Genomic DNA, 541409 nt, shown 5'->3' with positions numbered 1-541409 from the left:
CCATGGCAACACTCAGTCAAATCAGCAGGATATCAATGCTCTTTCCCCTCAAGTGAACAATGGTGAAGCAAATGCCTGCAAAGACATGAGTGCATTTTCCAGATGTATTATGTGAAGATGTATTAACATTGAGGAAGAACAACCTTTGCACTGTTCCTCTACTATGAATAAAAGCCAATGAGCACACATCCTCTCTAAGTTCAATCAGGTATCTGCCTGAAAGAAAAGTATTTGATTCTTTTCTTCTCCATCACAATGATTACATTCACTCCATTTTTCTCTCAGTCCCTTTTGACCGAGGCCCACAGTTCATTTGTTAATCATCATGCTTCCATAGCAACAGTTTGCCATGTTGCTAAACAACAGAATGGAACTTGCATTTTTTCTGGTGGAGAAATGATGGGAAAAGAAGAGAAAGAATATAAATGCCATCTAGTAAAGGAAAACAACATTTGGAATTCCAAATCAGTTTATTTAAATTTCCATGAAAAGTTTCTCTAAACTTTTCAACAGTTGTATAGGAAAAAAATAATGACCCCAATCTTTTATCTTTTTAAATAACATGGCAGAATGCAGTTTTCCATTTTGTTACATCTTTCATTATGCATTTATTAACAGAATGATTCTCACAACTATATGGGGGTTCTGGACTTTGTGATTAAAAAAAACAAAGATGTGAACAAGACCTTTTTGACAAGAATGGTACTAGAAGTGATAATATGTTCTCCATGCAATAATGGGTTTTTTGTTTTGCATGAAAATCTCCATTAAATGGTCACATGGGTGGCAGCACCAAACTAATTTTGGCTAATCTGTATACCTTATATTTTTCTTCTGCTAGATATACCAGTTATCAAATGATTTTAAAACTGCATCAAGACATTGTTGTATGACATGGTTTTATTTGTATCCTTCCTTCCTTCCTTCCTTCCTTCCTTCCTTCCTTCCTTCCTTCCTTCCTTCCCTCCCTCCCTCCCTCTCTCCCTTCCTTTTTTTGTTCAGAATAAAATATTTATTTCAGACAAATGAATCACAGAAGCTTAAATATTTAAACAGAGAGGTTTGGAAACTTTAGTGGTATGTTCCAGGCTCTTAGTTTTTAATATTTGTGATTTTCAAAGGAAAAAGAGCACTTTCATACAAAATATGAGACTACAGTAACAGCAGAACTAAAACTTCCAGCCATCGCTAACATTTCACAAGCCTTTCTCATGATACAATTTGTAACTGCTTCTGTAGCCTTTGAGTAAAACAGAAAACCATATACTGGTACTCATTTTGTCAATAAACTAGGCATCCAGTTACAGAATAACTTGGTCATTGAACCAAATTGCTCCATGATCTGAACAATACTCAAAATCAGTAATTTGGATTAACTCTAGAGGCTTCACTATCTTTTTAGGGAGATCTTCAAGAAATTGGATTCTCTGAAGGTATGAGAGATATGGTATGAGAAGGAAAGGGACAGGTTTATGGTTTAATTACAAATCAAATGGAGTTATTTTTTTTTAAAAAAAAACATTGACTAGATGAATATTTACACTAAGGATACATACTGTGATACATACAATCATTTTTTGAGATTGCATAGATACTGTACATATATTAAGAAATATGATTTCTTATGATTTCAAAGATGGGACAATGAATTTGGAGGTTCTCCAATTTGCTTCAGAAAGTTAAAGGCATGGGTTTAAGACGGTATTAAAGTCATTTGCCTTCAAAATGATTTCGATTATATGAGGCCCTTTCTCATCATTCTTTGGACCACATCTAGAATAAATATTAGATTTCCAAAAATATGCAATATTTTTGTCCTTCCTTGTGGGAGATGGGCAGTCTAGAAATGCAAAATATAAATATATAAGTATATCTTGATAAGATTAAAAATGCGAATCCCAGGCATATTAAAATTAAGAAATTAAGTGAACACTGGGATGGAATAAGAAAAACTAAAACAGTTTTTATTGTTACAAGATCAAGCTTTAGTTGGCTAACTGCCAAAATCATCAGGATGGAAACGCTGGGGTGGGGATATCACGTTTATACTGTTGGTGTCTCTGCACTCCACTCATGGAGCATGTCACCGGTCTGTTTGTTGAGGCCGGCCGTATTCCTTTGAGTTGTCGCGCATCCATTTTTGGGGGATGTAGTCTCTGGGTGTCTGTTGTCAAAAGTGGATTGTTGACAGTTCCGTGTGTTATAGCCATAGCTCTAGTCATTGCCCATGTTCTTATACCAGAGGTTCTAAATAGTTGTTTCTCTTCTTCCCTGTGTTCTACAATGCAGGGTGGTTGTATGTTTGTGCAATCTTGATTTTGATACAATGAGGCGGTCTGTAAGTGCTTGCGCTGTTTGCATCCATATCGTGCACGCCGTTCCTCTTCCCAATTCCTTAGTGCCTGGTATGCAGGTGGGAAGTCTACTGTAAATCCACCCATACATACTGGATACTTCATTACAAAAGTAATCACCCCACAACCCATAAGGCCAGCTGTATTAGGACCCTCTTTAGATGTATAGACGCGCATTGCAGCACGAATAAGGCAAAAAGGGAAGAAAGACGCCGCCTTTATCGTGTCTGCAGAAACAATGGGTATCCACCTAACTTCATTAGACAATACAGCAGGACAGGTGAACCTACCTGCCATTAATATGAAAATGCCTTAACATCACGGATAACACTGCCTTATATCCACAGTGTATCCGAGGCCACAGCATGCATACTAGCCCCTCACAAGGTCGGTGTTGCCCACACACCTGATCAGACTTTACGAGCTTGTGTCATGCACCCTAAAGATCCACTCCCCAATGAAGAAAAATCCTCAGTCGTGTACAAGATGTCATGCCAAAATTGCAATTGCAATTACATTGGGGAGACGGCAAAATGACTGAGGACTAGAGTGCACGAACACAAGCTCAGTATTAGAAGACAAGAACAACATTCACAGGTGTGGGCACACATGGCCACACATAACGACGTCTTTAATCTAAGAGGGACTGAGGTAATTGCCAGTGACAACACTAAAGGCGGCCGCTTGTTTAAGGCAGCTTGGCTTTCAAACCGCTCCTCTATCAACTGGCACATAGACCTCCCCCCTGCATGCCAGGCACTAAGGAATTGGGAAGAGGAACGACATGCACGATATGGAGGCAAACAGCGCAAGCACTTACAGACCGCCTCATTGTATCAAAATCAAGATTGCACAAACATACAACCACCCTGCATTGTAGAACACAGGGAAGAAGAGAAACAACTATTTAGAACCTCTGGTATAAGAACACGGGCAATGACTAGAGCTATGGCTATAACACACGGAACTGTCAACAACCCACTTTTGACAACAGACACCCAGAGACAACTACATCCCCCCAAAATGGAAGTGCGACAACTTAAAAGGAATACAGCCGGCCTCAACAAACAAACCGGTAACGCACTCCATGAGCGGAGCACAGAGACACCAACAGTATAAACGCGATCTCCCCACCCCAGCGTTTCCATCCTGATGATTTTGGCAGTTAGCCAACGAAAGCTTGATCTTGTAACAATAAAAACTGTTTTAGTTCTTCTTATTCCATCCCAGTGTTCACTTAGTTTGTTAAATATATAAGTATAAATATCATTTGCAATCCTTGGAGTCAAGTTATATCATATTCTGAAGTATGTTGCCCTGTAGCCATGTCCATTAGAATTTTTTTTTTAAATTCCATTTATATCCCGCCCTTCTCCGAAGACTCAGGGCGGCTTACAAGCTTAGCAGTAGCCTTCATTCTATGTATATGCCTGCTTATTAGGGCTTTCACACACACCCCAAGCGGCATTATTACAAAGTCAGCTTAATTGCCCCCAACAATCTGGGTCCTCATTTTACCTACCTCGGGAGGATGGAAGGCTGAGTCAACCTTGAGCCTGGTGGGACGCGAACCTGCACTAATTGCAGGCAGCTGGTGTTACTTAAGGAGGCATTAGCCCACTGCTCCACCAAGGCTAGAAATTATTCAACATACTGGGAGTTAGGGTTTCTTATTTAAGATATTACAATATTCATTAAAATCGTACATCCATTCAATTTATTTGTACCTTGTATTTCCTACAGGAGCTCAAGATAGTACAGATTATGTTTCCTCCTTCATTCTCACCTCCATCTCACCTCAGTATGAAGTAAATTGATTGAAAACTGATCTAAAGATTCTTAGTGACTTTCCACGGCTGGAATCATTTAATACTTAAAAAAATATTTTATTTTTAAATGTAACCTATAACTAATATATCATTTCTTAAATTCATCAAACCTTGCAAAATTGACTACATCTTTCTACCATACCATAGTATTATGTGCTTCTTCTATATAATTTTATTACTGTTATCCATGTGCTGTATGCCATATGCTAAATAAATAAATAAATATTTTTTTAAAAAATCTACTTAGCGAGATTGTATCTCAAGACTGCTAAAATAAGGGACATATATGTAGATTTTCCAGTTCTTCCTCTAAAGATTCCATCTATGACCTTTGCACAAATTGGGATATGAAAGAAACAAGACAACAAAACACCAAAGCTAACATGCATAATTTTATGGCATACAATTTTAGGATCTTTGGTTGTTGTGTATTCTTTTTAAATAGATTTTAAGTACATTTTTTATTTTAACATTTTCTGGATTGTATTAATTATCTTGAGATTTTTTTCAGGGAGTAAGTTGTATAATAAAAACCTTATTCAAATAAATAACATAATATTTTTTTCTAGACCACCAGGTGTGTATTACAGAAATTTTAAATTGCAAGCATTAAAACAAGTGAAAGATAAAGAGATACTATATTTTGATCTCAATATAAAATATAGTAGTGGCTGTTGTTGTTGTTGTTAGCTGCGAAGTCGTGTCTGACCCATTGTGACCCTATGGACAACGTTCCTCCAGGCCTTCCTGTCCTCTACCATCTTCTGGAGTCCATTTAAGCTCACGCCTACTGCTTCAGTGACTCCATCCAGCCACCTCATTCTCTGTCGTCCCCTTCTTCTCTTGCCCTCAATCTTTCCCAGCATTAGGCTCTTCTCCAGTGAGTCCTTCCTTCTCATTAGGTGGCCAAAGTATTTGAGTTTTAGCTTCAGGATCTGGCCTTCTAAAGAGCAGTCAGGGTTGATCTCCTCTAGGACTGACCGGTTTGATCACCTTGCAGTCCAAGGGACTCGCAGGAGTCTTCTCCAACACCACAGTTCAAAGGCCTCAATTCTTTGGCGCTCAGCCTTTTTTATGGTCCAACTTTCACTGCCATACATTGCAACTGGGAAGACCATAGCCTTGACTATACGCACTTTTGTTGACAGGGTGATATCTCTGCTTTTTAGTGTGCTGTCTAGATTTGCCATGGCTTTCCTCCCCAGGAGCAACCGGCTTTTAATTTCTTGGCTACAGTCCCCATCTGCGGTGATCTTGGAGCCCAGGAAAATAAAACCTGTCACTACCTTCATTTCTTCCCCATCTATTTGCCAGGAATTGAGAGGGCCGGATGCCATGATCTTGGTTTTCTTAATGTTTAGTTTCAACCCAAGTTTTGCAGTCTCCTTCTTCACCCACAACAAGAGGCTCTTTAATTCTTCTTCACTTTCTGCCATTAGAGTGGTATCATCTGCATATCTTACATTGTTGATATTTCTTCCGGCAATCTTAATTCCAACTTTTGATTCATCAAGCCCTGCCTTTCTCATGATGTGCTCTGCATATAAGTTAAATAGGCAAGGCGACAGTATACAGCCTTGCCGGACTCCTTTCCCAATTTTGAACTAATAAGTGGTTCCGTGTCCAGTTCTCACTGTTGCTACTTGGCCCACATGTAGGTTTCTCAAGAGACAAATAAGATGGTCTGGTACGCCCATCTCTTGTTATGATCCACACAATCAAAGGCTTTAGCAGAGTCAATGAAGCAGAAGTAGATGTTTTTCTGGAACTCTCTAGCTTTCTCCATGATCCAGCGTATGTTGGCAATTTGATCTCTAGTTCCTCTGCCTCTTCGAAATCCTGCCTGTATTTCTGGTAGTTCTCGATCCACATACTGCTGGAGTCTAGCTTGTAGGATTTTAAGCATAACTTTACTAGCATGAGAAATGAGTGCAATGGTGTGATAGTTTGAACATTCTTTGGCACTGCCTTTCTTTGGAATTGGAATGTACACTGATCTTTTCCAATCCTGTGGCCACTGTTGAGTTTTCCAAATTTGCTGGCAAATTGAGTGTAGCACTTTTACTGCGTCGTCCTTTAAGATTTTGAATAGCTCAGCTGGAATACTGTCACCTCCACTAGCTTTCTTGTTGATCAGCTTTTCTAAGGCCCACTTCACTTCACATTCTAGGATGTCTGGCTTGAGGTCAGTGACCACCTCATTGTGATTATCAGGGACGTTAAGTTCATTCTTGTATAGTTCTTCTGTGTAATTTTGCTACCTCTTCTTAATCTCTTCTGCCTCTGTTAGGTCCCTGCCATTTTGGTCCTTTATCATGCCCATTTTTGCATGAAACGTTCCCTTCATCTGTCCAATTTTCTTGAAAAGATCTCTGGTCCTCCCTATTCTATTGTTTTCTTCTATTTCTTTGCACTGTCCATTTAAGAAGGCATTCTTATCTCTTCTAGCTATTCGCTGGAATTCTGCATTCAATTGGGCGTATCTTTCTTTTTCTCCCTTGCCTTTCGCTTCCCTCCTTTCCTCAGCTATTTGCAAAGCTTCCTCAGACAGCCATTTTGCTTTCTTGCATTTTTTTTTAAATCCCATTTATATCCCGCCCTTCTCCGAAGACTCAGGGTGGCTTACAATTTAAAGCACAAATCAATGGGCTTAGCAATAGCCTTCATTCTGTGTATATGCCTGCTTATTAGGGTTTTCACACCCCCCCCAAGCGGCATTATTACAAAGTCAGCTTATTGCCACCAACAATCTGGGTCCTCATTTTACCTACCTCGGAAGGATGGAAGGCTGAGTCAACCTTGAGCCTGGTGGGACTCGAACCTGCACTAATTGCAGGCAGCTGGTGTTACTTAAGGAGGCGTTAGCCCACTGCTCCACCAAGGCTCTTTTTCTTTTTCTTTGGCATGGTTTTGGTTGCTACCTGTTCTACAATGTTGTAAACTCTGTCCATAGTTCTTCAGGCACTCTGTCTATCAGATCTAATTCCTTAAATCCATTTGTCCCCTCTACTGTATATTGAACAGGGATATGATTTAATTCATACCTGAGTGGCCTAGTGCTTTTCCCTACTTTCTTCAGTTTAAGTCTAAACTTTGCAATGAGAAGCTCATGGTCTGAGCCACAGTCAGCTCCTTGTCTTGTTTTTACTGACTCTATAGAGTTTCTCCATCTTTGGCTGCAGAGCATATAGTCAATCTGATTTCTGTGTTGACTGTCTGGTGATGTCCATGTGTACAGCCGTCTCTTGGGTTGTTGGAAAAGAGTGTTTGCTATGACCATCGTATTCTCTTGACAAAATTCTATCAGCCTGTGCCCTGCTTCATTTTGTACTCCCAAGGCCAAACTTGCCTGTTATTCCGGTTATCTTTTGGCTTCCTACTTTAGCATTCCAATCCCCCATGATGATAAGGACATCATTTTGTGGTGTTAGTTCTATAAGGTGCTGTAGGGCTTCATAGAACCGGTCAATTTCATCCTCTTCAGCACTGGTGGTTGGGGCATAGACTTGGACTACTGTGATATTGAATGGTTTGCCTTGGATTCGAACTGAGATCATTCTATCATTTTGGCGATTGTATCCCAGTAATGCTTTTCCTTTTCTTTTATTGACTATGAGGGCTACTCCATTTCTTCTGAAGGATTCTTGCCCGCAGTAGTATACCTGATGGTCATCTGAATTAAATTCACCCATTCCGGTCCATTTCAGTTCGCTGATACCTAAGATGTCGATGTTCAGTCTTGTCATCTCTTGTTTGACCACGTCCAGCTTTCCTTGATTCATGGATCTTACATTCCAGGTTCCTATGGAGAAAAAATCTTTACAGCATCGGACTTTCCTTTCACCACCAGACACATCCACAGCTGAGCATCCTTTTGGCTTTGGCCCAGTCGCTTCATTCTTTCTGGCGCTACTAGTACTAGCTCTTCCCCAGTAGCATATTGGACGCCTTCCGACCTGAGGGGCTCATCTTTCAGCATCATATCGTTTTGCCTTTTGGTACTGTCCATAGAGTTTTCATGGCAAAGATACTGAAGTGGGTTGCCATTTCCTTTTCCAGTGGATCACCTTTTGTCAGAACTCTCTGCTATGACCTTTCCATCTTGGGTGGCCCTGCATGGCATAGCTCATAGCTTCATTGAATTATGCAAGCCCCTTCACCACAACAAGGCAGTAATCCATGAAGGGGTAAGTAGTGGCTAGCCACAATTTACTTATGGCTGATTTCATTCTTTGGTAAGCAAAAGCACTGGATGCACATACATAGCTTTTGCCTTATTTTCTTAGCCAGAAATTCATGGATATTAGTGGCTTGCAAGTGGAATTTGAAGAGCTGTGTCTCTAATGTAAAGCACCATTTATGCCAGTCCAGGCATCTGTCATTTTCAGGGACTTTTGCCGATCTGACCTGTTTTTATCCATCAGCTGAATTTCTTAAGGAGATCTAAATGAACAAGATAAAGAAAATCAAAGGACAGAAAGTTTAAAATACATCATGTTTCTCCTAGATTTCCCAGAACAAACTTTTTCAGCAGATTTTAAATGATTAACTAATAAACAATACAATAGTAAACAACAATAGTGAATCATTGTGATTCAGCGTCAGCCTGTGATACTGGCAGCTGAGACTGATGATTCTGAAGAGGAGGAGGAGGAGGGGTTTGGAGAGCCATTGGTGTCAGAAGGAGGCTCTGATGCACTGCAGGACTCTCAGCCTGGCCCCTCCCATCATGTTCCTCATCAGACTCAGCCATGTGAGCACGAGGTATTGGATGTAGATGATTCACAGCTGGATCTATTCAGGGATGCTAGGAGCAGGAGGCAATCCAGCAGAGTAGAACAGAGAAAGGCCTGAGAAAGGCAACTCGGTGAGAGGAGGAGAAGGCAATGAGAAGCCATGCCTTGGGACTGCTGATAAAAGGAGAAGGTGTGGGAGATGCTGGTTGCTGAAGGCAACCGTTTGAAGATCTTCTGCTAGAGTCCTGGTCTGTTATTCCTGTTTAACTCTTGTTTGAACTTTTGGTTTAACTCTTGTTTGAACTTTTGATTTCTTTGTAAATAAATTTGATTGGGTTTTTCCAGCCTGTTGACTATAAAAAGGGGTTGTCCCTGACATTCAAACAGGGCCAGTCGTAGGCTGGAACAGAGCAATTATCATTTAGTGTTCTGCACCAAAAAATTAAATATACCTTTTACTCAGGCTGATTCACACCTACATGTTCATGATTTTAGTCTACAAAAATCCACTAGCAATGTATTTTTTGTTCATAACCATATCATTCAGGATATAACTGGGGTTGTAATAGCTTTCACCATAAATCTACATGTTCTCAGCTTTCAGTCAGAAATTATAGATAACTGTCATTTTAATTTGAAAAGTCAAAAATACCTACAGATATCTACTTTTATTTATCTTCACAACAAAAAGCTGCTATTACTGAAAGATTAAAAAAACAGCCTTATAACATACTGACTGAATAACAGAAGCCAGGTATTTAGATAGAGAGGCTTTTGATGCCATTGACTGTGCTATTCTTCTGAACTGGCTTCAGGAGTTGGGAGTGGGAGGCACTGTGATAAGGTAGCTCTTGTCCTTCTTCCACAGTCAGTTCCAGTCAGAGTTGATTTATTTTATTTTATTTTATTTTATTTTATTTTATTTGTATACCGCCCTTCTCCCGAAGGACTCAGGGCGGTGAACAGGGCAATAAATACTAAAATACAAAGATACAAAAATTAAGAAAAGATTAAACATAATGCCCTATGCAATACAACAATAAATTACAATACATTAAAAGCAATAATAAAACCCAAACCCATCAGACCAGGCCGGCTTGTTCAAACAAATAGGTCTTTAGATCACGTCGGAAGGAGCGGAGGTCGGGAGCCATCCGGAGCTCAACCGGTAAACGGTTCCACAAATCCGGCGCACCCACAGAGAAGGCCCTCCCCCTGGGGGTCACCAGTCAGCATTCTCTGACCAGTGGCACCCTGAGGAGGCCCTCTCTGTGGGAGCACACTGGGCGGAGGGAAGTTGATGCCAGCCGCAGGTGCTCCCTAAGGTACTCCGGACCCATGCCATGTAGGGCTTTAAAGGTCATTACCAGCACCTTGAATCTCACCCGGAAGACAACTGGGAGCCAATGCAGCTCACGGAGCAAAAGTGTAACATGGGAGTATCGGGAGACTCCCAACACAACTCTCACGGCTGCATTCTGCACCAGTTGGAGCCTCCGAGTGGTCCTCAAGGGCAGCCCCATGTAGAGAGCGTTGCAGTAGTCTAACCGAGAGGTCACGAGCGCATGAGTGACCGTACAAAAGGCATCCCAGCCTAGATAGGGCCGCAACTGGCACACCAGGCGAACCTGGGCGAAGGCCCCCCTAGTCACAGTTACTATATGATCTTCTAAAGAAAGCTGTGAGTCTAGGAGGACTCCCAAGTTGCGGGCCCTATCTACGGGGGGTAATGACTCACCCCCCCATAGAAAGAGATGGAGTACTCTGAGTTTCCCGAGATGCCGGTACGTACAGCCACTCAGTCTTGTCAGGGTTGAGCCGAAGCCTGTTTCTCCCCATCCAGACCCGAACCGCCTCCAGGCAACGGGACATCACGTCGAGGGCATCACTGGGGTGTTTTGGGGTCGAAATAAAAAGCTGGGTATCATCAGCATACTGATGATACCCAACTCCAAAACCACGAATGATCTCACCCAGCGGCTTCATGTAGATGTTGAACAGGAGAGGCGAGAGAACCGACCCCTGAGGAACTCCGCAAACGAGAGGCCTCGAGGCCGATCTCTGCCCCCCTGCCAACACCGACTGCGAATGTCCCAGGAGGTAGGAGGAGAACCACTGAAGAACCGTGCCTGCCACTCCCAATCCCCTGAGACGCCGCAGCATGATACCATGGTCGATGGTATCAAAAGCCGCTGAGAGGTCTAATAGGACTAGGACAGAGGAATATCCCCTGTCCCGAGCCCTCCAGAGATCATTCACCAGAGCGACCAATGCCGTCTCCGTGCTGTACCCGGGCCTGAAACCCGATTGGTACGGGTCTAGATAATCAGCTTCATCCAGGACCAGAGGGAGCTGATGCGCCACCACGCTCTCAACAACCTTTGCAAGAAAGCGAAGGTTGGAGACCGGACGAAAGTTGTTTAACATGATAAGAGAGAAGAGGCCAAACCCTAGGCCCTTGAACTGTGGGGTACCCCAGGGTTCAAAATTTCACCACTCCTTTAAAATATCTATATGAAACTGCTAGGGGAGGTCATCCATCAGTATGGGGTTTGGTATTATCAGTATACTGATAGCACCAATTCTATATATCTACCCTAGGTGAATAAGTGATGTGGTGGTGATCCTAGCCTGGTGCCTGGAGGCTATAAGGGTCTGGATGGGAAGGAACTGGCTTTGATTCAACCTTGTCAACACAGAGTGGCTATGGGTTTTAGTAAGTAGATTACTCCACAATAACTTAAAAGTGAAGGTTAAGTTACTCTGTTGCATGGAAAATTAATTAGATATGACTTTAGGGACTCTCTCTCCTATGCAGAACTTGCAGATACAGAAAGTAATAATGGTACCAAAGTGCAGAGGCATCTGTGGAATCCAAAACGTTTGCAAAATGACAAAAGTAATGTCTCACCATTCTGATGGAAACTGTGTTTTTGTAGATGTTATGTATGCAGGCACCTGCATAGCAACAGCCACCAGGGGGCGTTGGCCTGGACAGTTTCGGCGGGAAACCTAGGGCCAATCCCATTGGCTGTTAGCTTACCTGGCCAGGTATATAAGGAGGCCAGGTAGCCCTCATTCCCCAGTTCACTTCACCCTTCCAATAAAGAGCTGAACTCACACACCGGCTGGCGTCTCTTCCTTGCGTCGGACCCACTACACAATAGTGGCAACAAGGATGGGATTGCTGCCGACCAAGAGCTGAGGTCACTGGGGAAACGCTCCACGAGCTGAAGGGAAAGGCATTTTCCTTCTTCCCCCCACGACCGCCAGCCAACCCGGCAATGCCAAGCGCCGCATCCGCAACCAAGACCGAAACCATCGCCATGGCTAGAGCCGGACAACCCCACAAATTCGAGACACGCCGCCCCGAGACCTGGGCCCGCTACCTGGCTCACGTTGAACTGTACATGCGGTTCAATCAAATATCGGAGGACGGTGCAAAGGCGGCCGCCCTGCTCTGCATCAGGGGACCAGCGTTGCTGGAAGTCGCCGCGAATCTGTTCCCCCAGGAGGCCATCAACACCGTCGCGTACCGAGACCTTGTGGCCAGGCTCAACGCCCACTTCAAGCCCCGGCGCTCCAAGGTGGCCGCGCGGTCACAATTCGAGAAAAGGGACCAGCGCCCCGATGAGAACGGCGCCGACTTCCTCGCCGCCCTGCGAGAAGCTGCCGTCGCTTGCAGGTTCACAAATTTGGAGGAGCAGCTACGGGACCGGCTGATTTGCGGCCTACGTGACAGGCGGCTGCAGGAGCGCCTGTTCGAAAGAGAGGAGGTCTCCCTCCAAGAAGCCGAGGACACCATCCTAGCCCACGAAGCGGCCTGCGGGGCCGTCCAAGCCTGCCAGGGAGTCTGGCCCGGCAACCAGGCAGCCAGCGTCCACCGGCAAGGGGCCACAGAGGAGAACGACCTGAGCATCGACCTCCTCCAGCGAAAGTCAACCCCCGACCAGCGAGCCAGACGCCCAGACAGGCCCAGGCCTCCCAGCAACACCGCCGTCCTTCAGAGGTGCGCAGGGTGTGGTGGGAACCACGTGCGCCGCCTCTGCAAGTTTCGGTCCGCCACGTGTCGGGCCTGCAAGAAAACAGGCCACATAGCCGCCGTTTGCCGTAGCCGCCGCCCCCGGGAGGAGATCCACGAGCTGCAGCCGGAGGAACCGCCGTTTGAAGGTACTGGGGCCCCCACCAAAACAACAATTGGCTTTATCGAGAGCCGGATGGCCGTTAACCACATGGGTAGCCGCCGGCTGCTCAGACCCAAAATTAGATTAGCAATCCGTTTGCAAGGCGTCCCTTGCAGCATGGAGCTTGACTCCGGATCAGCGGTCTCGATTATTTCAGATGAGACCCTTAATCACATAATTAGCCGGAGCAAGCAACGGATTAAATTACGGCCTACTAAATTCACCCTGACCGATTTCCAGAACTCACCGGTCAATGTGAAGGGGGAGGCCACCGTGTCAGTGTGTTTTAAGGGTCGCAAAGGGCACCTGGACGTTGTGGTGGTAGAAGGCTGCAGAGCCAGCCTGGTGGGGCTGGATTGGTTTGAGGCCCTGGGAATCACAGTATCGGGGATCCATCGGATCCAAGGGGACCCCATTGAGACCGTTTGCCGGGAGTTCGCCGACGTTTTCGCTGGGTCATTGGGAAAGTACACCGGGGCCCCCATTTCGTTCAAGCTTAACTCGAACGTTCCCCCCATTAGGGTCCGGCCGCGGCGAGTGCCTTTCGTGCTCAAACACAAAATCGAGCGCGAACTAGACAAGCTGGTGGCCCAGGGAATTCTAGAGCCCGTAGACGGGGGGAGTGGGAGACCCCCATCGTGACCCCCCCTCAAATCCAACGGGGAAATAAGGATCTGCGCCGACTATAAGTGCTCGGTGAACCGCGCCCTAAACCCGCACGCTTACCCGGTTCCCACGGTCAGCCATGTTCTCGCTTCCCTCCAAGGTGGCGCCATCTTTGCAAGGCTTGATCTTGCGCAGGTGTACCAGCAACTCACGGTCACTAGGGAAACAGCGGACATTCAAACCATAGTAACCCACAGGGGGGTGTTCCGGGTGAACAGACTGCAGTTTGGAGTCAGCGTTGCTCCTGGCATTTTCCAGGAGGTCATGGAAAAGACACTTAAGGGCATTCCAGGAGTCTGTCCGTATTTTGATGACATCCTGATCGCAGGAGCATCAGCAGAGGAGCTGGCAGGTAGGCTCAGGGAAGTGCTATCAAGGCTGCGCACAGCTGAACCTCAAACTCAAAAAGGAAAAATGCAGCATAGGCGTCCCTTCCACAGAATTCTTGGGGTTCAGAGTAGATGCCAGGGGAATCCACCCCACAGAATCCAAGGTGAGGGCCATCAAACTAGCACCCACACCCAAGAACAAAGCAGAGCTTCAGGCATTCCTGGGTCTGCTGAACTTCTATCATACATTCCTCCCACACAAGGCAGCCATCGCTGAACCGCTCCACAGGCTGCTAGACAAGCAGACAACCTGGGCCTGGACGGCCACCCATGACCAGAGTTTCAAGGCCTTGAAAGCATTGCTGTCGGACAAGTCCACAGTAACCCATTTTATCGAGGCTAAGCCCATTTGCATCGCCTACGATGCATCCCCTTATGGTGTGGGCGCTGTTCTCAGTCACCTTGAGCCCAATGAGGCACAGATCCCCATAGCTTACTATTCTAGGACACTGTCTGGAGCAGAAAGAAACTACGCACAAATTGACAAGGAAGCCCTGGCAATCTTGGCAGGAATAAAGAAATTCCACGATTACTTATATGGCAGGGAGTTCACTGTCTTTACAGACCACAAACCACTCCTGGGCCTGTTCACCACAGAGAGGCAGACCCCCCAAATTCTGTTCCCCAGAATGCTCCGGTGGTCCATCTTCCTTGCAGCCTACAATTGCAAGCTGGTGCACAAGCCAGGGAAGGAGATGGGCCATGCAGACGGTCTAAGCAGGCTTCCTTTAGACACACACGAGCCAGATCCAGCACCAGCCACACAGATCCTAGCCCTGCAGGAACTACCCGAGTGCCCAGTGCTAACCAAGGACATTGCCAGCCACACAGCCACGGATAACATCATGGGCAGAGTGCTCTCATGGGTTTGCACAGGGTGGCAGGACAAATCCCCGGGATCAGAGTTTCAGGCCTACTTCACTAGACGCGATGAAATCTCCACTCACAAGGGATGCCTCCTGTGGGGTAGCAGGGTCATCATTCCACCCACACTACGCGCCAGGGTATTGGATTCCTTACACGAGGGGCACCCAGGGGTGGTCAGGATGGAGGCACTGGCTAGGAGCTACCTCTGGTGGCCCGGGTTGGACAAGGAAGTTGAGGATCGGGTCAAGGCCTGTTACACGTGCCAGAGATCCAGGCCAGAAATGCCACACGCACCAGTACACCAGTGGGAGGCCATGCACACGCCTTGGTCCTGCATTCACATTGACTATGCGGGGCCATTCCAGGGCCAACTATTTCTAGTAGTGGTGGACAGTCACTCCAAGTGGTTAGAGGTAGTCCCTGTCCCCAATATGACCTCGGGGAGGACAATCCAGGTGCTCAGAGCGATCTTTGCAACACACGGCCTCCCCGACGTAATTGTATCTGATAATGGGCCTCAGTTTACCGCTGCTGACTTCCAGGTGTTCTTGAAGGCGAACTGGATTAGGCACGCCACCTCCGCGCCCTTCCATCCATCAACCAACGGGCAGGCCAAACGGATGGTAAGGATGACCAAAGACGCATTCCAGCGCATCATCAGCGGGGATTGGCATCACAGACTGGCGAAATTTTTGCTAGCCCAACACACAACACCATGCGTGACTACCGGGAAGAGCCCAGCAGAACTGCGGTGGGGACGGCGCCTCATTACCAAGCTGGACCGCCTACACCCAGACCGAGTAGCAGCTGAGACCGGAAGGCCAGCACCACCAGCACCACCAACATCACCATCATCACCATCATCACCCACACACAGGGTTCTCAAACTGGGGGACCTGGTTTGGGCAAGGAACTCCAGGGCCGGACACCCTTGGGTTCCAGGGACAGTGATCGAGAAAACAGGACCCCTATCGTACATTGTGGGGGTGGATGGGGACAGGCGCATAAGGCGACACATTGATCAACTCAGAGGAATGGTCCCTGAGCACATCACACACGTCCCTGAGCACATCACACACGACCCTGAACTCAACACACACACGCAACAAAGGGCCCACACTCCAGCAGATGTCAACCCAGCCGCAGACGTCGCAAGGCAGGGACCAGAGGAGGAGGACTTCCTAATTCCGGCTCCTTGCAGCCCTGCACAAAGGCCGCCAGAACCTATGGTCCAAGCCCAGGGCCCAACCACCCCCAGACGATCCACACAACCACACAGGACACCTGCCTACCTGTCAAACTATGTGTGCAAGTGACCCGCACACTGGACTTTGTGTTTTCTTACATAGGCATAGTCATAGTTGTTGTTGTTGTTGCTGTTATGTGGTTCTTCTCTAAGGGGGGAGGGGTGTTATGTATGCAGGCACCTGCATAGCAACAGCCACCAGGGGGCGTTGGCCTGGACAGTTTCGGCGGGAAACCTAGGTCCAATCCCATTGGCTGTTAGCTTACCTGGCCAGGTATATAAGGAGGCCAGGTAGCCCTCATTCTCCAGTTCACTTCCCCCTTCCAATAAAGAGCTGAACTCACACACCGGCTGGCGTCTCTTCCTTGCGTCGGACCCACTACACAATAGTAGATGTGTGTGATGTTGCAGTGTACACCCAAAGGGGGGCAGAATTTGCATCATGATGGTACAACATTGCTTTTGCTATTTCCCCCCTCTTGAGCGCCTCTGTAGACACCTCTAATGCAGTTAAGGAGACTTGGCTCTAGAATGCCAGATGGTGCTGAACTCTAGCAAAAATGAGGCTTTCCACTAGGAAAAATTAGGTTATAATAACAGGCTGCAATTTTATCTTATTTATATATCAGTCAGCCCCATAAATGATCAACAGAACTTAAGGCATGAAGAAGATTATGCTGACAATCTGATGGCTGGATAGGTAAAACTACATCTTGTTTCATATCTGACATTACTCACCCTAATCTTCAACTTTATAGTGAGAAGACTGTATGGTGTTTCTTCACAGGCCATTCTTTGAGGAACAAAGGCAAGATAACGTCTTTGTCTTCATGAAGTTTCTAAAAAGGTTGTGTGTGCGTGTGTGTGTATACATGTATTTTCAACCATAGATTTTACAAAAATTGATATAAAACTACAACAATCCATTTGTTCATTACATGATCACTAATATTAACGGCACTATCTGCAACATCTGCTTTCATATATTCCTTGCAGCCATTGCAATCAATGCAACTGGTTTTGTTACATGTTCAGATTGTATCACATTTATTTGTATCATATTTTTTTTCCTTCTAAGCTAGTTGGGTCAACAAAGGCAGGATGAATCTAGTTCTAGCTTTCTGATACAATTTGCAATATAATAAGTAATGGATCAGATTTTCTGCCTGTGAATTATTACAAATGCATAAACAATGTGTAATTGCTAATCCTTTATATTTTCCATCCAAATACACTGTTGACATTGTTTGAAAACTAGGTTCTAGGATAGCTCAGGAAATGGAATGTAAAAAACTATAAATAATATGGCATGCCTTAGCCATCTTTTAAAAATGAATAACACTTGGCTTAGACTTACATATCTGATATTTATCTTGTTTAAGATCTTTTAAAAATAAGTAGTCCCTCAATAGAGTGTGACAATTTACGTTGTTCAACAGTTCTTAATCTAGTGGAAATTATAAGATACAAATTATAAGATACAAATTCACACATCTATTGCTGCTAAACTGTACATGAAGGCATTGCTTTGCCAAACAAATGGTAGCATGAGGACTAGTTTCCTATAATATTATTGTTTATCCTTATATTAATTGATGGGAGGTTCACTTTTAATCTCAATATTGATACTGGTATACATGGACCACTTCTAATCCTTCTAGTTTAATGAAATTCCATGTTGGAGCCCTATGTGTCGACTATGAGATCATTGATTCATTCATTCATTCAAATTTGAAACTGCCTTTCTCTCTCACAGAAGAAACCTGGGCAGTGTACAAATAAAATATAAAACATTTCCCTGGAAAGTCTTGAGCACAGTTTATACTAACTTCCTCCAGCTATATCCCAACCTACCAAAAGCATAACTGTAAAAGTCAGACTAGAAATAAAAGCTAAAATAAGCAAAAAAATGGTAAGAGAACACCTGATTGATCTTGATGAATACAAATCACCGGGACCTGACGGATTACATCCCAGAGTCCCGAAGGAGCTGGCAGATATCATCTCAGAACCACTATACTATATCTTTAAAACATCCTGGAACACCAGGGAACTACAAGAGGACTGGAAAAGAACTGATGTGTTTCCCATCTTCAAAAAAGGGGAGAAAAAAACAGTCCCAGAAAATTACAGATCAATCAGCCTAACATCAATACCCGGGAAGATACTGGAAAAGATAATCAAAAAACAGATCTGCAAATATCTAGAAATGAGTAAAGTAATAAAGAAAAGTCAGCACAGGTTTGTTAAAAACAGATCATGCCAAACCAATCTTATTTCATTCTTTGACAAAATGACTAAATTAGTAGACCAGTGAAATGCTGTGGACAAAATATACTAAGACTTCAGCAAGGCATTCAACAAAATAGACCACAACCTAGTACTTAGCAAACTAGGAAAAAGTGGGATAGCATCACCATCAGATGGATTTGTAACTGGCTAACAAACCGTACTCAACAAGTTGTCCTTAATGGTACTACGTCTACATGGATGGAAGTAAGCAGTGGGGTACCACAAGGTTCTGTCTTAGGCCAGTACTCTTCAATATCTTCATAAATGATTTAGATGATGGAATAGAAGGGGAACTTATCAAATTTGCAGATGTTACTAAGCTGGCAGGAATAGTCAACACCCTAGATCTGTGGTGGCGAACCTATGGCACACGTGTCACAGACGGCACGCAGAGCCCTCTCTGTGGGCACACACACCGTCGCCTCAGTCCTAGGCCTGTCCATGAGGAACCTGCATCAATACCCACGCAGGGTAAGGTTGCATTCCATTTCTCCGAGATCTCAAGAAGTTAGAAAGTCTGATGGAACATTTTTTTAAAACCTATAGTCCCCAAACACATGGCGAAGGCTGAGAAGCAAACGGAGAAACGGAATGCAGCTGAAAGGCAGGTTAGTAAAAAAAATGCTTGGGGGACGCAAGGGCATCTGGCGGGGGTGGGTGCGGCAACCTTACCCTGCATGGTGGCAGGAGGGTGGGGCGCATGCCCTTCCTGTGCCAGGCCAGCCCCTGCAGCCCCAGGGCGGCCGTGCTGGGTGGCGGTGGGCAGGGCATTGAGGTGGGGGCTGGCAGGCCAACCAAAGCAGCAGGTGGAGAACAGAGGCTAGGGGAGGGTGGGTGCTGAGGTGGGCGGTTGGGGCATTGGCAAGAACAATGCAGCTGAGTGGAAAGCAGCCTCGGAACACGTGGGGCAGGTAAGGAAAGAAATCCTCGCTCCCCCCAGAAACTGCCTTTCTTTCCTTACCTGACTCCCAGCCCTGTGCCGTTTCTCTTTCGCGATCCGCTGCCTCTGCTGCGTGCAAGGAACAAAGTTCTTTTGGGAGGGGAAAAGGTCAATCAATTCCAACTTCGCGATCTTTCACGAGAAGTTGGAATTGATTGATTGACCTCTCCTTAGATTTCAGCCTCAGTATCTGAATTTCATCTGTATCAAACTTTCCATTATTAATTTTTTCTGTTCACATATCAAGATACTGCATACTGCAATTAGGCTCATTAACCCCCCATTGCAGTCCCAACCTTTCAGTCCACTTGGCCTGTTTATAAAAACAAATATAGTCAAGTAACGCCATCACATTATTTCCCATCCACCAAGTTTCTTGGAGAAAAATTAAATCATAAACTTGTGGAAAATGAAAAAAAAAATCCCAACTAGACATTTACCTACTCAACCAGCAATGATCCCGGATACACATTTAATGTTTTCATATTACTTTTTCTTAACTCTGGGGATTAAATTCATTTTGTATTTGGATCTAAGGACTATTTAGTCCAGGGGTCTTCAAACTTGGCCCTTTTATGACTTGTGGACTTCAACTCCCAGAATTCCTCAGCCAGCAAAGCTGGCTGAGGAATTCTGGGAGTTGAAGTCCACAAGTCATAAAAGGGCCAAGTTTGAAGACCCCTGATTTAGTCTATTTTCCCTGCAAAGTTTTGTTGCAATATGACATATCTATTAGCCTCCAGTCCTTTCTACTTTCGAATACTTTGAGCCATCCCTCAGCCATTTCACATGTTCTATTAAATTTAAAATTCTCTGAGTATTTTCATAACGACAATTATTTTTAACCCCAGGATATTTGGTGTAAACTTGTATGTTGCATCCTGGGTTTCACTGAAGGAACGTGAATTAGATTCTGATTCTAGTTGCTTTGTTCTTGCCCCTCTGCAGTAGTCTTATAGTCCTGAACTATTCATAGTCTTATCCATCTCAGCTGGCAATAGATTTCATGATCCTCTGTGAATCACTGGCTGTTCCAGATTATATCTATTTGTGTAGACATAATGACCTTCATAGTCACTAACAGTGTTAAAGTTAGCAAGCCTAATCTTAATGATTCATTAGAATTACTAGTTGTTAATCCTGGAGTTGGGAGGTCGTTTTCCTCACCTCCTAGCGTAGTACAGTTCCTCTCTATTGGAGTGTCATTTGTTGTCAATATGTAAGATGGTAGATCCATGAGGGCCAGTTCTTTGACTGGGGTTATTCTAGTTTCACTTGGCTCTGTTGTAAATATACAGTGGGGCCTTAATGACCAGTCATGAAATGGCTTCACTATAGGACCTTCATTTGGGTCAGTTGAGCCATTGTCTAAAAGAAGTTAGGTATTGGAGGGAAACAAAAATCTGTGATTTTAGTTGGCTTCCCCCCTTCTTTATAGTCTTCTGCTACTCCAGTCTTTGGTTCAAATCCTTGGTGATGATAATTGCCTCTTGTGAGGGCCATTCTGAATATTTAAAGAAAAATATAATATAATATATTCTCAATCCTTCTTCCATCTTCCTGCAGTAAATGCTTTCAGCAGTACTAATGGCTGCTTGTATTATGATTGGGAGAGCTAAAATAAGATTTTGCAAGATGAGACGTTCGGAATTTTACTGTTAGTTTGCATTCTTTGTTATCAGCATACCACAATTCTGCAATCCCTTAGCTTTTCATAGTCAAGCCACAGCTGATAGTACTGTAACGCTGAGTGTTTCAATTAATAAATCCTACCCAATGTTTATGGTATAAAATTTAAAATTATCCGATGGTGCTCACAGAAAGCCTCATACATCATCATCTCATCTGAAGTCCTTGTAAATGGTTGGATTGTTTCTAGAAAGAAAACTAAAATACAAAGAAGTAGCACCTGATGATCATTCTAGAAAATATATTATAGCATAGGTTTTTATGGTCTGAAGTCAACTTAGGTATGTAAATTCCTAGAAGAGAAGTATAAGTTGTTTTGAGATGCTTAAATGAATTTAAAAATGTAACATATACAGTTGTTTGTTTTTCATTTCTTGTAATTTCCCTGTAATAAGAGGGTTGTTGTTGTTTTTTAAAAAACTGTTTTTTAAAAAAACTTAAATATTATTCTCTACTTTCTTCAATATTTGTTTGTATTATAAGATAATCAGCTAGTATTGTTTAATCATTTTATAGTTACAATTATCTCTATCCCTTCATGGCGTTCTTCCCTACCAATTCTTGCTTCAGATTCCCAAAACCCCCTTAGTGTCAAAGTCCTGTACTATGTGATCCCTTTTTTCTTCTCTATTTCCACCATCATTTCCACCTTGAACTTTAGGAGACAACTAGTTACTTTGTATATTATGTGGCTTGAGATAAACAGTTTCATCCATCAGAAAGGAATTTTGCATCAGATCTATGTTAGTTGTTTAAATACAGAATATATACCAGAATTATTCTTCTCACTCTTTGTTTAAAACATGTTGCAGTTTGCAGAAACCCATCCTAAAAAGCGAAGCTCCTTCAGTCAGTCAGAAAAATTACTATAATGTTTCATTCTTGTGGCCTCCGAGATCAAGACCGAATATAACACAGCCTTCTTTCCTAATGTTAAATCTTTTGAAGTTTGAGGAATTTTGAAATGACTGTTTCTGTTTTGTTTCATTGGTAAATTATAACAGCTGGCACTACTAAATTAAAAGGGCCAGATAAATCTAAAATGAAATAAAAGCAAACATCTGAGTTCTTAGGCATTTTTAGTTAGCAATTGGCCTTGAAGAGAGATGGATACTATATCCTCTTAAAGATCATAAAAAACCTCCTTGGTTTTTATATGTCTTGTTTGCCCAGTTTATACTACAGACTGCTGAGCTTATTCTTGGCTTCTTCCAGCAATTAGTCAATACTTACTTGATGGTTTGGAATGTGGTTTCTGTGGAGACAGCAGGAAGGACAAACCTGCAGCTTAGCACGTATAGTACTTAAAATTCCAAGACGGATACCTCCCTTCATTTAGAGTGCCATAAGATAACTAGAGTGGGCAACAGACACAATATACCAATTGTCTTCAGGGATGACAGAAACCCTTTGGTGGCAAGGTTCTGGCAATAAAGTGCATCCACAAAACAAATAAGAGAGACCCAAACTAAAGCTTAATTCATCAGGCTTCATCAGGCTTTTGCTTCGTTACCTCAATCTCATATCTATTTATCTAAGTCGTTTTGTCTGTTCTAATTTTCTTTGGGAACTCTTTTTGCTTGCTCTCAAAATTAATGAATAGAAATGTAACAAAAAGGAGGCTGAAAACCTGGGCATCCAAATTTCTATAATTCCTTTTCAGTTAGTTTAGGGCAGACGTGTCAAACACAAGGCCCGGGGGCCGGATCAGGCCCGCGAAGTGGTTTCATGCAGCCCGCGAAGCCATCCTGGAAACAGTGAGGGAACGGCCCCCACTGCCTTGGCCCTGGCCCAGAGACCCTCCTTCTGCCAGAGACCCTCAGATCTGTCCCACTCCTGCCCAGGGCCCCATAGGCACACTTGATGTGAACGATGTAGAGCTGGCCATGCCCACCCAGTAGGCCATACGCACTCTAGCCACGCCCACCCAGTAGGCCACGCCCACCCAGGCCATACCCACCCGGCCCCCTGAGGGCAACTGCAATGCTGATGTGGCCCTCAATGAAATTGAGTTTGACACCCCTGGTTTAGGGGAATTAAAAAACAAGGACTCCCCCATCTCAGCTCCAGCAGCCTGGCCTAGCAGCATTGAGAACAGAAGCAAGTGAATCCCTTGGGAGTCAAGTAAACAGAAGAGTGTATACATTGCTTTTCTGTGCCTGACTTTATCTTGCTTTTACTCAGAAAGAGATTATATCAAGAGCCAGTGCTGCCATTTGCCTGCTGCTTTCCTCCAGTCCCTGAAGCAACAGAGAGTTGTTTTGGGGAGGAAACTAATAGAAAAAGCACATAATATCTTGGCTTTGGCTCTGCTTGATTTCCACTCACCACTTCCCACCCTTTGCCTGAAAGAAAGACAACCTGGCTGTTACGCGCTCCTGGCTACTTTCCTTTGTGACCAGAGGCAAGCTCGCCTGACCAATAACCAGCCAAGACACAGTGAAGGCCTTTTGTTTCGTTTATTGCAATAAGCGGGGAGAGACGCTATCAAAACTTGGTTCTCTCCAAAGTTCCAGCCCAAAATATTTCCTTCTTTATAGATCCCTGGCTTGGCTGCCACATCCCTCCTCTTTCCCCATTGGCTGAGGTACTATGAGGTTACACTCTTTCCGACTGCCTCCTACATATTTCCTGCTACATACTAAATCAAACGTCCCATGTACATTAAAATTAAGAGATAATTTATGCAAGGTGTGTCAGTTAATATTAATTAACTAATTGCACATACCTGAGTTCTGCCCCCCCTTTTATGACTTCTTAGAAAAATAGGTTCTTTCCTGTTTTGCTAGTTATCTTCTCTTACAGATGTTTTATAGCTTGTCTTCTTCCTTTCCTACTCTAAGACCCAGCTAATTTTTGCCTACGTGTTTCTCTTACATCCTTTCTTTGTGCTCTCCTTTCTTCTCCACTCAGTAAATTTCCACTGCAGCAAATTCCATTTTAAATTTCTCTTTCAGTATTAAATTTTTGAAGACCTTTCATTTACTTCTATCATGGCTCAGATATCATAGTCAGCCCTCCAAAGAAGCACAGGAAACTGACATCAACATTATACTTCTTTCTTGACTGTTTTCTGCCAAATTGAAAGAATAAATTGGAAACTACATGGCTGAAGCAACAGGGAATTTGATTTTCCATAAAATTTATTTCCATGAATTTCCATTCAACTTATCTATATGCATTATCAGTGCATGGTGAGATTCGAGAGTTTTCTCATGTGGATACCTGTTGTTAGCAACCCCACACCCCATGATTTCTTATGATCTATGCATCTTGAATGTCCTGCAAATGTGAAGAGCTCCACTCAAACATGTGCAGCACTGATTATGACCTACGTTGTTTTCCTAGCTTTTATTTTTCAGATTGGATAAACCAGGCGATCTCTGTCTCTCCTCCATAGCCTTTAAATTCCATTTCGTTCCTAGTTTGTTCTCTTTTTCCCTCTCTCAACATGATATTTTAGCACTTCTTTTTCCCCCCTAAATCTGACCTTTTTCACAGTTCCATTATGGCAGTAAAAGCTCCCATTCAAGGCTGGGAGACGGATAGAGATAGGAAATACGGGTGATGAATGAATTAAGATAAACAGTTCCTTTTTGATTCTTTTATCATATATTTTGGAGAACTCTCTTCTGGAGCCTCTTTAGACCACACTGAAGCAAGCAGGGAAAAAAGGATGGCAAGTGTTAAGGCCTGGGGAGCTGCTGAGAATTAGGAAGACATTACTGAGCTAGATGGACTATAATATAAGGCAGCTTCCTATATACCAGCATTTTGGCTGCTGATAACACAACAGTATTAAAACCTTATTATTTTTCTTTTAATCCTCTTTTTCAAGGACATAGGGTGGCAATTTTCAAGGACATAGGGTGGCAATTTTCCAACAATGCAATATTAGTTATAAAGACCAGAATATTACCATTCCCTTCTTACGAATTTATTTTCAGAAAAGTGTAGTGGTTTAGGAAGAAACTATGTGTAGATGCTTAAATTTTCATGAGAGCTAATATAAAACAAGATCAATAGATACATCTAAGTGTTATGTGCTACTGCCCTCTGCAGGAAAATATACATAATTATATGCTTATTTGAATTGCACTCTAAACCTATGCAGCTGGCAAAATAGTGAGTCTTGGGCAAAACTATCCTGTAAGTTTAAATGTTCATTGGATGGCTTCCCTACCCTTTGTAGAAGCATTGAAGAATCATAAAATTGTAGAAATTATTATTTCTTTTATTATATAATTATCCTTAACCAAATAGTTCAACTGGCTATAAAAGAGACATCGGCACTTCTGCCTAATCCGATTCAGTAAACTACAGGATATATAGGATTGTCCTCATGTCTTAAAACTTGGTCTGCGAGATATATGTGTCCAGTTTTCATAATTTTACAGTTTTAATTAACAAAAGAACAGAAACTGTGCTCTATCAATCAATATATATGTTCAATAGCACACATGGAGAATATGGTTTCAGTAAATTCTGTCTAAACTAGGCAAAGCTTTCAATATATACACCAATTCACATGATCAAATCAACATATGTGTTGAGGATCTAGAACAGAGGCCCCCAATCTTTTGGGCACCAGGGACCAGTTCCATGGAGAAAGGTTTTTCTGTGGACCAGAGGGGGGGGGGGTTGCATGCTGCCTGCACCCCACAGATGGGGCTTCGCTTCTTTGCCCAGCCTGGTTTCAGTCCACAGACCAAGGGTTGGGGACCTCTAATCTAGATGGTGTAATAAATATTTCTAAATGCACAAAGCCCGATTAGTGGTTTTCCTTGGCAGGATCTGCTATAATGAGTTTCATTCCCAAACCAATATTTTCATCCCATATAAAATAACACAACTTCTAAAAAATAAAATGTGCTTAAGAAACAGAACTTCACAATGAGGTTGTTCCTGTTTGTTACCATTTGTTCCTGTTTGTTACTAAACAAACCTGTGTAGTGTTGATATCCCACCCTTCAGTCAACAAGCAAGGCTCGAACATACACACACCTCAAGCAGCTTCTCGATACTAGAGGTCCAAGGGAGCAGCACAGCTCCTTGAGGAAAACAAGCTCTGCAACTTGGCAACATGGATCTTCACAGCACAAAGAATTCACCAGGAAGATGGCAAAACCCAGTCTGGAGCCACAAACGGCAAGGCAAGGCAACAAATTGTTGGCAACAGCAAGGATTCTTAAAGTGTGGAAAGTGTTGCTGAAAAGTACAACACTTGATCCTGACAAAAGCCCCTCCCCACAGCATCTCCCTAAAAATCCTGTTCCCCAGGTGAGCTTTGTGAAGAGGGGCAGGGCGCCTGCCTCCCAAGTAGTCAGGTCACCCTGCGCTAATTCCACCTCCTCTCCATTCTCCATGCTCGAGGATCAGGCGGAGGAGGCAGTTGCTTGTCTCCAGAGCTACTTTGCTCCTCTGCTCACCCTTTCCATGTCCTCCCCTTTCACTCGGTTATCCTGAGCCCTCGTTTCCTCCCTGCCTACTCTTCTGAAGGCTGAGTGATCTGGAACTTGCCTCGTCCTCCTCCCCAGATCTTTCCTCCTGGGTTCTTGGGATTGTGCCATTCCCCTCCGTCGGTCCCGGGTCCATCTCCTCAACCCCAGGTTCTGACAGGGTCATGACAGCACTGAACAAAGTAATTTATGACCGTTGTTCACATTTACAACCATTGCAGCATCCCCATAGTCACATGATCAAAATTCAGATGCTTGGCAAACTGATTCATATCAATGACGGCTGCAGTGTCCCAGGGTCATGTGATCACCTTTTGTCACCTTCTGACAAGAAAAGTCAATGGGAAAGAGAGATAGCAGTAGCACTTAAGACTTAACAATCATGTCACTAACTTAACAAATGCAGTGATTCACTTAACATCTGTGGCAAGAAATGTTGTAAAATGGGACAAAACTCAGCAACAAATTTTGGGCTCAGTTGTGGTCGTAAGTTGAGGACTACCTGTACTTGTTCTGGCATTTAATAGGATTTAGTAATTTTCCAGTATATAGAGTCCTGTATGGTTTGGAACCCGAGGAAGATGCTGAAAGAAGCAGAACTTGAATTTCCTTCCAAGCCTCACTTTACCACCACCTGCCATGAAAACATCCACTTATAGGAAGGCAGAGGGATGTCAAAAGCTGAAGGAGAAGAATGATTTCTAAGATTCAGGGAGAAGCACCTTCAGTAAGAAGATCACTGAAGCAGTTTCATTAAATTTTAGGAGAATCATCTTCTCCCTCAGCTCCCCATTCCCTATTCCTAAAAGATCCTTTTCAAGATGTTTGTTTAATTTTACACTGGAATAGTTATCAGTCTCAAGAAAAAAATCTCATCCTTAATGATTCCCAACTCTAGAGAATAGCCAGACAGCAGGCTGTGGCTGTCAGTTTTCTATTTATGTTAATTATTATTTATAGTTGCTGAAATGTAGTAATAAAATAACCACTATTGATTTTTCCCTCCCAAAGGAGTATCTACCAGCTGAGAAAAATCAAAGGCAGGAAGGGGAGTTGGTGTTGAAATGTTGGGGGTGTAGAGAAGGTGGCCATTTGCCTTCTGACAAATTGATATTTGGCTACAATGGTTCAGCAATTGTATTTTGGGAGGATTAAACAAGGGAATCAGATCCAGGCTGCACAAATGCATACAATAACTAAATGGCAGTAAAACAAGTCATTTCCCCCCCACCCACACAGTGATTTTCTTTGAATACCCCCAGCTACCCTCAGAAAAACTCTTGATTGAAAAGATCATTAAATTGCTGTAGTTTTTGTTAATAATCTCTAGCAAGTTTCAAACAAGTAAAAAAAGCAAAATAAAATAAAGGTAAAGTTTGCCTTCAAGCTAAACCCCACTCAGAGTGACTATACAAGATAGGGTTTTTTGGTAGCAGAACAAAAATGGTAATTTTCTGAGTATGCAAAAATGTCTCTTTCATTCTTTCTATTTCAACGGCATTTATTCACTTCATGCCTTTTAAAAAATTATAATTGTCAGTTCAAACGGCTGAACTTTCCATCCTATTATGTAACTCATTCCTCCCATTTCTGCACACACAATGGAGTCATTTATTGTATATTTGATTTTTTTTCTTTTTAAAACGTTGGTTTTAAGATAAGAAGCAAATTAACAATTAAACTGGTTAATAGGCAACAAGAGGATTTCATTTTTACCTCTCTGCCTTCAATAGAAGGATTGTCAAATTCATATAATAAAATCAATAAAACCAACATTAAAATAATCAGGACTGTATCCTTATGAGGCTGTCTTGATTATGAAGGAGATAAGAAATGGAGGACAGAGATACAGTATAGGTGTGGAAAGGTCAAGGCAAAGCAGGAGATGCTTTGAAGCAGATTAGTCATTGTGCGGTCTAGGACAGAGCTGCTTATGGTGTGGTATGTTTCTGCATTCCAGAGGCTCCTCAATACCTTTCTTCAAGTCCACAGGCTATGGGGTAAATGTCGGACAGGTGATGTCAAACACATCATATATCACAGAAAACAAAAATCAACTCCAGCTGCTCTGGTTATGGATGTCTTCAGATTAGATCAGAACAGAGAAGAAAGAATGAGAACTACTTGGATGTCAGCCAATTAAATGAACTAAAGAACACTCTTGATTTAGGGGACTGGCATTATCTTGGGGTGGTGGTGACCTGTATGCCTATAAAGCAGAGCTCCCTAGTAGCAAAAGCCAAGCATTTCACTCCTATTCCTTCCTACACTTGCTTTTCTTTTGTGTCTCAATTGCCTTAGCAACTGAGCAGAAACCCTAACCCTCCCTTCCTGTTCAGAAGTAAGTCCACATGAGGATTAGCGGGACATACTTTAAAAGGATGTAGACTTGTTACCTTCAAACTGAGCTCAGATTAATTGTATTCTATCTAACTGCATTTGCATCTTGGTTAACCGTGGTTATGCCATTAATCCAATTTTGTAGGATTACATGACATAAACACATTAACCACATCGCTGGAGTTGCACAACACACTAGCCTAGTTTTATGTAGTTTTAAGATGTTTGACTACTAGGACCAGAGAGACTGAAGTTCAAGTCCTCCCTTGCCCATGGAAGTTTACTGGATGAGTTTGGATCAGCCACGTTCTCTCAGCCCAAATTACCTTTGTGGTAGGAAACAATTGGAGGAAATTCTTCATATACAGTATATTAACTTGAGTTTTCATGTAGTTTGGCACCCAAGATGTGTAATGCTTTAAATATGCTGGTTCTAATACAATGTTTTGATCAGATAGATGAAAAGACAAAGTTTCTGCTTTATGAAGACTTATGGTTAAGCAAATAAATACTTTGTCTTTGAACCTCCTGGTGCCAACTTTTGCCTCGTTTAGCTGCGTTTGCATATAAGGGGAATAACTTGAAGCAGAATATGGGAGATGATGTACAACTAGTGACATCAATGGGTAAACATTCCTAACCAATATCTAATTACGCATCACCCAGATTCCACTGGAACTAAAAATAAATTACTGAATTGGGAAAAGCATAAGTCTGGATGTCTACATAACCTGGGTTCTTATAAGCTGTTTGTAAGTTTACACTAAAGAATACCAAAAATTGCCCATCCCTAAGCAATTGTTTCAAAATTTGAGAAAATGTTTATGAATCATCTGTTCCTTTTCAATCCAAGCCTCATTCATATTCATTTTGTTTGAGAGTATTGGCTAAACTGCTGTGTACTAGAAATAAATTTTCTTTTTTGAAAACAAAAAACATAATTAAAATAAAAAAGAAATTAAGATTCGGGAGGGTTTTGTAACATAGCATTGCTTGTATCATGTTAAAATACATTCTTTCATGAGTGTGATAAAGGTGAGTGTAACAGATATCCTTTGCTTTCAACAGCCCATTTGTTGAGTGTCTGCTCTGATGTTTCAGTGCACCAGTACAATTTCTCCAAGAAATAGCTATTAAGAGCCCTGTACAAATGCAGAATGAACAAAAGCATGCCTCCAGTGTTATAAGTCACCAACAGATGGCAGTACTGATGCACTACTAGAAGATCTGATATGTTCTTTAGCATCTATCACTTCAGCTGGCTGGACGTTGCTGTGAGAAAAAGTTGTATTGCTATTGAGTATTAGTTATATGCTTTAAGCAGCATACATGATTGAATTTTGACCTTTAAAAGGATCCGTGCAATGGATGTTCACCTCCTAATGTGTTGATGTATTACATGGCCCAAAAATGTAAAGGAGGTGAACTGGGAAGAGTTGATTTGTGTGATCAAGAGTGAACACATTTGACAGTAACCAACAAATGAGAAATGATTGATGACCTACAATCAGCAGATTACTCAAAGGGAAATTGTTAAGATTGGCATTTCACAGAGTCACAGGATCTGGGTCATATTACTGATGTTTTTCAATATCAGATGTATGCAAGATGTGTTCTTCTCATGCCGAGGGCAGAGATGAAAGCTTCCAAAGTTGAAATTACCAGCAAGCACACAGTATGAAGGTTAAGAATTTATTCACATCATGACAGCCAATAAAATATGGTGCTCACGGTTATGAGTCTAAGTGTCAGTTCATGGAATATTATCACAAAGGCTCACCTGCAGAAAAAACTTCAAAACTCCATGTTTCAGAGAGAAATTTTTAGTTACATACGTTTTGGGGGTGCAAATGACCTGGATTTCCTTCTACCTGGCACCACTGGTCAACTGAGTGCAACACTCAAAACTTTAAAAAAATGATTAAACGGAGTTTGGGAACAGGGGAAGAAAAATCTGCTCCAACAAAACAATATTAGGCCTCTCATTTAACAAGCTGCCAAGAGAGAATTGCAGTTAGATTGCAACATTTTACCTCATCTGACATCTGTCTCTTTTTTTCCTCAAGGCAAGAAACATATCTAGTACTGTTGTTTTCTGGTTTCCCCACAAGAATAACCTTGTAAAGGTTGGGCTGAGAGAAAAGACTGACTCAAAGTCATCCAGCTGACTTTCATGACTAATCCAGAATTCATATCCTTCTACAGAACCTTTGTAATATAAACATTATATATCAGGCTATGGTTAGGTGTGTTTAGTGATCTGCAAAGGATCAGTGATGTTGATGAGTGTGATTATATCCTTATTATATTATTCTGATTTATTCTTTTTCTACTGTATTAGATGCTCCTTAGAATATGAAGTGAGGCAGCGTACCAACTCTTGTAAATAAATACTCAAACATGGAAATAAATAACTGGTGAGGAACTCCGTGATCTCAAGACACAAAAGGGGCAAGACCTTTGATCAAATTAAGTTGTAGTTTGGCCAAGTAGCAATGCCACAGGAACTTGAGGTTTGATGAAAAAATGGACATTCATTTCATAACTGATGAGACATGATCAAAAATCTGAGATGTAAATGAAACAGTTCCTTTCTCCTCTACGCTCACAAAAAGCTTCAGAAATATATACAGGTAGTTGACTTACAACCATTTGTTTACTTTAAAGTTACAATGATACTAAAAAAAGTTACTTATAATTGGTCCTCACACTTGACCTTTGATTTCAACTCAAAGTAGCAAAATATGGTTTCAAATGTTTGTTGTATGAATGGAATTAAAGTCTCAATTTTTAAAGTTTCTTAGCATCCTGACATCTTAGCAATGGAATGATTCAAAGGACACACCAGTTTCTTGAAGGAAATGTTATTTTTGTTAATTTCCTCTCTTTCATCTTCCAGTGCCTTGTTTGCATTACTTACCTCACAAATATTGGGGCCTATGAGGAAGATAATGCTGTAACTTAGGGGCTTTTCCTTCCCCCCCCACTTCCAACTACCGTATTTTCCGGTGTATAAGACGACTTTTTAACCCATGAAAATCATCTCAAAAGTTGGGGGGTCGTCTTATATGCCCAGTCGTCTTATACGCCGGAAAATAGTACATAAATCAATCGAGTGCCCCTGTTCTTGCAAAGCAACTTCAAGCCTCCTTAGTCCAGTCCCCCCTCCAACGTGACTCTCCCTTCCCACCCCAAGAGCCTCTCAGCCCCTCCCCCTCCCCCTTGCAAACGCCAGACCCCGGGAGCTCTTGCGTCTATTCCAAAGGGTGGGTGGAAGGAAAAGCCCCTTTCGGCTCCGGCTTGGCTGCAAGTCAGCGAGCCCAGGAAGGCACGCCCTCCCCTCTCACTGTGGAGGAAGCAGGGCAGGCTGGTGTCTGGCGGGAGCCGGCAGGGCAGTCCTGCGCACGCGCGCGCTCCCCGGCTCCTAAGGAGTCCTCGGGGAGCCGTGGCAGACGCCTCATGCTCTTCCCTCTTGAGCCGGCATCGGCGGAGCCGTCCGGCGTCGGGCAGGAGCCGGCAGGGCAGTCCTGCGCACGCGCGCGCTCCCCAGCTGTTAAGGAGTCCTCGGGGAGCCATGGCAGGCGCCTTACGCCCTTCGCTCTCGAGGCGGCACCGGCGGAGCCGTCCGGCGTCGGGCGGAAACCGGCAGGGCTTTGCATCATCTGCATCAGACGGGTCTGAATCGGGCTTGTGTTGGACAGTTGGCAACTGGCATGTAAGTATTTTCCGGCGTATAAGACGAAAAATCTTGAAAATCTTCTCAAAAGTCGGGGGTCGTCTTATACGCCCAGTCGTCTTATACGCCGGAAAATACGGTATAATAAAAAATGGAAACCGGTTTTGTTTTCAATAACAAAGTGATGTTTGAAACAGCAAAGTAAAATAAGTGCTAACTGAATGCAAACAATTATATTTAAGAAATAATGCCTTTCCATTTTAAGATATAAAAGATTACTAGTTTGCTAAGAAGTCAACTCTTATACTCCAAAATGCCCAAGGGAGAATGGACAGCTAATTTATAATTTCCTCCCACATCTTTCCAACAGAATATCAGCAATGATGCTGAGATATGAGCAGAGAAGCTAATATTGCAATCCATTCTTTTCTTCTGTACAAAGAGAGAAATGCATATAGTTACCACCAAAAAAAAAAAGCAAAACTGAAATGCAGGAGTTATATAAGCTCTAAAATGGACGTAAACATTCAAGATATTTCCTACTTATTGAAATATTGGCATATAAACACAACGCAACAGACATTGCTCTGCACTATTTACCATATGCCTATAAAGCAATCATGGCATTTGGAACAAATATCACCTCTTCAACAATTCACAAGAAGGTTAGATTTTGTTCTTAACTGTTGTTGCTGCGAATCAACATACAGCTTGCAATCTATGTCATCTATTCAAAGTTACAAAACGTAATTAGAAAGTTATGAACAGCTGCTTTCCAGCTAATAAATTAAGAGAAAATTAATTAATAAATCAATTAATAAATTAAGAGAAAAATTTGTTTTCATCCTTGCTGGTATTATTGCTCAATTTATTTAGTGTGACAAGATAAATACTTTGTAGGTGTACTTATCCAGTCATGTTGTCAGAACATTATTTCTAAGAAGTGAAATATAGAGCTGAAAGAATGATAGCTGTCCTCCTCCCATTCATATAGAAGTTCTCCTGAATTCCCTACTGCTTACCAAGGGAAATGTTATGCAATATTAAGCAGTTCATATTTATCCTCTGCCATTGCTGGATGCCTCTCTTACATACCAAAAGTATAATTCTAAGTAATTTGAAATCCTACCCTAATTAAGTCTAATTTAACAATATCTTTCATATGCAGAATGCTAATCCCTTCCTGCTCAATGGATGGATGCAAATGAAGGTTATGCAGTATTTAAAGTATGGATCAATATTTATGGACTGCTAACATTTTCCAAAACTGAACAGCCCCAGTGACATATTCTGAGTCTGCAAACTCAGCCTGCAGACTACTTAAATAAGGAATTATTTCTAATTAAGGGTCTGAAAACTAAATCCAAAGGCAGTCTGTTTTGTAGAAAGAGCATTTCTCTTGAAATCTCTGGCCAATATTCAGTCAAACAAGTGCCACATGATGTATTTCTTCACAAAAAAGGTTTCGTATTGTGAAAACTGTAACCATATATTTCAGAAACTGATGCATGAGGCACAAATTTGAGAACTGGAACAGAATCTAGGAAATAGAACATGTCTATCATAGTTTAGTTTTACTGTCTTTGATTATGCTACATAGATCCCCCTTCAGGCATGATGGATGTGTGAAAATGACCTACTTCAAGAGATTTGTGAATCCTGTAAAAAGTCTGGAATTATCAGAGGTGCCTTACCATAAATTTTGCTAAGCACTGCTTCCTTCGTGCTTACCAGAGCAGATGAAGAAAGGACTATTACCCTTAATAAGCAGGACTACTCCAAGATCAGTGACAGGTAATGACCATCATGAATATCAACAGTCTGTCCTTTCAGGTGGGTCAGGTGCAACAGATGCCAGAAGGACTATGAGAACTCATATTTTATTATTGCAGGCTTATAAGAGCAGGATCCTGAAAGCCTGCCTGTTTTCCTCTGCCCCAATTATAGCATATAAAAAAGAGGCAGTTATTTCAAGTCTCTCATTCCCCCACCATTCCCAGGGCTGAGATATTGTTTACTCTCTTTTTTTATTTGCTAAAGGATCTTGCATTTCTTTTCCAACACTGCCTCTGCCTTTTTGAATCTGGTAACGCTTGTCAAGCATAACAATTTTTACTACAAGGTGTAAGTTTTAATGAACTGCAGGTTACCTTATTAGATGCTGTTCACAAAAGGTTGTGTCTTATAATTAAATGTTAGTCTTAAAAAGTGCTCTGGAACGCTTTCTGATGATTAACTACTAGTAATTACATAGTAGCTCTCCTCCTATTTTTTCCCCCCGCCCATTCAATTGTGTCCAATTCTCTGAGGCTGTCTGGACAAGTTCCTGCAGTTTTCTTGACAAGATTTTTCAGAAGTGTTTATTTTATTTATTTATTTATTTTAATTCCATTTATATCCCGCCCTTCTCCGAAGACTCAGGGCGGCTTACAAGCTTAGCAGTAGGGCTCAGAGAAAGTGACTGGCTTAATGTCACCCAAGCTGGCTTTGTGTCTAATTTGGGACTAGAACCAGGGCTTTTTTTTTGTCATAGAACGCTCAGAACGGAGTTCCGGCACCTTTTTTGGATGGAACCTTGTAGGGTAGGCAAGGCAGGTTGTATGACATGTGTGAGTTCCGGCACCTTTTTCTTTTACAAAAAAAGCACTGACTAGAACTCATGGTCTCCTGGATTCTAGCCTGATGCCTCAACCACTACACCCAACTGGCTTTCATTTCATATACTATGCTCAGACAAACCTCTCTTGACATCTGCCAAGTCCCTTACCCTACCTAACTCTTTTAAAGTAACTTAGAAAAAAAAGTGGGCAAGGGAAGGAAAGAAAAAGTGAAATCCTGCATAGCTAAGTGTTAAGCTTTAGGATTACTTTATTTGCATGGATGCTTCTGAGCATGATGGTTCTCTAAGCCTTAGGAAATAAAAGGACAAGAGTCTATAGGTGACTGCTTCATTTAGTATACCTTCTACTAGACAAAAATAAAAGATTGTAAATTGGGCTACACATAGCAGCATCCTGTAAGGTTAGAAAGGTAATAGGGGGCAACTTGAATTTGTTTTCTGGTAAATGGATATTTTCTGATGCCACACCCATACACAAATTTCAGTATGTTGTTGACATTTGAAATTAACCCTCTCCCCACCCAGCAATTGTCTCTATTCTGGATGGCATTTCTTTTGTCTATAGTTTGTGCCAAGAGATGATGAAAATATTATAGCAAATGTTAGAAGTTCAGCAAATAGTGCCATTTATTGATAATTTTTCACATGATAATCATTCAGAAGTTACAAGAAAATGTCAGTTGATATTTGGACATCGAAATTATGTTCAACATAATATCAACATTGACTGGTTAATATTACTTCCTAGAACACTAGGAATATATAGACAGACCTCCTTTAACAATCGATTCATTTAGTGATCATTTGCAGGTACGACAGTGATTAAAAAGTAACTTTGAGACCAGTCCTCACATTTACAATCTTTTACAAGCGTTTAAAGCAAAGAAAAGTGGAAGATCGTTTGCACAGTTGTAGCCACCAATTCACTTAATGATTAAGTCAGGGGTGGGGAACATGGCCCTCTTGTGGACTTCAACTCCCAGAATCCATGCTGGCTCAGGAATTCTGGTAGTTGAAGTCCACAAGTCATAAAGTGGCCATCGTTCCCCACCTCTGGATTAAGCTATTGGTCCTGGTTGTGGGCATTAAACAAGGATTACCTGTATAGCGATCTATCTATGCTTGGCTGTCTAATAGGACTAGGATATCTGCTTAAGATGGCAATATGAAAAATGAGTCATGCAATAGCTCCTCTGAAAATACATTTCATTTCTATTTAGTTATTATTCTGACTGACAGAATTCAGTTTAAGTCTCAAATTTGCACGTTGGGACATTGTAGTAAAATGTATATTTTATTTCTTTAACATTTTATTTTCAGTAACAAAAGCTAGGACAAGTAGAGCATAGTGTTTCAATCCTACAAATATATATATAATCATAGACAGTTTCTATTCTTGTATCCCTATAGAAATTCATTATTGCATATTTTAATAAATCTTTTCCCCTTGGGCCTAAATTATTTTCTATAAATCACTGGCATTATTGTGCTTCCTGCTAGTCCTCAAATAATTTTGTGCAGCAAGTCAAAAAGGATTTTCATCCAAATAAATATTCCTTCCTCTTTACTTTTTTTTGGCGACGGGGGTGGTTGGGTAGGTAGGTAATTTTACAATGATCACAAACTACATAGAACAAAATGGACATAGTAATTTTTAGAATATGATTACTTATGTCTGGATAATAGATGCAGTTTGCTCCATAAATTTATACATGCAAATTATGAATTTTACATTTTACAGATTTCACATCGCAAGCAACTTCTGAAATCTGCTCAACTATCCATTAAATAATAAATACAATGGGAAAGTGTCTTCTTTCTAGGAACCTTAAATGTTCAGCAAATCTTGTCAAAATGAGAAGCAGCTACTGGCAGGGAACTAATGTTGCAATTGTCTTGAAATTATTGTCTGTCATTCCATCACAATTTCTTCTTATTAAGTACAACCTCCTAAACAGCATTACTGGATACACTGAAACCTGATTCCATTGCCTTTCAAGAGGGAGAATAAAAGGTCAACAAAGCCTTGAGTAAACATATTTTGTGCAAGTTTCATAAGATAAAAAGTTATTTAAATTATTTGAATGCCATTGAGAATGCCCCTGCTTGCAGATTTGTCTTTTTAAAAGTGAGTCATATAGACTTTTCAGAGACCCTTAAGAAGAATGTACAAAGCTAGAGTCCTTAGTTCAACTTCCCTGCATAACTGAGGGGCAACTATTTCCAATAGTAACTGTTCAGTAATGATCTTTTATATCTCTGAAATGGTGCTGTTCTAGAGAGTAGTCAGGGACCATGACAATTGTTAGTTTTGAAGGCCCTATCTTCAACTGAAAATTATTTGAAAAGAAATGTGAGGAGGGGCAAAATGTTCCACAAAAATTCTTGAATGTCCTTCAGTCTTCAGCCCCTCAGAACACAATTTACTGTATTCACTCAAAAGGAAGATGATTCTGATTTGTGATAGTTCCCCCACACCACCACCCAATTTATCTGCCTCAATTATTGTATTATAAGGTAATATAAGATCACCCTCCTATTATAAAAGTAATTGGGGGAGGGGGGAAAATATCTTCTTCCGTCTTGGTAACTATTTTTTAACCACAACCTTCTATACTATCTTGGAATAATTTCCACTAGACACACCAAGATTTTACTGCAAATTAAAAATGTAGATGTTGCATAATTTGAAAATGTGTCATCCTGACTATGCTTGCTTTAAAGAAACATGTCAGGGGACCTTTTTTAGAAACATATGACAATTCTTTGTCCTATTTTTATATGATTGTTTTTAAGATTCATATTCTCAAAATACAGAAATAGACTTCCACAATTTAGACACTTAGATGTTCAGAAAGGAAAGCTCAGATGGTCCTGCTACAGTGGTATTTTATCCATAACATTTGTTCCTTTGGAAGGCAACAAGCTAACAGGTGCCAACAGATGAGCCTGCTCCACTAGTGCTGAAAGGTATTCTGTGAAGAGGAGATTCATATTTCCCCATATTTCAATTAGAGGCTCATACACTCCTAACCAGAATTACAGGTCATAAAAGCCTCACCTATTTCTCTTTGTGAATAATAGATGTATTTAGACAAAGGCCTTTTGGGCTATCAATCAAAAGGAGCTGTATAACTCATTTATTTCTCAATTTTTTCTCAGAAAAGAAAAAATATAAAAAATATATATAAAAGAAACAGTGGGGAAAGGAATTCACATGGAAGAAACATTATCACAGGGACCTTTTGAAAAGTCCCTTGAATCAGGTCAGTTATACAATAAGAGAAGCTAATGTTCTCTTCAGTGGAAATACCCAGCCTGATTCATAGAACTCCTTCTGACAGGATGCCATACACAAGAGAAACAAAAGCAGGAAGACATTTGAGTATCATGAAAATTAGGTACGGTATACCATGAATGGCTTAATAAGCTGCAGAAATGTAGGGGGAAATACTTTACTGATTTTTTATTATTTCAGCAAATAGATTAAATGTTATTCAAAAAGTTTAACTTTTATAGCACAGCAAGTAGGGTCAAAAGGCCATTTTTTTCAGAGTAAAAATTTTCATTCATAGATTTTTAATCTTTTTTGGTGTTTACCTTAAACATGTATTTCATAAGGGCTATAGAAATTTTTAAAAATAAATTATTGGAACAAAATTGGCTGCGGGAGAACAACTCATTTACAAAACAGAACTGTCTTTGATATTTTTCCTCAGGCTTAAATCCCTGTGTACCCCTGTGATTAGGGTATAAACTTTCTAGATTGGTCTGTAGGACCAATTCCTAAATCAAATAAGGAATTAATCTGAGAAACAGTTTCATTACTATGTTAAATGAAGTAAATTAAATTTTGAAAGAGTATATTTGTTTATAGGAGCGATGGGTACTCTGAAACCCAGATTCACACCTTTTTTGTGTCCCGTTTCCAGGCACGAATCGGCCAAAACCAAACATCTCACACTAGAACATTATAACCAGCATTCAAAAATTATTCAAAAAAGTTCAGGACTTGACAAGGTTATATGGCACCAACGTAGCAATTTTTATTTCAATGTTAAAATACTCTCCCGGGAATAAATTACTTTGAGTACAATCCACCCATTAGTCACACAAATGGAACAGAAGTGCAAAAGCAGCCAAATTTCTGTTTGGCCTTTATTTGAAGTCAAAAGCACTTCTAAAATAAATGTATCCCACAATGTCACCCATCCTCTCTATGCTTTAGGGAAGGACTAGAACCAAGGTTTTCCCTGCTCCTGCAGCACACTGGTTCTTTCTCCCATACACACAAAGATATACGTAACAACCAGTGGACATCATCCACTTTGGTGGACCCAGCAAAGGGTCAGCCCAGGGATTGAGTCAGCCTTTCCAAGTAGACCAGACAGGAAATGTGGTCAGATAAACTAATTTTACTTTATTTTAAAACTACATTAACAGAATCTTGCAAGTCTGAAGGTACAATTTTTCTGCTGTCTCCCTTGCCGCTTGAGAAACCAGGGAGGGTCACACCAACTTTCCACACCAGCTTTCCAGCTACAGGCTATGCTGTTTCTTATCTATTCCCTAGGCAGCATCTCTTCGCCTGTCTCCTAAGGTCTTTCCCACATATCATTACAGATTGATGCTGAACCTCTTTGCTGCCAGCCCGAAAATCTGCCATTCTAGGTGGCCTTGGGGCTCCCCTTGGCCGAGGGGACTTGTATTTAGCCTACGCAATCCCTGCTGCATAGAAGCCACAGGGGGCTGATTACCCTCAGAGACACAATATTAGACCTGTAATCCTTCCAGAGTCATTGATTGAGATGGTGGCTATAGAAATTGAATACGTAGATAAATATTCCTAACATTTTTTAAAGGAGAAACCAAATGACTTTGCACCTCTTCTCTCGGTGGCTCAGGGATCCAAGAGAGGCTTTCCCATCTTCCCACCCCCATAACAGGTGCAGGTAATCAGCAATCAGCTCTATTACAGCTGCAAACCTAGGTCAGATGGAAAAGGAAGGTCTGTATTCTTCCACTTTATCTCCTGCAGCCGCCTTGGGTCTAGCCCAGGGGTCGGCAACCTCGGCTCTTTTATGACTCATGGACTTCAGCTATGCTGACTCAGGAATTCTGGGAGTTGAAGTCCATGAGTCATAAAAGAGCCGAGGTTGCCTACCCCTGGTCTAGCCTTAACCGTGACCTTTGATCTTCCATCAAAGGACATTTTTGAAATGTTGATTTTGAAATCAAGGAGCTACCAAGGAAAAAAAACACAACCCTGTCAACACTGGCAGCCCATGCTAATGTATATTAGCAAGGAGAAAACCCCACACCCACTAACACTGGTGGTGTTACCTAATGGGGTAATGAAAGGTCTGCAAGCAGTTCAAAGAACACCAAGGACTCCACAGTTCAATATCTGAGCTTACAGCTATTCTCTTCCAACAGACCCATCTCTCGGCCTCAAGGAGCCACGGGGGACCCGGGCTAACTGCCGAAGAAAAACAACGGGCTGCGTGCAAATTGCCAGGAGGTAAATTATTCAAACCAGGAAGGGAACGCAGCCAACCAAGAACCTGGACGGAGTAACTCTTCCCTTGCTACGGCTCTTCAGCCCGGCGCACGGAGCATGCAGACAGGCGGAGAGGGAAGCCAACGTCGGGGATGGGGCTTCGCGGCAGCGCACGGATGGCGGAACCGAGTTGAGGGACTCGGCCTGGTCTTCCCTCCCGCCCTTTTGACTTCCCCTCTACCCAGCCTGCCCCTCCAGGGCGCAGCAGCGAGAGGGTTAAGCGATCGAAGGGCTGCGGGCGGGGGAGGGGAGGCGGCCGGCTGTCAGGAAGGAGCATGTGCAGTTTGCCTTGCAACCGCATCCACGCTATGGGTCCTCTTCATTGGCACAGTTGATCTCCGACCGCGGCGGCGGCGGCGGCGCAAGAGCGGCTACAAAAGGAGCAGCTGCCGGCTCGGATCGATCCATGGAGCCGAGGCGGATCAAACGCTGCTGAGCGGGTCCCAGCCGCGCCGCTGCGGGGGAGCAGGCACCTGAGCCGGGCGGCCCTCCTTGCGTCCCGCCGCCCAGCCTCACCCGGGTAGGTGCATCCGCAGAGGCCTCCTCCTCCTCCTTCCTGCAACGGGTGCGGGTCACCGACGCTCGCGGGCGGAGGACCAGAGCGACCGCGCTCAGCACGCTCGGGCTTCTTCCCCTTTTGACCCGCTGCAACTCGCAGCCCCGAGCAATTCCGTGGGGATGGATCCGCGCGAGAGGAAAGGGAGCTCAGCCCGCAACAAAGCGAGGAGGTGCTGGGGAGAAGCGGAAGGCAAGCGAGCGCTTTTCCTCGGCTGCCCTTCTTTTGCCGGATCCTGTTCCTTAATCGCTCCCCGACCTCCCATCTTCCTGCCTCCGTTCCCGGCTTCCGATCCGCCACGCCCCCGCCGGCCTGGGAAGGATGCTGAGCTGCTGCATCCTGTCTGGTGGGCTTGGCCTGGAGCGGGCTCGGCCAGAGGCTTTTTGGGGGCGCGTGCTCTCCTTTTGGCCCCGCACGAGCCACGAAGCCCGCGCGCGTCCTCGGCCGCGTGTGATCTGCTGGGGAAGCGGGGAATCTCCTTGCTCGGACGCTGGGTGGCTACTTGCCAGCTTCGCCTCACGCCTGGGTATTTCTTGCCTCTCTCCCTCCTCTTAAAGGGTCTGCTTGAACGCGGTGGTGCCTCCCAGTTGTCTCGCAGCCTTCCCAGGCGGCGGGGTCACCTCCCTCTGCTGGGGGTGTATTCTAATTGTTAAAATCCTCGGGCTTCCTCAGATTGCCTGCTCCTCAAATTTCCCTGTCATGTATTTGACTTCAGCTCCTCAAAGTCTGAAAAAGCCCCAAGTAGGGAGGGATGTGCCTTTCAGGTCTCAAGATTGTTATTTCTGATCCTACTCTTCTAAGCCCCAGCATGATTTTTTTTTAAAAAAAACACTTTATAACACTCCTTATAAAAAGTAAGTATTGGGCACATTAATTTTCATGTCAGTCCTGTGAGACAGGCTGGTAAATGGTTATTCCCATTTTGTAAATGGGAAGCTGAGGCTAGAAGAGAAGGTAGAAGGTGACTCTTAAAGAGAATCTAAGCATTGTTCTCTCCTAAAACAAACTCACAAGCGTTTTGCAAGCTTTATTACTAGGCTTATAGCTCACAGCTCACATGGTGTATGTCTGCCATCTAGCCTACCCACTTTGACAGCTAAGGAGTTCCTTGGCTGTCTCCTACCTATAAAGACACATATCCCCCCTATAATTCAGTTAGTGGTCTCCAATGTGCCATTGTACTTTTGGTGTTACAGAACATAGAATCTGTTCTCTGAAATCAGTCATGGTCCTTTGCTAACTCCTACAGCTAGGTTTATTAGATTGTACAGAAACCATCTATGAGTACTTGCATGTTTAGGGAAAACTCTTCCAACATGATTCACCCCCCCTCCCCAAAGTGTTGGATTATGCTTGCCACTTCATAACCAGCATGCTTTGCTAAGCTCTCCAGAGATGATATGAATGGTAGTCTCACATATCCTGGGTGCCAGTTGTAAGGAGGCTGCTGAAGACAGAGCTTTGTGTACATCCAGTGGGTAGAAATTCTTACCCAGGAGGTGAGAGGATATAAATTAAGTGTGTGGGTATATGGTGATGTGTAAGATGATAGGCTTATTGTAACAATATGTATTTATGTAATCAGTAACAATATTTATTTATGTAATCAACTGGATCATTGCATTGAATATTGTGTTTAGGGGATGTTAAAATATGCCAGTGCTAATCACTGGGCAAATCATTAAATAATATACGACAGCCTCTGTAAGCTGTGTTCTTTTTATCATTAGCATTAGCAGCATTATTTTCATACCATACCAAAAGCCAGGAAGTTTTTCCACGTTTGCTGTGATCAGTAAAACAAAAGTATATCGTCCTTTTAAAAATTTAAACTGAATAAATACCTTTGGGGACTAAAGTTGAGTGAAACGGAGAAGTGTTACGTTTCCTGCTTTTCTCACTTAATTATTTCTAAAGGGGAAAACACTAAATGTGTATCAGCATCCCACAGAAAAATGTATTTTATTCTGTGACCAAGAATCTTATGCTGAAACCCGTTGGACTGTACTGATTGAAACAGCCAGGGTTTTAAAATAGTGTCAATAATCTCCAGCATTGGGGAATAAACAGAATGTTGGGCAAGAGACTGAATGTCCTTCCAGTTGAAGTAACCTTGCTAATCCTTTGAAATTGTCGCATTTTTGTGAAACATTAACTTAATAAATGTCCAATTCCAAGAACAAGTAAACTCAAAAACTTAAATATAGCAAATTACTACAGCATGAAAATTTTATTTTTCTTCAGAAAATTTTATTTGCACAAAAAGAAAAATGTTAATTACGCCTTCATATTTCCTTATTTGAAGCATAATTGATTCTGCTCCTGTTTCTCGTGGAGAGAGATATTGTAACTGAAGACCCAACCTTAGGAAATTATTTTAAGCCAGATGAGGTTTAAATAGGCATAGGCCACACATATTGAAATCTGTTTGTTATAGCTAGGAGATGCAGAAAGGTATTTTTAAAAATATAATATGAAGTTTGTGGAATACTGGATTAAGTAGTTATTACTGTATTGTCTGATTCTGTTCTTTTTCTTTTCATTGTTTTTTCGCCCATGATTCTAAACAGAACCCTGATTGTATTTAGTCACTTACCCAACAGCAATTTGGATCTTATATTGTGATACACTGTACAGTACTTCTGTGGAAAAACTATTGGCGATCTATGTTGTTTGAAATCTAGAAAAAAAAATCCTTAACTTTCAAAATTTGCATGCCACAAGGCAATATTTTTCTACACTGAAAAAGAAGAAAGCGATATTTATATTGGGTTAATTCCATAGAAACTATTATGTAGTTTTTGCTTTCCACATATTTTAAATAATCAAAGGACTGGTTCTTATGTAGGACAGAAAGAACAAGTAGAACGGGTGGCTTAAAATGTATGTTTGAGACGAGGAATTTGGGGAAGGAAATCATTAAACTCCAGTAACTGAGTAGTGTATAAAATACATGTAGGTGCTGATCCAGCCACACTGAAGCCTCAGGGAGAAGGGCGGCATATAAATTTAATAAACCTTAAACCTTAAACCTTTTTAGCAGAAGGTATTAAATATATTCTTAGTTTCATTCTGGCTGGAGAGCACCTGCCTTAATTTCTAGGACTAGCTTTAAAACGTTGGACATGGTTTGAACTTTTTAATGTTTACACCCAGAAGTGTCATATTGTTAGTACAAGTCACTTCCTACTAGAAGTACAGATGATGTAATCCTAGAAGTAGGAGGGTTTTATAAGGGCTGAATTTCAGAACTTCGGAAGTCTGTTTATAAACACACAGTAAGTAAAAAAAAAGCCTGTCAGGGATTTTTGTCGTCCTTTATTGACACAAACTAGATGGAGGAGCAAAGTAATAAAAAGTATAGACCTTCTTGAAAACATTGCTAAAAAGCACTGGATAAATACAGAGTAAAGCAAACAAAAGGACAAAATATCTGTGACCCTAAAGCAAGTCCTCCAATGGAATGTACTGGATTCTATTTCTAATGGAATCCAGTAGCATCAGGCACTTCATTCAATGCAAACTCACCATTTTTCCCTTTGAAAAATAAGGAAACAACTATCCTCTGTGAAAGGAAACAGCTTTCAAACTACTATTTGGTGTTTATAAAAAATATGCTACTGATTTGACGGTCAACAAAGTTTCATGGTATGCAAACTTGCTGGAGTGATTTTTAGAAGGGAATCAACTTTTTAACATTTCCATTTTAAGAGTCGGCATATCAGCAGTTTTAATTTCTAGCCAAATGCAAATTTTCTCTCCTTTTGCTGCTAAGCTGCTCATTCAAATCAAGAAAAGGAATTTGGTGAATAAAATACTGTATAGGAGTGCATAAATTCTTATTTCATTGTGTCAAATATTATACCTGGAAAACAATACAGGGTTCCAACTAGTGCGTGGGAAGCATTTGTATTTCCATCTCACCTGATAGGTACAGCTTTAAGTCTTCCAAATCTTAGAAACTGAGACTTGGTACAACTTCTTCTTTTCTTGCTCATGTTTTACATAATTCTTCCCAGCCTGTCCTTTACTATCTGTTTAGATTGAACTATGGATTTGAACTGTGACTTTGGCCCCCAGTCACCGGGAATTTTCCATACTGTAAAGAACAGCGCTTTTTAAATTAGAAAACTATAGCTTCAATCTGATCTTTTACCCAGAAGGGTTTTCATAAACGTAAATGTAAATTATTGGTGCCAATTTCAGGTTCCAGAACAGTTTTAATAAAAAAAACCTCTTCCCACTAAACAAGTTTTTTTCTTCTTTAAGAAAGTGTTGGACTGCAGCTTCTGCCATAGAAGGTGCTAGGTTGGGAAAAGCTGGTTAAAAAGATAGGGCATAACAATGAACCCAGTCACTACATCTTTGCCTATCTATATAAAAAATGGGAAGCTGAATAATAGTTGGTAGGATTAGAACAGTGCTTTTTGTCTACTTCTGGCTGATAGAGGCACTCCCAATCTTTGGTCATCCTGTCTCCTGCGTAATAGTTGGATATAGTAATGCTGTGCTTGTGGTTCTTCAGAACTGACTAATAACACAAAACTGTTCAGTCACCAGTACTGTAAGTGCTTCCATCTATGTCCTAAAACAAGGGTGAACTGGAGTAACAAGCTGAAATGATGCAATACTAAAGAACTAATCTTCTTGTCTTCTCCTCCCTATGTTTCCTTCTGAAACATCATAGTAGAATCTGGAAGCTGACATTGTTACTTATACAGAAGAAAAGAAAAGGAATTCCAGAAGAAAAAAAATACTGCTTATAATTCAGCTCCTTTTGAGATTCAGTCTTCCCCCCTTTGACTGTTGAGTTGTACTACAGTGTGGTATAGGAAGAGTGGGAGAAGAACAGGATTCTAGACCTACTTTATCCCAATGCAATCAATATCTTTTCCACTAGCTGTTGACATACCGACGAGGGAGGACAGCAAAATTAGAGCAGGGCTTTTCAACCGGTGGTACGCGAGCACCTGGCTGGTGGTATGCGGTGTTGCCTTCCTCCCCCCTCTGCCTCCTCCCCTGCCTCCCCCCCCCGCTCCTTCCCAGCTCACTTGCTGCTGGAAAACATGCTGCTTGCCGGCGGCTTGCAGGAACCTACCAGGGTGTGCGAAGAGCGCAGGCGCAGAGCGAGGCTCCGCCCTTCCTTGGGACTCATTGTGCAGCGACTGTGTCGTCCTTCCCCCAGAAGCAAGCATGAGCCTGAAGGGGACAGAGACATCCACTCCCTTGGCAGGTAGGTGTCCATATTATTTTCCTCTCCCCCCCCTCGCGAGCTTGCAATACCCTTCATGGCCCCCATGTTGCCTCCCTCACAGGGCTTGAGAGTTTTTCCCTTCTCCTCTTCCTGATGTGCCTGGCTTTACAGAGGGGAAAGCAAAGCGGCCAGACGTCGCACGCCCTCCCCGAGGACTCATCCTGCGGCAGCAGGTGGCAATTGAGGCCCGCGTTTTTTTTCCTCACGCACACCAAGGCAGGTGAAACCATCAGAACGTGGGTGTGGAGGGAAAAACGTGCCTGCCTGACTCACTCCCCCCCCATTGTTGGCGACTCCGTACAGCTGGCCCTGACCTCCACCGACTGGAGCCCGTCAGCGGAGGTCGGAGTTGGCCGTACAGAGTTGTCAGCTGATCAGCGGCCCCGTATGCGGCCTCCCGGGCACACAGCGTCACGCCGACCCACTGGGAGCTCTGGCGACTCCGTACAGCCGGCTCTGACCTCCGCAAGTGGAAAGCGAGGGAGATTGCCAGGAGCACGAATCGGTGTGTGCTGAGAAACGCCGATCTCGCGCTCCTGGCAATCTCCCTCTCTTTGTTTCAGCTTGCTTTCTGCAACAGAAAGCAAGCTGAAACCGAGCGGTGGAGATTGCAGGAGCGCGAGATCGGCGCATGCTGAGAAACGCCGATCTCGAGCTCCTGTGCATCCCAATTGCTTGCCTTGCCTCAAGGCAAGCAATTGGGATGCGCAAGAGAGTGAGATTGGCGTTTCTCAGCATGCGCCGATTCGTGGTCCTGGAAATCTCCCTTGCTCGGTTTCAGTAAGTATTTACTGGACTCACTTAAGAAGCAACCTCAAGCTCCCAGAGAAGGAAGGGAGAGAAGGGAGGGAGGGAAGGAAGGAAGGGACAAAGGAGGTAAGAAAGGAAGGAAAGAAGGACAATGGGAGAGAGGGAGGTAAGGAGGGCACCCACCCCAGTTCCACTCCCCTCCACCAGAGACCCATGGATTTCGGGCCCCCCAACACACAGGCACCCTGCAACCTGAGGGAGGGAGGGAAGGACAATGGAAGGGAGGAAGGGAAGGAGGAAGGGACAAAGAAGGAGGTAAGAAAGGAAAGAAAGAAGGAAGGAAGGCACAATGGGAGGGAAGGAGGGCATCCACCCCAGTCAAACCCCCCTCCACCAGAGACCCATGGATTCCCCCCCACACAGGCACCCTGCAACCTGAGTGATGACTCCCCCCCGCCATTAACTTTGCTTGTCAAAAAATTGCAAAAGGTGATCACATGACTCTGGGACACTGACCGTCATAAGTATGAATCAGTTGACAAGCATCCAGATGTAAATCACATGACCCTGGCGATGCAGCAACAGTCATAAGTGTGAAAAATGGTCATAAGTCACTTTTTTCAGTGCCGTCGTAACTTCCAACAGTCACTAAATGAATTGTAAGTTGAGGACTACCTGTACTTTATCATTTTTTCCTCTCTTTTTTTTTTGGTCACGTTTTTGACACCTTGCTGGGCAACTGGTGGTACTCGGAGAGTGCCTTATCCTAAAAGTGGTACAATGGGTGAAAATGTTGAAAAGCCCTGAATTAGAGGACTCTCCCAATCGCTTTCCTTAACAGGCACTGCACATGCACAATTGGGAAAGCACTGATAGGGGGACCAAATACAGTAGTGACTAGACAGAAAATTGCATGCAAATATAGCCTTCTACAAACGCAAGGATGAGTGGACAGCACCCTAACTGAGCAGCATGGAAAGGCCCTTAATCCGTAGATGGTGGTTATAGAGGTAAGTCATTTTTTGCAGGTCAGTAGATGGTGTCGGGATTCAGCCCTCAAGATAAAGGAAAATGGTAACTCCTTACAACTTGTAAGAGGGCATAGGGCAGGGGTAGGCAACCTCGGCTCTTTTATGACTCATGGACTTCAAGTCCCAGAATTCCTGAGTCAGCATAGCTGACTCAGGAATTCTGGGAGTTGAAGTCCATGAGTCATAAAAGAGCCGAGGTTGCCTACCCCTGGCATAGGGAATGGCTGGGAAGGACTGGAGGAAGCACCTCTATTAAGGCAATGATCAGACACAAAGTGTCATGCCTCCGTCCGAGTCTGAATCCGAGGAGGACAGGGAGCTGGAGCAGGACCCTGTTGAGGCCCAGGAGGAGGTGTCTGTGGCTTCGGAGGACTGTGGGGAAGAGCAGGCTGAGGCAAGCCAGGGCCCTTCAGGTTTGGAAGAAGAGTTCAGGCGAGGAGCAAGCCCCACCCCACCCGATCTAGAGCAAGGAGAGCAGAGAAGAGGAGAGAACAAGATAGGCAGGCTCAATTGCTCGGGAGGAGAGTGTCCCGCCGCATTCCACAAGGCACACCTGGGGATTAAGACTTAAGGAGACGCTGTGGGGTGGGGCATTTGCCGGGAACAAACGTGGTATCTTGGGACAGTTGTGAATTGTGCTCTTGTCTTTGTTTAACCTGGACACCTTGAATACCGGACCGGCTGGTTTCCTACTTTACAACCGCAGACTGCATTTCTGAGTGTCTCCTTGCAGACTGCAGGAAAGCTGAGATTTAAAAGGACTCATTAAGTTTCTGTTTTGTTTTCTTGTTATCTGTCTGGCCTTGAGGATATTGAATACTTCTCCGGCTGTATTGAAATTGCCTTGAGCCAGAGGCAGCTGAAAGGAATGTGTGTGTGTGTGCTTTGGTTGAAGGCTTGCCAGCCTATGTGGGAGCTTTTGGGGAACATTGGCAGTTATTAAAGGACTGTTTCTCTTGCCAGCCAACTACTTTGCCTCCGTGCGGGGCCTTGGGTCATCACGCAAACCCATTCAAAGAAACTAATTTGTTGTTTGAGATGTTGAGCAAACATCTCACACAGGGACCTCCCTAGTTTGTACAAAGATAAACTGAGGGAGACAGGGAGCACATGGGGACTTTCCAGATTCTGTTGCTATAGCTGTACTATAAAAGTAGTTCTAGACTTAGATGGCATTGATTTCTTAGACTAGCCTATCTAATACAGCAGGCACAATTCTGTAAATGGAAAGTTCATTATAGTTCATTCTGTTTCTTAGTAAATAAACTTCTAGCCTGGCAGAATAGTAGTTACTAGAAAAACTATATGCTAGTACAACCTTGGTTCCCAGTGATATTCTAACTTCGGTGCCAATTCTGAAAATAATTAGAATAACATTCTGGAAAGAAAAAGATTTTTCTTGTGATCAAACCTGACTGGGTTAGTTCAAGGAAAGCATGATTAACCCCACCCCCATGCCTGCCCAGCATTAATTAGGATAGATTATAAGACTAAGCTCTTGGCGAAATCTCAAAACAAAATTTGCCTACTTTTTAAACAAATGACTTTTGTCACATCAGCTTTGTTTCATAGGTAAACATGAAAAGAACATTTCCTATTATGGAACTGGAAAGAGTTATTTAGGCTACTAAATTCTCACCCCTTTCTTTCACTCAGAGCAGGAATCCCAAGTGAAGCCTTCCAGACAGGTGGCTCTCTATCTTCTGCTTGAACCTGTCTCCTGAAAATGAAGCCCACCCCCTCTCTAACTAACTTAGTTCATTGTTCTTCCTTTCAAAAAATATTTTGTAACATTCAAAATCTACTTTTTTTGTAACTGAAATCTGTACTTGGTATCCTGTACTCTGGACTGAGAAAGAACAGAGTACTCTAAACAAAGCTAAGGTAAAGGTAAAGGTTCCCCCGCACATGCGTGCTAGTCGTTTCCAACTCTAGGGGGTGGTGCTCATCTCCGTTTCAAAGCCTAAGAGCCAGCGCTTGTCCAAGGACGTCTCCATGGTCATGTGGCCGGCATGACTAGACGCCAAAGGCGCCCGGAACGCTGTTACCTTCCCATCATAGTGGTCCCTATTTTTCTACTTGCATTTTTACGTGCTTTTGAACTGCTAGGTTGGCAGAAGCTGGGATGAGTAACAGGTGCTCACTCTGTTACACGGCACTCAGGATTCAACCCGCCAAACTGCCGACCTTCTGATCGACAAGCTCAGCGTCCTAACCCACCAAGCTAGGTATCCTATATCTATCCATTTGACTGTTTTCTGAAAGTATTTGTTTCCTATGTTCCATTTGGTCTCTCATCCTATTATTTTATTTAAAATTTCATCCTACAGGTAGTCTTGGTTAACGACCATTCATTCAGTGACTGTTTGAAGTTCCAACATTGCTGAATGAGTTCTTGAAGTTATGGCTGTTACAGCATCCCCAGAGTCACGTCGTTGTGATTCGAAAACTTGGCAACCAGTTTGCACTTACACAGTTGTAGTATCCACGTGACTACAATTTCTGACCTTTCCTGCTGAGTTCCCATGAGAAAAATTAATGGGAAACTGTCAGGGAAGGTCACAAGTCCCTTTTTCTCTTAAGAAGCGGAAGTAGGGTTCAGAGTACAGGGTAGCCAAAAGGGCAGAGATGGGGGGGAAGGGGGGAGATGGGTGGTGGAAATTGAAGCAGAGCAGGAGATCATGACCATGGGATGCATCTGTTTGTAAATGTGAGCCAGTCAGCAAGTGCCCAAATTTTGATCATGTGACCACGGGAGCACTACAACAGCCAGAACTTTGAGTGCTGACCATTTACCATTTGCTTAGGGCCATCATAACTTTTGAACTATCTCTGGACAGATAGTTGTAACACAGGGACTACTTGTAGCTATGTTGCTTTGCAGAAATGGAAAGATAGTATACTGCTATGCAGAGAAAAGGGCTCTCTAGAAAAATTGTGATATATCAGATCAAACTCAACAGGCAATTTCATTGAGAATGAACCAAAGGACGCACAGTTGATGCATCAGTATGATGAGGAAATCATATTTTATTAGCCCAGTAGAAAACACATATTTTTCTTCTATCAAATGGCATCTTGTGGTGTGAGAAATTTGTAATTCTGTAGTTGTAACATGTAGCTTATTATCCATGCACCCATATCTGATTTTGCCTGTCCTAATTTATTATCCGTTGTTGATTAAAAGGGAAGGAATGGAGTCTGCTGAGGAATTCTTAGAGTCACTCTTGAAATGGAAAAAAAGCCTGTAAAACTTTATTTGAGCCATTATAAATGTACCATTACAACTACATAAAAGTAACAATGAAATGCAAAATAAAAACAAAATCCAAATAAACAGATCTGAAATAAACAGCACTGTAATTGCCATCAAATTACAGATTCCACAGAAACTCTGGGGGGAAAAAAGACCAGGAAGATGGAAAAAAAAGCATAAACAAATCTATTATTATCTTAAAGGGCAATGATATCATGAGCATCTCAAGAATGAAAGTCCTGTGTGCTTGGGGAGGTGGCTGGTGTGGAGGCAACAGGTGCTTCACTGCAACCAGGCAGGCATTTATTCCCTTTCCCTTGGCGTTTCAAGCTGTGGGGCCTGCAGAATCTCCCCTAAGGAACTCAGATTCTCAGTGTGGATTCCTTTTCTGAAGAAAAGCCCTTCAAGGATTCTGTTCTGAGGGTGAGAGTTGCAGTTTTCCGTGGCTCAGGCAGGCAGCTGGTAATATAGGACCTTCTGGAAAGATGACAGAGAGAACAGGGGCCACAGAGAGACTGTCCTCATAGTTACATAAGACTTAGCAATAGCACTTAGACTTATATACATTTTCATAGTGCTTTACAGCCCTCTCTCAGCGGTTTACAGAGTCAGCATATTGCTCCCAACAATCTGGGTCCTCATTTTACTGATCTGAGAAGGATGGAAGGCTGAGTCAACCTTGAGCTGGTCAGGATCAAATTCCTGGCAGTGGCAGAATCAGCCTGCAATATTGAATTCTAGCCACTCGGCCACCATGGCTCCTTCCCACTTATATATGGGGCAGGGACAACAGTAGAGTGGCAGGCTACTGTGGACACTCCCTCTCCAAAAAAGGCCATTTTGCCTTTTCTTCTGCCAGAGAGGAAAAAGATTGTTGACCACTTGATATGGATTCTACCAGCCAGCTAGCTGCCTATGTCTGTGGACAGTGGGTTTCCTATGAAGACTGATTCCCCCTTCTCTCTGGGTGAAACTCAGAGGATGGGATGGGTGAGTTTGGGGTGAATGGAAAAGGAGTCCTTGACTAGTTGGGTGAGAATAGCAGGAGAAGGGTCCTGTATGTGGAAGTGTGTTTGTGGATGGAGTGGGGAGATGGTCACTGAGCATCCTAATGGCGCTGAGAGCTAGTGAAGTTAAAATGCCTCAGCATGACCGCCTTCCTGTTCCTGGGATGGGTGGAGTTCAAGACAATGAGAGGTTTTGGCCTTGGGAATGGAGGGGGCTATATTGGAAGATATAAAGGGATGGGGACAGGCTGAAATATTATGATGGTGACAGATACAAGGAGATAGGGTGGAAGACAGGGAGCAGGCCATTCTCATGGAATGCGGGACTGATGTCTTATATTGTTTCAAGTTATCAGCCTCTGTACCTAGTCAGCAGACCTTCAGAAATCCAGGCTTTCAGCTGCTGCTTCTAAATGCCAGATCAGTCTGTAGTAGGGCTTCCCTCAGTTGCGATTTAGCTGTTGATGAGAGGGACAACCTGCCTGAACTCTTCGACTTCATTTCTGAGTTGGCAGTGGAATTCCCCAGACTTATGGTCTTGGGGAACATCGAGCTGCCTTCTTTAGTGGGTTTTGAGGACTCTTAGGAGTTCATGGCCACCATGAGAGCCATGGTCCTGTCCCAGGTCCTCCAGAACCGGACACACTTAATAGTATTTGGGAATGACCTTGGAAGAGAGGGGGTACATACGCCAAATGCTCCCCGTGTTATATTGGCTTTGTGTTGCATAATATAGTCCTGTCCCTTTATAATTCAACTTCTAAAATCATCAGATTTGTATTATCATCTAAAATAATCAGAGATATATTTATCCATCAAAGCATATGTCTTCAAAGCTGGGCCATTTTAACTATATTTTGTAGCTTTTCCAATTCTTACCACTTTTCTAACCACCAGGAGGCAGTTTTATTGATGATCAATATAATGGAAAACACTACACAGAATACACACAGTGTAAAAATAGAGAAATTTCCTTCCAAGGGTATGTAGAAAAGTCACATCAAACATTGGTAGGGAGGTGGGGGAAATGATGTAATATAATACCTGCATTCCTGTCTCTCTGTGAATACTTAACAGAAGGTAGACTGTATATATACCATTCTGATAGAATACGCTTCTGATAAACTCTGCAGTTAACCACTTCTGCACTCTGCAGTTACAGTATGGAATTGAAAATTGTATTCTGTTTTTCCCACTGAGACCTTGTTTGTAACAGTTGTAGATTAAAGTTCTTTTGAAACACATCTTAGTGAAATATTCTTAAAATAGATTTAGTGGGGAAAAAAGGAACAGGATGACATTGTGCCGTGACTACTGCTATTGAATTAATTGACCAACTGCAGTAATTGGGAATTCTTCCTAATAAATCCTCTCCATATGCAATTTTGTCTTCAAGTTCTATATAAGAAACAAATTTAAGTAAAGAGCCTCATTTGTTAAGCACGTTCAGTATCGCACCTTATTTTCTATATATGGCATAAAACTTGAGAACTGGTGATATTGGCTGAGAGTTAAAAAAGGGTTCTTTAACTTCAGTCTGTCTGTTGCTTGTTCCATTCAACCTGGTATCTTTGACCAGAATCAAGTGTCTGATACACATTTTCATATCAATGAAGAGAAATGTTTAGCTAATAATTATATAATCTATATAATCTTCAAGGGATTTGAGCAATGCAGCCTGTTAAGAAGCCAGAAACAAAAGGTTCAGCTGATAAGTGAAAAGAATACTGTGTTTCTTTAATAAAAATGTTTTCTGCTCCCAGTTGTATTGATAGTTAACTTACGATATAATGCATTTTATCTCAAGGCATTGCCTTTCTTATTGATGCAGCAGTATTGTGGCTGTTCTGCAGATTTGTGCAAACTGCTTTGTGAAATAAAATAGAAAAACAACAAACGCATGTAATTTTTTTTTAAAAAAAATCTAGTGACAGTTGATTTAAAACATATTTAAAGTTCACACCCATTCATCTGCTGGCTTGGCTAATAAAATGAGATTGACTACTAGTGTAGTCCTTGGGTGTCCAACCTTTTGGCTTGCCTGGGCCACATGCGGCCCATGGGCCATGGGTTGGATACGCCTAGTGTACACCTAGACATTTTATCTCAGAAGTACAGTAAATCCCATTAAGTTGAAGTGTGTATAAAATAGCAGGTCAATTCCCTGCTCAGAATAAAACAATAAAACAGTAGGAAAACCTGGAATAGAATTGAAGTGTCCCAGTAAATCACCCATTGCCTTCTACTGAGTAGGTAACAGTTGGAAAATGTTAATCTGCTAAGTTGCTAAGCAACTACATCCTGACCTTAATTCCTATTGGATCACTGTAAGTTTAACCAGTGAATTAAATGTTCTGCTTTAAAATGTGATAGAGATGATATGATAGTTTTTTATACAACTACTAGATCCTTTTTTTTCTTCTTCGTAAGAGGTCCAGTGCCGTATTTTGCTCATTCAGTGACTTTGGAACACCATACATATACCGTAATAGTTTCTATCATTGTGGATTAAATCTTCAAAGGAAACTGATCCTACTAACTCGAAGTTGCACAAGTTACAGGACTGGGGATTCTGAATGAATGTTAGTAAGAAAAAAAAACCTTCCTAATATAAATAGCAGTTTGACAACAAAGCCCATTATCTAGATAATAGCGGGAGGTTTTTCTTCACTGGATGTGTTCAAGAAGTTAGATAACCATCTCTCTGGAATGTTTTGGATTCTTGCATTGACCAGAGAACTGAACTCAAAAGTGTAAATACAATAGCAATAGCACTAAGACTTATATGCCATCCCATAGAACTTTCCAGCATTCTCTGAATGATTTACAAATGTCAGCATATTGCCCCCCCCCACCAACAATTTGGGTCCTCATTTTACCAACCTCTAAACAGGATGGAAAAAGGGACGCGGTGGCTCAGTGGGTTAGGACACTGAGCTTGTCGATCAGGAGGTCGGCAGTTTGGTGGATCGAATCCCGAGTGCCGCGTAGCAGAGTGAGCGCCTGTTACTCGTCCCAGCTTCTGCCCACCTAGCAGTTCGAAAGCACGTAAAAATGCAAGTAGACAAATAGGGACCACTATGGTGGGAAGGTAACAGCGTTCCGTGCGCCTTTGGCATCTAGTCATGCCGGCCACATGACCACGGAGACGTCCTCGGACAAGCGCTGGCTCTTCGGCTATGAAACGGAGATGAGCACCGGCCCCTAGAGTCGGAAACGACTAGCACGCATGTGCGGGGGAACCTTTACCTTTACCTTTAAACAGGATGGAAGGCTGAATCAACCTTGAGCCCTGTCATGGTGTGGGCAGAGTTTGCCTGTAATACTGCATTCTAACCATTGTGCCACCAGGGTTATGGCCCCTTTCTGTTCTATGATTCTGATTTTGGGATTCAAACTGCAGACCCTAGTAGGCATTCTTGGTTGTCAAGGCTACTGCGCTGTTTTGGGAACCAAGGAGATAGCAGGACTTACACCCGAAAGCATAAATAAAAGGGGCATCCTTCTTACTATAATTCCTCCTTGGGTTTGGAAATTTGTCAAACAAGGTGGTCTGAAAGGACATCATTCATAAGTGTGAGTGCACAGATAAACATTTAAAAGAACCCACAATAAGCAACAACACATTTTTTCCTTTACTATATTTTTTCTTTTTTTTCTATCTTTCTGTTTTTTTCTTTTCTGCGCTTTTTTCTTTTTCTTTTTTTAGGTGTTTTATTTTGTATTTAGTTTTTAGCTTATTAATTACAAATGTAACATGATTACTATAAAAAAATGAAAAGCTCTGGCTGTTCAGACCTTTGATCATCCATGTAAATGTTTGGTGAGTTTTCTAATAATAAATAAAGAATAGATGGTGCTTGGTCATATTGTGGCATTAAATTTTGTTCTCCCAAAGACAGGAGCTGATAGAACTTCTTGAACATTGTTTTCCGCATGCTCTATCATGTTCTTTGGTGTTCATTCAAAAGACGCATTTCCGGAGTCAGTCATTTTTCAGCAGGTGTTAGTATGTCATTTTATTTTAGAAATACAAGGACTGCAACTTCACAAACTCAGACAATGCTTTCCCCCATATTTTTAGAACTGTTTGAACACAGTCAAGGCATACTTCTTCCTTTCAAAACACAGGAGGGGTCTCCAAGACCTTCAGGTTTAACCTCATTATAATAAAGTGAGCAAACTTAACATATGTCTGACGGACCTCCAAGGCAGAGAAGTTCATTGCTGCAGAACTGCTTGTTCATAAGCTCATTTTGTTTTCTGCAGGTCAGATCTGGGGCTGTGGATGAAAAGTTGAGGGTTGCAGTTCAAGGAGGATTGCTGCATATGCCTATCTGGCACATGGAGCTATAGCTTCATTAGTGGAGTTGCCTCTGTGCGATCATATGGCTGTTGGAGTTCTGCCTGGGGCCAGCAAATTGGATGACCTTGTTCTGATTGTTTAGCAACCTGGCCATTCTCCAATTTATTCCTGGGCTTAATTCAAAGTGCCTTTAAGCCCTAAATCAGGGATGGACGATCTTTTTGTGTATTATATTAAAGAAGAATTGAGGCAGCCGCTAATAAAGTGGGGGCATCACTATAAAGGACGGGAAAAACATTGGGTGCTTTCCTATGTTTTGGGACTTGTTTTAAGATAAAATGGATGTATAAGATAGAGTCAAAGCTTGATATTCCTGTTCATTGCTGAAAATAGATTTGCTACTGAATTTGGGAGTTGGGCAAGGGGGTTGCATGTAGCCAATTGATTGTGAGTTGTCTACCTCTTCATTAAAATATTGGCGTTTAGAATACTTTGAGGTGCCTTCTCTGTTTTAAGCATTTTGGGGAACTTCACTTCATATACCTTACTTGGGAAAGCAATCACCTTCCAGTTGCTAAAATGGTATAGTAGTTAGGCACAAAGCTGGATTTTTATTATTTCAGTGTATTTGCTTTTGGGGTTGAGTTTGTTATTATCAATACTTTAATTATAATAAACGCTGCCTCAATGATAATTGATAATTCATATAGATGCAGTAGAAATGTTGGCATAAATTCTTGTTTAAAAAAAATGCTGGTCTATGACAGTAATAACAATTTTATTTTATTTGATTTTAAATAAAAGTAAGGGACAGTTGCCATTTGGGTGGATAACAGGATATAACTAACCTTGTTGCAGTACAAGATATAACCATGGTTTGATTCATCGAAACAATAATTAATTTTTGGAAAAACATATGACTAAAGTATACAACACTCCCATTCTTCTCCATCATATCAGTATGATGAGGGGCCTCCTCCCAGTTCCCCAACATAATTTTGTGTGATTGCAGCAGTGCATTGGGGGAGAGATAGATCTGAGTAAGGGCCCTCTTGTGAGCAAAATTGTCTGTTGTTGAATTAAGTGAAGCAAGTTTTCATCAGGTGCCCTCAAGAACCATAAAAGGAAAATTAGATGCTTGCTATTACTGTTAAATTAAAGCCTGAAGAACATAGATACTTTGGCAGGGAATTGAAATATGAATGATTCATCTCCCACAAACTAGGCCTCGTGTGACTTTAGCTACTGAAATACAGGCAGATTTATTTTCTAAGCCATAGGGATTAAAGTTGTACAGACTCTGATCACTCTATAGATTCAGCAGCTGCTACAATAGTGATTTAAGAGATTGAAGGATGAGCCCTCAATTGTCATGTTAATGGTGGTAATCAAAGAAGTTTGGCAAGAAGGGTAACCATTATAGTTGGCTCACATCTAGATGAATCATGTGAAGAGGTGGCTTGGCTGGTTGCACCAGGAAGTGTGGCAGGTTTGGGAGGGCAGCAACTGGAAAATTGTCTTGTAGTTGTGCCAAGGAGCTCTTCTTGTGGGCCTAGAAGAAAACAACACATTGTTTTTAGCAAGACTTTGGCAGTGTAAAAAATAAGGTATTGACTCTGCCTGAACCTTCATCTCAAGAAGCATAACTGCTTAAAGTATTGCTCAGCAAAATGAAAATACGCAACTCAAAGTCACTTGTTTTGTGAGATGGGCAGCTATATAAATTTGAAAAATAAAACATTCATATGAATTGTGTGGCATCACTTACATGAGAAGTTGGTCATATCTTGGCTGGCAACGGAGAATTTCAGAGAACATCTCTCCCTGTTTCTGTTAGAGACTTTTTAAGGTCAGGAGTAGGGTACATTGGCAGGCCAGCATGATTGGAAAGAAAAAGAAAAAGGGTAAATTGAACTTTGTTCTCCTTTCCTATCTATCTAAGCACCTGTTAAGAGTATCTCTGCTGAATATTCCTTCTTCCTCCTTCTTTGTTTGCTCCTTGCCAGCTATTGATTTATAGTGAAGCCTTTATCCAGATGGTTTGCACAGATGATAACACTTCTTTCGCCTCTGTTCAAACAATTTGTATCACAGAAAGTGCTCTGTAGAAGAATTCAAGGTAAGTATTTAATTCTAGGATGAGTCAGATATTTTTTTTAAAAAAAAACAATAGACCATTGACTACTCAGAAAAATTGCAGCTTGGAGTGATGGGTATTCACTTTGTATTTTTAACTGGAAATCTGAGATCCACAACTGAAATATACAGTATACAATAAAGAGATCCTTTTCCTTTCCTTTCCTTTCCTTTCCTTTCCTTTCCTTTCCTTTCCTTTCCTTTCCTTTCCTTTCCTTTCCTTTCCTTTCCTTTCCTTTCCTTTCCTTTCCTTTCCTTTCCTTTCCTTTCCCTCCAGTTAATTTTCTGTGTATCCTAGTCATATTCTATCTGAAAATAATTTCAATGAGATCTTTTCTATAGCTGCCAACTTTTAGACATTGCTTTTACATTCTATTTTATAATAAATGTACAACATTAAATGTTATAATTAAAAAGATAAAGACAAATAGAAACAAAAATCTAAAAGAATAAAAAGTGCAGAAGAAAAAAAGAAAAAGATCAAAAGAACAATTGAAAGAAAAAAGAATATAGTAAAAACAAGAAAAGGAAATATGTAAAAAATGACTTCTCCCTTCATCACAAATCTTTGTTCCATCTCACAAATCTCCAAAATATTAACAAGTCCCCTTTGTAAATCCAATATGGAAAAGTTATCCACATTTCTCTTTTGGTTTGTTATTCGTATACCCCTTTTAATTATTAATTAATGATTTAATTAATTATTAAGGCATCAGCTGGTTTCATTTGTATATCTAGTATAACATCATTTTTATAGTCTACTACAGGGGTGTCAAACTCAATTTCATTGAGGGCCGCATCAGCATTGCGGTTGCCCTCAGGGAGCCGGGTGGGTATGGCCAAGGTGGGCGTGGCCTACTGGGTGGGCGTGGCTAGAATGCGTATGGCCTACTGGGTGGGCGTGGCCAGCTCTACATCGTTCGCATCAAGGGTGCCTATGGGGGCCGGGGCAGGAGTGGGACAGATCTGAGGGTCTCTGGCAGAAGGAGGGTCTCTGGGCCAGGGCCAAGGCAGTGGGGGCCGTTCCCTCACTGTTTCCAGGATGGCTTTGCGGGCCACATGAAACCACTTTGCGGGCCGGATCTGGCCCCTGGGCCTTGTGTTTGACATGTCTGGTCTACTATTTTTAAATACACCTTCAAATCAGTCTGTCTTGTTTTTTTTCCATAAAATCTTTTAAACACAGGCTGTCTGTAATGGCAAACACTCTAGAGTCTAAAACATTAACACCTGAGTTCTTTGTTCACAAACATCCTTCAGTGAATAATAGCTGATGAACTCTCAGAAGGTGAACGTTTCTAAATCTTTTTAATTTCTCATAACTTTTTCCAGAAGAAAAATAAGCAAGAAAATGTAAATATATACAAGTTAAGCCATTATGCAGATCACAATTCAGGTTGTCTTGATGCCAAATTTCAGGGAATTGATATTCATAAGCAATAACTGGATTTTGGAATAACATTCAGTTCCTCTAACTGACCATCTTCTTCATGGACCTCATTTCCAAATATTATTTTCTGCTCTTAATTTCTGTTTTTCTTTCTATTCTATATATTTGGTTTGAACTGTATTTAGCAGAAATATCTAGCCTACTTCACAGAACAATACTTTGAAGAAATAATTGCCCCATTGGATTATTAACATTGAAGGAAAGAAGCATTCCAAACGTCTCGTTTCCAAAAACAGATTACCATGGCTGTGTTTGCTTCTTGTTACAATTTTCATGCTTTTTAGTCTGGAACAATAACACACGTGGTTCCTTAAGACCAGGGATCTCCAGTTTTGGTGGCCTGATGGAACATACTGAATGTTGGGAATATATTGTGGGTGCTTCTGTAAAATGCTTGCCCATTCATAAATACAAGACATGAGGGATCCAAACAGCACCAATGTACTGATGTAAGAGAATGCTACTTACTCTCCTGTTTCCCTTATCTTTTTACAGACAGATTGGTACACTACTAGCAAACAAAGTATTAACCTTTAGCCATTCCTCAAACTTTGGGGGCCCAGAGTAACTGTTAGAAAGAAAGGTGGTGCTAGAGGCTTCTTCTCCATAGGTAACCATAGACTTGCAACCACAACTGAAACCAGAATTTCTGTTGCTGAGTAAAGTGTTAAGTGAATCACATCAGATTTTATGGCCTCTTCTTTGCCATGGATTTTTAAAGGAATTACTGCAATTGATAAGTGAATGACATGGTTGTTAAGTGAATCTGGCTTCCCCCTATTGACTTTGCTTGTGGGAAGCTGGCTGGGAAGGTCTCAAATAATGATCACTGGACCCCAGGACCCCTGCAGCCATTGTAAATACATGCTAGTTGCCAACTACCTGATTTTCATCACATTAACATGGCAATGCTACAACAGTCATAAGTGCACGACTGGTTGTTACATTTACCAGTGCTGTTGTAACGTTGGAAATGGCCACTAAAGAAACAGTTGTAAGTCAGACTACCTGAATTTAGAAGTATCCTAGGCAGCTTTCTAAGGTTATTTTTTTTTAATTTAAAAAGTTAGAAAGGTTAGAAAGAGTGCAAGGGAAGTGTTCGTGGAATTGTTAATGCCTTTGCACTCATTTGGCTATGGACTACTTATGGATATTTGAACACCCTCCAGCTTCTTCTGAGAAGTTAATGTAGCAGGTACCTCATATATTCCCAAATTGTTTTTGGTGGCTTTTTTGAGATATCAGTAGTGAGGTTGGTGAACTATAAATATGATTATGGTTGCCTGGGAGCACTACAAACAGCAAGTAGTCTTCATACCACTTTCTTATGAGAGTGATGCATTGGGATGCTGGCATGTTGAACAAACTCCCCCTGTACAGTATCTCATTTAAAAATAAAGTGCCCGTCAATAGGATTTGATTTCACAAGTGCCATTGTAAACTTCTCAAAGGGAGGCAATCTTGGGAATCATGAACTACTTGGATATCTAGAAAGATCTTTATTGCTAGAATTTTGAAAGGCTTCTAAAGTAATTCTCCAGATCAATTTTTATCTAGAGTAATTACATTGGGGTTAGTCTGATTCTCTTTAACAGAATAACAGAGTTGGAAGGACGTTGGAGGTCTTCTAGTCCAAACCCCTGCTCAAGCAGGAGACCATATACCATTCCAGGCAAGTGGCTGTCCAGTCTCTTCTTAAAAGTCTCCAGTGATGGAGCACCCACAACTTCTGAAGGCAAGCAGTTCTGCTGGTTAATTGTTCTCACTGTTATGTAATTACTTCTTAGTTCTAGTTTGCTTGTCTCCTTGATTAGTTTCCATCCATTGTTTCTTGTCTTGCTTCTAGCTATGGTGTCTCTTTTTGTAATAGTCCTGTTTTCTCCCCTGAACTGATAGAGATTACATCATAGTCGCAGGGCACAGAAAGTTCTACAGGAAATTAGTCATTGTAAGGCAGTGTTTTTGTTTTCTATAAGGTTGAAATTTAAAACTTTGCACTATGGAAAGAGAATCTGGCACCTGAATGCTGGGTAACTTTAGCAACCTTGTACTGAATGAGATGGCAGTAATTAATGAGCTTATGAAGAACTTTGTGCCAGTTGTTTTTTCTTATCTTTAAAATTTTATCTTAACGTATGGTTAAATAAAAGCTTTAATGATAGAAGGACAAACCTCTTCCTGCTTCAAAATGCTCACTCGAGAGTGGAGATTTATGTGAAAGTAGAAAGCTTTTCTTTCTACCTAGCATAATTATCCATTGTTACTTTTTTGCTGGGCTGTGATGCATGAATCACATATGTATGGTTTGGGTTTTTCTTCTCACGCTGGCTAGTCATTTATCACAGAACTGAGATACCATTCCTCTAGACCGCTCTTCTGGTTGCATTTTATCCTCACTCCAGCATTGTTGGAAAACTTGTGACTCTCTCTTCATCTCTCCTGCCTCTCAGTGGGAGAGGTGTCTGGAACATCAGGATGGGCAAGTGACACATGTGATGTTCCAGGCATGTGTCATTATTTATGAATTTAATATGTGTGTTTGTATGTATGTATATGACTCTCTCTCTCTCTCTCTCTCTCTCTCTCTCTCTCTCTCTCTCTCTCTCTCACTCACTCTCTCTCTCTCTCTCTCTCTCTGTGTGTGTATGTGTGTATGAGCAGAGAGTGGGACAGTGCCCCATGACATCCTAGACTTTTACTATTCTTTTTAAAATGTGCAACCCTTTTAAAGGTTACAGTACTTGGTATTTTTTCCATTTCAAATACTGGAACTCTAATAGCTGATTATTGGTATAGCAAACCATCAAGACTCAATCTTGCAGAGAAATTATCAAGCCTTACTCATGCTGGGAGTGAGGCAGACAAAATATTGGGTCACTTACATTACAGCTATTTTAACTAATACAGTGGGAAACAACAGAATTTGGTATTTGCCAAATGTTTAATATTTATCTGAGAAAATAATTAAAATATAATTTCTTGAGCATTGCATAGTAGTTCAATCATATCAGCTGTCCAAGCAAATTAAGGTAGTCCTCAACTTATGACACTTTGTTTACTGACCATTTGAAGTTACCTATGACTGATCCTCACACTTATGACTGTCACAGAGTCTTTATGGTCATTTGATCAAAATTTGGACTCTTTGTAACTAGCATGTATTTACAATGGTTGCAGCATCGCGAGATCATGTGTTTACCATTTATGACCATCCCAGCCATCTTCTGACAATGGGACAGCCATGTGATTCACTTAATGAATGTGGCAAAAAAGGTTGTAAAATCAGGTGTGACTCACTTAATGACTGCATTGCTCTGCGATGGAAGTTCTGGTCCCAATTCTATAAAGCTTTTTAAACAATTTTTTTTCAATAAAATAGAATTGAGAATTGGGGTTAATTCTCTGCACAATGAAATAATATGGTGTTCTTGAAAATGTTTCACAAGAAGAAAATGCTCCTCTTGTTGAAACTGCTGAATGTAAATATGTACTGAACTGACATAAAAGTACCAAGATATTTGACAGCTGAGTGAGGTACAATAGACACAGTGCGGACATTCACTCAAGAAAACTGATGAAACTTAAAAGAGAACAGTGCAGGTTTTTTCTTCTTACTGTAGGCATTTGCAGAAAAATAGCAGTTTGTACTAGGAGTAGCTATTACAAGCCAAGAAAAGATAGGGAGAGGGATTTTTAGTTTGTTGAGTGAAACAGTAGAGTTAAAATAGCAAATAACAAGGGGCAGTTTTTAAAAATTCCCTGGGAAAGCTTCAGTGTCCCAGCTTTGGCTAAGATTTGAATAGAGCTAACGTTAGCTTGTTAGAACTGATAATGTTTTATAGAAGGGGGAAAAAATAATTTAACTGTCAAGCTATTCACTAACTTCTTAAAAGTTTCATGGAGGGTGATGACTACTCCAGTTTCAATGTAAGAATTTCAAAATCAGAATAGGAGCATCATCACTCTGGAACTACAGACCAATCTTCTTGACATCAGTTCCTGGGAAAAACTGGAAAAGATGATCAAGCAGCGGATTTGTGTTTAGACCTAGAAATGAATAATTTTTTTATTTTTTATTTTAATTCCATTTATATCCCGCCCTTCTCCGAAGACTCAGGGCGGCTTACAAGCTTAGCAGTAGCCTTCATTCTATGTATATGCCTGCTTGTTAGGGCTTTCACACACCCCCCCAAGCGGCATTATTACAAAGTCAGCTTAATTGCCCCCAACAATCTGGGTTCTCATTTTACCTACCTCGGAAGGATGGAAGGCTGAGTCAACCTTGAGCCTGGTGGGATGCGAACCTGCACTAATTGCAGGCAGCTGGTGTTACTTAAGGAGGCATTAGCCCACTGCTCCACCAAGGTGATTACTGGTAGCCAGCATGAATAATTCTGGTCACCATGATACAAAAAAGATGCTGAGACCCTAGAAACTGTGCAGAAAAGAGCAACAAAGATGATAAAGCAGGGGTGTGAAACTGCTGTCCCATGGGCCGGATGCGTCATGCCGAAACTGCGCCCAACCCATTGTCAAAAATGGAAAAAAGTCACGATATGTCATGACACGTCACGTGACGTTGCGAGTTTGACACCCCTGTGATAAAAGGGTCTGAAGGCTAAACCATATGACTGAATGGCTAAGGGAACTAGGTATGCTTAGCCTAATGAAGAGAAGGCTTGAGGGGTGTGTGTGACATGATAACTCTCTTCTAATACTTGAACAGCTGTCAAAGGAAGAGGGGATTGATTTGTTCTCCAAAGCGCCTGAAGGCAGGACAAGAAGCAGTGGTTGGAAGCTAGATATATAGATAGAACCAACCTGGAATTAAGGAGAAACTTCCTGATAATGAGAACAGTTAGTCAGTGGAACAGCCTGCCTCCTGAAATTGTAGGTGCTCCATTATTGCTGGTTTTCAAGAAAAGCTTGGACAACCATTTGTCCAGGATGGAATAAGGACTCCTGCCTTGGGCAAGGGGTTGGACTAGAAGACTTTCCACCCATATAATTCTATGATCCTATGTTCAGAAGAGGTAGGTTTTAGTGTAAACAAAGCCACTGACAAGAGAACTGGGCAGCAGCCTAAGCTATTTTTAGGGAATTGCAAAAACAGAACTTAAAATACATAGAGGGCAGTGAAGTGATGCCTTCCTTGAAAAGTCAATGAATCTGAAGAAAATAAGAACCAGCAAGAAAACCGAGGAAAAGGAAGCAAAAGAAGAAGCTGAACATGCTCAGTATGAAGTTGCACACATCTTTAGCAAATTGTTTTTGGTTCTTGGCTAGGAGAAAGGCGAATAACTTCATAGAAACCTAACAGTTTTGCATATATTTCTGTCTTCAAATAATAGATTTCTGAGATCTCCCTTAAATCTTCAAGGCAATAGATTTGTAAAGGTACTAATATTGTGATTAAATCATCAGAATTGAAGTCTGTGAAATCCTTAGCATGCTTAGAAAGGGAATTGGCTAAGGGTGTCAAGAGGTGCTTAACTAAATGGGATGGTGCATTTGGGAAAATAGAAGAGAAAGAAAGCATATACCCAGAAGAAAAACTGGTCCTAGAAATGTGGATTGGCCCCAAAGAAAAGAAAAAAACATGACAGATAAACAGTATGACAGAAAATCATTATTAAAATCACCTTATTAGAATCACAGTCTATTGATTATGTGCCATGAAGTCGTTATTGTCTCTCAGTGACCAGATTATCTCCCTAATGATGTGTCCCTAATCTGGCACTATGAGGGATATCCAACAAGGGATAAAGGAAGAAAATTACACCATAAGTATCTGTATCGTTTTGTTTTCTATGATTGGGGATGTTTAAATGAATATTTTAATGGCACATTCAATTTCCCCTTCATTTTGCCATGTGCCATCAGTTTACTAATGGACAGTTTATGGCAGGGGTGTCAAACTCAATTTCATTGAGGGCCACATCAGCACTACGGTTGCCCTGAAGGGGCCGGGTGGATATGGCCTGGGTGGGCGTGGCCTACTGGGTGGGCGTGGCTAGAGTGCGTATGGCCTACTGGGTGGGCGTGGCCAGCTTTACATCATTCGCATCAAGGGTGCCTATGGGGGCCTGGGCAGGAGTGGGACAGATCTGAGGGTCTCTGGCAGAAGGAGGGTCTCTGGGCCAGGGCCAAGGCAGTTCCCTCACTGTTTCCAGGATGGCTTCGGGGGCCACATGAAACCACTTCGCAGGCCAGATCTGGCCCCCGGGCCTTGTGTTTGACATGTCTGGTTTATGGCTTCATTTCCCTTCAGTCTTCTGCATCAGGATAAAAAAAAGGCAGGTTAATATTAAGCTGCAAAAGATAATAAGCAGGAGGAATAAAAAAGAACAACTCTTGGTTGGAACAGAACAGCTGAAAACTGTCACTTTGAATTTTAACGGCATATATTAAAACACAATTAGAAATGATCAGTGGGTGATTCTCAGTTTCTATGAGTTAATATAGAGCCATTTTTCATTTTTCAAAGAAGCTAAATATCCTTTCTCTCCCCCCCTTTTTTTTCAAATATGTTTTTGTCCATAAAGACTTGCTGGCACTTCTGCTGTCTTTGCAAATGCACTAAGATGGAAATTTAACACCAGGGTTAGCTAAGGACCTTGATAAAACTGTGGAGAGTACTTCTAGACAACTGGTTCAAATATTTGTCACCAAGTATCTTACAGACGAGCTGGTGAGTCCTGAGGCTTCAGTCAGCTCCGTTGTAAGCGACTTGCGCTAATGACCTGCCCATGCTTGGTGCTGCAGCAGATGCAAATGGGGTATTACTTTTGTGAAGTAGCAGCAATACCCAAAAATACTCTTTTACATCATTTATGAGAAAGCAAACACGAAAGGCATCAAGTTGCTGATCAGCCCTGAAGTATGAGTGCTAGTTGTGATAAATCTGTATTATGAAGATTACATTCCAAAGAATTTGAGTCCAACCCTTTTTCTCCTTAGGTAAAGGTAAAGGTTCCCCCGCACATGTGTGCTAGTCGTTTCCGACTCTAGGGGCCAGTGCTCATCTCCGTTTCAAAGCTGAAGAGCCAGTGCTTGTCCGAGGACGTCTCCGTGGTCATGTGGCCGGCATGACTAGACGCCAAAGGCACACGGAACGCTGTTACCTTCCCACCGTAGTGGTCCCTATTTTTCTACTTGCATTTTTACGTGCTTTCGAACTGCTAGGTTGGCAGAAGCTGGGACGAGTAACAGGCGCTCACTCTGTTACGCGGCACTTGGGATTCGACTCGCCAAACTGCCGACCTTCTGATCGACAAGCTCAGTGTCCTAACCCACTGAGCCACCGCGTCCCAATTTTCTCCTTACTACATTCTATATCAATGTAACATTTTTATCCATGAATATTAATGGCCCGGTAAAAGGAGGTGTATGGGGAAATCCACAACAGTGTAAAGATCTTGGAATGACATTATCATAGGTTAATTTTACTGCTTGAATGTAACTTAGGGTCTCATATCATTATTTCAGATATGGGAACATACTTTAGGTAGGGCTCATTCCTATGCATAGCACAGGAAAAATGTCCCCTTTTTGTTCCCCACATAAATGGTCTGGGGCTGACTCATGGAATAGCTGAAACTATAGGAATATAACTGAACCAAGTATGACTGCACAGTCTTGAGGAACTATGAAGCCCACATCTATCTATATACAGAGGAGAAGCGGGCACAGAAGGCTTATTACTTACAGAGGGAAAATATTGGGAGGTGATCCAGGTCTCTAAACCAGGAAGGCAGATGCTCTGTTTTTTATTGGACCATCTGCTCTCTTTTGCTTCTGTTGGGTGATATATCAAGAAAAACAACAATCACAGGCAACCTTCTCATATGCTCATCTCTTTAGGCACTGATTGGACTGAGAGGGATGGTGATTCCACAAGTAATTTTTGTAAGATGCCAAGTCCACAGATCAGAAAATCTTGGGTAGAATCAAAATAACAAAATGTGAATTGGTATTTTTAACTTTGCGGATATTTCGACAGTCCTTGTTCTAATCTGGCTGTTTGTTATGTATCTTCAGAGTATAGAAGGCTACCCAAGAACCCAATTTCTTTGATTTCTGTTACTGAATTGGCTCAGTGTTGGGGTGTGTGAGGCTAAAGCTAAAGCAAAAAGGGACTAGAAACAATAGCAAAGAAGAATCCACATGACCTCCACATCAAATGTGGAGAAATGAACAGGAAGAATCTCCACCTCAGGGCAGAAGCAGTTGTGTAAATGGAGATCCTGTTTGATTCTTCAGTGAATGATCTTTATTGTTAGAGCTTGTCCTGTCTGCAACAGAAGCAACTTATCTATCCAAACTGTATCCTTAGGTCTTGTTCTGAACCAGCCCTCTTCTCGTAACCCCTAATTAAAAGAAGAGTCTGGAAAGCGTCCAAGGCTAAAAGGCTTCTGCCAAGATTTAATTACGCAGTTAACAAAAACACAAGAGCTTGTCTTCTCAAGCGGGAAAGTTGCTTTCAGCAACCAGCCCCTCCCCAAACACTTCTTTTATAGAGAGCTCAGGGCGTGGTCTCCCTGTGCCTCCTCCCGAGGAGTCCCATAGTCTTTCTTTGTTTGTCCCTGCTCGTCTGCCTCCTGCGTCGGGCGTCCTTGAACAGGGCCAGCTGTGGGTCATCATCCTCCGCACTCTCGGGCTCACACAGCTGAGAAGAGGTCCCCGGCTGAGGACTCTGCAAAGCCTCCAAATCATCATCATCAGCCGGTTCGTTTCCCTCCTCCCCCACATCTGAGTCCTCCGATACATCGGACCCGGCTGTCGGACCCACAGGCTGGCCCTGAGTCACAACACTATCCCGCACCGCAGGGCCCTTCCCCCGGGTCTGCCGATCCGGATGCGGTCGGGATGGGAACTGTTCGTGAAAAGCAGTCACCAACGCAGGGGCATGAACGGCGGTCGCGTCTTCCCATGTGAAGTCCTCCGGCCCGTACCCTTTCCACTCGATCAGGTACTGGAAGCGACCTTTCAGCCAGCGGGAATCCCTGATGCTGGCGACCTCGTACTCGGGGGTGCTGCCTCCATCACGAGTTCCTGATGGGGGAGGTTCCGCCTGGCGAAGTGGACAGGCCGGTTGTTCGGGGACCAACAAGGACCGATGGAAGACGGGGTGCACGCGCAGGGAACGTGGCAGAGTTAAACGATAGGCGACCGGGTTGATGACGGCCTCGACTGGGAACGGTCCAAGGTAACGGTGGTCCAGCTTCCTCGCCGGCCGAGTGGATGGTAGGTTCCTGGTGGACAGCCAGACCCGATCCCCCACCGATAGTGGAGGCGTATCCCTTCTTGACCGATCGGCGAACCTCTTGTAGTCGGCCTTGGCCTTCTCCAGCTGCCGTCGCACCAACCGATGGATCGCCTGTAACTCCGCCATGAATTCGTTCGCTGCCGGCTCCGGTGAGTCCACGGGAGAAAGGGGGAAAAACCGAGGGTGATAACCCACGTTGGCCAAGAACGGTGTCATCTGCGTGGAGGTGTGCTGCGAGTTGTTAAAGGCAAACTCGGCTATGGCCAAATAGTCCACCCAATTGTCCTGCTGCAGGTTAACGTAGCAGCGCAGATACTGCTCTAAGATGCCGATAACCTTCTCGGTACCCCCGTCGGTCTGAGGATGATGCGCGGACGAGAGGCAAACCTTAATGTCCAACGCCCGCATCAACTCCTGCCAGAAGCGGGCTGTAAACTGGGCCCCCCTATCGGAGACAACTCTATCGGGAAGGCCGTGCAGCCGGAACACCTGTTGGATGAACATGCGACTAGTGGCGCGAGCTGACGGTAAGCCGCGACAGGGGATGAAGTGCGCCATCTTGGTCAACATGTCCACCACCACAAACACTGTCGTGAAGCCGGAGGATGGGGGTAGATCCGTCAGAAAGTCCATGGACACAGCCCCCCAGGGTCTCTTGGGCGTTGGCAAAGGCTGCAGTAAACCAGGCGGGGCCCCTGTCGCTGACTTGGCCTGCCTGCATGGGACGCAGGAGGTGACATAAGACTGGACATCGTGTCGGACTCGGGGCCACCAGAATGTACGGGAGACCAGGTTCAGAGTCTTGAACAGGCCAAAATGCCCCGCAGCCGGGTTATCATGACATTGGCTGAGGACGAGTCCCCTGAGTGGCCCTCCTGGAACATAGAGCCGGTCACGATAATACAGGAGTCCATCCGTGACCGACCAAGGCGAATCTGGCCCCACCTCTTCCTTCCGCTGAGCCACCCACGCCTCCTGCTGCTGCGCCTCCCGGATCCGAGCCCGTATATCCACCGGCTCCCGCACCGCAGCAAAAGACTCGACGGGGATCACGGTCCTGGGCGGAAGCTTGTCTTCCACTCGGGTGTACTCGGGCTTCCTGGACAGAGCATCCGCTCTCTGGTTGTGCCCGCTTGGTATGTACCGCACCCGGAAGTCAAACCTCGCAAAGAAGAGGGACCACCGGATCTGGCGTTGGTTCAAATTCCGAGCGGTCTGCAGGCTTTCCAGATTCTTGTGGTCCGTCCGGACCTCGATCTGATGCCGCGCCCCCTCCAGATGATGCCTCCAAGCCTCGAACGCTGCCTTGATGGCCAGCAGCTCCTTCTCCCAGATGGTATAGTTGCGCTCCGAGGGGTTCAATTTCCGAGAGTGATACGCGCAAGGGAAAAGGGTACCGTTGGGCGTCGCTGCCTGGAGTAACACGGCCCCAATGGCAATGTCGGAGGCGTCCGCCTCCACGACAAACGGCCGTTGCGGGTCAGGATGCTTCAAGATGGGCTCCTTCATGAAGGCGTCCTTCAAAGCTTGGAACGCCTGTTGTTCGGGGGCGTTCCACTGGAAACGAGTCTTCTTCTGCAGGAGCCGGGTGAGGGGGGCTGTCAAGGCAGCAAAGCCAGGGATGAATGTCCGATAGTAGTTGGCAAATCCAAGAAGTCGCTGAACATCCTTCACGCGACGCGGGGGTTGCCAACTCTGCAACGACTCAACTTTACTTGGATCCATGGCGATGCCCTCAGGAGAAATGCGGTGGCCCAAGAAATCAATGGTCACCTGGTAGAACTGGCACTTCTCCAACTTGGCAAACAGCCGATGTTTCCGGAGGCGCTGCAGGACCTGACGGAGATGCTGATGATGCACTTCACGCGACGGGGAGTAAATCAGGATGTCGTCCAGGTAAATCACAACAAACTGGTCCAACAGATCCCGAAAGATGTCGTTCATAAAATGCTGAAACACAGCGGGGGCGTTGGTCAGGCCAAACGGCATCACCGTGTACTCGAAATGTCCATAGCGAGTACCAAACGCCGTCTTCCACTCATCACCCGGCCGAACCCTGACGAGGTTGTAAGCTCCACGCAGGTCCAGTTTCGTGAAGATCTTAGCCTCCCGGAGTCGGTCCAAGAGCTCGGGGATGAGGGGCAGCGGGTAGCGGTTACGCACTGTGATGGCATTGAGTTTCCGGTAGTCACAGCAAAGCCGTAACTCGCCCGACTTCTTTTTGACGAAGAGCACGGGCGCAGACACTGGCGAGGACGAGGGCCGGATGAATCCACGAGCCAAGTTCTTTGTCAGGAAGTCCCGCAATGCAGCCAACTCGGGCTCCGACATGGAGTACAAACGCCCCACTGGGAGAGGCGCATCAGGGACTAGGTCAACGGAGCAGTCGTAGGGCCTGTGCGGGGGTAATTGGTCCGCCTCTGACTCGCTGAACACGTCAGCAAAGTCGGACAGTACGGGAGGCAAGGAAACCCCTGAGGAACCCTCCACCTGGCCGGCACAGATATGGCGGGTGTGGTCCACGCACTGCAAACTTGGGAAGGTGACCAAGTTCTGAGACCAATAGATCTGTGGATCATGCGCCCGGAGCCACGCCAGTCCCAAGACCACGGGGAAGTGCAGATCCGAAGTGACGTAAAACTGAATGGCCTCCACATGGGTACTGATGGCCATACACACGGGTTGCGTGGCGGCCGTGATAGGCCCGGACAGGAGCACTCGACCATCGATGGTCTCCACAAGCATGGGCGGATCCACCGGACACTGGGGAACAGCCCATTTGGCCACAAAGGCCGAATCCATAAAGTTAGTGGTAGCCCCAGAGTCAATTAAGGCATGGACCGGAATCCCCTCTGGCTTGCCAGGAAGGATCAGTCGTGCCTCCAAAATCAAATGCCGTGGAGGTTCACAGGCACCGTCGGAACGGCGTCGCTCGGCGTGATCGTTGTGGGTCGCCCGATCTTTCACACCGTCTAGATCGGGCTCGGGCCGTTTCCCGATAGCAAAGCAGGGGACTTTCTCGGGGCAGGCTTGGTCACTGACGCCCGCTGACGCTTCTTCGGGCAAGAAGCAGCCAAATGTCCAGGGTCCCCACAGTAAAAACACAACCCCTCCGTTCGTCGTCTGTCCATTTCCGTCACCGATAGACGGGACCTGGCGGCACCCAGCTCCATTGGCTCCTCCCTCTGGACTGGGGGCTCACGCACAACAGGGGCGGCAGGGGTCTGTGGGGTGGCACGGCGACTCTTACGCTGCTGCAGCCGGGCATCGATCCGCAGACAAAGATGGATCAGCCCATTCAGGTCTGAGGGAATGTCCACGCGGGCCAGCTCATCCAACATCTCCTCTGACAAGCCATCCTGAAAGGCATCCACGAGCGCAGCCTCATTCCAGGCGGAATCCTGGCTAAGCAGCCGGAAATCGCTGATATAGGCCTGTAGGGGGCGCAGACCCTGCCTCAAAGCTTTCAGACGTCGGGTGGCGGTCTGCGCCTTAATCGGGTCCTCGTACATGAGGCGCATATGGTCACAAAACCCCCCAAAGTTATCCAACAAAGGGCTAGGCTGTGCCAACAGAGGCGTGCCCCAACGAGCTGCATCTCCCGACAGAAGGCTCAACACGAATCCCACCTTATCTCGGTCAGTGGGGAAATCAGCTGCTCTCACGCTGATATAAAGCTGGCATTGTCCCAGGAAGGCAGGAAACAGTTCTGGTTTACCAGCAAATTTATCCGGCATAGCTATCTGACATTTCCTCCTGGGTGGGGGGGCAGCATGTACCTGAGCCTGCAGTTGTGCCACCTGAGTGGCCAGCAAGGTGAGTTGCTGGTTGAGCTGGGCATTCTCGGCAAGAAGCTGCTCCATCGTAGTATTAAGGGGTGGGTGGCTGAAAGCAAACTGTTCTGAACCAGCCCTCTTCTCGTAACCCCTAATTAAAAGAAGAGTCTGGAAAGCGTCCAAGGCTAAAAGGCTTCTGCCAAGATTTAATTACGCAGTTAACAAAAACACAAGAGCTTGTCTTCTCAAGCGGGAAAGTTGCTTTCAGCAACCAGCCCCTCCCCAAACACTTCTTTTATAGAGAGCTCAGGGCGTGGTCTCCCTGTGCCTCCTCCCGAGGAGTCCCATAGTCTTTCTTTGTTTGTCCCTGCTCGTCTGCCTCCTGCGTCGGGCGTCCTTGAACAGGGCCAGCTGTGGGTCATCATCCTCCGCACTCTCGGGCTCACACAGCTGAGAAGAGGTCCCCGGCTGAGGACTCTGCAAAGCCTCCAAATCATCATCATCAGCCGGTTCGTTTCCCTCCTCCCCCACATCTGAGTCCTCCGATACATCGGACCCGGCTGTCGGACCCACAGGCTGGCCCTGAGTCACAACAGGTCTTTGCTACTATATTCTAAGATGTTTCAGCATCTAGATAAAAATTTACAGCTGAATTATACAGTAGGTGAAGCTATGCTGTCCTGCTCACTCACACACACATAATAGTGGTTTAGTTGGTTTATTAATATTCCCCAGCAATTCCCTTCACCAAAAACCCAGAAGTGTCCCAATTAAGCCCAGCCTAAAGCAGACCAATGCTTGTCCACAGAGCAATGGTCAATAAGTCCACAAGGCTCTTGAAAGTTTCCCAAACAAGATAACCCCACCAGGCAAAATTAAATCCACAATACAAGAGGGTTCACAAGGCAAGAAAAGTCCAGAATTCACAAAGCACAATCCAAGTCAAGACACAGTCAATTCAAAGCAAGGCAGGGATCACAATGACCAGGAAACATACTATTCCCAGTATCATCTCCACTTGTTGGCTGTGCTAAATACTCAGCTTCTGGTTCAGCTCATCAAGGCAGCCTCCTCATGAATAATCAGGCTGACCTTTGCTGCTCTTGTTTTTTCTCTGCCCTACATGTTCTCGGATCAGGTGCAGAAAGCAGTTCCTCTTCCTCATCACTGACCCACTGCAGCTGCATGTTTTCCTCACCTGAAGCTTCAGGGATGTCTTGATGCAGCTGTACTTCAGCCAAATCCCTCTGAGATGGCTGCTCAGAGCCATTGACCAACTCCCCTCCTGATGTGCTGGGAACTGGTTCATCCTCTCCAGACTGGCACCTGGAAAGGTATCTGGGGAAGTGTCCAGGGGATCCATCATACTAGCTCTGTTAGGATGTTGCATTAATTCAAACCTAGGTTGGATTTAGTCAGTACTATATTTTTGTGAGTTATAGAATTGTGTTTGTTTGAAAATATATTCCTGAATGTTCAGTTCATCATCAGGAATCTTGCATATATTATATTATTTGCACATTTATATAACAGTATTCAGAGGGATATGGATTACAAGAGAAAAAAAGTTAAAATACAGAACAGGGACTCTAAATGTGCTAGAAGTGTATTTCCACTTCTAGTCTAGCTGTCCCAGCTTAGGTATTGGTGGCTGAATCATTGGCAACTTTGACCTTGAGTTGATGATAACAAATATCAAGGCTACTTCTAATAAGGAGCCCATAGTGGCACAGTGGTTAGAATGCAGTATTGTGGGTAAACTCTGCCCACATCCTGAAGTTTGATCCTGTTAGGCCTCAAGGTTGACTCAGTCTTCCATCATTCTGAGATCAGTAAAATGAAGACCCGGTTCACTGGAGGCAATATGTTGGCATTGTGAACTGCCCAGAGAGTGCTGTAAAGCAATATGGGGTGGTATATAAGTCTATGTACTATAGCTATTACTATTGCTAATAAGCCCTAAGTCACTCATGACTTGATTGTAGATGAGTAGATGGACCTGGTATATGTCACGTTTCATCTAGACCTGGCTGGGTGATGGTAGTGATGTTACCCACGTGGAGATTTTCCTCCTGTAGATTTTAGATCCTTTAGCAACCTCAACTCCAAGGCTAAGAGGGAGGGAGAATAATGATTTTGAAAGACATCTTACTGTTATGGCCTTGTCTGAATTTTGTGAATTAGAGGCTGAAGACATAAACCTGAAAGAGGAACAGCCTGAAGAGTCAGAAGGCAATCAGACACCAGTAGCCACTCCAGGAGACATTGAGCACAAGAAAACTGATTCCAATAATGATGGACCTGATCCTCTGACAGGGCATCCTAGCCCAAACATTAGCTATGAAGGGCTGAGCAAAGGTATTCAGCATTCCTCTCTGAAAAGATGGGAAAGCAATATGTATTAACAACTCTAACTTCAGATCTGTATTTCTATCATTCTTGCATCTGGACTGTCAACTTGACATTTGGGCAGGCTTGTGAAGTTCTGTGGTGCTTGAACCCTGGAGATTTTGCAAACAATCTCCTATTCTGCTTTTCTCCTGCTGTTGACTCAGATTTCAAGGCAAATCATAGTGGTCTGGCTGATTGATTACCAGCTGTTATCAGAAAGTTTGTGGTCCAGTAATAAAGCCAAACTTGGAATTGCCTAGCTATCTGTTTTCAGTCGATTGACAGAGTACACTGATATAGGACTAGGCTGGCCCTGTTCTTGAGGTGACAGAGTGTGCCTGTGTATTAAATTGGGCTGATGTGGTAAACTGGAAATCCTTGAACACAGTCCATCATGCTGTCTGGTAAGGTCACTATCTAGATTACTAGATCTTATCACCAGATTGTTGGCATTCCTTTACGTCTTGCTGCTGAGTGACTTCAGTCCTCATGACTGGGATCTAGGAAGGATCAGAAGTTCATGGTCTCCATGAATATTCTCTCAAATATTCTTGGACTCAACCTTTGCTGCAGTCATTTTGATCCAGAGGAGACTGATTGCTACCACCTTAACAGGTCTCCATGAGATGGTTTAATTAGATGGACAGATTTGCTTCTGATAAAACACTTCCTAATGTACCCATAGGGATGCGGTGGCTCAGTGGGTTAGGACACTGAGCTTGTCGATCAGAAGGTTGGCAGTTTGGCGGTTTGAATCCCAAGTGCCGCGTAACAGAGTGAGCGCCTGTTACTTGTCCCAGCTTCTGCCAACCTAGCAGTTCAAAAGCACGTAAAAATGCAAGTAGAAAAATAGGGACCACTACGGTGGGAAGGTAACAGCATTCCGTGTGCCTTTGGCGTCTAGTCATGCTGGCCACATGACCACGGAGACGTCCTCGGACAAGCGCTGGCTCTTTGGCTTTGAAACGGAGATGAGCACCAGCCCCTAGAGTTGGAAACGACTAGCATGCATGTGCGGGGGAACCTTTACCTTTACCTTTTTAATGTACCCATGTTACACTCATAAGGCTTTGTATGCATAACTCATGAGTGTAATTGATTTGGACCCAGAAATCTATTGGCAGACAGTACATTGGCTTCAGGAAAGGTGTCATCTTTCAGTGTTGAGACTGACCCATGATTAGCCTCACCATAGCATTGTGGACCAGTTGTAGATTCTGAATCAGCTCCAAAGTCTCCCTAACGTAGAGCATGTAAGACTAATACAGTCTGATGGTGACTGTAACAATTACCAGAACACTAGCAAACCAGGGCAAGGCCTCCCTGGCTGTGGCTTCTATTACTATTTAAGCAGTAGCTGTGAATCCAGGATGATCCCCAATTTCTTCCAGGGGAGTACAAACCCATCGGAGTGGTTAGCAGGTCTGGATGTTTATTGCAGGATTTAGTGGGAGTTTTCAGACCCTGAAAAAGTCCAGTCACCATTTCAAGCTTTTCACGGCATCTCTAGTTCAGCTTAGGGTAGCAAGATACATTGTACTGATTGTACAGTAGCTCACCCATATCAGTGGGTGGCCTTTCTTGGCACACTCATATAAATATTAAATAGCATGGTGGGAAGCACTGCTCTGAGATATCCCGTTCTGGAATAACCTTAATTATGGAAGTGGCTTCAAATACTGTTTCCCCATAATTATAAACTGAAATTGTCCACTCAGGAGCAAGAACCAAGAGCAATTCCTCCAACTCCTAACCACTGCAGATGGTCAAGGGTGAAGCCCTAGGTGAAGATACTGAGGGCCACTAAAAGGTCAAAAAGAATGAGGAGGAATAAATGTTCCCTGTCCAAGTCCCAATAAAGGTAATAAACCTTTGTTTGTTGGTTTATCACATTCTGGAAGCACCCATCCCCCTCACAGATAACAACTAATGCTATTTTTATCCTATGATTTTATCTGGATCCTGATTGGCAAGAATCCAGATTTCCTATGGGAATTTGATGCTCAAAAGGGGAGATTAGGCGGAAATTATGGAAAATCATTGGATTCAAGGGGGCTTCTTCAAAAGGGAGCCTACAACCACCTCCTTTAAAGTAGACAGCTTTATTCTCTCCTTAAGTATGCATACCCTGCCTGACTGCCTGGAAGACATGGATTTAAACTACAATTAGCTAAGAACCTATTCACTTTCTTGAGTACAAAAAGCTCAGAAGATAAAACCAAGATAACCAATGCACCGGACACCTTGGTTATTCCAATGTGGAATATCTCAGCCTCACTCACCACACTAGATCCTGTCCAACTGGCATCCAACTCTATTCTGTTCAGCAGCTCACTGATAACATTTCTCAGATTCACCAATCTTGATTATGTTGTGGAAAACATCTGAAATAATGGCTGGGAAAACCTCTTGACTTAGTATGTGGGATTCCTTTTGGTCATGAATTCTGATGCAGTATAAATATTGTACCTGCTTCATGGTTCTGCCATTTGTGGGCTAGAACCATGTCATTCCAGTTCTCTGGAGAGCTACAGAGAGTATGACTGGCTAAATCAGAAGCAAATCACTGCAGGAAAGTGTAATGCCAAGATGTGAATTATATATCGATCATTTTCAGTCCATATTGAAGTCCAAGCTTGGAATGGAATAGCATTAGTTGCTGTGATCAGGTTGATCATTTTTGTCATATGGCCTGAGTGAAAAGAGAATAGCAACTAATGCTATTTCTATCCCAAGCCTGGCCTTAAACATGGACTGAAAATTATCACTATAATTCACATCTTCTATATCATACTGATGAGAAGTCCAGCATTCATTTCCAAACTGGATTGAGACTGCCCCACCTTCACAAAAGATAAGCTTCCTCTCCCTTACTTGAAAAAAGTGCAAGAAAATTAACCATTATTTTGCCGTTTTTAAATTGCCTACCTAGATGTCTCATAAATGCAATCTGCATAGATTAGCTAGATTGCTTCATATCCACCAACATCCCAGGTATTGGCTAAGATTTTCGATTACACAAGGGAAGAACCAGTGGAAATTCATCCTGAACCATGGAAACTTTGGGATAGATATTCCTTCTTAGCATAGTCTATTTCATTGGTGGAGGAAATACTATGTATATCACCTGAGCTTTTGATGGAAAAGCAGGTTATAAAGCAAAGTAACAAAGGGGAATTGTTTGTGTAGAACATGTACCCAAGTACAGCATGATAGAATCATTCTCCATTGCAGTATTCCCACAAACTGTGTTAGAGGAGATATTTGTGGTTGATCTGTCTTCAACACTGATGCAAGTGTCATCTTTTACTACCACTATATTCCAGTCCTAAAACCCCTACTCTTTAATAGGCCAGGTTATGATCTATTTGCCTGTGAAATGGATAAAAGTGTGCAAACTGATTCTAGGGCTAGGTTCACACGTGAGAGATCCTGGATCTACACCCTAATTCATAACTGAACCTTGTTCATAGAGACAACATTAAACTTTATGTAGGACAAACAATCCCATGAGAAGCACCCCAGAGCATTTGTTTGCTTGCATAGGAGTTTCCAAGTATTAGTCTGGAACTTATTTGAGCTGTCCTTCAGAGATTTTTTTTTCATTTTGATTCATTGTCTTGAAAGACAGTTTCCTTCCCCTTTTTCTTTTAAATTCCAAAATTACCATATTCTCTCTTAGAATCAAATCAAGAACATACTATTTCTTGGTCTAGAAAAGGGGTCTATAATATAAGAAAGAGGGACGCGGTGGCTCAGTGGGTTAGGACGCTGAGCTTGTCGATCAGAAGGTCGGCAGTTTGGCGGGTCGAATCCCGAGTGCCGCGTAGCAGAGTGAGCGCCTGTTACTCGTCCCAGCTTCTGCCAACCTAGCAGTTCGAAAGCACGTAAAAATGCAAGTAGAAAAATAGGGACCACTACGGTGGGAAGGTAACAGCATTCCGTGTGCCTTTGGCGTCTAGTCATGCCGGCCACATGACCACGGAGACGTCCTCGGACAAGCGCTGGCTCTTTGGCTTTGAAACGGAGATGAGCACCGGCCCCTAGAGTCGGAAACGACTAGCACGCATGTGCGGGGGAACCTTTACCTTTACCTTTAATATAAGAAAAGATCAGTGAACATGATTTTTTTGATCTTTAAATTGAATGGACTTTGGGATTATTCCATCTCCTTGATTCAGTAAATATTAACAGCGGTTTCACACATTTTTTTTCCAAATTTGCAGGAACTAAATAAATAAAAATAAGCCATTATATTGTTTATATTTGAAGCAATTTATATATCTGATTGGCTTATTTATATCTGAAGCAAATCTAGTGGTACAGCAAATTGCTAGAGTTGCTTTGAATATATTAAATTTATCAATTCCTTTTTAAATAAAATCATTAAATTGTTAAAATACACATTCATTTGGATAAGTCACATCTAAAGCCTTAAAGAACTGACTCTTCTCTCAAGCACTGGGATATGGTAAAATCAGAGCTGGAAGATAGGGTGTTGGTTGCATTGAAAGAGATAGATTGTGCTACCAGATTTTTGTTTCTGCTTTTATTTTGTGTGCAGTTTTTTTTTTCATTGGTTTATTATGTTTGGGTTAATATATCTGTTGTGAACCACTTAGAGTTTATTTCCTTCATTTATTTTTAGCCCATTTAAAACATTTGCGTAGCTGCCCATCTTCAAATTGAATTCTGGGTGGCTCACGCGATGTGCAGTTGTAAGAGCTGTGGTTCTAATATGGGTGGCCATACAAGTATTAAATGAATGAATGTGTAATATATGCATATATTTATTCCAGAAGTGGGGATTTTGTAGTCCTCACATAATTTCATGTGATCCTCAGTTTAATTTCAGCCTTCTGTACAAGTTCAAACCTCTGGTGAGACTTGCATATCCTTTTTTTTGTACTGGGATATCAAAGAAAATTGATATTTTGAACATATTTTTTACTCTGACCCCACCCTTGTGGTCCCTGAGGAAATATGGCAATTGGTAGGAAAAATAGCCCACTCATGGTTTCTTTCACTAAGAGGTGCTCTTCTGAAATGTCCTTGCTTGTCTACTACATGAATAATTTGCAGCATCAAATTACCATCCAAAGATTATTATTGCCTTACCCCGAGTATTGATGTAATGCATAACATTCTGGTAATAGTCAACGACTTTGCAGATTTTCAGCCAAAAGTGTTTTCTAATTCTGGAAAATGCCAGAGATTGAACTGGGACCTTTTGCATGCAAAACATAAGACACTGAGCTATGGTCTTCCTCATTCTTTTAGTCATTATCTTCCTTTTAGCAATTCCAAAAATAGCAGAAGAATAAACAGAATTCAATAAACTTTTAAAAAATATATCCAATAATCAAATGCAACTGGATTTTGCTGTCTGTTGACTAAAAGCTATATGCGGTTGCATTTTATTATCAAATACAATTTTGTACTCATTTTCCTAGTTTTTAGCTAGCATAAGAACAAGTAATGAACACAGAGACTATTTTTAATTTTATTATTCAATAAAATATGAATTATCTAATAATGCATAGACAAATATTTGTTCCGTTCCTAATTTCTAGTATACTGATTGCTCAGAAAGAAAATGTAAATCATATGAACACAGTTTCAAACAGCATATTTTGATTTCATAAAGTATTTTAATGATAGTATTTTAAAAAGATTTGCTAAATTAAAATAAAAGATTCTAGTCAACCCAGTTTTTGGGTTGTGATTCTTTCAACAAAGGGAAGAGGATGAACATAACAGAGATCAAGGCAGTTGCCTTGCATTTCACTATAGGGAACATCTTATATTCTTCTAACATTCATATTTCTGAAGCTTACTGTGTGACATTAGCTACTGAAAATGTGAGCCATTTGACAATACATTCCAGTTGAATTTGTTAATAATTATTTTAAGTATTTTTATAAGATTTTATTCCTTTAATTGTTTCCTTTTATTGTTAGTCTTTTTCTGTGCTCACATGATGGAAAGATGGGATGTAAACTGACTAAATAATAACACATTTCCAGAAATGAAGTACCGTAGTTTCCGGTGTATAAGACGACTTTTTAACCCATGAAAATCTTCTCAAAAGTCAGGGGTTGTCTTATAAGCCGGGTGCTGAAACTTTAGGGACAGGGCTGGCTGGAAAACCTGGAGCGGATCTTCCATTTAGTCTGCACAGGGAAAGCGGGACCAATTTGAGAAGAAGCTGCAGTCTGTGATTTTTTACAGGCTGGGGTCTGGGCGTCTTTCCTTCTAAAGTTGAAGAGCAGCTGTAGTCTATCCCAACTTGAAAGGCAGGTGGGGAATGCCGCAGCCAGAGCAGCTGCTTAGCTCTAAGGACACATTTGACTCAGGAACTGGGCAGGCTGGCTGGAAAGCCTGGAGCAGATCTCCCATTTGGTCTTTTTTTTTTAATCCCATTTATATCCCGCCCTTCTCCGAAGACTCAGGGCGGCTTACAATTTAAAGCACAAATCAATGTGCTTAGAATAGCCTTCATTCTATGTATATGCCTGCTTATTAGAGCTTTCACACACCCCCAAGCAGCATTATTACAAAGTCAGCTTATTGCTCCCAACAATCTGGGTCCAAGGGTCCAATAGGACTAACCTATTTCTTAGGTAATATACGAAGCCCTTGGAATAAGTTGGAATTGACTGTGTCCTAAAAAAAACCAAAAGTAAAAGCCATTCCACCTACCCATAAAACATTTTAAAAGCCAAATTGCTCCAGACACAGTAATTCTGCAATTGGAATGTTCAATGTTGTTTTAATGAAATGAAAGGAGAAAGGGATGATGGATTAGGATAGCAAATATCTAGTTTTTGTTCCATTTTCTACAATTCAGATTAAGTGTAGAAAGCAGTTGCTCTTAGGCTCTGGAGGGAGGAGGCTCCCAAACTTGAAAACTACTGCCTTCCTGCTTCAAATTATTTTTTGCACTTTATCTTAATTTCTGAAGCATAAGAAGACATTGGGAAACTGCACTGATAGACTTTCCCCTTACTTGTAGTTTATTCTAAGGAACAACTGGTAGTCCACTGGGCATTATTAGTATATATTCTGCCTGCGCATAAGAGTTGCACTCAAAACCCACTGAAATGAATTAAGTAAGTCCAGCAGTTTAAAATTAATTCAGAATAAAGTTGGAAGGCATTGTCTTGGGGTAGGCACAGAGAAGTCATCCACCATAGCTGATCATCAGTCATGTCAGCCTGGCAATGTAAGTTTAATTTAACATAGCACAATTGTATTTCACAGCATGACTGCAGTTGCATCTGTTGCTCCTTTTTATTATATATGGTAAATGCAGAAGTAATTTGATTAAGAACATGGTTAAATTAATTTCACTGCAATCGTGTATGTTTCATTTGGAGAGTTACTGGTATTAAATGTGCCCAATTCTTAAGATGTCATATCAAATGTCATATTTTCTAGCGGAGAATTAGATTCAAAAGCTAGGATCAAAGTCAAGGTCACATTTCACAAAGCAGTCTACTAAGAGGATTTGCTGTGGTTACTTTTTATATCTTGTAATTATGAGAGACATAGATGGTACTGAAAAACGATGTGGTTTGCAGTTTCAGAGGATAGGCACCATCCCTCCTGGACACCATCAGTTGTGGCTGATGCATGTGATTTTATTTTTTAAATGGAACCAAAGCAGAAATGTATCTGAAACTGCAGACAACATCATTCGTGTCTGTGTGTGTGTGTGTGTGTGTGTGTGTGTGTGTGTGTGTGTGTGTGTGTGTGTTTGTGTGTGTGTGTGTGTGTGTGTGTATTGTCTCAAAAAGGCAGGAGGAAAGAGAAAGGATTGTTTGGTAGGCCCTAGACCAACATGCAGTCAGTAAATTGCAGCTGTGTCATAGGTTGGGGATAATAATAGCTCAACAAACCTTACTAAACCTTAGTAACTATTACTGACCTATTGACCAAATTGCCAAAAGTAATAGATCCAGCTAGGTAAGTATTCTTGGTTTGTTCAGAGCACCCTCCTAGATTGATCTCTCCCGCAGCCTTATCAATGGATTCCTTTTTATCCACAGTTGTCACAACTTACTAGGATACTAATATTTTGTCAAGGGGAATGTAAAATAAAATTAAGAGAAGAACTGGTAGCAGAGGGACATAGTTGCCAATGGTTCCCTATTTACAATTATTAGAAAAAAAATGAAATAGACAAAAGAATGTGCGGTTTTGAACATTGTATGACTGAGTTTCAAATAGAATTGTGTACAAATGATGAACATGCAATTGCTAAAGTGTATACATTCTTATCAAGAACTGAAATAGAAGAAAAATATGTGAAAGAATGTTTAATAAAATGAGCTAAAGTTTTTGGTTGTAATACAGGATACAGATGGAACAGTGGAAAAATATGTGGCTGAAAGAATTGAAATTTACACTGCTATAATCTTAAAGAGAGTTTTTATAAACTGATGCACTGTTGGTGTACAGGTAATCCTTGACATACGATTGGTTGTTTAGTAACAGTTCAAAGTTATGACTGACCCAAAAAAGAGCACTTATGACCTGGATTCAAAGTATTGATGGTTGTGTCCCCTCCACAGTCATGTGATCAAACTTCAAACACTCTGCAACATGGCCACGTTTATGGCTGTTTGCAGTGTCCTGCAGTCATGTAACTGGGTTTTACATCTGTTTTGCCGAAAACTGGCACTTCTTATTTTTTGGCTAAACCATGCCTATAGTGTACAAATGGTACACTTAATGACTAGGGTGTTCACTTAATGACTGCTGCAGCCATTTTACAGCCACCACATTCACTTAATCCTCACCACAAAAAGGGTCATAACATTGGCCAACCCGTTTTATGACCATTACAACATACGATCATAAGGAGCAGACTCCATTATGGTTGTACGTTGAGGAGTACCCATATGACACCAGAGTTACGCTGTGTGGATATATAAAAATGCTAGAGAATTCTGCGGATTCAAATACATACACTGCTTCAGAGGATTTAAAAGACTAACATACAATTAATCAGAAGTTTTTGTTTTGGGATTGATAGACAAATAGTTGGAAAAAAGTTGAATTTTGTTTTTGTGCCTGATAACTTAAGCAAGATTATTATATGCACAAAGATGGAAATATTTGGCAGTACCCACAATGGAAGAATAGTTGGTGAAGCAATAAAAGTTACAGAGATGGCTAAATTGACTTCTTTGATTATATCTATTTCTATTGCTGAATGGAAACTCCTTATAGACTTTTGCTTTAGTCAGAAAAAATGAAGTTATGTTTTATAAGGGAAAGATTGTAGAAAAATGAGAGTTATATTGTAACCATAGAGTAAGAGGTAAATTTTTAATTATACTTATAAAAGGAAAATTGGAAGCTTCTTTTCTGTAACTTTTTTTCTAGTTTTCTTCTACTTTTCCCCGCTTTCTCACACCATTAGCTTTCTCTGTGATTTCCTTACTTTTCTTTTTTCACTCTTTATATTATAAATTTAAATGTATATATTTTAAATATAAATAAAAGGTTTTCCCAGTCTACATCTGGCAACCCACTTAATTTAAGACAGTTGTTTGATGCTGGAGTAATCATCCTACCTGTGGCTGCTTTTAAAATGTGAGCTTGAAATCCCATTAACTTTGCATGGGAAGAGATAAGTCACATTGTCCCTCTTGATGTGATCCCAGCTATTAAAGTCAAATGCTTGTACTAAGCAAGGAACAACACTAAGTGGCCTTTTAAGACATACAGTACAATTCACAGATTGTGAAAGGAGCTAATCTTTGTGCTGGCAGCAGTTTTTAAGTTGATCCAATTCCTTGGTGTGTTCCGAATTCTCCCAAGAGCTATGATTACAGCTCATTTTGATATGAGTCTTTGGAGAATTACTTATCTTTTCCAGAATCTTACTTTACTTTTTAATTTTATTTTGTAGGAATTGTTCGTGGCCAGACATGCCCATGAATGTGGAGGAATCTAGGCAGGTGAGCTATGAATTGCTAATGAAACAATTATTTGTGTGACATGTCATATACCAAAAGGTCATGAGCTGCATTTTCAATATTTTTTATATGTTTTCTTTTCTTTACGCTCTGATCCTGCCTTCTCCTTTGGAGTAGTTCCTTGGTAGCTCTTGCTTACAGGAGGCATCCCTACCGTTGTTTTCCATTAGCCACCAACCTTTGCAAGAAAGATGGCTTTCACATCTAGTGAGAGATAAAACAAAAAGCAAAATAATTAATGTGCCACCTCCTAGCTAAACAGCAGCAAGATGCGTGGCTAGATGAATTAACTCTTCATGCCCATCTCTTTCAAGCGATAATCTCACAAGAAATAAATGAAACCAAATGTGTTTTAAAAAAAACAACGGGAAAAGAAAATTTAAAAGTAATTTTTTACATTTTGAAATACAAATATTAAATTTTGAAGAGAAATTACACAGCTGTTCAGATTATGTGGGAAGAGCACATCGATTAAAAAAGAAAGTGCAACAGGCAATGTAATACTCCGAATAGACCATAAGTTGGTAGACAACTGCTACAAATAGGATTTATCCATCCCACAGTCCCAGTAAAGAGATACTCTGAAATAGTGCCAAGAAAAGTCCAGGGATCTGTCCAGGCAGTCACCAGGACTCAACACTGACTCAAAGGCTAAATAAATAAATAAATAAATCCATGCTTATAATATGAGTCAAGGCTGATCTTAAAACTTACTTTCATAATTTTTAGACAGGGTTAATGAATCTTAAACTTATCACAAAAGCAATGAATAGAATGAAGGCTACTGCTAAGCTTGTAAGCCGCCCTGAGTCTTCGGAGAAGGGCGGGATATAAATGGAATTAAAAAAAAAATGGACACAGATTAAAAACGTAATATAAATTCCTCATTAGATGTGCTAACTATTTATACAGAAATAAAATATTCATTTAATAGTTGCCCCCACTGCTTTTCTATTTATCTGGACTTGTCCATAGATTCCTGGAGATGCCAGCCATGTATGAAATGGAACATCCCACTTGTTTCCCAGCGTCTTTCCAGAAACTTATAGCTCATTTTAAAAGAGACAAAACTGTTTGTTTTTTTTAATCTTCAGGAAAGGGAGAGGTTGGGGAAATCTGTGTGTGATATTGCATCTCTTTCTCATGAGAATGGATTCTGCTATCTGACTGCAAGGATATATACAGTATTGAGAAAGTCTGAGTCCTGTCAGTTGGCAAGAGAATCACACCCATGATGGCCTATGCAAGTTATTCACTAATGGAACCAGAAAAACCACATATCTACCCTCATGCCTCTAGAGTCATTTCCAACTTTTACGAATTTGTATTTTTAAAAAGAAAGATATGTATGTTGCTCTGAAATGGAGAAACAAATGGATTTTCATATTTATAAGGTTTATAAATATTCATGGGAGAATTGAAAGATACCAACCATATCATCATTTGATTTACTAGATTAGCATCTAAACTCATGAGGAAGCTGGGCTTGCTGTGGTGGCAAATTTGTGATGTGACTCTTGGATTTGCATTGGAGGATGGTTATGTCTGGAAACACAAAATTTCTTTGAGAAAGAATAATCTTACCAGGAATCTACTAATCCATTAAATGGGCTTCACTTAGCCCAATTCATAAATAGACTATTTTACATTGAAATATCTGTCCAATATCAAATAATCCTAGGACAAGATATAATCCCTATAGATACAAAAACAACTGAAGGGAAAAAACTATAAAAAATCAAGCTATAACTAAGACTCCAGAACTTGTCAGAACTCACCTTGAATGAAATCACTCTTGGCACCAGCTTAAGTGCCAGCATGAAGAAAGACCTCAATTACACCCAAAAGATGAGAAAACCCCCTCTTACATATACAGATAGGATGTATTCTCAGTGAAAGGATACCTTATAGGAATAAGCACCATTTGTAGATTTTGATAGCTGGGCAGACAAACAGTTTAGTAGGAGAGCTGTTCTGCCAAGCATCTTGCCCCATGTGATTTGGCAGACAAATATCTTGGCAATCTTATTTAGTCAAGATATTTGTCTGCCAATCTAAAGAAATTGATCTTTATTTTACATAGTGGTAACTATAGTATTAATATTAATTAATTTTAAAATGGCCATTTCTCCATTGTCTCTTTTCTGACATGTACTCCAATAATTTTGATTAAAAGAAAGTTCTGGGTTTAGCTGTCCAAATAGTAGATTTCTCCATACATTTTGTCTTTATTGTGTCTTTTACAATCTTTCAGCCTCACAGGTAAACCAAACAGGAAACATGACGAGATGAGCTAATTCTACTTTATTGAAAAGCTACATTAACAGCACATTGCAGGTCTGAAAATACAGGTCTCTCACCATTTCTATTACTGCCTAATAAGTTGGAGCATGTCCTTTCTAAGTTTCATTTTCTGTGCATTACTAAGCTGTGGTCCTCTCCTACTTTTATTTTATTTAGTTATTTATAAAACACATTTATATGACTGCCCAACTTACACAGGATGACTCTGGGTAGCTTATACCCTCCCGATTGTTTCCTAGGCAGCATCTCTTCTCATCTTGCAAGGTCATTCTCACATTCCATTAGATAATCAGTTACTTCCTCTGTTACTGAATTTGCTATTCTTATGTTTGAGATATAACTTTTAATCTCCTACAGTCTTCTTTCTTGTGATAAACTTCAAACAAAACCGAACAGCCAGGTGGTTTGCTGAATGGGAGAAACCCAGCAAAATTGTAATGGGCCGATGACAGTGAAACTTGCACATTGATGCTCTTTTGACCTCACTCGATCATCAGACTGATTTGATCTTCTTTTGTCATTCATTTTTATCCTATATATATATCCTCTTAGGATGGATTGGCAGTTTGACAGGGACTGTCTGATTGACAATTAAAAACAAAAGGTCAAAGTAGGGCAGATAATTTAAAGAAAGAAAAAGAAAGGCTAAAAGCTAGATCAAATGGGTGTAATATGGGTCTAACCTTTTTAATCATTATGAGCATATTTGTACTGTTGAGAACATGTAATTCTAGAGAAATTAGCTAATCAGAAAATGCCCATTTACCAAAAGGTAAAGGTGAGGATACATCTCATCACATGTCTCATCAGCTCCAGGATGACTTTTGTATTCTCAACTGAGCTTTGAAGAGGACAAATCTGCCAAACAAAATTGTGGATTTGTGCTATCCACTATTTTTTATTTTTCAAGAATGCTGTAGAACACATATTGGGCATTCTTTAAAATGCAGTTCTGTCCACTGCAATTTTGTTCTTCTTTAAAAAGAAAAAGAAAAGAGCCTTGTTCTGGGGCAAGGAATGTGGAAAAGGGAAAAGTCTGCAGAGATACTGAGATCTGTAGATATCACCTTAAAGGTCTTATTTAAAATACTCCAAGCTGGAAACAGTTCGCTCAATTTTCTCAAACTTGAACTTTACAGTTCAAATACAGCAGAGTTATCATGTCAGTTTAAAAAAGATTAGAAACCTTCTCTGTAAGAATTTTCACATTCTGGCCATAAGTCTAATATCTAGCACATAGCTGTGTTAATTAAACTGCTTCAGGAAGTTGAGTGCCACAATTAATGTGGGGTCTGGATTGCATCTTAATTGTATCATGTAAGCTGAATGATAATACAGCAAATGATTTGTGGAAAGTGATAATTATATGTTACTCTTGTCCAGCTCTCAACTTTTAAAAGGACTATGAAAAAATGTTTCTTTTTTTTTTGCTATGTGCCTTTGTTTGACTAGGTGGAAACAGAGTTGGGAGTCTCACTAAGGCAAAAGCCAGAGTTGTCTTCATATTTCACAGCAGGCCAGATGTTATCTACAAAAAGTGTTTCAGGGAATGAGCTACCTGGCCTCCTTCCTTACATTCTAAGAACGCTGCAGTTTTTCCTATGTCACCTTGTGGACAATCCAAATCTGACTTTCATTTTTCCTCTCTTCCCTCCCACCTTTGGAGCTATACCTATAAACTAGCATTTCTCAATCTTGGCAGCTTGAAGATGTATGGACTTCAACTCCCCGAATTCTCTAGCCAGCCGTGCCTATCGCCAACATGAAAGGCTGTCCCTGAAGCCACCCCCAGGTAGATCTTTTTTTTATTTAGTAAGAAGGGATAGAAAGCAATATTCCTGAGTCTTTTCCCACAGAGAGAAATGACCTATTTTTCTTTTCCAAGCATTCAACGGGTCTCTCTTTCTAAACAGAGCAAATCCTCTAATCTTCAATTAGAAGCTGATTTTAAAAAATGAGAGGTTGCCTTCTGCCCATCCACATGTTCAACACTCAGCCTTTTCTTGGTGGAATTAGAAATGTGAGATAAGGGAAAGGAGACGGTAGACCAGGTAGGATCTTGGCATTTCCAAATGTTCTCCAGGAAATGCTAACGGAAAAGGGCAGTGACCTCGGTCAAAGCAAGTTGTACCTAGTGTCCTGGTTACTTATTTAAGGTGTGTATGTGTGTGTGTGGGGGGGGGATGGGAGCAAGAATGGAGAAGATTGTTTCTTGATTAACTTCACTGAGAAATAGAAGATTTGAAGATGGCTAGCCAGTTTCGTATAGTGATTAAGGAATCAGACTAGAAATCAGGGGAACTCTGAATTCTAGTCCCACCTTAGGCACGAAGCCAACTGGACCTTGGCCCAGTCACTTTCTCTCATCTCTAGGGAGAATCTTGTCAAGAAACCTGCAAGGACTTTTTCAGGCAGTCTTTCAGGCATGACTGAATGGAGGGGGGTGGGAGGTAAGGTGATGATAGGTACCGTAGTAGCAAGACGCTATCAGAGAAGAGAACCCTAATGAGCAGAAAAGAACCCTAATTAAGGAGAAAGTTTGTCTTGGTAAAATCTACATATACATTCTCTTGCATTTATACTATTCCAAGTTTCCTAATACCAAAGCAGAACAGATCCTGTTGGTAAAGTTGTTCTGCAAGTTCTGTTTTTGGAGGACCAAATCGCTAATACTCCAATTGCATCCTTTCCCTTAAAGCAGTGGATCCAGGCATAATGATTCATGGATTAATTAGCTCTTGTTTAGATTATTTTAACACACTCACAGATAGTGGGGTTTTTTTATGTCTTTGAATCATTGTTGTCTCCTGGTAACTGGTTGGAATAGTCCTGCCATTTTCTTGGCAAGATTTCAAAGTGGCTTGCCACTATTTGCTTCCTGGGACTGAGAGACAGAGTGACAGGGCCAAGGCCACCCAGCTGGCTTAATGTCTAGGGTTGGACTAGAACTCACCATCTCCCAGTTCTTAATTCAGTATCTTAATTACTATATCCAAATGACTCTTACATACATAATTTGGATATCTAAAGTGACTCCTTCAGCAATTTGCATTTTTCATCAAAGGACCTGTGATATATCCCCTCACACAAAAAGTATAAGTTGATTTGTATGTGAGACACAGTTATTTTGTCTTCCTTTTGTAGTAGGAGCTAGGTGGAAGGTTTTGTGCAGAAGATTGGGTTGGTACCAGTTGACTGTTTAATAGGCAATAAAATCTGCAATATTTTGCTGTGCTTTCACACTGGTTACAAAGAAGGTTCCATGTCTTTTTAAATTTTGCTTCAGGTTATTCCATTACTGTAATCTTATTTTAAACTACATATTGCTGTGGAGCTTTGATAAGTAAAAAAATATTTTGATCATATTCTACGACAGCCTTCTTCGACACAGAACTCTCTAGACGTGTTGGGCTACCTAAGCCCATAATTCCAATTAGCAGAGCCTTTGGTATTTTCCCCATCTTCATTTTAGTTCATATTTTGTATTTTTTGTATTATATAGATCATTTCTTCCAACTGAACATGCATGTTTTCAGGAAGAGTTTTGCAATAATTGTACAGCTAACTGCTGAACAGAGAAAAAAGAACCTTACTGGTGGAGTAGAACAGCATGCCGCGGCTTGTCCTGAATGTCATAAAAGTCACCTTTTGGCACAGCTGGGCATGAAGATATAGACACTGCCTCCTCCACTATTACTTTTAAATATGCTCTTACCTACTTTATTCCCAGGTCAGCAAAAATTCTTTTATGACTTCATCGATGACAACTTCACAAGACTCAAAAAGGCTGAGTAAGATCCAGCCTAGGGAGCAGGGGATAATGTGCCACATTCAGGAGGCCTAAAGTTGGATACTGGCCTGAAAATGTCTCATTCTGGGGGTTGACTTTTTTTTTTGTTACTACTATAGAACAGGCAACGGCAGAATGCCAACAGCATTGTCTTCATCTCACATGGAGAACCCTTTGATACCAAGTAGGTACTAGCACTGCTTTTCTATTGAAGCCTGCCCCACAGATGTAACAAATGTTCTTCCCCTGATGTAAAACATAGAGGCTCTAGCACAACTGACAAAAATAAATACAAAAGTGAATATTTTAATTCAGCAGGTCATTAAGCTTGTCTTCCTGGCCCCATTCATCTTATTTCTTCCCAGCAGCCTTGCTCTGTCTCATCTTCCTAGAAGGACAGGTTTCCCTGGGGGATGGAAACCCTGTTTTCTCTCAGAAGTGTCTGACATAAAATACAAGCCTATTTGGGCAAAACATTTCAGCCCTGTTCTTTACTGTAAAAGCTTTCCAAAGTGGTTTTCCAAAATGAATTTTAAAAAAATCCTCGCTCTGAAATTTGTAATCTGAGAGATGCAAAAAAGAAAAAGAATTGCAAGAAAGGAAGAAAACAGTAAACATGGACCTAGCAACTCCTACAAAATCCTAATAAAACCACTGGGATGTAAACAGTCCAGGTAGAGCATTGGTCCCTCAGCAGTGCTGATGCTGTGACCTTCACTCCCCCCCCTCTTCCTCTCTCTCTCTCTCTCCCTCTCTCTCTCTCTCTCTGCAGCCTGATGAAAGGTCACAGCAGGTCATTGATGGTTGGATAGTCCTTGGCTTCCACAGATAGAGTTAGTTGGTAGGATCCAGTGGCTAGAGGGCTGGATTGGAACTAAGAAGACCACCCCAGCTGGCATCAACAATATGGTATTTTTCACTGTACCGTAGAATGTCTTCTACATATGATTCCCTTTCAGGGTAGGCATCAACAGGTACAGACACTGCCACTTTGACCATCAATAGCAGAGCATTATACATTTCAGTGTTACTGAAGGGTTCTCTAAATATTTTTGTTTGGACTTAATACAAAGTCTTGATTTGAGCAAGAACACAGTAAGGTCAAGTATGTTGGACCTGAAATGAATCTTTGCACTGTATCTATATATGTGTGTATGAGTTTGGGTTGGAGTTGAGGATAGTAGCTGATGAACATAGGCATAGATGGGAGGGATTTAATTTGGTTGAAACTGATCTAAATCCACTGACATCTTGGATCCTAGCCATCACGTCCCTCCCTTGAGACAGAGGATCCATAATAAGCTGTCCCACATCAAGGACCTCTTTCAGAAAGAGTGGACGGCAGAACACTGCTATTCTTATAAACTGATTCATGGATGGAAAGACTTGAGAAGCATGGATGGACACCTTTGGGATGCGGTAGGGAAGCCAAAGACTTTCTCGGTGGCCTTTTCTACCTCCGCCGAACTGGAGAAGAATCCACAGTTGTCCAAGACAAATCTACTCATATTTGTTTTTAAGCGCCCACGAACTTTTTGTCTGCGATTTTAATCTTTGATAGAAAAATGTGTAAAGTTATTGGGCCAGGAAGGGTAGAATAGGAAGGTAGCTGAATAAGCAGAGTGTGCAACTTTAAAACTTCGGAGCCCTGAGACAGAAAATGGTAATTTCTGATTCATGGACCCTCAACAGTCCAAAAAGGCATCCCCTTTTAGGGGAAATTTACCTTCTGAACAGGATGTGCATTTTATTATTAAGATTCCATGTTTCCACCAGGCCATCTACAAAGCAGACAGTATCACTGCTGCCAAGTGCTTACTGGTAGTCCTTGACTTACAACAGTTCATTTAGTGACCAACATTATAATGGTATTGAAAAAGTGACTTATAACACTTTTTCATACTTACAACTGTTGCAGCATCATGATGGTCACACGATCAAAATTCAGACACTTGTCAACTGACTCATATTTATGATGGTTGCAGTGTGATCACCTTTGGCAACCTTCTGACAAGCAAAGTCAATGGGGAAGCCACATTCACTTAATAACCGGATTTCAACCGGGTTTCTAACTTAACAACTGCTGTGATGCACTTAACCACTGTGTCAAGAAAGTTCGTAAAATGGAGCAAAACTCACTTAACAAAGTCTCACTTAGCAACGGATATGTTGGGCTTAATTGTGGTTGTAAGTCGAGAACTTCTGTAGTATGTTTTGTTTCTTCAGTGTCATTTGCTGCAAATTCTTCCTCTTTATTCTTGATATCAGATCAATTTAAACATTATATTAGAATAAGAATTTGAAAAATGGGAGAGGAAATATGAGTATTTAAGGGCAAAGGGTGAGCAAAAATGGACCTCATTTATCTAGCCAAATTATCATATATATACTTCTCCCAGAAGAACAAAGCTGAAGCCACCAGCCTGAGGATGACAGATGAGATTTTGTCAAAACGTTGCCCTGATACCTCCAATTCTATGTGGGGAAAAACCCAAATGACCAAAGATCTACATACAAACACCCGCAAAAACCTCAGAAAACAAATATATATATACACATACATACATACGTACATACATACATACACACACACACACACACACTGACCCATTATTTTTTGTTGCCCTCTCTTACTAAACTGTATAATACTTATGTCATTTTCACTACTTTTTTATTCTTTGGTATTTCACCTGTCTTTCTTTCATTTCCAGTCCTCTGTTAAGCTTTCTATTTGGATTAGAGCTGTACAAAACTCTTGGCTAAGCAGTCTGATTAATCAATATGTTAAACCTTAACATGGCTTGTTTAGTTTTGGGCTTATGTGTTGTATGAGCCCAAACACTATTATTATATATCCTGCAGAGAGGATAAAAGTCTCTAAACTGCAGACTGGTAATGCATTAAATTATATTTTGGTTCTAAATGTAAACTAAACATTTGGCTATGGAACTGGAGCAGGCATATCTGAGTGTTGGTGCTTCCTTAACTTAAAACATACATTTTTTAGGGTTGTGTATCTACTGTGGGAGCCCTGTTTCTAGGGATATCTCTAGCATCCATAACTGTTCAGAAGTCCTTTTGAGGTTTTAGACCTCATCTCTAAATTTAAACCTAAAGTAGGTACTCCTCCCATTTTCTAATTTTTGCCAGGTGCCTCCAGTTTTTATTCTATTTTTTAGCCAGTGATTTTAGGATCTGGACACCTTTTGGCGACCTATTGCATGATACATGTTGTATATATATACATCAAGATCTGGCTTTGGTAACATTAATGGTTTTATCTCCCGGGGGTGTGTTTTCTTGCAGAGTTCCTGCTGGGGACTGTGTGCAAAGATGGCAGCTGCAGAACCTTTGACTGCTTTCTCCCGTTGGTACCTCTATGCCATTCATGGCTACTTCTGCGAGGTGATGTTCACAGCTGCTTGGGAGTTTGTGGTCAACTTCAACTGGAAGTTCCCAGGTGTCACCAGTGTATGGGCACTCTTCATCTATGGGACGTCCATCCTCATTGTAGAAAAGATGTATCTGTACCTGAAGGATAAGTGTAACATACTAATACGCTGCCTGATTTACACTCTATGGACGTATCTTTGGGAGTTCACCACTGGCTTCATTCTACGCCAGTTTAATGCCTGCCCATGGGACTATTCACAGTTTGACTTGAACTTCATGGGCCTCATAACCCTGGAGTATGCCATCCCATGGTTCTGTGCAGCATTTATCATGGAACAACTAGTCATCAGGAACACCCTGCGTTTGCGTTTTGATGAGAATGCTGAACCAGGTGTACCCACATCTGTTGCAACTTTGGCCAATGGTCATGTGAAAACTAACTGAATTGTACTTTAGACTACGCTAAGACTAAGCAGTCGCTCCTGCCCCTTCATCAGAGACTTGGGATGATGGCCTCAACAGCAAAACTCCTGTTTCCTTTACCATAAACAAACCTCCTGGGTTTGGAGGTGTGCATGAAAAAGTGGAATCAGTAGGTTTTCTATGAATGTTATTCTTTCTTTCTCTTAGTTCCTTTTTTTTAAAAAAAAAACCCACAATCCTGCAAGTATCATTGTCAACTACCTGTTGACTAGATAGTTTGACTTGCAACTTACTCTGAAAACAATTCTGTGATCAATACTTTATTATATCTGGGTTAGAAAAAAACAAAAGGCTGGCCCAATTGTTCAAATAACATTAGTAAATAGCCACAGATATCCCCAGTTGACTTAGGATTGGCTTATATTCTATTCAGGTGCTTGCTTGCAACCAATACCTCCCATGGGGCCTGAGATGCTGCAGATTCAAGGAAAAATCAATTCCTGTTGAAACAGCCCAACAAAGTGGCAGACTACTGTGGAGATAGAACTTGCCCTGTTGTGTACTTTCCTTAAGGCTTTTTTAAGTTGCACCACAGTGTATAGTATTATGGTGCTGGACATCCTGCTGAATTTCTATAAAAATATTACTTTTTGAATCATCTATTCTGATGCTTACTAGAGTGTTTCCCACTCTCATGTACCTATTTTTTAAATAAAGAACTATTTTGCTGGATAAAGTCAATCATTGCTGTACAACCTGCATTACAGACATGTAGGCAAAAAAAGTAGGAGAAAAATGGCTAAAGTCATCTCTACCTCCTCCTCCTCACACCTTCTGGTGGAACTCAACAGGAGGGCTCCTTCAGAGCTGATTCTTGCTAACTTTCATTGCGACTGTTTACATCATCCAAATCTTCTCTGGCTTCCTCCATGGGGAATTTTCTAGTCTCATAAATCCAAGTGTCTATAAATATGGACTCCTGACATCACATTGAAATCTTTGTTTGATGCCTGGATTCATTGGGAGTGGAAATCCTGCAGGACAGACTCTTGAAAGGCCTGTGGTCAATCTTTTTTTGTATTGATCTTCTCTGCACTAGTGTTCTCAATGCACAAACGGTAGAATTAGTAGAGCAGCAATATCCCTTCATAAAGCTATTTATGAGCAACTGTTGATGTTTGCTGGGGAGGAACTTTGAAGGATCATCCTTCAAGATGGTTCAAGTGAGTGGAAAACAGCACAAAAGGGCTGCAGATATCCTGGAGTCAGGGACCAAAGTGATTGTCCCAAGAGAAATATGTGATATGCAGGGACAGCTAAAGAAGAAATAGCAATGAACAAGAAGGGGTTCTTTCTGGAAGCCATCCAAAGAATCTGTTCTTTAGGTTCATAGAATGAGAGAGAAATGAAAAAAAGGTAAGGGAGTCACTTGAACTAAATACATCCAATAGCTTTAAGAAGAAGATATGCTATCACTAAGCTTCTTGGACCAGAAAGAAATCCAGATATCATTTGCATAGAATGGAATGCCCTGAGATGGAATGGCACCAGCAACGGAATGGGCTTGTACTTTTGTGGTGGCACCACCTCTTTTCTTTAAAAATAAGACTGTCTTGCTGTTTGGTAGACAACTGTTAATTTTTAACTATCTGGCAGTTATTTTATTGTAGATCTACTCACCTGATAGGTTAGGACCACCATTTGAAGAACTCACTGCCCCCAGTTTGCACTGGCAGGGAACTTTGCTACTCATAGCCCTGATGGCAATAGATCTGGAAAGGTTGAGTTCTGTTCTAGGAACAACAAAGCGGGCAAGCTGCTACCCTGAGAAAATGTTATGTGGTCATGATTAAGAACGAAGGTAATATTAACTTGATTGGTATTTTCAGAGTGTGATTATTTTATTTCTTTACATTTCCCCACAGACCTGATATCCATTGCTGGTAGTGGATGAGCAGGAATATTAGCAGTGGAAGTATTCCCAGGTCTGCCCTACTGTATTTATTCTCCTGACACACTTAACAGGATTAAACTTTGTAATTTATATAAAAATTCTTATAATTCTTCCTTTTTTAGTTTTAATCGCTTCTGATCCAAACTATGTTTCAGGAAATGGAGGGACCATGCAGAGCAGAAACTTCTATTATTAGCCTTGCAATGATGGCTATTCAATAAGATAGTGGAGTGAATAATATTTATTTTATATTTAGCAGGAAATGGGCTACATTTGCACTTTCTGGTAACCATCATCTGTGAAGCCTTGGAAAAGGCTAGAGAACTTCAGTCTTGCCATTACTTGAAGATATGTATTCTTGGTACACTTGAAGTTTATGAAATCATGCTACAGGGGTTAGTAAGTTAATGATGATGTTATCCATTCATCATGTCGGACTCTTGCACTACAAGTGCACTAAATGAAGGTTAAAGATAGTAAAATTACTGACTACAAAGGATTTTTGTGCTGGTAATACCATTTCCCTGCATTTGACAATACTGTAATACAATTCCGTGTTCTTTAGGGATTGGAGACAATCTGATTCTAAAAGACCTGATGTTTCATAGTGGGTCAATAATTATGACATTCTGCAAATTTGTTGCATTTTCCTCTATTACATTAGCACCTTCTAAAACTTATTGGATGTCATTTTCTTTGGTACATTGTGCACAAGTATATCCATGCACAAATACAGAAAATGTGTATGACAGAATCTAGGCTGAGCTATCAATTGTTAATATTGTTGATGCAGAAATCTTCTTGAACCTGGTTGTGCTTGAGATGCATTGGATAAATCACCAGGTAGCATGTTTGGAGGTACCAGGTCAGGAAATATTGCCATTCAACATCCATCAGATAATTCATTGACTGGGTAAATTTCCTTTAATTCAATGCCAAATTATCTCCAGGTTATCTTATTAGCCAGGCTGTGTAGATCTCATTTCTGGTCTGGAGGAAATCAACTTACTAGCAGCCAGAGATTTTTCACTTTTAATTTATTTATGTTTCTTTTCCCCCCCCAATTCAAATGGATGTGGAGGTGGTGGGGAAGGAACTACTGATGTTTTATTACTGGATTATTAATGACAGTTATATTATTGATAATAGTCACCAAAAGGCAGTGGAGGATACACTGGCACTTGAAATGCATAATAATGAAATAACTCAGTTAAACCTTTGCTTGTATGTGTATCCTCCTCCATAAATTAAAATTGCCTGTTTGAATTCACCAGCAATAAAAAAAACTTGTGTTTTGTTTGTTTTGCCCTCTGTCACTTATAAAATGCCTTATGATTTAAACTGTGAAAAATTGAGATGGACAGAGAATGTCTGTAGGTGATGAATTTCTTATGCACACCCCAAATCCAAAAGCAATCCATCTTTTAAAAGGATCGAGAACCCAACAGTCTTGGATATTTAGCATCCATATTTTGTTATTCAGCCGTCCTGTCCTGTACTGTCCCATCCTGTCAGATCAGTCTTCTCAAACGTGTTTCATTCAGATGTCCTGGATTTAACTCCTATAAATTCCTGGCCAGCACAGAAGGCTCTAAAAAAACAAGAATAAGCATAAGAGCTCTATCATCCTGCTTTACAGTTTAGCATTGGGCATCATATATAAAAGGCACATTTTGCCTAAAATGTGTTAGGCTTGGACCCCAGCTCACTGGGGCGTCTAGCAGTGTGGAAAATGCCTCTGCCATGTCATAATCCAAGAGTCTTTCATAAACTAAGGCTCAAAGTGAATCTCTGACAAATGTCCCAGATGCTGTATTCCAAAAAAGTGCATCTGATTGGTAGATTACATTTATATTTAATTAAAATTAAGTTAAAATATTTGAACACAGTGACTAAGGCAACTTGAATTTAATAATTTTCCCATTGACTACATTAAAGAGTACAACTTTTGATCCAGCCAAGATTTCAGCTGTTTCCTATAGCTCTGAATTAGAGATATTCTAGTTTGGAGACATTTTGTTGTTCCAGAATGGCTTAACTTTTAGTTAACTTTTAGTTTAGTTAACTTTTTACTGTAAATAGGGGATGTTTTTTTCTGAGTATATCAGCATGAAGACGAATGAAGACGATTCGGACCTTCTTCAGAAGTTTTCTTTAGAGAGTGCTTTCTAATAATATACAGAGAAGTGACCAGGAGTCAACAGGTAATATATTAACTAACCCAAGTCAAATGAAAAGAAACAACAAGCATTTTGCTCTCTGGTTTGTCAAAATGTGCAAAATAAAGCTTCTTATATTTCACTAGAATAAAATATTTTAAAATTGGCTTTCATTCTGCTGACCTGTTTGGAACATTGCAGAATAATCAAACTTCCTCCATACCTTAACAAAAAGAGACAGAGAATGGCAGCCAAGCATAATGGTATTGAAAAATGCATTTAATTTAAAAGGCAGTTGGTCAGTACTTATTTGTTGTTGTTAGCTACAAAGTCGTGTCCGACCCATTGCGACCCTATGGACAACGTTCCTCCAGGCCTTCCTGTCCTCTACCATCTTCTGGAGTCCATTTAAGCTCACGCCTACTGCTTCAGTGACTCCATCCAGCCATCTCATTCTCTGTCGTCCCGTTCTTCTCTTGCCCTCAATCTTTCCCAGCATTAGGCTCTTCTCCAGTGAGTCCTTCCTTCTCATTAGGTGGCCAAAGTATTTGAGTTTTAGCTTCAGGATCTGGCCTTCTAAAGAGCAGTCAGGGTTGATCTCCTCTAGGACTGACCGGTTTGATCGCCTTGCAGTCCAAGGGACTTGCAGGAGTCTTCTCCAACACCATAGTTCAAAGGCCTCAATTCTTTGGCGCTCAGCCTTTTTTATGGTCCAACTTTCACAGCCATACATTGCAACTGGGAAGACCATAGCCTTGACTATACGCACTTTTGTTGGCAGGGTGATATCTCTGCTTTTTAGTGTGCTGTCTAGATTTGCCATGGCTTTCCTCCCCAGGAGCAAGCGTCTTTTAATTTCTTGGCTACAGTCCCCATCTGCAGTGATCTTGGAGCCCAGGAAAATAAAATCTGTCACTACCTCCATTTCTTCCCCATCTATTTGCCAGGAATTGAGAGGGCCGGATGCCATGATCTTGGTTTTCTTAATGTTAGGTTTCAACCCAAGTTTTGCACTCTCCTTCACACGTAACACGAGGCTCTTTAGTTCTTCTTCACTTTCTGCCATTAGAGTGGTATCATCTGCATATCTTAGGTTGTTGATATTTCTTCCGGCAATCTTAATTCCAACTTTTGATTCATCTAGCCCTGCCTTTCTCATGATGTGCTCTGCATATAAGTTAAATAGGCAGGGTGACAGTATACAGCCTTGCCGGACTCCTTTCCCAATTTTGAACCAATCAGTGGTTCCGTGTTCAGTTCTCACTGTTGCTTCTTGGCCCACATATAGGTTTCTCAAGAGACAAATAAGATGGTCTGGTACTCCCATCTCTTTAAGAACTTGCCACAGTTTGTTGTGATCCACACAATCAAAGGCTTTAGCATAGTCAATGAAGCAGAAGTAGATGTTTTTCTGGAACTCCCTAGCTTTCTCCATGATCCAGCGTATGTTGGCAATTTGATCTCTAGTTCCTCTGCCTCTTCAAAATCCTGCATGTATTTCTGGTAGTTCTCGATCCACATACTGCTGAAGTCTAGCTTGTAGGATTTTAAGCATAACTTTACTAGCATGAGAAATGAGTGCAATGGTGTGATAGTTTGAACATTCTTTGGCACTGCCTTTCTTTGGAATTGGAATGTACACTGATCTTTTCCAATCCTGTTGCCACTGTTGAGTTTTCCAAATTTGCTGGCAAATTGAGTGTAGCACTTTTACTGCGTCGTCTTTTAAGATTTTGAATAGCTCAGCTGGAATATTGTCACCTCCACTAGCTTTGTGGTTGATCAGCTTTTCTAAGGCCCACTTCACTTCACATTCTAGGATGTCTGGCTTGAGGTCAGTGACCACCTCATTGTGATTATCAGGGACGTTAAGTTCATTCTTGTACAGGTATAGTTCTTCTGTGTAATTTTGCCACCTCTTCTTAATCACTTCTGCTTCTGTTAGGTTTTGGTCCTTTATCATGCCCATTTTTGCATGAAACGTTCCCTTCATTTTCTTGAAAAGATCTCTGGTCCTCCCTATTCTATTGTTTTCTTCTATTTCTTTGCACTGTTCATTTAAGTAGGCATTCTTATCTCTTCTAGCTATTCTCTGGAATTCTGCATTCAATTGCGTGTATCTTTCTTTTTCTCCCTTGCCTTTCGCTTCCCTCCTTTCCTCAGCTATTTGCAAAGCTTCCTCAGACAGCCATTTTGCTTTCTTGCATTTCTTTTTCTTTGGGATGGTTTTGGTTGCTACCTCTTGTACAATGTTGCGAACCTCTGTCCATAGTTCTTCAGGCACTCTGTCTATCAGATCTAATTCCTTAAATCTATTTGTCACCTCTACTGTATATTCAACAGGGATATGATTTAATTCATACCTGAGTGGCCTAGTGCTTTTTCCTACTTTCTTCAGTTTAAGCCTAAACTTTGCAATGATAAGCTCATGGTCTGAGCCACAGTCAGCTCCTTGTCTTGTTTTTACTGACTGTATAGAGCTTCTCCATCTTTGGCTGCAGAGCACATAGTCAATCTGATTTCTGTGTTGACCGTCTGGTGATGTCCATGTGTAGAGCCATCTCTTGGGTTGTTGGAAAAGAGTGTTTGCTATGACCATCATACTGTATTCTCTTGACAAAATTCTATCAGCCTGTGCCCTGCTTCATTTTGTACTCCAAGGCCAAACTTGCCTGTTATTCCGGTTATCTTTTGGCTTCCTACTTTAGCACTCCAATCCCCCATGATGATAAGGACATCATTTTTTGGTGTTACTTCTATAAGGTGCTGTAGGGCTTCATAGAACCGGTCAATTTCATCCTCTTCAGCACTGGTGGTTGGGGCATAGACCTGGACTACTGTGATATTGAATGGTTTGCCTTGGATTCGAACTGAGATCATTCTGTCATTTTGGGGATTGTATCCCAGTATTGCTTTTCCTACTCTTTTATTGACTATGAAGGCTACTCCATTTCTTCTGAGGGATTCTTGCCCGCAGTAGTATACCTGATGGTCATCTGAATTAAATTCACCCATTCCTGTCCATTTTAGTTCGCTGATTCCTAAGATGTCGATGTTCAGTCTTGTCATCTCTTGTTTGACCACGTCCAGCTTTCCTTGATTCATGGATCTTACATTCCAGGTTCCTATGGAGAAAAAATCTTTACAGCATCGGACTTTCTTTTCACCACCAGACACATCCACAGCTAAGCGTCCTTTCGGCTTTGGCCCAGTCACTTCATTCTTTCTGGCGCTACTAGTACTAGCCCTCTGCTCTTCCCCAGTAGCATATTGGACGCCTTCTGACCTGAGGGGCTCATCTTCTAGCGTCATATCATTTTGCCTTTTGGTACTGTCCATAGGGTTTTCATGGCAAAGATACTGGAGTGAGTTGCCATTTCCTTCTCCAGTGGATCACGTTTTGTCAGAACTCTCTGCTATGACCTTTCCGTCTTGGGTGGCCCTGCATGGCATAGCTCATAGCTTCATTGAATTATGCAAGCCCCTTTGCCACGACAAGGCAGTAATCCATGAAGGGGCAATAATCCATGAAGGGGAGTACTTATTTACTTTATCTATTTTGTATGGAGCTGCCCATATCAAAAACATCTCAAAGTGGTACATGAACATTTTTGATAAAGCATAATTAACACAGAATTATATAGAATAATTACAAACATTTTAGTATTTCAAAAGATTAATAAAATATTTTTTAAAAAATCCATTCAGAAAACTAAAGAGAAGGTCTGGATGTTGGAATGAGGATTCGAAAGGTTTTTGAAATGCACCAAAGGCCAATGCCTTTGAACATAAAAAGATACAATCACATTTGGAGGAAGGAGAGCATTTCTATAGTCCTTCTCAAAAGTAACACAAAGAGACATACCACAATTTCAAGAAGCCTATTGCCCAGACAGGTAAAGCTGGAGTACACTCTCAAGCTATAAATACATGGATTACCTGACACTTTTATCATGAATTAATGTCAAGGTTGCATTCATATTTTGTGCTAGCATGGGTCCCTCAAAATATGTAAGATTGACCATTTTAATGACAGATCTTATATCAGTCCCTGTGGTTGTCTCAGACTTGGTACATTTTAAATATATTTATATATTTATATTTATTTGATTTATATACCGCCCTTCTCCCGAAGGACTCAGGGCGGTGTACAGGGCAATAAATATCAAAAATACAAGGTACAAAAGTTAAAAGAAAATTAAATAATTATGCCCAATGCAATAGATAATTAAAATCAATATTAAAACCCCAAACCCATCAGACCAGGCCGGCTTGTTCGAATAAACAAGTTTTCAGATCACGGCGGAAGGAGCGAAGGTCGGGAGCCATCCGGAGCTCAACCGGTAAGCGGTTCCAAAGGTCTGGTGCGCCCACAGAGAACGCCCTCCCCCTGGGGGTCACCAGTTGACATTCTCTGACCGGTGGCACCCTGAGGAGGCCCTCTCTGTGGGAGTGCACTGGACGAAGGGAAGTTGACGCCGGCAGCAGGTGCTCCCATAGGTAATCCGGACCCATGCCATGTAGGGCTTTATAGGTGATCACCAGCACCTTGAATCTCACCCGGAGGGCAACTGGAAGCCAATGCAGCTCACGGAGCAGAGGTGTAACATGGGAGTATCGGGAGACCCCCAACACAACTCGTGCGGCTGCATTCTGCACCAGCTGAAGCTTCCGAGTGGTCCTCAAGGGCAGCCCCATGTAGAGAGTATTGCAGTAGTCTAAACGAGAGGTCACGAGCGCATGAGTGACCGTACGCAAGGCATCCCGGTCCAGATAGGGCCGCAACTGGCGCACCAGGCGAACCTGGGCAAAGGCCCCCCTAGTCACAGCTCCTATATGATCTTCTAAGGAGAGCTGTGAATCTAGGAGGACACCCAAGTTGCGAGCCCTATCTACGGGGGGCAATAACTCACCCCCCATAGCAAGAGGTGGAACAATCTGAATTTCCCGAGATGCCGGTACGCACAGCCACTCAGTCTTGTCAGGGTTGAGCCGAAGCCTGTTCCTCCCCATCCAGACCCGGACCGCCTCCAGGCAACAGGACATCACGTCGAGGGCATCACTGGGGTGGTTTGGGGTCGAAATGAAAAGCTGGGTATCATCAGCATACTGATGATACCCAACTCCAAAACCACGAATGATCTCACCCAGAGGCTTCATATAGATGTTGAACAGGAGAGGTGAGAGGACCGACCCCTGAGGAAATCCACAAACGAGAGGCCTCGAGGTCGACCTCTGCCCCCCTGCCAACACTGACTGCGAACGTCCCAGAAGGTAGGAGGAGAACCACTGAAGGACCGTGCCTCCCACTCCCAACCCCCTGAGACGCCGCAGCAAGATACCATGGTCGATGGTATCAAAAGCCGCTGAGAGGTCTAATAGGACTAGGACAGAAGAACAACCGCTGTCCCGAGCCCGCCAGAGATCATTCACCAGAGCGACCAATGCTGTCTCCGTGCTGTGCCCAGGCCTGAAACCCGATTGGTACGGGTCCAGATAATCAGCTTCCTCCAGGAACAAAGGGAGCTGATGCGCCACCACGCTCTGAACAACCTTCGCAAGAAAGCGAAGGTTGGAGACTGGACGAAAGTTGTTTAATACAGCTGGGTCCAGGGCAGGCTTCTTAAGGAGGGGTCTCACCACCGCCTCCTTCAAGGTGGCGGGAAAACTACCCTCACTCAAGGAAGCAGTTATCACTGCCTGGATCCAGTATAAGTATAGAATTTAAAACTCAGTTAAAATATTAATTACAGCCACACATGAGTGTCTCATCATTGTCTGATTTTCATGTGCTTGTCAAGAATTGTCAAGAATATCGTTCTTCTGGGTAATATGGTAAGTCTTGGACTAATATAGAAAACTGGAGGCCCAAGGTAGACTTTTCCAATGGGTTCTATATGGATAAAAAAGTTCAAGCGTCTGGCATAGCTGGGATATGGAGAAAGAAAAGATGAGGGTTACTTGTCCACTTCTTTCCCACTGTGGCCACAGCAATGGAGGTTGGACTCCTATGTGACTCTCCTTGCCTCAGTGACCCAAAACAGGCCTTTTTTCCCTCCTGCATTCACAGCCCTCTCAAGGGTGATTGCAGGAAATGGTAAAAAAAGAAGTCAATATGGCAACTACAGCAAAGCTCTGCTTTTTTTGGTCTGAACTGCAACTATCTTCATTAACCTCAGAATGACCACTAGAGGACAGCAAGAATATTTTTCTTGCACTGTATATCTTGATTGCCTTCTAATGGCAATTCTAATGGCCTTCTGGAGTTTTGCAGCCCAATACTCAAATTAAATGACCAGCTTTTTTGTAGGGGTGGAGCAAGAAATGGGGGGGGGCAAGGATGACCCCAGCAGGCATCCTGTGCATGTCAGCCCCATATGGCATTGTTTCTGGGGTTTTTTACTGTTCCTACGGAATCTATATTGACATCAGCATGACAGCAATGTAGTAATATAATCCCAGTTTGAAATGTTCAAGTAAACTTTTATTTAAAATTGTGAGCAAGTAGGGATATTAATACCATCACTAAGATTATTGCCATGAAAAATATTTTCTTTTTTTTTCTTTTTTATGATAGCAATAGCTTTCAGGTTTATACACCTCCCCATGGTGCTTTACAGCACTCTCTGGATAGTTTGAAATGTGAAGAATTATTTGCATATTGCCTCCAACGATCTGGGTCCTTATTTTACCAACCTCGGAAGGACAGAAAGGTAGGACTTTATGAGTCCTGTGCGGGTCAAACTCCAGATCGCAAGTGGCGATCAAATAATTGCAAAGCATTTGGCGACCAGTCGTAAATATGAACAAGTTGCCAAGTGCCAGAAATGCAGTCTTGTACCTGCAGGGGTCAGGGTGGTAGGGGGCAATCATTTACAACAACCAGAGGCTATAAAACACCTACTCTGTTAAAGATATGAAAGATCAATAAATGGCAGGTTGTAAGTCAATGACTACTTGTGTTGTCATGTTTCAGTATTTTAAAAGGGATGGCTGTCAATCACATTATGATGGAGTTTTAAAATGGGTGAGGGTATACTTACTCTTATGGGTTTGTTATCACATTGGGGTTTAATATCCATAGGTTTGTTACTATTCCAATGCAAGAATCAATATAGCTTAAGCATGTAAGCGTACCTTTAAATTACATATAAAAAAACCTGTATCTTATCACTTTATGAAGAATTATGGATTTATTGAGGATGGAGTGCAACTATAAAGATTAATTATCAGAAGAGTAATCATTAGAAAGACAATCCCAAAATAAAACATTGCATCACTTGTAGACATACATTAAATTATATTTATGATAATATGTATGGATTTAAGTGTAAATAAGAAAAATCTGTTCTACATCCACAAATTACATCACATTCAATAAGTATTACTTATTGTGGCATATAGACTTTGGCTATGGGATACAGTGGAAGACAGAAAAATAAAGTAAGCTCATTCTGCTTGACCAAACTCATTATTCATACTAAAGATTTGTTGATAAAAAGACGCTGGCATTATGTCAATGATTTAAAAATTAAATAGAATTTTTTAAAAAAGGCTTGACATGCTCTGTCATAAAAGTAACATGAAAAAGGAAATGGAGGTCTTTGTGTTCATTGTTTTTCTGCCCATCACACCTTTCAAAAACTACATTTTTGGAAAAAGGACAGGAAAGGTAATCGAAATGAACAAGAGGCTGGAACAACTCCAAGCTGTTATATAAACATTGAAAAATGATGAATATAGAGGTCCTACAATGGAGGTATATAAAGTTATGCAAGCTATGGAGAAAAATCAATAGGGAAACATTTTTCCCTCCTTTCTACCAGTAGAGCAGAGGTCATCCACACAAGCTGAACAATGGAGGAGTCATGCTAGATAAATGCAAAATTTTTAGACAGTGCAGAGATAAATTGTGGAATTTTCCAAAGAGCAGATTTCATATAGAGAAATTCACAAAGATTAGTTGATATACTGTATTCATGGGAAATTCAAGGATTTCAGCAGTAGGGCTAAAAAAATCAGGATGATCACTAGTAACAAAGAGTTAGAATTTTTAGAATTAGAATTTATCTAGTTAGTTTTAAACTTTTATCTTTTAAAATTTTATTAAGCTTAAAAATTAGGAATTAGCATTATTGAAAAGAGATGAGATGAGATGAGATTACCTTTATTGTCATTTTTTACTGTGGGCACACTGGCACACATTAAAAATGAAATTCTGTTGCCTGGTCTCAGAGGTGTACACATACACATACATGCATGTAAACATGCTATATTCAACATATGTATATACCAACCCCCTTACATATAATTAATTACTATATGTACTATTTTACCTAAACTAAATAGCTTTATAATTTTACACATTGGGGAACCACAGGAGGAAGTGATTTTGGCTATTTAGGAAACAGAATACTGGATAAGATGGGCCAGTGATCTTATCCATCACAACTCTTATGTAATTTACAGAATAGCAGAAGGGGCCTTGGAGATCTTTACTCCAACTCTCTACTCAAGGGTGGCTAATGAGGGAGATCATTCTTTATATTATGAATCAAGGTCCTCTGATGTCTTGTAAGGAGTTCTCAACCTGCTTGAGCTCACAATTTTGGCTGTAACTGTGCAGTCATAAAGCAGGTCACTATGTAATCAGATCCAATTTTATGATCTTTTTTTGCAGCGGTTAACCCAGGGGTAGGCAACCTTGGCTCTTTTATGACTCATGGACTTCAACTCCCAGAATTCCTGAGCCAGCCATGCTGAGTGAAAAGGGAGAGGTTTCCAAGCTGAGCCATGCTGGCTCAGGAATTCTGGGAGTTGAAGTCCACGAGTCATAAAAGAGCCAAGGTTGTCTACCCCTGGGTTAAGCAAATGTCGCAGTTGTTAATTGAATGTGGTGGTTGTTATGTATTGGGCTTGTGGTATCATCACCACGTGCATTGCTAGAGAGCTAACGGCTCCCCAGCTACCTAGACAGACCATCTCCGGTCCTGCAATTGGTCAGCCCAGGCGGCAAGTGCAGGTTTAATCCTATTGGCTGCTTCCGTAGGGCTAGGCTATATATATTGTGGTCGGGTGCAGCTCAAGCTCAAGTATAGTTCCATCAAGAATAAAGAATGAGTTTCTTTGTACTCAGCCTTGTGTCTTCATTCCTGCTCACCAGAGCCCACGACTTAACAGTGGCGACGAAGGTGGGAGCTTGCTTCACCATTTAAAAATGGCTGAAGTCAATGAGGGGTCGGCAATACACGCTGGAGGGAAGAGGCATTTCCCCCCCCCCTCTAGGCCGGCTAGTAAAGCCACACTAGCAGCCGCATGCTCAGTGGACGCATTCCATGAGCCTAAGAAGCAGGATCCAAGAACATAGGAATCGAGGAAGATGCCGAAGGTCAGCAAACTCATAGAGTTTGATGTAAAACATCCAGAAGACTGGCCGTCTTACCTCTCGCAAGTAGAAAACTAGTTACAAGCAAACCAAATTGCAGAGGAAGGCCTAAAAGCTGCCACATTGCTATGCGTGTGTGGACTGGCAACTTTCGACCTAGCAGAAAACCTTTTTGTGCTGACACCCATCGAAGCAGTATCATTTGCAGATCTCAAGAAGAAGCTGACGGGGCATTTTCAACCCAAAATGTTGGAGATGGCGTGGCATTTTAAATTCGACCAAAGAGTGCAGCTACCCAGAGAGACAGCTTCAGGCCACACGCCTTTGCAAGTTCTCGAACTTAGAGGAACGACTGAGAGACCAGCTTGTCTGTGGCTTTGAGACAGAACCCTTCAGCAGAGACTGTTTGCTAGACCCAACCTCACATTCTCCGAGGCACAGGACGAGGTCATGGCCGACAAAGCCGTCGGGGGTGCAGTGCAGACAGTGCAGCCCACCAAATCTTCAAAAATTGAAGATTCTGTCCATCTCGAGGTTGCCAAATGTGTCGGTGAATTGTCAGAAGATGAACCCGAAATCAACAAGCTCCAAAGACAACCAAATGTGCAAAACCGCAGAAACCATCAACGAGAGAACGATTACAAGGCACTTCTCTTACCTAGATGTAAGGGGTGCAGAGGCAATCATCTTCGTGCCAATTGCAGATTTCGCTCGGCCACGTGTAGAGCTTGCGGAAGGACTGGCCACATCGTGGTGGTTTGCAGAGTGCGCCAGAGAGACAGGCCACCCAAGCACCAGTCAGAGGAACTGACTAGGAGAAGTACTGGGGCCCAGGGTCCAGTTAGTATGGGGTTCTTCAGAAGTTGGAGAAGTGTTTGCCGCACCGGGGCTCATCGCCCCCTCAAGCCTAAACTCAAGCTCACAGTAGAGCTACAAGGAGTTCCTTGTAAAATAGAGTTGGACTCCGGCTCGGCAGTATCGATCATTTCACAAGACACATTCAACTTTGTATGCAGGCGCAGTAACAAGTGGGCTAAACTAAGGCCCTCAGATATTATTTTAACAGATTTTCAGAATGCTCAGGTTAAAGTTAAGGGGGAAGCCACATTATTGGTAAATTTTAAAGGATTTTTGGGGCATCTGGATCTAATAGTAGTAGAGGGCCAAAGAACGAGTCTTATTGGACTTGATTGGTTTGATGCTTTAGGCATTGAAATTACAGGCATTAATCGGACACAAACAGCAGACTTCATGACTGTTTGCGAGGAATACGTGGATGTTTTTGAGTCAACTCTGGGGACTTACACTGGCCCACCAATTTCTTTTAAGTTAGATCCTAACGTTGTGCCTATTAGAATTAAGCCTCGCAGGGTTCCTTTTGCCCTAAAGCACAAAATTGATTCCGAAATCGATAAGCTAGTAGAACAGGGCGTATTACAGCCTGTTGATGGGGGGGGAGTGGGAAACTCCTATTGTCACCCCACTGAAGTCCAACGGAGAAGTTTGCATTTGCGCAGATTATAAGTGCACATTGAATAAGGCCCTAAATCAACATGCTTACCCGGTTCCTGTAGTCAGCCATATTTTAGCCTCGTTGCAAGGGGGCACCATTTTTGCTAAACTTGATTTAGTGCAGGCGTATCAGCAATTGCCGGTTGACGAGGCTACAGCCGCGGCTCAGACAATAGTAACTCACAGAGGGGCATTCAAAGTCAAACACTTACAGTTTGGAGTCAGTGTCGCACCAGGTATTTTCCAAGGGATTATTGAACGTACACTTAAGGGTATTCAAGGTGTCTGTCCCTATTTTGATGATGTTCTCATTGCCGGAGAATCCCCAGAAGTGTTGGCCAATAGGCTCAGGGCTGTTTTGCAGAGGCTCCACGATGCGGGCCTCAAATTGAAGAAAAACAAATGTAGTATTAGGGTCTCATCAATGGAATTCTTGGGGTTCTGTATCGATGCTAATGGAATTCACCCCACTGATTCAAAAGTGAAGGCCATCAAATTGGCTCCAAGGCCAAATTCAAAGGGAAAGCTGCAGGCATTTCTGGGCCTCCTAAATTTTTATCACACATTCCTACCTCATAAGGCTGCGATTGCAGACCCCCTCCACAGGCTGCTTGATAAAAAAGCCCCTTGGAAATGGACTAATTTGCACGAAAAATCTTTCCAGGATCTGAAAGCCCTTCTTTCAGAAAAGTCAACAGTAACTCATTACATTGAATCTAAACCTGTATGTCTTGCATGTGATGCATCTCCATATGGAGTGGGGGCAGTTTTAAGCCACATAGAGAAAAATGGGAGACAGGTTCCTATTGCCTTTTATTCTAGGACTTTATCTTCTGCTGAACGTAATCCAGAGTGAGTGGCATCAGAAGCCTCTAGACCAAAACCCCCGAGGGGGCTGCAAATGGGCGATTTGGTTTGGGCCAGAAACTATGGGCAAGGGAATTTATGAGTTCCTGGTCAAGTAACCAAAACATCTGGACCCCTGTCTTATGAAGTGGGGTTGGAGGGAGGGTGACTGGTCAGAAGACCCATTGACCAGCTAAGAAAGCTGTTTCCAGAATGGTCACTAAGTGAGGACAGTGGCATAGGTCCCTCCCGAGGTGTTCAAACTGGTACCCAAGCCAACCCACACCAGAACCACAAGGGTTTCACCTTCTCAGCAGTAGTTGATTCCAAGGAAGAACCAGGAAGCTCGTAAGTGCAACATGGGACCCCTGACCAGGTGAGCCAGCCGAATCTCAGCAACCGCTGTGCCTACTCTGCAGAACAGACTGACTCTGGGGTGGGCCAACCTGGTGAGGCCAGCTAGAGCGTTTTAATCCCCCTGGACAATGGAGCACAAGGGGACATGGGTCTACCCAGCCCTCAGGGTAAGCTGGTAGACCCCAAAGTGAGGGGAACCCCGAGGCGTTCCTCCAGGCAACACAAACCTCCGGCATATCTCTCAGATTTTATTGTAAAATAAAGTGATGTATAATGTACCACTACTTACAGATATCGGGGCATTGTGAAACTGCCTGTAAGCATGTTCATTGAGACATTGTTTAATCTCATTGTAGTCCTCGCTGCATTGGCAAGCCATTGAGACATTGTTTAATCTCATTGTAAATCTTACTGCATTAGCCAGCAATTTAGCCATTGTTTAATCTTATTGTAGCCTACTACAATGGCACGTCTGTAAAGGTCGCGTAATGTCATTCTAGCCACCTTCAACTTAAAAGCATTATTATTATTTTGTATTTTTTTGTTATTATGTATTTTGGTTGTGGGAGTGATTCTTAAGTCTTGACTATTGTCAAACTTATTAAGGGGATTATAGTCTGATCTTAGAAGGGAGGGGTGTTATGTATTGGGCTTGTGGTATCATCACCATGTGCATTGCTGGAGAGCTAACAGCTCCCCAGCTACCTAGACAGGCCATCTCCAGTCCTGCAATTGGTCAGCCCAGGCGGCAAGTGCGGGTTTAATCCTATTGGCTGCTTCCGTAGGGCTAGGCTATATATACTGCTCAAAAAAATAAAGGGGACACTTAAACAACACAATGTACTGTATTTAATAGTAGGATGTCTTATCTTGTGTTCCCTTTATTTTTTTGAGCAGTGTATATTGTGGCCGGGTGTGGCTCAAGCTCAAGTACAGTTCCATCGAGAATAAAGAATGAGTTTCTCTGTACTCAGCCTTGTGTCTTCATTCCTGCTCACCACAGCCCACGACTTAACAGTGGTCATTAAGTGAATGCCATGGTTGTTAAGGGAACATCACGGTTTTTAAGCAAACCCATTGTTTGCCATGGGGTGGTTTTTGCCAGAACAGGAAGTAAAATCTGGTTCCTGGCAAAACATTGTAAATCGTGGTCATGTGATCATGGGAACTGCAAATGGTCATAAATGTAGGCCCATTGCCAAGTGCCCCAGTGTGGTCCTGTAACCTCTGGGGAAGTGGACAGACATCAGAACTTCGAATCTGGGTTGTAAGTTCCATTTTTGGAGTCCCTCATAAACTCAAATAGTCACTAAGTGACTCGTCATAAGTCAAGGACAATTTGTATGCCCTAAATGTGCTTCTTAGGATAAGGGGATGGAAGCAGTGTTGTCCTGGGGTCTTCTTTCAGTTGCCATCTGCTGAGTAGAGCATGTACTTTCTGTCAAGGACATCTCCAGTAGTTTGTTCCTTCATGGAGATAAATGCCTTGTTGAGAATTTATTGTACTGTACTGTTGCAAGGCCAGCAAAAATCCCATTTTGTTGCAAAGGTAGAATTCTAAAACTGCTTGTTTCCTGTCATGCAATTTTTTGCAAAAGTACTTACAGGTAAATAAAAAGATACACGTCTAGACCTGAAGGAATCAAGTGTAATTAACTTATGTTTTAAAAGTGGCCGGATTATAAATAAATAATAGATTGAAATGTAGCTTGATTCATTGGATCATTATGAAACAAATGGAGGCTAATGGATTTCATTTTTTTTAGTTTTCCTATTTCCAATATGTGTAACTATTTTTCTGCCAAGGAAAAGCATCCAGAACAACGCAAAGCATAATAATGAAAACACAGGAGAACGTACCTTGAAAAAAAATCCATAAAACAGTACAGAAATAATACTAAAAAAACCCCTAGGGCCTAGGGCAGCTGGAAAAACCAATAGTCAGCAAACACAGAGGACAGAGTAGGTAATCCTGAATTGATTTTGGATGGAAACAGATGGGGAAAATGGTTTCTTGTGGCTTTGTGTAGATATTAAACAAACCTGGGGCCAAGATAAAAGCTGAGGGCTAAATCTTGTATTACCCAATGCCAGTCCTACAGTCCTAAATTGGGAGTTCCAGGCAGTCTTTAAAGGTGGAAGTGTTCTGAACTGTTCAACCTGGATCATATCTGAACTGTTCAACCTGGATCATACGGTGTGCAGGTAGTGTCATAATCTGCATCCTGATCTGAGATTATAAAAGACACCTTGCTACACTTAATTTGCTTCTTCAGTGACAATGTTGAATAACTGAGTATGGCTAAATCTGTTCATGGGGACTGTATCTCCTCAAGGGGAAGATGAATGTCACTTGCTTATAGAGGAGAATATCTGGTCCGAAGTGATATTCACCTTATTAGTCCTTATCCAAACTACTCCAGATTTCAAGCACTGATTTAGTAATCTCACCATCCCACAGACAAGTATAGGGGAAAGCAATTATCATACTGAGGAAACTGAAGCCATATACAAACATCCTAGGTGTCTTACTAAGCCAGTCCTCAAGAGGTCCCAAACCATTTCAAAAAACAAAAAACAAGATTTACCAGAACACTAGAGATATGATTATGATGGGAAAATATAGGCAATTCTCAAATTATGACCACAACTGAGCCCAAAATTTCTCTTTTTAAGTATATTTTTAAAGTGAGTTTTGCTCTAATCTACGACTTTTGTTGTTAAGTGATAAATGAAACACTGCAGTTGATAAGTTAATAACTCTCTTGTCAAGTGAACCTAGCTTCCCTTTGACTTTGCTTGTGCTTGGTCACAAAAGGTGATCACATGACCTTGGGACACAGCAACGGTCATAAACATGAACCAGTTGCCAAGAATCTGAATTTTGATCACATGAACATGGGGATGCTGCAAAGGTTGTAACTGTGAAAAATGGTCATAAGTCACATTTTTCAGTGCCGTTGTAACCTTGAGCAGTCACTAACTGAACTGTTGTAAGTCAAGACTAGCTGTATACAATTACTCTTCACCTCAATAGAATACACTTGTTCTGTTCCAGCCTACAACCGGCCCTGCAGAAATGTCAGGGACAAACCCTTTGTTATATTCAAGAGGCTGGAATTAAGCCAACCAAATTTATTTACAAAACGAAACAGTTCAAAACAGAGTAAAACAAATACAGACCGAGACTATATCAGAAGCTCTGTAAACAGTTGCCTTCAGCAACCAGCACCTCCCACACATTCCCCTTTTAAACAACAGTCTCAGGGTGTGGCTTCTCTTTGCCTCCTCCCAAGGTGCCTCATTGCTTTTCTTTGTTCACTTCTGCTTGTCTGCCTCCTGCTTTGAGTGTCCTTGAACAAAGCCAGCTGTGGATCATCTTCGTCTAATCTTTCAGGCTCCCACAGCTGGGTCTGAGAAGGAACAAGATGGGAGGGGCCTGGCTGAGAGCTCTGCGATGCATCTGCAACCAAAGGCTCTCCAAACCCCTCCTCCTCCTCCTCCTCCTCCTCCTCAGAATTGTCCGATTCAGCTGCCGAAACCACAGGCTGACGCTGAATCACAACAACACTTAAGCAATGATCAGGCTCACCCTTTTCTACCCCACCAGACTTATGATTTGGATCATGCACGTATGTGCAACCAAAAGCCCAATAGATGAGAACATAGTTTTGGTGACATCTGTACTAGAGAAAACTTCCACTTTATTATCTGGTCAGTTGCTTGAACAGCATATTCTGCTTCCCTTGTAATGAAAAGTGCTTGTTTTCATTAGCAGTGGAGTCATTTCGCCTATTGGGTTGACTCTAGGAAGATGTTTGTTCTGGACTATATAAAAACTGAAGTCTTTCTAACTTCATTTGTCAGAATAACAACCCAGCTTCATTGGCATCTCTTGTTAAAGGACTCAGTAACAAATGACAAGGAATATGTTTCCCTAAGACTGGGAAATTGCTACCATTCAAACTGGACAAAACTAGCTTAGATGGCTCAACAAACGTGACCTGGTAGAAACAGGCCTTATAAATAAATCATATAATACTGCTAACATTTTTGCGGAGGTGTCCTGTTTTTGTGTCCTGCAGTGTGGTGCACCATTTTTGCACCAAACAGCATGGCGGTGCCCAGTTTTTGTGCCTTGCAGTGTGGCGGCACCCCGTTTTTGTGCCTCACCCTGTGGCGGTGGGTCGTTTTTATGCCCCATGGCGCAGTGTCCCATTTTTATGGCCAGCAGCACGGTGTCCCATTTTTGTGCCCTGTGGCCACAGCGCTAACAGAGTGATTTGATTTGATTAAATTTATATGCCGCCCTTCTCCCTGAGGACTCAGGGCGGCTCACAACCATAAAAATTAAAAAACATAAAGTAAAAAAATTAAAAAAGAATTAAACAATAGATACAGTAAATACAAGACAATTTAACCCAGTAAAAAACCTAATTAAAAACCGTAGTCAGTCCAAGCCCGCTTGTTGGAACAACCAGGTCTTCAGGTCACGGCGGAAGGACCGAAGGTCAGGGGCCGTCCGCAGCTCTGGGGGTAGTTCATTCCAGAGGGTCGGCGCGCCTACAGAGAAGGCTCTCCCCCGGGGGTTGCCAGCCGGCATTGTCTGGCTGACGACACCCTGAGGAGGCCGACTCTGTGGGAGCGAACCGGGCGATGGGAGGTTGACAATGGCAGCAGGTGGTCTAACAAGTACCCCGGGCCTAGGCCATGTAGGGCTTTAAAGTTTATTACCAGCACCTTGAATCGCACTCAGAGGGTAACCGGAAGCCAATGCAGCTCGCGCAGGAGTGGTGTAACATGGGAGTACTGAGATACTCCCATAAGCACCCACGCAGCCGCATTTTGCACCAGTTGAAGCCTCCTGGTGCTCTTCAAGGGCAGCCCCATGTAAAGAGCATTGCAGTAATCCAGGCGAGAAGTGACGTGGGCGTGGGCATCTCGGTCCAAAAAGGGGCGCAATGGCGCACTAGGCAAACCTGTGCGAAGGCCCCCCTGGTCATGGCTGTTAGATGATCTTCCAAATTAAGCTGTGAATCCAGGAGGACACCCAGGTTGCGAGCCCTGTCTGAGGGGGGCAATACCTCCCCTCCATCAAAAAAGATGGAACTTGTTGGACAATACGAGATGCCGGTATCCACAGCCACTCGGTCTTGGAGGGGTTAAGCCTGAGCCTGTTCCTTCCCATCCAGACCCGCACCGCCTCCAGGCACTGGGACATCACATCAAGGGCATCACTGGGTTGGCTCGGGTGGAGATAAACAACTGGGTATCATCCGCATATTGGTGATACCTCACCCCAAAGCCACGGATGATCTCACCCAGCGGCTTCATATAGATATTAAACAGGAGGGGGGAGAGAACCCACTACCGGGCCACAGCCCACAGGTTGGGGACCCCTGAACTAAACAACCCATGATTCACTGGGTCATTGTTTCAGAGATATTTCCTTGCCTAAACAGAGAAATAGAATGGCCAAAGGCAAAGAAGCAGTGGAAGTGGGAATGACTTCTGACTTCCTTCTGTCTTGAATGTAGCTGATGGTCGTGGGGCAGTCAAAAGAGGTGCCGGTCCTCCTGGCCTCAGTAGGGCTGGGGTGGTGGTGAAATCTATCTACTGACCCTCTGGGCAGTAGCCCAATAGTTCTGACATAACCACAAGTTTGCCAAATTTAAATTCTACAGGAGTCATAGGTCCTGGATTTTGGACACACTCTTTAAATTAGCCCATTTCAGATACCTTGGTTCAAAAAATTTTACCCTATGTTACACTCTTTCACCCAGTTTAAGATTATAGTCATGACAGTTTTAGTATTGCACAGATAGAAAGCAGCAAAGAGCCCAATTTTATTTTTGTTTCAATGACCCTTCACTCTGCCTGGTATTTGAGAGAAAGCCATACCATATGCATTCCAAAATGGCCAGTCACAAATACTGGAAAGAATAAATAATTCATTACTAAACCAATGTAGTTAGTAATTTGGGTAATAATTTTCATATATATATATATATATACCCAAGAATGGCAAAGTGGGAAATAGCTGTTTTTCTTACAGAATATGTGGTGGCACCTTTCTGATCTTTGTTCATTAGTGGAATCAATTGTTTCATGTGTTTTAATGGGTACTTTTAAGTTACCATAGTTTATCTATGTGCTACTGCCATCTGCTGGCAATAGTTCATAGCACTAGCAAGTTCAGGTTAGATGTTTTTAGTTTCAATTTTTTTATCAATTTATCAAAACATACAGAAATACAAAGAAAAGTTAAAATAATGGTAAAATAAGGGAGGGGAAGGGGAAGGGAAAAAAGTGTAAGGTAGAGGGGAGAAAGAAAAAGCTCTGACTCCTTTTGGTGCAGCAGACTAAGGTAATAACATAAAACCTCTACTTTTTACTTTTACATAATAGAATAAAGTAGAACTGGAAGGGACCATGGAGGTCTTCTAGTCCTGCCCCCTGCTCAAGCAGAAGAACTTATACCATTTCAGACAAATGGTTGTCCAGTCTCTTCTTAAAAACTTCCAATGTTAGAGCATTCACAGCTGAATGGAATGGAAGACTAGACTAGACTAGACTATGGAAGGGACCTTGGAGGTCTTCTAGTCCAGCCCCCTGCTCAAGCAGGAGAGCCTATACCATTTCAAACAAGTGAATGTCCAGTATCTTCTTTAAAATCTCCAGTGATGGAGCACCCACAATTTCTGAAGGCAAGCTGTTCCACTGGTTAATTGTCCTCACTTTTAGGAAGTTTCTCCTTTATTCCAGGTTGCTTCTCTTTTTGATCAGTTTCCAACCATTGTTTCTTGCCTTGCCTTCTGGCGCTTTGAAGAACAGTTTGACCCCCTCTTCTTTGTCGCAGCCCCTCAAATACTGGAATACTGCTATCATGTCACCCCCTATTTCTTCTTTTTTTAGACTAGCCAAACCCAAGTCCTGCAGCCATTCTTCATATGTTTTAGTCTCCAGGCCTTGGATCATTTTAGTTGCTCCTCTGAACTTTTTCCAAGGTCTCAATATCTTTTTTGTAGTATGGTGACCAGAATTGGTTGCAGTATTCCAGGTGTGGTCTTACTAGGGTTTTATAAAGTGGTACCAATATTTTGCGTGATCTTGATTCTATGCCTCTGTTTATACAACCCAGGATTGTATTAGCTTTTCTGGCTGCTGCTACACACTGCTGGCTCATAGTCAAGTGATCGCCCAGTAGGACTCCAAGGTCCCTCTCACAGTTGCTGTTTTTGAGCCAGGTCTCACCTAATCTGTACTTATACCTTTGATTTTTCCTGCCTAAATGTAAAATTTTGCTTTTCTCCACATTAAAACTCATTTTATTGGTTAGTTGGTTGTTCAAGTTTGTCAAGTTCTTTTTGGATCCTGAGTTTGTCTTCTGGGGTGCCGGCTATTCCTGCCAGTTTGGTGTCATCTGAAAATCTGATGAGTTCCCCTTCTATTCCCTTATCTAAGTCATTAATGAAGATATTGAAGAGTACTGGGCCTAAGACAGAGCCTTGTGGTACCCCACAACTTCTGGAGACAGGTTGATTAATTGTTCTAACTGTCAGGAAATTACTCCTTAGTTTTAGGTTGCTTCTCTCTTTGATTAGTTTCCATCTGTTGCTTCTTGTCCTGCCTTCAGGTGCTTTGGAGATATACTAGCTATTTCTATAACAAACCTATCTAATCAACACAACCAAAAATCAAAGTTTCATTTTTTCCCCACCTCAAGCACAAAGTCCTCATTCTCCAAATTCAAAAATAATTTATAAAATGTAGCAATAATATATTCATCACTACAACACATGTAGGATAACCAATTCATTTTACACAAAATCAAATTCATAACTCTTTTTATCCAGTTTACATCTCTCTTTCAATTGTAAATATGTAAACCAATGGCAAACATGGCCATCATCTTGCCAGTGCCAAAAAAGTCCACAATTACAGGTCTCAGTGATTAATGTCCGGTTGCACTGACATCCACCATTATGAAATGGTTTGAGAAGCTGATAAAGGACATTATTGTATCTAACATCCTGCCAGCATTTGACCCACTTCAGTTTGCCTACCGACCAAATCACTCTACGGAGGATGCTATTTCTTCCGTTCTTCATGAGCTTGAAGCACTCAGAGGAAAGAAATACTCATGTATGTTTGTTGTTGATTTCAGTTTGGCGTTTAACATAATCATTCCCCAGCATCTAGTAGACAAACTCGGACTTTTAGGCTTAAACACTCCTTTGTGCAACTGGATTCTTGATTTTCTTACCAACACGCCCCAATATGTGTAAGTTGCAACAAATCTCTAATACCATTTTCTTGAGCACAGGTTCTCCTCAGGGCTGCATCCTAAGTCCGCTGCTGTTCACCCTGTTGACCCATGACTGTTGTGCTAAGTTTGCCACCAACCATATTATGAAGTTCACAGATGATACAACAGTACTGGGCCTTATTCATGATGACAATGTGGATGCTTACTGCAAGGAGGTTGAGGGGTTGGTGAACTGGTGTAAGGAAAACAGTCTAATTTTAAATACGGAAAAACCAAAGAGATCATTGTCTATTTCAGAAAGGTAGGCACAGCCACACTTTTCTGTACATTAATGATTCACCTGTGGACAGGGCTTTTTTTCTCATAGAACGCTCAGAACGTAGTTCCGGCACCTTTTTTGGATGGAACCTTGTAGGGTAGGCAAGGCAGGTTGTATGACATGTGTGAGTTCCAGCACCTTTTTCTTTTACAAAAAAAACACTGCCTGTGGAGATTATTACCAGCATCAAATTCCTGAGTGTGCAGCTAACGAGTAGGCTGGCTTGGTTGCTCAACAGCAAGACACTGGTGAAGCAGGCACAGCAACCTGCTGGTATACGATTTTCTGCCTGAGCAGGGGGTTGAACTAAAAGACCTCCAAGGCCCTGTTGGAAGAAAAGTCTTCATTATGATTCATCCAAGCTGGGAATAAACATGGCAACTGCTTTGGGAAGAAGGCTGTAGTTTATTGAAGAGGAGAACCATACAGGAAGATGGCTGGCAGAAAAGAAGGGCTGACCACATGTAGGAAGTAGGTTTTTTATACCCTCTGGATCCTTCTGTTTGGAGTTGCTTCCTGTTCCTGTTTGAGGTTATTTCCTGTGTCATGTATTCTGACCTGAGTGTGCCCCTCTGGTATTCTTGATGGTTGTGGGTCCTAGTATGTCCAAAGGTCATATCCTGCTTTCCTAGGGCTGGTGTATGTAGATGTTAGGGCGTCTTCCTAAGCTTCTTGCTCCAACCTTCTTGTTGGCTTACATTTGCATGTCTATAGAACTGCTTTTCTGCTTGGGGGGAGGAGACCTGAGACTATTAGGAAAACTGGGCATGCTTTCGTGGTTCTACAATATTTTTTTAGGAAATATATTTTCCTGCCCTTTTAATATTTCCTTCTCTGGGGAACTGACTTCCCACAGTCCCTTCCAACTCTGTTATTCTGTTTTAACAGTTTTAAGCATGAACCAATTGCCAAGCATCTGAATTTTGATCACATGATCATGGGCATGCTTCAAACGTTGTAACTGTGAAAAATGGTCATAAGTCACTTTTTTCAGTGCCATTGTAACTTTGAATGGTCACTAAATGAACTGTTGTAAGTCGAGGACTACCTGTATAACAAATACATCCCAAGGAGAAATTATCAATAGTGTTCATACTTTCAAATCAAAATGGAAATTGGCAGTATAACTGGATATTCCATTAAGCTTATTTTACTATAACCAGACTATTTATTTACTTTACTTCCAAATGTTTGTCCTTGATTTCATGCACACTAACATATTTAATTTGCTTACTGGAGTTGAATAATACACTGAACCTTAAACTAACCAGAGAGGCTGCCTTCATCTAACTATGTTAAATCATAAAAAACAAACCATAATTTAAATGAACACAACTGACTTATTTAAGTAAACTTGGTGTTTCTACTTTAACTTTCATCCCATATGGCAATCAATTAACCTCTGCATTTGTTTTTCATGGTGAACTCTGACTGGAAACGTAACTACAGCAAAACTAAACATTCTCTTTCTGTACACACACACACACACACACACACACACACACACACACACACACACATTTAAAAATCTACCCCACACATTTATATAGAAAAAGAACACCACATGCAGAAACAAACTGCATTAAATGTATTTTCCTAAAGATCCAGAAAGCATTTAAATTTTAAGACGAGTCCTCCACCAAAACCGAACTATAATTCCCAGAATCCCTTTCATCGCGGAAGACTTATAGCGATGAAGAACTAGAGTCGGAGGCCAATCATAACTCGAAGTTGCACTTTCCTGGAAGTTTCCTGTAGAGAAGTGGGAAGCTTTGAAAAGAGTCCAGGTTAGGATGGGTAATTTGGTGTGGTTTGCGATTGGGCGGCATAAGACTTTCTACCGACGGGGGCATATATTTTTTTTTTCTGCAGCGGAGGGAGTCGTAAAGAAGTCTTTGCATCTTTTATTTCCTCCATGATGGAGACAGAACAACCCCCGCGCTTTTAAGGTCTAGGTTGCTATTTGGTGCTGCGCTTTTTATTTCAGGTCTTTTGTGGAAACATGGATGCATCGTAGTCTCGCAGAGTCTGTGGGGCGGGCGTGGAGTAGCTGCCTTTCCGGGCTGCATGGTCAGTCTCTTAATGCTTCTCCGTGGCCCGGGAGTGTTGTTGGACTATCCTGCCGCTGGGAATCCGGTTGCTGTTTAGCACTTGGGAGATGGGTCCTCCTGCTTGCTTTTCTGCTTTTGTTCAGACATGTGACCAGCTCTATCCTAGGGAACGTTAAAAACTTCCAAAAGTTCCGCTTCCAAAACGCGGAGAGAGTTGCGCAGGAACGGTTTCCCAGTGAAAGGCTCCTGTTTAGAATCTTGTGCAATTTGCTATCTCACCTGATCACAGGCCATGGTCTATCCCAGGGGTAGGCAACCTCGGCTCTTTTATGACTCATGGACTTCAATTCCCAGAATTCCTGAGTCAGCTATGCTGACTCAGGAATTCTGGGAGTTGAAGTCCATGAGTCATAAAAGAGCCGAGGTTGCCTACCCCTGGTCTATCCCCCAGAAGCTGCTTTTTCTAGGGAAAAAATTAGAACTAATGACAACAAGAATTTTAGGGGAGTGGGGGAAAGGAAAGTGTGAGTGGGAAGGAGACTTGATGGAGCTGACTATAGTTAGCTAGAGTTGAAGAAAATTGAAATCAATGGTGGTGATTAATAAGAGATTTAAGTAGGGTAAAGGATGTACCTCTTCCAATAGAACATAGTTAAACTGTGGAAAGTTCTGCAATATTTCGGCGGCCATGAACTTGAATGGTTCTAAAGAAGTTGGAGCAGCATATGAAGATCCATAACAATAAGGGTTCTATAATGCCTTACATATTGGGGCAGTGTACCCCTGAATATCAGTTGCTTGAGAATATATGCAGGATAGTAGTATTAACTGTTATTTTGAGTATCAGTGGATTAAATGGGTCAGATATCCTGTTTTTCTTCTGCGATTCATGTGTTGGTTTATGATGGAGATAATTCTTTGTGTAGCGAATAAAGGCATTTCTTATATCTTACATCTTCCAAATGGACTTTTAAAATAAAGGGATGAAAAGAGTAGTAGGTGTAGGTTTGATATTTTTTCATTATCATCTGCATTTTTTCCTCAAGTTCCTACATAAAAAAATGAGTTGAGAATTATTTTTATTATTTTTGGACCCAGAAAAAAAATCTCATTTTGCTACAGGCTGTATTCCAAAACCAGTTTGCTCCCTTTGACTTTTTCTCTTCAGAGTAATTTTTGTAAAAGTAATAATTTTGCTTTCAGGAGGGGAGCTTAAAGAAAGATACATCAAGAATCTGAAGGAAGCATATATTATCGTTTGTAAGAGTCTGGCTTCAGTTATTCCCCAAATGTTAAAAGAATTGAAATGTAGTTTAAGTGGATGAGTTATTATGAAACAAGTGCCCTCTAATATATTGAAGGAATTTTAATAATTTAATAATAATTTAATAATTTAATTTGTATACCGCCCTTCTCCCGAAGGACTCAGGGTGGTGAACAGGGCAATACATAATGAAAAAAAACCGAATACAAAAATTAAAAAGTGATTAAATAACTATGCCCGTGGTAATTAATACATATTAAAAATTAAAACTAATTATAAAAACCCAACCCCATCCCGTCAGACTAGGCCAGCTTGTTCAAAAAAGAAGCTTTTGAGATCGCGCCGGAAGGAGCGAAGGTCGGGGGCCATCCGGAGCTCGACCGGTAAGCGGTTCCATAGGTCTGGCGCGCCCACAGAATTTTCCTATTTCTAGTATGTATAACTGCTTTTCTGCCAAGGAAAAGCATCCAAAATGTTGCAGAGCATAATTAAAATATAGTACTATGCACTTTAAAAATAGAGACATAAAGCCAGCTAAATAATGCTAAAAAGCCAGGAAGCAGAAAGAAGACAGATTGAAAATTTCCTAAAGTCAAAAGAGCAACAGGTAGCTAAACTGATTCTAGCTGCAGTCTCCAAGTCTCCAATAACACTTGGGTATATACAACTAACACAACTAAAGTTAGCTCGGCTTAAAAAGAGTTGTGAAAAATAGGTTTTAGTGGACACAGAAAGAAAATAAGTGTGTTGTGCAACTTGAGGCTACATCTCATGGTGGGTGGGATGGGGAAAGAGATGTAAAACCATTATCCAATATGACTTTTCTTGAGTCATCTAGGTAATAGAGGCATAAAGAATAAGTAGAATGTGGATTATTAACATGATTTTTTTCTTCATTATCAGTGGGCTACCAAATATAAGATTTGTGTGGATTAAAGAAGGTTCAGACCATACGACCAAGGTTCAGAATGAATGTACAGTTATGTCTAGCATCAATACATTGTGTTCCAAGTTGTTGCTTGTAACAGAACCTGACTAGTTTCATCTGTTAATTGTGGTACAAGGTAGGGTAACAGCCTGGCTTTTTAGCATTATTTATCTGACTTTATGTCTCTACTTTTAAAGTGCATAGTACTATATTTTAATTTGCCTTCCAAATGATTTAAACCAAACCTGGACACTTTATGGCCCCTGGTCTTTTGGTTCTCCCTGTCCAGTCCGCCTGAGGTCAATTGGAAATTAGAAATCAAATGTAAATAAGGGTGCCGCAGGGAGCAGTAGAAGAAGCCAGGTTGAGTCTGGCTCTGCGCAGTTGCCATGCACTCCTTCAGCGTGTTGGCAGCCATGAAAGGGCGAAGAGACAAACCACTCTTCTGCACCTGTGCAGTGCTCATCTCTCACCTGGAGCAGCCAGAGTAGTTAAAGTGACAAAGTACATCAAATCTGGTTACACTGGTACACCCCTCCACAACAGTTCCAGTTTCTCATGTGGCTCCTTTGAAAAATAAATTGTCCATACCTGATTTAAACTATAATTTTCATCAACAAGAGTACTGGTCAGTCCTATACAACCAATTTCAAACATCTGGTGCAACCCGAATTATAGTGACTTTGGTTGGAAACAGTGTAATCTGAAGAAACCTGAAGTGAAGGCAACTTAGTAGAATGTGCTAGGCCAGGGTTAGGCAACCTTGGCTCTTTTATAACTCGTGGACTTCAACTCCCAGAATTCCTGAGCCAGCATGGCTTAGGTTGGAAACTCCCTTTCCCCTCAGCATAGCTGGCTCAGGAATTCTGGGAGTTGAAGTCCACGAGTCATAAAAGAGCTAAGGTTGCCTACCTCTTTGCTAGGCTACAAGAAAAAAAAAGACACTCGTGTTTGCTTGAATGTACCCTGAATAATGCAAAGGGAGGAAGAATAAAACATCTTAAACAGGATATTACAAAGGAAATCATGGGGGAAAGAGCAGGAACTGTTACTGGACAGTAAGTTGAATACATCGACTTGAATATATGTTTGTTCAGCACTGTATTTAATACAATGATATTTAATACAACTAATATTATTTCTTTGTTGGTTGGTTATAGAGTTAACTTTCTAGCCAATAACTATGTGAACATGGCAAATAAAAAGCTAAGAAGAGCAGGTTTACCTCAAGATCTTTGTGAGAGACTAAGTCGACATCAGATTATTACTTGCCGGGTAAGAAAAGCTCTTTTATGAAAGAAAATATATAATAAATGAGACAGTACTTGAAGTATGTAGCTTTGAGCACATGTGAAGTATTTCTTAATGCTTTTTGCAGGACTTCTTATGTCTTTCCTTCCTGGAATTAATGAAAATGACTGGACAGAGCTACTGGAGTGTCCAGAAACTTTTTCGGACTGTCAGCCAATCCTGTGCTCCCAAAATGCAAACGGTACGTAGTCTTTCACAAATCAGCATAGGAAAAAACCCCACAAAGTTTTAACTCTAATTTTCACATCTTTCTGTTATTCCACCAGCTGACTAACCTTTCTCCAAGTTGCCTTGATCTTAGCCCCTAACCTCGTTTTCTGGAAGGGTAGGGCATATACGACTGTTCTTGATTGTGTAGCCATGCATCTCCAGGATTACAGCACCTGGAACAGAGACCAGTTCTTTGGTTTGAATGCTAATGGCATCTTCTAGCATATTGTTTAATGGTGTTTCTGTACTGAGCCTTGGTATCCCATCTCATGGGTCAACTGTAGCTAGCTTATAGATGATCTTATGTCTAATATCAGCAGCTGTGTTGTGTAATGGAGAGTAGTGATGTTTCAACTTCAGGTGTTGGCTGCACAGCCAATTGTTGTTACATGTCTTCTTGAGTGTTTGAGTCTGGTATATAATTGGTCTATGTAGTTGATCTATCTCAAGTTGTGAGAGCAGCTTCCTCTTTACTTTGTTGAAGTGTTGAGTAACTAGCTGTTTCTCTGTTAATGTGGATTCAGATCGTCTATCCATCTAAAGTTCCTTCATACATTTCATATACCCCCTATCATTAAGTGTGCTGTTGTAGGAACATCCTATCATTTCCAGGTTCTCTTATCCATGTACACTTATCTAATACATGTATCATCAGGTTTTTCTAACATCTGACGCAGATCTTTTTTAACATCTGACGCAGATCTTATTCATCTGGGCAGTATCTGAGCTGGTATGACATTCCTAGATTATATTACTCTCATTTTTTGTGGTAGGAGGTCTTTGCCCAAGAACCCATAATAATAAGGTAGGTACCTGCCATGTCAAAGGTGGTACTCATCCACTGTGCCATCCAGTTGCTCTCTCTCTCTCTCTCTCTCTGGATAGATAGATAAATGGATGGATGGATAGCTAGATGGATGAATAGCTAGATGAATGGATAGCTAAATGGATGGGTGGATATAGATATCCTTGATTGTTTTTTAAAAATAATTGCCTATACCACCAAAAGATTGGAGAGTAATAAGGTCAATTTTGGGATCCAGTTATTGTGGTAAGAATGGAGATATAAGATACTAAAAGTAGGTTGTGGATAAGTTAGCAGACATTTCTTATTCAGAACCAAATTATATACTATATGAAAGAATCTTGTTCAAAAGGCGGAAGCAACTTGGTTTCTACAATACAAAGATAATCCTTCTCGCCAGTCTTAAAATTCTTTGAGTGTTATCAAGTACCTGGATTAGGTGACCTGCTGAGCATCATTTACTTGGATTTGAACTAAGTCCATTATCATAACTTCAAACAATCCTATCATTATAGTATGGGATTAGAGATGCTTTTGAGTTTGGTGGCTGCTTAAAGAATAGACTGCTATTTAAACAGAATGACCAGCTCTTGCAGTAGAGGGATATGGTTCTATATGGGGACTGTTGCCTCTTAATTTATAACTGACTTTGTGATAGTATCTCCAGGAAGCTATTCAACTCCTCTGGCAAATATCAAATAATTTATGGTGGCCAAAAGTGAGTGTCCAGTTCAAAATAAGTACATTTTGATAGTTTGCTTATGTATATATAGAGAATAAATAAAGTTAGGAGTTACTAAATAAATGGCACAAAACAAGATTGAATGGGTTGGCAGGAAGAAGTAGACTGAAAAATTGTGGTTGGAAAGAATTGATGAGATTCTCAAAAGGGGAAGGCTAGTAAGTTTAAGATACAGAAAACAACGCTTGAAGAAGTGGAAGGGTATGGCAAAATTTTGCAAGTATAGAAACACAGCGAACAGCGTTGTAAAACAGAATTAGCTATCTTTTCATTTCTGCTTCTTGTGTCTTTAATTTCTTAGGCATAGTATTTTTTTCTGTTTCTCCACATTTTGCATAAAAGAGATTACCTCAAAAAGGAATGTGCATTTATGTCTGTCTCTCTGTCTCTCTCTCTTTGTGTGCGTGTGTGTATTCATGTCATGACATATCATACTATGTCATGAAGAAATCCAAAAGTATCATTGCAAACTAGTGGAATAGTGATTAAAATGGCAAATTCACTTTAGCCTAAGCTAATGTAAAATGATACTGATGGGGCCAACAAAATACCTACTATACCAGGGGTAGGCAACCTTGGCTCTTTTATGACTCATGGACTTCAACTCCCAGAATTCCTGAGTCAGCCATTTCTTCTGAAGTTGCATCTCGCAAACAGCTTTTTACTGTTCAAAGAAGGAAAAGGCATATACTTACATGTTGTTGTAATATTATAGTTTAATTGTATTTGCACTATACAAATATTGTAACTAGTATATTATCTTTGATCAGAAAGCTTAGGAAAATATTAATGAAGACAAGAAAATAAATTAAAAACCTACCAGGAATTTTCTTTTATATTTTGATAAGCAAAACACTGCAGTTACACTTTTGGAAGAAAGTATTACTAAGCAGTTTTCTTAAAAATTATATATAGCATGTTTTAAAATGATTCCTTGTTTTAGGCTTATGAAATGAAAATGAAAAGAACCACCAATCCTTCAACAGCATTCTTGCCAACAACGCTGGAAGATCTGGATAAAATATTGCATGGTGGAATTGCCTGTGGTAGTCTTACAGAGGTAAAAGGTGGACATTTAGCTAAACTTACTTGTATCTGTTTATTTAACATATTTCCAGTGAGTATTCATTTATGGTGTTAAAATGTTAGGCGTGCAGGTCATTCCCAGATACCATTAGACTTATCTCAAAGTACTCTAGATGGTGTACAGCATTGGCCATAAAAGCACATAGAATATTAAATGCCTGATCTTTTTTAAAGTATCAAAACCAACACATAATCAGAAAAAGCAAAGGCAAGCCCCAAATAAAATGCAAGATAGGTACCAGGGATTAGGGATTGGGGGATCTTTGAAACGGCTCCTGGACGCTATTTTTCGTGACGCTGAGCCTCCCCCCCCCCCGAGCTAGCGGCCTGTTGATCTGAATGAGCAGCGCTGACAATTCCTGCTGACCTGTTGAGCTCTGTTATGGCGTCAATCACCGCTACAGCGCCGTGAAGCCCAGGACGCCTCACCTGCCTTCTTTCCTCTGCCTGTTCGCCGTGGATACCCTCTGCTTGTCGGAGGGGCAGCGGCGACGACCCCACCGGATGGAGATCCTTTTTACGACCATCTGCTGGCTGACACCGTTCTTTGGTGGCGAGGAGCCTCCTCTTCTCCCGGATGGTGGTTGCAGATTGTGGGCCTGGTCATCGGCCTCGGCGGACATGTTAGTGAATTCCAGGACTCAACATAACTGCTGGGATCACTTCTCTCCGCCGTTGAAGGATGGCTTGGACTGGTGGATGGACATTGGGGAGAGAATGTTTTGCTCTCCCCCCCCCAGACTGGCGGTGCGGGCTGGCGTTGGGAGGATTGACAGAGGCCTGGCCTGCCTGTTCCTTACTTTTTATGTTGACAGGCAGGCATTACGGCTAGCTCCTTACCTGATGGGAACGAAGATCTCCCTATGGATAATCCAGTGTGGACGGGACCGAACCGTGGTGGGAGGACGGTTTTGGACTGGTCAGCCCACCTCACTGGTGTGGGAGACCAGTTGGGGTGGGCCTGGCTTAGGACTCCCCTTCTCTCTCTCTGCTCTAGTTAGACTCCTCAGCCGGAGTGAGAGGACGGCTGAGGTTGTCCCTTAGAATTCCATCTCGGGTGAGAGCTGAGATGGCTTTGCAGATTGAGAGATATGCCCACTGGACCTGTTCTTTTTCCATCTTTGTACCATCAACGAACAATCCTTTGGCCATATTTTCAACATCGGCCCCAAGAGACTAATTGAGTGCTATATGATCCATCGTTATTCCGAAGCGGATTTGTATGCCCTTAGGGCGGTTCCTGCCTCATGGGCGCGACCTGTCGCCTGTTTTCATACTCCCCTTAATGACGGGCCCAAGCTTTGGGACTCCGAGAGGTGGTTGGGCTTGGATAGGGGCCTCGAGTTAAGACGCGCTAAGAGGCCCCTGATCAGATTTTTAGCCGGTTATTTTAAGAGGTTAGGGAGGGGGAGGGAGGGGGGGGTGGGGAGGGAACCTGTAACCGGCACTCAGTCTGGTCCTGTTAGAGGTCCTGGTGGGACGGGGTTGGGGGAGGTGGCTGCTGGCGCTGGGAATGTGGGGGTGGGGCATCGAATCCCCACGGCGATAGGGTATGGCAGCAGGTGTTTGCGCGGAGGGTCATATCAACATCTGGGATCGCGCCCCCGCTATCTTCGAGCGGTGGCACGCTCCGACCCTCCGGTTAGCACCCTCTTACCCGGGGATGAGGGTGATCAGGCCCCTGAGCTCAGGCTGGTCTATTTTAACGCTAGATCCGTAGTTAATAAAGCTCCCCTCATCCGTGATCGGATCGAGGAGGAATGTGCGGATCTAGCGTGTATCACGGAAACTTGGCTGGGCTCGGAGGGAGGGGTGCCTCTCACCGAGTTATGCCCGCCGGGTTTCCGGGTGCTGCACCAGCCACGGGCTCAGGGCAGGGGTGGTGGGGTGGCAGTGGTTATTCGGGAGACATTATGTCCCCGGGAGGCCACCATTGTCCAGATGGCCGGGAGTGAAACCCTCCTCTTGAGGTGTGGTCCTCGGGTTCAGTTGGGCTTGTTGCTTACATACCTGGCGCCCAGCTGTGTGGCAACAGCCCTGCCCGAGCTGCTCGACACCCTCTCAGGGTTGGCGGTGGAGTTCCCCAGGCTTGTAGTCCTGGGAGACTTCAACCTGCCATCACTGGGAGGGTCGTCGGAGTTAGCTCGGGAGTTCATGGCTTCCATGACAGCCATGGGCCTGACCCAGGTTATTGAGGGCCCGACTCATGAGGGGGGTCACACTCTTGACCTGGTGTTCCTGTCTGGACAGTGGTTGGATGATCTGGGAGGGGGTTCTCCGTCCATCACCCCTCTGTCATGGTCAGACCATTACCTCCTGAGGCTAGTTTTCCGTCATGCCATCCCCCGCCGCTGGGCGGCGGAGCCGACCAGGTGGTTCCGCCCCAGGCGCCTAATGGACCCAGATCTGTTCCAGAGGGCGCTTGGGCCTATACCTATCACCCTTACCCACAGCCCAGTCGATGCCCTGGTGGAGGCCTGGGAAATGGCAGCCACCAGGGCACTCGACTGCGTTGTACCCATGCGACCTCTGACCCGACGCAGATCCCGTTGGGCCCCATGGTTCTCTGTGGAGCTCCGGGAGATGAAGCGACGGAGACGAGGTCTAGAGAGCGGTTGGAGATCCAGCCGATCCGAATCCGACCGATTGCAGTTAAGAACCTTTACAAGGTCTTATCTTGCGGCGATGAGGACGGCGAAGTCTAACTACTTTGCCGCCCTTATCGCGTCCGCAGATAATCGCCCGGCCGCCCTGTTTAGGGTGACTCGCTCCCTCCTTAATCAGGAGGTGAGAGAGGATCCCTTGCAGGGACGAGCCGAGGAGTTTAGTCATCATCTGGCGGACAAAATCGCTCGGATCCGGACCGGCTTGGACTCTGACTGGGCAGAGTCTAACGTGGAGGAATCAGGCGGTCTTGAGCACGTTATCTGGAATGAGTTCGACCCTGTTTCCCCTGATGATGTGGACAGGATCATGGGGAGACTGAGCACCACCACCTGTTTGTTGGATCCGTGCCCCTCCTGGCTAGCTTATGCGGCTCGGGAAGGAACACGAGGCTGGTTCCATGCAGTAATAACTGCTTCCTTGAAGGAGGGTGTCTTTCCTGCCGCCTTGAAGGAGGCGGTGGTGAGACCCCTTCTCAAAAAGCCTGCTTTGGACCCGGCTGTTTTAAACAACTACCGTCCAGTCTCCAACCTTCGCTTTCTGGCGAAGGTTGTTGAGAGTGTGGTGGCGCATCAGCTCCCTCTGTTCCTGGAGGAAACTGATTATCTGGACCCGTACCAATCGGGCTTCAGGCCCGGACACAGCACGGAGACGGCATTGGTCGCGCTGGTGAATGATCTCTGGAGGGCTAGGGACAGGGGTTGCTCCTCTGTCCTGGTCCTATTAGATCTCTCAGCGGCATTCGATACCATCGACCATGGTATCTTACTGCGGCGTCTCAGGGGGCTGGGAGTGGGAGGCACCGTTTTACGGTGGTTCTCCTCCTACCTCCAGGGCCGCTCGCAGTCGGTGTTGACAGGAGGGCAGAGATCCGCCCCGAGGTCTCTCATTTGTGGAGTTCCTCAGGGGTCGGTTCTCTCGCCTCTCCTGTTCAACATCTATATGAAGCCGCTGGGCGAGATCATTCGTGGTTTTGGGGTGGGGTATCATCAGTACGCTGATGATACCCAACTTTTTCTTTCCACCCCAAACCAACCCAGTGATGCCCTCTCCGTGATGTCCCGGTGCCTGGAGGCGGTTCAGGTCTGGATGGGGAGAAACAGGCTTCGTCTCAATCCCGCCAAGACTGAGTGGCTGTGCATATCGGCATCTCGGGTTAACCAAGTTATTCCATCCTTAATGATGGGGGGTGAGGTGTTACCCCCCGTCGATAGGGCTCGCAACTTGGGCGTCCTCCTGGATTCACGGCTCAATTTCGAAGATCATATAGGAGCCGTGACCAGGGGGGCTTTTGCTCAGGTTCGCCTGGTGCGCCAGTTGCGTCCCTATCTGGACCGAGACGCCCTACGCACAGTTACTCACGCGCTTGTGACCTCCCGTTTGGACTACTGTAACGCTCTCTACATGGGGCTGCCCTTGAAGATCACTCGGAGGCTTCAACTGGTGCAGAATGCGGCCGCGCGAGTTGTAATGGGGGTTTCCCGATACTCCCATGTAACACCTCTACTCCGTGAGCTGCATTGGCTTCCGGTTGCCCTCCGGGTGAAATTCAAGGTGCTGGTTATCACCTATAAAGCCCTACATGGCCTGGGTCCGGGATATCTGAGGGAACACCTGCTGCCGGCATCAAACGCCCTTCGCCCAGTGCGCTCCCACAGGGAGGGTCTGCTCAGGGTCCCGCCGGTAAGAGATTGCCGGCGGGTGACACCCAGGGATAGGGCCTTCTCGGTGGGAGCGCCTGCCCTTTGGAACCAGCTGCCGGTGGAGCTGAGAACTGCGCCCGACCTCCGATCATTCCGCCGGGGCCTGAAGACCTGGCTCTTCGAGCTCTCGGGCCCAGACTGAGGAGAAATTTTAATCTGGGGTTCTTTTTAATTGACTACAGGGTCAATTTAATATTTTTTAATTTGGTTCTTAATTTTTGTATTTTGGATTTTTAATTCCCTGTAAACCGCCCTGAGTCCTCAGGGAATAGGGCGGTATATAAATATAACTAAATAAAAATAAAATAAATAAATACCACAGTCAACATGGATAAAAGCAGATTGAAATAAAACAGTTTTAAGATGTTTCTGGAACTGTGGCAAGGTGGGACAATTGAATGTATTTCCTGGGGAGAGTGTTCCATAAAATGGGGGGGGGTTGTTGTTAAAAAAGAAGGCCTAATTGCCCCCACCATGGCTCACATACCTTTTATTTAGCCTTCCCTCTTTGACCATAGGACACCAGCAGATTCTGTGTTGCCTGATGTCTCCTGCTACTGCACCATTTGCAACTTTAGGGATAATAATCAGCATGTTAAATTGGGTGTGGAAGTCTACTAATAACCATTGCAATGACTTTATATTAAATATGTAATTCTGTATTGGCAGTATCAAGTCAATAATCATGCCGCTGCATTTTTTTTAACCAGCTGTGGCTTCTGAGTTTTCTTCAAAGACAGCCCCAGATAGAGGCACTCACTGCACTAGTCCAGTCAACTGGCAATCAAGTGATGATTAGGTTTGGGCCCTTCTGTTCCTGGTTGGTTTAAAACTGGTGAATCAACTGAAGGTAGACATAACCTCCCCAGCTACAACTTCTATCTGCTGTTTGAGTAGGAGCTATAGATACAGGAGCACTCCCAAATCATGAACCACTTTCTATGCGGGGAAACATAACTACATGCAGAGTAACTACTAGGACCATGTTATGGGAGTACCCTGACCTGAGTGTGTTTTGTCTCATCCAGGTCTTCATAGCCTCATCAGCTGTGGTTATTCTGTTTTAGATACCTATTCTAAAACCTAGGAGTTTAATACCTAGACCACGGGTTGACAACCCGCGGCTCCGGAGCCGCATGCGGCTCTTTGAGCTGTCTCCTGCGGCTCCCAGTCGCCCGGTGCGCGCGCACCTCTTCGAACGGGCAGTGGTGCGCGCGCACCTCTCCAAATGGAGAGTGGCTCCGCCCGTTCCGAGAGGTGCACGCGCACCTTTCCGAAGGGTGGAGGTGCGCGTGCACCTCTCCCAAACCGCCGCTGTCCCGTTTGCACAGCTGCCGCGTTCGTCCATGTTTGACGAACGCGGCAGGTCTCCGAACGGGACGGAGTGCACCTCTCCAAAGGGGAGACACGTCGCCGCGTAGGTGCCTCCCATTTTGCGCATGCGCGTGAGTGGATGCACGCGCGCGCAATTTTTGCGGCTCCCACTTTTTGGTTTGTGTGATGGAACCGGTTCTGAGTGGCTCTTTTCCTTTTTCCGGTTGCCGACCCCTGACCTAGATTTCAGTTTTATCACAAGAAAAGAGGTTTTTTATTCCATACTTTTGTGGCTTCACTGAAACAACTGATGCTGAAAAAATTTACTATTCATGTTTATGACTGATGATGTGGTTGGAAAGTTGAAACTCGAATACACTTTTTTCCTATTGCCAGTTCTTACCCTGGTTCTCAGAGAGTCAGAAAAATGTTCTGGCACTGATTCCCCAGCATATTTTTTAAATCATTAGTAAAGTTTAAAGAAGGAATTGAATCATGCCCTTTTGTGACTAATCATTGTTTGTCTTGAAATAATGAACATTTACATGAAAAGTGGCATTCTTTCTACAAAGGAAAACTTGAATGTTGTTACTGTAGGGAAGGCATTTTGTACCCAACTTCAGATTAAAAATAGAACAAGGTATTTTCAATGAATTCTCGAGTGAATTTTAGCAGAGTTTTAAAGTTTAGATTGGAAAGATTCACAGGCAATAATGAAAGAAAGAAAGCAAACAAAACATGGTTTAATTACTCCTGAAAGAAGAAAAAAATATGCTTGTGAGAAATCTTATCTTTATATTCCTATCAATAGTCTGTGGGAGCTCCCAAGTTGAGCAGTCAATCAATGGATTGATTTTGATGGCTGTGATAGAGTAAGGACAGGCAGAAACAGTGGGCTGGGATTACTTATTGAAGCTATTTCATTTTGTACATTAGATTATATACTTCATCAAGAAGAGTGTTTCTGATAACAAATGTCTTGTTTCTGGCAAGGCTGCATTCTTAACCCCAGAGAGTTACAGAAAATATCCCAAATGAGCTAAGAGCTTGTTAAATTCTGGCAGCTGTTCCAAGCAATGTATGTTGGTATTTCATAATCACATTATTCTGAGTTTAAAATAATATACTTATAACCCCTCTTTCTGTACCTTGGGGGAAAACAAGAAACAAAAAAAGCCTGTGGGAAAAATGAGGAAATAACTTTTTATTGAATTTTCAGCTCCCAAAACCTAACCCTCTCAGTTGGAAATGTTATAATTATTCCATATGCTACTAGTGTGGCAGTCATTCATTGTAACGGACTTAAGACCTGAACTACCAACTAAGCATGTGGGGTCTTAATGTGTTACAGTATAAGCATTAATTATTATACTAGGGAGAAGAGAGGAAAAGATGTCTGAAAATAAGAATAGCAAAGTGCAAATAGAATTTAGCTGGTGAAACTATCCTGACAATTACATTCATCTAGTTACAAATTTGAAATTGAAATATTCAGAAAGCTGTAAAAGTTGCTCTGTGGGTATAGTAGTAACCACAGTGCAGCTTTCTGAAAGTTTCTCCCTTGTCACGATATATGGCTCACTTTGGGTATCAAAGAGACAGGCTACAAATCCAAACCAGGAATTGCCTATTGAAGGTCCCCTCCTATCTTGAGGTGTGGTGGGGAGGAGATATGAGATATCAGAGGAAACATTCTTTTTGAGCTCCCCTTCTTTGAAATGGGCTCTCCCAGCCCACCTTACAAAGGCAAGCAAAAATGTTTTTTTGAGGTTAGGACGCTGAGCTTGTCAATCAGAAGGTCGGCAGTTTGGCGGGTCGAATCCCGAGTACCGCGTAACAGAGTGAGCGCCTGTTACTCGTCCCAGCTTCTGCCAACCTAGCAGTTCGAAAGCACGTAAAAATGCAAGTAGAAAAATAGGGACCACTACGGTGGGAAGGTAACAGCGTTCCGTGCGCCTTTGGCGTCTAGTCATGCCGGCCACATGTCTACGGCTTTGAAACGGAGATGAGCACCGGCCCCTAGAGTCGGAAACGACTAGTACACATGTGCGGGGGAACCTTTACCTTTACCTTTTTAAGGTTTTGGGGATTGAAATTATAGGCACCATACTGGTTCTAATGTTTGGTGTGTATGTTACATATTAATTTTGTTATTATGGTGGAAATGTAGTAAGTAGAATGTGGCCTGTTGCAAGGAATGTATGTGGGTCAACAGAACTAAAACTAGCGGTCTACTTTTGCTTGTTTTATTATATGAAACTAAGAGTTGGGTCAGAAGAAAACGTAAAAGGTAGAATGAATGTTGTTGGTATAAACTAGATTTGGCTATTTCCTTATCTTTTCTTATATCGTGCCTTTAAATTATTTGGTATAGTACAGCTAGTCCTTGACTTACAGCAGTTCATTTCAAGGTTGACTCAGCCTTCCATCCTTCCGAGGTAGGTAAAATGAGGACCCAGATTGTTGGGGGCAATTAAGCTGACTTTGTAATAATGCCGCTTGGGGGTGTGTGTGAAAGCCTTAATAATAAGCAGGCATATACACAGAATGAAGGCTACTGCTAAGCTTGTAAGCCGCCCTGAGTCTTCGGAGAAGGGCGGGATATAAATGGAATTAAAATAAATAAATAAATAAATAAATAAATTTAGTGACCATTCAAAGTTACAATGGCACTGAAAAAAGTGACTTGCGATTGTTTTTCACACTTACAACTGTTGCAGCATCCCCATGGTCATGTGATCAAAATTCAGATGCTTGGCAACTGGTTTATACTTACGACGGTTGCCGTGTCCTGGAGTCATTTGATCAGCTTTTGAGACCTTCTGACAAGCAAAGTCAATGGAAAAACCCAATTCACTTAACAACCATGTAACTAACTTAGCAAATGCGATAATTCACTTAACAGCTGTGGCAAGAAAAGTCGTAAAATTGAGCAAACTCACTTAATAAATGTTTCACTTAGCAACATAAATTTTGGGCTCAGTTGTGGTCACTGCTCAAGGACTACCTGTATTACTATATTTTACTTGAAAGAAATAATGGGTATTTTAAACGTGTTTTTTTTAAAAAAATAAATATATATGTTTTAAAAAATATATTTGGACATTGCATCATACTATCAAACCCTATAATCTCAAAATCTATTACTTTTGCTATTTTTAAAATCAAACTGAGATATGGCATTGTAAAATTACACGATACTGTTGAGGTATAGTGATGCGGAGGCTAAAGCTAAAAATAGAAGCTGTAGATTTACAGAAAGATTATAATGCTGTTTATGTCTCCTTCTGTTATTAGATAACGGGTCCATCAGGTTGTGGTAAAACTCAGTTGTGTATTATGATGAGCTTGCTGGCCACACTGCCCACTAACATGGGAGGATTGGACGGGGCGGTTATTTACATCGATACAGAGTCTGCATTCACTGCTGAAAGGTAAGACTGATACAAAAAAAGTATTTACAGCTTTAGAAGTCATGTTTCATTACATATATAGTACAGATGTAGCCTGGAATTAGTTGTTCAAATGTCATAGTGTTCTTTTGAAGGCAGTGAAAGATCTAAGTCAAATTCCAGTATTGTCTTTTCTTCCCTCTGCCCAGTTACAGATTTTGCAAGCTCCAAGCATAGAGCCCAGTATTTGTATAGTCCATTGTAGTGCAACACTCCTTTGCAAAAATAGCCAGCTACGGTATATTTTTGGGAACTTACCACCCATTGGCATTTAAAAAAAACATTGCTTCATTGCTTTTCTAATGCTAATAATTCAGTGAAATTCCCACTAGAGTGCAGTCCTGATCCAGTTGAATTTAATAGTGAATCCATTAGAGGCACCTACAACATTCTCGTTTCCAATCCTCTAAGGATAATGTCATTGGATTACTGACAATTTGTGAATGCATTTGAGTCTCTTTGTTAAAAGAGTAGAAATATTTATTAGGTTTTTAATTATTTATGTAATTTAGATTGGGCTGAAAGTTCATTCTAAAATAATTCTAAAGGTTGTCACTAAATGCTGCTCCTTTGTGTTTCTTCCACTTGATCTTTCTGTGATGGATACAGAAGTATTCCATTGCTCACCTTCAAAGAGGTTAAGCCTCTGCAAATATTCTGACTGAATACCTAAAACAATTTGTGAGTTTGCACATTTTTATAGTAGTTGTTTGAAGGGACTCAAAAGCACTCAACAAAGTGCCCATCTGTCTGCTATTTTTTTCTTGTAATTTAAAGGATGCACAGAGAAGGTGATAGAACAACTTTTTCTGCTTATAGCAAGAGCTAAAGAGCTAGAGAAAAGAAGGACTAGGGTGGGCATGACAGCAATATTCCAGCATTTGAGAGGTTGCCACAAAAAGGAGGGGGTTGACATATTTCCCAAAGCCCTAGAGGGCAGGACCACAAACAATGGATGGAAACTAATCAAGGAGAGAAGCAACTTGGAATCAAGGAGAAACTTCCTAACAATGAAGACAATTAACTACTGGAACAGCTTGCCATCAGAAGTTGTGGGTGCTTCATGACAGGAAGTTTTTAAGAAGAGACTGGACAGTCACTTGTCTGAAATAGTATAGGGTCTCCTGCTTGAGCAGGCAGTTGGACTAGAAGACCTCAAAGGTCCCTTTCAGCTCTATTCTGAGACCTCTCAAGTTATGTTTGACTCCTGATGATATGAAAGACATGTCCATATTGTATATAGGAGTGATACGGAAGCCCTCTTCTGGGATTTTTTTGACATTCCAGAGTGCACTGTGGTTTACAGTAATAGGAGTACTGTAGTCTCCCACTGAATTACTGCATTAATCAAATCCAGCCTATCAGCCAAAATCAGCTAGGTTCTGCCACCTACTATGGATGGGCAAGGGCTACAGTCTACAATCTCTGAAGAAAATAGGGACCATGCTCCTCAAGAAGTGAATCTTTTGTGTCCTCCTTCTCTCAATCTAGAAAGAATTTGAGAAGTTGGTAGATAGGCCTCCCTTGAATGACTATGAAGACTCTCTTTCAGTTCTCTTTTCTCTTTTTCAGTTTCTGATTTCTACTTCTCTCTCTCTCTCTACTTCTCTCTCTGTTTCCTTCCGTAGTTAATGAAAACTGAACTGGCAGTAAAAGAATCGGTACACCAAGTTTTCCATATAATAAGGAACCTCTTGGTAGTTACCTGTCCTTTCAGTGTTAGGGCTACTTCTTTTCCTCTGTCAGTGATCTAGCAAGGTCTGGTTGAGTGATCAATGATCTAGCTTCTGCAGGCTAGTTGATCAGATGGCTAATTGAAAAAGTGAGGGTATATTTATGGCCATCTGCTCTCCGTTATTCATCTGCATTTATTGCTACTCTTGAGAATTAAAATATGCCCCAAACATTTGGGGTGGTGTGTATTTAAAGGCATATGTTGAAAAATATGGAAAAGAATCAAATATATACATTGTCATCAATTTATGCTTACTCTTAATTGAACTGTTTTGCATAGATAGTTTTCCTTCAGGTTTAATAATTCTGAAAAGCAGTGGTTATCTTCTGTCAGTAATTTTGCTTTGGGCCCCAAACAGGCTGGTTGAAATAGCTCAGCATCGATTCCCACATTATTTTGCTACAGAAGAAAAGCTGATTGCAATGACAAACAAGGTTCTTGTCTATCAGGAGCTGACCTGTGATAGCGTACTAAAAAGGTAAGCAATCTCTCTCTTGGGGGGCAGCACAGTCTGTAAAATATTTAATATAGAATATGGAAGCAAATGAATATATGGGCCCTTACTGTTATATTTGGATACATACACACGTACATTTACACATGTGCATAAATACACACATACATATACATATAAAACATTCAGACACACACACACACACATTAAAAAAACTTACACAGACACACACACATATGAATAAACATAAACAATACAGTATATCTCCATATCCTTAGTGAATGACAGTCTGCTGAAAAAAATTCTAAAAAAACCTGTTCCACTTTATTTATTTTTTTACCTACAGAACACAGCAATATTGAGGATTTTATATGATGGGGGAGGCACTTTCTGTAGGCATTTTTTAAAAAAGTAGGTATTCAGGATAGATGGTTATTTCACACCTCTCTTGATGTGCAGTGTCATTTCTTTGTAGAATTTCTTATTACTTTTATTTCAACTTCAAAAATGTTACAGTTAGCACTTCATTTTTTAAAAAAATAATATAGTACAGTATAAAACCTACAGTATGTGTAATAATAACATTATATATTATATTTAAAATAAAACTTTAATTATAACATTTGTAAGCTACCCCAAAGTGTAGATAATTGATCCCTTATAAATATAACAAGGTAAAATAACAAAAGAAATAATATATTAAATTACCTAAAAACAAAATAACAAAAAAAATTAAAATGAAAAAACCCTGCATCAAACTTGAAAATCAAGATAACAAAGTAAAAGTCTAAATTTCTAACTTACCACTTTTTCTAATCTATGCATATAAAACTCAAAGATTTTTTTTATTTCCATGTATTTATTTATCTAAGTAGCTACTAAGATAACATTATTTTATTTATTTTTTTTCCAAGTTGTGCTTCAATTTTTAAGTAATGAACGGAAACCTAGATTTGTGAGAGCCTTATGGACACTGTGCTTGGCACGTAAACAGAATTCTGGGCCAAATAGTAATATATCAATTTTAGGAATACATTTTCATGGTAATAGTTTTAGCTATTACAATTGATTTGCGTAACACCCTAAACTTTATTATTGTAATGATTAAATGAAAGGAAGTATGCAGAGAGAGACCAGGATGATATGTCAAGTTAAAATTATGATTTGTTGTCCTTGGGAGCTTCATCACTGGATAAAATTATCTGAGTACGAAAGACAAATGGAGTTTTCTCTGGGCGAAAGGCAATAAGAACAAGATGATTCATGTTGAAGATAGGAATATTCATGGATTACTTTTTGTAGTAAAGTGGAAAAATTTCTAGGAAAATATGGAATTATGAAGAATTGGCCATAGGATCAAATGAGTCTCAGTTGATTCCAAACACAAAACACAGCTCTGGAATGACACAATAACACACACACACACACACATCACACACACACACACACACACACACACACACACACACACACACAAACACTTAATAGGAAATCTCAGATAGATTCTTTGTGTTGAAATTAGCTGGCTGAGCTTTTTCAAAAGGTATAAATTTCAGATACTGTTGGAAGAAAACAACTAAAAGGACAGAATATACTGGTGGTACTAATCTACTGATCATTGTTGAAATGAGAACGTTGCATGATTGGGCCAGTACTGGCTAACAAACTGGACTGTTCAGCTTAAATATCTCTGTGGTGTGGACTTGCTAATGTGGCTTCCATTAATGTGTACCCACAGTTCCATGGTAGGAATTCCTTTTTAAATTAGTCAGTAGAAGACACACAGTGGTAGAACGGTAGCAAGTAATTGAATCCCCTGTTAATATAAAGGATCTCTTTTGTGGCAGCCTTCAAGTCTATGTTCTTATTATTTCCATAATAAAAGTTATTCTTTAGTAAGGTGCCAGAATGATATTAATAAAACTTACGGGTCATGTATGCAGATACAGCAGTTGGATGTTTCCATAGTAACACAGATAATATGCTATTCATACACAAACAACTGCATTTCAAAATGTATATATTAAAATATAAAAGCAACAAACATTTGCAAATGCATATGTCAAGGAAGTACACTTTCTGATATTGACTCCAGTTACCTGTTGGACAAGGGGGTGTGATGACTCAGCAGTTAAAGACCCTAAGCTTGTCAACTGGAAAGCTGACAGGCCGTTTTGAGACCCAAGTGCCACGGAGCAGGGTGAGGTCCCATTACTTGCCTGAAGCATGTAAATACAAGTAGATAAATAGGTATCATTTTGGTGGGGTGGTAACAGTATTCCATGTGCCTCGGCCTATAGTCATGCTGGCCACATGACCATGGAAATGTCTTTGGACAACATTGCTCCCTCGGCTAAAAACTGGAGTTGAGCAATGCCCCCTAGAGTCAGACGTGATTGGAGAGGGAAAACTTTTACCTTTACTTTTATCTGTTGGACATGCAGAAGTGTGTGAGTGGGGCAGGGGATATTGTTTATTTAAACTGGAAACCCTGGTTACACATGCATGCATTCATATGCAGATGTGCTTAATTTACCAATGTGAAGAAATTGAAATTGTTTCAAGGCAACAAAGTATCTGTGCACACTTAGTGTAGCAAAGTTTATAGCATAATCATGCAATAAAGTACTACTTGATTAAAAATAATATTATACCAACATGTCCGTTTGTTTATGAGCAACAGCTTCAAGAATTCCTTTTCAATTTCCTAGCCTAGTCTAGTCTTAGGATTTCCTGAAAATCTCTCTTTCAGTTACTAATCAGATTCAGCCCTGGTTCAGCCTTTCAGAATCAACCCATTCGCAACTGGAATCTAGAAAGGTATGTAGATATTTATACCAAATTCTACAATTACTACTTGGCTTATTTTTTCCCCCCAGAATTAAATCTTTGGAAGAAGAAATAATTTCTAAGAATGTTAAGCTAATAATAGTTGACTCAGTTGCTTCAGTAATCAGAAAAGAATTTGATACAAAGCGTCAAGGTAACCTGAAAGAACGAAGCAATTTATTGAGTAAGGAGGCTTCAATATTGAAATACTTGGCTGAAGAGTTTTCAATACCAGTAAGTTTCTTTTCTCTATTTTTCATATGTGAAATATTTTTGTATTTCCAGTGATTTAGAATGTCTGAAAACCTACTTGAAATACTGTAATATAGATTTTATTTTTAAAAAATTGCTTGGCAAGAAGACTGATAAGGTAGTTTTTCTCATGTAGAAGAAAGAATAATGTTTGTTCTGGCTTTCTGATCACAAGATGAACAATTAAAGCTATCCTATGCAGATTTGCCCAAAGATATTAGCATCTCGTGTTCCCATTCCTTAAAATTAGCCTTTTGCTGATAAAGCAAACCTTGTCAGAAATAAATTGTTGGATTATATTCTGAAGCATATTTGAGATTAAATTGTTCCGCCATTGGGATGTTTGTAACTAGTCTTAGGATAAGCCTATATGCTACATGGATGGTAGTACAACAGGAGATTCTCATTGGCAACTTAGCTGTCTTTTTTGTGAGTTTGCATCATTAAGATACTACATGAGGTATTTCAGTGAATAGTCCTCAAGCCAGAGATCCCTTGCATTTTTTGAAAGTAGACCCTGGTAGGATAGTACCGTGGATTTAAAAGAAAACCCTGAAAGTCAGGGCTGTAATTTTAATTTAACTTGGGGAAAAAATAAACTTAATTTACATATTTCATGTTGCAATTTTTCTTAAGTCAACTCATAACATGCATCTCATGTATTCAGATCTTTAATTCAGATCTTTCTGCTACTGGTTACTTATTGTTGCTTTGAAACACTGATATCCTATTAATCCTTCTATAGTTGAATAATAAATATAATAAAATATTAAATATAATAAAAAAATAAATATAAACATAATACAGTATTGTTTTTAAAAGAGTAAACAATCAAAGCACAGGGCAGAGATAAAACAACTAGAAACCATAGCAACAACAGGGTCTTTAAAAGCTTTAGAAATATAATGGAGGGGAATTACATGATAAGATTCAGAAAGAACATAGCACTAGGTTTGGATCTGTAAAATATTTTCATCAATTTTATTTAAAAACAGTATAGAACTTCTAAACAGTTCAACATAAGACCAATCTAAGAACATTCTGGATGACCTATGTCTAAATGCTATTAATGAAAAGAGGGAACTGCCAGCATTTTGATAAACTAAACTGAAAAGTGCATCACTCTTGTGAGGTCTTAGTGAGTTCCTAATGTGATGAAAATTATTATTTTTCAGAGTGATAAAGTTACTATGTCCATTGTCCATATTTGCTATGGGAATTTAGTAACTAAGTTGCACTTCCCAATTCAAGGATGATGCACAGTTTGAGGCTCTTTGTGAACCCACAGCTGCTGACAACTGTGGTCAGGAGGGCTTTTGCCCAGCTTCATGTGCTATGCCAGTTGCACATTTTCGTCTGCCTTCCTTTCCCGGTCACTTCATGGCTTGATTATTGCAATGCTGTACATGCAGCTGCTCTTGAAGACCACCTGGGCCGATTTTTTTTTGTTTTTTTAGGATGAACAAACAGCAAGAGCTCTCACTTCGATGTTTTTAGTGTGAATTGGGGCATGGTTGATGAGAAGGCTCTGTCTCTTTGGTCCCTTCTGCTACTTTGGGCTAGCATGTTGATAGTGTCCCACTTTTGCCACCAATTGTCCAGTTTTTTATATTAAAATGTAAAGATAAGTTTCATTACTTTTTGAAAAAAAGGATGAGATCATCTATATCAGGAACCTCTTTTTATCTTTAAGTTAAAATTTTAATTGTCAGGGTTTGTAATAGCTCTGTCATCTATGTTTATAATCAGGGACAACTTAAAAAAAGAAAATTACAAAGAAAAAAATTAGTTCTAGGCACAGCATAAGACAGTGCAGATCTGCTACAAATGTCTTGTTTCCAGCCACAACGTAAGAAGAGATCCCAAATTATTGCCAGTTACGAGAGGGTACTGCAGAAATAATACAGCTTCATGATCACAGCCTGAAAGGAAGAGTGCAAACTGAGGATTTAATTCCATTTATATCCTGCCCTTCTCCGAAGACTCAGGGCGGCTTACAAGCTTAGCAGTAGCCTTCATTCTATGTATATGCCTGCTTATTAGGGCTTTCACACACACCCCAAGCGGCATTATTACAAAGTCAGCTTAATTGCCCCCAACAATCTGGGTCCTTGGATTTAACAATTCAAGTTTATAATTTATACAGAGAAATAAAAACAACTAACTCTACATAGGAACCAGCCAACAATCTATTCCAGATTCTCAACTAAACATTTTGACTAGTTCCACAGAAATGTAAGATTCAGCAGTACAGAATTATTTAATTACAACCTTTCAAACAATATATAATTCATTAAAAATTATTGTCAGATTTATAGATTGCAGCATATTATGTTAGGAATCAGAAGCAAATATCTGGAGCCAAATTGATGATTTGTGCTTCTTTCAGTAAAACTACCCAAACTGTCAGATTGTATGTTTGTGGGAATAATATAAATACTAGAAAGTGGATTAAACATTTGTTTTCTTAGTTTTAGACTATAATAAAGATGTATGTTTTCATAGGCTAATTTCTAGAGCATGTCAGGTGCAAGCAATCTGAATAGCTCAAAGAAATGGTCAAAGAGGTTTCTTTATTGTTGAACATTAGCATGCAGGAATCTCACCAGACTGATGCCTTCCCTTGAAAAAAAAGACAGATACACTCCTAATGCCTTGACTTCTAATGCTTTCTACTCCTCAGGCAGCTTGAATGACTTTTAATTCCCCCTTATCAGGGCTTCCTCCCCTTCAGCTGGTGGTTCTACCATAACCGTGGTCAAAACATGTAAAATACTGAAGTATATCCTAGTTTACATGAAGTTTATATTTCTGAGATTCCAGTCACTGGAATTCCTAAATTCCTACTTGACCTATTTGACATTTTTCCTCTAATAATGGTTCAGTTTTGTATTCAGATAGAAATTCCTTTTCCAATATAGATCAGTTGGATACATGATGCCCGGAAATTTACTGCTCAACAGTGCAGTGATGCAAGTCCCATAACTTTAATCAATATCTGCGGATAAGCCAGGAAGCCCTTCCCAAGAACAGTGTCTCTTGTGGTGATGATTTGTTGTGGGGAAGCACATAACGTTTAGTTTTGTCATTTTCTTGATCAACATGAATAAATTTGATTTGATTTGATTTGAAAGTATAACAAGCTAAACAGCTTCTACAAAGAATTTTTATGAATTTTGTGGCCTTCTCTTACATTACGTCAACATAAACCAAACCCGTATGTTGTTCTGAAGGATTGATAGTTTTATTTATTTTTAATCTGTGCCTGTTATATTACTTATAATATAATCCAGACATCAGTTAATGAATCATTTGAGTTTCATAAAAACAAATACATTCATCTCAGTGAGTTCAGGTTGCATGATTTTTTTTAAAAGTATATATGTTGTATATGACGAAACAGCCACTAGATGGTGCATATTTATTATGCAGCTAAATCCTGGTCCATTACAAGAGGATGCTCAAGGCTTTCCCTTGTGTGGCAAGCATTATAATGGGAATTAAAAGCTTTGGTTCTTTTTGTTAAAAAGAAGCTAACACAGGGTTTTTCTTATTTCCCACAATGCTGATGGCCCTCTTCGTTAGAGCTATATATCGTGAATATCCAGTCAGGTTGTGCACATTAGCAAGGTTTGATTAGTTCTTCATGCATTCATTAGGATCCTAATAGAATTTGCCTCACAGTCACAATCTGCTTTATTGGGGCCTACATTTATGAGAATTCTTTTATGAATTTTTGAAATCATGATACTTAATATTGTAACATCTGAAGCTGATGAGATTTTTGTGGACGGAGAATGTAGAAGGTAATTTCAATTGTTAAATAAGTATTATTATTATTAAACGACACAGATCTAGCAGCATGGTGGCCTAGTGGTAAAGACACTCATCTCCTACTCAGAGGTTGAGAGATCAATCCTAGGTAGCAGCAGAGGTTTCTCTCCTATAACACAAAGATAAAAAATATCTGCTGCGGACTCCAGAAAGGCATCAGGAAGGGCATTCGGCCAGTAAATGCTCAGCTCATCCAGTCACTCCAGCTCTACCCTGAATAGGGATTACAGGGTCATAAAAAAGGTTGTTTTTAAATTAAAAGACACAAATCTATTGTGAGATAAAAATGCAAGGTAAAAGCATTAGTGTAAATCAATAGAGGTTCTAGTGTAACCGCTGTACCCAAAGTCTAGGAATAGCCATTGTAGTATCTTCGAGATATTCTGGGCTAAAGCACTTATGGCTGCTGGTCAGGGTGATAAGCCTTGTATCTTAGAAGACCTCAAGCTGTCTACTGCTGTTTTGTACACAATGACTGTTTTAAGATTTTTTTGCAAATATTTTTGGGGTAACTGGGTGAATTAATGTGTATCATTTTATGTTTATGTTGAAAAAGCTGCATTGGCTAACAATTCATTTGTGAGCATCCTCAAAATGATGGTTTTTAACCTGTAAATCCAGAAAGATCATCTTCTGCCACATGTATTCAAATGACCATTAAGATTGACCTCAGAGGCCCTGCTTTGCATCCTTCCATTCTAATAAGCAAAGTAATGGCTGTTCACAGTGATCCAGCTGTAACATCCTGTTAGTAGAATTTCTTTTTCAGGCAATATTATTTCAGAAGTAATTTCCAGGAAATAAAGGGAAACTTTCTATTCTTATTTTTTAATTTCAAATTCCATTGTATTCATAGCCTTGATTGAAAAAGGACTAAAACTTTTTAAATAATAAAAATATTTGCTGTGCTTATTCCAGAGCGAAAGAGACATCAAGCATTTGTTGGTTGAAGGAAGTTGTATCCAGGGAACGATTTTAATTCCTAAGGAGCTTAAGAACAAATTCCTATTTTCAAAAATTTAGGGGCATTACTGTTTCACCATCTACATAAACAACCTTCCGCTAACATTTTGAGTTTGGGAGAATGTTTATATTAATCAGTAAGAAGAATTCCTTCCCTGTAATTTTATTTTTCTGAACCCATTATCTATTCTGTGATATGGACAGAATATAATGAAGAAGTTATACAAGGCATAATTTTGAAACAGTTTATTATATTATGTGCCTTGTAATCAAATATTGTTGATCTATTTGATTAAAAACAATTGTGTCATCCTGCTCTTTTTGTCCTAAAGAGAAACTGACTTGCTGGGTGGCTGAAGTTTGGTCTTTGATTTGTAATAAACAGAATGCTTAATATGGCCATATGTAAATTGCTGAAATAATTCAATTTGGAAATCTGTAGATGATCTCTTTTGGCCATGGTATTGTTGATGGAAATTAAAGCCCATTTCCTTTTGAAGTCTTTTATGTTCCATCAGACTGCTTTGCCCAATTTACATCTTTCAGATCTTCTGTGACAGTATTATTGAAATTCTGTTTATTGTATAGGGAATTGATTATAAAACATTGGTTAATCAAACCAGAAAATGATAACAATGCAATACTGTGGAATCTTTTTTTTTAATTTCATTTTGAAAGAGATGGCTAAAATTTTGCATGTAAGAAAAAGATTTATTTGCCTAGTTTTGTTTCTTTTGTTTCTCCCGTGTTTGCACATAAAGCAGGGATCCCCAACCCCTGGTCTGTGGACCAGTACCGGGCTGCGGCATGCCTGCACTGGTCCTCACAAACAAGGAAAGCCCATCCACAGGATGCAGGCAACTGTTGAGATTTGTTTTTACAAGACTGGTTTGGAATTCTATACCAGCCTAATAATCGTATATGTTTCAGAGCCAAAAAAGTCATCATATATCCACCTGCATATGTCTTTTTGGCTTTTGTTACTCTCATCTCCTGACAGTATTCTTTTAGAAAAAGTGTTTCTCAACCTCAACAACTTTTGAGATGTATGGAGTTTTATTCCCAGAATTCTTCAGTCAGCATGCTGGCAAAGGAATTTGGGGAGTTAAAATCCACCTATCTTAAAATTGCTGAGTTTGAGAACCATTGCTTTATAGATTATAGAAGTTGCTTTAGCTGAAATCTGCATGTTCCTTTCTCAAATTGGATGTAGCTTTTATGAATGCAGTACTATAATAAGAAAGCAGTGATGCCAACAAATAGCGTGCATCCAAAGACTTCGTATGTTTTTTTGTTTCTGTCTTGGTTTATTGATTCAATTAATCCATTGCATTTGGAAACCAGTTTTTTTTGTGAATTGGAAGTTTTTGCCCTAAAACTGCATTTGTTTTTCCTCCTGATTCCTGATAAGCTACTCTTTCACTGAATTGCAGGCACTGGCAATAGTGTGTTATACCTTGTTTTACTGTTTTTGAAAATGCAGCATTTTATCAGTAAAATATTAGAAACTTTATATTTTGACAAAATAACTAAAGTCTAGGATTTTTTCTCAGAACACATAACTGTTCAGAGAAGCCATGTTTCATATCCTTTGACTTTTTAAAAAAAAATATAAAGGTCGATAAGTTGGGATCATTAATCAGTGTAGTAGTGTACTATACAGGTAGTCCTTGATCTATGGGAGCTTTTTTGTAGAAGTAATAGTTTAGTAGTTGCATATATACTGTACTTAATGAGAGTCATTCTGTGTTGGACAGAATTGTCTGAAAAGCAGTTTGAAATCTTGAATGATGATCAATTTTCTGACTTCCTAAATAAGATTTCCATAGAGCAGGGGTCTTCAAACTTGGCCCTTTTATGACTTGTGCTGGCTGAGGAATTCTGGGAGTTGAAGTCCACAGGTCATAAAAGGGCCAAGTTTGAAGACCCCTGCTATAGAGGCTTTTACACCCTTTGGTAAGTGGAAAGTAAAAGTTTCTGGGAGACTTGTGAAGTATCATTCTGTTCCAGATGAAATAATTTAAAAAAAGGAACTGGCACACTCTGTTCCTGATTTTCTGCCTTGCCTGTGATTTTGTTTAATTAACAAAATGAGCTTTGAATCAACACGCTGTCTTTGTAGGTTGCTCAACTATTTGTTATTAAGGCTAGATAAAAAAAGAATTCATCCCCTTTTCTTTCTTTTTCAAATTCACAATATAGCATGATAAAGTCTTTTTCTTACACATTTAGCAGTTGGAGTACTGCCTTTTAGCTCCTTGTCTGGCTTTCCTTTTTAATGCTGCAATTTTCAGATTGGCTCAGCTTTATAGTATTTCTTTATTTCATGTATTTTTGCTCTCAGCTTATAAATTAGCTTGATTATTTAAATACCTTCTCTCACTTCTCTTACCTTTCATTCTGGAAGACATTTTGCATATTGAACATACAAAACTAGGTGCCAAAAGCACAAGAACAAAATGCATAATCTTGTGGTATTAGGAAGATAGAGAATTCTTTCCACCAAAGGTGGCAGTTCTGTAATTATGAAAAATATGTTTTGCAACATGATTTCATCATTCCTGAGGATTTATGTTGACTTCATCAGATGCTTGAATGCCTAAGAAAATTTCAAAGGCGTAGAGCAGGGGTCCCCAACCCCCCGGTCTGTGAACCAGTACCGGGCCGCACAAACAAGCAAAATCCCATCCACGAGATGCAGACAACACACAAAACCACATACCCTCCAGTCCATGGAAAAACCTCTCTCCATGGAACAGGTCCTTGGTGCCCAAACGGTTGGGGACCTCTGGTGTAGAGTATTAATGACTATTTATTTGGTGTAATAATACAATCAAGTCAGTTATCTGTCTGTCTACCTATCTCCTTTATTCCCAGGAGTTTAAAATAGACAAATGAGGAATAGGTTTTATAGATGAGAAGAGGCAGGTATGAATAACATGTGCAGATGAGTATATAGAACAAACATTAAGCAGATATACTGATGGCACTGTGAAAAACTATGTTGCACGAAGGGATTAGAAAAAGGATGAATCCATAGCACCATGTGTATGTTTAGGAATGGAATTCTGCCACAACATTGATAGATAGCAGCATTTTTAAAAATAAAAATAGAGTTGGAAAATAATTACAAGCTTTAAAGCCACTTCCTAATGTGCAAAGGGTGGGGGTTATTTGTTCAAGGTTACCACTTACTCATATTCATGGCGTTAAATCATTCTTTAACTTCAAATTTCAGGACATTTCTTTTGCAGTTTTGAGATGTCTCTAATCCTTTATAACGTTCATGCACAGTAAGTCGGAGGGAAAAGATAGGATGTTCAGTGCAATTCAGAGAAAAATATCTGTATTAGAAATGGCAGGCTATATCTCCATTATGCATAATTGTTGGCAATAAACAAAATGAAACCTGCATATTGAGCATAACTAAAAAACAAACCAAATTAAGAAATGCAAATATATATGATTTACATTGTATCATTGATTCATTCAGTTTGGCCCTTAACAATTAAACAAGGGGAAAAAATCTAGTAATGTCTTGTTCTTAATCACTCTCGTTTATAATTTTTATAATGAATGTTTCTATCATGCAAGAGAGTAACTATATTTCATATTGAGCCAAATAATATTAGAACTATGAGAAAGATTATTCACTTTATTGTTTTGGTTTTTAATTTTTTGAAAATCATGCTTTAGATTTCTTGATGATTCTTGGGAACTTTTAATTGTTATACACAAACACAAAATGTCATTTTAAATCTTTTCACTGAAGAACCAATGATTAGCTATGGTCAGATGGATCATTCCATCTGTGTTTTATCTGTTTCACCAAAGGAGTGTCTACCATCTTTTGAAGCAGTTTGAGTCGAACAGGTCCTATTAATAGGATTTATTTTTTCACAAAGTCCAACCAAAATCTGTTTCCAAGCTATTTTAAATTGTTTCTTGTCCTATCATTGGAAAAACTTTGAATAGTTCTGCCCCATCTTCTATGTGACAATCCTTTGGATGTTTAAGAGTCTTATGTTTCATTCTATGAACAGAAACTGACACAACTTTTGCATGTTCAGAGTTTGACACAATGTCTTTCTGCAAATTTAACTATTTATGTGCCGATGTTTACAGAATCAGAATAACAAAACAATTTTTCTTGATACCTTGTAGACGTGTTTACTTCTGTTCACTACAGCAGTGATCTTTTCCACTTCATTGAAATCACCTCAAGAGTCCTAGGCTATGTGGGGGGTGAAGGTTGTTTTTGCCAACATCAGAGCTTTCTTAATTAATTATTTGTAGTATTCTTAATTAATTATTTGTAGTATTATTATTGGTACATTGGATGACAAGTTAGGGTTTTCCACTTGACTGATTCCTTTTTTCTGAAATAAACAAGACCTTTACAAGGCATGCTGAAAGTACAAGGACAAGGACAAAACACAAGAGATAGGTTTCACAAATCTGGAAACTGAAATACAGCCTAGAATGATGACTTGACACAAACTATCTTTAGGACTAATTGACTGGAGATACTATAGACCCTTGGCAATTAAAATAAAGAGTAATTTATTATTTAGAATTAATACATAAAGGTATTACATGCTTTCCATTATATTATTGCTTGCCACTATCTAGAGACATAATTCCCAGGCACTGTCTGCCCTAATTCTATCAAATTGATTATCTGTTTATCAGTATATTGTTATTTAAAGCTTAGCACCTTCAAATGCTCTTTCTTTTATATGTTTATTTTTCAATTTTTACTGCTCATAAGAAAAAAAAGACCCACCCTATAACTGAAAGATAGCAATCCTTTCCTGTAAATTGATTATTTTTCCCCAGTTTTTTCTAGCTTGAATTTGATGCACTATACCTGGCAATCCTCCTTCTAGCTATGTTGTTAGGCTCTCAGTTACTCTGTAAACTTTTCTCTTATATATATTATTAGATTACACTATTTTATTAACCTGGGTATCATAATATCCAGAATACAACCGCTCATTTGATTATGTATTGGCTTTATGTGGGTATCTGTAGCAGAGTCTCTTCTGATTCACCCTCTGATATAAACTTCATACCAAGTCTTCCAAAATCTGTAATTCAAAAATTAGCATAGTTGAATTGTTCATTCCACATGAGAGAGGCACTGTCAGGCAGTCTAGATTTCCCATGCAGTTGAATCCTTTGCATTGTTTTCTCTCCTATGTGATGAATTCCCCACTTCTCAGAAGATGATTAGTAAGAAGGAAAATGTTGTTTTAGAAAGGGTATGTCATCACTTTTAATTGTATTGTTAATTAATGGGCGTTAATACCTATTGCATATAGGAGGATAATTGTACCTTGGCAAATACTCATCTATCTTTTACTGCAGTGTTTTCCATGTTCTTTGGACACATAACCATGTTTCTCATGGGAAAACATGCACTGAAGATATATGGTGAAATAAATCATTACATTTTGGCATGTGGGAAAAATCCCACCATAAAACAGAACTATTACAATAATCTTAGAAAAAATGCTCTGAAGCATAATATTCATTAGTATTGCAAAAAGCATGTCAATGCCCCCTTGATATATTTTAATATTTCATTTCCCATTAAGTGATCTGTTCCATTGTGAATTTTGAATGGATATGATTTGCTTCAGCATAAAATTGATTGACAAGTGTAATAATTATAGGGATATTTTAAGGAAGAGATTCCTTAAGCAGAGGCAAAAAAATTCAAATGTGTATAATATAAATTATGCATCTATAGAACAAGCCTGTCTTTGGCTAAGAATCATTCATCCAAAACAAAAATTTTGTCTGTAGAAAAACTGTAATGTGTTGTATTCAAAGTGATAAGGATATTGCTTATAGATTTTTTTTAATATCACACATATATGAATTTTTCCAGACATGCTGGCACTTGTGGTTGGTTTCAGGTTGTTTCCTTTGATCTTTAATTATAATTACCTTCTATCAAATATGTAAAATAACTTTATGTAGATCATAATTGATGTTTATGCTCCCAGGTTTTGAATGCTGCACTTGTCACAACATGTGAATGAAGTTATAAATTGTTGGCAGACTTGCACATAATCAATTTGCTTTCCAAACCCTTCAGAAAAAATAATAATCCAAATCTTCTTATAGTCATTATAGCCACTCCTGAGTACATTAGAGTTAGAATTATCAACAAATGCAATTGTAGGATAATGTGTTATGTATCTTGGTCCAATTCTTTGATGAACCATTAACTAATGATAGTAAGTCCTGATGTCTATGGATATTCTCAATCATCTATAGGTCATGGTTGTCTCAAAGGTGTTTGTTTTCCCCCAAAAGGCAACTGGACTTTCTTGGTGTTTTCTTTGAAAACATTTCACTTCTCATCCAAGAAGCTTCTTGGATAAGAAGCATCCTTTTTCCAAAGAAAACACCAAAGTCCAGTTGCCTTTTGGAAAATATATTTTGGGATGGACAGCAAAGTCTTAGGAAATGCCAGAATCTAAATAACTTTAACTGAGTTAAGAAGCTGAGTACACTTGGGTTTAGTTAGTACTTTGATAGTAGTTTATTACAGACTCCCTGGTAGTAGATTAGCCTGGAAAGTTGAAAAACATCTCAGAAGAAGATAATGGCAAACCACTTCCATAGTATTAATAAGAAATACTATTTCTGAATTATAGTGGATACAATAAAAGATTTACTGGAAGTGATCTCTTAGGAAAGAACTAAAATAATAAAACTGTCTGCATGGCTTCTTTTGGAACTGTGTTTTTGTTTTCTTTCTCCTTTCTTTCTTGCAGAAGTAATTACTACCTTTAGAAAACAAAGGAGAAATCTGGGTTTTTTTTTATCATGTTTGGACTACAAAATAATGAATTAGTTCACACAAGCTGGCTTGTATACAAAATAGAAGATGTTTATCAGTGTACCAACATGTTTTTTTTTATTACAGACCTACTTTTGACCGCGTATGCATACCAGCATACACACTTGCACTCTGTAAATCACATTCATAAGTTTAACATTTGAAAGACAAATTTTACCCAGATGGTGAAGCAGACATTTTTTTCATTTTCCTTTTATTTGCTTTTGAGATGGTGCATGTATTTATCTAAGTCAGCAGCATTGGTTGTTATGCACTTAACAACCTATGCGACTATGACCTTCAGCAAACTTCCTTCCAAGCTTGAAGTTAAATGGCCAGATGCTTGATGCTTTTAGACTTTTCTCAGCAGAGCTGGCTGCAAGAATACGAAAGAATTTGAGCCTGTTCCAGATTATAGATAAATTCAGGATACAGGAAGGAGAAACAAATTTGCTCAGACTTCAGAATTGTGTTAGATACTTTATTTTGGATGTGATCAAAGCCTTGCCTGATACATTTACAAAATGATTATCTCTGAGGCTTAATCTCAATTCTGGATAGGCCTCAGCACTGTTTCCTTGTTTCCACTGTTTCCTTGAGCCGTGGTGGTGCAGTGGTTAGAATGCAGTACTGCAGGCTATTTCGGCTGACTGTCAGCTGCCTGCAGTTCGGCAGTTCGATTCTCACCGGCTCAAGGTTGACTCAGCCTTCCATCCTTCCAAGGTTGGTAAAATGAGGGCCCAGATTGTTGGGGGCAATATGCTGACTCTGTAAACCGCTTAGAGAGGGCTGTAAAGCACTGCAAAGCGATATATAAATCTCAAGTGCTATTGCTAGACTTGTTCTTGAATCTTAACCCTTCTCCTCTAAGCCTAACACCTATATTTATACTTCTTGTTACTACGTGTTTTTCTAATAAACTGAATGCTGTTTTAAATAGACACTTTTAGGCCTGTTGATGCCTCATTTATTTATTCTTTCATTCATTTTTCAAATTTATATAGTTGCTATTTCACAACACAAGTGACTTTGGGCAGTACACAATGTCTAAGGGCAATGTAATCTGGCGATGTGCTTTGGAAGGCCAGGACCTGTGTACCAGTTGCAGGGCTTAAATAGTTCTTGTGTGTTTTCGGAGAGGGCAAATTCTTTCCCCTCCTTTGGCCTTATTTCTGCATCTGTTGGCCTTCCCAGGCAAACCACACAGAAAAGCTGAGTTACCATATTTTCCGGCATATAAGACGACTGGGCGTATAAGACGACCCCCTACATTTCCTGTTAAATTATAGGGGTTGGGCTATACTCGCCGTATAAGACTACCCCTCTTCCAACGCACACCAAATAAAAATTTAAAAACATCAGATTTGATTTTAATATGGTAATTTTAATTCAAATGCTTATGACATGCAGGTGCTTAGTAGGAAAACTGTCACTTATAAACATAAGGCTGTTTGTCATCAAACATGTAAACATAAAACAGTGCAAGTGGATTAAACTATAATAATAATAATAATAATGATGAAGAAGAAGAAGAAGAAGAAGAAGAAGAAGAAGAAGAAGAAGAAGAAGAAGAAGAAGAAGAAGAAGAAGTAGTAGTTGGAGGGGACTTTGGAGGTCATCTAGTCCAACCCCCTGCTAAGGCAGGAAACCCTATACCATTTCAGACAAATGGCTGTCCAGTCTCTTCTTAAAAACTTCCAGTGTTGGAGCATTCACCACTTCTGGAGGCAGGTTGTTCCACTGGTTAATTGTTCTAACTGTCAGGAAGTTTCTCGTTAGTTCTAGGTTGCTTCTCTCCTTGATTAGTTTCCATCCATTACTTCTTGTCCTGCTTTCAGGTGCTTTGGAGAATAGCTTGACTCCCTCTTCTTTGTGGCAGCCCCTGATTCTAGCAACCATTCCCTATTTTCCTAATTCACTTTTTCACTTTTCCTAATTCACTCTAAAGCTTTCCCTGCGCAGAGCCTTAAGTAACACAAGCTGCCTGCAATTAGTGCAGGTTCTCATCCCACCAGGCTCAAGGTTGACTCAGCTTTCCATCCTTCCAAGGTAGGTAAAATGAGGACCCAGATTGTTGGGGGCAATAAGCTGACTTTGTAATAATGCTGCTTGGGGTGTGTGAAAGCCCTAATAAACAGGCATATACACAGAATGAAGGCTATTGCTAAGGACATTGATTTGTGCTTTAAATTGTAAGCCACCCTGAGTCTTCGGAGAAGGGCAGGATATAAATGGGATTTAAAAAAAAAAAGACCAAATGGGAGATCCGCTCCAGGTTTTCCAGCCAGCCCGCCCAGTTCCTGAGTCAAATGTGTCCTTAGAGCTAAGCCGCTGCTCTGGCTGCTGCCTTCCCCACCTGCCTTTCAAGTTGGGATAGACTACAGCTGCTCTTCAACTTTAGAAGAAAAGACGCCCAGACCCCAGCCTGTAAAAAATCACAGACTGCAGCTTCTTCTCCAATTGGTCCCGCTTTCCCTGCGCAGACTAAATGGGAGATCCGCTCCAGGTTTTCCAGCCAGCCCTGTCCCTAAAATTTCAGCACCTGGCGTATAAGACGACCCCTGACTTTTGAGAAGATTTTCATGGGTTAAAAAGTCGTCTTATACGCCGGAAACTACGGTAAATCTAACGTATTGTAAGACTACAGTTACAGAAGTTTGAAAGTCAGAAGTACAAACTTCTTGCCTGCCACCTTTTAACTGTTAGACCTATTAGGGCAGGTGCTTCCTAAGTTTCTTTCTTTGGCCATTAAGCAATTGAGAGCTCCTGCCTCTTTTGTCTGATAGTTACCAAGGCAGCATCTCCTCTTCCTTTTCCCCAAGTTATCCCTGCATTCCATTACAACATCCCTGGTTGAGAGGAGGAAAAGAAGATGGTGACCACAAACACCAGTTGCTGCAGTATCCGCCATATTAACTTGACCTCTCTTGGCTGGGGTAGGTCCTAACAGCCCATAGAAATACTTGTGCATCCTAGGAGGAAAGTGATCTAATTTGGAGTGAGGGTTTTTGAGGGTTGTTGGTCCTAATGTGTCTCTTAATTGTTTTTCTGTTGAGCATTCTAACCGGTGCCTTAAGTGCTTTCTTGATCACCTAATTTTTAGAATATGGATAAATAAAGTCAAATACAAAAAAATAGAATAGTGAACTTATAGACAATAAATTTTACTACTGATGGAAAAAATTATCTCTGTGAATATACTTTGCTGATGAATTGTTCAAAGCCTGATTTAAAATTATACCTGATTATTAGCTGTCACCCAGTGAAAACTGCAATGATAGCTAAAAAGGATATGTATTATTTAAAATAACATGCATAACTCACGTAAAATATATTACGGTAGTTCCCATAAGTTTAAGGAAAAGATTTGGAGATTTGAACTTGGTGAATCAGACAGCAATTCTTTATAAATTTTACAACTTTTTAATGATTTTTTCTTTATAAAATTGCATATGATTGTGAATCCAGTAATTGATTATAAAATACTTTATAAATGATATCACCCAATTGAGTTATATTAATCAAAACATTTCTGAACTGTGATGTAAGGCTTTTAGATTGGTACATATTATTGCTGGTAGCTGTGCCTGTTTAGTTATTACTTTTTAATAAATAATTTTGAAAATAAATTGAAATAGTCTTGGTAATTCACTCTGTTGTACTTATATTGTTCATATTCATCAAAATTTACATTGCTACAACACAGGTAATTTATTGTTATTTTTTTATTAAGTTGACAGACCTACCATTATAAATTACTGCAAAACTGAAGTTCATCTTTTTCTGATTCAGTAATATATAAATGTGTGGGGAAAATATTGGTTCTAAATTTAAAACAACTATAATTAAAAATTGTTTTGTTCAAATATGGAATCTATTTTAGTTACATTAACAAAATACAGGGTTTGGGTGGATGACAAACTTTTGTTAGGTATTTTTGTTGGTTTGAGATATATTTGGTTATTTACTTTTGCAGATATATATGGTTTGGTTGTTTGTTTTTTAATTGTTTAGTCTTTTTGTGTGTTCTGTGAATTTCACAGACTCTTCTGGGATTTGGGCAGTCTCATTAATAATATATAAAATATTTTCTAATAGATTATCATTATTTCCACACATGGATTTTTAAATTTTATATGTCTCAAGATTGCATATGAACATAGGGAGTGAATTTATCAAGTTAGTTACTTGGTGCAAAACTACCTAATATAAATCCTCATTTTTTCACAACTGTTCATAATGAATCTTAAATATTGTGTAGGATAACATTTTTTCCCCAGTTTCTTATTTATATGCTGTTTCTGTGACACAAAATTTATAATTATTTTATTATACCGTAATTAAAAATTATTGAGCATTGAGTCTGCTCAAAAGAATGTTAGTTTTTCAAGTACAAAGTATAACAAGAAGAAAGCATTTCTACTAGGGAATCTTACACCAAATTCTCAGATTTTCATACTATATAAGCATTTCACTTGTGGATTGGTAATAGTATTCTTTAACACTGAAACTATTGTTGGCTTTGGGTGATGAAAGAATCTGGTATTGTTCCACTTGAATGAAGCTTTCTGAGGCAATGCTAAGAAATTCTACCTATCCTATTGAATGTATTCAGTTGAATGACAGAGTTTTCCATTTTTTGCACTATTAATGCTTTCATACTGGGAATGGGAGTGAATACTGGTTTATATGAAAACTGATTTGAGAGGCTTTTGAAAGAATGAAACAATTTGTTCAGGGGAAATTGGCAGCATGTAAATTGTAGGTGGAAAAAGTATATTTGATTATCTGTGCACGTAAAAATATATAAATCTTTTTTAAGTAGGGTGAAATTATAAGATAAGATAAGATAACCTTTATTGTCATTTTTTTATTGTGGGCACACTGGCACACATTAAAAATGAAATTCTGTTGCTTGTTCTCAAATTAATACATTCTATGAATCAAACCATATATTAATGGGTAAGAAGTAAAGAAAATAAGAATGTCCAACATGAAATCTTATATAACAAGTTATAATAGTCTTTAATAGTCTTTATGTATTAATTATTATGGGCACAATGGTTTAATTGCTTTTTAATTTTTGTATTCTATCTTTTATTATGTATTGCCCTGTTCACCGCCCTGAGTCCTTCGGGAGAAGGGCGGTATACAAATTAAATTATTAAATTATTAAATTAAATTAAATTATTTGTTGTAAACCATACTGCCCCATCTGTTACCATATTGAATATAAACTTGATTGTGCTCTTAGTCTTTCTCTTCCTGATCCTTATGATATTAGGGAAAGCCCTTACTCTTGAAAGCATTTATTTATTTATTTAATTTGATTTATTGGACTACTACACTCCAGTGGTTCTATTTCACAATAAATTATGCTTCCATCTTGCAATCAAACATAAAAAATTAAAAAGTCTATAGTTTTGGTATGTTAAACGAAAATGTTCTAGATGTAACCATTCATCATAGTCAAATCATTGTACTTAATGCTAATTTTAAAATATGCCTGATATTAAAATGCAATAGGGGGTTGTGGATTGAGATACATGGATTTGGAATAAAAGGTGTTTCCTTAACATATAAAGCTCAGATGTCCATTTCCAGATTTAGGAGAAAGAAAAAGACAACAAGCTTTAAAGCCTAGGGGTGATACAAATAGAGCATTTAATTTTACAACTGCCAACCTTTATTTAATTATTAGGACTTCCAGTATCTGCCTAACAGCACTTTATTTGTCTGTGCCTTGTCCTTGAACTTTGCTTTTTCTAAATGCAAGTTTGAGTTCCTAGAGAGAGATTTATTGGTGAACTCTGGTGAGGCTCTGACAGGAAGGAATTCTATCTCTTGGTAGTTGATACAGCATTCTTAGTTTGCTTTTCCTGTGGTAGAATTAAGCCTAAGATTTAAATTCAAGTTTAATGGCAACAGCTTTGTCACATAATTTTTTAGGATGATAGGGAGCTTTTACTAATGATAAAGTCTCCCTTGAGTTGAGCTCATCTTCTGGTAGCTTCACAATTACCTCAATATGTGTTTTCTTCACAGTGATTTGCAAGTGATTTTGCTTGTATTGCTTCTTTCATGATACTTTTCAAACTTGGAGTGAAACTTCCAGCCCTAGAATTTTGGTGCCACATTCAAATATTAAGAAGGCCTTTCTAACTTTGGTTTCAAAACAAGGTCTACCAGTGTTGTCATCTGCATAAGCCTACATTGTTTATTCATTGTCTAGTTCTTGACCATTGGGAACATGATGAAGTGATTTTTTTAATAGTAGAAAGAACTGGAACACATAGGCGCAAAGAATAGTTATAGTCTTGATCATAATAATCATCTGCCCATTGAAATAAGACCACTTGTTCAGTGACTGCTAAAATTAGAATTTTAGGTGCCACGTTTAATGCTGGACATGGAGACTTGCAACCAGTCCTCAGAATTGTAACTTGCTGTGTCCCCATGGTCATGTAATTTTTATTTTATTTATTTTATTTTAATTTTATTTATATACCGCCCTTCTCCCGAAGGACTCAGGGCGGTGAATAGGGCAAATGTATAAAATACAAAAATACAAAAGTTAAAAGGAATTAAACATAATGCCCAAGGTAAAAACAATAAATACAAATATTAAGAACAATAAAAAACCCAACCCACCCCCCATCAGGCCAAGCCGGCTTGTTCAAATAAATGCGTTTTCAGATCGCGTCGGAAGGAGCGGAGGTCGGGCGCCATCCGGAGCTCAACCGGCAACCAATTCCATAATTCCGGGGCGCCCACAGAGAAGGACCTCCCCCTGGGGGCCACCAAACGACATTCTCTGACCGGTGGCACCCTGAGGAGGCTCTCTCTGTGGGAGCGCACAGGGCGGAGGGAAGTTGATGCCGGCAGCAGGTGCTCCCTAAGGTACTCCGGACCCATGCCATGTAGGGCCTTGAACACCATTACCAGTACCTTGAATCTCACTCAGAAGACAACTGGGAGCTAATGCAGCTCACGGAGCAGAGGTGTAACATGGGAGTATCGGGAAACTCCCAACACGACTCTCGCGGCTACATTCTGTACCAGTTGGAGCCTCCGAGTGGTCCTCAAGGGCAGCCCCATGTAGAGAGCGTTGCAGTAGTCCAAATGAGAGGTCACAAGCGCATGAGTGACCGTACACAGGGCATCCCAGTCTAGATAGGGCCGCAACTGGCGCACCAGGCGAACCTGGGCGAAGGCCCCCCTAGTCACGGCCATTATGTGATCTTCCAAAGTAAGCCGTGAATCTAGGAGGACTCCCAAGTTGCGAGCCCTATCTACGGAGGGTAATAACCCCCATAGAAAGAGATGGAATATTCTGAATATCCCGGGATGCTGGTATGCACAGCCACTCAGTCTTGTCGGGGTTGAGTTGAAGTCTGTTCCTCCCCATCCAGACCCGAACCGCTTCCAGGCAACGGGACATCACGTCGAGGGCATCACTGGGGTGGTTTGGGGTCGAAATAAAAAGCTGGGTATCATCAGCATACTGATGATACCCAACTCCAAAACCACGAATGGTCTCACCCAGCGGTTTCATATAGATGTTGAACAGGAGAGGCGAGAGGACCGACCCCTGAGGAACTCCACAAGCGAGAGGCCTCGAGGTCGACCTCTGCCCCCCTGCCAACACCGACTGCGAACGTCCCAGGAGATAGGAGAACCACCGAAAAACTGTGCCTCCCACTCCCAATCCCCTGAGACGCCGCAGCAGGATACCATGGTCGATGGTATCGAACGCCGCTGAGAGATCTAATAGGACTAGGACAGAGGAATGTCCCCTGTCCCAGGCCCTCCAGAGATCATTCATCAGAGCGACCAATGCCGTCTCCGTGCTGTACCCGGGCCTGAAACCCGATTGGTACGGGTCTAGATAATCCGCTTCATCCAGGACCAGAGGGAGCTGATGCGCCACCACACTCTCAACAACCTTCGCAAGGAAGCGAAGGTTGGAGACCGGACGAAAGTTATTTAACACAGCTGGGTCCAAGGCAGGCTTCTTCAGGGGAGGTCTCACCACCTCCCCCTTCAAGACGGCGGGGAAACTACCCTCACTCAAAGAGGCAGATATAACCACCTGGAACCAGCCTCGTGTCCCCTCCCGAGCCGCATAAACCAGCCAGGAGGGGCACGGGTCCAATAAACATGTGGTGGAGCTCAGACTCCCCATAATCCTGTCCACTTCCTCCGGAGTCACAGAATCAAACTCCTCCCAGGTAATATCGACAAGACCGCCCGCGTCCTGATCGTCAGACTCTGCCCAGTCAGAGTCCAGACCAGTCCGAATCCGAGCGATTCTCTTGCTTGTGGGTAAGTGCAGAGAGATCCATCCAGATCTACTCTTGTTTGAGTCTGTCCCCACTTTTATTGACTATCTGTGTAATGTTGCTGGGTGAAGTCATCCTCATATGACATCAGATATCTTCAGTATGCTGATGACCCCATTTGCGTTTCAACCCTTCACCAAACAAGGACCTGCTGCAAAGATCTTGTTCTGATGTATGGAGACGGCATGACTCTAGATGAGGAAGAATAGGCTTAATCTTAACCCTAGGAAGGCTAAGTGTGTTTGGTTTCAAGATCCTGTTGTTCACAGTGACATATTATTGGTAGTTGTGATGAGATGGCACTGCTCCATACTGAGAATATCTTATAGAACTGGGACATAATGTGTAGGTGGGTCCTCTGGATTTTGACTTCTGCTCAATTGGGAAGTAGCAGCCATGGCTAGAAAGGCCTTTACATAAATCTATCTTGTGTGAACAGTTGGGTTCCTTCCTGAATATGGAGAGATCTTTCTGTCAGTTATGTCTTTCTCCTTCATTGTTATGTCCTAATTACCCCCCTTTTGAACTATTGCAATGCAGTCAATATGGGGCTACTGTTGAAGACCATTTGGAAGCTACAACTGATCCAAGATATTATTGGTGCTTCTCTCTTTATAACACTACTGTTTTTCAAGTTGCATTAGTTACTGGTGAGTCTCTACATTCCATTTGAGGTGGAGTTTATCATCTATAAATCAATTCATAACTCAGGATCCAATTATCTACAGTGTGGGATTCTATTTCTCTTGTTGTTTCTGTAACCAATAAAATTGTGATAAGCTGATCCCAGTGGTAAAACATGGTCACCTTGTGAGGATACACACCTTCTTGACCTCCACACCTCCATTGTGGAACACTATGCCTCCTAGGACGAAAGAAACCTGGTAGGTTTTGGCAAAGCTGCAAAGACTTGGCTTTTTTGACAGAGCCACTTCTCTCTCTCTCTCTCTCTCTCCCTCCTCTCTCTCTCTCTCTCTCTCTCTCTCTCTCTCTCTCTCTCTCTCTCTCTCTCTCTCTCTCTCTGTGTGTGTGTGTATGTGTGTGTATGTGTTTTGTGTGTGTAATATGTATGTGTGTACACACATTTATATCCTATTACAACCCTTAATATAGAGCTAGACATCATGGTATCTTCTAATTGTCTTAGAACAGAGGTCCTATAAACCATGGTCATTATTATGGTGCCTAGTGCTTATCAGAGTTTCAAATAAAATTTTTGGAGGATACAGATGCCTATGTATTTTTTGTTAGTTGGCACATTCTTTATGTAAATAGTGCTGCAGATCATTTTACTATTCCTTTTTGTTCTTTAATGTTTTTTAATCTGTCGTCTTGAGGTAATTTAAGGATCTTGTTAGAATTATATGGGATTATTTGCAATACATAATGCATTGCTTATTATGTTTATTAGATAAATAAAATACTAGATAATCAAGAAATGGTTCATGTTTACCATGCTACATTCAGATTAAAAGAAAAGGTCTGGGTTTTGTTTGTTTTCTCAGTGTGTTTTATTCCCATATGACTATCTGGTTTCCATAGCCCAAGCTGTGTCCTATCAAACACACAGTTGATACATTATGCCACAGTAATTTAATGTAATATAAGATTGGACTTCTTTGTTCTTCGGGGATATATATGCAGGCATTGCATGCATGCGTTTTCACTGGCTGTACTTATATTACAAGGTTAAATATGACCTTGGCTCTTTGGGGTCTGATGTAAACAAAATTCTCCCTGATGTAGTAAAACTTTTCTCCCTTTAAAATACCTTTTCAGCAGCTGGTCTGATTAAAATCAGATAGCAAATGGCATCAAACTAACATGTGTTTATAAACTTTAACCATACATTCTGTATTTTGAGTGTTATATTAATTTTGTTACAGCATATGACATACTGTTCTCATTACACAGTTTGAAACGGTATTTATTCTTACGAAATTATATTTGATTTAAGAACTTTTTACCCTACCTTTTCTTCTTCAAGGTATGGCCAGAGACTTCTGGGAAGGGTTTGACATTTTCACTGCTTTAAAAGGGGTTGTAGACCAGCAAGAGAGTCTGCAAAACGTGTTTTGGGTGGTAGTGATTGATTTAAATGTGGACTAAATGCACATGCACCCAGGTTGATTACATTTTAAGAACAACTTGATGACTTCAGTGTAGAGTGCACTTATTCATGTGTACCCCTGCAAATAGTACATATTTTTATAGTAGGTTTATATGTTGAGGACCACCAGGAAACAGTGGCTTTTCACGCTGTTTGTTAAAGGAAAAACTATAATAAATGCTAGCGCTCTTTAAAATGGCAAAATAAATACGCACTTGGAATAAGTAGGATGAGGATATTTCAAAGCTTTTTTTAAAAAAAAGTTTTAAAAAAGTTTTAATTTAATAATAATAATAATAATAATAATAATAATAATAATAATAATAATAATAATAATAATAATAATAATATTTAAATAATTTAAACCTTTTAAATTATTTGAGCAGCTATGTTAAGTCTAAAAGTTGCCATGTTGAATTCTACTTGTTTGAACAAGCCGGCCTGGTCTGATGGGTTTGGGTTTTATTATTGCTTTTAACGTATTGTATTTATTGTTGTATTGTATTGGGCATTCTGTTTAATTTTTTCTTAATTTTTGTATCTTTGTATTTTAGTATTTATTGCCCTGTTCACCACCCTGAGTCCTTCGGGAGAAGGGCGGTATACAAATAAAATTATTATTATTATTATTATTATTATTATTATTATTATTATTATTATTATTATTATTATTATTATTATTATTATTATTATTATTATTATTGTTAGGCAGCTTAGTGCTAAATCGTGTTCAGAGAAAATAAATATGAAGTTTGATTTCTGAAGTTCACTCTGTAGATTAAAAAGGTGAAATTATTGTGTGATAACCATGTGCTTAATTATTTTTAACTCTACAAGTGTACCTAATGCACTCTTTGCTGCCATTCGATATATTTAGATATATGCTGTTGCCTGCCTGATCAAAATGCTGAAGCTGATTTTGCAGTACTGGAAGAAATTAGGAAGCATGCAAAAGAGCTGAAATCATGGGGCCATCAATTATTTTCATACAGGTTGGGTACATTGATTCTTAGGCTGAGGCAGATGCCTTCAGTGACAGAGAATAGTCAATATTGGAGCCAAACAGAAGTGATCTTGACCATAACTTAGGGCAAGGACCTTAACTTGTGGACCAGAGACCACATGGACTTTCATTTTACACAGTTACATCTGAAACACAGCAGGACAGAAGTAGAACAGCAATTTTCCTAGCCTTCTTTAGAGTGGTGAATGTCAGGATTCTGAAATTCTTGGCTCTAGGTAGGATCACCACTGTCCTTTCTTCCTGTGCATTAGAGTGAAAGCATAGTTGCACATAGTTGCAGTCCTAGTGCTGCAGTTACTATCTACCCTGAGCCGTGATTTGCAGCTTAAGCAATAGTAGCATTGTGTGCAAGTCTCATATCCTGGCCCTAGCTGTGATGGCCTTCTATCTTACCCTAGGCCTAGGAAGATGGAGCTGGGACTTGTACAGGTGGATAGTGACAGAATACATAACCCAGTGCAAGGCAATCAATCATTTTTTATTTGGTCACCAACCAACAAATAGAACAAGAAAATCACAATTAATTGGGATAAAACAGAAAAAAATATTGTTCTAAAATATCTAAAAAGGATTAGAGGAGACACTGTGGCTACTGTACAAACTATGGAACAGTACATAGCTATGATGAAGGAAGTAAATCTGATTGATCTGATAATAACTTAAGATAAAACAAGTCAGAATGAGCAAAATGTTTAGTAAGGAATGGATAATAGTTCCTGGCCAGCATCTGTATAGAGGGGACAATACAAAATATCATCATCATCATCATAAGTTGGAAGGGACCTTGGAGGTCATCTAGTCCAACCCCCTGCTCAGGCAGGAAACCTTATACCATTTCAGGCAAATGGCTGTCCAGTCTCTTCTTAAAAACTTCCACTGTTGTAGCATTCACCACTTCTGGAGGCAGGTTGTTCCACTGGTTAATTGTTCTAACTGTCAGGAAGTTTCATCATTTCAATTATTCCTCCACCACATGGATAGTGTCTGTTCAAAGGGGATTTTTTGGTACTTCCCTGTTGGGAGGGTACTGAATCTGACCAAGGATAAAGTCCTATTTTTTTAATTGTTATGTGACTAAGGCATCTGGCTAGTTGGAGGAGGTGCCTAGGTGGCTCAGGAAAATGTTTCTAGGCAAATCTGCTTGCTGATCTAAATCCATACACTTTCATAGCCCATCAGGATGATTGGTGGCTGGCAGTGAAAAGCCTCAAAGTTGCAGTTTAGCATGTGTTGCCTGGCACCAAGAAGACTGAAGGCTTTCATAATAAATTGGTTGAAAGCTGGTTGAAGCTAGTTGAAAAAGGAGAGTTTAAGCCAGTAAGAGAAAATGAAATTCCAAGCAGAAGTTTCCATTTTAATTTGCCAGCTTCAAGGCAAAGCACCACGTTTGGAATGCAGTAAGGTACTTGAAAATTGATATAAAAAATCTGAAACTTTGAAAAAAATCAGAATTCTTTCAAAAGAAAGGAATGATCTGTAGAGGGCCAAATGAACTCCAAAAAGGACCTGAGCTCAGATCTTAGCCAAAAAGACTTTAATCCTGCAGATATATGCTGCGCTCCTTTGGAGAAGTGGAAAGATTGTAAAACCAATGCTATTTTTTCTGCATTTCAGGTAACATAATTAGTGTGAAATTCACAGTTGCCCATAGCATGGAAAACAATTCCCAGATATTTAAAGGTCTTGACTTTGTTCTATTGAATAATTATTTAGGCGCCAGACATGTGCCTGAGGGTGCTTAGCAAAAACTATGACCTTGTTTTGAAATAATTTTTAGCAGGTCTTCGCAGTGATCAGACAGTATAAAAAGTGCCCATTTCAGGACAATCTGTGTCTGGGAATGCAAAGCAATAGTCTAGAACTAATTCTTATAGGAATCTGTGGTTTTTGATTGTGAATGTTTGCTAAATGGGAAAGTATATTATCATGGGCACTTAGGTTATTGTATAGAGATGCAAATCAGGCAATTTTCATAATTTGTATCAATTTACATTATTTTTATTGTTGTATCCCTTATATTGTTGTATGCAATTTGGTGTCTTGCATTGGTCCAATGTATCAAGGTCCACTAAGTTATTAACATAGGAAACACATTATAAGTGATTATTTTTGATTATTTTCTTTTCAGAAGGAAAGTGATTTCATGAAACTGGGGAAATATCTTTTATCTAGAATTAATTCAGTCCTCTGTGCCTTGGTTAACGTTTGGTTTAAATTGCTTTATAGTTTTGGTTCATTCTTTTTATTGGCTTTCCTTCTTTTCCTTCTTTCATTTTTTTTAAAAGCAAATGCATTAGATTTGGTAGTACCAATGCTCTACTAGGATGTATGAGCCCAATTTATATTTTTATCATTTAATGCAGGCATAGGCAACACATGGATTGCATGTTTATTAAGAGGCTTCAGGGAAATATTGACACCTATATTTCCCGATGGATTATACTAGCACCAGATAAAAATTTAATTTAATTTAATTTATTAATATTTCTATACCGCCCTTCTCCCGAAGGACTCAGGGCGGTGTACAGGGCAAGAATAAAACACAGAAATTTACAAAAAATAAAAGATAATTAAATACATGCCCGATTAAAAATACAGTTAATACATGGTAAACCCCCCCCAATAAAAATAGTAAAAAACCCCACCAATCCCCCCTCAGGGGGGATAAATATTGTCCACCCTTAAAAATGGGATATATCGTTGCACCTTGAAACAAAGTAATTGAGTATAAATGTGTACTGGCATGTATAAATGGTAAATATGTAATTGATTATGATTTTGAACATATTATTTTATTACCTGAACTAAGTATATACAAATCAACATTTTACTATTTTTTAAAACACTTATTCATTATGTAATTCTTATATATTTCGTACATGCAAATATATTATTGTACTTTAATTTTAATTACTCAACAGCTTGTAAACCTTATGGAAATTGGTTCAACAAATGATTTGGAGTCTTTACTCAGCTTGGTGAACTTCCTGTGTTGTCTTTTTAACTATTGCCTATTTCGTAATCCTATTTGAAAATGTTTCGGTACTATTTAAAACCTGTAATAAAATCTGCTTATCAGAAAACTTACATATTTTACCATTGGTTTGCAGAACAGTACAGTTATGGGAACAAGGCTTCATTGGTTGGCATAGAAAAAGAAAAGGAATGGGAAGATGAAATGACAGAGGCTCATTCAGTTTCTGTGTTGTTGTTGTTAGCTGCGAAGTCGTGTCCGACCCATCGCGACCCTATGGACAATGTTCCTTCAGGCCTTCCTGTCCTCTACCATCTTCTGGAGTCCCTTTAGTCTCTCGCCTACTGCTTCAGTGACTCCATCCAGCCACCTCATTCTCTTTGTCATCCCTTTCTTCTCTTGCCCTCAATCTTTCCCAGCATTAGGCTCTTCTCCAGTGAGTCCTTCCTTCTCATTAGGTGGCCAAAGTATTTGGGTTTTAGCTTCAGGATCTGGCCTTCTAAAAAGCAGTCAGGGTTGATCTCCTCTAGGACTGACCGGTTTGATCGCCTTGCAGTCCAAGGAACTCGCAAGAGTCTTCTCCAGCACCATAGTTCAAAGGCCTCAATTCTTTGGCGCTCAGCCTTTATTATGGTCCAACTTTCACAGCCATATATTGGAACTGGGAAGACCATAGCCTTGACTATACGCACTTTTGTTGACAGGGTGATGTCTCTGCTTTTTAGTGTGCTGTCTAGATTTGCCATGGCTTGCCTCCCGAGGAGCAAGCATCTTTTAATTTCTTGGCTACAGTCCCCATCTGCGGTGATCTTGGAGCCCAGGAAAATAAAATCTGTCACTACCTCCATTTCTTCCCCATCTATTTGCCAGGAATTGAGAGGGCCAGATGCCATGATCTTGGTTTCTGTAACCTGATTTAATTCTGCCAAATTATTGTAAGATTTACGTTAACTTGCTGTTGAAAATAATAAATCTGTTATTTTAGTCATAGTTCTTCCCATGAAATTTCTGTTTATTACCAACTATTGGAACTCAGAATTTGATTGCATATTTGTGTAAAATAACAAGTGGGATATTTAATCTTTATGAAATGTGTTCTGCTTTTTATATCAGATCATTGGTTATACAAACAGCTAGTTCCTGTTGATTCCACATTGAATTTGATCATAAAACACATCACCCTCCTTTTCCTCTCCAATAGTGTTTTGAGCATTAACTTAAATGATCATCATCATATTAAAGGGTTGTCCATAAAATCTAATTGAGGTTATTTGGTCATTGATCGCATTGCAGCCAAGTAGTTTTCTTAGTATATCCCTCCTAACTATAAAAACAACACTATTATGTTTTTATTTTTCCTGTCTTGACTAACGTGCTTTATAAAACCTTGTACTAATTCAGTAAATAATTTTGTATTGTAAAAATCCTTAGGTATGAATATATACAATATACCGGTAATAGATTTGAAAATGCTTCTTTTATTTTCTTCTTAGGAAATGTCGTAAGAATAATTACTTATATCAGTGTTGGTGAACCTTTTAGAGACCGAGTGCCCAAACTGCAATCCAAAAACTACTTATGTATTGCCTGGTGCTGGGTGGGCGTAGCCCTCTGGGTGGGCGTGACCTGCTGGGTGGGTGTGGCTACAGTGGTCATGGCAGACTGGGTGGGTGTGACCAGCTCGACGTTGCTCCTGAGGAGGGATGCCTGTGGGGGCTGGGCAGGGTTGTGGCAGATCCAGGGGGGTCTCTGGTGTGTGGGGCAGTGGGCAGGAGGGCGTCTTGCTCAGATGATGGCTTGGGGGGGAAAGGGGCAGCTACACCCCCTCCCAAATGCTACCATTTTATGAAAGCAGGATGAAAACTCCAAAAAGCGACAAGGAAAAAAAGTTAAAACAGAAGAGTGTCTCACGATGGTTTTCTTCCCTGGGGGGTGGGGGAGGCTCCTGAGCCCCGCAGCTCTTCCAAGGGGTGAGGAGGAGAATGGGAAGGGTCTGTGCTAGGATCGGGGCTCCTTGTGCCTTCCGTTGCCTGCCTGTGCTCTTCTGCCGCAGATGCCGTGGCTCTGCTTGCCTGGCAGAGCGGGGATGCGCTTGCTCATGGAGACACACATGGGGCTGCTGCCTCACTTTCTATGCCGTGCTGAGGCTGGGCTGGATTGGGCTGGGCACGGAACCTCCTTGCCGCTTCTTCCCCTGTGGACATCGGGAGCACCCACCCCACCTACTGCTTGTCCTGGGGCAGCTGCCGGCGTTCGTCCCGTCCCTGGCCAGCCCTCCTCCATCCTCCTCCTCCTGCAGGCAGACTGCGTCTTACGAGCTGGACAGTGCCTCTCCCTGCACGCGTCCTCGGGCGGAGGAGCTGGGCAGCCGCAGCGCTAGGTCCCCTCCGACCACCATCTGCCTGAGGCCCGAGCTTGGCACACCCAGCTGGCCGGCGATGGGCTGAGAGCGCGGGGCAGTGGCAGCTGCCCTGGGATGAGGGGTAGGCGGGGTGGGTGCTCTCTATGTTCACAGGAGAAGAAGTAGCATGGAGGCTCCGTGTCCAGCCCAGCCCAGCCCCGGCATGGCATGGAAAGCGAGGCAGCAGCCCCACGTGCATCTGACTCAACCCTCGCAGAGCGCCCTTCTCCTGCCGCTCCGACCCAACCCATGCAGAACCCCGACCTGGTTCCTTACCTCCGCCCAGCTTGTTCCACGGCCTTATGGAAGTGGCATTGGGCAGGAGGCGGCAAACGGCTTGTTTTGGCAAGACGCAGCTGTTTGCCGCCTCACATATTGCGCCCAATGCTGCTGCAATGCAGCTCAGCCGAAAGTAGCTGTGGAACAAGTGGGGCAGGTTTCCCCCCCACCTGCCATGTGGATCATGCTTCCACTGCCACAGTTTTTCCCCACCCGCTGTGTGGATTGCCTTGCCGTTGCCACCGTTTCCCCCAACCTGCCACACGGATCACACTGCCGCTACCGCCATTCCCCCCCACCTGCTGCTCAGATCACCCTGCCACCACCACTGATTTTGCGGTGCCCCAGCAGCCCAATCTGGGCTCCGGAGGCCTGGAAAAGGCCTCTGCCGCCTGGATCTATGGCTGCAAAGTGATTTCGCGCCTCCCCCATGGCTAATCCGGGCGGCTGAGGTCTTTTCCAGGCCTCCGGAACCTGGATCGGGCTGCTGGGGCACCACAAAATTGCCCCACAGCCTTGGTCCGAGCTCTGGAGGCTTGGAAAAGGCTTCTGCCACTCAGATCGGCCGTGTGTGTGTGGGGGGCGAAATTGCTCTGCAGCCATAGATCCGGGCGGCAGAGGCCTTTTCCAGGCCTCCGGAGCCCGAATTCGGCTGCTGGGGCACCGCAAAAATCGCTCTGCAGGCTTACCTGGACTCACGCTGGCAGCTGCCTCTACCATCCAGCCCGGATCTGCCCAGCTCTTGCAACTGCTCCCTGACTCCCAGTGCAGAGAGAAAGAGAGCGAGAGTGCAGGTGCATGTGGAGAGGTGGAGGGGAGCAGCTTGGCCCCGCCTCCCTCCAGGCAGATGGTGCCCGTGTCCACAGGGATGGCTCTGCATGGCGCCTGTGGCACGTATGCCATAGGTTTGCCACCACGGACTTATATGAATTACTCCAAGGAGAAGAATCAGTTATACTAGGTTTACTGATTGGCCGATCAGCTAATTGACTGATTGACTGATCAATTAACTGCACAATTGTGTTGCAGAAGAAATACTGGTTTTGAATTGCATAAAAAGAATGGTGGTAGAAGGCAAACTGCAATTACATTACATATATGGACCCTCTCAAAATTATCAATCATGTTTTGGGCCCTGAAAAGAGAAAAGGAAAAAAATGGCTGAATTCCCATTAAAGGAACTTGAGTTTATTGAAATCCAGATCACAAATCACACTTGATCTGTGTATTTCAAGTTCTCCTCTGCTCAGCTGACTCACAAGTGCAACCAGGCTTGACTGGGGTTATTTTGATATGATGAGATAAGTCCTGAAATTTACTGGCATGCATCCTTCTTTCTTAGAATGCAACTGATGTCATGGAATAACAAAATCTTTCTGGTAACCCTAACCACAAAGCGTACAGTAAACAATACCCGAAAGTTACCACTGCCATGTTTTTGGGCTTCAAAGATATATATTTCTGTTAAGAAATATAAATATGCTCTTTGTACTATAGTTACCCTAAGCAGATGAGGAGGAGCTAGAATGGTTTATCCATTCTTTAAAAAAAATTGGATATTCTACAATCCTTTCTGTTACCTGGATTGAGGGAAAGTAGAAAATGCATAAAGTAGTAGATAAGATTAAGTAGATTGGTTGAATGTCCTAGGAAGGCTTTATTACTTAACGTAGATCAAGATGGTGAGCATTTATTTGCCTATAAGATTACCATGGGTGAAACATGACTGATGATAATTAAGCTGGTTGGTTATGTTGGTTTTGAAAAATTTGCCCATAAACGTTTAAAAAATATTCTAATAATCAGTGAAAGAGTAATTTTCCTAATAACTTGTTTTTTTTAAAAGAACGATTTTTCTATTTGTCAATATAAAACTGGTTTGTTAATCCAAAAATTGATCTTGAAAAATATGGTGATTTTTTTTTGAATGCTCGTGCAGGAGCTTTGTAAAAGCATAGCTACTTAGTGTCTAAAGGCTGAAGTGGTGTAAAAGCCTTAGTAAGTTAGTGAATAAATGATGTTTTTGAACAATTCTGTTGGAGACCAGCTGCAGTATGTACTCTTAGTACTGGTGTTTATGCTATAACTGGTATTTATAGAAAGTATTTACTGGTCTTCAATCGTAATAAATTGAATTAATTATTAATTATATGAAGTACATTGAGTTATATTCAGTGACAAAACTTCATTTCCCCCAGAATTTTTAAAATAAAGATATAACTGAAATAATGACCATTTGTTCAACTGTTCAAAAATAGTTTTCACTTAACATTTGTTAAGTGAATGTTGCCCGATTTTATGACCTTCCTTGCCACAGTTGTTAAATGAAACACTACAGGTGTTAATAACATGGTTGTTAAGTGAAACTATTTCTGAGAAATGATGTCATAGGAGAGAGAATGTATAAATACAGGTAGTCCTCACTTTACAACCATTCGTTCAGTGACTGAAGATAGAGTGGCAGTGAAAAAAGTGACGAGCAATCCTCGCACTTATGACCCTTATAGCATTCCCCTCATGGTCACATGATCAAAATTTGGGCAGTTGGCAACCAACATATACTTAGGACAATTGCAGCATTTCAGAGTCTATTTGTAACTTTCCAAGCCAGCTTCCCACAAGCCAAGTCAATGGTGGAACTGGATTCGCTTCATGACCATGTAATTCACTTAAAAATTATGATGATTTATTTTACAGCAATGACAAAAAAAAGTTTGTAGAATTGGGACTGACTCACATAACAACTGCCTCACTTAGCAACAGAAGTTCCAGTCCCAACTGTGGTCAAAAATTGAGGACTACCCATATGGTAGCATTTTCAACAGAATTAAATGAAATGTCTATTTCATTTAAACAGAAACTAAATATCTCAGATAACAAGTCTATTGATGTAAGTTTTTTTTATTTTAGCTTTGGAATACATGTAGATAAAAGTCTCCACAAAATAGCTACAGTTGAATGGGCAGGTGGAGGCCGTGGTCCTGTCGATTGTGAACCTACTTGGATCATGAGGACTCTAATAGTGACTCATACGTTTCTTGACCAGACTAAATGCCAATAGAATTCCAGGTGCAATTCAAAGTGCTGATTTTGCCCTATGTATGGTTTGCTGCCTAGCTACCTGCAGATTGCTTTTCCTACCTGAACTGATCCATGTGGTACATTCTTCCTGGAAGAAGCTTATGGTTACACAGTATCCCATGTTTTCAGTATGGAGAATGGAGGCCAGGAGATGCTGTTCATACTGCTCTGCCTTTATCGAGACATAATTCTCTTAGAATTACAAGGTATTTTGTCCCTTCTAACAATTCTGGAAACTTGTCAAGCCTATCAGGTAGATCAGACTAAGCAAAGGACACCATGCATATCTAAACTGCTTTTATTAGAACATCTGTAGTAGCAGAATCTTGCAAATCTGATGTGCTACCTTTCCTCCTCCTTTATTCTTCATGGGAATTAGAGGGCGGTGGCTGTTTGAGACATTTTCTCAAATTAGTTTCTTGGCTTGGATTCCAGCTTAATTTATCTGACTACTGCCTTAGTATTGGATCTTCCCTCTGTCCTTTCACACCATTCTCCTTATCCAGAAGACAGAACTTTAATGAAGAACATTTGTGTGAATAATTTGTTCTCATCATCTTACGTCACTTGGAATTACTTATATTCATGTATTTGTAAATGCGGTGGGGTTGACTTTATTTTTCATTATCATCACTTATACATTTCCCTTGGGTTCTTCTAACTTTGGTTAGTACAGGTAGTCCTCGATTTACGACCACAATTGCGCCCAAAATTTCTGTGGCTAAGTGAGACATTTGTTAAGTGAATGTTGCTCGATTTTATAACCTTTCTTGCCACAGTTGTTAAGTGAAACACTGCAGGTGTTAATAACATGGTTGTTAAGTGAATCTGGCTTCCCCCATTGACTTTGCTTGTCGGAAGGTTGCAAAGAGTGTTTACATGACCCTGGGACATTGCAACCATCATAAATATGAGTCAGTTGCCAAGCGTCTGAATTTTGATTGTGTGACCATGGGGAAGCCTCAGGGGTTGTAAGTTTGCAAAATGGTCACAAGTCACTTTTTTCAATATGTTGTAACTTCAGTCACTAAATGAACTGTTGTAAGTGGAGGGCTACCTGTAGTGGTTTGCTTTAATTTATTGATATATATTGTGGATGTTTTTCTTGATTGTTTAAACTTGTGATTTTTTACTGTTTGGGCAATATGCAAGTAGAATGAATAAATTAATGAATAAATAAATAACTTTTTGCAACTGTACAAAACTGTACAGTTTTGAGGTTTTATCATGCAGAAGTACAATTTGTCTGCTCAGTCTGCTGCTTTAGTATCTAAATTCTGTAATACGGAGGTCCTCAACCCCCGGTTCATGGACCGGTACCAGGCCACGGCATGCCAGCAACCGGTCCGCACAAACAAGCAAAGCCCCATCCATGGGATGCAGGCAGCACACAAAACCATGCACCCTCTGGTCTGTGGAAAAATCTCCACGGAACCGGTCCCTGGTGCCCAAAAGATTGGGGACCTCTGCTGTAATAGACATCCCATAGTCTCTATATTTCTACTGTACATTTTAAGATAATGTTTGATTGCTTGTACAGGTAGTGCTTGACATGTTTGTTTAATGACTGTTCAAAAGTACCTGAAAATTGGGACTTATGACCGTTTTTCACACTTAAAACCGTTGCAGCATCCCGAGGGTCACGTGATCAAAATTCGGACACTTGGCAACTGACTCATATTTATGATGGTTGCCGTGTCCCAAAGTAATGTGATAAACTTTTGTGACCTGATAATCAACGGGGAAGCCAGATTCACTTAACAACCATGGTTATTAACCTAATAACTGCGATGATTCACTTAACAACAACAAGCAAGGTCGTAAAATGGGGCAAAACTCAACTGTCTTGCTTAGCAGCAGAAATTTGGGGCTCAATTGTGGTTGTACGTCGAGGACTACCTATACCTCTGTTAGATCGCACAGCAAAGTCTTTGAATGGATGCGTCTTGGGGTGAGGGCATGATAATGGGCTATGGCAAATTTCTATTTACAATTTGGATTAATAGGTGGGTTTATGGAGTCCATTGGGAAAATAACTTATGGAACTTACATGGTTTTTATTCCAGTTCTTGGTTTGTTGATCAGTCTGAAAGGTGGTTAAAGGTTAAGTCATTAGATGTATTTTCTGTATAAAATACGGAAACATTTATCTTATATTGATTAAAGTTTTCCAGTGATTTATTACATGGAGATATGCCAGGTAAGAGCTAGATCTTCACTGTGCAGATGAAGAAATTCCTGTGAATTGTAACAAGAGTTACAATTTGCATTCGTACAGTAAAATTAATTTAAGGAGAACGGGAGCAGTGACACTCCTTGGATATTTCTAGCCTACAACTTATCTTATGGAAAGTGACTTGAGCTCCCAGTCACTGTGATAGGAAAGATGTGTGTGTGTGTGTGTGTGGGGGGGTTTATTAGTGTCTGTGTAGATCAACTGCTCCTCCTACTTTTTCTAATTAGTATATCAGAGTTTATGCCTGGAATAAATGATGTTTTGGCATTATGTATAAATTAATAAGTAGAAATAAGAGATGAGATCTGTTTTCTAATACTTAAATGAATTCAGATACATCCCCACCCATATCTATACTTAGAAGCTTCGATTTTTCATTTTTTTTATTAAAGAGTTTTACAAAAAACAAAATTTTACAATATATCCCCAAATCCCTCCCACCCCAAACCCACCCACTTCCCCCCCCACTTCCCAGAGCTAAATACAGGATTATAGTTACAATAATTGTTGTGTATTTACTTATTGTTATTGTTATGTATTCACACATTGAGTTAAATAGAAGTTAACAGGGCTGAGGTAAAACCGCGGCAGCTTTTGACAGCTGTCAAAAGCTGCCGGGCGGAACTGCGCAAGCGCCAGCGATTGACAGCTCAACACGCGCTACCGATGACAGCTCCGAGCTGTCAAATCCGGACGGCCCCGATTGGCGGAGACAAACGGCGCGGGAATGGACTCACCCCTGATTGGTCAAACTGCCGGCAGCTGTCAGTATAAATAGATGTCTTGTTCTCTTGTTTCTTTGCCTGGTTCAGAATAAAAAAAAAGTTAAACTGTTAACTTGCTGTCTCGCCTGCTTATTAACCAAAGCACTGGCGACGAAGGTGGGATGCCTGCTTGCCTAAGCTGAAGTCACTACCTAAGGGGAGAAGAGATTTTTCCCCTTAGCCGAGCTGGTCACTTGCTGAAGTCACTGGGAAGCCGAACTTCCATTCAACGCAAGCAGCGGCACCCACAATTACAGACAGCATGACGAACCACGGCCACATTCGAGAATTCGATACCCGCCACCCAGAAGGCTGGGAATCTCATCTGGGCCAGGTAGAAGGATACCTGGTAGTCAAGAAGATTACGGACGACCGGGCCAAGGCAGCCGCCCTCCTTTGGCTCAGCGGGCCCGCCGTATATGATGCCGCTGTGGGGATCTTCACCCCGGAGCCGATCGCAACTATCTCCTACGCCGACCTTACCGAGGGGCTGAGCAAATACTTCATGCCCATCAAGTCAGAACTCTACTGGAGAGTGAGCTTCGCACGGAAACTTCAGCTTCCTGACGAGCCAGCAAATGACTTCATAACCCGGGTCAGACACGCCGCACGTCGGTGCCGGTTCCCGGACTTAGAAGACCGAATCCGGGACCAGATCGTCATAGGGCTCAAAGACGAACGGCTGAGGAAGAAGCTGATCGCCAAGCCTGAAATGACGATGACCGATGTGGCGAGAGAAGTCATTGCATACGAGGACTGCCACGGAGACAACCGACGTGCACCTGACAGCGGACCCAGGGGGTCCGTGCACCAGGAGGACGGCGGGTTCAGCGGTTCCGATGATGACGACGGCCCCACAGACATAGATGCGGTACAGCGGCGGTTCGAAAAGCTCAGGCTGCAACGCAACTACAGAGGGGGGCCTGCCAACAATCAGAGGGGCGCTAACTTCCAGCCAAACAGAGCAAAGTGTGCCAGCTGCGGCGGGAACCACCCAAGAGCGACGTGCCGGTTCCGCAGTGCCAAATGCCATGGGTGCGGGAAGACAGGTCACCTCAAAGCCGTGTGCCGCAGCCGGAGCCGGGAAAACCTGCATGATCTGGAGGTGACAACCGAAGGTATGACCCTACACACACTCAGAGCCAGGCACAGTCCCAGAACCCTAGTGCTTAATGTAAGGGGGAGGGCGGAGAAATATACAGTCCACAGCACTCTTAAGCCCAAAGTCAAGGTGGACGTTCTGATCCAGGGAATTCCCTGTGAGATGGAAGTGGACTCTGGGTCCTCCGTCTCACTCATCTCATGGCAAACTTACAGGGACATTTGTAACCGAAGTAGGAAACGGCCCGCCCTTCGACCCACCAAACTCCGCCTAGCTGACTTCCAGAAAACGCCCATTAAACTCCGGGGAAAAGCTTCCGTCCCCGTAGAGTTCAAGAACTCCAACCAATAGTTGACCCAGACCCAGCACCAGCTGGAAGGATACTGGCTATCTCAGACCTGCCGGAATGCCCATTATCTGTTAAAGATATCTCTGCAGCTACCGCTGCAGACAAGATCTTAGGCAGAGTCTTAGGATATGTCACGACTGGCTGGCAATGCACACCCCCAGACCCAGAATTCCAACCTTATATTTTAAAGCAAAAGGAATTATCCACCCATCAAGGATGTTTACTATGGGGCAGCAGGGTAATCATACCCAACAAACACAGACTCAGGGTGTTAGAGAGCCTCCACGAGGGTCACCCGGGTACCGTCAAAATGAAGGCTCTGGCCAGAAGCTATGTCTGGTGGCCAGGATTAGACAAACAGATTGAGACACACGTAGCCGGCTGCTATTCCTGCCAACTGGTTAGAGCCGCCCAGCCACAGGCTCCCATACATAGATGGGAAACTACAAAGACACCCTGGTCTCGTATTCATATAGATTATGCAGGTCCATTCCAAGGACAATCATTCTTAATTGTCGTGGACAGCTATTCGAAATGGCTAGAGGTAGCGCCAGTAGCTAGCACAACTTCATCAGCCACAATACAAGTTTTAAGGGGATTATTCGCAACACATGGGCTTCCTGATGTTATAGTTTCCGATAACGGCCCCCAATTTACCTCCTACGAATTCCAGAGTTTCACAACTGCGAACTCTATTAGGCACACCACCACGGCTCCCTTTCACCCATCGACGAACGGCTTGGCAGAGGTGATGGTGAAATCAACCAAGGAGGCACTGCGGAAAATCATCTCCGGCAACTGGCACCGAAGACTGGCACAATTTCTTTTATCACAACACACCACACCATGCACAACTACTGGAAAGTCCCCAGCAGAGCTTCGCTGGGGCAAAAGATTAACTACCAGACTAGACCGTCTACACCCAGACAGATCCCCTCCAGACCCAGAACCACCCCTCCAACATAGAACTCTCAACACAGGGCAAGCTGTCTGGGCAAGGAATTACGGGGGGGGCAACAAATGGACACAAGGGGTGGTCATCGAACAAACAGGCCCCCTGTCATACATCATAGACATTGGACAGGATATACATATCCGCAGACACATAGACCAACTTCGGCGGCGCAGTCCTCAAAACATAGGGGGAAGGGGTAACGACGAAATGCTGACAGAAGCACCGCCACAAAGCCTCGCACGCCAAAATTCCCCCGATCGGAATATACCATTTCAACACCCTGCTCCAAGTGACGCGGAACCTGCGGAGCCAGACCCCCTGCCCCCGGAGCCAAACCTAGAAGCCCCTGGGGAAAAGGAACAACCAACCGAGACAACCCCCCGGCGCTCCGAAAGAATAAAAAGACCTCCTACCTACCTAAAAGATTTCGAATGGGGAAACCCGAAAAAGAAACAGTTGGGGAAAAATCAACTCAATCAGAGGGAGGGGTAAGGGGTGTTGTGTATTTACTTATTGTTATTGTTATGTATTCACACATTGAGTTAAATAGAAGTTAACAGGGCTGAGGTAAAACCGCGGCAGCTTTTGACAGCTGTCAAAAGCTGCCGGGCGGAACTGCGCAAGCGCCAGCGATTGACAGCTCAACACGCGCTACCGATGACAGCGCCGAGCTGTCAAATCCGGACGGCCCCGATTGGCGGAGACAAACGGCGCGGGAATGGACTCACCCCTGATTGGTCAAACTGCCGGCAGCTGTCAGTATAAATAGATGTCTTGTTCTCTTGTTTCTTTGCCTGGTTCAGAATAAAAAAAAAGTTAAACTGTTAACTTGCTGTCTCGCCTGCTTATTAACCAAAGCAATAATCATATTCTAAATAAAAATTATGCATAATATACAATTAACCAAATTCATAATGTGCTTTAACTCCCCTTTAACATAACTACAAACAAAGTACCAATAAAAATATCCCACTAAAATCTATTCATAAGCTAAATGGAACTTTTTAGTCCCATATTTGTTCTGAATATAATTTATCCATCTCCTCCAAACTGAAATATATCTTTCCTGTGAATGATCTTTCAAATAAGCAGAAATCTTAGACATTTCTTCAAGATTCGAAACTTTAAACACCCATTCTTCTATAGTGGGCAAACTATCCTTCTTCCAATATTGTCCCACCAGTAACCGTGCTGCTGTTATCATGTTCAACATCAAGTTCGATTTTTCATTTTGATAGGATGTGTGTTATGACATAGTAAATGAACAATAAACAATGAAATTGTTTTGGAATGTTTTAAAATGAGTATGTCACAGAACTCTTGATATGAGACCGATGGCTTTTAAGTTGGTAAGTTGCTGTGAATATTATATATGCAATGTTGTATTTAATCCAAAATAGGAGATATATCATCTGAACTGAAGGGAAAATATCCCACAGGGTCACAGATATAAGCTATGATTAATGTTCTCTAATCTGATCAGCATTTGTCACTCAAGGTTAATTTTGTTTTTAATAAATAGTGGGCATTTGGATAGCTTACGACTCTTTGCACTTTTATCTGCTAAAACAGCACCAGACTCCATTTAGTTTTCTTTTCCCAGAGCTGAGTAAGACATTTAGTCTCTCAACTTATTTGTCTTAAGTAAATGGGACAAAGTAAGCAAATCAGGCAGATTAACTTAGTAAACAAAAAATGGTAACGTGTTACCTACTAAGATTAAAAAAGGTAAAGGTAAAGGTTCCCCCGCACATGCATGCTAGTCGTTTCTGACTCTAGGGGCCGGTGCTCATCTCCGTTTCAAAGCCAAAGAGCCAGCGCTTGTCCGAGGACGTCTCCGTGGTCATGTGGCCGGCATGACTAGACGCCAAAGGCGCACGGAACGCTGTTACCTTCCCACCGTAGCGGTCCCTATTTTTCTACTTGCATTTTTACGTGCTTTCAAACTGCTAGGTTGGCAGAAGCTGGGACGAGTAACAGGCGCTCACTCTGCTACGCGGCACTCGGGATTTGACATGCCAAACTGCCGACCTTCTGATCGACAAGCTCAGCGTCCTAACCCACTGAGCCACCGCGTCCCTTCTACTAAGATTAGCTCATTATAAATATGGGAAGAATTGCCTGATGTTTACAATATTTTATATAGGGTGCTCTCTGTGTTTCTCAGTACACTCTATGCATTTTACATATTCTAGCTCTTAGTACTTATTAACAGTATTTTCCTTTTCTTTCTATTGATAATAAGATGAAGAAAGTTTGCTAAAATGCTTTAAATTCAGATTCAATTTAATTCAAATTTAAATTTGAATTTAAATTTGTCCTGGGACAGGCAGTTGTATTGCGAATATAATTCCTTGTTAAGACACTTATTGGTCTGTTTAAGCAAATTTAGTCACATTTAACGGCCCTTTCCAGACAGTGAACTCATAAAGCACCTGGTTCATCTGAAATACCTTTATTTTGCATGTAGAAGGTGGTTACAGCAGAGAAGGTGTGGTCAGGTGAATCTGAATCAAGGTTGAATCTGAATTTAAATTTAAATCTGAATCAAGGTTGACTCAGCCTTCCATCCTTCCGAGGTAGGTAAAATGAGGACCCAGATTGTTGGGGGCAATAAGCTGACTTTGTAATAATGCCGCTTGGGTGTGTGTGTGAAAGCCCTAATAAGCAGGCATATACATAGAATGAAGGCTACTGCTAAGCTTGTAAGCCGCCCTGAGTCTTCGGAGAAGGGCGGGATATAAATGGAATTAAAATAAAATAAAATAAATAAATGGATTTCCTTTTCTGTGAATTTGCACAATCAATGTGTCTATCTCACCTCCTCTGCCTTTAGTTTAAGAGGAAGTGTTTGCAACATCTCAGTAACCTGATAAATTAGGCAGTGCCAAGTTTCCAGTGATTCTGGCATACTGTAACTGGGTTCCTTCATATTACTGGAAAAAAGGGATGTACTTGTAAACTGTTGCTCAATTTTCCATTGAAAGTGAACCAATATGAGAATGCTTTTGAAAGTAGCAAGTGACTCAGTTGACATGTGGAAAGGGAACAGCCTCTAACTGTCAGGAGAAAAGCACAAATGGTCTTCTTCCTTTTCTGCCAGTGTCCCTAGTTAGGGAGAGAATTTCTGATACTCTGAAATAATAAGGCTTATTCTGACTTGAGCTTGCTGCCAAAGCTGATAAATTACTACCCATTAATATGTGATTTTTATGATATTTTTGGAGAGGGAGGGAGGGAGAAGGAAAAAACAGAGATGGCCCCACTTGGTTATCTTGGTGTTTTTAATATTTGGGTTTGATTTTTATTGCTTCTTCTAACTTTCTTGGAAGATGCGAGTCTTTTAGACCAGGAGGTTTTAAAGCATGCAATAACTTAAGGAGGTTCTGTTAAAGGTAGTCCTTGACTTAGGACCACAATTCAAAGCAAATTTTAGTCAAAAGTCATGATGATTGTACGTTGAGAAACCCAGGTGACCAGACCAATTTTATGACCATTTCTACAGTGGTCATTAAGCAAATCACACAGTTGTAAGTCGAAATACATTCTCCTGAAAGTGCAATTTCTGCTGGAATCTGGCAAAAAGCACCAAAAATTGGCAAAAAGGGGCACAAATTGCAGTCGCATTACCATAGGATGATACAACTAGTCGTAAATGTGAACTAGTTTCCAAGTGTCTGTAATTCAATCGTGATTATTTTATGATTGATTTTAATTGAGTCTTAGGCCCAAGTCTTAAGATCGTAAGGACTACCTGTGATGAGATTACAAGCATTCAGTCAAACGTAGCCAGTTTTCTGTCACTAAAACTTTTCCCCTTGATCAGGGATTCCATATTTTTTAACTAAAGTAAACTCGGGTTCTGTGGCCTGAAAAACTTTGAAAACTCATGATGTAAACCAAGCCTTTGCTCAGTGTAGGAACTGAGCAAACATTTCTGATAGCTTTTGTTTAAAAATCCCCAATGATCTACAACTCACCATTTTATATAATAACCCATTCCACTGGATGAGAGCTGGGACAATAGAGATAAATGTATTCCATTTTCTATGCAATACTTTCCTAAAATTATCAAAGGAATTAACAAAAGTATATCTTAATTCTTATAATATTAGGGTTATATATTACATTACATTACATTACATTATATTATATTATTAATAAACAGCTAATCACATAAACCACAATTACCAGTAAGTAATTATTCTCACATTGCATTATTTAGAAAGGTGTGTATTAAAAAGATAAGTTGGAACATACCGTAGGTATTCCATCTTTGTTCAGAGTCATGCTACTAGTAATTTATGATTCTATAAAAACTAATGTCTTTATCTAGAATTTACTAATAAAATCAGATTAGGCCTCATATAATTTCATTACTTGCATCCAATTTATTTTATTTTATTTATTTTAATTCCATTTATATCCCGCCCTTCTCCGAAGACTCAGGGCGGCTTACAAGCTTAGCAGTAGCCTTCATTCTATGTATATGCCTGCTTATTAGGGCTTTCACACAAACCCCAAGCGGCATTTTTACAAAGTCAGCTTATTGCCCCCAACAATCTGGGTCCTCATTTTACTTACCTCGGAAGGATGGAAGGCTGAGTCAACCTTGAGCTGGTGAGAACTGAACTATCAATTTACTTGAAGATTGTAGGACTTGTCTGGGGGAAAAAAAACACTATGCTTTGGATCAATGTGGCAGTGTGGTAATTAATCTTTTGCCTGATAAGAATTTCTAAAAATAGCAAAATATTCCTGGAATCATAGTGTCAGACTGTCAATTTGGTAAACTCTGAGTCTAAGCTGTTTAAGATCCCTATACCAACTTAGAGTGATTATTTCAAAGACTAGATTGAAAACATGGTGTTATTTCCTTAAATTTTAGCAATAGCACTTAAACTTATATACCACTTCATAGTGCTTTACAGCCCTCTCTTAAGTGGTTTACAGAGTCAGCATATTGCCCCCAACAATCTGGATCTTTATTTTACTGACCTCGGAAGGATGAAAGGCCAAGTCAATCTTGAGCTGGTGAGAACTGAACTATCAAACTGCTGCCAGCCGTCAGTCAGCAGAATTAGTCTGCAATACTGCATTCTAACTACTGCGCCACCAGAGCTCGTTATGTAATATAATATGTAATATTATATTACAGATATAATATAATATAAAAGTATATCTGTGTGGTATAACTATTGTTTAATGGCAAAAATATTTTTGTTAATCACAGGTCAAAACATTACCACTTTTAAAATGATACCAAAATAAAAAAAAATCTATTTTGCCTCAAAATCTTTCCTATCAATAGATTATAAGAATTTGTTATAATTTACCATGAGACAGAATCATTACAAGGAGCAGTATAAAGAATAACAGAGTTGAAAGAGACCTTGGAAGTCTTCTAGTCCCAACCCCATTTTGTTGTTCTCAGATTTATTAAAGCAGATTATTAGCTCTCTGTTAATCTTATTCACAATTTGCCATCAAAATTCCATGATACAAAAGAGAAAAGCAGTATGGAAGAAAAAGACTCCTTTAATATTTTCCATTGCTAGCCTAGCAATACATTTAAACTCTTTTTTGTGTGAGGCATGATTTAAGAAAACACTTGTATTGTTGTAAAAATATAGAATTTATTTATTTATTTATTTATTTATTTATTTATTTATTTATTTATTTATTTATTTATTTATTTATTTATTTATTAATGGGACTTATATCCCGCCCTATCTCCCGAAGGACTCAGGGCGGCTAACAACAATAACATATAATAAGTACAGAAATTAAGATAAAATTAAAATTAAAGTCATCTGTGCAATAAATTAAAATTAAAAATTAAAAATAAATTAAAAATTGTAAACATAATTAAAATGCCTGTCAGTCCAGGTCAGCCAGGTGGAAAAGGAGTGTTTTGAGGCCGCGGCGAAAGGACTGGAGATCTTGGGCCATCCGAAGCTCAGGGGGGAGCTGATTCCATAGGATTGGCGCTCCCACAGAGAAGGCCCTTCCCCTGGGGTTCGCCAGCCGACATTGTCTAGCCGACGGTACCCTGAGGAGGCCTTCTCTGTGTGAGCGTACTGGGCGATGGGAATTCGTTCCCGGTAGCAGATGGTCCTGCACGTATCCCGGGCCTGAGCCATGTAGGGCTTTAAAGGTAAGTACCAGCACCTTAAATCTCACCCGGAGGGCAACCGGTAACCAATGCAGCTCATGGAGCAGAGGTGTTATATGGGAGTATCGGGGAGCTCCCATCACTACCCGTGCAGCTGCATTCTGCACCAGCTGAAGCCTCTGGGTGGTTTTCAAGGGCAGCCCCATGTAGAGAGCATTGCAGTAGTCTATACGGGAGGTAATGAGTGCGTGGGTGACTGTACGTATTGTGAAAGTTTTTTTTCCTTTCTGACAGTGTTCTGTCAATCAAAACCCAATGTTTAAATTTATTAAGGCAGTTCCCTATTTTTGTTATTTGTGGCTATTTTTGTTATTTGCAGTAAATAACTCAGAGCTGAGTACAATTACATGGCAGCACTTTCCACTTTTAAAATATTTCCTTTTATTTAACACACGCAAACAAATGTATTTCACAACTAAAATTGGCAAATGCTGTTCCATTTTGCAAAGGGAATAATATAGAGCAAACAACGCTGTAATGAAGAATACACATTAAGCAACATTACTTTTAAAAAACTTGGAGACCGACATCATGGTTATAGATTGCTGCTTACTTTTTCCTTCTGTTATTAACTTTTTCAAAGCAACACTTCTAAGCAAAATGCAACTTTACCCTTCAAATCCTATAAGCAATTTCACTGTACTTATTCAGGATCCTCACATTTGCTATTCTTCCAGTTCTCAGTTCCTCAGCTGACAAAAGACAACAAGGGAGCACACAAAAACTGGCATCTGGCAGCATATTTGTTCCCTGTCTGGCTCTTTGCTTTTCCATGTTTGTTTTCATGACTGGAGAAAACTAAAAATGGTGTGCCCCTCGCCTAAACTTAAGAGGCCTGGTGAAATGGTAGAGGGAAAGAGGAAGTGAAGAAACTGGGGGGGGGGTTGTTAGTTGGGAAATGTTTGTCCCATAGTTCCACATTAATGCTGTAAAACTATCTTCTTGGCATTATTCCTAGCTGAACTGCAAATTAATTTTGTTAATTTAAAAACTGTGACTAATTCAGAAACCTAGTGAGTGGATTGGCTGTTCCCTGGAATCCGTCAGATGTCTCAGTCTGGGTCATGTGGGTTTGTCAGTGTGAGCAACTGTAAGATGCAATTCTGGGAGTTGAAGTCCACACATCTTAGTGGCTCATGTTGAGAAACACTGTTTGAGGTAACTGCTCATATTACCTATCCAGGGATCCAGTAAGGCAGAGGTCCCCAACCCCCAGTCCATGGACTGGCACTGGGCCATGGCATCCCAGAAACTGGTCCGTGCAAACAAGCAAAGCCCCATCCGTGGGATACAGGCAGTACAAGAAACCATGCCCCCTCCGGTCCACGGAAAAACCTCTCCACGGAACCGGTCTCTGGTGCCCAAACGTTTGGGGACCTCTGCAGTAAGGTCAAATATAAATACATTTTCATCACTGTTACACGTAATCTTCACTTAACATAGGGACCAGCAACTTGGTTGCTAAACAACCATGGTGGTGCAGTGGTTAGGATACAGTATTTGAGGCTAATTCTGCTGACCGCCAGCAGTTCAATCCTGACTGGCTCAAGGTTGACTCAGCCTTCCATCCTTCCGAGATTGGTAAAATGTGGATCCAGATTGTTGGGGGCAATAGGCTGACTCTGTAAACTGCTTAGAGAGGGCTGTACAGCACTATGTAGACCAGGGGTGTCAAACCTGCAACATCACGTGACGTGTCGCAACATATCGTGACTTTTTCTCCATTGCCGGCAATGGGGTGGGCGCGGTTTCACCATGACACATCCAGCCCACAGGCCAGTAGTTTGACACCCCTGATGTAGTGGTATTTAAGTCTAAGTGCTATTGCTAAGTGAAGCTCCCCATCACTTCACCTGACTTGCCATATCCTTAATAAACAAACTTCATCTGACTTATGATTGTCAGTTCCAATGCAGTTATTAAGCAAATCACAACTATGTGATGTCACATGACCATGATTTGCAATTTCCGGCTACTCCATTGACTGCTTGTTGGAAGCTGGCTTTGAAGATCACAAATGGTGATCATCTCGCTGCAAGATGCCATGACCACTGTAAATGTGTGCTGGTTGCCAAGCACTCGAATCACAATCATGCAACCAAAGGGACGCTGCAATGGCCATAATTTTGAGGACTTAGGCAGAAAAGTCATAAGTTTAAACTGTTGCTAAACAAGGAAATCATTAACTGAGGATTGCCTATATTTTAATGGAGTATTCTAGGCCTGTGGTGGTGAACCTATGGCACGCGTGCCACAGGTGGCACGCGTGCCACAGGTGGCACGCAGAGCCCTCTCTGTGGGCATGCGCACCGTTGCCCCAGTCCTGGGCCTTCAGCTGGGTTTTACAAAACCTTTTCGCTTTAGGCCTCCATCGCCGTGTGCAAAAAAAAAGGTTCAATCAATCAATCAATCAATTTCAACTTCTCACGGAAAAAAAAGATCTCGCAAAGTTGGAATTGATTGATTGAACTTTTTAGTCCCACCCAGTCTGCCATTACCACCGCAGTCACGCCCACCCAATGGGCCACGCCCACCAGTACCCAACGATACATAAGTGGGTTTTGGGTTGCAGTTTGGACACTTGGTCTCTAAAAGGTTCGCCATCACTGTTCTAGGCTGTTCCTTGCCTATAAATTAAGGATAGGAAGTTTTCCGAAAAAGTAGAGTTTTGATTCCACTTTCAGTCTTGTATTGTGAGACAGTGAGGCTAACTCTGCCCTTTCTATAGGGCAGAGAGAATGTTACTGTTATCCTCCCAGTGTTCCAAACTAAACTATACAAAATGCTGTAACTAATGTCATGTCACTATCATGGCTATGTCTGAGAAAATGGATTATGGAGATAGAGAATTCTTAAGTAGCTCTAAAAGTTTATTAATTTGTGTTTAAATCAATATTGTTACTATGTAATCTTCACTTCCCAACCATAATCTTTATATGCGTTGTTGTTTATTAGTAATAAAAAGGGAAATATTACAAGGAATGAAGAATGTATAGTTCAACTGTATTCATTTGTTTTGTAAAATGTCCTAAAAAGTAGCCAAAGTTTTGCCAGGTTTGTATTTAACTTAATCTTGGGTCTTAGGTGTTGAAAAGATCTGTTGATGTTCAGAGTTTTTTGCCTGTAGGATAGAACAATTTTCTTTCCCTTCACCATTTCTGCTAGACTTCAGTAACAACATCGTAAAAAGTCAATTCAGAGGTTATATTTGTCTTCCCCCAAGAATGTTAGTAGTTTTTTAAAGGAACAGGTTGACATCATTTCCTGCCCAGCTTCCTTGTGAAGGAAAGTGTTGTATATGTAGGTTGCTAATGGGATGACCAACTTTTATTTGTTGGTTTGTTTGATTTGTAACACTTTGGTTTCTATATGTCATACGTTTGGAAAGAGAACTTGCGATGTTAGAAAATGTTTACCTAATTGTTACTAGGTAAATGTGCACATAACCTTGACATTGTTAAAAAAAGAGTTGCACTGGTGCAACGTAAGAGTAGTAGCAAATTAACTTCCACTGTTCCTTCAGTGTGTGCAATCTGTTTGATCTGAAAAGTTGGTGGCCTGAGGGTTTTTGTTCTTTTATACACTGGCAGTCTAAGCATGGGAACTGCCCCTGAGGCCATTTTTACAGAGGTGGGTATTTATTAAAATGTGACAGTCCTACTGGTTCAGAGCTCTACTTTACATTACTTAGTGTCTCCAGCATAACAAATGCATAGTTGTGTAGCTCCCCTGTAGGTGGAACCACAACCCATGTTAATTTGTTACCTTACATTGAAATAATGCAGGGTAATAAGACTTCGTAAATTTTTGTCCAATTATTGGTCTTCCAAATTGAATGCTATACTATTGCTAGTTTATTTTGCCAGTTCATGTTTTGGAAAATATAGGAAGCGATTCTTCTAATGCTGTTTAAGTTGGTAAATCTATGTTTTTCTCTTTCTTACAAACATTCACTTGTATGCTAGAAGAAGCACTCCTAAGTCTTTTGCTATAAGAAATTTCTTAAGTTATTAAGAAGAATGTATAATTCAACCTACAACCTACAAATTTTTTACCACCTAAAAATCAGTAAGGATTTGTCCATTGGAATGAAACACTGAAACTATTTTGATTGTGTTATAGCAGTTTGTTATGCGGTATTTGTTTGATTTTTGCAGTCAGTTAGCATTTTTTTTCATACTGTAGCTCAAAATTTTATACAAGCTAAATAACATGGGAATTTCCTACAGTTGCAAGCAACAGTTCTGAATTTCCAATTTTATGATATGATTAGCATTCAATACAGTTAAACTTTAACATGGGTGCTGCTCATTAACCAAAGTCAGTCATTATCTGGACAGAGCCCAATTCAATTACTGGAAAAAAAACACACATAGAAGCTTAGGTTGTGCAAATATACATAAGACCTGTGCATAACAAATGTCCAACTCTATTATTCCATGTTCTAAATTATTCTGTATCTATAGGTATATTCAGAAGTACGTCTCACTGAATTCTGAGTAGACTGAGCCATGCCTAAACATGTGTATAAGAGTGCAACCTTAATCAGGATTTGAAGAGCTGTAGTCTCATGATCAAAATTCAGACGCTTGGCAACTGACTCATATTTATGCAGTGTCCAGGGGTCATGCGGTTACCTTTTTTCGACCTTCTGACAAGCAAAGTCAATGGGGAAGCCAGATTCACTTAACAACCATGTTACTAACTTAACCACTGATTAATGGTTAAGTTAGTAACTAACTTAACCAATGATTCACTTTACAGAATGGGGCAAAGCCCACTTAACAAATGTCTCGCTTAGCAACAGAAACTTTGGGCTGCATTGAGGTTGTAAGTCGTGGACTCCCTGCAAATATGTTTAATTTGTACATCCATATCTCATAAATCAATATTATACATCCAGTTTAATTTATAGATGCACAAAATATATGGCAACAGACAGTAGAGTAGATTTTTAGAAGTTCAGACTTCCCAGATCGATGTGTTTAATCTCCAAAGCAAAGCCTACTGAAACCTCTCTTCCTTTGAAATCCTTTGCACAACTATTCTGTGGGATTATTTGGATGAATCTTTGAAACTGAGGTTAGACGTTCTCAGAGTAGTCATTTATGATCTCAATATGTTTCTGTAACTGTATGTAGAAAGATTTTCCTGGAAGTATCTCCGTCTTTTCCCTTTCCCCCAGCCACACTTAAAGTGGCTACATCCTGTTGTGCAACTTTATGATTTCAACTGTATACTTGGATTTTTTTTGTTTCATATCTCATGATACTGATTATGTATGAGTTATAGTATATGCTTAGTGGTTTATTTCTGTTGTTTTTCATCTTGGAGATAGATATAGAATACAAATGGTATTCTCTTCTCTTCTCTTCTCTTCTCTTCTCTTCTCTTCTCTTCTCTTCTCTTCTCTTCTCTTCTCTTCTCTTCTCTTCTCTTCTCTTCTATTCTATTCTATTCTATTCTATTCTATTCTATTCTATTCTATTCTATTCTAATGGTATGTTCCTTAATTTATTAAATGGAGAATTAAAGTGTTGCGCATGCCTGAAATAATTACTCATTTAAATATGGTGGAGGTTACTTGAATCATTTGAATAATAGCGGACTATTTATAAATTATTCTCGTGGAGCAGATTTTTCCAGTATACTTTCCAGATGTCTTAGGAATATATCTCTCATACCAGTGGGAAGGACATTGTTGGGGACATTGTGTAGAATTATTTTTATCACAACAGCGAAAGTGAAATTTCAGCAGCTAGCTTTGGAGTAATGTAAAAGATATCTGTTTTAGTGTTCCTTGAGGTAGGGATTGGAGGGAACTTCATAGAAAGGCAGCTAAATATAGGGTGGGAGAGGGAGCAAGGAATTATGTGACTGGCTGGGAAACTGTCATGAAACATTGAAAATGAAGATCGTATGACCATAGCAGCAGCCTAACAGCCACCAGTAGCATTAAAGCAGCCATAACTTCCCCAAATTTCATACGGTTCACTAACTGGCTAGGTAGCAACATCAGTATAAGGGAGACTGAGATGTCGTGGCTGTTTGTATACAGTAACATAACCTGTCAGTCCAGATGGTAGCAGAGAAGAAACAAGGAAAAAGCCATGTGTCTTTCCCCCAGATCAAACCTGAGCTACATATATTCTGTTCTATTGGAATTACAAGAATTGTAGAGTACTGCACTTCTCTCCAAAACAGTGCCTCATATATTGTAGGTTATAATAGTAGCTGAAGAGGAAAAGATCATACAGATAGTCCTCAACTAATTATCACAGTTGAGCCTGGAATATTGATCATAAGTCATTGTGATGGTAAGTTGAGTCACCACATGAACGGACTCGATTTTATTGTGGTTGTTAAGCAAATCACATGGTTGTAAATCTAAGACCACCTTATCCAATGGGTGGTTTTTGCCAGAAAATGGCAAAAAAATGTAGCAAAATGCAATCAAGTGAACACTGGAAACTGCAGTCAGTTGTGTATGTGAGCTGCTTGTCAAGTGCCTGAAGTGTGATCACAGGACCATGTAGGTCAGGGGTGTCAAACTGCTGGCCCGTGGGCCGGTTTCATTATACTGAAGCTGCACCTACCCCATTGCCGGCAATGCAAAAAGAGTCGGGATACATTGCAACATGTCACATGACGTGGCGAGTTTGACACCCATGATGTAGGTGGTGCAGCAGTCATATGTGATCACACTTGGGATGGGTTGTCAGTAACTTTTTTCGAGTCTGTTGTAACTTTGAACAGTTGTTAAGTGACCATTCATAAATCAAGGACTACCTGTAAATTTTAAGCAAAATACATATTTTAATACTATAGGAAGTGAAATATAATGTAAGTAATTTGCCATACTGCCACAAATTGTCTCATCCCAACCCTACATAAAAGAAAAGAAAAAATAAATAACTCTCCCAAATAGCCAAGTCTGCAAGCTATGTGTCCTTTGGCAAAGAGAAAGAAGAATAAGGCAGAACCTAATTTGGGATGGGGAGGAGGGGACATATAAGACATTTCAAGAGTTTGCAAAGCTTCCCTGTTGTGTAAAGGGAAGTTATTTTATAGATGTGGGTTACATTGCCACTGAGTTTAAAATAAATTAGCTGTATTGCTGAACTCAGCTGAAATTATAAGATTCCAGAGATTTAATCCTGCCTTTGAATTTGTGCAGAATCTTCATGCTGAAGTGCCTATAGTTGAAAATATATGAAAGATATCATCTTGGATCAAAGCTGCTGTCAACGCTGCTAACATTGGATGTTCCTGCTCTGACAACTGATGAAAAAGCAGCATTTTCTCTATTCCTTTAACATGCTTTCTTGCTTTTAGAAATCAGGTGCAGTGAGGGGGGGGAATGTAAGATCAGCTAGCCATAATAATAAAGCTGCTGTAGGAAGCCAAGGATAAGCTAATAACGTTTTAGCGTGCTGAGGAGCTGAGGAGAAAGTCTGGGCTTTAAGCTAATTGGGGAATGTGATTTATGACAGTTTATTGGGGGAGAGAATTGTATTTTGTTAGTTTGTACCTGGGGGAAGGGATTTTAGTTTTTGGGTTCAACTATGTAGTACCGATACTTTGTATCCCGAATAAATGTTCTTTAAGGAAGAATTTTGCCTCAAAGTTCTTTTGATGGGTTTCATCTATCGGAACCATGACAGCTGCATCCATATTTATATCTAAATTAATATTGATGAGTAATTCTCATCAATGATAATTGTTAAGCCATTTGGAGTTAAAGACTTTGGCTGTTCTTCTTCAGGTCTACAGGTAGTATTCCAACCATTCCTTTAATGACTGCTCAAAGTTGTAATGGTGCCAAAAAAGTGACTAACAACAGGTTCCTGCGCTTCCAACCATTGCAGCGTCCCTGAAGTCACATGACTAAAATTTGGGCACTTGACAACCGGCATGTATTTACAATGGTTGCAGTACCCTGGGGTACATCATTGTCATTTACAACCTTCCTAGGGGACTTCTGGCAAGCAAAGTCAGTGGGGGAAAGCTGGATTTGCTTAATGATCACATGATTTACTTATGACTGCAGCCAAAAAGGTCATAAAATTGGGTGCAACTCACTTAATCACTGCATAGCTTAGGGATGAAAATTCCAGTTTCAGTTGTGGTTTTAGGTCAAGGGACTCACCCGTAAATCATAATCGGTCTGTAATCCTCGTTGTGTAACACTCTTGAATAAACTGAATTTCCTAAGCAAAATATATTATAAACCAGTCATTAGAAATTAGCTAAATTTTAATTTCAGATTCAAGCTTATGTTCAAAATAATGGTAAATTATTGAAGTATTGATTAACTTGGCAGTAGCAAGGTGAACTGTACTTCATTTTATTATTGATATTCCATTTATTGTTGGAAATTAGTGGCAGGTTGTAATAATTACAATAATGAAATAAGCACAATTTGATATAAGTAAAAAGAATTGGCTAGTTTCCTTTCATCTTTATTTGTATAATGTTACTGCCCCTTGTAATAAAACAATAATCTTCATAACTAACACATATAAATATTGTGATATTTTTATTATTTAATTTTAATACATTTTTCATAAAAGTCTACAGATGTCTATATAAATGAAATTTCATTTTTTTCTACTTAAGGTGTTACTAGCATCTATCCTTGAAGTGCAATTATTGCTATTTTCTTTTTTCCCCCCAAGTGCTTTTATTTTAGGGTCTCCAAGTTTGCATAAAACTAATTTATATTAAATGAAGAAATCATATATGTAATTTTCTTTGAATTATTAGTATTTGGTCTTTAAACTTTTGTGCATAAATACATCCAGTTGTCAGATTATTGCATTTGTTTTGCTGCACATTGAACTTCCTGCTATTGCCATCTTTGTTTCGCCTTATACTACAAAATATATTTCTTGTGTGGTTTCATTTGTTAAAACTTTCTCACAATCCAAACTGCCTTTGGCATTTAAGCTGTGACCTCATTAAATGAAGGAGACTGGAGAAGACATTTTATCTCTCAGATTGTGCCTCCCCTTCTATTGATGCTTTTAGATGTACTCTGTTATGCTTTGTGCTTTATTTAAATTGAAAATAACACCTGATGTAATTGATGAGACTATCTTAATCTATTCTAAATAGCAAAACCTCTGAGGTATAAATTTCTATATATCCCCCTTTGGGGGAAAAAAGTCTCATGTTGTTTCTACATGTTAAAGAAGAATGATAAACATAAATGTTGGAAACTACATTGCCAGCCATTATTATATTTACCCTCATCATAAGAAAGAAAAATGTGTGCCATATTTTGGGAATATTTATTCGTTTATTTTCAAGACACTTGTATAGTTAAAATTAAAGAAAAGTGGTTTACACAAGTTTATCTGTCGGACTTCAAATATGATCTAAATGTTGCGGTGGTTAGTATATACAAAGGATGGTGACATGAGCATGAAATCTAATTTTGAACTCCTTGTATATTTAAAGTCGAAAGAAAAAATGTTCCAGACCTTTATGGAAAGCTTTAAGGTTGGTGCTTTCTCCATATGGCTTTCTTTAAATGCATTTGAATTTTTTTTAACTCTGTTGCATTTCATTTTCAACTGAAATGAAAGCTGCTGAAGTTATTTCTCTAAGCTTCAGAATAAAACCTTTGAAACAATTCATTAATATTAAAAACTATAAGTGTGTGTCTTTGTGTATTGTGTGTGTAAATCTTACTGCTTATAATGGCAAAGCATTTTGAATGGTTTCAACTTCAGATTTAAGGATTTATTGATTTGATTAACACGTTAATTTTAAAATTGAATAGAATTTGAGAATGCTTTAGCATTGTTAATGTTTTCAATTGCTGTCTTGTTTTATTGTAATTGTAATGCCTTTATAGTATAATATTTTACCCTAGAACTTAATAAAAGTACAAAAAGTATACACAGATAATTATATAACAACAACAACAATAATAATAATATTAAGTTGGAAGGGACCTTGGAGATCATCTAGTCCAACCCCCTGCTCAGGCAGGAAACCCTATACCATTTCAGACAAATGGCTGGCCAGTCTCTTCTTAAAAACTTCCAGTGTTGGAGCATTCACAGCTTCTGGAGGCAGGTTGTTCCACTGGTTAATTGTTCTAACAGTCAGGAAGTTTCTCCTTAGTTCCAGATTGCTTCTCTCCTTGATTAGTTTCCATCCGTTGCTTCTTGTCCTGCCTTCAGGTGCTTTGGAGAATGGCTTGACTCCCTCTTCTTTGTGGCAGTCCCTGAGATATTGGAACACTGCTATCATGTCACCCCTCGCCCTTCTCTTCATTAAACTAGACTTACCCAATTCCAGCAATGGTTCCTTATATATATTCTCAAATATCTTCCCAGTCAGTGGATTCTAGCTAGGGATACATAATTTTTTTCTGGGCCGACAACCAAACCTGGCCCAACAACTACTATTGGGACCAACAAGTCCATTGCTAATGGAAAAGGTCATGAAGTGAGAATCGTGAGCATGATACATTTATGACTTTACTTCTCCTTCGATTGTTAAATAAATCACCCGCAGTTGTTAAGCAAGATATCACATGAGCATGATTTGTGATTTTCCTGCTAGGTTCTCCATTGACTCTGCTTGTCCACATACTCATCCATATGTGTGTGTGGGTTGTCCACCCAATATCTAGTTGCTTGTAAGCATTTCCTTCCCTCGCAATCTGAATGGGTGGATGCCAAACATGTCCAGGCTCCTAAACTCCTCCAAACCTTTCACAGAAAATACCTTGACAAACTCCAACCGGGTTAGTTGTTTTGATTGATTCTTATTGCTTTACCTATGTGCATATTGTTCTTCTTGTTTTAGGGCTGACAGCTCTGTTATGAGGGGGGTGGGGTGTCAAATGTCAGCCTGGCCATAATCGTTTTCCTTCAAGCTTGTTGCCAGCTGCTATGGAAATGGGGAGGAAGGGAGCAATGGGCATTTGGGAGGGGAAGTGTGAAGGAGGTGTGAGAATGGAATTTCTGAGAACCAATGGGAAGGCTTGGACTCAGAGAGACCAGCTTGAGTTGTTTAACATCATCAAGGCCAACCGTCCTGGGAATGGCATGCACAAAGGCTATGCGAAGCACCTGGACCAGAAACATTCCCATAACATTTTCCTGGCTGATAATTGGATTCTGTCTGTCTGTCTGTCTGTCTGTCTGTCTGTCTGTCTGTCTGTCTATCTGTCTATCTATCTATCTCTCTATCTATCTATCTATCTATCTATCTATCTATCTATCTATCTATCTCTCTATTTATTAATTAATTCAATTCAATTCAATCTACATACTGCCCTTTTCCCGAAGGACTCAGGGCGGTTTACAGGGCAAAATTAAAACAATACAATATAAAAATTAAAATAAAATTAAATCAATAGCCCCAAAATTTAAAATTAGAATTTAAAAAACCTTAAAACCCCTCAGTCCAGGCCAGCTAACTCAAAAAGCCAGGTTTTTAGGTCCCGGTCTACCTTACTACTAGTTATTTTCAATTTGTCTTTTTTGCACATGTTTGCTTCAGACCTTGCTTGATTTTTGCTGCATTCAGTTCATTCTCAATAAAAGCATCTTATCTCAGTATCCATAGAATCAAGTGGGTGCCATGGTGGCCTAGTGCTGAAGCTATTCACCTCCCACTCGGAAGGTTGAGTATTCAATCCTAGGTAATGGTAGATATTTCTCTTCTAGGGCGCAAATAAACAAACAAATCTGCTGAGAACCCTGTGAAAACTCTCCCTCAAGCAAGTACGGTGGGCCCAATATTTTAATTGGTTTGACTTTGACTTGAAGTATATTCCAGGAGGGAAAAATTTCCTAGCTAGCAGCACATTTTGACCCTTGATTGGACAATATGACCTGCACTAATAGGGGGAGGAAGAATTCTATACTTTAATTATAGTGGTTTGCATGGGACCTGACCCTGACACTAACCCTAACCAGTGCTGGTTTAACGTCAAGGTTCCGACTGATGAACCCAACTGAGCAAGCACCATTGAGATGATCCAGTCTCTTAATGCAAAACTTTATAGAGTACATCATTTTGGCATAGATGAAAGCAAAACCAGCTCTGGTTATTTCCCATGCAAACCAGGTTATAATAATAATAATAATAATAATAATAATAATAATAATATAAAGTTGGAAGGGACCTTGGAGGTCATCTAGTCCAACCCCCTGCTCAGGCAGGAAACCCTATACCATTTCAGGCAAATGGCTGTCCAGTCTCTTCTTAAAAACCTCCAGTGTTGGAGCATTCACCACCTCTGGAGGCAGGTTGTTCCACTGGTTAATTGTTCTAACTGTCAGGAAGTTTCTCCTTAGTTCTAGGTTGCTTCTCTCCTTGACTAGTTTCCATCCATTGCTTCTTGTCCTGCTTTCAGGTGCTTTGGAGAATAGCTTGACTCTCTCTTCTTTGTGGTAGCCCCTGAGATATTGGAACACTGCTATCATGTCACCCCTCACCCTTCTCTTCATTAAACTACACATACCCAATTCCAGCAACCGTTCCCTATATGTTTTAGCCTCCAGCCCCCTAATCATCTTTGTTGCTCTTCTCTGTACCCTTTCTAGAGTCTTGACATCTTTTTTACATCGTGGTGACCAAAACTGGATGCAGTATTCCAGGTGTGGCCTTACCAAGGCACTGTAAAGTGGGATTAGTACTTCACGTGATCTTGATTCTATCCCTCTGTTAATGCAGCCTATTACTGTGTTGGCTTTTTTGGCAGCTGCAGCACACTGCTGGCTCATATTGAAGTGATTGTCTACTAAGACTCCGAGATCCCTCTCACAGTTACTACTATTGAGCAAGGTACCACCTATACTATACCTATGCATTTGATTTTTCCTGCCTAAATGTAGAACCTTACTTTTTCACCATTGAATTTCATTTTGTTAGATAGTGCCCAGTGTTCGAGTCTGGTGGGAATTCAGCAGACAAATCTGAATTTAGGAAGATCCAAATTTTGAAGTTATTTATAGTAGATTCTGTTATTGTTTATATAACTATATATTGTTACATAGGAATAAAAAATGTGACTTGGCAAACTGAAGTCTTCACTCATTAAAAAAATGTAGTCTGTCTCCCAACAAATGTGTGATTTCACCTTTATCCAGAGAATTTGCCCAGCAAAGCCAAAGAGAACAAATGTGTTGTCAAAATAAATTATTATTATTTTATTTTGGTTCAGCGCACAGCCAGAAGTTCAGATTGGATTTTGCATTTTTGCCACCTATCGAGTCCTTCCTTAGGATCTAGGATGGGCAGATATGGGTGTTTGATGTGTTACAAATATCGACACAGGCTGTAAGGTGTTCCAAGTAAAGCTACCTTTTGTAATCGACTGATGGTGAATTTGTCAATGCTGATGTGAAGTGGTGCTCCAATTGTTTTGGGATTGCACCCAAGGTGCCTTGTTACTCTTGTTACTATCTTTGCATTCTTTTGCCAGCGTCGTTCCATTTCTATTTGCAGGTCTTTGTATTACATTATTTTCTCCAGTTCTTTCTCTTCTATTACGCTATCTCCAGGTACTGCTACATCCGCTGTCTTTCTTATTGGCATTTGTTAAGTCCGGGATGTTACATGGCAGGTGTTTTTCAGTTTCAATTCTAAAGTCCCAGAACACTTTAGTTTCTTTATTTTCTATTACTTTCTCTATTTTATGGTCCTGCTTACATGCAAGTGGTATTTTTTGCAGAGCTTCAAATGCATCATTGATTATTATTATGGTTTGCTGCACAGTCGGTCAGATGTTCAAATTGAATTTGGCATTTTTATCCACCTATTGAGTCCTTCCCAATGACCTGGGATAGGCAGATGTTGATGTTTGATGGTATGACAGGTATTGTCACAGGATGTAAATTATTACTATTATTATTATGTTTATTTGCTGCCCATCTCATGGTTTAAGGTGACTCTGAGTAGCACAGGTCTGTTCTACTTGTATAAAAATCAGAAAATAAATTTTCAAGGGATCCAGATTTCTATGACTTATGAAAAACTTCTTCAGAAATTGCCATTCTTCTTTAATGAGGTTCATTGGAAAATTGCACTTTTTATGATTTACTGCAGGTTACTGGGTATTAAAAAATTTTTGGAATCTCAAGGGAAATGATTTTTGCTGACTGAGCTCAATGTAGGGAAGGCCGGATCATAAAACTATATAGATCTATAAGCATATGAGACATTTTCTCACTGGTTTCTTTTCAAGGGCTTTTGTGATGGTGGGAGCAATCTTGACATGTGTTACCACATGCTTTATTTATCAAAACATTTAACAGAAGAAATTGTGGCCATTTTATATATAGTGTAATTTATTTGGTCTTATATTTAAAGAACGTTTGTCATAGTAAAACATCGTAATGTATATACTGTCGTTTCTAGAAAATATCTGCCTAGATTATGCTGCAAAATGTTTGCTAGATTCAGCAAATTAAAACTATTATTTATTTACAATAGTGGCAAATATTTGTAGCACAGGAGTAGGATGAGGATGAAGGTTTGTTCTCCAAGCTTGTCAGTTAGCTTCCAAATGTTTCATTACCTGGCTAAGTAACATCTTCAGCGGAGTTTAGGGGATGTCTGTGTGTTCACCTTACAAGACCCTCGCTTGACAGACCCACACCTGACCCATCACAAGACCTATTGACCACAGGAAACCCTTATAAAGAGAACCCTGACACTGGTAATGAAATGTTCCGAAATCAGTCCACAAGCTCGGAGAATGAATCTTCATCATCATTTATTTATTTATTAAACAATTTTCTATGCTGTCCTGGTCAAAAGGACTCTTGGCATATTTGCATAGAATATGCATGTACTGAGTAAATGATTGAAGGCTTTAGGAAAACAAAATAAAGGAAAGTGAAACTGAATTATGTAACTTATGGAGCTTTCAATCATGCTTGGCTCTCTTTCATTGGAAATGCCATGAAATGGCATACATTGTGTGGCAAACTGAACTGAAATAATTATGTCTGAACTTTATTTGCCTGTGTTTTGAATTTTTGAGCAAATTGAGACCATACCTAGGTTTGCCTGGTGTACTCCTGAAAATGTTTGGGGTTCATTCTTTAAAGTCCTTTGCTCTAATACTGGTGTGTATTTTATCTCACTTGCTTTCTTGTGGGACTGTCCCTTTATTTGTGATCTTACATCAAACAAGAAATTGCTTTAAATTAATTAGAAGAGTTAAGGGAGATGAAACAGATGAAATGATATCTAGAATGCCACTGGAAGGCAACAAGGTATGAAATTGACTGAGCTACTATTAGAGCAACCTTGTAGCAGTAAGAGAGAAGAAATGTCAGCATTTCTTCACACTTATTGTGTCTGTGGATAGCTGCTCAGAAGCTTTGTTTAAGGCAATCCAGGCTCTCCTGGGAAGGGCTAGCTTGGAAGTTTACTTGCAAGGTTGCTGTAAGGAATATCTGTTGGATAAAGTCACTTCAACTCACTCCAAGTTGGATTCTAGCATTGAAGCAAGGGTGATTACATACAGTCTGACTTGCTATCTAGGAGGAGTTTGCTCCTGTTGCTCCTGATGAAATAGACATAGTTCTTGTGGCTACTAGGTCAGCTACCTATATGTTAGATCCATGTCCTTCCTAGTTGACTAAAGCCTCCTGGAAGGTGACATGTCTCCAGGTTATAGTGGTGGTAAAGTTGTTTTTGACAGAGGAAGTGATATCACAAGAGCGGGTAGTTTGTCCTCAAGAAGCAGTCACTAGACCCAATTGTGCTGTACAATTTTCACCCAGTCGCCAACCTTTCTTTAAGGAAGATTTCTTGTGGCAGCTCCTAGAAGAAGCATGTCATCTGTACCCCTTTCAGTCTGAACTCAGATCTGGATGTGGTTCCAAGATAGCATTGATTATACTTGTAGATGACCACTGGTGCAAGTGGGATGGGAGTGATGCATCTGTTCTTACAGTTCTGGAATTTGTAATAGCTCTCATTACCAATTATCATGATATCCTGCTGCATAGACTTTGCACGGCATCATTTTGTGTGCCAGTTGTACCTGTTCTTGGACTGGGAGGATTTGTCACTCAAAGTCACTTGTGTTTTAGTCATCTCTCAGTGGACTTCTGCAATGTGCTTTACAATGCTCTGTCCTTAAAGAGCATCTGAAAGTTTGTACCTGGTTCAACCTGCAGTGGTATGGGCAGTTATGTTTGCTTCTCAATCAACACATGTTACACCTTTGCTTTCTGAGCTGAATTGGTTGCTGGTATGTTTCCAGATTCAATTTAGGTACTGGTAGTTACAGATAAAGCCCCATGACCCTGGGCCATGTTATTTAAAAGGCACTGATTGTGGCTACCCATCCCATCATATCTGGCAGATGAGCCATGCTTCAGGTCCCATCCGTTAGAGACTTCCATATCGTGGACCAAGAAGTAGAGCTTATTCTTGTTATGTTGATGTTGGACGAGGATGTTTGTTTATCATTGTATCTCAACTACTGATTATGTATTTTGGTTAACTACCCAGAGTCCCCAAAATGAGATGGGTGGGCATATACAATGAAAAAAATACAATACAACCCCATAACCATCATCAATAACAATATACCAATATATATCAATATATCAATAACAATATACCCTAGAGTACAGTATAGTATACAGTAGAAGAACAGAACTGAACTAAGGATGAAGAAAGGGCAGACTTGTACAAGATAGGATAGATAATGTACAGTTTATTTATATAATTTACATGGTTGAAAAATGGGTGCTTGGGCTGGTTGCTAGATTTAAGTACAGAAGAATAATAGCCTTTTTCTTCTGTATAGAAAAAGATGAACTACATCGGAAGCAGTCCTATAGAATGTATAGAAATACCTATAATAGTGGAACATTTACATAAACGGAATAGATTTATATTTTGTTTGTGTGAGAAATATGCGCTAAAATTTATTTTCGGAGTTGGTTTGTTCACTCCCAGTAAAGCTGGATTTCTATATGAAGTAATATTTCATCTGCCAGTTACATTTGCCACTCTCATAAGAGATCAACTCTTTTACTTAGTGGCAAGTTGATTATAATTTATATTATTGCACATTTTTATCAGAAAACATAAATAGAAGTCTTATAGATGATTGTGAATTTACCAAGGGGAGGAAAAGCCTTCTTAATAAAATAGTGGGATGTACTTGGAAAGTACACAAAGTGCATAAACTCTGCTTGACATTGGAAGCCCAACTAGAAAATCCTCCCCTGCATTCCTGCAGTTGTGATGAATTGCTGGAGAGCCTCACTGTCCGTCATACTATATTGTCTAGTGAAGTAGCTGATCTTGTTTTCCTGTAGTGTTTTTCACCCAGGATTTTCTAGAATCCATCCTGAAGAAATCCTATCACTGAGGGTTAATCTGTATTCTTGATGAAAGAGTATTCCCCAACCAAATTCTACTCACAGAGAAGTGAGAATGTTGTCTTATGAGGAGCCAGAAATCAAAGCTCCTTGAAAGTCTGGGTGTGTTTACTCTAGACAGAAGTCCTTATCTGCCAAGACTAGCACCTTACAACAAGGCTTTAATGGAGCTGTAAATGAGGGATAAACTATTTTAACCCTTTATTAGCTTTTACCAAAATAAGATGGGAAAAATCCAAGTGGTTCTCAAAACAAAGAATCTTTCTCCCTGGGAGTGGAAGTCCATACATCTTAAAACTGCTTAAGTTGAAAAATATTGTCACGGAGTGAAGCTAATATAAAGGACAAGAAGTCCCATGCCAAATTATAACAGAAAAAGGAGAAAGAAATCAAGATAACAAAGCTACATCACTCGCTGCCAAAAACCTTGTGTCATTTCAAAAGCTGACAAATTTATTATTGCATATTAACTTGGCAGAAAAGCTTATACTTTTGTTAAAAATGTAAAAGATTCTTGAATTTTTTAAAAAAGAATGTAAAGTAAGGGTAAATAGAGATAAATGTGAACAAAACACAGTGGAAATGGACAGCTCAGGCTAGAGAGTTCCATAATTTCCGAGAATAATGAAATCCACTGGAACAATTAAGGGGCAATTTGTACTGGATGTGGATATATTAGTATTACAGAAGTATGGCCTGTGGGGTTTGATTTCGATCTGACAACATTTTGACAAATTAGAGACTACTACTTAAATATAATATGCTTCTCTTTTGCTTAGCTATCATTTTTATAGTCAGAGTCAGGAAAGGATTCAATCAGATGCCAGCTATGTAGTTTTGTGCACATAGTAACATTACTGAAGAAGGGATAACAAAAGCCTAAGAGATTTGTTGCTTTAGATGTTTGCAATTTTTCATTGTTTCATTCATTAAAAATGTGAAATGCTACTAAATAATGTGTTGGCAGTTCAAAAATGTAAGAAGTATTACTGTTCATACAGGTTTTTTATTTTCCGATTTAATCATGGAAGCAACAGTAGGTGGCAGAATAGCTACATCTAAAGATCTTGTTTCTTTTTGCACTGAATGAACATAATGATGAGAGAAAAAAATGGCTATATTTAGAACTGGATTTGTCAGATAATTCATTTGAGAATTCTACAAACCAGGATGGTTTTTAAAAAGTTATGAAGCCCATATCTTTCCTGCATTTTTTGTTATATTCAACCCAGAATATTATTTTTATAAATTGTATAGCCTACCTTTCTGCTAATTAATGCATTTAATTCACCTACACTATAAAAAGCATGTATTAAAATTCTGTATGACATTAATATTGTAATCTGCAAAGTACAAACAAGATTTTTTGAAAAGTATTATGTAGTATTATAAAAACTATGTTTATATACCTCAGTATACTTTTCTACGTGTGTATCTGAACATGCCTCATTCTTTTGTTCTTAAAGTTTTATGTATTACTGCTCCATATGTTTCTTTTTATAGATCAAAAATGGTCCAAGTCATTTGAAAGGTTTTTTTTCTTCTATCTTCCTATCTTCTTTCCATTAAAAAAAACCTTTCAGTTTTTTTCATGTTAGTGAAATCTTCCATTCTTCCAAATCTTCTTTTCCCTTTGAACAACATCAACTTTTCATTTTTCCCCAGCTTTCAAATACTGCATGCTACTGTTACTTTTATCTTCAGAAACTATCACTCCCTCCTTCCTTTTGTTCCAAGTCACTTGAACATGTGGTCTACTTACACCCTCTGTAATACATTTCTCTCCTCTGATTGCTTCCTTGACCCCTTTTGGTCTTTTAATTCTACCAAACCAGTTCTTGCAAAATCACCAATGGCCTTCTGACCGCTAAACTGAAGGTTGTATTTTGGGTCTTCTTCTATTTGATCTTTTACCAACTTTCAACATTTGAGCTATTCCTTCTGTAACAAATTCTGCACTTTTTAACTTTCAGTGATGATTTTTCTTCCCTTACCTAGCTCAGACCTTCATCTATAGCAGAAATGTGAAACACAAGGCCCGGGGGCCGGATCCGGCCCGCAAAGTGGTTTCATGTGGCCCGCGAAGCCATCCTGGAAACAGTAAGGGAACGGCTCCCACTGCCTTGGCCCTGGCCCAGAGACCCTCCTTCTGCCAGAGACCCTCAGATCTGTCCCACTCCTGCCTAGGCACCCTTGATGCGAACGATGTAGAGCTGGCCATTCCCATCCAGTAGGCCATACGCACTCTAGCCATGGCCACCCAGTAGGCCATGCCCACCCAGGCCATACCCACCCAGCCCCCTGAGGGCAACTGCAATGCTAATGCGGACCTCAATGAAATTGAGTTTGACACCCCTGATCTATACAGTAGCTTACAGAAGGCTCTCTATTACATGGTAATACAGAATAACATTCAGATTGGCTCACCTTTCTTTTCACATGTGACACATCTGGTGGATAAGGATTCTCTGTTCCCCTCTACCTCTGTCAACATTGGATTGTAAATAATTTAACCAACTTTTTATTACTAGAAATAAAAAGTCAAGTGTTTTATAAGAAAATAGTTATTATCCTCTTGCTACTTTTTTAGTTTGGATTATTCATAAAGTAGTTAATACCTTCTGCTTCCTTTCCTTTGTCTACTATAAGTTCTAGAGTGGCGGGAGCAAGGTAGATACAACATTTTTACTGATCTCTTCACTCAACTGATAATTATTGGAAGGCAGATAGGGGAGAGATTTGAACTGTTTCTTCTCAGTACTTTTCCTAACCTCAAAAATGACCATTTAAAAGTGCTGGTTAGTTGTATTTGTTATCTTGAGGAAAATACAGTATAAACATACACTTCCCAATTTATCTCTAGTTTTAGGCATAAGTAGCAGTCTTCAAGAATTGTGTGAGAGGTCCCTTGGAATGTATTTCAATAAATCCATTTTGTATTTCAACTTATCACTTTCTAAAAAAACAAACAAACCTCTAAAGAAATCTCTCCCCATTAATAAATACATCTTTAAAGCCTGGTCATACAGCCCTGGTCAAAAACAAATTCCATTAATAGCAACCAGAAACCACAACACATGAATTTTAAGCTAGTCATTTTATATTTCTTCCATTTACTTTAAAAAAAAGCTTGACCTTTAAATCCTGTCAAAGCAACCTAGAACTAAGGAGAAGCAACCTAGAACTAAGGAGAAACTTCCTGACAGTTAGAACAATTAACCAGTGGAACAACCTGCCTCCAGAAGTGGTGAATGCTCCAACACTGGAAGTTTTTAAGAAGAGATAACTCCAGTAGTTTTAACATGTCCCTTTGAAAATCCAAGATGAAAAGGCTTCCCAAATCATTCTTCTGATTTATTATTTCTAGGTCCTCTTTAGTTATTGAGATATCAGCTAAGTTAAGAGAGGAAGTGGGTGAACTCACTGTCTGTTTGGAAGGTAGTGAACTTTGTCTTAGGCAAGATTATTATTCCTCAGCTCTCAGAGCTCTCAAACCCATTGGAGATTGCTATTTTATGATCACTTTGTCGGCAGATTCTGTATGGAGAAAACTTTGGGGTGAGTCTAGTAGTCCTTTCCTTAGTCTTGAGAGGAGTTCCAAGGAGCTGATTTGTTTACTGACTTCTCTTTTTGCTAAGTTCTTGCTGAACTGTCTTCAGTCCTCCCTTGCTTCCCCAGAAGTTCCCCAGTTGTGTCTTTCTTCAGTATATATATTTTTAAGTATTTCTAACCTAAATACTTGGTCTGAATATTAATTGGTCCAAACCTGCTTAGCGTTCTGAGATGAACCAAGAATGGTTGGGTGCTACCACATGTCAGACACTTCAAGTATCACCTTAAACTTTAATGTATAATTCACACAACATACAAAAATTCAGACCTAGAGCAATTAAAAAAGTGCATCCAATTAATGTGCAAAAGTGGAAAGTTAGTAGAAATAGATAAGCTGAAGGACAAGAAGAATTCTACAGTGTTATATCTGAGAACTTTACAGCAACTAATTATAAAGAATGGTCATTCAGCACAGTGATCCCCAATCTTTGTGGCTTGGTGGCCTGGCGGGGGGGAGGGGAACTGGGTTGCCTGAGCAGTGGGCTGGTGACACACACATGGGTGCACAACTCAACTTGCACAACACTCATGTGCACATGCATCAGCCTGTCGCTCGTGAGAGTTGAGCTGTGAGCGTGTGTACATCGGCCTACTGCTCGCGCAGCCCAGTTGCAAATAAGTCACGACCCGGTAGTGGGCCACGATCTGGGGGTTGGGGACCCCTGATTTAGCAAGTTCTCTAATGCTGAACTCTACTTCAAAATGGTTCTTAATGTTTGTTTTAGCTAAGCATAGCTAGAACAAGGCTCCTCCATTTGAATGTCAAAGAGAAATTAACTTAGATCAAAAGCAAAAGTTTTAACTATTTCTCTTACAGTGGAAATTTTCCCTGTGTTTTAGAGTTAAATCTGAACCATTCTGAAAAATACAAAAGCCTGAAATTAATTTGTAAACCTTAGCAAACTTTTAATATATGAACAGATCAGAAAACATCTTGAACATTAAGAGCAAAGGTTCATGCAGGTGGGAGTAACTCTTCCAGATTAATAAAAATGTAGGCAGAGTTCCAAAAAACACTTCTACAGTCCACAATTTTGAATCAGAGCAAAACATTCCTAATTAGGGCTTTATTATTATGCACTTCAAAATATTTGAATTCTGTATTCCAGGTTATTCTAAATAACTCCAGGAGGAAGGGTGTTACACTGTTAACATTGCTTAGTAATTCTAATGATCAGGAAATTCCTCCTTATTTTGAGTTTGGATCTCCCCACCCAATGGTTCTGGTCCTACTGGGTACTATAGAAAATGTATCCATATCTTCTCTGTCAGCTGTTCAAATATTGGGAGACTGTTCTCTTATCTCCCTTTAGCTTTCTGTTCTTCCAACTAAATATGTCCATTTCTTTAACCATTCTTCATAGGTTTTGATCTCTAGGACTTCAACATTGTCACTCTTCTCTGCATTCTTTTCAGTTCCTAGCATCCTCCTTGTATCACGATAACCTGGACACAATATTCCATGTGTGGTGCAGCATATAGTAGAACTATCACTCCCTATGATCTTAACATGATATGTTGGTGGATGCAGGCTGAAATTGTATTGGCTCTTTTAAGAACTGCAACACACTGCTGGCTCAATGGCTCATGCTTAAACTATGATCTACCAGAATACTCTGCTTCCTTTTCACAAATACTACTAACAATCGAGGCAGAGCCTATCTGTTAATTGTGCATCTGATTTTTTGCTGCCTAAATACAGAACCTGGCATTTCTTGCCATTGAACTACATATTGTTGGATAGGATCCAATATTCAAGTTTATCAAGATTTTTTTGAACTGCAAGACTGGTGTTGCCAATTCATTTCAGGTTTGAGCCATTTGTAACTTTATGGAACATATTTTCTATCTCCTTTTCTAAAACAATTTTTAATGTTAAAAAGCACTGGGCTCAGGACAAAATGTTGGGATACCCCATTGCATAACCTCCCTATATGTAGACACAGTGTACTAGGGATGTGCAGTGGATATGGTTGTTCACCCAGCTGCAAATCCACCTGGAGTGTGACTATCCATACTATATTGTTCTATTTTATCTGCTTGAAGAAGCTGTCTATTAGTATTTTATATACGGTATATAAATACCTAGAAATGGCTTTGAAAGTAATATTAGACTGTGTCATGTGGAAGTTTGCCTATAAACAACTTTTCCAATTTATGATTATAGGGTCAATAATAAAACTTTGATAAATATTTAAATTATGAGGAAACTTTTAAGCTTTGCATTCATGCTTTACATCCATTCAGAAGATATCAAGTGAGAAAAACAATAACATGGAGTCCTGCTACCCAGCTAATTAGTTTTCAGTCTCAGGCCTTTCCAGAAGGCCACTGCAGCCGAGAACCAAGCTATAGATTCAATCCATAGCTCAGTTCTGCAAGACCTCTGCAGCTGAGGACCGAGCTGTGGATTCAATCCATAGCTCGGTTCTTGGTTGCAGTGGCCTTCTGGAAAGGCCTGACTGTGAAATGCAGGCTGGAATGTAGCTGCAGAATGAAGCTGCTCCTTCGGCCGCAGAAGAAGTGAGCCAGCTGGGTGGGGCTGTTGATGCCGGAGGTGAATATAAAAGATGTCTCCCAAAAATAAGACCTGGTGTCTTATTTTCAGGATAAATACGGGTGGTCTTGATTGGAATCACTGGGATTTTAAATAGGCTTTAACCATTCTATACACTAGCCTTTGACCCTGCTAGGGTTGAGATCAGCCATATTTTGTGTGTGAGAATGAAGGGGTGAAAACAACCTTCCATAGATATTTATGGGATAGTTAAAACGGCTTACAATTCCTGTATTGATGACAAGGTAAAATGTTCTGTAAATAATCCATTAGCTGGATGAAAAAAGTATCATTTCATGTGAAAATACAGATAGAAATAATATAGTGACTGATGTCACATTTGCATGTGTACTTTGGATGGGATAAATTGATGTAGATGTTATAACAACCTTGTGAGCAAAATATCAAATTTTGATTTATCAGATCTCCTTCACAATTCTGGGTAAAAGCCAATAGCTAAAGGGATGTATTGTTAATTTCTAAAATGCTGAACTGATTTCTAGTTGATACTTGTTCTGATGATCTTTTGAGAACATCACACTCTGAGGCATGGAACAGTGTTTTGCAGTACAGCAGAAATGCCAAAGTTGCTTATGTGGAATATTAATTTGTTTATCCTTAAATGTATTCTTCAGGAGACTCAGTGAATGAACATATGATGTTACATCATACCTAAAATCAAGTCTGTGTAAATCTGCTCAGTTTTCATATGACAACCTACTGCAAGTAGGCAGTCATTAGAGATGAATATTAAATAAATGAGATAACATTTTATTTCTAAAGAGTAAAAAATCAAAATAGTGTGCTAATTATGATAATGGCTTATTTCCCCCCCCCCCTCTATTTTTATTTTTTTTGCCTTTTGTTTTAAATAGGTTAATTATTAGAGCTTTGTGACTGAAGTCTTCTTAGCATTGCTTCTTATTTCATTCTTTTCTCTCTAAAACAAGAAAGAGGACCCAGAGTCCTATATTCAGTTCATATTCCCAGCAAAAGACTGTATGTTTCCTCGATTGTAGGCCAAAAGAATACCTCAAACTTTAACTTAACCTAGCCAACATCAATCCCATTAATCCAAATTAAAGATACTTATTTTTCTTGGAGAAGCTAGGCCTAGCTTTCTGGAGTATACATCTACTTAATTATTTCAAACTGGGACGTTTCTGTTATTGATGTCTATTAAAAACACAGAAATAATTGACATCCAGCAACTAATTTTTGGCATCTTTTCTGTCTCCTCTATATGCAACCCCAGAGTTTTCTATGTATTGGGAACATTTAACAAAACCCCTTTTTATCCTGATTATCCAGATGCATATTTGCTGGTGTGTTTATGGAACCTTCTCTTTTTGAAAGGTCTTTTGATGCAAATCTCTTGCTTTTTTACCCATCTCTATAGTATTGGAAAGGAATATATGACTTGGAGGCCTATTGATTGCAGCCAGTATTTAGTGCCCAGTGTTTCAATTGTCAAAGATGTTAGATAAAATGCAGCTAACCCATGGAAACAAGAGTGTTAAGTATTCTGTATTAAAACTGAAATCTAATATTCAATGCTTTTCTAATATGCTTTTTAAATAAAACAAGTGGATTGTTGTTGTCCATGGCTCAAATGATGTTGGTGGCACAAGGGTAATATTCTAACCAAATATGCATCAGTTATAGCTATTTCCAGAAGATCCATCTACAGTAGAATATGCACCAGTATAAGAATGCACACATGGGGGGGGGATATAGGCTACATTCCTACAAGTGATAAAGGACAAGACAAAGAAGGGAACTAAACCAGGACAAACTAATGGCTTAAACTGATTAAATTCAAATTGATTAAGCATCAGTATTATTATTTCCTGAGCATTTGATATTTTTTTTTATTGTTTATCACATTAAAAGTTATAATGTGAAGCAAGCTTTGGGAATATTCCAGAAGTTGGATCCAAGAGATTGGTGTGTGTAATATTGCTCCTCGACTTGATTATACGTACTTCATTAATCAGATTATCCATTGTTTTCACATGATTTAGTTGGACTTCTGGAATCCTTTGAATTTTTATAATTATAAGTTTTCCAACAGTCAATATGGAATTAGAAGGAGCAATGAAGTATTGTAGAACACTGAAGTCTATTAGCATTATGATCAATTCCTTGTTGTAAAAATAATGGAACTTATTAAGACAGAATCTTAAAAATAGTATTGTCCCACATCAAAACTACATTTAATTAGATGCTTCCTATGGAATCTACCATAAGAGTTGGTTGATGCAATCTTCATGTAGTAAATGCAAACAATTAGTGTAATTTAGAATTATCCCATTGATCAGCCAATAAATACAACTGTGTAGTACTCTTACAATATTCACATTTTTCAAATCTTCATTCAGAAATCTGTGCTTTTATTCAGAAATTTTCTGGAGGAAAAGAAAAGCATGTTGAAACTAACCTCTAAGCCCCAGTGTCTGGCAGGATGTGGAAGAGGGAATGCAATCTGATCCACCCTGCCCTTTGGGAATATCTTGGGCATGTCTTTACAAACAGGTTTGTACAAGCTGCAAGTGTATGGGCTGTTCGGCTATGGAACAGGCCTTCCAGGCATGTAGACTTTTTTTGTGGAGCAGAACAACACGGGGCAGGAGGGTAGCTTTTGAAGGTTACGTTTGTGTTGGCTGCACTCCTGGCTTAGAGAGAGGAAAGGCAATACCCTAAGGCTATTTCTGGGTGGTGGTAGTTTCAGCTTGAAGACATGTAACTGCTTGAGACGAGCACATTTTTGTATGGTGTTTTGTATGGGTTTCCCCCCCCTTGTTCTGGAACTCCTATTAATTATTTGGTGATTATTTTTAAACCTTTGGTATAGAGTTATATCCAATCTCTCCTCTTCCCAGAAAGCTTTTAAAAATGAGTTGCATAATTTGGATTTTTTTTCTTTAGAAAGCAGAATTAAACGTAAGGGCTAGCCTGCACTGATGCTTCATTGTTTTCAACTAAAACCCTGGGCCTGTTCTTCTGATTTAAATATTGACTGTACTGCTATAGATTGCCCATATTTTTGTCAGCTGTCATAAGGATCCAGAGACAAAATTGCAAGTTGCAGCAAAGATGATATCCAACCTATGAAATGTCAAGCACAGTTTTATTGTAGGCAAAAATTCTAAGGCCAGAGTATATTCGGAAGATGTGCTGAAATAAGAACGTTGGGTAGGAAAGTGAATTATAAAGTTAATTTCTAATTAAAGGCTTAATTTACAAACTGAAATTCAGTGACAAAAATGTAACAGAGTAAGAAAGATTATCTCCTGTCAAGTATAGTGCTGTGAAGTAGATTTTGCCAGAATCTCAGCTGAGTGCTTGTTTGGTAAACTCAGGGCTTTTTTTCTCATAGAACGCTCAGAACGATGTTCTGGCACCTTTTTTTTTGCAAAAAAAAAAAAAAAAAAGCTCCCTTTATTGGCTTTAGGAGTAGGCAATCTTGGCTCTTTTTTATGACTCGTGGACTTCAGCTCCCAGAAATCCTGAGCCAGCCACGCTGAGGGGAAAGAGAGAGGTTTCCAAGCTGAGCCATGCTGGCTCAGGAATTCTGGGACTTGAAGTCCTTGACTCATAAAAGAGCCAAGGTTGCCTACCCTGCACTAGAGGAGGACATTAAAATTATTTACAAGGTTACTTCTTTAGGAACTAAACTTTTAGAATCTAAAACAGCTAATTCAAAAAAATCAATAGGAAAGAAACTCACATTTTTCATCTGCTTCTGTCTTTTGGAAGGTAAAATTAGATAACAAAATAATCTATTTCCTATGTTAACATCTCTGCAATGAAATCAATAAAGGTAACAGGAAAGAAATGAGAAACATTTTTCTCAATGTAATATGTCTAATTTAGCTGATGCTAGAAAAAGATAGTATCTTTTGTACACTCTTGAAAACTATTTTGAATCTATAACCATCTATTACATCTAAACCACTTTAAATTAAACAATTCTTAAGAATGAAATATTCTGAATTTGGACTTTACTTTTACTGTTTGGACTGTTGTGTGTTTTGAAAAATAGATTATTTAGAATCTAGTTATGTTGCACTTCAGTCTTTAAATAATTAACCTAGTATATACATAACAATATATGATATTTTCCATGGTGAGCTTAACATCAATAACAACATTTATTAAAAAGGCTAAAATAATTTCTGGTAGTATTATCTGTACATTACAATTTTGTTTAGTCACAATCTTTCACTTTTCACATTCTGGACAAGCAGTGGTCATGTATCCTAGCAAAAGATGTTATATATGTGCATAAGTGTAGCCAGTAGCATATGCCTTTTTAAAAATATCAGACATGCAAAGAAACAAAAATAAGTCCAAAATATCTGTATTACATCCAGAAATGCCAACTTTGCAACCAATATTTCTCATCCATAACTATGGCACCCTAAGGATACCTGCTTACATGCAAATGCTTCTCTGGGATAAGTAACGCAGCAGGGATTGCTTTTTCCTTCCAGTAACAGATTGCTGGGAAATACCAAACATGGCCTTGAGAATTCCAATGTTTATTACAAATTTTTCTGGATGTGGTTGGAAAGAGGCAGTTTGGCACTGGAGACCACTGCCACGAGGAACACAGCTCTGGGTCGGGGTTTGGAGCAACTCCGGGTGGGAGGTTAGCACAGGCCGCGGTGTGGCAACTGCGGGGAGGGGAATCCCAATGGTGGCTGTGGGGAGGGGAATCCGTGCGGCATGTGGCTCTGAGCTGCAGGGGCAGGGGTGCAAAGGACGGGCGGCGATGCCGTAGCAAGACGCATCGCTCCCAGTGACAGCACCTCTGAGTTCTGGCACTTTTTTTTTTTTAAAGAAAAAAAGCACTGGGTAAACTATATGTGTGAGGCCCCATTGTGACCCCATTTTGCGTCTATCTATATTAAAAAGGCTTTCTTCAAGAGGTTTGAAAGTCAATATCATCAGCTTTCAGTCTATGAATGGTATCATGAGGGGTCCTTAGTGCTGTCTGAATTAGGTTGTTTTCTTGCAGATGCTTCATTACCCAAACTAGGAAACATTATCAGTGCTTATCATCATCATCATCATCATGAGCACTGATGATGTTACCTGGTTTGGGTAATGAAATGTCTGCAAGAAAACAACCAAGGTCCGAGAGCACCAAGGACCTCTTATCTCAACCCTGAGCTACAAATATTCTTTATTGAATGGTATCATCATATAGAAAAAAAAAACAAGTTACAGCTGGTAAATGTTGATATTAATAGTTTGTCATGTTCTGCAAATGCTATCAAAACTTAGTCATTTGGAGTTTACTAGCCAGAAATATAGATGAATGGCAGCTTGGGGAATGAGCTGCTTTGAATTAAATGAGCTGCTTTGAATTAAAGACATTTTGGAGTGCCATTAGTTTAATACTAAATGAAAAGATGTAATAAAAACTTGATATACCATACTCATCCTCCTGCTTTAGATTCATTCACCCAGAGGTTTACCTTCTGTGGGGAATTTTGCAGGGAACACTGTCAGTTCAGGTATGGAAGAGCTTTTAATGTTGTCATTATATGCTTAAAGCTGTTTCTTTCCTCCTGAAATCTATTGGTTTACCATAGTAACTTCTCAAACTTCATCTTCTTGTTTTTCACAGTTTTAAGAAGACCATTAATTCTTTTGAATTTCTTTTGAAATTTACCATTAATTCTTTTGAAATATCACTATGATAGTGATTTCCTAGCGAGCCTGGCTGAATAGTGGGCAATTGTTCACCCATGTTTTGCAAGCTGTTAATAACCACCAAACAGCTTTTACCAACAGTGTTTAAGGGAGCCACTAGTCCAGGGGTAGGCAACCTTGGCTCTTTTATGACTTGTGGACTTCAACTCCCAGAATTCCTGAGCTGGCTGGCTCAGGAATTCTGGGAGTTGAAGTCCACGAGTCATAAAAGAGCCAAGGTTGCCTACCCCTGCACTAGTCCAATGTCTAGTCATACTTATGTGTTGTCTGCAGTGGTGGGATTCAAATACCTAAACAACTGATTTTCTGTGTGGATGCAGGCCTGGGCCTCCAAGGCCTAGAATGGACTTCCGGAAGTGACATACATGCACCTCCTGTGGGCCATTCTAGGCCCAGGAGGCCTCCTCCAGGCCTCCGAGGCCTAGAATGGACTTCCAGAAGCAGCATGGGTTCAGCCGGTTGTCCTAACTCTACAACATTTAACTACTGGTTCTGCTGAACCGGTGCGAACCGGCTGAATCCCACCATTGGTTGTCTGTAATACTGCCTGCTTCAGCAGTAGGTGCAAGTTTGAATACCATTGCTTTTGCAAAGCGAGGGAGTGAACAGTGACCATCACCTCAACTCATCATGTTAGTCCTGCTTTATGTTGCCATTCTGTTTATTGGTTAGGATGGCTTGATAAATTCATTTCATGATACTCGTCACTCTTTTTTGATAACGTTGAAACTTGAAGTATTTTTTTTGAGTAACTTTTCAGTAATTCACAAATCAAAATCACATTTCTGGGCACAAGAAGCATGTGTCTCAGGTTTTGGAGATGAAATTACAGTCCTAAAGATTTAAATATATATATTCCTTTTTCCTCTGCAATATGCTGACTTACTGTCCCAGCCCTATGAAACTGACTGGTACTTTGGTTGATTTTGTTGTTACATGCACTAAAAATAGTTTTAAAAACATAATACCAATGGAGAAAGCTTTTTCATTGTTCTTAGAGTTCTCTTCTAGCTTTTCCCTTTTCTATTCCCAATAGGAAGTCTTTAATACATATTTTTTCCTAAATGATGTTGCATGTGAAATTGGGAATTTTACTCTGTTCTCATAATAAACAGTCATTTCATGTGAGGTTCTCCCCTCCCTTTTGGTGGATTCCAAAGCCTTTGTACCTTTCCTGGTTACTGATTGATGGTTCTGTACTATGTTTCCTTTAATTTTGCAATAAACCAACAAGGAGGCTGAGACCACAAGTTTACAGAGGATGATTTATTTACTTAACCAGATTTGCAGGGATGACAGAGTCAGATTTAGTAGTTTCAGTGTGGTCCTGGGGAGGGCAGGAGATGTATTTGAGAAAAAAGCACCATAGAAATAACGTTCTTATTCATCCATATAGAAGCAGATTTAACTTTGTTTCTGGAGCAGTTATCTATGAGAAACTGAAGGGGTACAGGATTACACAAAGATGGACATTAAAGGCAATGCCACTATTAAATTACCAATTTTCATAATTTTCAATCCTCCCTCCCAATATTTCTGTTACGATATTATTATTTTTTGTTTCTGCACAGGATAGAACAGGAAATCTGAGAACACCCTTAAAACCAACTACATATGATAAAAAAAAATTTGTGTCTTCAGTAATCACAGTCAAAATGATATGTCTCTGGTGTGCCAGCTTCCTTTTCAACTCTTCCATAGAGAAAATTCCTCTGAGCTGGTATAATCTGGTATATCCTCTAAGAAGGCAGCTTGAATAGAAAGATTATGGATAAAAAGTGGTACATAAGGCTTCTTATATTATACTGCATTTTGGTGTTTTGTTTCTTAAGGTGGCTGCATAATCATTAAGAAATGTCAGGTTGGTTTATGAAATTGAAAATATCCAAATGAAATCAAATACCATGCAGTCCTAGATCACCAACAGACATTCTCCATGAGAAAATAAAACTGTAAGAAGAGAAGTATGTTAAGCAATTGATAAAATTGCAATTTTGAGACTATTGCCCAGACAGTTTCTTTAAATACAGAGCCTTTCATACTAAGGAAGATATGTAACAGCTCAAGTAAATACATTTCAAATATTATTCATTGAATATTATATGTATTGTAAGACATTAGTCAATTCCCCTCTAGCAGATTTTATTTTTACAAAGTATTTAAGCTTATAGGTAAACTTTGTAAATCAAAATCAAATATTGAAGCGAGTAAAGTGTTTGGATACTAACTGATGTTTAAAATACACAATATTCTGCCTTGTATGCTGTTCAGTAACTAAGTAGTGGTGTTATATACTGTATCTGGAATTTCTGAACCATCCTCAACATGGAGTTTATTCTAGTAATTTAAATCCAGGGATAAAAAAGTAGGAATTATCATAGCCAGATTATGCTGTGAACCAGATGCAGGTAAATGTAGGCCCTTTTTCCCACTGTGCTGTCCAGGACCTTCAGTGATAAGGTGTCAAAACTGTTTCAAGAAGCATTGACAAGATAGATACCTACTTCTTTATGTGTTTGGGCAATTTTCATTTGTGTATAAAAGCTGCTGCATGAAAATGTGAGGCCTAAGTAAAATGTTTGGGTTTGTTGTTGCTGTTGTTTCAGTTCACAGTAAGGATTTCTACCCAGAGGGCATTCAAGGAAACAGTAAAAATGAAGCGGGAATGAAAGCATAAAGTCACTGAGAAATGTTATATTTCTTCTTTTTCTGATAGAAAGGAAAACGTTTCAGATCTCCCACCTAAATATACAGTAATTTTGTAATGAAAGGTGAAGGTGTGTGGCAGAAAAAAAACCTGTAAATAGATAGTCCTCAACTTTTGTCCATTTTGTTAGGATGGTTTGAAGTTACAGCAGTGTTGCAAGAAATGACTTATATGACTTATTCTCAAAGTTACAACCATCACATGTACCCCTGCAGTCATCCGATTGAGATTTGGGCACTTGGCAGCCTCTTTATGTCCTGTGTAAATGGTTGAAGCATCCCAAGATCACACAATTGCAATTAGCAACCTTCCCGGCCATCTTCTGACAAGCAGAGTCTATCACGTATCTTAGCATACACAGTGATTCCCTTGACGACCATGGCAAAAAAAGGTAGTAAAATAAGAAGCAATGATGTGATGCCTCACTTAATGAATACACCTCTTAATGATGAATGTTCCGGTCCCAGTTGTGATAATAAGTCAAAAACAACCTGTATTGTGATTCTGAATTGATGTAGAGATAAAGAGAGCACAAAGAATTACAATTATTTTTTTTGAGAATTCAGGAAGACAAAGAACTTCAGATTTGGATTGATCAGAGATACTTGGGAAAATGCAATGATTGAACACAGGCTATTCTCTAGTTTCCCAGCTTTGGTTTAATAATTTGGAAAAAGCTAAAGCTATTTGGAAATGGAATTGTTTAGTAAGTGAGTAATTTCTATATTAAATTATAATTATTTAGCTCTATATGTTTGTTGGTTTTTTTCTTATTTATCTTTTATGCAATTTATTGGTTGTGCCAATCTGTGTATATCAGGGTCGTCAACATTCTTCTGAAACTTTTCTTTACTTGGATTTATCCATGGTTGGCCTACCGGGGGTCAAAAAGCACAATAAACCTCGTGTTGGCAAGTGTCTCACATTGGCGGTTGTGATGCATATTTTGAGTGACAGGGAGCCGCAGCAGAGGGATGAAAGAGCCACATGTGGCTCCAGAGTCGGAGGTTGCTGACCTCTGGTATATACTATTCTTTTCCAAGGATCTTAAGGCAATGTAGGTGAAATTACTTATTTTGTCCTTGTAGCAACTCTGTGGGCTGAAACAATGTGTGTAGCCCAACTGGAGAAGAGGAAAGAAAGCAAAAAGGAAATGGAAGGGAGAATAAATACAACAACAAAACATGTGTGCATGCGTGTGTGTGTGTATACACATATACATCCATACATAGAGATACATATATTCATATTAAACCTTTTCAAGTCTCCAGTTATAATGAGGTATTTTTTTTGTAACTGGAAACTAGCAGAATAGGACTTGTTTAATGAAATGGACTATGAATTACAGAAATTTAGTGTAAAAAAGAAATATATAAAAGTGATGTGACATGAACAAGCATACAATGGTACAGAATTTAGTTTACATTGGAACAGATTTGAAATGACCACATCACACATGGGTTCTCTTGACATTTGTGAATAATGTAGTTAGTGTCAGACATCTGGCAATAAAAACTTTAGACCATGTCATAATGTGGCTGCACATTCTGTATATTAATCTAAAATGTTTCCTATTCTTTTTCTTCACAACTCTTACTGTTTAGTTTTTATATTTCTGTTCATTTGGAACTGGTATTGGATTAGTATTAGTGGTTGCTTTAATATAAATCTATACTAATACTGAACTACTTTAGCAAATATTGTTATGTGTAGCCATCAATATTCTATCTATCGTGTTGAATTTACTACTGTGGTGTTGAAATATGTATTCTGGATTTGTTGTTTCTTTGCCTCTTGTAGTCTTTCAAATCTCTTCTAGTAATGATGGTAGCAGGATAGAATTTACTTATAGATGACAAGTGGCCCCTAAATTGTGTTTATTACCTTTTGGATGTCCATCATTTGCCCAACAGGAAGGAAGGAAGGAAGGAAGGAAGGAAGGAAGGAAGGAAGGAAGGAAGGAAGGAAGGAAGGAAGGAAGGAAGGAAGGAAGGAAGGAAGGAAGGAAGGAAGGAAATCTGCCAAACTTTATGGGAGGCAAAGACTCTTAATTGTCACTATTAGACTGACAATGACAATGAACTCTTCATGCATGTTGAAAGGAAATAATCTGGTTAACACTGCCTGACCCCCATAACTTTGTAAAACATATAGTCTGCCTAGCTTGAATCAAGGGGCCAAATTTAATGCTTTTTTATTTGTGGTAGTCAAAGATGAAGGGAATAAGCGTGTCTTTATGAAACAGGCACACAGTCTAACCCTGAGTCGTTAATATCTTGAAGCTTCTTCACTGGTGCTTATAAGGCTCCCAAGAACCTTAGGAAAACAGAGTTTTGATTCTAGATTGAATTTCAGATTTCTGTCCCCAGTGCTTGATGATGAAGATGAATGGTATTTAAACTGAGATTATTATTTTATCTTTTGTCTAATTCTTTATTCTGCAAGGATGATATGAAACTACACAGATGTAGCCAAAGTTATGATAATGCTGCTTTGGAAAACTATTGCCAGTTTCTGAGTTATACAAGGAGGAAAGGTAGTGTTGTGCTAATATCCTTCATCTAGCCCAGGGGTGTCAAACTCAATTTCATTGAGGGCCGCATCAGCATTGCAGTTGCCCTCAGGGGGCCGGGTGGGTGTGGCCTGGGTGGGTGTGGCTAGAGTGCGTATGGCCTACTGGGTGGGCATGGCCAGCTCTACATAGTTCGCATCAAGGGTGCCTATGGGGCCCTGGGCAGGAGTGGGACAGATCTGAGGGTCTCTGGCAGAAGGAGGGTCTCTGGGCCAGGGCCAAGGTAGTGGGGGCCGTTCCCTCACTGTTTCCAGGATGGCTTCGCGGGCCACATGAAACCACTTCGCGGGCCGGATCTGGCCCCCAGGCCTTGTGTTTGACATGTCTGATCTAGCCATTGCATGGCTATCAAGTTGATTTCTGTAAGAAGACAGTCCTGGAATCTTATGTTCTGACAGGAACATTGACTGGCAACAGCTTTCCAAGTTTCCAGATAGCAGTCTGACAATACTTGGATTTGACTTCGTGCTTCCTGCATTCAGAATATGCACTCTGTCATTATATTGTTATATGAATCCTCTGGGATAACTGGATGTACAGTATCTTCCCATCTTAGCATACAATTGTAATGATGAGATGCTCCAATTTATTTGTAACCTTTGTCTTTTTCATCTTTTATTATATCATTTATTCACACTGTACCAGCTTGGATATCCATCTGGCTCTTGGTGTTGACTTAGAAAAGAATTATTTTAGTGATCTTTATACAGACACACTACCTTGAGACCTTGTAGCATTTATCACATTTCATTCTGGCTCCTCTTTGCTTTCTATCTCTCTATCACTTTTCCCTTTGAACAGAGACATTCCTTCCTCTTTCCCGCCAAAGAAATGAGGTATAATGTGAAGTTATTTAATAATCTCGAGCTGAGTTTTGAAAGGATCTGCTCTCTTCAACATTTTATTGAGGTGCTTCTATACTTGATCCAAGTGTTTGAGAAAGGAGTTGAAATGGTGAACATTATGGTGGACGTTGAGGGTTGGCTACATTTTCTGTGTATGTCTGAGGTAGCTATTGTGCCTACCGTGTAATTCTAATACTTTTTCCTCCTCCATGTCTGTTTGCAGGTAATCTTGACGAATCAGATTACCACATGGCTAAGTGATGGCCTTGCTGTACAGGCAGACCTCCTGTCTCCAGTTGATGACTTGTCCCTGTCTGAAGGTAAGCAATCCTTTTTATTACAGTTGAAATATAACTCTGATATACATCTCCTCAACCACTCATGTTTAAGGAACAACCCCAATGTAGTTATCAACATAAAATGAAGCTAGAGTTTTTTAAAAAAAACATTTCTAAAGTTTATTTAAGACCGGTAGTTTAATTGATCTTAAATCTACAGTTTGGATAGGCTAAAGAAAATTAATTCATGATTGTGCTGATGGTTTGTTTTGAAATAAATAATACAAAACACTCATTCAACTGGTGCATTACAGTTAAAAGCAAGGTATTAGGTATTTTTGCCAATTTAGTATGAGTTGGTGATGTATTGATAGTAATTATCAGTCACTGAAGAAAAAACAGAAGGGTTTGTTATAAAAAGAACAAGTATTCTGTTTTGAATTTGTTGTATTCTCTTGCAATGTGGCAAAGTACAGGTGTAATGCAGACTGAGATTTAAAGAAACCTTAACCTTGCATCTGATAAGGATATCACAATTATGAACTTTGGGCAAAATGTTTCATTTAACCATATGTTCCTTCCCTTTCTTTTATTATTTATTTTATTTACAAAATACTATATAGTTTTGATTTTCTAGCATAGCTTCTTAGACCTGGAGTAACATAAATTCATACAATTTAAGGAATAAGCTTTGTTTCTAGGTCTGTTACCTTAGGGGATGCAACAGGGATAAACAATTATTTCACAGACAAATAGCTGAAAGACATAATTTTCTCATTCTGATGTAATAGAAGCCTAACATATCCTAGATCAAAAAGTAACAAAATACAGTAATGTGATTAACTTATTCATCAATTACTTACCTGTATTCCTCATTAGAAGACATTGATAAAAAAACTACCTATAAATACTTATATATTATATATACATAGTTATTTGATTTTATACACTTCTGTTTGTCATGAGTGTGTGGCCCAAGAGGGCAGGATGGCTGCATCTGGTCATTGTCACTCATTTAGCACCACCCAGGAAGCACGTGTAGCTTAAGGAATGCTATGGGTGCAGATGACTATTGAATTGGACATCCAATTATGAGGCCACTGCTGTACCCCTGTAGACATTTTGTATATAATTCATGTGGATTATATAAGAAGTAAGAGATTGCTTCTCTTTTGTCATGTTCTCATCGTACGCTAAATAAAATAATAATAGTTATTTGATGGGAACACAGAGACATCTATTTGGGAAGCAGACAGAAAAAGATATGGGTAACATTCATAAAGAAAGTGGAAGATTGAAAGAAAGCAGCTATATACGGTACTGTAGACTGAGGAGTGGGGAGGAGTCAACAAGGAATGGTTTAAATACAGGACAAATTATTACTGTTGAAAGAAAAGTGTTTTTCTCTGGTTAAAGAAGTGAGTTAAAAATGTGAAAGTGGCCTTAGGGTGGCTTGAATTGTACATCCCTGAGCTATAGTAACTTTTACTAATTCTTGTGAAAATGACATGTACAAAGAACTCTCAGACGTTTTTGGTTCTGTGGAGTTGTTTAAGGAAAGCGTCTCAAGTATAAGATGTTCCAGCATGTTAGAAACCGAAAAACACTTGAGGGAATAACATTTTATACATGGTGGGTTCTTCCCTTCATTGTTACAGCTGCAAACTTTTAAGATCTATTATAGACTTGTTTGTACAAGCTCTTCATGAGTTTGTCTATATATTCTTAATAAAGTGATTCATGATTTCTTAAGTATTTAGCTTTACTAGAAAGTGTTAAACGAATCATAAATGATTAAGTAACATAGCAGTTGTACATCCATAAGAATTAGCTTCCTGCAATTAAATATGTTGAATTGGTAATAAAATACCTGGAATCAGTTATTCAGTTTATTTCAACTAACAGACCCCAATTTCTAAGAGCATCAGATATCATCTTGCCTACCAATATCTATCTTGGTATTCCCCTCACTTAAGTATTTTGTGTTGAGGGAACAGAGAGAAAAACTAAGTGGGTTGGTTTTAGGAGAGACAGTGGTATCACACACTTTAAATTCTGTAGGAGAATCCCAGAACCAGGGGGCAGGATTAGATGAGAGTTGCCACCAATAAGAAGTCACCAGGCCCTGATGTTCCAGAGGAAGCATGGAAAGCTGAGCCAATTAACTTCCAGGGTTGACTGACTTAAGCTGTGGTGAGCTCCCAAAGTTCCATGGCATATTGGGACATGGAAAAATAGTGCTGACCTCAGAACAGTGCTACTTGATAACTGGTAAATAATAAAAGTGTTTCAAAATGTTTTACCGTGCATACCTAAAATAATTCCTTTAAAAAATAAACAACTGGGTGGGAAAGGGATTATGTTTAAGATGTTAGTGGAATTATTCTCTGGTAAGTCGGGTCTCTGTGAAAGTGATATTTCAGTTATGCACTCAGGTATGCTCTAGCACTGAAAAAGATTCAACATGTTTGTAACTTGCATGTATTGCATAGCCTCTATACTGGAACTTAGCGAAGAGTAATTTTAACGGCTGAAATATTTCAGTGGCTGAAATACAGTATGTTGTCTAGCTCATAACTATTTGAAAATGGGTCAGATGACAGCATTTTTTGGGGGGGGAAAGAGAAGTAAACTTGAAATTCGGTATTCATATCTTAAATGAAGGCTGTGAATTCTAACTTCTTCTAAGTCACCATAGGAACCTGTGAAAGGGCAAGAGATTATGTATAAATAAACATTGCATCTCTCTTGTTACAGAGAAATTCAGACATGCTGGCTGTCTGCACATGTGTAATCTATGCTTTGTTTATTTATTGGCATCACACTGACATCTTAGCTAAAAGATCCATTTTATTCCAAATAAAGCTGCCAGGAATTAGAAAAAAGATTGCGGAAGGAGGGGCTGGTGAAAGAAATGACTAGAAGTGAATTGTGTCTGAGTGGCCTCAACTGATTACATACTTCCTCCAAGGCAGCTCTGTACACATGGATAAATGCTTACCTGACTACCAGAGGATAAGCAGTGCCTACTCTAATCTCCATTTTCCAACATTTTTTTTTCTTTTGAAACAATAATATATAACTACTTGGACTTCATTTCCTTTTCCTACTCCTTTCAGTTTTCTGAATCTACTTTTTCTGATCCTCATGTACCCCACACTAGCATTTAATTCCCCTGGTGTCATTGTGCTTGGTATTTAGGCTTAATGTATTAAAAATAGTATACTGACCACATCCTAGGAATTGGAATATTAATTAATTTGCCAACAATATTTCAGTTGTTAGTCTACTTTTATCACTTACTGTTACCTATCAAATCAAAACACAGAACATAAATACAGTTCTGGAAACAATCTTATTTATGCATTTGTTTTTATACTATATACAAGTTGAGACATGTTAGAAATAGAATACATAATATCCATTCTTAACATATGTTTATAGAGGCTAATGTGCAATTTCTATGCATCGGGAAATCTTTATTAAAAATGGAGGAAATGGTTTGGTTTTTATTTTTCTTTAATTGTAAACAATTAGAGAGTTGCAAGGAAACTTAAGTATTCAATTAAACCTTGAGGGGCAGGATTTACTATGTCTGACTGCTCTATGTGTTTGCCAGATGCTTGTTTAATTGTCATTTTATTTTTCCACCTCCTTAAAAAAAATCTGTCTTATATTATGGCTCATGATTAGTTACTATTGTTGTTCAAATACATTAAAATGTCAACTATTTCTCTCATTAGGAGAGGGAGAGGATCAAGCTAGTCCTTTTCAAATATATATTATTCATTTCTTGTGCTATTGATTACCATAGATTAAATAATAACCATTAATGCTCCCTGCCAATGAGTGGAGGGTAAGAAAAAGACCATCATTTGGCCTGAGGGGAGAGAGAGAGAGAGAGCCATTGTGTGCATCCTGGGCCTTAAGGAACATATTGTGAAGTGAGGAGGATGTTGGCGGTAAGATTGGTCATTAAAAAGCACTTGGATGCAAGGATATCTCATTTATTTTTCTGTTTATATGAGTATAAGAGGAGATTGGAGTGTAAAGGAAGGAAGATAGATGGTTGGGACCTGATTTTAAGAGATACATCAGGAAAATTGGGGAGAAACAAGCATAAAGAATTGCTTGATAGATAAGGTGTGGAAATGCATCCTGGATGACAATGGCTAGCCTTTTTTCGTTTTGGACTTAAGTGATTGTACTGTGATGGTAGCCTCTCCAGCTAAAATTTCTGCTCTTCAGTGCTAGGTCAATTGTTGTCACAGCATCTGTTAACCAGTATTTAATCCAGGATGAAGGTACTGCTCTGGCTTGTGTCACAAAGGCCTGGTGTAGGGTGGTGGGGCAGGGGAAGGGTGGTGAGGCAGGTGAATTTATGTTGATTTCTTCCAGTTCTTTTTCCTAGAACTGGAACAGTAAAGGGAAATGATATAATAGCACACTAAAATCAGAGGACAGAGTGGTCTGTGGGGAGACCATGTCACCAGCAGATGCTCAAAGTATATCAATTTGAGAACCTGTTCTGCATTTCAGTAGCTGTGGCAGTACTGTGGCAGTAAGTTGAGGTAGTCCTCAACTTACAACCACAATATAGCCCAAAATTTATGTTGTTAAGCGAGACAGTTAAGTGAATTTTGTCCCATTTTATGACAACAGTTGCCACAGTTAAGTGAATCACTGCAGTTGGTAAGGTAGCAACACGATTGTTAAGTGAATTCTAGCTTTCCCCTTGACTTTGCATGTCAGAAGGTCTCAAAAGACAATTACATGACCTTGAGATACTGCAACCGTCATAAATATGAGTCAATTGCTAAGCTTCTAGAAAGAGTACAGAGAAGAGCAACAAATATGATTAGGGGACTGGAGACTAAAACATATAAGGAACGGCTGCTGGAATTGGGTATGTCTAGTTTAATGAAGAGAAGGACGAGGGGGGACATGATAGCAGTGTTCCAATATCTCAGGGGCTGCCACAAAGAGGAGGGACTCAAGCTATTCTCCAAAGTGTCCAAAGGCAGAACAAGAAGCAATGGATGGAAACTAATCAAGGAGAGAAGCAACCTAGAACTAAGGAGAAACTTCCTGACAGTTACTTTACTTTAAAAAAAAGTTTGACCTTTAATCCTGTCAAAGCAACCTAGAACTAAGGAGAAGCAACCTAGAACTAAGGAGAAACTTCCTGACAGTTAGAACAATTAATCAGTGGAACAACCTGCCTCCAGAAGCTGTGAATGCTCCAACACTGGAAGTTTTTAAGAAGAGACTGGACAGCCATTTGTCCGAAATGGTATAGGGTTTCCTGCCTGAGCAGGGGGTTGGACTAGATGACCTCCAAGGTCACTTCCAACATCATTATGATGAAGAAGAAGAAGAAGAAGAAGAAGAAGAAGAAGAAGAAGAAGAAGAAGAAGAAGAAGAAGAAGAAGAAGAAGAAGAAGAAGAAGAAGAAGAAGAAGAAGAAGAAGAAGAAGAAGAAGAATTTTGATCACGTGACTGTAGGGATGCTGCAATGGTCGTAAGTGTGAAAAAGGGTCATAAGTCATTTTTTCCAGTGCTGTTGTAATTTTGAATGGTCACTAAACAGACTTGTGAATTGAGGATTACCTATATGTGAAAAGTCAGCATATCATTCAGTCTGCTGCCCTTGTAATTCTGAATTATTTTGATGCAATTTTGACCTCAAGCTGTATCTTGGAAACTGGGGAAAGTTAATACTCAGAACTTAATTTTCATTTTTAGTGACCTAATTCCAAGGCTTTCCCCTTGTAGACCAGTGTAGTCTGTCTTCCTGGGTGATCTCAGAGTCATGTTGGATTACTACAAACGCCTTTTGAAAGATCCATGCCTATGTTATCCAAGGAGGAGCAATTCAGAATCCTCCATGATGATCATGGACAGGTTTTAACCACTACATGGTCCCATGTATGGAGAAAAAGCTTAATTTGGATTTGATTTCTAGGGAGCTGGTGAGCTGAAGTTTAAGGAAATCCATGTAACTTTCTATCATGAGCAGATTGTACCTTAGTTTTTGCAGGTGTGGAATAATGATTAAAATAATCTATCACAGGCACGAATGGATTCAGTTGATTTCCTGAGCAGGAAATCTTGCAAAGCTTTATCAGTCCATTGTTTTCTTACCAAGCTGAGAACAATGAAATGAATAGTACATTTTTTGTTGTTGTTGTTAGCTGCGAAGTTGTGTCCGACCCATCGCAACCCTATGGACAATGTTCCTCCAGGCCTTCCTGTCCTCTACCATCTTCTGGAGTCCCTTTAGGCTCTCGCCTACTGCTTCAGTGACTCCATCCAGCCACCTCATTCTCTTGTCATCCCTTTCTTCTCTTGCCCTCAATCTTTCCCAGCATTAGGCTCTTCTCCAGTGAGTCCTTCCTTCTCATTAGGTGGCCAAAGTATTTTAGTTTTAGCTTCAGGATCTGGCCTTCTAAAGAGCAGTCAGGGTTGATCTCCTCTAGGACTGACCAGTTTGATAGCCTTGCAGTCCAAGGAACTCGCAGGAGTCTTCTCCAGCACCATAGCTCAAAGGCCTCAATTCTTTGGCGCTTAGCCTTTCTTATGGTCCAACTTTCACTGCCATACATTGCAACGGGGAAGACCATAGCCTTGACTATACGCACTTTTGTTGACAGGGCTAAATGAAGATCCACTTGAATTACTTCATTGCAGTAGGAGCAGCAACCACTTTGATTTCACTGTGTTGCTTTTCACTCAAGGTTTTGAAGGGAAGAGCCAATACAAAAAGATGCATATTGATTTGAACTTCGGAATTGGGGCAGTTTATATGAATTATTTGGGGCAACTACTTGCCTTTTTAGTGGATTATAGAGCTGGACAGGATATGTGGAAAGATTAAAGTCATCACATGTTTTCTCAGTCTTTGCTCTCTTTGGCTATTTAATGCTATCATCATGGTGCTGATCTTTGTTAATATTTACTGTACAGTTCCAAGGGAACAATTGTTGTCTCTTCAATAATGAGGAAAAACTGGAATTAATTCTAGCCAAATTGGAAGAGCTGTAGGAGAATAGGAAATGGGCTTAGAAACTGAAATTCAAACTGCTTGGGTGGAGTTGTACTTCTCTCAAAAGAACAGGCGTGCAATCTGGGAGTGCTCCTTGATCTTCAACTGATAATAGAAGCCAGCAGTAGTTTGGCTTAATGAACAATTATACCTAATATGAGCAATTATGCCTAATGTGTCTGCTTGTGTCCCTTCCTGACACTTGGAGGGGAAAAATCTAGCTGCAAAATATGCATGTCATATCATCATCACAGATTTCAATGGGAATTTATGTGCAGGACACATAAATTTTCCTTCACATTACTGAGATATTTTGCAATCACATGTACAGAGAAAAAATAAGGGTATGTATATGATATAAATGTATTCCTTTCCCATTCTGTATATGGGAAGATCAGGGGGATTTTGTTAATCAACTGCTGCCATAACTCAAAGTTTGAGTGTAACTGCCAGTTTTTTTCATTCTCCAGTTGCTTGATTGGGAGGCTTGTAGTGTTCCATATGTGTTCGTAGCCTTCTGAAGTCAACAGGAATGAAGACTATTGCAAGTCAACCTCAACATGCTTTGTGGAAGTTGGGGAAATAGAAAAAAGGCCATGTGAAAGATGTCTGAGCTTTTCTGATGACAGATGTGTTCCCCCCCCAATTTTCTCTTAATTACAGTGCCTGATGACCATTTTTCCTGCCATTCTGCCTGAATTAAGATTCAGTAGTGTGGGCCATATTGCCTTATTATTAGAATTGGTTTCATACTAAATATAAAAACAAAGTTAGGAATCTATTCAACTGCCTAGTAATCTGATTAGTATATGATTATTAGGATTAAATGATAAAAGAATATACCACATGTTCCTGAATTCATATTTATTTGAAAGCAAAGTTGGAAATCTCATCCCTGAATTCTGATGTTAAGCCTTTTCCTGTAATTATTAGACACACTGAATTTTCCAAAATATATTGCCTCACTTGTCTTATAAATGTATGTCAGTGTGTATGTAAATGGGCCCAGAAACTGTGTTACACATTGATAGAATAAAATTGCTTCATTGAGCAGGACGTGCTCCACTAAAGGATCTTCTAAAGATGGAGAATTACATAATCCCACTCAGGGAATTCGTGAAAAAACAGCAACATAGACCATGTATTACAAATTCTTGGAGACCTGCTATGCTGAAACTTCAACCATTTAAAACACGATTTTGGCTTTTGCTATAAATAAATTTAATTTTTTAAATTACTGAATTGTTTACAGTTCTTCCTTTAAACCCAGCTGACAAAATCTATTCCAGATGTTGGTAGGCAAGTATAGCAAATGGCAAAAACAGAAAATAAAGTTGAAATTCAATGAACAGGGAATGACTTGCTGTTAAAAAAATATAGAGCAATAAGAGAAAATTGTCGGTGAAATGTGATAACATTTTAACAGGAACAGAATTATTAACTTATCTTATTCATAGGACATCAAATTTATACTTTTCTAACTTCAGAGCTACAGGGGATTGGCTGATGAAACTTGAAATTGTTGTTCTATAACCTTTGCTTTTATATTAAACAAATGATCTCAGATTTTAAAACAGCTTTTGACTCCAGGGGAAATATGCCATTAAGGAAGTGCCAGAAATGTGCTTAATTGATACAATCTTTGAAATTCTCTTTAAAGGGTGTTATTTCCCACATACAGATTTCTGGGAAATGAAAGAGCCACAGTTCATACATTTACCACAGGCCAGGGCTAAAAAGTTTAGTTAAAGATGAGCATAAGCTTTTGCTGCGTGCAGGTAACAAGGCTTCTATAAAAAGGAAATGCCCTACTGCACAGAGATTCTTTTCAGTTAAATTTGCTTCTTTTACAAATATGACTAGGGATGGGAGGAAGAAAAAAAACACAAAATAACAAGAGTTGGAAGGGACCTTGGAGGTCTTCTAGTCCAACCCACTGCTGAAGCAGGAAACTCTATACCATTTCAGACAAATGGTTGTCCAGTCTCTTCTTAAAAACGTCCAGTGTTGGAGCACCCACGACTTCTGGAGTCGAGTCATTCCGTTGACTAATAGTTTTAACTGTCAGGAAATTTCTCCTTAGTTCTAGGTTGCTCCTCTCCTAGATTAGTTTCCATTAATTGCTTCTTGTCCTGCCTTTAGCTGGTTTTGAGAATATGTTGCCTCCCTCTTCTTTGTGGCAACCCCTTAGATATTGGAACACTGCTATCATATCACCCCTAGTCCTTCTTTTCATTAAACTAGACATTCCTGCAACCCAATTCCTGCAACCGTTCTTTATATGTTTTAGCCTCCAGTCTGCTAATTGTTGTTCTTCTCTGCACTCTTTCTAGAGTCTCAACATCTTTTTTATATTGTGGCAACCAAAACTGGATGCAGTATTCCAAGGCATTATAAAAGTCTTACCAAGGCATTATAAAATGGTATTAGCACTTCATGTGATTGTGATTCTATCCCTTTCTTTATGTAGCCTAGATCTGTGTTGGCTTTTTTGGCAGCTGCAGCACACTGCTGGCTCATATTTAAGTGATTGTCCACTAGGACTCCCAAGATCCCTCTCGCAGTTATTACTATTGAGCCAGATACTATCTATATTATACCTGTGCATTTGGTTTTTTTGCCTAACCTTACTTTTCTCTAACTGGAATGGAATGGAATAGAATAGAATTCTTTATTTGCCAAGTGTGGTTGGACACACAAGGAATTTGTCTCTGGTACATAAGCTGTCAGTGTTCATACAAGTAATAATCATGATCATAAACAACATGAAAATACATTTATCATAAATCATAAAATACAACCGTCATAAATTATAAGATGCAACGTTAAGTGATAGTCATAGAATACTAGCTAAGCAAACAACATAAATCATACTAGGATACTAAAAAACAGTATAAATTGTAAGATACAAGCAACAAAGTTATAGACACAAGAAGATAATAGGTTATAGGAAAGTTGAGGAGCATTATAGTAATGCACCTTTACTAAATCGTTTGACAGTGTTGTAGGAATTAGTTGTTAAGCAGCGGGATGACATGGGGGGAAAAACTATCCTTATGTCTAGTTGTTCTGGTGTGCAATGCCCTATAGTGTCATTTTGATGGAAGAAGTTGAAATAGTTTATGTCCAGGATGTGAGGGATCTGTAGATATTTTCACAGCCCTCTTTCTTGCTCGTGCAATATACAGGTCCTCAATGGAAGGTAGGCTGGTAGCATTTTTTTTGCAGTTTTAACTTCATTGAAATCTATGTCTGTCTTGTTTGGTTGCAGTTCCAAACCAAAATTTCATTTTGTTAAAAAGGGCCCAGTGTTCAAGTCTGGAGTATTGGCTATTCCTGCCAGCTTGGTGTCGTCTGAAAACTTGATGAGTTCTCCTTCTATTTCCCCCCCCCCCCGGTCTAAGAGGGGGGGATAGAACACCTAAGGACATCTTTTTTTTAAAAAAAAATCATTTATCTGTTGTGGTTTTGCAGTCATTGGAAGTTTTGTGCATTTTGGATGAGAAATGTTTGATACATCAGTGGTTTCGCTCTACATTGATTTGGCCTGTAGAATTTCATCAGCATTTTGCCTTGAATTTACACTTTACAAAAAGAGAATATATATCATTCAAACAGAGGACAAAACCAACTGTGTGGGGCGATTTCTCAAGGTTCACAATCCATCTTGTAGTTCTTATTACCTCCAAGGGTAATAAGAGAGCCTACTTATTTTTTACAAGTAGTACTCAAGAAAAAACTTGCTAGGAACCAAGAAACATTTCTGGGTACTTGTGTGAAGGATTGGGTGATTGTGCATATCTGAAATACGCTTTTCTTATTCACAGAATCCCTTATTAATCGCTTATTCAAGTAATCTACTTTGTTGAGTGGGGAGAAACTAGAATACATGGAATCTAATTCTTTTTTCTCTAGTAATAGGTAAAGGTTCCCCTGCACATGCGTGCTAGTCGTTTCCGACTCTAGGGGCTGGTGCTCATCTCCGTTTCAAAGCTGAAGAGCCAGCACTTGTCCAAGGATGTCTCCGTGGTCATGTGGCCGGCATGACTAGACGCCAGAGGCGCACGGAACACTGTTACCTTCCCACTGTAGTGGTCCCTATTTTTCTACTTGCATTTTTACGTGCTTTCGAACTGCTAGGTTGGCAGAGGCTGGGACGAGTAACAGGTGCTCACTCTGTTACGCGGCACTCGGGATTCGACCCGCCAAACTGCCGACCTTCTGATCGACAAGCTCAGTGTCCTAACTCACTGAGCCACTGAGTCCCTTATAGTAATAGTATTTCACTTAAAAAGGTAATGAAAGTGGAAGAAGGTAGCTAAAAATGATGATAATGAAAAGTAGGGATTCAGGCAGGGAAAGATGCTTTTAGTATCCTTTTAGATGCTAGGTGACTACAGAAGGAAGAACATAATCAGAGCTGTTTTACAGACATGAGCATTTAAAATTTAACCTCATTTTTGTTTTCTTGGACTAGCATGAAACCCAGATAATTCAGAATTCAAGATCTGCTTGTTCCAAGTTGGGTTGTTTGGGGTTCCTATTTCTATGACCTTTGGGTGGAAAGAACTAGGAATCCAACCTTTTGGAATGCATTTAAAAAGCAATTAAAGCAGAACTCTTTCACAGAACTTTTATGAGAGTGTTAATGTATGAGAGTGATATTGGGAGAAGGGGAGTTGGTAAATTTTAAACTAATAAACTATGTAATTGATTTTACTGACATTTGTAAGAAGATATTAAAGGGACGCGGTGGCTCAGTGGGTTAGGATGCTGAGCTTGTCGATCAGAAGGTCGGCAGTTTGGCGGGTCGAATCCCGAGTGCCGCGTAACAGAGTGAGCGCCTGTTACTTGTCCCAGCTTCTGCCAAACTAGCAGTTCGAAAGCACGTAAAAATGCAAGTACAAAAATAGGGACCACTACGGTGGGAAGGTAACAGCGTTCCGTGCGCCTTTGGCGTCTAGTCATGCCGGCCACATGACCACGGAGACGTCCTCGGACAAGCGCTGGCTCTTTGGCTTTGAAACGGAGATGAGCACCGGCCCCTAGAGTCGGAAACGACTAGCATGCATGTGCGGGGGAACCTTTACCTTACCTAAGAAGATATTATAAGCAGTCAGGAATCTTACAGAATTGGTGGTGTATAAATATTGTAAAATATTTATAAATAACAATAATACATATTAAATAAAAATAAATAATACATATTTAAAAAGAGGGCAGGTTCATAGGGAACATCTGGCCAATTAATTTAAACAGTATAGCTAAAGTCTCAGTTCATTTCAGTACATCATGGTGTATTGAATAGTTATTCTAGACTGAAGGAAAAGTTCATTTAATTTTGGTACATACTTAGAAATGAGTGTCCCTTTTAATTGTCAAATTACTGATACAAATTATGAACAAAACTTAATTCCAGAGAATTTTATATATGACTAACAAGAGGCACTGCAGACAATCTAGAAATTGCAATGAACAGAAACTGGTGTGTTTTTATTTCAGTTTGAATTATTCTTTGTGCACCTGCACTAAGAAAAGTCCAGAAAATTCAATAAACAAAGATCTGTGTCTTAATGTTGAAACGCAGACTATATAGGAGCTTTGCCAAATTCAGGCAGGTTTTATGAACAACTGCAATTTATCTAACCACAAAGTAATAGTCATGTCTTTTTTTTTTGCATGTTCCTCCCATTGTTAGTTATTATTACTGAGATCTTTAGTTACAGACTGAATAAATTATCCTTTCCAGTCGTGCTCTTCCCAAATGCAGTAACATTACATTCCTTGGTTTCTTCTTCCAGAGCTCTGATTGTGCTTTGTGTCATAAAATAAAGCAAAAAGATTGGTCAGAACAGTAGACGTTAATGGTGAAACTTGGAGTTTTTACATTATCTTTTTGAAAATTAATACTCAGGAAAAGTTGAAGTGGATTTTTTAAAAGACATATTTTTCTAATTGTTACCACACATATTTCTTCTTTAGAATCTTCTTATGCATTATTAAGTTGTGCTGGCAGGCATTTAATTGATTAGGTAAAATCTTTCCGCTTCTAGTAAGTTTAAATCAGTCATATTTGCAAGCCTTTAGTTCTCATTCTGTATGGGTACAGTTGTTGCTAAACTCAGAGATGAATAAAACCATTTTTTTAGAGCTTATAGAAAGGAACTCAACCGTTACTGGTATGGGCCTATTTTCAGATGAAAGATGCATTTTAAGACAAAGAAAAGTCGTGTACTTTCTGTTTCTAACATATTCTTGAATCTCTGGCACAAATTATTTGTATTGGTGTTGGGTATTATCAAAAGAGAAGTGAAAAAAGGAAAAATGATAGTAATACACCTGCAATGATACAAATAACATATAGAGAAAGAAAGCTTCATTCTTATGAAGAGCAAAAATTGTTGTACCACGTTCTATCAGAAGGTTTTCAAAGGTATGAAAGCTTACTTAAGATTTTAATAAGGAGCTCTCCTGGCTCCTTATTAACATCAACATGAGGCTCCTGGTGTGGCCTCTGAACACATGGCCTGAGATATCAGCAAAATGTGATGATTCTTAGCTTTATATCTTCACCTTGGATTAACCAAGTAATGCTACGGAGGTTCTGTTTCCATGACTGGAGGCTGTTGGGGCCTGGATGAGGCAGAACAGACTTGAAGTCAATTCTAGCAAGACTGAATAGCCTTGGGCTTTAGGGCTTCCAGTTCTAGGGATTTCCCATTACATTTTCTGGATGGAGTTGTCCTAAATGGAATGGGTACACAACTCCTCCTGGACTCACAAATGCTGTTTAAGGAACAGGTGGTAACTGTGGCCAGGAGGGCTTTTGTATTGTTTTACATTGCATTTGAGTGCCTTTTCCTGGACCAAGAGACTCTGCTCATGGCCACTCACCTTAGTCATTCCTGAGTGACTACTGCAATGTGCTTGACATATGGATTCCCTTGAAGAGTATTTGGAAACTGCAACTTGCACCAAAAGCAGTGGTGTGATTAGTTATGGGTGCTTTTCAATCTGCACCTGTTAGGACTTTGCTGTAAAAGCTGCATTGATTGCCAGTATGTTTCCAGGTTCAGTACAAGGAGCTGCTGTCACTTATACAGTCTTTCATGCGTCAGGCCAGTTTATCTGTGGGACCACTCTCCTCAGTTATAGCTACCCATCCTATCAGATCCAGCAGGAGAAGCATATTACAGATCGTCTTCATTAGAAGTATTATCTGTTAGAATTTCCTTTTCCATCATGGCCCCTGTCCTTTGGATCATTGTTCCTCTGGAGATCAGATTGGCCTCAATCCTATTGGTCTTGTGCAAGGCCCTGAAGACATGATGTGTTCCTCAGTGTGAGGTGTCAGAGGCAGTGAAATGGTTGTATCGATGGTTGTTGCTCTTATTTATAATTTTAGGTATAGATTATATCTGCAATTCTTTTTTAAATTGTTGTTAGCCACCTAGATTCATTTGTAAGAAATGGGTAGCCATATAAATCATATTAAGTTGATAGATGACAAACTAGATAGATGGATAGGTGGGTAGGTAGACAGACAGACAGACAGACAGACAGAAAACTATACCCATCTACAAGAGCTTTAGCATGCTCATTATAATTTTGTTTTTTGTTGAATTGGAAATGTTCCGTTTACCAACCCTTGCTATATTACATAATGTTTTTGTAAGGCCCTTTATTTTATTTTATCTGTGGTATGGAAAACTGTTTCTAAGAAGCACAGGACTCACATGCCTTATAATGTAGTCTGCTTATTTACACATGATTTTGCAAGGAGAAAAAGTACAGAGGCCAGCAGGACATATCTATTTTTTTCCTTATAGTTATGATGCTGATTACCAGAGCAGAGCCTTTTCAATGCCTTTGACAGTTTGTATGTTGTAAGTATGGACTCTCCGATGGATGGTGCCTGTGCCAATGTTCTTTCAGTTTGAATTAATTTCTAAAATAAAATATCAAGCATAATTTCAGGATGCATGTAATGAAGAAAATAATGATTTAGTCTTGTCAATTTATTCTATTCCTGATTACTTTGTTTTATGCTGCTGGACAAGAAGGATAATTTTATGATAAACAGGACTATAAATGACCTTCTTATGAAACACATTTTGGCAACTTAAAGCCTAAGTAGCTCAGTATGGCTGGAGCTTTCATAGGCAACAGTCCAAATCAGGTTGAAGATCTCTGGGAGAAGTTCTCAGCATATCCTGCTGGCTTGAAACTCCTCTTGCCAATTGCATCTCTTGGGATCTTGCTGTAGCTGAATGGGGAGTCCGTAAATTGCCCAACAGTGGTTCTCGTGTTTATCTTTTTGTAGCTGGCATCTCATTTAGATTTAGTTTCCTGTCATCTGTCAAAACTATCTAGGGCAACTTAAGTTCTTTCAGAAGTAACTGCCTCTGAAAGGAATAGTTCACAGTGGAGTAGTCATTTCGGCTTCCTTTGGGCTGGGTGCCAGTTTATAGAATAATGGATCTTTCTTCCTCTTGAGTCGCTGCTCTCTTTGCTCATCTTTATTATTTTCTTATGTAGATAAGGGAAAATGGGGGTGCTTTTCATGGTGTCAAAGAGCATCTGTGATTATTCAAGGCCAGGAGGTGATTTCCCAGGTTCCAGAGGCCATTATAAATAATGGAATGTCTACCGGTCTAATCTGTGTGGCAGTCCAAAGTATGGTTTCTAGTTCTGTTAAGGTCTTTTAAAAAAACAAACAAACAACAGACCAGTGAGCTTGTTTGCAAAATGAGGGTTTTTCAGCATGCTTTTATATACTTGTAATGTAATTGAGATTACAGCTGCAAGCTTTAATCAGTAGACACAGCTAAAGTTTTGATTGCTGGGGCAATTTAATCAGTGAGGGTGAATTTTATTCTGGGTTAGAGGGAAGGTCATGCTGCTTATTTGCTACTGCATCATAATGCAATATGATGGTTTTCTAAAAATCAGTGTTAATTCATAGTTTAATTAAAGACGATGCCAAATATTTGTGAGGGATGGCAATTTTAACTGGCATCATGAAGAATGAAGTATGAGCTTGATTCTAACAAAAATAATCACCTAGTGATTGTGCAGCTTTGGAAGATTCTGGACCTAATAGTTATGCAGCATTTGGGTGAGAAGAAAGCAGAAAATGTTAACACCAATTATTCTGAGTGTTACGGTGGTAATCTATGTATGACTCTGATTATAGTTTCTTTAAGACAATAGAAGTAATTTTAATACCAAGTTTAGTTTAGTTCTCACAATTTATTTAGTATCTAAATCTGTCTCATTTTTCTTTTAAAACTAAAGCAGTGTGGGCCAAATGCTCTTTGCAGGAGATTGATTCTAGTCTCTTCTAAGAGTTATCTGCTCAAACTGCTTGAAACCTGATGCTTGACAGACAGAGAAAAGATTATCAGAGAAAACGAGAGAGGGCAAATGGGAATTGTTAGGAAGAGAAAGAAAGCGTCAGAGAATTGGTATCCCTACCACTTTCTCTTTGACCTCATCCATTGCCTGCATTGGCCGTAGTTGTCATGTGGTCCGCAACACTTACCACTGAAGGAATCTAACTCTTCATTGAAAAAAAAACAACAGATGACAGTTTGGTTAGAATTAATTGAGAGTGGGTTAGGACGCTGAGCTTGTTGATCGGAAGGTCGGCAGTTTGGCGGGTCGAATCCCGAGTGCCGCGTAGCAGAGTGAGCGCCTGTTACTCGTCCCAGCTTCTGCCAACCTAGCAGTTTGAAAGCACGTAAAAATGCAAGTAGAAAAATAGGGACCACTGCGGTGGGAAGGTAACAGCGTTCCGTGCGCCTTTGGCGTCTAGTCATGCCGGCCACATGATCACGGAGACGTCCTCGGACAAGCGCTGGCTCTTCGGCTTTGAAACGGAGATGAGCACCGGCCCTTAGAGTCGGAAACGACTAGCATGCATGTGCGGGGGAACCTTTACCTTTACCTTTACCTTTACCTTTACGTATAATGCCAGACTTACGGCCGCAATTAAGCCCAAAATTTCCACGGATAAATGAGACAATTGTTAAGTGAGTTTTGTCCCATTTTACGAGCTTTCTTGCCACAGTTGTTAAGTGAATCACTGCAGTTATTAAGTTAGTAACATGGTTTGTTAAGTGAATTTAGCTTTCCCATTGACTTTGCTTGTCAGAAGGTCGCAAAAGGTGATCACATGACATCAGGACACTGCAACTATCATAAATATGAGCCAGTTGGCAAGCACCCAAATTTTGATCACATGACCACGGGGATGCTGCAACAGTCATAAGTGTGAAAAGCGGTCATAAGTTCCTTTGTTCAGTGCTGTTATAACTTCAAATGGTCACTAAATGAATGGTTCTAAGTCAAGGGCCACCTGTACCTATATTCGTATAATCACATTTAAATAATCTGATGAAGTGAGCTGCAATTTTCTGAAGTTTATGCTACTTCATATGTTAGAAAAGATGCTATCAGACTCTTTGATTTTTGACTACCATAGACTAACATGATTCTCTCCTGCAGAGTCTATTAGCAGCATTTAAGTAAATTAATAGTTGGTCATGCTAAAATATTTTTAATCTAGCTGGCTGTTATTTAGATATGTTTATGCAGGTAGAGTGAGTAGATGCTTTCAGAATCTAGATTTAGATAGATAACATTTATTGTCATTTTTTCCTGTGGGCACAATGGCACACATTAGAAATGAAATTTAGTTGCTTCCTCTCAAAGTGTACACATACATAACACATTTAAAACATGCTACATACAACATATGTATAGACCTATACCCTTACATATAAGTAATGTATAAATATTATTCACTGTCCCTCTTGAATACATAACGGAAGGAGGAAGTTTTAGAGTTCACAAGGTTAATACTGTATGGAACAAAACTGTGACTGAATCTGGATGTTCTGCTTCGGATACCACGGAGCCTCCTCCCAGAAGGTAGCAAGGAAAACAAATCGTGAAGAGTATGTGTAGTGTCCCAGAGTTGCTTGGATGATTGAGGCAAGTCATAAATTGAATGATGAGTGAATGAATAAATCTTTAAGAATCTCAGTATGCTCATATTAAAAAAAATGCTTAAACGTGCATTTCCTCTTGATGATGCTAATATTGGGGGTTTTTTTATTAACAAAAGGAGTTTTTAAAACAACAGGAGATAAATCAGTGGCAAAGACAATACAATTAGATATAACCAGTGCTTTTTTGTAAAAGAAAAAGGTGCCGGAACTCACACATGTCATACAACCCGCCTTGCCTACCCTACAAGGTTCCATCCAAAAAAGGTGCCGGAACTCCGTTCTGAGCGTTCTATGACAAAAAAAGCCCTAGATATAACTATGAATAGTATTGGTATTATTATGAGAAAAGAATTAAGCTATATCATTTATATTCTGATTATTTCAAACTTTTTTTTCTGATTATTTCAAATTATTTCCTTGAGTGATAGGATTCTCTACTTGGATGATTAAGTAGCTTTTCAAGAAATCATTAAGATGCATTTTGTATTTTTTTAAAAAAAATATGTGGGAATTTTTGTCTTAAGGGTTTAGATTATAAAAAGTAATGATACTAGCTTTGCTTCTCTGTAGGTATTTAACTATTAGATCTAAATTAGAAATTAAAATATCTACGCTGTAGAAGTCATTCTGGATTAATGCAGTATATAGCTGCACCATTCTTAATTCATAACAAGATTTCAATAGAAAGGCATGGTACAAATTAAACAGTAGCAATCCTCTGACTCCTAGCTTCCTGTTCAATGAGATTGTTTGGGACTGTGTCCTTAGAGGTACGTATATACTGTAGGTATGCATTTATCTATGGGTGTATGTGAAACAGTGCCAGTCTCTGTCTTTATAAATTTAATCCAAATAACTAGCTGTCCATTTAAATGTAAGCTGGAGTGTAATCAGCAGTGGGTGTTAGCTAGCTAGTTTGATGGTTTGTGGGAATCAGTGGTTTTAATTATTTTCCCATTCTTCTCAGGCTTTTTCTTGAGCAATGTCATCCTTGGTCCCAGCATGAAGCTTGTGTACCTGCTCCCAGCAGCCCAAGTGAGCCTCTTCTACTTTTTATAAGCAGATACCTTATAGAGATGATAGAGGTCAGCATGTTGGGCATCTCATTGTAATCACATTTTGTTAGATTGCAAAGGAGCTTTCAGTGCCCTAACAGTTAAGTGGAGGAGAAGGAGTGGGGAGCAGAATAAGCAATGTAGCTTATTTTTCAAGATGGGAGAAGGAAAGAGCAGACTAACTTTGATGAGGCATACGTGCAAGCTGTTAAATGAGATATTTTGCTTCCATTGTAAATAGAGGGAAAGGGGGCAGAATTGTTCTTCCCTAGTTTGGATTACATTCCTGCTCTTAACTTTAGGGGCCATATTTAATTGCTGTATGTACACTAAGCTTTCCCTTAGCAATTAAGGGAAATTGTGTGTGAGTGGTAGATCAGTACTGTTAAACATCTGTGTAAATACGTCTGGAGACTCCTATTGTGCTGGGGGCTCCCAGCACGTATGCAAAGCTCTTTACAGTCACACATGTAGCTTTGTTAGGGTGGATACCAGATGAGGGTATGTCAAACTTAAAGCCTATTTTAAACATTTTGGAAAGTATTCATTTGGGAACTAGAATCAAAGGTAAAATTCATCTTAGCTATTTTTCTGTTTCTCCTCCCCCTCCTCCTCCTCCTCCTCCTCCTCCTCTCTTTTCTGAAATAGCAGAAATAATAAAGGCAGTCAAGGAATTTTCACCATGAAAACTGTCTGGATTTGTTGCAACTAAATTGCTATAATCAAATTTTCCCAGAGTTTTAGAGTGTAGATACAACCAAGTGTCTGAGTGGAGGTTGTGTTCAGTCTGTTAGATGGCAGTTTCTGTACTTCTCCCATTTCATGTAGGAGAAAATGAAATAGAGCAGAATATGCCCTGGCAAGAAAGCATTTTGTATCTGTTCTTCAGACTTTTAAATACATGCTGTGGATTAAAAAGAAATCAGTCACTTTGAAATTTTATCTTGCACTCAGCATTTGGCATATCTATATCCTAATCCTGGCTGTAGTTTTTAGAATCTACCACATGTTTATGCTGGAAATTTCTTCATACGCATATTGAGTTTGTTCTGTTATGAAATCATGTCTCATGGGAAGGATAATTTAAAGACATTTCCGTTTGTTATGTCTGAACTAAACTAGACTATTAGGGCTTGTTAATACTGTATAAACTCAAATCTAGAACAGCTTTCCAATATGGATTGTACAATCTCTCACAAACTGGATACTGATCTGAGCAATCTGCTGTTGCACGACTGAAATATGGCTTCTTTCCTAGTGAAAATTTCCCATTGTCTTGGGAATTAAGAGTTGCATCACTCACTATGTTTTCCTTTTATTTTTCTTTGTATTGTCATGCATGTACTGGGGGACAATAAAAGATATGCATGGATTTCATCATATTTAACTCTACTCACTTTTTTATGATGTTGTACAGTCTTGTAGCAAGTGACCTCTTACTGTTGTTTACTCTTTAAAATGTGCAGATTGATTCCTTTAGTTTATGTATCTTCAGGGCAGAAATCCTTAAGCACCATTTTAAAACCCATTTTAGAACAGAAATTCTAAATTAAAGAAAACTGAACACAAATAGTTGGTCTAATGAAATATAAGTATGTCCTAATCACATTTTGGTCATTTTTAAAGCAACTTTGCTGACATTCTCTCTGAGAATATTTTGGTACAGTTTCCAGAGTTTGTTTGTACGCTACATACACAGCTTATAGTTCTATTTGGGATAGATTTATAATAGTTTATTAACAGAATGACAAATGTTTTCTTCTCTACTCCAAATATGTCTTTCACTGTTTTCCCAAAAACTAGGTATCCTTCAGTATTGATATAGATTACAGCAGTGGTTCCCAAATCCAAGTAAATTATTCACAATTGAATAAAGGTGATTTTACCTTGGGTAACAGTGCACAAATCCCCTTACCAATCACAATGGGGACATTTACATTGATTTTATGATAAGCTGTGTTGGGTAATGAAGGAAAAAATTTGGGATACACTAGATCCCTTAAATCAGGCATATTTTATGGTTCTGCTCTATTTCACATTTGCAAAAAGACTTGATAAGAGGGGGATCAATCAAGTTTATACTGCCTCTTTTGAAATTGGTTGTAATAGAGCCCAAGGCATATATCAAATGTTACTATATAGTAACAACTTTCATCCAATAGTCTCCTTATATAATGTCACTCTGCTCAATTTGGATCATACACTGAAGAATTACTAATTTTGAATAAAATACCTTTGTCTTAATGTTTCTTTTATATCCATTAAAGGTTTACAGTATTTTGTTTTACTGGTTTCTTTCTAAATACCCATAACTAACTGATACTTTTTAGAGTCTAGATTTTCAAATTAAATCTGTGTATTGGAAAAAATTAATAAAGGTAGTCTTTGACTTACAACCAGTGACTTAGCAACTCTTCAGAGTTACAATAGACTCCCAAAAGGTCCTTACAACCTAGTTTCAAAGTTCTGACAGTTTCCCTCGCAGTCACGTGACTACATTACAGATGCTTAGCAACTGACCCACATTTATGCCCGTTTGCAGTATCCTACAATCATGTGACCACAATTTACATTTTTGCTGGAAACTGGCATTTAGGCCTGGTTTTTGGCAAAAATGCCCCATCGTGAACAATGGGTTTGTTTAAAGACCATGGATTTGCTTAATGATCATGATGATTCTCTTAATGACCACAGCAAAATCGGATCAGTCACATAGGTGAACCTCTTTATGATCACCAAAACCTATGACCATAATGGTCAGGCTCAGGCTTTATTATAATCATATTATAATCATATTAATACTATTATGATTCACTTTACATTAGAGTTAAAATAATGCAATATTGGAATTCAACATTCTGGAAGCAAAAGCAATAGAACACAGTCAAACTAGAGTCTTGGACTGTAAAAGAGCTAATTTCAATAAACTTAGAGAGACCTTGGGAAGAATTCCATGGATGAGAATCCTAAAGGGGAAAACAACTCAAGAAGCTTGGGAAATTTTGAAAAGTGAGAAAATAAAGGCCCAGTCTAGCACAATACCAACAAAGAAGAAAAATAACAGCTCTCAAAAGAAACCAGCATGGCTGCATAAAGAACTCTTTGATAAATTGAAAGATAAAAAGGACAAGTAAAAGAAGTGGAAAGAGGGGCAAATAACTAAGGCAGAATATCAGCAAATAGCCTGTGCCTGCAAAGGTGAAGTGAGGGAAGCTAAGGCTCAAAATGAACTTAAGGCTTGCAACCAAAGTCAAAAGTAACAAAAAAGCTTATTTCAACATATAGAAAACAAGAAAAAAGTTAAGGAAATGATTGGTCCATTAGTGGGGGAAAGTGGCAAGAAGGTGACAAGCAACAGGGAGAAAGCAGAACTATTTAACTCGTTTTTTGCATCTATCTTTACACAAAGGGAAAAAACAGTCCAACCTACCAAAACCAGTGCCATAAAAAACAGAATAGAAACACAAGTTAAGATAGGCAAGAAAATGGTAAGTGAGCACTTGTCCAGCCTAGACGAATTCAAATCACCAGGACCAGATGGATTACACCCCAAGGTTCTCAAGGAAATGGCAGACGTGATCCCAGAACCACTGAACTATATTTTTCAAAGATCCTGGAGCACTGGGGAACTACCAGAGGACTGGAAGAGAGCTGATGTAGTTCCCATCTTCACAAAAGGGAAAAAAATAGATCCAGGAAACTACAAACCTATCAGCCTGACCTCAATACCTGGGAAGATTCTGGAAAAGATAATCAAACAAAAAATCAGCGAACACCTTGATGCAAACAAAGTCATCACTAAAAGCCAACATGGGTTTGTCAAAAACAGATCATGCCAGACAAACCTTATTGCATTCTTTGACCAAGTGACAAAATTAGTGGACCAGAGGAATGCTGTAGATATATATAATTTACTTGGACTTCAGTAAGGCATTTGATAAAGTAGGTCACAACCTACTACTTGATAAGATAGAAAAATGTGGGTTAGATAGCATCACCACCAGATGGATTCGTAGCTGGTTGACAGGCTGTACTCAGCGTGTGGTCCTCAATGGACCTGCATCTACATGGAAGGAAGTGTGTAGTGGGGTGCCCCAGGGCTCTGTTCTGGGCCCAGTGCTCTTCAACATCTTCATCAATGATTTGGATGAGGGGATAGATGGGGAACTCATCAAATTTGCAGACGACACCAAGCTGGCAGGAATAGCCAATACTCCAGAAGATAGGCTTAAGATACAGGAGGATCTGGACAGACTCAAACACTGGGTGCTATCTAACAAAATGAAATTCAATGGTAAAAAAAGTAAGGTTCTACATTTAGGCAGGAAAAATCAAATGCACAGGTATAGTATAGGTGGTACCTTGCTCAATAGTAGTAACTGTGAGAGGGATCTCGGAGTCCTAGTGGACAATCACTTCAATATGAGCCAGCAGTGTACTGCAGCTGCCAAAAAAAGCCAACACAGTGCTAGGCTGCATTAACAGAGGGATAGAATAAAGATCATGTGAAGTACTAATACCACTTTACAATGCCTTGGTAAGGCCACACCTGGAATACTGCATCCAGTTTTGGTCACCACGATGTAAAAAAGATGTTGAGACTCTAGAAAGGGTACAGAGAAGAGCAACAAAGATGATTGGGGGACTGGAGGCTAAAACATATAGGGAACGGTTGCTGGAATTAGGTATGTGTAGTTAAACAAAGAGAAGAGTGAGGGGTGACATGATAGCACTGTTCCAATATCTCAGGGGCTGCCACAAAGAAGAGGGAGTCAAGCTATTTGTGCTGCCACCACATGGCTGTTTTGGAGAAATTACAATGTGGGCAGTCAGACCCTCCTACCCTATGTTGTATTTCTTCTTCCCTCCCCTTTCTGGGATGGACCATTTTCTGACCTTGGAGATACCTTGGAAATATCTTGGAAATGCTGTACAAACGTCATCTTAATCTACATGCAATAAAGGTATTTCTATATGATAAAGGGTGTTCAAACTATCTGGAGAGAACTCTTAATGGTAATGGCCTGCTTATATAGACCATAGAAGTCTTATCAAGGGGTTAATTACAGTGCAACGGCTTTAGATCCAGAATACTATTCTCCAAAGCACCTGAAAGCAGGACAAGAAGCAACGGATGGAAACTAGTCAAGGAGAGAAGCAACCTAGAACTAACGAGAAACTTCCTGACATTTAGAACAATTAACCAGTGGAACAACCTGCCTCCAGAAGTGGTGAATGCTCCAACACTGGAAGTGTTTAAGAAGAGACTGGACAGCCATTTGTCTGAAATGGTATAGGGTTTCCTGCCCGAGCAGGGGGTTGGACTAGATGACCTCCAAGGTCCCTTCCAACTTATTATTATTATTAGACAAAATTAGCTATTGGCTTATCTCTACTAAAAGACACAGAATAGAATAATAGAGTTGCAGAATTTCAGAGCTGCTAGGGATCAGCTGTCTGCTCAGTTCAAGATCTACTAGGACTTTGGCTTGCCTGGACTGCATTGATTGAAGAGGAATTGTCTTGGGCTGTATATAAAATATGTAATATAATAACTATTGCTAAAAATCAAATAATGTTAAAAGTTTATGATCTTGTGGGTCTATATAACTAGCTGCCCAGGGCCGCATGCATCCCATGGATTGGACACACCTGTACTAGGCCATCTGTTACAAGTGAGCATCCAGTGTCTGAGACCTCTAATGAAGAAGCCATAGGAGGAACAGGCTTTTTCCAAAATGAAGCTTCCTTAAGCAATTGCCTTTTCTGTCCCTTGACTAGCTAATATCAGTCTCTTTGAGTAGCCCTCTAACTGAGCACCCCAGCCACAATTTGTGAGATTTTTAGAGGAGGAGGAATATCCCAAACCCAGACCCATTCAGTCTTGCGAGGCTTCAGCTGAATTCTGTTGTTCCCTATCCAGACCCTCACAGTCTTCAAAAACTGGGATAAGACATTCACAGCATCGCTTAATTCACTGGGGTGGAGATAGGTTATTGGGTATCGTTAGCATGCAGAGGATATCATGGCCTCATATAGATGTTAAGAAGGAGGGGAGAAAGCACTGGACCCTTGGCACCCCACATAATAGGGGCTGATAGTGGGACTTCTCCTTGATCAATACCGACTGGAATCAACTGCAAAGGAAAGAGGCAAACATATATCAGGTTTATCACTGCGATGTGTAATATAGGATGTTTAAGACATTTTTGTGTTATCCATAAAAATGGCTTTTGCAGGTGTGACCTATTGATTACTCTGTCAAAGAACCTGGGTCCTATTAGAAGAACCCCGGCATTTATTTTAGAGATACTCCTATTATACTTACCATTTTATAAAACTGTATTTTCCAACTGCATCTGATATATAACCATTGGATAACATTACCTTTGGGCTTTGTGGCACACACATCCAAAGCAGCAAAAACTCAGCTACAATATTGTTTTAGTGTCTGAAATTCAAGCACTTTTTTTTTCTTTCCTGTTTAGTTTGTGGACTGTCCATTTCTTTTTTAGCTTGTACATAATTGTTGTTTATCCCGTTTCATAGGTTATTTTCTCTCTCCTCTTACTTGAATCACTGGGGAATTGCTTCAGCAACAGTGTTTTATTTTCTAAAAATATACTGTAGCTCGAAACACATGGATTATCTCAGGCCAGTTTAAATGAAATTTATGACTTGGGAAAGATAGAACTGCTCTCAGCTTTAGTTTCCTACTGGCTTTACATTCTTTATACACACACACACACACACACACACACATTATACACATACACACATGTACATATATGTAATAGACAGAGTATACTTTTTCTTTTTCCCCTGCCCTCACTTTAAAAAAAGACATATTTTTGCCTTTTTCAGTCCATCAATAATCAATTTCCATGAGTACACCAGACCTTGAATTTTTAAGCAAAAAACTATAAAAATTGTGGATAAGTCAACCCACATTTTTCATAGTACTTTGGTTAAAAATTTGAGGGCCCACTTATTTGTGAATGGGCTTATACGGGAGTGTATATGGGAAATATGGGTGTTTTATAAACCGATTACAATATATACTTGTGGATAAGCCCATCCGTGGATAAGCCAATTCTGTCCTTTTGGGTGTATTTTGGCACCTAAATTTTTCTGCTCATCCATGAATATTAATAGTAATTTATTGGGTGTCCTTCAGAGCTGGTCATCCATAATAGTGCATAAGTAGTATATCACACTGTTCCTTTCTGAAGTAAGCAGCATTATGAGAACTATAAAAAAAAGTAAAATGTAGTTGGCAAAATTCATTCATTCATTCATTCATTCAGCATTCATTCAGCATTCATTCATTCTTTACCCTACCTGATTTTATTTTGACCTGTTACTGCTTCATTTAAGTTTTAGGTTTTTCATGATATATTCAACTAATTTCCATATTAGTGTGGACAGAAGCATGTCCTTATATTACAGAACCATGTTTAAATATTCATACTTTGCAACAGGAAGGAATTCCTTCCCAGTAGATTCTACTAAGGTACAAAGATTCATCTACTGATCTATTTGTTTTCCTTTTATATCTAAAATATATTCACTGCTTTGGTTTTTTGTTCATTCATTTTCTGGTCTTGCATTGATTACTTCCTAACATTTGCCAGAAATTATTTGGGTTCTCAGCCCACAACACAGCATTGTTTGCCTATAGTAGTACACAAATGTAAAACTAGCTATGAAACCTTTATATGACTTCTGGGCGATAGCTTAATTCCATTTCATTTATCAATATTCCTCAAGTTAAGTTCTGCCTTTCTTTTAGCATTGTGAAATGCTATTTGAGACTTTTACTATCCAGGATTTATTTATTTATTTTATTACATTTATATACCGCCCTTTCCCTGAGGACTCAGGGCGGTTTACAGGGAGTTAAAAACCAGCAATACAAAAGTTAAAACCAATTTAAAAAAGATTAAACTAACCCTGTGCAGTTATTTCACTATTAAAATAGAATCTATATTTAAAATTATATAAAAAATATAATAGATAAAAAATAACACATAAATACATGATACTTTAACACATCACATTTACCAATTTTAATTCAAAATTAAGTGCTTACAAATGTCTGTGATGGTGCTTAATTTTCTTAATTTTCTAGTAGAACCTTCTTCGTGCACAAATCATCCATCAAAAATAATAGGGCACTTATTTCAGGCACTGTTACTTTCTTATTTGTTCCTTGATTACTTATGATAAAGCTTCATTTAACTCTAATATGCAATAGGTATCAATAGTGTGTTTTTCCTTTTGAAACATGAATTATTAACCACCCAACTACATGCGAGAGGTGGTAGTATATAAACATCTGCAAGCTTGAAAGACAGTACATTATTGAAGACTAACATTTGAGTTGATGTTACTTGCCAAGTTCATTAAACAGTTCCAGATGAAATGTCAGAATAGGATATTTTTTTCAAAAGTCATTAAGGTAATTTCATTTCTAGTTATGTCTCTTGTCTCTTATGTCTCTTTTTCCCCATGTTGTTCCCAGGAAGTGAAGCGTGCTCTGTTCTGAGCTATGTTCAGCCCCAACACTTTCTGATTTTCAGGAAAGGAATCATGACATTCTTTTTCGTTTGGGATATTTCAGTCTACCTTAATTGTCAACAATTGTATCTTTTTCTGAGTTTTTAAATATATATATATGTTCCATTTCTATCATTAGTCATACTGTATTCTCTTTGGGCCGAAACATAAATCTTAAAATAAGAATTAGATTTATAGTGGGTTTCTGTGTCCAGTCTAAGCAATGAAAAACTAATTCTGCAATTGTTGGTCAGCCATGAAAGAAATTACAGGAAATCTAGTTTATAGTAACTTTCCCCGAACGTTTAGGAAGATCATCTAATAAGTGTGTGTATTAAAAGTAAATAACCTGTCCTTTCTTGGAAGGCCAACTGAAAACGAAACCAATAAACAAGGGGATTCTAAAACATATTCTTGCTAAAAGCTATAGTATTAAAATCTAACTTCACTAGGGTTTTTTTAGGTAATAATACTGTATCTAGGTCAGGTTTTAAGGGTGTTTTTTCAAGCTTGACATCCAGAAAACATAATTTATTTAACAAATATGGCAGGAGGTTGTAGTTTTATAACCTGGGTCAAGTACTAACATCAAAAGTACTGTCCATGTGACGTAAAACACAAATGTGTACAATTTATAATCAAATATTTTAGATTGGGGAAAAACACCCTTGATCTAAAAAGCACCATGTATGTAACTAAGTCATTATATATTGTTAATACTCATATTTATAAATTAATGACTGCTAACGAACTCACAGCAATTTGCAATATTTTAATAAAATATCTATGGTACAAAAAACCCAGACATAATGTAGAAACTAAGGAACAAATCAAAATATCAATAATATCAAGACATAATAACATAATAATAATAGTGCAAAAAATTAACCAGGGGTGAACCCAATCCTTCCCTAAATACTCTCTGAAAGAATTTGGTTTTTACAAGCTTCTAGAAGATTTATACATCTGAAGGAGATTGTATGAGGTCTCTAACTTGTTTTTCTAAAAACATATTCTAGTAAAAGGTTTATTTTGCTTACTGTGTGATACTCAATGATCTACTAGTAGATTAAGTAGCATAGGTTTACAGTTTTAGATCTGTATGTTCTACAGCTAAGGTAATTCCACCAATCTTATTCTAGTGAATGTGTATTGCTTAACAGAAGGGAGAGTGAGTTTTAATTAGTAGTTCTGTTTGTATTCACAGTGGTTCATTTACATGCATTTCTCCTTCAGGCTGGACTCCTGATGACTTCATGACCATATCCATGTAGTTTTATTAGCAATAATACAATACTGAAATGATTTGCAATTGGCTTCCTCCATGCTTAGTTTCTTAAAGCAGTCAAGGTATGTTCACAAACGTATTCCCCCTTATTGTCAGAAATCAATCTCTGAACAGAGGAACTGGCTCAAATTAGATGAGTCAAACTGTTTCTATGCCTTTTTGGTGGTTCTGGGTTTTGTAATTTTATAATTCTCATAAAAATTAGAAAAAAACTTGGCATAGTATATGGAGTTTGAAGATAGGTGATATGGAGCTCCATTCTTTTTCCAGTTTGAAATTTTCATAGTCTTCTTAAATCCTCACTCTTATTCCCAGGGATTAAATAAAAGTCCAAATGATGATGTCAATGATGATGATGATGATGTTGATGATTTTCTTCCTATTGGAACTTCTTCCAGTTGAAGTCCAGCTGCATTAAAGATAATCAGATTGCATTGTACTGTACTTCTAAAGGATTAAGAACTAAATTAAAATAAATTATCTAGATTTCAAAGAAGAGGACCTGGACCTTTTCCTTAGGGTAGTTATTGTAAGAATCTAGATTTTCTCCCCTGTTGAAAGATCTATTTGCTTTGTCTATGTGCTACTGTACATTATCCCTGAATTTTAGCAAAATTCTTCTGGTGGGCCACCTAATACATTGATCTAGCACATAGAATGTGCTAGAATGGCCATTAATTAATGGAGATTTTAAAAAACCATGACAGCTGCATTGAAATAAATAGGATTTAAATTTGGTTTTGTATTGGCAGGGACTACTGAATGATCATTGATAAGATCATCCATCACCATGGGCTGAGATATCATCAGTATGCTGATGATATTCAACTTTGTATCTCCATCTCTGGTGATCCAAGTGACGCTGTGACTGTCCTCTCGTGGTACCTGGTAGCTGGTGAGGGCCTGGATTGGGGACAACAGGCTTTGGCTGAACCCTGGCAAGACTGAATGGCTTTGGGTGCATGAAGCTTCAAGATCTGGGGTTTTAATATCTTTAGCTCTGGATAGGGTGGCACTACCTCAGACAGACACAGTCTACAGTTTGAAGATTCTCCTGGACTCATGACTTCTGCTCGAAGAGCAGGTGGCAGTCGTGGCTAGGAGAGCATTTGCACAACTTTGTCTTATGTACCAGTTGTGGTCTTTTCTGGATCCGGAGTCCCTGTGCTCAGTCATTCAAGCCCTAGTCACCTTACAGTTGGACTACTGCAATGTGTTCTACATGGGGCTACCCTTAAAGAGCCCTTGGAAGCTATAGCTGATGCAAAGTGTGGTAGCACAGGCAGTTCTTAGGACCTATTACATCACTATTCCATGAGCTGCAACAACTGGTTGTTGGTTTACTTTCAGGTGCAATACAAGGTGCTGGTTATTACCTTTAAAGCCCTACATGGTCCAGGTTACTTGAAGAACCGTCTCACCCTGATGGGACTGGCCCACCCTACGTGCATCTGCAGAGGGGGCATACTGCAGATCCTATCAGTCAAGGAATTTCAGCTGCGGGGGGTGTCCAGGAGAAGAGCCTTCTCTGCCATGGCTCCTGCACTTTGGAATATCTTATCCCCAAAAGTGAGATCAGCTCCTACTCATCTGACTTTCCATAAGAGCCTTAAGACCTAGTTCTGACAGATGTCTTGGGGCCTCAGTTGGGAGAGCTTCAAACTGGAGCTGATTGATTAAGTAAGAGCCAATCCCACCTCACCCCCTGCATCCAGCTGTTTCCTTCTCCAACTTGTGTCAATGATTTCATTCTGGTGGTATTGGGATTTTTTTGGATGTATATTTATATTTGATGATTTTAATGGTTTTTATGATGAAAGCTGCCCATGGGTGCTTTGAAACAAGATGGGTGGCAAATAAATTTAATAAATAAATTTTGTCTGTAGGTATTCATAATGGCAACTCCTCTAAGTAGATGGGATATATATTAAATTAACTTTTTGACCAATTAAAAGATTCTTGCCCAACTCGCACTTTGGGATTACAGGTTAAGTGTATCATACCTTTGTGGATAATACCTCCCAAAATGTGCATTACTGAGCACAACTATTGCAATGCTGAAATCAAAAGCTTGACAAGAAGGCTACTGTATCTGGTAAAACGATAACATTTTCTCTCACTACACCTTCACCCCTCTCCCCAGAAGTGTGGTATTCATATTAAATATTTATTGTTTGGTGAAACGGAAGAATAAACTTTTAACAATATTGAAATTATTTTTGCAGCTATATGAACAGCTGTTCATCACATGGTTATTTGTCATTTATTTGCTTATTCTGTAACTGAACTAAGCAGAAAAATGTGGGAATTGTGGTGCTTTGAAAAATCTGAGAGGTTTCAAAAGGGGAAAGTGTGGTTAGGAGTATTTAAGAAAGATTCAACAAGTGATACAAGAGGAGGCCGTTGATATACTATCCAGTGGAGTGAGTGGTGGGATTCAAATATGTGAACAACTGTTTCTCTTTGTGGATGCCACTTCCGGAAGTCCATTCTGGGCTAGGGCAACAAAAAATTAGCTACCAGTTCTGCCAAAGTGCTGTAAACTGGCTGAATCCCACCACTGTGTGGAGTACAAAAAGCTAGGCTGACTTGCTTTCTCCAACTGTCTACCTGGTCACACTTTCCCTTTCATCTTGGATTTTCCCTCAGGAAAGCAAGGAGTGAGCCTGTATTTGCTCACCTGCTTCAGGCACATTTTTTTTAGCTAGCCCCCAAAAGAAATTGTTGGATTATAAGAATAGGGATGATATTTGAAGAATTTCACTGTGGCATCAGGTTGCTTCTGTGGGAAACAGAGTGCTAGACTAAATAGATGCTTTGTCTGATTCAAGAAGGCTCTTCTTAATCTTTATCAATAAATAAAGCAACTATTTCATTAACTCAGAATTAAGCAGTCAAACCACATAATGTAATTTAAATCTGTACTGCTTGAATGCATTTGGATGATGTCACCCAAAGTTTTTAGAACTTTCCCAATCCATGTTAAGATCTCTGCAGAAGGATTGCCTTGAAATATGTAATGACAATGAAAGCATTGCAAGTTTCTGCTAAAGTGGTTTTGTATTAATGGCTATTGCATAAATTTAATACAACAAAAAGGAACGAGAAATATATTTTTTAATTGGAACAAAAATGGGAAAACAAAGTTCTTCAAAGGCTGGATTAGAAGTGTTATTATGATTCATAAGCACGAAAAACTATTTCTCTGATCCATGTTTTTACCAAAACAGTGGTGTTATTACTGATATTAGAGCTATAATTGTAATGAGAAAAATTATGCACATGAGTAATAACTCTGATTTTTCTGATTTACCTATAAGTTTATTTTCACCATTATTTCTATATTTCATCTATGTGCTGTGTTTTTGTGGACTAAGTATTGCATATAAGTTATTTTGGTATGAATGATATTCTATTTGAATGTAATATTTAAACTTGCATTTCTAAATGTAATTGTCCTTAACTGAGAAACAAAATGTAAAAGCTGATGTATTTTAATGTTATATTTTTATATATGCAGACAGTTGGTTCCTCTGCTTCCTACTTTCTTAGAGTATTTATCCTTTTCTGGAAGAGGAAAAGGAGAGTTTTGAATACATAATTTTTCCCCATGAATTAAATGGTACAAGCTATTTGATTTTGATCTGCATTGGGACATATATTAATTTAATTAATTAAATTTATATGTTGCCTAACTTCCAACCACTCTCTAACAAGAAGCTGGTTTTGTTTTCCCTATATCACTCTTCAAAGGTGAGAAATAAAATTATTTGTAAGAAATAAAGTTATGCAGCTATCTTTGGATATGTTATGCATTTAAATATATCCTTCATAGACCACAATTTGTACTTGAAGGTTATATTTTAAGAGTAATGGAATTTTATTGGTTGTGTAATTTATTTAATGCTTATGTACTTATTTAAAAATGCTGCTTACTCCCTTTTAATGGCTGTAGATAGTGTAAAAATCTCTATATTTTTATTTTGTGAACTTATTATTTTCATATTACATTTTATTTGTTTCATAATTCTTTTTATAACTGCCCAAACTCTTTTAGGAAGGAAAAAGAGCAGCAAATGTAGAACTGAAGAGAAAAATGAGACTCGGATAGATTCTGTAGATAAACTGATAGATACGATTGTTCTTATCTTCCATTCTTAAACACATGTTCTCAAACCTAGATAATGTAGAAAACACAATGACTAGGATTAGTATTTTGATACTTTTACTGATAAGTAGATAGGTTCAATTTCTTAATGCACTTTGAGCTTGAATACGTGGTATATTTTCTAGAAACCCTAATCTAATTTGATTGGATTTAGGATTTTTTTACAGATTAATTTCAAATGCATTTCAACTGCATCTTCTACAGGTAGTCCTTACCTTACAATCACAGTTGAACCCAAAATTTCTATTGCTAAGTGAGACAGTTGTTATGTGAGTTTTACCCCATTTTATAAGCTGTCTTGCCAATGTTGTTAAATGAATTCCTGCAGTGCGCTCCCACAGAGAGGGCCTCCTCAGGGTGCCTCCGATCAAAGAATGTCGATTGGTGGCCCCCAGGGGGAGAGCGTTCTCTGTGGGCGCGCCAGACCTATGGAACCGCTTGCCGGTTGAGCTCCGGACGGCCCCTGACCTTCGCTCCTTCCGGCGTGATCTAAAAACGTATCTATTTGAGCAGTCTGACCTGGTCTGATGGGTTAGGGTTGGGGTTTTAAATACATCTTAATTATTGTTTTAACCTTGGGCATTTATTTAATCGCTTTTAACTTTTGTATCCTGTTTTTGTATTTATTGCCCTGTACACCGCCCTGAGTCCTTCGGGAGAAGGGCGGTATAAAAATAAAATAAATAAATAAATAAATAAATAAATAAATAAATAAATAAATAAATAAATAAATAAATAAATAAATAAATAAATAATGGTTCCCAAGTGAATTTGGCTTCCCACTGACTTTGCTTGTCAGTGGGTTGCAAAAGGTGATCACATGATCCTGGGACACTGCAACTGCGATAAATATGAAAGCAGATGCCAAGTGAAATCTGAATTTTGATCACGTGACCATGTGGATGCTGCAACAGTCATGAGTGTGAAAAATGTCATACGTCACTTTTTTCAGTGCTGTTGTAACTTCGAATGGTCACTAAAAGAATGGTTGTAAGTCAAGGACTGCCTGTAGAGGGGAAACACTTTGGGTTGTTTAAACTTTTATAGTCGCCTTCCTCAAGTAAAATCCCAGAATAAGTAGCAATAGTCATATGACTGAGAAGAGTAATCTATAGTTATCTGTCTACAATAACAAGAAAGATGTTAAAGTGGCCCACTTTCAAAGTGCAGTGTTCCTGACCAACTGAGGGAAAAAAGTTCTTCTCTGTTATGTAATCTGTTAAATTTTGAGCAATATAAAATTGGATAGTCAGCAAGAATATTAAAATTCTTCCAGGATTACTGTCTTGGATTCTCAGCATGCAATCTAAGACTTAGTTCTATTAGATCTGTCTGTCTGTTTATTCTCTCTCTCTCTCTCTCTCTCTCTCTCTCTCTCTCTCTCTCTCTCTCTCTCTCTCTCTCTCTCTCTCTCTCTCTCTCTCTCTCTCTCTCCCTCCCTCCCTCCCTCCCTCCCTCCCTCCCTCCCTTTCTCTCTCCCCCACCTCCTTTTGCCCAAATGGGAGTGCTGTCTGCCCATTTTAATGTTTTAAGGAGTGGGACACTTTGGAGGCCTTAGGTATTGACAAATTGACAATCAGCTTAAAAATGCTCTAATTTATCTTGATATTTTTTAACATTGTTGAATGTATATAGGTAAATGCAACTATGCAAGAAAACCAGTAACATAGTAGTGGGACTCAACTATTATGAATCTTTTCTGGAATGAAGGAAGAATTATCTTGCTAATGGCTATGAGTTCAATGGTACTAATTTTTATTTCCATCAAGGTTATTCCTGCACTGTACAGCTTTTCAGAATTCCTGTGGCTTACATTCAAAGGACAGTGATGGGATACAGTTGTTTGAGAAGAGCTAGAAAACCATGGTTTAAATTCCTGTTCAGCTATGAAATTTCTTTGGAAAGATAGAATTATGACCTCTCTTGAACGAGCAGAACAGGTTGATATATAATAAAACAAAATCTTCTCTGACACTATGTCGTCCAGATATCTTGGCCTTCAGTTTTCATTGGTGAAACTTCTTGGGATTATGGGGGAGACCAGTGCATCTGGATCTCTCCAGATTAGGGAGAATTAATATTTTATATTTATAAAGAGAAAGAATGATATTTAATAGAGGGTTGATGTTTTGAGGTACGGCCATAAACTGAAAGGTCACAGTGGAGGTCAATATGGCATTTATACATTCTGAAGGTAGATTTATTCTCTGGGAAATTTTGACTTTGAATTGACGCCTATTTTGAGAGTATATGGAAGGTAATCTGCTTGCCTTGAAAAATGTAGGCCATGTCAGGATGTAACACCAAGCTATGGTTTAGCTTTTTATAAACAAGGAAATGTTCTTTCTAAAAAGCAAAGATTGCCTTCTGCCCACTCTTGGGAATGGGAATTTATTATGTCAAAGTTTCCCCTTTTCCACTGTCAGCAAAACAGAGTCTGAGTCTTCAAAGCATCCCATTTCTCACATTTGGCAGAGCCAGCATCTGATTTAAGCCTGGAAAGTAAATTGCTTCTCACCTCCTGTAGTGAATGTCTCTGTGGGTCAGGGTTGAAATCCTTGGCAAAGCACACAGAGGAAGTTTGCATCAAGCTGCCTTCACCACATCTGCTTTGTGAATAAATAGGACATTTATTTCTCAGTCGAGCTAAATATCTGACATATAAGACTGCACATATTCACACACCCCACTGTTGCCCCCCTGTGTCTCAAGTATTTTTGAGAATGCTTTAAAAGTCAACAATAAGAGAACAAGTTACCATGTTCACTTGGCTCCCATGACCAATTGATGAAAAAAAAGAGACCAAAGAGACTTTTAAAATATTATATGTGTTTGTATCTGATTGGTTGCACACCCATTTCTTTAAATCCAGCAACATCTGTCCTGTAATTCAAACACCCTGGGAGCATTGTATTCTCAGCTTGAGGCACACTTTTTTTTCTCTAAACAAATGTTGATTGTTTCCTAAAGCAGCATCCGCATGTTGTTCTGACTTAAAAACTATATCCTTCACTTCAGAGGTGCATTGATTCTGGAAGGTGACCAAAGGAGATCCAAGTACATTTCACAATTTATTGCACAAAAATTAGATTTAGTTAGTGATGCAATAAAGTAGGAGTCTTATGAGAAAAATTAAATGCAGTTGGCTGCAATTTGATATTTTAAAAATCGCAGAACAAATTTTTACAAAATGTGCGGTCTTTGGCTAACTTTTTTTTGCATTTTTGTACATGTGCTCTAGAACATTAATTTTGCAGTGAAAAAATGGAAATTCACAACCAATTTGTAAACTATGTTTTAAAGAGATTTTTAAAATTAATACAATATATGAAATCAATATGGTTGATACTTTTTGTCTGCCCAAAAGGTGCTCACATAGATAATATATATTTAGGTGCCCAGTCTATCCTCTACATCTGCTCATCTATATAATCTCCAGGCTCCAACCTTACTTTCAGAACACCTGGGGGAAGAGCCAGCTCTTAACAGCTTTCCAGAAGGTTAAGACCAGCCAGATCTCAAGGGAGAGTATTTCAAGGGCAGGGCTGCTATGGCAAACAAATCAAAACAAAAACCATACTTCCTAAATCCCACTAGATGGCAACAATATAGAGAAGTGACCTTAAGTGGGCCTACTTCACCTGATCTAATAGAATATCCCCAATTGCATACTATCCCTGATTGGGGAAATGTTACCCCATCAGGTGTCAAAGATCCAGGGAAGCCAAAATTCCAAACATCTTGCTAAAGTGAGCCAGAACTGCTTCTTCTCCACCCAGACCCTCACAATCTCCAGGAACTGAGTCAGAACTGAAATGGCATCAACTGCCTGGCCAAAGGTGGAGATGTATAATCTGGTACCATCAGCAGACTGGTTGTTGTTTGCAGGATTGCCTCTCCCTAGTGTTTTAATTGTGTATCACCACCCAGAGTCACAAGTGTGAGTTGGGCAGCTATATAAATTGAATGAGAGAGGGAGGGAGGGAGGGAAGGAGGCACTGAGGGAGTGAATAAATGAATAATATACTCCATACCGCTGGGAGATTTTACCTAGAGATTTCCTGTAGCTGATTTAAAAAAAAGAGCAGTGACAATCTGAGGCATCCCACATGTAGGGGTCTAGAGCTGGACGTTCCCCCCAAGACTGACTGAAATTGGCCAACAGAGAAAGGAGGAGATCCACTGCAGGGCAGTGCTTCTCAGTCCCTGCAGCCAGTCCATAAGGATAATAGTTCATAGTATCAGTATCAGTAATGGTTAATGAATTGTCTTTACAAAGACAAGAGCGAGACCATAGGCAGAGGTTCATAAATTTATTCGGTTCAGCTCCAGGCAGCTGACTGTCAAACAATCCTGGCTTATATAGAGAACTGTCAAACATCATAACCAATCAGGTAACAGTATTTTTCCCGCCGCTCGGAGAACAGCCAATCGACGAGCGGCATTCTGACAGCTCGGCGGCTGTCGGGGAATTCCTCTCAGCTGAACGCTTAGCTCAGTTCGGAGGACCAGATTGTGGACTGCGGATTTGACAGTTCTGGGAACTGTCAAATCCGGCGCGTGCGTGTTTGGTCCTGGCAACCCTTTTGACAGCTGTCATCGGGAATGGCGGCCGGCGGGGCGGCGTGCATGCGCAGATGCTTCTGGCAGCCATTTGACAGCTGTCAACTGTCAAAGGTCTGCCGGGCCGGTGTTTTACTTGCAATTTGGAATCCCTCGGTTTCCAGATATGATTCAGTTAATAGTATCAGTAGTCGCTGACAGACACAGGAAGGCCAGGACAGTTGCACCATTTGTGTGTCGAACCCTCCATGATATATTATATTATAGTTATTATTGTGGTATGGTGAGATAACTTTATGATCATCTGAGATACTTAAGTCCCAAATGAAAACTCAACTCAAATGACTCTCCATTTTTATTTGCAAAACACAGAATTTTATGTAATATCATATGACTTTGTAACATGAATATAAGAACAGAATTTTGAAGTTTGAATAAACTTAAGGAATCTGTTTTTAATCCGATTAATAATTCCCATAAAAATCACTGCAATTTCTGTAGTCTAAACATCATGTTTATGTTATAGGGAAATAGCATATTTTCATCTGATTTAACAGAAAAAATAGCATATATGTCAGTTCTAGTAAGTAATGATAATAATTTTATTTGCTTAATTTATTTTGCTCCTGACTTTTGTTTCTGGGTTTTTTTATTATTATTTTTTTTTCTTGTGACAAAACAGCATAGCAATGTAAAATGCAGACCTTATATATAATATTAAATTCACCCAGATAAGAATTTTGAAAATCATATTTTAAATGTTAAGCAAATTCTACAATATAGATGAATTATACAGGATCTATATTCCATAGAAATACTACACAGTGATAGAAATATTAAAGATTTTTAACATTCTGTAATATAAGTAGCATTATAAATAAATAAATAATATATAAGTGTAAAACATATGTAAAATGCACTTTTATATATAAAATATATTCAGATGTACCCTACTAATTAAATTGTATAAAATAAGTACATTTCTGCATCATAATTTGCTTGGAAAAATATCAGTGCTAACATTGTTGCTTAGTGAAATTTAATCATGCCTAAAAATGTTTTTATGACATAAATCTTGTTTAGAAATGGCATGAGTGCTTGTATGCAGATAGATGTGGTATGAGATTAGCTAACATTTTATATCCCACATTTTAAAATCTCCTGCTGTTCTTGCGGAGGCCTAAAATGGTGTGGACAACAGATGTGGAATATGGAATGTGTGGGAATATACTTTGGGGGGCACCTGTCTTGAAATTTGAAAGACAAGCCCAGTTTGACAGAGTTGCTTCTTGCAGAAGCCGGAATATTGTCTTCTTTCTCTGCTTAAGTAAGTGGTAGAATGTATTTTAAATGCTGCTATGCTACTTTGGATTACACAGAATCTCGTGATAGTGACATATGACTTATTCTTTACTTATATATTTTTCTTTTACTATTTTATTTATTTTATTTTTATTCACCCTAATAACGTACTTTATAATCAGTTTTAGCAACTGAAGATGTGATATAATCGAATAACAGAATAACACAGTCAGAAGGAACCTTGGAGGTCTTGTAGTCCAACCCCCTGCTCAGGCGGAAGACCCTGTACCATATCAGACAACTGGCTGTCCAGTCTCTTCTTAAAAGCCTCTTTAAAGCTTCTTAAAAGCCTCCAGTATTGGAGCATCCACAACTTCTGAAGGCAAGCTGTTCCACTGGTTAATTGTTTTCACTTTCAGGAAATTTCTCCTTAGTTCTAGATTGCTTCTCTCCTTGATTGGTTTCCATCCATTATTTCTTGTCCTGCCCTCTGGTGCTTTGGAGAATAATTTGACCCCCTCTTCTTTGTGGGAGCCCCTCAAATACTGGAATACTGCCATCATGTCACCCCTAGTCCTTTCTTTTCACTATACTAGAATTCCTGCAACAGTTCTTCATGTTTTAGCTTCCAGACCCCTAACCATCTTTGTTGAATCTCAGCATCTTTTTTATATTGTGGTGATCAAAACTGGATGCAGTATTCCAAGTATTACAAGGCATTATAAATTTCATGTGATCTTGATTGTATCCCTTAATGCAGTCTAGGATTGTATTGACTTTTTTGGACAGCTGCAGCACACTGCTGGCTCATATTTAAGTGATTGTCCACTGGAACTCCAAAGTCCCTCTCACAGTTACTGCTGTTGAGCCACGTTTCCCCTAATCCAGTGATGGCGAACCTTTTAGAGACCAAGTGCCCAAACTGCAACCCAAAACCCACTTATGTATCATCGGGTGCCAGGTGGGTGTGGCCCATTGGGTGGGTGTGGCCCATTGGGTGGGTCTGGCCCATTGGGTGAGTGTGGCCCATTGGATGGGCATGGCCCATTGGATGGGCAGGGCTGTGGTCATGGCAGACTGGGTGGACGTGGCTGGGGTGGGCGTGGCCACCTCAGTGTTGCTTGTGGGGAGGGACACCTATGGGGGCCAGGCAGGGTTGGGGGAGATCCAGGGGGTCTCTGGCAGGTGAGACAGTGGGCAGAAGGCTCGTCCTGCGGGGTGAGATGAGGCAGGGGCAGGAGCGGCTGCTGCCTGACACCATCGGTCCCTGCACACAGCGAGCACATGTGAGCCAACTATGTCCTTCAGCAGCCACAGCCTGCCAGCCCCTCAATTTCGGTGCAAGGTGGCTGTTTGCCGCTACGCACATTGCACCCAATGTGGCTGCCATGAGGCTGCTAATATACCGGTTTCTTACCGCCACTCAGCTTGTTCCGTGGCCTCATGGCAGCGGCATTGGGCAGGAGGAGGCAAACGGCCAGTTTCGGCGTGACACAGCTGTTTGCTGCCTCGTGTATTGCGCCCAATGCTACTGCAATGTGGCTTGGCCGAAAGCAGCCAAGTGGGGCATGTTTCCCCTTCACCTGCCCATTCTGCTCTGTAGGCAGAGCTGCGAAGTTCTCTTCTCTGACCCAACCCTTGGAGAGCGCCCTTCTCCCACCGCCCAGCCCCAACCCCCACAGAGCACCCTTCTCCCGTTGCCCTGGCCCAACCCTCGCAAAATGTCCTCCTCCCGCCGCCCTGACCCAACCCTTGCAGAGTGCCCTTCTCCCGCCGCCCTGACCCAACCCTTGCAGAGCGCCTTTCTCCCGCCGCCCTGACCCAACCCTTGTAGAGCGCCTTTCTCCCACCGCCGCTTCTCCTTCGCGATCCGACACCGTTGCCACATGCAAGGAAATGAAGGGTTTTTTTGGGAAAAACGGTCAGTCAATCAATTCCAACTTTGCAATCTTTCACGAGAAGTTGGAATTGATTGACCTTTCCCCCCCAAAAAAACTTACTTTGTTTCCTTGCATGCGGCAGCAGTGTCGGATTGCAAAGAAATGGCACGGGGCTGGGAGTCAAGGAAATAAAGGCAATTTCTGGGGAAAATGAGGATTTCTTTCCTTACCTGCCCCACTTGTTCTGAGGCCGCTTTCCTCTCAGACGCGTTGTTCTTGCCAATGGCTTGGCTGCCCACTTCTGCGCCCTCCCTTCCTGAGCCTCTGGCGCTCCACCTGCTACTTTGGTCGGCCTGCTGGCCCCCACCTCAACACCCTGCCCACCGCCACCCAGCATGGCCGCCCAGGGGCTTCAGGGGCTGGCCTGGCATGAAAAGGACATGTGCCCCACCCTCCCGCCACCATGCAGGGTAAGGTTGCCGTGCCCACCATGCCCAGATGCCCTTGCCTCCCCCAAGCGTTTTTTTACTAACCTGCCTTTCAGCTGCATTATGTTTCTCCATTCGCTTCTCAGCCTTTGCCGTATGTTTGTGGGATTATGGGTAAAAAAGAAAAGTTCCATCAGACTTTGTAACTTCTTGAGATCTTGCGAGAAGTTAGAAAGTCTGCTAGAACTTTTTTTTTACCGATAGTCACACAAATATGTGGCGAAGGCTGAGAAGTGAATGGAGAAACAGAATGCAGCTGAAAGGCAGGTTAGTAAAAAAAAAAACACTTGGGGAGGCGGGTGCGGGCGTGGCAACCTTGCCCTGCGCAGGTATTGATGCAGGTTGCGCATGGACGGGACTGAAGGCCTAGGACTGGGGCGACGGTGCGCATGTCCACAGAGAGGACTCTGCGTGCCACCTATGGCACATGTGCCATAGGTTCGCCACCCTGGCCCTAATCTGTACCTGCAGATTTGTTTTTCCTTGCCTATGTGTAAAGCCTTACTTTTCTTTCCATTGAATTTCATTTTGTTAGATAGGGCCTAGTGTTCAAGTCTGTTGAGATCTATCTGGATCTTGAGCCTATCTTTTGGGGTATTGGTTATTCCTGCCAGGTTGGTGTCATCTGTTCACCTTCTATTCCCTCATTTAAATCATTTATAAAGATATTAAAGAGTACTGGACCTAAAACAGAACCTTGGGGTACACCACTGCTTACTTTCCTCCATGTAGATGTAGTTTCATTAAGGACTACATGTCAGTGGTGAGATTCAGATATGTGAACAACCAGTTCTCTGTATGGATGCCACTTCTGGAAGTCCATTCTGGGCTTGGGCAACAAAAAATTAGCTACTGGTTCTACTGAAGTGGTGTGAACTGGCTGAATCCCACCACTGCTATACATTGAGCGCAGTTTGTCAACCAGTTACAAATCCATCTGGTGGTGATGCTGTCTATCCCACATTTTTCTAGTTTAACAAGAAGTGGGTTGTGGTCTATTTTGTCAAATGCTTTACTGAAATCCAAGTATATTTTGTCCACAGCATTTCACTGGTCCACTAATTTAGTCACCTTGACAAAGAATGAGATAAGATTTATTTGGCATGATCTGTTTTGACCAACCAATACTGGTTTCTAGTTATAAACTTGCTCGCCTCTAGGTGTTTGCAAATCTATTGCTTGATTATCTTTTCCAGGATTTTCCCAGGTATTGATGTCAGGCTGATTGGTCTGTAGTTTGCTGGATCTGTTTCCCCCCCCCCTTTTTTTTTTGAAGATGAGAACCAATCAGTTCTTTTACTAGTTCTCTGGTTGTTACCTTATGCTCCTGGATCTTTGGAATATATTGTTCAATGGTCTGAAATCACGTCTGCCAGCTCCTTCAGAACTCTGGGATGTAATCCATCAGGTCCTGGGGATTTGAACTCATCTAGACTGAATAGGTATTCTCTTACTATTTTCTTGCCTATTTTAGTTTGTAATCCTAGCCTGTCTTTTACAGTTCTGTTTTTGGTCGGTGGGTCTATATTTTTTTTTACGTGAAGATAGATGCAAAGAAAGAATTAAGCAGCTCTGCCTTCTCCCTGCTGCCTTCCTTCCATTAGTGGACCAATTGTTTCCTTGACTATTTTTCTCATTTTTTACATGTTGAAAGAAACTTTTTTTATTGTTATTTTTGACATTTGTTGCAAGTCTTAGTTCATTTTGAGTTTTAGCTTTCCTAACTTCATCTTAGCAGATTTGGTCTATATGCTGGTACCGTATTTTCCGGCGTATAAGACGACTTTTTAACCCATGAAAATCACCTCAAAAGTTGGGGGGTCGTCTTATACGCCCAGTCGTCTTATACGCCGGAAAATCAGCGTCTGGCGTCTGGCGGGAGCTGGCAGGGCAGTCCTGCGCACGCGTGCACTCCCCGGCTGCTCCTTAGCAGCTGGGGAGTGCGTGCGTGTGCAGGACTGCCCTGCCGGCTCCCGCCTGACGCCCTTCTCTCTTGAGGCAGCATCGCTCCCTGGCTCCTAAGGAGTCCTCGGGGATGCTGCCTCAACTGTCCTGCATTGCCCCCATTTGTCCTCCTTTCCAATTCTCCAAATCCTCCTTTGCTTCATGAATTAAGGCTAAGCAACGTGGAAGGGAAGCGGTATTAATTACACATTAAGGCACCCGGAGTGATGCTCATCTCTGCCTCATTTTATTTCAACAATCTGTTTGGGGGGGAGGGGTAAGTATCGAAAGGTCATCCCATTCACCAATGGTTTATTTGGACACGAATCTGCGTATAAACATAAACCCACCTTATCCTACAGCAGTTACAAGCACCCAAAGGAGGAATTCAACAACGATTATAGAGATCTCTCCAAGAGGGAAGAGAGCAACATTAACCCCTCCCTTCCCCCCCCCTCGGACGCGCGACTACTCTTCCCCCGCTAGCAAAGAAAGCGCTCCTGCTCAAGTAAGCCCGCCGGCAGTTGGAAAGGGAAGAGTCAGAGGGGCGTCGAAGGCAAACGCGCGTGCAGGCTCTGATTGGTGACTTCTCGTGCAGGCACCCGAAGGCCGGAGCCAAGTAGGCCGCGGGGCTTTTTGTCAAGGAAACGCCTCTGTTTACAGTTGTTGCATCCTTCTCTGCTTCCACCGCAACCGCCTTCTTTTCTCTCCCCTTAGAAGACTTGCACGTTTTCGCTGTCCACGTCTAGTTCCAGGCAGGCGAAGAGTCATGCCTGTACGCTGGAAGGTGAGAGGGCGCTGCCGTCGTGTCCTCGGCGAGAGGCTCTCCCCTCTATTCCTAAGAAGCTTTAAGCTCTAGACAAACACTCGGCTTCCGTTCTTTATCTCTCCTCTCCTCTCCTCCCCCCATGCATACTTGGTATTGGCCGTTGTATTATGGTCGTTTCAAGAGAAGCGCCCATTGTTGCCGCTTCGGGGGTTTGTTCTGTCTTCATCAGGAAATAATTCGGGTCGGCAGCTGCTGGTTGTCTCGCAAACCCTCGCAGGACTTCCCTGCCGGCTCCCGTCCGACGCTCTTCCCTCTTGAGGCAGCATCCCCGAGGACTCCTTAGGAGCCAGGGAGCGATGCTGCCTCAAGAGGGAAGAGCGTCTGGCGGGAGCCGGCAGGGCAGTCCTGCGCACGCGCGCACTGCCCAGCTGCTAAGGAGCAGCCGGGGAGTGCGCGCGTGCGCAGGACTGCCCTGCTGGCTCCCGCCAGCCTGCCCTGCGATTTTCCGGCGTATAAGACGAAAAGTCTTTAAAATCACCTCAAAAGTTGGGGGGTCGTCTTATGCGCCCAGTCGTCTTATACGCCGGAAAATACGGTATTCTTGTCTTAGTTATGTGTCCCTCTTTCCATTTTTTATACTTATCCTGTTTGCTCTTCAGTTTTTGTGTAACCATGCTGGTTTCCTTTTGGAGTTCTTATTTTTTCTTTTTTAGTGGTATTATGTTGGATTGGGCTTTTATAATTATATTTTTTAGAGTTTCCCAACTCTTCTTGAGATGTTTTTCCCATTAAAATTTTCATCCATGGAATTCTTCCCAAGCTCTCTCTAAGTTTGTTGATATCAGCTGTTTTAAAGTCTAAGATACTAATTTGATTTGTTCTATTGCTTGTGTCTGCATTATATTGAATTCAAATATGACATGGTCACTCTCCCCAAAAGTTCCTGTATCTCTGTTATCTCTGCTGTATCTGTTAATAAGAATTAAGTCCAGTATAGCTGACTCTCTAGCTCCCTCCTGTCAGGGCATCAGATCTAGAGTCAAAAATAAGCAAAGCTGGCTCTTTCTTTGTTTCTATCTTCTCTCTTCAACATTTAGTACATTTTCTAAGCATTTAATAGCCAGTTTTACAAATAGATTTAGTTCACTTTTATTATTTATATTCTGTCTTTCTACCCATTGGGTACTTAAGGCAGTCTAATTATGAGTAGCTGAGAAATAAACTTCAGAATTTTCTCTTTAATTTAGTCAGCTTATCTGCTTTCACACTGATCATGTTCTAGGAAAATTAGGCATAGAAAACCTATGGAGATGGTTGGGCTGGAGTTATCCCTAGTCAGAGAGAGATACTGTAGATCTCTTTAGAATAAACTTCTACAATTGGGCAGTTTAATGGAGATTTTTTTTTCTCAGTTCTGAGAGCATACTTCAGGATCTGTTTCAAACTTGTCAACTTTAAAATGCATGGACTTCAACTCCCAGAATTCCCCACCCAGCATAGGGAATTGCACACATGTAGCCCATAGATCTTCAAGTTGCCATGCTTGAAAAACACTGGCATAGCTGATGGTTTTCCTTGTATTGTATCAATATAGAAGCCACTAAATGGCTTCTATATTGATACCAAATAGCATCCATTGAGCTTCATTTTAGCTTTGCACGTAGAAAAAGGAAATCGTAGCCCCAGATCATCCTGCAAAACTTTTAAAAGATGTTTGCCAGATTTTGAGGAAACTGAAATTGTGTAAGAATAATGATGATGATGCATAAGGATATTTATGCAAGGTTCCATATATCTATATTGATTCAAAGACAAGCGAGATAGTTTAGAGCAGGGGTAGGCAACCTTTCCTCTTTTATGACTCGTGGACTTCAACTCCCAGAATTCCTGAGCCAGCCATGCTGAGGGAAAAGGGAGAGGTTTCCAACCTGAGCCATGCTGGCTCAGGAATTCTGGGAGTCGAAGTCCACGAGTCATAGAAGAGCCAAGGTTGCCTACCCCTGGTTTAGAGCATATGGATCAAAAACATTCTCAACAAAGTATTTTGCTGGTTAACAGACCTTCCTCTATAACAGTGAACAAGGCCTGAGAGAAAGGTTTTGAGTCTCAAACATTGCTGCTATTCTCATGACAGAAATGCTTTCAGAGATCTTTTCCTGGCTTTTTATTTGATCACATCAATTTACTTTTGCACCCCTCTCCCTCCCTCACCTACACAAACATGTACACATCAGGATGAAAGAAAAGATGCTTGCAGGGTGGATGGCAATGGTACCTTCTGCTTCCCCCATTGTTTGCATAATTTTAAAGCAATTAAACACTTCTGCCAAATTTCTTTTCAAGTGCACTGGGTAAAAATAAGAACCAAGTCTTTCTCATGGAAACAAAACAAGAACCTTTCCCCAAGCAATACAGATTTTCTTTTCTTGCTTGCCCCTCTTAGACTTTGCTCCCCGAAGTGCTAATTCTATGTTTGCGTCCATGAAACCCATAGTAGAATAAAGCAAATGTCATGTTTATTTTCACTTCTAATCAGAATGCAGGATTCTTTCCAGACAGGCCTATACAGGCAGGCAGGCAGGCAGGTGCTGGTTGAAAAGGGGGTGGTGGAGGGGTCTGAATCAGGTAGAGCAATTTGGTCCATTGGCCAGCACCTAATTGTACTGGCCCAATGGCCTGCTCCAGCTTTCTTTAAATATATCTGTTACTGATAGATAAAGAAATGCTTGTAGTGCTTTCTTTAGTTTTACTTTTGATTATCATCATTCTGCGAAAGAAAACCTTATTTACAAGTACCTTCCATCACTAGAAGAAAACAGCAGTATTTCTAACATAGTGGCACAAAACACTTGTTAGTGCAGTGATTCCCCTGTCTGTAATTAACCCCCCCCCATTCCTTTGCTTGGGGGCAGAGAGGCCAGCTTACCCACTAGAATGTGGTCTCAGTTCAACCTGAGTGTGGGAACTGCAGTTCTGACTTTTAAAACTTTAAATCCCCCTGGCTTGTCTCACACACACACACAGACACACATGCGCACACACACACACACAAACACCCCCCCCAGCATTATCACCAGAGGGCTATGTCTGAAATATTTCTCATAAGCTGAAGGGAGCTTATGATTAAAGGGAGCAGATTTCAATGAGCACGGCAAGTTCTGATCTGTCCTTTTTTTCACCTCGACTGAGGGCAGAGAGCAGCAGCTTGAAGTTGACCTCTGAAAGAAGCTTGCTCTGAAAAGGAAGATGTGAAAGGCTGGAAATGCTCTTTCTAATGCTTGCCTCTGGAGCCAGGAAAAGGCAGCTGTTTCTGGCCTTTCTATTTTTTCCCCCCTGATAGCTGAAAGCTGGGCTTGTTGCCATATCTGTTTGTCTGTCTGAGTTTCCTTGTTTTTCTCAGAAAGCTGCAGAGACCAGTTGCCCGTAGCGGGTTGCTGGGAACTGAGGTTGTTCCTTGTGTCGTCTTAACTCTCCATGCCAGAACGTTCATGCTTGAATAGGAAACAGCAAGATCTGTCAATATAGGCCTTTTCTTCAGAGCTTTGAGTCTGCATTCTCCACGGCCATCTGTTCCCTTTCACCCTTTTGGACAATGTTGCTATTTGAAAAGTCTCTTCCTCCCAGCTCCCACCCCCTCCGTCCCATTTCTATTGCAAAACTAACCACAAAAAACTTTCTGTGAAATGCTTTGCTCTCCAATGCCTTATCTATCTCTTTTTCCAAATGTTACAAAAATGCCATCTTCTTTCTTCCTTTTTTTAAGATGAATGACTGAAAAAAATGAATATATTACAGAAGAGATGAGATCAGGCCTTTTTTTTTAAAAAAAAAATGGCTCTACTATTTGCAGTAATGGTTTGTAATATTGCTATATATATAGTGTGCTTGCTATTATGGGCATTGATTAGGGCACTACCTTTTTCCATTATACTTTCAGTGTTAGCTGCCCATAGGAGAAGGCAATAAGGTGATCGCCACCCTCTGACCAGTTTCTGCAAAGATGCTATACAGCTAGAGCTAATTGTGAATCATTGTCAATGTGAACCATTGGATTCACATGCCACAATGATTGTTTGCTTTTCAAACCATAACATTGTATATCTTCATGTTTTTCATGAATTTGCCATAATTTCCTTTAATTTAAAAACCGAGGGAGCAGTTTCTGATGTCAGTTTTCTTTTATTATAATAATAAGTTGGAAGGGACCTTGGAGGTCATCTAGTCCAACCCCCTGCTCAGGCAGGAAACCCTATACCATTTCAGACAAATGGCTGTCCAGTCTCTTCTTAAAAACTTCCAGTGTTGGAGCATTCACCACTTCTGGAGGCACGTTGTTCCACTGGTTAATTGTTCTAACTGTCAGGAAGTTTCTCCTTAGTTCTAGGTTGCTTCTCTCCTTGACTAGTTTCCATCCATTGCTTCTTGTCCTGCTTTTGGGTGCTTTGGAGAATAGCTTGACTCCCTCTTCTTTGTGGCAGCCCCTGAGATATTGGAAAACTGCTATCATGTCACCCCTCACCCTTCTCTTCGTTAAACTACACATACCCAATTCCAGCAACCGTTCCCTATATGTTTTAGCCTCCAGTCCCCCAATCATCTTTGTTGCTCTTCTCTGTACCCTTTCTAGAGTCTTGACATCTTTTTTACATCGTGGTGACCAAAACTGGATGCAGTATTCCAGGTGTGGCCTTACCAAGGCACTGTAAAGTGGTATTAGTACCTCACTTGATCTTGATTCTATCCCTCTGTTAATGCAGCCTAGCACTGTGTTGGCTTTTTTGGCAGCTGCAGCACACTGCTGGCTCATATTGAAGTGATTGTCTACTAGGACTCCGAGATCCCTCTCACAGTTACTACTATTGAGCATGGTACCACCTATACTATACCTGTGCATTTGATTTTTCCTGCCTAAATGTAGAACCTTACTTTTTTCACCATTGAATTTCATTTTGTTAGATAGCGCCCAGTGTTTGAGTCTGTCCAGATCCTCCTGTATTTTAAGCCTATCTTCTGGAGTATTGGCTATTCCTGCCAGCTTGGTGTCATCTTCAAATTTGATGAGTTCCCCATCTATCCCCTCATCCAAATCGTTGATGAAGATATTGAAGAGCACTTGGCCCAGAACAGAGCCCTGGGGCACCCCACTACACACTTCCTTCCATGTAGATGCAGTTCCATTGAGGACCTGAACTAGACCCGAGATTTTGTATTTTATATCAGAGAAGCCGCAAGATTCTTGCTTTGTCACAAGTCTGACCTCTCATAGTCATTTCCGTGTGCTTCCACCCTTCTCACATCATTCTTTTACCTCTGCATATAATTCATTTATTTATTTATTTTATTCAAGTTTTAGGGCCTCCCATTTCAAACCAGTGACTCTGGGTGGCACACAATTAAAAAGAAAACAAATTAATTAAAACATGATACAAAAAGAAATTAAATACAGAAATTAAATAGCAGCCAAGAGATATTATGCTAGCAGCAGTAGCAATAGCACTTAGGCTGATATACCCCTTCATAGTGCTTTACAGCTCTTTGTAAGCGAGTCAGTATATTGCCCCCAACAATCTGGGTCCTCATTTTACCGACTGTGGAAGGGTGGAAGGCTGAATCAACCTTGAGCTGGTGAGAATCGAATTGCCGAACTGCAGGCAATCTGCAGTCAGCAGAAGTAGCCTGCAGTACTGCATTCTAACCACCGCACCACCGCAGCTCTTTAGTTGCAGCATAAGTGGGAAATGGGACCATTCATATACTTGGGACTCCACACTGGGGGGCGGGGGGGACAGATTTGCAAGGCCTTCTGAAAGACCAGCAGGGTTGAGACCATTCTAATCTCAGGAGACAGGAGACAGGATATTCTAGAGGGGAGATGCTCTGCCACCTCCTGGTCCCTGCCAGCCAATATTCCTTGGCTCATGGGACCTTGTACAATGCCTACATTGGATGAATAGAAATAACTGGAAAGAAAATGGTCCTCAAGTAATATAGCCCAAGCCGTGAAGAGCTTTAAATGTGACAACCAATTCATTTGCATCCAGACACACACTGGCAACCTATGCAGCCCTTGAGAAATAGTGCTACATGTGCTGAATAGCCAATGCAATTTACATCTTATGCATTTGCATTCTGTACCAGCTGAAGCTTCCAAATGCTCTTCAAGGCAGCCCCACAGTGAGCATGTTTCAGTAATCCATATGGGAGGTCAGGACAGTGACCAGAGCCTCCCAGTCCAGGAATGAGCACACAACTCAAAAGTGTGCAAAGGCCTTCTTCGACATGGCTACCACTTGGTATTCCAGCAGGAGCCATAAGTTCAAGAGCTCTTCCAAGTCCATCTGAGGCACTAACATTGCATTCTGGACCACAGGTGGGGAAAAACTGGTAGTGGAAGGCCCAAAGTCATCAATCTTGCTTTGGTTGAGTCAAAGCTCATTGCGTCTCATCCAGGTCCTCTACAGTCTCTTGAGACAGCATATCCACAGTATCACTCAGGCAGCCTGGAGTGGAGTTATAAACTTCAAACATAACAGTCACCTCGCCTAGTAACCTCATACAGATGTAAAATAAAAGGGGAGAGAGAACTGAGCACTGTGGCACCTCACAAAGCAAGGATGTGGGCTGGATCTCTCCCTTCTATCAACACTGACTGGAACTGGTTCCAGAGGAAGAACAAACAACACCACACCATGCCGTCCACCCCAACTTCTAAATCTAATCCAGAAGGATACCATGATCGATGGTATCAAAGGCCACTGAGATGTCAGAAAGAGCAAGGATGGAAGCACTCCTCCCAACATCCCAAGAAAACAGCATTGGAGATAGCCAGAGAGTAATTGTACCCTGTGCCTTTTGTTGGAATCTTTTGAGATTTGACTAGTTGATCAACGTGGCTGGTCTCATAGGAGACAGAGAAGTATAGGTCATTTTCTATAGAGTGGAAAAAAAGATCTCATAATTCATAGTCTACTCATGGAAAACCTACAACCATTTTTCCCTTATGGTAGTATTCTGCTATGGGTTTATAGAATGTAAGACAAGTAGTTGCAGGATGACATGTGGTTACTTGAATCAAGCAATTACCATTACCATTCTCTTCAGTTTTTGTAATGTCTATTAAAATGGCCACTCCAGTGATGGATTGCCCAGCTTCTTGCCATGCAATGCTTTATATCTAGAGAGCTACGTTTTTTTTAAAAAATATTGATCTTTATTAGCTGACACTCCAGGCCTTACGTTCTGGGCCTTTATCCCAAAGGTACTTTTTCAAAGGCAACTGGACTTTCTTGTTTTTCTTTAAAGACATTTTGCTTCTCATCCAAGAAGCTTCTTCAGCTCTGACTGGATGGTGAGGAATGGAAGGATTCACTATCCAGTCAGAGCTGAAGAAGCTTCTTGGATGAGAAGTGAAACGTCTTCAAAGAAAAACTCTCAGTTGCCTCATGAAAAAGCACCTTTGGGACAATCATGACCTGGATGACTGAGAATCTCCATAGATATTCTGGACCTTTAGATTTCCAAACCTCAGGAAGAAACTTCCTGACAGTTAGAACAATTAACCAGTGGAACAACCTGCCTCCAGAAGTGGTGAATGCTCCAACACTGGAAGTTTTTAAGAAGAGACTGGACAGCCATTTGCCTGAAATGGTATAGGGTTTCCTGCCTGAGCAGGGGGTTGGACTAGATGACCTCCAAGATCCCTTCCAACTTATTATTATTATTAGAATTGCAATTCCGAGCAGTAATACTTGTGTATTTAACAATTTTAAGTAATGCTTATGCATTTTTATTTTGTAGCTAATAAGCTGATATAAAATTCTTATATGTTTACTAAAATATGTTTCTGCTGAATTAAAAATCAAAATTGGCTTGTAAGAATAAGTACCCAGTAATTAATATATCAGTAATGTTTTAGACTAAATGTTTTATTTAGCTATTCAGCCATTATAATTCAAAAAGAAATGTACTTATAGCAGTTCTGATACGGTGAATGTTTTACAAGAACTCATTTTTTTCAAATCTAACTCTGAGCAGATGTTGCACTAAACTGTAGTTAATCACTATTACTGGACTTAATTAACAAACATTCCAGAATCTTACCTGAAGCTTACTCTTTTAACTATTGCAATTTTATTGAATGTCTTAGGTTTCTCATAACATTAGTAACTGTTAAGGTTAGTAATTATATCCTAACATAATGCAACGGCTTGGATACAATATTTCCATACTGTAATTGGGCAAGAGCACCAACTTTTTCTGCAATTTGTTATTGGAAATTAAGTGTGTCAATTAAAGGTACTTCAATTTCAAATTACTCTCCATTGGACCAGAAATTTTTACAATTTATGACTGTAGCTATGAACCATATACAGCTTCATGGCTTTGTGATTTTTCTCTAGGTAGATGACTGGTGGAAGCTAATTGCTTGGGAATTAATTCACCCTGGATCTTTGTATCATTTTCACTTTCTGCATAGATCTTGAAAAGTTTCATTTACTCCCAACCCAGTCTGTTATGATCACCATAATTGTCTTGAATTTAATAGTCAGGTGTTTCTGTTTCTAGAAGTTATTTTAAATGGGTAGAATAGTATGTTTCTGTTATGTCTCTCAAACGCAGAAACTATTGATGACATGTTGATGACAAAGCAGTTGTGCAGAATACGTGTGAGAGATTTCTTCAGTGTTTGTTTTTAACATAAGCCACCAAGAGGCCTTGAGAGTACATTGGCGGCCGTATACATTTTCTTCAATCAATCAATCAATAATAAACTTCCTATAGTCAATTTCTCCTTGGAGAAAATTTCCAAGATGCTTTGTTGTTGTTATTGTTGTTGTTTTCTGGACATTTCCATTCTTTGCTTAATTCCCATCTTGGTTTCTAACAAAGGATGCACCTTTACTAGAATGGAAAATTTATTGTAAGGACACTCCATCTAGGAATTTGGCTAAGCCCTCCATCTCCTTCATTAAATAGAATGGTAACTTCAAAAATATGATTAGATCCTCACAGGTATTGTTGTCGTAGTAGATTTCTGTGCAGCTTTTATTACTTTACAAGTCACTCAAAATGGTGAACATACCTAATATGCTTTCCTTCTCCTATTTCCCCACAATAAACAACCTTGTTGTTCACTCCTAAGGGAAGCCCAGAATGCCCAGTATCCTGGTTTCTAGGCCAGCACCTTACCTCTACACAAAATACTCTCCAACAAATGAGATTTATAAGGCTTCTGTAAGCATCAGCACACATGTTCTTTTGAGTTTATAAGAAAGACAAATATGCTTCAGGGTAGGCAGCTTTGGGCAGGTGCATCCTCAAGAAAATAGTTACAGTGACCTTATCTGATACTGTTTTGTGTTCCAAAATAGACACTTTGATATACAGGCCTTCTGCCTGTGCCATAAATAAAGGAGCAATGTTTAGCTTACTGCATTATCTCACATTTCCTTGTGTCCTTCCCTCTGTCTTACTTTTATAGTTCATCTCATAATCAGCTGCACAATCATTTCATGAATTTCAACTGAGAAATAATTTGTTCTTCAAACCCAGTTCAAAATTCAAGATTGAACCATGTCTGCTAGTTCTATAGGGGTGCAGATGGGATAATTTCTAAGAACAATAATGAATTCACAATAATGAATTTTCCATTTTTCCTTATAAGACAAAGTAGTTTTACACAACACAGTAATAATAGAATCTGTGTTTTATATACATGAAATCAATAGTTTGGTATAATTATTGCTTAAGGTTTTAGATTTCTGTTAATTTCTGTCACTAAACACCTAGGAAAAGATATATTCTCTCCCATGTGAGAGAAGGACAGATGCCTTTTTTAAGATGGTGCCTTTCAGCTTCTGCTGTGAGTCATGGCTGGCTGACGACCATTGGGTAGAACAGAAGACTGATGAATAGACCAGTTTGGAGCATGAGAGAAGGGAGATCATCCACAAGTGCTCCAAATGGCAGCTCCTCACAAGGAGACCTTAAAAGAGTGGTCTCCCATGAGATTGAGTCAAGGGAGACATCTTTGCTCTCAGTAGCGGTGGTGCCTTTAATAAAGACACTCGGCTAGCCACATCATTTTGTAATCACATTTGGAGATGTTGAATGTAACCACTTTAGGGATATTAGACACCTCAAAATGGTGAGTTTTTAGCGAACTTCACCAATGTAGCCATCGTGACTGATTCTCGGAGACTGCCTGGACACGTTCGTGCAGTTTTCTTGCCAAGGTTTTTCAGAAATTACCAAACTAAAGCTATAACATGGGACACTACATGGGGCTACCTTTGAAAAGTAGCTAGAAGCTCCAGCTGGTAGAGAATGCAGATAATTTTGGGTGTCCAAAGAATGGCAAATGTAACACCTTTGGTCTGCAAACTGCATTGGGTGCCAGTTTACTTCTGAGTCCAATTCATGGTGCTGGTTATGACCTGTAAAGCCCTAGGGCCAGGCTACATACAGAACCATCTTCATTCCATTACTTTGGCCCATCTCACCCAATCAGGCAGGGAAGGTATGTTGCAGACCCTGACAGTTAAAGAATTCTAACTGACAGGGTCCAGGAAGAGAGCCTTCTCTGCCATTGCCCCCACCCTGTGGGACATTCTCTGTACCAGAGGTGAGGCAGGACCGCACTATCCTCGTTTTCCAGAAAAGAAAACATGGCTCTGCAACCTTGTTTGGGAAGCACAGAGGAGCACATAGGCTGGTCAGCTGGACAGCGTTCCGAAAGTCCTCCCTTTGCTTTTTAACTAATTTTTAGCAGTGTTTTAAATCCATTCTTGCTTCTTTAAATTTTTTACTTTTATATAGTGTTTTTATGTTTTAATATTTTATTGTAAACTGCCCAGAGGTAAAGAGAGAGGGAGAGGGGAGAGAGAGAGAGAGAGAGAGAAGAATCTACTTTACTAGATACAATATATCCTAAGGCAAAGGTAGGCAACCTTGGCTCTTTTATGACTCGTGGACTTCAACTCTCAGGAATTCTGGGAGTTGAATTCTACAAGTCATAAAAGAGCCAAGGTTGCCTACCGCTGTCCTAAGGGATTCTAGGGTGTGGCTATCCTGAACCTCATCTTTACTACCCACCCAGCTTTGAACTGCGCAGTCTCTTAATTTGGGCCTTTCTCCAAAAACGTTTACTGTCTCCTGCTAGGAAAGGTCTGTGTTGCCAAAATTCTTGTCCACTGATTTTCCATGTGCACATTCCATTTTAGTCACCCAGCTAGCTTTGTGCCTAAGGGAGGACTAGAACTCAGAACCTCTAGGTTGCTAACCTAGTGTCTTAACCACTTCACCAAACTGGCTCTCTTTAGCATTTTATAGGATTGTAACACTGCAATTTATAATGGCTATCATAGGGCAGTTAGCACTGAATTATCATCTTAGTAAATTAAAACAAACAATAAATCTGAGGGGGGGTTGGGTTTTTTTGCCCTTTCCTAGGGCACTATGACCTTTATCTATTAATAAGAAAATATTGTTAGTGAAGTTGAATATATGGCAGGAAAATGGATTTGCTTGAACATCCTAACCTGTTCTCTTATTCTGATTGTGTAATGATTGTTATTAAAACCATGAAAGAAGATTGATGGTCTGATAACAATTTATTTTACACTTGACAAAGTAACTTAAGCAGCATATTTTAGCTGCCTCTTTCCTTGCCTTTTGCAATATTCTGCCACCGAGACATCCATTGTGTTGTAGCATTCAACAGTGGAAGATGGAGAAGACCAATACCAATCTGTCAACAACTGAAGAATTGCTCTGCTTCCTCCATAGCTCACACTGGGCTTGGCTCTGTTTCACTTGACATGAAGGACTGAAGAAAGTTTCTAGCATTTCTTCTATAAATAGAACATAAAGATTCATTTTCCTACTGCCCTGTAAAAGGGAAGTTGGTCTATTCTAAAATAATTTGCACTTAAACATATGCATAAGGAATTCTACGTGTGAGGGCTTATCTAAATACAGGTCACAAAAATAATCTGTCAAGCAGTTGTCCATGCTGGTACTATTATAGCCTGGTACAACAAGGTTTTACCACTCAGACATGGGGGCAAAGTAATTATTTTCTTTGTAATCATTGTGTCCTTGAACCTAGTTCTGTCTGCTAAAGGGTACCTGTTGACATCATTGGGTGTGTAGTGGAATGTGTTATTGAATTAAGAGTAATAACCTACTTCCTCTATTTCTATGCTGTAAATTAATGATTTTCTAATGATTTTGTGGTTAGTTTACAATTTCTATATGAGAGATGATAAACAGTGCAATAATAAGAGCTATAGAAAGTTTGTCATAAGTTGAAAAATAGCCCCTTGATTTTCTGATGAGGCAAACTATACTTTACATCTGACCAATTTATTATGCCTATTCCAGGGGTAGGCAACCTCGGCTCTTTTATGACTCATGGACTTCAACTCCCAGAATTCCTGAGTCAGCTGACTCAGGAATTCTGGGAGTTGAAGTCCATGAGTCATAAAAGAGCTGAGGTTGCCTACCCGTGGCCTATTCATTTAATGGCATGATAGAAAGTCTATAGTACTTGTTGAGTGGGAAGTTTTCAGGGTTGGTTGTGAGCTTTTACTTTTTGAGCAATTTGAATGAAGGAGCAGACATGCTGAAAAGTGAAGAGCCCTTTGGCAGATAGCTAGAAGTTTAGGCATGCACAAGAATTGCTCAGAATGCAAACCAACAAGTCATTTGTAATTATTTAATGAAATTGCCATAAGTGTATACTATAGGCCACCCAACCAAACAGAGGAAATAGATGAACCTTTTGCTAGTCAGTTAACTAAGGTATGTAGGAAGCACAACACAATAGTAATGGGGGACTTTAATTATCCTGACATCAACTGGGAGACAAACTGCACCAAGTGGAAGATCAAACATTCCTGACAAACCTAGCAGACAACTTTGTCTCCCAAAAAGTAGACAAGGGAGCTAGAGGATTAGCCATATTGGATGTAATCCTCACTAACAGAGATGAAATGATAGAAGGTGTTGGAGCCACAGAAATCTTGGGGGGGGGGAGTGATCATGCAATATTGGAATTCAACATTCTGGAAGCACAAGCAATATAACACAGTCAAACTAGAGTCTTGGACTTTAATAGAGCTAATTTCAATAAACCTAGGGAGGGCTTGGGAAGGATTCCATGGATGAGAATCCTCATGGGGAAAACAACTCAAGAAGCTTGGGAAATTTTGAAAAGTGAGATAATAAAAGCCCAGTCTAGCACAATACCAATGAAGAAGAAAAATAACCAGCATGGCTGCATAAAGAACTCTCTGATAAATTGAAAGATAAAAAGGACAAGTATAAAAAGTGGAAAGAGGCACATAACTAAGGCAGAATATCAGCAAGGTGACAAGCAACAGGGAGAAAGCAGAATTATTTAACTTGTTTTTTGCATCCGTCTTTACACAAAGGGCAAAAACAGTCCAACCCATCAGAAACATACCATAAAAAACAGATCAGAAATACAAGTTAAAATAAGCAAGAAAATGGTAAGTGAGCACCTGTCTACACTAGATGAGTTTACATCACCAAGACTAGATGGACTACACCCCAAGCTTCTGAAGGAACTGGCAGATGTGATCTAAGAACCACTGAACTATATCTTTCAAAGATCCTGGAGCACTGGGAAACTAACAGACGACTGGAAAAGAACTGTTGCAGTTCCCATCTTTAAAAAAGGAAAAAAATGGATCCAGGAAACTACAGACCTATCAGCCTGACTTCAATACCTGGGAAGATTCTGGAAAAGATAATCAAGCAACGAATCAGCAAACACCTAGAGGCAAGCAAAGTCATTACCAAAAGCCAAAATGGGTTGTCAAAAACATGCCAGACAAATTTTATTGCATTCTTTGATCAGGTGACAAAATCAGTGGACCAGAGGAATGCTGTGGATGTAATTTACTTGGAATTCAGTAAGGTATTTGATAAAGTAGATCACAACCTACTACTTGATAAGATAGAAAAATGTGGGTTAGACACCAGATGGATTTGTAGCTGGCTGACCGGCCATACTCAGCTTGTGGTCCTCAATGGAACTGCATCTACATAGAGGAAAGCATGTAGTGGAGTGCCCCAGGGCTTGTTCTGGGCCTAGTGCTCTTCAACATCTTCATCAATGATTTGGATGAGGGGATAGGTGAGGAAATCATCAAATTTGCAGACGACACCAAACTGGCAGGAATAGCCAACAGTCCAGAAGATAGGCTTAAGATACAGAAGGATCTTTACAGACTTGAATATTGGGTGCTATCTAACAAAATGAAATTCAATGGCGAAAAAAGTAAGGTTCTACATTTAGGCAAGAAAAACCAAATGAACAGGTACAGTATAGGTGGTACCATGCTCAATAGTAGTAACTATGAGAGGAATATGAGCCAGCAGTGTGCTGCAGTTGCCAAAAAAGCCAACACAGTGCTAGGCTGCATTAACAGAGGGATAAAATCAAGGTCACATGAAGTGTTAATACCACTTTATAACGCCTTGGTAAAGCCACACTTGGAATAGTACATCCAGTTTCAGTCACCACAATGTAAAAAAGATGTTGCGACTCTAGAAAGAATACAGAGAAGAGGAACAAAGATGAATTGGGTATGTCTAGTTTAATGAAAAGAAGGACAAGGGATGACATGATAGCAGTGTTTCAATATCTCAGGGGCTGCCACAAAGAAGAGGGAGTCAAGCTATTCTCCAAAGCACCTGAAGGCATGACAAGAAGCAATGGATGGAAACTAATCAAAGAGGGAAGCAATCTAGAACTAAGGAGAAATTTCCTGACAGAACAATTAATCAGTTGAATAACCTGCCTCCAGAAATTGTGAATGCTCCAACACTGGAAGCTTTTAAGAAGAGACTGGACAACCATTTGTCTGAAATGGTATAGGGTTTCCTGCCTGAGCATGAAGTTGGACTAGAAGACCTCCAAGGTCCCTTCCAACTCTATTATTATTATTATTATTATTATTATTATTATTATTATTATTATTATTATTATTATTATTATTATTATTATTATTATCATTATCATCATCATCATCATCATCATCATCATCATTATTATAAAACTTTTATTCATAAAACATGAAACTCAGTCAACTGAACACTCAAATTGACTGGCACTAATGGTTGACACGGGTTGCTGCCAGCATCCTAGGTATCAACCAGGTATCTCCTTAAAATGTAAGATGTTCCGAGTAGCGCAGTTTTTTGTAGCTTTGCTGGAGTTATTGCAGGAAGCTGCAATTTCTTGATGTATTTTGCAAAGTTTTTGGACATAGTTCCCAGTGCCCCGATGACAATGGGTATCACTGTTACACGTTTCATCCATAATCGCGCAGTTTCGATGGCCAGGTTGTGGTATTTCGTAATTTTTTCCAGTTCTTTTTCTTCGACTCTGGCATCTCCTGGTCCAGCGATATCAATCAACTGTACGCTTCGGTTCTCTATGACTGCGATATCTGGCGTGTTGTGTTCCAAATGGCGATCTGTCTGTATCCGGAAGTCGCACAAGATCTTCACCCTCTCATTCTTGACACCTTTTTCTACCCTATGTTCCCATGACTTTTTGGACACAGACAAGTCGTATTTTTTACACAATGCCCAGTTGATGATGATGATTTAATTGTTTAATTGTTAAATCATTTGTCTACTGAGCAGAACTTTGTTTATTGGGCAAAATCATGCTAATTGCAAACAATTGGTGTTGGGCTACTAGTTCATAACTTGACAGGTTATCATTTGAATGCTAAAGTGGAATAGCAAACCAGGTTGGTGTAGTTATCAAAGGCACCAAGCTAGAAACTGGAAGACTTTTGAGCCTGATTAAGTCATCAGGAGTCAAGACTGACTTGAAGGCAAGAAATGACGAAAGAAAGGAATGGAATAGAATAGAAGAAATACCTAATGTGGAATTTTTCAACTTAAGTTAATGACAAAACAATTGCCTAAAGCTTTTCTCATAGTTTTAGACAATAAATATGTCATAAATTTAAGTACTAAAAGCAGAAACTTCATGTTTTCTTAGGATCATTTCAAATCCATTTTTAGCTATAGAAATTCACTTACTGACTTTGTGTGAGTTACTGTCTCTTAGACTAAGCTATTCCAGAGGGCTGCTGCTATGGGTATAAAATGAAGAGTGATCCTCACGAGAGTTGTCTTGCACTTATCGAAGGAATCCTGGTATAAATCTAACAAAATAAATATAAATAACTTCAGATAGGACATAAAATTTCTTCACTGCAGAGGAATGGATTAGCCATGATAAATGCAAGGGGAAAATATTATTTGTTTCTGGGTACAATATAATAATCATAGATCTTATTATATTTGAGCCAGCTCTCTTTCAGACTCTCTGTTTTTTGCAATGTTACCAAAAAGTTTTAAATTTGTTCTCACATATATTACTGTCTTCTGTATTTTAGTGGAACACATGGGCGCAAGTTTCTTCTTTCTGGTGTAATATGAAAATTGTGATAATCCTTTAAAATATTGTTATAGATAATATTAGCAGCTGTCTATAACAAACATAGTTATATTGTGTATCACCTTTTTTAGTTCATTGTGAACTTTATTTTTTACTCTTAAATTTAAACTATAAATTTAACTTCCGTTTCAAAAACATAACATTAATATTTGTATCTTTTTTATTCTAGGATCTTCTAGAAATGGAGATGGGGATTCTGGCTACGTGACTGCGGCATTGGGGAACACATGGAGTCATTGCGTCAATACAAGACTCATTTTACAGTATTTCGATTCAAAGACAAGACAGGTGAGGAACCAAAGGAGGCATATTATTTCTACAGTCAAATCTCATGAACTATGTGGTAAAATTGGTCTGTTTTGCTGAAAGAAATTACTCTAGTTTGTAATTTGCATTTGGAAGGTGGAAGCAGGGAGGTTTCCCAAATCAAAAATTCTTGTCTATTATATCTACTTTCCCTCCCGGAGTGAAATTGTTGCTGGAACATTAACTTCAGAACTAAACATTAGGCAAAATATTTTGGGTTAAACCAAAACATGTATGTCCTAAAGGTGCTTTTTCATGAGGCAATTGGACTTTCTTTTTTCTCTTTGAAGACATTTCACTTCTCATCCAAGATGCTTCTTCAGCTCTGACTGGATGATAGGGAATGGAAGGATCCATTCAGAGCTGAAGAAGCTTCTTGAATGAGAAGCGAAACGTCTTCAAAGAGAAAAAAGTAAGTCCAGTTGCCTCACAAAAAAGCACCTTTGGGACAGCTTTGACCTGGATATATGTCTTAAGTACTGAAGAGGAAAAAGAGGTAGAGAAAAACTATGGGCCTCTGTATTTATGCCCCCATCCTGTGGTTGTGCAGTTCCTCACTCTTTACAAGTTAAGATATAACTTCTGAATGAAGAACTTTTTCTATTGAGGGACACCACCAATGTGATTAAACCCTGATTTCAAGGGTTCCAAGCTGGGCAGAGAGCTGAGAGATGCAGAAAGGACTGGGACAAGTCACAAAATCTGAACACGCTGCATTCATGTTGCCTTTTCATTCAAGTAATATAAAAATCAGAAAATTGTCCCTTATTGTCCCGTGCATTATAGCCTAGCAATTTTCCACTCTAGGTAAATATTGAGCCCTGTTAAAGCAAGCAACAAATTCCCTGGTGTACCCATGTCAGACATAACTTTCCGGTGCCCTTGGTTACAGACCAGCTGGTTTTGCTCTTGTCTGATTACCACTGTATAAATAGCATTCCAGCATTCTGTCATAAAACTATACTTTTGAATAGTGGTAACTGGAGAATAGGTTATATTAAATATTAAAAAGAAGAATGTATAATTGTGCACCTGAGTACTTTAAATTCTGAAAGACCTAATATTAGAGAAAATGCTACACTTACTGGGGTTACAACTGTTTACTCCAAACTCTGGGGTGAAATATATGCAATCAGTTATTTTAGAATGAACAAACTGATAAAAATGAGAGAGAAGTGTAATGTTTACAAAAAGGCATAATGTTTCTATATTTTAATTTTTATAATTTGATTTTTATTAAAATAAATAAATATATACTTGTAGTATATTAATTAATATAAAGCATTTATATTAATACACGGTTGAATAAGTTTTAATGAACATGTATTCTTGCAGCGTATTATAGAGCAAAGGCTAGTTGTAAAGGGCAGTTGAAGCTGAATAATAATGATGCAAATAACTATATAAAATATTTCAAAATTTTAAAGATTGTTTTAAAGGTTTGCTTGGAATTGTGAAAAGCACTTAGAATGTTGCTTGAAGGTGCTTTGATTAAGACTGGGATGTATTTAAAAGTCTTTAGAACCTATTGATAAGAAAAGATTATTTTGTAAATACTAATATGGGGTATGCAGAAAAGGAAAAGAATCCTGCATTAAGTTTCTCTTATGCTGAATACAGTGACAAATTTGTGAGCATTTACTAGAAAGCATTTGGATGAGGTATAAAAACCGAGATAATGCCAGGTCATCTAATGATTCCTATTTTTCTTTAACACTATCATTCCAGCTTACATTCAGGAGTCTCCGTTAAGTGCTAAGTGTACACACCCCACATGTTCTGAAGTACATTTATTGAATCAAATCTCAAGCACTGCATAAATGCAACAATTAGAGCCAGTTTGGTCTAGTGGTTGAGGCACCAGGCTAGAAACCAGGAGACCGTGAATTCTAGTGCCACCTCAGCCATGAAAGCCAGCTAGGTGATCTTGGGCCAGTCACTCTCTCCCAGCTCAATTCATCTCACAGGGTTGTTGTGGGGAAAATAGGAGGAGGAAAGCATGTTGGATATATTAGCCATCTTGAGTTATTTGTAAAAATAATAAAAGGCAGGATATAAATAAATAAAAATAAATACTGAGCTCAGTATTGTTGCAAAGTCTTATTGATTATCCAAATTGGCTAGTTTTCAAAAATGCAAGTTTTTGAAAACTTCCACATGGATAAGGTAATAGTGAAAAAGCAGCTGTGTATGGTTTTTGATATATCTTTTGTTCAAATTTCCAACATGGAAAATGCCATAACACACTTAGATATTTGAGATACAATCCTATGTATCAGCATTCCATATGGATTCTAAAGCGAATCTCATAATTCTCAGAAAGTGACTATAGCTGTTGTCAAACGGGGATGATAGTAGTTGTAGGCCTACGAAGAAGAAAATCCTACACAGTTTGATCAGTTTTTCTGGATTGTACATGCATAAAATTATAGCAGCTTCATCTGTGACACTAGATCTGTTTGTTTACTTATTTTTTATCCTGCTTTTATTTTTGGTCAACTCAATTGGCATATAGTTCATTGAACTGGGTGCAACAGACAACAACCACAAAAATCCAGTTCACCATTTAACAGATGTTTGGGTTTACTTCAGGTCAATTCCTTTCCATGAAAATTAAGATTTCCTAAATTTGAAATTACTATTTCAATAAACACTAAGAAGGTAGTGCTAATGAATTCATACAGTATTTCAAATTATTAACAACACACATCGTGTTTTAATGTGATCAAGTAAATTTTGATCAATACATAATACAGATGAGCATTTCCCTCACTGTCTGTTTGTAAATCATTGCCCCCCTCCCATGGAGTTGATTTATTGGGAAAAGTTATAGCTTTGTTAAGTATGGATCATTAACTCTTACAAACAAAACTCTCATTAGAAAGATAAATACTTCCTTGCTTATCAGATAACTCTATGCTTACACTGTTTTAATTTGAATTCCTTGCCTTTCATGATGAGTCAAAACCATACCAATAGGTCTGCTTAATGTTTTGATATTCCTGATTCAGAAATTTTGTTTACCAATTCAGTAATTGCTGCCCTGTTCAATCTATTAACCTGTAGTCTTCTTTCCCATTGGCATGTTCTTACTTGAAAGAGCGGAGATTTCAAAGTGCCCTTGACATTCTAAACAATCTGAAAAGATATTACAGTATTTTAAAATTAGAATAAAGTAAAAGAATCACAGAGTATATAAATTGAAGGAACTCAATCTTAATCCCTGACATCTGATAAAAAGTATCTTGCTGTTCTAGGCTAAGTATTCTACCTACTTATAAAACTATTATTGTCAGAAGATTTGTCCTCAATATTTTGGACCTAAATGGTTATCTGGTCCTTGTCCTGGTCTTGGTTTCTACAAAGAAAAGATCTGGCTCTTTTCTTGTTTGGGATAACTTTTTAGGTACCTTCAAGCCTTCTCTTTTGCAAGCTAAATGTGCCCAGTTCCTTTATATGTGCCCAGTTTCCTTAGCCCAGCTTTATAGGCATGATTTGTAGAGCACTTAGCATCTTTGTAATTATCCTCTGATGTCCCTTTAGCTTCTTTTAAAACGTAATGTCATCAATTGGACAGAGTGGTCCAACTGCTATCTAACCAGAGCAAAGAACATTAGAACTATTACTTCCTGCAATCTGAATGCAATGCTTCTGTTAATACAGCCTAAAATCGCACTGAACGTTTTAGCAACTGTACCATACTGCATGTTCATATTTATATAGGGGTATAGTACTTCTATAATGTTCTCACAACTGTTACGAAACCAGTTTTCCCAATTCTGTATCTCTGTCTGAATTTATCCTACCCAGATTGAGCTGAATGTCATGCAGTTAGATTTGGCCCCTTGTTAAAGAATAGTAATGTTGCCCTTCCAATTCATTTATAAAGATGCTAAATGTCACTGGGTGTGGATGCAGCTCAGGATGATGTAATAAATAATAAAGTTCATTTATATTTAAGAATATATTGTTTTTCCAATTCTATTTTTCTGAGCAAAGAACATTTCAGGGCCCATGATTTTTCTTGCCAATTAGGAACACCAATTTTTACTTTTTGTTCATTTGTTGGTTTATCACACTGTTCAAATTTTCCTTTGCTTTTTCTTGCTATGTGGATCCACAAGCAGAACATTGATGGCATAGTAATAAACAACTACAGTTGACATACTGTAGTTCTATGAATAAATACAGCTAAGGTTTACAGATTTTATTGAGTCAAACATACCAATCAAGTAAATTTTAGGGTTAAATATAAATCAGAAGAAAACAAAAATAATGGCTTCAGTAAAATAAAATACCTGAACCAAATGTTATATTAGCAGGAAAGGAAGAATAGAGATACAACAATTGTATTTTAAATAATATACTGAAGTCCAGTAAAAAAGAAGCAGCAGAATTGAACAGAGAACGATAAGTTTGGGATAATGTCTTATGCTCTGGTGTCTTGCAAAGTGTTTTGTGGAAGTATAGAAAATGATCTGAATGACAATGAGAATAAAGGCTTTTGAAATGTGGACTTATAGACAATAAAATTGATTGAATGTATAGAAAATAAGACAGTCCTTCAAACAGTGGACAAAACTATAGAAAGTATGAACATCATTAAGAAAAAGCAATAAAGAATAATGAGGATACATTATATGAAACCAACATCCATCCACAAACCACTATTTCAATTAACTTTACAAGTAAAGATTTGTGGGAATTGTGGTGCTGGAAGATAATACATATTCTAGCTGGGAAAAAAAAATCTATTCAGATGGTTTGGCAAAAATGAAGTTTTTGATTCAAACAAAATGTGACCTAAAAAGATAGAAGTGCTATGCTATGTGACTACTTGTGATAGAAAGCACTAAAAGAAAAAAATAAAATAAAATTGTAAATGATTTCCACTTTGGGTTCCTCTGAAGTGAACTAAAATGTTTTTCTCCCAAAGAAATCCAGGGCACGATAAATATTAGCAGGAATGAATCCTACTATCATTTTTCCTTCAAATCCCAGATTAAAAAAATGGTCAATGGGATGTTCTTATGTTGAGATGTGTGCAGTAAACGTTGCTGAAGAACCTCTGAAAAAGATAAGAAACTTCTTTGCAGTTAGCCCAGGACACTTGTAAGTAAATAGGATTTTTTTAAAATAAGTGGTAAAAATCCCTCAGATCCTTCATATATTTTAAAAAGAACTTGCAAGCTTTGTCTAAAACACTGATTCTGCAATAGGCAGTAAAACAAAGAGGAATGAGGAGGGTCTTCCCATCTTTAAATGTGATCTCCAGTTTTTCTCTTATGAATATTATTGGGTGTATTAAAAGAAGCAATATAATAACGAACCCTTGTGACATTAGATGAAAGGATTATCTGCCCTGTAGCTTAAGCCTTCCTATTACTTTCTAAGCCTGTAACCCTACACCAATCCAAAATTGGACAGAAAAATTAAACAGGTTGGTTTTTTTTAGTAAGGACAGGAAGATGTACTAGCTTGTCTATTCTCAATAAATAGAGAAGCATATGCTTGATACTTTCTAATTTGAGATAGTTGTATCTCAACATGGTGGCTTCTAATGAGCTTCTTACTTGTAGTCATTAGTTGGTTTTAACTGTTCAGTTGTGTCTTGGCGACTTTATAGGCAAGTGCTCTCTATGCTACTTTTTCAGTTGTTGGATGTTCATCTTTGTATCAGCTTTGATGGTATCAAGCAGTGAGTTCTTTGCTCACCCCTTCCTTCTTGACCCACTAACCATTCCTAGCATTATTGACTTCATTATTGACTTCACTAATGAATTTGCAGGGACACAGTGGCTCAGTGGGTTAGGATGCTGAGCTTGTCGATCAGAAGGTCGGCAGTTTGGCGGGTCGAATCCCGAGTGCCGCGTAACAGAGTGAGCGCCTGTTACTCGTCCCAGCTTCTGCCAACCTAGCAGTTCGAAAGCATGTAAAAATGCAAGTAGAAAAATAGGGACCACTACGGTGGGAAGGTAACAGCGTTCCGTGCGCCTTTGGCGTCTAGTCATGCCGGCCACATGACTACGGAGACATCCTCGGACAAGCGCTGGCTCTTCAGCTTTGAAACGGAGATGAGCACCGTCCCCTAGAGTCGGAAACGACTAGCACGCATGTGCGGGGGAACCTTTATGTTACATACTGACATTCTCCCGGCCCAAGAAGAACGAGAAAGCTCCATGCGGCCGCACTGACAATTGTCAAAAGGCCGCCGGATAAAACACGCACGCGTGCTAGCAGCCGCTGACACTGACAGCTGTCAGAAGGCTGCGCAGGTGCAATTACCCAGCAGACTGACAGCCGCGAGCTGTCAGAATGCCGGCCGTGAATGCACGCTGCCTCTCAGCTGGTACGCCAACCAGCTGACGGATTCCCTGGCCAAGCTGCACACACGCTATCACCGGGGAGCTGTCAAGCTGCCAGCCGGCTATTGGATGCGGGTCTCGCGGTGGGAGAATACAAGTTCCTGATTTGTTGTTACTGTGGACAGTTTGCTATATAAAGGCATGTTTTCCGCTTGTCAGCTCGTCCAGAGCTGAAGCGAATAAATCGTTAAACCCAAGCCGGCCGTCTCTCTCTGATCCTTGTCCGAGACAGTTCACTTTACCTTTACCTTTAATGAATTTGCATGCATTACATGGCCAAAGCAAATCAGATGGCTTCTAGTGATGTTTCTGGTTTTATAGGATTCAGCACCTCTCTGCAGGTTTTTCTGGCTGTTCTTGGTATACAGAATAATTTACGCCAGCACAACAGTTCAAAGACTACAGTTCTTCTTCATTCAGCCATTCTTAGTGTCCAACTCTCACATCCATATATATTATAAGGGAGACTATTGCTCTAACTTGCCTGCTTTTTGTATTTATATCAATGTCTCTGCTTTTTCATACCTTATTCATGTTAATCTTTGCAGTGTGGCCTAAGGTTATCCTGCATTTGATTTCTGATGTAGAACTGCCATCTTGAACAATTTTTGATCCAAGGAAGATAAATTCACAAACTACATCAGTTTCCTCCTTGTAATTGTAGCTGATTACCAGATGGGTTTTTCCTCTCTCATTTACCCAACACTGAATATTAGTGGTTAATTAAATCCAAAATCTATGTAAAAACTCCTTCACCTTAGAAAAATGTACTACCTAGTATAAGAAAAATGTTGTTCCAAATATTTTGCACTGAAGAAAGAGATAAGATAACCTTTATTGTCATTTTTTTAATATGACAATAGTTAGAAAGTTAGAACGCTAGATGCTAGCACTAAATTAGCATTCTCCAACTTGGGTACCTTCATAAATGTGGAACAACTGCCCAAATTCCCAGCTTCTGGTAATTGGTGTTCATACAAGAGCTATACAAGTCGGAAAAGACTATACTAAACCATTGCTAAATATCCCTATGCACAATTTATGTAGCAGCTGTTTTTCAAAAGGCAACCCTCTTTACAGTTATATGTGGGATGCATGTGCAAATCAGCCACTGTCAGATCATTAAAGAATGTTTGAATTTATGTCCTACCGTACTCTGTTTTCTAGCAGCTTTTAGAAAGGAAAAATATTATTTGAGTGTCTCTTTGCTATTAGATATCTCTTATTAATTAGAAACTATGATATGATGTGATGTGATATGATCTTTGATGACATACGTCATAAATTCAGTTTTCCAATTATTTTTATTAATGTTTTTTGCAATTTGTATCACACTTTATAAGGCACTGAAACACTAATTTGGTAGGCATTGCAGTATTTTATCCTCAATGAAAAAAATCAATAAATTTATTTTATTAAGAATATTTAAATTTAATTTTAAAATTAAATTATCAAGTGTCACATAAAACATAACAATTAAAACATAAGTGTGAAGATTCTGAGAATTAGAATTCAAAGCATCTAGAGGGCAGTTGCAATCTGTGAATTATATAGTGTCTCCCCTTTTCCATTTTGGGTCCCCAAAATCCATAGATAGGCTGGGGCTGAACAATTCTTATCCTTTTTGGTTGTGGGGATTTTGGAGGCATTTTATGAGTATTAGGAATACCTTAAACCCATGCAAATCTAGAGGTTCCATGGTGCCCTTAAAAATGTTGACAACGTAAACAAAATTAGGCCAATTATTTTTGTTTGAGAAAGGGGGCTGTGTGGTGCAAAACAGGAGCATCCATCCACTACAAAACTTAATGCACTAATTTTACCTCTCAAAAGCCCCCAGGTCCAACAGATTCATCAGTGAACAGAGCTATGTCAAAATGCTTATGGTCCTGTTCTATGTAACCTCCAGATAAGAGAGAATGAAGGATTGAGACTATAACAGAGTACCCATCTTTGATGTAGAGCTTTTTCAGTGGTGGATCCCACGCTGTAGAAGACTATGCTCTTAAAGATTTGTCAGGACTTACAATTTAGAGATAGACAATGTGTTCATGAGTTCCTCCACCTCTGGAAATGTCATCCAATATTGATGGTAGTGTAATTCAGATGTTTGGATGGTTTATAAAGCAGTTTATGTAGTTATAAAAGAACCTGTGGAACAGAAAGAACTCGTGTGCAGGTCAAAGGCTAAGAGAAAGAACAAGACATCAGCCTCACTGACAGAGTACATTCTAGAAAACATCAAAGCAAGAACATATTTCTATCTTCACAGACCATCCTGGCAAGGTAGCTAAAAAAAAAGATTATAGTTTGTTAAAAATTATAGAAAGGTGTAGGAGAGCCAATGGCATTGTACACATTCCTGGTAATTATCCATTCTAAGTTCTAAAGTTATTTTCATTTTATAACTAAGCTTGAGTCTAGACTGAGATGGAAATAGATAATCAATTTAACCTGAGAATGCCTAGTATTGAAATGCTGTCATCCTTTCTATCTATTGCCTTGCATAGAAAGGGATCACCTAATCATTGTCCATAATGTATGCGTCTAGTATTGTTTTCCATTATTGATCTCCCAGTAGGGACTATTCTTTACCTCAAGAAATACTAGGTAGTTTCTTGTTAAAAGGACTATGCTATTTAAAAAAACGGGCTATTTATTTCTGTAGAATTTGGCTTGGTAGAGTGTTTTGCTTCTTCATCAGTATTTACAATCACTGTCTGATATAAATATACATAGACAAATTAAAAACTCCCCCCCCCATTTTGTTCTGTACTGTGGGGAATACTTGGCCTGGATTCTTTTACTTATCTTTGCCTTTTAATATATTCCATTCAAGCTCAGAAATGTGTGTTTTTCACATTGCCGAGTTAATTTTTTTGTAATCATACAGAATGAGGGTTATGACTGAATTTTGGAAAACATCTTGTTCTATGCTAAAATCATTTTGCAGGCAGTCCTGTGGTAAAAATATTTGTACTGCGGTCTAGTGCTTGGATAGTTTTCTTGGCAAGAAACTAAGACCCACAACTTTCTACTTCAGAGTGTTATTAATGTAGGTTAGAGATGCATGTGTGTTTGACAGAGTTTCCATTATCCCTCACAAAGTGAAATGGAGAAATGCTAATATATTGTTTTTATGTCTATTCCTGTAATTGTTAACTTATCACATGAAAACTGCCACAAACATACAGATTGAGGGGGAAAAATGAAGAATTATATATTAAAATTTATGAGCTAGAAGTCAAAACCCAAGAAACACAACAAATGGTGTGTTACTCTTATGAAGACAGAAAGACCTTAGAGTACAGGTATATGTATCTTTATATGTAATATAAATATAAAATCATACATGTTTAAATAAATATAAACCACATGTTTATTGGACCCGTGCCCCTCCTGGCTGGTATATGCAGCCCGGGAGGAGACACGAGGCTGGTTCCAGGCAGTAATAACTGCTTCTTTGAGGGAGGGTACCTTCCCTGCCGCCTTGAAGGAGGCGGTGGTGAGGCCCCTCCTCAAGAAGCCTGCCCTGGACCCGGCTATTTTGAACAACTATCGTCCGGTCTCCAACCTTTGCTTTCTTGCAAAGGTGGTTGAGAGCGTGGTGGCACTTCAGCTCCCTCTGTTCCTGGAGGAAACTGATTATCTGGACCCGTACTAATTGGGTTTCAGGCCTGGGTACAGCACGGAGACGGCATTGGTTGCGCTGGTGAATGATCTCTGCCGGGCTTGGGACAAGGGCTGTTCCTCTGTCCTAGTCCTATTAGATCTCTCAGTGGCTTTTGATACCATCGACCATGGTATCCTACGGCGGCGTCTCAGGGGATTGGGAGTGGGGGGCACTGTTTTACCGTGGTTCTCCTCCTACCTCCTGGGCCTCTCGCAGTCGGTGTTGACGGGAGGGCATAGGTCCGCCCTGAGGCCTCTCGTTTGTGGAGTTCCTCAGGGGTCGGTCCTCTCTCCCCTCTTGTTCAACATCTATATGAAGCTCCTTGAGGCGCCAAATTTGAAATTGTATTATGATGCGGTTGCCTTGACGTGGGTTAGTGATTGGCTTAATTTAACTAACGAGAATACTTCATCTTGAGGGATGGAATTTGGTATATGGATGGCATGCATATTTGCTTTATGATAAGAAGGTGGACAGGGCTTTTAAATCCCATATTCTTAGAAGTGCTTTATTGCGTGTCTGGAAAAAGTATTATTATACCTAAGTTAAATTATAAAATACCGATTTGGGGAATTCCTGGACACGCGATAGAGGGCGTATCTATGGGAGTGAGTATGGACATGGTTTCTTATAAGGAACTACTTAGATTGCAAGGGACTGATTGGCAACTTAAATCATTAGAGGAGTTAAGACAAGAAAACATAAGTTACTCTTGGTTTCAATATACCCAATTGAAAGTTAGGTGGAAGTTAGATCAAAAGGTTGGCATCACAATTACAGATCAAAATTTAGTAAAACAAATTAGAGATTTAAATTGTGCACATATAAAGAGGATATATAATGCTTTAATTGAATTGGATTCGGAAACGGAACTGGTTAAAGACTGTATGATAAAGTGGTCACAAAATATTCAGGAACCAATTTCATTGGACACCTGGGAGATAATTTGGGTTAGAAATGTTAAATTTACTCAGGCTCAAAATTTAAGAGAAATTTTTTATAAAATGTTTTATAGATGGCATCTGGATCCCAAGAAGTTGTCCAACATGTATCCTAATTTACAGTCTAAATGTTGGAGATGTGGTAGTTTAGAAGCTACCTATTTTCACATGTGGTGGACTTGTAGAAATATAAAAGCTTTTTGGATCAAAATTTGGTGGAACATTCAAAAGATTTTTAAGAGAAAGATAAAGTTTTCTCCGCAATTGTTTTTATTGGGTATTGTTATAGATTGTGATGTTAAAGAAACTAACTTGATGTTGAACATGATAACAGCAGCACGGTTACTGGTGGGACAATATTGGAAGAAGGATAGTTTGCCCACTATAGAAGAATGGGTGTTTAAAGTTTCGAATCTTGCAGAAATGTCTAAGATTTCTGCTTATTTGAAAGATCATTCACAGGAAAGATAAATTTCAGTTTGGAGGAGATGGATAAATTATATTCAGAACAAATATGGGACTAAAAAGTTCCATTTAGCTTAGGAGTAGATTTTAGTGGGATATTGTTATTGGTACTTTGTTTATAGTTATGTTAAAGGGGAGTTAAAGCACATTATGAATTTGGTTAATTGTATATTATGCATAATTTTTATTTAGAATATGATTATTGTAACTATAATTCTGTATTCAGCTCTGGGAAGTGGGGGGGAAGTGGGTAGGTTTGGGGTGGGAGGGATTTGGGGATATATTGTAAAATTTTGTTTTTGTAAAACTCTTTAATAAAAAAAACATCTATATGAAGCTGCTGGGTGAGATCATTTGTGGTGTCGGGGTGGGGTATCATCAGTATGCTGATGACACCCAGCTTTTTCTTTCTACCCCGAACCAACCCAGTGATGCCCTCGACGTGATGTCCCGTTGCCTGGAGGCGGTCCGGGTTTGGATGGGGAGAAACAGGCTTCGTCTCAATCCTGCCAAGACTGAGTGGCTGTGCATACCGGCATCTCAGACTAACCAATCTTTTCCATCGTCAACCATGGGGGGGTGAGGTGTTACCCCCCGTTGATAGGGCCCACAACTTGGGCGTCCTCCTGGATTCACGGCTCAGTTTGGAAGATCATATAGGAGCCGTGGCCAGGGGGGCTTTTGCCCAGGTTCGCCTGGTGCACCAGTTACGGCCCTATCTGGACCGAGATGCCCTACGCACAGTCACCCATGCGCTCGTGACCTCCCAGCTAGACTACTGCAATGCTCTCTAAATGGGGCTGCCCCTGAGGACCACTCGGAGGCTTCAGCTGGTGCAGAATGCAGCCGCGCGAGTTGTGATGGGAGTCTCCCGATACTCCCATGTAACACCTCTTCTCCGCGAGCTGCATTGGCTTCCAGTTGCCCTCCGGGTGAGATTCAAGGTGCTGGTGATGACCTATAAAGCCCTAAATGGCATGGGCCCAGATTATCTGAGGGAGCACCTGCTGCCAGCGTCAATTTCCCATCATCCTGTGCGCTCCCACAGGGAGGGCCTCCTCAGGGTACCGCCGGTCAAGGATTGCCGATGGGCGATCCCCAGGGGGAGGGCGTTCTCTGTGGGCGCGCCTGCCCTGTGGAATCAACTGCCAATGGAACTCCGGACTGCCCCCGACCTTCGTTCATTTCGCTGGGACCTAAAAACCTGGCTCTTTGAGCTATCTGGTCTGGACTGAGGGGTTTTAATGTTTTTTAATTGTGATTTTATTTTTTTGGGGCTAGACTTAATTTAATTTTATTTTTATTTTATATTGTATTGTTTTTAAATTTTGCCTTGTAAACCGCCCTGAGTCCTTTGGCAGTAGGGCGGTATATAAACCGAAATAATAATAATAATAATAATAATAATAATAATAATAATAATAATAATAATAATAATAATAATAATAATAATAATAATAATAATATACAAATATGAACAAAAATATATTATAGTGGTATTTAATAATCATGAACTGAAAAGTATGCAGTTCTTCTGGCCAGTAGCCAAATGACATAAGAATAATACTTCTGGACTACAAAGGAGATTATGCAAGAGTCTTACTTGGTACTGTGGCTGTAAGATGTTTTGAACATGAAAAAGACATGGTAACTGCTCTTTGCACATGAAAAAGACATGGTAACCAATCAGAGGCTGGATTGTTAAAGTTGAAGAACAGAATGGCACATGTCCTTTGAATCTTCATAAAGTATTGTGTGCCTTCCTGGGACTCCCTACCTGTCATTCTCCAGATGTGTTTGGTCTTTAATTCCCAGAACTTCTGGTCAGCATGAGCAAAATAATGCATCCAAGCTGGCTGAATTATGCTGTAAGAAAATTAGGCTGCATTTTAAACCCAAAGCAATTGCATTATATAAGCATTACTATTATAAAGTGCTTGGAGAGTTAGGTTATTATCAGGAAAGAGCATTCTCAGTCAAAAATTATTGTAATCATTTTTGCAGTCTACACTGAGTGTTAATTTGAAGGAAGGTAAGCATGGCAAAAATGTCATTTTTTTATCTGCAAGGAGAAACACTTCAGTAACATACATTTTGTTTGTGTTGCTGTTCTTTATTCTGATCACTACCTGAAGTAGGGATAAATATATCTGGGCGAGATGTTTACTAAAGTACAAATGCAATCTATGTACTATTTTTATAATTAGATTGGATTTATGGCTCACTTCTCATAAAGAGCCCCTAAACAGCCTTTGCCTGAGGTTTTATAAAACCTGGAAGAGAGAAAATCCCTTCACAAGTAGCTTTTGTTGGTCAGGGTTTTCTCATAAGATGGGGTGATGTATGATAAGTTTAGATTGCTCTGTAAATAGTTTAATTGTGACCCATTAACCTGGTTTTAATTAAAAGCTTTTGTTAAGTGTACTTCTCTTCAGAGGGCTACAATTTCCATTGCAGCATGCAAAAATGAGTGTGTGGTTTTCTTATTTGGAGATAAATTCTGACATGATTTTCCGAGGTTAGCAGTCCTAGACCACAAATACCTTTTTAACTATGTTATACAGAAAATATTCTATATTGTAATAGTCTTGACATAACGTATCTTAGTCTTACATGGTGTCTGTAAGTCCCTCTGAAAGTCACCATATCTGTTTTCCTAAGAACAAAAATCAAATAAAATCTAGAAAATTATTCTTTCAATCATATGGTTACATTTAATCTATCTGTTTTGACACACCAGCTAAATGAAAAATATCCATATCATTCATCTTTTCTGTACAGTATAGGTTTATATGGTTTAGATGAAACCAGTACTAATTAGCTAGTCTCTTCTTTCATCCTTCGTTATTTACTGGAGATAGAAACCCAATGGACCAGGGGTCTTCAAACTTGGCCCTTTTATGACTTGTGGACTTCAGCTCCCAGAATTTCTCAGCCAGGCATGCTGAGGAAGTCTAGGAATAGAAGTCCACAAGTCATAAAAGGGCCAAGTTTGAAGACCCCTGTAATGGACGATTTCATTGAAGTGAAGTGTTGCAGTGCTCCATGGGGAAGACTTTGGAATCTTTTCCTGGCAACTCGTCAGTCTGTCAGATTCAGTTATTTTAAACTGAATCTTAAATTCTATTGAATGTTGCTATCAATTTAATTTAATTTTAATTTTATTAGATTTATATACCGCCCTTTCCCGAAGGACTCAGGGCGGTTTACAGGGTATTTTAAAATCACACCAATACAAATACAAAAGTTAAAAAACAATTAAAAAGATTAAATTATCCCTGAAAATAAAAGCCTCAGTTAAAAATTCTCAGCCTGGGCCGGAGAGCTCAAACAGCCAGGTCTTCAGGTCCCAGCGGAATGAACGCAGGTCAGGGGCAGTCCTGAGCTCCACGGGCAGCTGGTTCCAGAGGGCAGGTGCACCCACAGAGAAGGCCCTCCCCCTGGGTGTTATCCGCCGGCAATCTTTTACCGGCAGCACCCTGACAAGACCCTCCCTGTGTGAGCGCACTGGACGAAGGGAACTTGATGCTGGCAGCAGGTGTTCCCTCAAATATCCCGGACCCAAGCCATTCAGGGCTTTATAGGTCATTACCAGCACCTTGAATGTCACCCGGAGGGCAACCGGAAGCCAATGCAGCTCACGGAGTAGAGGTGTTACATGGGAGTATCGGGAAACCCCCATCACAACTCGCGCGGCCGCATTCTGCACCAGTTGAAGCCTCCGAGTGGTCCTCAAGGGCAGCCCCATGTAGAGAGCGTTGCAGTAGTCTAAACGGGAGGTCACGAGCGCATGAGTGACTGTGTGTAGGGCATCTCGGTCCAGGTAGGGTCGCAACTGGCGCACCAGGTGAACCTGGGCAAAAGCCCCCCTGGTCACGGCTCCTATATGATCTTCAAAATTGAGCCGTGAATCCAGGAGGACGCCCAAGTTGCGAGCCCTATCAATGGGGGGTAACACCTCACCCCCCATCGTTAAAGGTGGAATAATTTGGTTACCCCGAGATGCCGATATGCACAGCCACTCAGTCTTGGCAGGATTGAGATGAAGGCTGTTTCTCCCCATCCAGACCTGGACCGCTTCCAGGCAATGGGACATCACGGCGAGGGCGCTGGGTTGGTTCGGGGTGGAGAAAAAAAGTTGGGTATCATAAGCGTACTGATGATACCCCACCACGAAACCACGAATGACCTCACCCAGCGGCTTCATATAGATGTTGAACAGGAGGGGCGAGAGAACCGACCCCTGAGGAACTCCACAAACGAGAGGCCTCAGGGTGGATCTCTGCCCTCCCGTCAACACCGACTGCGAGCGGCCCAGGAGATAGGAGGAGAACCAACGTAAAACGGTGCCTCCCACTCCCAACCCCCTGAGACCCCGCAGTAGGATACCATGGTCGATGGTATCGAAAGCCGCTGAGAGATCTAAAAGGACTAGGACAGAGGAGCAACCCCTGTCTCGAGCCCGGCAGAGATCATTCACCAGCGCGACCAATGCCGTCTCCGTGCTGTGCCCGGGCCTGAAACCCGATTGGTACGGGTCCAGATAATCAGTTTCCTCCAGGAACAGAGGAAGCTGATGCGCCACCACGCTCTCAACAACCTTCGCCAGAAAGCGAAGGTTGGAGACTGGACGATAGTTATTTAAAACAGCCGGGTCCAGGGCAGGCGTCTTGAGGAGGGGTCTCACCACCGCCTCCTTCAAGGCGGCGGGGAAGACACCCTTCTTCAAAGAAGCAGTTATTACTGCCTGGAACCAGCCTCGTGTCCCCTCCCGAGCCGCATAAACCAGCCAGGAGGGGCACGGATCCAACAAACAGGATGTAGTGATGTAGTAGCTCTAAGGGAGGAGCAAACAACAGACATAGAGCACTTCAGTAGGTAAACTCAAAGTAGTACTTCTCTAACATCTATGTATGTTTGATGAACTTAACCATCAATATAGTGAGATCATTGGATAAGTTTCCATATGTGCTGTTTAGGGTTTGCACTTGCAATATGAAGAGGCCTTTTAATTTCTCAGGAATTTAAATATAGCATTGAAATTCATACTGCCAAACTTTTGCTTTCAGGGATTTGGGGGAACATTTAGCAGCAAAGCACGTTTCTAGGGAGGGCAAATAAAACTCATATCTATCTTCTTGGAGAGCTGCTGCTGCTGCTTTGTGTCAGGTGTACTGAGCTAAATGAGAGAGTATGTTGTCTTGGCTTGAGACAGCTGCCTATTTTTATCTTAATACCTAGTATTTGAATAATAGACTATAGATTCAGCATTTTTGCTTTTTTTTGCAGATAATTTCCTCCATTCCCGATACTATACTATAATATTTTTTTTCTTCTGTGAAAGAAAAGATGCAGATATACAGTGGAAGGTTCCTTGAATTGATGCAAAATCCAAGAATTTGTTTTCCTCTGGTGCCCCCCCCCCCGCGGTTTCTTGCTATACAATAAGCAGAGAGATTCTGACATAAGGATTGTATTTCCTACAGATTTGGCACAGAGGGGAAAATTGTTTGCCTAGCAATGGTTTTATTAGGCCGTGAATCTAATTTAATATTTTAAGAGAATTAATATCCTTTCTGAATGACATTTCCTTATTTCAGGGCATTTTTTCCCTCCATTTTCAGCTATGTTTTTTTATACAAATGTGGTCACAAATAGATAGTTTGTTTTGAAATTAAAGGCTAGCCAAGAAGTTATCACTGGATTCAACAATCCTGCACAACTGAGCCTCCAACCTTCCCTTTATGCGTGGTCAAGAGTAGTTGCAGAAGATCCTGGAGGAAGCAGGTTATCTGGCCCTGTTTCAATCATATTTCAGGCCAGGATGCAATGTAGAGACAACATTAGTCACACTTGTTGATGACCTTTGCCAGAGCTGTGATGGAGCCACCTTGATATTTTTCTGGACCAGCTGTGGGTTTGGAGTTGTCCAGAGTAATTTGGATCCAAATAACTTCCTAAATAAATAAATAATGTGAACAGAATTCTGCACATCTCTTTGAGCAATTTACTTTGGATTAAGTGGCTTATAAATATATATTTTAATATTATCAATTTCAATAAATCATTGCTATATTGTATCATTTTAAGTTTCTTGTGTGATTTACTTTGGAAAACCTGTTTCTCATTCCTTGCCCATGTATACTTCAGTGGGAGGTTGAATCTGCACAAAGCACATTCTGAACTTGTTCCACTCTAAATCAGAATTGGAGAATTGCTGATCTACAAATCAGAGCCAATCCAGGGGCGTCTCTTCATCACCCCAGACTCTTAAACTCTTGTTCTCTTTCTTTCTTGCCTTGCAGCAGCAGAGTAAACTGCCTAAATCTGGCAATCATCCCACGGTTTCCTATTTCTAAACTGGGAACTTTTCTAAAAACAAAACAAAAAAATTCAGAGTATAGTCAAGAAACCCCAAGGTATTTATTACAAGCTAGAAAGTCTTGTGATTTTTAAGAAGTGCGGAGATGTTGCTGAGTAGACAGCCACCTTCTTTGGCACTGTTTTTCTTAGAATTTGGTTATACATGTGACCCAGCAATCTTCTTTCAATTTTATTATGCAGCACCTGGCATGTTTTATTTCATTCCTTTCAATCTAATGGTTCTCTCTTTGTTTTTTTATCTTGTCTCACCTCAGCATGGGAAGCACAGTTTTAGACTACTGCATACTGCTAATTAGCATCATTTCTGCCCAGTGGTAATTAGACAGGAAGGGGAAGAAGACATCAAAGGGCAAAGATAGATTTCTATGTCTGTGTTGGCCTTTCTTTAGGCTGTTCTGTGAGACTCTCTTGTGTCTCTCAGATTCTGGAGGTCAAATGAAAAAGATTGTGGAAAAGAAGGAAACTGATTAGGGATATGATTCAAGGAAGAAATTAATCAAGGAAGATATGGATAGCAGAGATAGGTATAAAGAGAAAGAATTGCTTCCTTTATTACTTGCTGCAACAGATTACCCACAAAGGAATGTTACTCCAGACAGGGAAAAAATGTTCCTCATCAATACTTTAAATCTTTTGAAAGCTAAAAACAAAAACAACTTGGCATCCATCCTAGGAGAAAATGTGCAGCCAAAGGAAGTGGAACTATTATTTTTCCATTCAGATTTTTTTTTTAAAAAAAGTATTACCTGTCATAATAGCAATAAAACGTTTTCCTCACTAAAGTCACAAGAACTAGACTGGTGTTTCTCTTTTTCCTTTATTTATCTACTGCTTCTGTCTTTCTGATTTTGTGTTCTCTCTCTCTCTCTCTCTCTCTCTCTCTCTCTCTCTCTCTCTCACACACACACACACACACACACACACACACACACACACACACACACACACTCTTTCTCTCTCTCATTTAAGTATTTCCCTGTTTACTGTGTCTCTTTGGTCACTCAGAGTCACTTCAGGTTGGAGTGAGGCCTCTTGCCCATTATTGGCTGGGCCCCTCTCAGGTGCTCGATGCCTGAGTTGGTCAACATGTCTCCTCCACTGTAAACCCCCCTCCACCCTAACGATGTAAGATACTGGTCCCGTCTGCTCTACTACTTCCCCTTGCACCCATGTATTCCCGGAGCTATAGGTCCTAGCCCAGATGAGGTCCCCCGTTGTAAATTCTCTGGGAACCTTTGGGTGTTCCACATCTGCTGCCACTCTGTCTGGGTGTAATCTGTCAAGAGTGGTTATGAGACGCCTTCCCCAACGAAGTTCAGCTGGGCTCTTCCCGGTTGTGGTGCAGGGAGTGGTGTGTTGGTGCAACAGGAATTTAACCAAATGTTGTTTCCAATTTCCATGGATGACGCGCTTCAATGCGTCCTCTGTGGTGCGCACTGCCCGTTCAGCCAAGCCATTACTGGAGGGGTGGAAGGGAGCCGAGGTGACGTGTCTAATCCCATTGGTCTTCAAAAACGCCTGGAATTCCGAGGAGGTAAATTGTGGACCGTTATCAGAGACCAATACATCAGGAAGGCCGTGAGTGGCAGAGTCCCATGAGCGCCTGGACAGTCCCTGATGTGGTCAAGATACTGACTGGCACCACCTCCAACCATTTGGAGTGGCTGTCTACTACTATCAAGAATGATTGGTTGTGCAGGGGGCCTGCGTAGTCAATGTGTATCCGGGACCAAGGTGTGTGTGTCTCCTCCCACTTGTGGACAGGGGCATGTGGCTGTGGTGGCCGAGATTTTTGGCATGTGTAACAGCCAGCTACTTGTTCTTCAATATCCTTGTCAAGGCCCGGCCACCACAGATAGTTCCTTGCCAATGCCTTCATCCGTACGACCCCTGGATGCCCCTCGTGTAGTGAGTGGATGACTCTGTCTCTCAATGTTTGTGGTATGATGACCCTGCATCCCCACAATAGGCAACCCTTGTGTGAGAATAACTCGTGTCTTCTTGTGAAAAATGCCGTGAATTCGGGCCCTGGTGATTTGTCTTGCCACCCTGTGTTAACCCACGTCTGTACCCTACTCAAAATCCTATCCCTTGTTGTTTCTGCTGCGATGTCTCGGGCACTGAGAGGACATTCTGGCAGATCTTGAATAGCTAATATTTGGGCTGCTGGTGCTGGATCTGGTTCCGTGTTGTTAAGAGGAAGTCTGCTTAACCCGTCTGCATGGCCCATTTCCTTGCCCGGCTTGTGTACTAGTTTACAAGAGTAAGCTGAAAGGAAGATGGACCAACGGAGCATTCTGGGTGACAAGATCTGTGGGGTTTGCTTATCTGTGGTAAACAGACTTAGCAAAGGTTTATGGTCTGTAAAAATGGTGAAATTCCTCCCATACAAATAATCATGGAATTTTTTTACTCCAGCAACTAATGCCAGGGCTTCCTTGTCTATCTGTGTGTAGTTCCGCTCGGCTGCTGACAAGGTCCTGGAGTAATATGCAATGGGAATTTGTCTGCCATCCTCCTCTAGGTGGCTCAACACAGCCCCCACTCCATAAGGAGAAGCATCGCAAGCAATGCAAATTGGTTTATTTTCTATGAAGTGGGTGATGGTGGCGTTGCTTGCCAACAGGTTTTTTAGAGATTAGAAACTGGTGTCGTGTGCTTTGGTCCAGTTCCATGTTGATTTCTTATCCAATAGCCTATACAAGGGTTCAGCAATTGAAGCCTTGTGGGGTAGGAAAGCGTGATAGAAATTAAGTAGCCTCAGGAAAGCTTGCAGCTCTGCTTTGTTTTTTGTGTGTGGGCCTCTTTGATTGCTTTCACCTTAGATGCTGCAGGGTGAACACCCTCAGCGTCAATCCTGAACCCCAAGAATTCTGCCTCAGGCACTCCAGTGCAGCACTTCTCTTTCTTAAGCTTAAGGCCAGCAGCACGAAATCTACCCAGAACAGCCTGCAGTCAATCTGCCAAAACCTCCTCTGAGTCCCCTGCTATGAGGACATCATCGAAATACGGGCAGACGCCTAGTATGCCCTTAAGTCTTCGTTCCATCACCTCCTGGAAGATGCCTGGAGCCACACTGACTCTGAACTGCAACCAGTCTACCCGGAACGCCCCCTTGTGGGTGACTATTGTTTGCGCAGCGGCAGTCTCTGGGTTGACCGGGAGTTGTAAATAAGCCTGAGCGAGATCCAGCTTGGCGAAAATGGCCCCTCCCTGGAGTGATGCTAGGATGCTGCTAACTGTGAGTACTGGGTATGCGTGGGGGTTCAATGATTTATTGATTGTGCATTTATAATCAGCGCAGATCCTGACGTCACCGTTTGCCTTGAGCGGGGTGACAATTGGGGTCTCCCACTCTGCCCCCTCTACCGGGTGCAGAACCCCCTGCGCAACTAGCTTGTCGAGTTCCCGTTCAATTTTATGTTTAAGGGCAAACAGTACTCTCCTGGGCTTAATTCTGATTGGTTGAACGTTGGGGTTCAATTTGAATGCAATCGGTGGGCCTGTATATTTTCCTAGCATTCCATCGAATACGTCTGCAAATGCCTTGCACACGGATTCAATGCTGGGTGTCTGAGTCTGTGTCCCAACGATGCGGATTCCCAGTGCTTTGAACCAGCTTAACCCTAACAAGCTGGTTCTCTGTCCCTTGACCACTAGGACGTCCAAGGGCCCCTGGAACCCCCTGTACCTCACAGAGAAAGTGGCCTCCCCCCGGACTTGTATCAGGGTGTTCTGGAAATCAGTAAGGGTAATGCTAGATGGCCTCAAGGGAACCCGCTGGCCGCTCCGACTGCAAATGAGCTTATAAGTCTCATGTGAAATGACTGAGACTGCGGAGCCTGAGTTCAGCTCCATTTTACATGGAACCCCTTGGAGGTGCACCTCTAGCATAATTTTGGGGGTGAGGGATTGAGAACCCCCTGTGTTACAAACCACCCATATGCTCTTGGTATAGCTGATAGGCACTCTGCGCTTCAGACCCCCAGTACCTGCCGGCAGTTGAGTTTCAGCATCCACCTCGTGTAGCGCATCTCTGCTCCGGCTCCGGCAGACGGACGCGATGTGTCCCGTCTTGCCGCACGCTTAGCATTTGGCTCCCCAGAATTTGCAGGTAGAACGGTGATGGTTCCCCCCGCAACCGGCACATTTCTGTCGGGACGTGCAGCCTTTGCACCCAGAACATCTCTTGTCCTGGCTGTTGGCGGCTGGTGTTGTTGATGCTGGTCGTTGTCCTTTTGTGCTTCCGCGCTGTCCGGACGGATGGGGGGGTCGTAAATGAACCGCGTCTACTTCTGCCGCTAGTTCGTCCTCGCTGGTTCCTTCTGCCCCGTGCGTCTGATGGATGGTGTTTCCCTGGCTGCTGCGGCTGGCATCGGATCTCTCTGGCTTCTCAGCTAGCTCCCAGGCCAATACCTCTTCTTGTACCATCTTGAGGGTTAGACCCAGTCTGGCCAGCAGCTTTTGTCTCAATTTTTGGTCTCTGAGCCCGCAAACGATTCGGTCCCGCAATCTCCTCTCTAAGTCGTTGAAGTTGCATAGGCGAGCCGCCTACCTGACTGCAGCCATGAATGCAGACCCTGACTCCCCCGGCCGCTGATTCCTTTTTTCGAATTCGAACATCCATGCCACTTCTGACGTGCGGGTTAAAATGCTGATTTAATTTGTCCATAAGGTCATCATATTTCACCGCCCTGATGGCTCTGGGCGCGCACAGGCCCACGGCTAATTGATAAATGTCCTTCCCACATGTGCTGAGCAGAGTGGCCGCCTTGATCCTGTCCTCAGTAATATTATTGGTGATGAAGTAAAATTCTAGCTGCCCCACGAATGCCTCCCACTCTTTGGGACGAGCGCTATTAAAAGTGGGGGCTACACTGACCAGTGCCATGGGGGCTTGACTGACCTGGACCATGGGAGCTGGACCCACCTGAGCCATTTGAGCCTGACCGTCCTGGGACATCTTGTGCGTTCCTTCCGTTCTGTTCTGATGCAGGTGGTGATTTTCCAGTCAGTTGGGATTCCTACCACCCTTCAGAACAAAATCCCATCCTCGTCATCAGTTATTATGTTGGGGTTCTGGAATCAGAGATGACATAGATTCAGGAGCTAAGTTGCTTTATTGAGGAACATGGCCGAACTGGGGGAACAAAGGATTTCAGCTCTCATTTATACCTGGCCAGGTAACTGCCTGGCCAATGGGTTAAAATCCAAGCATCCTGCCGGCTGGTCAGCCAATCCCTTTAAATCTGGCTCTCCCGCCGAATGCTGTCTCCTTGCTCTGGCTTCCCGCCGAATGCTGTTCCTGCTTGCTGTTCCTGCGCAGAGCTGTCCAGCTCCACGCCTCCTTAATTCACTGACCCACACGTGTATGCAAAACCTGCATACACTACAGGAATTACGTACGAAATTCCAAGGCTTAAGGAACAAATTCCTCTCATTTCCACACCACCCCAATCCCCCACCCCAAATTGCTTATGGCTACAACAGCAGAAGTGCATTTTCCTACTTATTGTTTCATCTCTATATTAATGATATCACTGAGGCTTTTGCTCCTCCATACTTTCATCTACTATCTCTTGCTTTATCGTTCCATATCCTTTTAATATGTGGATGATGCAACCATTATGCTTACATTTAGAGTTGATCTTTGTAGATGTCGTTTCTATTGTGATAGAAAATATCTTGAAATAAAGTACTCAAAAACAAAACTTCTGATATATTTCAGAAATCACCTCAAGTTTATTGAGCAAGTAAAATCCTCTAAATATTAGGAATTTATTTTCACTCCTCTACCTACTGTGGAAATCAAGCACAGGAATTATCTACAAGGATCTAAAAATTATTGGGACTTATATGCCGCCCTATCTCCCGAAGGACTCAGGGCGGCTAACAACAATAACATACAATAAATACAGAAGTTAAGATAAAATTAAAATTAAAGGCCTCTGTACAATAAATTAAAATTAAAATTAAAATAAATTAAAAATTAGAGTTAAAAAATTAAAAACATAATTAAAATCCCTGTCAGTCCAGGTCAGCCAGGTGGAAAAGGAGTGTTTTGAGGCTGCGGCGAAAGGACTGGAGATCTGGGGCCATCCGAAGCTCATGGGGGAGCTGGTTCCACAGGGCTGGCGCTCCCACAGAGAAGGCCCTCCCCCTGGGGGTCGCCAGCCGAAATTGTCTAGCCGACGGTACCCTGAGGAGGCCTTCTCTGTGTGAGCGTACTGGGCGATGGGAATTCGTTCCCGGCAGCAGATGGTCCTGCAAGTATCCCGGGCCTAAGCCATGTAGGGCTTTAAAGGTAAGTACCAGCACCTTAAATCTCACCCGGAGGGCAACTGGTAACCAATGCAGCTCACACAGGAGGGGTGTAATATGGGAGTATCAGGGTGCTCCCATCACTACCCGTGCAGCCACACTCTGCACCAGCTGAAGCTGGTGGTCTTTAAGGGCAGCCCCATGTAGAGAGCATTGCAGTAATCTATACGGGAGGTAACGAGTGCGTGGGTGACTGTGCGTAGGGCATCTCGGTCCAGAAAGGGCCGCAACTGGCGTACCAGGCGAATCTGGGCAAATGCCCCCCTAGCCCCGACTCCAATATGATCTTCAAAACTGAGTCGTGAATCCAGGAGGACGCCTAGATTGCGTGCTCTATCAACGGGAGGTAACATCTTTATGGAACACACTTGTGTATATATAAGATCTCAATCTTGGATTCCATGCAGTCTAATTTTTAAAAATCAAGAGCACTCATGCTTCATTTGAACTTTGATAACTAAACCTGATTAAAATTGAGGTGTATCTCTCATGAGGTTTACACAAGAATATGCTGCTTAAGATCTTGAACAAAACAAATATTTTGGGGCATCTCTTTGATTTTTCTTACCCTGAATGATAGATTTGAATCTACTCTGCGAAGACAAAGTGACCAAGATTTGATATATTTTTGTACTGATCCATTAGCAGAATTTAAGCAGAAGACCGAGGAGTTGGATATTCAGACAGATAGGTAGATTGCCCATCTTGATTACAGTAGAATCACCCCCTCTCCTTGGATTCTTTCTATTTGTTCAAGTATTTGGCATGCTCCACATAGCAGCTTTTTTTGTGGCCTGAGTCAATGCATTACCTAAGAAGGTGGTAAATAGAAGATGCTACAATTTCTCATATGATAATTGTCCAGGCATAGAGGTTGCATCTGTATCTGATATTTTATTAAAATCCCAATTGTATTCATATCAAAGGTAAGCATGCATAATCCCACTTTCTAGGAATTTTAATTGCCCTCATGATGAGATCACTGGTTTTTTTTAATGACCAATTTTTCTCTGTATCAAGGACAATGATCAAATTTCTATCAGTAGCATTGGCCTACAGAAACCAGCTGGTACCTCCTTCTTAGTTTTGAGTGACTTAATTTTATGTCATTTTTCTGCATGCAATTTTGTTGTTCTGTACATTTTAATATATGTTGGTTTGGTTTCAGACTATAAAGCAATAAATAAATCAATGAAGACCATAAAGCAATGAATAAACCCATTTGCTTTTTGCTTTCACAATTTGTCATTGAAATTAACTCAGCATGTGAAACTAGAATATAATTACAGTAGAAGAATGAACAGTTGTCTGTAAACATTTGCAAGTGAGGACTCTGACACCCATTTAACTTAATATTCTTTTAAGGTGGAAACCAGCCATTTCAGTGCTAAGTTCATAAACAACCTCCAGAGCAGGCATGGTTTTTGGTCTTGTTTCAGTCATTTATTTATTACAATTCTCTACCCTTCACCTGTCTTTGATCTACTTTTATAATGGTTTCATTCCATTGGAAACATATATGCTGGAACGGAACTGACTGGAACGGAAACTTGGACTTTGTGGATAGCATTGTTTGTTTTGTTTTAATTATACTATTAATTCTTAATCCTGTTTGTACATCTGAAGGTTTTATTTCTTAGTAAAAAAACCTGCCCCATAAGATATCTTTAATAATACATGTCCTTTGTTGGTTTTGTTCATCTGAGTCGAAATAAAAAGTAAAGGCTTCTTTGAGTTGACCTCCGCTTCTTGGCAACAATAAAGTAATGATTTGCCATAACTGCCTTTTCAGTCTAGTTTATACATATAAAATTATCCAGTGATAACCATCTTTTTGGTACTGTCTACTTATGCCTGCAGTTAAGTGCATATTTGAATGCTCCTCCAACACCAAAAATTCAGTTCAATTGTAAAGTTACTGTATATTGGTGGAGGGAGGGAGGGAGAGGAGAAATCTGTCTTATGTCTTCCCGCTTGACATCTTGGATGTCCATTCAGAAAGACATTTTTATATGCTGGAACTATTTGTATTTTTCTATTTTCCACATAGTTTGAAATGGTTTGTTAAAATTGTTCTTAATTATTTGTTTATATTTCACATTTCTAAACCGCCCATCTCCTTCAAAGAGGGACTCTGAGCGATGTACAATAAAACATTGAAATATTAACTATATAAAAACCTAAAATGTTAGAGTTAAATTTTTGACTTAAAAATTTAGATAGATAGACAGACAGACAGACAGACAGACAGTCAGTCAGACATAGATTTTTTTTAAGGAGGCAAAAATAACCTTGTAAAAAAATTGGTTGACAGATACAAAGGGAGGGCTCTCATGACACTAACCAACCCCACAACTATGTGCTCCTTTGGGCTCCCCACACAAGACCACAGAGCCATGTTTTTGGTTATATTTCTGAAAATGTATTTGGATGCTTGGCAATAGTCCAATTAATATAGGTACCTTTTTTCAAAAACTACTTGAATTTTTAAGAGGTTCAATAGCCACAATCCTCTTGCAGTCTTATTTGCATGGGGATGGCAGCAAAATTATATCAATTAGTGTGACCTATCTTAAACAGGATATAGGTAGTTCTTGCTTAATGACTCTAATGAGAACTGAAATTTGTGAAGCAGTCATTAGGTGAAATATCATATGACTTAGTGACTGAAGTTGTGGTAGTCCCCAGTGCAGTTGTTAGGCTCTGCAAGAGCCATAACTTCAAGGACCAGACTTCATTTGTTCAACAGCATTATAACTTCAAACAGTTGCTGAATGAATGTTCATTGAGCGAGGACTACCTGTATTGCATGAGTTGTGTTTTTTCTTACCAATTCCAATAATACAATACCATTGTTATTAATCAGGGCTTAGAGGAATTCAAGAGTGTAATTGTCACAGTCAGAGCTAGGTGAAGAGCAATTCATACAGAAAATAGAGCTTTTTGTTCAAGTCTTGTGAAGACTTCTGTAGGTAGAAGTGCACTTATTTTATATCCCTGAAAGCACTGGTCACTGGTATGTGTTTGCGATTGCAAAAAGCTTCCCCAAACTAAAGACATTACAACACAATACAGTAAATAAAATAGTAATGTTATTACTATAGACAGTAATACAATACAATCACCAAAAGATTATTCAGTAATAAATGTTGCAGAAAAATTATGTATTTGCACCCATTGTCCTCTTCTATAGATGATAAAAGAAGATAATATATCAGACCATATACATCTTCTTGGGTGCTTGCCAAGTACCATGTCCTACCTGAATATTTACATTAAAAATCCTTTCAATTAAGGGAGGGGGCATACTGCAAACATAAGTACTAGCTTCCAGCAAATCTTTTATTGGGAGGAATGCTTCTGAGACTCAACTGGATCCAAAAAGCTGCAACCAGAACTGGATGCAGTATTCTAAGTGGTCTTATCAAGGCAGTATATACTGTTACTAATGCTTCATGTGATCTTGATATTATTCCTCTGTTGATGCAGCCTAGGACTGCATTGGCTTTTTTTTTGGTAGCTGTAGCACACTGTTGGCTTATCCTTAAGGGATCTAGAACTCTCACAGTTACTACTATTAAGCCAGGTACTACCTATACCAGAGGTCCCCAACCCCCAGGCCCTGGACCAGTACTGGGCGCGGCATGCCAGCAACCGGTCTGCACAAACAAGCAAAGCCCCATCCACAGGATGCAGGCAGCACCACATACTCTCTGGTCCACAGAAAAAACTTTCTCCACGTAACCAGCCCCTGGTGCCCAAAAGGTTGGGGGCCTCTGGTCTGTACTATACCTGTGCATTTGGTTTTTCTTGCCTACATGTAGAAATCTGACTTTTTTCACCATTGAATTTCATTTTGTTAGACAGCACCCAATGTTCAGGTCTGTCAAAGAGCTTTCTGTATTTTAAGCCTATCTTCTGGAGTGTTGGCTATTTTCCCCCCAGCTTAGTGTTGTCTGCAAATTTGATGAGTTTCCTTTCTATCCCCTCATCTAAATCATTTATGAAAATGCTGAAGAGTACTATGGCCTAGGACAGAGCCTTGGGGTACCTTACTGCATTCTTACTTCCATGTAGATGTAGCTCTATTACATACATAAAAATGAAGGCAGTACTATGGCCTGGTGTATATTCTTTATCTTTACAAAATGGGTATGACATCACCGTAATTGAAACAGAGTTCTGAAAGATCCTGAGTGTGCTTTGGATCAGCAGCCTTGTTAAGTGGTAACCTTAGTGTTATAAAGTTAGAAATGCCACTGTGAAAACCACAGACTAGAAATTGCTTTCCAGTGCCTTTCCTTTTTTCCCCCTGAGGCATAAATGAATGAGGAAATCTGCTTCACATTTGGAATGCATACCCGTTTAGGAGAAAAGGCAGCAATGAGCCTTTAGAATCTCATAAATTATCAACCTCTCTCTGGAATTTCTAGATAGTTTAAAAGATAGGGACTGCTTTTATGTGTTTGTGTTACTTTTATGCTAAAACATGGATGTTTGGCTACAAATGACTAGTGGTGATTCTAGATTCTTACTATGAGAACGCCTGTATAGGATCTCATTGTACCATATTCTTTCTTGGTTTTCATCCTCATGCAGGGTTCGTTAAACACATACCCTGTTGTGTATTTCAGCGAAATAAACAAAAGTTTATAGTAAGACAATGTGGGACTTTGGAAAGTTTAAATCAATAAATAGAACCTGAAGCAGGTTTTCATGAATGGTGGAACAAACTTTTTGTAGAGTATGAGAAAATGTATTAGTAGTGCTGTTTATCCTGCTGAGTTCCTCTGGACATCTTAATAATCACTATACCATATGAACTTTCATTTTGTTTTGTTTTTGCAGATCCTGGTTGCTAAGACCCCTATTGCTCCATTGACATCTTTCCTATACATTATTGAAAATTCTGGTTTGGTTCTCCAAGGTAAGATAAAATAAGCTTTGACTTACTGTAGGTAATGTGCTGAGGGAAGTAAGTGCTTAAAACTGCTTTCCCCAGCCTGGCACTCTCCACATGTTTAATTTGAGCTCCCTGAATACAACAAAGCTATTTTCCAGAGAAAATGGGAGTTGGTTCAACCCTAGAAAGTGTCAGACTGAAGATTGTAAATCTTAGTTTAATCTAGTTCTTTTTAACTGAATTTAGTAATTTTTTCATAATATTAAGCAAGTCAATATTAGGCATTTTATATTGATGTTTTCTGTATTCTTGTACCTACGGATGCTCCAGAAATTTTTGGTGTTAACAAAAATAAATTTAACTGAGGCAATAGCCATTGCAATTCACTGAGAGTGAGTTGGGCAGCCGTATAAATTTTCTTGAATAAATAAATATCAGTGTATGACTGCATCAGGTATGATGAACAAGCTGTTGCTTTTACAATAATAGAGGATCACGTGTAAGAGTTTGCCTTGGAGAGGTGTCTTAGTGTTTCAGTGTTCAGAAAAAAAAAGTTGATTGTGTAATAAGCTAGGTTTACTATCTAAATGTGGGATATATTTGATTTGAACGTTTGCTTTAAATGTTTTCCTGTCGTTTGTTTTCTATCAATATGAATGAGTTACTGTAAATGTCAAAAATATATTTGCTGTCTGCTTTCAAAAATGTAACTAAATCACAGTTCTGATGAATTATAAGTGGATTGTTCAAATATTATTTACCCTTCAGTTTTATGTCAAATGAGCTTTGGGTTCCACATTTTACAAGTGGGATGTGATACCCAAAATAAAAGATCCTGTAACTGAACACAGAATTTCTGACTATTTAGTTGAAACATCTATTTGTGAGAAGAGCTGATTAAATAGATGATATGTTTAAACAAATGTGAGATTCCTCTATTAAGATGCTAGCTCATACAGGTGATGAGAAAAGCAGAACATTTTAGAGCAGCTGGTGTTACTGCTTGCTGCTAGAGGTCAAGCAAGGACACTTTGGGCCTTTAGCCCTATCAAGTTACACAGCTAGTCACTATCCTTGAGTTTGGCAGAAAAGTATATCTATGTGAAATTGACTATTCCCATTGCTAATCCCTATCCCTATCCTGTCTCACAAACTTCTGTCTCCCATCTGCCAGTCATCTGAATATCCTCTAAAATAATGTATGACAAAAGCTTAACCTGTTTTACCTATCCGGAGCTTCCCAACAGGAAAAAATATGATAAACCTGTCTTGCTCAAGGCCTGAGGATGAGATGAAGGTAACATAATAAGGGCCTAGCAAAACCAAGAGATTGCCAAAGCATATTTGTGTTGTGATTAGGGCACATGGGAATACAACCAATGTATTTATCAGAATCAAGTTGTTCATTATCATTTGCTGTATGTTCTTTATGGTGGTTTGGTATCTACCTGGATAATCCCTACAGTTTTTAGAAGTAGTTTACCATTGCCAGCTTCCTAGTGCTGAAAATGAGTGACTGGCCCAATGTCACCCAGCTAACTTCATGGCTAAGGTGGGACTAGAACTCACAGTCTTCCGGTTTCCAGCCTGGTGCCTTAACCGCTACATCAAACTGGCTCGCTGTCTTTTTTTAAATGATCTCAGTGGGTTAGGACGCTGAGCTTGTCAATCTGAAGGTCGGCATTTGGCGGGTCAAATCCCGAGTGCCACGTAGCAGAGTGAGCGCCTGTTACTCGTCCCAGCTTCTGCCAACCTAGCAGTTTGAAAGCACGTAAAAATGCAAGTAGAAAAATAGGTACCACTATGGTGGGAAGGTAACAGCGTTCCGTGCGCCTTTGGCGTCTAGTCATGCGGGCTACATGACCACGGAGACGTCCTCAGACAAGCGCTGGCTCTTCAGCTTTGAAACGGAGATGAGCACCGGCCCCTAGAGTCGGAAACGACTAGCACGCATGTGCGGGGGAACCTTTACCTAAGTATAGTATAAAAGACAACACAGTATTTTGTTAACCAATAAATATTAGCAACAATCAGCTCTATAGAGTAGATTTGTAAGCCACAAATCTGCTGCTGATCTTATCACATATAGAGGTAAGAAAAAGAAAGTATCCAAATAATGAGTCCATATGTTTCTTTTTCAGCCATCTTAAGAAAGTAGGAAGCCTTATGAAAATGAGAGTCATTTTCAAACTGGAAAATGTGTTGAGAGGAGTTAGATAAAAATTGCTGTCTACGTTGGTGGCAGTGGAACATTTTTGTGGTAATGAATGGGCTCTGTTCCACCAGCTGACTGCAGGAGCAACATTTTCATTGATTCTCTATGGTGAGAGGCAGTCGGTGTCAGGAGAAGAGTACATTCAAAGCATATGACAAAGGAACAAGTAGATGAGTGTGGGAACTGGTGAAGAACAACGACTGTCTGAAAAATGAAGTGGAGAGGGGGGAGAGGAATCTCGTCATCATTCTGCTAATCAGGATGCCATAAAGAATTTGATGTTGGAAAACTTACCTGAAGTTTCTTTTAGGGCGGAAAGTTGGAAGGAAGCTCAAAAAAAAAAGTGGGGGAAGGTAAAAAGATTGATTGAACAGTTTTGCAGGCAATTCCTCCTGCCATCTCTAGGGGATTAAGAGATGGGGGGTGAAGTCAGGCTGCAGGTTATTCTCCTTTTGTTCTCTGGTGTGGTGGTTAATAAACCACCAAGACAGGATGAGTAGTTAGGGATTTCACTGACTGCTATTTGATGCAGTTTGAGGAGCTCCTCTTCTATTGTTACAGTTAAAATAGAAAGCGGAACTGTTCTTCATTTGCAAAAAGTTTCCAAAGTCCCAGGCTGAGAGTGAAAAAGCTATTAACATGGTAATGCAGCTCCATTCAGGGAGTGCATCAAAATCCCCTTTGTTGATGTAAATTGCTGCTCTATTGCCTGGTCTCTTTGGATCTCATGGTCTAGGTACAAGCACAAAAAATTGTTTAGTGAGAAAGGAAACTCTACCTCTTATATCATTTTAGCAGATTGCCAAGAGCATGGCAGTGAGAGACTTCTATGCCTTTGTAAACCTGAAGTACTGGGTGGTGAAAAGAATCCAATTATTCAATCGCTCTTTTATTGGACCTTTCAATCCTGAGAAATGCTGCTCAACAATTTGGAGACAGGGATGGCTGGTCAAAAGCTTGAGCTAGATTTGGAACCATGTTTCAAATGCATTGTGTGAACTAGGAAAAAGATAAGAAGAAGCAGTGAGCCTTACAGGAATTCACTAAGGCTGCAGAATTCTGGATTTTAAAATTCTAATTTTGTAAGTATTGTCATTTATATGAAGTGACAAATTAAAAGCCTGATTTTTTTTTACATTGCTGACCATATCCTCTTATTTGGAATTAAACAGTGTCATTTGAACTCTGCAAAAGTATCCAGTTCTGAATAAAACTGAACTTTGATTAAACCCATAAAAATATAATGGTGCTCCATGTTCATGTCATTGTTTCTTCCCATTGCGTCTGATTTAATGAGACTAAATGTGTGGATACAAATCTGCTTCCCCTTCATGTCTACAAAATCACTTTGCAGGCTAGTTCTATATTGTTTTAACAAAGGCTCTTTTTTCATTAGTCAGATTTGATTCTGTTGATCAGATACACATAAGAGTTCATGCATCCACATTGTACTGAAAAAAGAAATATGTTTATATAGGGAAGGAAAAATATATGATTCAAATATATTTCATATCTGGAATGTGGAGTGAAAGTTTTAAATTTAAGATGTCCTATCTTTAATTGTAGAACCAACATTTGAGTAGATTTTTTTAACATTTCAGTCTTTGTAAAATCTTATACAAGGCAAGCTCAAATGTAAATGTAATCTGATTTTAATCTAGGTATTATTCTTTTGAGAGAGATTGTATAGTACACTTGATTTATTATATTAACTTGTAGAGATGGAAAATGTGAATTTCAGGAATTGAAAGTATTATTTTACTTGCCAGTGATCCCAACTGTGACAAATCAGGTGTGCTTTATTTGATGTTTTGAAGAGTAGTTTGTAACCTGTCTGACTTAAATGAGTCTATTCTCTGCCAAACTCCTACAGAGTTTTATGGTGACTGCAGTATGAACCCTCCTAATGTCTGTCCACATTTTATTCTTCTAATTCTCTTTATTCTCATATCGTATTCATAGGATATATTTTTCTCTCACTTCATTGCTCATCAAAAATCTCTTAACAAAATTTAAATAGCATCAGCATTGCTGATATACATTTACAGTGGTACCTTGGTACTCATCATGATTTGGTTCCAGAAGGCACGATGAATACCAGAAACAATGAGTACTAAACAAACTTTTCCCTTAAGGAATAATGTAGTGAGTCACAAGGGAGCCGACACTGACAAGTTCTACCTTGTGCATTGAGTATCAAACAAATGATAAGTACAGGGACAACATTTTAATGTCAAAATGCATTGAGTACCAAATTTGATGAGTTCCAAAGCAACTGAGTACCGCTGTAGAATGAAAGGCCTTCAGATCAGGTGCCCGCAGTGGTGGGATTCAGCCAGTTCACACCACTTCGGCAGAACCGGTAGCTAATTTTTTGTTGCCCAGGCCCAGAATGGACTTCTGGAAACGGCATCCACACAGAGAATCAGTTGTTCACATATTTGAATCCCACCACTGGGTTCCTGGGAAGCCAACTGAGTTCCAGGACTAGAGTACATGAGCCTGTGTGCCAGAATGTCACTAACTAGACAAGCTAATCACAGAATAGAGTTCAGAAAGAACTGGCAATTGACACAAAATCCTGGTTATCTAAGTAGCAGTGTGCTTAGCTTGAGAACTGATAAGGATGTGCAGAGTACCTCTTGAGCTAACAAGAACGTGCACAGAAAAAGGGGATACTAAGAGTAGTCAAGTTTACGCAGCAACCACACAGATACACTGAGGTGTGTTAAAAACTTTACTTGTGGAATATTACAATAGCACAGTCTAAGATAAAACAGTCCAGGTCATACACGAGTAAAGAGATGACAGCAAATAACAATAGTCCAAGGAGTATCCAATTCAGAGTCTTCTTACCAGTCCGTAAGTCAAAACACAGTTCTTCAGGTTTAGCAAACAGTACCAAACCCACAAACTACAATAATCAGCAAGTAACAGCAAACGTTACTTGCAGAGAATAACAGAGAAAGAAGCTATGTCTCTAGCTCCCTCTTATGGCCATTGGAAAAACAGCGTTGGCCAATCATCACACATTTAAAGTGATACAATACAGTTTCTATTACAACACCACAATCATAGTTTATATATATTGCCAACCCAACCAGTTAGGCCATAGTCATCTAGCTAACATTCTTCCCTTTGGGTAGGACAATATATTGCTCTTTACAACCTTATGCCATAACTTTCACAACAAGCTTTGTGCTTAATTGCACCCTGAGCATTGGTAAAATGATCTGCAATGTTATCGTCGGTTGCACAGTATTCCAACCGTATTAGTTTATCTTTTACACACTGTCTGACGTTTAAGTATCGTAAGTCAGTATGCTTAGATCGTGTTCTGATGGCTGCGTTCATTGCCATCTTGATTGCGGATTGATTATCCTCATAAATGAGTATTGGATTCTCTACAGTTAGTCCCATGTCCCTTAACACTTGTGTATAGCATAGTAGTTCAGTACACAAAACAGACAAACAGGAAAATTCAGCTTCCATTGTGGACAGACTGATATGTTTCTGCCTAATGGATTTCCATCCTATTAGCAAATTACCTAACATTATCACCAAACCTGATGTTGATTTCCGAGTAGTTACATCAGTAGCAAAATTCGCATCCGCGTAAACAGTTAAAACCAAATCACGATTAGGTTCCAAATATAATGAGTAATGTATGGTTTGTTTTAGATACCTTAACACCTGCTTCGCTGCCTGCCAGTGCCTAACAGTAGGTTCAGCATTATATCTAGCTAGTTGGTTTACACTATATGAAATATCTGGCCTAGACCAAACGAGCTCAGATGGAGAGGAGTCATTGTCTGGAGGAAGGTAATAATGGCAAGTTCCTGAACAGATATTAAGGCGTTCCTTTTGTTTAATCAAATTGATTATTTGTTTGTGGGGTGTTTGTTCAGTATTGTAAGCCATTAAGAATTTCTGTATTTGAGTTGGATGGCCAAACACATAAATAGATGGGTGACTATAATTAGCAATTATATAAACTCAGGAAATAACATGTGGTTGTTCAGGCTGTCCTACTGAGCTGAAAATCCCGATGCATAGTTGACATTGATATATGTGAGCTTCTCTGGCCAGTTTTTAATGCTGTTTGCAATATTGAAAAAAAAGTGCTTTGGCCCTTTTGTTAGAATTGCTAGTTTGAAATTTTAAATTTGTGTCTCATTTTGGAAAAATTTCTGAGGGTGAAGGATTTTTATCATGTATCTTGTATTTTTTGTTGGGAGGGGTCTAGCGAGCACGATAAACATGCCAACAACCCAAGAAGAAAATTATAGTTCTTCTTGCCTTTTCATGTCTTTCATATTTCATTATCCATATTAAGAAAACACATTAACGAGTTCTTGAAAATATGAATGGTTAAGAAACAAACTTTATTTGAAATTGATAAGAAACATCTTTAAACTACAGTATAGAAAAATAACTAGATGGGAAGAAACCAACTTTGATTCAACTATGGCAAGAAGGAATAATTTTTGGTTTTTTGGGGGGTGATTTATCATTTTTTACTCATGGAAGTACGTTGTTGTACTTCCTTTGACTGAGCTGGTGAGTAATTTTCAACCTTTTCACCCACTGTACCACTTTTAGGATATGGCAACATCCGAGTACCACCAGTCGCCTAGTAAGTTGTCAAAAACTTGATGACAAAAAAAGAAAAAAGTGATGAAGTACAGGTAGTCCTCAACTTACAACAGTTCGCTTAGTGACTGTTCAAAGTTACAACGGCATTGAAAAAATGCCCCCCAAGCCACAGCTGGCAGCGCTCTTCCTCCTGTCCGAGGTTTTTATTGTTGTGAGCATTTCTGTTGAGGATTGGCAGCGGGGGTGGGGTGGGGGGGTGTTTGGTTTTTATTCCCCCCCCGGTCTGCTGGGTGGTTGCAGCAGGTTTTGGTCACTTCACATGACCCTGGGACATTGTGACTGTCATAAATATGAATCAGTTGCCAAGCATCTGAATGTAAATTACAAGACCCTGGAGCTGCTGTAACATTCCAGCTGATCAGCGCTTCTTCTGGGCTCAGAAGCGCCAGGATCAGCGCTGAGCTCCAGTTGGAGCCTGGCGCTGATCCTGGCGCTTCCACTGACCCCTGACAGCCCCGAAGAAGTGCTGATCCTGGCACTTTCGCTGAGCCCTGACAGCCCTGCAACTCCAGCTGTCTCGCTCAGGCTTGTGCGGTGCTGCCACCAGTTCAGCTCATTCCCCTCCCCCACTACCACTTTTCTAGGATGGTCGCGTACCACCTACCAGGTGCCAATGTACCACAGGTGGTACCTGTACCACTGGTTGAAAAGCCCTGATTTAGGGGTCTTTCGGGACTTGTAGCTGCTACTCAAGGAGTAGGTGGCCACCGTGACTAAGAAGACCTTTCTACAGATTCGTCATCTTACTTGCATAGAGGTCATATTAAGGAAAGGGATTAATTAGGACTCTCTGTTAACATGGTTGTTCTTCAATCTCATCAGACTTCACTAGCCTATGGAAAATATCCACCAGTTATTCTCCTTGCCCTGGAATGATGCTGTGGAAAACATGAGTCTGTTCAGGCTGTGCATAAGCTTTTTCTATGACCATTCCCATTTTCTGGAACACTATTCTCTGTAATGTCTACAGGGCCCCAACTTGACGTGTTTCTGTAAGACTGGGATTTTTCAGCAGGCCTTTGTGGCAGGATGGTTTGTGACCCTACGTCTTGATGTGTGTTATATATGAGAGGCAGCCAAGACAACTCTCTGCCATCCTACAGTAGTCCTTGAGTTATAACCAGTTGCTTAGTCAAAGTTATGACAGTCCCAAAAAAAGCTACTTGCTACCCAGAGTCAAAGTTCTTCAGCTGCTCCCTCCTGTATCCACGCAACCATATTTTGGGTTCTCAGCAGCCAGCCCACTTTTATAGCCATTTGAAGAATCCCCACAGTCACATCACCATGATTTTCCTGGAAACAATCTTTTATTTCCAGTTCCTAGCAAAAACACTCCATAATGAACAATGGATCCATGTAACACATATTCACTTACTGTCAAGTTTCCGACGTATGGGCTTTTCAAGTGACTCTGAGGCATTGTTTACCTTAAAAGTCCTTTATTAGCCTAATACACCGGCAAATGCTTGCTCAAAGGAAGCTGGAATCTGAAATCTCTGCCCCTTGCACAATATATTAAAACACAGTTCTCCACCTTTCTAATTTTGTCATTAATCATATTCTCCAATTAATTTAAAGAATCAGTTTCCCTTCCATTGGCCAAGTTCTTATCTTCTTTAATTTCAGATGGCCTTGAGGTACAATCCTCCTCTTCCCCCCTCCCAACCTTAATCCAATCTCTTAAAGCAATACACAAGTTTAACATATGAAATGGCTACTTCATCTCTTGTCAAGCAACCAGGGTTGACACTTACATTACATTTATTACATCACAGTCATTTACATAATCACCAGATCCACTCAACAACAGCTTCAAAAAAGGTTATAAAATCAGGCATGATCACATGATGAGCCACTTAACTTGTGACGAACACTGAAGGTTCAGTTATGATTGTAAGATGTGGACTACCTTGTACAGTGTTCTTTCCACTCCATTATCATTCATTTCTTGGGTTCCTTTTAAATGCAGTGGCAAGGAGAGGGTGCAAAGAGGAGGGTGTATCTCTCTCTCTCTCTCTCTCTCTCTCTCTCTCTCTCTCTCTCTCTCTCTCTCTCTCTCTCTCTCTCTGTGTGTGTGTGTGTGTGTGTGTGTGTGTGTCTTGTAGGCTCAGGAAGAATTAAATATAATAAATAAAATGGTAAATTGTATAGATTGGTGCTACAGAATTTGGCCACACGAGGTTAGGAACTGAATCTTTTCCTTGCTGGCTAGGCCAGGATGTCCTTGAGCTTTGCTGTGTAAGCAACTTAGGGTCTATTCACACTTAAATTTATTCCTTGGGGTTTTGCCTATTTCCTCCAAATGTCCAGGATGCAGAGAAAATAGATCTCAGTTTCAAAAGATACAAAAAGTACTGAAAAATGCACTTTAGCTTTAAAGAATACTCAAAGTGAAAACAAAACTAAAAAGCTGTTTTGGCTTGACTTCAATTTCTTATGATCTAAAAAGAAGTTTGTCAGTTTAAATCTTAAACTATGTGGGAAAACCAGCTTTGTCTGGATCCGGAAAATAAAAGTGGCAAAGAAAAACTTTGAATTTCCTCCCTTGTCTTTACCAGTCTGAACAAGAACGGAAAGTAAATAAACAACAACAATAAATCACTTAAAGAAAAGCTTTCTAAATGTCTGGAAAGTCTCTTAACTTTTTTTTTGGTCTTTTGTTTGACTTTATCCTCAAGTTTCATTTCTATGATATAGAACATAATTTGCCAGCCTCAGGCTTTGGAATACAATCACACCCTGGCTGAGAATTATGGGAACTGGGAAAATTAATTGCAAAGACATGACTAATTAAGTAAAAGTCTCTATATTACAGGTATGTAATTGACTAACAATACGTATATGTTTCACCCAAAGTATAAAAGTGCAGAGTGCAATAAGTTCTGAAATATTAAGGTGCCTGACCAGGAAAAGAGGCCCTGGAGTTAGAGATCTCAAACAAAAACATCCATTCAGTTCCTGAATTGAATCAGTAAAAGCAGTAATTTACATTCCTTTCCTATCTTCAGTGTTAGCAATATTTTTCCTTTTACTTATCAGTGACTACTTCTCCAGAATTGTTTTGTTCTTTCTCACTTTAATTATTTGATAGTACTGTTGAACTGTTAAATAAAAACAGTGTTCAGGAACAGAATAAAAGTTCCTTTTCCTTTCTGTGATAGTATGGTAGATTTGTATGGTCTGCAAAATACAGTATGTGCTGTATTTCAATATGCCTTTATTTAAATGATAAATAGTGGTCCTTAATGCTGTTTTGATTTTTATATTAAGAAGTAGAGGGAGGAATCAATTTTCAGTTTTCTCTCTGTTCTCCACCAAAATATGACTCACAGGGCTAGAAATTTCTCTAGAATAAAAATGTCTCCCCGGCTTTATTAGAGGGAGCGTTCCCTTTGTTGTGCTCTCAAGAATGAATTCCTGAACCTAATACACTCTGCTCATCTGTTTTTAGTCAAGTGTTGGAGCAAGGGCTTGTCATGAGTTGTCTCCAAAAGGCTTTTACGTACAATGGTTGAAGATCTTATATTGATGTGATCTAGTAATTTCTGCCAGTAAGACCTCCTGGGAGTGGAAATATAAAACAGGAGAATGGATTTAGATATTTGATTGGCAAAAAATATTCTGATCACTGTATAAAAGCCAGATAAATATATAACAAAAATTGTCTATCTTTTATTTGAAATTCATTTTAATTATGGTGACTTTGATTGTTCTTAAGTCGATATCACTCTGCCTATTTTCCAAGGCACGCATTCTGAAAGTGTTGTCTTCCTTTTTCTACCAGGAGAACTAAAAATCCAGTTGCCTGATTATTCTCCTGCATTTTGTTTTATTTATTTTATTTTTATTTTATTTATTAGATTTATTTGCTGCCCATCTCATTTCGAAGCAACTCATCATTTTAATTCCTCTACTGCTGCCAAAAATAGCATTTTAACAAAGAGATATTTTACTTTGACTAGAACAATTACTCCTATATACTACATCCAAGTTAAATTCTTAATCTTCAAACATTTTACTATTTCCATTTTGGCTAATGAAATGGACATGAAGATTTTCCCCCAAACTGGGGAATGCAAGACCTTTTTTACCGTACCTATGACAGTGCAAGAATGATCTATCTTTTACACCAACCCAGGTCTATTTTGGTTCCTTCAAGTAGGAGCCTCTGGTCAGATTATCCAAATTGGCCTTGCATTGTGGGATACTACCTTGTAACAGCCAGTGGTGCTTCAAAGGGAGCCTCTATGGTAGCTTTGGGGAACCTGCTTTGAGGATGGAGGGGCCTCTCTGTATGAGGAAGAAACTTCTTTTGTGTCCTTCTCAGAAGTATGAAGAGATTATGTTTCTGAAAGAATGGAGAAATGTGGAGAAGCAGGGGCAGCTATAAGTAGTCCTTGACTTACAACACTTCATTCAGTGACTGTTAAAAGTTACAACACCACTGGAAAAAGTGACTTACCGTTTTTCACACTTATGGCTGTTGAAGCATCCCCAGGGTCACGTGATCAAAATTTGGATGTTTGGCACCTGGTCCATGTTTATGACATTTGCAGTGTTCCGGGGTCATGTGATCACCTTTTGCAACCTTCTGACAGGCAAAGCCAATGGGAAAATCAGATTCACTTAACAACCATGCTACTAACTTAACGGCTGTGGCAAGAAAGTTCATAAAACGGGACAAAAGTCACTTAACAAATGTCTTCCTTAGCAGCAGAATTTTGGGCTCAAATGTGGTCGTAAGTGAGGACTACCTGTATTGTCTTCGTAGAATGCAGGGAGAGGAATAATAGGGACAATAGCTGATTCATTACAGGGCAGAGGAACACAGAAGAGTACCTGCAGCAACTTTGCTTTGGTTAACAAATGTTAACTCTCAGCTTTAGTTTTGTTGTGCCATTAATTAATTGTCATTAATCCAGAAATGCTGCTGCAGGTTTTCTCTGGCTTCATGGCTCATATGCTGAGGCAACTAATCATCTATAAAAACAAGTGTTTGGAAACTGTCGGATTCATTTTTTTAATCTCAAAATCCTTTTGAAGATATTTTCTGGGCCCTTCAGCCTCTTTAAAATATATTTAACCATATTTATATACGGGCAGTGGTTCATAAAATAAATAATTTAAGCATAAAAGTGTCAGATTAAAATTAATCCCACCCTTTTGGTTTACTTTTTAGGGCCTTTCAGGAAGGAAGTATTCAAGTCCCAGGAGGAAGGGTTGTTCTAAGGCACAGGTTCCCATCCCTGGGGGTGCAGGACGATATTCCAGGGGGTGCAAAAACTTGGCTTTTCAAAATTATAGTGTATATGCATAATTCATTGCCGTTATTTTGAACTTTTGTAAGGGGTGTGAGAATATATCAGAAGCGTTCTAGGGGTGCGGGGTATAGAAAAGGTTGGGAGCTGCTGTTCTAAGGCAGGGCTTTTCGACCTTTTCACCCATGGTACCACTTTTAGGATAAGGCAGTATCCGAATACCACCAGTCGCCCAGCAAGGTGTCAAAAACTTTCCCCAAAAAAAAGGGGGGAAAAAAGATAAAGTACAGGTAGTCCTCGACTTACAACAATTCGCTTAGTGACTGTTCAAAGTTACAACAGTACTGAAGAAAGTGACTTATGACCATTTTTCTCACTTATGACTGTTGCTGCATCCCCAGGGTCATGTGATTTACATTCGGATGCTTGGCAACTAATTCATACTTATGACGTTCACAGTGTCCCAAGGTCATGTGATCAATGGCCAGGGTGTGTGTGGCCAGCTTATCACTCAGGTTGCTGGGTGCCTGTGGGGGGGAATCCATGGGTCTCTGGTAGAGGGGGGTGGGACTTCCTTCCCTCTCTCCTTCCTTCTTTCCTTCCTTCCTTCCTTCCTTTCCTTACCTTACCTTACCTTACCTTACCTTACCTTACCTTACCTTACCTTACCTCCCTTCCAAGCAACCTGCTAGTCCAAACTACAAATATTGCACCTCACACAACATGCATTTGAACCAGGTTCCCCAATCCTCTCTGTGTACATCGTTCTTCCCATAGCTCTCCCCAGCGCTGTCGAGAGATGCCCATTTCTGGCTGCATTGCACCGTTATCAAGTTACTTTTCACCCACCCGAAGGAAGAGAGCAATGCTTTTCTCCCTTCTCCAAAGGAAGGGAGACAAACCCGCATCGCCATCGAGTCACCCTTCCTTTGGGCAAAGTAATCTCTTTGCAATGCAAAACCGCGGTGACTCGCGTCTTTTGCAAAGGGCAGTGCATGCACCCCGTGAGCAAAGGAGGAGAGCAGCCAAGCAACCTGCTAGTCCAAACTACAAATACTGTTTCTTGGGATGGGATGGGGGGGACGGAGAGGAAACGTCTGGAAATCATGCAAGAACTTTTCTTCTTATTATTACTATTATTCTTCCAAGTTGCAAAGGAAAAGCAGAAACAGCCTAGCCGCGCAGGTCAAGCTCAGCTCTCTCTGGCCCTTAAATGTTGTTCATCAGGAGCTCTGGCACTTCCCACGCTTGCAGAAGGGAGACCAGCAGCTTTTCCACCGACCCGGGGCAACTTTGCAAAAAAATAGCAAAACAGCATGGAGAAGCGTGGCTCAGCTGTATTTTGCACAAACTGATCCCGTGCTCCCGCCCTGCTCACTTGCTTGCTTTACTCTCATTTGCTTGCGGGGTGCTTGGAAGCTGGCAGTGCTCGGAAGCCACCCGCCTGGGGCGCTTGGAAACCACCCATGTGGGGTGCATTGGAAGCCACCCGCACCTGCTCAGAAGCTGGCTGCACTCGGAAGCCGCCCGTGCGGGGCACTCGGAAGCTGGTGGCACTCGGAAGCCACCTGTCGCTCGGAAGCCGCCTGGTGCTCGGAAGCCTCACTCTGGGTGCAGAAGGCGGCTCAGCTGTAGTTGCACACGCCAATCCCACACTCCTGCCCTGCTCACTTGCTTTCCGCTTGCTTGTGGAAAACATGCTGCTTGCTAAGTGGAGCCCCAGGATCAGCATGCTTCAGCTGATACAGCCATAGCCCAGTGCTGATCCTGGGGCTTCACTTAGCAAGCAGTATGTTTTCCGCAAGCGAGGTGGGCACGAGCTGTTCATTTGCCAGGCTTTCCCCCCAAAACACAACACTTGCTCACTCACCCTTCCAGGCTGCGTCGGTCTGCCCCCTTTATACCTCTTCTTCTCTCCACCCTCCTCCTTTTCTCTTCCAGGTGCACTGGAAGCTCCAGTCCAATTAGTATGTCGCCACAGATCCTGGGGATTCAGGCAAGCTCTGCAGCTTCAACTGATCTCCTCCAGGTCTGTGTGTCTCCATTTTAATTTGTTCCCTCCCCCACTCCAATTAGCTAGGCGGGCTCGCGTACCACCAGTCAGGTACCACCTATTGAAAAGCCCTGCTCTAAGGCATAGAGGCATATACTGAAAAGCAGCAAGGTCTTTTGAATAATCCTTATTATGTAGATTGTAGAACATGCTTGTAGCTGCATTATACATAGGTTGTGGCAGTGAATTCTATGTCTGGGTAAAAAAAAACATAATTGGGCTAGCAGCCTGCTGTTCTGAGTGGGAAGAATTTGGAAATGTAAGAATCTAAACTAAACAGAAGACTTCAAAAAGAGTGGGGGGGGGAGTCTGAATTACAGCTGTAGCTGGTAGTTAGTATCAGATAAAACAATTTATATGTATGGGAGTTTTCAATGTTGGTGTCAACAAATAAAGCCAAATAAATGGATGGAAACTAATCAAAGAAAGAAGCAATCTGGAATTAAGGAGAAACTTTCTAACAGTGAGAACATTTAACCAGTGTAATGGCTTCCCTTCAGAAGTTCTAAGTGCTTCATCCTTGGAGGTTTTTAAGAAAAGATTGGACAGCCACCTGTCTGAAATGCTCTAGGGTCTCCTGCTTGAGTAGTGGGCTGAACTAGAAGACCTCCAAGGTCCCCTCCAGCTCTATTCTGATTGATTGATTGATTGATACATCTGGAGGATACCCAGTTTGGAAAAAACTCTTCTGTGCTTCTTGGTAGTCCAGACTTACTAAATCTTGAAGACAGTTATTTAGAACGAACCCGGTCATTCTTAGTTCCTCAGATTCAATGGGACAAATGAGCAGCAGTCTTCCCCAACAACATTAACCAGCAATCATTTATGGCCTAGTTTTCCCAATTCCTAAAACAAGAGTTGAGAAGCCACTTATCCTATAGATAATTAATTGTAACCCAATTGTAACCCAATACGTTTGCATAAGGTTTATGCAGCATCTTGTTGTTGTACCTCTATTGAACATATTTCAGGTAGAAGAGGTGATCACACCTTTCTGCGCTAGGAGCAAGTCCAAGATTTAACTTGCTTTCCACTCTGAAACAGGAAGGCGTTTGAATGAGCTCAGTACGTGAAAGTGGTTGGTTGGTAAGAATACCCAAGGATAAATGTGCTTCCAGGAAATTACAAGAGCTGCTGGAGAGGCAATGGGAAATTTGTTCTGGAAAGCACTGTGTTCCTAGAATCTGGGGTTGCTCCTTGCCTGAATGATTTGCTGGAGATCTAAGAGGCTCCAGTGCCATGATGATTGATACTTTCAGTTTCAGCCACTCTTGTATTAAAAATAACTTAGCTATAATTATTTCATTTCTCCAAGTTCTATTATTGCAATTCATCATTTACGAGCCTGTTTGAAGGATAATTGCAAAATGTAGTTGCTTCAAAATATTTTCACTGTCCTGCTAACTGAGACCAGGAACATAGACGTAAGTTCATTCAGCATAACCTATATTTTTTATCTATTATTAAAATTATATGCTGCCCATCTCACCAGAGGAGACTCTAGGCATCTTAACAATCATTCAGTTAAAATGCAATATAAATCATTAAAACAATAACTTGGGACCTTAAATTTAAATATTTTTTTTAAAATTCCATTTATATCCCGCCCTTCTCCGAAGACTCAGGGCGGCTTACAAGCTTAGCAGTAGCCTTCATTCTATGTATATGCCTGCTTATTAGGGCTTTCACACCCCTCCCAAGCGGCATTATTACAAAGTCAGCTTATTGCCCCCAACAATCTGGGTCCTCATTTTACCTACCTCGGAAGGATGGAAGGCTGAGTCAACCTTGAGCCTGGTGGGATGCGAACCTGCACTAATTGCAGGCAGCTGGTGTTACTTAAGGAGGCATTAGCCCACTGCTCCACCAAGGCTCTTTAAATTCAATTTAAATTTAAATTCAAAATTCAGTTAAAATAAAATTGACCAGGATGGAGAGAGAACAAAGTGCACATGGAGAGAAGATGGGGTGTATGTAATGCATTAGTCAACCCCATTGGGGCTCAGGGCCAGTTGACACAGCCATGTCTTCAGGCCCTTTCACAAGGTCAAAAAGGTGGGTGTGGATCTCACCTCGAGGGCCACAGTGTTCCAAACTAATGCAATTTATTTGCTTCCGGCTTATCATACTGTATTTTATCAACCCTACCATGTTTAATATAATGTCTGAAACTATCCCTTATCAATGCTTTAAAAAATCTGGCTTTTGATTTTTAACCTGATTAAAGGAATTTTTTTACTACATTACCTTTTGTCTGATCATCATCAGAATTTCTTTCTTCAACATTGTCCTCAGTTCCATCTGAACTGAGAGACATAGTTAAACAAACCCGCTTATCTGACCACTGCCTTGGCAGCAGTTCTTTCTATTCTTCAAGGCAATTCACTATGTTCTCTAGAAAAATTTTCATTTCATTTTAATTTCCCAGTCTTCCTGTGTGACTGTTTTATACTGCATCACTGGGTTCTTGGAAAGATAACTGGGTAATAATATATAGTGAGCACAGCAGGCGTGTAGAGCCTCTGTATTTTAAATAAATACATACATTCAATCATCTTTCATACACCACCTTCCATACAGAAGCCCAAACAGTCTAAACAATGTTCCTTCCTCCTATTTTTGCATAAAACCACGCTCTGAGTAGTTGAACTAATAGATTGAATGGCCAAAATTCACAGCTGCTATCACTGAGAGTCAATTAGAACTCTATATTGTCAGCAACAGTCCAGCATTTTAACTGCTGTATCACATTGGTTCTCAAATAAATCAGTCTCATTTGAAATATCTGTTCACCTAAAATTGACATGTAAAAAAATCAGACCTTACTTGTGAAATTTGATTAGTTCATATATAATTGATTATATGTAAAATCTCTGTATGCTTATAATCAGATTCAGGATGGGCTATTTGTAGTGAAGCACAGTTGACAAAATAAAATGAAAACCTCAAAAAAGGGCAGTTGAATCTTTTTCTAGTATCAGTTAAGTGGTTTGCTTTTGATATACAGTTTAACTTTTTTGAAGAGAAGTTTCCTGAGACTGTTGCTCTCTGAGTAAGTTTTTATGCTTGAGGTTGACTACAGATTGTCTCTGTTGGAAGTGTGACAAGCCACAGGCTAATTTAATCCATATGTTCTGGCACTGCCCAGGAAAGAAGTGGGAGACTGCATAAACATTACTTTATCCACAGGATCTAACTCTTACCTTTAATCATTTAATATTTGGATATGTATCAGCCATCTGAGCACTCCCAAAGAAATACAATGACTGGATGGCTTTAATGGTTAAGAGAATAATCTCCCAATACAGGAAAGAAATGAACACCCCCAAAGAGTAAGCAGAGGGTTACAAGAAATATTAGATGTTGCTTGGAAAGAAATAGCTTATAATTATTATTTTTTCATTCGTCCAATTGTATCTGATTCTTGGAGACTGCCTGGACAATCCCTGCAGTTTTTTTGGCAAGGTTTTCAGAAGTGATTTGTCCATGTTTCCTTTCTAGGGTTGAGAGAAAGTGATTGGCCCAAAGTCACTCAGCCAGTTTTGTGCCCAAGGCGGAACTAGAACTCACAGTCTCCTGATTCCTAGCCTGATGCCTTAACCATGACACCATACTGGCGTATTATACCACATCCTACTTGTCCGATAAGTTCAATTTAAAATAGTTCCAGGTCCCAAAGTTCAATGTGGTAAAGCAGCCTGGAATACCTAGGTTGGATCCATGGCCACATCCAGCATTTAAGACCCTTTATTGTAGCCCCCAGAGCATCAATTGCCTCAAAACTATAATTGTTAAAGAGACTAAAAGTAGGGAAATAATTACATGCACAAAACATACATGTATTAATTTTATTAGTGTAATCTAATTTTACATTTACTAATTTTAAAAATTAAATGAAATTATATTTTTGTCTTGGCCTCCATGCGCTTCCGTTTTCTTGAAAGAGCAGCATTTTGGAGTATGGGCTTGGTGTCACTGTCCGAAAGACAAAGTATGATCTTTGGCACAAAGGCAAATAAAATACTCCTACCTTAAATTTTACTCAACTTCACATATTTTCCTTCCTCTTTTTTTCTTTCTCCTTTCTCTTTTCCAAAAATATCAGTTGGGACTATTCTAAAAGAGAAAAGGAAAGGAAAAATTGGTTCCTAATTGTAAAATACTTCTTCCCCTAAAATTGTGAAATTTCAATTAAAATATCTTTGGTGAACATGTTAATGTCATCTTTGTTTTCTAGAAGCATATAAATATCCTGGGTTTACATAACCAACCAAATGAAAGAATTTGCCTTGCTTCTAATAACTTCTTCTAGAGCACTAAAATGTATAGAGAAAGCAAACTGTGCTGGTAATAATACAAACCCAAAATTTATAAAAAGGCAACATTTATTAGGCCAATTGAAATGTTTTTAAGTTTCTCAGAACTTTTTACTTGGCAAAGCAGCTAAAAATCCAGTGGAGGGGATAGGTAAAGAGAAAGTTGTTTGCTTGATATTTAAGCAGATCATATTAATCAAGCATGGAACAAAGAATTCCTCTCTTAACAGTAGCACATGAATACTAGCTACCAATAATGTACCTTGCATTTACCACATATGTCAGTATCAGATCAGCAACTGGGACTGCTAGATAAACACATATAGGAGTAGGTTGTAAAGCTGTATAAATAAAACATAAGATCAATAGTGAAGAGATTTACAGCAGCTTACTGCAGAGACATAAATGCAATATTGTCTTTGTGTTTGATTTTTAAATATATATATATATATGAAAAAGGGACGCGGTGGCTCAGTGGGTTAGGACGCTGAGCTTGTTGATCAGAAGGTCGGCAGTTTGGCGGGTCGAATCCCGAGTGCCGCGTAGCAGAGTGAGCGCCTGTTACTCGTCCCAGCTTCTGCCAACCTAGCAGTTTGAAAGCACGTAAAAATGCAAGTAGAAAAATAGGGACCACTACAGTGGGAAGGTAACAGCGTTCCGTGCGCCTTTGGCGTCCAGTCATGCCGGCCACATGACCACGGAGACGTCCTCGGACAAGCGCTGGCTCTTCGGCTTTGAAACGGAGATGAGCACCGGCCCCTAGAGTCGGAAACGACTAGCACGCATGTGCGGGGGAACCTTTACCTTTACCTTTATATATATGAATATTTGGGAGTGAATCAAGTAGGGGGCTCATCCAGGACGCTTATATTTTCCAACAACCTCAATTTTTTTTTAAAAAAAATTATCACACAAATACCATATTCTTGCATTGATTCTCTTGAACATCTTTGGAAACTGTCAAACCGATTCCTTCATTGTCCTGATGTGACATTTCAGCATGGGGGAAAAATACTGATCACAGTTCTTTCTTTCCTGGGTGTTTGCTTGGAAACCTTTTAATTCAGGCATTGAGGAATCAATAGCTTGACAGTCAGTTTCCTTCATACCTTAACACTACAAAGATTGAACTGTGTAACATAAAGCCTCCTTCATTTTCATTTCAAAAGATGCTTTTTCCTCCCTTGAGGGTAAAGGCTTACAGGCAAGAAGAGCAAGGAGCGAGAAAACCTCCAGATTTCTAACCAGAGTCTAGAAGGCTAAGCATAAAAGGAGTTAAATTCCTTCATCAAGTCTGAACAGGGGGGAAAAAGAGAAGCAGCCACAGCTGCGTGATTTGGCAGAGGCCGCACCAATTGATCTATTCCCCAAAGGCACAGGAAACGTCAGCACACCACTGTATGTACACAAATCAAACCCGTCCATTGAAGAAGGGTTAAACTTGCTTACTGAAGCCTGGGAATACAATGAACAATTTCAGCACCCCATTCATTCCTAGCAGATTTTAGCTCCTCTTTCATTACAGCTTCACTTTCCGTGGTGCTTTGGCACATCCTTTGGGAGAGAGAGAAAGAGAGAGAGGATTCAGGAGAAACTCATTAGTATCCCTCCCAACTCAGTCCTTTTATCTAATCGCTTTTTCATACCCGTTGCTTTTGAAACTGGCCAAGAAACTGAGGATTACATGGCAGTGATTAGTGGGATATCTTTACTACCTTTTTATAAAATTATGATTAATTGGTACCCAAGAGGAGCATGCTAACCTGAAAACCAGTTCTTTACCCACCAAAGGAATAGAAATGCTCCCCCCGCCCGCCCGCTTCATTTAATGTCTGCTGCATACCTTTATGCAAAGATGTCTCCCAATTGTAATTTACAGGAATTGGTGGGTTTTTTTTGAAAAAGCATAGCTCTCAAGATGCAACATAAAATTCCCTGAAGAATAATTGGATTAATGAATCAGGTTTCTCTACTTCGACTTCCCTCTGAGGAAAGAACTTTTCCACTTGTTTTCAGATGGATTTGAGGGCCAATAGTCAGTAAATTGGTGCCTTGGTGGAGCAGTGGGCTAATGCCTCCTTAAGTAACACCAGCTGCCTGCAATTAGTGCAGGTTCAAGTCCCACCAGGCTCAAGGTTGACTCAGCCTTCCATCCTTCCGAGGTAGGTAAAATGAGGACCCAGATTGTTGGGGGCAATAAGCTGACTTTGTAATAATGCCGCTTGGGGTGTGTGTGAAAGCCCTAATAAGCAGGCATATACATAGAATGAAGGCTACTGCTAAGTTTGTAAGCCGCCCTGAGTCTTCGGAGAAGGGCGGGATATAAATGGAATTAAAATAAATAAATAAAATAAAAATAAATATGTGTCGGAATATCATTTGCATGAAGCTGCTTTCTTAAAGTCATTCAGGAAAGAAACTGAAGATTTGCAGAAAGAGGCCCCAGGAGGAGGGCTTTCAGCCTTTTCATTCACAGTCCCATAGACATATACAAAAGTTCTACATATTTACATGCACACACATATTCAAGCATTGTATATTGCTTCTAAGATTTTCTGAATTTTCCCATTTTTTTAAAAAAAATATGTGATGAGAGACTTGGCAAAAGGGTCTCATCTCTGCTTTGCAACTTCTATAGAGAGGGGAAAAACCAAGTCCAACTTCACCAAATGAAAGAAAAGGCATTTGCAGATGTGGGGAGAGCAAAACCTTCTCCTCTGCTGACTTTCCTCAACTGTGGCTATTTCCCATATGCTGCTTCCCACTTATAGCCTCAGTTGGAAGTGGGGTAGAGAGAAAAAACCTACAGATGCTGAAGCTAGGACAGTACTAAAAAAAAGATGCCACTCAAGTAATCTTAATTACTTATCACATATACCTCTGGAAGTTGAGCTTCTATGTTAGAAATTAGAGGTTCTACATGGATTTAACAGAATTATTATTAGAAGGGACCTTGGAGGTCTTCTAGTGCAATCCCCTGCTGAAAAAGGAGATCCTATACCATTCCAGATAAGTAGCTGTCCAGTCTCTTCTTAAAAGCCTCCAGTGATGGAGCATCCAGAACTTCTGAAGGCAACCCATTCCACTGATTAATTGTTCTAACTGTCAGGAAATTTCTCTTCAGTTCTAGGTTGCTTCCCTTCTGGATTAGTTTCCATCCATTGCTTCATATTTTACCTTCTGGTGCTTTGGAAAATAGGTTGACCCCCTCTTCTTTGTGACAGCCCTCCAATAGCAGCCCTACTGCTATCATGTCAAATATCAAATATCATTTGAGCCACAATACCTTATTTTAGAAGTTGTTAAAACCTGTCCTACTCTTTTTTAAATCCACTGTTACAATAAATAAGTATGACAATGGAATATACAGTAATACATCCAATATGTGCCTTCAAGAAACCCCAGTGGTTCTTCGAAGTCCTGGAGCTCACCATAAATGGCAAAGAAAACTAGAGGTCAGAATGGGGAGATGGGCTGTGTATGAGTTCAATTCTACACATTATTTATTTACTGTATATCTTGCCTTTATTATTTTTGTAAATATCTTAAAGTGGCACATATACTAATATTTTTTACTCCTATTTTCTCTACAACAACCCTGTGTGGTGGGCTGGGCTGAGAGAGAGTGACCAGCCCAAGGTCACCCAGCTGGATTTCATGCCAAAATCTACAAATCACAGTCTCCCAGTTCCTAGCCTGATGCCTTAACCACTAGACTAGGGGTAGGCAACCTTGGCTCTTTTATGACTCATGGACTTCAATTCCCAGAATTCCTGAGCCAGTCAAGGTTGCCTACCCCTGCACTAGACCAAACTGGTGCTAGAATTTGTGAGGAGATCAAAGGAAAAAAAGAAAATGAAAAATAAAGGAAAATGATAAATTCAATTTAGAAAGACAACATACAGGTAGTCCTCGACATATGACCACAATTGAGCCCAAAATTTATGTTGCTAAGTGAGACATTTGTTAAATGAGTTTTGCCCCATTTTATGCCTTAGTTGTTAACTGAATCATTGCAGTTGTTGAGTTAGTAGCACAGTTGTTAAGTGAATCTGGCTTCCCCATTGACCCTGCTTGTCAGAAGTTTGCAAAAGCTAATCACATGACCCCAGGACATGGCAGCTGTGGTAAATATGACCCAGTTGCCAAGCATCTGAATTTTGATCACGTGACCATGGGGATGCTGCAACAGTTGTAAGTGTGAAAAACAGTCATAAGTCACTTTTTCCAGTGCCGTTTTAACTTTGAATGGTCACTAAATGAACTGCTGTAAGTCGAGGACTACCTGTAATATGGAAGATTCAGTCTTATCTCATGCAGAAATAAAATTTTATGCAAAATATAAGAAAATACATCTAGCAATTTGTCATTTAAAGAAAGAAGTGGAGAGCAAAGAGAGACAGATTTCAACAGCAATTAGAACAGTTCCATTAGTGTTCCAATCTTACAATAGAAGGGAGAAAACACACTCTAGGCCTGACCATATGTGTCTGGCCTTTTGCACACATGGGAATAAATTCTGTTTAATTCGGCTAGATTTCTGACTTGGCTTTCCTTGCTTTGGAATGTAGTATTAAAAGCAATAAACTGATGTGATGTTGCGGTTTAAAAGTTGTACATACCGTTCAGTTTCCTTGAAAAATAATATTAATGCAGGTTAATGTCAGGGTTATGAGTCCAGGAAAACATTATATCAGAACAGCTTCTATTTTAGCTGTTAATACAAACAAAACAGAGAGAGAGAGAGAGAGAGAGAGAGAGAGAGAGAGAGAGAGAGAGAGAGAGAGAGAGAGAGAGAGAGAAGAGTGTGTGTGTGTGTGTGTGTGTGTGTGTGTGTGTGTGTGTTTTGGTACCAGAAAAGGTAGGAAGCCTTGTTGTCTCTGTCTAAACTTACGCTAAATGTGAGGAAGATCAAGGCTTTGCACTATAACATTTCACCAGTATTAACTGGCTAAACTCAATATTTTTAAGACTGAAATAAGACAGAGGAAGTTCATAGGAAACTTGCCTCTCAAGTGCCTCATTGTAATTATTAGTGAGGCAAAAACAGTTTAAAGATTCTTTTACTTTGAACTTCTTGTCACCCTGTCTCTCCCATATAATTGGTTTCCAGTCAGATTGATTTAGTAAACTCTATATTAAGCTTGGGTTGTTGTTGTTTTTTAGCAAGGTGAGCAGCAGACGAATGCTTAAGCAGGCAAGAAATATTTATGGTCAAGAGCAGGTCAACATCTACATTAAATGTGGATGGCCTTTTAAAAATATAGCCCTATAATGAGAATCTCAAAATATGATTATTTATATCGCAAATTACCCTAAACCAAAAAAGTGGAAAATATATTGGCTGCATCTGGGAGAAGATAAAAGAGTGGTTGTAAGAGAGGTCAGAATAGACTACCAGTGAGTAGAGATTATGAATATGGAAATATTCTTGTCCTGCTTCTTGTTTGCCTTTTATGGCAAACCTCCTTGGAAATTTGATTAACCTGACTTTGCACAACATTTGAGATTTGGGGAAAATAAATACAAAGATATAATATGGGCATTGTGATCGCAAAATTAATAGCACTTAGACTTATATACCACTTCACAGTGTTTTAAAACCTCTCTAAGCGGTTTATAGAATCAGCATATTGCCCCCAACAATCTGAGCCCTCATTTTACCGCCCTCGGAAGAATGGAAGTCTTGAACTGGTGAGAATCGAACTGCAAAACTGCTGGCAGTCAGCAGCAGAATTAACCTACAATACTGCATTCTAACCATTACGTCACAATGGCAAACATGACCTTAGTATGTCCCTTCCTGCTAGCTTCTTCCAGATATTGACTTGCTCCTCCCACCGCCTGTTTTTTTCTTTCCTGGCTTCAGGATAAATGTTGGAAAATTGCATCTAGCTTTTTAACTTCATCCTTACTATCCTTGGTTTTGCCGCTCTTCGTTGATCAACTATTTTGATGGGGTCATCAAATAGCCACTTGTTTGTTCACTTTGGCTTTTGACATGACATATACTTTCCAGCAATTTCAATGATGTTGCCTTGGATTGCTTGCCATTGTTCAATTGGATCTTTGCCTTCTAAATTCAGTAGTACAAATCTATGCCATACATAGGTGAGATGTTGCTCACATTAATTTTTTTGGAGAAAGTTGTAGGAAGATATATAGGAGAAGATAAATTCCAGAAGAATTAGTTTCCAGAGCAAGAAAACCATTTTAAGTAAAAGTTCATACAAGCCTGCTCAGCATAGAACATAGGCAAAGAGATTTTAAGTTCTCAGTTACAGTTAAATACTGTCATATTTGAAATAAGCAGAAATATGCTTCTGCGGAAAGAGCCCTTTTTGAAATCTATTCTTAAAAAAGAATAACTTATTGCATAAGCAAAACATTGGAACTGAACCCAACCTAGAAAGGTAGAAGTAGCAATTTCTCAAAAAAACAATAATTCTGGAGGAAAGTTTAAAGGATTTACTCTAGAAGTTAATATCTCATTCTTCAATATCTATAGACCTGTTGGTTAATAAAACTATAGTTATATGAGAGAATTGGTAATTCTGTTCTCTGAATTCTTGTATTATTGTAACAAAAACACTTTATCTCTGTTTCTATATACACAAGTTTGGGAATAAAGCTATTTTCAGACAACCAGTTCTTGCTAATACAAGGTTAAATACAGTCAGATTGAAACTGGGGTTTTGTATCTTTGTTATGGACTAATGAGCTTATCACTATTCATCTGCTAAGCCGGAAATATTTGCTGACTAAGATAACCAATTCTTGTTTTCATTGTGCTCCAGACTGACCAATTGATCGTTTTTCTTGCTGGTTATCCACAGGTGCCCCCTCCTCTATACCTGACAGGTCTTGGTCATTGGGCAGTTGTGGAACTGAACAAATAAAACCAACCCACAAACCTCTTCACCTTCTTCCACAAAAGCCAAACACCTAGTTAGTGGTTTGCTTCTTACTGACTTCACAATCTGGTATTCTGCTTGCATCTCCATGCAGTAAGATGACTGAAACACGTTCTGTGGAAGTCAGACCCAAGCCCAGGAACAAGACAGTGAGATCCAATCAAGTTTAATCTTTTATTTGCTTATACCCAATGGACAGAAGCTAAAGCTATAACTTTCTAAGCTACTAAATATATCCTGAGAGATTCTAGGCTGTGGTTACCCTGAACCTTTCCCCCCCCCTTTCTGTCCAGCTTTGCACTGCATCGTGATCCAGCTATTTTTCCTGGAAAGTTCTGAGTTGATAAATCCTCCTTTTTTGCTGATGCAGATGCACGTTCCATCACAATGGGGCTATCTTTGTAGACACTTAGATATTTTAGCTCAGGGATGTCAAACTGCCGGCCCACAGGCCAGATGCATCATGAGGAAACTGCGCCCACCCCATTGCCGGCAATGGAAAAAAAGTTGCAATACATTGCGACACATCAGGTGACGTTGTGAGTTTGACACCCCTGCTTTAGCTGGTCTAAAATACAGTGGTTAACTGGTGATAAGGTATTGGTGTGATACTGATGCTACTATTGCTGTCCTGGTTATCAGTTTACTTTGGGATCCAGTTCAAGGGGCTGGTTATCACTTACAAAGCCCTACTTGTCTGAACTCAGTAATTTCAGGAGAATCTCTCTGAGCAAACTTTTATCTATTGTTCCCATTCTTTAAGTGGTGGAAGGAGGGATGCCAAAGGACACCCCACATGAAGTCCTTGCAATTTGGTGAAGATCCTTTGTGGCTGCCCCCACATTCCAAAAATGTTTTCTTGCTTTCTCAGGTAGGGGAGAAACCCCTAACTTCCCAGCCTTCAGGAAGTCACTATTCATTTCAGAGGGAATCAGGGTGCTAATGCTGACAGGACTGCTTTTAGTTAATTTAAAAGTATGATTCTGTACTTTGTATTCTTTAATTTACTTGTTTATATTCAGTGGGTTAGGACGCTGAGCTTGTCGATCAGAAGATTGGCAGTTTGGCGGGTCGAATCCCGAGTGCCGCGTAACAGAGTGAGCGCCTGTTACTCGTCCCAGCTTCTGCCAACCTAGCAGTTCGAAAGCACGTAAAAGTGCAAGTAGAAAAATAGGGACCACTACGGTGGGAAGGTAACAGCGTTCCGTGAGCCTTTGGCATCTAGTCATGCTGGTCACAGGACCACAGAGACATCCTCGGACGAGCACTGGCTCTTCGGCTTTGAAACGGAGATGAGCACCGGCCCCTAGAGTTGGAAACAACTAGCACGCATGTGCGGGGGAACCTTTACCTTTACCTATTATTGTAAATTGTCTTGAGCTCTGGAAACTGTGTTGTGTTTATATAAAGATATAATCATGAAATGTCCTTACATATGAATGACTGCAGGAATCATAGAGAAATCTGATTTTATGTCTCAAAAAAAAAAAAAGTGGAGAGTAGACACAACTATTGGGCTCAACGTTAAACAATGCTGGAATAATCTGGATACGTTGTACAATTTATGTGAATTGGATATTCTCCTGCTATGGTAAAACTTGCTTTCATGGAATAATGGGAATTTGCATAAGTCTGCACCATTGTAAAATGTTCACTAAATAAATATTTTTTGCTACGTCAGACTTAGGAAGGTAATCGACTGTGATCATGCTTAACTGATGATGTTAACTATTAATAATGTGGTTGCGTTTATTACATTAAAGTGGATTATATTGAAGTGGATTATTCCAGGTAATGCCTAAGGATTTATGAGGCTGCTCTTATAATCCAAGAAGGCATACGAGGGGAAAAATATTACTATTTTCAGTCAGACTGTTGAGTGCCGCAGCCCCTGTAAGGGACATGTAGTAAACCTCTGGACACTTGGTAATTAATTTTGTTGCTGAGGCATTTCTTGCTACATGCAAGGGAAAAGCCAACAAAGAAAAAAAGCTTGAGAGAGATCCAGAATAGCTCTCACTATTAAATAAAATGCAGGCAGGAAGTACAAGTTTCCTTTTGTCATAGTTTCACCCCCCCCCCACTGTCTCCCCACAGCATACTCCCCCTTCTCCATACATACACAATTAGAGATACAAATAAACCTTCCATCAACTGCCGACAATCCCCTCTCTAATTATGTAGCATCCATTCAAGCAGAAAAGAAAAACTGCTCTGATGTTAACTACATATATTACTGTTTTGGTAATCTATGATTTGTTTCTTTAGCTAAATATATAGTTCAGTTAAATAAATAATCTAACAATAACTCTATTGTTTCCAAATGTTGGGGGAGGGTTATTTTTCTTTTTTATGGTCCCATGAACATATTCCACAATCCACTTTAGTATATTTGTCACAGCCCTATTATCTTCCTAGTATTTCTTTTCTGGAAGCATTCAGATTTAATAGTCCTCATTATTGGAAGTTTTTTCCCCATTTGCCATACCTCTCAAAGGCTTCAGTTCTGGAGAATTTGAATAAATTGATTCTAACCGGTTATTTAAAAAAAATGACCAAAGGTTAAATTGCATTTTTTGCTATCCAGAAGAGGTGAACTCAAATATACTTTTGCCATCTGAGTATCTAGATGATAAATACCATCAGGAGAAATGTGAAAAGGAAGAGTGAGTTGGGTCTACACATTACTGTAAATATATACAGCTTGTCACTAGGACCTGAATTATTGTATATGTTAGGTTAGGTCATTCATCTGGCTTTTTAAATTAGAAATATGTGTGTGTAGCAGAGAACAAGAGTGGGAGACAGAAGGTGAGGTGGTTAAAATAACTGAGAAAAGTATTGTGTTGAGAAGAAGTAGAGAATCTCACTATGGCATTATCAATTGTACTCCATTTCCATTAAAGTAGAGGCTCACTGTGATATATTTATTTATTTATTTATTTATTCGGTTTATATACCGCCCTATTCCCAAAGGACTCAGTGCGGTTTACAAGGCAAAATTTAAAAACAATACAATATAAAATTAAAATTAAATTAAATTAAGTCTAGCCGCAAAAATTAAAATCACAATTTTTAAACATTAAACCCCTCAGTCCAGACCAGATAGCTCAAAGAGCCAGGTTTTTAGGTCCCGGCGAAATGAACGAAGGTCGGGGGCAGTCCGGAGTTCCGTTGGCAGTTGATTCCATAGGGTAGGCGCGCCCACAGAGAACGCCCTCCCCCTGGGGATCGCCCGTTGGCAATCCTTGACTGGTGGTACCCTGAGGAGGCCCTCCCTGTGGGAGCGCACAGGCCGATGGGAAATTGACGCTGGCAGCAGGTGCTCCTTTAGATAATCCGGGCCCATGCCATTTAGGGCTTTATAGGTCATCACCAGCACCTTGAATCTCACCCGGAGGGCAACTGGAAGCCAATGCAGCTCGCGGAGAAGAGGTGTTACATGGGAGTATCGGGAGACTCCCATCACAACTCGCGCGGCTGCATTCTGCACCAGCTGAAGCCTCCGAGTGGTCCTCAGGGGCAGCCCCATGTAGAGAGCATTGCAGTAGTCTAGCCGGGAGGTCACGAGCGCATGGGTGACTGTGCGTAGGGCATCTCGGTCCAGATAGAGCCGTAACTGGCGCACCAGGCGAACCTGGGCAAAAGCCCCCCTGGCCACAGCTCCTATATGATCTTCCAAACTGAGCCGTAAATCCAGGAGGACGCCCAAGTTGCGGGCCCTATCAATGGGGGGGTAACACCTCACCCCCCCATAGTTAACGATGGAAAAGATTGGTTAGTCTGAGATGCCGGTATGCACAGCCACTCAGTCTTGGCAGGATTGAGACAAAGCCTGTTTCTCCCCATCCAAACCCGGACCGCCTCCAGGCAATGGGACATCACATCGAGGGCATCGAGGGTGGAAAGAAAAAGCTGGGTATCATCAGCATACTGATGATACCCCACCCCGAAACCACAAATGAGCTCACCCAGCGGCTTCATATAGATGTTGAACAAGAGGGGAGAGAGGACCGACCCCTGAGGAACTCCACAAACGAGAGGCCTCGGGGCGGACCTCTGCCCTCCTGTCAACACCGACTGCGAGAGGCCCAGGAGGTAGGAGGAGAACCATGGTAAAACAGTGCCTCCCACTCGCAACCCCCTGAGACTCCGCAGTAGGATACCATGGTCGATGGTATCGAAAGCCGCTGAGAGATCTAAAAGGACTAGGACAGAGGAGCAACCCCTGTCCCGAGCCCGGCAGAGATCATTCACCAGCGCGACCAATGCCGTCTCCGTGCTGTACCCGGGCCTGAAACCTGATTGGTATGGGTCCAGATAATCAGTTTCCTCCAGGAACAGAGGGAGGAGAACCACTGTAAAACAGTGCCCCCCATTCCCAACCCCCTGAGACGCCGCAGTAGGATACCATGGTCGATGGGGCCTCAGAGTTGACTGTTACAATAAAAATGAAATTCAACTAAGAAATAATGTAGCGGGGCAAATCTTCAAACGTTTCAGTGAAAACTCAAGCACTTGCTTGATGAAGCCATGTAACCCCTTTGTTCCTAGGAGCACATTGCCTTGCCTGGCTTTGCTCTGCTCTGCTCTGACAAAAACTTCAGCAAACAGTGCCAGAAGGCACACTGCTTTTCCCAAGCTTTGGTGAGCTGTGCTGATGCACCACTCAGTCCTAATTCCCACAGTACTGTCTTAGGATATTTACCCATGTAGTAAGGCTGCATTACTATTATTCTTCTCATCTTTCCTACTACCTTCTTCTGTTGGTATCTTATGGTTATATTACTTAGTTATTTGTATGTACACTGAGAGCTTACAAAGACAAATTCCTTGTGTGTCCAATCACATTTAGCCAATAAAGAATACTCTGTTCTATGCTATTCCCTTGCCAAAGCTGGAAGATGTTTCTGCTCAGACTGTGCAGAACCTTCAACTCCCAGAATTTCCTTAAAGTTGAAATCCATATATCCTAAAATTGCCACGGTTGTGAAACCACTGCATTGAGGGACAGGGAGCTGATAATGAGTGATGTATGTAGAACAGAGAAAGCACTTAAGACTTCTCACATATATATATCCAGTAATAAATGGATATATTATAATCACAAAAATTTGTCAGCTTGGGTTTTTTCAATAGTTTCTTTATATTGTTCAGAAACAAAGGAATGGTCATCCCAAAACTTCCACTGAACACTATACAAAGAACAACCAGTTTCAATAACCTCTCAGGTGCCTATTTGCATTGTGTGTTGGTCAGTAGTGGGATTCAGCCAGTTCACACCACTTCAGCAGAACCGGTAGCTAATTTTTTATTGCTCAGGCCCAGAGTGGACTTCCAGAAGCGGCATCCACACAGAGAACTGGTTGTTCACATATTTGAATCCCACCACTGGTGTTGGTGCATTTTTATATTATCAAAAGAAATTTGCCAGAGAAAATATTTGTTTACAGGAATGAATTGATGGTTTAATCTAAATCAGTTAAGCTTAATTCTAGGCACAGTACCCATATCCTTCACCCTCCTGACCTCTTTGTTTTTTGCTGACAACCCCCATTGTGCTTCTCTTGCTGTCTCTCTTTCACTGCGTAGCTTCTCCTTCACATTTGGCCCATCATGCACCCCATTGTTTTATCTTGTTCCCTCTCCCATCCCTGTGTCTGCTTATTGTTTTCTTGATTGCACCCTGCCTAAATAAAGGGGTTCCAAGGAATCTGGAGCCAGTCCTTTGAGCCTGAATAAACATTTTTTATGGCACTCTTTGGCCTGTTCAATCTTATCATCATGCGGGGTGTTAGATGGATTAAACCTTTCAATCCTATGATTTAATGAGGATCATTTTGAAGGAAATGGCCCAAGAAAGCTTGACCTCTGGTTTAAAAACAAAGACCCTTAGTTTTGCTGCTGAAATATCTCATAAGGCAATTTAAGCAACCATGCTGCACAACTGTTGTTCTTTTTTTTAATATACTGTACCCGTATATTCTTCATATTATTGTTTGCATAAATCGTCATAGAAGAATTGATTATTATGAGGTCATTACTATGAAATACTGTTGATACGTTATATTAAAACATGTTACACACTTTCATGATTCCCTAATATTGACATTGTCTATATCCTCTGTTTACAAAAGGTTAGTATTGGGGGTCATGAGAAAGAGAGAGCACAATCTTATTTAATAAAACTATAAGAGATCCAGATGCCCATCTGATTATAAGACTTGACTCAACAAGCCTTGTTTAAATTACTGATGATTAAAACTGAAACAAGAAAAAAGCTTGCTATGCAGTTCTGGTGTGCAAGAAATTGTGAATATGCTAAGAGACAGGGTTGTTGACCCAATTGTCAGGACAATTGAAGAAATATATTTTGTCTTTCTCCCCCTCTCTAGTAAAGGCATAAGATGACTTTGATTTCTTTCTGTAGTGTCCTATAGACATTACAGAAAAACGGATAAAGTCATTTTTACATTTTTTTTAAAAAAATTCTTGTTTCACAATGCTTCTGAATTTACAAAAATGACTTCTAAAAAAGGGAGACAAGGAATCCATTTTGTTTGATGAATGCCATTCCTTTAATAAACAAAGAAAGTTGGGTAAAAATTAAGACATTTTGTAAAGCCTTTGTTTTGTTCCTTTTGAAACATGTAAGTTTTAAAATTGGAATAAGAAAATAACATCACACAGTCCCAAAGCAAGGCCCACCCATGCCATATTCTTTCTCTTAAGGAGTCATTTTAGACTATAGGGACAGCAAGCTGTTGTGCTAATCCAATAATTGTCTTTACTTTATTTGTGCTTTATTTTGTTTATGGAATGGACTATGTGACATTCTTTTTAAATCTGAAGAGGAGAGGCATTCTGTACATGAAATGCAAGTATTAGAAGGAAAATCAACTGCAGTGCAGTATATCAATGGGTTGAAGCCAAGATGATGACTTTAGAAAAAGCATTAGGTCGAATTGGATTGCACCAGTCTCTGTCACCTAGCGTGGGCTACAGGGGAGATCATCATGTGGTTTTAATTAATGTTGAGTTTTTTCTTGAAACCAATTTACCCAACACAAAGCAGGTAGTGTTCTGAAAGGCAGCTTTGAGAGGACTGACTGTTACTGATAAACCACTGGATTTCTGGGCTGAGTCTCTGAATGGTTGACAAGCCTAATTAAATAGGTTCTGTTAAGTGCTTGTTTAAGAAGAGGCTTTCTGTTATATGTTAAACTTTTCACTGACAATCAAGCATAATGTCTTTCTAATAAACTATTTTGAAATTCTCTGTTCACTTTTCTCTGGGAAAAGTAAGCAAGATAGAATAATTTCCTTTGTAATAGAAAATCATACTATCCAGATAAGATGAAATGTCTAACTTTCAGGCTTTGTTCCTTGCAGAAAACCTCTGGCACCCTTGCAGAGCTATTCCAGAGAAAATAATCCAAACTCTTTTTTTATGAAAAAGATTACATTTCTAATGAAGCTATTTATATAGTTAAATAATGTGTCTAATGTACCATAGGTAGCACACAATTTCAGCCTTTTATCATCTTCTGTGTCCTAAATTTCATGTCACAGTTGAAAAAGACAGCTGAAAGACAGCCGGATGGAAGCAAAAACAGAGGAAAGTTAGCAGAGAAAACATTAAAAGATGCCTCCATATCTAGGGAACTTTCTGATTGTTTCTCTGTATGATCCAGGGTAACTACCCAAAGAACTGCAGTTTCCCTCCGAGGTCTGATTGTTTATATTCCAGGGGACATATATATATATATATATATATATATATATATATATATATATATATATATATATATATATATATATATATATATATATATATATATATATATATATATATATATATATATATATATATATATATATATATATATATATATATATATATATATATATATATATATATATATATATATATATATATATATATATATATATATATATATGCCAATGTAAGATCAAGAATTATTTTCACCATTCAGATTTGTGTTCAGGTCAATGCTTATCCAATGGCCTATAACGACACTGCATCTGTTTTTTCCCATATTTGAGGATTTGATTTGCCAAACAACTGTGTTATTTCTGCCTTGAAATAAATTAGTCTTTCTGTTTTGTGTCTTATAGCACTTCCCAAAACACAGCTGTACAATAATCCAACAATACAGATTGCTGGGAGGAATTAGGAAGGTGAGGGAAAGGGGTACAGTTAATGCCTAACAGCAACGGGTATTACAAGAACTTCATCCACTGTTCAAAGATATGGGCTGTGATGTCTAAAGTTACTTAACTTCCGTTATCTGAGAAGAATGCTAGAGGCAGATTTCTGAATGCCTTCTTTTCTAGCATTTTGGTATAGAAGAGGAATACTGGAAATGTAAAAGATAGTGAATAGACACCAGTCATCCATTACCTAAACCTTTTTACTTTGCTTCAAATCACAAGAATATTTTTTTTCTACTTCTTGCTAGGCTGGAAAATTACAATACAGTACACTTTTAAAATCAGTTATGCAGAAAATGCTTTGCCAGGAAAAGAATGTAACTTTTTAAAAACATATAATTAAAAACAACCTTGAATAAAGAAGCCTACCTTGAGCATAACTATTGGGCAAAGCAGGAGGTCTAATAAAGGAGATAAGGAGAAAGGCAGCTGGGAGTATGGAAGGGGAACTAGGAAAGGAAGTAAAAAAACCAGTCAACAATGACTTAAAGGCAGGGAGCGCAGTTTGTGTGGGGTCATGCTCCACCTTTTAGAGAATTACAAGAGGACACAGAAGAAAAAATGTCTGGCCATGACAAAGAAATGAACTCAAATACAAGACTGATGAGGACCACATGGGATTCAGAGGTTATGTATCCCGGGGTTAAAAAGAAAGGGGTGGATAGGTGAATGGAATGATTTTTGGAACAATGGTTTAACTGGATCATAATTTTTGGATTTATTTTTGGGGGGGCGGGGGCAGTTATTTTGCTTTTGCCTTAGCCTCCTTACCTGATTTTATAGAGGGAATGGGGAATGGCCTTGAAGGATAGAAGGAAGAGTCACTTTCAAGACAATAATCACATAAGCAGGTCTTGAGTCCATTCCAAGGTACTAATTTCAGAAAATGTCTCAGGCCCTTCCCTAATTAACACAAAGTGAGGGAGGAGGAACCACAATCAGACTTGCAAGATTCTGTTCCCATAGCTGTTCCAATAAAGATAACTTTAGACATATATGGCATTGGTTTTTTTGGTCTGGTCTACTTTTATTAGTCCTTCAAGGTAGTCAGACAAGAAGCACAACCATGAGTAATGACACTATCTTTATTGTAAGGTTACAGTGATAGTCTGAAAATATTTCTCCCCTCCTTTACTTTTTACTTATGGAAAACTAGGGAGGGTCCCTTCTAAAATGTTTCCCATGCCCCTTCTGTTTCTGTAGACTGAGATACATTTTATATGACAGTTATTAGTCTTTGGTCTTAGTCTTTAGTCTTCCTCCTGTTACCCAAAGTCATTTTCACATACCATTATAGTTTTATAGGGCTAACTGAACCAAAGAAAACCATCATTAATTGCTTAGACTTAGAGCGTTTGTCTCTCAGCGCAATCTATCACCCAGGAGTTTTGTTGTGATACAAATTGGGAAGATAGTGTTAAGTAGGCTCTTCAAATTCTTGGAGGAAAGGTGGTCTATAAATCTAGCAAAGTTAAATAAAATACATAAAGAATGCCATGAATCTAGCCATTCAGTGACAGAGATATGAACTTAGCCATTCAGTTACACTTGATCCCCAATGCTCAGGAACACATATGCCCTTCCCACCCACGTATTTCCCCCCACAAATCTTCTCTACCGGTACCACTGCCATTGCTAATGAAAGGATTGACTCTTGACATCTTGTTTTCTGCTCTATGCTCAAAGGACTTAATTGTCACGCCAACGTAGTAGAAAACTACATGGGTATGATATTTGGTGGCCCCATTGCTATCCATACTGCTCTAGTTTTCCTGCTTCAAGTTATCGCAACTGACTGATTTTCTTCCAAAGTAAGATATAAGAAAGCTTCACAGATCACACACTGCCACCATTTAATGGATATCTGAACCTTATAATACACATGAGCTTTAGTCCAACTGATTCAATGCCATGAAGACCAATTGGTAATGGCTTTCCAGGATTGGAGGCAGAGATATTTTAAAACTTTTTGGAGATGGCAAGGAATGAACCCAGGACTTTTTGCATATTTGGTACAATGTGTTCTACTATATTGCAATCTTCCCACAACAAACAAATCATTAGCAACAACAAGCAAGAAATGAGAGGAGCTCCTCTTCCCTCAAGGCTTGTTTTGAACATTTAAAAAGCAAGTTATGAAATGCAGGAGATTAAAACTTGGTAGACTACAAGCATACACTCATATTTATCATTATATGTATATTAAGTCTTCCAATGCTTGTGTAATTATCAAAATATAATTATAAATACAAATATACAGCACAGTATTGGTAAAAGAAAAGAGATGAATGGGAGGTAGCAAAGATACAATAGAGTTCATTTACAAATGGGGATAAATAAAACATGGATAAAAAGATTTACTGCTAACCATCCATTTTTGCAAACATCCTACATGAAGTCTAATTGTAGTTGCTGCAGATTTTGATATATTAATGCTGTTGGGGGGAAGAACTGCATCAAAATGGAAATTTTAGCAGTAAATGATGAAGTGCAGGCAATCTCACACAGTTTGGATTTGCATTCCCCCTACACAGTTCCCACAGACTTAGCATACTCTGGCTGTGTTTGTACAAAACAAAATAGCTTGAATTCTGAAGAATCCTAGTTTTTTATTTGCAAAGAAATGTAGTGGTGAATAACATCTGAGTGTTCCTCTGTGGTTACTCTGATGAGTGGGAGTGTCAAGTTTCCGACGTATGGGCTTTTCAAGTGACTCTGAGGCATTGTTTACCTTAAAAGTCCTTTATTAGCCTAATACACCGGCGAATGCTTGCTCGAAGGAAGCTGGAATCTGAAATCTCCGCCCCTTGCACAATATATTAAAACACAATTCTCCACCTTTCTAATTTTGTCATTAATCATATTCTCCAATTAATTTAAAGAATCAGTTTCCCTTCCGCCAAAGCTTTATCTTCTTAGTTAGAGATGGCCTTCAAAAGTGCAATCCTACTCATCCCCCCTCCTAACTTTAAACTAAAACAATACACAAGTCTTAAAGCAATACACAAGTTTAACATATGAAATAGCTACTTCTTCATCTCTTATCAAGCAATAACATTCGATGTTAGCAGTGTTGACAGGGAGAAATTTCAGTGACCAGGAACTCATAAGGAGGAAGAAAACAAAATACAACCAATATCCCACAAAAAAGCCAAGTCTAACAAGCCAAAAACTCAAAGGAGAAGCCAAGCATCATATTTAAATGTAATGGTAGGTATGCTTTTGTGGGTTTTAAATAATCTGATGAATTTATGTTTACTGATTCCTAAGAGTAGGGGACCAAAGTTGGAGTCAATAAACAACATGTCGATTTGTGAATAGCAAACCTGGACTCTCCAGAAGGTAAATGTGGCCTATGATTAAATGTCAAGTGCCGGTGAAATCAGGACAATCCAGGTGTGCAAATGACTATAAAAATTTATTGCAAGCTTAAGCTCTCTACAAGAATCTGAGCTACTAAGGGTCAAGAGAAATTAGTGGGAGATAAGAAAGGCATTCAAGGTGGGCTGGACTTAAATCTCTTGTGGGCATGTAGGGACTCATGACTGAAGAAGGGTTTGACTCCTCCTTTGGGCTCAGCCTGGTCATCTCCTACATCTATGGATACAATATTTGTCCTGAGTATTAATCATAAGTATCTTATATATAGATCTGGCTTTAGGCACAGACAAAGTAGGCATTGACCTAGGGCACCAAAGTTTATGTGGTTCCAACACCACCCCTGAATCATTCTAAACTGCAAATCTTCTGATTGTTGGAAGGTGATGTCATCAGTCAATGTGGCCTAGGGTGTCCTCTATCTTCAACTAACACTGCTTACGTGCATTTAAATTACTATTTCTTTTAATTGTATGTGAGATAAAGCAAGTGTAGAAAAGCTAGAATTTAGGTCTTCTACCCACACTGAATTTGGTGCATATTCATTTGTTCAAGATGTACAAAAAATTGGAGGATATGCAGCTTATGGATTACACAGTAGTGTTCTTTTATCCCAAACACACACACCACACACAGAGATAACTTTCTAGCAACCTTTTCTATTCCAGAGTTAAATACGCCTATATGATTTAAAAGATAGGACATTTTATATATAAAATGTACAAGTTGAAAACTAGTGTGTTTCTGTTTCTGTGTTCTAATCAAAGAGACACAGCTTGGGGAGATGTGCTTCTATCTGTCTAAGAAGCATTTGAAATCACTTATAGTATTGCTAAATATAACAAGTGAATAACATCTTCTATCTCATCTAAGAAGCATTTGAAATCACTTATAGTATTGCTAAATATAACAAGTGAATTAAATAAATTGTCCAAGAGAATACTAGAAAATACTGTCTCAACTTTTTCCTCACAAATGGCCTTTTAGGCTGTAAGCATTATAGAAACTGGATGATATTTCTGTTTAATTGCCACCGATTGTGGGAGCAAGACAGGCTCTTGTGTGTGTTATCTGTGTTACAGAGTGGGTGGAAGCATTATTTCATTTCCTTTCTACTGTACAAAACAAGCACTCTTTATGGCATAAGAACCAAATAGAGATTTCCATCTCTCCCCCACAGTTTTTTTGCTTTTTGCTTTAAGTTCCATTTCCCTCTTGCTGGTACAAATGATCTACATCATGATGATCTACATCAGCTTTTCAATACCTGCTACCATCCCAACAAACATGTGTAGCCTTCGGAGAGCTCTTACGCTGCCCAACTATAACAGATCCTTTACTGATGTTCTTGGTTAATCCAAGACTTCCACATCTTCTTGCATAGCTGCAGGGAGAAAACTAAGCCTTTGAAGCATTTCACATGAAATACAGAAACCTAGCAATAGGGGACTTACAGTAAATATGGAAAAAGTATGCAGTTGTTATGAAGAATTTTTCAGCACTTTCATCTCTTCTCCTTTTTCACCCTCTTTCAGGTCAGTTGGATCAGTTTATGTTAACAAACCATGAAGCTTATCAAATAAATGCAGCTGGAGCAGGTGTTTGAACCTAGCTGTCTCGGTAGACTAGCCCTAACAAAGTTGACATTGTGGCTAATGTCAAGGTAGTGCAGTAATTACTCCTTTCTGGGTATGATGCCCCCAAGAGATTTCTGGGAACGAGTTAGAAAAACTAACGTTGCCAAGAGTAAGGTTTCTAAAAAGGAAGAAAGGGAAAGAGAAAAAGAAAAACAAGAGCAGTGGTTTTCTCTGTGCCAGAGTGTGAAAACAAGCATTTCCACTACAGTATCCAGAACAGTACCCAATTTCTCTTGAACTCGTCTCATATTACAGAAGAAGAGGATTATGAGAAGAGAGGGGTTGGGAAGCATATTTGTGTTTGGATGTTCACATCTGGAGGGGCAGCTTATTTTGGCTCAGGCCAACATGTGGGAAGGCAGTTGTTTACTTAAGACACGAATAAGTGCCAGAAGGGAAAAAAAAAAGAAAAGCAACGAGACAGGGTAAAGAGAGTAGGGTGGAGAGGTTGTGGATGCAAAAGTAAAGAAATTCAAATTATATAACTTGGCACTATGTGTTTATCACGTAATGACTGTATGGTGTTATTTTTGAAGCATTGATTGATACAGTGCAACCATTTTAATTATCATATTGGGTTTTATGGAAGATATGTAGCTTTTGTTTCCTATGTATTACTACCGATAGTAACATATAAAAAAGGCAATTAATATTCAGCGCTCTCAGTGGGGACACACTTGTGAGAGAAGAGTGTAGCAGACCCTGGAAGCTCTGAAGTCCCATGAATGCTGTGGGTCTTAGCAGGTGCCAAATTCTGTTGATCTGAGATCTTGGCCTTGTTTGTAATTGATAGTTCAACATGAACACAAAGAAACTCATGGTAAATGGGAAAATAGTTTCCTAGTACCTTATTATTGTGAACATTTTGGACAGATATTAAGTTAAACATGTGATGGCATCCTTGTGCTGTTTCTTGTTCATAACTTTGATTCTTTTATTTATCTTTCTTGAAGATAATTCAAAGGCCAGAGGAAGCCTGTTTTCAGCCTAGTTCATTACATAACTTTCCACAATGTTTATTCCTACTAAATAAATTAGCATCGCCATTTAACAATTGTTATGATGCTATTATTCCAGAATTCCCATAGATCTATCATTCTTTGTGAATTTTCTTAACTGTAGAGGTTCCAGACCTGTATTTGCGAGAGACAAGAATGCATTTTGGTGGTATTGTGAGCATTAAACCATTATAATAGAAATATGAGAATGAGATATTAGACTATTGGTCTACCTACTAGTCCAGTATTCTCTTCTCTACAGTGGTCTAGTCTGAAACCTATAGGTGGGACTTCAGAATTATAATTTATCTCTGCTTGAGGTCCTGACAGCTGCCACTGAGAGGAATATTGTCTGCCACTTCAGGAAATAGGTAGCCTTTGTGATTAGATATTGCTGATATTCTTTTCCTCCATTAAGTTGTCTACTTAAGTTTAAAAGTACTTAGATTGGTGGTTGACAATTCATTCTATAGAAATGAGTTCTACGATTTTAAAAGTGCCAGTGGGAAAAAGTGCTCCATCTATACTCCTAGTTCTATCAGTCACATAAATAATTATGTCTGATAAAACTAAGAGTATAATTTAGAATTCTAAATTGTCCTTTATAATCTAAAACAACCTCATAAACATTGTAGCCTTTCTTCACAGTGGAGATATTCAGGCCTCTCAGTCAGCCTGGGTGCTCTTCTTTTCATGTTTTCCTATTCTAATGTTGATACTGCATCAACAAAACTACTTTTGCATAAAAAGGAAAAGAAAAATTCAAGATAGTCACAATATTAGCATTGGAATGCAATATTTATCTTTACAAGAATCTCTAATTAGAATGTCTAGTATATGCACTTTTATTAAAATATTTTAATGCGTATTGCTTGCTTCATATTGAATAAAAGATTGAAATGCTTCACATGATTATATAAAGTCTTTCTTTGTAACTCTACATTAGTATGTTGTCTCTATTATTCTGTTAAATAACCATCTTTTTAAGGATACCTATATTAAGAGAACAATTGCTTTTCTATTATTTCTGAACAGCTGGTTTTGCAGAGCATGTCCTGGAATGTACTGTGAACAGCTGGTAAAGTCTTCATTTCATTCCAGGTGGTACCCATGATTAAGACTCTTCTTCTGAGCTGTGTCGTGGGAAAGTCTGTCCAGTACAGTACCAGATTACACAATTTCAGACTCCCTCCAAAATTTAGATGTTGCAAAAGACATGCTTCTTATCCTTTACAAGTCATGCAGTTGCCCTCACTCACAATATATTAACTTGGAGTAAGATTCTTCACAACTGTGTCTAGGGTGATGAACTGCACTCATTCAAACCTTATGCATGTTGCCTAAATTAGCCTTTCTTTTTTAACCATTTACAGTTTCCTGAAACACAAGTGTGATGTAGAAGTGAACAGCTAATTTAATTTTTAGGTTGCCTCAGTGATTTTATGGCTTTCAGATTATCAGTGTGTGAATGTGTGGATCAGTGTGTGAAAATGGGAAGTACCTGGCTGCCACCGCCCCTACCCTCTGCCCATCCGTTTGCTTGCTCTCCTGCCCAGCTTTCCCTCTGCCTGCCTGCGGCAAATTGTCCCCATGCCGAGTTGGCCATGTGGAATTGTCTTGCAGCAATTTGGTGGCTGTGAATTGGCAGAGGTAAGCTGGCTGCAGTGAGCTGGCTGCACCAAGTTAGACCCTCTTAGTGATGCCAACAGGCTGTAGAAGGTGTATGAAGACAACTTTAAAGGCAGGCCATGGAAGCTGGGACATTGTAGGAGCAATAACCTAGTGTCGTGGTGGCGAACCTATGGCACACGTGCCACAGGTGGCACGCAGAGCCCTCTCTGTGGGCACGGGCACCGTCGCCCCAGTCCTGGGCCTTCAGCCTGGGTTTAATAAAACCTTTTCGCTTTAGGCCGTGTGCATAAAAAAAAAGGTTCAATCAGTCAATTAATTTCAACTTCTCACGGGAAAAAAAAAGATCTTGCAAAGTTGGAATTGATTGATTGAACTTTTTAGTCCCACCCAGTCTGCTGTTACCACCGTAGCCACGTCCACCCGGCACCCAATGATACATAAGTGGGTTTTGGGTTGCAGTTTGGGCACTCGGTCTCTAAAACGTTCGCCATCACTGATCTAGTGTACCTATCTAGACAGCACCAAATTGGTAAAAGCTGCTTTTGGTCACTTCTCAATTCAAGGTCCCATCTTCTTTTCCACGTTTCCAATATGAACTTGAAATTTTCTTATAGATTTTTGATGTTGAAGGTGCCATGTATACATCATTTTATAAGAATTTTCTTGTATTGAATAAAAACCTCTTACTTTGGACACTAATGTTAAATTTCACCTTAAAGTATTATACTCCTTATTTCGTAAGGATTCTTTTGAGGTTTATCCAGAAATTAAGTGGTTCATTTGTGGCTTCCTAATTTCTATACATCAATGCAGATCAGAGTATAAAACACCATACTGCAAGTGCTTACTTTGAAAACTCATTGACAGGTGATTATCAGTGTGAAGGAGGGCCACAGGTTCCACAATACATCTAGAGCCCCCTGGCTTCTTAGTACTTATACTAATTTTCTTCTTTTCATTTGTAAACCTAGAATAGTGTGTGACTCGCCTTTTCAATCAACACCCCCCCCCATTTACATTTGTCTACTTTTCCTTCCCCTTTCCCCTTTCCTTCCTCTTCATCTGTTGTCTTGGTGATATTACATTGCAAGACTCCTGGGTTAAATATCTGTCTTCCCACAAAGCACCATTTTTCTAGATGACACTATAATCATGAATGCATGGCAGCCACAAATGGCACTGGGTACTCAGTTTTAATGATTGTGAGTCACTGCACTCATTCTGCCTGCCTTATAGGTTTTACTTTAGTGTGGGGAAACACTAGAGAAATATTAGCTAAGCAAATGAATAAATTCAGCTGTTGGTTCTGATCTTATTTCAAAAGGGCCGGAAGGGATTTGAGCAATATAAAATATAAGGCAGCTTCATCTTTTGCTTTATGAGTTATACATGCAGTGCCAGTTGAATCACACAGCTAAATTAAATGATTTGCTTGAGGCATATCTAGGAGTTTTGGAGGACAGGGGGCAGGGAGGTGCTAATAAATGAAGTCAATACTTGTTTGAACTCCGAGCAAAAAAATTTTTAATTGAAAGTATTGATTCTAGGAGAGGTAAAACTAGGTAGGATGCTGTTACATGTTCTCCCTTTGAGGCAGCAGAAGGGGCAGCAGTGCATCCAAGGTGAGAATCAGACCTCTCTGTGGTTTATCTCTAGTTAGGAAGGAGTGGGCTCCATGTTTCCTGCTCCAGCAAGTTTCCCTCTTAATTGCCAAGTCTGTGTTCAGTCATGCAAATTGAAATAACAAAGAAATCCTACACATGACATCAACTATATAAAGTTGATCCCCCTAAGCTAGTGCAAAAATAATTCTACTTATTTTTTTGTTCATACTTAAGAAATCACAGGTATACCCAAAGGAGTGCAGTCCCTTTCTCCCCAGTACAGTTCTTTCCTGCACAAATCTGTGTTTCAGCTCTATAGTGATTTTATTAGCTTTAAAATTCAGAAAAAAATTTAAAACATAGTATAAAAAGAATACAAAATAATGCAAAAATAAATGATGTAGAATGCACATCTAAAAAAAATTAACAGATTAAATCTTGATCACGTGTAACAGTATTGATCGGTTTTTTTTACACTGATTAAAAATAATATCACAGGTCAAGTGTGAATATATCAATCCAAAGTTTTAAAATCAGGTATGGCAGAGTCTCTCCATTAAAGTAAAAATATCTCTTTAGATGCATGCAGGGTAAATATGGAGTTCTTCATAAATGAATACATTCTAAATCTTATATTTATATAGAGAGAGCCATATTGACCTCTCTAAAGCTTACTTCTCTTCCAAGTATTCTGTAGACATACTTAAAATTAATACGCCAAAGATGGCCATACAGCAAGCCCAAAACTTAATTGTATTTGTATTTTTATTTATGTCACTGAGACAGAAAACATATGAATCAATGCCCTTTCCATCATATTATACTTTCAACATACTGAAGTTTTGTTAGTTAGATTTATATCAATTTAGGAGTCAAGGTAACCTTCATTGCACTTCCTCCTCTTATTTTCCTCACAATAGTCACAACCCTGTGAGGTAGGTTGGTCTGAGAGGGAGTGCTGACTTAGTCCAAGTAATCCAGTGAGATTCTGAGAACAAGGCCCCAGAATCTTTAATAGCTGGGCAAAATAGGGCCTCTAAGTATGAATGTCTCCTTTTCCTGAGTCTGCTAAAATCATCTATACTGCACAGCTGTTAGAGAAAAAGGAGAACTGTTCTCTATTTGCATCTGGTCATTCTACTCCAGTCAACTTTTGACCTAGATGTGGAAAAGACTAAGATGGATCCATGCATGAGAGACAGAAAAAAGATACAACATATGTGTCTTATTCCTACATTCTTCAGTTCAACCAACCACCATATCAGTTCTAAGCATAGACTATTGTATAGACATGTTTGACTGAAACCATCCAGAATCAGGTGATTACATCCTTGTGGCTGTAGGTGATGAGGTCATTACCCCACTTCCTCTATGGAACTTTTTCTTGCCAGAACAACTGTCAGTTCTATTCTGGAGAAGACAGGAGGGTGGTGCTTAGATTAACTAATCTATGGCATTCTTTAAAGAATATTGTGGTTTCTGAAAGAAAAATTTCATATTATGGTAATTGCCATCTTGCCTCCTACTATTAGAATGTAAGGGTATTTTAAAGCAATTCCTCTCCCTCCAACTAATAGAATTTCCACCCAAGGACATTCAGAGCAGCCATAACCCCCATTTTGACATAGAGCAGTGTTTCTCAACTTTGGCAACTTTAAGATATGTAGAGGTCAACTCCCAGAATTCCTCAGCCAACATGAAGCTCACACATCTTAAAATTGCCAAAGTTGAGAAACATTGACACGGAGATTCTCTCTTGTCTTAGGACACTTTCACAAGGAACCTTCTCTACTTCCTCTGAAGTATTTTGAAACAGATCTGCTGATCATCTTCACTCCTGCTCATCTTGGAACTGAAAACACAATGAGCCAATCACAGCTCTCCCTCTATGCTATCTGCCCAATAAGACACTGCGGATAATAGTTCAATCTATGTCCAGCCTCAAGTCTTAGAACAACAGCAAAATCTTCTTGCTTCCACTTCACACAAAAAGGACATGAAATAAGTTACTACCTTCTTCCTCTATTAAAAATCCCATTGGTCAGATGACATGATATAATATCCTAGATATACATCTGAAGGAGATGATGGACTGCACTAGTGTTTAATATGAGGAATAGAAGCAATATGTTCTAAATAAATTTAATAGTCATTAAGCTATAGTAATTAGCATTTATTTTAATGGCCATTTCTCATCATCACCTTGTCCACCTCAATGGCATAATCAAACTTCCTTTGAGCTACATCAGTGTTTCTCCATTGTGGCAACTTTAAGATGTCTGGACTTCCTCTAGTTTAATGTAAAGAAGAACTTGGGGTGACATGATAGCAGTGTTCCAATATCTCAGGGGTTACCATAAAGAAGAGGGAGTCAGCCTATTCTCCAAAGCACCTGAAGGCAGGACAAGAAACAATGGATGAAAACTAATCAAGAAGAGAAGCAACCTAGAAATAAGGAGAAATTTACTGACAGAATAATTAATCAGTGGAAAAACTTGCCTCCAGAAGTTGTGGATGCTCCAACAATGGAACTTTTAAAAAGAGATTGGAGCACTTGTCTGAAGTGGTATAGGGTTTCCTGCCTGAGCACGGGTTGGACTAGAAGACCTCCAAGGTCCCTTCCAACTCTGTCATTGTGGACTTCAGTGCACAGAATTTCCCAGCCAGCATGATACCTGGGGAAATTTGAGAGTTGAAGTCCAGACATTTTAAAGTTTCTAGGACTGAGAAACTGATCTGCACAAACGGGGGGGGGGGGGGGGGGGCTCAAGCAGCCTGGATTTACACACTGTTTCTCCCCTGACAGAGAAGGAAGAAACAGACTCTTTCAAATGAAACCCACATTCTTCTTAAAGGATCTGCTGAGGAACTGGAAAAAAGAGTGCAGTAAGCATTCCCACCAATAGGAAAAGGCCACCTACAAACAGCAGAGCTTAAGGAATAAAACAAAAACCATGGTTTGTTTTGCTTTGCTTTTTTTGCCATTTGGATTATGTTGCAGCTGACCTGGAAGTAAACTGGCACAGCTGCTGAATTCAACTGGTGTTGTGGGATCACCGAGGTCTGAGGCTGCTTTTGTCTTAGGGCAGAGTCCTCCTGGTGTGGAAGGGATCTTAGAGAGAGCTGGACAATCTCCATTTGCCATTTTCAGGGAATCCTGAGAAGTAGTTATCAAACTTTTTTTTACCATCCTGAGAAATCCCTCTGCTGAATTTCAGTGACAAATCATAGGAAAATGGCAGCTGTCTACCCTATCTTTCTAGGAGAGAAGCCAACACAACTTAAAAATAAAAGATAAATCCAGAAATCTCAGTTTCATCACTGTATGATAAGCAGCACATCACCCGCAGTTTTTTCCCCCGTATGGTGACCTGACCACCAAAATATTGCCCGCTCCTTTCATAGAGAAATCTTTTCTTTTTTCCCTTCACAGTTTCCAGCAAGCTTTTTCTTATAACAAGAAAGGTGGTATAGAGGCCATTTCTGATAATGCCAACGTCCTTTTCTTCTCCTCTTCCCTGTAGTGCAGCCACATTGCTAATTAATTGAATTCCCTTCTTGCCCCTTTGTAAATTATTTCTATTGCTCATTAGCAGAACAGCTTGGGATTTGAGCTATGTTTTCACTCATCTTACTGGAATTTCTCTCTCTTTCTTTCTCTCAGACCCCTTTGTTGTTTCTGTGCTCTGTGAAAGGCATTAGAGAAGCTTTAGCACCAAGAACTTACATTGTTCACAGTCCCAGCTGCATACTTTTGCACTCTACCTTGTGCGTCACAGCTATTCATCTTGATTTGTACTTGGCTCAACTGCAAATGCTGTATATATGGTAATTTTAGATTCCCAATTTGAAAACGGCTTTAGGGTGGATCTGATGGCAAGAACACTCTTTGATTTACGGTGGTTTGTGTTACCTCCATGCAGTTGGGAGGGGAGCTGTGCTAGGACTGAAACAGCTTTGCTTCAATTTTCTTCGTAAGAAAGAGGAGGCTGAATCCAGCTCTCTTCATCTATATGGAAATACTAGAATCAAATATTCTATCTCTTGGAAAATGGCTATTTTGCCTGGAGGAAAAAAATAGCTTTTATGTTGTTAACTGCGCTTTCACATTATAAAAGTGATGGGATTACACAAACTGTAGTTAACTGAAGGATGTGTTGTGATCTCCTAATTAGCATCATTAGGTTCTTTACAGGAATGAGGTGAGGGATGACATACTTTCACTGCCTGGTGTCTTTCTTCAATGGTAAATGTGTGAATGAGGACTAAATTCATCAGTCCTGTAAAGATTTCACAAGTGTTTTTTGGGAGTCTATTGGATATTCTGACACTCCTGGGTACGGTGTTATAAGTTGAATTAGAAAATTGATCTTCAGGTGGAAATACAAAGGCAAAGCTCAACTCCTAAAGGCTACCTTGGAAGTATTACCAAAACACGGTGATATTTGCCATTGTCTTCCCCTAGGGCTGTGTGTGTGGGTGTGTATGGGTGTGTTATATTCTAGCCTAGGCATTGGTCCTGGTATTCTCAAGAGCTGCTTCTTTGGTTAGCCGAGGACAGCTAGGTGCTAACGCTTGCTGAAGAGGTAATGGAATGTAAATGCATCAATGTATAACTTACAGGTATATTTGAGAAATTCATAAATATTCTTTAAATGATAAAACATTTGTCATTAGACCTTTGAAAGTTTTCTTTATCAAAGTTCTCCCGAGTTACTGTTTTTTGGTGCACAAGAAACCATGGTATGGTATATGCTTTCTTGTGTATTTGTTATTTGCTGAGGAGCATTTTTCCCCTGAAGGGGGAAACAATTGCTGGGAACATAGTCACAATAAAAAAGTAATTATTTTCTTTATATCCTGACGTTGCCAGTTTCCTGATTTTTTTGAAGCTATAGTCAAGAAGCATATGTTTACAACAAACCAATCTGTTGTATCTCAGGCCTGCTGTACTTAATGAAAAATTCCTTTAAAGCCTTATTTTGCTTTCTGTCTCTTCTCACTTTCTTATTGTAGGTTAAGGCCAAACAGTGCAGTCTACAATCAAGTAATCTATCTTTATGATCTCCCTAAATAAATTCCCTGGCAAAACATCAGAAGCCTTGCACATTCCCATAGATTGGAAGCACTGCTTCTTTCTAACCAAATAAAAGAGCTTTTAACATTAATTAACCTTTCATTCCAACTATATCTAAAATATGTTGAAGGGCCCTCTGCCATCCATTTCTTTGTCTGTTGAAAAGAGTTCAGACTTTGGGGCATTTTCAAACAAGGTGGTAGGAGCCTTTTCCAGCAGGCCCTAACCATCTGGTGAGGAGTGGGCCAGAGCTCCATTCATGACTACAGGCAGCATCGGGCCTAATGTTAGTAATACTGAGATCTAAAATAGCTATATTTCCTTTCTGTGGCCTGAGTGTATAAATTTAATTCAAAGGCCATGTATCAAGTTGAATTCACCTTAAAAGTATGACCCCTGGGCCCTTTTCTTTCAAATCAAAGATGTTAATAAGGAAAAAATAGCAGAGTCCATACCTTAGGCAAATATAGCGGCAGGTAGTGAAAAAATAGTAACATTTTGTCATCACCTTGTTCCTCTAGTTCTCTTCCCTGAAAATTACAACCAAGGATTTCTCATGAACTACTGTGATTGCTACACAGCTGGCTGGAAACAGCTAAGATCAAGTTTGAAGAAAATGGGTTCATAGGTCAAATTGTTTGCACAAAAACAAGAACTAGATTCCTTGAAGATGGATTAAAATGCCCCATTTTTTATTTTATTTTTTGCTTTTCTAAACTGGTACCAGATTCCTGAACACATAATTTTATTTTTCCAGCCACATATGGACTATTAAAGTTCAGTTACTGAATTAGCTCATTGCTTGCTCAGTGTAGCATGAAAACAAATGTCTTCTTGTCAGTGTGGAAAAGTAAGTCCCTCTGCAGTCTGCAAGAGAAAACATTTTAACGAATAATTCTGTAATATTCTGCCAGACGTTAGCATATAGAATCTGCCTCACTAATAACCAGGGTAATTAACCATTCATTGCAAAATTTATTTGTTGAACCGTGCAGGCCTGTTAAGTGAATTTACTGTAAGAATATTTAGTTACCCTCCTTATAGAAAGAACAAATATCTTTCACCTCTAACATATTCTAATTTCAGGAGAAGGCTGTCCGGAGGTTGACTTCAAGAGAGAAACCCTTTTACTTGCAAAAAAAAAAAAATTCCATAACTATTCAGCGCAGGATCTCATTAAGGATTAGGACCCTAGAACAAAGGAGGATGTTGATCTCATAATTAGCAAGCCGAAGGGAGAATCAAGAATGCTATTCAATATGAGAATGAATATTCAAGAACAGGTATTATTAGAGCACCGAAACTTCAGTTCTGTAAATCCTTGGTAGGATCATAAGCACAAAAATGGTACAGGCAACTTTTTTGCGGTTTTGTTTACTAAGTTCGATCAGGTTGTTAAGGTCTGTGACGTATCAGCCAGTGTGCCTTATTAGCATGATTCGGACAGATTTGAAAGAAAGAAGCAGTCCTAAAGGGACATGTAATGCCAATTTAGCATAACTGTCTATGAGAAAACATATTTCCAGAAACTGAAACAGAAACTGAATGTTTAATAGTTTCATTATGTCTGATTAAACATTTCAAGTCCCAGGATCCCCATTTCTAGAGGAGGAGGTTTGGGGCCTCTGGAAGGGAAGAAGCAAAATGCACTCATAGTTTATGAAAAGGAAAGAAGGACCTAATGTGCTAATTTTCCTCTCTCCCTGGAGACCAGTATGTCATGGAGAGGTATTTTTCTTTTTTTTCCATTTCTTCCGTTGCTTAACACAATTTTTCTAACATTAAATAAAAGACTTTTATTTCTCATGTAATAGCCTTCGTTGCACAGTGAACAGGTGCCCTGCAGTGTTTTCTTTCGGGTTTATTTCAGTGAAGGAAAGACAGACCCTGCATCCAGGCTGATAAAGCAAAAGTTAAATCCTGTCCCTTGAATCACAAGAGGCTCTCTTTCCTCCCTCTACTCCAGCTTTCTTCTATTCTTTCAAGCAAGTAGGATATTGAAATGTACAAGCCTTCAAGTCTTTGAAGGGTAGTAAATAAGATTGTGACAAATGTTGTTGTACCTCTGGTTCCTAAGCCATAAAAAATAAGTCCTGAAAGGAGAAAAGAGAGACTGCTTCAGAAGGACCACTACTTTACAGACGTGACTCTGTGGGTTTTGTATTTTGAGCTCAACAATTAGGTGTCTGAAGTGAAATGTGTTGGACTTCAAACTTTTTTAAAAGACTTGCACTTAACCTTGAATGAACACATGTGAAAGAGTAATGCCAGCAAATAGGAATGCTGCTTGAAAGTATAAAAGAGGCTAGTTCCCCATAGTCCATAATCCTATTTGTCTCTTGTTGCATTATGGAAGTGGAAATGCCACCCCTCCAAACAGTTCCTTACCACCTAGTCCTAATTCTATCTCCTAGTTTGAGCTTGTTCACCCTTTAGGCTCCATTCCCCTAGTAAGCTACCTTACCGATGTCATTATGAGAGTCATCTGGTGGCTGCTGCCAAAATCAAATCAGTTTTAATTTTTCCATTGTTCATATTGAAAGAGTCACTGGGGCAGCTTTCTAAATAGTAAAGCTGTGAAGTTTTACCAATCTATATAATAAACCCCCAAGCCCAGACTTTTTACATAGGAGATTTACTTTGGCATATTGAGTCTAAAAGTGTACCAAAATGTACACAAACAGTTACTGTTTCTAAGAACTGAGCAGACCTCAGCTTTGCCTATAGCAGTATCTAGAAACCACAACTCAGTGAAAGAATTTCAATGTGGTGTTTGGCTGGCTAAAGGAAATCAGTGTTGTTGAAGCAAATTTGTGGTAAGACGTCTCTACAGTGAGAGGATCCAAGTATCATGTTAGATTTTTTTCCATCGTCTTCAAACACATGAACATTTATTTTTTTTTTCTGCAGCTTGAAGCAGCAGCACCTGTATAACATTGGTTATGAGGGCAACTCCATGCCTCTTCCTGCACTTACCAAATGTCATGCTAACTTGACAAACATTTTCCTTTTTGAATTCCAAAACCATCTGAAAGTATATTATTATAGCTGAATATTAGAAAATATAATGGCTTATTAGCTATGTTGTGTTTATGCATAAGAAAGATTTTATATGCATAATAAACTATACAGATGCTTAGTTTTTTCTATATTTACATAATATAGGTACCACTTATATTTATTCTCAGTTTTTCTACAACCAGGTGGCATTTGGAAGTCACTAGAAACCTAGAGACATGATTCTGTACCCGACATCTTTCCCATGAAGTGCACTATTTTTAACAATTTCAAATACATTTTAGCAGCAAGTAAGTGTGCCTTCAGTCAGCATTCCACACTGTGCTGATGTGGTTAAGAGAATAGAGCAATTTCCAAGTTGACCATCCATGTTTTCCTGAGATCAAAGCACAGTCTATCACTCAGGATGGTGATTTTCTCTAATTAAAAAATAGGAACTGCTTTGTCAGGTATGCTGGACTTATATAGGAGCTTTTGAAAGTTCAGTTATTTCATCTTGCTTCATGAGTCCTTACTTTCTCTTCTTGTTCTTTGTTTCCTTCACACTTCTTTCCATTTTTTACCCCTGTCCTCAACAATCATGAGGCATGTAATAGGGAGGCATAAGACACAACAATTACAAAAAAGTGATAAATGTACTTATTACTGGAAGGAGTGCTGGAAGATCCCCACACTCAAATACAATGATATGAGTGTTCCTGACTGCAATCAAGCACCAAACATAACAAAGCAGGACACTGTGGGCACAGCTTCCTTTATTATCCCTACTGTAGGATGATGATTTTTAAAAATCAGGGCCAACTGGGTGAATATCTAGAAAAATGTAATCAGTAAACAGTATAGGAAAACTGCCACATTCTTTATCATGGAGCATCTGATTCACACCTAGACTTTCATGACTGCATAACAGCCTAGTTGAAATATTGCAGTGTCTAAAACTGTGGGCAGGATCCAATGCAATCTCTCAATGATGCATTGCCTATACACTCCTTTAAGGAAGTGCCAGAGTGGTTGTAGTAAAATTCTGCCACCCACTAGTCATCCTTTGCACCAAATTTGTCTAACCAGGTTTCATGTAGACAATGTCTTCATTGTCCAATCTGTATTAAGCACATAACAGTTTCTCTCACTTCAGGTATCTCCTAGGAAGCAGGGTTTTAATAAGGTTAATTACTCAGAAGACCCAGTGTCAAGGTTGATTCTACAGGTAGTGGAAGAGCTAGGTCCATCTAATCCACTGCCCTTCCTCACTATTATTCTTTGCTAACCGTCTCCATATTGATGTTGCACATAGAAATACTGTTTGTGTAGAGTCTGTAGACCATCTCTGTTGATATTCAATACATTGACTCCATCCTAGTGAATGACGTTCATGATTAAAGCCATCTGGGTATGTTTAAGATCTCAGTCCCTATAACTAGTTTCTCATGATTGATTTGCTGTCTGATATTCTTTTTGGATACAGTGCAGCAGCAGTGTTAATCTGGACCACAGGACTTTCCTTTGCCTCACCATTGCAGTGCTGTCAAAATTTCCAAATTACTTCCTTTATCTGGAATATACACAGTCCGTCCACCCCTGTCCTCTGGAATCCTTGCAACACAGTCACCGTTGCAAGGTCCAACAATTCTATTATGAAGAATAAGATGCAGTGTGCTCTTACATTCTTAGCAATCAGAAAATGCCAGCCCTCATTGTTGTCTAGTCTCAAATATTGTATCTCAAATGACCAGACCCATAACCAGCCTAAAGACTATTAGTTTTGGTTGGGGAAGCCATATTGCCTCTAATTGTTTCTTTATAAAATTAAATAGGAGAAATGTTTTAATGATAGACTGACTTTGTTATACATTAGATTAAAATAAAGATGGAAGCAAAATTGCCTCTTTTCCTCCCAGGGCACCTTTAGCTTAAAAGCAGAATTGTTTTGTGAGAAATTAATTCTCAGTGGCCTGAACTTTTTAGTATCCTGACAGCCAAAGCAACCCCCCCTCCCCTTCAGGGTGTTGTGCAGTGGAATCAGGTAATGGGAAAGAGCAATTAATCATTTTACTATCTACACATTTTCATCAGTTAATGCCTCCTTTTTCTGTTCACAATGTGCATTTTCTCAAGTCAAATCCAAGTTTAGATGTAAGGCTGACTGAAGTACAAACTGGGGAAAAGGGAGGGTGAAATTAGCAGACATGGGAGTAATGCCAAGTCTCCTTCCTGCTAATACCCTCTTAGAAATCTCTCCTCCCTACACATTTGTGTCACTTTGATAAAATGTGGGTCTGCGGTATTCATTTATTGACTGTGATATTAAGTTTCTGCCTCATTTTGATGATAAGCAGCATAAAAAAAGAGGGCTAGGGAGAAATGGCTTGTGTTGAAGCACTAAAAATGGTGCTTAAGGCAGCAGTGTTAATAATAAAATTGCTCTTATGACATGTAAATCCCCTACTTGGCTTGGTACCTGATGGAGTACTTGCAAGACCTCTTCCTTGAACCAGTTATGACCTGCTCATCACAAATGTCCTAGAAGAACTTGGTTGTGGGTTCACCACTATTGTAAGGAGAGCTGGGTGGAGGCACTCTATTGAGGCACCTACCTTTTGAATTAATTTCCGTCCAGAAATTTAATCAGCACTCTACATAATTCACTTTCCAATAATAATAATAATAATAATAATAATAATAATAATAATAATAATAATAATAATAATAATAATAATAATAATAATAATAATAATAATAATAATAATAAAGTTGGAAGGGACCTTGGAGGTCATCTAGTCCAACCCCCTGCTCAGGCAGGAAACCTTATACCATTTCAGGCAAATGGCTGTCCAGTCTCTTCTTAAAAACCTCCAGTGTTGGAGCATTCACCGCCTCTGGAGGCAGGTTGTTCCACTGGTTAATTGTTCTGTCAGGAAGTTTCTCCTTAGTTCTAGGTTGCTTCTCTCCTTGACTAGTTTCCATCCATTGCTTCTTGTCCTGCTTTCAGGTGCTTTGGAGAATAGCTTGACTCCCTCTTCTTTGTGGTAGCCCCTGAGATATTGGAACACTGCTATCATGTCACCCCTCACCCTTCTCTTCTTTAACTACACATACCCAATTCCAGCAACCGTTCCCTATATGTTTTAGCCTCCAGCCCCCTAATCATCTTTGTTGCTCTTCTCTGTACCCTTTCTAGAGTCTCAACATCTTTTTTACATCGTGGTGACCAAAACTGGATGCAGTATTCCAGGTGTGGCCTTACCAAAGCATTGTAAAGTGGTATTAGTACTTCACTTGATCTTGATTCTATCCCTCTGTTAATGCAGTCTAGCACTGTGTTGGCTTTTTTGGCAGCTGCAGCACACTGCTGGCTCATATTGAAGTGATTGTCTACTAAGACTCCGAGATCCCTCTCACAGTTACTACTATTGAGCAAGGTACCACCTATACTATACCTATGCATTTGATTTTTCCTGCCTAAATGTAGAACCTTACTTTTTCACCATTGAATTTCATTTTGTTAAAACAGAATTATGTTGGGGGTCTTTCAGTGTATTTATGTCATCTGTTGTTGATGAATTGTGTGCTTTGTGGTAATTGTCTGTTTCCTTTATATTTATACCTTAGCTATACTTCTATTTTTATGAATGTATATAAACAGCAAAGCATTTGTCTTGATTGTAGTAGGAATAACTCTAATAAATAAAGGATATAAATATACAAATGTCAGTAAAAACAACCATAAAATATAGGTAAGCCAGTAAAAGTAAAGGTGAAAACACAAGGAAACTCCAGTTTGAAAACATCAACAACAATGATGATGCGGTGGTCTTGACATGGGTTAGCAATTGGCTTAATTTAACCCTTGAGGGTTGGGATTTGGTATATGGATGGCATGCATATTTATGATAAAAAGGTGGATAGGGCTTTTAAATCTCATATTCTTAGAAGTGCCTTGTTGCGTGTCTGGAAAAAGTATTATTATAAGTTAAATTATAAAATACCGATTTGGGGAATTCCTGGACACGCGATAGAAGGTGTATCTATGGGAGTGAGTTTGGATATGTTTTCCTATAAGGAATTACTTAGATTGGAAGGGAATGATTGGCAACTTAAATCATTAGATGAGTTAAGACAAGAAAACATAAGTTACTCTAGGTTTCAATATACCCAATTGAAAGCTAGGTGGAAGTTGGATCAGAAGGTTGGCATCACAATTACAGATGAAAATTTAGTAAAACAAATTAGAGATTTAAATTGTGCACATATAAAGAGGATATATAATGTTTTAATTGAATTGGATTCGAAAACGGAATTAGTTAAAGATTGTATGGTAAAGTGGGCACAAAATATCCAGGAACCAATTCCGTTGGATACTTGGGAGGTAATTTGGGTTAGAAATGTTAAATTTACTCAGGCTCAAAATTTAAGAGAAAATTTTTATAAAATGTTTTATAGATGGCATCTGGATCCCAAAAAGTTGTCTAACATGTATCCTAACTTACAGTCTAAATGCTGGAGATGTGGTAGTTTAGAAGCCACCTATTTTCATATGTGGTGGACTTGCAGAAATATAAAAGCTTTTTGGGTTAAAATTTGGTGGAACATTCAAAAGATTTTTAAGAGAAAGATAAAGTTCTCTTCGCAATTGTTTTTATTGGGCATTGTTGTAGATTGTGATGTTAAAGAAACCAATTTGATGTTGAATTTGATAACAGCAGCACGGTTACTGGTGGGACAATACTGGAAGAAGGATAGTTTGCCTACTATAGAAGAATGGGTGTTTAAAGTATCGAATCTTGCAGAAATGTCTAAGATTTCTGCTTATTTGAAGGATCATTCACAAGAAAGATATATTTCAGTTTGGAGGAGATGGATAGATTATATTCAGAATAAATATGGGACTAAAAAGTTCCATTTAGCTTATGAGTAGATTTTAGAGGGAATTTTAGTGTTAGTACTTTGTATGTATCTATGTTAAAGGGGAGTTAAAGCACATTATGAATTTGGTTAATTGTATATTATGGATAACTTTTAGTTAGAATATGATTATTATATCTATAACCCTGTATTTAGCTGTGGGAAGTGGGGGGGAAGGGGGGTGGTTTGGGGTGGGTGGGTTTTGGGGATATGTATTGTAAAATCTTTTTGTGTAAAACTCTTTAATAAAAAAAACATCAACAACAAGAAAAAAAGATTTAAAATCTTGAGAAATAGTGTAGCTTAAAGGCCAAATGCCTGCCTCAATAAGAACATTTTTGCCTGCCAGGAGAAATACAACAGAGAAAGTACAAGCTTTGCAAAAAGTTCCAAAGAATGGAAACAGCCAGAAAGAAAGCTTTCTGACTTCTGTCCAGTAATCATACTCATCACTGTAGGAGGCTAGGCTGGCATCCTCTCTGATGGTCTTTTGCTGACTAGTTAGGACACTCCTATTTTTTCTTCCTTAGACATTATAAAAAAATTTTTGAACATGCTATCTAAATGCTTGATTATATACTTTGTAATTTTTGAATTTTTAAAAATATTGTATGTATTTTTCTGCTGCTAATTTCCCTGAATATGTATATGCATCAGAGGAAAATTATACGGCTATGTTTATTGATCAACTTTTTATTTAGTTAATCATTACAAATCAATAAAAAGTAGAAAAGTACTAAAATCGCTTCAAAGGACAACCAGTTCCCTAGGACACCAGTGTCAAACTGCTGGCCCATGGGCCAAATGCGTCATGTGGAAGCCGTGCTCACCCCATTGCCGACAATGGCAAAACTGTCCCGATATGTTGCGTGATGTCATGTGACGTTGCGAGTTTGACATGTCTGCCCTAGGAGATCAACTGTCTCCTCAGAAGTTCATTGTGAGCAATCAAATTAAAGCTTGAAGCCCCATCCTCACTGTGGTATGTGTTCAGAAGAGCAAATGGTGATTGTCTTTCTCATAAAGAGTGGCACGGGGGGGAGGGGGAGAGGTGGCAGGGAATCCACCAAACACTACCTTGAAAATACCCACCAGTAAACTGTGTGATGGGAACAATACACTCGGCCTGGTTGATAAGACATGGTATGATTAGACCGGGGGTCTTCAAACTTGGCCCTTTTGTGACTTATGGACTTCAACTCTCAGAATTCCTCAGCCAGGCATGCTGGCTGAGGAATTCTGGGAGTTGAAGTCCACAAGTCATAAAAGGGCCAAGTTTGAAGACCCCTGGATTAGGCCATTGGGGCAGTACAATTTATGAACTTCAATTACGGTCATAAGTTGTGACATTAAGGAGAGGATCATGTGACTGTGATCTCAATTTTATGTTCTTTTTTGCGGCAGTTGTAAAGCAGACACTGTGGTTATTACGTGAACCCATTATTTCGTAACTAAACACTGGTTTCAGCAAAAATGTTCTAACCATGGTCATGTGACCGCAGGATGCTGCAAATGGCTGTAAATGCACTAAACAATGTTTGTAAGTTGAGTACTATCCATACTTTCTGCCCAATTAAATGTTGCGTGAGAATATATTAATATGACTGTGAGGAATATGTTCAACACTGGAAGGTTGTGTGATAGAGAAACTGATAAGTGAATAGAAACAATGTGTACCCCTGCAGCCATTTTCCCCTAGCCTGGAGGTCTTGCTTACTGACTAGAGAGATCAGGGTGAGAAGCACTTTGATGGTATCATTCAGCCTAATTATGGCAGCTGGACTGGGGGAGATAGCATTCTAAACAAACAGGGTATTGAATGTCTGAATGTGCTTTGAGTCTAGAAATCAGGAAGTGGAAGGTGGGAGAGAATAAAAATTCTGGCCAGAAGGACTCCCAAGAACTATAGAGTTAAAGCACTGCAAAGAAAACTGCAGAGTTGTTACAATTTCAAATAAATCAAGGGGGGGGGGCAAACCTGTTGTACAATTACATCGCCCAGAGTTTGTCTTGAACTTACATAAAGCTGTCCTGGGAGGTGTCCTTTGCATCTCTTTGCCCATTGTTTTTAGAAACATTGCTTCTTGCTTTTTTATACTAGTCTCTCTTTTATTTTTCAAATGATAACATGTCATCATTTTTAAAAATTAAACCAATGTGAGATGGGTGCCAGCCAAAAAAGCCCCCACACAACAGGCTTTATTGTAAACCTGCAGGAGTTTAATTTCATATTTGTATTGAGAATAAAGAAGACAATTGCAAATAGTCCCTCTTGTTTTGTTGGCCTCAATTTGCACATTGAGTTCAGAATGCTCGCCTAGATGCTCCTTGAATTAACACAACAATTCATGCATTTTTCTGACAGAGTCAGAAAAACCCAAGGAAATATCTTCATTGGTCTCCATCAGCCTGCTCCAAATCACCCACAAAAGCCACAAAATGCATTTTTCTCTTGCTTTAATTTATTCTTGAAATTAACAAAAGCAATAGGGGAAGGCTTTCATCCCATGTGATGGGTTAAAACAGGATTTTTCAACTAGTTGGAAGGCTACAAGGAGAAAAAAGCTCGTTTTATCACTTAGAGTTCTACCTCTTGATCAGGAGTTCTGGGAATGGGTGGAGGGGTGGATGGATGGATGGATAGATGGATGTTTCTGGGTGTCTGCAAAAACTAACTGGTTCTGTAGCCTGTAGACACATGACAGAAGGCTACCTGAAGACTGCTATAATTACAACTCTGAGGTCAAAGCAACCATTCTGTGGTAGATGGGATCTCTTTAAAAAGAACATAATGATCTGTGTATGAGCCACCACTGGGAAATAAGTTCTTCAGAGCTCAGATTACTGTTTTGCAGAATGCTGAATCTGAGTCAGTAACGGAAAACAACAAATATCCATTCATAATAAAGTGTTATGAATCACTGCAATGAAGTCACTTTCAGTAAGTATAGAGGAAGGGAGTGAATGCATTTTGCCCCTATACACATCAGACAAATATGCATTCTCTCTTGACAGACATCCCAATTCACAAGTGAACCATCTTTTGCATCTTGAATGTGTTATGCTATCATACGTAATAGCACAAAAAGAGACAAGTTCTGCTGATTAGCATGAACTACAACAGTTCTCAGAAAGAATTCAGGATTTGTCTGTGGAAGTACCCTGAAGAAAGCTTCTTGCTTGCTTGTTAGCTTTGGTTGCAGTAACTGAGCTGAGACATTTAGCTGGAAACTGACTTTAGATTGCCTTATCTCCCATCCCAGTTCCAGTCACTTTCATTTTATGTAGTAAATTTAATAGATTTCCTTTTGCAGTTGGTAGTTATTAACCAGAGCGTGTGTGCCTGAACACCCACACCATCCATGGGAATGTCTCTAGAATTAGATTTGAAAAATTTCTAGGAGGGGAGAGCAGTTAAGTGGAATGGAGCTGCAGTTACTATTATTGTTGTCTGCCCTTTAAGAGGAAAAATGGAAGAAATATCACAACAGCTTTTCTATTAAGAGAAAAGATTAACATGCACAGATGCTTTGCCAGGGTGTGATGACATTTGCAGAAGATGGGTGGCTATGAAGCAGGACTAATGAAAACCAGGCCTGAAACCATGTGCTTCTTGGGTCCCCAAATTATCTCTCTTCTCTCCCCTATGCAACCTGCCATCTGTATTTACTGTGATCCCATCAGAAACAAAACAGGGCTGGGATGAGATCTTTTGACAATTCTGCCTTCCTGAAGTGCTTGGAAGTGATCCATTCTTTGACTTTGCAGCTTTTGTTTCCTCCTTATGTGAAAGAGAAGTACCAGCGCGGTCTGGTTTTAGACTTCATGGTACCTTATTTGGTACTAGCTAGGGAATGTCTGTTTTGAATTTGATTTCAACTTTGTAATGTTCTTCTCCCACAATAAATATTCATTTTGTTTTAAGCTCTAGGACTCAAATTGTTCCCCACTCCTCCGGAGTGAAAATTATATTCTCAGAGGACAATACTAAAAACAAAATAAACAATAGTTACTTCTCCTCTTAGTATTCCTGAGGAGTTTAAGATTTGCAACAGGCCATAACAAGATGGAGGTGTGCATTAATGAAGGCCATTTGGAATAGGTTATCTGCCCAGTTCAGGTAACAACACCTAGTTGATCTTGGCTGATTAAAACAAAAAACATCCCAACAAGTATGGTTAGCACTTGGATGGGAAATCACCAGGAAACTCAGGGCTTTAGATTAGAAAGAAAAACAGGGAAGCATTCTGAAAGAAACCAGTAACAATCCATTTTCACACTATAGCTAAAAAAAAATTAATGACCATGTCCATGTAGTCATCAGTAGTCATGGCATATTCAAAGAATCTACATTTACACCAATTATACTCCACTGTATAGCTTAAAAACTAGAATGGCTGGCTTCAAATAATGTAATGTGTAAGCTCATTAATTAGAGTATATATTTTTACAGATAGGTTCTTGTATAGTTACTTGTTGCTCTGCCTCTCTTACTGCATTTTAAGAAATCAGAATAGAAAAGCATTTTCGCTTTTTGGAACTCATCATGCAATCTCTGCTTTCTATTCACTTTGGAGGAAAAAGAAAAGTTCTTTTACCCCAGTAGTTTATAAGGGTAGAAATATTGCCCTGACTTTTTTTGTTGTGCTTACTTATATCATGCCAGAAAAAGTGGCTCTTGTATTTGGATTTGTAAGACAGAGGTCCTCACCCTTTTGGGCACCAGGGACCGGTTACGTGGAGAGAGGTTTTTCCCCAAACCGGAGGGGAGGTGGTTTTGTGTGCTGCCTGCATCCCGCGGATGGGGCTTTGCTTGTTTGTGCAGCCCGGTTGCTGGCATGCTGTGGCCTGCTACCGGTCCACGGACCGGAGGTTGGGGACCCCTGTTGTAAGATATAGTTGTGCATATATAAAAGAAAACATTTGGTGAGGGAAGATGATATTTATCCTAAAGGAAGATGACCAGGAATTTTAGATGACCCTTCAAAACGAAGTCAGAAATCAATCATTCACTCAAGCATCTTCTCTCTAGTTTAAAACTTGTTTGGAAGATGTCTCCCTTCACAATAGATGTATGTATGTGTCACATGTTTGAGCATTGAAGCCACATCAACAAGGGGGGACCATCTGGAGAAAAAAAAGATAATTAATAACTACTGATGTAATTGCCAGAGAAATAAACTTTCTAAAATTAATCTCTCATCTGCATACGCCAAGTATTTTCTATTACACAGACAACTTTCTCATACAATGTATCTGCACTTTCCCTTCCTACCTTGTTCAGCAAAGAAGAACAAGAGGATGAAGATGAGGCAAGGACACAAGGTCACTGGATAGAGAAGCCTCACATCAGGCTTAACAAAAAAGTTAAATTCAGCAGCCAAGTAGCTTCTTCCAAGCAACAGCTAATCTTCAACGGTATCTACACTTTTCAGCAACAGGCATACAGTCCTCTGCATTTATTACCCACTCCTTTGTTTCCATCAAGTCCAAGGACTCCCTCAAGTCACAGATAAGGGAATGGGGTGTGTGTGTGTGTGTGTGTGCTTGGATACATGTGGCACAGGAAGCCTTAATTTTTTACAGGGATTCCATACCAGCCAGGGAACTATGGAAAAATAAAAACATAAATTACAAGATCTTGAAAAATGTACTTTACAAATGGGCAAAAGTCCATCTATCATTTTGCACATCTGTAAAGGAACAAAAAGCCAAAAAACACAGATGCTTGGAAACCTTTATACAAATGCAGACTCCACACCTTTTTGTAGCAACCACAGAGAGCCAAAATGTAGGTAATAGAATCACAGAAAATAAGAGCTGTGTGGCAACCTCTTAGATTTTAGTTCCCAAACTAAAATATCTACCTACAGTACCTATTCCTTGAACATATCCACATTTACCCTGCATGCCTTGGTGCATTCATTTGTTGGCTGGATTGGTGGAAATTTGATAACAATGTATAGACATTTCCATAACAGTTTTTAGATTATTGTTATTATTTGTTACGTATTTATTATTTATTATGTATAGACATTTCCATAACAGTTTTTAGATTATTGTTATTATTTAATAAATTTGTTTGCCACCCATTTGTCTCAAGGCAACTCTGGGCAGTTTACAACAGTTCGGCAGTTCAGTCCTGATCAGTTCAAGGTTGACGCAGCCTTCCATTCTTCCAAGGTCAATAAAAGAAACTAACCAAAGAGAGAAGCAACCTAGAACTAAGGAGAAATTTTCTGACAGTTAGAACAATTAATCAATGGAACAACCTGCCTCCAGAAGCTGTGAATGCTCCAACACTGGAAGTTTTTAAGAAGAGACTGGACAGCCATTTGTCTGAAATGGCATAGGGTTTCCTGCCTGAGCAGGGGGTTGGACTAGATGACCTCCAAGGTCTCTTCCAACTTATTATTATTATTATGAGGACCCAGATTGTTGGGGGCAATAAGCTGACTTTGTAATAATGCCACTTGGGGTGTGTGTGAAAGCCCTAACAAGCAGGCATATACATAGAATGAAGGCTACTGCTAAGCTTGTAAGCCGCCCTGAGTCTTCGGAGAAGGGCGGGATATAAATGTAATAAAAATAAAATAAATAAAAATAAATTATTATTATTATTATTATTATTATTATTATTATTATTATTATTATTATTATTAGTAGTAGTAGTAGTAGTAGTAGTAAAGGAGGACCCAAATTATTGGGGCCAGTATGCTGACTCAGTTTTCTTAGAGAAAACTGTAAAGCACTGTGAAGCGGTATATAAGTCTAAATGCTATTGCTGTTGCTATTATGAATGACCTGCCTGACCAGGAATTTAAAATAAGTGAAAATTTTCAAGACTGCTCAACATATTGCTCCCTAGCTATGTCCCTATTGCTGCCCATATGTTGACCTTTACATCATTCTTTTCAGGTCAGGATTCAGTATTTTTTTTCTCATTTCTGTCCCCCACAACTTAATATTCAGACTTCCACATTCAAGAATCCCATCTCTCTTCCTGCTCCCAGAATTCAATCCTTTTTCTTTCCTCCCCTCCCCCCTTCTCCATTTCATATTTAGATTTCCACATTCCAGGATCAAACTCTCTTCTTTTCTTTCTGGCATTAACATAACAGCTAGTCCTGCTTTTCAGACCCCAGCAGCCCATGTTCCAGTTTCCATTGTTATTCTTACTGCTGCTGCTATTACTACAACATAAGATGTAGTTTGGAAAATTCCAGTGGTATGTTACTGCATCTGAATCTGTGTTTGTGTAATATGTGAGTATGTGTATATGTGTGAATAAATGTGTTGGTTGTTGGGGAGATTCATGTTTAAGTCTTCATTTGGTCATGGAGGTTGTGCTGGGGATCAGATGCACCTGAACATTCATGTAAGCTGTTTTGAGCTCTAGATGAAAAGATGAGATAAAAACATGGTAAGCAAATATCCTGCTGTATAAGTACATTAGATAAAACAAATGTCTATGGAGATTCTCAGTCATGCAGGTCATGATTGTCCCAAAAGTGCTTTTTCAGGAGCTAACTGGACTTCCTTGTTTTTTCTTTGAAGACATTTCGCTTCATATCCAAGAAGCTACTTCAGCTCTGAACTTCACCATCCAGCTAAAGAAGCTTCTTGGATGAGAAGCAAAACATCTTCAAAGAAAAAACAAGAAAGTTTAGATAAAATAACCTCTTTCTCAAGAAAGATTTCCTTTAGAAAATCCAGATATAGTACTTCTAGCTTGAGACTAGGAATTTTGTAGTGAGAGAATGAATTCTATTTTCTGGCTTCTTAAACTTCACTTTTGAGGAGTTACTATTGAGCTCTTGATCCTTACCTACTATAAATAGATCCTAACAGGATAAAAGTGTGAATATAGCAGGCTAGTCTAGCTTCTTGGGAAGTATGAGACTTCTAAAATCCTAAGTTTGGGGAGCTTGCCACTGGTAGTACTATATCTAATTCCTCAGTTAATTGCATAATTTTCTGAACATTTGTTGTATAAGTCATTAAAGACATTTGGAACAATTCCCTTGAAGTCTTACATCATTATTTTTGGTTGCCATAAAGTGTGAACTAGATGATGGATGTTTGTTTTGGTACACAATCTGAAAGCTAAGCAGTCTCCATGGTGTTGCCATACTAAAAGTATCTGAGTTCTAAATGAGTTGTTTCCATTTAGTAAGTCCTTTCTTAAATTTCATATAATACAATTCATAATGTTATAACTTTTAAAGAGCTGCTACCATCCAAAATTACGGGTTTATGCACACTTTCTATTCTATTACTATGAGAACTGATTTTCTTATGAGACACATGATTCATGGTAATTAGAGCTTAAAAGGCTGTAGGAGAAGCATTATTTTCAAAGATTTCCTACTCTTCCTACGTATAGGGAAAAATAGTGTATGCATATTTATATTTTAAAATAAAATATCCTATTTTATTTATTGTATGTTGTTACCAAGAAGCAATTATATTTTGTGGAACTACTTCCTCTATGGTTCTTCACATAGTAAAGAAGCTGCGGTCAATCTTGGAGTCGTAATGGACGATCACTTGAATATGAGCCAGCGGTATGCTGCAGCTACCAAAAAAGCCAACGCAGTCCTAGGTTGCATTAATAGAGGGATAGAATCAAGATCACATGAAGTGTTAGTACTACTTTATAATGCTTTAATAAGACCACACTTGGAATATTGCATCCAGTTTTGGTCGCTATGATATAAAAAAAATGTTGAGACTCTAGAAAGTGCAGAGAAAAATTGATTAGGGACTAGAAGTTAAAACATATGAAGAATAATTTCAGAAATTGGGTATAGCTAGTTTAATGAAAAGAAGGATTAGGGATGGCATGATAGCAGTGTTCCAATAGTTGAGGGGCTGCCACAAAGAAGAGGGGATCAAGCTATTCTCCAAAGCACCTGAAAGCAGGACAAGAAGCAATGGATGGAAACTAATCAAGGAGAAAACCAATCTAGAAGGAGAAATTTCCTGACAATTAGAACAATTACCCAGTGGAACAACCTGCCTCCAGAAGTGGTGAATGCTCCAACACTAGAGGTTTTTAAGAAGAGATTGGACAACCATTTGTGTGAAATGATATAGGGTTTCCTGCTTGACAGTGGGTTGGACTAAAAGACCTCCAAGGTCCCTTCCAATTCTGTTGTTCTGTTAAAATTTCTCCCCTCAAAACATAGGGTGTTCCACATTTCTATAAAAGTATCTACTGTATTTAAAAAATTTAAATTTTATAGTATTGTCTTTCGGGGGGAGGGTAGATGATTAAATAAGCTATCAATAGATTTAGAATAAATACTGGTAATTAAAAGAAGAAAAGTTTAAAAATATGAATCATTTATGACTTCTTCCCAGGTGAATTCCCAAGTCCAATTTTAGCAGGAAAATGGATATGTTATCTCTAGCTGTTCTTAAAGTTTGATGCAACTACATCCTCCCTAAAATGAGGTGGAGGGTTGGCCATCAATTTACATGAGTATGTGTTCACATTCTTATCTTGAATTCTCAAAGGACAACACTTTATAGTGCCTATAGCTTTTTACAAATTAGCTTCAACTATTTATTTATGTAGGGAGCTGTGCCAAGAGGAAAAAACTATAGTAGACCATGTCATAAAGAAAATATGTCTCTTCATGCTAACATAGCTTTCACCAATGCATTGGACTATGCAATTTAGACACACATTACTGTTCACTGTGATGACTGTAACATAGGGTTTACTCTCGTCTGAAATATTTGGAGCCACTATATTACAAAAGGCTCTGCTAATACCTGAGTTCACGCATGAACAGGACTACTGAATGCATGCTTCACAAAGATACATTTTTCCCAAACATATCAAAATTATTGAAAATTAAAATCAAAGTCAACACTAATGATATTACCTATTTGGGGTAATGAATTGTTTGAAAGAAAACAACCAAGTTCAGAGAGCATCAAGGACTCCACAGTTCCAAATTTATTATCTAGAATGCTTGAGGTAGAATAGAGAAAAGGTACATATAATTCCAAAGTGATGTTAGTCCTCACACACAGAGCGGCTAACTTAAATAGTTAGTACATCTGTTACAATTCACTAAATTTCTTTCAAAAGCTCTATCGGGGTTTGAGAACCAGTTTGTATTGTCTTGAAGAAAACGCAATAGTATGTACAGTCCTAGTGCTGGAAAGCAGATCTCAATCCCAACATTGCATTTGATATTTTACAGCAGGGGTGTCAAACTCAATTTCATTGAGGGCCGCATCAGCATTGCGGTTGCCCTCAGGGGGGCAGGTGGATATGACCAGGGTGGGCGTGGCCTACTGGGTGGGCGTGGCTAGAGTGTGTATGGCCTACTAGGTGGGTGTGGCCAGCTCTACATCGTTCGCATCAAGGGTGCCTATGGGGGCCTGGACAGAAGTGGGACAGATCTGAGGGTCTCTGGCAGAAGGAGGGTCTCTGGGCCAGGGCCAAGGCAGTGGGGGCCGTTCCCTCACTGTTTCCAGGATGGCTTCGCGGGCCACATAAAACCACTTCGCGGGCTGGATCTGGCCCCCGGGCCTTGTGTTTGACATGTCTGTTTTACAGAATCCCTTTTTAATCAGTTTGAAGCTACTAGGATTAGGAGAAAGAAAATACAACTCACTCAATTGCATTTTATAGGAAATCATACTGATGTTATGAATATGGGCTGTCTTTTTTCTTGAATAGCTCCAAGCAAAATGATTTCAAACTCCCACCATCTTAATTTTTCCTGGAAAAGTTCCCTTCCATGCATTTCTCTTTAGTTAAATATATGCATCATCCTGAAATAAGAAAAAAAATTGGTTCACTCTGTACACGGCAATTGATAAATTGGAGTAATTGAAATCAGAGCAACTAAATTTTAATCTGTTTCATTTTCTATTTTGTAAGCATCCTCACCCTTCCCAATGCAGATTATGTACAAAGATCCCATCCCTCATGTGTATATTCCATTGATCATGAATCAGAGCAGTTATTAATCTTTCGACTTTGCTGCGCTCTAAAAAAAATAATAAAACCCTTTAATCTGCCTTATTTTCCCACGGACAATGAATGCAGTGAGACAAAGACAGGATCAGTGCCAACACAAGGCTGTCCTTTTTGCTAGTTGTTATGGCAGGATCTTATACATAAACCAGAGTGGCTCTCCTTTTATAGTAATAGGAGGGAGGAGGGAAGGGAGAGGGAATTAAAGGGGTCAGAGGTCATGCTGTCTGATGGATGGCAGAATCTTTTTCTGGTTTATGGTCTCTGGTGACTTCTGGGCTCCTTGCGTTTAATGACTGACCTAACAAGACATTTCAACCTTCCTTCCTTTGGAGACTAGGCCAAATGCAAAGTTTGACAAGAATTAAGAAAGAATGTATTGTGCCTTTGATCTAACTGACTATTTTTAATCTGTCAGCTGAGAGATAAAATATCAGAGATGCCCCTCCATTTATTTTCCAGAAGCTCTAGCTAAATGTTTAAAACGTCTCTTAAACCTTAATTTCAGAGATTAGACTTCTTGTGTTAACAAAAAAAAGACCAATTGTAGAAACCAAAACTTTAGTATTCCAAATTGATTAAAACTCACAGCCTATTTGTTGGGAATGACATGATGCATGTAGGGTTTGTTTGTTCTTGTGCTTTGAAGTTATGATATACTTAAAAGCCAAATTGTGTGGCCATGAAGTAAATGAAATGTCATCAAGGAACTGTAAACTGTTGATAGTAACGCATGTCCCTCTCTTTTTTCTATGAAAATGCTCAGTCTTTTCTTTTGTGGCCCTGAAACTAAATTTATATGTTCCCCATGTAAATTTGCTCTAAGGAGTTGAGACAGTGAAATATTTTGGTCACTGGAACTACATTTATTAAACTGAGACGTATTTCTAGAGTATCACTTATTCTGAAGCAAGGCTTACCAAGTACTTTCAAAAAGATTGTGCCGAGTCTAAATAATTTGGTTTAAGAACAAACAAGTGGTTATGTTGCTCAGACTGCTCTTACAATTTTTTACTCTCATAGGCACTTCTGATCATGGTTTGATCACGCTGTCTTAATAAGCTCTTCCTGTTTGTTTCTTTTGAAACAAATTGGAGAAAGAAGAACTGGATTATTTTTATCTAAGGTTTGAATCAAACAGTATAATGTATGGGGATATCGGACATGGTAGTAGAACAAAAAGGTCAATTAGATTTATTGAATTTAAATTTGATAATGATCACTCTTAGACATTAAGAGAGAGAAAAATTAGGAAAATGTTTAAAAACTAAACCAATTTGTGTGATTAGTGTAACACTAAAGTAATACTCCGAATGCATGGAAAAAAAGGTAGAATAAAGCTGTAATAATTATTATGAAATGGTTTCATAAAAAGAGTTTTTAAAAAAGGAACATGTGCTTGAGGTATAATTCCTTTCTGGAAGAAGATATTCTAGAAGAAAATGGAGGCTGTGTAGAGGTAGCAATGAGTGCTATGTAGGATGAATGAACATAAAAGGAGGACCCATTATAGAGAAAGCGAAGGGAAATCCTTGAGAGAGTGCAGTCGAGAAAGCCCTGTCATTTATCTAAAAGCACATCTAGGGTGGACTGAGTAGTCTGATTTATTTGTTGTTTTGTTTTCCTGTATGCTCTTTGCTTTCCAATCAGCTTTCAGCTCCCTTTGAGCAGACCAGTATTCTTTCCTAATTAGGAGGCCCTGGATTTTGTTCCTTCAATCCCCACCCCCACCCCCCAAAAAAGTTCAGGGCATCTTGTAAATTATTGCATAAGCATCTCTATCGATCCCAGGGGAGTTCCAGCTCAGAGGAGAGATGAAGGTATAAATGATTTATTGCAGACTTTCCTGTTGTTGGGTTTGTTGAAGACTTGACCTCTTTTTTATGACTTCAACAGCTGTTTCTGCTTAGAGACTGCTGGCATCTTTATGAACTGTTTTTCCATTCAACCTCTCTCCTTTCTCAGCAGCAATGAATTATGTAAGATTACATTCCTGCCCTTTTCTTATAATATTCTGGCAGACCTATTACTATGAAATGCATCCACATCTCCTCTTGGACATGTAGAAATCAGAAATATCCCCTTAACATATTTATGTTAATAAAATTACACTCAGAATATTTTCTCACAGATAGTCTACCTTTAAACTGCTCTGGTTTTTTCTTAAAGCAAGCATGAAAAATCTTATTCCTGGCTAGCATTAGTGTAGCTGTTGGATTCCTGCAGATGTAATGCTTCCACTCCTTTAACTGTTACAAAGGACAAAGGCCACAGGATTGTGAGATCCTTTCTCCATTGTTGTTGTCTATCAGTATTAGTGATGGTAAGTGTTTTTGTCAACCTTATAGAATTATATTTATAATTTGTTTTTAACCAGAATACAGATAGTTCTCAGACTTACAACCATTTGAAGTTACAGCAACAGAACTGCTATAACTGATCCTCAAACTTAATGACCGCTACAGCATCCCCAGGGTCATGTGATCAGAATTCGGGCACTTGGCAACTGACATGTATTTATGGTGGTTGCAGCATCCTGGGGTCATATGACTGCCTTTGTGACCTTCCCAGGTGGCTTCTGACAAGCAAAGATAATGAGGGAAGCGAGATTTGCTTAATGACTACATGTATTCACATAACAACTGCAGTGATTCATTTGACAAAAATGGCAAATAGTTCTTAAAATTGGATATGACTCCCTTAACAACTGCCTTGCTTAGCAACAGAAATTCTAGACCCAATTATGGTCATAATTTGAGAACTACCTTTATAAATCTGACAGAGGGACCTGAGTAAAAGTGAATTGGTTAGCTTGGCCTGGTTCAGATGCAACCTAGATTTAGTTAAGTTTGTAAACAGGGAGTCATAGGATTGTCAAAATTGCAGCAACTGTCGCAGATTGAGTAGAGCAGGGGTGTCAAACTGCTGGCCCGCGGACCGGATGCATCATGCAGAAGCCGCGCCCACCCCATTGCCGGCAATGGCAAAACTGTCCCGATACGTTGTGCGATGTCATGTGACGTCGTGAGTTTGACATGTCTGGAGTAGAGCATCTTGAAAAAGGGCCTTCGCAATTGAGCCACTGCAATCACAAGACCTCCATCAAATTCTTTGTGCATCCACTGACAGACGGCCAAGTGACAATGTGTACATAGATTATAACATTTAAATGTTTCTTTCTAAAACTTCGGATTCAGTTTTTCACATTAGTATTAGAGCAGTTGTATATCACCAACAAGGTTTTGTTTATCTAAACATGATAAAAACAAAAGTCGTCCATGTGTCCAAGTGAATTTATTAGTAGGTTCCCAATCATTAAATGTATTGTATCATCCAAGGGAGATAGGCAGTTAAGAAATATGAAAAACAAGCAAGTAAATAAATATATGCATCCTTGTATTCAGAAAAACATCTTCAAGAAAGAGGCGGTCAAGAGTAAAAGAGGTGGTAGAAATAATGCACCCAATCTCTTCCTCCATGTGATTTTTTTTCTGTTGTACTTTTACTGCTTCACTTCTGAACATACTTCTCTGCATCATAGGTTGAAACCCTGGAAGAGCTATGGGTGATAGGAAAATGAGTAACTGTTAATTTCCATCACTGCTTTTGCATCTCCATTGTCCATTTTCATCTCTTAGAACTGCAGTCTTAGGGGTTTAAAACGAACATCATTTGGGCACCATGTGACCAAAGTGTAATCTTATAATCAAATTTCTCAGGTGCAAGACTGCAAATTTATGTAGACTTAGGAATGAGCTGCACAGGTGCATTCCCAGAGAATACCAACTGTGTTCTTCTCACAGTATTTGCACATAAAGAGTGATGATTTCCTTTTTTGCTGACTTAAGAGCCATACAGTTTGGGTTTGGTTTATATCTGCCTGCCCTTCTGCATGGAAGTTGCTTGGCCATTGGCCTCATAACCTTGGCAGGACAAATTCCCTAAGACTAGGCTTGTGAATTATTTTTGTAGGCCTGCATGGGAACACAGTAAAGTCAAGCTGAGGTGTTGAATTGGTTTAGGGATGGAGTTGCAATTCACCTGCTGTGTTTTTTCCCCCCTCTGGGACTTGATAAATCTCCTTTTTATCCAACCCTCATCCCTCTCTCCCACAGCAAAGGACATATACAAGGAGGTCCTTTCATCTCAGCATATCCCCCTGCTGATTAATGGGATGCAGTGTTCCCACGTAGGCAGAGACAACACTATGTCGGCCGTATAATTAGGAGCCAGATAATGAATGCTTAAAGGCTATTCAGTCAAGCTCTCTCCCACCTCCCTGCCAACCAAGGCTGTTTCTCAGCAGTGAAGCCAAGTGGAAGAAGGGGTGGCACAAATCCTATTGGCCCTCCGGTTAATTGTAGTGGAAAGCAGGGCCTCAGCCCACAGAAAAAAACAGGGTAGGGGGGCGGGACAAATGGTTCTCTTTTAATACTGTAGAGCCAAACTTTCGGTTGTTTTTTAAATGTGTTTGACCTTGTGGCCGCAGAAGCTCTAAACAGGCACATCACTCTGTGCATTTTTTTGTTTCAGATCATTAGGGAAAGCCATCATAATAAGCACAAGACTGCCTTCTCAGTAACCTAAGGGCAAAGATGCTGCTGCTTAGTAGCCTTTGAAATGTGGGAAACAAGCCAGAGATACAATACTATTATTCTTTTTATGGGGCTTTACAGTTACACCACCATTCATTGTCCAATTAATAGTTGTAAAAGAGGTTCTCCTTTTCTCTAGCCGTGGGTGCTCACCCAGAGAAAATAATAATCCATTTCTGTAAGTGCTGCTACCCAGTGTTGGCCAGACCTCTGACAAAAGTAAAATATAGCTTTAAACAGAGCTATAAGGCTGTCTTTTAAGCTCCAGTTCCAAGTCAGTAGAATTTACTGCTAAGCTTTTCCACACCCATTACCGAAAAGTTAGCAAGATGCTTTCTGATATATTTATTAACAGAAAAGAAACCACATCTGAGTATGTAATGAATCTAAAGCATTCAACTTACATGCATTGGAGTGGAACTGGTAATTCAGTCAGTTTCTAAAATGAATAGGACTGAGCAAGTATCTTGCAATGTGAACAACAGCTGAACAAGTGTCTTCTTCTTAAAATGCAAAGCTCAACAAAGATTCATTTATGAATAAAGAATAACCAATGGCCTATTGATAAAATCTTGTTGTGATAGCATGATGCAGTCCTGTAGATATGAAGGAAATAAAACAGTGCATGCTATCATAAATGGATTTATATTGAAATTAATAGAGCAGGGGTGTCAAACTCAATTTCATTGAGGGCCGCATCAGCATTGCGGTTGCCCTCAGGGGGCCGGGTGGGTATGGCCAGGGTGGGCGTGGCCTACTGGGTGGGGCGTGGCTAGAGTGCGTATGGCCTACTGGGTGGGCATGGCCAGCTCTACATTGTTCGCATCAAGGGTGCCTATGGGGGCCTGGGCTGGAGTGGGACAGATCTGAGGGTCTCTGGCAGAAGGAGGGTCTCTGGGCCAGGGCCAAGGCAGTGGGGGCCGTTTCCTCACTGTTTCCAGGATGGCTTCGCGGGCCAAATGAAACCACTTTGCGGGCCGGATCCGGCCCCCGGGCCATGTGTTTGACATGTCTGTAATAGAGTATTAGAGCATAACAAGACTCTTGCTGGATCATATCTAAAGTCCATTTAGATTAGTATCTTAATTACCAGAGTTGACAATTTAAAGCTTCTAAACAGGACTTGAAAGGAATAGCCTTTGTTTCATTATTTCTCTCTGGCTTTCTGTGATATATGAGTCCATGAAGATTTCACAAAGATCTTTCACAAAGATCTCGTGGCTAGGTGAGAGGACAGTTATGGGCTCTTGTCTGGACAGGCTCAGGTGAGAGCAGAGCCGGATCGGCTGATTACTGGATGAGGACATGTTCCGGATTAAATGTTTTACCATCTTAATTAACACTTTAACATCTTATTAACATCTGTCCCCATTTGTGAATAACGGCTTACACGGACATGATTATTATTTTATGGCTCGACTACAATACTCTAGATCGGACTTGTACGCCCTCAGGGGGGCTTTCCCCTCCTGGATATGACCAGCCTCCTTTTCTATCATTTCCCTTGATGACGGGCCCAATTGTTGGGACCCCGAGAGGTGGCTGGGCTTAACTAGGGGCCTCTGGTGGAGACGCATTAAGAGGCCCCTGATACATTTTTTAGCTGGGTATTTTAAAGGGTTAGGGAAGGGGAGGGATAGTAGGATGGGGAGGGAATTTTTAATTAGTACTCAGTCTGGGCCTATGAGGGGTCCCGGCAGGATAGGGTTGAGGGTATAGGCTGCTGGTTCTGTGTGTACTGGGGTGGGGCTTCAAATCCCCACGACGATAGGGAATGGCAGCAGATGTGTGCACGGAGGGCCGTATCGACATCCGGGATCGCGCCCCCGCTGCTTGCGAGCGGTGACGCGCTCCGACCCTCCGATTAGCACCCTTTTGCCCGGGGGTGAGGGTGATCAGGCCCCTGAGCTCAGGCTGGTTTACCTTAATGCCAGGTCCATTGTTAATAAGGCTCCCCTCGTTCAAGACTTGATCGAGGAGGAACGCGCAGATCTGGCATGCATTACGGAAACCTGGTTGGGCTCAGAGGGAGGGGTCCCTCTGATTGAGTTATGCCCCCTAGGTTTCCATGTGCTACACCAGCCACGGGCTCAGGGTAGGGGCGGTGGGGTGGTGGTGGTTATCAGGGAGACTTTATGTCCGCGGGAGACCACCATTGTCCAGATCGGTGGGAGTGAGTCCCTCCTCCTGAGATGTGGTTCTCGGGTTCAGATGAGCTTGTTGCTTACATACCTGGCGCCCAGCTGTGTGGCAACAGCTCTGCCCGAGCTGCCCGACACCCTGTCAGGGTTGGCGGTGGAGTTCCCCAGGCTCATAGTGCTGGGTGACTTCAACCTGCCTTCCCTGGGAGGGTCATCGGAGCCAGCCCGGGAGTTCATGGCCTCCATGATGGCCATGGACCTGACTCAGGTAATTCAAGGCCTGACTCATGTGGGGGGTCACACTCTCGACCTGGTGTTCCTGTCTGGACAGTGGTTGGATGATTTGGGAGGGGGTTTACCAGTTGTTACTCCCCTGTCATGGTCCGACCATCATCTCCTGCAGCTGGTCTTCCGTTATGCCACCCCCCGCTGCTGGGTGGCGGAACCAACTAGATGGTTCCACCCCAGGCGCCTAATGGACCCTGAACGGTTCCATATGGCGCTTGGGTCTATACCTATCGCCCTCACTCAGAGCCCAGCTGATGCCTTGGTGGATGCCTGGGAAAGGGCGGCCACTGAGGCACTCAACTGTGTTGTATCCTTGCGACCTCTGACCCGGCGCAGATCCCGTTGGGCTCCATGGTTTTCTGTGGAGCTCTGGGAGATGAAATGTCGGAGACGGGGTCTAGAGAGCGGTTGGAGGTCTAGCCGTTCCGAATCTGACCAATTGCAGTTAAGAACCTTTATAATGTGTTTTAACTTATTCGTGGGCATTTTATTTAATCGTTTTTAATTTTTGTATCTTGTTTTTGATATGTATTGCCCTGTTCACCGCCCTGAGTCCTTCGGGAGAAGGGCGGTATACAAATTTAATAAATAAATAAATAAATAAATAAATAAATAAATAAATAAATAAATAAGGTGTTATCTTGCTGCGATGAGGACGGCGAGGGCTAATTACTTCGCCGCCCTCATGGTGTCCGCAGATAATCGCCCGGCCGCCCTGTTTAGGGTGAATCGCTCCCTTCTTAACCAGGAGGTGAGGGAGGATCCCTTGCAGGGACGGGCCGAGGAATTTAGTCATCATCTGACGGACAAAATCGCTCAGATCCGGGCCGGTTTGGACTCTGACTGGGCGGAGTCTGACGTGGAGGAATCGGATGGTCTTGAGCATGTTATCTGGACTGAGTTCGATCCTGTTTCCCCTGATGATGTGGACAGGATCATGGGGAGGCTGAGCTCCACCACTTGTTTGTTGGATCCGTGCCCCTCCTGGCTGGTTTATGTGGCTTGGGAGGGGACACAAGGCTGGTTCCAGGCAGTAATAACTGCTTCTTTGAAGGAGGGTGTCTTCCCCACCGCCTTGAAGGAGGCGGTGGTGAGACCCCTCCTCAAAAAGCCTGCCCTGGACCCGGCTGTTTTAAATAACTATCGTCCAGTCTCCAACCTTCGCTTTTTGGCAAAGGTTGTTGAGAGTGTGGTGGCGCATCAGGTTCCTCTGTTCCTGGAGGAAACTGATTATCTGGACCCGTACCAATCGGGTTTCAGGCCCGGGGACAGCACGGAGACGGCATTGGTCGCGCTGGTGAATGATCTCTGGCGGGCTCGGGACAGGGGTTGCTCCTCTGTCCTAGTCCTATTAGATCTCTCAGCGGCTTTCGATACCATCGACCATGGTATCCTACTGCGGTGTCTCAGTACGCTGATGATACCCAACTTTTTTTCTCCACCCCGAACCAACCCAGCGATGCCCTAGCCATGATGTCCCGTTGCCTGGAGGCGGTCCAGGTTTGGATGGGGAGAAACAGGCTTCGTCTCAATCCTGCCAAGACTGAGTGGCTGTGCGTACAGGCATCTCGAGTGAACCATTCTATTCCATCTTTAATGATGGGGGGTGAGGTGTTACCCCCCGTTGATACGGCTCGCAACTTGGGCGTCCTCCTGGACTCACGGCTCAATTTTGAACATCATATAGGAGCCGTGACCAGGGGGGCTTTTGCCCAGGTTCACCTGATGCGCCAGTTGCAACCCTACCTGGACCGAGATGCCCTACGCACAGTCACTCATGTGCTCGTGACCTCCCGTTTAGACTACTGCAATGCTCTCTACATGGGGCTGCCCTTGAGGACCACTCGGAGGCTTCAACTGGTGCAGAATGCGGCCGCGCGAGTTGTGATGGGGGTTTCCCGATACTCCCATGTAACACCTCTACTCCGTGAGCTGCATTGGCTTCCGGTTGCCCTCCAGGTAAGATTCAAGGTGCTGGTGATGACCTATAAAGCCCTGAATGGCTTGGGTCCGGGATATTTGAGGGAACACCTGCTGCCAGCATCAAGTTCCCTTCGTCCAGTGCGCTCACAGAGGGAGGGTCTTCTCAGGGTGCCGCCGGTAAAAGATTGCCGGCGGATAACACCCAGGGGGAGGGCCTTCTCTGTGGGTGCGCCTGCCCTCTGGAACCAGCTGCCCGTGGAGCTCAGGACTGCCCCTGACCTGCGTTCATTCCGCCGGGACCTGAAGACTTGGCTCTTTGAGCTCTCTGGCCCAGGCTGAGAATTTTAACTGGGGTTTTATTTTCAGGGATAATTTAATCTTTTTAATTGTCTTTCAACTTTAGTATTTTGTATTGGTGTGATTTTAAAATGCCCTGTAAACCGCCCTGAGTCCTTCGGGAAAGGGCGGTATATAAATCTAATAAAATTAAATTAAAAAATTAATTAATGCATTCTTCTGGAGCTAAAAAGACAGCAGTTTTTCTTCTTCAAGAGAGTGTCTTTGGCATGTTTCTTGCATCTAAAAAGTTAAAAAACGGTGTTACTAATGAAGATGGGAAGGCAAACTTTTCACTAACTAAGCTTCTAACATGAAGGTTTACAGGTGTAATGTAGAGACCCTGTATTCTATAGCACTGTATTTAGCAAGTTATTTGTTTGGCAAGAAAGAAATTTTCTTTTACTTGAGATCTTTTTTTAAAGAGGACCTGAAGGACTGAATTGTTCAGGTTTAAGTGAAACATATTAATACTTAGCCATCTCTCAAAAGTTTCTTTTACAAATTAATTATTTAATATAGATAATTTGAAAGAGGATGTAGAAGAAAACAGAGATAAAAGTTGACAAAGGTAAGCAAGAACCATAACTGATAAAAGAAACAGTAAACAACATCCCAGACCTGGAAAAGGAGAGAGTGTGAGAAACAGAGTCAAAATAAGTGTGCCTTGATTTGGTATGGTAAAAGAGGAAGGAAAGAAAAACTCTGGCAGACTTTCAAGATTCTGGGATTATACCCTACAACAATAGAACTCCTGTAGTCCTTTGAGTATCTGTTTCCTGACCTGGTCTTCCTTGAAGAACTCACAGATGAGCAAGTCAACAATAATCAATATTTCTCTACTTATATCAAAAACAAATTCATTCCTTCCATCCTTCCTTCCTTCCTTCCTTCCTTCCTTCCTTCCTTCCTTCCTTCCTTCCTTCCTTCCTTCCTTCCTTCCTTCCTTCCTTCCTTCCTTCCTGCATTCTGTAAAGTAGCTTGGCCTAAGAGAGAATGGTCCAAAGTTACCCAGTATATTTCTGTGGCCAAGAGTAGATTAAAACGTGGGTCTCCCCACTCAAGTCCAACATTTTAACCATTTGGTTCATGAATATTTAGGAAATTTACAACTTCAAAAGTCATAATCTACATTTTCTGTCTCTAAAATACTCCTCCTGTCATCTCAGTTGGGAGGAGTATTTTAGATGGCCACAGCTTTGCGAAATGGCCACAACTTTGCAAATAAAGCTGGTTTGAACATCATGGAAATTTCAATTCTATAGTTGTAACGGATCCCAGATTTCATGCACCATTTGGTTTAATTTGAGAATACAAACGGAGAGAAAAACACAATGAGAGAGTAGAGAGAGAGAATGAATATCTACTTTCTAAATAGACACCATGACTTCTAGTCCTGCCTTAGCACAAAGCCATTGAGTGACTTTGAGCCAGTCACTTTTTTTCAACCATAGGAAGAAAATTGCAGGCCACTTCCGAAAAAAGAACCTTGCCAAGAAAACTGCAGGGACTTATCCAAGCAGTCCTCGAGACTCATTTATTTTCTGAACATAGTTGCTTCCTAAATTTTTATTATTACAGGATTTATCTTTCCTGGTCTTTTTTTCCAGGGCCTGTGCTCTCTTCCTAGTCTCTTTTTCCAGCTTTGTCAGTATCCCTTGGCCTTCTAATTGTTTTATTTATTTTATTTTTATTTTTATTCCATTTATATCCCGCCCTTCTCCAAAGACTCAGGGCGGCTTACAAACTTAGCAGTAGCCTTCATTCTATGTATATGCCTGCTTATTAGGGCTTTCACACACACCCCAAGCGGCATTATTACAAAGTCAGCTTAATTGCCCCCAACAATCTGGGTCCTCATTTTACCTACCTCGGAAGGATGGAAGGCTGAGTCAACCTTGAGCCTGGTGGGATGCGAACCTGCACTAATTGCAGGCAGCTGGTGTTTCTTAAATCCCTCAGAAGATGATTATGGATAGGAATGGTTTGGCTTTCCTTTAGTTGCCTTAACCAACACCTAACCAACACACTTTTCTCCTTCATCTGCAGTGTGGTTAGTCTAATAAGTGTGCCTGGGAAGTTATTTGGCAGCATTTTGTTTAAATGAGCATGAAAGAACAACTGAATAAATATTTTGCTTTTCAGAAGGTTTCCGAGAAGTGTATGAATGGAAGAAATAATTTCTATTGTATATTTATTAAATTAGAAGAAGTTATAATAAAGCTAATAAAGCTTTGTATACGGAACATTTTGTGTGAATAGTTGAAGAGTGGTAGCTGAATGTGCTAACAGCAATATGTAGTGGAAATAAACCATCATGGAAATGAATGAAAAACTAAGCAAATACTTCAACACTGAGCCAGGAGTAAGATATGCATGTGTCACATCCTCTAGGTTGTTTAATCTATTATGGATAAATCTCTGTGGATTGTGTATGGCAATGCTAAAAGAAAATGGTTGGCAAAGGGAGTATGCATGCACTTTTGTATGTAGATGATACCAATTTGTTGGTTGAGGACCCAAATAATTTACAGTGAATAATAGATTTCTTGATACAGTGAGGAATATGGAACTGAAAATTTATATATCAAAATCAACATAATTATGCTTGACAGGGAAAATGAACAACTCCAAGGTCTGCATAAATTGGAAAAAAATCTATAGCAAAGAGATGGATTTGTGTATCTTAAAATTTATAAATATTGGAGGAAATGGGGAGAAAATTAAAACATGTAAATACAGGTAGAATAGTAATGGATATATGTTGTGTATTGTGAAGAATGGTTGCTGAAAGAAACAAAAATGGTATATGAGAATTAGCTTCTGTCAATTTACTTGTGTGGAAATGGGAGTTGAGGAAAAACAAAAATGTCAATAGGAAGCAGTGGAAATATAATGGGAAAGAATATTGTGTGTGTGTGTTTATGCACACATATATGTCAAACTAAGAAGAGACAGGGTAAACATAAGTGGATATTGAATCTATATGGATTAAAAACAAATATGAATGACCAATGTATATTCATTGTGGTGGTTTGGTCATTTAGAGAAAATCAATGAAGACCAGATTGCAAAGCAAATATATAGAGGAAGAGTGAGTGGAATAAGAGGGAAGACTGAGAAAGTTCCAGATGGAGTTGATGAGATCTTCCAAATGAGAGAACTGAGAAGTATAAAGAACAATAATAATAAACCTTTATTGTCAAAGTACAACATGTGTACATTGAGATTAGCTGAGCCTCCCCCCCCCCGTGCTCCCTCCCCCCAACACACAGTGACAACAAACTCTCCATCCTACCACACCATGTGAACCAACTACACCACACACCGGCCTCCCAAGTCAATTCTGCATAAGTTCACAGAGATTATATCCCATTCAAAAGCCTAACAGCCCATGGATAAAAGCTGTTTTTCAGCCTGTTGGTACGGCTGGCTATACTCCTATATCTCCTACCCGATGGTAGGAAAGTAAAGAGATACCGTCCAGGGTGTGAGTCATCCCTGAGAATTTTCCTCACTCTTCCAAGGCAATGAGCCCTGGCGATGTCATCCAGTGGTCTCAGGGGACATCCCACAATGTCTTGTGCTGTGCTCACTACCCTCTTTAATACTTTCCTGTCCGTGGCTGTCAGACCAGCATACCAAACCACAATACCATACGAGAGGACGCTCTCTATAGTAGACCCTGTTCTTCCGCAAGACCCTAAGAAAGTGAAGCCTCTGTTGGGCCTTTCTAGCCACCTGGGTTGTGTTAACTTTCCAGGTCAGATCTTCACAGAAGTAGACTCCCAGAAATTTAAAGGAGAAAATTCTCTCCACACAGTCCTCCCCAATGTAAAGTGGGGCAGGTTCCTCCTTTTTTCTCCGGAAGTCTAACACCATCTCTTTCGTCTTGCCGATGTTTAGGTACAAGTTGTTGTTACTACACCATATGGATAGTTTTTGTACCTCCGCCCTGTATGCTGTCTCATCCCCACCTGTAATAAGACCCACCACAGTTGTATCATCTGTGAACTTGATTATCGCAGTGGATGGGTCAGATGATACACAATCATATGTGTATAAAGAGTACAGGTAGGGGCTAAGCACACAGCCCTGTGGCGTGCCGGGGCAAAGCTTCAGGGAGGTGGACAAAGCAGACTCGACCCTCACTGTTTGTAACCGGTCCCTAAGAAAGTCTTGAATCCAATCGCAGATGGCGGGGGAGAATTTCAAGTCAGTCACCTTCTCGATGAGAATGCTCGGCAAAATGGTGTTGAAAGCCGAGCTGTAGTCAACAAAAAGCATCCTGACATAACTTCCAGGTTTCTCGAGATGACTTGCTACAGAGTGTAAAGCAGTAGCTATGGCATCGTCTGTTGACCTATTTCCCCTGTAGGCAAATTGATGTTTATCAAAGTCCAGTGGGAGGCATGTCCTAAGATGTTGGAGAACCAATCTTTCGAAGCATTTCATGACTACAAAATATACACTGTATGAAGAGTGTGTACATGTGCTAAAAGTAAGGAAAGAAAGGTAGCGAAAAGTGTAAACAGGGCTGCAGTAAATTAGATGTTACAAGATTTTCTTTTCTTTTTTCTTAATTTTGGCTGTAACTTATTTGGTTTACTATTTTGTACTCCTGCACTTTACATAACATTGCTTAAGATAATTGCTTGTTAGGTGTGTATGATGTACATAAAGATGGCTGCTTTTTTAAAAATCAAATTGACTACAGAAATGGCTCCTGCAGAGTTGTCTTATCCCAATTGTCTTATTTTTATTGTGTGCAGAGCTAGAACATTTCCCTTCCATTTCTAATTTTTTCAACCAATATCCAGTCTAAACTAGCACTTTCCCCTTAGCAATAAAGCTCAGTTTTCTAATGCTGGATTTAATTTTAGCTGACATTTCTGCAACAGAGCTATTGCCACATCTGCTAGGCAAGTTTTTTCCGTACTCATGGTCAATATGGACCTCCCCCCCCTCCCAGTTTCCTAGTACTGTGCACTTTCTTTGATTAATTTCACCCCTCTTCATTTAATACAACCTAGTTAGGAGCATTAGCAGTCAGTTTTAAAAAGTTCAAAAGAACAATTTGTCTGGATGTTTGTTTCATTTCTATCAAAGGCCCACTTTAAGTGTGTTTCTTGTGGCAGCAGTGCTATGCTATCCCTAGTTACTATTCCCAAGAGACAAAGAGGGTCAGGGCTGACCACTGCCTAACATGTCTCTGACTTGTCAATGGGAGCAGAGAGAGGACCAAACAGGAGAGTTTTTGTTTTAGTTGTTTATACAGTGACTCACTCTGGAGTAACTGGGTTAAAGTCCACTTAAAAAATGAAGAGAACAAAAGACCTCCTGTTAGTACTAGATATTTGCCTCAAGATATCATAGAAAAGATCTTTTTAAATACTGTAGCAGGATGCAGGAAGCCACAAGCTTACACGGACATAGCAGCACTTTAGAAAGAAAAACAGAACCTTAGACTTACATCTGCAACTTTCTCCCTTCAATTCTCCTGAAGTTTTTGTTTTGTTTTAACTGCCCACTAGAAGTGAAAAATATGGGAGCCCCACATCTCCACGTATCTGCCACATATCCATCCCCATAATTATTATACTTCCATCGGGTTTTTTATTCTTTTGCTATTTTTATGTTTACATTTTTTATCATTTTTTTCCTGTTTTGAATAACAGAATCACAGAGTTGGAAGGGACCTTGGAGGTCTTCTAGTCCAACCCACTGCTTAAGCAGGAAACCGTATATCAGACATGTCAAACACAAGGCTCGAGGGCCAGATCCGGCCCGCAAAGTGGTTTCATGCGGCCCGCGAAGCCATCCTGGAAACAGTGAGGGAACGGCCCCCACTGCCTTGGTCCTAGCCCAGAGACCCTCCTCCTGCCAGAGACCCTCAGATCTTTCCCACTCCTGCCCAGGCCCCCATAGGCACCCTTGATGTGAACGATGTAGAGCTGGCCATGCCCACCCATTAGGCCATATGCACTTTAGCCACACCTACCCAGGCCACGCCCACCCAGGCCACACCCACCTGCCCCCCCTGAGGTCATCCGCAATGCTGATGCGGCCCTCAATGAAATTGAGTTTGACACCCCTGCCGTATATCATTTAAGACAAATGGTTGTCCAATCTCTTCTTTAAAACTTCCAGTGTTGGACCACCCACAACTTCTGGAGGCAGCTTGTTCCACTGATAAATTGTTCTGTCAGGAAAGTTCTCCTTAGTTCTAGGTTGCTTCTCTCCTTGATAAGTTTCCATCCCTTGCTTCTTGTTCTGCCTTTGGAGAATAGGTTGACCCAGTGGTGGGATTCAAATATGTGAACAACCCGTTCTCTGTGTGGATGCCACTTCCAGAAGTCCATTCTGGACCTGAGCAACAAAAAATTAGCTACCGGTTCTGCCAAAATGGTGCACTGGGTTGACCCCCTCCTCTCTGTGACATCCCCTCAAATATTGAAAGAAGCTATCATGTCACCCCTAGTCCTCCTTTTCAGTAAACTATACATACCCAGTTCCAGCAACCATTCTTAATATGTTTTAGTCTCTAGTCCCCAAATCAGCTTTGTTGCTGCAACAAAGATGCTGCAACTGTTGTCAATGTAAGCTGGTTCTCAAGCACCAACGTGCAATTATGTGACTGTGGGAGTGATACAACGCTTGCAACTTCAAAGACAGGTCATAATTCACTTTTCATAAGGCTGCTGTAACCTAGTTAAATGAGTGGTTCAAAGGACTAAGTGTAGGTCTGAGGAGTGGTATGGGGGTGGGTCATGAGGTCTCTCAAAAGCAGGAGAAAGTAATTTGCTCGGTGCCCTGGCTGCAAGGAACAGGCCAGGTTTGTTTTGTTGTAAGCTACACCAGAGTAGCCCCACTGCAAGATGGGTGGCAAATAAATTTAACAAATAGTAACAAATAAAAGAAGGGGAAAAACTCAAGGCTTGGTGCTTCTATGATTGCATTTCTTGAGATTGGAGGCAAATAAACCTATGGCTTATACTGTAGGCCAAACATGTCAAACTCAAGGCCCGTGATGTGCTTAGATCTGGCCCGCAAGTGAACTAGTAGGAGGAGGTGACTGAGTATGTAGTGTGTGTGTGTGTGTGTGTTGAACTGAAGAGGTGGCAGCTCCAGAGAGGCCTGTTGGAGAGTATTGCTGGGGCTCTGTTGAGGTGTTGCTGGGGCTCTGCTGAGGCCCTGGGATTGGCGCATGCGGCTCCAGCTGATTTGGGCTTCCAGCGGCCTTGGGGATGGCCAGCAGCTGCACGCAATCTTCAGGAGAAGAGTCAGCTGGAGCTGCGGGGCTGCTGGGGCTTATCGAGGACCTCAGCTGATGAGCGCTGCATGAAAAGGCAGTGAGTGAATGCATGGGGGGAGGAGAGGAGAGGATATAAAAGGAGGGGTTTTGGCGGGAAGGAGGAGGAGTGAGGGGAGAAAGAAGGCGATAGGGAGGAGAGGCTTCTGTGGGCCAAGCCTGAGGGAGAGAGTTTGAGTGAAAGAGAGGCAAGCAGAGGAATCAATGAAGGAGCAAAGACTGGAAGAAGAGCCCATCAGGCAGTTCAAGCGAGAGCAAGGAGACAAAGACAGAAGAAGACCAGCCACCTGAATACCATCCCATCATGTGACCTGCCTGCTGGGAAAAGACTGACCACATGACTCGCCTGCTGGCCCTTTGAGAGCAACCATAATGCTGATGCGGCCCTCGATGAAATTGAGTTTGACACCTCTGTTGTAGGCTTTCTTTCATAAAAAACTATAGTTACCTGACAATCCTCTCTGATCTTTTTCACCAAAAGAAAAAAAATGCTGCTAAGTGCCTGATCCTGGAGGGAAAAGAAAATCAAATACTAATTGATATTCTTATAAATATAATTTAACTGGACATTCTAAAAGACTTTCTAAAATGCACAAATGGCCAACTGGAATGAATAGAAATAGCTCTGGAAAGAGAGGTATCCTTATTCAAACAGATTAAATTGATCAAATACTTATGTTATCACTTGCGATCCACTCTTGAGTGTTGCAGAATGTTCAGTAAGCTGAACATTTCCCTTTAGTGGGGAGAGGGGTGACATTAGGATGTTATGCAAAACAGACCAGAAATACAGTCTGCCTGGAAGATTCAGTTTGGGTTTGCTTTTGAAATCACTTTCTTTTTGGAAAGTATCCTATACAAATTAGAAGTTTGGGGATGTGATATTTGTAAATGCAGCAAAGCTATTTTGAGAATTTTATAGGGGAGGGAGGGGGATATCTCTACTTACGTTCAATACTGAAAGGAGCCAACTTTGGCTTGTTGCACTAACTGCCAATGTCTGTTGAGGCCAGTGGTTTTCCCTGTTTACAGTTTCCCAAATCAGCTTGTTGCATCCAGGTTACTCATGCCAAACAAAGCAAGCAGGCTCACAACTTTGGTAGCATTGTAGCCTTTGTTCTTCATTAACCCTGCATAAAATGGAAAGCGTGTGCAATACATTTTAGCACAGGTGAGTGGTGCTAATAATTTTCCTTTATTAAAAGCAAAAAATAAAAAAGCACATGTGCACGCACACATACCCACCCACCCAAAACTGAGTATTTGTATAATTTCTTACGTTTGTCATCCTAAAATAACTACCTCTTTGCTGGGAGGAAGCTGATACCTTCCTTTACTAAACAAACTAGAATAAGCAAGCCATCAATCATAATGCTGTCCTTTGGGGGTAGCAAGCACATATATGCACTCATTAGTAATCCCACAATAACAAGCCAAGGCCCATATAGAGAAGGAAGGCAAATGAACATTCACTGAACAGAGAAAGTAGCAATCAGAGAAAATGTCAGGGAAAGGACAGTCAGAGCAAAGGAAGAGAAGTAACAGACTATACTGTGTTTCATTTCAGATAGGTCTTGAGTTTCCTAAATAAAATTTGAGGATCATTCCTATCTGGGCTTGTTTGAAACTGTGGCAGAAGTTAAGTGCAAGCAAATACATTTATTTACTTAAAAATAATTAAATTTGTATAATTGCCCATTTCAAACCAGTGACTCTGGGTGGCAACTGCATGAGCTTTTATTTGATTTACTGTGTGTGCTTAGAGTTCCTCTGGATGCTGCCCAAGCACTCCTTAGAAAGCTGCTAGTCATATCAGCCTCATTAAGTAGGCAGGACTGGAAACCGGAAACCAGATCAGCTAATTCTACTTTATTACAAGGTTACATGAACAGAATCTTGCAAATCTGAAAGTACAAGTCTCCTCCCACTTCCTTTACCCCTAGGAATTAAGGAGTGTCTCTTCTGAGTCTCTTGTCCTGCCCATTATCCAGCTGCAGAATAAGTTGCCTTTTATCTGGCTGTTGCATAGACCAGAGGTAGGCAACCTTGGCTCTTTTATGATTCATGGAATTCAACTCCCAGAATTCCTGACTCAGGAATTTTGGGAGTTGAAGTCCATGAGTCATAAAAGAGCCAAGGTTGCCTACCACTGGCCTAGACAATAACTCTGGACCCAGTCTCCCAAGATCATTCCCACATACCATTTACAAGTCAGAACTGTCTGTATTCAGTGCCTCTCCAGCTGAACTCATCACACTTGCTACAGATAGAGAGATTTTGGGGGTACATTTTTGCTTATTTTGTCTTGCTTATTTTAGTAATAGACTTTTCTTCAAGTTGAGCATCCTTTGTAATTCCTCCATAGAAACACCTGTCCATTTTGTTAGCAGCAGTACAAAAGTAGTTTACCCTTTCTTTCCTTCTTTCCCAAATGTTCTTCTGTCCCAGTTGCACCCACAGTCTTGGTATTCCGTAACAACTTACTATCAGTGTAATAACTGAGCCAAAATCTAGTCACAAAAAAAGCCTTTGGCCTACCTAGAATAGTGCTAACTTGCACAGAGTCCTAGGGATGAATATAGTTATTCGGATAAGAAAGTAACTCCACATCACTGCCAACCAAAGAGGGAAGAGCTGTAAAAAATATTGGCCAATGTAGAGTTACTAATTATTGGTATTCAGAACAAAATCTACAGATGAGAAAGAATCAAAATGTTGGCGGACAATAAAGCATATATTTCTGTAAATGATTACCAGTCATTTTGAGGCCATGCTTTGGTGTAAAAGTGGAATGTAAATTCAGTAAATAAATTATAGAAGAATAGCCTTTGATCAGGTTTATTTTCTTCTGAAGTAGAATCTGCAGAGTAAAAATATAGTTTGATCAGTTGGTATTTCTCTGCACTACGGAATTTTGATTGAATTGGCAATAGAAATCAGAGTCATTAAAAAGTAGTGCCAGAGTTTTGTAAATAATTGTTGTTCCAGATGTAGCTATCTGTATGGATCCTACAACACATACATCTGTATGGATCTAGAACACATAAAACAAAGTTTAGCAAAGTTCCACTATGATTAATGGAGATTGGATGCAGTGCACACGATATCTGAAATACCTTCTGTGTCAGTGGATTTACTGCATTAAAAAATCCAAAACTTGAGAATAAGGAACAATAAAAAGGACACTGTCATCATATTCCTAAACTGTCTACTTGCATGATGAAAATTACTGTGTATTTTAAATATGTCTGAACTGAAACAACAAAAAAGCAATGTGTAACATCCTGGTTAGATTGTTTTTCTTTTGTTCATAAATCAGTGTGTGGATAAGGAATAACTGATGAGAATAATATTTTTGATGACTTTTTTTTGAGTCACTGAAAATTTTCTACTTTATTAATAGGCTCCCTTCTACCCAAGTATTAGAGAACCAGGGTAAGAAGGGGAAATTAGAAACTTGGATCAGAAAATTTAAATGCAAATTCCTCATAGGTAACAATTGAAAACTTGTTTCTAGCAAACTAGCAAACTTTTTTAAATTCTTTCCAACATAAAAGTGAGTCAGAATAATGAAAATATTGCTATTGTATTGCTAGCCTCACTATTAATAGGTGAAACTAAGAAATCTTTGCACATGGTTGTGCTGCATGTATAAAGCAAAGATCACTGTCAGAGCCCCATGTTCTGTGTGCATGGTATTTCTTATTATTTTCTGGTTCTGCCATTCTCCTGGGGGAGGGAGGGGGAAGTGGAGAAGCTTGAGGTGCTGATGTGTATTCCCTTTGTTCTGTCTCTTGCTCTATCTTCTTTGATGTGTCTCTAACGGGGTAAGAATGGAATGTACCTCTGGCCATCTACCTTAACTCTGAGCACAGAAGAAACAGCTCAGACAGCCTTGGAAGCGGCACCTTATCACTCTGTTCCCACAACATTTTCACACCTGTGGATTGGTCTGTTTGAACCGTCCGGATGGACAGTTAGGGTGGGGTTACTGTGGACACTTTTAATTACTTGATTCACGTGGGAAACCCTCAGATCCTGCCTTCTATTCCTGCTGTCAACACCTTCCAATAAAAGTTCCTTTTGAAATGATGTCGTTTCAAGAGTCCTGCTTTCTTGGGAGAACTGATTAAGGCAGGTCCTTACAGACACTCATAATGATGGAACATGAGAAATCCAATTCCACCCTTACACAACGTGACCACTAAAATTGTGCATGTCTCAAAGTCATAAATACAAGATTCCCTGTGGCATAATGCCTAGTCAAAACACTACCTCATGTTCTACCATTTTCAATGTTTTCTTCTATGGATTCTAGAGGAAACTGCCTTGTAGGCATATAGTGGCCTTTATAAGTGTCTGCCTGTTGTGCAAAAGGCTGAGAAGGAGAAGTTTTATGCTTTGTCTCTCTGCTTCGTCTTGCCTTTGCTGCCCAGTTTTTCTTCCTAACAAGACAAATTGTTGCTTCATCAAGTAAAGAAGACATGTGGAGTCTTAGAGTTGGAAGGGCCCCTTTATGCTAAGTTTAATCCCAATGTAAAGTATTCTTTAGCAGTGGTTGTCTAGCCTCTGCTTGCATGCACTGGAGAATTCATTTCCTTCCTTGGTAATTGATTCCATTGTTGGACTGCTTTTACTGTGAGGATGTATTTCCTAACATTTAACTAGAATTGTCCTTCCTGGAACAAATCCATTTTTTTGGCACGCTAAAGCAATAAAAAAAATACTTCCATAGAACTATCTTAAATAGGGTTCTCTATTCCTATTCTCACTGTCATGCCTTCTCTATTCCTATTCTCACTGCCATTCCCCTGAGATCCATACAAGTCCAACCAAGACATCTTTCAAGAGAGCCTTGAAGACCTGACTTTTCCCCCTGGTTCTGGACCAGGATGTTCTGTGAGACCACTATTGATTCTTAATAGTCTTTTGTGAATTGGCATGACTTTTATTTTGTAATATAGTTGTATTTGTTTTGTTCATATTGTTGGTTTTAACTCTTGTAAGCTGCTGATGAAGACTTTTCCGGAAAAGTCTTCATCACTGCTCAGAATCTTCTATGAATGGTCAGTCATCAAAATGAAATAAATTACGTCACAGAAGGCCTAGTTTCCACTTGCCTATTGTCCATCTCACCATTTCCCTCTCTTTCTCTAAATCTTTCTTTAAATTTGGTGCTTGGAATTGGACACAATACTAACAGTGAGTTCTGACCGACTCAGAACATAGTGAAACCATTACCTGCAGCGCCTCAGGTTCAAAGGCAAAAGGATCCTTTAGTGTATATAAAGATGCAAACAGCACTGGGTACAAGTCTCTAAAGTAAATGCTTATTTTCTGGGATGGGATAGCAGCTACAGCAAATGGTCATGCAAACCCCCCAGATAGCATGACTGTTTTAAGGATGTGCAGGTAAGTGCCATATGAGTATCCCTGTATAAGTGAATCATCTTTTTGCATTCAAATCCAGTGTACTGTATATTATTTATAGGATGTCCCAAAAGTGCAGGTTTAAGCTTTATTTATAATAAATAGAATCGGTTGCTTCATAGAATTACTTTTGCTTTTTTGGGAGCTTAATCACATTTCTGACTCATATTCAGCTGTACTATACTTGAGATGGTATTATACCTGGCTGTTTTGCCTTACTGAGTTTTTCCTCAGATTTTAATACTATTATATGTATTTAATGAAAAACATGCCTGCTACAAAGGCACACGCCAATCCTATTGGTGTTTTATTTCCAAGAATACATGTACATTCCATCCTGAGTCCCAGAGGCAATCTTTATCATCATCACATCCTGTGCTAAGCACATTGGGCTACAAGCATACTTCACAATTTTCGGTCCACAGCTACAGTCTCTGCATCCTTCCATTTAAAGCTGATGTTTTTCAGATTTTCCTGAAATGTTTGGCGCTAGGTTTTCTTTGACATTCTTCTTTTTGTCCAACAATCTGGTAATATCCAATTGATTGCAGGTTTTGCTGGACATTGTTCACTCAGGCAAAGCACATATCCAGCAAAGGGCATTCTTCATTCTGTCACTATGTCAGAGAGTCTTCGGGAATTACTTCTTTGTAGAATTTCCTAGTTTGTGACATGGTCCCGATATGAAATACGAAGAATCCTTCTGAGACAATGTTGTTGGAAGCCTTTGATGTTATGAATAATTTCCAGGTCTCACTGGCATAGATGGCAGTTGGTATGACAATGGCATTAAATAATTTGATCTTGGTTGCTGTGTTTATAGCGGACGTGGTCCATATTGAGTGCATTTGATGGAAGACAGCAGTTGCTTTACCTATTCAAGATTTCACAAGTGCTTCTATTCCCCCATCTCTTTCCATGATGCTGCCAAGATAGTTAAATTGTTCCACAAATTTTAAGGCCTGCCTCCTAATGTTATCTTACAGAATAAAAAATAGTGAATGGAAGTAATCCAGTACTTTGTTAAAACAAGTAATGGGTGACAGACAGCATCGGTTTAGAGGATGTGGTATGAAATAAGAGTAGAGTCTGCTTGTTTTTGTAACTGGATATTTTGATCTTCATCAGTTTCCTGAACATCAGCATCATACCCAAAGTAAAAGATGGGAAATACATGGTCTCATATCTTTTTATAATGTGCTTCTTGGTGACTCCTAGGATCAAAGTATTATTGTTTTATACTATTATTTTTTATATTATAAGGGTGCTAAAGCAATACTGTGGGTTCAAAGGAGGAATTTGGGGTTTGGAGCTCAGATTCATGTATTACTAACATATTAACTCAGCTACTGTGTGATCTCTGAGAATGCATTCAGACTCAAGTGAATGATGAATAAATAGTGAATTTGCATATTTAATCAGCGTATTTTTGTTGACTACTCAGTCATCCCACTCACAAAAGTCGAAAGAGAAACTGATTATCAGAACTTTTGTCAGGAGATTTTTATTCCCATGAGATCTGTTGTTCATAGAAGTTGCAACCTAAATGTTCTACAGAAAATAAATTGAGATTATTGCACGTCAGAAACTCTGGATCAAGTAATAGAGAGATGGAGGAGTGGCAATACTCAAAGTCCTGGTCTGCGAAAGGCTTTGATCAGCTGCTGGTTCTTCAGCTTGTAACCTGAGCCCCTCATTCATAGTGGTTAGAAGCATATGCAGCTTGTTCAAGGCTAAGAGGGCAGGAGGGCAGATACAGAATGCTCTAACAGAGGTGACAGGAAACTGGCTTTTACAGCCAAGGTCAGAGATGCTGGAACAGTTTGTCTTCAGCTGGACCATTAACCAGCTGATGAGTTCAAACCTGTGTTTCCTTCCTAGTTGAAAAAAGCAGTATATTGCAAACAGGAGCCAATCTTCCTATTTTTAATTGTTGACTATGTGTTAGTCAGCCATCCTCACTTAAATGGAGCACTAAACCATAAACAGATCAATCTATAAAATAAATATTTTGAATCTGGGTTTGCTTGTGAAGTAACAGATGGAGAGCTTGCACAGATGTGCTAAGATCCTCTGATACTTTCTCTTTCTACCCAGCACAGATCCTGAAACAGTACACACATTTTTAACCCTATTGGCAAACTGAGCTGCAAAATGTTGTGGCTGTCCTACATGTCTCTATCACTCCTGGAAATCTGTTACATGCAGGGGATTGAGAAAGGTATGGCTTGGAATCTACGGTTCTAAAGCATGATTCTAACAATGAAAAGCAATTCTGTGGAGCAAAAGATCTCAGGATTGAGCAGCATTACAGGCAGCTCATGATAGAAACCATAGATTCCTACAGGTAGAACCACTCTCTTATCCTCACTCTGTTACAAAGGTTATAGGCAATCCTAGCCCCATAGCCATACATACCAGTAATAGTCTTCTTGGCAACTTTCACCAGTGCAGAAGAAAAGTGCCAAATGTTTTCATGTTAGCACAGAATGCTTGGTCTGTTCATGAAAAAGACGCTGCTGGAGTGGAATGAGCCAACGTCAGTAATAGTTTATTGCTTCAGTCCTGGGCTTAAAGGATGTGCACACATTTTTAATACCCCACAGACTGACACAACAAATACTCCCAAAACTGAGGGCAGAAAGTAAAATGCTATGACCCAATTTAAATAACAACAAAAAAATCACATCCATCACACAGCATGCTAATTAAAAATACAGAGGTTAACATTGTTTTCTAAAAATAAAGGCTTTGATCTTCATCTGCAAGAATTGGTTTGCTTGAATGAAGCTTCCCTCTCCTCCCCTACATAAGGGACCCCATGGCTGTACCCAGCATGCACCTCTTCAGCATATTGGTTTTATCTCTAAAACTTAAAAGCAAAGACAATTTGCCTTGAGAAAACCTGAATTTGACAAGGAGATGATAGCTTTTGTTGCCTTTGTACAAAGAATAAAGATTCTTATTTGTAGCTTCTCTCTTTCATATGAGGAACTTATATAGTTTGTAATCAGGAAGATTATTTCAAATTAGAGATAAGACCAGATAATAATAAAATTATAATCATTTTTCTGCTTCCTTTTCCTTACCCTAATGATTTGCTCCCAGCAATTCATCTATTCTCTAAAGTATTTCAGGATTTTAAAAATTGTGGATTGAAATCAGCAAATGTATCTCATCCACAGTAAGGAAATTAAAATACAAGCATCAAATGAATATTGAAATAATTTGATATTTGGAACAGGGAAAACTTGATAACTTTCAAAGGTTTGGTGGCAGATCTTTAGGGATTCCTCAACAGATGGGGTAATAAAAGAATAACAGAATTAGAAAAGGCCTTAGAGCAGGGGTAGGCAACCTCGGCTCTTTTATGATTCATGGACTTCAACTCCCAGAATTCTGGGAGTTGAAGTCCGTGAGTAATAAAAGAGCCGAGGTTGCCTACCCCTGCCTTAGAGGTATCCCCTGCTTAAGCAGAAAACCTAATAAGGAAGTAAGTAGGAAAATCTGAACATTCAGGAAGCCCCTTAGATTCAGTAACTGGTCACACTATCTTTATTTTTATTTTGTAAAAATGTCGTTGGTATAATGTATAAAAAAGGCAAAACTCAAAACTACAATTAAATCTAAAACAAAAAAGGGAGGGAAAAGTCTCAACATCAGCAACAAAAATAAGTCAAGAACAAGTAATACAATTAATATGTAAAAAGACTCAGTCTTTAAACAAATTAAATCTGGCCTACATGGAATCATATTTCCATTTTGTTGATAGCAAGTTCAAGGTTCGAGGGTAAACTCATTTCTTCAAACCAGAATAAAAAGGACAGCTCTCTTGTCTTGCAAAGATGAGATTTTCTCAAGCATAACCATACCTTCATGACAAAAAAAAGGATAGGTCAGAAAATTAAATTAAGAGGATTATGTGCTACATATATTGGATCACAGATAAACTAAAGTATGACAAGTTTAACTTTGTGACTGTAGGCCTCAAATACTGATCTAAATCTAATACATTAGGTCTAGTGTCAATGTTGATATTTCTGAGACAAGAGGTAAGCCATTATTAACATCAGCAGCAACTCACTTCCATTTGGTAAAACCAGCAGATGGTTAGTTAAAAACCATCAGGTAGTTAGATGCAAAATGACTGATTCTCTAACTGAAATCTAGTCATAACTCAGTAACTCAGTTTTCCTTATTAGCATTCACAGTCTGCAGGCTGGTGCACTGTAGGATATGTAGCCAGAAAATGACAGAATGAGAAGGTTGACTTGCCTTCAGCAGAGTAGAAGCCTATTGATGAAGAAGTTTATAGGATGGTTGATCCTGCTTGTTCCTTTGAATGAAGCTGAGAGTTATCATAAAGCTGAACTCCACAGCACCAGTTACTCGTCCCAGCTTCTGCCAACCTAGCAGTTCGAAAGCACGTAAAAATGCAAGTAGAAAAATAGGGACCACTACGGTGGGAAGGTAACAGCGTTCTGTGTGCCTTTGGCGTCTAGTCATGCCAGCCACATGACCACAGAGATGTCCTCGGACAAACGCTGGCTCTTCGGCTTTGAAACGGAGATGAGCACCGGCCCCTAGAGTTGGAAACGACTAGCACACATGTGCGGGGGAACCTTTACCTTTACCTTTTTATTTTCAACATGGCAACCCCACGTTCCATTTCAAGAGCACTTTGGAGATGAGATCCTAAAATCAATAGGCTGCTTCTTTTATATGACACAACAAATCCAATGATCTTATATATAAGCTTTCTGTCATGGTGATTTTCATGTGTCATCTCTTTCATATACACAATTCATTTGTTCTTGGGAGTATAATTACTTGCCTATAGTTACAAATCTCAAGAAGTTGTGGGGAAGTGATTTGCACTTAAGTATATGTTATTTGTATTTATAGTTAAGAAAGTAAATGATAATGAAAATATATTCAAACAATGTTGGTAAGGAATGAGTTAAATCACATCGCTTTTCTCAATCATTGTGTAAAAGAGTTTTGAAAAGATCTAAACCAAAAAACCATTGGTTTCTAGCCTTAGTTTATTGCTGCTATGCAGGATTTATTTTTCCACATTCCCTATCTTCAAGCAGTGAAAGCAACAGGCTACCCATTCCTGGATGTCCATATAAAGAATACCTGTATGGACATCCAAAAATATTAACATTTTTCTCAAAATCAAATATAGTTAATGAATTGTTTTCACAGTGTAACAATGTCAAGATGTCCCCCCACAATGGAATGAAGCATTGTTTTCACTACATCTCCAACAGCAGAATGACTCTTTCCTTTTCTATACAAATGCAACATGGTTCAGTTGTCAAAGATGAGAATAATGCAGAGTTCTCCTGAAGATAATTATTTAATTTTAAAAACATTACTTTTACCTATAAAATAAGCCTGAGAATATCTGATAAAAGCATAGCTTTTTAAAGCTAGAAATATTTTTTTCTACAGGTAGATTTCTTACAGTTCATTATTGTAATCACTCATTGGACTATGGATGGCATAAAAATTATTTTGAGTAATGATAAAGTGATGGATTTCCTAGGAAATGGTATAAAGCATTTGACAGTACAATAGTTCTTGTACAATGATATATTTTGAAAACGTTATCTTCATCACTTAATGTAGCATGTTTTACTGTTATATTAAATTTCAGTGAAATCATACTTTAAAATCTTATTATTCTTCCATATTAATGTAGACATTGTATACAATGTAGATATGAATGCATAGATCCAATTGGTATTGTCATTTTCTAGAAATCAAATTTGTCCCAGGGTGAAAAGCTACCCTGTTTGCCTGAAGCCAACATCAAGACTCATGCAAACTGGTTGTGGTTCCAGGAATAAGCTAACTAATAAGTATTTTACTCTGTATTTGGCAAGATTATATCCAGGAAGTTAAAAGCATGAAACTATCCTTTTCTTTCTGTTTTCAACTATCCACTCTCCTTCAAAATGAAAAACTATGGGACATATGCTGTGTCCCGTCTATGATTCCAAGTTATTGTGAACCAGTTCATTGAGTCTCCCAAAGTGCATCTTAAGTTTCCAGCAGGAGGGCTAGTATGAAATTGAAATGGACCTTTCACCTGCTCCACTGGCTTGGAGCTCTGGGTGCCTAGCATTGACCTGTCCTGGCCTCTAACCTCCGACCCCTCCTTCTGACCCTGCTGGATTATTCCTGCTGTGCCTTTGGCCCCTCGGCTGTGGCTTTAGTGTCAGGAGCAATTGTGAGATGGAATAAGAAAATCTCTCCTAATGACTTGCTATTGTTGTGGGATGTAATCAATACTTTGAGCTAAGTCAGAGTGCTAGAGAAGAGGAACTTTAACCCTGGGTGTGCTGAATTCTGCCTGTGGGAAAAAAAACCCAAGGAATTGCCTTAGATAACACCAAGGACCAATTAACATTGAAGGACAACTCTGGGATCTGAATAATTGTGAAAAGCAATTCCACCAATCTGAATATTATTGCAAATATGCTTCATGAATCTGCCCCATCTTGCTTTGTGTCATATATACATGTGTGTTTACATGACACAAAGTAAGTGTGATTTTCCCTATACTTGCGAGTTCTTGGGGAAACCACAGAAATAATATTAATTGTCTAACTTCTGTATCTAGATATAGGAAGTTTCCCTATACTGAAAATAACATTCTCACAAACAGCAGAAGGGAAGTTACACGGTGTACCTATGAATTTTTGACAAAAAGTAAGGGCTCAGAGGAATACATCTTTTTAAAAAATCAAGAAGCAAGCCTAATCTTCTGTAATATGTCTTTCCTGCATACAATATTTTTTTTCTTTTCAATGAAAGTGTAGTATGTGAGGCCCTGTCTAGACTAGTTCCAGATAACCAGCTTCTCAGCTGTTTGTGAAAAATAACTAAGGTTGCTTTATTAAAAGAATTGTATTTTTTTCATCCGCACATTGTAGTCCTTGAGAAGTTACAGAAAGAATGATTGTGAAGCAGAAGATGACATTCTTCCTCTCCCATTCCAATCCCCATCTCATCCCCAACTACAAATATTTCAGTCAATCTTCTCTTCTTCCATTTGAGAACTTGCCCAGCCTGTCTCCTTCCTTCATTGCCTCTCTTTTCTTTCATTGTCTTCTGTTACTTCTACTCTCCTTTTTTAAATATCGTGGCTTTGATTTGGGATGGTGAATCTTTACTAGGACATGCTTGGTTGTGGGAATACAAGACAGGACTTAGTATTGTTTTACAAACTGAAATTTTATAAAGGGTACCTGATCCAACCCCCCTTCCCTCAACCCCATTTGGTCAGCCCCCATCCTTCTACTTCGTGTCATCCCTTTCGTGGGGGGAAAAAGGAACTTCGAATCTTTATGGTTATTGCTTTCTTCCTCTCCAGAATTAAAAGAAGTCACAAGCCAGAAACCTTCCTCCCTTTTGATCCGCCCAGTTCAAAAGGTTCCCTTGGCCTTTGAAATAACCTAAGGCAGGCTGAATCCACATATGCTCCTCCTTCCTCGGGAAATGGCAGAATCCATAGGGGGTGGGGGATAATGTTTTAAACATACATTTATGAATGTGATATAAATGGATTCTGACATCCATGTTGTAGTTCTTTCTGAATTAACATTCTTTTTCAAAGAACGTCATCTGTTCTTCCAGGTAGTTCTGTGTAGAACACAGAAAGAATGGTTCATATGTAGCTGGCATCTGAGTTGGTTCCCCATTTGAATTTCAGGAAGTAGGAAATATCTGGGAAATTGAGAAGCAAAAACCTCTGAAGTAAGCAATGGTTTCCATTCAGAATGGCAAATTCTATTACTTCACCTTGCCCCTGCCAAATGTAGGAGTAAGAGATTAATTCCAAAGGACTGATATATGTACTCAATTATATATGTGTTCATGCTGAATACTAGTCTGAACCTATTTAATTCACTTACGCAGACACATGCTTTGTACTTTAGATAATAAAATACCTTTTTGTACAATAATAATAATAATAATAATAATAATAATAATAATAATAATAATAATAATAATAATAATAATAAGAAGAAGAAGAAGAAGAAGAAGAAGAAGAAGAAGAAGAAGAAGAAGAAGAAGAAGTTGAAGTTGAAGTTGGAAGGGACCTTGGAGGTCATCTAGTCCAACCCCCTGCTCAGGCAGGAAACCCTATACCATTTCAGACAAATGGCTGTCCAGTCTCCTCTTAAAAACTTCCAGAGTTGGAGCATACACCACTTCTGGAGGCAGGTTGTTCCACTGGTTAATTGTTCTAACTGTCAGGAAGTTTCTCCTTAGTTCTAGGTTGCTTCTCTCCTTGACTAGTTTCCATCCGTTGCTTCTTGTCCTGCTTTCAGGTGCTTTGGAGAATAGCTTGGCTCCCTCTTCTTTGTGGCAGCCCCTGAGATATTGGATCACTGCTATCATGTCACCCCTCACCCTTCTCTTTGTTAAACTACATATACCCAATTCCAGCAACCGTTCCCTATATGTTTTAGCCTCCAGTCCCCTAATCATCTTTGTTGCCCTTCTCTGTACCCTTTCTAGAGTCTCAACATCTTTTTTACATCATGGTGACCAAAAGTGGATTCAGTATTTCAGGTGTGGCCTTACCAAGGCATTGTAAAGTGGTATTAGTACTTCATGTGATCTTGATTCTATCCCTCTGTTAATGCAGCCTAGCACTGTGTTGGCTTTTTTGGCAGCTGCAGCACACTGCTGGCTCATATTGAAGTGATTGTCTACTAGGACTCCGAGATCCCTCTCACAGTTACTACTATTGAGCAAGGTACCACCTATGCTATACCTATGCATTTGATTTTTCCTGCCTAAATGTAGAACCTTACTTTTTTCACCATTGAATTTCATTTTGTTAGATAGCGCCCAGTGTTCGAGTCTGTCCAGATCCTCCTGTATTTTAAGCCTATCTTCTGGAGTATTGGCTATTCCTGCCAGCTTGGTGTCGTCTGCAAATTTGATGAGTTCCCCATCTATCCCCTCATCCAAATTGTTGATGAAGATGTTGAAGAGCACTGGGCCCAGAACAGAGCCCTGGGGCACCCCACTACACACTTCCTTCCATGTAGATGCAGTTCCATTGAGGACCACACGCTGAGTATGGCCTGTCAGCCAGCTACGAATCCATCTGTTGGTGATGCTATTTAACCCACATTTTTCTATCTTATCAAGTAGTAGGTTGTGATCTACTTTATCAAATGCCTTACTGAAGTCCAAGTAAATTATATCTACAGCATTCCTCTGGTCCACTAATTGTGTTGGGCGATCTTTTATGGTAATGATGTGAGTCATCTTGTTATGGTTGGACACAACTGTAAGCTGGGATTCTTGTATCCTCTTTTTAATGTTGCTGTGGAGTTATGATCCCTTACCTAATTATGGTCTCTGTTTCATCATACAAATAATGCAAGGTTGAGTAATTAAATCTTCTATTTGAAAGAAATAAGTACTTTATAAAGAGAGCTGTGTGGATGGTGACATTGCAACATCTAGTTTAACATTATTCTGTCTGTATAATTTCCCAATAGTCTAGTGAAGGCTGGCTAGGGATGATGGGAGTTATAGGACAGAACATCTGGAGGTCATCAAGTTGGTAGTACTGTGGACAGGAGAGTGATTCAAGACATCTGGAGACATTTCCCATTACAGGGATTCTTTTGATCCCATGGATTCTGTTAGGCAAGTTTATCTGCTGGATTACTTTTGCAAATAAGATAAGAAATTAGTTTATTTGAGCTACCTGGGTGGTGATGATGGGTTGGATTCAAAAAGTTGTGAGTGCCTCTTTGAGTGAAGGGCTGGTGTTGTTGGCACTTGAGGTGGTTGATAGGCACCCTTCTGTGGGCCTAACCAGTTTGAACAACTTCTGTCTCTAAAGTTTCCTTTCTGGGGAAGATGGTAGGATAGTAATTACAAAACATTCTGGATGAAGCCAGCTACTTATGTTCCTCCCTGACTGGGTTGAAGCCCAAGTATGCAACAAAAACTGCTTTGGTTGCCTAGATAGAAGAACTGAGATAAGATCTGGGTAGATGGAAGACAGTCCTTCCTGGTCCTGCTAGATTTATTAGTGGCATTCAATATCACCAACACCCAGGGTCTCTCAATTACAGGGATTAGAGCACTATTTTACCATGCTTCTCTCCTTTGTCTTTGTGAAGTTCCATATAGTAGTGATGGGAAGGTGATGTCAAAACTTTGGCCCCCACAGCTGTGCCTCAGAGCTCAACTGTCTTGTAGCCTTAACATCTACTGTACATGAAGCCACTGAAAGAAATTACCCATCAGTTCAGACTGAAGTTCAGTGAGTATACTGATGTTATGAAGTATTTATCTCCTTTATGAGCTGAGTAGGAGATGGCATGGGTCCTTATCCAATTTTGGAAGCTGTAAGGAATTAAATGGGAAGAAATATGTTCAGATTGAATCCTCACAAGGTGGAACTGGTATTTGTCCAGAAGCCCTTGGTTTCAGATTAATTCCATCTATAATCCTGAATGGGGTTGCATTCTTTTGAAAATGCAAGTTTGCAAACTAGGGATTTTCCTTCACTTGTGGCTCCTGCTACATCAACAGGTGAAGGTGATGGCTAGAATAGTCTTTCTTCAACTCTGGCTGATATTTTCTGTAGTAGAACACTTAGCAACAGTGATGCATGCCCTTATTATTTTGCATCTGGTTCCTCTAATTCCTTTTACCTGAGACTGCCCATGAAGATAACAGTACCTGAAAGCTGCAGCTGGTACAACATGTTGTTGCCAACATGCTGATAGGTGAAAGCTGTAGGAACATTATTGGCCACCACTTTACCTCCTGGTCCAAGGTGTATTATGTAAGAAAACCTTGGTGATTACTTATAGGGTCATCTCTTTCAGGTGGAAACAGCATATTCTGCTCATGCCAGCCAAGAGACCACGCTAAAGTCTACCTACACCCCCCCCACACACACACACACGCACACATAGAACAACTTGTCCCCCAAGATTAGGTTAATACCTCTTCTTTCATTTTTCAAAGCTATTTAAGACCTTATCTTTGCTCAGTTTTCAAGGAGTTGAGGGCTACCAGAGGGAAGGGGATACTTTCTCTTGCAGTTATTAATGTAAAATTTTCTTGTTATTTATTGGTATCACTTTAGTTTGAGTTGTGCAAATTGAAAGCTCTTGTAATGATATTGCTTTGTAGTGGATTGTTGTGTCAAACCTCTTAGAACATGTTCAAAAGACAAATTACTTTCTTGGATTAGCAGTGGTTCCAGTTGAACATAAAAGCAAGGCAATAGTGTAATTTGCTCATAATTACTTTGAAGTGGCTTATGCATGATTTTTTTTCAATTACTTTTGCTCAGGCCTAAGTTTTAATAAATGCATTGGAGATTCTGTCTCTGAATGTAAAAGTTGCTTAACCTCCCCAGAGAGAGCTCGGTTTAACTTTTTCTTCAGCTTTTGAAAGTCAAGGAGTTTTTCAGATGTCAGTTCCTTTGTTCAGCAAGATATTATCGGGAAGATGTAGCTGGTGGTTAAGAATGAATAAGTTACATCTCTTATGATGGCATGAATCTGAGATTTTATATTTATTGCTTTGGTATTCTTATTTTTTATATCTAAGAAAAGCAAAACCAAGAGTATAGGATGGCAGCTATTACAGTTTTAGGAGCTTGAGTAAATATTAAGTTTGTGATGATTTTTTATTCATATCACCAATTCTCTGACTTCTCTCCAAACTAATAGGGTGAAGTTGGAGAGTACAAGGAATGAACTGTCCTTGAAAAGGGGAAAAAAGCATTTCTTTTATGGAATTTGTTCAATTTTGTTGAATTGCCAAGGGGAGCTTGAGTCTAGAAGGCAGTGTTCTCATGCAGTTTTGTTATTGGAATTTAATCTGAATTGGCAGCAGAAGCTGAAGCTGCAGCAGTCATGTGGGTCTATTGATGTGTATGGATTTGTTGACATGGGCAGGTCAAATCCTGTCTTGTTTGTGTTTCCAGAGTGTACTATACAGTTGATTTAATGTCAAGAAGCTACAGTGTTTCATTAAATAATTTGTGAAACCTTTCATAACAAATAGGCTTATATTTCCAAAAGTAATGTAGGGAATATCAGCCCTGATGTACATCATTCAAAATAAACTTTTCTGATTGAAATCATTCCCTAGTAAATTAATCAATTCTCTCAGATTCTACTATTATCAACTTTTTGAAATTTTTGTTTCAGTATTCCCCTCACATTCAATTATTGGTTTAGAAATATGCATGCAAATATATTGACAATCTATCTCACATGGGCCCAAACATATATCAAATATATACATACATTTTGAAGACAAGTAATTAGCTGGTAGATAGCATTCTTTTCTCAAAGTTTCTGTAGCTGCAGTATTTGCTCAAGGCTCCTATAACTAAAGGTAAAGGTCCCCCCACACATGCGTGCTAGTCGTTTCTGACTCTAGGGAACGGTGCTCATCTCCGTTTCAAAGCCAAAGAGCCAGCGCTTGTCTGAGGACGTCTCCATGGTCATGTGGCCGGCATGACTAGACGCCAAAGGCACACGGAACGCTGTTACCTTCCTACCGTAGTGGTCCCTATTTTTCTACTTGCATTTTTACGTGCTTTTGAACTGCTAGGTTGGCAGAAGCTGGGACAAGTAACAGGCGCTCACTCTGTTACGCGGCACTCAGGATTCGACCCGCCAAACTGCTGACCTTCTGATCAACCAGCTCAGCGTCCTAACCCACTGAGCCACCACGTCCCTTTCAAGGCTCCTATAGCTGGTAGCAATTGCTGGTTGTTTTTCTGTGCCACTTGGGTTCTTCATCAAGTGAAGGTTGCAAGAAATCAATATCCACAGAGTTCCAAAAGCCATTTTGACTTTAAATCCATTCAGTTGTTCCTTGCTGATCTTCTTTAATGGATGCTACTAAGGGTATTTGAAGCTCGCTGGTTCCATAGCTGTCACCGGCGTCCATGGCCAAGTGTTCAAACATGCATCATAATACTAAAACCATGACTTACTTATTTTTTTATTTTTTATTTTAATTCCATTTATATCCCACCCTTCTCCGAAGACTCAGGGCGGCTTACAAGCTTAGCAGTAGCCTTCATTCTATGTATATGCCTGCTTATTAGGGCTTTCGCCTGCCCCCCAAGCGGCATTATTACTAAGTCAGCTTAATTGCCCCCAACAATCTGGGTCCTCATTTTACCTACCTCGGAAGGATGGAAGGCTGAGTCAACCTTGAGCCTGGTGGGACTCGAACCTGCACTAATTGCAGGCAGCTGGTGTTACTTAAGGAGGCATTAGCCCACTGCTCCACCAAGGCTCTTATGCCAAACATCAAGACCCAAGTACAATCATTTTGATTTAATTTCTGCTTCCTCAGGATATCCATGAAAAATGCCTCTTGGAATACAACTGAGGACAGAGGACATACTATTCTTTTAAAAATGTGTATGTTATTTATTGACTGAATCATTCCTGTTTTTAAGAAAATCCTTAACTTAAATTTAATATTTAAATATTCAGGTAATATTTAAAGGCAGATATTTTCAGGAAGGGGGGTTATATTTTAAAAGATGAAATACATAAGCAATATTATCTTCCCCTTTTAGTCTGTCTTGCTGCTAAAAATATAAATCCTCTGCAATAATAGTAGATTCCTTTAATGTGGTTTTATCTTTTGCGCACAGCCCAGTATGATGTTTTTCAAATAGCAGCTTAAAGGATGAACCCATCCAAGAAATGCTCATGTACTCATGTATGCACACATACACAAGTATGGAGAAGAGGAAGGTTGATCCTGCTGGGCTGTTCAGAAAGAATCCTCTTTAGTGTTGTTACAAATCTGTGACCCAATTTCATTTTTTCTCCAACAAGCCACTGGCTCCCTTTTTCATGCCATATGGAAGTCACACTGGGAGTCAGAATACCCGAAGCATATACAGTACATTGGGATAGGGCTTGTGTGTGGGTTCATTCGTGTGTGTGTGTGTATATACACTTCATCATCTCTAAATTAGGACTTCAGATCTTCTGCAAAAGGGGGAAGAGTGAGGCACCAGTACAGGATCTTCTTGTGTGGACCATTACTTAGGGTACATCTCCTCATGCTATCTGGAAATTAAGGGAGAGATAGTTTAATACTCCCTGGGATTGATCGTGGGCTGCATTAAAAATGAAAAAAATTACAACAAATGTTACCTTCAGTTTTATACACATCTAAACATGATGGGATTACAAAGTAGATTTCAAAACCAGAGGCATTAATAAATCTCCATTGATTGATTGTTATCTTCTGGGACAGACTTCAAAATTCCAGATGGCCACTAGCTGGCTGCAAAATGTAACTCTTGCTGCCATCTAGTTGCTGTGCAGATTTTTGCAGCCCAAGTACAGTAGCCTTTCTGTTGTTCCCTGTTCTCCTTGGTGTAATTTTTTTGATTTTGCTTTTAAGCTGTATGATAGAAAATTCCATTCTGCCCTGCTTTACTTAGTAAACCCTTATCACCGTCAAACATCAATTATCTCTTTAAGTGTTTTGAAAACAGAATTATCAGCAACAATCTTTCTTACCCTTCCTTTCTCTGAAAGGTTCAGCTCAAGAGGTTCTTTCCCCTCTTTGATATTGCAGAGCAGAAGTGATTGGGTATAATTCATGTCCTTGTAAATTACAGGACTCATCAGAAAATGAAGGCTGGGGTAATGCAGTCAGCTGTTTTTCCCCCCCAGTACATACAGTGACAGTATTTCGTGCTCCCTCTGCTGGTTCAGCTAGAACTTGTTTTAGTAACAAACTACATTTCCATAGTAATACATCATATTATTGCTCATCAGCAAGCAAAGATGTTCTGGCAAAATGAGCTGTTGCATAAGTTGTTGATGAGGAGTAGAGGAAAACTGATATGTATGTTAATTGCAGCATAAATTTGAAACAAGGCATGGATGAATCAATGTTTGCCAAATTTACAGTATTAGTATGCCAGTGTTATAGGAGCAATAGATGTAATGAACACGGAAAACATTAAGTAATGGTGATTGCATGCTCTTTTTTTCCATGTTTCTGTGGTGTTATACCTAAAGTGCAATATCCTTTAGTAGTTACTTTCTGCCTTTCAGATTCTCCTTCCTACTAACTGCCAATGTTTGAGAAGGTTTATGTTCTTAATTTGCATGTACTAATCTTAACCCAAATAGTTCTATTCTTCAGGCATCTTTTTTTCATTAAATTAATGCAAGATATCCGTAGTATCAATCAAATGGAGATGTGGAAAAATACAAATTCCTTACACTTTTTGTTTGTACATTTCCCCACTATAGCTGAGTCAAATAAAACAATGTACAACAGATGATGTACAGTGTGAAAATTGCTCTTTTTATGGAGTAAGGAATGTCTATGGAGATTCTTAGTCATCCAAGTCATGGTTATCTCAAAGGGGCTTTTTCAAAAGGATATGTTTTTTTCCTTGAGGAAGAAGTTTCATTTCTCATTCAAGAAGTTTCTTCTGTTCTGATTTCAGTTCAGTCAGAACTGAAGAAGCTTCTTGGATGAAAAGTTAAACACCTTCCTCAAGAAAAAAACATAGTCCAGTTGCCTTTTGGAAAAGCACCTTTGAGACGTGGGGTAAGTTCACATTTGGATAAAATGTGAACAAATCATCCCTTTTCAGGGGACCCAACTGACTCAATTAGTTGCTCCACAGAGCAATTAAATGTTGTAACAACTTGCAAATGGCAGCTGTGTCTGAAATCCTTTAAACTGCTGTAATGCTATTAGTAGACATCCTGCAACAAACAGGTAGTCCTTGACTTACAACAGGTCACTTAGCAACTGTTCAGAGTTACAGCAGACCCCTTCCCCTCCCCCCAAATACGTCAGGTGCCCAAATTTGAGGTGTTCAGCAACTGGCCTGTATTTGTAGCTGTTTGCAGCATCCCATAGTCACATGACTACAATTTACTATGTTTTTGCCAAAAACCGGCTTTTACTTCAGGTTTTCAGCAAGAATGCCCCATAACCGACAGTGGGTTTGCTTAATAGTTGTGAGTTTCCTTAACGACCACTGCAAAAAAGGTCCTAAAATTGGGTCCAGCCATTATACTTGTAAGTCAAGGACTACCCGTAGGTAAAGTTGCTGTATTAATGTGAAGGGTGGCATAGAAATACAATCTATCTATCATCTATCTATCTATCTATCTATCTATCTATCTATCTATCTATCTATCTATCTATCTATCTATTTATCTATCTATATCAGCTTGAGAAATCATTTGGGAACTTATTTAGCCTTCAACCTTTGTTCCTCCTTTCCAACCATTTTGTATGGGTAAAGGGAATAAAATTGAAAAGGTGGGTATCTAGAGAAATTCTCTCTTGGTAGCCTCTCTAAGGCTCTGTTTCAGAAAGAGAAAAAGAGATTGTTTATTATCTGCTAAACCTCTCGATCCCATTTAGGTTACTCTGTGGATTTGCTGAATTGGTACAGTATATGCCCAAACAATTTCAGATCAAAACTAGCCACCTCTGGATTAGTTGTTCAGATAATTGTATTATGTTTCCATGATATTCCAACCATTTCATTCCACCCTGTTAAGTTAGTTGTATTATTGCCAGAGCCATAGGGGGATTCTTTGTTCTAACATAGCCTCATTATACTGTTATGTCATTTAAACTATGAAGAAGAATTACTGCAAAGGATTGTTTTAGTAACTGTAGATCAGTCTTCCCCAACTCCAGATGCATTGATCTTAATCCATAATCGGGATCAGCTCTCCTACATGTTGGGCTGGATTTCTGGACACAGACCAAGATCCAGTAGCCCATGTTGGCATCCTGGTTAGAGTAGTATTTCCCCCCCTTTTTTTCTTTTTCAATTATTTGATAATCATGTAGGCTTGTAGCTCAGCATACATATGCACACAAACATATATATTGTTCTAATATATACAAAATGGCACTTGTTTCCAAATATTATTATCTAACAAGGACCTCATTGGGACATTATTTATTTATTTATTTATTTTTGGGACTTATATGCCGCCCTATCTCCCGAAGGACTCAGGGCGCCTAACAACAATAAAAATACAACAATGGAAAAGTTAAAAAGAATTAAACTAACAGCACCAATAAAATAATTAAAATTAATAAATTAAAATTTGAAAACATTTAAAAAATCCCTATCGTCAGTCCAGGTCAGCCTGATGGAAAAGGAATGTTTTAAGGCCGCAGCGAAAGGACTGGAGATCCGGGGCAGTCCGAAGCTCAAGGGGAAGTTGGTTCCACAGGGCTGGCGCTCCCACAGAGAAGGCCCTCCCCCTGGGGGTCGCCAGCCGACATTGTCTAGCCGACGGCACCCTGAAGAGGCGTGCCGTCGGCTAGATGGGAAGTCGTTCCCGGCAGCAGGCGGTCCTGCAAATATCCCAGGCCTAGGCCATGTAAGGCTTTAAAGGTAAGTACCAGCACCTTAAATCTCATCTGGAGGACAACCGGTAACCAATGCAGCTCACGCAGGAGGGGTGTAATATGGGAGTATCGGGATGCTCCCATCACTACCCGCGTGACCGCATTCTGCACCAGCTGGAGCCTCCGAGTGGTCTTCAAGGGCAGCCCCATGTAGAGAGTATTGCAGTAGTCTATATGGGAGGTAAAGAGTGTGTGAGTGACCGTATGTAAGGCATCTTGGTCCAGATAGGGGTGCAACTGGTGCATCAGGCGAACCTGGGCAAATGCCCCCCTGGCCACGACTCCTATATGATCTTCAAAACTGAGCCGTGAATCCAGGAGGATGCCTAAGTTGCGTGCCCTATCAACGGGAGGTAACACCTCTCCTCCCATAACCAAAGATGGAACCTCTTGGACTAAACGAGATGACGGTACGTAAAGCCACTCAGTCTTGGCCGGGTTGAGCTGGAGCCTGTTCTTCCCCATCCAAATCCATACCGCTTCCAGGCAACGGGACATCACATCGAGGGCATCACTGGGTTGGTTCAGGGTGGAGATGAAAAGCTGAGTATCATCAGCATATTGATGATACCTCACCCCGAAACCACGAATGATCTCACCCAGTGGCTTCATATAGATGTTGAACAGAAGGGGCGAGAGTACCGACCCCTGAGGCACCCCACAACTAAGGGGCCTAGGGGTTGACCTCTGCCCCCCTGCCAACACCATCTGCGAACGGCCTGAGGGGTAGGAGGAGAACCACCATAAAACGGTGCCTCCCACTCCCAGCCCCTCAAGACGTCGCAGCAAGATACCATGGTCGATGGTATCAACAGCCGCTGAGAGGTCTAATAGGACCAGGACAGAGGAATAACCCCTATCTTGGGCCTGCCAGAGATCATCCACCAGCGCGACCAATGCCGTCTCCGTGCTGTACCCGGGCCTGAAACCCGATTGGTATGGATCCAGATACTCAGTTTCCACCAGGACCAAAGGGAGCTGCCATGCCACCACGCTCTCAACAACCTTCGCAAGGAAGCGAAGGTTGGAGACAGGATGAAAGTTATTTAAAATAGCTGGATCCAAGGCAGGTTTCTTGAGGAGGGGCCTTACCACCGCCTCTTTCAAGGCGGTAGGGAAGCACCCCTCACTCAAGGAAGCATTAATAACTGCCAGGAGCCAGCCTCGTGTAACCTCCCGAGCCACATAAAGCAGCCAGGAGGGACACGGGTCCAACAAACACGTGGCGGCACTTAATTTCCCCATGATCCTGTCCACTTCATCTGGAGTCACAGGATCAAACTCTTCCCAAATGTTATCGGCCAAACCCATCGCTTCCCCCTCGTCAGATACTGCCCAGTTGGAGTCCAGACCAGCCCAAATCTGAGCGATTTTATCCACCAGATACTGACTAAATTCCTCAGCCCGTCCCTGCAAGGGGTCCTCTTCTGTCCCCTGATTTAAAAGGGAGTGGGTCACCCTAAACAGGGTGGCCAGGCTGTTATCTGCGGACGCAATGAGGGTGGCGAAGTGAGCACGCTTTGCCACCTCCATTGCCACAAGATAAGATCTAGAAAAGGATCTTAACTGTGTTCGGTCAGACTCGGACCGACTGGATCTCCAAATGCTCTCTAGGCCCCTTCTCCAGCGCTTCATCTCCCGCAGGCCTATGGAAAACCAAGGAGCGAGTCAGGATCTGCACCAGGTCAGAGGCCGCAAAGGCACAACGTGGTCGAGAGCCTCCAAAGCAGTCCGTTGCCAGGCGTCAACTAAGGTCTCGACCGGGCTGTGGGAAAGGGAGGTAGGAATCAATCCAAGCGCCGTCTGGAACCTATCTGGGTCCATCAGGCGCCTGGGGCAGAACCACCTGGTCAGTTCCGCCTCCTAGCAGGAGATAACGGTCTGTCCATGAAAGGGGTTGAGAGGTTGGAGTAACCCCATCCAGACCATTAAGCCACTGCCCAAAGTCTAACATTAAGTAGCTGTACTACTTACTGCACGTTGTCCCTGGAAATTTTAGCTCAAGTGTTTCTGAAAGTATCATATTAAAATAGCTATTGTGGATTCTGCTTACATATGTAATTAGTGCCAATGCTTCAGTATGTTCATAAATTCACTATATATGGATTCAATGGTAGATTAATGGAATTAATTTGAGCTCCTAAAAATGCAGTAATAGCTTTGATTTTATCTGTCTCTTGGTCTTGTTACAATATATTAAGGCAGAGGCCCCCAACCTTTTGAGCACCAGGTTCTGTGGAGAGAGGTTCTTCCATGGACCAGAGGGGGCGTGGTTTTGTGTGCTACCTGCATCCAGTGGATGGGGCTTCACTTGCTTGCATGGCCCAGTTGCTGGTATACTGCGGCCCGGTGCTGGTCCACGGACCAGGGGTTGGGGACCCCTGTATTAAGGGTAAGTTGGAGCTCAGTTAATGGAAGTAAGAAACATAGAATTAATCCCATTAAGTTCCTTGGAGTAATATTCTTCAGGAGTTTGAGGAGGGGAACAGAACTAAATACCAAATAGTGCAGGTTTTTAAGATAAAGCAGGCTGCAAAAATAATCTTCTACTGGACACTTCTTTGTAGACCTTACCCACCTTGTTGACATTGTTGAGGCATGACTTGGGTGTAGCTGCCATTTTGGAAGATCTGGGCTACTGAGAAAAACAATCTCTGAACACAATATTAACTCATTTGACTGGGTCATCCTAGTATTTGAATTTGTCTTGGGTTTGGGTGAATCTCTTCTGGCTCCCTCACATGGATGTGTTCTGCTACAGAAAGCCCTCTTCCTATGTTGTCTTATTTCCAATAAATGTTAAATGCTGTTGCAGACCAGATGGGGGAAAATTAAGAAATATAAGCAAGAGCAAAAGGAAGAGGTATGTGTTTGTATATGTAAGATTTTGTGACATATCATCTTTCGATATGGTTGCTTTAAGGTCCATAGAAATAGATTCCTATTGCTTAAAAATCAAATGTTCCTTTCACAGTATCACAGTTAATACAATTTTATAAACAGTAATGTTCATGTAGAAATCTCAAAAAGCATTTTTGTTTTTTGAGCAACAATGCTTCTCTTACACATATCCTGACGTTTTTCTCTTTGGTGCTCTAAGTGTTGCTTTTCGAAAGTAATACACATTTGCTGTTTTTGGTTGCCTTCATGTGATTGTGGCTACAATCCAGATAGCTCAGCTGTATGTATCCAAGGGCTTCTGCCTGCATAATAAGACTGTTTTTATTCTTTGAAAAAAAATCTCTAGTTCACAAGCTACTTTGGAAATGCCTGATTTCCAAAAACAGGAGAGATCAAAAACATTTCAAGGCCCTGAGTAGGCAGCACAGCTTGATGGCCTAAATGGCCTCTTGGCGGTTTACTCACATTACTATTATGATTTTATGAAGATGGTTAAATTGGGACTATTCATGAATTATTCACATGCCAGCAGGAACATTGTGGTTGTTGGCTCAATTTAGGCAATCTTAAGTGATGCACAAAAAGAGGCCCCAGAGTAAAAGGTTCCACAAGGAATCATGCCTCAGAGGTATAGAATGTCTTACTAGTACAGGCCAAATTATTCATCAGCTGTTGGGCCACAATATTTTGCATCCTGGGGCACAAAGTCGGCTACAAATCCATCATAACTGTTCTCTGAATCAGCATCCCGTGTTTTTCCTCCTTGGTCTACGTGAATAAAGCCTGCACTCTGATAAAAATGAGTAATGATTTCATCCTTAATCTATTAGCACAATAGCTTTTCTGTCACAATCTTTTCACAACATCAAAACATCCTTATTGAAACAAAAAAACGAATCCTCTTCTTAGTTGATCAGAAATCAAGACCTTTTTAATAAAAGGAGAATTCCTGATTCTTTTCCATCTTTGCCTCTATAAAGCAAAGCAATATCGATACAAAACACTGAGTTCCTCAAGTTGGAGGCAACTTTGGGGATCACAAATGCTTTTGCATGTGCAGTTGTTGCATAAGTCTAGTCACACATTTTCTGTTTGTGTGTTGAGTATTAATAAGTGAAATAAATATTAGCAGAAATGAACTTTCCAAAAAAGGAATTTACTTAAAGATGCAATATGAGATGGGATGCTAGGGTGGACATTTTATTTATTTATTTTTAAATAAAATTTATACAGCCACCTAACACATTCACGGTGACTCCAGGAGGCTTATAGAAACAAAACCCCAAATATAAAACGCAATAAATCACCACAACACCCGGAGACAAAAGTCAAACAAACAATTTGATGGATTCCAAATCAGCCTGGTGTCCCCGGACCTGTTGGCAAAACCATGTCTTCAGGGCCTTTTGAAATAGTATCAAGGTGGAGGCTAATCTTACTTTTCTGGGGATGAAATTCTACATGGAGCAAGCCACCACGGAAAAGGACCTTTTAAGAGAGGAGATCTGTAACATGCCCTGCGTACTCATATGACATACAGGTGACATAATTGTTAATCACAAACTTCCATCTCTCTCCTTTTGCAAGTGATCAAAAGTTTTTGCCTGCAATAATTTGAGCACCTTGGAAGCCACAAAGAAAGCTGCAAATGAAGACAAGATAACTGTAGAATCAAATTCTAATCAGCCTTTCCCTACTTTCATCTAAGCAGAGCACAATCATGCTCTGGTAACACTTTTGTTCTGTCACATCCCCTTAATATTGCCTTTATCTCATCCCCAGCCAATGAGTCAGGCGGGTTTAAGTTGTCCTTGGCTGTACCTATTTCCCCCCTTTTTATAACATCATCCAAGGACAAACTCAAACTAGATAAAAATTAATAGGTTTTGTCAACTATTGAAGGGAACTCAGATAATTTGGAACAGAGGCATAGAGGCTTGAGGAAGATCAGAAACTGGGACAACAAATTTTTATACTGATATACAAAAAAATCAAGGTCATCTAAAATCCATGAAAAAGGACATGCACCTGAAAATAAAAGTAAAAGAGGTTTCAACCCAAATGTAAATGTCCATCCTCATTCTTTACTGTATTTTTTGTTCCCCAGAATGCACTTCTTATGAAGAACTTAATGAACAAGATTGTTCTCTCAAGACTTTCAGGCTTCTTAAGCTCTCTGCATTTGTTTGCATTTGGTTATTTACTCATATATATTTTTTCTTGCATAAGAAATTAATACTTGACCACTCCACATCCTCACATGACAGCTCTCAATAACCACCACACCTCCATGACCTTTTTTACCATCTCTCATTAATTTCCTGATCAGAAAGCTTGCAGGGATTCAGCTTTGGACATAATGAAGCAGGATAGAAAAAGCCACTTAAAACACATGATGACTTTCCTCTTTTCTTATCTCATAAACTTATCTCATAAACTCAAAAATTTAGTCATTGTGCTGGATTTATTCTCAACTACTAGGTATTTCAATTTCAGTTTTATTTTAATTGTTCTTATTTTAAAACCTTGATGCACCTCCCCCCCTTCTCTCTCTCTCTGTGTCCATGTCCACTCATCTCACCAAGTGATTCTGGGTGGTGCACCTAGATGTTTATATAGTTTTAAAATAAAAACATCTATATAAAAGCTGGGTCTATTATAGGTTAACTTCTTAACTTATGGGCATATCTTATCATGCAGCAAAAAACGTTAGCACATTTTGCCCTTGATCAGTTTATTTATTTCTTTATTACATTTTATGTTGCCTTTCTTTTGAGAAATTATACTGATATCTGTAATTCCCTCAAAATTTTAATTCCCTTTTAAATTTTCACAACAACCTTGAGAGTTAGATTGGGCTAAGAGATATTGACTGATCCAAATTCTGTCAGTGTTCATTTTGTTGTTAAGTGGAGTCTCAAATCTGGGTCTCCCTTGGTCTCAGTCCAACATCTTATCAAGGACACTAGTTCATCTATGGAATGGCAGCTAGAAGCACAATCTATACCAAACTATGGCATTTTAAGGTAGGCTCAACAGTATGAGATCCCCAGTTCCGTAAGGGAAGAACATTTGAGATTTAGCTATGCCTTTTTATTGTAGTTTTGCTGTGCTTACTTTTAAACGATATGAAAGCAAAACTTGAGAGATCGCCAGAAATAATAATGCTTGTACTTTAAAAGTACAGTCTGTTTTGGTTTTCATTTGCAATGCAGAGATCAACCTTGCAAACACATAGAGGAATTCCCCTACTGAAGGCCAATCTTTGTATTATTATTTTTTTGTCCTTTCTCCAAAGATGAAAGGGGACTATCCTGACAATCCCCAGTACAGCAGCTTAGTTTACGCTGCACATTGTCTAGTTTTTTCCCCAGAGTACCAGTAGCAGAAGAAGATTGTGCTGCAGAAAAAAAGAAAACCCAAAACAGTTCCTTATATTTCTTCCAGTTGCACTTTCTCTTCTACTAAGTTTACCTCAAATTTTGCTGTAATTAAAATAATTGGAGAGAGTAAACTGCTAGAGCAGACATGTCAAACACAAGGCCCGGGGGCCGGATCTGGCCCACGAAGTGGTTTCATGTGGCCCGTGAAGCCATCCTGGAAACAGTGAGGGAACGGCCCCCACTGCCTTGGCCCTGGCCTAGAGACCCTCCTTCTGCCAGAGACCCTCAGATCTGTCCCACTCCTGCCCAGGCCCCCATAGGCACCCTTGATGCCAACAATGTAGAGCTGGCCACGCCCACCCAGTAGGCCATACGCAATCTAGCCACCCCCACCCAGTAGGCCACGCCCACTCTGGCCATACCCACCCGGCCCCCTGAGGGCAACCGCGATGCTGATGCAGCCCTCAATGAAATTTAGTTTGACACCCCTGTGCTAGAGGAAGAGTGAAACAGTCCCTTTCTTTCAGCTCCTTTGTCAGTTCAAAGAATTTCATCCAGTGGCCATGTTGCAAGAAAGAATGAGTTGTTACAACTTGTGGCAAGCAAACAATGGAAGACTCCACAGGCAAGGGTTCCTTTGCTTAAAACAATGACAGCCATGGGGATGGGATTCAGGCTAGACATATATGGGTTCATATTCATGAAATTATGTTTGTTAAGATCATCTGTATAGAATTTTTAGTCTATCTAGAGAAACAGAGATTCTAATATTCTTCTCTCATATGGGAAATAGGAGCTCTGCAAGGATGGGAATTTAGTGAACAAAAAGCATATAACTGATTGTAAAAATGAATGGTGGAATAATAGGATGCATTGAGCCGTGGTGGCGCAGTGGTTAGAATGCAGTATTGCAGGCTAACTCTGCTCATGCTGCCAGGAGTTCGATTCCTTCTATCCTGATCAGCTCAAGGTTGACTTGGTAAAATGAGGAGCCAGATTGTTGGGGGCAATATGCTGACTCTGTAAACCGCTTAGAGATGGCTATAAAGCACTATGAAGAAGTGTATAAGTCTAAGTGCTATTGGCATTGCTACTTCGATGGGTTTAAAGAAAAAACTGGGAGTAAGGAGAAGGATAAGATTTTGGCTCACCAACATCCAATGACTGCTTCTGTATTACTTCTGACTTAATTCTTTTTTTTAAAAAAAAGATTTTATTGGATCTTATAGAGTTAAGGATAACATTTTAGAAGGCAATGTGGTAATTGGGTTAAACAATAGATCAGTAAGTCTTTAGTAAGTATCTCAGGTTACATCATCAAATAGTTCTTCTCAGTTCCCTTGACATTTGCTATATCATATTTAAGCTAATAAATTTTTAATTATATCAAAATTCAGTAAAAAATTCATTATCACATTTGTAAATACATTTTTTTTTCTTTTTGCTTATACATATCTTAATAAATCTTGATAAACAATCAATGTCCTGTTGTTAAATTTTACCTGTTTAATTTTTAATTACAGTATTCCAGTTTAACTTTTAATATCCATAGTATTTAACTTTCAGGTAACCCAAATTTCCTTTTTCTCACTTCATAAAAGTTATAATATCTAAAATACACCTATTATGTTCTTATTCTATTCCACAAACATTTTTTACTTCCCATCCTAGTACATCACCGCCTTAATAATAGAGTGTCCTTTATTAGTTCAGATCCATCATCTGTATTCAGTGGGCTAATCAATAATTCAAACCTATTTCTTAATAGTTAATTTACATTTCCCTTGTTAATCTAAATCCTCAATATTCAACCAATTAATCCCCTATTTTTTTTACTATTTTCTATTTTAAATCTAGTACTCAAATTTCCCTTTGTTTCAAAGTCCCCCTTTAGCCCACTAACTGACAGTTTAGGATCCTCTCTAATAAATCAAGGGGCCTCAGTTTTCAACCTAATTCTAGATTTCGTCTTTTGCCAACCAAGCTTCCATACCAATGCTTTTAAACAGTGTTGTTTTTTTGTAAAAGAAAAAGGTGCCGGAACTCACACACGTCATACAACCCGCCTTGCCTACCCTACAAGGTTCCATCCAAAAAAGGTGCCGGAACTCCATACTGAGCATTCCATGACAAAAAAGCCCTGCTTTTAAATCATCAGATAGGTCTCTCTTCATTCTTGTATATATTATTTGGATTAAAGGAAACCATCTAGTTGCTAGATTTCTAAGAGGTCTGGCCCATTTATAATCTTTAAATCATCCTGATAACCCAGATCCCCATATTTGTTCTGGTATAGTTGTCTTCAATTCGATCTGGTATTTTCCTTTCACAAGTTTCTTCTTCTGGTTTTCATCAAAGGTCATTTCCAGTTTTGGAATTATAGTGTCGTTATCTGGATTTTCAGTAGACTGCTTGTTGTTCTGTAGAGCCTCTGCCTTGGCGTTCAGTTGTTCCACTCCTGTTGTTTTTTGGGTTGGTAGTTTTCTAGCAGCAATCAGGGTTTTGCTTTCTGGAGGTAAGCTGGCACCTTTGTCTTTCAAATTAGCTTTAAGTTTCTCAATGTTTGCAAGAATAGTTTCAAGTATAAGTTTAAACATATCCCAGATCTTTTGAAAATTGTCCTCAATTTCTGACATAGTTAAAAATTATCTTTCTAGTGAAGGCTATTTATTAAAGAAGAGTCAGTAAATGTTCACCTCCACCATTCCTAGAAGCCAGTTTCACTGCCCAGCTGCTCTCTCAGAGATAGGTTTCTGTTAAATAAAACCAAGGTCAGACCTGGGCTGTGAACAAGTCTCTTTGTCAGAAATAATAAAACTATTGTGCCAAGCTTCACCACAAAATGTCCCCAATCGCCTTTAGAGTCTTTTTCAAATCCCGGGCTAAAATCTTATCCAATTTAGGTTCTTTTTTGCAAATAAAGCAGAACAACAGATTCCAGTAAGAATAGGATTTTTTGGGGTCACCAGATTCCAGACAGAAAATAAATATCCAATTGTATTAAGTTAATCTTTTCAAAGCTTTGTTTCCTCTAAGCAGTCAGATGCCACCATATTAGAGGGTGGGGGGAAAAGTTCCCTTCCCTCGCTTCTCAAAAGGGAATAGATTTTCAAGAAGCTTTTAACAGAAAAAATACTTGGGATATGGAGAAGATAAAATCTCACCCAATTTCTCCATGTTGCTTTCAAGTGCTTGTTAGTAAGTTTGACCTCGGCTGTCAGCAGCTTAATGATGGGCCATAAATGGCCGATCTTTTCCCCGTGAGTTTGAAGAGCTGCCCGGATCAAATGGGAGGGCTGCCGCCCTTCCGCGATCACTCAGGGGTCCTCTTCATGCTCATTGCCCCTATAGGATGACTTTTGACCCTTTCCAGGGTCCCCCGGTGGGAGAAAACCGGATGGTGTAGGGAGCGATCTCCCTACACATCCGCCAGTACCATGATCGCAAACCGGAAGCCACTTCTGACTTAATTCTCAATGACCTTTGGTGATTATTTGTTTCTTTATCAAATGTATATGCTGCTTATGAGAGGCTTACAACATAATAAAACATATGGGAATAAAAACAATTACAGATATAAAAGCAGATTAAAATTACAAGAGATTAAATCAAACTAAAAAAACCCATGGGTTTAGAGTGAAGAGGTGTGGTGGTGGTTTCTCTGTTACTACATAGCCTCCTTCAGCCAACCACTTCTCCTTCAGGCCCCATGCTAACCCACATAGCCACATTTTAAGGCATTTCCTGAAGGCCAGAGGTGTGGGAGCCCTGATTGACTAAATGATTAACTAACAGTAGCACCTGAATTTTCATATGTACACCTCAAGCATTCAAACCACAGTTTTCCACTAAGAGGAGGAAACAACTGCAAGTTGTTGCCCAGTTGGTGCTTGGAGCTATAGGTATTTCCATTGCTTACACCCAAGTTAACCTTTCTCATGGCCAATATCATCAGTACACATTCTGAGCTGCAGGTAAGAGAAATGAACTATCATTGAGAAAATTTGTTTTCTTTGGAGGTTTTGAAACTATCTGAATTATTGTTGATAGTGTATTTTCAAGGCAGATTCTCCATTGAACAGTGTATAATGCATAGGATCTGAAATTTGGTACAACTTGATTTTCTCATACTTAAAAAACAGTGCTTAAGGACTCTTTTTATAACTGTGATATATAATGATGTAAAATTATAAAGTCTGAAGTACCAAAAGGACATCAGGCCCAATCCACATCCCAAGATAGATCTCTAGAGATAAATCTTTGTATCAAATGGAACATAAGAGTTGTACCTAAAGCAGGTTTATATCAGGTACAGCTATATATCTGCCTCATCTAAAGACATCTTATGACCTTCAGTTGTATTAATCAGGTTATGGAATCTCCTTACAAAAATGGGGACCTCAGAACTTCCCATTGTCCCATAAAAAACCCATACACAAAACTGGAAGCCAAAGATCATAGAGAATATGGCAAAGCAGACTGGCTCCCCTTTGGCAAAGGAGTGAGACAAAGCTGCATACTCTGTCCCTATTTATTCAGCCAATATACTGAATATATTGAGGGAGGCTGGATGGAAGAAGATAAGCACATTTTTAAAATTGGAGGAAGAAATTTAAATCACTTGAACTATGCCGATGACACTATTCTGAAGCTGAAAAAGCAAATGATCTGGAAAAACTAGTGATGGAGGTCAAAGAGTACAATGAAAAAATGGAATTGGATTAGTCAAACTAATAACAACAAATACAGCAGCAAGCCTTAGAATTCACAATGAAAATATTAAAGGCTTCTGACGTTTGAATCAATTACTAATTAAAGGAATCAGCATTCAAGAAAGACATAATAGGCTTCCAGTTCCAGATCCCAGCGCGGCCAGACATGTGAGGGAATTGTTCCTTGCGTCGCCTGGATTTCTTCATTGGGGGACCCCTGTAAAGGGGTTGAAAGTCACCCTGGTGGGGCAACGAGTGGGGGACAGGACTCTCCAGTCAGCAATAGAAGGGCGGTGGCCCTCCCATCGGCTTGGAGCTACTCTCCGAACCGAAGAAGAAAGGATCGGCCACTCCCATGGCCCATCGTTTAGCCGTCTCCTGCCAAAGTCAAAATCACAACAAAGCACTTCAAAGCACTTGAAAACTAGGTGAGAATTGCCTTCTTCTTTTTCTAATTGTCTACTCTTCCTGTCAAAGCTTTCTGAATTTGTTTCCCCTTGTGAGGAGAGAGGGAAGGGATTTTTCCCCCACCCTCCTTAATAGCAGCATTTGTCTACATTGGGAGAGAAAAGAAAAAGAGTTGTACTACATGATACTGATTAATTGGACTTATTTCCTTTCCACCTTTGGCCCAAAATTCCTATATTAATAGAAATGGACTATTCTACCTATCAATCTAAAAAAGGAGACAAAAAAGAAAAATCTGTTACAGCAAGTGAATACCATTGGCAAACAAGCTTGCTTACATTTTGGACTGACCTTGGCATTAAGATAAAATCCTGAAACAGCTGGGAATGAATTTGGCTTAGACTTGTGGAGGTGGACACTTACTGATTTTTGTTTGAAAAATAGCCTCCACTCCACTAAGGACTATTTATAATTACTACAAAATGGAGAACTATAAGCCACAAACCTCACTTGACTATAATCTTATATTTGAAACAATCTATAGAGTCACTGAGATGTCTTATCTCCAAATTAAATAATTTACATGCCAACTTTAATTTACAAACTGAAACCCAGACTGCAACTAAAGAATTTACACTTCAGAATATAAAAAAACTTGGAAGATACTACTATTGAGACAGAGGAATATAAGCAACAAGAACAAAGTACTGAAAAAACTATTATCCAAAACCTGACTTTACTCATTAAAGTACAAGGAACTACTACTATGACAGACAATCCTAAAGATCAACAACAAACTAGGGGAAAACTTAATACTCAACTTTTGACCCTTTCTAAAGAGCCTATAACTTCAGAAGTACACTACAGGCAAGATAGTGATGCCAACATAGAGGACGCCGAAGATCAACTACAATGAAAAGATCAACCTGTGGAAAGCCTGGGCAGTCAACTACTAACTATAATACTGGATAAGATTTTCTTCTTAAAACAGATCAACCCAGATGGAAGAAGAATCCAGACTGAACTGCAGACAGAGATGTCAGAGCAAATAAAGAGAGTGGAATTAACATGGCAACAATATAATGACTATAAATGGTTCAACCTTTGTACATCGCTGATGGTTGGATGGCCTCCTCTGGTGCAAATAATATGCATGCGAGCAAAGGAAGACCAGCTTGGCAATTTAAAGCCCTTGGTCTGGAATCCCGACTGGCAAAAAAAGAAACCTAGAGTTAGATTTTAAAAAATGAATTCCTAGAGAACTATTATAGGTCATTTTGTTACTAATTAGTGACTTATTAGGATCTGAAATAGAAAATATTCGTGAGATAGAATTAAAATGTGTTTAAGTACTTATTAGGCTTGTTCCAAATATTATAAATTTATATATTGACATAATGGCAAATTGGCTTATGGGTCCTAACTTTGATGTTAAAATATTGGTTATGTATAAGCAAAAGTAGATTGATAAATTTAGGCTGCCTGGTTGGTAACTGTGACGTATCAGGATATGAAACAAAATGTTTATTAGGTAGAAGTTAGCTATTTAATTACTGGGTGTATGTTAGATGATACAATCTTTGTTGTAATAACAAGGGAATTTTGGGTTCTGAATACTATTTGGGATGTCAGAGGTTAAACTTGGATATTACAATTAAAATCAAAATTAGATAAAATCTAATAACAGGATATAGACATACTTCATTGAAATTGAACTGATAAAATCTTTTTAATTGACCATGCTATTCTTATAAATCTGTTATTTTAAATATGTTGTATTGAATGTTGAGGGAAATAGAGAAGGATGCTATGATAATGTAACCCGAACTATGTATTGAAAACTCTGTTATTCAATTGATGACTACCCAGGTACCATGATGCTTTCTAGATATACAGGTTGTAAATTGAAAAACTAATAAAAATTGTTGAAAGAAAGAAAGAAAGAAAGAAAGAAAGAAAGAAAGAAAGAAAGAAAGAAAGAAAGAAAGAAAGAAAGAAAGAAAGAAAGAAAGAAAGAAAAAGAAAGAAAGAAAGAAAGAAAGAAAGAAAGAAAGAAAGAAAGAAAGAAAGAAAGAAAGAAAGAAAGAAAGAAAGAAAGAAAGAAAGAAAGAAAGACATAATAGATTAGAAAGTGGTAGGGATCAGTGTAGTAGGCCTTGGGAAAGATATTCAGATGTTGTGATGTGTTTGTAGACAACAAAACTGAAAGTCATGCAGGCAATGATTTTCCTTGTGAATTCAGTGGAAGCAAAAGTTGGTGTTAACAAAGCAAGTTAATTAACACTTTTAAACATTGGTGTTTCAGTGGACTATTGAGAATATTATGGATGGGAAGAAAACAAACCAATGGATCATACAACAAATTATTCCATGGTTCTCCAGAGACAAATGACCAAGCTCAAATTAATTTGGAACACGTTCTATGAAGATCCAGCTCCTTTGAAAAACTGTAGTGCTAGAAAAGATGCAAGAGAAGAGGGTGACCAGCAGCAAACTGAATGGACTAAATTACAACAGTGATGGATATACAGTTGGGAGACTTAAAAGACCAGGTTGGATAAGATCCAGGATGATGGATTTGATTTATACATTGCCTTATCTGGAGGCCTTAGCCAATATACAGAGTCAAGCACATTACAAAGAACAGTACAATAAGAAGCAATGAAACTGTAAGCAAATGTAATAATTGCATGGATCTTCCTCTATCTGCTTAAGCACCAAAGGCCTTCTGGAAAAGGCAAGTTTTAACTATCCTTCAATAAGTGTGGGAGTCATTCTTGCTTCAGGAAAGTAAGCTGTTCCAAAGGAGAGGAACAGCTACACAGAGCATCTATCTGTATGCGCATTGAAAGGAAGTGACCTTGAGCAGATGGTCACTATTCACCTAAACCAGACTGAAGGAATTTCCTTGGAATAGACAGCCTCTAAGATACTAAACCTTTTCAGACCTGTCCCTTGATTACTATTTTTTAAAAAAATATTGCTATGGTCACTTCAGCTGTTTGGGTTCCTTAGCTCAGGGCTTTTCAACCAGTGGTACGGGTACCACCTGTGGTACATGGGCACCTGGCAGGTGGTACGCGACCATCCTAGAAAAGTGGTAGCGGGGGAGAGGAATGAGCTGAACCGGTGGCAGCACCGCACATGCCTGAGCGAGAGATGGCTGGAGCTGCAGGGCTGTCAGGGCTCAGCGGAAGTGTCAGGATTAGCACCAGGCTCCAGCTGGAGCTCAGCGCTGATCCTGGTGCTTCTGAGCCCACAAGAAGCATTGATCAGCTGGAATGTTGCAGCATCTCCAGGGTCTTGTGATTTACATTCAGATGCTTGGCAACTGATTCATATTTGTGAGGGTCACAGTGTCCCAGGGTCATGTGAAGCTACCAAAACCTGCTGCAACCACCCAGCAGAGGGGGGGGGGGGAATAAAAATCAAATACCCCCCACCCCACCCCCGCTGCCAATCCTCAACAGAAATGCTCACAACAATGAAAGCCTTGGACAGGAGGAAGAGCGCCGCCGGGCAGGCAGGCGGGTGTCTTGCTCGGCTGTGACTTGGGGGGCACTTTTTTCAGTGCCATTGTAACTTTCAACAGTCACTAAGCGAACTGTTGTAAGTCAAGGGTGACCTGTACTTCATAACTTTTTTCCTTTTTTTTTTTGGTCATCAAGTTTTTGACACCTTGCTAGGCGACAGGTGGTACTCGGATGTTGCCATATCCTAAAAGTGGTACAATGGGTGAAAAGGTTGAAAAGCCCTGCCTTAGCTAATGACTGCATTCATCCCAGCATGCTGTATCTGAACTTCCTCTGCTCATAAAGAAGCCAGGTAGTTTTGTGGACATTGCAGAAAAGGTAAATGATGGCTAAGGCAATGAGCAAATCTGCCTGAGAAGAGAAAGGAATGGAGATAACCTGTAGCAGCAGCATTTCCTGATCCTCCCTGCCCACTTGCTGCTGTTCAGAATATGCAGCAGAGCAAGAGCTTGGCACTGGCAGGCTAAGAGTCATCAGATATTTTAAAAAGAGTTGGAATAACAAAGAAGGCTTTTGTGGTGGGAAGGCACATTGGAAGCCCTTCCCTCCAGCTGGCTTGCTTGGAGCATGTATTACACAGTGGAATACATATTTCCTTTTCATTTCTGTGTGAAAGTTTTACGCTCCACATTGGCATGTTGTTTGTGGGTGCATATAGGAACACGTGTAACCCTTTCAATGCTGCAGTATTCACAAACCTGGAGAAACTTGTTCTGTTCCACTTTAAGCAAACAGTCTACATACTATTCTCAAGGAAAACTGGAATCATCTGGCTTTAATGTGTGGCTGTCTGGGCTGTTTGTAGCAAGACAGATGAAGCAACCTTACAAAAATTACATTATTTCTCATGATTGAGGCTTTTTGTTCCTGCGTGTTTTTTTACTGGATAGTAATTGATTAATCATGTTTGATGCAAAGTTGTACAGTAATTCCATTTGCATGTTGTTATTTTACTATGATGAGATACATCTTATTTCATATAATACTATTACACACACACACACACACGTGTGTGTGTGTATGTATGTGTATGTATATAATAATATCAGGTAAAAGCCATGCAGGTAGGTATATTATAACTTAATATTATAATAACTTTGCAGAGGAGTTTGCAGGGTGTGGTTTTGAAGTCAAGATGGTGGTCACAACAGTGTGATCAAAGCTTCACATATTTTTATGTGCATTAAAAAAAGCTCTAGAGATGGACTTTAAAAAAGTTTTAGAGATACTTATAAAAATAGGGAAACAAATAGCTTAGAATTATTAAATACTTAGAATTATTAAATATATGCTCAAATTTATGCTATGTTTTATAGGGAAGTGGGAAGGCAAATCTATTCAATTCTTTTAATTTCTGTTACAAACCACTACAAAAATTAAAACTCAATTCTTTCCAAAACTACGCTGCTCCAAATGGCATAATAGTTTTCTAATATAAAAAATTCATACATGAAGAAATTAATTAAATAAACAAACAAACAAATAAATAAAATGTCTTATTAGTGAAAAAGAGATACACTACTTTAAAAAGGCTGAATGTGTACACCACTGATAACATTGAACAGCATTTCTGTGTGCTTCCTTTCTGCTGTCTCTACATATAACCTGGTTTAACTTGAAAGAAACCGAGAAAATAGGTGGATAGCATTATTCTTTTTAGCACCACTACCTTTTTGTATTTCAGTCAACTACAACAAATTTTATTAGCGGTTGTCTCACACTTCTTTTCACCTTCCAGAAGTTGCTTCCAGATTCTGTATGTTTTTCTTATTTTGTTCCCACACTTTTGTTTGAAAGCTCATTTGGTATATTGGTTAAGACATAAGGCTAAACTGGGAGAGCAGGAGTTCTAGTCCAGCGTTAGGCCCAAAGCCAACTGGGTAACCTTGGACCTGCCACCCTCTCTCAGCCCTAGAAAGATGGCAAGGCAAACTACTCCTAAAAACTGTGCCAAGAAAACTTGGAAACTAAGAGACTAAGCCAGGCAGTCACCAGGAATCAATACTATCTCAAAGTCATTGGTAAAAAAAAAATCCTTCTTTTTGGTGGCACACCTTCTCTCTTTCCTTCTTCACTCTTCCATGATAGGTGTGCCCAGCCAAATCTGTATTCATTCTCCCTAGCTTAAATTTCCAGACTTAGTCTTCAGATGCTTGGCTCCGCTGTTGTCTTAATTTTATTTATTCTGAATGTTTATTTGATGGTCAGTATTGCTATACTTTTCTAAACTGTCCAGAATTAAATGATAAGGGAAATTAAAAAAAAAGTTTGGCAAGGCACTATGTTTTGTTAGATAGAAATGGCCTGGGTTATGTCAGCAACATACCAGGATGGTTTGAAGCATGGCCTGTGTCAGGCATATCAAACATTCTGATTCTATAAGGAGGGTTTTCTTAAAAGAAATAAAAATCTTGAGTGGTTTCTTTGTTGTCAGCAAGTAGTCACTAAAGTAGCCCCAGAGATAAGGATGGTATCTCCTACATTGCTCAGACCCATTCTTGAAGGAGGTGAAGATAGAGTGTTACATATGGTAATGTAATGTGTTACAGGACAAATGGGCCTTAATATGTCCTTTCTTTACCTCCTGACTCTGTGATCCCATTTCAACTGTTTCTGAATTAGAAATATGGGTTGCTGGAGGAAATGTAGGGCCCAATAGTAGGAACTAAGAGCAATGCCTCCTTCCTTCAGCTTCTCCTTTTATTCAAGCTATTAACAAACTCTTATGCCATGTTTGCATACTGCTGTCTCTGCACTGTGCTACATAAACTAGGAATTATAACTGTGTATGATGTCTTAGTTCAGCTGGTCTTCACAGCATATTTCACGCTCACCTCCTGTTAATTGCTGAGCTGACTCATTAAGTGAAAGAGAGCCAGTTTGGTGCAATGGTTAAGGCAGTAGACAATGAGTTCTAGTCCCATTTTAGACAAGTAACTAGCTGGGTGACCTTGGGCCAGTAACACTCTCTCATCCCTAGGAAGCAGGCAATAGTAAACCACTTACAAAATCTTGCCAGGAAAACTGCAAGGACTTGTCCAGGCAATTGCCAAGAGTTACTATTACTCAGAGGTACTCATACACCCTCCCCAAAATAAAGCTTATTAAAGGTTACCATGGTTCTGAATGGCCCCCATGTTCAGATCAGTTCTTTTTTGCCAGGTCTTAAATGGAAAAACTATTGTAGTTGTAGAGCACAGCAGTCAAGGCCTCCGGAGCCCGGATTGGGACGCTGGGGGCTGCAAAATCGCTCCGCAGCCATGGATCCGGGCTCCAGAAGCTTGGAAAAGGCCTCCGGAGCCTGGATCAGGCCGCTGGGGAGCTTCAAAATCACTCCCTAAAGCGGATTCTTCTCCCTCCCCCCACTCTGTAAAGGGCTTTCTACTGGAGTTTTATTTTATTTTATTTTTACAAAAAAAGCAGTGGCCACAACTATGCACCTCTACGATCACAGAAGACAGACAGCGAGAATTCCCTCTTCAACAAGTTCACTTAGTCAAAGATACAGTAGCACCCAAAGGTGGCATATGCAGTGGTGCATATAGATTAACTGGGTATATTTATTCAGGGGGGAAAAAACCTACTTTGGTATATTCAAGTGTGGCTTGGATTATAATTTATGTTTGCTATTTCTTCATACAGCTTTCTCTCCTTGTAATAGTTCCTTCTGTAGATTTCTAGAAGATCTCTGGGAAAGCTGGCTATCTAAAAATTTGGCTAGAGCGACTGCTTGAATTATACAGAGGGTTAATACCTAGTTTAATTACAGATACTTGGATGGGTATTTTCAGTTACGTAGGACATCCTAAAAATCCTAAGAACTCCCCCTTCAAAAATAAATTAAATAGATTTTACTCATTGTTTTAAAGGGGAAAATTGATGCCTCAAAACTCTTCCAAAAGTTACTCACCTGTTACGGCATATGATAATTTTATTCCATTCCTGCTTTATGGCCTCCAGTTGAATTCTTCTGCTCCTCCATCCAGTTCTATGTGGTGCTAATTTCTAAAGAAATGACATGATACATAATTATATGAGAACATGACTTTTTCATTCAATGTTCCTCCAAGTGGGAAAAGACCTCCAGTTTTGTTTTTGTTTTGTTTTACTAGTGTACTCTTACTGGCATAGCACCTTCCTCTTAATGAGTTTTCTCAGTAAGACATATGTCAGAATTATTAAAACTGGAGGCTCCTGGAACAGGAAATTATGCCATTGCCTTTGTTCCAAGCAGATTTGTTGCTTGATACCTGGCACCTTAACATAGAACGAGTACCATATTTATTTACTTTAAGGGGGGGGGGAAGTACTGAGAAAGAGTTTGTAGAGGGCAGCCGGAAAATTCTGTCTCCATTTCCACCCCCAACATGAAATATTTTGGGGGAGAAAGAGAAACTGCTTCTAAATGGATGTAACTATTTATCAGTAGATTCTATAGAAGTGGGGAGAAAAAGATTAGGAAATTTAAAAAGCTATTTCATTACATTATCACTAGATTATGTCAGTTGATCCTGGGTGTACTGAAAACAAGCTAGCTACCACCAAACGTCTAACTGAAAAATACAGTGTTAACTTTTTGTACCCAGGATTTAGGAATGTGATCCGATGTGTAAAATGATAGCAACTGATACTTTTTACCTGGCTAGCATCTTGCTCACACTTGCAAACCTGTCAATAGCTAACACAGCAGTATTCTACAAAGACAATCCCCCCAGCAGTTCTAATTATAAAAAGAAAACTACAGGTGACTTCCTCCAAGAACCTTTCATGTCTGCTCCTTGGTGTACTCCTGGCCTACGTTGAAGACAGTCTCCCTACTCCCTACCTTCTTTCAACTATAAAAGAATGTTTAAAAGCCTGGAAATACAATCTCGGTCAAAGTTATTATCAATATCTATAGGAAGACATTTATTTTTCTCACATTTGATACAACAAAATTTGAGCAAGTGGCTGTAAACTAACTGATGAAGTGCTGGGTGGCTTAACCTAGAAAATAACATAGTATATTTGTATAAGAACTAAGTAATGTAGGTTGAATCCAAAGATGCTATGAGTAACATTCTGGTTGCAGGAGTTATTTTTACTTATTATACTTTCCCCTCCAGTCCATCATGCTCTTGAAAAAATTCTATTCTGGAGATTCCCTGGATGAGGTTCGGGTTGTAAAGGGAAGCAGGAAGTAGGGCAAAAATGAAACTCTCCCATTCCAACACTTTATATTCCACAAATATATATAAAAATATTTCTGTTGATATAAAGGCCGTCTCTAGATCCAAACTATGGTGTTCCTGAATATGTTGGTACTGTAGGACTGAAAGTTCTGGGACTAGCAATTGTAAAATTACTGAAAGATAGCTGGATTGGGAATTAAACTACTATGCTTCCAAAGAATAGATTCTTAGGTATCAATGTTAATTGATTTTCCATTGTAAGCTGCAACCAAAATTGCCGGTAACTACCCATATTAAAAAAGATCAATAGTAAACCCCAAATTTGCTGTAAATAAAAGTTCAGTTCTGTTACTTGTTATAAAGTAGATTTTATTTTTTTTCTGTCCTTTCTTAACATTTTATATCATTTATTCTGCTTTATTATCCTGGGGCCGGAGAAGATTCTGTGTAAAGCGCTGGGACATCAGTGGCCTACTCAGCTTGTATGATAGCAACAGGCATCACTTAGATACTGTTAATCTGTCTTTACAATGTAAAACACACGAGCTTAACAAAGCAACCAAAAAGTTAAATTTTGCAATCATCACTTCTATTTAGAAGATTTTTTATACTTTTATGATGATAACAAGGTCTCCCAAGAACAATGGCAACAATAAACTTCTTATTTATAAGTTTGGGAGTTGACTTGCGAAAGAGATACATTGTGTTGGTTAATTAATATTTTTTTTAAGTTCAGTGGTTGTTTTTAAAAAGTAAGAGAACGGGGAAAATGGGAAAACAACACAACTTTCTAATAATTCCTTTTGGCCTACAGAACTTCACACAAGGGCGGTTACAGCTTGTGTTCCATTTGTTTGCCATTTCACACATTTAAAATAGAAATGAAACAACTGCTACAGATGTCCTTGCAAACAAAATCTTGCACAATTCTTGCTAACTGACTCATCTTAATATAGAAAGTCTATTTTGCAAACTGTTTAAGAGGCATGAAAAAACTTGATCTATTCTTTTAGGCTCATATTTCTGTTTGGATAATTCCACTGAAGTTAGTGGAATTATATTATTATGAATAAAAAGGAAATGAATCATTTTCTTTAGGGGCAGGGTGGCAAACTACAGTGGAGAACCACAAAGTAAAGTATTTTGTGCAGTGTGGTTTGTGAGCAAACATTGAACCACTTATAGACTCTACCAGATTTTGTTTCCTTTCCTAGATAAGATATTGACTGAGTATCTAATGAACTGAATAAGTGAGCTTGGTTTCATTACTGTATTTATGTAGTGCACTTATTGGAGCAAGAAATCCAAACACTGGGATAAGGTAAAAAATTAAAACAGTTTTATTAAGAATCAAGCTTTTGTTGGCTAACTAGCAACGTCGTCAGGATAAGATCATTGGAGTGGGGAAACCGCATTTATATCGTCAGCATTTCTGCGCTCCACTCTTAGAACGCATCACTGGTCTGTTCGTTTCAACCGGCTGTATTCTTTCGAGCTGTCTCGCCTTCATTCCTGTGGGGTGCAATTGTCTCTGAGTGTCTGCTGTCAGAAGGGGGTTACTGTCAGTTCTATTAGCCATGGCCATTGCTCTTGTCGTTGCCCATGTTCTCATGCCGGAGGCTCTAAGTGGTTGTTCTTCCTCTTTTTTACATTCCTCGGTGAAAGGTGATTATGTGACTGATCCTGGTTTAACGGAGTGCTCTGTAAGTACTCACGTTGTCTGCATTCACGTCTTGCACACCGCTCCTCTTCCCAACTCCTGAGGGCTTGACACACAGGGGGGAGATCAATATGTCGAATCTTCTCTTATACTGACGACGTTGGTAGTTAGCCAACGAAAGCTTGATTCTTAATAAAACTGTTTTAGTTTTTTTACCTTATCCCAGTGTTCGGATTTCTTGCTCCAATTTCAATATGCCTGGGATTCATATTTTTAGTTTGATTAAAGTAGTGCGCTTATATCTTTCATTTTTTAAAGAATGCTAAGCAACATACATCCCTTTATTTTAGAACAACCTTGAGAGATCAATTGGGTTGCAAGAGACTGACTCTTCCCCCCACCTCCCCCAATTACTCAATGAACTCCATTGTCAGAGAGGGATTTGAACATTGTTCTTCCTGAACCAAGTTCAACACCACACTACCTGTCTCCCAGGCCAGTAGTAAATATCTAAAGACCCTGATTGCAAGTGGTAACACTAAAGAAGGAATCAGGCCCCAACTGGAACATTTCTGACCATAAAATAAGAAGTAATTTCTGCCTGTGTTAGCTCTTTCACTGTTTGGTGGAGTACAACCTATTCTGTCAAATTAGCTCTCCTCCAGTCCTTGGCCAATGTCTTCCCAGAGTTTCAGCAAGGAAGTTCAGCTTTCCTCACATAACTTTCCAATGTTAAATCAAGTCTCATTTCCTTGTGGCAGTATTTTATCACTTGCACTTTGGTGAGGTCAGAGAGGGTTTCAATCATTCCTTCAGTTCAGGAAAGTTCATGTATAACTCTGAAGACAATTTTCCCTCTGCTGTGGCCAGAATAGGGGCACCACACTGTGCAGTCTCAATTGATGGAGGTAACTAACCTACAGTGGTCACATACAACACACATATTCTCATTCTCAAAGGAAGAAACTCCTGATACAATCAATCTTCTAGCTCCCACCAGATGGGTTGGGTCTAGATTACACTGCACAGAAAAGGGAATACAAGTTTTGCCTTCTCCTCCTGCCTTCTCCTCCTTCTCTTCCGAAATCTTGGTAGCCACCATACTAGCAAAAGGATCTCAAGCAAAGTCAGGAGTCTTGGCAATACATATCCCGCCCTCCTTCCAGCAGAGCAGGAAGATGTTGGCTTTGAGATTTCCTTCTCCCTGAAAAAGTGCACATGGGAAGAAATTGTAGAGAATTGCAACCCATAAAAGTTAGCTTCCTTTCAGAAAATTGAATCAAAGTGTGATGTTCACTAGTCTGACATGCTGTTCTACCAATTCATATATCTTCTGTATTTTCTTTTATGTTATAGAACTTAATTTTTGTTTCTGCCTTCTGGTGATTCCACATATCTATTCTTGGCTGGGAGCAAAATGTATTTTTGTTCTTAGTGTGATTTTTATTGAATTAACTTCTTTTGCAAGTTTTATTGAGCAACAGGCTTTTGGAAAAGCTAATGGAGGAATTTTAGCAATTAAGTTAGTAAAGGAATGATAGCTGTTCTGTTCAAAGATGAACAAATTGAAATTGATGCACTATAGGGAAATGTGGTCTTGCCTGTATTTTTCACACAGCAATTAAATGAATCAAATCCATCTGGCATTCTAGCTTTATGGACACCAATCTGGGTGAGTTAAAATCTGCAAAAGGCAGGCACAGTAACATTCATGCACATACAAAGCTGGGTTTGAAAAATCAACTTCGAAAACATATTGACACTTTTGAACTTGAGCTATTTGAGCTATGTGAAATAACACTTGAGAATATCATGTACAGTCATGAACAAATAAATGAATAATAGAACAAATCAATCCTGTGCTCTCACTGAAGACACAAAGACTAGAGACAAATTATTGTATTTTAGTCAGATTATGTGACAACCCTGCTCTTTTGAGAAGTCTGTAACACAGAGAAAGGTGAAAAAGAAACAGAAAACAGGATGTAGAGTAGATGAACTCACTTACAGCTAAGTGACACCGTAGGAAGACCTGAAGGGCCAGGTTAGGGATGGGTCACCTTGGAGAAGGTTTTTTTTGATGGCTAAGAGACAATGCTAAATTGATAGTACATAATCAATTAATCAATCAATGGGCTAGAAATAAGTTTACCACCTTTAATGGTATAACTTTCTATCACAGGTTTTGTCAAACTTTGCAATGTAGTCATTGCTAAGTGTGGGTTTCTATAGGCAAAATGAGGAGCTTTGAATGTGCTTTAAGAGTGTTCCCACTTTGCATGCATGAGTCTGATCTGGCCCCTGTGACTTGCTTATTCACTTTTTGACAATCTCTGGCTTAAATTGCAGCAATGGCAGTCGTCATGTTCATTCTTTCTACCAGAATGGAATACCAGGAAAAAAAACTAGGAGTATTAATTTATTTTACCCTACATCTATTCTTCTAGAAAATAGAAGTTGAGCTAAAAAGTTAAGAAATTCCCTTAAATCAGTCAGCTTCCCTATCTTGGTACATTGTGTGGTTTAGAGAAGAAAAAGTGGATACCAGAAGGCTCAATATATGCACAGTCCCATATCTGGAATTTCTGCCTTTCAAAGTACTTTCTCTTTGCCCCACTGAAGAAAAAACATCATCATCATCATCGTCAAGTTGGAAGGGACCTTGGAGGTCATCTAATCCAACCCCCTGCTCAGGCAGGAAACCATTTCAGAAAAATGGCTGTCCAGTCTCTTCTTAAAAACGTCTAGTGTTGGAGCATTCACAACTTCTGGAGGCAGATTGTTCCACTGATTAATTGTTCTGACTGTCAGGAAATTTCTCCTTAGTTCTACATTGCTTCTCTCTTTGGTTAGTTTCCATCTATTGCTTCTTGTCCTGCCTTCAGGTGCTTTGGAGGATAGCTTGACTCCCTCTTCCTTGTGACAACCCCTGAGATATTGGAATACTGTTATCATGTCACCCCTCATCCTTCTCTTCATTAAACTAGACATACCCAATTCCAGCAACTGTTCCTTGTATGTTTTAGCCTCCAGTCCCCTAATCATCTTTGTTGCTCTTCTCTGTACTCTTTCTAGAGTCTCAACATCTTTTTTACACCAAAACTGGATGCAGTATTCCAAGTGTGGCATTATAAAGTGGCATTAACACTTCATGTGATCTTGATTCTATCCCTCTGTTAATGCAGCCTAGCACTGTGTAGAATTTACTTTTTTCACCATTGAATTTCATTTTGTTAGATAGCGCCCAATGTTCAAGTCTGTCAAGATCCTTCTGTATCTTAAGCCTGTCTTCTGGTGTGTTGGCTATTCCTGCCAGCTTGGTGTCATCTGCAAATTTGATGAGTTCCCCATCTATCCCCTTGTCCAAATCATTGATGAAGATGTTGAAGAGCACTGGCCCAGAACAGAGCCCTGGGGCACCCCAGTACACACTTCCCTCCATGTAAGTGCAGTTCCATTGAAGACCATTTTTCTTTCTTATCAAGTAGTAGGTTGTGGCCTACTTTATCAAATGCCTTACTGAATTCCAAGTAAATTACATCCACAGCATTCCTCTGATCCACTAATTTTGTCACCTGGTCAAAGATTTGATTTGTCTGGCATGATCTGTTTTTGACAAAGCCATGTTGGCTTTTGGTAATGACCTTGTTTGCCTCTAGATGTTCACTGATTCGTTGCTTGATTATCTTTTCCAGAATCTTCCCAGGTATTGAGGCCAGGCTGATAGGTCTGTAGTTTCCTAGATCCATTTTTTTCCTTGTTTGAAGATGGGAACTACATCAGCTCTTTTCCAGTCCTCTGGTAGTTCCCCAGTGCTCCAGGATCTTTGAAAGATATAGTTCAGTGGTTATGAGATCATATCTGCCAGTTCCTTCAGAACCTTGAGGTGTAGTCCATCTGGTCCTGGTGATTAGAACTCGTCTAGGCTACACAGGTGCTCACTTACCATTTTCTTGCCTATCTTAACTTGTGTTTCTAATCTGCTTTTTACGGTATTGTTTTGGACTGTTTTTTCCCTTTGTGTAAAGACAGATGCAAAAAACAAGTTAATTAGTCCTGCTTTCTTCCTGTTGCTTGTCACCAGCTTGCCACTTTCTCCCACTAATGGACCAATCATTTCCTTAACTTTTTTCTTGTTTTTTACATGTTGAAAGAAGCTTTTTGTTTGTTTGTTATTTTTGACTTTTGTCACAAGCCTTAGTTCATTTTGAGCCTTAGCTTTCCTTACTTCATCCTTGCAGGCTTGGGCTATTTGCTGATATTCTTCCTTAATTATGTGCCCCTCTTTCTATTTTTTATACTTGTCCTTTTTATCTTTCAATTTATCAGAGAGTTCTTTATGCAGCCATGCTGGTTTCTTTTGAGAGCTGTTATTTTTCTTCTTCGTTGGTATTGTGCTAGACTGGGCTTTTATAATCTCACTTTTCAAAATTTCCCAAGCTTCTTGAGTTGTTTTCCCCTTGAGGATTCTTATCCATGGAATTCTTTCCAAGATCTCTCTAAGTTTATTGAAATTAGCTCTCTTAAAGTCCAAGACATCTTTCCACTCATGCAAGAATAACCTTTAAAACCACATATCTGAGGATCAGATCATAATCATAGAATCATAGGGTTGGAAGGTACCTTGGAGTCTTCTAGTCCAACCCCCTGCCCAAGACAGAGACCTTATATCATCCTGTCCAATCTTTTCTTGCAAGCCTCTAGTGACTGAGTACCCACAACTCCAGGAGGCAAGCTGTTCCATCTGCATCACTGTTTCTCAGCCTTGGCAACTTTAATATATATGGACTTCAACTCTCAGACTTCCCTAGGCAACATTGTAGAGTACACACATCTTAAAGTCACCAAGGTTGAGAAGCACTGATCTACATTTTCAAAGGGCTCTTGTTTCCTTTGAAAGGAATCAATGTATGTGGCACAGGCCTGAAGCTAAATCACAGAGCACAATGCCCAGAGTGTCCTGCTTAAGGACAATAGACAACTCTAGCCATCTTGTGCTGTTGTTTGGCCTTGGGCCTTGCATTAATACAAATAAGACTTTTAAAGAAATCCCCTTCTTTAAAACCTGGGATAATATGCCTAATGCTTTCTTATCCATCTATTTTATTTACAGCATGATCAGAAGGTGGTGAAAGGAGGGAGGGAGGAATCTGCATTGAGAAATGTTGAAAAATGCATAAGACCCATGGATGAAGAACCTCTAAGCCCACAAGCAAAACCCTAGGTAAACTTTAGCTAAACACATGAACCAAGTTCATGTGATATGATTACATGTAGTATTCAAGGAGAGGTGAGCCACCTCTCTCTCTCTCTCTCGTGTCCTCAGTCCTCCTCAAGTAATACAGTTTGTAACAGTTTCCTAGCTACAGGCAACTGCTGTTACTTATGGAGGACCACCAATAAAGCATAACTGTATAGCGGAGAGGATGGCTTATGAATAGCATGATGCTCGTTTAACAAATGGTTAAGTCTACTATGAGTCCAAAGTGTTCTTTCAGTTGGTCAGGGAATTGCAACATTAAATCAAACTGAGCCTCCCTGCTGATAGGTTGATGCCAATATAAGGGAAGCTGCCATTGCACTATGCCCTGGTGTTCTCCTGCAGCTGTCCACAAGTTTTTGGCAAACAGGGAATTCCTGTTTTCAGACAGCAAATTTCACTCTAGAAGCAGGAGTGGTTCATAAAGTTCTTTTGCATGATGAAAACTGGATAATGGTCAAAATAATTGTCTGCTTATCTACTGCTTGGCTCCTTATCACGGCAGAAAAATAGCATGACTGAATAAGATGATCTAAATATGTAAATCTCATGGAAACAGAAAAATTAATAAGAGGAGAGTGGGTTTTTTGTGTCTTGTTCGCTTTTATCTTTACTTTTTGGAGGTATAACCATGAGGGGAATAGATAACATAGTCCTAACTAGACAGCAGCTTAGCTCTGAATGGTGGAGACATCTCTGTGTTGCTTCATTGATCAGAAAGAGTAGTATGCCCTCTACAAGAGTAAATAAGTAAACAAGCTTGTCTTTATAATGTTCTGGTCACCTTAAATAGTTGGAGCCATCTGTTCTCAGGCCTTGCTTCATTTAAATGGTGTAATCAGAAGATATGAACAAGAAAAGAGCAGTAGCCTAGAAGTAGAATTAAGAATTAATCATGAACATTTTTTTCATCTGCAAGAACATTGAGCTAATGAAATTGGAAATTCTGGTATCTGCAGAAAGGAAAATATTAAGGTATAAAACATGTTAAGAAATGTTTTATACTTTAATATTTCCATTTCTGCAGACACCAGGATTTCCAATTCCATTAGTTCATGCAATGTAGCGTGGTCGCACACAGAGACGGACACTCAGCTGGGTAATCACTTCTTTATTGAGGTCAGGAATGAAGCTGGGGAAAGGGGGTTACCTGGCGTATCTTTATACCTGCCCAGGTGAATACCATCCAATGGATTCAAACCTGGGCTTCCCGCCAGTGCAGGTGGCCAATAGATTTAAACCCTGGCTTCCCGCCAGAGCTGACCATGCCCCGGGACTGTCAGGCTTTGTTTGAAACAGGCTTTCCTGCCAAATGCAGTTATAGCCTGGAGCTGTCCAGCCCCCTGCTGTGCTGACATCCTGTGTATGCTTTTAGTCGAATACACTAGACCCCTTCCCCCATAGTGAGGTTTTATCCCCTTGCCATTCCTCCTCTCATACTATATACAATTTTACATCCTATTAACTATATACAATATTTACATCCTATTCATTATTGACACTTCCACCTTCCTCCCCCCTTAGGAACGCACATAATCAGAGAGATAGCTTGGAGCCTTGTGGGCCCTGCTTGACCTTCTTAGGACTGGTTCACCCAGTGGTGTGTTGCTGTCTCCTGCCTTTCCGGGTTGTTGTGGTGGTGGATCGTGATGTGTGTGTGTGTGTGTGTGTGTGTGTGTGTTTGTGTGTTTGTGTGTGTGTGTGTGTGTGTGCTGTGGTTCCAGGGGATTGTGTGATGCTGGGGTTTGGTTGGCTGCTTTGCTGGCATTGCTGTGCCCTTCTTTCATTTCAGTCAGGTGTTTCCCTGTCCCCACTGCCAGTCTCCTGCCTGGAGCAGGGTTGCCCTTGTGACCCTCTGGTAGCCCTCCCGGATGCTTGTGTTAACAATTCCTCCTCCTCATCAGGCCCCAGAGTATCCTCAAAAACCCTTTCCGGAGCCCTTTTCCTTAACTGGTCCAGATGCCTTTTCCACAGGAGTCCCCCCTCCACCCTTACCTTGTAGGACAGGGGGCCTGTTTGGTCTAGTATTTCCCCAGGCACCCATGGGTGACCTGAGCTATAGTTTCTTGCCCAGATGGAATCGCCAGTGTTAAAAACTTTTTTGATATTTGGGGTCCCAACGTCTGCTGCTACTCTGTCTGGGTGGAGCCTGTCCAGTGTTGTTATCAGGCGTCTGCCCCATCTGAGTTCTGCTGGGCTTTTGCCTGTTGCGGAGCAGGGCATTGAGTGTTGGTGAAGAAGGAAGGTGGCCAGCCATTGCTTCCATTCCCCATGGACTATGCGCTTGAGGGCGTCTTTTGTTGTGCGTACAAATCGTTCTGCCAACCCATTACTGGCCGGATGGAAGGGGGCTGAGGTGGCGTGTCTAATCCCCAAGGTCCTCAGGAACACCTGAAAATCCGATGAAGTAAATTGCGTTCCATTATCTGACACAATTACATCTGGAAGACCATGGGTTGCGAACAGCCCCCTTAATGCCTGAATGGTTCCTGCTGAGGTCATGTTGCCCACGGACACCACCTCCAACCATTTAGAATGGCTGTCTACCACTACCAGGAATGTGTGTCCCTGGAATGGACCCACATAGTCTATGTGCACCCTGGACCATGGGGTGTGTGTTTCCTCCCATTTGTGTACTGGTGCATGTGGTTGTTTGGGCCATGACCTCTGGCACGAGTAGCACCCTGCTACTAACCCTTCTATTTCCTTGTCTAACCCCGGCCACCAAAGGTAGCTCCTTGCCAGAGCCTTCATCCTTACTATCCCTGGGTGGCCCTCATGCAGTGACTGAAGAACTCTTCCTCTTAGGCTTTGTGGAATTATGACACTACTTCCCCACAACAGGCACCCCTTGTGTGTTGATAGTTCATGTCTCCTGGAAAAATATGCAATGAACTCTTGCCCTGGTGACTTGTCCTGCCACCCACTGCTTACCCATGATTTCACCCTGCTCAGGATTTTGTCCTTGGGGGTCTCTGTCTTTAGCGTTGAGGGGGCATTCTGGCAGCTCCTGTATTGCCAGTATTTGAGCAGCAGGTGCGGGGACTGGTTCAGCATCTCTTAAAGGAAGTCTGCTGAGGCCATCAGCGTGCCCCATCTCTTTGCCTGGGCTGTGTACCAACTTGCATGCATATGCTGACAGAAAAATAGACCAGCGTAGCATCCTAGGTGACAGAATTTGCGGTGCTTATCCGTTGTGAACAAACCTAATAGTGGCTTATGGTCTGTGTATATTAGGAAGTCCCTACCATACAGGTAATCATGGAACTTCTTTACTCCTGCAACCACTGCCAGTGCCTCCTTATCTATCTGAGCATAATTCCTCTCTGCAACTGACAGGGTCCTGGAGTAGTATGCAATGGGGGCTTGAGTTCCATCCTCCTCTAAATGGCTGAGGACTGCCCCAATCCCATAAGGGGATGCATCGCAAGCTTGTTTTCCCTGAAATGTGTAACTGTGGCATTTCCTGCTAACAGGTTTTTTAGTGCGTTGAATGCGTCCATGTGTGTGGCAGACCAGTTCCAGGGTGATTGCTTGTCAAGCAACCTGTGTAAAGGTTCTGCTATCATTGCTTTGTGTGGCAGGAAGGTGTGATAAAAGTTGAGCAGGCCCAGGAATGCCTGTAGCTCTGCCTTATTTTGTGGAATTGGGGCTTCTTTGATTGCCCTGACCTTGGATGCTGAGGGATGGATGCCTTGAGCATCAATCCTGAACCCTAGGAACTCTGTCTCAGTCACCCCAATCCTGCATTTTTCCCTCTTGAGTTTCAATCCTGCAGCCCTAAACCTTCCCAACACAGCTTGCAGGTGTTCTGCCAAAATGTCTTCAGAGCTACCTGCAATTAGGACATTATCAAAGTATGGGCAAACCCCTGGTATCCCTTTGAGAGTTTTTTCCATAACCTCTTGGAAAATTCCAGGAGCCACACTTACTCCAAACTGCAGCCGGTCTACCCGGAACGCCCCCTTGTGAGTGACTATCGTTTGCGCTTTAGCAGCCTCCAGGTCGACCGGTAGCTGTTGATAAGCTTGAGCAAACACTGACCCGCCTTGCAGAGACGCAAGGATGCTGCTAACTGCGGGGACCAGGTAGGAATGGGCACTCAGGGCTCGGTTGATTGTCCCCTTATAATCTGCGCAAATACAGACCTCACCATTTGCTTTGAGGGGCGTCACGATGGGGGTTTCCCATTCCGCTCCATCGACTGGGTCTACCAGCTTGTCTAGTTCCCTCTCTATTTTGTGCTTTAAAGCAAACGGAACTCTCCTAGCCTTCATTCTGATGGGCTGAACCTGAGGGTTTAATTTAAAGGAAATTGGGGACCCTGAGTACTTCCCTAACTGTTCATCAAACACATCTGCAGAATCTTCGCAGACAGTTTCAAGTGAATGGCAGCTCCGCGTCTGGTGAATCCTGGTGATTCCAATGCCCAGTGCTTTGAAAACCACCCTAACCCCACGAGGCTGGCTCGCTGCCCTTCAACGACCAACACGTTCAATTTGCCCGAGAACCTCTTGTACTGCACCATCACTGATGCCTCCCTCCGAATGTTTATCGGTGAATTTGGGAAGTCCGAGAGGGTCAGTCTGGATGACCTCAAGGGAACCCGCTGGCCGCTCCACTCACAAATTACTTTAAAAGTTCTGGTGGAGATGATTGATATGGCTGACCCCGAGTCCAGTTCCATCGTGCAGGGGACCCCTTGCAGCTTCACCCTTAATTTTATTTTCGAAGTGACTGTCTGTGGACCCCCCCGTTGAGCAAACAGCCGCCCATCCCTTCGTATGGCTGACCGTTAGTCTCTGCAACTGCTCCCCGGTACCTGTAGCAGACTGGAACTTCGCTTCCACTTCATGCAGGCTGTCCCGTTGCTTGCTCCTGCAGACCGACGCGATGTGTCCGGTCTTTCCGCACGCTCGACACTTCGCCAATTTGAACCGGCAGGTAGACCGGGGGTGCTGTCCTCCACAGCTTGCACAGCGTGTAGACCGGGGGCCGTTCATGCCGCAGCCGGAACACTGCATAGACCGGGGTTATCCGCAGCCGCCGTGCTGGGTAGACCGGGGCCCACAGCCACAATGCTGGGTAGACCGGGGCCGGTTCGCACTGTAACCAGGGAGTTGGGTAGACCGGGGGGTGTTTGTTCCGCACCTGCACTCCTGGTACTTCAGATCCATCGCGGCCGGTCTTGCTTCCCTCGGGTAGTCTCGGGTTGTGGCGACAGGTTGAGGGGTTCGATGTATCGGGTCCACTTCGGATACTGACCCTTCGTCCCTGCTGCAGCCGCTCAGCTGGTGGATGGTTCCGCTTGCCCTCGCGTCGGACTCCTCTGCCACGTCCAGGCTAGGAACTCTTCCTAACTCTCAGGGTTAGTTTTTGTTTTGCGAATATCTTCTGCCGCAGCTTCCGATCCCGCAACCCACAGACGATGCGATCCCGTAGCCTGATTTCTAGGTTTTCAAAATTACAGAGATGGGCTACCTGCCTTAGAGTGGCCATGTACTGTTTAGCGGACTCACCCAGCCGTTGGTCCCGCTTCTCAAAACGATACCTCCATGCGATCTCGGACGTGTCTGGTCAGAAGTGTTCGGTCAGCTTAGCCAGCAGTTCGTTGTAGCCAATGGTGTTGATGTCGTCCGGTGAGCAGAGACTGACCGCCAGCTGGTAGGTCTCCATTCCGCAGCTGCAGAGCAGCGCCGCCGCTCTCTGTTGGTCATCCTTAACCCCGTTCACCCTTAGATAACACTCGAGCTGTCCCACGAAGGCTCCCCACTCTTTGGGCCGGTTACTATTAAAAAGGGGATACTGACCCAACTGTGCCATTCCGCTGTCTCGGGTCGTCCTGCGTCCTGATCCGGTGCTACTGATGGGGTCTCGTCCGCGGCTAGCGATGTCCAGAGCAGAATCCCATCCTCGTCGCCAGTGCAATGTAGCGTGGTCGCACACAGAGACGGACACTCAGCTGGGTAATCACTTCTTTATTGAGGTCAGGAACGAAGCTGGGGAAAGGGGGTTACCTGGCGTATATTTATACCTGCCCAGGTGAATACCGTCCAATGGATTCAAACCTGGGCTTCCCGCCAGTGCAGGTGGCCAATAGATTTAAACCCTGGCTTCCCGCCAGAGCTGACCATGCCCCGGGGCTGTCAGGCTTTGTTCGAAACAGGCTTTCCTGCCAAATGCGGTTATAGCCTGGAGCTGTCCAGCCCCCTGCTGTGCTGACATCCTGTGTATGCTTTTAGTCGCATACACTACAGTTCAATATTCTTGCAGATGAAAAAAAATGTATTGAAGGAAAATGTATATACAAAAATACTCTATGGAAAGAAGTACCATGAAAACCTGGGGAAAAGCAAACTATATCCAGATAGTCCTCAACTTACAACAGTTCATTTAGTGACCATTCAAAGTTACAACGGCACTGACAAAAGTGCCTTATGACCATTTTTCACACTTAGGGCCGTTGCAGCAACCCCATGGTCATGTGATCAAAATTCAGACTCTTGGCAACTGACTCACATTTATGACAGTTGCAGTATCCTGGGGTCATATGATCTCCTTTTATGACCTTCTGGTGAGCAAAGTCAATGGGAAAGCCAGATTCACTTAACAACAGTGCCACTAACTTAACAACTGCAGTGATTGACTTAATAACTGTAGTAAGAAAGATTGTAAAATAGGGCAAAAGTTACTAAACAAATGTCTCACTTAACAACAGAAAAGTTGGGCTCAATCGTGGTCGTACGTTGGTCGTGTTTTTTTCAGTAAGTTATTAATTTTTAACGATTAATATGTGCCTAATAATGACTGAAAGATGAAAGGAATTGCTCAAGGTCCTGATACCCTAAATGACCAGAGCACATCTTCTCCAGCAATTGACACCCAGATAAGCAGGGTTAAACACCAGACAAACAATCAAACAGGAAACAATAATCAAGGACCTACCAAGGAGAAACCCCCCAGCAATGCTGGTAGTGCAAGCTGCTGTATATAAACAGGGAACAAACTTCACACTCACTAGCACTGCTGAGATTAACTAGTTGAATAATGAAAGTTCTGCAAGCAAACAACCAAGCTCAGAGATCAAAAAGGATTCCACAGTGATGCCTTACTGTCCTTAAACTTTGAAATCCCTATTTTATTATGCACACGTCCTCTGAGATTCCTCAAACCTCTCTTATCAGTGATCTAGTGAGGTTTCACTATCAGTTATTTAAACTGTCACGTTCTTTTTTTAGCTTCTCAAAATGCTTCAGTTTTTTTTACAAAACGTAGAGCTGCTTTTTTAGATAAATAAACCTCAAAGTACACAGTTATATGTATATTCATTGTGCAGCTATTGTACATGTAATACTGTGAATATTCTAAGGCAGTCTGTTATAAGTTATTACCAAATGACCAGAAGCACCTTTATAATTACACGTCATCTCTTATCAATACATCTACTAATTCCATGTGGCATTTTTTTCCCCCAGCAGTCTTATGGCAGCAAGTCATATAAATGCTTCCAACTCATTAGGCTGATGTAATGGAACAAGATCGTCTTATTCATTTTCCTAGTGATTCTGAATTCTCATTTTTCTTCTTCTTTTCTTTTTTTTTAACGTTAGATAAATTATTGCAAGTCACTGTGTACTATATATAGCACTTTAGTCTGTTTTCCATATGCTGAGAACTTGGCAAGCTTCCTTGCTACATTCCAGTCTAATCCAGGCTTCACTTTTCTACTCTTTTCCTGACTCCTCTGCATACAAATTGTTGTAGTCTGTGGAATGAAATACAGGTTTGTTGCAATTGTGTTGTAATGCTATATTCCTGTCATAAAACGTTGAGCAGGGCCCATGTCCCTCAGTAGCCATTTTGCAAGAATACTCACAAGTTCTTACAATGGCAAATAAGCCTCCAAGGACTGGGAGTCTCCAAACATTGTGTTTGGTTAGGTTTGAAGATAGAAACTTACTTTGTTGTAGCTTTCATTTGTTATCCAAGTCTTGTGAGATCAGTGTAACCAACAAGAAGAAACATTTCAGTGATTTGTAGATTCTAATGCCCAGCACGAAAGACCAGGTCCCCACGAGAAGCTTCAATTAAACTGATTTATCGTTAAAAACCTATGCCTAAAAAATCTTCTCAACTAACAGATCTGCATCTGCTTAGAATTAGAAAAGAGTCAATGGCACTTAAGGGGGCCTGTGGCTATGTAGGGATTCTAGGCTGATCTCTCTTTTCACTCCACCACCAGGTTGTACCATCCCTTCTCCTACATAAGTCATTCTCTAGGTTAAGAAATCCCTATCCCTGCGGTATAAATATATCTTGAATTCAGCAAGAAACCACCTATGTCCTTCTCCAAGTGCCCATGTACCCAGATGCTTTTAGAAGTTTTATGCACACAGTATGAAGATCTGAAATGGGGTTGTAAATGCATTGAACATATTTACAAATCCCTGTCAGGTTTTTGTATTAAATCCAAATATAGATTAAGACAGATTTGTGTTCCTCTGTGTGTGAAGATTTCAAGAAGTAACAGAGTACTATTTCATAGGCAGTAAGTTATAAAGTATTTCATTTCTAAAATACTTGCATTCATGTTGGTCCATTACAATTTTACAGTTGTAAATAATATATTTACAATAAATACTTTGTTTGCAATTGTAAAAAATTGTAATGGACCAACATGAATGCAAGTATTTTAGAAATAAAGTACTTTATAACTTGAAGACTTTTTAATAATATAGACCCCATTACAATAAACTATACAAAATATAATAAAACCATGAGTCACTGTTGCGAGATTGCAGTTGGAGCACCAACCAAAGAGTGTCAATGTACAACTGGATAGCATCAGTATACTGGTGATACCACAGATGTTTGTGGTTTAACTTAGGTAATAAACAGGATGGGGGAAAGAGCCAAGTCCAATAGGACTCTGTATTGAAGTAGCTACAGGTGTGACTCTTCTACCATGCACCCTGACTAGATCTCTCCACTTAGGAAAGTGGCACTGCTATAACACTTTCAACCTTTTCAGATGATCCAGAAAGCCAACATGGTAAATGGCATCATACACTGCTGGGAGGTTTCAAAGGACCAGGAAAGATACATTCAGTGGTGTGCTAGATCCAGATTGTACTGGCTTGCAGGAATCAATTGTTAAATCTTCAGGAATTTTGTGAGCCAGTTGAGAAAAAAGGTTGAATCACAACAGCCAGAACAATGATTGGCAGTTTGGTGACTAGCACATGGTATAGCAGTGGCAGCAGAACTGGTAGAGTCAGTTGTTATTTATTTAACAGCATACCACTAGGCCCGAAGAAAGATTTTCCATAAAGATGTCCAATACTATTGTCCAAGCTACCAAATAAATCAGCATCTGTAACCATTATTTCAATGTAGATACAAGGTAAAAAGCTATTCATTTTGTCTCTTCTGGATCTGAGCCTGTACCTTCAAACTCTGGAGTGAATTGTATTCTGGGGCAAATTGAAGGGTTTCTTTCCCCCCCCACCCCATTGCAGGCTAAAAATGTCCTATTATCATTTCAAGAGAGAGTTTTCTTCTGTCCTGTATATGATACATACGGTATATGAACCTATGTTATTACTAAAGTGTTAACTTGCTTGGGTTAACTGCTACATTTTCCCGAGACTGAGAGCAGAGAAGTTAGACTGAGAATGTGAAGTCTGTTTACATATGGACCACATTAAAAGCTTTCAAGGAACAATTATTTAAGACATCCCCAATAGCAGGCCTCCCTGAACTTGTTAGAAATTACTTCAAAGTAACATTCATAAGTCTTCATGTTAATTTGCATCATTTGTGAACTGCTATCTATAATAAACTTTTTTTAAAAAAAAAATCAAGGTCAATTAGATACCAGCAGGACTTTATGTATTTGTTTGGAGTGATAAATGTGTTTCTTAGTATTCAAAGCCTCAGTGGAACTCTAGACCCAACTGAAGTCTGGTTTCCAAGATTTGTGGTTTTTCTAAAACTGCTCTGAGCAAGATTAAAAAAAAAGCATTCCCAGGAGACATCTAGTTCTTGCTTTAGAGATTTATAAAAACCTCCCATGCATTGCTGGCACCATTCTCCCTCCCAAACCCCAGCCCCTCCAAGATAGCTTATAAATAGCAGCAGCGATGATGGCATTGCTACTCACCTCTTTAAACTCTCCTAATAATTCCTATCCCGTATGTTTCGAAATGCAGGAGTTGTCTCCTCTAAAGCAAGGGGGCACTGAGGGCATATTGCATAACTCTCACAGAACCCAGCTTTGTGTGGGATGCTTTGATGGGGAGGATGAAGATCACTTCCAGGCTAGAACAAGGAAATCTATTGTTTGTCTCTCTTTGAGTTGATTTTTTTGTTTTCTCTCATTTGTTACGGCATGACCAGATCACAGCTGGCCTAAGGATATACTTTCCAATATGCTTAAAATTTGGAAGAGTCCCAGGTTTCAGAAACACACGGCAAGGAAGAAAGGGTGGGTGAGGGCTATATCTGTAAAACGAAGGGGAAATTTAATTTCTGGTTTTAAGTGAAGATTTACTTTCATGATTACTTATAAGGATTAAATACTTGATAATTGCCGATGGAATGAGAAATCCTACCTTATACAGAAGGATACACGGAAGGAAGGAAATACTCACTTCTGCTTTAGGGGTCCTCAGCATGTTACTTGCATTGTGTTGCATTCTGCTCTCTGATTTTTCATAGGCGTTCAGACTGAACCTTGAACTTTATGTTTGCCAGCATGCAGAAGCAGAAGCTTTCCTAAATGCTGACAGAGAAGGGAGCAAATGCAAGGCTTTCTCAATCATCTTTCTGAGAAATGAAACATTTGAAACCAGCATGTAAAATTGTACAGACCCTAAGGAAAGATTTCTTTTAAAAGTCCTGCTTAGGACCTCATTTAGGCAATGGGGACATAGCACTCCTGCAAGGAGTCATTGATTGCCTTTGTTAATTATTAATGAGTTCAATCCTGGCAGATTTAATCAGCCAGGAGAGGTAAGGATTGATTAGCACGATCATTTTCCTCTTCCTGCTTCAATCTGAAAGAGAACAAACTAAAGGACTATGATTTCCATACATTTTAAATACACACTGTACGTTTCGCCTTTTGGCAAAAAAACAATTGAGATATTGGTGCAAGGGGGAAATTGCCTGATTGTCATAGACATCAGGAACACTTGCAACCAGGCCAACAGTTGCAATGTAGAATTATTGTATCTGGCTAATGGAGGGAGAAGGCAGGGTTTTGTTGAGTCTAGAGGATAAGAGTAAGAGTAAGGAATGTTGGACCATATCGCTTTACAAAACAGGGAAAATTAAGCTCTGCTAGGTTTTTGAATTGGGATCATGAAACTGACTGGAAGAATTAAAATTGTGTTGGCTATGAAGTCTTCCAGATTACACTGGTATTTCTGTTCAAATGAGGGAAGTTGGAGTGGAGCAAATAAAAAGCAGATACTCCTTGCCCACAGAGATCTAGCACTACAGATAACAAAACTTTGCAGCTATATTACAATTCAAATCTGTTGTCCCAGAGGGCAGGACCAAAATAATTGGATTAAAATTATAAGGAAACAGGTTTAGGCTAAACATCAGGAGTAAATGTCCTGTACCAGCCAATGAATCAACCTTCATATTCCAGGTACTGGATCAGGCTGCTACACTAAATGATGAATTCCTCTTTGTTATGATTTGAGGGGCTGACACAAAGAAGAGGGGATCAAATTATTCTCCAAAGCACCAGAAGGCAGGACAAGAATCAATGGTTGGAACCTGATCAAAGAGAGAAGCAACCTGGAATTAAGGAGAAACTTCCTAACAGTGAAGACAATTAACTAGTGGAACAGCTTGCTTCCAGAAATTGTGGGCGCTCCATCACTGGAGATTTTTAAGAAGAGACTAGACAGTCACTTGTCTGAAATGGTATAGGTTCTCCTACATGAGCAGGGGGCTGGACTTGAAGACCTCTATGGTCCCTTCCAACTCCTATTCTATTCTATTCTATTCTATTCTATTCTATTCTATTCTATTCTATTCTATTCTATTCTATTCTATTCTATTCTATTCTATTCTATTCTATTCTATTCTATTCTATTCTATTCTATTCTATGATACGGTTGATTGTCTATCTGAGATGTTCCAGTGCAGTATTTTTCAAACTTGGCAACTTTAAGATGTGTAGTCAACTCCCAGAATTCCTCATCCAGTATACAAAGCAATAAAACTGCTTAGAGTCTGAAGGCAGATACAGTAACGTGGAGACAAAAACAATGACACATAATATGCCCATATTTTATATGTAACCCCCCAAAAATAATAAATAAAACATAAGCTGCTCAATACTCTTTACAAATGAAAAGCCTATTTCCCAAGAAAGTTTTTCAGTTCGTTCCTGTATGTCAAGAATAAAGAGATCAAGCGTACTTGTGTGGACACTGGCTCCAAAATGCAAGGGGAAAACAGAGAAAAAGTCTTCCACTCAATTTTTATTTCAGAATAACTCCCCATAGGTGAGTGGGATGTTTATTTATTTGTTATTTGTTTTGCACTTCCATTACTTTTGGGTTTCCCCCAAATTTACTGATACTTCCCTCCTGTGCATAGATGCTACCAATTATTTATCCAATTAACCATACTCACTACTAGAAATATAATGCATATATATAAAATAGTAAAAAGGCTTTTGTCATATTCTCTGTTGCCCTATAAAGGATTGAAGATGTCATATATGCTTAATTTTTAGTTAGACTACACTTAGAGTGAATTTTAGCCAGCCAGCTAAAAATGTGGCTCTGAACCTTGCCTTGATAAGAGCGCTTCAGAGATTTGGAGACAAATCTTGAGTACAGCAAGATCCAGGAATTGTGTTGTACACAACTCTAAATACACTTGAAGTTCAGACAGGAAAGTTTCAAAAGGAGGCCCAGATCCATATTAGATCTTTGAAAAGTATCATGTCTTTAGCATAAGAAAGGTCAGAAGACTGTTTCAGTTTTCCAAGATCCATAAACTTGATTAGTATGTTTATATCTCTGGAAACAGTGGCCTTGTTTATGTCAAAAAGTCCAAGGTTATCCTGATTTTACTATTTTTAATTTAGTTCAGAATAAGCAGAGCAGGAGGACTTAATTACAAACAGGCTGAACTTTATGTAGGAAACATGTATGCCCCTTAGGGGCACCTAGAAAGTGAAGGCCTGAAATTAAAACCATATCCCGCTCCCCCTCAAGTTTGTATGCCTCAAATAATGGGTTGCTGTTTGTTGTACACTATGTCCTCAGGGATCTTTTCTGCTGACTCCAATACTGGCCTTGTTAGGTTTAGGGTACTCGCCATATGTTAAGTATTTAAAACAAAGCCTGTGCTAGGACCTTTAAAGTATCTATATTTTTAAAGTCCACAAAGAAATTGCAATCCAAAGAATAAACATGCCATTTTAATTAGAGCCCAACATTCAGCTGGTTATCTGAATCTGGCATGTGAAAGTTATCCTTCCAGCACACTGACCTTGTTGTACCTTAACTAGTTCCTACATTTCTCTGCTTCCAGTCATGTCCAGCCAAGCCTTTTTATAGATGGCCCTGTGTGAAGCTTTTCCCCTGAGTTCCCCCCACTTTTCTTAATTCATGGCCCTCTAAATCTTTCCCTTTTTTGCTAATTGCCAAATATTGTCTCTTTCCTTGGCTATGACATCCATGCAGTTGAAGGCACAGCCAGACAGAATTTCATATTAAATCTGCAGTCCTCCGTCCATTTGCATCACAGATCCTTTAGTTGTTCTACAAAAATAAGTTAAAAACTGCTTGCGGCTATATATCTAATAAAACATGTTTGGGACATAGAACAACAATAAGGAGGAAAAAATTTTTTAAAGTGCAAGTAACAGTACTTTAGATTCCTAGCTATCTTGAAATATCAAATGGAATCCAACTGCATTCTACTTGGAAGATAATTTATACCTTTTTGAATGCTATACTAAATTTGTAAAGTGGAGTCATTCCAGCTCTCAAAGTCATTTCCAGAGTGACTGCAGCACTTCAACACTCAACCCCATCAAGGCACTGTAGGCTCTAAGGTGCTTCAGAAAAAAATGTTTAATGGAAAAGAATCTAAATTACATGCCCAATAGAAATATCTAAATACTGAATTTTGTCTTGCTCCTGAGATCTATGGCCCTTCCTTAGCTGCTATTATCTTCTGATTTTTTTTGTTAGTTTCTCAGTCTTAAATAACTGAAATGTGGATGCATTGTACTAGAGGTCCTTTAATCTACTCCATCCATGCAAAAATATTTGTGTGTGTGTGTGTGTGTGTGTGTGTGTGTGTATAAGTATGTGTGTATGCATGTATGTATGTATGTATATGTATATATCAACACAATAGAGAGAAGTTTATTATAAATCTGGAGTCTGCTGTCTCTTACTCATTTTTTAGTAGAGTCATGTATTCCAGTATTTGAGGGGCTGCTACAAAGAAGAGGGGGTCAAACTATTCTCCAAAGCAGCAGAGGGCAGAACAAGAAGCAATGGTTGGAAACTGACCAAAGAGAGAAGCAACCTGGAATTAAGGAGAAACTTCCTAACAGTGAGAACAGTTAACCAGTGGAACAACCTGCCTTCAGAAATCATGGGTGTTCTATCACTGGAGGTTTTTAAGAGACTAGACAGTCATTTGTCTGAAATGATAAAGGTTCTCCTGCTCAAGCAGGGGGCTGGACTAGAAGATCTCCAAGGTCCCTTCCAGCTCCTATTCTATTCTATTCTATTCTATTCTATTCTATTCTATTCTATTCTATTCTATTCTATTCTATTCTATTCTATTCTATTCTATTCTATTCTACTATAGCAATTGCACTCATTTCAGATTAAAGGACATTTCCACATAGTGTTTTGAGAAGCTGCCCCACTCGTTCTTTTACTGCTGATAGGACAGCCAAGAACAATTTTCTCCAAACTGCTGAAATTAATTTGTTGCCCTATAGCTAGTATGATGAATGGGAAAGTTTAGCCCCGATATAATCATTGGCATAAGTTTCTTTCCTGCTATCCAGATAAGTTAGCTAATAATAGTGAGTAAAGGGAGCCTCAGACAAATTATACATTGCATGTAACAGAACTAAATGCCAAGATCCTTAGAAGAAGAAAAGGACTAGCTCAGTTATTTGCTTTTCTATATAAAAGTAATCTTTTGGAGAAATGTTCACTTTTTGCCTTCATCATGGATGAACCTGTGTAGAAGAATTTTATTGCTCTATGACCATAGATGGCAAGACCACCAATTTCATGATAGCAAAAAGAAAAAAAAAACCAAATGGAGAAAAGAAAGAATATAATCACTGGAATCAAAAAATGGCAGTCATGATCATGCACTTGAAAGCCTGCACCCTTTTTTATATGTGTTATCCATACAATGAAGGCAAAAAGAGGCAAGGGTTTAGTTGCAGCTACTATCTTGACTTCCTTGTGGATTCTGTTTGCAGGTTTAAAAAAGGTATTTCTTGGGGGTGGGAATCACAATGTAATCCAGTCAGTAAGAATAAACAGATATTGACTGAACCAGATCTTCTAGATCAGGGTTTTTCAACCAGTGGTACGGGTACCACCTGTGGTACATTGGCACCTGGCAGGTGATACGCGGCCATCCTAGAAAAGTGGTAGCAGGGGAGGGGAATGAGCTGAACCGGTGGCAGATGGCTGGAGCTGCAGGGCTATCAGGCTCAGTGGAAGTGCCAGGATCAGCGCCAGGCTCCAGCTGGAGCTCGGCACTGATCCTGGTGCTTCTGCTGAGCCCAGAAGAAGCTCTGATCAGCTGGAATGTTGCAGCATCTCCAGGGTCTTGTGATTTACATTCAGATGCTTGGCAACTGATTCATATTTATGACAGTCACAGTGTCCCAGGGTCATGTGAAGTGACCAAAACCTGCTGCAACCACCCAGCAGACGGGGGGAATAAAAACCAAACACCCCCCCCACCCCACCCCCACTGCCAATCTTCAACAGAAATGCTCACAACAATGAAAACCTCAGACAGGAGGAAAAGCGCCACTGGGCGGGCAGGCTGGTGTCTTGCTCGGCTGTGGCTTGGGGGGGCACTTTTTTCAGTGCCATTGTAATTTCGAACAGTCACTAAGCAAACTGTTGTAAGTCAAGAACTATCTGTACTTCATCACTTTTTTCCATTATTTTTTTTTGGTCATCAAGTTTTTGACACCTTGCTAGGCGACTGGTGGTACTCGGATGTTGCCATATCCTAAAAGTGGTACAATGGGTGAAAAGGTTGAAAAGGCCTGTTCTAGATTGCTATTTGATTACCTTTGAGGCCTCGACCATGAGAAGCTCATGTGGCATCTGAGAGCCATGCTGCATTCTGCTCTGGCAACACTGTATTTAATTCCCATTCATTATTCCAAGGTTTAACTGGACCTTCTGAATCAGTCCTTCAATGATGGCTACAGTGTTCATTCCGTCCCTGAGTCCATAAGGAGAAATTCAGTTACCCTTGTCAAATTGATCAGACAGAGTTTTAAAGCTAAGGAAATGGAGGTAGTCCTTGACTTACAACAGTTCATTTAGTGACCATGCAAAGTTACATCACCACTTATGACCCTTGCAGCATCCCCATGGTCACATGATCAAAATTCAGATGCTTGGTAATTGCCATGTATTTATGATGGTTGTAGTGTCCCATGTCATGTGATCTCCTTTTGCGACCTTCTGGCAACCAAAGTCAATGGGGAAGCCGGATTCACTTAACAACCAGAAAGGTCATAAAATGGAGCAAAATTTCCTTAACAAAAGTCTCACTTAGCAACAGAAATTTTGGGTTAAATTTGGGATGTCAGTTGACGGCTACCTGTAGATCTGAATAATCTTTTTAAATGCAACTCAAAATGAGAAATCTTGAAGAGACAAATTACTTATCATGAAAACTGTTGTGTACATAGTTATGGGAGTGGTTTCCATTCGGCGGGAAACCTGAGTGCAATCATTGGCTGCTACTTCCCGGCGGGAGATTCTAAGCCGGGGATTGGTTATGTTTGAATAGAGTTAGTATTTAAGGCAGGGTTCAACGGCTGCTAGCCAGTTGACCCATGTGAGTTCTAATAAACGTTCCTTGTGTGACTTCGCTGTCTCCGCTCGTCATTCCGGACTTAACAGTGGCGACGAAGGTGGGATCGACGGCAGAACAGCGAAAGAACCGCGGAAAGCCGACAGAGCGAAAAGCGGGAGATTTGAACCACAGTCAACTGAGCAGCAAGCAAAATAAAACAACAGAATGGCGCAAGTCGGATCCCTGAAAGAGTTTGACCCTAACTACCCTGAAGACTGGGAAGAATATGTCGGACAAGTCGAGGGGTACATGCTGGTCAACGGGATCACCGAGAACAGGAAGAAGGCGGCAGCGCTACTAACTATCAGCGGCACGCCGGTGTACCGGGTGGCCGTCGGCCTGTGCCAACCCCTACCGGTCTCCAGCGTATCGTACGCCGACCTGTTGGCGAAACTGAGGGTCCACTTCACCCCTAAACGGTCGGAACTGTTCTGGCGGAGGATATTTGAGAAGAGGAACCAGCGGCCGGGCGAATCAATACAACAATTTGTGGCGGCAGTCCGAGAAGCAGCCTTGCGCTGTAAATACAACAATCTCGAGATTCGCATCAGGGACCGAGTGGTTTTGGGGCTGCGAGACGAACAATTGCAAAACCGAATCATCTCGAAGCCCACCGGCAACCTCCAAGAAGTCTTAGACGAGCTACTCACGTACGAGTCTACAGGCAGATGCGACCCCCCCTACAACAGCATGGCCGCCTCAGCCGAAATTAACCAGGAGAGCCATGTGGACGGTGGGGAGGTGGACTACCAGTGGGAAGCTGAGATTGCCGAAGTAGCCAGAAGGTTCGGGAAGATGGCGCCGAGACCGCTACGAGCCGAAGGCACAGATCCGAGCAGAAGGCAACCACCACCAGCGCCGCAACGACCCCAGAGGGACAACCCCGCCAGACCTCGAGACCCAGAGACCCGGTGCGGAAGCTGCGGCGGAAATCACCAACGATCGACTTGCTGATTCCGAAACGCCAAATGCCGAGGGTGCGGGAAAACGGGCCACATCCAGGCCATCTGCAGAAGCCGACCGCGCGACAACTGCCTCCACGAGCTCGACGCTTGGGCCTCAGGTGAGGTAACCCCCGAACGGAGTGGCGGAGAGACCCCTAGGCCCAAGGCACGCACTTCCAACCCGGGGACTGGGGCGGGGGTCAACCACGTGGGGATCCCTAGACGAAAATACACCCCTAGAGTCAACCACATTTTGAGGCCTAAATTAAGAATCGAAGTCCAATTGCAAAGTGTCCCTTGCAAAATGGAAGTGGACTCCGGGGCCTCAGTATCTATAATTTCTAGGGACACCCTTAGATACATCGAAACCAGAAGCGGCCAGAAAATTCCCCTTAAACCCACCAAATTACAATTAGCCGACTTCCAGAAATCACCCATAGAACTAGTGGGAGAGGCTACCATCAACATTAAATATAAGGGGTTCAGTGGAGTATTAACTATTTTAGTCACTGAGGGCCAGAGAACTAGCCTTGTAGGCCTTAATTGGTTCTCGGCCCTAGGCATTTGGGTGGGGGGAATTAACACCATTCAGAATAAAACCCTAAAATCCGTCTGCGATAATTTCGCAGACGTATTCGACGGGTCATTAGGGAGGTACAAGGGACCCCCCATTAATTTTAACTTAGACCCCGAGGTTAGGCCCATCAGGCTTAAGGCCCGGAGGGTGCCTTTCGCCCTCAAACAAAAAATCGAGGCCGAACTAGATAAGCTAGTAGGCCAGGGCATCTTAGAACCGGTAGAAGGGGGCCTGTGGGAGACACCGATCGTCACACCCCTGAAACCGAACGGGGATGTGAGGATCTGTGCCGACTATAAAGCTACCCTGAACCTTGCTATGAAAAAACATGCTTACCCGGTCCCGACGGTGAAGCAGGTCCTCGCGACGATCCAGGACGGCGCCATTTTCGCCAAGCTCGACTTGGCGCAGGCGTATTTGCAACTTACCGTGTCTAAGGAAGCCGCCGAGGCTCAAACGATAGTTACCCACAAGGGGGCGTTCCGCGTTCACAGACTTCAGTTCGGGATAGCTGCAGCTCCAGGCATCTTCCAGGAGGTGATGGAGAGAACCTTGAAGGGCATTCCAGGTGTATGCCCTTACTTTGACGATGTCCTCATCGCTGGAAAAACTGAGGACATCCTAGCTGAAAGGCTAGAACAGGTACTGGGAAAATTCAGGGAGGCAGGATTGAAATTAAAAAAGGATAAGTGTTGCATAGGGGTAAAATCAACTGAATTTTTAGGGTTTAGAATTGATGCATCTGGCATCCACCCTACAGAAGGAAAAATTAGAGCCATAAAGTTAGCCCCAGAACCCCAGAATAAGGCGGAACTACAAGCTTTCCTTGGCTTAATTAATTTTTATCACACATTCCTGCCTCACAAAGCAGCTATTGCTGAACCCCTCCATAGACTTTTAGATAGGAAGACCCCCTGGCAGTGGCAACAAAAACACAGGACCAGCTTCCAAACTTTAAAGGACATCCTGTCTAGCAATTCCACAGTTACTCACTTTATAGAGAACAAACCCATATTCTTAGCGTGTGATGCTTCCCCTTATGGAGTGGGAGCAGTTATTAGCCACATGGATGAGCAAGGGCAACAGAGGCCTATAGCATACTATTCCAGGACCTTAACAAAGGCGGAACGGAATTATGCACAGATTGACAGGGAAGCATTGGCCATAGTGGCAGGCGTAAAAAAGTTCCACGATTATCTGTATGGTAGGGACTTTACTATTTACACTGACCACAAACCCCTGCTAGGGCTATTTACCACCGATAAACAGACTCCACAAATAATGTCGCCCAGGATGCTACGATGGTCAATTTTCCTTTCCGCTTACACTTTTTCAATCAAACACAGGCCGGGCAAGGAGATGGGGCACGCTGACGCCCTCAGCAGGTTACCCCTAGAGGATACAGGTACAGACCCCGCACCTGTGGGACAAATTATGTCCCTACAAGAACTCTCTGAGTGTCCCCTTACTGCCAGGGACATTGCGGCTGCCACCAGGAAGGACCCCATACTCAGCAGAATAGCAGCATGGGTACAAGGTGGGTGGCCCAGCAAAAGCCCTGACCCCAAGTTCACACCATATGTTAGAAGGAAGGACGAACTATCATCACATGTTGGTTGTCTATTGTGGGGCAACAGGGTTGTCATACCAGAGAGGCATAGAAACACAGTAATTGGGGAATTACATGATGGGCACCCGGGAATTGTGCGTATGAAGGCCCTAGCTAGAAGTCACGTATGGTGGCCAGGGTTAGACACAGCCATAGAGGATAAAGTTGCAGGGTGCTACCAGTGTCAGCGTTCCAGACCAGAGCAAGCACACACAACGGTACACAAGTGGGAAGAGGCCAGGAACCCGTGGTCTAGGATACATATCGACTTCGCTGGCCCTTTCCAGGGCCTCACATTCCTTGTAGTAGTAGATAGCTACTCCCGGTGGTTGGAGGTCGCGCCTGTTAAGTCCATGACATCAGCAAAATCCATACAGGTCTTAAGGGGACTCTTTGCCACTCATGGGTTACCTGACGTAATCGTCTCTGACAATGGGCCACAATTCACATCTAATGAATTTCAGGACTTCCTCAAGGCCAACTGGATTAGACACGCGACTTCAGCACCCTTCCACCCTTCCTCTAATGGCTTGGCAGAACGGAACGTCAGAACAACCAAGGACGCCCTCAGACGAATAATCCACGGTGACTGGCATCAGAGACTGGCTCAGTTCCTGCTGGCCCAACACACCACACCATGTGTGGCCACAGGGAAGAGTCCTGCTGAAATGAGGTGGGGCAGGTGATTGATAACAAAATTGGACAGACTACACCCTGACAGACTACCTGCTGAACACGACCCGGTTACCCCAACCAGGTCGCTGAACATTGGGGACATGGTGTGGGCTAGAAATTACGGACAGGGGGACAAATGGGCACAAGGGGTCGTGATTGAGAAAACCGGTCCCTTATCTTATTTAATTGAGGGGGAAGGGAATCAGCTGATTAGGAGACACATCGATCAGTTGAGGAAAAGGGCCCCTGAAGGTGTACAAGCCAACACAGAGAGGGACAACGCTACAACGAACTCTACACCTTCCCCAGCCAAGGGTAACCTAGCGCCAGGGGGGAAAGGGAGGAGAATACATTTCAGGGCAATTGAAGCAAACCCCCAGAATTGTAACGCAAACCCCCAGGATTGTAACGGAAGGATAGAAATAGCGCCCCCTGACAGCACACCAGGGGCATCCAGTCAACCCAATGTACCCCAACAACAGCAATCACAACAACAGCCCAATCAGGAAACACCACCTGGGCCGTCCACGCTCACAACAGGGTCAGAGGAGGTAGTCACTGGTGGAACCGAAGGAACCCCAGCAGTTAGCATGGCCAGCAGATATCCAGTCAGGCAACATAAACCCCCAAGCTATCTGAAGGACTATGTCAAATAGTAATTTCATCCAGGGGGGAAGGGGTGTTGTGTACATAGTTATGGGAGTGGTTTCCATTCGGCGGGAAACCTGAGTGCAATCATTGGCTGCTACTTCCCGGCGGGAGATTCTAAGCCGGGGATTGGTTATGTTTGAATAGAGTTAGTATTTAAGGCAGGGTTCAACGGCTGCTAGCCAGTTGACCCATGTGAGTTCTAATAAATGTTCCTTGTGTGACTTCGCTGTCTCCGCTCGTCATTCCGGACTTAACAAAAACCATCTGAAATAATCTAAGGAAAAAAGGAACAGCTAAAAGTTCACTGGTGCTTAACCCCCATGAAATGCTATTTCTAGGGTATGTTGGAATGTATGCAGTGCATGGAAACTGCTGTACTCAACCCTTTCTACCATATTACAAACATTGTCAGCCCTTATATTAACCACTCAGTGAGATCTGAACTGTTAGCAGTCTCCAGGATTGAGCAGACTGATGAGGCCTGTGTCCACTGTAACTGGGTATTCTTGAAAGGCCCAAATATCACAGTCATGCTCCATCCTGAAGAAAAAAAAACTTGGAATTACTGATTGTGGCAAAACCAAGGATTTAAAGACAGTCCATTTCAAATAGAACGTACTATTGTGCTTTTCATAAACCATGGTTCATTTTCAGAATCTCTTAAGTCCTCTACCAAAGACAGACCGATGGATCACTGTGATGGAAATGTACCTTGGAGTATAATTCATCCTAGCTCATTGCAACATTTTAACCCTGCTTAGAAACAGAAAGAATATAAAAATGACTACTCAAGTTGAAACAAGTGCTGGCGGTGGCAAATGCTAAGCATCATGATGTTTGCTTCTTGAGCTGAGATCGGATACTTTAGACTATTGCTCTACATCATTTTGTCAGAGTTGGGCATTCAAGGATTTCTCTCCTGGCTTCTGGCTCTATCTATGAATTTTATCTCATAGCAACAGTTGCCATTAAATGGTACATAAAGCAAACATACATTCTGAGCAAATTTAAAAACAGAGATACTCGTGATTTATTCATTGTGTTTGCATTTTAAAAATGCACAGGCCAGAAAGTACAACTGGCTTTCTGAATTGGTAATCTTTTTAAAAGCCATATTTTCATATTATTTCTCTTCATTCATCGAAAATCCACACTTGGTGAAAGACCTGGAATGAGTCCCATGCTTTCTGTACAGCTAGCATGTCAAGCAAGTAAGACACAGTGGGAATCAAACAAGCTTCTTGGAAACTATCATGGAAATAATCATATTATCCTTTCATCACACCCACACGTTGATTTTCATTTCATCCTTGTGTTTCTCTTAGGACAATCTTCCCTAAGCTAGGTGTCATCCAGGTCTATGAATTTCAAACAATTGCTACATGATTTTGGGGATCCTGGAATTTATAGTCTACTACACATCTGGAGGGTACTCGGGTTGAGATGCTGCTTTATGGGGAAAAATATAATTTTTCAAGCTGTGTGATTTCCATTCACATTTTGCAGCAGATTTTATGAGCAAATGAATCAAGAGTTTTGTTATATTTTGTTCCCAAACAGCAAGTTCTCTTTGCTGTACCAGAATCCAATTTAGGATACATTTACTAAAGAGAAAAATTGCGGAAGCATGTATACACAGTGGATTGCATGACATGTGATTTGACTCCTTAGGAACAACCCATTTCTCAGTTATTACTTTGCCTAGATCAGAACTCTAGGATGATTGTGAAAAATTACACAATCCTTGAACTGCAGTTTTGTTTAGCACCAGCTGGTTGTTATGAGCTAGGAGGAGTGGTAATTTAAAACCTCGTTGGTAGCCCCTTCCTTCCAAGAATTCCTCAGTACATAATAATTATGATAGCCTGCCACTGGTCCAGTTATTCCTAGTCCTTCTGCTAAGATCTTGTCTTTTCAGACCAATTCTAAGAAACTAGGAAGGTATTTGGAGCAACCATGAGCACAGCCACTTTCCCCGCTACTCCTCAATTGTAATGGTATGTGGGAATGACCTTGGGAGAGAGGGAGAAGAGTCATTAGCAGGGGAACAATTAGATAAAAGGCAGCTGAGCTTGCAAAAGGACTGTGGGTGGTGTAACCGTCTCAGAAGGGACTCTCTGTAGTTTCTGGGACTGTAAACACAATGGGAAAGAAATGTACTTTCAGACTTGTAAATATTTTGTTAATGTAACTTTACAATAAAGCACCTGGGCATGTTTCCTGTATGGACTACCTCACAAGGCTGACATTAGTTGAAACTGCCTAATTAGGAAGAAGCAGAACCATTGTGAAATAGTGCCTCTATGTTTCAACCTTTGTAGGCATTCCAGAAGAGTTCCGTGATTGATGGTATTGAAGGCTATTGGGAGATCCAAAAGAACTAGGAGGGGTGTGTTTCCTCCATCCTTCCTAACAAAAATAATTTAAAAAGTTAAGTTTGATAAATACACACTCACACACACAGACACATCTGGGAAAACCATTGTCAGCTCTTGGCCTGAATCCAGAACTGCAAGAGACTCAGAATATCCATTTCATCCTAGGAATAGAAGTGTTGGAAATTAGCTGATATTTGCCAAATCAAGAGATGGTTTATTCAGAAGGGGACAGTTCTCTCTTAATGAGGCATTATTTGTCTGGCAAATCCAGCCCCACATTGTCCTCCAGGTAGGGCATGGATCAATCTTACTATAACAGACCTTATAAAACAAAAGTTCACTATTCACATCCTTAGTCCAGAAGACTTTTAATGTCTGCTGTACCTCATGATTTACTTTAGCATATATTTGTCTTTGTACAGAGTGGAGATCAGGGGATTTTTAGTTCAGGAACCATGGTAGTTTTAAGGAATAGGGCATTGTTTGAATTCTTTTTTCTTCTTCTTTAACCTCTGCTGTTTGTCAGTTGGAAGGAAACCTGATCCTGTCCTCTTTTGAGACTGGCAGAAATGAAATTGAAAGGCAGTTTAAAACTAGTTTATAAGGGACTGAGGGCTAGAAATAAAATGAAAACTGTGCTGTATGGAAATACTTTTAGTTTTCATCTGGTGGACATTCTCAACAGCAATTAAGCTTTACTTTTATTTCAGGTTCTCTGAAATAATATCAAGATCAGACTCTTTATTGTGTACAAAATTTCTTTCCAATTTGTATAAGTTTTAGAAATCAGCAATGGCGTTGAATAAAGTACATAATGTAAGGAATCTCTTTGTTTCTGTTGTACTGTTCGGGGGTTTTTTGGTCAGGAATTCTTGAATTAAATCTTCAAAATGCAGTTCATATGCTTCACTTCTCTTCGGGAGGAAAAGAGCGATCTGCCAGACATATGTTCTGAGCATGCAAAGTGATATGATGTAAGTAAGGAGCCTGGAAAAAAAAATTTAGAGTAGAGCTCTATAGCACTGATTCTGTGTCAGGTTTATTGCCTTTGCTTATGGCAGTGACCATTTTATTCCAGGAAAATTGCTAACTTTTACATTTCCCCCCCCCCAATTTTTAGTAATAAACAAGAGTTTTAAAGGAAGGAGAAAGCCAAGAGAAAGTCAGCCCTATTAATCACACAGCTGCACTTCCTGTCACAAATATCTTCCTTGGAGTAATCTGTCCAAATATGCCAAATTTCTGCTTTATTTTTATTCTGTTTGAATCTGCCAATATTTTAGTTTTGGAGAAGGAAATCAAAGCTGAATGTTTTTCAGTAGAAGAGAGCTCAGGGTTGAACTGTGGAGTCCTCAATGCTCTCTGAGCTTGGTTGTTTGCTTGCAGTTGTTTCATTATCCAACTAGGTAACACCATCAGTGCTAGTATTAATGAGGAGGAGGAGGAGGAGGAAAAGGAGGAGTGATGACGTTATTTAGTTGTGTAACAGACATTTCCACATTTTCTAAGAAATAAAACCCATTGAACCCCATGACCTAGATTTTAAAAAATCCAGTTAGGATTGTGCTCACATAGGTACTTTTATGCACTAAGTGAAATTAATTGTTCTACTTAAGTCCAGTTTGGCTCATCACGGATCTTTGTAGAGGAAGACATTCCAGACAGCTCCTCTACCTTCTTTTTAAAATGCAGCAAGTAATGAGAAAAATCAATTTTTGTCATGCTCTAAACTTGTGGTGTTCCCTTTTGGCCTTATCTAATGCAAGACATATTGACGAATTGATCAGAATGGCTTATATCACCTGACTGTACACTTTGCACACACAAATGCCATTTCTGACGGTGCAGTGGTTAGAATGCAGTACTGCAGGCTTACTCTGCCCGCAGCCTGGATTTCGATCCTGACAGGTTCAAAGTTGACTCAGCCTTCCATCCTTCCGAGGTTGGTGAAATGAGGACTCAGTTTGTTGGGAGCAATTTGCTGACATTTGAAAACTACTCAGAGAATGCCATAAAGCACTATAAAGCGGTATATAAGTCTATGTACTATTGCTATCTTAGGACATATCTAGGCAATTCCTGAGTAATTTTTTATTGAAATGAATGAAGAAGAACACAATCCAAATGTGGTATTTGTAAAGTATAAAGTTTTTGTACAAAACTTAATCTTACTAAAGAGGTTCATATTTTAAGACATTAATCTGATCTTGGTAGACAGATTATATTGCCCCACTTCCTGATCACTCTCCTTTATTCTTTACTTGTTCATGTTAAAAAACAAAATTATGCCATTATTTCCTTTCAGCCAAAAATTACATTGAATATTTGGTACTAATACCTTGTAGAGGAAATTACTTGGCTATTTCAACATCTTGTTCCAAGATATTTTATCATGTTTTGTAGCAAATTGGATGAAACCTGATTGGTCTATTGGAATCAATTATAAAAAGTTTATTACAAGAGTTCTTTGAAAAGAAAGAAAAGCAGTATACAATTGTATAGATAGGGCATAGATATCTACTTAAAATGACTGTACTAGAATTTAGAATGGGGACAATAAGAGACAAAAATAATATGAAAGCAAAACATGGTCACTTATGTTTTAATTTTGGATTACCTTCTATAGCTAGCAGCTTGCTCACATTTTTCTTAACATCAGTACAGCACAACAATCCTATGCTTGAAAATCTGTAGCCATTCCTTGCAAATTTGCTGTAGTGTAATCCTGTACAGTAGAGTAAAATGTGAATATAATAGGTTGTTTCCTCCAGCATTCTTTCACGGAGAAATCATACATAGTAAAAGTAGTTCTAATATTGCAATACGATACACTCAGAGAACTAAATAAAAGCAATCTCTAGACTGCTTTATTTTTCTGTGTTTGTTTTATATGTATGTATGTACACACACATACACACAAGTTGGGGGACTATAGAATAGATTGCCACATGTCCTAAAATCCCACGTCAGAAATTACAAAGTGTACATTACTGTTGGATTTTAATCCAAGTGGCCAGGCCACCTATGAAGAATCCTTACAAGCCCTTTTTGGAACAGATGTCAGTCACTGGCTTTTATAACCCTCACTATTCTGCCCAACGAGGTATTAGTGAAAGGAAATGTCCTGTTTGGGTGGCTGCATAAATAACAGACGAATCAATGCAGTTTACTTTTTGTAATAACAAGGCTCTGCATACTTCATAAGTAGTGAGGTTTACATTTGTATGTAAATTAGTGGTGACGCCATGTGCTTTTCTTAATTTGCACACATCTTGCCTCTCTGATACGAAATGATTCTAAGCCACAGTTTACAAGCAAATGCAAATTATAGCTTTTACAACCAATGAGGTTCTGTAACAGCTTTATATACAATTATACTGAAATACTATGAAAGATTGTTTATGTGTGTAGAGCAATGTGATTTGTTTTTAAAATGTCCACATGTATAAGTGGCACTAAAAGTCTTGTGCCTAGTAAGCCAGGCTTCTCCAAATAGGTGCTCTCCTGATTAGGTGAGGATTATGGAAGTTGTAATCCAATACATCTGGAAGGCAGTAGGTTAAGGAAAGCTGTTTGCAGGCTCTGCTGTCATCAACTGCAGGATAATTTTCTTCTATCTTGTACATCCCAAGTTTTCATCATATTGGATGAAAACTTTTTTTTCATTTTGGTGTTTAAGACTTTGGTGTTTAAGATTTCAGCCATTTGCCTGAAATGGTATAGGGTTTCCTGCCTGAGCAGGGGGTTGGACTAGATGACCTCCAAGGTATCTTCCTCCTCCTCCTCCTCCTCCTCCTCCTCCTCCTCCTCCTCCTCCTCCTCCTCCTCCTCCTCCTTCTTCTTCTTCTTCTTCTTGTTATTATTATTATTATGTGAGCCTTTTGCCAGGTTTTTCTTTTATTCCTATGTTTTACTTAGACTTTTTGTACTGTGCTTTAAAAGGTATTGACTAAATGGAGGCCAGGATCTTAAAGTTTATTTTAGGCATACAGAAGTTAGGTTTAGTCAGTCCAGTAGGAAATTTTATTCTTGTTCCATTACATAGCAGACCATTTCCCAGTGCCATATTGGAAGCTCCTTCAGATGAAAAAATGGCCCAACATATGAACTGGTGGGCTGCGTTTAAGAAATTAGTATCCCAGATATCATTGGCCACAAGAGACCATTCATGCATTGTTTTGGATATTGGCTAGAACAATTTTATTTCTGGATTCTGAAGGTGTGAGGCAGGCAGTCTAGTGAAGATCCATATGTATCAGACAGCATGGATTCTTCCCTGAACACCTTTGCTTGTGCCATGTCGCAATATAAAGATCAGCTCCTTGTGCCAGACAGTTCTTTGATTCTCATCTCATATTGATTGACAGGTGGGGGTTTTTTTTGCACTAATTGTCTATTGTTTTTACTTCATTGTTTTGCTTATTGGCTTCTTTGGGAACCTACACTTGGAGAACTTGGAAGTATATATTATCTTTGTCTTTGGAATTATTATTTTTGTAAAGAACTAACTTGGCCTACCAGTTGATGTTTGGTTGGTTGGTTGGTTGGTTTTATAATTGATGACAAACAGTAATTAAAGCTTTAAAATGATCTAGTGGATCAGACCAAAAGTTCCCTCAGCCAGCACCCTGATTCTCTTAACAACCAAGTACTCTAGAGTCTACTTGCAATAGTAATCTCAACTCATGTGCGTCATCAAAATTGTTTGTGTATAGTTTGCAGCTTAGCAGTTTACAATTCCATATTTATGTGATATTTTCCAGATACATTGTCTGCTTATAAATCTTGGATCTTTCTGGAGCAACTAGCTTGTGCTTACCCTTAATTGTATAACAGCAAGTTAAAAATTTGTGGCAGCACTTAGACATTTAAAATAGTAGAATCACAGAATTGAAAGGGACTGTTTTAATGATAAAATCATCTCTGCTCAGTGTAAGGAATCCAAATTAAAGCATCTCCAATTGATGACTGTCCAGCCTCTTGTCTGTATCAGCTGAAGGAAGGTTGATCAGCCCATTGGTAACTGGTTCCACTGTGAAATAGCTCTTATTCTTAGCAACTTTTTTGTAACACCTTTGTAACTTAAATCTATATTACTTTGTAATAGCAAAGAATGGGTACTGGTATCTGGTGACAATATAGAAAGTATCTATCTGCAACTTCTCAGCTATTTGAAAAGTGTTAAATATTCCCAATTCCCCCAGTTTCTTTTCATAAATCTGTTCTAGTCCTGTGATAATTTTCATTTCCCATCTCAGAATATGTCACAGTTTGTCTGAAGTTTTCTTTTAAAGTATGATGCCCAAAATATCTGTGCTGGGGTCTGAAGTAGAAATAATTACTTCCCATGAACTTCCCAGCCGATGCCCACTCACATTGCATTTTTCATTTTTGCAACCATATAATAACTGCCACCACATATTCAGTTTTCAATAAACTGATATTATTAGTATACTGTGTTTCCCCAAAAGTAAGACCCAGCCGGAAAATAAGCCCTGATATGATTTTTCAGGATGCTTGTAATATAAGCCCCACCCCCAAAATAAGCCCTAGTTAAGATTGTAAGCCAGATAGGTACATTTATTACTGTATTTCCCCAAATATAACTCCTAATGGGAAAATTTATTTATTTATTTATTTATTTTATTTAAATTTATATACCGCCCTATTCCCGTAGGACTCAGGGCGGTTTACAGGGAAAATTAAAAGTTAAAATACATCACATACAATTAAAATCGATTAAAACTAAGATTAAATTAATCCCTGAACTTAACTAAAACCCCATTAATTAAATAATTAAAACCCCTCAGTCTGGGCCAGACAGCTCAAAAAACCAAGTTTTCAAGTCCCTACGAAATGAGCGAAGGTCAGGGGCGGTCCTAAGCTCCGTGGGAAGCTGGTTCCAAAGGGCCGGCGTGCCCGCAGAGAACGCCCTTCCCCTGGGAATAACCCGCCAGCATTCCTTAACCGGCGGTACCCTAAGAAGGCCCTCCCTGTGGGAGCGCACAGGACGATGGGAAGTTGATGCCAGCAGCAGGTGTTCCCTTAGATAATCCGGACCCAAACCATTTAGAGCTTTATAGGTCATTACCAGCACCTTGAATCTCACCCGGAGGGCAACCGGAAGCCAATGCAGCTCACGAAGAAGAGATGTTACACGGGAGTATCAGGAAACTCCCATAACAACTCGCGCAGCTGCATTCTGCACCAGCTGAAGCCTCCGAGTGGTCCTCAAGGGCAGCCCTAAATAAGCCCTAATGCGCCTTTTGGCGCAAAAATTAATATAAGACCTGGTCTTATTTTTGAGATATACAATCAAATTAGAATATGTTAAATATTAAACAAAATAGCAAATCTGGTCAGCAATAACAAACTATATCATATATCCACCAAGGGGCTCCCACTGCCCTATCTTGAAGCCTAGGAAGAGACAGGGCTTTAACGCCCTCTAGAACAGGGCTTTTCAACTGGTGGTATGCGTACCACCAGTGGTACATTGGCATGTGGTAGGCGGTATGTGGCCCAGCCCAGCCTAGCCAAGTGTAGCAGGGGAGGGAACGAGCCAAAGCAGCACAGCACAGGACTTGCTGTGAGAGAGTCCTCGGGAGCTGCAGGGCTGCTGGACCGAGGCAAAGACCCCGGGATCGGCATTTCCGGCTCATCCAGAAGAGAAAGGAGGATGAGGGGGACGGCGATAAGAAGGGATATAAAAGGAGGCAGTTTTGGCAGAAGAGGCAGAGAAAAAAAAGACACATTCTTGGGAAGAGGAAGAGTCTGCTGGAGCTGCACCGAAGAGAAAAGGAGGAGGAAAAGGGACGAGAGAAGAGAGGGTTAAAAACAGGCTGGCAGCCGATCTACAACTTTGTGGTAGCCATCCGTGCCGGCCGCGCACACAGGTGGCAACGACAAACAGGCAAGAAACGCAGTTGGGAAAGGGTCGCCCTCCGGGAGGAATAAAGAAAGGCAACATCCCCTGAAGGAGATCAGCAAATGGTCCTCGCCCACTTGACACACCTGTGTACTCCGGGGGGAGGGGACGCCACAAGTGGCATGGGAATACATTACTCCTGTTTTCCAAAATGTATCTATTTTGTCCAATATTATGTGGTCTGCAGATATGATAAGTATTCTCTCCACTTCTTCATTCAGATAATTAAGAAGCATGTTGAAGATACAGAAATTAGGGCTGAAACTTGTAGCATCCCTCTTGACACAAATGTGATGTGGAAATACTGATAAACACACTTTGAGTATGAGAGCCGCTTATATATTCACTGAACAGCATTGCTTTCCAATCCATATCTTAGTAGTGGTCATCAGAATATCATTTGGTACTTTGTAAAATATTTTCTGAAATCAAAATATAATTTATCTAGAACATCTCCCCAAGGAAAGACATTATGTTGGCCAAAAATACGTTAAGCTTAATCTGGCAAGACTTGTTCCTAACAATTCCATGTGTGTTTGTTTTCAAAGGGATTACAGATATATCTCTTAGAATTTTTCCACATATTGATGCTGGGCTATTCTTCTGATCCATATTCATGGATCTTTCCTTCTCCCTCTTTTACAAAGAGGAGCAGCATCTGCCCTCCTCTTTCATCTTATAACTAATCAGTTCACCAGGCCATTAGCAATACCGTAGGATATAATTCATTTGCTCCTGGAGATTTAAACTTGTCCCAAATAAGTACAGTATGTATTTTTGACCATATTTCTGTCCATCTCAAATTTCCATTTTGCATTTTCTTGCTTAAGGATCCTGCTTGTTTTTAAGATTTTCCATTGGTGTTGTTTTTTTGCTGCAGTCAAAATGCTTGTTTTGTAAAGTACATTTTAATATAATAAACTTGAAATAAGATTTTTTTCTTGATACTGCAACTGTGTATGAAGATTTTGAAAATCCAATTGATAAGTTCCCTATTAAAATATGTTTTTGTAGAATGTCTGAAAATAAAAGAGACTGGAAGAATGTTGTCTAGAAATGCAAGAAGTGACCATTTATTTCTTGGCAAAAACACTAATTGTATTGATTAGCTGAAGACAACAGTTATAGTGGGGAGGTGGACAAATGAACAAGTGCCAAAATCTTGAAGTCAACAGTACCTTATTCTACTCCAGCTCAGAGTAAAAGATTCAAATCACAATGGTTTCCACATTTCTGCTTTTTTACTATCTTTAATTATATTTTTTAGCCATTAGCATCTACTGTATTTTCCCCAAAATAAGACCCGGTCTTTTTTTTCCCTCCAGAAGAGGCACTAGGTCTTATTTATGGGGAGTGTCTTTTCCACAGTCTCACCTTGCACCATCAACCCCGCCTAACTGGCCCACTTCTTCTGCGGCCGAAGGAAATGCCTCTACAGCTGAGAATGAAGCTCCGGATTGACGTGTGCGGTGCCCCCCCCAGCCTCCATTTCTCCAGAAAGACCTATGCAGCGGAGAACTGAGCTATGGATTGAATCTGTAGCTCGGTTCTCAGCTGCAGAGGCCTTTCCGGAAGGCCTCTGATGGCGAAATGCAGTCCATGGGGCAATGCAGAAAGAGTGGGCTGGCGAGGCAGGTGTTGATTCATGGGAGGCCTGGCTACAACGGTAAGCAGGTGCAGGGCGTGTGGGACAGCTCCACCACCTCACCCCCAGCCTAGCTTGATTTTTAGGCATGCACCTCGCCCCAAAACTAGGGCTTATTTTGGGGATAGGGCTTATATTAGGCCCAGCCCCAAAAATCAAACTAGAGCGAGGGTGGTTGTGAAAGGTTTTCTATTAGTTCACTGGTACTGGCTTAATCTTTTGAGTTTTGAACACTTAGTATCTTAAAGTAATGCTTTTTTATCATCTCTCCATCTAGCACCAACATTCAGGAAACAAATAAAAATAACAACAACAACAACAACAACAACAACAACAATAATAATAATATAGCATAAGAAAACTTTGTATAACAAAGCAATACAGATGGTGTATTCTTACTTTTCCATAACTAATCACTTCCAAATATATTGTGCCCACAGTTCCCAAAATTCAGAGCACTTCCAATTCTGGTATATTCTCCACTCATAGCCCAAACAAGAAAAGCTCCACCATGTCTTAGATTTAGGGTGTGAATGTTTTAAGTGCTTTTATATAAAGACTAGACAACCCACGATCTGTTGGGTCATTTTTTCAGAGATATTTCCTTACCAGATTCTTCAGTGCCTTCAATAATGATCCAACTTCCTTCACTAGAAAAGTTGGGATACATTCAGAGATGCATCTGCCTAGGAGATAGCACATGTTGAACTATACAGCACAGTCAAGTATCACCACAGGAAATGTTTTATAGCATTTTGTATTATGTCATGAACTTTTTTATAATAAATGCTACGTCTTAAATTGTTTTATAAAATTGGCCAAATTTCAATTCTATGGGAGTCATAGGTCCCAGATTTTGGATGCATTCTGTAAGTGGACCCATTTGATTGTTATCATTTGATGCACCATTTCACCCACTTGGAAGCATGATGGCTCAGCGATTAAAGATGCTGAGCTTCTCTGCTGGAAAGCTGACGGCTCGGGTTCGAGACCCAAGTGCCATACAACAGGGTGAACTCCTGTTACCCATCCCAGCTCCTGCCCACCTAGCAATTCGAAAGCATGCAAATGTGAGGAGATAAATAGGTACCACTTTGTTGGAAAGGTAACAGCACTCTATGCACTTCAGCATATAGTCATACTGGCCACATGACCAAAGAAATGTTGGCTCCCTCAGCTAAGAAACAGAGATGAGCACCACCCCCTGAAGTCAGACATGACTGGACAGGGAAAACCTTTACCTTTTTACCCAATTAAAAGTTATGGGAATAAGAGTTTTAGTAGTATATAGATCATGCCATTTTGTTTTGCTCCTCATTTGCCTAAAATTTTGAAAAATTTTTAGAGTCTGTCATCAGTTTTAAGCATTTCAGCCTTCAATAATAATAATAACAACAACAACAATAATAAAAAAAGTTGGAAGGGACCTTCAAGGACAGTTTTGAAGTTGGTTCCACAGATAAAATTCTGAAGTTTCATCATGTTGAATTTTGAGACTTCTGCAAGTCCTGGGATTCCCAGCCAGACCTTTGCTAGAATATGATTTCTAGTAAATAAATCAAGCCAAGAGGGAATACGTTTTTCTCCTCCTACTCCAATACATTCTTCTCATCTCAAATCCCATGCTTTCCTGGCCATCAAGTGCATCTCTGACAATACCTTGGGTCAGATGCAAGAGCAGACACACAAAAGCAAGGTCTGTAAAGAGTTAATTCAACTTCAGGAAAAATGAGGAGGAACATAATTTCTGTGTCTTAATAAAATACAGGTGTTTTTACTGCAGGACCAAAAAATCCAATTTGGGACTGCAGCAAGCATGTATAAACAAGAACAGAGTGCTATGGAAAAATGTGCTATTGAATAATGAGAAAGCAGTTTGGAAAAGCAGAAGTGGGCTGTATTAAGGGTTTATGAGGAATGTAGCAGTCTCTGGCTGAGGTTTACCTTAAAGTTCACAGGTGGGGGGAAACACATAAATCTTACATGAACTGTTCCTCTGACAACATGAAATTAACAAGAACTAGGTCTTGATGTTTCTTTCGCTATATTTCTCTTTCTCCCTAGCTTTTATCTTTAATTTAATATGGGTATGTGTGTGTGCATTAAGGGTTAGTCTTACTTAGAGTGTGGCAAGTTCTTAAAGAGATGGGAGTACCAGACCATCTTATTTGTCTCTTGAGAAATCTATATGCGGGTCAAGAAGCAACAGTGAGAACTGGACACGGAACCACTGATTGGTTCAAAATTGGGAAAGGAGTCCGGCAAGGCTGTATACTGTCGCCCTGCCTATTTAACTTATATGCAGAGACATCATAAGAAAGGCAGGGCTAGATGAATGAAAAGTTGGAATTAAGATTGCCGGAAGAAATATCAACAACCTAAGATATGCAGATGATACCACTCTAATGGCAGAAAGTGAAGAAGAACTAAAGAGCCTCTTGTTGCGGGTGAAGAAGGAGAGTGCAAAACTTGGGTTGAAACTTAACATTAAGAAAACCAAGATCATGGCATCCGGTCCTCTCAATTCCTGGCAAATAGATGGGGAAGAAATGGAGGTAGTGACAGATTTTATTTTCCTGGGCTCCAAGATCACTGCAGATGGGGACTGTAGCCAAGAAATTAAAAGACGCTTGCTCCTCGGGAGGAAAGCCATGGCAAATCTAGACAGCACACTAAAAAGCAGAGACATCACCCTGTCAACAAAAGTGCGTATAGTCAAGGCTATGGTCTTCCCAGTTGCAATGTATGGCAGTGAAAGTTGGACCATAAGAAAGGCTGAGCGCCAAAGAATTGAGGCCTTTGAACTCTGGTGCTGGAGAAGACTCCTGCGAGTCCCTTGGACTGCAAGGCAATCAAACCGGTCAGTCTTAGAGGAGATCAACCCTGATTGCTCTTTAGAAGGCCAGATCCTGAAGCTAAAACTCAAATACTTTGGCCACCTAATGAGAAGGAAGGACTCACTGGAGAAGAGCCTAATGTAGGGAAAGATCGAGGGCAATAGAAGAAGGGGACGACAGAGAATGAGGTGGCTGGATGGAGTCACTGAAGCAGTAGGTGTGAGCTTAAATGGACTCCAGAAGATGGTAGAGGACAGGAAGGCCTGGAGGAACTTTGTCCATAGGGTCGCAATGGGTCGGACACGACTTCTCAGCTAACAACAACAACTTACTTAGAGTAGACCCATTGAAATTAGTGGGATTTAAGCTACTCATTTCCACTGACTTGCAGAAGACTATTTAGGACTCAGCCCGTAGATAATTGCTCTGTCACATAAGAGAAGCATGCACATGACATCTATCACTCAGCTCCCAAAAGTAAAAAGTTGCCCACATATTCTGTTTCCTCTGTTTCAGAGAAGATGGTACCGATCATGCTGATAAAAGTCTTAACATGAATATACTGTATAGGAAGATACTACACGCCTTTTCCACTTTTCCCAAGCCAGATTTAAAAGAATTTTTGGGGACGTGCTTTGTAAGGTTTTAGGCTCGCTCTTGCCCCAGGGAAATTGGAAAATGGACCACAAATTCTATATTTTTATTACCACAGGTTAAAACTTTTTTGTAGCCTGTCAAAGATCAGGGGGAACTAAGGAGTAATAATTTTCAGCTTTTCTAACTAGCAAGAAGGATCGTGGACTGAACCACATGCAGAGGCATGACAAAATTGGACTACAGGTAGTCCTCGACTTACAGCAGCTCATTTAGTGACCATTCAAAGTTACAATGGCATTGGAAAAAGTGACTTATGACCATTTTTTCATAGAACCGTTGCAGCATCCCCATGGTCACATGATCAAAATTCAAATGCTTGGCAAGTGGTTCACATTTATAACGGTTGCAGCGTCCTGGAGTCAGCGACCTTCTGACAAGCAAAGACAGTGGGAAATCCAGATTCACTTAACAACCATATTACTAACTTATTTATTACTAACAAATAAAATGATTCATTTAACAACTGTGGCAAGAAAAGTCGTCAAATGGGGCAAAACTCATTTTACAAATTTTTCACTTAGCAACATAAATTTTGAGCTCAATTGTGGTCGTAAGTCGAGGATGACCTGTATTGTTCTTTCTAGGGTTCAGCCTCTTGTCTTCTCTTTTTAGGCTGTTCTAAATCTGTCTTAAAGTTATACTTAGTTGCTTATCTGAAGTGTATCTGTGCCCCTGACATTGCTCATGGCTCTGACTGCATTCTACTTAATCATTCAGACTGCAATAGCTTGTTTTGTACAGCTGTGATAGTTTATATAACAACTTCCTTTAAAAAAAAGTTTATTTCACAATGGATTGTTGTACTTATTAAATAAAAGTTACAGTTGAGATGCATTGAGTAATATTTGGTATCTGTAGAAACAACAAGGAAAGGAATGGGAAAAAAATTAATGCTTTTGATTAGTCATTTATTTATTTACTTCAAGAGTAGGGTGTTTCATTTCTGAAGATTGAATTATTACAAATAATAACATAAAAGTTCAGATGTTAAAAAGGTAATAACATAAACAATGGCAAGGTCCAGTTATGTCATATATTTGGGCAGCAGAATTTTGCAGAATTTCCGTCTGCAAATGGCTCTCTAAAGAACTTTGTTTTTTTTCATGGCTCTTCAAAACTAATAGGAGGGGGCAGTCTGAGTATGTGGAGGAGGCTGTTTCTGAGGCTGGAGCCAATCACTGGGAGGGTGGAATCCCTGAAATTTGTCCGGTGACCCCCCTCCCTCTGCCACTATGTGTGTCTATAAAATAGCAATAACAGAGTCTGCAGCAGAGACACAATCTTTATCCACCCCAAAATACCCTTTCTAAAGGGAAAACAAAAACAAAAATGAACAGCAAAGACAAGTATCAGAAAACAGGGATCTTGGGGCATACATTCCATGCCAAGCTTAATATGATTGATTGAAAACTAGCTACAAGGTTAAGCATTATAGGATTCTATGCCCAGCATAGACACGAGGGACCGTGTTGAGGGAGGCCAGGTTAGGAAACGTCTGTTTCCTTAATAATGAAAAAAGAAGCTTTATTTGTTTCAGTTGTGAAGAAAATTCTTATTAAAACCTTGATTATTTGGACTTCTGTTACCTTCATTCTGTTACCTTCATTCAAACATCATCCTCAATCAACAAAGTCTATTGTTTCCAGAGCAAAGCAAAGTAGCCCAGCTAACAATTTACACTTTTTGCATCAGTTTCCATCATTTGCATATTCACACAATTGTTGTTTTTACATCATTTATATCAGGGCTTTTCAACCAGTGGTACGGGTACCACCTGTGGTACATTGCCACCTGGCAGGTGGTACGCGACCATCCTAGAAAAGTAGCAGGGGAGGGGAATGAGCTGAACCGCACAAGCCTGAGTTAGAGATGGCTGGAACTGCAGGGCTGTCAGGGCTCAGTGAAAGCGCCAGGATTAGTGCCAGGCTCCAGCTGGAGCTCGGCGCTGATCCTGGAGCTTCTGCTGAGCCCAGAAAAAGTGCCAATCAGCTGGAATGTTGCAGCATCTCTAGGGTCTTGTGATTTATATTCAGATGCTTGGCAACTGATTCACATTTATGACAGTCACTGTGTCCCAGGGTCATGTGAAGTGACCAAAACCTGCTGCAACCACCTAGCAAGCAGGGGGAATAAAAACCCAACACACCCCTACCCCACCCCCACCGCCAATCCTCAACAGAAATGCTCACAACTATGAAAACCTCGGACAGGAGGAAGAGCGCCGCTAGGCAGGCAGGCAGGTGTCTTGCTCGGCTGTGGCTTGGGGGGAACTTTTTTCAGTGCCATTGTAACTTCAAACAGTCACTAAGCAAACTGTTGTAAATCGAGGACTACCTGTACTTCATCATTTTTTTTTTTTGGTCATCAAGTTTTTGACACCTTGCTAGGTGACTGGTGGTACTCGGATGTTGCCATATCCTAAAAGTGAGTGAAAAGGTTGAAAAGCCCTGATTTATATTATCACTTGCATGACATAAATTTTGCAAATGTGGTAAATTATATCATTAATTTAAATCTGAATTTAACAGACAAATTTAATCCTCCCTAAAAATTTGTTAAGTGTTTACTATATGTTTGTGCCCTGTACAGCACATAAAGTAGAACATGCTTTCTAGGGGTTAAAGAATAAAAGGTTTTTTTTCTGTTGCATGTTGGTTTTAATCATAAAATACTAACTTTCATACTTATTTTTAAAAAATAAATAATAGAACAAACACAAGTAAACACCACTGTATATGCTTCAAAATATTACTTTTATTTACTGGATGTGACATTGTATATAACTTTTGTATTATCATGTGGCACAATATTTACCTTTATAACAGCATACATTTTAGTAGTTATATATAACTCTGTGTGTGCATGCACGTGTCCACATGCGCATACACAATATATTGCACAATTTGAACAGATGGAATTCTGACCAAGTCTTTTGACTTACAGCGGGCTGAGAACAGCTACAGATTAGCGCAAGATAATCTTTCAGCCACAAAACTGCAGGAAAAGGAATGAATGGTTTGAAATTACACAAAATTGCTTTTCTTTTCTTTGGAAGAATTGCAGGAGACTGCATAAACATTTAATTAAAGATTGCTTGCAATACTAACCCATGCTATCTGAATACTGATCCACGATATAATGGTATTTCCATAACACCAGAAGGCAACAGTCACTCAAAAAGAAGACAACCGGATCCCAGAAGGAACCTGGTAAATACAAACCCATTTTTGTTTAGAAAAGAAAAGCGTAGCAAAGGAAGAACACATTTCCTAGTATATAGAACTCAGAGGTCACAAGGTCAGAGGAACTAGGCAACTCAGGCATATCTTCCATTCTTTCCATAGCTGGGCCTGCTCTGAAACAGGCAGTGATTTAAAGAGTAGTTTTCATTTTCTCACCCTTTCTTAGACTTATCCATTGCATTCGGAATCCTATTGAAAGCATGGAAATAAACGAATGAACCCAGTGTGCAAACACCATGTGAGATTTGCAGACAGACTGAGTTATTTTGGTTGTTGTTTTTGTGTTCAAAAGGTTCTTGGTTAACTTATATCGAAAGCAGTTACAAGCAAGCCCTTGTCAAATTTCAAATAATAAAATACTTACTTGAGAACCAGTGTAAGGAAAGAGGACCACTCTCAGCCCCCCCTGTAGAATGTAGGATTGAAATCAGGCATTATGCTGATTTCCAGGGTTTCCAGCAATGTGATTGTACCGGACTCAAACATAGCTTTACTTCCCAAACTACTGGGGAGGGGGGAGAGAAAACATTCAGAACTTGAGAGATGTCAGTTTCTGAGAATACAGGACAATATGTGGACAGAAGAGGAAGCAGATGATGATGCAAGGGAAAACAGACAGACTTCCTTTCTTTTGAAAGGAAATTTACTAGTTACTTCCTACGGCTTCTAGGCCACAGTAGGAAAAACCTAGAGGAAAACTGGAATGGAGAAAATGGCTATTTTTGAAGACTGTTTCAGCTGCATATTTCTACCCATCTAATCAAGTCATCTAGATGGGCATGCTCCATCTATGGGACCTAGGAAGCATATCTTCTCGGTACCCTGTTGGATGTCCACCAGAAATTTGTACAGTTCTCACCCTTTGACCTTTCTTACATTGCTTAAGATGTGTTTGTTCCGAATATTTGTAGATCAGGGTTGAAATGTGGGGTCCTTGATGCTCTCTGAGCTTGGTTGGATTTTTGCAAATGTTTCATTACCAAACTAGGTAATATCTTCAATGCTACTAGAGAGAGCAAATCCCTCTCCCTACCAGTACTGATGATGTTACCTAGTTTGGTCTGCAAGAAAGCAACTAAGCTCAGAGGGCACCAAGGACCCCACATCTGGTTATTTTCCCAGGTCCTGACTTAGAATGGGTTCAAGCAACATTGGATGGTATTGGGTGTTAACTATCTTCTTTTTTCTCTCTCTTTATGTATTTTTTAAAATTTTTATCAGTAAAGTACCCCAAGTTGCTATGGAATCAGGTAGCCTCAAAATTAAAATAATAAATAAATATCCCTACAGCTAAAAGATGTGAATTTGAGCATTCCTTTCAGGATTTATGATTTGTCAGGATAAAACATTTAAAAGGTATGTAGAAGCATATAGCAGACGTCCTTGCTCTTACATGTAGAGGATAGTTTGAAAGCTAAAAATGTATCTACATCCAACTTGTACTTCACTTCCAGTGGTGGCAAAGCAGTTAGGCTGCATTGTTGGAATACAATTTAAAGATTTCCATTAGTACAAAATGCACCTACTTGAAGTCTAACCTCACTGTGGTTTGGCACAATGTATCTATTTGAACTTGGTTGTCTAGATAGCATTAATACTTAACTTTTGAATTTGGTTGTGTGTAGATTAATTCTGAAGAATTTTGAAGAAGCTGTTCTCATATCAACCAACTAATGTTTTAGATCCTTCTTCTATGGCCTTATTCTTACTGTCTCCTTTTTAAAGAACCATATTATTTAATAGGGAAATGCTTTCTTGGTGGCCTTCACAAGCAGGCCACAAATGCACAAGCAATTCACCATAGGAATTCAGAACATAAAAGCGACATAACTCTAGCTTTACCAGTTTTTCCTGAGTTTTTCTGTAAACTAGCCAAAGAAACTTTACTGTCACATAGAAGATTTTCCATGTCCAATTTCAAGCTAATTGGGCAAATAATTCTTGATTTTATGAGGACAAGGATGATTGCTGTTATTTATATCCTGCCTTTCAAGACAGAAACCTTGCCAAAGCAGCTTAAAAGTAACAACAATGAGAAAAACAAAATTAAAATATAAAAATATCGGGGGGGGTGTCCCCATTAGCAATAAAACTTCTGTAAGGAGGAGAGAAAGCCCAACTGGGTCTGATTTTATGCCTTGCTCTTTCCAAAGGTGTCTAGGTTAAGATGCCTCAAGCAATGGACCCTTTGCTGCAACTCCATGCTTCAGTGTACATTAGAGTTACCAGCTGCTTTGATGTGTTACTTTGAGCTCTAATTTAAAAAAAAACATTCCAAGACAAAAACAAAGTACAGCCTCAGTTTTACCTCAGAGATGGCTTTCTAGTCTCTTCCTTTTACAAATGATTTTTGTAAAAAAAAATGTGCAGCTTAGAAGAACTGTATGCCAAGAGTACATTTTCCTGGCTTTTGATATATATATTTTTTTTAATGCTCGGTAGAATCGTATTAGGGACGCGGTGACTCAGTGGGTTAGGACGCTGAGCTTGTTGATCAGATGGTCGGCAGTTTGGCTGGTCGAATCCCGAGTGCCGCGTAAAAGAGTGAGCGCCTGTTACTTGTCCCAGCTTCTGCCAACCTAGCAGTTCAAAAGCACGTAAAAATGCAAGTAGAAAAATAGGTACCACTACGGTGGGAAGGTAACAGCGTTCCGTGCACCTTTGGCGTCTAGTCATGCCGGCCACATGACCACGGAGACGTCCTTGGACAAGCGCTGGCTCTTCGGCTTTGAAACAGAGATGAGCACCGGCCCCTAGAGTTGGAAACGACTAGCACGCATGTGTGGGGGAACCTTTACCTTTACCTTTTAGAATGGTATTAGGTTGCTTAGAGACTATTTCTGGCACTTGAAGATGTTTCTTATTCATTCATCCTTATTGAAATGGATACTGCTTACTTTTCCTACTTGCAAGCTGCTTAACCTGAGATTCCCTCAGCCTGCTCAGCATTGCTGAGGATTTACTCAGGCTGATGGAGTTTGTGGCCTTCAGAACTGTGTTTCTTCAAGCCTGATAGAGATAAGGAAGAGGAGTGGGTGGAGAGCATCTCCTGCCAGTGCCCAAGGGTAGGTAGAGGAAAGCCCAAACATTCTTTTAGAGCATTCAGACCTCTGCTATTTCCTGCTTTGCTCTCATAGTCCTTCACCTGCTTTTATTTAACCGTTTCTCCCATTTATTTCTCTCTAGAAATCTGTGCTAGATGTATTTGCCCTCTCAGACTTCTAAAATGGAAATTATCTGCTATCCCTTCATTTGTTACAGGATACAGGATCCGTTTTCAAGACACATTATTTTTAAAAAGCCATTAAAGTTCATGGACTTAGTAAACATCAGTCAAACAAGGATTTCTTGGGAAAGTCAGGGTATCCTGGTATCTCTTGGCTTAGACTTCAGAAATATTTGGTTACTTTTGGGTTTTGTCATGGTCATAGAAATACTTTCTCGCTTCTCTGCCCCCACACTGGTTCCCCCTTCAAGAACTGAACAGTTCCCAGCTTGCTCTTTTTATAAATGTGTGTCATGCACTTTCTTATTTCTTTCCGGTGGTTGTTTCACATTTTGCAGATAGTCAGTGGAATAATGAATTGAAAATTTGACAGGAAAAGCTGGAGGGAGATAACAAGGACCACAACCAATCCGTTGAAACAGAACAAGCCTGGCTGGGGCATGGGGTGGGGAACAAAATCTGCCAGATTCTAGTGCACTTACACCAGCCCTTTTCAACTGGCACCTTCCTCATGTAAGGATTTCAATTCCCATCAACCCCATCAACCTGATGGATAAAGACATTATAACCAAACACACTATATCTTGAAGTCACCAGGTTGGGGCAAAATGATTTACATAAGTTGAACAAATATAGTTTAACTATGGGGTAAGATAGCATGCTTAACTAGGAATAGTTCTAATATTAAGCAAATTAGACTGTTAGAAATGGGGTGGGAAAAAATGAGTGTAGAGCTATCATATTTAGATTACAAAACTCCAGATGAACACTAGGTGGCAGCAAAGAGAAAGAAAACATTAACTCTCACTTACGATTCTTTGATGTTTTGCAGCCCTAATGGAGTGGTGTTGGAAGAGAGAATTACAGCTACACAGACTTATAAGGAGGTCCTAGCCTCCTAAACTGGACATATTAATCAGTTTAGCTATTTCTATATAAGGAATGGGGGGGAGAGATCTGTTTTGACTTGCCTTGGAAAAGCTTTAAGACAACAATCTTAAACACGTTTTTGTAAGGAATAAGTGCCATTGAACTTGCTTAAATTTCCTTCTAAGTAAACATAGTGAGGAATGTGTTGCAAAGAAGGCGTAACTACACAGAATCATTAAAGCTTTTTCCATCTTATCATGAAGCAATTCTGATAACTGAGCAATTCTCTTTCTGATGTTTTGTTCCTGCATTTCTGTACAGAGCCAGGTTTAGTACAGATAATGATAATCCCCTTTCTAACAGGTATTAGAGAAAACGTGTTCCAACTGTATTCTACAGAGCTTAAACCTTGCCAAACCCTTGGGTTTTCTGCAAGTATGTTCAAGATAAGCTAAACCATGAGCACACAGAATTCACCGTGAGCAGATAAAATATTTCAAAACAATTTGCAACATGGTGCAAAAATATTGGTGAATCAGAAGGGGTTCCTTTCCTTTGTCCCCCTGTGCTGCTGTGATCTAAAACTGTTTTCAAAATAAACAGCCATAGGGATACTTTTCAATGTTTGAAGCAAGTCCCAGGGCAATTGGTTTCCCACACCAAGAAAGAAAACATGTTAAAATATCTAGAATGGACTAGCATCTTGTGTTGAGTTCTATGTCCCTTCAGTTTTACATGAATAACCTAACCAGAGATGTTGAACTTTTCTTAATTTGATCTGTTTTCCAAAATAACCCAGCACTGTAGTCATCTGTAAGTAATATTTGTCCAAGGTTGCAAAGTTTAGCACTCAAGTGATTGAATATCCTTTAGAGCAAGGGTCCCCAACCCCCAGTCCGTGGACCGGCACTGGTCCACAGCCTGCCAGGAACTGGTCCGTGCAAGTAAGCAAAGCCCCATCCATGCACATGCAGAACCACGAAGCCACGCCCCCCCACCCGGTCCACAGAAAAACTGTTCTCCACAGAACCAGTCCATGGTGCCCAAAAGGTTGGAGCATTGAGTATTGTGACTCTCTGCATTATTGCTCATATTGTTGTGCAATCTAACATATTCTTTTTCTGCTTTGTGGTGTTTTCACATTTAACGAGGTACACGGTTCTTATGCTATATATCACAGTCTCACATGTGAGCCAAGACATAAGGAAATAAAAAACTCTTTAAACATATCCTCTAGCATTAATAGCAAAGGCATTTCTATCAAATAAAATACTGGTATGTTTTCACAGGTAATAATTTTCAGATAAAAGAAAAAATCTGACAGATATTTATATGGTCTTTATACAAGTGGCAGATCAGTGTGGGGAAGGGAGAAGACTTAAAAACAACTCTGCCTTGAAGCGTGTGATGATCATTTTTCCATGGCCAAAATGCTCCACCAAAGCTTCTACTATTCTCCATACTGGAAATTTAGAGATTAGTTATAGTATCTAGTTCTTTCCTTGGGCAATATGGACAGGTGAGATCACTTAATGCAGGTAAGTTTAAGTTTAAGTTTAAGTTTTATTAAATTTTTATACCGCCCTTCTCCCAAAGGACTCAGGGCGGTGAACAGGGCATATCATAAAACTACAAAAATACAAAAGTTAAAAAAAAGAATTAAATTATTGCCCACAGTAAAAACAATAGAAAATATATATAAATATTAAAACCCTAAGTAACTCCCCATCAGGCCAGGCCAGCTTGTTCAAATAAATGGGTCTTTAACCCGTGCCGGAAGGAGCGGAGATCCGGTGCCATCCGGAGCTCAACCGGCAGCTGATTCCACAAAGCCGGAGCGCCCACAGAGAAGGCCCTCCCCCTGGGGGCCACCAGCCGACATTCTCTGACTGGAGGCACCCTGAAGAGGCCCTCTCTGTGGGAACGCACAGGGCGGAGGGGAGTCGACAGTGGCGTAGCGTGGGGGGTGCAGGGGGGGCCGGCCGCACCGGGCGCAACATCTGGGGGGGCGCGCTCGCACTGAGCTGCTCAGGGAGCCCCAAGGGCTGCACAGAGTCGGCTTGGCTCCGCTCTCGAGCTGCTCTTTCTTGCAAAGCGAAACGAGTCTGGCAGGTGAGATGGGCGGCCACATAAACTGAATAAAATAAATAGAAGCGCCCAACTCTCCGCCCAGGCTCAGGCCAACCGCAAGCGCCCCGCAGGCGCCCCGGCAGGCTTGGCTGAGCGAAGACGGACCCGCCGGCCGGCTGGCCTAGCTTTGTGCGCATGCGTGGCTTTATTTAGCGGGGCTCACGTGCGAGCTTGAATGCAGCGGCTCTTGCAGGTCGGAGCCCCGCCCAGCCGCCCTCGAGAGGGACCCGGAAGCATCCCGCATGCGCGCGCCTCTTCTTGGAAAGTCTACGCCGCTGCGGGGCGCGTCTTTTCGGCGGTGCCATGACGTCACCGGGTTAGGGGGCGCAAATTGCCCCGGGTGCTGACAACCCACGCTACGCCACTGGGAGTCGATGCCGGCAGCAGGTGGTCCCCGAGGTATTCCGGCCATTAGTGAGATCAGTTGCAGTCCATGTGGTGGCTCTATGGCTACTAGAAGTCATGTAGTTGTGCAAGATAAAATACCTGATTATCTTATGCTTGGCGGCATGACAGTTTCTACTATATTCAGGGAGGGAGAGTGAGAGGAAAAAATAAATCAATCTGGAAAGCACAAAGTTTTATAGAGGGGGGAAAAAGAAATTTAAAGGACACCGGATCTTGTTTACAATATTAAATCATGACAACTGATAGGTCAAGCAGTCTTGTATTCTATTTCTGTCTCTTTCTGGCCTAATCGGCACAGAAGTCACTTAATGTACAATGATTTGTACATTGCTATTTTAGAAATAATATGACCTAAAGAGCCTATCACTTAGTTGGAAGAAGAGACCTTAATACCATATGCTCCATGTCCTTCAAAGCCAGATGTGTTCCACATTCTTTCCTTTAGACTCAGTTATTTTAGACAAGTCATAATTTTAAACTTTTGTTTTTAAATGATTTCAGTATTTATTGCTGCAATTGTATGCAATTTCCTGTTATTACAAATTGCAAAAGAGATTACAATCAAATAAATAACATACAAACAACATTTTAAAATAAATGAAAATAAAATCAGGTATAAAATAACAAGTTCACTTTTAAAAAGAGAGGAAGAGAAGAATACCAGCTGTGTCTTTTGGACCAAGCACAAGGACAGTCTCATACTGAGCATATGACAGTTGCCTAACAATGAGGTTCCCAGTGTATGAATCATGGGAGCTAAGATGTTTCCTTCTAGAAAGCTGATAATTGGTAGTCTTAACCAGAGAGTTACTTGGACCTCCAGTGACAATGACTCTATGAGCATTCTCAAATTACTACCCTGTCCTCATGGAGACAATACAGACTTCTTCAAAACAGGCAAACTCTCCAATATCCATTCGTGGAAACCACCTACCCATCTTGTCAGGATCTAGGCTTTTTAATCAACCCTGTCTACTCCATCATGGCATCCAGGCAGCGGTTCAGAACATGCATAACCTCTCCTCATTCACATGTCAAGAACTTGAGGTGAAAATCATCAGTGTACTTACTGATGACACCCAGTTCCCAAACTCTGAAAGCTACTTTCAGTGGCTTCATTTAGATGCTTAATACAATGCAGGGGGCAATTGTCCAAACCCAACAACAACCAAAAAAAGCAATCTCTAGGAGGATACTACAGCCCAGGGGTCTTCAAACTTGGCCCTTTTATGACTTGTGGACTTCAACTCCCAGAATTCCTCAGCCAGGCATGCTGGGAGTTGAAGTCCACAAGTCATAAAAATGTCAAGTTTGAACACCCCGGCTATAGCCAAAAGCATCAAAAGGCAATGAAAGATCAAATGGTTAACAGAGTCCCACTCAGAAGCATCTGAAGGAAACAATGCTTTCCTTAAAATGATGAAAGCAGAGTTGTGCTACAGATCCATTCCTTTCATAGGTGTGTGAGATGACACAAAGCATGTACAAAAGGGATGGAGCTTGTGGCATAATGCTGCTTTTATTGCTTGACCTCTCTTGACTATCCTGCAGATGTCTTTAGTCAGGTGTCTTGGTATACTGGAATCAAAATTCAAACATCAATAAGTGCCCTGTTTAGCAATCAGGAGAAATGCAAATCATCTTTTTGTCTAATAAATCTACATGTAAGAATAAGATAATGGTTAAGTGAGCAAAGCAATCATTAGGATAGGTCATCATAAAAACATGTCTTTTAAAGAAGCATTGCCCTTATTACATCTCTGACAAGATGCTGTCCTAGACAAACCTTTTCTATACAAACTAAGTCCAATATTTATTATTTTCTGTTGATCCATTGACATTCTAGATACAGAAATTAAGTCAGTCTCCCATTAAGTCAGCCTAGCGATATATATATAAATGTGACTGTGCACCAGAAACTCCAATTTTCAGAGAATAATATTCTCTTGATTTACATACCTGGAATCTGATAATTGGACAACATAAATGGATTCTCTTTTGCCCTTGTTATAGCTAAAAGACGATATTGCAACATTGGAAATATAAATCATTTATATAAAGTACAATAGGTTTTTAAAAAGCATGATAATCATATAAGTATATATGCATATGTGTATAGAATACAGTTATTATGATTTTGAATAATACTATATGCTGTGTGTTTGAATTATATATATAATTAATTATACAGTATATAGAATTGTAGCTGTTTATTGTTCTAACAACATATTACACTTTATTTTTTTCTGCTGTATTGTTTTCACGTACTTTTTTGAACCATTTTTATAATGTATAGTATTTTTGTGTTTCGTTCCTTTTGCTTTTTTTCTTTTATTATTTTAAAAGCATTTAAAATTTATGAAAAGGTTAAGTCACCACTAAATATAAATTTCCTTTTATTCTGTTTTCTATCTGATATTTCAGTACTTCCATCTGTTATTTGCGTTTTTTCTCAATAGAATTAGAGCAGAGTTCCCCAGCCTTTTGGGGTTGGCAGCCCAGAGTGGAGGGAAGGGGGAAAGAAGGGATGGTTTTGTGGGGGGTTCAGGTGAGTGGGGCCAGGAATGCTTTCAACGCTCACACAAGTGGGGCTGTAAACACCTGCAACGCTCACACGAGTGGAGCCACGAACGTCCACGACGCTTGCGGCAATGTTCGTGCGAGTAGGGCCATGAACACCTGAGGTGCTCATGGCAATGCTCACATGTGTGGGGCTGTGAGCGCGTGCACATGCAGGCACCGGCCAGCCACTCAGGTGATCCAGTGGCCAATAGGCTGCAGCCCGGTAGTAGGCCATGGCCCACAGATTAGGGACCCCTGAATTAGAGAAAATAACTCTGTGAAGGTATCAGGTAATAAATGTCAAGAAAGATAAAATCAGATTTCAGTGTAGTTTTAGTAGTCAAACCATCACTTACTATCAGTATTATATTTATATATTATATTTATATTTATTAAATTTTTATATCGCCCTTCTCCCGAAGGACTCAGGGCAGTGTACAGGGCAATAAATATTAAAAACGAAGTACAAAAGTTAAAAAACAATTAAATATTATGCCCGATATATACAGTAATTAAAAACCATGTTAAAACCCCAACCCCTAACCCATCAAACCAGGCCGGATTGCTCAAATAAATAAGTTTTTAGATCCCGCCGGAAGGAGCGAAGGTCAGGGGCCATCCGGAGCTCGACTGGCAAGCAGCTCCACTTTTCTCTGTTTAACTCTGTTTAGAATTGGGTGCATGCAGGATGACTGAGTATTGGGCAGATTATCACCATTGGTTGCCTTATTGTTTGAGTGAAAACCTGTACTTTTGCTTCATGACTATACTAAATCCAATACCAATTATACAGGCAAGGAAATTCCCTCATCTTACCCTACAATTCTGATAATGTCATAAATGTTCAAAATAAATTACTGCTACATACAAGAGAATCCTGTGGATTTCAGTAGTGAAACCGAAAAATGTCATTATGCCTCTTGATTTGTAGAAATTATTCCTAAATCGGCAGTGCCAATCTAGAATCGAAAACTCCAAGCTGGGCAAAGCTGAGGCTAGCTAGCTCTATTGCCTAGATCCCACATGGTTTGCTTAGTTTGAACAAATAGTCTGCTTGAATGCTGAAAAGTCTTATGATATCTCAAATTCCAATAGACTATGAGATAAACTTTTGATGATGAATAATGAAGTAAATATAGTGGCACACAAAAGCTTTCACTAGAATACCTTGGTCACAGTTGAAAACAGCATCAAGAAGTTCTGCGTTTGTAGGATCTGAGAAGGAGGGAAATTCTTGTAACCAAGGAAGGTTACATGATTTGCAGAGCCCATTTTCTTCTCTAATTGCAGCCTTTTTCTTCACAAAGAAGTGTTGAGCTTAGTGTCTTCTAAAGATTCTCAGTCATCCATGGTTGTCCCAAAGGTGCTTTTCAAAAGGCAACTGGACTTTCTTTGTTTTTTCCTTGAAGAAATTTTCTGTTACGCTCAATCCTCATGAGCTAAACTAGCTTTTGTTCATGACCAAAAGTCTTCACAGAAACAGGTCGTAAGACGTTTTTCCTATTTCTGATGTATTCTTGACTCACCTTAACTGTGTTAATTGTTAGAACAAGGTAATTGTTCTGGAAAAGCAGTTTTCCTTACAGGGATCATTAACTGGTGCTGGTGATGACCTATAAAGCCCTAAATGGCTTGGGTCCGGGATATCTGAGGGAACACCTGCTGCTGGCATCAAGTTCCCTTCGTCCAGTGCGCTCCCACAGGGAGGGTCTTCTCAGGGTGCCACCGGTAAGAGATTGCCGGCGGGTAACACCCAGGGATAGGGCCTTCTCAGTGGGGGCGCCTGCCCTTTGGAACCAGCTGCCAGTGGAGCTGAGGACTGCCCCCGACCTCCATTCATTCTGCCGGGGCCTGAAGACCTGGCTCTTCGAGCTCTCTGGCCCAGGCTGAGGATTAATTTTATTTTAATTGGGGTTTTATTTATGCAGGGACAAATATAATTTTTTTAACTTTGTTTTTAACTTTTGTATTTTGGTTTTTTAATCACCCTGTAAACCGCCCTGAGTCCTTCGGGAAAGGGCGGTATATAAATGTAATAAAATAAATAAAATAAATAAATAAACTGATAACATTAGAGCAGTAATGAAGCTTCCCATATTATTGTTTCCATTCTATATGGCTGTGTCCAGTCCAGAATGTAAATCAAATTGTATATCTTATCTAAAGTCAATGGAGTTTGGTTATTCCTTATAAAGTGTAAAACAAAATCACTATACAATGTTCATCCAATCATAATTATCTTGGGTTTATTTTTCATTTTTTTAATACTTAAACTCTAAGTGATAGAACAGCTATCTTCCGAATGGAGAAATATGTCAAATATTAAATAATGTTTAAAACTGTAATGTTTCTCCTTAAATTTTGAACTATTTTTATAGGAACAATAAAAGTAAAATAGATTTGAGGTAATGATTAGGATGGAAAATTCAGAAAAATCATCTAAAACAGTTATACAACTATTTCCAGGTTAACATTTACTTTATGATATTTCTCCATCATAATGGTTGCAATACAGATTTTTTATTTATTATTATATTTCTAACCCACTTTGATGTTTGGAGCTTAGGTTGGTAGGCAAGGGATTCTCCCTTCTTTTCATCCCAACAATTCTATAAAATAGATTGTGAGACTTTGGGACATTCCCAATTTCTTAGCCCAAATAGTGTGACTATGTTGTCTGGAGAAAGGAGAAAAACATTTTTATGCACAGAAGCCAATTCAATTCAGTATTTATTTATTTAAATCAATATATATGGTTGCCAATCTCATAAATGAGATTCTGGGAAGTAGATAAAGATTAACATTATACATACAATTTCTTTAAAAGAAATGCATTTCCCGAACAAACAAACCCAAAACGACTCCTACAAATCCCGTCGACCAGCAGCATCAGCTCAATATTCTCATGCTTGGGAAATGGTAGGCTTTCTTTTCCTTCCCTCATTCCTCATGAAGTTTCCAAGCTCCCAAGGATTTAATCATGAGAGGCTGGAAAAAGGGAAGTCCCATTGCAGAAATGGAGTTCATTTTGTCTATCTCTGTGTTCAAGTTGGGATCTGAAAGAAAATGGTACTTTCCCTTCCCACCCTCATTACTGGAAGTGCAAGCTGACTCTGTATGTTCCTGGTATTTATTTATATCCCAGCTTTATTATTTTTTTATAAACAATTCAAGGCAGTGAGAGCACATCTAATCTAATACTCCTTCCTCCTATTTTCCCCACAACAACCCTGTGGGGTGAGCGGACAAAGAATGACTGACCGAAGGTTGCCTACCTGGCTTTCATGACTAGATGGGACTAGAACTCATGATCTCCTAGTTTCTAGTCTGGTGCCTTAACCACTAGGCCAAACAGGCTCTCAATAAGATTAGAAACATTTTATTATCTATGGTCTGAATGTCTCCCTAAACATCATTCCTGATTCTTGAAAAAGACTTCAGGCTAGACTCTTGATATTTTTCAAATACTGTATCTATTTCATCTTGTATGGAAAATATTGTTTTATTAACAGCAAGCAAGTAAAAATAAATGTGTTTTTTTTGTTTTTTTAAAAAGGATCACATATTGGTTCCCTGCCTTCTGCTTCCCCATTTTTCCTCTCTCAACTTTCCAGCTGACTTTTTACCCTGCATCAGCTGGCTAGTTTATAGTCCCTTTACAATCTTCCTCTTCCCTTTAAACTGCAGCTTTACTTGCTTTATTGACAAACTTCAAGGCTTTGTTCCTTAAACAATGGCAGTTGGTTCACCTAGGTACATGTTGCCCTGTAGGGCCCTTTGAAAAACTTTGCTTGTTCAGTTTGATCAGGTGGAGAAATCCAAAGTGAGTAAGTTTGCTGAGGTCTGTGTCACCCAGCAGTGCAATTATTAACAGCAAACCACGTTCTTTACTTTCAGTTCTCTTCGAAACAAGGAAAGGGAATTCATAAACTGAATTTTAGCACAGATACACATAATGTAATAGCCAGTTGTGAATGACTGACAGAACGTACACGAACGATCAAGGAGGTATGACGTGATTTCCTACACGAAGAGAAGATCTGGAAGAGATTGGCCACTATTTATACAATACAATACTGACTATTATTCCAGAAGAGTTTGGTGAAAGATTCCAATATCAGTTTGTTTTAAGCTCTCCTGGCTCTGTCCAAACTCAGTAAATACTTTTGCCTTTAGAAAATCTGTAATGCAGAGATTGGATAGATTAGCAGAGGAGGCTGTTTGCCTATCCTCCTGTATTCTCTAAGGGGTGACATACGTGCAGAATATGCCTAGATTCACCTCTTCAGCAGATAGAAATCAGCAGTGTTGCATTAATTTCAACAGAGACATACCAGCCCACACCCACTCAAGGTTGGCTCATGGACAGAGGAATGGCTCAGATCATCGGAGGAGGAGAATTCGTCGATTTCCTTATTCTGGCCCCATTGTTCATAGAATGTACTGAGTGAATTGCTGACAAAGGCAGAACATTTTCCTATTACACTGAGAATGATCCTAACCCAGAATGATTTTTAAAACATCCAAAGGAAGTTGAGAGCCCCCCATCCCCACCCCCCGGAATAAAATGTCTCCTTTTATCATTAAAGTTGAGGTTCTCATTGCTTTGGAGAAGACAGCCAAACAAGATAGGAAAAATGTGAGTCATTTAAAGTCTAGTCAATTTAAATTAGTCTTCCAAACAAATTCCCTGGTGGGTAATCTGTTGCCTAGAACCCTCTGAAATAGTTGATCAGACTGTTGAAAGACGAAGCAGAAGAAAGATAAGGAGCAACTTTTCAAGCAGCCAAACTGGCATTGGAAAACAGACTGTATGCTACTGTGATATATTTTTAAAAACTTGTGTAAAGAATCTAGTATTTACTTGTAGAAATGTACCTAAATAACTGAATAGGGGTTTTGTTCATTAATTCTTAAAAGTATTTCAGGCAGGCACATTGTATTGTTATTGAACTGGTTTTATTTGCTCACAATTTCAGAAATGGATCCAGAGGAGAAGCCCTGTAGCAATTGGGAAGGAATAAACCCAGCACTGCAAGCAATAAAAGTGAGGAAAGATACCTTTCACAATGAAGCTGAAATAGCTTTGTCCAGTTTTACCCTGTAAGTCACATCAGCAGTTACCAGAAGCAACCAGAAAAACAGAATACTGAAGAAGAAAAGCTTCATGTTTTTGAACTGATGTCATGATTTTCTTGTTCTAGAGAAACGTCTACATAGGTTCCTTTCCGTTTTCATTACAACTTCCAGGTTTTTTTCAAGCTTGACTCTGGCATTTGTGATCTTACAGCTTTTCTTTAAATAACATTATCATAAACAAAGTGATCAGGAACATTATCAAATCTTGTTGGTTGATGTCTAATGTCCTTTATTGGTTAAATACAATAAGACTTGTTCAAAGGGTTGTGCTCTCTCTTGCTCACTCTTTGTCTGTCTGTCTGTCTCTGCCTTCTTCCCTCCTCCTCTCTCAATTTTAGCTTGATATTTGGGTATGGTCTGGTGAATGCAGTCAAATTTGAAGAGTGTGTGTTTAATATGATATTCAAAGCACACGACAGTCACAGGCATTGCTGCCATTTAACTAACATCTCCAGAATGATCTTAGAGATATTACTTAATATCATGTAATCTTGCTATATCAAAATGAAGCAGCTTAATGAGAGAAAATGATGTACTATGACATCACTTCACCAAAAAGATCCATATTCGCATGTATCCAATGCCACATTCAACTGTTGATATGCCCTACTTGTCAAATAGAATAGCTAGGATAAAACCAGCATTGATGGTACAACTGTTAACAATAACAAATTCCTAGGCCTAATGACTTGGAATGTTCAAAGCATTTCATAAATGCAGTATTATAGTTTTTGCAGCAACGCTGCTCATGTATTTCATATTGTGGGTCTGCAGTTAAAACAGGATCACTTATTTAATGTGGATTTATAGCAAAAGCAGGGCTCATCAACCAGGCACTGCAATAGCAGAAATGTTCAGATGAAAATATACCTTCTATACCTTGCTGATTTGTTTCTTCTATTTCTGGTTCAGCACCTTGGTGCTAAATGATAGGACTATATAGGCTTTGACTCAGTCTCTAAAAATGTTTTAGAACATATGGGAGCGTGAACATGATAACTTGGTGTAGCACTTTAAAGCAGCCACATTTTTTTCCGGGATTCATATGCTTGGAAGAACCATCTAAAGATTGGAACTGAAGTGCTGTGCAGTCCAACTAAATGAAACATACTGGAAAGTAGGTCAAGCATCTGTCCCCAAACTCAAAATTTCCAGACTACATCGACAATTAATTATGGAAGTCACAGTCCCAAGGGATTTGGAAAATACCTTGTTGAGGGAAGCCTTTCTTAAATAATGGATTGTCTTTTGTTAAATAAGCTAGAGAGAATGTGCAGCATTACCACATTCAAGTTGCTTTCCAGTTCCTCTTATAAGCATTTAGAGTACAGGTAGTCTTTGACATGCAACCATTAATGTAACAGCCATTCAAAGTTACAGTATTAAAAATGTGACTTACTATTGATTCTTACACTTATAACTGTTGCTATATCCCTACGGTCACACGATCAAAATTTGGGTGCTTCGCAATGGGGTCACATGATTGCCATTTACAATCTTCCCAGGAGATTCCAACAAGCAAAGTCAAAGGGCAAAGCCAGATTCACTTAACAACCGCACTGATTCAGTTAACAGCCATGGCAAAAAAGTTGTAAAATCAGGTGGGACTCACTTAACAACTGCATCACTTAGCAACAGACATCCCAATCCCGGAATATACTACCTGTATATTCTACGAAACTCTTCACTTCAGGAAAAGAATGAATAAACCCAATAAAAAATAGGTTCTGCGCCAGACCATGGACTATGTGATCTTGTCCTGATTAATAATACTGTTAATTGTGGTGCCCCAAAATGGAACCAAAACCAATGGTTGTCAAATAGGCCCTAGGTTTCTGTAAGAGGATCAAGGCCAAAGCTTAATGTTATCTACTACATCACTGCAAATTGCATCTTTAAGTCGAAGGTTATTCCCCTTTCTTTCAATGTTGAGCAACTAAAAAAGAATATTAAAAAAATTGCACAGATCTCTTAAATTTAAATGCACGGAACATTACTTTGCTGGAGGGGAAAGCACAAGAGTTCTGTATGGGTGTTGGTACCGCATGCGCTTAATGGCAGATTGCACTAGGGCAATGACTCAGCATTAACCCAATGCAGTAAAGAACCACCTTTGTTCAGTGACAGACAATTTGTGTTCAAGGCAACAGGCAGCATTTTCAAGTGCCCATGTAAGCAGGATTCAGAGGCTCTTTTAACAACATTCCCCTGGCCCTTGTTTTCCTTCTCAGTCACAACTGTTGCTACAGCTACCGAAATCATTATTAACTTTGCAAATGAAGTCTTGGTGAGTGGGGGGAAACTTCTTGCCATCTTTGGATTACCTGTCAGGGAGGCTTAAATCAGAAATAGAGCCTCCTTTGATGGGCCACCCCATCCTTTTAAGAGGAGAGAGCAAAGGCAGCAGTTCTTCTGGATAAACATTTGAGATTTTGTGGAAGCAGTCAGAGGCGAGGTGGGGGGAGCGGGGAATCCCAGGTCTAATTCTCAGCCCTTTCAGGAGCAGTTGAATGGCAAGGAAAATTCCACCGAGGAACGCAAAGTCTCCAGGGAACTGCTGTGACCTATTTAAGGCAAAAGTCTTCAGAGGGGTAGAAAGTGTGTGCAGAGGGGAGGGGGGGAAATGTAGCCGCTTTTTTAAAATGCAAAAGTTGTTTAACCAGATTCTCCTGTCCCAACAGAACATGGTGATTTTGCAAGACTGAAGCTCTGGATATTTTCCCCAATTGGTTTTCTTTTTCTTCCAAGATATTCCGCCCTCAGCAATAGTCTGTAAACACAAATAATTCAAAGCATTGCTCCTTCTCTCACTTAAATGACATCTTGCTATTTCCTGGTGGAGTAACTGGCTCTTAAAATCATCAAGGCCCCTTTTGCACAACAGAGCCAACCCAGAGATTCTGCCCTCCCCCCCCCCACCAAGTCACTTGGCTCACGTTCTCCCTCTGACATCTCATGAACCAGGATAAGGGGGTCAACTTGCCACCAGCTAAATCTGCACTGTTCTGCTGAAAAGAAGGTTGGGAGGTACTTCCGGAAGTACCTCCTAGCCTGCCCGGGGCAGCAGATACGAGGGCCTAGCCCAGGAGATTCTTGGTTTAGTTCATTTTTTTTCCCAAAGATGTGTGGCCTTCAGCTCCCAGAGTTCACCTGCCAGCATGAGTTGAAGTTCGCAAACCTTAAAAAGTCCAAGTTTAAAAAACACTGGTTTAGCCAAAACAAGATCAAATCGGTTGGGAACAAATCTAACCCCATCTAAGTTAATTGGCAAGAAACCTCCAGGGTTTGGGATTTTGTACAACACACTTACTCTCTTGCCAGGTAAGGATGTCATGCAAATAAGACCAAAGAGCTGGGAGCATACTTGTAGAAAGGAAAATGCTAAAATCCCTGAAGCAGGTTTTTAAGCTGTGCCCCCACTGCAGGGTCGTGAAGCAGAGAAATGCTTATTGCATGACGTGATGTCCACTCACCCGTGACATTCAACCCTCTGTTTCTACCACTGGTGCTTTAAAAGAGCACTTTCTGATTATTATTTTGTCATGATTTTATTCTTTCCCTTGGAACACTCTCTCCATATCTCCTTCCTTCCCTATTATCTCCTGGCCACACGGAAGCATAGATCATCCCCTACTCCTGGTGAAGGGAAAAATGTCCTTCCAGCCAAGTTCAACTCTTGTTTTCCTGGCAGCAGTAGGGAAGCAGTTTGCCACGGCTTTTCTCCTGGGTGTTTTGTCAACTATGTTCTGATACATCCTTTAAAGAAATAGATGACACTGACTCACAACACAAGAATTTCTGGTTTCCCTAAAGTACTTTAAAGTGAATTCATGACTCAAGAAGACAGTTCCGTGATAATAATATAAGTGTAAAAAGGTTTTTAAAAATAAAGGCTTCTCAAGTTGTTTTTCAAGCTGAATCTTTCCTGATTTGGAGCCCGATTAATAGGCTCTACTATAATTCTCCCTGCTACAGGAACAAATGAAAATGTTACTGTAGGTGATAATATCTCCCTATTTTCTATTTCCCCAGTGTAAACAATCTTTTTTTAAAATTACACACACACACAAGCACACAGAGGCATAACTAGTGAGGTAGGAACCAGCGCTGCTTAGACCAGAATTGCTGTCTAAATATGAAAACCAAGACTCATGACCAGAAATGGCAAGAGGAAAATGTCTAAGATTTATAGAGCTTGGTTTCTGTGTTCTGCACCAGGCAAGTATTCTATGTATAGATGACTTATTTTTGTCTGCCATAAAGCAATTAATCTAGCAACAAAGTCATTGTTAAGTAGTTCCTAAATGCTGGATTAACTTTCTGGAACAATATCAATTTGTAGTTGGACCTGACCTGAAGTCTGATAGGCACCAGAATATACTATACATATTTCATAAGCAATTGTTGTCAGGAGATTCTACTGCAAAAAATGATTTTATCAGAGATGCAAACAGGGGATTCCAGCACAAATGTTGTTGAAGTCTGAGACTATCAAAATGAAAAGTAATGAAGGGAAATGAAGAGGGGAGGGGGAGGGACATTATATTTCCATTTAGTGTCACCATTGCAAAGCAAGTGAAGTTGGTAAACTTAAGAGATCAAGGGCCATCAGTGCTACATGGGCTGCAAGTTGAAGATTTAATTTCATAAATAAGGTGCTTATGCAATGCTTGAAATATTTGATAGGATGCTTGCTTAAGGCTATTCAGTAGAATTAAAATAGAATACCCTGTTTAGCAATCGCAACTGGGACCTGAGCTTGGTCATTAAGTGAAGCTGTCACCAAGTGAAACTGGACTTATTATCTTACTTAAAGCTTTTCTTTGTTTTACAAACCCGTGAAGGTAATAAATAGGAGGATTAGTTGCAAAATTACTTTTTCATCACCATTATAACTGCAAACATTCTGTATAAGACAGTTGCTGAACAGCTTTTGATCAGTGCTTTTATTGATAAACCACACAGACACACACACGTATATACAGTGAGATAAATGTTACACGATTACTCAAATATCACACAATTTTCTTTTTCTTTCTTTCTTGTAACTATGTAACAGTGAACTCAGAAGTTTTGCACATTGCTAGTTTCAGAAAAGCATATTAGCCAAATATGTAGTAGTAGTCCTGAATGCATCACTTCAAAGGACCTTTCCCCAAAAGGTTTTGCATGGGATGTTCTTTTGTTCCATCCAGAATTAAGGTCTGCACTTACTTTTAAGCCAAGGCTTGCTCCAGAACTTGTGTTTAGCCCCAAATGCCAAGCTTTCCACCATCTACAACACTACAGGAAGCCCTTTCAAAGACTGCCTCTTAATCAGGAAGGCTCACAGTCAAAACACTGATTAGAAGCAGAGGAACACCTTCGGTCAGTGAAGAAATGCCAAGAAAAGGGCTTTGTGTCAGCAATCTCAGCTTTCTAAGTGATGTTTATGTTATCTCCCAAGAGCTAACAATGGGGATTCCCAGCCCAGCTATGTATCAAAATAATTATATCTCCTGTAATCTACTGCCAGTTATATTAACAGTCAGCTGTTTGTTGTTAGCATATACTGTCCAACATTGCCTAGAGATAAAGGTAGGCAAAAAACTTGGCTTCTAGTACCCGTCCCCTTGTGTTTGTGATACATCATGCTTCTTATCCCTTTCAGCCATTACAAAATCCAAGACCAGTTCAAACCCAAAAGGGAACTTTGAATGGGATTGTTGGGTGTTCTCCTCCCCCATGGCAAATAAGCCTGTAAAATGCATTAATCCCTTAAATGCCTGTCTTTGGTGTAACTTCCTCCAAAACATCCTCCCTGAAATAAAATAAAAATTAATCCCAGGCCACTCCAGTGACATCTCTCTGCATTGTCAGATCTCTCTGTGACTGTCACATGCAGGTTTTTTTTTAATAAACAAGGGTGTGGCCCACTCATGAAGTAGTGATAGATTAAGAAAAGGTAGGCCGTTCTTTTCTTTTATGATTGCACTTTCTCAGCAAAAATGTTTGGAAGCAGGGTGCAATGACAGCTGACCTGAAAGTGCAGATAGGCCCAAACCAAATGTGTCAGCAAGGGCAGCCATTTGTCTGTCTTTCTGACACTTTTATGGCTTTTTTCTGATTCATTCATTTTCAAACCCAACCCCGCTGTCAGGACAGGAAAAGTCTAGATTGTTTATCAAAGGCCTGAATTGATTGATTCCGGAGGACTTTTAAAATTAGACTGAGGTCCACACGAACATAGGGGAAGGGTGTGTGTGGCCCTAAGGCTGCAGGCTCTTTAGCCCTGAAGTAAGCAAACTAAGCCAAAGCTTTTGCCCTGCATGTGTGTTGTGTTGTGTGTTGTGTCAAGCTTTGGGAATATTGATGGCCAGATGGGTTTTCCTGCATCTTCACCATGTTGGGAAAGCAAGCACTTTCCTTTCAGTGGGCACTTCTTGGAGAACGCAAGGATTACATTTGTGTGAGCAAACAATATCAGGGGTCTTAGACATGGAAAGAATTAGAAGGCACTTTAGAGATTGCTTCCGCAGTTAGGCAACAAAATATTTGACATGGAACATGGAAAGGCAGACAGAGAATTATCCCTTTGTATCAGATAAGTGGTGGGTTCCTAACTTGGAAAAACCATTTGTGGTTTGTCCTTTCCCTGAGGTAAGCAGGAAATGCTGGTGATCCCACTGTTTCATTTAATTCCAAAATTTCACTTTGGACAATTGGACAAAACTTCATTGGATAAAATGAACAAAAGTTCATTGGTCACTGGACAAAAATTCCACATTGGACAATATATGTTAGAGTTTAATTCTGCCTGTTTTTATTTGAGTTTTTATAAGATTGATTGCATTAGAGCTGTTGCTTGCAGACATTAAAAGGCTACACATTGTTCTCTAGCATGTTTATTAAACTGAGCTGTCTATTTTACTTCATTTTGGAGCTCTCTTTTGTAATAACATTTCATTTCTTGCACGACAGAATTCCCCATAAATTCTTTTCCCCCCCCCATGAACTGGCATATGTTATATTTCAAGTTGAGAAATTAATTGTACGCAGATAAATAGTACTTACTAATTTCACACAAAAAGGGTGCTGCCAAAAATGTCACTTTAAATCTAATTTCTGGATCCATCTGCAATGTTCTTTCCTACCAAATCTTAGCAATAGGGTTGTGTCCTCCAACAGAAATTAAAAAAATAGTTCAACTAGCTCTGGTGACATTGCAATTATGTAGTTATAGGAATATTTCCAGAAAACAGTTTAAGAGGCAACCATTTTTTATTTTATTTTTTTGCAGCTGGGATATACTTTCCTTTAAAAGGCTTTCAAGGAATGCAGGAGACATGGCTGATGATGCAATGACTGTGTCTGCAACAGATGGAAATTTCAGCATTTTCCCTCATTGGAGGGAGATTTACTGCAACAATTTAAACTGTATGATAAACAAAAAATCATGCCACCCCAAAACATATTGTTTTGTCCTTGAATTTCAACAGCATGAATCTGAAGGCTTTGGTGGGCTGCCAAAATGGTGCTTGGGGGTGAAATGTGGTTTGTGGAAGTGGAAGATAGGTTATTCATCCATGAGTGAAAGTGAATAAAACATGGTCTACCAAAAATAACCATTCTAAAACCATAACCACCATAAAGTACATTTTCTGGCCAGGTAGAAGGGATGCATTTAAAATGGTTGCAACTGTAAGCCAGAAAAAATTAAACTATCTCCCTTGTTGACCACTATACATGACTAAGTATATAATTTAATGCTTTATATATATTCCTAGTGGCTATATTGCAAATAGTATATTAAATACAAAAAAGCAGGGGAAAAAATCATTGTTTTTTGTGAGAAAATCATTTCACTTTCCTGGAAAATAAACCTAGAACTGTTTGATCTGTGGCTATTGCATGTTCACAGGCTATAAAGGGAGGGAGTTTGACTTGGTATATGCAGTTTATTTCTATCTAGAATATACATTCCTTTAATACAGTTTCCAATGAAGCTGGAAGGAGTATTTTTATGAAAAGGTAGGAAAGCTGGACTTCCTTAGCTGGAGGAGAGAATGACATTTAATAACTATATCAGCATTTAATACAACAAAAACAATTACCGTATTTTTTTATCAATGAAAAGGAAATGTGAATACTATACTTTGTACATTCCCAACAGTAAATTTTAGCTCTAGTTCAAAAGCCTATGAGAATGAATATATGAAATAACAACATTGATATGTAGAATGAAAGTATTGCAACTGTTCTTCTCATACTTGCTGATTCCTTAAAACAGTGTCCATATAGTTCCTAGTAATTCCTGATATGATTGCAAAGACCAAACTACATGTGGTACTTAAAGACCATTTGCAGAATGTTTGTGATGCCACAGATTTGTTTATTTGTACCCTGCATTCATTATTTTTATAAATAACTCAAGGCAGTGAACATACCTAGTACTCTTTTCTCCTCCTACTTTCCCTGCAACAACCTTGTAAGTGGGATGGGCTGGGAGTGAGTAACAGTCCTAAAGTTACCTATCTGGCTTTCATGGCTAAGGCCGGACTAGAACTCACGGTCTCCTGGTTTGTAACCTGATGCCTCCACCACTAGACCAAACTGGCTCTCACATCAAAAACCTCTGATTCTTAATATAAGATTCCCTCTTTTGCTTTCTTTTGTTGCTCATTTTATTTAATTAAAAAGAGAAAGAGAATAAAGTGGAGGAAAAACAATGTCAGTGAAGAAAAATTGCTCTTCACTGTCTGCCATGTTGCTTTTTAGCTCCATGTGCGGCATTCGATGTATGTTGAGGATGGGTTTAAGTAAATGGTCCTCTCTCCCCAGTTCAACTCCCCACCAGGCAGCCTAGAAAATCATAGAAAAAAAAGAGTTGGAGAAATCCAAAGCAGAGAGCAGCTGTTTCCCAGTAAGAATACACAAGTCATTTGTGTATCAGAGTCAGTTGCACTCTAACAGAATAAACAAGGACATTTTGTCTCTTAACTTGCCTCAAAGCCTCAAAACATGTTTAAAAAAAGGTCCAATCCTTTCTGGGTGCTGCTCAAGGGGCAGAGCTGGTGGCTCCCATGTGGTCAAGTTACACTATTTGTATTTCTTTGGATTTTTTTTAGCATTGGGAGTCAACTGGTCAGGATGCAAGAAGCTGTCTGCAGGAAGACTAAAAAAAGTCAAGGAGGGTGTAGACTACTCCCCCCCCTTTTATATTGAACTATTTCAGTGTTTAAATTGAAACCATAGTGCAGTAATGGTGAACCTTTTAGAGACCAAGTGCCCAAACTGCAACCCAAAACCCACTTATGTATCGTCGGGTGCCGGGTGGGCGTGGCCCATTGGATGAGTGTAGTCAATTGGGTGGGCATGGCCCATTGGGCGGGCATGGCCCGTTGGGTGGGTGTGCCTGCGGTGGTAATGGCAGACTGGGTGGGACTAAAAAGTTCAATCAATTCCAACTTTATGAGATTTTTTTTCCCCGCAAGAAGTTGAAATTCATTGATTGATTGAGCCTTTTTTTTTTGCACACGGCAACGAAGACCTAAAGCGGAAAGGTTTTATAAAACCCAGCTGACTGGGTCGACGGTGCGTGTGCCCACAGAGAGGGCTCTGCGTGCCACCTCTGGCACATGTGCCATAGGTTTGCTACCATGGCCATATTGTATTGAATTGGGTTGGTTTACAAGTGTTACCCCAAAGGCGATGGCTTCTTTGAGATAAGTTTATTATCTGCTTGTGTGTGTGTGTGTGTGTGTGTGTAGGGGGGGTTTAAAAGGTTCTCTTGTGCCATGTGGCATTTTTTCAAAAATTGTGAAATGTCTGACTTCCTAGGAAGGATATTATACAGTTAGAATTGCCAAACAGAGATAACCAAAAGGATCCATGTGCAATTCACTCTTTAGCTTGGAATGAAGGGAAATAAGGGTAAGCATGAGGAAGGTATTTAAGATCATGTATGACCTAGATCAGGGGTGTCAAACTGTTGGCCTGTGAGCCAGATGCGTCATGGCGAAACCGCGTCTACCCCATTGCCGGCAATGGAAAAGTCGTAATACGTTGCGACATGTCATGTGATGTTGCGGGTTTGACACCCTGACCTAGATGATATGAAAAGAGAGAGTTTTCTCTCACAAAGTCAGAACTTGAGGTCATTCATTGAAACTAAATGCTGAGACATTCAAAATTGTGATTTTTTTTAAAAAAAACAGAGTATAGCATTAAACTGCCAGCAGTTATAATGAGTTGGCTTGGATAGCTTTACAAGTGGACAGGACTAGTTCATGATAGATCTGATTATACATGGTTATTCATAATGGTGTTCATTTATTAATAGGCCTGAAACATGGCTTAAATACTGATTGACGGGAAGCAACAGCAGTGCCAGACTTTTAATAATTATTATTTATTTGTATCCTGCCTTTATTATTATTTTTTTAACAAATAACTTTAGTCACTAAGCAACTTCCCAAATGAATACAAGAGGTCCTCCACTTACAATAGTTCATTTAGTGACTGGTCAAAGTTACAACAGCACTGGAAAAAGTGACTTACGACCATTTTCACACTTACGACCATTGCAGCATCTCCATGGTCACATGATCAAAATTCGGACACTTGACTATTGGTATGTATTTATGACATATGCAGTGTCCCAGGGTCATGTGACCACCTTTTGCTACCTTCTGACAATCCAAGTCAATGGACAAGCCAGAATCACTTAACAACCGTGTTACTAACTTAACAACTGCAGTGATTCACTTAACAACTATGGCAAACGTTCATAAAATGAGGGGGGGGGGAAATCACTTAACAATTATCTCACTTAGCAACAGAAATGTTGGGCTCAAATTGTGGTCATAAGTCAAGGATTACCTATATGTCATTTTGACTGTTCCTGAAACTGTCAGACACTGGCCAAACCTCAGGGAGGAAATGTGTCTTTCGTGGGAACTTCAGTTTGAACATATTCTCCTTTTATTTTTGATGATCTGAGAGGCCTTTTGTCTTTTTCTGGATGACCAAATGTGTGCAGAGTAATTTGCATACTTTGTAGGCCCTAATGCAAGATTGATCGGAGCTGGCAAGATCAGAGCGGCTTGTCTTTAGGCATTAGCATTCACCAACCAATGGATAGTATTGATTCAAAAATGCACACCCAAAATAATGTCAGTGAAGCCAAAGAAGAAATTTTTATTCAATCTGCACTGAAGACAGCTGTCATCCTTGAACACAAGAGCAGGCAACCAATTGTATGCAGTCCCCTTAGCCTTATTTGATGACCACCCAAACTTTCCAAGATCACAAGTTCATTGATTTTCAGCTGCACAGCTAAGAACTTAAATAGGTATACTACATTAAAGTTTAGCATATGTATTATGTCTTTAAAAAACATCCAAAATCACTATTCCCCCCCATCCCATAAATGAATACTGCACCAATATTAGGCCTCCCTCCAAAAGCACAGCTCTAAGCTGCAGAAATTTCCATGTGTAGAGCCTATTCACAATTCAACATAATAATTAAATGATCTATTGCTTAAGTGCAAATCTCTGGATATATTTACATTTGATCCAGGAACATATTATATACCTCCAAAAGTAGAAGAGTTGAATGCAGTTGGGTGTCAATATTTTCAGTTGACTCAAGAAAAGACTGTTCAAAAAGGATGTGGGATAAAAAGAATCACTTTCCCCTCCTTTCAAAAGGAGGAAAATATTCACTCCCCAGTTATACACACCCAATCCATAAGTCTTACGGTCGTTCTTACTCTGCAAATCATAGTGCCTTTCCATTTCTAATTTTAAACAACAGTTGTGAGACAAAACAAGTTGTTTTTAAAATGCCTTCTTTTTGTAACTGCTTCCTCTCAATCCAGACTGCTTTATTCTTGAGGAAGCTGGGGAGGGGGATGGCTTTTATCACTCACAACCCCCTCTGGGCTGTCTTGTTGGCCCTTCTCTCTTTGCTGCCAACTCAGTATAAATCACTGCTCATGTTATAACTGAACTAGCCATAACACGGAAGTGTGAAAGAATCTCTAGCACAAAGTCTGTTGATTCCTTCCTTCCCCATAACCTTGTTTCCAACTGAGGTAGTCTCATGCCAAGATAAGTGAATAAACACTTTGTTGTTTTTCATTGCAAAGGCCTGAAAAACATACAGTGTTATTCAGACGACAGTTAGTGCAACAGCCCTGTGTTCAGTGAAAATACAGAGACATCAGTCTCTAATATCAGATTCTACATTCTTTCAAGATGGAATGCACCAAATACTTAAGGGTTGGCTTCTAGAGGTATTTGAGAACCAGGATATGGTAGAAATTAAGCATATCAGCTTAGTTAATGTTCATCTGGAAAGCTTTGGGATTATTTAGTATTTTTTCAACTTAATATTCTCCACACTGTGTGCAATGGCGCTTTGTAAGAAGTAGCATGAAAATAAAGAAAATAAGGATGTAAGCAAAGTTCTGCTGGATTGGCCCATCTAATCCAGCAACTCTCATAGTCACGAGTGTCAAACTCACGACCTCACGTGATGTTTTTTCACATTGCTGGCAATGGGGTAGGTGCGGTTTTGGCATGACACATCTGGCCCACGGGCCAGCAGTTCGACACCCCTGCTCATAGTGGTCAGCCACCTCCACAGCCAATTTTTTCCGTATTCTTTGTCACATGTTTACCAATCAACAACTCACAAACATAGAGAAACACTTTTGCTCTCTTTCACTCTCACTGTCTAACCCCTGACCCTTAAGATAGGTTACCTGGTAGTCTGATATTCTGTTGATTTGTCTCATCCCTCATTAAACCCATTTTAAAATGGCAGCCATCAGTACAACTGGTGGCAATGAATACCACCTGTATGTTAAGTAAAGAATGGCTTCTATCACACCAGATCTGATTCTCCCTGTATTTTGTTTCAGTTGATGACTGTGAGTTCAAGGGAACAAAGAGAAGGGTTTCTCTCTGTCCACATTTGCAACATCACAAACTAATTGTAACATGGTTAACTTTACTTCTATTCATCCTAGTCTAAATACTGCAGTGCTGTATTTCTTCATCAAAAGAGATCTGTTCTACCTCTCTAACAAATTAGGTTTTTTTTTTCTAGATCCACAGTATCTTGTTAAAGGCATGGTTATTAGAATTATACAAGCACCTCAAAAGCAATATAACTGTATATAAGCATTTTATTCTATAGGCAACTTTTTTGCAGTTTCCTTCTTAATAATATCTAGCACAAAATTGGCTTTTGGACAGCAGTATACCTAGGTTGACTTTTTTTTATTGAACAGTCACTACTATTTCAAAATCCTTTTAAAAATCAATCTCTGCCATCTCAGGTGTTTCTAATATAGGTGTACACCATTAATGTATGTACAGTATTTGTACCAGCACACATTACTTTCTATTTGCTTATGTAAAACTATCTTATGTAAAACTTGCCACTTTGATACCCATCCATCTAGTGTGTAAGTAAACACATTACAAGTAAAAAAAAAATCCACTGGGACCTTTACTGATCAGGGAGCCATCTCTCAAATATGAAAATGTTCCATTGGTGACTGGGATGTCAACCCAAGCACACCTAGAGACATTGTATGCAGAAAGCTTGAACCTCTCTTTTTTCAGTGAGATGTGCAGAGCCTCAAAATGTTTGATAAGCATCAGCCTCTAGCCTTAAAGCTTTTTCCTTAATCACTCTCAAAAAGTGGAAGCTATGGGTTGTAGTCAGCAAAGGGGCCTCTCTGTAGATAACTAGCAGCATCCCATACTTGTCTATAGCTTTTCCGGGTGAAGTTTTTTCTCAAAGATAGAAAGGGGAAAGTTGCAAATGATTTGTCTAACAATGTAAAGATCCATTATCTTGAGACTTGAAGTTCCTAATGGTAGCAGAATATATTATTTATATGAAGTCCACAAGTCTTCAAGTTGCCACCCTCATCCCCTAGGCTTCTATCACAAAGACGCCTTTCATGGTCGTGGATGACACACGGAAGTACATCTTTTGCTCTGGGCAAAGATAGAGGGATCTTGTACACTGAAGCTTCTGCAGCAAACTGCAACAATGCCAAAATGATGATGCCTGTGATGATGTAATCATGCACACCCTACAATTAGAGACTGTGTCGGGAATAAATCTCATTTGTATGATGACTCCATATATATATATATATATATATATATATATATATATATATATATATATATATATATATATATATATATATATATATATATATATATATATATATATATATATATATATATATATATATATATATATATATATATATATATATATATATATATATATATATATATATATATATATATATATATATATATATATATATATATATATATATATGTTGTCCTTTGCCCTCCCATCTCACACACACTATTCCTTCTAGGATGACCAGATGTGGAACAGATGTGTTTACATTTAGGATCTGAAATCTACTAGCATGGTATACTGAGCAAACTCAAAAACTAGTGAAAATGCAGAGTAAGAGAAAGACAGAAAGCGCTTGGCTTAAACAAACCACTAGAGCTTGCTGAATGAATTTTCAAGGTGCAAAGCATTCTGTACAACACATGATTTAATCATTTAACTCAATGCCTTTTTCCTACAATTATGTGGTCTTCTTTGAATGTTTATATTGTGATTAAAGTGATTGTATTATGTTTTTATTGTGCATCTGTTACAGAGAATGGATTCATTCAATGAAACTTTAATAAAATATAATGAAAATGAAATGCATGCTTAATTGAATGTAGGTTAAGCATAGTGTAAGGAGTGGACTGGCACACAACTGTTGTAACAATTGTATGTTGAACATTCTGAACCATGCATATGAGCAGCGCTTCTGGGGTTTGAACTGGGTATACCATAAGCCAGGGCGTTGTTTTTATAATTGCATGGACTTGGCAAGGAAACCAATCTGTCAAACATAAAATATGTGCAAAGGTAACCCTGCCTCTCAGATGAGACTATCTTGAGAAACGGGTGAAGGGCTCTCTGTTCCTCACTTCAATTACTCCAGGTTAGGCTGCCTGTTTACTTACACCTCTGCCTCATCCCTCTCTGCCCATTGGAGAGGATGTGGAAGGAGGCCTGGGGTGGCTGCACCCTCACCTCCAGTCCATGGAAAAACAAACACAGCCCTTCTTCTGTTTGTTGTTATAGCGCTGGGCTTGCCCTTCATAACAAAACCCATTTCCCCCGCAGGCAGCAGGCAGAGACTTGTTTGCTTATCACTCCGTCATGGAAGAGGAGGCTTCAGAAGGCGTACAGTCTTCAAGCATTTATATCCTGTTGATAAACAGAACAAGAAGGAAAGGAAAGCTGGTCTTCTCCATTCTCCTCCAAGTTAGGCCTAGCTCAGGGCTTTAGCAATTCCTCATATACTGCACTGTGGAGGGTGGTGGGTGGGGAGAGACTTGGTTTCTGGCATAGAAAAAGATCCTTTCAGGGGTGCTAGGTTGAACATGTGCTTGTTCTCTCAAATAGTCTTATGCATTTTGAACCTCCTAAACTCCTTATATAGTTAGCAATGAAGCTATGCTCCTATCTTACACAACATGGATATTTTCACTCACCCATGCAATGCTTGTTATCGACATGACTTGCATTACTGAAAAAGAACATGACCCTGAACTATCTGTGTGTGAGGGCTTGCACATATCATCAGGCTAAATGTTGCAACCAACCATTCCCTCCCTTTTTACATTGTGTAAGCGCATAGATCTTAAGACATAGCAGAACTCAAGAGGTCTGTTGCCCTTGAATGCAGACGTGAGCAGCTCAGTCACACCCAGCATCTTTTCAGGTTCATAGAAAGCCTTCTGCCATCCATTACTCGTCAAGATCCATTTTTCGGTCATCAGTCATTTTCCACTACAGCCTTGTTTCTGACAAACCAATTTGAGATGCATTTCACTATGTTTCACTGAACGTCAACTCGTGATAACTCAAATAGTTTTAAATCTGGCTGGATTCTTTCCAGACTACAACTTAAGCATGAAAAGGGCCATTTGTATATCAAAACTAACAAAAGCCTGATCTTCATGACTTTCAATAAAATTATAGGTATATTTTTATGACAGTTTGACTGTACCTGTGCTGGAATTGCAGGTGGTGGTTGAGCAGGAATTATCCAGCCCCTGAAGAATTTAAACTATTGTTTAAGTATGTGACTTTTTATAAAGGAAAAATCAAACCTCTTTTTTGGTTTATTCATTTTCAAGAGCCTTCTTTTTTTAAAAAAAACCCCACTATTATGCAGCTCGCATGTACTGTTAAACTATCTTTGCTTGCAATATAAAATAAAATAATGCATTGATTCTGGTCAGTAGTAGAAGAAAATCCGAACACATATTTTAACATAGTTGTCCCTAAACTATCAAAATGTCAATGTGCACAATAAAGATTTCATGGTTTAGCTGTGCACCATTGCATAGTTTATTGAGTTCTTGGTTTATAGCTTTGTATACTGTCACAGATGGCTTATATCATTACCGAAGAACCAAAGAAACTTTTTGGATGAGAAGTAAAACATTTTCAAAAAAAAATCAAGGAAGTCCAGTTGCCTTTTGGAATATGTTGTTACTCCACAGTTTTGTGCATTAGCAAGGCAGCAAGTAAATGCTGACTATTCACATGAATTGTCTTCATTTTTCTGTGGAAAAAATAAATCAGAAATTATAGACTCTTAAACAGTGTAAATAGCTTGCACCAATGTGCATCTTCCTTGGAAACATGATCAAAACTTCTAATGGGTGTCATGGACTTCTAGAAGCACTCTCCAGAAACGAAGCGGAGTAGTTTAGACTAGTTCTTACTTCAGAATTGCTGATGCTAGCAAGGACCCTGGAAACCATAAATCCCAAGAAATTATATTTCTTCTTGAAACCTCGAGTAATACCAGATGACATTCCCCTTTGTTCAGGTAAGCATGTCTTCCCAGACAATGGAAACCAATCAGAGAAAAATTATACTTAGCAAAGGAACCTCCCATCTCTTGTGTCTGGCCAACAAATTAAGGATATTTGGCAGCCCTAGAAAGGCTGCTCTTTATATAGATGCAAAAGAAAGAGTGAGGGGATGAGTATTCTAAAACCTTAGTAATAAAAATACCTTGCAATGACCACCACAACATCTGCTTTTCCCAAAAGCTTGGCTTTAAGCTTGCGGTCTCTGGATAGCTTCCATCCCAAACGCATGTCACATTTCCTCCCAATGAAAGCCAAATATTTACATTAATCTGGGTTCACTTGGAGGCCAGTCTGCTATCATAAGTTGGAAAGACTGCAGAGGAGACAATGGATGGAGAGTAAGATGGATGGATTAACAGAGGCATCCAGAGCAAGTAAAGGAATGGCTTCTCTGCTTTAGCTGGAATCGATCAACCTGAAGAATCAAAGGTAATTTCAGCTGGAGAATCGGAGCTTTGAGCAAGACAATAGGTTGTGTTCCATCTTTGGGAAGACATCTGGGTGAAACATTAGAAACTACATAGAGAAGACTGAAAAAGTTAGAGTTTCTGAATTGGATCTACCTCCCTCCGTCCAGTGCGCTCCCATAGAGAGGGCCTCCTCAGGGTGCCTCCGATCAAAGAATGTCGATTGGTGGCCCCTAGGGGGAGGGCGTTCTCTGTGGGCGCGCCAGACCTGTGGAACCGCTTGCCGGTCGAGCTCCGGATGGCCCCCGACCTTCGCTCCTTCCGGCGGGATCTAAAAACTTATTTATTCGAGCAATCCGGCCTGGTTTGATGCGTTAAGGGTTGGGTTTTTAACATGGTTTTAATTACTGTTTATATCGGGCATAATATTTAATTGTTTTTTAACTTTTGTACTTCGTTTTTAATATTTATTGCCCTGTACACCGCCCTGAGTCCTTCAGGAAAAGGTCGGTATAAAAATTTAATAAATATAATATAATATAATATAATTTGTGCCCCGATCACTTTCTTTTTCAGCCTGTGCTTTGTAACAGCAGAAAACAAGGATTATTTTAGCCACAAAACATTCACATACCAATGGCATAGATGAAAGAACATCACATTTGGTAATGATACATGATAGTTAAGCTAGCTCAGGGCTGGCAAAGCCATGTTCACATTATGCAACTGACTTCTGAGATCTTCATATGATAAAACATATGAAGAACATTTGCAGGAATTGGGTGTGTCTAGTCTAATGAAAAGAAGGAATTGAGGCAACATGATAGCAGTGTTCCAATATTTGAGGGGCTGCCACAAAGAAGAAGGGTCAACCTATTTTCCAAAGCACCTGAAAGGCAGAATAAGAAACTATGGATGAAAACTAATCAAGGAGAGAAACAACCTAGAACTAAGGAGAAATTTCCTGACAGTGAGAATAATAAACCAGTGGAATGGCTTACCTTCTTGTGGTTGCCTTCAGGAAATATTTCAAAAAAGGAAAAAAAGGAAGGGCATCTCTAATCAGGGAAGGATAAAAGAAACAGGGAGGAAATGATTTGTTTAGACAGTGAAAAAATTCCCATAATTTCTTTTTTTATTTAGCAAAATAGTGCAAGCAGGACTGTACATTTTTCACCCTGAATATGTTGTTGTGTACATTCTATTTTGTAAGTTGTATTAATAGTAAGTCTTATTTAGTCTGGTTCACTAACCTGTAATAATAAATTTGATATGATTTCAATATTGTTCTTTATATAGTTATATAGATCAATTATTATTATTATTTATAATTATTATTTCTTATATATTTAAAAAACAAAATCCTCCATGTTGACTTTTGAACTGGAAAAAAACAGTGTGATTAAGGCTATTACTATAGAGTCTGACGGGGTTCGAGACCACCAGTGGGACCTCCCAGTACTTGCCCCAGCTCCTGCAAATCTAGCAGTTCGAAAGCATGCAAATGCAAGTAGACTAATAGGTACCACTTTGGTGGTCAGGCAACAGCGTTCCATTCACCTTTGGCATATACTCATGCTGGCCACATGACCACAGAAAGGGTCTTCAGACAACTCTGGTTCCCTCAGCCAAGAAATGGAGATGAGCACTGCCCCCTGAATCAGAAACAACTGGACAGGGGAAATTTTTACCTTAACAGAATCTGACATTTGTTATTGCTATTACCACCAGGACCACCACAACTCATTGGCCTTGTTGGTTTTCATCTACTTGCTCTAGTTTTTTGCCATTTATGTATAACCTGCAATCATATACCACATTTTCCTTCTTAAACACAACCAACTTGGTCTTTGATACAAATTTTTCAGATCCATATCACCATTGCATCATACAGTTAATCTTCCATTTGTTGCAAATTACCAGGTTCTCAGACAACATCCCAGCATCCCAATATCTCTAACATTACAACTTTTCTTTATACACTCATCCATAAATACTTCAAACAGTGATTGTACATCCCTGCTAAATGTGCTAAGTAACCCATTGTGATTTTGTTTGTTTTGTGTACTTTTTTTAAAAAAAATACTACTCTTACTGTCTTCAGCAACAAAACGTCACTGCCATACCCCTGTAAAAAACCCTCCATAATTCAAGCCTGCATCATATGTTTTCTCTACGTTTAAAAAAAATCAATAAAGTTTCTTACGTTTCTCAGTGACCTGCTGCAGAGCAAAACCTGGTCTGTACATCCCCTGCTGACATGAAGCCTCATTGCACTTCCCAAATTTTGTGTATTGTCACCTTACAACCCCTTTTGATCAGAGTTCTGTCAAACATTTTTAGGCACACATAAACTAATCCCAAATTATTCTTCCTCTCCTTTGAATAGAGGTAATACAGTAAAAGCATTTCCCCAGCCACCAAGCCGAGGTGTAGAATTCACAAACACATTAGACAAGTGTTGCAGCCACTTCATAAGCATAGCATGCCTACATTTTAGAGCACTGGTTTAAGTTCCGGTCTCCCATATGTTGCTGTTATTCCCTACAAATCTTTAAAATATTTCTGCAGCATGCATTCTCTCACTTTGTCCAAAATCATTTCATCTCTTTTATTTTTATTACTGTTACTTACATTACTGTCTTCACGTGCTTCTAAAACAGCTCGCTATTTATAATAAAACAGGCTGGCTAAGAAATTCTGGGAGCTGAAATCCACCAATCTTCATTTTGCTAAGTTTGAGAAACTCTGTTTTAGGATAATCCTTGCTCTCCTGGACTACATTCTTTGCAACTATATTTTTTTTTCTCCCTATACAGATGACAGAATATAATTCGCTCATCCTCATTTGGAGAGTAATCATACCTGGATAAGGAATATTTTTTCATAGTCACAGCTTCTAACATTTTCTTATTCCACCAAACATCCTTTTTCACATTTCCCATTAGTGAACCTTCATATACATCTGGGGCATTTTACAGCATAATTCTTTTCATCATTTCCAATGAAGCTTCTATTTGATCTTTATTCATATCTACTTTTGATTTGTTCTTTTGAGAGATTAATCAGTCTTCTAATATTTTCATAAAAGATTACCTCTTTACTTTTTCTTCCAAGTGCATTTTTATCCAAAATCCACTCTTAACACCACCAAAAGATGTCTATGGAGATCCTCGGTCATGGTTGTCCCAAAGGTGCTTTTTCAAGAGGTAACTGGATTTTCTTGTTTTTCTTTGAAGACATTTCGCTTCTGATTCAAGAAGCTGCTTCTTCAGAGCTGAAGAAGCTTCTTGGATGAAAAATGAAACATCTTCAAAGAAAAACAAGAAAGTCCAGTTGCCTCTTGAAAAAGCACCTTTGGGGCAACCACCAAAACATGGTCTATCCCACTTTCATGACCCTTGTTGGCAATTTCCATTTTTTATCATGGTAACATGCTCCCCCCAACTAAAATTTGTTATTACAGCACCTTCCCCCAGGAATGCTATCCCTCCAGAACTTTGACTAGCCTCCATGCTTTTCTCCTTTAGATGAGCCTTAAGGCTTCAGGCTAGGATGAGTGTGTGGCTTTTTTGAAGATCAGATTGTGTTATAAGAATGTGGGCTTTTCCCTCTGGCTTAATCATTCTTGTCACTTAAGATTGGCTTGTTTTCTTTCCTATTTTGGTTCTTTTTATTCTCATTCACTTTCTAGAGTCGTGCGTTTATTCATTAATTCTTGCATACTGCCAGGAGGCATACAGAGGTGGGCAGCCACTTATTAATTTATTAATTTTAAAATAAATAAACCTTTTGCTGTGTATGAGGATAAACAGCTATATGCCTAAACCACAGATTTAAAACAGAATTCTAGCAAGGAGATACTCATCAAGCAACCAGTGTTTTTGTTTATTCTTGGGTCTTAGAATGTCTGCACCATTTCTCATCTCATATCCCTCCATCCATTCATGTCACCCAACTAAATATATATTTTTCGCCTGGATCTTATCTTTCCATGTATTCTACAGTTTCCATAAGTCATGATCACCAAACCATCCTAGGAACCTGAGTTTGACCTCCAGTACCCTTTGTGGCTTTGGTCAATCAAGGCTTTCACATAATTCCTTTTAGTAGGATAAACTAAATATAAATTAGGTTATTAACCTTAGTCATATCCTTGCCACGTGCAGATTCCTTGCAAGAGTGAATCCTGTACTTAGTCATTTTGGGCAGAATATCAGTATATTACAAGCACAAAAAGAACACTGGGTGAGCATATTCCCTTTTCTAATCACTTTTGGAAAGGAAAGAATCAATAGTAATAGATGCTTTGAGTGTAGTCCCGAAAAATCTAGAGCACCACTTGAACACTTTAGGCATTGACAAAATCACAATCAGTCAATGCAAAAGGCAGCTTTACTTGGAACAGCTTAAATCCCACACCGATACCTTTAACACCACCAAACAACAACATCTGTCTATTCCAGATCCTTGAGAAGGACTCTATAGGTGGATAAAAATGTCAAATCTAATCTAAGCATCTGGCTAACTATGCCACAAACCATAATAATAATAAACGTTGGATTAAGACTAATGTATCTGGGGAGATTTCTGCAAGGCCAATTCAAAAATCAGATTCAAGAAATACACAGACTGCCTTCAGGGAAGGGAGTAGGTAAACTATAAATAACCATTAAAGAAAAGAAATGTCAGATAATGTGCATATGAAGAATGAGGCTTTAAGCAATCATTCATTATATAATTTTTATTTTTCTCCTGATATACCTTTTTAGGCTAAATGTGAGGTGCAGTTGGAAACTCTGATTGCCCTGTTCTTCAATATACAGTACAGGTAGTTTACAATTTACCAAAGTTCTTTTAGTGACCATTCAAAGTTACAACGACACTGAGCGTTTTTCACAGTTACAACCTTCGCAGCATCCCTCATGGTCACGTGATCAAAATTCAGATGTTTGGCAACTGGTTCATACTTATGACCACTGGAGTGTCCAAAAGTCATGTGGTCACCTTTTGTGACCTTCTGACAAGCAAAGTCAATGGGGAAGCCAGATTCACTTAACAACAACTAAGGCAAAAAAGGTCACCCAAAAGAGGCTAAACTCACTTAACAAATGTCTTACTCAACAACAGAAATTTTGGGCTCAATTTTGGTCATAAGTCGAGGGCTACCTGTATGTTAAGCTAAAGCATGTTACTTCAGCCAGAAAAGAGTTTGTCTACATCTACAGCAGGGGTGTCAAACTCAATTTCATTGAGGGCCGCATCAGCATTGCGGTTGCCCTCAGGGGGCCAGATGGGTGTGGCCTGGGTGGGCGTGGCCTCTGGGTGGGCGTGGCTAAAGTGTGTATGGCCTACTGGGTGGGCGTGGCCAGCTCTACATCGTTCGCATCGAGGGTGCCTATGGGGGCCTGGGCAGGAGTGGGACAGATCTGAGGGTCTCTGGCAGAAGGAGGGTCTCTGGGCCAGGGCCAAGGCAGTGGGGGCCGTTCCCTCACTGTTTCCAGGATGGCTTTGTGGGCCGCATGAAACCACTTCGCGGGCCGGATCTGGCCCCCAGGCCTTGTGTTTGACATGTCTGATCTACAGTATGCATGGGGAAGGAGATTGTAAGCATTTCTTCTGAGATGGTAATATATCTCAGAGTTATCCAATAATCACATTGCATCAGACGCAAAACTGGAATAAATCTAGTGACCTTAATGTGACCAAGAGCACTGATACTGTGCATGTGTTCACCTAAAATAAGACTGATTATAATTGGTATAAGACTGACCTGGCTTTCTCTTGCTTTCCCCCCCCCCACATAACTGTTTTGCTATCTAGATTAATATAAGAGTTTCCACTTTCTTTGTATCAGTTTAGTGGATGAACCAAGTCAGCAAGTATATTGAACCTAAGTGAGACTTCTGAAAATTTGGCTGGCCAAGCATTCACGGGAATAACTTTCCTTGGCTTGACCTCTTCCAGGTCTCATGGAATCACAACTCTCAGTACAGTATTTTCATGCCATGGTAGCTAGGAATTCTGGAAGCTGTGGTCTAAATATATTCAGAGGATGCCTGATCGAGGAAGGCTGCATTGAACATCCTTACATTTTCACAACTGCTCTCCTATATATTAGCTGTTTCTTTCCAAAATCACACTTGTCAAACAATTACTGCAGTTATAGAGGAAGAAGCCATTTTGACCATTGAGTCCAATCTATTGCTCAATGTCATAGTCGAATTCAGGCATTCCAGTCTCATGGCTGCCTGGCCTCTACTTGAATATAATCAAATGAACATTTAGGAAGCCCATCACTCTCTGAGTAATTGACTCCACCATCAACCAAGAACACTCTTCTTACTGTCAGCATTTTGTTTCCAAATACTTAATTAGAATCTGCCTTCCTGGAACTTTGATTTATTATTCTATGTCCCACCCTCCTCCATAAGAAAACAAGTCTTGATCTTTTTATATGCTATCACATCTCCTCAGTGACTCATCTTTTTTATAGGCTAAGCACACCCAGCTTTTTGGTCTCTCTTCAATGCCAGACTCCTGATTGTCCTTACAGCTCATCTTTTGCATTCTCTGATCCTTCTTAAAATAGATGCTCAGGATTAAACACAGTATTTGAAGGTGGGATCTGGCCAAATCAGAGTGAAATGGAACAATTGCTTCTGCTAAGTCAGTCTAACACTGGTACGTGAAGCAAATTTCTTCTGTTTTAGAGCTATTGTAGTTGGGATGGCCGTGAGTGGCAGGCCCAAAGCCACTGTTATGTTACTAAAATTTTATTTATTTTATTTATTTATTTTATTGAATTTATATACCGCCCTTTCCCGAAGGACTCAGGGCGGTTTACAGGGTATTTAAAACAAAGATCGATACAAAAGTTAAAAACAATTAAAAAAGATTAAATCAGATCCCTAAAAATAAAAACCCCAATTAAAATTCTCAGCCTGGGCCGGAAAGCTCAAAGAGCCAGGTCTTCAGGTCCCGGCGAAATGAGCGAAGGTCGGGGACAGTCCTAAGCTCCACGGGCAGCTGGTTCCAGAGGGCAGGTGCACCCACAGAGAAGGCCCTCCCTCTGGGTGTTATCCACCGGCAATCTTTTACCGGCAGCACCCTGAGAAGACCCTCCCTGTGGGAGCGCACTGGACGAAGGGAACTTGATGCTGGCAGCAGGTGTTCCCTCAGATATGCCGGACCCAAGCCATTTAGGGCTTTATAGGTCATCACCAGCACCTTGAATCTCACCCAGAGGGCAACCGGAAGCCAATGAAGCTTGCAGAGTAGAGGTGTTACATGGGAGTATCGGGAAACCCCCATCACAACTTGCGCGGCTGCATTCTGCACCAGCTGAAGCCTCCGAGTGGTCCTCAAGGGCAGCCCCATGTAGAGAGCGTTGCAGTAGTCTAAACAGGAGGTCGCGAGCGCATGAGTGACTGTGCGTAGGGCATCCCGGTCCAGGTAGGGTCGCAACTGGCGCACCAGGTGAACCTGGGCAAAAGCCTCTCTGGTCACGGCTCCTATATGGTCTTCAAAATTGAGCCGTGAATCCAGGAGGACGCCCAAGTTGCGAGCCCTATCAACGGGGGGTAACACCTCACCCCCCCATCGTTAAAGGTGGAATAATGTGGTTAACCCAAGATGCCGATATGCACAGCCACTCAGTCTTGGCAGGATTGAGACGAAGCCTGTTTCTCCCCATCCAGACCTGGACCGCCTCCAGGCAATGGGACATCACGGCGAGGGCATCGCTGGGTTGGTTCGGGGTGGAGAAAAAAAGTTGGATATCATCAGCGTACTGATGATACCCCACCCTGAAACCACAAATGATGTCACCCAGCGGCTTCATATAGATGTTAAACAGGAGGGGCAAGAGCACCGACCCCTGAGGAACTCCACAAACAAGAGGCCTTGGGGTGGATCTCTGCCCTCCTGTCAACACCGACTGCAAGCGGCCCAGGAGATAGGAGAACCACCGTAAAACGGTGCCTCCCACTCCCAACCCCCTGAGACGCTGCAGTAGGATACCATGGTCGATGGTATCAAAAGCCACTGAGAGATCTAATAGGACTAGGACAGAGGAACAACCCCTGTCCCGAGCCCGCCAGAGATCATTCACCAGCGCGACCAATGCCGTCTCCGTGCTGTGTCCGGGCCTGAAACCTGATTGGTACGGGTCCAGATAATCAGTTTCCTCCAGGAACAGAGGAAGCTGATGCGCCACCACACTCTCAACAATCTTCGCCAAAAAGCGAAGGTTGGAGACTGGACAATAGTTATTTAAAACAGCCACATGAGTTGGGCCTTGAATTACCTGGGTCAGGTCCATGGCCGTCATGGAAGCCATGAACTCCCAGGCTAACTCCGACGACCCTCCCAGGGAAGGCAGGTTGAAGTCACCCAGCACTATAAGCCTGGGGAACTCCACCGCCAACCCTGAGAGGGTGTCGAGCAACTCGGGCAGAGCTGTTGCCACACAGCTGGGCACCAGGTATGTGAGCAACAAGCCCATCTGAACCTGAGGACCACATCTCAGGAGGAGGGAATCACTCCCACCAATCTGGACAATGGTGGTCTCCCACGGACATAAAGTCTCCCTGATAACCACCGCCACCCCACCACCCCTACCCTGAGCCCGTGGCTGGTGTAGCACACAGAAACCTGGGGGGCATAACTCAATCAGAGGGACCCCTCCCTCCGAGCCCAACCAGATTTCCATAATGCATGCCAGATCCGCGCGTTCCTCCTCGATCAGGTCATGAACGAGGGGAGCCTTATTAACAATGGATCTGACATTAAGGTAAACCACCTGAGCTCAGGGACCTGATCACCCTCACCCCCGGGCAAAAGGGTGCTAACCGGAGGGTCGGAGCGCATCACCGCTTGCAAGCAGCGGGGGCGCGATCCCGGATGTCGATACGGCCCTCCGTGCACACACCTGCTGCCATTCCCTATCGTCGTGGGGATTTGAAACCCCACCCCAACACATCCAGAACCAGTAGCCTCTACCCCAAACCCCATCCCGCCGGGACCACAAACCGGCCTGGACTGAGTGCCGGTTAATAATTCCCTCCCTACCCTCACCCTCCCTAACCTTTTAAAATAACCGGCTAAAAAGTAAATCAGAAGCCTCTTAATATGTCTCCGCTCAAGGCCCCTATCTAAGCCCAACCACCTCTCGGGGTCCCAACAATTGGGCCCGTCATTAAGGGAAGCGTAGAAAAGGGCGGCAGATTGAGCCCAGGAGGAAGAAACCCCCCTAAGGGCATACAAATCGGCTCCAGAGTAATGCAGGTAAACCATACAATAGTAAAAATGTCCGCATAGGGCTGATGTTAATAATGGGTGGATCGATGATATTGATGATATTAAGTCTGGTAGGTGTACCACAGTCCATTAGTCCAGCTCAGCTCTCACCTGAGGTGGTACTCAGAAAAGAAACCCCAACTGTCCTCTCACTAAAGCTGAGGAGTCCAGCCTGTCATGGACAAAGTAAGGAATCCCGGGGTAAAACCTACTCCAACTGGTCTCCCACACCAGTGGGGCGGTTGATGACCAATCCAAGACCGTCCTCCCACCACAGTCCAGACCCAGGTCCAATCCGGAATATTGATGGGAAGCACTAATCCCCAACCGGGCATTAAAGCATAACCATGGCCGATCTTCGGGCCATAGTAGTACCTGCCAACCAGCACAAGGAGAAGGGCCAAGCCCCGGCTGATCTTCAGGCTGCCGGCCATTACCGCCATTCCGGGGGGCAAAAACATCCCCCCTACAAACACAATATAACGGCAAGAAGAAGGCATTTCCATCCCCAAATCCAGGCATCTACCAGCAAATCCACGGTGGTAGGACAAAACCATGGCCGATTTCCAGGCCAGGAAGCCACTGCCGCCGTTCAGGGGGAGGGGGAGGGCTCCGCGCCACCAAAAACAGCGCCTACCAGCTGATGTAAAACCAAACTCCAAATCAAATCCCCAGCTCGTCCGATCATCGCCGCCGCCCCTCCAACAAGCGGTGGGTATCCATGGCGAGAAAAATAGCAGAGGGAGCCTGTAGAACAAAGCCATGGCCGATTTCCAGGCCAGGAAGCCACCGCCGTCATTCGGGGGGAGAGGGAGGGCTCCGCGCCACCAAAAATGGCGCCTGCCAGCTGATATGAGTCCCAAGCTCCAAACCAAGTCCCCGGCTCATTCAATCATCGCCGTCGCCCCTCCGACAAGTGGGGAGTGTCCATGGTGAGAAAAGCAGCAAAGGGAGCCTGTAGTATTTTTTTATTTTTTTTTAAATTTTAATTCCATTTATATCCTGCCCTTCTCCAAAGACTCAGGGCGGCTTACAAGCTTAGCAGTAGCCTTCATTCTATGTATATGCCTGCTTATTAGGGCTTTCACACAAACCCCAAGCGGCATTATTACAAAGTCAGCTTATTGCCCCCAACAATCTGGGTCCTCATTTTACCTACCTCGGAAGGATGGAAGGCTGAGTCAACCTTGAGCCTGGTGGGATGCGAACCTGCACTAATTGCAGGCAGCTGGTGTTACTTAAGGAGGCATTAGCCCACTGCTCCACCAAGGTAAATGGAGAGAGCCTGCAGCAACTTCAATAACCATCTGGAAGTCCCGGATAACAAGGCCTGACCATGAACAATCTCCAGGCCGGTAGGCAGACGCCGCTATCCAAAGGGGGAGGGAAAGCTCAGCGCCGCCAAAAGCAGCGCCTGGCAGAATGTCTTTGTATCCAACTCCCCCTTAAAACGGTCTACCGTGTCATGCCGCGGTCGGGCCTCCCCAGCTGACCCATGTAGAGCCCGTTGCGGAGCACACGGAGCTCAGACTGCAGCCGCCGCCATCTTGGGCAAAAATAAATAAATAAATAAATTGTGAACTAAGATGGGCCTTCTCTGCATATGGAAGGTATTATATAACACACACACATACACACAGAGGAAATACAGAGTTGTGTTTTACATTCCTCTAGAAATACACTTTTCACTGATCAGTGCAACTGAACTGGTCATGATGTGAAGGGGAATTTCTGCCTGGAAGGGAACTCAGCATGACTCATTGTCTCATGAGCGCTTGGAGACAAATATCTTTTCAATAAAGAATATATGCTCTTGAAATGCAGCCAATCCTGTTTATAGCTAGTGCGTGCTAAATTCCACATACATCCTCTGTTAACCCTCTGAAGTCATTGCTTGATTTCTGTGTGGGGCTTCTGTCCCAAATGAATCAATGATCGCACTAACTTGTATGTACATCTAGATACTGACTTTGACGTTGCTACTCCTTAGTTTAGCTTGACATCCTCACCTCAGTCATAACAATGGAAATGAGAAACTGCTTTGCCTCTTTTGTTGGGTAGGGCCTCATCTGAGTTTATGGTATTCTCACAGGGGACAAAATGGAACTGCTTAATAAACAACAAATAGGTCCTGAGCCAAAAAGGGAATATTTTTTTTCTAACACAAGGAAGTTAGCAACAATACATTTGTTTTAACGGGCTAATCTCTAGGACAAATGGTTCATTTTATTGCCTGAGTTGAAAGACAAGATGGCATTCTCTGATTTCACATATAGATAGATGAATCTTTAATTCAGGCCTGGTAGGCTACTTTACAGGCTACAGAGCAAGCCATGTGATATGCCCACAGCTTTAGTCTCTAATTTCCTGGGACCACTCTGTCTTCAAACATCTGCTATTGAAGGCAGTTGCTTTCCTCCTTGTAATGGTAGGGCTGGGTCTGATCATTTTACAACTGATCTGTAATGCAGCGCTGATGACGTAGCCCAAATACACACAGTATTACAAGTATCTCAGGGACACTGTCTTCTTATTCATTATTATGGCTTCTCATTTCATGGAAAGTAACTCTGGATGATATACAACAATCCAATAAAAACAGTAATAGTTCAATGACACAGTTCAATGGCACACTTGTCTTCTTGTGTCTGTGACCCTAAACATCTCCCTTCCAACTCTCTCATCCATCCTTGTTGTCTTGCCACACTGATCATTGCTCACATATCCACTATTACGCTTTCATTTTATTTTATTTCACCTTTTGCAGTTTTGTATATTATTCTTTTGTTTTTTTAGAAATAAGCTGCCCTGAGGGTGACTGAAGTAAAGAAGTAAACATATAGAAAGCAGAGCAGGGCCAATTAAGCATTAAATAAAAAAAAACGAAGTCTGAAAAGCAAACATACTAGAGAAATGTAGCCTGAGGTTTGTGCTCCAGGATGTTGCAAATTACAAAAGAGGAGCTGTGAAAAATCCAGAATGTTGGACATACTTGGAAGTGATATAGAGCACCTATTTTTCACTACATCAGGTAAAAGGAAAATATACTTTTTATGTGTTTGTTTATTTCAATGGTTAGATCTTTTGTTCAGGAGCTGAAAGGAGACATACAATTTTTCTCCTCCATTTTTTTCCTTGTAGCCACAACCCTGTGAGATAGGCTGGACTGAGAAACAGCAACAGGTTCATAATTATTCAGTGGGTTTCCATGGATGAGGATAGACTAGAATTTGGGTGCTTCAATGCCAGTCCAAGCCCTTAACCATCATGCACTTAGGAAACAGACTTCCTGTTCCCTCCTACCATTTCTCAAAAATATTTTTCGGATGCTGCTCCAATATGACATGAACTTATCACTTTCTCTGCTAACACTAGGGGCCTCATGTTTTATTAAAGATCAAACAGGGAACCTCACATGCTCAGATTAGGAACAAGAGAAACTGAAAATCCACCTTCCTTAAACATGACTTTTGAGACTTCAGATTCCATAGTCCTCCAACCAGTATGACCAAGGGCCAATTGCTTCTTCGTTTCTGTTTGCCCAACTAAAATGTTAGCTTTTTAAAATTGTTTTCAGTGGTCTCGTAAGTCATAGAATCATAGAATTGGAAGGGACTTGGGGGTGGGGTCTTCTTGTCCAATCTCCTGTCCAAGTTATTTTTGAGCTAAAATGTCAGTGTGTGAACTCCCTTGACTTCTGAAGAGAGCATCAATGCAATTTCCTTGGGACTATTACGGAAGTGGTTTCCCATTACATTTTTCCAGGATGACTGTTTAGCTTCCCAATCTAGCCAGTACCACTTCAGTGGTTAGAGAACACCCAACCCCCAGTATTAACTAGATATACCTCTGCTGAGCTTTGAGATCAACAGAGATTGTTAATAAACAATCTTGATCTGACCCCTTTCAGTCTGGTTTCAGATCAGGTTATGGGACAGAAAAGGCATGGATTGCGTTTGTGGGTTAATCTCTGGCAACCAGTTAAACGTTTGCTTCTGGATCCAATTCAAGGTGTTCGTTGTTACCTTTAAAGCCCTAGATGGCATGGGTCAATCTAGACTAGGACAGCTGAGGAGCCCTTTCTCCCCACCCCATCCCACCAGCAGAAGAGGCCTGCCACGGATCCCATCTGGTAAGGAATCAAAGCAGGCAAGACCAAGGAGAAGAGCCTTTTCTGCTGTGGCCCCATCCCTGTGGAACATTCTACCATTGGGGGTGAGAACTGCCCCTTCCCTTTTGGCCTTCTGGAAGGCCTGGGGCCCCAAGGGGGGTGCTTACCGCTGTAAGTAGCTGAGACCTCACCCCTGTCCCATCCATCTCTTACCTCTCTTAGTTTGGCTTTAGTACAGTTTTAAATAATATTTTAATCTGTGTCATTTTAATCTTTTACCTCTTTTTTACTTATTTTATAATTTGTAAGCCTCTCAGAGTCACCTTGCAGGGGAGATGGCTTGCTAATCAATCAATCAATGCTCCTTCCGCCATGACCTGAAGACATGGATGTTCCAGCAATCGGGCCTGGACTGACTATAGTTTTAAATTTGGTTTTATTGGGTTAATTGTTATGTATTTATTACATTTGTGGTTTAATTCTTTTTTAAATTTTGTATTTTATGTTTTTTAACTTTTTATTGTTGTGAACCGCCCTGAGTCCTTAGGGAGAAGGGCGGCATATAAATTTAATAAATTCAAATTCAATCAATCAATCTTCTAATTTGGGGCAGTCAAATAATCCAGTCAACTGGATGGGAGCAAAAAGCTTGGTTTTCATATTACCTTGCTACAACGTAGGGGCCATTTGGATTTTTGCAATCCAGATGAGGAAGTCCTACAAGTAAATATAGAAAGAGATGATGAGACTTTTCTATTCAAAGAAGCATTTGCTTTCTTTTACCAGATCCTCTTACCTGAAGGCTGCATACATTACTATACTTCGTTTCACCGGGAAATCCCTTTGCTATATCCATATCTTCTGTCATGGTCTGTGGGGGGACCCCCTGGTATTGTTGGAAGTTGTAATCCAGGACATTTGGAGACTACCAGATTGAAGGAGTTGAACTTTATTGTAGCACTGTTTATTAGTATTGCCAGTTGTCTTCCGGGTGAGATTCAAGGTACTAGTAATGGTGTTTAAAGCCCTACATGGCAGGGGTCCGGAGTACCTTAGGGAACACCTGCTGCCGGCGTCAACTTCCCTCCGCCCTGTGCGTTCCCACAGAGAGGGACTCCTCAGGGTGCCACCGGTCAGAGAATGTAGATTGGTGGCCCCCAGGGGGAGATCTTTCTCTGTGGGCGCCCCGGAGCTATGGAACCAGTTACCGGTTGAGCTCCGGACGGCGCCCGATCTCCGCTCCTTTCGCCGCGATCTGAAAACATACCTGTTCGAACAAGCCGGCCTGGCCTGAGGGGGGATTGGTGGGGTTTTTTTATTATCATTTTATTGGGGTTTTTATTAATGTATCAACTGTTTTTATGGGCATGTATTTAATTATCTTTTAATTTTTGTAACTCTTGTTTTATTCTTGCCCTGTACACCGCCCTGAGTCCTTCGGGAGAAGGGCTTTATAGAAATATTAATAAATTAAATTAAATTAATTAAATGTATATATATTAGCCCTAAAGGTCCCATGTCTTTCTGTTCTTGGAGATAGAGCTTCTGTGTTAGAATTAAGTTCCAGCTAATGACCTCTAACAACTTTCACTAAAACAGTGGAACAATATAGGGTGAAAAGTTAACCTCCTTTGAATCGAGATTATTTCTAATGATTTAATGGACACATCCATGTGGTTGTCTTGGGAACAATATGGAAGTCTGAAAGTGCTTCTGGCTTTGGAGAAATTCCATTAGCAAGAAACTTATATTAAGTAATTGCCTATGTTGTAAGGTTCATTTTTGCAGCTCTTACATGTAGAATAACAGGTGAAGTGTTGAACTATCAATAGGCAGAGAGGAATTATGGAATTATGGAGGTCAAATGCACAAACACACAATACCGTTTGGCTTTGCTTATATGACACATTTAATTGAGACTCTAGTGGGGGTTATTCTGTTGCGGCAGTAGATTGACCTACCCAACTAAACCAAACTAAATGAGTTATGTTTAGCCTAAACAAATCCACTCTTGCATAGAACTAAAGAACCTCCAACAATTAGCCATATCATGAGAACTGCTGAATATAGAATTAATTAACCCTGACTTCCTCTAAATCAAGCTGAAGTGGTTGAGGTTCCATGGAAGTAAATCTTTGCTAGGCATACATTGTTTCAGCATCTCTTCCATGCAATCACATGCGACAGAGTGGAAAGTAAGCAAAACCTATGGGAAGTAAGATCGCCTGCCTAGACCTGTCTAGGATAATGCTCTATTTGAGCCACTCAGAAGTTGAAGTTGGGCAGGATCAGAACTGAATGAATAAACAAACAAGCAAACAAACAAACAAAAATCATTCTAGCTTAGAGGATAAATGAGGAGTCCGGCAGACAGCTTTCCAGATCCTTTGTGATGACTGAGAAGTCTGTAAAAACAGGCCAGAGCATTCCCATTTGTGTGCTGTCTGTGCACAAAACTTTCTGTGGTGCCTGGGAAATGGCTAGATTGCTTGGGTAGTACATAGCTACCAGAATATTCAGATTTAATACAAAAGTCTGGATCAGATTCAGTGGAAATTAGAAAAACCCTCTTTGCTGCCATCAAGTGACCATGCTGGTTTTTGCAGTCCAGATTTGCTAGCAGTAGGCAGAAAAAAGGGCCTTAATATTGTATGCATGACTGGATAACCTGAAGCATGTTGTTACGTACTCAGTTTTGAAAAATATTATTTATGAGGTCCATTTAATTTTCTATTCTTGTGCAATAGTTAGCTGCAATCAATATACAATGTATATTTCCATAGAGTCAAAGAATTCCATAAACTTCCATTCAAGGAAACATATGTATGTGTTAGGCAACCAGTATGTGTATGGCAACTGGCATTTAATTCAGAAGTAGTCCATAATATTAAAGAGGAACCAGATGTTTCATCCTAAAGCTGTTGGTTCTTACTCAAGTCACACCCAAGTTCCTCTTTCCACAACTGTATGACAATAAGACAGCATGAGTTCTTTTAAAAAGTATAGATTCTCTTCCTCTTGGGGGGGGAAACTAATATACATGAAACCAGTGTGGGAAGTCAGCCGCCCCCCGAGGAAAGAAATATTTTGGGAATATTAAAAGGCAGAATATTATATTTCCCCAAAGGATCTTAAAGGCAGAAACCAGCCCCACTCCCACCAAGCCTCTCTGCCCCAAACAGAAACCATGTCTGCAGAAATGCCAATGTGATAATCTTGTCAGAAAGATTGGAGCCAGGAAGCTTGGATTAGAAAGACAAAGATCCCTAGAATCAACAATCCCTCACACCAAAAAATCCAACGGTCATCAGCCCCAGCCCCAGGGAAGCAGGATGTGACCTTTGGGACATACAGTAATAGTATCCACCACTATCAGGATACCAGAAAGGCACACTCAGTCTCAGGTCGAAGTTCATACCACAGGAACAACTCCAAACAAAAGCTCAAGAAGGTATAAAAACCTACCACTCCCTACTACATGTGGTCAGATTTCCCAGAGGCATCTTTCCATCTGGCTCTCATCTTCAATAAACTATAACCTTCCTTCTAAAGCAGTCTCCATTTCGTTTATTCCCAGCTTGGACTGGACCCTGATGAAGATTTTTCTTTCTACACCAGCATATTTGTATGTCTCCATTTTACAGCCTGTATCTAATGCGTGTGTCATCCTTTGCCCTGGAGTATCCATTAGAGGTTGATCAAAGGGAATTGAAGGCTCAGCAAAACTGTAGGTACTTCTCTTGAATGTGTGCGCAGGAAAGATAAGATAACCTTTATTGTCATTTTTTTATTGTGGGCACAACAGCACACATCAAAAATGAAATTTAGTTGCCCGCTCTCAAAGTGAAACACATACATGACACACACCTAAACATACTATATACAACATATGTATAGACCCACCGCCATACATATACATAACAAATAAATATTAAATACTGTCCATCTTGAATATATAACGGAAGGAGGAAGCTTGAGAGTTCACAAGGTTAATGCTGTATGAAATGAAACTATGGCTGAATCTGGATGTTCTGCTGCAGATACCATGAAGCCTCCTCAAAAAGGTAACAAGGAAAACAGGTCATGAAGAGGATGTGTAGTGTCCCAGATAATCTTACGGACCCTGCTCAAGCAATGCTTCTGTGCTATGTCCTGGATGGGAGGGAGGGAACTGCCAATTTATTTTATTTATTTATTTATTTGATCTGTTTGGCCATCCTCACCACTCTCTGCACCGCCTTCCTGTCTGAAGCAGTGATGCTTCCATACCAGACTGTGATGCTGTATGACAGGATGCTCTCAATCGTCCCCCTGTACAATGTGGTCAGGACAGGGGAACAATATCTGTGAGCTGCCTGAAAAAAACTAACCTTAAAAATTGTGCTGAACTATTATTGTTCTTGATGATCTAAAAAATAAATATTTGGAGCAATTAATTTTATTTTTAAAAATGTACAATTCCTACCATTGTGTTTTTAATTTAGCCTTTGTAAACAAGCAGTCATATTAATTCTCAAACTCCATCTGACTTTTGTTATGTTGAGTATTTAACATTGATATTAGGAACATGTGAAGAACCGAAAAAGCCAGTATTCAAAGTTATGACAAAGATAACAGCAAAAACAAGGTAATCTTGAGAAGACTTGGGAAGTTACCAAGTGCAATGCTATTGCTTTTTGATGTTGTTGTTGTTAGCTGCGAAGTCGTGTCCGACCCATCGTGACCCTATGGACAACGTTCCTCCAGGCCTTCCTGTTCTCTACCATCTCCTGGAGTCCATTTAAGCTCACGCCTACTGCTTCAGTGACTCCATCCAGCCACCTCATTCTCTGTCGTCTCCTTCTTCTATTGCCCTCAATCTTTCCCAGCATTAGGCTCTTCTCCAGTGAGTCCTTCCTTCTCATTAAGTGGCCAAAGTATTTGAATTTTAGCTTCAGGATCTGGCCTTCTAAAGAGCAGTCAGGGTTGATCTCCTCTAGGACTGACCGGTCTGATCGCCTTGCAGTCCAAGGGACTCGCAGGAGTCTTCTCCAGCACCATAGTTCAAAGGCCTCAATTCTTTGGTGCTCAGCCTTTCTTATGGTCCACCTTTCACTGCCATACATTGCAACTGGGAAGACCATAGCCTTGACTATATGCACTTTTGTTGGCAGGGTGATGTCTGCTAAGCTTGTAAGCCGCCCTGAGTCTTCGGAGAAGGGCGGGATATAAATGGAATTAAAATAAAAAATAAATAAAAAATGTCTCTTCTTTTTAGTGTACTGTCTAGATTTGTCATGGCTTTCCTCCCCAGGAGCAAGCGTCTTTTAATTTCTTGACTACAGTCCCCATCTGCAGTGATCTTGGAGCCCAGGAAAATAAAATCTGTCACTACCTCCATTTCTTCCCCATCTATTTGCCAGGAATTGAGAGACCTGGATGCCATGATCTTAGTTTTTTTTAATGTTAAGTTTCAACCCACATTTTGCACTCTCCTTCTTCACCCGCAACAAGAGGCTCTTTAGTTCCTCTTCACTTTCTGCCATTAGAGTGGTATCATCTGCATATCTTAGGTTGTTGATATTTCTTCCGGCAATCTTAATTCCAACTTTTGATTCATCTAGCCCTGCCTTTCTCATGATGTGCTCTGCATATAGGTTAAATAGGCAAGGCGACAGTATACAGCCTTGCCGGACTCTTTTCCCAATTTTGAACCAATCAGTGGTTCCGTGTCCAGTTCTCACTGTTGCTTCTTGGCCCACATATAGGTTTCTCAAGACACAAATAAGATGGTCTGGTACGCCCATCTCTTTAAGAACTTGCCACAGTTTGTTATGATCCACACAATCAAAGGCTTTAGCATAGTCAATGAAGCAGAAGTAGATGTTTTTCTGGAACTCTCTAGCTTTCTCCATGATCCAGCGTATATTGGCAATTTGATCTTCAAAATCCTGCCTGTACTTCTGGTAGTTCTCGATCCACATACTGCTGGAGTCTAGCTTGTAGGATTTTAAGCATAACTTTACTAGCATGTGAAATGAGTGCAATGGTGCGATAGTTTGAACATTCTTTGGCATTGCCTTTCTTTGGAATTGGAATGTAAACTGATCTTTTCCAATCCTGTGGCCACTATTGAGTTTTCCAAATTTGCTGGCAAATTGAGTGTAGCACTTTTACTGCATCGTCTTTTAAGATTTTGAATAGCTCAGCTGGAATACTGTCACCTCCACTAGCTTTGTTGTTGCTCAGCTTTTCTAAGGCCCACTTCACTTCACATTCTAGGATGTCTGACTCGAGGTCAGTGACCACCTCATTGTGATTATCAGGGACGTTAAGCTCATTCTTGTATAGTTCTTCTGTGTAATTTTGCCACCTCTTCTTAATCTCTTCTGCCTCTGTTAGGTCCCTGCCATTTTGGTCCTTTATCATGCCCATTTTTGCATGAAACGTTCCCTTCATTGCTCCAATTTTCTTGAAAAGATCTCTGGTCCTCCCTATTCTATTGTTTTCTTCTATTTCTTTGCACTATTCATTTAAGAAGGCATTCTTATCTCTTCTAGCTATTCTCTGGAATTCTGCATTCAGTTGGGTGTATCTTTCTTTTTCTCCCTTGCCTTTCGCTTCCCTCCTTTCTTCAGCTATTTGCAAAGCTTCCTCAGACAACCATTTTGCTTTCTTGCATTTCTTTTTCTTTGGGATGGTTTTAGTTGCTACCTGTTGTACAGTGTTGTGAACCTCTGTCCATAGTTCTTCAGGCACTCTGTCTATCAGATCTAATTCCTTAAATCTATTTGTCACCTCTACTGTATGTTCAACCGGGATATGATTTAATTCATACCTGAGTGGCCTAGTGCTTTTCCCTACTTTCTTCAGATTAAGCCTAAACTTTTCAATGATAAGCTCATGGTCTGAGCCACAATCAGCTCATGGTCTTGTTTTTACTGACTGTATAGATCTTCTCCATCTTTGGCTGCAGAGCATATAGTCAATCTGATTTCTGTGTTGACCATCTGGTGATGTCCATGTGTAGAGCCATCTCTTGGGTTGTTGGAAAAGAGTGTTTGCTATGACCATCGTATTCTCTTGACAAAATTCTATCAGCCTGTGCCCTGCTTCATTTTGTACTCCAAGGCCAAACTTGCCTGTTATTACGGTTATCTTTTGGCTTCCTACTTTAGCATTCCAATCCCCCATGATGATAAGGACATCATTTTTTGGTGTTAGTTCTATAAGGTGCTGTAGGGCTTCATAGAACCGGTCAATGTCATCCTCTTCAGCACTGGTTGGGGCATAGACTTGGACTACTGTGATATTGAATGATTTGCTTTGGATTTGAACTGAGATCATTCTGTCATTTTGAGGATTGTATCCCAGTATTGCTTTTCCTATTCTTTTATTGACTATGAAGGCTACTCCATTTCATCTGAGGGATTCTTGCCCGCAGTAGTATACCTGATGGTCATCTGAATTAAATTCACCTATTCCTGTCCATTTTAGTTCGCTGATTCCTAAAATGTCGATGTTCAGTCTTGTCATCTCTTGTTTGACCACGTCCAGCTTTCCTTGATTCATGGATCTTACATTCCAGGTTCCTATGGAGAAAACCCCTTCATGGATTACTGCCTTGTCGTGGCGAAGGGGCTTGCGTAATTCAATGAAGCTATGAGCTATGCCGTGCAGGGCCACCCAAGACGGACAGGTCATAGCAGAGAGTTCTGACAAAACGTGATCCACTGGAGAAGGAAATGGCAACCCACTCCAGTATCTTTGCCATGAAAACCCTATGGACAGTACCAAAAGGCAAAACGATATGACGCTGGAAGATGAGCCCCTCAGGTCGGAAGGCGTCCAATATGCTACTGGGGAAGAGCAGAGGGCTAGTACTAGTAGCGCCAGAAAGAATGAAGCGACTGGGCCAAAGCCGAAAGGACGCTCAGCTGTGGATGTGTCTGGTGGTGAAAGGAAAGTCCGATGCTGTAAAGATTTTTTCTCCATAAACATAAAACATCTACTTCTGCTTCATTGACTATGCTAAAGCCTTTGATTGTGTGGATCATAACAAACTGTGGCAAGTTCTTAAAGAGATGGGCGTACCAGACCATCTTATTTGTGTCTTGAGAAACCTATATGCGGGTCAAGAAGCAACAGTGAGAACTGGACATGGAACCACTGATTGGTTCAAAATTGGGAAAGGAGTCCGGCAAGGCTGTATACTGTCGCCCTGCCTATTTAACTTATATGCAGAGCACATCATGAGAAAGGCAGGGCTAGATGAATCAAAAGTTGGAATTAAGATTGCCGGAAGAAATATCAACAACCTAAGATACGCAGATGATACCACTCTAATGGCAGAAAGTGAAGAAGAACTAAAGAGCCTCTTGTTGCGGGTGAAGAAGGAGAGTGCAAAACTTGGGTTGAAACTTAACATTAAGAAAACCAAGATCATGGCATCTGGCCCTCTCAATTCCTGGCAAATAGATGGGGAAGAAATGGAGGTAGTGACAGATTTTATTTTCCTGGGCTCCAAGATCACTGCAGATGGGGACTGTAGCCAAGAAATTAAAAGACGCTTGCTCCTGGGGAGGAAAGCCATGACAAATCTAGACAGCACACTAAAAAGCAGAGACATCACCCTGTCAACAAAAGTGCGTATAGTCAAGGCTATGGTCTTCCCAGTTGCAATGTATGGCAGTGAAAGTTGGACCATAAGAAAGGCTGAGCGCCAAAGAATTGAGGCCTTTGAACTATGGTGCTGGAGAAGACTCCTGCGAGTCCCTTGGACTGCAAGGCGATCAAACCGGTCAGTCCTAGAGGAGATCAATCCTGACTGCTCTTTAGAAGGCCAGATCCTGAAGCTAAAACTCAAATACTTTGGCCACCTAATGAGAAGGAAGGACTCACTGGAGAAAAGCCTAATGCTGGGAAAGATCGAGGGCAATAGAAGAAGGGGACGACAGAGAATGAGGTGGCTGGATGGAGTCACTGAAGCAGTAGGCGTGAGCTTAAATGGACTCCAGAAGATGGTAGAGGACAGAAAGGCCTGGAGGAATGTTGTCCATAGGGTCGTGATGGGTCGGACACGACTTCGCAGCTAACAACATAACAATGGAGAAAAAAACTTTACAGCATCGGACTTTCCTTTCACCACCAGACACATCCACAGCTGAGCGTCCTTTTGGCTTTGGCCCAGTCGCTTCATTCTTTCTGGCGCTACTAGTACTAGCCCTCTGCTCTTCCCCAGTAGCATATTGGACGCCTTCCGACCTGAGGGGCTCATCTTCCAGCATCATATTGTATTGCCTTTTGGTACTGTCCATAGGGTTTTCATGGGTTTTCATGGCAAAGATACTGGAGCAGGTTGCCATTTCCTTCTCCAGTGGATCACGTTTTGTCAGAACTCTCTGCTATGACCTTTCCGTCTTGGGTGGCCCTGCACGGCATAGCTCATAGCTTCATTGAATTACGCAAGCCCCTTCGCCACGACAAGGCAGTAATCCATGAAGGGGATTGCTTTTTGATAAGTTGGAGCATCTCATGAAAGTGTCCTATAATCAGTCTGCCCACTAAAACACCTAGTGTGCCAGCTTTCTGAATCTGAATGGTAATAATTTTGCAAAGCCTGAGAGCCTTTGGCTTAAAAATGGGGCTTTCTGCAAGCAGAACAGCTTCACTATGCTCAGTCCACAGTTCTGGACAATGAGCAACAGGTTTTATCTCTCAGAAAAGTATTGGGACACTTAGGGCTTGATTGGTTGGCACAGATTCATGGATCTGATAATCCATGCTCTCCCAAAGGACAGTGGGAGTTCCCACTAAAGTTTCAAGCAAATCTCACCAAATTGGTGGTGGTGGTGGTGGTGTGTGTGTGTGCGTGTGCGTGCGCGCATGTGCAGGAAATGGGAGTAAAGGCCTAGAAAGTTTTCAATAACATATTTAGTCCCCTTACTAGGATCTAGACCAGGGGTAGGCAACCTTGGCTCTTTTATGACTTGTGGACTTCAACTCCCAGAATTCCTGAGCCAGCTTGACTGGCTCAGGAAATCTGGGAGCTTAAGTCCACGAGTCATAAAAGAGCCAAGGTTGCCTACCCCTGATCTAGACAGATACAGGGACCCAAGAAGGAAACTGCTATTGTTGCTGTCAGCATCCATTCAATAAGAATTAAGAGGGGAAAATGGGGTTGCAGTGAAGGGAGATCCTTTCATTTTCTTCTGAAGTGCCGGGAAGGAAGACTCCTTTTATTTATTTTGGAAATAAGAGAACCATGGCTGTGCAATTCCACACAGTTGTGATGTTGGCTTTCCCCAGATGGTAAGTTGCCTAGCTCCATTCAATCCTGACAGTGCCATTGTATGAAAGGTAAGCTGAACTGTTTTTATACAAACAAGGAAGGCAGGTGTGTGTGGGGGGGGGGAAACATGTCTTGTTAAGAAATCTCTGAATTAGTCACGTGAACACAAATGTGTCAGCAATGCGAGCTTGTTTCAGATCACCAAATACAATTTTGTGTTCCATGCATAGAAATATAAAATAACTGACATGTGGGAAAACCCTATTTTTATTTTTTTTTATTATTCTTCAGACTAGAAAAGGAATACAGCATTTCATTGGAAATTCAGTTTTCAAAGAAAGACAAATTAAAGAAGTTATAATGAAATTTATACATCATGATGAATGATGGAGATTCAAGGACTGGGGAAATTATTTTGTCTTGGAAATAGAGATGCAAGCAAGTAACCCACTTAGGGAAATTTGTGAGTTGCAGATAGCGATTAATGAGAGTATGAACCTCAGAAAAAGCTAGCTTGGATATTGCGAATGTTGCCTCATCACAGGACCTTGAGCTAAGTGTAAATTATCTTTTCAAGTCATCTGCTGCTGTGATCTTGATCACTAATCTGCATGTTCAGAATAAGCCCAAGATATTATCCTTATTTCAAAATAAAGGGATGAAATCCCATATCCAAATGCTTCCCCAATGTTAAAAAATGTCCCTGCAATTAGGAAAAGATTAGATA

At 40.4% G+C, this 541409-nt stretch overlaps 2 protein-coding genes across 4 annotated transcripts; both read left to right on the top strand.

Annotated features, from left to right (window-relative positions):
• Positions 1-44143: 44143 nt before the first annotated feature.
• TMEM229B (transmembrane protein 229B) lies at positions 44144-99149 on the top strand. 3 transcript variants are annotated; one of them, XM_081329842.1, is made up of 3 exons: positions 44144-46636; positions 85951-85999; positions 95418-99149. In XM_081329842.1, the coding sequence occupies exons 1-3, from the start codon at positions 46386-46388 to the stop codon at positions 95946-95948; spliced, it is 831 nt and encodes a 276-aa protein (XP_081185968.1). In that variant the 5' UTR covers positions 44144-46385; the 3' UTR covers positions 95949-99149. The 3 variants fall into 3 exon arrangements, with proteins under 3 accessions (XP_081185968.1, XP_081185970.1, XP_081185969.1); XM_081329844.1 differs by lacking the exons at positions 44144-46636; positions 85951-85999 and adding an exon at positions 90035-90113; XM_081329843.1 differs by lacking the exons at positions 44144-46636; positions 85951-85999 and adding an exon at positions 92380-93020.
• A 23292-nt stretch (positions 99150-122441) lies between these two features.
• On the top strand, positions 122442-499827 carry RAD51B (RAD51 paralog B). The gene is made up of 11 exons (XM_081312768.1): positions 122442-122515; positions 126132-126246; positions 126350-126463; positions 128983-129099; positions 138104-138240; positions 140352-140471; positions 143327-143510; positions 222595-222691; positions 283405-283523; positions 312539-312617; positions 499450-499827. Exons 2-11 carry the CDS (start codon positions 126163-126165, stop codon positions 499575-499577), a joined length of 1179 nt encoding a protein of 392 aa, XP_081168894.1. The 5' UTR covers positions 122442-122515; positions 126132-126162; the 3' UTR covers positions 499578-499827.
• Positions 499828-541409: the final 41582 nt, after the last annotated feature.

The sequence above is a fragment of the Vipera berus genome, assembly GCF_964194415.1.
Source record: "Vipera berus genome assembly, chromosome: 1".
Classification (NCBI taxonomy): domain Eukaryota; kingdom Metazoa; phylum Chordata; class Lepidosauria; order Squamata; family Viperidae; genus Vipera; species Vipera berus.
This window is presented reverse-complemented; position numbering and strand designations above follow the sequence as displayed.

Coding starts and splice junctions, on each gene's coding strand:
- RAD51B (XM_081312768.1), top strand. CDS start 126,163: ATGGCAAATAAAAAGCTAAGAAGAGCAGGTTTACCTCAAGATCTTTGT. Junction 138,241..140,351: donor TCTGCATTCACTGCTGAAAG/GTAAGACTGATA, acceptor GGCCCCAAACAG/GCTGGTTGAAATAGCTCAGC. Junction 283,524..312,538: donor TCGATTCAAAGACAAGACAG/GTGAGGAACCAA, acceptor TTGTTTTTGCAG/ATCCTGGTTGCTAAGACCCC.
- TMEM229B (XM_081329842.1), top strand. CDS start 46,386: ATGCGGTGTTGCCTTCCTCCCCCCTCTGCCTCCTCCCCTGCCTCCCCC. Junction 46,637..85,950: donor GACATCCACTCCCTTGGCAG/GTAGGTGTCCAT, acceptor TTTATTTTGTAG/GAATTGTTCGTGGCCAGACA. Junction 86,000..95,417: donor ATGTGGAGGAATCTAGGCAG/GTGAGCTATGAA, acceptor GTTTTCTTGCAG/AGTTCCTGCTGGGGACTGTG.